This window comes from Maniola jurtina, chromosome 3 (assembly GCF_905333055.1).
Source record: "Maniola jurtina chromosome 3, ilManJurt1.1, whole genome shotgun sequence".
Classification (NCBI taxonomy): Eukaryota; Metazoa; Arthropoda; class Insecta; order Lepidoptera; family Nymphalidae; genus Maniola; species Maniola jurtina.
In genome coordinates, this window is record NC_060031.1 from 913,203 (window position 1) to 1,416,709 (window position 503,507).

Below are 503,507 nucleotides of genomic sequence, written 5' to 3' on the forward strand. Positions count from 1 at the left end.
GTAAAAGTCTAATTGAATAAAAATATTTTGTATTTTGAATTTCAAGATCAACTGGTCAAGTACTGAGCACGGGTCTCTTCTCCGAAGGAGAAAGGTGTACAGGTCAGTCTATCAAGCTGGAGCAATGCGGATTGACAGACTTCACACACCTTTGAGAACATTATGGAGAATTCGCGCAGCTGCGCGCTTTATACAAAGTCACCATTGGGCCGTTGCTGCTTTGACGGCTATGCGGGGCTATGATCTATTGTGATCACCACCGTTTTACAGTTCACATGCAACACTGATTTCCGCCAAAAACAGTAGCTGCTTTCCGGTACCACGAAGTCATATAAGTAATAATCATAATTTACTCGCTGAATAAGTCATGAAATGCCGCAATACACAAAAATAGTTTTCAAGCTTATCGTAAAATAACAAAATATGACATGCGAACGTATTGGTGCTTCAATTCTTTGAAAACCACGCTTCGTAACATAACTCAACCTACATTCCGCTTCATAAAAACCCCATCCGAAGCGCACCGACGAACAATTTCCCTCGTATTTTCTCTATATTTCGCGCCACTCCAATGTTGCAGATTGATGAGACGTGCTTCATTTTGCTCTTTACAAAGTAATCTTTACGAGTATCATCAAAATGCGTTTAGCGATTCTCGGCTTGTAGTTGTAAAACCGTCTTCGCATTATTGCCTTTCTAATGCAACTGGTTTGGGGTACATCGGTTTGATGGTATGTAACGGAAAGAGGTAGAAACATTTTTGTGTATTACACAATTTTAATTTCTTGAATTTAATAAGTTTTTATTGAAACGGAAATCACAGATGATTTAACAATAATAAATAAACCGTGTTTGCCTCAGTGAAATTTTTTTCTCTATTCAAACAGTATTTTAATTTCAATTCTTTGTTTTTACTCATATAATTTTAAAACTTCAATACTTTTTTATCAGAAATGAAATCACCAGATGATTTAACAATAGTAAGTGAAATGTTGTTGCATTTTAGTGAAATCATAACAGTTTTCTATATTCGAACAATATTTTAAGTTCAACATTTGTCATTGTTGGTCTTTGCAATTTATTCATTTTTTTTATTACATTGCTAGAACTCCAATACATTTTATCGGAAAAGGTATCACAGATGAATTATATTCTTGCCTTTTATGAATCCATAACCTATTTCTATTTCACTATTCAAACAATATTTTAAGTTCAAGTCATTGTGATCTTTGAACTGGAATTTTTAATCTCGCCCGGTCGTTTCGAATACATTAAAAATATAAATCCAAGTCCGTGGCGTGGACATTTGCCCGAATGAAAAGTAAACTACTTCAGAAAATATAAACCCCGTTATTTCTTACACAAAAGAATCTTTTGTTACAATAGGGAAAAACTTGTTTACATTACGGACTGCATCTGATGGGGTCCAGACAGCAATCAAGCAAGAATCGACCAAGAGACAGACGCGAGCGGAAGTCCACATCGATACTTTTATTTATATGTCGCAGCGAAATGGCATAAGCCGGGAGTTGCCCATATCTCTTAGGGATATAGCTAACTCCCGGGAGATGTTAAAACGACTTTTTCACTAATTAATTTCACTAAACAAATGTAGTGATATTATAGAATGCTGAGCATCACACTAATATTATAAAGCCGAAAGTTTGTATGTGTGTGTGTGTGTGTGTGTGTGTGTGTATGTTTGTTACTCCTTCACGCAAAAACTACCAGACGGATTTGGCTGAAATTTGGAATGGAGATAGATAATATCCTGGATTAGCACATAGGCTACTTTTTATCCCGGAAAATCAAAGCGTTTCCACGGGATTTTGAAATACCTAAATCCACGCGGGTGAAGCCGCGGACATCGGCTAGTAGTTTATGAAATGTGACGATAGACCGAACCGACTGTCTTTCTTCGTCACGATTTATGCCATTTCGCTGCGACATATTATACAAGAAACCAAAAGCTTCATTTCCGCTTCAGCGGAAACAGACAAATCTGTATGGTGCAACTTGTAGCATGTGATATGCAACACCCTCCCTCCCACAGCCAAGAAAAGCCAGCCATCAAGCAAGCAATACGCATCACTACTACGCAGCACCACACAAACTCCAAAACCATTTAACGCACGTTTCGCCCCGACACCGGAGCATCCTCAGGAGATCTAGACCTTACAATGCGCAATTACAATCTTGCATTGTGATTTTGAAAGGAGGTTTCATACCGTATTCAGATAGTAAATTGTGTACTTAAAAATACCTGATTTATATTAAGTGTTAAAGTTGTGACCATCTCCTTTTTAGAAGTCGGTTAAAAATACCTAATCTATACTTGCGAGTATATTGCTTATAATATTAGTGTTCATTTAGAGAACCTCGTCACCGTATGAAATTGCCCAGCTCTTTTCATTATTGTCCTGTTGGAAATTGCTGGCGTACGTACAGAAAAGAACCAATTGGTTTTTTTTTAAATAATGAAACATTTTCCGAGCAAGCGGTAGATGATATTATCATAAGGATTTCAAAAGCTTCGTATATTTTGATTATTCATTGTTTCTATAGTGTTTCTCTAAAAGGCAAAGAAACCGCACGCGCCCGTCACTCGCGCCAAACACAAAGTGAGTCGACAGTTGATTGCGTTCGTCCTGAATTTTAAGAACGCCGTGTTGTTCCGCGTTTTGCATTTACAACACAGAATTCATTAGTGGGCGCTTTGAGCACACGTCACGCTAACCAACTCCTTATCACTATATACTTAGAGGCGTAAATAGAGTGAACGTTACCCGATGATTTACATGAATCAGGCGTAGCTTTAGTTTTATGTGTTTCTGTGTCATTAAACTGTGTACAGAGGAATGTATAGATGTTCATGTAAGGCTGTTGTTTCATGAGGAATGTGTTCACACCACCCGAAGGATAACTAAATTTTTCGGGTTCCAAACAGGACCCTATTTTAAGCATCCACTGTGCGTCCATCTGTCCGTCCATCTCTGTCAACGGGCTGTACCTATCCCATAGGTAAAATAATCCCATCCCATAGGTTAAATAGTTAAAAGACATACACATATAATTGCACACAAAATATGAAAAAAAAAAAACCAAGACAAAACAAGAAACTATAAACTAAAAACAATTGTATGCAAAGACGGCCTTATTGCTTAAAGCAATCTCCACCAGTAATATTAGGCTTTGGTGATAAGTAATGATGCAGTGTAAGATGGTAGCGGGCTAACCTAGAAGCGGTGTGGCATTTTTTATCAAACCCAAACCCCTTGATTTTCACGGTGTCGTACCGAAACGTAAAATCACGGCATGGTTTTCGGTAGAATGGTAACTAGTCGCGGCCGAAGCCTCCAACTAGACCAAAAAGTTATTGTTTTACAGCTTAGCTTCGCTCCCTCGCATCGTTTAACTACCTCTCATCATCTCTTGTGGAACCGCAGCTTTATCGTGTTGTCATGTCATTGCGTGGCTTTGTATGGGGTTCACTCACATGTTTGATGTTGCAAACGATTTATTATTCTTTGTGTAGAAAACATAAATGTATATTGTGTTTTACACGATGTATCTATCCTTTGCTACCACAGATACATGGTTGTTGCTCTCAGTTTGAAAATATTGTTGGGGAAAAAAGTTCTGAAAATATCAGAACAACAAAAATTGAATTTTTGACCATTTATATTTTTTTTAGGTTGATTAATTCTTTAAATTCAAATTCAAAATATTTTTATTCAATTAAACTTTTACAAGTGCTTTTGAATCGTCAAAATAATCTACCACTGGTTCGGAATGCAGTTCCTACCGAGAAGAACTAGCAAGAAACTCGGCGGTTGCTCTTTTCAAGTTTTAGTCACTTGTCCCAATACCCACGAAGAAGCAACTAGCTATTAACTGTTTTCTAGACATAAAACTACTATTGAAAATACTAATTATTTTTTTGTGTTGTAACCACAAATTCACGGTTTTCGGGTTTTTTCCTTTACTTTTGCTAGACCTACCTATCTGCTAAATTTTATGATTCTAGGTCAACGGGAAGTATAGGTTTTCTTTCAGACACGACAGACGGACAGACAGACAGACAACAAAGTGATAGTGGTAAGGGTTCCTTTTTATGGAACCCTAAAAATTAATTTAACATTAAATCATTTGATATGCGCTGATAGTAATAATAATACCGATCTCAAATTATCACAACAGGAGCAATTATTAAGATAACATCGGACGGGTCGGAGCCCGGGGGTTTGGATATTTTAGAAAGTAGGCACAACTTGTATTGATTATCGGAATAGTTGCGAAGGGACCAACTAACGCGGTCCGGGAGGGCTCTTTCTAGAGATATGTTAATTCATTATTTTATAGTCCGTTCAGAGTTATTTTACCTCTGGCCACAAAGCTGGTAAAACTGAATATTTGTTACCATATTGATATGTTTTGGTTTTGAAACAATTGTACTGATGATTATATTATTTTCTGAATAGGGTGGAACTAAATTAAAATTGAAAGCTGAAATACTACTGCATTTCATCTTCCTTAATAATAGGTTTTTGAAGACCTCAACGGCGCAGTGGGAGGTCCCGAAAAAACATAAAAAGCTTCATCATGATCAACCCATCGCCGGCTCTCTACAGGCACGGGTCTCCTCTCCTAGTGTGAAGGGTTAAGACCTTAGTCTACCACGCTGGCCAAGTGCGGATTGGTATGAGTTCACTCACCTTTGACAACATTATGGCGAACTCTCAGGCATACAGGTTTCCTCATGTTTTCCTTAACCGTTAAAGCAAGTGCTATTTAATTACATAAAACGCACAAAACTCCGAAAAGTCATAGGTGCGTGCCCAGGATCAAATCCCCTACCTCCGATTAGCAAGCTTAAATTAACAACGAGCTTAAAAGAACAAAAAAGCTTAATTTAATCAAAATTCCGATAAAACACGTAATATTTTGTGATGATTAAGATTAATGCTCAAGCAGAAATGACGTAAATTTTCGACGGCCAGTAGTTAATTCCTAAAACTTTGTCCTGACCGTTTTTGCGCGACGGAAAGTTCGTACAAAGTTAGTTTTCGAATTCGCTCTTTTTATATTGTCAGGTAATCTGTCTGTGTCTTTCGGCTCTATGATGACAATTATTACTTAAACTAAGTTCCTGGTTGTTTTTATGGATTTATTACTTAGCCTCCGCTTTTCATCCGTCCGTCTGTCTGTCTGTCAGCGGGCTGTATCTCATGAACCACTATCATGTACTATTTTTGTGGTGTACAATAAAAGTATACTCATTCATTCATTCATTCATGAACCGTAATAGGTAGAGATTTGAAATATTTACAGAATGTGTATTTCTCTTGCCGCTATAAAAAGTTTATATCTAGTGTTATATCTTATACGCTGGTACGGAACCTTTTGTATGTGAGTCCGACTTGAACTTTACCGGTTTTTGATACCAATTTATTAGCATACCTTCTACATCATCCAAACCTATTTAATTCCAAACAAATTATAGACATAATTTTGAACAGAACAAGACCGTAATTCCAACAGAGAGCTGGGAGTGACGATCCAATTGCTCAGACAATCAATCAAACATACAATTAAATCAATGGCCTCACAGATCTGGGTGTTAACCCTTCACTGACGAGGGTGCCTTCAATCGAAGATAAGCTCGACCTTCGTGAAGGTGATTTTGCCTTGCTTCTAGAAATCTCCTTCCAAGTATCAGGGTGTTAACTATCTATCTTTGCTTTGATAGTAATTGCCTATTATTGATTATTTATTAATTTCGCCATTGGTAAGAAGTACCCATCTCTTATTATATGAGTGCAGACTACATTCGTCAAAAACTATTTAATTCCAAACAAATTATAGACATAATTTTGAACAGAACAAGACCGTAATTCCAATAGAGAGCTAGGAATGACGATCCAATTGCTCAGACAATCAATCAAGGCACGAAACAATTAAATCAATGGCCTCGCACACTGGGTGTTAATCCTTTACTGACGAGGGTGCCTTAGATCGAAGATAAGCTCGTCCTTGTTTAAGGTGACTTGCCTTGCTTATAGAAACTCCTTACCACTATCACGGTGTTAAATCTATCTCTAATTTTAAACGACTGCGGTGAAATCCAAAAGGAGGGTTATGTTTTTACCTGTACCTACCTACCTATGCATGAAACGTTTTTGCTAAACGTTTCTGATCTGAACCGCTTAGGTGTGTAAAAAAGAAATGCTCTGTGAGAGAAACAATTTTTATTTTGAATAAAAATAGCGAGCAAACGAAGACCGCCGCCTTAGAATATTTGCAGTATCAGAGGAACCGCCAACGCGTTGCTGGCCTTTCAGGAATTTGTTGATCCGCCCATTGAATAACCCCATATTGTTCCCCAATATCATTTTAGAACAAGAAATGAATATATTGTACTTATGTTTTGGTACAAATAAATAAAATAAAGTGAAAGATAAAAGATAGAACGAAATTAAACATCCTTATTTGTAATAGAGAACAAAATGAAAGTAGCCCGTAGTCGGGATTTGGGGCGACCCAAATATGGGACCCTTTTCAATAATAATAACGACTGTCACTACGTTGAAGACTTAACAAATTGGCATGTTTATATTATCTCTGTGTTGTGGGAATATGACATAATTTTCTGTATTTTATCGTCCAAGAAAACTTACAAAAATATAAGACAAATTCACCACTTCTTTAGAAACTTCATCTTTTTTGTGAGGATAGAGAGCTCACATGTATATATATAAACAAAGATGATAACTATTGACTTAAGTATACAAATAACTAAAAGTAACATAACATTTAAAAAGCAACTTTGAGGAAAAATTCAATATGGCGACTGTATGGCACCATTTTCAAATTCGGAAAATTTTCTTCTTCGGCTTCCACTTCTCAGACCGGAGTCCGTTTTGAAAGTAATAACTATCACCACTTAAATTAACAGTACAATTTTTAACTTTTAAACTTTAAAAGGAATCCATGAATTTTAAGTCTTCGACATGTAGTGAGCCTTTTTGTTTAATTATGTCCATAGAACCTTAATAAACATTAGATGAACATGATATGTTTAACGAGAAATTAAAAATCACTCGCTTTAACGGTGAAGGAAAACATCGTGAGGAAACCTGCACGCATGAGAGTTCTCCATAGTGTTCTCAAAGCTGTGTAAAGTCTGCCAATCCGCACTGGACCAGCATGATGGACTATATGGCCAAACCCTTCTCATACTCCGAGGAGACCCGTCCTCAGTAGCAAGCCGGCAATGGGTTGATCATGATGATATACAAAGTGCTTATATCGATAAACCAGGCTTTAAATCAACACACCCGCGTAAACAGCGCTTTGTCAGGTGCAGGCGGAATTATTGGAATATCCTGGAATCCACTAAAACGCTCTGTTTATCCAAACAGTTGCACAGGCAAAGCTTAACAGGGCTCTCTCCGTCACTTACTCCATACAATCGTAGTTCCAATTTCATTTGAATATTAAGCAACTACAGTCCATGAAATTTAGCAGACATATTCTAGAAACTAATATCTGTGCCTGTGGTGTTTTAGATTTTTCTAAAAATATGTAGTTTTAAAATTACAGGGGCTCAAAAATTTGTATGTGAATTTTTAAGACCGCGTAACTTTGAAACCGAATATTTTAGCAGAAATCTGGAAAACCACAGACATAGATATTAGTTCCCGGTTTCTACAAAATTCCATTGAGTATGATTAATTAGTATTCCAATGAGAGACGAACTACGTTTGTATGGAGCGAGTATCGGAGAGACCCCTCTTAGAGCTAGTTGTTTTGCCGCTGTGAGGCGTGTCAATCAACACTCCTGGGTCAAGCTATAGCATAACATTTGTTTGTTAAGCTGTTTTGATCCGTAGTGTGTATTTTTTTAAAGTTGTTTTCTTTTATTTATTGACGGCCTCCCTGGCAAGCGCTGTGGTCTTAATAGTGAGAGGTCCCGGGTTCGATTTTCAACAGGGGTTTGGAGTTATATACTTAATTCCTTAATTTCTGGTCTGGACTGGTGGTCTGGGCCGTGGCTAGTTACTAGCCTACTGGCATAGCCGTGCCGCCAAACGATTTAGCGTTCCGGTGCGATGCCGTGTAGAAACCAAAGGAGTATGGGTTTAGTGAAAACTGCCACACCCTTTCCAGGTTAGCCCACTTACATCTTAGACTGCATCATCACTTACCACCAGATGAAATCGCAGGGCTAACTTGTATCTGAATAAAAAAAACTTATTCTGTAATATTTTGCTATAGCTCATTTGACATAATATTGTCGACTCAGGAACAAATAGAAATTTCCCTGACTCTATTTTACTCTGGCAATAGCAATATTAATGTAACATGAATTAATTTTCAAAATCGTAACCAATACATTGCTTCATTGTATGACTATTGACACTTAACCCTACAATATCACTAGCGGGGTCTAATACACCCGCGCCAACGATGTTCATTCCAAAGTTCATCGCTTATCAACTATGTGAAACATAGTATCGACTGCTTCATGACAAAATATGTGTTCATTTAGTGAGTAACTGAGTGGAGTTAAGACGGGAGGTTTATTTGCCGGTGGAATAGTTGTTTAACTATTTGTAGTAAATTGTAATGTGCTTTCGGGATCACGAAATGGTTAATAGAGTTTGCGAATACGGTAGCTCGATTCTATAACAAGTGTAAAAATTTATAACACCCCCGACAAGTGAAGGTTAAAGTATCTCGAAAAGAGCTGATAACTTTCATACGGCTGAACCGATTTTCTTGGATTATAGCTAAGAACACTCTCGATCAAGTCACCTTTCAATCAAAAACAAAACTAAATTAAAATCGGTTCATTAGTTTAGAAGCTACGGTGCCACCGACAGATACACAGATACACACATCAAACTTATAACACCCCTCTTTTTTGGTCGAGGGTTAAAAACCTGCATCAATCATCATTACAGTCGCAATTGTTGTTATTGGCTAAAATTATGCTATTCTTGTTGCAACAATGTATTCTAGCCAATAGTGTGCAAGCGTCAACCAATCAGAGGTAATTGCAATCGTGACGTTGCAGCTGTCATCATACCGTTACCAAAAACTAGATAGCAACTTTCCTATTCTACAAAAAAATATTTTGTAAGGGTAAAAAAAATTCAAAAATGATATTCTCATCAATTCCAACAGTTAAACAAGTGTAAATTAAAAATTTATAACACCCCCGACGATCCAAAGTATTTGAGTTTTCCAAAACATCATTTTCAAATAAATAATTATGTATTTAGGCAACGTCCATCTTGACAGCTTGACATTTGTCAATTGACATAATATTAAGAACCTAACGGTTACCTAACCTTCTTTTCTACAAGAAAACTAGAAAAGAGCTGATAACTCTTAAATGGCTGAACCAATTTTTTTGGATTATAGCTAAGAACACTCTCGATCAAGCCACCTTTCAAACAAAAAAAACTAAATTAAAATCGGTTCATTCGTTTAGGCGCTACGATGCCACAGACAGATACACAGATACACAGATACACAGATACACGAATACACAGATACACAGATACACAGATACACAGACACACAGATACACAGATACACACGTCAAACTTATAACACCCCTCTTTTTGGGTCGGGGGTTAAAAAACCTTTTGACTAGATTCACAATACAATCAACAAATCTAACTTCGTAGTAGGTAGTATGCAGGTATACGGAACCTAGAGGATTGATGGTGGCCGTATTTATTCAGAGTTCCTTTTGTGGGGAGCACCTGAGACGGATAATTAATGCAGAAGCAGACGGTTATTGATTGCGGGTGCTTTGTGAAACTGTATATATCTACGAGTAGCATGGTGAACTTTGTTTGCCAACATGAGTTAAAAGTTTAGAATAACATTATATTATCAGAATTTTTTAGGGGTCCGTAAGGTCTGTTGTCTGACGGACGATCCATCCGCAGCATATGAGACTCTTATTACTAGAAAGCTGTACCTAATTTGGCAATGGGTAGGTATAATAAAAAGCAAGCCGACATATTTGTAGTAAAATAAAATCTCAAAAAATATTTTTTATCTCAAAATTATTGCGGTTGTAGGTAATATTTCTTGTTGTTTTCAAGCATTAGACAATATTATTTTATTGAAATAGTAGGCAAATAAGCTCTTCTAAAAGAGTTTTTTTAATTAAGATAAAACGTTGTCGGTTCAGCTACCTTGCAGCATATTTTATACTCTTTACTCTTTGTTATGAGTAAAGTTTGCTTTCTCTACAGTTTTCTTTAAGGAAGTTTAACTAGTGAAAGGTTTTGAATTAGTTTTTTTAATTGACCTTATGATTACCTTCAGTGTAAGTTTTGTAAAGAAAATAGACCAAAAGCCTTTTTCTTTTAACAGGAAAACAGGTATTTTTACGATAATTTAAAAAAAGGAATACCTAGAGATTTAAGTACATAAATACAGGGTAAGCTAACTTTAGATAACCAGTAAACTTGGCTTACGTCTCTTTTAATTTTTTTCAATAACTCGCGTGCCTGTAATTGATTGTTGAATGGTATTAAATATCAGACACATTCACGCAAGTGCCAATAACAACTATACAGAACTATACCTAAATCGATGGAACGATGCGAGACGCATGGTAACAAACAGATAAATATGAATTATATTATTATAATTTGAGAAAAATGTACTGGTAGGTGAATATTTGATAAGTTTCTCGCACAATTTCTCATTAATGTTAAATAATTATTATTAATGTTTTTCTTCCAAATATTTTAAATTAAGTAAGCTTTTTAAGTGCTAAGTGCTAACACAATATTGAAACGCAAAAAATACAAAAATTACCATTATACAATTAAAGGTAGTCAATTCAAACAAGGCAAAATAAAATGGCGGAACATCCTAATAGCAATTAGCGAGCCGGCACTTTCTCTTTGACGGGATTATTAAATTTTAATCCTTAATTATAACTCTGAATATGGAGCGTCACTTTAATGAGGATCGTTGGGACGGAAAAAATCGTTCGTAATTGGATTGTTTATTATAAGATCAGATTATTGACATCAATCATCATCATCATCATCATCAGCCACCACTGTTGGACATGGGCCTTCCCTAAAGAGCACCAGCACATCCGGTCCTCAACCTTCCTCACCCAGCCACTTCCCGCCAGTCGCTTTATTTCGTCAGTCCATCGTGCTGGAGGGTGTCTCACCTTGGGACCATTGGGGTCCCAAATGTGCCACAAGGCCCTGCGTTTTTTCAGATTTGACATATACCCTGTATATAGATAATACAGGTATCGATCAGCAATGGATCTAGAGAGTAGTAAGCAGCTCAAAGCCTACGCATTGTGAACGTCCTTAATCCTCATAAAACGTTGGATCACGCTAATTAGCGGCGGCATCCACAAAGCTGCATAATTCAAAGCGGCGCGTAGAGGGACCATTAGCGGATTGAGTTTCTGTCGCGAACTGGGCGGGAGTAGTTCTACTATAACTTTGCTACATTATGCTACTTGTGGTATAGCGAACGGTTAGAGCTCAGTGGTTAAAGCTCCCAGCCACCTTTTGGGGGGGGGGGGGGGGGGGGGGGGGGGGGATTTTGGGGTTTGGGGGGGCTAGCGTTTAAAGCAATTTTTGGTGGGAGGCTTCGGCCATGACTAGTTACACTAGCTACCACCCTACCAGCAAATGAGATCGCAGTCAAGGGTTAACTTGTATCTGAATAAAAAAAATATCATCTTGCTTTAACGGTTGAGGAAAATATCGAGAGGAAATCTGTATGCCTGAGTGTTCTCCATAATGTTCTCAGAAGTGTCTGTTTGTCAATCCGCAATTGGCCAGCGTAGTGTCCTATGGCCTAAACCCTAACTCACAATTGACAGTAGCTGGATTTATTTCGACTGTCGTACTGAGTAAGTCTGGATTTTGGTGTTCACTAAGCGAAAAAAAAAAGGAACCTATTTTATCAATATTGCATTTTCAACTCTTTTCATATAGATTAACTTTTCAGCGTTTTGGCAACTAAGGTTCATTTCATAGATTCTCTTAAATTGTTAAGTAGGTACAATTTTAGATTTTTTATCATTATGTAGTTTGATTTTAATTTAGTGTGTAACATGGATCTGGCATAACATCACAATAAAATATCAGATGAAAAAAAACTTTATATTGTAGAAAATCAAAGAGTTCCCAGGGGATTTTTAACAACCTAATTCCACGTGGATGAAGCCGCAGGCAATATCTAATTTGTTATACGACTGACTGATTGCATTGCTAGCATTTTAGCTAGCTATTATACCTTCCCTCGCAAATCCAATACTGTAGACTTCTCGGCACCAATCTAGCTGCAATATCTAGATATATACGACAGAGTACCGAGCCGTTAATGGTTCCTATGCAACTGGCTTTGAATAATGAAGCCTGGCCCGGATTGCTGACAAGCTGAGACCCCTCATTTGCATCAAGGCCGAACACTGGAACTTTGATTATGAGCTGGATCCTAATCCTTAAATATTATGTTTAAACTAACACCTCGTTTTCTTTATATTCTGGTATAAATAATATTATTGTAAACGTTTGGTTGGAACCAATTTTCAATTGTCACTTTTTTCAAAGGACCTCCTATCTTTTATGATAAAACTTATCGTTTAGTTGAAAAATGCAAAAATCCCATTTTTGTGAACTTTGATCTTGTATCCAATTTTTTTGCAAATATGGCATCGATGGGGATTTTTCACAATTCATTTATGTTGGTGTTCCCAACATTCAGACCAATTTTTATCTCTATGCGAATTATTGTAACCTTGAATATCTATTTGACCGGACTATAACATAATTTATATCCCATAGTGAAAAATTTGCTTTATGTGCGGTTTAAGTAATAATATTAAATATCACGGTGAAGGAAAACATCGCAAGGAAACCTGCATGCCTGAGAGTTCTGCCAATCCGCCCTTAGCCAGCGTGGTAGACTATGGCTAAATCTCTTCTCACTCCGAGAGGGGACCCGTGCTCAGTAGTGAGCCGGTAATGGGTTGATCATGATGAATTTCTAATTCCACTACGCCGTAGCTCGTTATCGCCAGGATTTGGTACTGTTATTGACTTTTGACCAGTGAACCATGTTATGGATACTAATAGGTAGTGACAGATACGTAGCGTCGATTGGTTTGATCAAACTAGTTCCCCGAAATGCACTGGACGGGACAGCTACTCAATTTGCTAATGGAGCTCTGCATATCGTTCCAAGTGGTTCAGTCTTGTGCAATTCACCGTTTCACGTGAGTTAAACTTGGTCGCCCAACCCTACGTTTCCACTAGCCTAACACTACATCATTGTATTGTAAATTCAGCGATTGACAATCAGAAAATGTACAATAGTTTCTACCCTATTTGAATAAATGATGACTTTGACTAACAATAAACAAAGACCATGTTATAAAACAAAGTCTGTTAACATGTTATATGACACATACATAGTCGGGCCCTGCGTATCTTATACAAATTCGTATAATTTAACGATGTTAAAAATAATACTTAACCGACTATATGATAAAACTGTTTATTAAACACTAGATGATGCCCGCGACTTTTTTCACGTGGATTTAGTTTTTTTTTATCCAGTTCAGTGGCGTTTACCATTTTGAGTCACCAACCAATCTCAAACGAAAAGCTACGTTTTCGAATTGAATTTCGAAAATGTTTTACTTCCGACAATATTATTAATTATTCCTTTGAATAGTCTCAACTTGAATATTGCATGAAATGAGAGCTGGTATCTCTCAAACTTTGGAACTCAGTAACCGGTTTATTTAAAGAGCGTTATATCTGAGAAACTTTTCCTTGTAGAACAAATCACGTGACGCGGGAACTTCCAAACAGTGTTTGCGTTAGTTTTAATGGAAGGGCACATTCTCGTGAAATTCCGTTAAGAGCCCGCTTCATCGAAGCGATAACTCCTTGACGGGTGGAACCTGAAATAGTGATGTTTCTACAGATGACGGAAACCACTTTATTTGTGCATGCCACCCTTTCCCTCTAACTGCACCTTACCACGAGAGTGGCCGGGTGAATGAATATTGCTTGAGATTCATGATTTTTTAAGGTTCCGTACCTCAAAAGGTAACACGGAATCCTTATAGGATCACTTTGTTGTCTATCTGTCTGTCTGTCTGTCTGCCGTGTCTGTCAAGAAACCTATAGGGTACTTCCCGTTGATCTAGAATCATGAAATTTGGCAGGTATAGGTAGGTCTTATAGCACAAGTAAGTACCGCTGTGGTCACATCATTTAAAAAAAAAAAGTTTCAATTTTCAAAGTGCGCGAGTTTGACTCGCACTTGGCCGGGTTTTTTAGTCAGAATTGGTACCTAAAGCGATAATTGCTAATCGACGTTTGGAATTACGCGTGTTGGTAACTTTTTTACACAAACTAAAAACATTTGAAATTACTATGAAGTAAAGTGTGACATGAAGTCGTTAATTTTTTGTTAAAAAGTTTGTTTACACCCGAAGTTGCCTCAGCTCTAAAATGGAGATTTTCCAAGGGCCATAACTTTTAAAATATATACAATTTTATTATACTACATAATTGTTTTAAGACATGGGGAGATCAATCGATATGTGGCTTAGAACTACCAAGAATAGAATAATTAATAGACTATCATATACTATGTAGACTATTATATTATATAGACTACTATATTAATAATATTGTAGAGTCTTTACAAAACGAGTTTAAAATCTTAATTTTAACGATAGCTATTATTATTAAGTTTATGTAGAATTTCAATTATTCTCTATAGGCGTACTCTTCGACTATTGTGATTCCAAATAGTCTATTAAATTGGCATATTGGAATATTGGAATTGTTCCAATACCAATTATTTTATTTTCACGACAACCATTGAGCCTAGCTCTCAGAATCGATTTGTTTCTTTTATTTTAGTTAAAACTACATTCTCCTCCTGGCTTTGTACATGACCTAGTTCCTACCTACTTTTCGTATAAACGAGACACTATGACTGAGATCTATAGTTTGAGATCAATAGATTAGGGTCTCCATCGAGAGAGAGTTATTCTGAGATCTATAGCTCTATAATTTGACTTTGCACAGACTTAAGTTTCAGTTAAAACGAGACAGATTTATGCTAGTGATATTACGCTGTCTCGTTTTATGAGTGCGCTCTATATATCACAGCCTAAGTGGCCATAGTTGGACGGTTAATATCTAATGCCTATTAAATTGTGGTTAAAATCGCCTAACGCCAAATGGCATTGTGAATGCCGTTATACGTTGATCGTGGCTACATATACGTTTAACGGGAAACGCCGTTGAACATCGCGTTATTGGCCATTTATGTGGCTGAGACATATTTAGTCGCACCGTACGACACCCGCGGGAAGAGAGAGGAGGAGGTGCAACTGTGATACACAGTGCTATTTAAATAATCAGGCTAGTTGAATTACAAAGTTTGCCGCGAAGCTTCCGGCACAATATATTAGACGCAAGATTTCACCAAGCTTATCTGGAGGACTTTATAATTTGTTCTGGCATATCATAAGCCTATAAGGGGTCGTTATTGCGAAATACATTCGCAATCAGCATAGTTTTAATAACAACTTGTAAAGTTACTATGCCATATCAGTTAGAAAGCTCAGCTTAAAAGCAGAGTTGTTGGGCATTGACGTTAAGATGGATGCGAGGGTCTGCCCGCGAAATTTAAATTTTATTTGGTTTTTCGCAATTCGTAAACTAACACGGCAAAGTAGGCTTATGGCACTTTAATTGCGCCAATGGCAGTATCTTCCTCACAGGTATATATAAAAATCTTTATTTGAAAGGGTCCAGTTTGTGATGGTACGCTGTGATCGTCTATACTAGTGGTTAAGATTAGGCATTATGAAGAGATAAAATAAGAAATAAACTCAGCTGAATTATAGAAACACCTAGGTATTTAAGTCATGAGTTATTTACAAGTAATTAATTGGTACAGTACGTTGGGTGAACACGTAGACTTCTCGACCAGCTAACAGGTTTACACGGATTGAATTATAAAAAATTAATGTAAAATTTCAACTCCTCAAAATAAATATAATGAGTGGAGAGATCTGTTAATTTAGAACGTCCTGTTAGTGTGGAAAATCAGTTGATACGTGTATTTGCCTTATTTAGGCCATCGGTTTGAGACCAACCGGCATTCCTTAAGCACGGGGGAAATACCTACGCTGAAACCTCAGCCTTGATCCATGTTATGCGGGGCACAGCAATTGGACCCTCCTATTTTCGCTGCGAAGCGTTTTCAATTGCCTAGGTACGGAAACCTAGGTTCTTTTCAATGAGCTCTGGGCTCGCCCCAAAACCATGGTATTTTTGTATATTTATATATTTGTTTGATTGATTGTCAATAAATTGGCCAATTTATTAGTTCGGAGAGTCCAGCTGTATAAAGACATGACGTGTTTGCTTTGTGCCGGAATCTCGCTGCTGGTACGTCACCAATCAACCATGTACCATATAATATCAAGCAAAGGAATTACAAAGTACAGCAAAACTAGTATTTTTATCTATTCAAAAACTCGGTGATTCACAAATTCAGCTGGCGTCGGTTTTAACAGATAATGTTACCTAAAATGCTGTTTGGGAAAGATCGGTACACAATAAAAAAAGGTACCTACCTGCCTCGCCATCTGCCCTCTGGAGGCAGCGTGTACTCCATTGTCTCGTTCAGGGTAAGTAGATGAAATTTAGCTATGACTCGAAAGTAAAAGGTCCCTTTGTCTTTAGCCTGAGATTCGAACCCAGCCAATATTATCTTTAGTAGTGGAGAGCATTCTTGGTAAATTAGGTACTAATCGTTTTGTGAAAATAAAAGTATAAGGAAAAACCATCGTGAGAATTTCACATCCCTAGAGTTCTCTCAAATGTTCTAGTTCAATCATAACCATATAAAAGATTGATCATGATGATGATAATGATGCTTCGTCCTAACTTTTGTGATCAACTTCCACTAAATGACGTTATTTTATTTACTCAATTTCAATACTAATTTCAATGTAAGATGGAAGAAATTTGTATTTCTTAGTTCCATAGTAAGTACTTTTATTTAGGTATGTATTAGAGAGAGAAAGTCAATATTGAAGGTTATCAAATTAAATATGCACACATGTGACTTAAGTTTGAGGTATATCAAAAAATCAAATGAACCATAACTAATAAATCTTTAACTTGAATCTCCTTCCAATATTCACTATTTCATATAGGTATAATTAAATATAGCAATAAAAGAGGAAAATAATATTCATATAATTTATTACTGGTGAATAGATTTTCTACTACTCACTCAGTTTAAAACCAAATAAAGAAGAGAAACTGAATTTATTATTTAGACTGGGAATTAAGTAACTTTATTACATTAATTAATTCCTGGCCGAATATTTGCTTCCTAAGCCATACTAATTATTGAAAGGGAAAAGCAAATATTCAAACAAAAAAACCCTTTCGGCTTTATATAATATTATGTACACCATTTTATCTAAAATACACACATGCCCACATAATCAATAGAGATATTATCTATAATTCTTACTTCTATAATAAAGTAAATTTTAAGGACACACATTATGCGTAAATTATAATATATTCATTATTTATTCTAGATATATTTGAATCCTAGTTCCACAAAGAGAAATGTCCCATTTCTATAATTTTGGATGCAAATCTAATAGTTATACACAATATTGTAACACCTCCTAATATCCAAATAATAATATCATCTCTAATTTAGTTTGTAAAATAATTCTTTACTCAAGATTTTTGGAACTGATTTTCAAATAATCTAGTTTAAAATTAAATGTAAATTAGTACATCACCATATATCAGCTTCTGCTGGCCCGGATACACACTATTTTATTCTATTTATAATTTTTCTATTATTAACTATACAATTGCAATATATTTCTACACTTTAATATTCACTGTTAGGCTCTACTGCACGTTGAGCCAGACCTCAATCGAATGTTCCTCTCGGTCCCCCAGTGTAGACTTAAACCCACCACACGGATGTGTTTGTTCACGCCCATGATCTGAAATGAAAAAAAAAACCAGCGAAATTTCGGTTTCTGATTGGTTCACTCTTGCGCACAGAATTACCCTGGCTGATGGCTAATTGGCTGAAAATAAAATGTATTTCAAACTTCCCTTAATGGGCCGTACCTTTTACTTTCTCACGCCCTTGCCTTGCCTAGACCACTCGCATAACACGTGATTACAATTTTGTACACTTGTAGAGATTTCTAAGTTAAAATTTACGACTTTTATCTAATTTATGACCGACCCTAACGCAATTTAGCTTTAGAGCAATTTATTTTGCCCTTTTGTTTTTTATACTTCCTTTCCTACAATTACTCAGAATCTTAACTAATTTATTTCTTTTCGTGCGAGATTTTTGTTTTTAAGAGCAAGGCTTCAAATTTCCGACAGTCATAAAACCGTATGACGGATGGCAAGGCCATCTCACGCTCCCCCAAAATAGATTTTTAATACACGTAGCTCCTTTTGTCCCTGCAGCTGTGCTAGTCGTTTCAAAATCTATTTTTCCCCTTATCTGTATTAGAACGCTAGTATCAGACCTCCTACGCCTATCTATTATACCCTCGGGCATGACCATAGCTATTTAACTCAGGTATCTCTTTGTTTAGTGTACCCCAAACTACCTGTTTTCTGTCCCTTTTAATACTCTAGTTTTACCTATCTTTCTATTTATCTACATAGTACCTAAACAAATGAATGGCATTGTAGTTACCCTTAACTTTACCAGTATGAACGTCTATTAATGTATATACATTATTATATGGAACTGCCCCTATTATGTACGGTCCTTCATATAAGCGCATGAATTTTTTTGTCAACTTTTTATCCGCATCTGACTTCGTAAAAGTCTTAAGTTTCACTAAATCTCCGATTTCGAATTGTATTAACTTATGATTTTTGTTATAATGTAATTGTCTACTTTCGGCCGCCTTATCTATGTTTTGTCGTGCCTGCTGTCGAATCTGTTCTAACGGTTCACCCTGTAAGTCTGTCCTCACCGATGAGTCAGTGTTGAAATCAGTCGATAGCAGAGTACGTTTTCCATATATAATCTCGTTTGGCGAATATCCCGTTGTAGTATGTATTACCTGATTATAACAATCTTCTATATCCGATAATAGATCTACCCATGAACGATGCGATTTGTCGCAATACGTCCTGAATAATCTACCTAACTCTTTATTAACCCTCTCTGTCGAATTTGGCCGCGGATTTCTAACAGATGTGTGCGTTAATTCGATACCTAGTTGGCGAATACCTAACTCGAAAACTTTTGAAGTAAAGTTCGCGCCTCTGTCTGAACATAATGTCTTAATTGTGACCTGCTTATGAAACTTTTTTACACAAGTTAAAGTAGCCTTCCCACTAGCCTGGCGTAGTGGGTATAGTCTGATTAACTTACTATAAGCATCTTGCATTACGAATATGTATTTAAACCCAAATCGTCCTGCTGGTAAAGGTCCAAAAATATCGCAAAAAACTCTCTCTCCTATTTCCTTCGCTATTACAGTTTTAATCGGCCCCGTGTGCGTTTCCAAAGCATGTTTTGACTTTTGACATGCCTCGCAAGCTCTTACAACACGACCTATTATACGAGACATATTTGGGAAATAATATTGACGTTTCATCAGAGCATAAACCTTGTATCGCCCGAAATGACCTACTTCTTCATGTATGCTAACTATCAAATCCCTTAGTATGTTCTCGGGAACATATAATCTTAAGATATCCCCTTTTATGTCTGTTCTATAAAGAATCCCTTCTTTAAGCACGTAGTACTTTGGTTCAGAAGTGTCTGCTGTTTGCACGCGTCTAATTATCTCACTAGCAGTCTTGTCGCGACTTTGATAACTACCTATCTCTCTCCATCGCTCCCGCACTAATCGTCCTAATGATGTTTTAAATAGATTCATTTCAGGCCCCGTGACCTTGTTAGTTAATACATCAGTGGTCCCCTTTAAGTGTCGAGACAATACGTCTGCTACAATGTTTAGTTTACCCTTCACATGTTCGACTGTGTAATTAAATCGCCCTATATAATGTACCCAACGTATCATCCTAGCGCTCAATAGTTTGCACGTCTGCAAGAAAATCAGACTTTTATGATCAGTCCTAATGACTAAATTCGCTCCTCTCAAATATGTTTCAAACTTTGACAAACTGAAAATGATGGCCCATAGTTCTTGTTCAGTAACTGTCCATTTGCGTTCTGTCTCTGTCAATGCTTTACTACAGAACCCTAATATTTGTTCTTCACCAGCTTCATTCAATTGATAGACATAACCCGAAACCCCCAAATTACTGCTATCGGTTTGTAAATAATAAGTTCCCTTAGGATCTGGGTGTACAAGAAGTATAGTGTCTATAAACAATTTCTTGACCCTTTCAAAACAATCGTTAATTTCCTCTGTCCATGACCATTTCGTATTTTGTTTTAATAGGTCACACAGTGGTTTAACCTCTTCGCTATATTTTGAAATAAATCTTCTGAAATAATTTATTAATCCCAGAAATCCTCGTAATTGTTTTATAGTCCGAGGTATAGGGAAGTCTAATATGGCTTTAACCCGTTCAGGATCCATACGTACCCCGTTAGTATTTACTATGTGTCCTAACAACTTTACCTCTACACATAAGAACCGACACTTCTCTAACCTTCCAGTTAAACCTGCGGTTTCTAATTTATCTAACACTCGATCTAAATGTTCTAAGTGTAACTTCATGTCCCCCGTAGTGAATATGACTATGTCGTCTAAATAGTTTACGCAAAACTCTCGTACTCCTACTAGGATATAATCCATTGCTCTCGAGAACCCTGCTACAGAAGTCTTTAAACCTTGAGGTAGAACATTATAAGTATACGTCTTCCCCATGAACGAGAACCCAGTATACTTCCTAGAATCTTTATGCAAAGGTATTTGAAAATAGGCATTATTCAAATCAATTAAACTGATATAATTTACACCATGAAAGGATTGTAAAATCTCAGATGTGAGGGGAGGCGCGCCTGCGTCACCTACCATTTTCTTATTCAACTCTCGTGCGTCCAATAAGAGTCTTATTGATCCATCTCGCTTCTTAGTGAAAGTGAGAGGACTACAGTAAGGAGTCGCTTCCTGTCTGATCACGCCTAGTTTTTCTAACTCTTCTAATTCGGTCTTTACCTGTTCCCTATACGCCAAAGGTACCGGATAACTGTGTTTTACAAAAGGTGTTTCGTCTAATAGCTCAATTACGTGTTCGTACTTGTTTGTCAAACCTAAACCTTCCGTAAATACCTTACAGTGTTTGTTTAACACAGGTAGTAATAATTCCTTTTGTTCATTACTTAAGTTCGCGTCATCTAATTTTAATCCCTTAAATTTCTCATTATCTAAATTCATGTCTAATACACTTTGTTCCACTGGCCTAGAGTTTTGATTTAATATTAAATTGATCGTGGCTGCGTTCGTCTCTCCCCCTAACCTTTCGATTTTGCAGTCCGAATTCAGCCTAACACAAGACCTAACGCCCATATGTTCAATAGTCAAAGTGTGTTCACCATTACAGTTCACTATTCCTTTTACCCGCTCTAACCAATCGTATCCTAGTATCAATGACCTAGGAAGACGTCGCATAACTAGTACAGGTGCTTCAACTAAAGTACTACCTAACTGAAACTCTATTAGCACTAACCGATTTGTGCTTTCACTTCGCGACCCAAACGCGCCTTGTATTTGAATTGCTGGAATAGCGATCTCTGGCAATGTCCCATGTTCTCTTAGAATAGAGTCGTACAATTCCCTAGTTATTCCACTAATCTGACTTCCCGTATCTATGAGTGCACTCATACTTCTTCCATACAGTCTAACACATACTTCAGGTAACCTAGGTAAAGAATAATCAACACTCACATCGGTTTGTTCATCTAATTCATGATACATTGTGTACACATTCAAACCTCTCCTCATACAAGTTTCACAAGTCACGCCTAACTCATTACACTCTGTTACATTTTCAAACTGGTTTTCCAATAAGATTCCTATACTCCTAAATTCAAATTGACTACTATACTCGTTATAATCAACGCCGCCTCTTAATAACCGCTTAAGTCCCTTATCTCCGGTCCCCAAACTCTGTCCTGGCTTCCATCCACTATTAATTAAGATTCTATAGACTACACCTGTCCCTTCGTGATCTGAGGTCTTTCTGACGCCCGTGCCACACAAGACTAACTGACTTGACCTCGTTTGTGTTGGGCATTCTAGTTTTTTGATGAACCCTCCCCCACATTCTTAGACACAGTAAGATTCTCGCCCTCTTTCACGAACGTGATAGCCGGCCTAATTTGTTTAGATTCGGATACCGTAGGCCTGTTAAAGTTAACCCTAGAACCTAATCGACCACGATAGCCGCGTCCCCTCGTCGAATTTCCCCTAGCTCTCCAACTTCTTGTTGACATTGTTGCTACAATAGGTCGTCTCGATGATGACTCATTGTATCGTCTACCTCTGTAATTATTACTAACAGTACCTCTCGTAATTTGCCTAGGTTTTTCAACAATATTTTGCTCTATGTTTCGAAGAAATTTCGCTCCGTTCATGATGTTAACTTCTTCTGTTCTAGTAAACCATAATCGCTGTATATCTATAGCATAATGTCGCATAATAGAATTGACCAAATCTCTCTCACTAAACGCAATAGTTAATGACTGCATTGATTCTGCTTGCTCAGCAAAATGTTCGGACATCGACATTCCCGAATCGCTTGAATATACCGCATTAATCAATTTATATCTTATAGATTCCTGAATTTGTTCGGTCCAATAATTTCGTCTAAAATCAATCTCGAAGTCAGCGAACGTAGTCCAGCCCTTCGAATACAAGTCCATAACCTTCCGAGCATGCCCCGAGATGCAACCTAACGCTATATCTATTTCGCGATCTAATCCATTTACCGCCCTTATATATTTCTTTAATCGTTTAAGAAAAACGATGGGGTTAGTGAATGGTTTTCCGTCGAAATTTGGTTTAGTTACTGACGGCTGTACAACATATAAATTCCGGGTCTCAGATAATGTACTTGTGCTCGCGGTTTCAAGATTCGACCCCTGCCTATCAGATTTTTCATTTTCATTAATCCCGTTCGACTCGTGTGAAGAAATGCTCGCGATTTCATTTGAACCGGTATTTGAATTTAACTGTTGTAATTTTGCTTCGAATTCGGTGATTTTTTTCAAAATCAACTCTAATGTAGCATTCCCTAAGGTCGTTGTTTGTTCGCTCGATTCTACGGTACTAACATCGCTTTGCCCCGCACCTACTTGCTTTGTTCTACGTCCCTTCCTACCTGAAGACATCTTTTTTTTTTTCAATTTGACCCTATTTCTTTTACCTACCCAAGTGCCAACTTAAATTTTATTTAAATAACTTTCATAAGTCGCGAAGCCGTATTTTTAATACTAATATATTACTGATACTAATTGCAATCACATGTTTGGGTCTGCTTCGATTATATGTATTCTCAGAGTTTGAAAAAAATTAAGTCTGAGAAATAAGCAAGGAATAATAGCTCGATCTCTGTAGTATCTTCTGAAAACCTGTAAATTTTACATTTATAAGACATACAGCTTATTTCTGCTCTCCTGCTCCCCCTATACATAAATAAATGTAAATGTACAACATATAAATATAAAACAACATGCAGTGTGTCCTTAAAACTTATAATTTATAAATAGCAATGTAAGTTTATAAATTTTTCTCTCTCAAATACCCAATCACAATTTCTACGTTGTGTTATTTTTATGTTAATGTAAATCTAGTCATATCGTTATTTCGAATACGTACATAGATCCCTGGTCACTCGGCATCAAATTTCTGTGATGGTACGCTGTGATCGTCTATACTAGTGGTTAAGATTAGGCATTATGAAGAGATAAAATAAGAAATAAACTCAGCTGAATTATAGAAACACCTAGGTATTTAAGTCATGAGTTATTTACAAGTAATTAATTGGTACAGTACGTTGGGTGAACACGTAGACTTCTCGACCAGCTAACAGGTTTACACGGATTGAATTATAAAAAATTAATGTAAAATTTCAACTCCTCAAAATAAATATAATGAGTGGAGAGATCTGTTAATTTAGAACGTCCTGTTAGTGTGGAAAATCAGTTGATACGTGTATTTGCCTTATTTAGGCCATCGGTTTGAGACCAACCGGCATTCCTTAAGCACGGGGGAAATACCTACGCTGAAACCTCAGCCTTGATCCATGTTATGCGGGGCACAGCAATTGGACCCTCCTATTTTCGCTGCGAAGCGTTTTCAATTGCCTAGGTACGGAAACCTAGGTTCTTTTCAATGAGCTCTGGGCTCGCCCCAAAACCATGGTATTTTTGTATATTTATATATTTGTTTGATTGATTGTCAATAAATTGGCCAATTTATTAGTTCGGAGAGTCCAGCTGTATAAAGACATGACGTGTTTGCTTTGTGCCGGAATCTCGCTGCTGGTACGTCACCAATCAACCATGTACCATATAATATCAAGCAAAGGAATTACAAAGTACAGCAAAACTAGTATTTTTATCTATTCAAAAACTCGGTGATTCACAAATTCAGCTGGCGTCGGTTTTAACAGATAATGTTACCTAAAATGCTGTTTGGGAAAGATCGGTACACAATAAAAAAAGGTACCTACCTGCCTCGCCATCTGCCCTCTGGAGGCAGCGTGTACTCCATTGTCTCGTTCAGGGTAAGTAGATGAAATTTAGCTATGACTCGAAAGTAAAAGGTCCCTTTGTCTTTAGCCTGAGATTCGAACCCAGCCAATATTATCTTTAGTAGTGGAGAGCATTCTTGGTAAATTAGGTACTAATCGTTTTGTGAAAATAAAAGTATAAGGAAAAACCATCGTGAGAATTTCACATCCCTAGAGTTCTCTCAAATGTTCTAGTTCAATCATAACCATATAAAAGATTGATCATGATGATGATAATGATGCTTCGTCCTAACTTTTGTGATCAACTTCCACTAAATGACGTTATTTTATTTACTCAATTTCAATACTAATTTCAATGTAAGATGGAAGAAATTTGTATTTCTTAGTTCCATAGTAAGTACTTTTATTTAGGTATGTATTAGAGAGAGAAAGTCAATATTGAAGGTTATCAAATTAAATATGCACACATGTGACTTAAGTTTGAGGTATATCAAAAAATCAAATGAACCATAACTAATAAATCTTTAACTTGAATCTCCTTCCAATATTCACTATTTCATATAGGTATAATTAAATATAGCAATAAAAGAGGAAAATAATATTCATATAATTTATTACTGGTGAATAGATTTTCTACTACTCACTCAGTTTAAAACCAAATAAAGAAGAGAAACTGAATTTATTATTTAGACTGGGAATTAAGTAACTTTATTACATTAATTAATTCCTGGCCGAATATTTGCTTCCTAAGCCATACTAATTATTGAAAGGGAAAAGCAAATATTCAAACAAAAAAACCCTTTCGGCTTTATATAATATTATGTACACCATTTTATCTAAAATACACACATGCCCACATAATCAATAGAGATATTATCTATAATTCTTACTTCTATAATAAAGTAAATTTTAAGGACACACATTATGCGTAAATTATAATATATTCATTATTTATTCTAGATATATTTGAATCCTAGTTCCACAAAGAGAAATGTCCCATTTCTATAATTTTGGATGCAAATCTAATAGTTATACACAATATTGTAACACCTCCTAATATCCAAATAATAATATCATCTCTAATTTAGTTTGTAAAATAATTCTTTACTCAAGATTTTTGGAACTGATTTTCAAATAATCTAGTTTAAAATTAAATGTAAATTAGTACATCACCATATATCAGCTTCTGCTGGCCCGGATACACACTATTTTATTCTATTTATAATTTTTCTATTATTAACTATACAATTGCAATATATTTCTACACTTTAATATTCACTGTTAGGCTCTACTGCACGTTGAGCCAGACCTCAATCGAATGTTCCTCTCGGTCCCCCAGTGTAGACTTAAACCCACCACACGGATGTGTTTGTTCACGCCCATGATCTGAAATGAAAAAAAAAACCAGCGAAATTTCGGTTTCTGATTGGTTCACTCTTGCGCACAGAATTACCCTGGCTGATGGCTAATTGGCTGAAAATAAAATGTATTTCAAACTTCCCTTAATGGGCCGTACCTTTTACTTTCTCACGCCCTTGCCTTGCCTAGACCACTCGCATAACACGTGATTACAATTTTGTACACTTGTAGAGATTTCTAAGTTAAAATTTACGACTTTTATCTAATTTATGACCGACCCTAACGCAATTTAGCTTTAGAGCAATTTATTTTGCCCTTTTGTTTTTTATACTTCCTTTCCTACAATTACTCAGAATCTTAACTAATTTATTTCTTTTCGTGCGAGATTTTTGTTTTTAAGAGCAAGGCTTCAAATTTCCGACAGTCATAAAACCGTATGACGGATGGCAAGGCCATCTCAAGTTTAAGAAATTAGCTCTAGTATCGACTATAACTGACAAATTTGTCGATACTAGAGCTAATTTCTTCCTTTGAGAACATCAAGGAAAATTTTTAGGTATGCAAGTTTTCCAACGGTGTACGATGTTTTTCTTGGTTAAAGCAAAGTTAAGACTGAGCTCCAGATAACTAAAATGTTTTAGGTTAGTATTTAGCTGTTTTTTGATGACTATTTAAGAGTTATATTATTATCAAAATAGCTACTCAGCTCTTATACAGTTTTAAAATATTACTTGGGCAGTGTAAATAGGCCTTTACGGTATCGCCATGTTTGTCTCGCATTATTGGAAAGCTCAGAAGCTCAGTACGAGAGTGTAAGTCCTTCATAAGCAGTTGACGGCTCACGGCTCAGCGGCTTTTGTATTGAATTATGTAAATCTGGTGACTTGAGCTACTGATAGTTGGCACCTTACTAGCTGTACTTACTATTTTTTTTTCTCATTTTCAGTACCAATAAGCTACTCCATTTTACTACGACCTGGCCTAATTTATAACTAACTAGCTGACGCCCGCGATTTTCTTCGCGTGGATTTAGGTTTTTCAAAATCCCATAGGAACTCTTTGATTTTCCGGAATAAAAAGGAGCTTATGTGTTTATCCAGTTTATGATTTCATGACTGGTAACGAAATCAGCTATTCACTCTGTCATTATACTAGGTTCAAGAGTCTAGGTGTAAATTAGTGGTTCCAACTAGGCAAAGGCACAGAGTAGGTAGTAACGGGGACATTAGCGGATTGAGTGTAGCTCGGATTCACTGAAATTGCCTGCTCTGTGACCGCGTCCACCGCAGGTAAAGTGGTACTTGCATTTAGATTGATCAAAGCAATCTGGTGGCTGCGATTGTGCGGAATTCAAATGCTTTTGAATTTTGCTCTTTATAAAAATACTAGCTGATGCCTACGACTTCGTTCGCGTGGATTAAGGTTTTTAAACCCTGCGGGAACTGTTTGATTTTCCGGGATAAAAAGAAGCCTATATCACTCTCCATGTCTTTAACTATAGCCATGCAAAAAACCACGGTAATAATCAGTTGCTTCGTTTGACGTGATTGAAGGACCGACCAACAAAGCACACAAACAATGGCATTTATAATATGGGTAGTCATTTCCTCGGGTTCTAGACAGTCAATTTAGTTTAGGTTTCCATATCTCCAGAAAAAAAAGGAACCCTGAGATTACTTCATTTTCTGTCGGTCTTGTCTGTCAAAACCCGACAAGGGAATCAAAACCTAAGTATAGGGTAACAATGTCTTATGGCACAAGTAAAAGGAAAAATTCGAATTTTTACATAATGTGCCTAAGTAATAAGTTTTTTCACCCATCTACCCTGAGGATACGTAAGATAGCCCTCAGGGCTTAACCATTGGAGCTATTCAATCACAAAGTTTGATCTAAACTTCTTAAGTGCTCCCATGTTAGAGTATGAGCCTTACTTCGAAGCCTTTCAGAGTTATAATTATATGCAAGTTTAGAACTAACTGTTTAAAGGATATTATTCATCATTATCAATCCATCCATCTCAGAATAAGAAGGGCTTGGCTATAGTCATCTACTTTGGCAATCTTTATACACCTTTTGATAACATTATGGAGAAATTTCGGCATGCAGGTTTCTTTTCTATCCTATTTTTTCAACTTTAGAGCAAGAAAGCACATTACTCCGAAAAGTTAGAGACGCAAAGTGGCTGGATGAGGAAGCTGGGAACCGGGTGTGGGTGGCGTCCTATAGGGAAGGCCTATGCCCAGCAGTGGACATCCACAGGATGATGATGATGATGATGATGTGTGTTACCAAACAAGCCAAACAGGCCAAATTCTTTCGCCGCCTGTATCCAGCGGCTCCCTGCACCTAGTTTGATGTCATCCATCTATCTAGTGGGAGGTCTTCCAACACAGCGTTTTCCAGTGCGAGGTCACTGCGAACCCAACATCTATCGGTGTTTTGAACAATCTTAAATTATTAATGTGGACTCACCTTTATATCGACTTCATCCCAAGTTTCGATTGGGATGTAACAAAAGATGAACTTTAGTAATAATCGTGATTATCCGGACTTTTTATCGTTTCTCAAGAGCTGGAGTGTTCGACTGTAATAAGCGAACTTTTGACTAATAACTGGATTTTATGACGATCCCTTTTCTTATACAAGTCCTTCTCATTTTAAGTATCTACCTATTAATGATCAGGGGTGCTTACGAACAACATAAAGTTAAAACCAAAATCCGGCTACTTATATTTGTGAATTTATGTCTATACGTGGAATGATCCCAATAGTACTGGATGCATTTCCACTCTGCACAGCCAGGCTGATCCTTTACGCAAAAAATGAGCCAGCCCTTCTGTCACCAGATGAGTCAACTGTATCGTCGTATCCTACGAATAAGGGCGTAAATACCGTTGTGGCTATTTAGTTTTTTTTTGCGGATTTGAAATCTACTTTCATTGTTTCATTGTACATCACTCTTTATAAATTTTGGAAAAAATTGCTCAAAATTACCGTTTTAAAATGACTATTGACATGCAAATATTGTTAAATAACAAATAAATATGTGAAATTGGAATTACAATTTGAAAGATTAGACTCTACGGTGGAACACACAGAATCTGATACAAACATAAATACATACATATACTGCTAAAATCATAACCCTTCCATTTGGCTTAGTTGGGTAAAAAATTACAAATTAAAGTAGTTTTATTTTTAATTTTCACAAAGTATACCTTTGGGCATATAATATGCAAGGATGTTGAAGAATACCTCACTTACTAAAATTACCACCCATCTAAAATTTAAAATCATCGCTCAGTGCAAGCTTATGTACCTCATCTATACATATAATAAAATTGTAGAAAAGTGGTGTCTGTACAATGGAAATATATAAAAAAAAGTAGCAGGGGTTGTTATTATATCGAGGCCGAACCCGAAATTGTAATTAATTTTTTTGTCTGTTTGTCTGTTTGTCTGTTTGTCTGTTTGTCTGTGTGTTTGTGCACGCTAATATCAGAAACGGCTTATTCGATTTAGATACGGTTTTCACTAATATATTGTAGTAAGCTTGTTTATTTCATGTCAATCGCTTCATAAATAAAAAAGTTATGTCAGTTTAAAGAATCACGCTGCCCGAAAAGTCACTATTCCACGCGAACGAAGTCGCGGGCACAGCTAGTATGTAATAAGTAAACTAAATACTTTCCTCATGTTAGTTACGTAAACTTAACTCTGTCGGGAGTTTGAGTAACTTGCAGTTTCTCTAATGTAATTGCAACGCAGCACTGTATAGGTATATACTTTAATTCACCGATGTTTCAGTAAGCAATATAAACTTTAATATGCCTTCAACAAGCAAGTAACAGAAATAAGTTAATAGTTACATATGCTTCGTTAGTTTCTTAGTTTTATGTATGTTTGCAGGGCACACTAACACGCATCTATGTGTGAGTATATTATCGATGACGCAATTCTAAACACATGAGCATATAGCTGGAACAAGATATGAGACATATCCGTCTCAGGGCCTGCGTACGGGACGATTTTTTTATCAATTTTTAACCCCCGACCCAAAAAGAGGGGTGTTATAAGTTTGACGTGTGTATCTGTGTATCTATGTATCTGTGTATCTGTCGGTGGCATTGTAGCTCCTAAACTAATGAACCGATTTTAATTTAGTTTTTTTGTTTTAAAGGTGGCTTGATCGATCGAGAGTGTTCTTAGTTAAATTCAAGAAAATCGGTTCAGCCGATTGAAAGTTATCAGCTCTTTTCTAGTTACTGTAACCTTCACTTTTCGGGGGTGTTATAAATTTTTAATTTACACTTGTGATGTAATACGACGAGAGGGTTTTAAATTTATCAATCGAATTTAATATTTATCTAATCGAAATTAGGTATATATTTCAATGATCAGTGCTCTAGAGAAAACTGGAATCTTTTCTAAGTTTATAGTTTAAAAATGTAAAATATCTGATCTGGCAGAATGTTCACCTAGGACTAGTTATTACCACTGGTTAGTAGTTACCGCCAAATAATCACCGATAAACACACCTTTTCACGTGAAGAATAATTACTTATACAGGCGGCCTTATAAAAATGTACTTTTAGACATAGAAGTCAAACTTACAATACTTATTAGCACATAGCATCGTTCCCTACGTCATTACTTTCCAGGTAAGATCGTACCCAGTCGTAAACCGGTCGAAGATAACAAAAGGAAAATCGAAAGAATCGAATAAGGTACATCTACCAACGGTTGAGACGGGATCACATATGAGCCAACTTTAGCCTCACAAAGCAGGATAGACCGTCGCTTTACGACCCATAGCTCCAATACGATTCGGCTTTACATTTACAACTTTTCTACGTTTGTCGTTTTCCAACGATTGGGAACTTACCTTTTTTTATTCGATTGCACTTTATCCCTTGACTGCGTTTTCACCTGGTGGTAAGTGATGATGTACTTTAAGATGTAAGCGTTATAACTAGGAAGGTTTAAGATAACGAAAGGAAAATTGAAAGAATCGAATAAGGTACATCTATATCTACCAACCTCCTGTGGGACGACCTCCAGCCAGCTGGACCGATGACCTGAAGAAGGTGGCGGGGAGCGGGTGGATGAGGAAGGCGGAGGACCGTGTTTGGTGGTGCGCTCTTGGAAAGGCCTATGTCCAGCAGTGGACGCATACAGGCTGATGGATGGATGGATGGATATCTACCAACGGTTGCGATGGGATCACGTATGAGCCAACTTTAGCCTCACAAAGCAGGATAGACCGTCGCTTTACGACCCATAGCTCCAATACGATTCGGCTTTACATTTACAACTTTTCTACGTTTGTCGTTTTCCGACGATTGGGAACTTACCTTTTTTTATTCGATTGCACTTTAGCCCTTGACTGCGTTCTCACCTGGTGGTAAGTGATGATGTACTTTAAGATGTAAGCGTTATAACAAAGAAGGTTTAAGATAACAAAAGGAAAATCGACAGAATCGAATAAGGTACATCTATATCTACCAACGGTTGCGATGGGATCACGTATGAGACAACTTTAGTCTCACAAAGTAGGATTCGATTCGGTTATTCATTTAGGTGTGAAGTCCAAGGTGACCATTGATGTTTCATGCACGAAATTTGCACGCCATTTCATGGCAAATGTGGTGATACCAATATGAATTTGTAAGACCTATTTAACCCGCATTTAAGCAAATAAAATAATTTGATTTGATTTGATTTGATTTGAAGGTGATTATCACTAATTTACCGAGATAATATCGAGGTACCAAGCTAGTACCGAGAATGTACGAATCTGGAAATATAGGGATAGCAACAATAATGTCATATAAGGTAAACGACGGGTGACCGTTGAGTAGACTCTTCTTCGAGCATTTTTCTTTTTTTTTTTTTTCTTTTCTTCTTTTTTTCTTTGTGCGCGTTGTTCGTTTATCACAACAACAGTATCAATGTACACTTCGCCGTGGAGGCTTCCTTCCGTCCCGCGGAGATGTCTGAGCGCGATTAGGAGCGCTTTTCAGCGTTCCACAGATAATATCGAGTGCTGTTTGTTTAGAGAGGAAATTCGGACGTCCATCTGATAAAATATATAATGGAAAATATTTTCGCTTATTCTCTCTTTAAACCGTTGTATAGCTGAATGTATCAGATTTTAGAATTGAAACTTTTGTGATCTTTACTCACTATATGTATGCTAGTATCTTTATAAAAGACTAGCCGATGCCCACGACTTCACCCGCGTGGATTTAGATTTTATCGAAATGGGATTTTACCGTGGGAACTCTTTGATTTTCCGGGATAAAAAGTAGCCTATGTGCTAATCCAGAATATTATCTATCTCCATTCCCAGCCAAATCCGTTTAAGTGAAGGAGTAAGAAACATACACACATACACACACACACACACACACACACACACACACACACACACACACACACACACACACACATACACACACACACATACACACACACACACAAACTTTCGCCTTTATAATATTGGTGTCATCTCTACCAGTGACCCTTGGCCGTTTTACTTGCTGAGGGTCTTGACTCTTTTGTATATGCCACGTAATGGTTGTGGTTTTCTTGAGGTTATAATGTGGTGGCTTTCAATTAACCCTTCCACATAAAATTCGATGGGATTTTGCTTCGTGACCCAAAAGAGGATTTCTTTCTTTTCGAAAATTTCTCTAAAATATACCTACATGGCATAGAGTATACTTTATGTAAGATTAGGGGTTTATAGGCTTAAGTAAAAGCTATTACAGTCTAAAACTATTTAAGTTTCGTAGGTATTTAAATCTAATTACAGCATTTAAGACAGGCCGAAGTGCTATTGTCCTTGAATGAATAGACGACCTCTTGTCGTGTTGGTGACACTTCTGTAGGTACCTACAGGCCGCCATATTGAAACGTTGAGAAATCGATGAGATGTTTAATGAACCGAGAACTTTCTTAATTTATGTATTTGTATTATAATCAAGGTTGGCTGTTTAGCAAAAGCAAACTGCTTAGCGACTGTATAATATCGAACGAAATTGCTAGACACAAGATAAAGTTGAAAACTAAAACCCGACTACGATCGTCTTCGTAAACGCTGAAATGTTCATTGGGCGGCGGCAATCACTTAACATCAGGTGACCCGCCTGCTCGTTTGCTCGCTATTTCTATGCAGTTTTTGACTTATCGTGCAAAACGTCGAAAAAATACGGGTGTCGTACGGAATCCTCGATGCGCGAGTATGACTTGCACTTGGACGGTTTTATTTTTCCTTCAGCGTCAAAGCTCCAAAAACTTAAAGATGTCGGAATCGAACCCCCGACTTTTCGGGTTCTGACGTCTACTATGTTATCACCGCTTTAAAAAAAACATGCCTCCCCTAACAAGAAAATACTCTAAGGTATTTTATTTCGAAATTTAAAACCCGGTTGTTCCCATTTAAATATTTATTTCCAGCGGTTAAAAATAAACTCCATTTTGTTATTCAGAAATTTGTTTTCAATGCAGTTTTATACTAGAAGCATTTTCGAGTAAATGCAGTCTGATTCATTCTTGCAGTAAAGAAAAACGCTCAACCCATTTTAAATGAAGCTAAGGTACAATAGACCGACTATATCTGCATTTTACAGCCGTGGTCGTTAGTTCTAATCCCACTTTATATTTACTTAATACTTTACGTAGGTCTACAATTTTTTTAATGAATATATTGTGATGATATGAGATCTAGTGGTATTCAACATCGATTTATATGGATAGGTCTACCTATTCAATAATCTATTCAATAAGTGTCCATGAAAATGTGCTTGAATATTGAAGTAATTTTGTAGGTAATGTAATTTTGTCTATTACAAGGAACTACAAAAATTCTAATATAAATCACAATTGTTTTTACTACCTGTCCGTTATTAGGCACATGTTAAAAAGTTATGAGATCTCTACTATTGCTTGTGGACATAAAATATGTTATGTCTCGTAATACTGGTAGTTTCACGAACATTTAAATGGCCAAGCCATACTTTTTTTTACTAACATGTAGGGTTTATAGAATCAGAACTTGTAAGTAGAGTTATTTGTTATACATTGTTATAATGTGATACAGCCAAGAGTAAAGAGACAAAGTATGGTAGAACGTTTAGCATGCGATGTGCATGACGTCATTTGTCAGCCAATGGAGTACGGTACGTCTTTTGATTGGTCAGCGGGAAAAGCCCTCGATACTAAAAGGTGGCTAGCGCCATCTGTCTAATCTTCGAAGACACCTTAACAGCGAGCGCTAACATTTAGTGAAATGTATGTTCTGTCTTGTCCCCAGGTGAAGGCGAGCCCGGGGGCGAGCGGGGGCGGTGCGCGGGCGCGGTGTCGCGCGGCATGCGGCGCCGCCCGCTGCTGCTGCTGCTGCTGGCGTTGCTGCGCACGCACGGCCTGCTAGCCGCGTCCGGAGGTGAGTGCCGCTACTGACTAATGGTCGACTAGTGTGAGCGGGGGCGGTGCGCGGGCGCGGTGTCGCGCGGCATGCGGCGCCGCCCGCTGCTGCTGCTGCTGCTGGCGTTGCTGCGCACGCACGGCCTGCTAGCCGCGTCCGGAGGTGAGTGCCGCTACTGACTAATGGTCGACTAGTGTGAGTGGGGGCGGTGCGCGGGCGCGGTGTCGCGCGGCATGCGGCGCCGCCCGCTGCTGCTGCTGCTGCTGGCGTTGCTGCGCACGCACGGCCTGCTAGCCGCGTCCGGAGGTGAGTGCCGCTACTGACTAATGGTCGACTAGTGTGAGTGGGGGCGGTGCGCGGGCGCGGTGTCGCGCGGCATGCGGCGCCGCCCGCTGCTGCTGCTGCTGCTGGCGTTGCTGCGCACGCACGGCCTGCTAGCCGCGTCCGGAGGTGAGTGCCGCTGTGTTGAAGTGACAAGGATGCACTACGATCGAAGTCCCCGAGCACACTCTCAAAAAATGCTTATGGGTACAATCTATCTAGGCATGCTTAATATTTACCATAGCAAAAAATCCACATTGACCGGCGACAAGCACATTTTTAAATAACATCCGCAAATTATATAATTAAACTTCCCAATATAATATGAATAATATCGAGTATGTAGAACTCATCAAGCGGACCGCCGTCTGATCTCGAACAAAAAATCCTCGCCGCTGACTGTGCAGTAATCCATTGTAGCGTCTCCGATGTGGCCGCGTCATTGTGGGGGAACAGCGCGAGGCGGGAACAAGCCAGTCATGTCGCTGATATAGCCACTCCTCCATCTTGTGGCTTGTATACGTCATAAATAGTCATACTGAAATTAGCTCCTTAGAACTGGAAGTTCTTCGTCATCATGATGAACCTATCGCCGGCTCACTACTGAGTACGAGTCTCTTTTCAGGAAGGGCAGGGTGTTGGTCATAGTATGTAGTACGCTGGCCCAATGTGGATTGACAATCAAACCTCTCAATATGATATCCATAATAGTAGTCATAATAGTAGCCTCAATAGCTCAACGATTATAGGAGCGGACTGAAAACCGAAAGGTTGCAGGTTCAAACCCCACCCGATGCACTATTGTCGTACCCACTCCTAGCACAAGCTTAACGCTTAGTTGGAGGGTAAAGGGGAATGTTAGTCATGATTAAAAAATGACTAATATTCTTTTTTTTTTTTTTAAAGAAAAAATAATAATAATATCGAGTGTATAGAACTCATTAAATGGACCTCGAACAAAAAAGCCTCACCGCTGACTGTGCAGTAATCCATTGTGGCATCTCCGATGTGTTCGCGTCATTGTGGGGGATTAGCGCGATGCGGGAACAAGCCAGTCATGTCACGCTACTCCTCCATCTTGTGGCTTGCATACGTCATGAATAGTTAGTTAGAATTAGTGAGTTAGAATGATTGGTCTTAGTATTTTCTAGTTTTAAGTTTAATTGATAATAATTTGTATGAACTGTATTTTTTTTTTTTTTTTTTGTGATTTTGTTGAGCTGAATAAACTTTTATCTATTTATTTATTTATTTAACTACCTTACATACTGAAGTTACCTTATGGTTGCGGATTTTATCCGTGTGGCTACACTTTCAAACCTTATTTTATCCCCTTAGGATTTGAATTTTCAAAAATCTTTTCTTAACGGATGTCTACGTCATAATACAATAGCTATCTGCATGCCGAATTTCAACCCGATTCGTCCAGTAGTTTTTGATGATTTCTGTACATCAAAAATGAACCCTGAAAACATTACACACCTTTTTTGGGCAGTCAAGTGAAAAAACCCACCGTACTCCAGTCTGTCTGTTTGCGCTGGCCCTTACCAGAATTTTTATCAGCACTATAATTGTAGTTATTATGCTGCTGACTATGCGTTTATTACATTTTATTATCTTCGGTAACGAAGTAGCCATTGTTATGGTACTAGAAATATCCAACTCATGTTTGTAATGTAACCAAGCAATCATGATAAATAATAACTAAATGAAAAGGGATTAATGTATATATTTTCTTGTATCTATTTAGATGAGATCCTCAAATTCCACAAGTCACGGGCATAAAATAATCTTGTTCGCTAATTAGATTGATTGTCTAATGATAGATGGATAGAATATTAGAAGGCATCTCTAAGTACGTGTCAGGTCATTTTAGTCTCAGCACTGCTTCAGCAGTCTCCGTATTCCGTAGGAACTCTAGCTAGTGGCTTACCTCATTCATTTGTTAGAGACAGCCCTGTCCACAGAGCATGTATACCGAGGCGCTGAGGCGCTGCACTTTAGCGCACTCTCCACACCGCCCATTTGTTTGATTGAAACAGGATATTCAATGGGTTTAGCTTTAAACTCGTAACTTGTGTATTACATTAAATATGCATTTTTTGCAAAGCGTTTACGCATAAAGCAGCTCGCTTACCTCTCAAGTTGGCTAAAGGAAGATGGATTGCACAACGCGTCGAACTGTTTTAACTTATGCACGGCTACTGCGTGGTTACTGTAGCCTACGTATTTCGTAGAGTCTAGCTCGTGGCTTACCCCATTCATTTGTCAGAGACAGCCCTGTCCACAGAGCATTTATACCGAGGCGCTGAGGCGCTACAATTTAGCGCACTCTCCACACCGCCCATTTGTTTGATTGAAACAGGATATTCAATGGGTTTAGCTTCAAACTCGTAGCTTTATCACAGTTTCATGGTTATTTTATGATAAAAACGTACTATATACCGTGTGTAGTACATTGAATGCACGTTTTTTGCAAAGCGTTCGCATAAAGCAGCTCACTTACCTCTCAAGTTGGCTAAAGGAAGATGGATTGCACAACGCGTCGAACTGTTTTAACTTATGCACGGCTACTGCGTGGTTACTGTAGCCTACGTATTTCGTAGAGTCTAGCTCGTGGCTTACCCCATTCATTTGTCAGAGACAGCCCTGTCCACAGAGCATGTATACCGAGGCGCTGAGGCGCTGCAATTCAGCGCACTCTCCACACCGCCCATTTGTTTGATTGAAACAGCTGAGTGTTCAGTAAGTTTAGCTTTAAAACTGAATGGTGGCTGTGTATTGATGGCTTTAGAACACTATCTATGTGAAGTAAAAAAGTACTTGTAACAATTCTTTACAATTTGTTGCATATTCAAGTCTCATAAGGATGCTCTGATAATAATATAAAACTTGCAAAAATTCTTGTACAATTTTGATTTAATTGTTGTTTTTACTTTAATTTAATTTAATTTATGAATGTTGTAAATTTTAGCTACAAACTTGCTTACCTGTGTGAATTTTAATGAATCCATATTTTTTGCCATACCTTTACAGAGTCTCATGTGAAATGCAAAATAAAGATTATGAATATGAATACATAATGTGTGGTTATTGAACTATTATGTACCCATTGTTGCATTTCGTAGTAGTATGGCCCACCTTTTGCTTATTTTTATTGTATGCGTAGTATGAAGAGTGACCAGCATACAATGCAGGTTGCAAGATGCACCGATGATTTTTGCATGCAGTTCTTATCTGCTGATTAATTAAATTAGTCATTTAAACAGCCCAGCTGTTCACAGAGCTCTTATACCACGCCAGCGTTGAAACGCTGCAATTAAGCGCGCTCTCCATATCACCCATCTGTTTGATTGAAACACCTGAATGTGCAATGGGCTTAACTTTAAAACACGTAGCTGTTGAATAGTTTATTGAATGGAAAACGGTCAATTAACTTGATGCTGACTGTTTTTCGGATATCAAATTCACGTAAATTCGGACTGAATTGTGGTACTAGAAAGAGTTGTTTTAACGTAACAATCGTTTAAATGCCAAGAGCGGTGATAAATTGGCATACTTCGCTCACGACTAATTTTTTACATTCATATAACTACCCTATACTTACTAGTAGTAGTTATATGTTAGTACTAACATATAACTACTAAATATATAAATGCAAAACTGTGTTTGTTTGTAGGTTTGTCCTTCAATTAGTCGCAACAGAGCAACGAATCTACGTGATGATTATTTTCATGGATATGTATAATGTATATTTTATACAAGAAAATCTAAGAGTTCCAATGCTGGATATAGGTCTCTTGCATGGAATTCCGCAAGCTACGGTCTTGCGCCGCCTGAATCCAGCGGCTCCCTGTAACTCGTTTGATTCGTCCCCGTAGTCCAACCTCCAAACTCCGCTTCGGCATCAAACGAGTCGCAAAGAGCCGCTGGTGCGTGGAAATCCCTACAAGAGACCTATGTCCGGCAGTGGATGTCCATCGGTTGATAGTCATGACGGTGATGACCTAAAAACCAACAAACAAATAAATCGAAGCGCACTTAATTCCGTATCGACCTACACAATTATTTACAATACAAACAGAACCAACGTAAACAATTATTTGATCTGTTCTAAATAAATATAGATATAAACACAATGTTAGTACCTACTATGCTGAAATTAAATAACATACGAATAATATATTAACAGGGCTCTCTTCGTCACTTACTCCATACCTACAATCGTAGTCCCAATTTCATTTGAATATTAAGCAACCAAAGTCCATGAAATTTTGCGGACATATTCTAGAAACTAATATCTGTGCCTGTGATGTTTTAGATTTTTCTAAAAATATGTAGTTTTAAAATTACAGGGGCTCAAAGATTTGTATGTGAGTTTTAAGACCGCGTAACTTTGAAACCGAATCTTTTAACGGAAATCTAGAAAACCACAGGCATAGATATTAGTTCCCGGAACGTTTCTATAAAATTCCATTGAGTATGGTTGGTTAGTATTCCAATGAGAGACGAACTACGTTTGTATGTAGTGAGTGACGGAGAGACCCCTCTTAATATGCTAAATGTCCTAAATAAACCAGCTCTATGTTGTTGAAAGTAAATTGAAATTACAATGGCAAGTTTAATGAGGGTGTAACCAAATCATTGTTCAGCAATCTCACAGTGAGGATACGTTTTTCTCTGATGCATACCAACGGCGTGGAGTGAAGGCGAGTCATTTTGTCTTTCTAAATTCAGCTTTATTTACCTTGCCATAATATTGAAATTGATATATGGTGAAAAAAATTACGTAGGATTCTATCATTCTTCTGCAAATATAAATAAAGCTTAGTTTGATTTGCTATCGATAAAGACGTCACGCCCCGTCTTCACTTCATTCTGCGCGTGTGCGTTGTTGCTTAGGCCTTTTACATTAAAAGTTATTGGCGTCTGCAACTTTTAATTCCCAACTGCATGATCGTTAATCTGTGAGCCAGCTGGCAGACAGATATACTTTATGACTTTTCAATCGTCAAATAACTTTTATCTGAGGAATAAATTTGACGTTTTGATAGATTTTCTGTACAAGAACTGTCAAACCTCTTTATTCCTCAGATAAATAACTTTAATCGTCAAATGACTTTGACGATTGAAAAATCGGTCCTTATTATTAAATCGCTGACTGAACATTGTCACTCATCGGTAGACGGTAATTGCTAACAGAGAGGATTAATTAAGGAGAAGCAAAGAGCTGAGATGGGACGAATGATAGAATTGCACCATTTTGTGAAAATCCCGTTAACCCCGTCGAACAATAGCGAGTAGAGACGCTGAATGTTAAATTGAATTTAACATGGTAATTTAATATGGAATAAATATACTTAAAGGTTGAGTTAAAAATGGAGTTAGTTCTGACACGATTTTTACATGTAATAAGTACATCAGTATCCATCACTACCCAAACTATAAATGCGAAAGTGTATTTGTTTATACTTTAATTACATAGCAACGGAGCAACGGATCGACATGATTTTTTGCATGGGAATAGGGGAATAGGTAAGACCTGGGGAGTGTCATAGGCTACTTTTTATCCAAGAAAATCGAAGAGTTCCCTCGGGATTTTTAAAAATTTTTTTTTAAATTATATAGACTAGCGCTTGGCTGCAATCAGACTCGCTAGCAAGCGATGATGCAGCCTAAGATGGAGCGCGCTTGCCTAGAAGTTGCCTATTCACTCTTGACTTGAACGTACCCATATTATAGGTGGAAGGGAAAACTGATGCCGGAAGGGCGTTTTACATCTTAAATCCACGCGGACGAAGTCGCGAGATCAGCTAGTGTAATAAATATATTATTTACAGATTTTTTAAACGGAACAACTAGGAAATGAAATTTGTGCAAAATTAATAGAAAATATGAATTAATTTAGCATAATGGAAATATCAACGTAAACAAAATCGCTGGAAACGGCTAACACCATTGAGAATAATGCATTTGTTTTTACACGTGTAGAAGTAGAATAATATTAATTATCATACCTATGGTAAGTTATGTTATTAGAGGATGGAGCGGTCAAAGTAAACTTTCAGGATTTTCTTCGATATTCCCTGTATTATGTATCCTTTGAAATAATATTCTGTTCCAGATTCCAAAATTTATAATTCTTGTAATAAACAAATTATTGCCTGACCTTTATGTCTATTTTATTTTTAACCCCCGACCCAAAAAGAGGGGTGTTATAAGTTTGACGTGTGTATCTGTGTATCGGTGTATCTGTGTATCTGTCTGTGGCATCGTAGCTCCTAAACTAATGAACCGATTTTAATTTAGTTTTTTTTTGTTTGAAAGGTGGCTTGATCGAGAGTGTTCTTAGCTATAATCCAAGAAAATCGGTTCAGCCGTTTGAAAGTTATCAGCTCTTTTCTAGTGACTGTAACCTTCACTTGTCGGGGGTGTTATAAATTTTCAATTTACACTTGTTATTCAAAAGTTTATCAGCGATTTTACGTAAGTAGGTACGTTCCAAGAGTAGGTATACGATGTGTGTTTAATTTTATAATCATATATCAATTATTATGCCGCATATAGATCGATGTAAGGTAACATGAAATGAAAGAATTTGCCGTCCACATTAGCGTAATGTATTATGCAATGTTACATACACACTTTGTAACAAATTCTCGTAGTGTGGATGCCTTGCGAGCGCGAACTGTGCACGTTTAAGCCGGGTCCAGACTAGTGTAACGTGTACCTAATGTATGGTTTACATTAAATTCTACGTTTGGACGGCACTAAGAACATTTCGTATAATTCTCGCGCCGGCGCTTGGGCTGGTCCATCGGCTGTCGGTTTTTTGCGCGATCACAAAGGCGCTCGCAGTGTTCGTTTGGACTTTAATAATAGATTCGTGTAAGTACACAATTTGCTTTGAGTTCGTGTGCCATCCACACTGTTGACGCTAAATTACAAGTAATCTTACATTGCACGTTACACCCGTCTGCACCCGGCTAAAGAAGCGCGCAGTGTGCTCAGAGCGTTCAGTGTAGACGGGTTGTGTTGAAACACACGCGAACACGAACTGAATTAAGTATGGACACAGTTACTTCAGCGGACTGATGCTACGTCCGTGCGTACGCCGGTAACAAATGCGCGTAGGTACATGTTCGGATCGTACACGCGCTACATCCACACTGATCAAATTCTTCATTCATGTTACATTGGATCTTACCTTACACCAGTCTAGGTATACGTGGGTTTAGATTACAAAAGGGTTACGTCTTTTACCAAAATGCTTAACAAAACTGGGCAAAAGTCAAGGATATTGGTCCTTTAACAGTACGAATTCCAAGAAAGTTACAGACAATGAGAGATAATGTTGAATTGCAGTAATTGTATGTAAATTGGGGACGCCGACGTTTTCTATGTAATTGCCCATCCGAAGTCGCTTTCCACTGTTCTTCAAAGGCTACCTACCTAATTTCATTAGGCTGTTTTGACGTCTCCCCTTCAAGAGCTGTTCCGTTTTATTAGAAGTCTTCGGACCTTTCACTTAAAGGCAGGTCTAGATGAGTGTAACGTGACGTGTAAAGTTGGGTTACCTTTAAATTATCTGTTGTAAGGTTTTCTTCGGCAGAACTTTGTAAAAGCACAGTTCAATAAATGAATTGAAATATGCTTTATTGTACACCATCATAACATTACACAATCAGTAAATAGTACAAAACACTTGTCCATCTATCTATCGTTGTTTAAGTTTTAACACCATGTTAGTAAAAATAAGTAACTTTACGAGAGAGCGAAAAAGCTTACTGTTTCCAGTGATTTGGGTTGTTCTAGGATTCCGTGAATTTTTATTCCTAGGTAAAAAAGTTCCTAGGTAGGTAGAGTAGGGGCGTCTACCTCTACACTATTCTCATAGGTTAGGTTAGCCTAGGTTTATATTGAACTTTTTTTTTTTTCTGACTGGCCGAAACGACGCGTCTCTTAATTATCTAGCTAATTACTTATTATATATTATTGTAAATTGAACAATTAAAAAGAGCAACCGCCGAGTTTCTTGCTGGTTCTTCTCGGTAGGAACGGCATTCCGAACCAGTGGTAAATTATTTGACGATTCAAAAGCACTTGTAAAAGTTTATTTGAATAAAAATCTATTCTATTCTATTCGAAATGTTAAAACCCTCACAAATACTACTTAATAACAGTATTATAAAGAAAAAGGATTTTTTTGTTTGTTGGCAACTTTGGAAAAACTAAATCGAATTAAATAATTATTTCTATATTATAACATTCAAAGTTACACATTACTGATTCGCGAACAAAATAATAGATGCGACTTTCCACGCATCTGGAGCAGGCCTTATGTCTGAAGTACTCCTTGAATTGTTTGAGACGTCCGGGCGAAGCAAATGTAGGTCGCAGGGAAACTGTAGACCTTTGGAAATGTACCTGAATGCGAACGAGGAGTTAGGAGTCTAAACGTGTTGATGAATAAAAGGTTCTCTTTTTCCATTTAAGAAAGACGGCTAGTTTAAATTGTAGTTTAATATGACGTTTATTAATGAGGATGTTCATTAATGGGACATTATTGAATTTGGTTCCAATTTATATGACTACATTTTTATTCATTATTGGCACATTACCTATTTGTCCCCTGTGACTTATGAAGAATAATGACTATCCCGTAGAAAGATGTTATTTTTCACCAGTCACAGTTTAATCCATATGTACTTGAAAATATTACTATAAAACTTAAAGGTTGCCTTATTATCTTATCAATCCTTGTTTTTAAATATTATTTTTCATTATTTTATTAACAAGGAACCAAAAGCTTAATTTGCTATAATCCGCCAAACCAACGTCCTTGTATATCATGGACTTCCGCAAAATAACGCCTGCTTCTATAATACATTTTATTAATTATTAACTTTTCCTTACTTATATTTTAATGTTATAAATACAAAACTTTCTATATGTCTGTCTAGCTTTTGAAGTCAATCGATTTCTAGTTCCGTTTTTATGCGGCTATCACCGAATAGATAATATAAAATATAAGATAAAATATTAAAATTCCACTAGGTATTTACGTTATATACACAACGAGGTGCCATTCCATTGCTCACCGCTATGAGTTAAAAACTTCTACATTCGTTAGCAATCGACGATAAAGGTGAGAAATTTTCTCCAAGCTTCAACTTGATCAGCAATCTGTAATTTGTTTCACTGAAAAATCTCTTAGAGTTTCGCAACAAAGTTGTGCCACCGAGCGAAAAAGTTTTTTCGCAAAGTTGTTCTTAGCTTTCACGGTTCTTAAATCATTAAAAAAACTGCAAAGCTCGTTAGCAGGAGAAAACTTACTTGATATGGCTGATATAGGTAAAAGCGCGGATCGGTTGAAAATGCGTATATTTTTAACCCCTGACCCAAAAAGAGGGGTGTTATAAGTTTGACGTGTGTATCTGTGTATCTGTCTGTGGCATCGTAGCTCCTAAACTAATGAACCGATTTTAATTTAGTTTTTTTTGTTTGAAAGGTGGCTTGATCGAGAGTGTTCTTAGCTATAATCTAAGAAAATCGGTTCAGCCGTTTAAAAGTTATCAGCTCTTTTCTAGTTACCGTAACCTTCACTTGTCGGGGGTGTTATAAATTTTTAATTTACACTTGTTCCTATTTGAGTTATATGCGACTTTGACCGTGTGGACCACACAAATTTCAAACCTTTATTTTACCCCCTTAGAGAAGAACATTCAGTAAAAAAAACGGTCTTAGCGGATGCCTATGTCATTATCTGCATCCCTAGCCTGATCCGTCTAATAGTTTTAGCTGTGCGATAATAGATCAGTCAATCAGTCATCTTTTACTTTTATATATTGTTTATCTAACAGATCTATAGATCTTTTGAGCAAACTTAGGAAAACTAAAGTAAATAGGTATAGTTAGTAATATAACTAAACAAGCTTGTTTATTTATTTATTCAGATACAAGTTAGCCCTTGACTCCAATCGCACCTGGTGGTAAGCAATGATGCAGTCTAAGATGGAAGCGGGCTAACTTGGACAGTGGACTCAAAACAGGACTTTGACTATTTGTTGATTATAATGCAACCTTGCTGTAACTCATAGACAAACTCATAGACCACCTAGATGTGGTCCACTTTCCTACACTTGCCGTTGACTTATCCCGGACTTGAACATCAGATTTACTGATTCTGTTGGCTATCAGGTCTGCGTTCACGACGTCCAGCGCTTTCTCCTGGCGCCTTAGTCATATTACTACCATTTTAGTTACTAAACAAACTCTAACAGGAATTTGACTATTTGTTGACCCAGTGTTCTAATTCGAGGTCGGCCGTAGTCACTTAAAGGAATAAACAATGCAACCTTGCTGTAATTCGTAGACAAAGTCCCAGACAAAGTTATCGAAAACTATTGCCTAAGTATTCCGTGTAACACTTAAGGCACCGAAGCATCCCTCCTTGGACGGCTGCCAGTCGACTATAAGCAACACGATGCATAAATTTAGCACCCTTATCGCTCTATAAATAAAGGTCATAATGTAATGGCGAAATCGTTGTTTTCCATTTAGGTTTCAGCTTATGCGTGTTTGTGTAAAAAATCAATGTTCCACTCATTTTTATCTTGTTCTTTGCATCGCAGATAATTTTTGGCTCAAAAGCTTAATCCATTTCCTATTTTAGTAATACTTACCACAGAATTTACTCTACATCTCTTTTTCTTTTCTTTGTAGTTTCTTAGGTTCTATAGTAGGAAGGATTTCTTACAATTTCGTTCAGCCCAGTTGTCTATCTATCTGTGTTTCACAGCAAGTTTATTATGCTATAAGAAATATAGCCAAAAGAAACTGTAAGAGCTGTAAATTTGAACTTTAGCACAGTTATAGAAACCTATTATCGTTACAAAGAGGCATATAAAATTTTGTAAAAAGAAAAAAACAGCTTCAGAGTAGGTAGGTAGTCACCTGTTGAATATGAAATCGAAAAAAAAATATAAATAAAATAAAATTAAAATTGGTATTGTAAAATCATTTTTATACCAGCTGCCCACGGTGCGTGATATTGCAAATAGGCGCGGACCAGCCACGCACCGTCGCACCATGGGAAGAGTATTGTTAGTGGCAGCGCAGACTCGTCGTCGTCGTCCAAACCTTGTGCCGCAGTGTGTGGCTGTCCGTGGTCGTCGGCCGTGCGTGATAATCCGCAGAATCATGCACCGTGGGAAGACAGTATTAGGTTTCTCAGAGAATAATTGTAGATCAAGAAGTTTCGAGCTTTTTTAATCTTATCAAAAATTTAAATTTTAACAAAGCTCAATATCGACTGTCTCTATAATAATAATTGTGTGGATTCACAAAAGTTCAGTTCAGTAAAGTTTCATTGAAATTTATCACATTGAGTTCATAAAATGGTTCCGTGGAGTTTGTAAGTGCTGGGGAATATCAACTGAACTTGCAGTTACATTAAAAGCCTCGCTTTGCATTCAAAAGGTCAAGAGGAACTCAAATGAAACTGCAAGAAATAAGTCTGCATCAGTAAAGATTCAAATCAAATTCAAAATTTGACTTGTTCTCTTCTTTTTATTTATATTTTTCGTACCTTTCCATCTTTTTACTCAACTAGAGCAATGCCCAAAAGGAGGGTTATGTGTTTGGCCTGTATAGATCTATCTATGTATGTATGTCCGTTTCTATGTCCGTTCGTTACTATACTCAACGGCCCAACCGATTTTGATAAATTATACGTCTTATTAGTACCGTAGTATCAACCGATTTTGATAAATTATACGTCGTATTAGTAGTGGAAAAGTCTTGTGTGATGGTGCATGTGAGTGGTGGTGGCAGTGCTTGCTTGGGAACTTGGCTTTTTTGCTTGGTTGGGGAGGTAAGCGGTGCTTAGCTTGTAACTGCATTTTGACCATACAGATTTTTTCTGTTGGCGGATTATAGCAAAATAATTTTTAACTGTTTCTTGCTAAATTATACGTCATTAGATTCGTTTTGATGGAGCGAAGAGGAAGTAGTTTTGAAGAAGATGGGTACACAAAATTCTTAAAATAAAAATGGCCGGCTAGTTTCGAACCCGTACACCAAGGAGACTGCGAGTCCCAAGGGCTGCGACATGCATGTAAAGCTGTAGGGTCTTTGTCCTCGAGGCCCTCGATAAAAAAAAATATTTTTGAAAATCCGAGATTTAACGTAATTTGTGAATTGTAAGCTGTCTGCGTAATTGGTGTCCGTTGTTCAAATTCAAATCACCATCGCAAATTCAGTCAATACATTTCACTCGTCGCGTGTCTATTGAATCCGCCGGTTTCACGCGAACGATGACCCAAATTCGACGATTTATTCCTCTCCTCGATAAATAGAGCGTGCATAATTTGTGCTACGTAATCGATTCGTATAACCGCGATAGCCTAGTGGTTAAAGACAGGTTAGGTTCAGGGTTACCGGGCGAGCATCTATGACAAATAATTTGTTTGAACGATGGAGGTACAACCCACAATGCCTACGCAGTATACTCGATCCGAAAAAAATCTATGACTTAAAATAAAAGGCTTTAGAGTCCACTTTGACTTTACTCAGAGTTAAGACACTATTAAAACGAGACAGCGTTATACCGCTGGCATAAATCTATCTCCTTTTAACCGAGACTTAAGTCTAAGCAAAATCAAAGTGTGCTCTATAAATTTCAACCTAAGAATTAAGGAACAGGCGGATTTAACTATCGATCTCTCACATACAAAGCTTTCGCGTTCTACAAGAGCGCTCATTAAAACAATTAAAACGTGACGACATAATCCCGCGAAGCCATAGATATCGGGACACGGTTATTACTGTATAATTAACGAGATTAAATTAAGTCTCTTGCGACAGAGACGGGTAGAGAGGATCATGAATAAGTTCAGCTTTATCTGCGTTAAGTGGGGGAAGAAAGATTTGCTAATCTCTTTCTTTGAGAATCGTATAGCAATTATACTTTCATCATTAAAGTATAATTACTTATCCATACTAATATTATAAATGCGAAAGTGTGTCTGTCTGTCTGCTACTTTTTCACGGCCCAACAGTTTAACTGATTCTGACGAAAGTTGGTACAGAGTTAGCTTATATTCCGGGGACGGACATAGGCTACTTTTTATCCCGGAAAATCGAGAATCGAGAAAAACAGTTCCCACGGGATTCGTAAAGACCCATCCGCTCAACCGATTTGTATGAAATTTGGTACCGAGGTAGCTTGCGTCCATGTAATTGACATAGACAATTTTTTATGCCGGAAAACCAAACAGTTCCCACGGGTTCTTCAAAAACCTACATCCACGCGGACGAAGTCGCGGGCATCCTCTAGTATTTAATATAACGGTTATGATCAGGTATTTAGTCGATGAAAATACGTAAGTATAGCCGTTACATTCTATACTTATAATGGAAATCACTCACGACAGTTTAAACATTGAAATATTTTTATAATTTTGACGATAGTGTTTCACCTAGTATTTTTAATTCAAGGATTTTGTAAAATTACACTAAAATTATTTTGAGTTAGTAATTTTAGTGTGATGCGCGATTTTTGGAACAGCAATACGTAAGGCCTCATTTACATGAGAGATTTTTAACGTCCGGTAAAATAGCACCCAAATGGAATGAATGTATTCCCAAGTATATTATATTCACATGTCAACGTTTTTTTACGTGTGCACAGATACTTGGGAATACATAAATTCTTCTACTTATAATCTCGTGTAAATGAGGCCTTAGTGGACATATTTTTTTAATAATATTAATCTGCCAGCACTCAGCAGCTAAATTACAAACCAAATAATCCAGATGATATCTTAATGTGCGTAGGCAACCTAATAGCGTTAATATACCCATAATGTCCATTTAGGAAGGGACGAGCAACCGGGAACGCTCTGCTACACGTTAAACGTGGAATAAACGAAAATAACTGAAAATTCGGGAAGGAAAAATTATGCAAATTGCCCCGGAACGAGGGGGGCGGCATAATGGCCGCGCGGGAAGATCAGGAAGTGTGGATACGGCTTAAAAATGAGGTTTACAGGTAATGTATGGCGCGACGAAAATCTTTTATTTCGAGTTACGACAGAATTTGTCCCAGCGTTCTTTTTGCATAATCGATTTTGTTACGTATTCTCCTTGTTAGAAATATACAGGAATATTATAGAACGATTACATGATCACTGTACATTCTATTATCTATTAGGTAATTATGACCAGCTATCTCTTACTAAACTATTGGAAAAATCTAGTGAATGGATTATTCTACATTCCCTAGTAGAATCACTACAAATCCGTACTAACAGGTATTATTAATGCAAAAATGCTTCTGTCTGTCTGTCTATCTGCTACTTTTTCACGGCTTTTTACGAAATTTTGTTAGAGTTAGCTTACATGCCTGGGATGGACATAGTCTATTTTTTACAAATTATTTGTTTGTTCCACATTATAATTTTTTTTGTGATGTAAGCACAAAACGGTTTTCGGATTTTTTCCTATAAGGGTTCCGTTTTTCCCTTTGAGGTACGGAACCCTAAAAAAGGGCTTTTAATCTATGGCAAAAACTACTTGGTACTCTAAACCCCTATAAAAGATGGCGGTCATTGTAAATAATAGGAACATTAGGCACTTCCGTTTTTAAAAATTTCAAAATTTACTCTCAAATCGCTACTTAGAAAATATTACTTGAAAAATCTAGAATAATGTGAATAGAACCTATTTTAATGTTCAAACTATCGTGAACATAACCGTTACATTATAGAACCTTTCTAACTTTAAGTACATATACACAATTAAAATTATGTTTTCATTTCATTTTCCCTCAATTTACTTAAAATATTAAATTTAATTAGGTATCTAATATTCACAACATCCGAGCTCCCTAATTAGCTATTAGAAAGTTCATTAAGCAAAATTAATTCATTAATAACTTTCCGGTTTAAGGGTCTAGTTCTGTGTTTCGCTTTTTGCTTTTAACGTTTTATAAAAGAGAAGAGAGCACCTAATTAATATTAATAATTTCTAATATCAAATTATTTTAATAGCTTTTAAAACATGTCTTTTGATTGATATACGACTAAAAGCAAATACCTAAATATTCATTTTTTTGCACTAATTAGTTGAAAAGGTATAACCTTTTGTACAATTCTAGCAAATTGCCCGCAAACTTTATTCGCGTGGTTAAGTTTTTAAAAATCCTCTGGGATAATTACACATGCAAGAAATCAAGCCGATCTGTTGCTCCGTTGCGGCGTATTGACGAACAAACCAACAAATTAACATACTTTCGCATTTATAATATTGATAGTGACTAGGTATTTCCCGCCGATTTCGACGGTAATTCTTCGTGCGTAGGTTCTTTTGCCAATCAATTGGTTGACTTCACACACCTTTGAAAACATTATGGAGAGGTCTCAGGCATGCAGGATTCCTCACAATGTTTCCTTTGCCATTAAAGCAAGTGATAATCGCTTAAAACGCACAAACCTAACTCCGAAAAGTTCGAACATCCGACCTCCCGAATAAGATGCGGACGGCTTAACCATTAGTCTATCTCGGCTCAAAAATTATGGAGCTATTGAAAAATTTCTGAGATAACGACTTTTTTTAAAATTAGGGTAATAATTACAATAAAACGCTACATCCGGAGGAAAAAGTCGCAACTCACGATTCCAATTCGGCCTTTTGGGCCAAAAACATTTTCCCATCCAAAAGCCGTTCTTGTTTTAATTAAGAGGGTACTCTAAGAATGGACTTGTCCGGGATTATTAGACAACAGAATGATCTCCCCTAGAGCCTTCAGTATCATGTTTACCATTGTTGCGGGCGGGGCACGGGTATATCAAACTATGTAGTATATAGGGTGTACCCAGAACGCTAGCAAAAACAAAGACAGGTGATATTACCTACTGATGATTACTGACAAGATACAATGAAAAAAACTAGTTTTTTTTTAAATCCTGTATTTTTAAAAGTTCACAATATATTGCAAATAATACAGCTGACTGACACCAATAAACGTTCCGTAAATAAGTTACTCGAAGTCATGCAAATATAAAAACCGGCCAAGTGTGAGTCGGACTCGCGCACCGAGGGTTCCGTACTCGTGTATTTTTTCCGACATTTTGCACGATAAATCAAAAACTATTATGCATAAAAATAAATAAAAATCTATTTTAGAATATACAGGTAAAGCCCTTTGATATGTTACCCCATTTGGTATAGTTATCTTACTATGGAAATTGAAACACATTTTTTTTTTTTAATGATGTACCTAACCACAAATTTACGGTTTTCGGATTTATTCCTTTAGTTGTGCTATAAGACCTACCTATCTGCCTATTTTCATGATTCTAGGTCAACGGCAAGTACCATATAGGTTTTCTTGACAGACACGACGGACGGACGGACAGACAGACAACTAAGTGATCCTATAAGGGTTCCGTTTTTCCTTTTGAAATACAGAACCCTAAAAATCATTCCTAAATATTATAATCCACAGTCTGTTATTAAAGTTGGTAATAAAAAGCAAAACACAATTCGAAACAGTTCAAATAAGGCCCCGACTCGTGTTTAAATAGAGCCCACAAAGCTTCGAAATTCACAACACTCAGTTTTTAATATCTATTAATCCATCGCCATTCAGCATCTTAAGCACAGGGTTGAAACAAAGAAAGTTATTAATGTTTGTGCCCATTGTCTTCGGCGTGACGCGTTGCCAACGTAACTTGACATCTCGGGCCTAAGCCATTGTTAGCTGAATGTAAAGCGACAGGGGTCCGGCTAGCTGGTTTATACATTTACTAAACTACACTGCCATTGTCCGTCTTGAGAGGATATTCTCCCCGTTTAGTTTGTTTTTCCCCGGAATCTAAGCACACCTCTTTGTTTGGTAGATCGCTTGATTGAAACCGTGCTAATTACTGTAGAATATGATACGAGTTATTTACGTTTTACAGTAAATCCTGCAAAAATCGCAAGTCTTCAAAAACGCTAATTGATGACCTTGAGTCTACAATCTACATATTGTAATACTAGAGGATGCCCGCGACTACGTCCGCGTGGATTTAGGATTTCAAAGATCCCGTGGGAACTGTTTGATTTTCCGGGATAAAAAGTAACCTAAGTCCGTCTCGGGGATATAAGTTAACTCTGTACCAAATTTCATCAGAATCAGTTAAACTGTTGGGCCTTTAAAAGGTAGCAAACAGACAGACACACATTTTTTTGGACTTGTTCTGATTCGCATCGCTAATGTATGGAATACTTCCGACTTTCATTTTCCCCTCCACTTATAACATAAGTTCCATCAAGTCAAGTCAAACCTCACCTGAGTTTGTATCGTGACTTACCTGTGTAGAGGCATGCAGCTTCTCTTCTTTTTCACTCCGTAGGGGGGTGATGCAGAGGCATGCAGCCTCTTTTAAGACCGGCAGCTGCGAAGAAAGCAACACACTTTGCAGCTGTCGGTCTTAAAAGAGGCTGCATGCCTCTACATCTGCAAGTGTGATGGATTTCACGAGGAACGTGTGGAGGCTACGAGTAGTACAAGTAAAGGTCTCGCTCTCATAACCATTTAACAGAACCTCTTGTTCTTTGTCGTTACGCTCTTCACAGAGATTCCATTTCTCCCTGATGGCTGCATTCAGTGCACTCAAATAAAAGAGACGTCCATTGCTGACCTTACTGATTCTGTCTATTTTATGGGTGATCTACCGTTCTCTGGTGTCCTATAATATAACTAAAGTCTGCATTTTGTTCTCGATCGAGATTATAGTCGAGAATTTTATTCTAATGACTTTCACAGGCTACGAGAGCAAAGATTTCACTCCCGTAATCTTTTAAGAGAACTAGGGTCTTCATTTTATTCTAATGAATTTCACAAGCTACGAGTGGTACAAGTAAAGATCTCATTCCCGTAACCTTTTAAGAGAAATAGGGTCTTCATTTCATTCACAGGCTACGAGTGTTAGGTACTAGGAAAGATCTGCTCTTCTAACCATTTAACAGAACTATGGTCTGCATTTTTAACCCCCGACCCAAAAAGAGGGGTGTTATAAGTTTGACGTGTGTATCTGTGTTTCTGTGTATCTGTGTATCTGTCTGTGGCATCGTAGCGCCTAAACGAATGAAACGATTTTAATTTACTTTTTTTTGTTTGAAAGGTGGCTTGATCGAGAGTGTTCTTAGCTATAATCCAAAAAAATTGGTTCAGCCGTTTAAAAGTTATCAGCTATTTTCTAGTTTTCTTGTAGAAAAGAAGGTTAGATAACCCTTAGGTTCTTAATATTCAAGTGTCAATTGACAAATGTCAAGCTGCCAAGATGGACGTTGCTTAGATATACATAATTATTTATTTAAAAATGATTTGTCGGGGGTGTTGAAAATTTTTAATTTACACTTGTATTCTAATGAATTTCACAGGCTACGAGTGGTACAAGTAAAGATCTCCCACTATCAATTACTATTCCCGGCCACGCCATTACATTTGCCTCGTTCACGTCGCTCGTTAGTCCGAATCGCGTATTATTCTTTATAGTCCGCGCTCAACATTAATGTTGTGGAAGTGAACGGCCACCAACTAGTGTAGTTATCGCCTGTTTTTCACTGCCCGCTTTAGTGTCAGCTGACGCTATCGTTACTCAAAATTGCACTGTTTTATTTTTATTAGTTACCTAAACTTTAGTTATTGGGTTCAGTGTTAGAGATCTCTAGGGTTCCGTACTCGAAGAGTGTGAGTATTAGCCTCCACTGTCTATCCATCTGTCCGTCTCTCTATCTGTCAGCGGGCTGAATTTCAAGAACCGTAACAGGTAGAGAGTTGCTGTAATAACGACAAATAATAAAATACCAAGATGGCGAATTTCAAAATTTATTTTCGACTCCTACAGTAATCTGTAATATGCTATTATCGTACTTCCTAAGATTCAAATTGAAGATTGAGGGCCGACCCAAACAAATTCCAACTTTCGGACCTCTAGCCCATTTCTGTCTTAGACCTGTCACGTACTATTACATACGGGAGATGGCAATCGAGGTGGGGACGCCTCAAACACCCACACAGCCCCCGCACTAAGCCGGTGCGGGATAGCGGAGATGACGTGCGGGGCGTCCCCCGCTTCATACCCCGATTGCCATCTCGACCTGTCGCGACTATACCTAGTCGTAGCCGCCTATTTAAACCACTGTATACGGTAATAAGCCAGCAGTTCTAAATATATTTTAAAAATACACGTGTTAAAATGGCGATAACTACACTAGTTCCTCGGGGCAGTTTATACCCACAACATTATTGTTGGCGTGGCCGTAAAGGATAATACACGGTTTGGGCTAACGAGCTACGAAAACGGGGATTGTGAAGTACGATGGCCATAATAAAGGCGAGGGAGGGACAGTAGGTCAATAGCAGTGCGTTGTAACATTGATTGTTAATTGCCTGGGATTTTCCAGATGGCCGTGTTGATCCTTTGGGATGGTATTGGAATTGTTAAGATTTTAACAGGTTTTTTTCTCTTGTTTCTACGACAGTTACCTACTTTATGGTAAGAAAATAAGTTCTTGGCTATATTGACAAGATTAGGTGATAAAATAAAACCTTCAAAAATCATTATTGAAAAATTTATTTGTGGTTATTTACAGCCAATGATGCTAGGAAGCAATAACTATACGGCTTGCTACTTAGCTACGAGGAAGAAAATTTGTGAAGTACGATAACCATAATAAAGGCGAGGAAGGGACAGTGGGTCAGTAGCACTGCATTGTAACATTGATTGTTAATTGCCTGGAATTTTTCCAGATGGCCGTGTAGATCCTTTGGAACGGTATTGGAATTGTGAAGTTTTTGATAGGTTGACGGGGAGAACAAGGTTATCGTTTTTTGTATGAAAATTTACAACTAGACGATCCTCTTAAGAGGGCTCTCTCCGTCACTCGTTTCATACAATCGTAGTTCCAATTTCATTTGAATATTAAGCAACCAAAGTCCATGAAATTTTGCAGACATATTCTAGAAACTAATATCTATGTCTGTGGTTTTCCAGATTCCTGTTAAAATATTCGGTTTCAAAGTTACGCGGTCTTAAACATTTTCATACAAATCTTTGAGCCCCTGTAATTTTTAAACTATGTATTTTTAGAAAAATCTAAAACACCACAGACACAGATATTAGTTTCTAGAATATGTCTGCAAAATTTCATGCACTTTGGTTGCTTAATATTCAAATGAAATTGGAACTACGATTGTATGAAACGAGTGACGGAGAGAGCCCTGTTAAATGTCTAAAAAAGATCATTAAAGTATCACCTGTGGGACTGAACGACGGCAAGGTTATATTTTGCCAATAATAATTATTATTTTCCTTACTTGTGTAGCTTATTTTATTGGCTCTACAATAATAATGTCTAGGGAGCTTAAAAATAAAAATATAAAAAGACAAAATGACGTAGACATAAAAGATAATGCTTCCTAAAAACATAAATACATGGCCACAACAAACTAGCTATTTTTGTTCCATTTTTCATTCCCCTATTTATGACGCACTAAAGTTTTCTTCTACCTTCCTCGTGGAAATTCGTTTTACAACATTACCCCGTAATTATATTGCCATTAGGTTGATATTCTTTTGATGGGGGGCCAATAAAATTTATATGGGAGATAACTAGCAAATAATACTGTAGTTCAAGGTAGTTATATAATGTTCTCAAGATGCGTGTTACGAGGGTACTTTCGGGAACAAAAGAAGTTTGAGTAATTCCATCAACTTGTATGGGGTCTTTTGTTTACTGCAAATGGAACTGTTGAGATGTCTTACTTAATTTTAACGTAGTAGGTGTCTATATATAGTCGATATATAGACAAGGATAATATAATATAATAGTTATAGAAAGTATTTAACAGGGCTCTCTCCGTCACTCGTTTCATACAATCGTAGTTCCAATTTCAATTGAATATTAAGCATCCAAAGTCCATGAAATTTGGCAGACATATTCTAGAAACTAATATCTGTGTCTGTGGTGTTTTAGATTTTTCTAAAAATATGTAGTTTTAAAATTACAGGGGCTCAAAGATTTGTATGTAAATGTTTAAGACCGCGTAACTTTGAAACCGAATATTTTAACAGAAATCTGGAAAACCACAAACATAAATATTAGTTTCTAGAATATGTCTGCAAAATTTCATGGACTTTGGTTGCTTAATATTCAAGTGAAATTGGAACTACGATTGTATGAAACGAGTGACGGAGAGAGCCCTCTTAAGTAATATACAAATTACACTAACAGTCTTATTCATAAAAATCCCTTAATATAGGTTTAAAACGTTCATTAGCTAAAATGCTCATTAGGCCTATTAAACGTTTCATAACTTTCTTTATTCATAAAGGTTCAATAAACCTCTCACAACTAAATTCTCGCTATAGGCTAGTTTCGCTTTGTTATGTTGTCGTTCTGATGAATTCATAGACAAAATTGCAAAAAAACTGGGCTCTACACAGAAAAGTGACGCAGGTGTGACATTTGTTTTCGAATTTCGGTCAATTGTCTGAGTTCTGGAGGATAGTTAGGTATTATCGTTCGGAGTTTTGTTCCGATTTATTTAATTATAAAAATGGAAACAGGAAGGAATTTAGAAATTAGCGTTAGATTTTACTATACTATTTAAAAAAAAAAGATGTATTAGGTAAAAGTATGTATTAGAATTTAGATACAGTACCTGGACATTCATGGAATAAAATCCTTTTTTTTTTTTAATTGAAAATATTACAATAAAACTTAAAGCTAGCCTTATCTAATTACTATACAAATCATGCCCGTGTGGAATGGTGCCAAGAATACTGGCTGCATTTCCACGCTTGACAGCCAGGCTGATCCGTTGCGCAAAAAATGAGCCAGCCCTTTTTTTACCCAAATCCTTCTCGGTTTATGTAGTTAGGTACTGAGCTGCATCACCGCCATATTTCTTACGTTAGAAGAAATCACATACCTATGTAAAAGAATGATTACATGAAAAGAAACTTCGAAATTAGGTAGAAACTTTTAGGTACCTACTTCACGACGTCCGTCCCTAGCATCTTATGGCAATTAAAACTTGCAACTCTAGTTAATTACCACAGCCTCTCGAATCCAGAATAAATAACGTATAAATAATAATGACAATGCAATGACACTAGAATCAACCAAAACAAAATAACCTCACTTCCAAACAAATTATCAGCTGTTAAGACAAGACGGCGGCCATCTTATTCTTTAATAAAGGTTTATAGTAGGGTTCAGCCTGTTATAAGTTATGGAGCCGTTATTGAACACTTTTAGCACTATTGAACGTTTATGAATCATGTTTTTGAGAACTTTGCTTATAACAAGCTAATAAAGCTTCTACAAATTTTTATGAATAAGACTGTTAGACTTTAAGCGCTAAAGCGCTAAAGTCATATCAAAATGAGTCAAATGTCATTTAAATGACTTCAATAATTTATAAAGGGTTTCAATCTTTTCTAAAAATTCTAATCTCAACAAGGATTTGACTGTTAGGGTTGTTGTAACCCTGTTGTATAGGGTTCCGTAACAACCAACCACCGTAAGGATGCTAACGGGACCCTATATCTAAGCCTCCGCTGTCCGTCCGTCTGTCCGTCTGATAGGCTATGACCAAACTTTTTTTTTTTAATTTATAGACTAGCGCTCGTCTGCAATCAGACCTGCTGGCAAGTGATGATGCAGCCTAAGATAGAATGCGCTTGTCTAGAAAATGCATATCTTACTCTTGACTTGAAGTTACCCATATTGGAGGGGGAAAATGATGCTTCTCTTTCTGAGAGGAGACGCGTGCTCAGTAGTGAGCCGGCAACAGTTGACGATGATGATGATGAATTTAGTTTAGTTTAGAGATTGCGTACAACAGAATTAGCCATATACCTAGTAGGTAAGTACTATTGTTTCGCCAAAACCTATTCATATAATCCGTCGCAGGCGACTTTGTCTCTAAAGTTCTCTCAAACTTCGGAAACATTATTAAAAACTTTATGGGAGTTCGGACAGCGATTGTATTAAAAGATAGAGAATTGTTTTAAGCTAATTACCCTTGTTAGGAGTTAACGAGTAACGTGAATTGAATGACGAATATAACTTATGTCACCGTCCGATATAGGTAGCTCGGATCCTTAGTGAATTTCAATTTAACTTTTTGGATTCGCTTCTTTTGTTACTGCAACATTCACTTCTAAATTAGAATTGAATGCTTTCATTATTTTTATTCTTTGTGCTGTTAAAATGTTATTAAAGTGTCCATGAAATGAAACAATTTATTCGTTTGAATATAAAAAACATCTCTCTATAGTCGTTATTCCTCATTACTGAGGGTCGTTACCCCCTTCCATTAATCCTGTAATGGTAGAAGTTCTCTTGGGATAATAATGCGGTGGATTCCCAGATCCTTCTGCATAGGTAGGTACAACTCTTTAACAGAACGAGATTTCGACTCTTAGGTTAATTCACAGTTATCATTAGAAACCCTATAAACCTGATTGCTTTGGATTTGGTAACAACACCCAGATGTATAAGTGTTCCAACTCCCGAATGACTCCAAGGTAATTTCCCAAGTTCCCAAAGTAGGGTACGTGCTCCGAAGTTTCCATGTCCATTTTACCGAAGACTGCGAGACCTTAATCTCCACGCCACAAACAAGTGTACCTTAATTGAATTTTAATATCAATATCACAAGGGACATTGAAACTTGTCCTTCTAAGAAGAAGGCTCAAAATTAATAAGCAATTGTTGTCGTTACAAAATGTAATGTGCAAAATATTATAATTTAATACCCCATTATTGACGAAGGGGCTCTCATTAAAATCAATTTAAACTTCACTTCGTTAACGCGACATGAAAATGATGAAGAAATTACGAGCATCGGCCACCTGAGTTATTGTTTTGTCAGGGAAATAATTGCTCATTCCTTTAATTGGATTTTGCAATCATATCTAAATATTTTTTTTCCACAAAAATGTTCCTTTTTGTTTTAATTTAAAAATTGTTGTTTTTTCGTAAATTAAAATTTTTTGTCCCGGAAATTCAACGCGTTCCTTTGGTTTTTTTAGAAAATCTAAATCCACACGGACGAAATCGACTTTATATAATAAATTTTGATTAAAATTGACTCATACAAAATTTTATAATTATTCAAATAACCTATTATACATCGCAAAAAATAATATTTAAGTACAAAAAATACATAATCTAATCTAATCTTAATTAGTTTGTACTGTCCCACGCCTGGGCAAAGGCGTCCTTCCGTTTTTCACCATTTTCCACCAAAGGCGTTTTTCACCATTCCCTATTCTTTGCCTCTTCAGTCCACCTAACTATAAATCAATAACTATTAACTAACTTTAAATTCAGTGTGATTTATGAAAAATTTTAAAAACTGTATGAATTTTAATGGACCCTTACATATACTTATCTCTCTGTTTCCCAAAAAGGTTTAAGCTTCGTCTTGTATCAGTCATTCGCAGTAAGACATCACTTATTTCATCAGCTCATTTGCCATTCTGAAAACTTTGGAGTTCGTCGTATTTCGGCGCCGGATTTGTCCTAAGACCGATTCTCTTGAAATTTTTATTCGGTACACGACGGCACACTTTCAGTGGGGATTTACGTTGAATGTCTTCGAAATACCGCGCTGATATTATAAGGCAGCTATGTATCATTTGTGGGATTTTTATAGCAAATTCGGTATTTTTAAGTGCACTACTTGGGAATTTAATATTATAAGTTTATAATAGAACAGCTATACTCACCTATTTAGTCGATGTAAGCCCGACTAGTTTCGAACCCATCCGGGGTCATTTTTAGGGTTCCATACCTCAAAAGGAAAAACGGAACCCTTATAGGATCACTTTGTAGTCTGTCTGTCTGTCTGTCCGTCCGTCCGTCCATCGTGTCTGTTAAGAAACCTATAGGGTACTTCCCGTTGACCTAGACCAAACATAGAATTTTATAAGTACAAACATACATAATATGCATACATACATAGACTGCTAAAATCATAACCCTTCCTTGTGGCTTTGCCGTGGTCGGGTAATAAAACCTCGTGTATAATTTTGATAGTAGTAGAATTTATGCAAATTGAAACGTTTGAATGAACACATCACCATGGTCGATTTGCTAAATTCTATATGCAGCGCGTCAAACACTACCAATTTAACCCCCCCTTATTATACTGCCCGTTTTCCCCCATTCCGACATTAATGCACAAATTAGCATCGATATGGGCTATTACAGCTGTAAAATGTCGCTGTAATAATTTAACGTTGCAAAATTTTGATTGCGAAACATATTTGATTGCTGAGATCATAATTTTCGATATTTGGTATAATCTATGTCTATTTCCCGAACGTGGTAAATACAGACATAATAATATTATATTTTTCCTTAAGAAGGTCAAGAATCTCCAAAAAAATATTCTGGTAGAGTAAGAGGAAATGTTTCAATTTTTTTTCAAACTGTGAGGAGGTGTGATGGTCTCCTTTTTGGAAACACATGAATTATTTTGGCTTAGTATTTATTCATAACTTCTATAATATTTATATTCTTAGTTTGTTATAATCAAGATTTAACTTACTAAATTATCCGTTTTATATTGCAAATACTGAAATCATATTTTATTGAAAATATAATTATTGTATTATATTATTAGAACTTGAAAATATTATACATATTTTATTCAACATATTAGGGTTCTAAACACACCGTGAATAATAAGAATCCCACAACAAACTCAGCCACAATAGGGATTTCAATATTAATTCTAGAGAAATCTATTCTTGAGAAAATCCAGATGTAAAATATCAATTCAATAAAGAAATCAGAGTCTGAAAGAAATTTTCTACAAAGGCAATGGGAGGCATTTACCTGCGAAATCAGAAGTGGCACTCTACGATGTCGTCGGCATCGGCAAACCCTTGTAAAGATAACCCTTTTTCATTAAGTATACTACATGGCTCGAGTGAGAGGTCTTATGTGCCCACGTGTACTCACTTTGTGTGTGTGTTTGTCGATATATTGACACGGTATAGTTGAGTTGTGCCTAATGGTCTGAATGTTGATGGATTGTACGGTTATTTGTACATTTTAATGTTTATGGAAGGTCTTTTTTCGATATAAAATACCTGGCTGAGTTTGTTGTGGGCTCTTCTCAGACTTGGACGCTTTTGGAACCCTCGTAGCTTTAGTTTTAAGTTTACGTAATTGATTATCACAAAAGATTTACAATAGTATCTAGTTTGAATAAATGATTCTAATTATGAATAAGTATAACAAAAAAAATGTGTCTTTTATTATTATTTTATTTTATTATTATATTAAAATTCTTTTTTATTTTTCTACAAATTGATGCCGGTGATTTCATTCATGTGAATTTAGGTTTTAAAAATCCTGTGAGAATTCATTGGTTTTTCGGGATAAAAGTAGCTTACGTCCCTCCCTGGGATGCAAGGTACCTCTGTACCAATTTTTTTCAAAATGGGTTCAACAGATGGGCCATGAAAATGCTAGCAGACAGACATGCTATTGTATTTATAATATTAGTATGGATGTGGATTAGGCGCTGTCCAAGCGTATTTATCTGGCTTCATGATCTGTGCTCCAAACTTTTCCTTTTTAGTGATGGTTCCTCAAAATGTACGTTTTTTTTTTGCTTTTCTTGTTAATAGACTTATGAAGCGTTCCTTCTTTTGGTTTGCTTTTAGTCGACTTTGAATAACTGGATTTGTTATTCTTTCATCTTTGACTGCTTGAAATACAATTTTCTCTTGCAAAATCTTAAAACTTAGTTTTTTATAAGTTATTTGTTTTTAACCCCCGGCCCAAGAAGAAAGGTGTTATAAATTTGACGTGTGTATCTGTCTGTGGCATCGTAGCTCCTAAACTAATGAACCGATTTTAATTCAGTTTTTTTTTTGTTTTAAAGGTGGCTTGATCCAGAGTTTTCTTAGCTATAATCCAAGGAAAATCGGTTCAGCCGTTTGAAAGTTATCAGCTCTTTTCTAGTTGCTACTGTAACCTTCACTTGTCGGGGGTGTTATAAATTTTTAATTTACTTATATTGCCGTCTCCGACTGCTGACTGCAATCTATTTTTTTTCTAGCGTGTCGTTAGTGTTATTTGACTCTTTTCATTGAAGTTCGGCTGAGTTTATCACCATTGTTGTATAGTAGTTACCTAGTTATATAGTTAGATAGTTATAGGTAACTTCTAGGCAAGCGCGCTCCATCTGAGGCTGCATCATCACTTGCTAGCAGGTCTGATTGCAGCCAAGCGCTAGTCTATATAATTAAAAAAAATAACCTATAGTATAGTAGATAACAGAATGTAGTTACCATAATAGTTTTATTCTGGCGTTATAAAAATACTTAATTTAGTTTTACATGGCACAACGAGTAGTTATGTAAAAGTTACAATGAGTCCCACTGGTGTAGAAAATCACAAGTCAAAAGTTGGAAATTTACGACCGCATATTTTTTAAACTTTATACAGTTTTATACTAAAAAAGTACAGTAAAAACTTTGGGTATAAAGTAGCATTTCTTTCAAGAGCCATTGCCAGACCAACGAGATGGGAGTGATTATAATCCCTAATCTGGATTCTGGGATAAAACTAAGTTCAGTATCAAATTGTGTACAAGTGTAAATTTAAAATTATAACACCCCCGACAAGTGAAGGTTACAGTAACTAGAAAAGAGCTGATAACTTTATAACGGCTGAACCGATTTTCTTGGATTATAGCTAAGAACACTCTCGATCAAGCCACCTTTCAAGAAAAAAATACTTATTCATTTCATTACAGTTCATTAGTTTAGGAGCTACGATGCCACAGACAGATACACAGATACATAGATACACGGATACACATGTCAAACTTATAACACCGCTCTTTTTCGGTCGGGGGTAAAAATACTTTCATCAGTTATCTTTTCAAGAAGTTGTCAAATGTAATTCACTATTAGGTAGCTCTAATTTTTGTGTTTGTTTCTTTGAATAATAATATGAGATAGGAGTGTAAGTATTCCTGGTTGCCTTGTGATCTTTGTATTGAAGATGTCATACAGTCATACTTAAATAAATAAAAATATTATTTATTTAATTCAACTTTTACAAGTACTTTTAAATCGTCGAATGCATGTACCATTGTACCCTTCTACACACGATATGAGACCTACAATGACGTAACTTACAATATAAAATTCTTATCACTCTCATCTCTATCCATCTCTGCCACACAAGATATATTCCCCTGCAGTCTGTATCGAGTAAATACACTCCGCCATTGGCAAAGCCTTTCAGACTGCACTCTCGATTGAATGCGGTTACGTTCACACTCTCGATCGGTTTATCTTCCCTTCGACACACGATATGGGAACTACAATGACGTATCTTAAAATATGAAATTCTTAACACTCTTATCTTTCCATCTCTGTCAAACAAAACTTAGTCCCCTATGGTCTATATCAAGTAAATACACTCCGCCATTGGCAAAGCCTTTCAGACTGCACTCCCGATTGAATGCGGTTACGTTCACACTCTCGATCGGTTTATCTTCCCTTCGATACACGATATGGGAACTACAATGATGTATCTTAAAATATGAAATTCTTAGCTCTCTTATCTTTCCATCTCTGTCACACAAGATATATTACCCTGCAGACTGTATCGAGTAAATACACTCCGCCATTGGCAAAGCCTTTCAGACTGCACTCTCGATTGAATGCGGTTACGTTCACACTCTCGATCGGTTTATCTTCCCTTCGACACACGATATGGGAACTACAATGACGTATCTTAAAATATGAAATTCTTAACACTCTTATCTTTCCATCTCTGTCAAACAAAACTTAGTCCCCTATGGTCTATATCAAGTAAATACACTCCGCCATTGGCAAAGCCTTTCAGACTGCACTCCCGATTGAATGCGGTTACGTTCACACTCTCGATCGGTTTATCTTCCCTTCGATACACGATATGGGAACTACAATGATGTATCTTAAAATATGAAATTCTTAGCTCTCTTATCTTTCCATCTCTGTCACACAAGATATATTCCCCTGCAGACTGTATCGAGTAAATACACTCCGCCATTGGCAAAGCCTTTTAGACTGCACTCTCGATTGAATGCGGTTACGTTCACACACGCGATCGGTTTATCTTCCCTTGTACACACGATATGAGAACTATAATGACGTAACTTGTTATATAAAGTTCTTATCACTCTTATCTTTTCATCTCTGTCACACAAGATATATTCCCCTACAGTCTGTATCGAGTAAATACACTTCGTCATTGGCAAAGCCTTTCAGACTGCACTCTCGATTGAATGCGGTTACGTTCACACACGCGATCGGTTTATCTTCCCTTCGACACACGATATGGGAACTACAATGACGTAACTTATAATATAAAATTCTTAGCACTTTTATCTTTTCATCTCTGTCACACAAGATATATTCCCCTGCAGTCTGTATCGAGTAAATACACTCCGCCATTGGCAAAGCCTTTCAGACTGCACTCCCGATTGAATGCGGTTACGTTCACACACGCGATCGGTTTATCTTCCCTTCTACACACAATATGAGAACTACAATGACGTAACTTACAATATAGAATTCTTATCGATATTTTGTGAGTAAAAATATTATGCTTAAATGTTGGCGGTTGCTGATAGGTTTGTTGGAAGCTATGGACACTGAAACGGGCGTACTAATATTATACAAGGAAAAGGTACGCCAAGTTACTTCGAAAAAAGATCGGCAATCGCAAGTCCAGCGTATTCCCATTAGTAGGTCAGTGTTGGCCTCTTAATATACTTACGTCACTGTACTAGCTGCTTAAGCGGAATAACTTACGTTATCCTCCATCTAAATCCACCCACTAATAACTCTGCTTCCACCACTTAATCAATGTCAAGAGCCGTGCTTTAATTATTCAGTTAAACTACTGCTAACTGAAATTGTTGTCAAATAGTACATAACTAGAGATTGCCTGTGACTTCCAATGTTACAATTTTCCAATGTTTATGTTCCAATGTTTGTGCGCGACAGGATGATACAAGTGTAAATTAAAAATTTATAACATCCCCGACAAGTGAAGGTTACAGTAACTAGAAAAGAGCTGATAACTTTCAAACGGCTGAACCGATTTTCTTGGATTATAGCTAAGAACACTCTCGATCAAGCCACCTTTCAAAAAAAAAACTAAATTAAAATCGGTTCATTAGTTTAGGAGCTACGATGCCACAGACACACGTCAAACTTATAAGACCCCTCGTTTTGGTCGGGGGTAAAAATAGGTATAATATTACTAGGAATAATTCCGAGTACTCTTTATTATTATGAGAAGTAGTTTCTTTTGTTTGGATTTTTACATTTTTTTTGTGAATTGCGGTAAGATTTCTTTTTCAGTCTAAAATAGAATACCGACTTCGAGAAAATTCCTAAACAATAACCGCACAAGCCTTTTGTGATGTATTGACGTCTCCAAACCAAAACGAGATAAAAACCGGCCAAGTGCGAGTCGAACTCGCATAAGAAGGATTCCGTACCCGTACCATTGTACAAGAACTTAACATTTTTAATTTTTTTAATTTTCGTGGTGGTTATTTTTAAATATTTTTAAGTAACTTTTTGTTATAGTAGCAATAGAAATACACATTCTGTGAAAATTTTAACTCTCTACTATTATGGTTCACGAGATACAACCCGCTGACAGAGAGACGGACGGACGGATAGCGGCGTTTAGTAGTACGATCCCGTTCGTACCCGAGTACGGAACCCTAAAAACTATATTAAAAGCCTTGAAGCCATTGTTTGGCAGTGAATCTCACTGGGCCTAAAGATTTTAATGGTTCTCGACGGGGAAAGAAACCTTTGGCGTAATTCTGTCTCTTTGAATACACGAATCTAAACCTAGTCCTCGTGTAAACTAGGTCGAATTTCACTTTGAAAAACTTTTGCCTTCCGTTTGTAGTGTTTTGGATTTGATGTGATTTTTAGGCATGCAAATTTTGTGCCGGATGCTTTCTTTCTTTTGCAAAAGGTTGACATGAACGCTGGTAGAGGTTTCAGAAAGAATTTTTGAAACGGGCAGGTATGAGATACCTATGTTTTTCTTTCTGAAAGAGATTTCGCATTCCTTCAATTTTCCCGATGCGTCTGAATTTCGCATCTCATTTATGCGTTTTTGGGGCATCTGTTGTCTGTACGATATTTTATTAGTTAAACTACCTAAAATGGGATTTAGGTAGTTAGAAAAACTAAACCAACGCGAATGAAGTCGTTCACGTGGATGTCGTTTCTAAAAATCCCGTGGGAACTCTTTAGTTTTCCGGGATAAAAATTAGTCTGTCACTCTCCAGGCCCTTAACTATAAACATGCGTAAAATCACATGATCTTGATGCTTCTTGCGACGTGATTGAAGGTTAAACAAATAAACTAGCACACTTTCGCATTTACGAGTATAGTATGTAGAGCTTGTCTATTTTGAAATGACGCGCCCCACTACATAATTTTGTTGACTTAGATATGTGTAAATTGTGGTGGTGGTGGTGGTGGGCGCGTCATTTCAAAATAGACAAGCTCTACATATTTTTTAAATTATATTATAAATCAATATACCTACTAATGAAGCACCTAATTATATTAATTAATAATGTTAATTAAAATTGATAATAATTGTAACTGATATGCAACATTTTGCACTTATAATGTTACATAGCCGTGTTAATTAATATTAGCGCAAAATGGCTCTCCTAAACTAATGATCCATATTTACCCACTATTTCAAAGTTTACGTAAGTAGGTACTTACTATAATTAATTAACTTATTTTGCCAAGAGAGATGTCGTGGGAAAATATTTATTTAGTAGAAATACACATTCTGTGAAAATTTCTGCTCTGTATCTATTACAGCTCACGAAATACTTACAGCCCGTTGACAGACAGACGGACGGACGGACGGACGGACGGATGGACGGACGGACGGACGGACGGCGGAAGCTTGAAATAGGTTCCTATTGGCACCTTTCGGGTACGGAACTCTAAAAATGTCCTCTCTTAATACAGACTAGTGAGGCATTGTACTTATCCATTCAGGAGTTTTGTTCTCTATCTCCAAAGATATTCATCATATCTTCACCAAACTAGAATGGGACTACCTCGCAAGTATGACCTACCAAACAAAATAAAATTAAGAACCTGCTCCTTTTTTGAAATCTGTTAAAACGAGTTGCAGCCACAAACATTTTTGGTTGGAATATACCATCTTGTAGGTACTACATACAGAGGTCGTTACTGAAGTAAATTCTAAATGACAATATTACAAAACTGTCAACGTACGAGACTACAGCATAATATTCTCAATAGACTGCGGACAAAAACGATGGAATGCGAGATGGTACGACGTAAATTTAATTGCACAGTGGTCTTAGAATCCTGCACGCCACTCCAATTTTCATGTTGAAGCTGGAATTTAAATTGAGAACGTTTATCTTCGTACCTAAGATGAGGGAACACACAGCAGTCTGATATATAGAGTCTGATATAGAGAAGTAGAGCTGAATACGTTGCGGTAGTTCTTTAGGTTAGAGAAATGAATTGCGCCAAAATGTATCACACTAATATTATAAAGGCGAAAGTTTGTGTGTATGTGTGTGTGTGTGTGTGTGTGTGTTTGTTACTCCTTCACGCAAAAACTACTGGACGGATTTGGCTGTTTGGAATGGAGATAAATAATATCCTGGATTAACACAGAGGCTACTTTTTATCCCGGAAAATCAAAGAGTTCCCACGGGATTTTGAAAAAACTAAATCCACCCGGGCATCGGCTAGTAAATACTATTCACTTATTTTGTACTAGATGATTCCAGCGACTTCGTCCGCGTGGATTTAGTTTTTAAAAATACCGTGGAAACTCTTTAATTTTCTGGGATGAAAAGGTGCCAAATAGACGATACTCGCGCCTTCGTTCTACGTGTACTCAGGTTTTTATATGAATCCTGTGGGAACTCTTTGATTTTTCGGGACAAAATGTATCCTAGATGTCCTTTAAATAAATAATTAAAAATATTTTTATTCAGTTAAACTTTTACAAGTACTTTTGAATCGTCAAATGCATTTACCACTGGTTCGGAATCCTTTTCCTACGGAAAAAAACCAGCAAGAACTTAAGTTCAAATCGGTTAAATAGATGGACCGCAAAAAGCTTGCAGACAGCGTTTTCGCTAGAGGCAGAGTGAATAGACTTAGTCATGCGTTGCAATAATAATTGTCAAAGACAAGAGGGATGGATCCATGGATCAATTGTATTAGGAGGGAGGCGTTAAGAAATATATTCGGATGCGCGTCATTGTTATTTAGAATTATATGCATTTTAATTATACAATTATAATTTAAACGGCTGAACCGATTTTCTTTGACTATTCCGCACCTACGGCCCAAAGTATCTGAGTTTTCTAAAACATCATTTTCAAATAAATAATTATGTATATCTAGGCAACGTCCATCTTGACAGCTTGATATTTGTAAATTGACACTTGAATATTATGAACCTAAGGGTTATCTAACCTTCTTTTCTACAAGAAAACTAAAAAAGAGCTGATAACTTTTAAACGGCTGAACCAATTTTTAGCTGAATTAATTATAGCTAAGAACACTCTCGATCAAGCCACTTTTCAAACAAAAAAAACTAAATTAAAATCGGTTCATTCGTTTAGGCGCTACGATGCCACAGACAGATACACAGATACACACATCAAACTTATAACACCCCTCTTTTTGGGTCAGGGGTTAAAAATGAGATCTACAAGCCTTTCAAATAGAAGGCCTACATCTTAATCACTATGTTATCATAGTAATTCCTACAATGAGCTGAAATGTTTTGTAAGGATAATGGTTAAGCGGAAACCGTTCAATTTGACTGTTACATAACAGTAAATTAGACCACACTTCCTTGCAGTATGCGGCTTCGACCGACTGGTATTAGCTTATGAAGCTGATACTTGGTGTGGTTTGGAGATCAAAGCGTACAAAACTTGCATCTAAGATGTATTAAGTTTCTAGTTTAAAAGGTGTTCTTCTAACTAAAGTGATCGCCAAGTGTTTTCAACGCAATATGGATTGTTACAAGTTACCTACGGGTTCTAATCTCAGTAGAACTTCTTACTTTTTACCCGACTGTGGCAAAGCCAAAAGGATGGGTTATGATTTTAGCAGTCTATGTATGTATGTATGTATGTATTTGTGTATGTGAGTATGTTTGTATCCAGAATCTGTGTGTTCCACCGTAGCGCCTAAACTACTGGGCCGATTTTGATGAATGAGGTGGCAATCGATTCGTCGTTAAGGTCCGGGTGACATAGGCTACATTTTATACGAAAAAATTGACCTAACGGATGCTACATGAAAAAAAGTGGGGGTCTCCAATTTTTTTTTTGCTATTGTATCGAGTGGGGTGTCAAATGAAAGAGAAGAAAATTTTGAGTTCATAAATATAAATGTACTACAGCATTAAAATATACCAAGCGACAGAAAAACAATTTTAATATAATATTTAGAGTTTATTAAGACTGTAGCGGTTGCCACATTCGCAAGAAGATGTCGCTTCTATACTCAATCAATCAACAACGCTCGATACACGACCTACGGCCTAGATGGCAGCACGGGTAGCTTAATCGAAAAACTCAAGGAGAAACACGCAACTTTCAATCGCATTGACAGAGCGTTTACCAAATTGGACTATATAATATAGAAGTTTCAACGCATAACCGTCGGCCCAGCTGGCGCTACCGAGCACAACACCGCTCGGTTGGGAAATTTCCCTATTGCTAATGTCGAGCACACAGACACAGCTCCCGTACAAGACGATCGCAGTCGGGTTTTAGATTTCAACTTTATCTTGTCTCAAATATAATATTGGCAATTGATCACTTCACTTTTGTAATTTAGTGATATTGCAACCACCAATTTTTGTGAGTAACCAATTTATTTCAGATCTATTTACGATGCCTATAAGTACCTGTGTGAAGAACCCCCTGCCAGACACCCTAAAAGTTTAAAAGTTTAAGGGTGTTATTACATGTTATCTTCCAAAACCACCATGATCCAAGATTCATAGTCGTTGATCATTCCTCCCTGTGTCGGGGAGAGTACGCAGAGAAACTTTCAGCTTTTATAAAATAACGAAGGTCTGGCACGCGCTGGCTCTCTGCTCCTCTCTTTAAAGGAGTTTTTCACTTCAAAAAATATCGAGAAAAAAATTATTCGCGTGGATTGTTGCGGATAAAAGCTGAATTTTTAGACGAGGGGTTAAAAACATAACAAGCTGAGTTACAAACTAAGCCCATCTCCCCTAATCTCGCTTCCACCTCCAAGGCGCCATAATTATAATATTTCGTTACTTTCCTCGTCGGAAAACAATTTTCCCGGTCGTAATCCCTGTCAATAATCCGGCGGTTGTGCGTCCACGTCGGAAATGATTAGATTTCATACAAATTAACGTCAAATTCGACGACTCGGCGAAACGGAACAAATGCGCCTCATGACAGACGACTGCGATACGATGTTAAAAGCATTTATACTTATATTTTTTTAATTTTATTTTTTTGGGACTTTAGTCATGGACACACCAGGTAATTTATTTTGGAATCGATGTTTATAAGCTCTTTTTTAGGTAAAAAGAGCTTTTTAGATAAAAATAGCCTCGGTTGACTGTGGAAGGAATGTATTTATCTAAGACGGTACTCGAACGATTGGCTTGTCTTCTTCACTGCTGTGTCCACCAGTACAGCTTATCCTACAGACTATACTAAACTCCAATTTTGCCCTCTAAGGGCTTGAATTTTCAAAAATCCTTTCTTAGCTGACGTCATAATAGCTATCTGCATATTATGTCAGATTTCAGCCCGATCCGTCCGGTAATTTATCTGTGCATTAATAGATCCGTCAGTCGACCTTTTCCTTATCTAACGTAGACATATGCCCGAAAGGATTTTTGAAAATGCAACTCCTAGGGGGTTTAATAGGTGGGTGAAATTGATGTAATCTACGCGGATGAAGTTGTGGGCATAAGCTAGTATATGTTTTAAAATTGATTCTGTAAATAAAATATCGGTGGCACTTATTAGGAAGTATGATGTTTATTTCAACGAATCGTTACATTACCGTAACGTTAGTTTGAACACTTACACTGTTACAACACGACATGTCTATTTTGAAATATCGTATCGTAGCCGTGGTGTCTAAATATTATTATTCGATAATCTTACGTCAAGAGGCTATCAATATCTAAGTATATGAAGGGGACGATTATCTTTCGTTAGGGAAAACGAAAATTATGAAAATTGTAAGATTGATTTATTTGTTCCTTATCTATTTCTTTTCTTGGAAATCTGTTATGTAATGCTTGTTTTCTATTCAGGTAAGAAGGCTCTACTCCTATGTACCACATAATAAGTGTATACCTACAATATTGTAGAATATAGTAATAGGCATAGAGTTTCAACTAAAGCAGTAGTCATAATATTATTTATTACTAGCCGATGCCCGCGACTTCGCCCGTGTGGATTTCCGTTTTTCGAAATCCCGTGGGAACTCTTTGATTTTCCAGGATAAAAAGTAGCCTATGTGCTAATCCAGGATATTATCTATCTCCATTCCAAATTTCAGCCAAATCCGTCTAGTAGTTTTTGCGTGAAGGAGTAACAAACATACACACACACACACACACACACACACACACACACACACACATACACACAAACTTTCGCCTTTGTAATATTAAGTGTGATGAATTATGACTATCTAGGTATAGCTATTGGTCTTGGTCTATTTCATCCACACAATATTAGGTAGTATGTATTTTTTTACTTAAAGGGTGCCAACGAGGCCCTATCACAAGTTACAGGCCTTCGTCACTGTCCGTCCGTCTGTCCGTCCGTCCGTGTACTGAAGGCGTAGAACATTTTGGGACCGAAACTCAGTATTAATAAAGAAAAGCGATAGTTTTGGGCGTGCAAATTGAAAGGGGCAGCGAATATTATCGGCAATTCCCACAAAAGACGTAGGTATGAGGCGGTAGCGGTCATAATTCCTTCAGAGGGATTATGATATAATGGATTTTCTTTCCCAAAGAAAATAGTCGAAGCGCCGATGAACGATTTATTGAGTGTTTGTCAACCGGCCTTTTTGTATGATTACAACACACTATTATTATTATTTATTATTATTTATTTATTTAATTATTTAATTAGAACGGACCTCTTAAGTCCAATTACACTAATTAAATTAAGTTACACAATAAAAAATAAATTTGTCAAAGTAATTAGAATTTGTAAGTTACACAATAAAGTCAATAATAATCAAATATGTCAACTACAAATTTTCACAAAAGTGCAGGATCTGACCTATGAGGTCAGCCCATTTGTCAGCAAATATGTCACAGCGAGGGGACTCCTTCAGCAGCGCGTTCAGCGCTGCCAAAGTGCGCGGTATGGGAGACCTGGCGCGCGCTACCGTGCGACTAAACGGACTCACGAAAAACTTGCGGCGGCGGCGGAGGTAGCTATAGTCAGTGGGTGCGTAAACGGAGCAGAGCTTGTTGTGCAGCTCAGAGCAGTCAGTCACACCCCTAAGAATTTTGCAAATTGTACCAATTTGATCGCACTCTCGTCGGGTTTTAAGCGAGTTGAAACCCAAGTGCCCTTGGAGAAATTTTGTGGGGTACATAAATGGGTAATACCCGTACAATCTCTTATATAAATACCTTAAAAAGGCTTTTTGGACCTTTTCAAGAAGCAAGATGTAAGTGCTTTCGTATGGATTCCAAATACAGGCGCTGGTTTCTAGCTTGGCACGAACCAAAGCATCAAATACTAGTTTTATCGTGTGACAATTTTGAAAATCTCGAGTATTTCGCAAAACAAATCCCAACCGTTTGAATGATTCGGAGGCGAGTGTAGAAATATGGTCATGGAATGTAAGTTTATGGTCAAATATTACTCCTAGGTCCTTTATATTAGTTTGTCTGGGCAACTGAACCCATCACCATCATTATCATTGTCAACCGATAGACGTCATCTGCTGGTTATAGGTCTCTTGTAGGAACTCTCACGGTCTTACCGCGCCTGATTCCAGCGACTCCCTGGGGCTCGATTGATGTCGTCCGTCCACCTTGTGGGGGGTCTTCCAACGCTGCGCTTTCTGGTGCGAGGTCGCTGTTCTAGCACCTTGAGACCCCAACGCCTACTAGTTTTTCGAACTATGTGCCCTGCCCGTTGCCACTTCAGCTTCACAACCCATTGAGCTATTATTCCTGTACTTGTGCTACAATACCTACCTACCTGCCAAATTTCATGATTCTAGGTCAACGGGAAGCACCCTATAGGTTTCTTGACAGACACGACTGACGGACGGACGGACAAACAAACAGACAGACAACAAAGAACTTATAAGGGTTACGTTTTTCCTTTTGAGGAACCCTTAAAATCTAAAAAAGTACCTATCTATCGATCGAAAAGGTACGCCCGAAATGATATTAAGTACATGTTTCTTTTCACTCACCAGCTCTTAGTGTAAAAGTTGGATAAGTTATAAATCATGTATTCTTCTTTTCAGGTATGTTGGAGTTTGTTTAAGAGTCGTTTGGGAGGCTCGTAAAATAGCTGTGTAGTTTTAGGTAAGTTTTAGATTTTCTTTTACTTTCACGGAAGATATACCTACTTAAAAACTTTGTCTCAAGTAAGTCTGTATAAGAACGTTTATGTTTAACGCTTTCATAAAATTCTATATGTAATCGATTTTCTAGAATCTAGATCATATTTGTATTCAATTTTTCAAACGTAAATTTCAGCCTTTAGACTTGCTTTACCAATCGAATAAAGCAAAAGAAAAATACAAGAATTATTAAAATAATTTATACCATCAGATCTAACCTTTCCAATAATAAAAACAAAGTACTTGCTTATTACACATTAACATCCTTAGCGCCGATTTTTCAATCGCCGAATAATATTGTCGAAGATTTTTTTGGTTTTGACAGTTTTTATATTGGAAGTTATTCAAAGCGTAAAAATTCGTCAGATTAATTATTTTTGCTCTTGAAAAGTCAAACTTCAAACAAGTTAAAAATATATTTTTGTAATCTACAACATCACAGGCATATAAGCCTTCATTTATATATGATTGTTTGGATTGGACTACAGTGTTTTTAATATTTCGGACCTCAATTTACACCGCAGAAAATTGAAGTGGATATTAAATTCAAATTCAAATCGTTTCGCAAAAGTGGGATTTGGGGCGAATAAATAGTGATTTGTAAATGCGTTTCACCCTCAAGACTGGGCGGCGTCTGGTACGGTGACCCAGCTTAAAGTATAAACTAGGACATTCTTATAATTTTTTTAACTTCTTTGGATTTGAAAGATTGTTGAAAGTCAGAATTTTTTGAATGGAAGAAACGAATGAACTTTACTTCCATCCGAATTTTTGGTGGCCATTTTGCTACTCACGCAAAGAAATTAGCTAAATACGCCCCATTCTCGGATAGTTACTTTTTTGTACCGTTGGAAAGTAGGGTCTTCTGGACTGAGAAAGCAAAAGGCTTTATACGTAAAACCAGCCGTCTAAGGGAAAGGTCAGTGATTCGCACTCTAGACCCTACCTGGTTCAAAGGCTGTCGATCGCCATTTAAGTTGGCAATACTGCTAGCTTGATGGGCACCCTTGGCTCAGGGGCAACCAAACGCAAAAATCGTAATAATGTATTTACAATTAATTAATTCATTTTATTAATAGCTGATGCCCGCGACTTCATCTACGTGGATTTAGGTTTAAAAAATACTGTCGGACCTCTTTAATTTTCCGGAATAAAAAGTAGACTACGTCACTTTCTAGTTTTTGATTTCCAGTTCCATTCAAAAAAACACGTCGATCCGTTGCTCCATTGTAAAGTGATTGAAGGACAAACCGGCAAATAAGCACACTTTCGAATTTATAATATGGGTTAACAATGTTGAAGATTTTTAATTAAATATTGACTATCTTAGTTTATACGTTGTACTGTTATTATATGTTTTGGTGTCGCCATCTTTTATTAAGGTGAAAAAAATTAATCTAAGAGCTACCTATAATTATGCAAGTTTTGAAAATATGAATATACTGGTCACCCTATGCTCTCGATTGATTTTGAATTTATTGGCAAAATGTTGCCAGTGGGAAATATAGAGGCTCTCGACTAAGATCGACGATTTATCTTGCATTGCTAGGATTTAAAAGGAATATAGAATTGGACATTTCTCTGCATTTAACTTTCAACTATATAAATCCATTCTATGATTTATTGGAATAGTATTATTATGCTTCAATACAACTTTTGAATTGATAAATGTAGGCAAATTCAATTGACATTTTTAATGCAACTTTGTAATAGAAAGCTGGGGAAAAATTTGCTGCAATTAAGATTATTTTTTAACCCCCGACCCAAAAAGAGGGGTGTTATAAGTTTGACGAGTGTATCTGTGTGTCTGTGTATCTGTGTATCTGTCTATAGCTCCTAAACTAATGAACCGATTTTAAATTAAGTTTTTTTTTGAAAGGTGGCTTAATCGAGAGTGTTCTTAGCTATAATCCAAGAAAATCGTTTGAAAGTTATCAGCTCGAGTTATTACTGTAACCTTCACTTGTCTGGGGTGTTATAAATTTTTAATTTACACTTGTTTCTCCTTGAAGTACAGTACCCTAAAACGCCCATTCCCCTAATTGGTTCCAACACGTCATTATACCGGAACACAAAATCGCTGCGCGGTATTATTAAACCAATATAATTATTCTCTCTCAAAACAAAGGTATATTTTTGTTGAGTGTACATTTCGCCCCGTTCCGCCCATTGTTTGACTTACAAAAAGGTATACCGCAGTGATTGATAGTTCCACGCCGTAATGGAAAGAAAACACTGGAAATATATTTTAATGTGTAATAGCTATTTTTCTTATCATATTCCATTCCATTCCATTCCATCAGCCTGTATGCGTCCACTGCTGGACATAGGCCTTTCCAAGAGCGCGCCACCAAACACGGTCCTCCGCCTTCCTCATCCACCCGCTCCCCGCCACCTTCTTCAGGTCATCGGTCCAGCGGGCAGGAGGTCGTCCCACACTGCGCTTACCGGTACGCGGTCTCCACTCCAGAACACGTCTGCCCCATCGGCCGTCGGTTCTGCGACAGACATGACCTGCCCATTGCCACTTCAGCTTGCTAATCCTTTGAGCTATGTCGGTCGCTTTTGTTCTTCTGCGAATTTCCTCGTTCCGGATTTTATCCCTGAGAGTGATACCCAACATAGCTCGCTCCATAGCGCGCTGAGCGACCTTTAGTTTGTGGATGAGGCCAACTGTCAGTGTCCACGTTTCTGCTCCATACGTCATCACAGGTAGGACGCACTGATTGAAGACCTATTTTGTTTTTACCCTTGTTTTCTTGTTTGTATTCTTATCATATACCTATTATGAATTAATAATTAATTAAAAGGCTATAAATACATGTAAGAAATAAAAGTACATTACTGGCTAAGCTGAGTAGTTCCGAAATGACTTTAAAAAGACGAGGCTGCCAATCGAGTCGCGTCCTCTAATTTGGGAAGAAAAATCTTTTAGATACGTTTTAAAAACAAAATATATCTTTGTATATCAGATTTCCGCTAAATCATGTAGTTTCAAAGTTAAACCGGTTCAAATATTTGTGTATGAATCTTAAATTTTGTATGAGGAATCATAGATATAGATATTTGATTATAGAACTTATCAACAAATCCATTGAGTTTTATATAGGCATTTTATAATAGGTCAATAATTAATGATATTTTGCATGCATGTGTATAGAAAACGCTGAGGAGCATGCTACTTCTCTTTATGATTCCATAGTAAAAAAGCTCGATTCGTTAAAATAAAATCACCTGACTCGCCACGTAACACGGCACACATTCAATAGAATAAATATACAATAGAAATGAATAGAATAGAATAAAATATTCACTTTTATGTTCACATGCAATCATACTGTCAGCAAACTGAATCTAGTGATCGTCATTTTAACAAAAAAAATTAAAAATCTAAAATAAAAATGCACCAACAGCGTACAAAACGAATTATTGTTTTTAATTGAATCCCGCACGAATAGGTAAGTGCTGCGTAGCGCTGCACGGCTCTTGGAAATAAAAGTGAAAATTTCTAAAAAATATACAGCTAACATAACTAAGCATTTTAGTTGCATGGGAAATTGAGCTCGCTCTAATATTTTCTACCTGTAATAACAACAAGTGTAAATTAAAAATTTATAACACCCCCGACAAGTGAAGGTTACAGTAACTAGAACAGAGCTGATAACTTTCAAACGGCTGAACCGATTTTCTTGGATGATAGCTAAGAACACTCTCGATCAAGCCACCTTTCAAACAAAAAACACAAAAATAAAATCGGTTCATTCGTTTAGGTGCTACGATGCCACAGACAGATACACAGATACACACGTCAAACTTATATCACCCCTCTTTTTGGGTCGGGGGTTAAAAACTGACATACCCTTTCCAAGTTAGCCCGCTTTCATCTTAGACTGCATCATCACTTACCACCAGGTGAGGATTGCAGTCAAGGGCTAACTTGTATAAGAATGAAAAAAAAACCTCTATAGACTCGATAGCCCTTTTTAACCGACTTCCAAAAAAGGAGGAGGTTCTCAATTCGTCGGAATCTTTTTTTTTTTTTTTTTTTTATTTTTTTTTATATTTTTTATGTATGTTCCCCGATTACTCAAAAACCCCTGGACCGATTTGGAAATTTTTTTTTTGTTTGAAAGGGTATACTGTGCAGGTGGTCCCATATAAATTTGGTGAAGATCTGATGAATATCTTCGGAGATGGAGAACAGAACTCCTCAATGGATAGGAGCAAATTGCTCGCGATCAGTGTAATAGGTTAGTAAACAGTAGGGTTTTAACTGGGCACAGCATATTATAGTACAGTGGGGCCACTAAAAATTGTGAAATAAAAAATTTTCAAAAGAAAAATAAAACCGACTTCAAAAACGACAAACACTAAAAAGTAAAAAATAACTTTTGTTTAGCTACACGTGTAATGTACCTAGGTATGAAGTCGGGCGAGCTTCACTCTTGGATTTCTAATTTTGTTTTAATATGCTCGCTCGACTTCATACCTAGGTACATTACACGTGTAGCTAAACAAAAGTTATTTTTTACTTTTTAGTGTTTGTCGTTTTTGAAGTCGGTTTTATTTTTCTTTTTCAAAATTGTAACCTTTTATAACTTTAATAGACAATGAACGAACCACTCTCTACTGGTGTTCCTAACTTGACCGTTATTATTTATATCATCATCATCATCACCCATCATTGGCTCCTTATAACTGAGCACGGGTCCCCTCGCACAATTTTTTTTTTATTTAGCGAATAAAGTGAATAGGCAAGCGCTTGACCACAATCACACCTGATGGAAAGTGATGATGTGGTCTAAGATGGAACGCGTTTACCTATGCCTATTCACTCTTGTTTTAAAGATACCTGGATTGTAAATTAGTTGGAAACACAGATCGCGGAAGAGTATTCCAAACCTTAAGAAGGGTTAGGTCATACTCTACCACGCTGGCCAAATTAGCAAACTTCACACACCATTGAGAACAGTATGCAGGTTTCCTCACGATGTTTTCCGTCATCGTAAACCCACTTAATTACTTAAAATGCACAACTCCCAAAGTTAGAGGTACGTGCCCCGGATCGAACCCCGAACTCCCGATTAGAAGGCCAACGTCTTAACCACAAGACTATCACGGCTTATCTTTATCTGGATGTATAAAATTGTATTCGTTTCCCAATTAACTTCTTCCCACCATTTACATTGTAGGCTCGAATTCACCTAAGCGAGAAAGTTTTGTAACTTTTCCAGGGGAAGCCATAACAGTTTTCATAAATTGTTTTCTATATTCTTTTCTATCTGTGGAACAATAGGTATCGAACGAATTCGGAGTAGGTAACTGGATTGGCTCAATTTTCCGTAGAACTATTGTTTGTTTTTACTATTTTTTAGTTTCTCTTTTGTTTTATATTGAAATTTGTTATGAATACTATCTGATGTAAATAAAATTATATTTTTCAAAAATACTAGCATTAAATGCGACGAAGAAATATGACACATTTAAACATTATCACTTGAAAAAATATAATAAAAATTAATCATTAAAATCGTGTACTCTTACAATAATTAGTGTTGTATACGGAAGAATCTGGAAGGTTTTCGCATTATCATCCTAAGAAAACCACTACCATTATATAATTATTGGAAGAGGATAAACTCAACAGATATTACTTAATTGGCGTGGAGAGAATTGCCTAGTTAGAGAAAAATAGGTCAGATGAAATCGTCGAGAAAAGCAGATAGTAAGAACTTAGAACTGAAAAATATAACCTGTATTATGCATATTTATTCCAAAAAAATCTCTACCAATATATACTTATGGAAGAGCTAAAAACCCTCAAAAATGAGGTATATGACGCAGAGAGGAGTGCCTAGTACGTATTGCCGTGAACAAAAATAGGTCAGCTGAAATCGTCGAGAAAAACAGATAGAAAGAACTTAGAACCGAAGAATACAACCCCCTTGTATTGTGCATTATTATAATTATCCTAAGAAAACCCCTGCCATTCCATAATTAATGGAAGAGGGTAGAACCCTCAGACATGAGGTATATGACGCAGAGAGGAGTGCCTAGTAGGTGTGTAGGTATTGCCGTGAACAAAAATAGGTCAGTTGAAATCGTCGAGAAAAACAGATAGAGAGAACTTGGAATCGACGAACAAAACCCCCTTGTATTGCAACCGGGTAATTGGATGGAGCAATAGACGCGCGGGTGGAGGGGAGAGGGGGGGGGTGCCCTTTTCGCGATCTCTCTTTTATCATTAGCGCGGGAACACTTTACACGATTGGCAGAAAGCATTTTGATTGACATGCTCGATGTTAGCACGAAAACAGAGTGAACTAGAGTGAGTGTGCCTTCGGCTTGATTCTGTCAAATATTAGTATTATAATACCAGATCATGCTCGCGACTTCGTTCGCGTGGATTTACTTTTTTTAACTCTTCGATCTCCCGGGATACCACTTCCACATGACTTCAATATACCTAGTAGGTAATTAAACCTACTACTTATAATATCGTTCCAATTTAAGAAATTATTTAAGTTTCATTTTCTGTTTTACAATATGGTTTATTTTACTCAACTCGCGTTAAACATTAATTAAATACTTGTCAATTACAAAAGCTAACCCAAACGAGGCTGCCAAGTAAGAAAATACACTTTTATACTTTTAAAAGTTTTCAGAACTGGAATTGGTTTGCGGTAAAACGATTCGAGTTAACTTTGCAGTTTTTTTCATTTGCCCAGTTCCCAACTGGGGTCGAGAAACTAAGAGCAAAGTTTTGAACCAAATATATCTTTAGAAAACAGCTGGCATATGCTACTGATTGCGTCAGAGTTGCGGATGTTGATTTTGTATTTTGACCTCCGTGGCGTAGAGGTTAACTGTGGTCTCCTTTTTATTGATTTATTCAGATACAAACCAGTAATGACTGCAATCTCACCTGGTGGTAAGTGATGTTGCAGTCTAAGATGGATGTGGGCTAACCTGGAAGGGGTATGGCAGTTTTCATTAAACCAATAGGTACTTACTCCTTTGGTTTCTACATGGTATCGTACCGAAACGCTTAATCACTTGGCGGCATTCTGTTCTGTTATCTTTCTAAAACAATCGACCTTTTAGGGTTCTCGATTTAGGTGAGAAACCTTTATCAAATTCTAAAAATAGCATCGTCCCTTTTCTTTCACAATTAAAGCATTAAATGAGAGCGTCAACAATCTCTACAATAATTAAGTACAGTAGTAACTTTTCCTTTTTTTGATTTTTATATAAAAAGAATGTTACCTTGTTATGTTGATCATGACTAATATTCTCCTTTGCCCTCCTACTAAGCGTAATGTTTGTACTAGGAGTAGACAATAGTCCATCGGGTGGGGTTTGAAGTTTGAACTGCCGACTTATCTGATTTCAGTCCGCTCTTTTAACCGTTGAGCTATTGAGACTTTAAAATCAACAACGAATAAAACATTTTTAAAACGACACTTTTCTCATGTCTAAAATACGAAAGTAGGTAGCTATTATGATCCAAAGCTTGATTGAGTTAATTCTTAAAGAAAAATTATAAGGTTAATCTAATTATTTCAAAACATCCACCTTTCTACAGCTGAGTTCCTCCGAAATTGCTTAAAGCTCCCTAAAACATTAATTTCTTAATTATAAAAGCCTTTCTTAGCCGAACAACGAAGCAAGAAAACACACTTACATTTTAAAAGTTAAAGAAAGGGGAAATTCGTACACGGTTAAGTAACTTGGCATTTTTTACTTGTGAATTTTTTCTCTAAAAAATCCACAGTATTACCAGTACTTCTTGGTCCATCCTTTCTCCAAGCTATGCGCTGGCCACGCAGATTACCTACATTAGTTCATTGAGTCTCATTTTTAGGGTTACGACCCAACATGACCCTATTGCTAATCCGTCCGTTTTTCAGCGGGCTGTATTTATAGCGGGCTATTGCGCTATAACAACTAAAAATTTCTCAATGGCTGCTATAAAAACTAAAAAAAATTAAAAGTAGTATAAATGTCTTGTTAGATACAGAACCCTTCGTGTGCAAGTCCGACTCGCATTTGAGCATATCCATTCCTTCATTTCAATTTTCATTCATTTCTTCATTTTCATTTTCATTTGATCATATCCATTGCTCACTGAGTGCCTTGGAGGAGTAGGTATTAAATTAATTTTATTGAGAGTTCAATATCTATTTTTATTATATTTTATATGCACTTTATGTTTCACCTTCAACAAAGTGTAAAGGTTGCGCTATGAATAATGTCACATGAGTAGATATGCACTGTTAGAATGTTAAGATTTCATATAATCTCATGGAGGACAGTTCGCCTTTCAAACCTTTGAGCTATGGAGGGCTTGAATAAACATTTTCATATCACTTGTAAATACCAATTTATCATTCGCCAAATAAAAATCGTATCAGATTTTCTCCACCATGGCTATTAAAATTTCATGTCGCCCCAAAAAATTCGTTATGAAGAGATTCCTATTAGTATAAAAGCTTGTCAAAATTCAATTACCTATCCAATAACGTTGTCAAATATCAACATGGCGGACGTGGGTCGTATGAACCGATATTTTAGAAAAGAAAAACGATTTTGCTGCCAAGTTTTTAGGCCTGAAACTTTCATGGTAGGTGCTGTCATAAAGCCGTGATAGGTGAAGACGTTTGCCTATAATAATTTCAATGTTTACTTAATCATACAATTGTTTTGGCATAATAGTATTTTTGACTGTTTATATAAAAGAACAAGTGTAAATTAAAAATTTATAACGCCCCCGACAAGTGAAGGTTACTGTAACTAGAACAGAGCTGATAACTTTCAAACCGCAGAACCGATTTTTTTTGGATTATAGCTAAGAACACTCTTGATAAAGCCACGTTTCAAACAAAAAAAAAAAAACTAAATTAAAATCGGTTCATTAGTTTAGGAGCTACGATACCACAGACAGATACACAGATGTGTATCTGTGTATTTCTCTCACACCCGTCTTTTTGGGTCGGGGGCTAAAAAGCTGATTAGCTGACTGGCTGACTGGCCTATTGTACAGCTCAAACTACAGGATGGATCGGGCTGAAAGGAATGGATATAGCTATTGTGACTTAGACTTAGACATCCGCTAATAAAGAATTTTTGAAAAATCAACCCCTAAGGGGTTTGAAATTCATGTGGTCCTCGAAGTGAATTAGAATTTTGAGATAGGTGTTACGCCCGCCCCGGCTTCGCATGGATTTTGGGATAATTTTTTCCGACTTAACTTACAATTTTTTACTATAATACCGGTAGCTTATTTTCGCGAAATATTCATAAATTCGAGTACTTTTCGATAATTCTTCTTTCTGCTGGTGAAAAGCTTAGTTTCTGATATTAGTCCGAGCAAACATGAATTCAAAGCACCGGGGAACTTTAATTTGAATTTGAAACATATTGTTGCTGTAAAAAATACACAAAAATAAATAAACACAAGTACAAAATATCAACTTCACAAGATTCCCCAAAAATAATATTGTGACATTTTATAAAAAGAACAGTATATTTTCCTATTACATAAAACATTTGTATGGACAATGTCTGTGAAAGACATAATACGGGACAACCCCAGAAAACAAGTTACAAAATGAACTGTACATTTTGTTTTCATGTTCGGAATTAATCATAATATTTTTATAACATCAGAGGCCCTTTACCACCACCTGGCTTCTTGGTACACTTTGACCACCTTTTGTTAGAGATATTTTTCCACGCACAGGCTAATTGTGGGGCCAATGCCCTTTGGCCAAGCTCCCACTAGATTTTATCATGGTGTTATTCAAGCAGATCAACAAATTCCTGAAAAGCATTGACGGTTCCTTTGGTGCTGTAAATATTCCTGGCTGGTGGTAATCACTTAACATCAGGTGACCTGCTTCATCGTTTACTTGCTATTTAGGATGGTATAAACTTCACGCTAGCTGTCTCCACCGTTGGGTGTGTATAATAAAAGTAATTAATAATTCATAATTCATTCATTTATACAAGGAACCAAAAGCTCGCTAATTCGCTAAGCCAGACAAATCTTTACTGTGCAACATGCAACACGCGATATGCACCGCCCGCCCTCCCACTGCTAAAACTGCAGAAAAGTCAGCATCCAAGCAAGCAATACTCACCACCACCACGCAGCACCACACAAATCCCAAAACCACTCGAGGTACGTTTTGCCCCGACACCGGAGCATCCTCAGGAGATGTAGACCTTACAATGCCCAATTCCAAAGAGACGATCGTGTTCCAATCATGGACTTCCGCACATACCTACTTCTATACATCATAGATTTATAATTAAAACACAGATATTCGTAATAAAACTGTACAGTTAGGTTCAGTGTAGTACAGTGGTGTAAACCGGACGCTAGCTGTCTCCACGTGCCCCGAGTTTCCTGCCATTTTATCAGTACCGCGCGTCCATTCCTGCCACAGGCTAAATAATATGCTTCGACCAGACTACATTTACCGCCCTTGTTTATTGTTTTTATTTGCCATTTATTTACTCTGTGCTGAAACAACTAAAATTACAAACAAAGTTCCAGTGCTTATTTAAAGACTGATTTTTTTCAATACTTCGACTATGAATGAATGATTTAAGATGCGTAAAGTCTGCTAAATTAGATGATGATGTTACTTACTATGAATTTTAAAATGTCATCACAACAAAAAAAAATTGAAGCTTGCTTCGCTCTGGTGGAATTTCTAAAGATCCTTTCTTAGTAGGGGTCAGTACGAACGTCATAGAGTAAACCTATAAAGCTTATTATGTTTAAACTCAAGTTACTAAACCCAGTTGTAATAAATGAGGTGTGCGTTGAACTGATATGTATCAACGCACACGGGCATAAAATATAGCACGTTTAATTTTAGAAAGAGATTTTGACTTCTCACGCGCCATTGGTCATTGGTCTCTATGGGTCAAAAGTACGGTAATTCACCTTTAAAATAAGAAATATAATCGTACTTTTGACATGATATTTGATACATTGGCGCGTAAGAACTCATTTTTTACGTACTACGCTCCTTTTGAATATCGTCAGCTTACGCATTTTTAAAAGCATTTACCTTACTTTTAATGTTTGTATTGCTTAGATGAAATATGGAAAGAAGACCTCTTATAGCGATGTTCTACCAAACTAAACAGAAATAATTTCTCACGAGAAAATAACAGCTCAGACCTCATTAGTAAACCCCAATTAAACCAAACCGCTGAAATCAGCAAACGGGTCCTCAGAGCCGGATAAGACAAAACTTCTACGCAACTACTAGTATACCAGTATAACACCTCCCGTTAACGACGGCAACAAATTTTCTCCAATTAAATCCATGTAGGGCCCTAGAGGGTTCCATTAATTAAATGCGACTCCTAAGAGTTCTCAAGCCTCAGGGCCCCCACTTGTGACTTGTGAACCACTCGAGATAATCGCCGGACAAAATTATTCACTTTGATTGTCTATGGAATCAAGGCTTTTGAATTATAATTGCGGGGCAAGAGCCTAAATTCGCCTTGAGCTGAGGGAGTGGAGTAGAGCCGAGTTTATAGATAATTTAAACTCAACTTTGTTTTCTTTGGCATACGGTTTAAATTTCTATACTGAATACTCCCAATGCAGGACGCGCCGCAACTGGATACGTGTGTATACTGGCGTATACAGCTTAGTTTGAGGTGTTAATAAGAAATAGGCTGCGCCTTGGCCCTGCGGGTATGCGTTGAGCCTTAAGTCTACATCGGACTACATTAGTATTTTAGCCGAGTAGCGAGTAATTTAGTAACTAAATGTGTCTAAACACCGAATATTTAGTCGCGTAGATTAGTAAATTATTTTTTCAAGTGCAAAATGTCGAAAAATACGACTGTAGTACGGAACTTTTGGTGCGCGAGTCTGACTTGCACTTGGCCGGTTTTTTAATTTTTAAGAAACAGGAAACTTTGTTAATCAATAAGTGTGTCTTGGATCTCGGATGAACAAAATAATATTCTAAGGGGTAGGTATCAGTGAAAAGCTAGGGAGACTTGTCGAGTGAGGGAATAAATTAATGTTCAAAAGAAGACCCCTTTGTGAAAGGCTGTATAATTGGGCAACAAACTTGGAGGCTCTCGATGGAGTCCCGGATATCCGGTGCCGGCGCGAGCTAAGCTAACACTCTTAACCGGTTTTTGTTTTCTAAAGTTCATAAATGTAGATTTAATTTTCTTATACTATATTGCCTGAGAGTTCTCCATAATATTCTCAAAGGTGTGTGAAGTCTGCCAATCCGCACTTGGCCAGAAATCCTCGATTAACTTTATACGTCTATAACTTAGTGATCCCAGAAATATAACGTCATATATCAATATTTTCGGTAAGCCTAAACCCGCGCTACTGTGAGCCCTGTCTAATGAATTTATTGCGTTTACCAAACCGATAGCGAGAGTTTGCAAATTGTAATAAATTCTAACCGTATTTCGTGGCCCTAAAATCAAAGGGGCCTAATAATTTAATGAATATTTTTGTGTTAGTTATTTTTGAGGGTAAACGAAAGAATATTCTAGTTTTGTAGTCTGATAACAAATAATCACCATCATCATCACCATCATTGTCTCCTGATTGACCGTCGCGAGTCGACCCTTTGTGGGACGTGACGAAATTTGGTACAGGGTTAGCTTATATCCCGGGAACGGACATAGGCTATTTTTCATCCCGGAAAATCAAACAGTTCCCACGGGATCTTTAAAAACCTAAATCCACGCGGAAGAAGTCGCGGGCATCCTCTAGTAATTCATAATAGTTTTCAGTAAATAAAGGTAAATAAATAATTCAGTGTATAATAGCCCCTAGGGTTTAAAACGTTGGTCTCCAATTTTGGCGATCTGGGATTCGAACCTAAGCACCTCTTTCGTATATACCTATGCGTTTGAAGCAATTAAAGTAACTGGTTTTGTTGGTAAAAGAAAACATTGTGAGGAAATCTGCATGACTGAAAGTTCCTCATAATGTTCTAAAAGGTATGTGAAGTGAAGCGCCGATCACCATCTCATTCTGAGAAGAGACTCGTTCTCTGTAGTGGGCCGATGACGGGCTGAAAATATTGATGATGTTAATAACGAACTAAGTATAATCAGAAACATTATATATTGAGGGCAAAAACATAAATGTCATTTCATATCTTTGACCATTAGATCCAGTAGCCAAAGCAAATTTAATTACGTACGGTATTTACCCTACCAAAATAATTTTCGAAAACGTTCCTTAGGCCACTTTCGTTAAGAAGGCGTAATTTCATTACTTTGGTACGCTTCCGTTTTCCAAAATCCGCTCCGTAAATTATTTAAAAGTAAGTGTTTTTCTTCGTCTCCCAACTTTGGCCAGTAAACAGGCGATATTTTAGATTTGAGCAAAAGTTTTTCGTGCAAATCACCGTGATTTTATAATTAAGCAAAAAACTGTAGATAGGTTTTTTCCCGCGGAGAAAAATAATTTCTCGTCTGGTAAAATGTTTTTGCGTGATAACAGAACTTCGTAATGTGCATGTTTTGCGGAAAATGTAATGGAAAAATGTAGCACTTTGTAATATCTAACTGGAAATGAAATGATAGAACTTTTTGTCTCATCTTTTGAAAAATTATATTTTTTTTATTAACGTATTAAAATCCTCTTTGGAGGAAAATTTAATATTATGATTTATGAACTGTTTAAAATAAGAATGAAAAGTAGAAAAACTCTCTTTCACCGAAAGAGGAGAGTTGTTTGGGCGTTTAGAAGTTATGGTGGAATAAAGACACTCACATACATACTTACATTAACCTTACTTGAATGAACTATGCTTAAGATGGTGAATATAGAGTTAAAATGTGGGGAGGGTGAAAAAATGCCCTGGTCTGAGTAAATCCAACTCAACCGAGTATTCTTTATAGAAAAGAAAAGTTAAGAAAAATTATCAGAAAGCCGATGTTCCCTCACCAAGGCTGAATGCAACAATTTCCATCTATACATATTAAATTGCTTTTGCATAGGTAGTTAAGAGGGTTAGCAAAAAATGGTCTTGGCCGAGAAAAGCCAACTTAGCCGAGTATTCTTTATTGAAAAGAAAAGCCAAGACAAATAATAAGAAAGCCGGTGTTCCCCCACGAAGGCTGAATGCAACCAATTTCCACCTGCCCATACTAAATTGCTTTTGTCCCGGCCCGATTCAATTTGCCTATTCAGCGAATAGTCCCCTTTGGCGCGTCAATAAAAATTTAGTTTTCTCCTAAACGACACGTGGTGACCTGGTGGAGAGAATTTTGAAACAATTTTTCATTTTAAAAGCGGTATTTGACTTTTAACTGGCAATTATACTATGGCCTCTCATTCTGGAAGGAGTTCTGTGCTCGATAGTTAGCTGGCAATAAGATTTTCCTTCACCGTTACCGAAAGTGATATTCATTAATTACTTGAAACGCACGTGTATAACTCTGGAAAGTTAGTCGCATAGAATAGAATATATTTTTAATCAAGTAAACTTGTACAAGTGCTTTTGCATCGTCAAAATAATTTACCACTGGTTGGAATGCCGTTCCTACCGAGAAGAACCAGCAAGAAACTCGGCAGTTGCTCTTTTCATATCCGAGATTACCCCCTGACCTCCCGACTACTAGGCGGACGTATTAACCATTAGGTTATCACATAACCTTAGCACAGTGAGATAGAGCGAGGAAACGATTCGATTCGATTTGATTCTGAATCGAAGATATGTCAAATATGCTATGGCTATGGTGACGTGAAATCATAGGAAAATAGCACAAATATATACCTACTGACATTTAACACGTGCCAGTGATGTCGAGGCCTCGACGTCTTGCTAGCTTCTCCTTTCAGCAAAGCTTGCCTGGTAGAGATTGCTCTAAGCAATAAGGCCGCCTTTGCACACAATTGTTTTTTCTGTTTTCACCCTTCTGTGTTGTTCGTTTACATGTTTTTGTGTGCAATAAAGACTTCTATCTATCTATGTATCTTATTAGAAATTCCCTAACTGTCGTGAACTGTGACCATAGCACTAAATAAATATACCTAATAAATATACATTTTAGTTTAGGGAAATATCTTTGCATTTTGTCAGGTCTCTATCCACCCAGAGGGAGGTCTACCAACCTTGTAAAGACTTGTAACGAAAATTTTCAGTGTAAGATGAAACATTTAAGAAAACAGGCGTCGCTTTGTTCCTACTCAGCGCCAATGTGTCTTGAGCATAATAACACTATTTCTCTGTAAGCCGCTACTAAATAAAGAATAGTGTTCATTAGTTTAAGAGTGCGGTTGTTTCATTTTCATGGTAACGAAGGGCCGTGTTTCTTCGTTAGACGCGGGTGTATTGAGTGCGAACGACCACCGCTTCGTTATTGGTGCTTAATTATTAACAAAGAGAGTGCCAATACGAGGAATAGAAATGAGAACACTCATTACAATTCCTGGTGTATTTATTTTATTTTAAGGCTATAATGGCGTTGATTCTGATCTCTTAACTAAAAGAGTATACCTTTTTTTTTTAATATTGCTAAAAAAGTTCGGGAAAAGGATTTTAAATCAACAAGTTAACATTTTAGTGCTACTCTATAAAACTATGCGCGTAAAGGCACTAGGTTTGTCAGTTTTTAATTTAAACTAGCTGATGCCCGCGACTTCGTTCGCGTGGATATAGGTTATTTAAATTCCCGTGGGAACTCTTTGATTTTCCAGGATAATAAGTAGCCTATGTGCTAATCCAGGGTATAATCTATCTCCATTCTAAATTTCAGCCCAATCCGTCCAGTAGTTTTTGTGTAACAAACACACACACACACACACACATACATACAAATTTTCTTCTTTATAATATTAGTGTGATAAGTTTGTCTGTCCTTTTCTTTATACATTGGTGAGAAAAACAGGCAAATACCTACTCTAAAACTTAGTTACCAACAGAATCAGTACCTTTGTCATTATTTATACCAAAATGTAGAAAATCCTGAAAACATAAGTATGGGGAAGTACTTTAAAATTCAAATTTCATAAAATAATGAAACTTGTTCGAATAGTAATTCTCAAACAAAAAAAAATCTAGTAGAAGCTCGGTGCTCATTTACATACACTTTTAGAATTTCCTTTGTTCAAAATCCTAACGAAAGAGCCCCTGACCCAAAACCCTACCCTTAACATTGAAAAAAAAAACAGCCCCACAAAGGTCCTTGGCCGTCAAAAACCCTGTAAATTGACGTAGGACTACATTGTACGGACAGACAAGAACATTGTGGGACATTAAAGTGTTCATTTAGTTGGCAAATTTTTCTTTCTATTTTACTTTTTACTTGTTAGCAAAGTTTTTTTTTATTTGGCGGGGTAAGCGAGTTACGCTGAATGTAAATGAGCTGAATGCAAAGGTGGAGAGGTTCGTTATTTTTTTAAGACCTGTTTTTGTTCATACATTTAGGGTTCAGTGCCTCATAATGGAAAAAAACGGAACCCTTAAAGGATCACTTTGTCTATCTGTTTGTATGTCAAGCCATATATTTGTATTCTAAGGGTCGATTTTTTAATCGTCCAATAACTTTTTTTTTTTCTTTAAATCTGGCTTTACTCTGATTAGCCAATGTCAAGTTTGTGATATTTTCAAGTTATTGAATTTATACAAGTATGGACTCCGTCTACGCCGGCGCCCGCCGACATACGCGCGGCGCCCCTTTAGAGCGCTTCCCAGTCAGTTCCACCACCAAAAAACACCAACTAACACAAAAACCAGCCACTCTTAACAAAAAAAAACACTCCAAACAAGCACAGCACGCGCGCCAGCAAACGCCATCGCAGACGAAGTCCTCCCAATAACTTTTATTTGAGGAATAAATTAAGGTTTGACAGTTTTTGTATAGGAATCTGTCAATACGTCAAGTTTATTTATTCTTCAGATAAAAGTTCAAAAAAAGAACGACGAAATGATCATCAAAACCCACGGGGTACTTCCCAGTGCCTTACAAACTTGAAGTTTTGTGCAAAAGTCAAAAGTAGATTCTACAACACAAGTAAAGGAATATATCCCAAAATCTATATTTTATACAAATGCTATGTTCATTTTCAATAGGTTACAATACCATGTACCTATGTAATCAATAATTCTATGTCATTTAATTATTGTACTCTATGTTTCCATAATATAAATAAAACATTTTTATTAGGTACTATAAATAAAATAAAAAACTAAATTTCAAAAAACCTCTACGCGGGCCAAATCGTGGGCATCATCTAGTTGCTGAAAAAACCGAAAATTTTGAAAGTGTTATATTAAAAAAATGTTTTATTAAAAAAAAACTTCCCACCGAGAATTATGGACCTAAATATTCAAAGATGATAAAGGTATTTTTACGATAATTCAGCGTGACCTCTGCTTCTGACGCTACAGCTGACACCGGTACGCGTCATCCTTGACACAAAAACTGCTCTACGCTGACACCAGAGTGACACGGATATACATTCTACTTCCATGACCCCACAAACAAAACACGACCCTCAAACCACCAACACAAAGTTCACTATCGAAAAACCGTCAAACAATATTATGCCGCTTGAAAATACATGGTAACATCAAACAGACACAGTCAATTTCAAACCTTACTTGTGAAGAGATAGAATCTTATACTGAAGAGCATAATATAATATGGCGCACTGTAATTTGAGCTACGTATGACGGTTGGAAAAGTGACTAAGATGCTGCGAAATATAAGCCGACAATGGAAAGGAAACTTAGTGATTCTTTTGAAATGACGCTTTCGCTAACGAACTGTGTATTTTAGCTTTTTTAAAAGATAACTAAATTGTTAAACAGTAGTAGGTTCGTGAATAATTCCATTGTGATTAAATGACGTTTTCTTCTTTGACTTTAAGAAATCTGGTACATCATTATTTTAAAAATGTCTATGACACACACATTGGCTAATCATAAGAACTTGTAAAACATTATATTTGAATAAAAATACAATTTATTCTATTCTATTATATTTTTTAGTAGCGGATACCCGGCGTGTGGCTACTACGCTAAAAAAAGAATGTGCTATTTTTTTCTTCTAAAACCATCTTCGCACTATTGCCTTTCTAATGAAACCAGTTTGGGGCGCATCGATTGAATGGTTTTAAAGTCTACTAGCTGATGCCCGCGACTTTGTTCGCGTGGATGTAGTTTTTTAAAAATCCCGTGGAAACTCTTTGATTTTCCGGGATAAAAAGTAGCCTATGTGCTAATCCAGAGTATAATCTATCTCCATTCTTAATTTCAGCCCAATCCGTCCAGTAGTTTCTGCGTGAAGGAGTAACAAACATACACACACACACACACACACACACATACACATACACATACAAACTTACGCCTTTATAATATTAGTGTGAAGTGTGATAACGGGCATAGGTAGAGACATTTTTTGTGCTTTATATGTATTTGGGATTACCTTAATTTTAGGCCTTTTACATTGGACAAACCAATATAGGATAACACCAATCATCTGATAACAATAATAGGTAGGTACCTATTCTGTGTGGGTAATTTATTTTGTCCCTTTTTGGTCGATTTGTAATTCATACCACCTACGACGTCTCACTTATTTACAAATCCAATCTAAGCCCCACGTTAGGATTTATTATTCTCGTATTTATAATCATCCAGAAATACTATTGTTTGTGCTTTGAATAAACGTTCTTTATCCGGTCGGAATTTTACTAGCTCTTTTGAAATTGCTTTTTATTTTAAAAGCATAAATGAAGCTAATTTCTGTCATGGAACAAAGCTTGCATACCTAGACGATTTTTATTTAATTTTGTCTTTAAGATAGTGTTTATAGTCTAAGTAAGAACGAATGAAAAACTGGTTTTTCAATTTTAATACAATCAGCAGGACATCAAAGGCAAATGGGAAAGTGTGTCTGTCCATCTGTCTGTAGGTCTGTTTGTCTGTCTGCCGGCAAGCTTTTCACGGCTCATCCGTTCAACTGATTTTGACGGTGCAAAGATAGCTTGTATCCCAGGGAAGGATACAGGCTACTTTTTATGCTGGAAAATCAAAGAGTTTGAAACCCCCAGCCAGATACCCTTAAACTTTTAAACTTTAAGGGCGTCTGGCAGGGGATGGCCATGGTATTAAAGTTTCTGGCAATGCATAACGTGATTTCTAATACTATTCCGAAGAAAATTATAAAAAAATAGACTTTATACTTTGACGTAAGATTTTTTTTACACCTTTATTACCTTCTTGCAAACACCTGTATTTACAGCAAATAAATGATTGATTGATTGAAAGCCCCATGATTCAAACTTCGTAGACGCTGATCGTTCCTCCTTGTGCTAGGAACAATATGAAGAAAAAAAATTCATCTTTTATAAAATAACGAAGGTCAAGCACGCGCTGGCTCTCTCTATAAGTAAAGACGTGTTACAAGTTTTGCGGGCAAAATTCTTTAGCTAAGTATAATCTGTTTTTTAGGATCATAACTTGGATTTAAACCGGATTAAAACTAATCCCCTTAGGTTTAAAGTAGGAGAGCAGCCGTACATCTCGTACCGTTTTAAAAGGGGTTTGTTCACAGTGTACTCCATACAAACGTAGTTTAGCTTTTATTTGAATACTAATCAATCAAATTCAATCTCGTACATACATTCTAGGAACTAATATGTATGTCTATTATAGTTTTTAGGATTTTCATTAAAATATTCAGTTTCAAAGTTAGGCACATCGTCTCATGGATTTACTTACCCTACCTACATGCAAATCTTTAAATCCGTGTAACTTTTAAACTAGACATTTTTACGGAAATCTCAAAAACCACAGATTCGGCAGCTTTTAGAACGTATCTACAAAGATTGAGTTTTGATTGAGGTTCGATTTGAGTTTTGAGTAACCAAAGGAGTGTGGGTTTAATGAAAACTGCCATACCCTTTCCAGGTTAGCCCACTTCAGTCTTGGACTGCATCATCATTTATCGCCAGGTGAGATCGCAGTCAAGGGCTTACTTGTATCTGAATAATAAAAAGAGGAGTTTGATTGTTTAATATTCAAATCAGAACCAAACTTCGTTTGTATAGAGCAAGCGACGGAGAGACGGCCGCTAAGCGTCCCTCCCATTATCTATGATGCCCGTCCTTCGTCTAGACAGTAATCATTCAAATAACAATAATCTGCGGATAACCGTATCTCTACGAGGACATCTTTATATCTTTATAGTACGAAACGTTTGAAGGGAGCACTTGTTATAATGAAGTCCCGCTGGCGTATTTATAAAACGTCGACTAAGCGGGCCGGGTCGTTTGAACCCGTATCACGTATATTGCGCTGAGGGCGCGTCTGACAAATCTAATGGATAATGCCACCACCGCAAGATTATTCCGTGAATATTTTTTCCTTTATAAACATGACTGTATTATGACCCTTGATGGTTGGCTATACGATGACGATCACGTGATAAATAACCAATAGAGAGCCAGAGTTTTCGGAACCCGTATCAAATGTGATTGCGGGATCACGCATCTTAAATACAAATCTACGCGCTTCTGAGAAATCGAATAGAATATAATGATAAATCAATTATTTTAAATCAATAGAAATCGATCCAACCTTAGAGTATTCTGTTTGTTTCTGAAACGCACCTCCAGATAGTCTTTTTTAAAATTTTGTAAGGTGTAATAAAAGTTTTAGATGAAATGAAATATTTCATGAAGAACAACGCATGACACTTTGATAATATTATGTAAGACTCTACCTTACTCTACCATCCGTTCAGAAAACAGATTCTACTGAGCAAATTCGAGCTGTATTTGAAAAGCGCGTTAGGAGCTTCAGGCAAAAGGAATTATACAAAAGACATGATCTTTGCCTTACAGACTCCATAACGATGTGGTTTTGTACAGCGTAGCATGTTGTATTATCATGAATAGTTCGAAATAGTGTATATTAAGGCTTTAACAGGGCTCTCTCCATCACTCGTTTCATACAATCGTAGTTCCAATTCCATTTGAATATTAAGCCACCAAAGTCCATGAAATTTTGCAGATATATTCTAGAAACTAATATCTGTGTCTGTGGTGTTTTAGATTTTTCTAAAAATATGTAGTTTTAAAATTACAGGGGTTCAAAAATTTGTATGTAAATTTTTAAGACCGCATAACTTTGAAATATTTTAACGGAAATCTGGAAAACCACAGACATAGATATTAGTTTCTAGAATATGTCTGCCAAATTTCATGGACTTTGGTTGCTTAATATTCAAATGAAATTGGAACTACGTTTGTATGAAACGAGTGACGGAGAGAGCCCTCTTAAACCTTGTCAACTGAACGTGTTACTAGCAACTACTCGTATCACAAAGATATTTCTCTAACAGTTGACATCAAATTATATGTTAACATCTCCTGTTAGATGTAAGAGACAGCAACGGAATTAGATGAGGATTTCTCCTTTCTTCTATGAGGACTACTATATTATAGTCAATTTTTAACTGACTTCAAAAAAAGGAGAAAGTTCTCAATTTGTCGGAATCTTTTTTTTTATCCCAGAGACCATAATGACTACTAGAAATGTCAAACTTAAAAATAATGATACCAGTTTAACAAAAATAGTGCTGTCCTCATATTTCTGATTTAGGTTAAAACCGTTAGTAAAATAACATTTCGTGCAAAATAAAAAATATAAAAAGGTGTAATTTTAGATGATTAAAAAGTAGCACTAATCACATATTATTTGAAATTATCATAATGACAAGTGTAAATTAAAAATTTATAACACCCTTGACAAGTTATTGCTTGTATACAGTATGGCATATTATTGTAAATTGTACATTTGAAAAGAGCAACCGCCGAGTTTCTTGCTGGTTCTTCTCGGTAGGAACAGCATTCCGAACCAGTGGTAGATTATTTTGACGATTCAAAAGCACTTGTAAAAGTTTAATTGAATAAAAATAATTTGAATTTGAATTTGAATTTGAGTTACAGTAATAACTAGAAAAGAGCTAATAACTATCAAACGGCTGAACCGATTTTCTTGGATTATAGCTAAGAACACTCTCGATCAAGCCACCTTTCAAACAAAAAAAAAACTAAATTAAAATCGGTTCATTAGTTTCTAGGAGCTACGATGCTACAGACAGAGACACAGATACACATTACACACGTCAAACTTATAACACCCCTCTTTTTGGGTCGGGGGTTAAAAATGGCCAGACATCACGTCAGAATGGCGGGCCACTTTCATTATAATATTTCTCCTTATTTATCGAGGTAGGTATGGTACTAATTGTTTGATGTCAGGTACCAATTACTTAGTACCAAATAGGTACTAAACAGTATGGGATGGCTTAAGCTTCCAAATTCCAGCCATCCTGACGTTCACGCTATTAAGGCTATATTTTGAATGCTATTTACTTATAGCTCGCTATTCTGGTCGGCATAAAAGGGAAAGTTTCGAATCATAGAAATGGATGAATGAAATTTGAGCACGACTGGCCTGATTTCGTACGAGTGCAGCAAGCGTACGGGACCACATTCAAATAACAGTTATGTAGGTCGAGAACGCGAGCTATCAGAATTTGCTTTAAACTGACTGACTGCGGGTTATTTAAATTTGAGGATCGAGTTTTCAATTCAATTTATTTCCACTATGCATACAATTTGAAAACTCCTTAAATGCAACTAGCATTTAAGAATATGATTTTTTAGTTCATGCAGTAACAAGTATAAATTAAAAATTTATAACACCCCCGACAAGTGAAGGTTACAGTAACTAGAAAATAACTGATAACTTTCAAACGGCTGAACCGATTTTCTTGGAAGAACACTCTCGATCAAGCCACATTTCAAACAAAAAAAAACTTAATTAAAATCGGTTCATTAGTTTAGGAGCTACGATGCCACAGACAGATAAACAGGTACACAGATACACACGTCAAACTTATAACACCCCTCTTTTTGGGGTCGGGTGTTAAAAAGGATTGCTTAAGACACTTGTCTAAGGGGTATCTTGTATTAGGTCGTGAATACACCTGTGAGTTTCACTTACGTAAGTAGCTTATATGATTAACTAACGACTTTACTAATCTTATAAGTACATTAACTAAGTAGGTATATATTTGTCATTTAATTACGTAAGTTACTTACGTGAGTAACTTACAGATGTAATCGCGTCCTTAGTGTCATCACAGATATTTACAGATTTACATCAATATTCTTCTAAATCCTTAGATGATAGATATCCTTAATAGCCTTCTAAATGTATAGATCCTAATATCATCATAACTTTAATTTATTTACTTGCTTGTATAACGTGTTTACATAAGTTCCTATTGAGTAAATAAATTAAAGTTATGATAAGTTTTGCTTTGCTGTTACGAAATGTGTTTAATAGAAACAGGCTTCCATACTTAAAAGGTTACATGATATCATAAATGTATTATGTTTGTCTTTTTGTTTGTCCTTCCTTCACGCCCTAACCAAGCAACCAATCAATTTGATTTAATACCAACTTAATCTAAGTGTATCAAGCCGGCGATGGTCCGAAAGTAAAAATATTCGTAAATATTTTATTTCTGAATAAAGGCCTAAAAAATATAGGTACCTACTTGGATCCAAATTATAATATTCGTCTTCTTGACAAATTCGTCAATCTCCAGTACAAAAGAAATTGGCAAGCCTTCGATAAGATATGGGCGGAAAAAAACGGCCAAGTGCGAGTCGGACATGAAGGGTTCCGTACCATCGCTCTTACAAGATATTATAACACTAGGTTATTTTTTTAATTTGCATGGTGGCCATTCGCTATCTTGGTTTTTTTTATTTGTGCCAGAAATCAATACACACTGTGAAAATTTTACCTCTCTAGCTATTATGGTTCATAAGATTCAGCCCACTGACGGGTAAACAAGCATATGGAGTGGAGCGGAGCGGAGCTTAGCAATAGGATCCCGTTGGCACACTTCGGGCACGGAATCCTGAGAATCGCCCGACTCATTACAGGCAGTCAAATTTGAGTATTTCATACACCAAGAGGCCGTTATTAACGGAGTATTATGCGAAGATTCGTCTTGAAATAAATTTTCGTGGCTGAACAACGGGCGGGATTACTTCGTCAGCTCTGGATGGATTTCTTTCTGTGTTTTATTACGTTCCAGCCTCGTGGCTCCGCGGATTTATATTTAAATTATTCCATCTCGGCCAGCGTCTCTCGAGATTTGTCGAATAGCGGATTTGTGATCGGACTGCGGGTGGGTAGTGCGCTTTTTGATGTTTGCGGGTTGCGGTTACGATTGTTTCGGGGGTTCTCACAAGTTTGTCCTTCTAACGTCGCGTAGAGTAAGAAATCGTGGAACTAAACTATTTTGTTGCATTGTGTACGGTCGTCCTCAGAAATCGAGTAGCAATTCCGCGGAACTATTGCATCAAAAACGACCCTTTCTTTAAACACGCCACACACACCTAACGCATGTGCATAATCGTGCTACGCGAATATGATCATTAAAGAGTTATCTGACTTACGGCCTTTGACTGTACCTGCCTACCTTCAGTCAACTTTTCCTTTTATATAATATATAGATTTTTCGCAAAATATATACTGGGCTCGGATAGCGTCAAAATAAAAATAAAAACGGGAAAATCCAAGTGGTTCCACAAAACTCAATTATCGATAAAAATATCATTTTAATTCCGAGTAATCAAATTATGGAAACAAGATGAAAATCCCGATATCAGATTACTGAGGAAAATATTGCATTAAATTCTTTGATAGGTACCTGTAGAGATGGACCGTTTCACATATAGCATATGAAAAATCACCTAACCTACTTGCTACTTATCTTATTCGAACGTTTAAAAATATTTTCCTTTTATGCGCTTTGTTATTTCGGGTGCATACGACAACTCGAGCTGAGCGCACGAGCTAAAACACTCGATCGTCTCGCTGCATGTTAGAAAGAGAAAACATGTACAATTGTACATAGTTCTTTTTTGTTGCGTTTTTCTTTCTCTTTTTCATCAAGCACGACAGCTATGAGAGCCAATTCACGATTTGTAAACGAAACACAAGTATAGAGTTAGTGCTAAACGCTGACAGACGTATCAATTTGTGGACCGTTGGAAGAAAAAAGGAAGGAAAACATTAAAAAAAAAGTGGACCACCTGGCCACGTGATGTCAACTCGTTGGCCACGCGACGCTCACACCGTGTTGCCTTCGCCTTTGTGGACTACGACTTTGACTCTATCGAAACTTGAGCTGTTTTGGAAGAACAGGAGAATTCGGCTATCGATAGCGAGTGGAACAGCGAGTGACGAGGTTGGGAGTAAGGTGGTTCTAATGAACTATGCCCATCCCTAGTAGGTACCTGGTATACAAACTTATTATTCTACTAATTGAGTTGTACGATATAACCCTGGCATTTGGCCAGCGAAGGGAGCTTTTCACTTCAACGGGATTACCATCCGATGCTGATCCTGCTATCCCACCGCCGTAACACGAAATGGGTTGTCTATTGATTTCGGATTAATGAAGGCTGTTGTGAAAAATTTTATCAGCGCTTTTTGTTGTTTTTGTAAATTGCTGTTGTTAATTTTTTAAATTTATTTTAGCACGGATAGGTTTCATAGCTTGTACGTTAGCTCACACTGTGGGTTTACTTAATAAATTATTATTATTAGACGACAGAAAGACGGACAGCGAAGTGATCCGATAAGGGTTCCTTTTCCTTTTTGAGGTACGGAACCCTAAAAACCAACAAACAAAGACATTTTCGTATTTATAATAATAGAGAATGGATAGTGATGAATTCTAGGAAAAGAAATTGTACATGGGAAACAGCTAATAATTTCCATAATAAATTGAGTTGTTGTTGTTGCAAGCTGTGATAGCCTAGTGGTTAGAACGTCCGCCTCCTAATCGGGGACCGGGGGTTCGATCCCGGGCACGCACCACTAACTTTTCAGTTATGTGCGTTTTAAGCAATTAAATATCACTTGCTTTAACGGTGAAGGAAAACATCGTGAGGAAACCTGCGTGCCTGAGAGTTCTCCATGTTCTCAAAGGTGTGTGGTCCAATCGGCATTGGGCCAGCGTGGCAGACTATGGCCTAAACCCTTCTCAGTCTGAGAGGAGACCCGTACTCAGTAGTGGGGCGGAAATGGGTTGATCATGATGATATTGTTGTAATATTATAAGATCTATAGCTCACTCCCCCGGTTTCGCTGGCCACAAATATTATGCGAGTAAATTGATATAATTTTTCCGAGGTGGCCCGCTGCTAATCCGTAACCAATAGTATTTTATTATTACCCGGCAGGGAATGTAATCCCGTTGAAGTGGAAAGCCCCCGTGTGAACGCCGATACAGTGGAACTCAATTAGTAAAATAATAAGCTCCGAATATGCTATCGATTTTGGTCGTGTAATTCATACTGAATGGATGCATGGAATGAAATGAACTTACTCATTTCATGTAGGGTTGCGCCACTTATAACACTCGTATGTCAAAGTTTCGAATAACAGATGTTATTGATAAGAGCCAGTTTTTTTAAAACAGTGTCACATTAATGTATAAAATAATATGTATAATACATAAGAAATGTAATGTATAGTTTGAATATAGTATAGCTTGAAGTTTTCAAATCATATCTCCGAGTGTATACGAAAGTGTGCTTGTTTGTTAGTTTCCCCGGGATGTAAAGTAACTCTGTACCAAACATCAAAATTGGTTAAGGTGTTGGGCCGTGAAAAGCTAACAGACAGACAGACAGACACATTTTCGCATATACATAGTATTGATATGGATTAGTTTGGATTATTAAAGTCAAAGTCAAAATCATTTATTCAAAGTAGCTACGTACAATATTGTACTCCTTTTGATGGTCGAAATTGTTAAACTTGTACGATATAGTGGTGATAATTAATTACGTTACTTAAAACTAAAGCTACGAGGGTTCCAAACGCGCCCAAGTCTGAGAAGAGCCCACAACAAACTCAGCCGGGTATTCTTTTTTTTATTATCACCATTACCACCATATTATAATATCAATACTTCACAAGAGTGTTCAAAGTTGTATAACAGCCCTCAAGCCTGTATAGCACGCTAGTGATGATAGTAAAAAATGTTTTATTGGTGATTTAAATCAACAAAAAGCTAGTTACGGCCAAACAAGCCGCAGCGCTGGTTGTTACACTCTCTAATTGGCGCGATTGGAGGCGCGCCAACGCTGCGTCACGGTCGCCCAAATAACAACTGCCTGATCTATTGGCAACTTCACTCACTAACGATTGTTTTATAACTTTTTTAGGGTTACGAGTATGTTGAGAAAAACTGGCCAAGTGCGAGTCGGACTAGCGCACCGAGGGTTCCGTACTCGGGTATTTTTTCGACATTTTGCACGATACTTAAATCAAAAACTATTATGCGTTTTTATTATATTATAAATAAAATATTATAAAGTATTATAAGTAAAAATCTATTTTAGAATATACAGGTAAACCACTTGGTATAGTTATCGTACTTTAAAAATTTAAAACACTAATTATTATTTATTATTTTTTTTGTTCATGAACTCATTTTGATTTTTTTTTTGTGACGTAACCACTTTACGGGTTTTCGGATTTTTGCCTTTACTTGTGCTATATCACCTACCTACCTGCCAAATTTCATGATTCTAAGTCAATGGGAAATAACCTATAGGTTTGTTGACAGACACGACAGACAAACAGACAACAAAGTGATCTTATAAGGGTTCCGTTTTTCTTTTGAGGTACGGAACCCTAAAAATCGTAATAGTCACTATTTATGAGGTCCGAAGTTTGATCCCGAGTTAGCACAAAATTTTCGGAGTTAATGCCTGAGAGTTTTCCAATAATAAGTTCTGAAATGTTAGTGAAGTTGCCACACTTGGCCAGCGTGGTAGACTATAATCAAACCCATGTTCAGTAGTGAGCCAGTGAGATGTCGATGATGATAATGAGATACACTTTCTATTTATCATAGCACTTTCTATTTATCTAGCATTACTAACTAACATAACTTTTTCAGTTTTTAAAGTTAGGAAAATGTACGTGGGTGGTCCCATGGTTACTTGCGGAGTGATTCTCTACCTCAGTGTATAACCTACTTAATTAATGAGCCATTTCATTACCTACTTCTTAGTCGCAATTAATTATAACGATAACATAAAACGAATATCAAATTAGTCTAAAAACGAGAATCCGTGTTTAATTTCAATTAGGAGGGTGAAAATGTTTTTCTAAAGGGGGGGGGGATATAATATTTTTGCGAAGGGAGGCAAATCTGCCGCATCTGGGGAGATTTATATGAGGCTCGTGTATATTTTGATGGAACTTATTGATCATAATTTTATAGTTCCTTTAATATTTCACTATTACAGCTAAAGGTTTACATTGATTTTCTAGATCTGCAGTTCAATCCGATCCAAGCCTGAATGCGTCTAATGCTGGACATAGGCACTGTCCTCCGCCTTCCTCATTCACTAAGGGTCCATTAACCTGGAGTCCACTGTTGCTGCATCATTCGCTAAATTCTTAAAATGCCGATCTGGTTCCTCTGGTGCTGCAAATGCTAGTGAGCGGCGGTATTCACACAACAAGTGACCCGCCTGCTCGTTTGATCACAATTTTTTTTTAAGAACCAACACATCGAGGCATGCTATCGGCCGAGAAAAGGCTATCGTTTGGAATCGCAACGCCCCTTCGTTAATTACTTTGAAATTGAAAAGCTATTATTCGCAAACCATTCTAACTTTTTGCTGTTATTTAATGAGCGAGTAAAATCCCAGATAATCTCCGGACGCAGTTAAAAGGAGCGTGATAGATTTTGTCGCTCCTATTTGCTATCTCAATTTGGTTATATAACCGAATTAGATGATGCCCGCAGCTTCACCCGCGTGGATTGTTCAGATCCCCTGCAGCATCAGGATTGAGGAGTTAGAATCCAAATTTTTTATGGATCAATGTCGCAAAGTTCCTTTATCGATTAAAAAAATACGCAAATCGGTTCAGAAATCTCGAAGATAATAATCAGTGTACATAGGTAGAAAAACACAACTCCTCCATTTTTCAAAGTCGGTTAAAAAAGTAGCCCATGTTACTCCTTGGTTAATCCTGTATTCGTCTGTGAAAGTCCCGTCGAAATAGGTTTAGGCATTCCGAAGATTAGCCCATTCAAACAGACAGACACCTAATTTTATTTATTAGTACATAGATATTATGTTTCGTAATTTCGAGTTCCCAATAATATAATACCGAACTAGAGTAACCGATATAACTCAGCGGGTCGCGAAGCTGAAGTGACAATGGGTAAGATACATATTCGGAAAAACGATAGACCTTGGAGTCCCAAGAAGATAGTATGGCGATCTTGCACCGGAAAGTACAGCGTCTTAGATCACTTACCATTAGGTGTACAAATGACATCAAGATTAGGTGTACACACGGGACCAAACGAGTCACAGGGAGCCACTGGATTCAGGTTATGCAAGACCGTAGCGTGTGGAAGTCCCTACAAGAGACCTAGTCCCAGCAGTTGATGTCTCACGTTTGATGATGAAGATGATGATTACTCTACATTCCTCTACTTTTCAACTCGTATTCCCCAGTACCACGATGCACATTATAGGATAATTACTCCATTGAGAACCATCAAGCAAAATGACCAATAAACTCGTTTCGGCGACACCAGAATGCCGTCGTAATTTTTACACCGCCAGTTGGAACAACATTGCCCGTAAAACTCGGGCAGAGTTATTACGCACACCTTTTTATGTTGATAATCATCCGTTTATTACCCTCTGTGACCAACTTCGGACCCTATGTGCCCGGCAAACAATTTTCACGTTATACACTTATCGAATTTTCACATAACATTATTAGTGGTGATACTCTGTGTCAGAAGTCAATTGACTTCTGGACCGATTCCTTGTAATGTAATGAAAATATTAAGAAATTCAATTCTTACAATATTCGGCTTTGAATTGGTTTTCTCTTTGGAGCGCTCTATTTTTGTTTTTGTTTACTTAATTTTTTTTTTGTGATTCAGGGTCTGTTTCACAAGCGCCAGATAAACTTTAACGGATTTTGACATTTTGACAGATATTCAGTATAAAAACTGTCATAACGTCCAATTTATTCGTTAGATGAAGTTTATTTGGAGATTGTGAAACATACCCTTAGTTACTTCTACCTCTGTAAATAAATACTCATCTTTTTTGTCATTTCCTCTTGATTACCTAATAATATATCTTTCTTGTAATACTTTTTCTTCTTAATATTACTTTTTTGTCTCTACAACCACAGGTCTTCACTATCTTAATTATTTTTAGTGTTGCATTAAATTCTTTTACCACTTCATTTCTTAGTCTCTTTTTGTATCGGTTTTGTGATTTCATTTATCATTATTTATCCACATCGAACTTCCTCTACTTTCATCACATATTCTGTCTGGCGCAAAATATTTCAATCTAAAAATAATCTACAACTATTTCGTTTTTAATATACATATTTTAGTTTTCTCATTACTCGACTCAGTATACGAAACACACATTGTGCAGTCACGAAACATCTGTCAAAATCTGTCCCCATTTATTAAGCAATAGATTTGTTCTGGAAACTCCGTAACTATAGTCCGGTTTTTAATTCGTTGGAATTCTGACAGTAATCATTTTATACATTGTGTGGGTTATTATCTGTATGAAAAAAAGAATTACCGCCGGCCGCCCCAAACTATCCTAAATGCCTGTCAACATTAAAAAGCCATAGGCTGTACCGTGGCTATACCTAATATTGGGGATTCCTTTAAAAGTGGAAATCCATAAGAGGCATCCATCATATTATCTTGATGTTTTGACATTTGAAATAGTCTTCTATTAACTTGTCTATTAATTAATAAATAGTAATTTGATACCTACAAACTTACGTCTATAATAAATTTAATCCCTAGAATCAATAATCTATTTTATATTTTATTGATATTTGTTATTCATTTGTAGAAATGGTTTTACCTATAATAACATTAAGAAATGTCAGAATTACACAGAATTAAAAATCAGACTATAAAACCTACGAGTAGATTTTCCGCGAGCACATTCATCGTGAACTATTTACTAACACAATAGGCTGAACATAATTTCAACTCCACCGGACGGGCTAACGCCGGAGGATGGCACGTGTTATGAAAAGCTCCCTCCAGAGGGAGGCCTGATAGGAGCCACTGAGCGGACAGGGGGCCTCGGGTGAAGAGAAAGGGGAAATGAAATCCTGAACTTTTCGATATTTGCACGCGAATCCGCGTTTAAAGCGAATAAGTATTCTCTTTTTGTACCTACACGGAATGTATTGTATGAGTCGTGTATTGTGAGAGAGCAGCGTTACAAAATTCGAGTACTTAATACAGCTTTGTCAAACGTATCAGTGTTTTTGTATTCGTTGTTTTTAACGTTTCATATTTTTTGACGCGAATTTTGATAGGTGCATACTCCGTTCAAAATGTGACTCTAACAGGACAACTATACATCATAATATTTGACAGATTGGTTTAGTGATGACCTGATACATCTATCAGGCCGAATATCGATATATTCAGCCATTTTAATAGGAATATTGGTAGTCATAGTCATACATGTATAGTGAAAAAAATATGGACAGACATAACCAGTCTGCAATTTGAGTTCCTTAAAATACTTAGGTATAAATTGACCAGCGTGGTAGACAATGGCTTTAGCCCTTCTCATTCTGTGCATACCCATTGCTCATTATGGGAGGCAATGAGCTTGATAATAATGATGAGTGCATAAATTCATAGTGATGTTCTATTCATACCCATAGGCTTTATCGATACTTATTAATTCGATAAGTAGTACTTACCTACCTAATTTCAAAGTTGAAAATTTGAGAAAAAATGCTACCGACAATGACTGAATTTGAATTTAATTCGAGAATTCCCAGATTATCATCAACCAATTATGAAAGTGTCGAAAGTAAACATCTATTTTAAACTCAAGGGTGAAAAGCCATTTCCTTATTTGACCCAAACAGAGTATTTCCATTAACAGAGGCCCACAGTGGTGACGGCTACAGCGGCTCCATGTAACAAAGGTACACATTAAGCCAGACTGTGGCTGAATGCCAGTTTAAAATTAATTCGAAACTCATTCCGTTGCGTAATTATTTCTGAGCAAGTTTTCTAAGTAAATAATTTGACCTTCTGTTAGGGGTGCCGATTTGAAAAATAATATAATATCAACTAACTAACATTTCGAAATCTATAGGTACTTATAGTAAAATTTTATCTGGACGATTTCTGCACATTAAATAGGTATAATATAGATATTTTTTCGAAGGAATCATTTTTTTTTAATGTCAGTGCACGCTTTTTAGCATACCAATTATAGTCAATACTTTGAGCCAACTTAAAGTATGATGCTCAGCCCACATTAAGGTTAACGTCAATTCCCAACAACGCCATAATTATCGCGATAATCAACGCGTTAAACTGAATGGCCACACCTGAACGGTTAACGTCTAATGCTAATTGAATTGACTTTAAAATCGTCTTACGCCAAACGGCATTGTGAATGCCGCTATACATTGATCGTGGCTACATCTACGTTTAAGGGGAAACGCCGTTGAACATCGCGTTGTCGGCCGTTAATCTGGCTGGGACATTATAGTTTTATCCTGAACCGGTAATTTTTTTTTGTACCTTTTCCCAGTGTAATTCATTACTAGTTGACCCTCCTAGTTAACTAGACAAGTCTGAATAGGCACCTTCTAGGTAGACGCGTCCTCTTAGACCCCGTCATCACTTTCCATCAGGTGTGATTATAGTCAAGCGCTTGCATATAGTGAATAAAAAAAAATACGGGTCAACTAGTGAGGCTTAGTATCGGATATAAATAAATAGTTAGTCGCTAGGCAAATGTGGCAGCCCTAAACTTGATGGACTTATTTAAATATTCAGGGGATATTTTGTTTCGTTCATAATTTGCTGTCAACTTAGAAATTAAGTGTGACAGCTAGAACAACTGTCAAGAATGACACGGGGTCTTACATTGATGTCGGAGCCCCCACTGTAAGGTCTTAGAAGGATCACCGCCCAGCCTCTCAGTTCTACGTAAAGTATAGTCCTATAATCTGATAATTTTTTATTCTTATTAACCCTCGACCCAAAAAGAAGGGTGTTATAAGTTTGACGTGTGCATCTGTGTATCTGTCTGTGGCATCGTAGCTCCTAAACTAATGAACCGATTTTAATTTAGTTTGTTTTTGTTTGAAAGGTGGCTTGATTGAGAGTGTTCTTAGCTATAATTCAAGAAAATCGGTTCAGCCGTTTGAAAGTTATCAGCTCTTTTCTAGTTACTGTAACCTTCACTTGTCGGGGGTAATATCAAATATCAAATCTTTGAAAAGAGCAACCGCCGAGTTTCTTGCTGGTTCTTCTCGGTAGGAAAGGCATTCCGAACCAGTGGTAGATGCTTTTGACGATTCAAAAGAACTTGTAAAAGTCTAATTGAATAAAAATATGTTGAATTTGAATTTGAAATTTTTAATTTACACTTGTATATTCTTATTCAGATACAAGTTAGCCCTTGACTGCCTCGGATGTATAGGATATTAATTATCATTTTCTATTTTCCGTTACTTCAACTAAATACCTCCATAATAGTCCATGTACCTATGCAACTTGTCTTGTACAACACTTACATAAGTATAAGTCGTGTAAAAGGCCATCTGAGTTTTTAACGAGATCTGGCCAGCTCAGTAAACAGTTTTTAATTATTTAAATTACCAATTCGTCCAACTTTTAATTAGTTAATTCCACTCTGTAATTTACTTGCTTGATTGCGGTCGCGGGCACCTATTTAATTTTTGCTCGAATTTTACTTTTGCGTTTTAGCTAAAGATTTAGGTCAGATTTATTCTGTGGCATTTAGGGATTTTCCTATCTCTAAAAGTATTGCTAATCGTCGTTTAAGTTCTAACACCACGTAAATCTTGGCAACTTTGCAGGAGAGCGAAAAAAAAAGGTTTGGGTTGTTATGAATACCGTGCAGTTGCTTTTATACAGGGTCCGTACTTCAAAAGTAGCGGGATCGAACCCCCGACCTCCGATTAGGAGGCGGACGTCCTAACCACTAGGCTATAACAGCTTATTGATCCATGATGTCAAAACGATCAAATAATAATGACTACAGTATTTAATTGTCTAGTAAAATATAATAAAATACGATTTTTTTAGAAATAAGTGCACGATTTTAATCAGAATATCTGTACCCAAGTAGTTCGTCATATCCCAGATAACTTTTCAAAGATTCTCGAGTCTTGGCTATTTTGTCCCGAAAGGGGGCAAGCCAACATGGGAGATTATTAGCCTAAGGCACTGTTCGCATTCCTTTGATGTGACCCGACGTAGACTTGGCATGGTATATATACGCGATCAAAAGGATGTAGGTTTTAAGAGGACGACTGGTGTCGACAGTCGATCTCTGTACTATATACCTATATGACAGGTCGAGATGGCAATCGGGGTATGAGGCGGGGAGACGCCATAAGAGAGAGAGAAATCATAAGTACTTAGGAGTTCCGTGTTGTTAAAATAGAAGTCCTTAATAGATTTTTTCTGATGTTTATAATGGGCCATATTATGCCAGTTCCCTCATAAAATTATATTATTATTCTATTATCTATTTAATCTAAAACTATAACAATTTTAGAGAATCATGCTCATGAAATAAGTACAGCCCGCTGACAGACAGACAGATATCCGGACAATGGACTAATATAGGGTCCCGTTGCCATTCTTCGGGTACGGAACCCCAAAAATTAAGTACCTAAAAGCTCATCTAAAATTATTTTATAGGGTAATTCTGAAACAAGACTATTACAGCATTACTACGCGTAAAATTCAGAGATAAAATATAAAATCCAGTGACCGTAGTAATACCAGATAATTACGGAGTGAAATTAATTAATTAAGAGTCGTACTTTATTAATTTATTATTAAAAATTGGTTGCACAGTCTGGGTTATTGCGTTATGCAGTCAAAATCTGAGCTTTTATTTATATGTATTTTACCTTTGTACCTCTATATTGTAATACTACACTAGATGGGGCATGCCGACTTGTTAGTCTCAATCTACGACAAGATAACTAAGGCTTCTCTTCGTGCCTACTTTACTCTATCCACGGAGAGAAATTAGTAAGTATAGGACTCTCTCTGTTACATAATCCCATACAAATGATAAAGACAAAGAACTCAGTGGACGTTAACCATTTTGAAGCACCAACCAATCACAAACGAAACTATGTTTTCGAATTGAATTTCGAATGTTTTTTGAAAACATGTTGGTGGTCAACCTTTCAAAATAGTTAAGTTAGTGCGTTTTTAGGGTTCCGTACTGTCTTTGTAATTTGTACGGGATTAAGTGACCGAGAGAGCCCTATACTATTTTTTTTTCGAGGATAGAGTAATAGTCGCGGTAGCTAAAACCACTTAACGTCAAATTAGTTTAGCATGTGATAAATGTCATTACTTAGCATTTGAACAACCTAACCTCTAACCTCCATTTAGGCTCCAGGCATTGAAAGAGGCGTACTAAGCCCCACTAAGTGGCAAGTTCTATCATTATGTAGTAGCGATGGGCATGATTGCTAATTTTAGACCATTTTCATTTGGTTTTTTTTTTTCTTGAGAGTGATTTCACAGGCGATTTTATACTGAAAGTGATCATCAATTACTGATCAATTTTCGCACTTACAATCGTTTTACTACACTAATTTAACTGGGAATTACGATCAAGATCAAAAACAGTGTCGTGCCGGAACGCTAAATCGTCTGGCGGCCGGTTTAGTGGTAGCTAGCCACAGTAAGTACCACTAGGGTGGTAATTCATAGGCTACTTTAAGTCAAGTAGCATATGAAAAGGCTTTTCACGTGATTTTTCACATGCTATCTGTGAAACGGTCCATCTCTAGTACGTATCTTCGAGGGTCCTGTATCAGACGTGCGGTTCGCGTAATGTATGTTGGCTGGACGCCAGTTCACTTGCTGCCGGAGTCTTCGCTTCGATTCGCTATACGATTCGACGGGTCCATTTGGTTGGATATTGGTTTTGGGGACGTGATTAAAGTAGCTATACTCTGACCTATTATAACTAAGTATTATCTGTTTCACGTTTGCACTATCTCCATTGCATTGCTCCAAAATTTCATGGTTTAAAATGATATTGATAAAATTCTTACTATTTTACCGATATTCAAAATTCCAGTGTTGACGTGTGAAAGATGTCTTAGCCATCAAACTATGATCACATTGTTAGAAATTCATATTATGTGTACCAAATTTTAATACAAGTGTAAATTAAAAATTTATAACACCCCCGACAAGTGAAGGTTATATTAACTAGAAAAGAGCTGATAACTTTCAAACGGCTGAACTGATTTTCTTGGATTATAGCTAAGAACACGCTCGATCAAGCCACCTTTCAAACAAAAAAAACTAAATTAAAATCGGTTCATTAGTTTAGGAGCTACGATGCCACAGACAGATACACAGATACACCGATACACAGATACACACGTCAAACTTATAACACCCCTCTTTTTGGGTCGGGGGTTAAAAATTGGTCCAGTAAATTCAGGGCTGTGACAGATTGACAGACAGACAGACACGAATGAGCCTATCGGGGTTCTATTTTACATTCGAACGTTCAAACTCTAAAAAACAGGTCAAGTGTGAACCGGACTCACAAACGAAAGGTTCCGTACAAGATTTAACATTTTTAATCTTTATTTGAAAGGCGATCATTTTGAAATTCGCCATCTTAGTTCTGTAAAGGTAGTAAAAACAAACACACTTTCGCATTATTAATATTTGTATGGATGCTTAAAAAATGTATCCCAATTTCTTATAACTTTAAATGCTAATAATTAGAGGCATTACACAGGTTTTAACTTTAAACTTTACTTATACGAAAAATGAAATTGGTAAAGAGGAATATGCATGAGTCAAGGTCTCCGGTACTAAAAGAAGGTTCATTTAGATAATTTCCCTAAGCGCACGTTTTACTGAGGACCCTGTTGCCTACAAGATGATAGTTACAACAATATTATGTTATGTATATTCTAAAGTAATAAATTGTGAAGGCAATTTTGGGATCTTGAATATTTATCAAAAATTTGAATATAAACGCCCTTGATGGTAGTTTTGATGCTTTGTTTACCTGTAGCTTGGAAACATTATGAAGTTCAGTATATAAGGTTGAAATGAAATATAATAAACATTTTTTTTAACCCCCGACCCAAAAAGAGGGGTGTTATAAGTTTGACGTGTGTATCTGTGTGTCTGAGGCATCGTAGCTCCTAAACTAATAAACCGATTTTAATTTAGTTTTTTTGGTTGAAATCGAATGATCGAAGAAAATCGGTTCAGCCGTTTGAAAGTTATTAGCTCCTTTCTAGTTTTCTTATAGAGGTTTTTGTGTCGGGGGTTTTTAAATTTTAATTTTATATGTATATTGTATAGGTTATAATATATTTATTTATGTATAATTTATTTACATCCATAATTGACGACTTCCCTGGCTCAGTGATAAGCGCTGTGATCTTATTAGTGGGTGGTCCCCAGTTCGATTCCTGGCAGAGGTTTGGAATTTTGAAATTTCTAAAAAAAATAAAAATACCTGTGTGTTTATGTGGAAAATCAAAAATATTTATTTAGCAAAATCGTAGTTACACAGTCGTGGTATTGGTATATCATTTGGTCGTTAGACGCGCTTTGTTCGAGTGAGCTATTTGCAGCGAAGTCGTTAGAAAGTCGTTCACACCAAATTGTATGCCAGTTCTGGATTTTATAACTCTTTGGAGCAGTAAGTGCGCACATAAATTTTTCCTTCCTCTAGCTTTATTCAAACCCCAATGACAGTGTAACAATCCTTTTGTTTATGCAGTGAATTTTTTTTTTTTTATTCCGATAGATATAGGTACGGTCGGCCTCAGCATTCGAGTAGCAATAACGCGAAACTATTGCATTAAATATAAACACGCAACACACCTAACGCATGTGCATAACCGTGCCACGGGTGCTAGATGTACAAGTACAAGTTAGCCCTTGACTGCAATCTCACTTGATGGTAAGTGATGATGTAGTCTAAGACAAGGAAGCGAACCACTAGGCCATCAGAGCTCTATCAACTTATTAATATCATTCATTATTATGACCATCTCATCGAAAGCTTTAGAAATATCGGCACGTCATCTCCAACCAGGATGAGGCTTAAATCATCCAAGAGAAAAAACAGTGGGCGACGAAAAAATTTCTTGTAAGTCCCTAAGCGTATAGTCATAAGGTTGAAGATGCAATGGCGATGGCGAAACCTGTAGCGCTGGTTGTATGACACGAGGCCTTACTGATTTCCCTAGAGTTTTTTGCCGATAGCCCGGATCACATCCAATTTTTATCATCCACTTACTTCGTTGTTTTAGCATTGTGTAAAATTAAATTCTCGTTTGTTTGGTGGGTATTTGGAATTACAACGGAAAATCTGAAACTAATCATCACTTACCAATTACCATATTATATTAATGAAATCCAGGCAGGTGAAGTCGCGGGCATCAGCAAGTTATTAAATAAATGAATATAGGTAAGTGTTGTCCGTGTTACGTTGTCATATTTTTAAAATTATGAAAATCAATCACCCATTTATCTCTACAGAAGAAAAGTATTTCTGAATTTTAGGGTTTCAATAAATAAATAAAAAATATTGTTTTTGAAATAGATTATAACTATTATCTTGTTCATTAAACGAGATGTACCAAATATGATTTAATTTGATAATAATATAGACAAAACATATGTGTCCTATGTAGATAGTTAGGAATAATTATTATTTATCACACTTCACACTAATATTATAAAGGCGAAAGTTTGTGTGTGTGTGTGTGTGTGTATGTTTGTTATTCCTTCGCGCTAAAACTACTGGACGGATTGGGCTGTTTAGAATGGAGATAGACTATACTCTGGATTAGTACATAGGCTACTTTTTATCCCGGAAAATAAAAAATTTCCCACGGGATTTTTGAAAAACTACATCCACGCGAACGAAGTCGCGGGCATCAGCTAGTTGATAAATAAGTAGGTTCCCTACTCCTGCATCAATGTTAAATTTTAAATTGAAATTCAAAGTCCATGGAAACCACTGAGTAGTCTAATACGAAGTTTTACTTTTATAAACAGTAGCTGTCTACAAGTTAACAACATAGTTTGGTCGCCATTGAATCTGGCGGTATTCCCAACGTTAACCAATACATTAGCAAACCGCTCGGTTAAATTTAACTTTACCCAACCAACACAATTAAGGCTCGTTCCGTACCGTTTTGTACTAATGTTCTTTGTAATAGTTTTACAAGTACTTCGTTAGCTACCTACGTGCTTAGTTTAAAACTACCGGGAAAGGGACGAATATACAAAGCTCCTTTGTAATAGAGTGGGACAGATAAAGTTCTAACTACGCGTGCTTCTGCGATGGAATTTAACAATTGGATGATAATTTTGGGTGGTTTTAATCTAGGTTTTGAGTTTAATCTAATCTTCTTTAAATAACGGATGCGTGAGGTGATATTATTTTGTTGACTGAAATTCTTGAATTAGTACATAGCGCGGAGGATTTCAGATCTCCATCTCCGAAGATTTTTATCAAATATTCACCTAATAAATGGTGGCACTCAAGAAGAGTTTTCTGCTTCTATTATTAGTCTGGATCTCGGCAGGGTTCGAAAATAGTCGGGCACAATCCGTCATACATTATTTTATATTATTGATGAATATCACTAACGGTTGTTAAAACGCTACAGTAGAGATATAGTGGGATCAAAATGTAATAAATTTTGAAATAATCACATCACACTAATATTATAAAGGCGAAAGTTTGTATGTGTGTGTGTGTGTGTGTGTGTGTGTGTGTGTGTGTGTGTGTGTGTGTGTATGTTTGTTACTCTTTCACGCAAAAACTACTGCACGGATTTGGCTGAATTCGGAATGGAGATAGATAATATCCTGGATTAGCACATAGGCTACTTTTTATCCCGGAAAACCAAAGAGTTCCCACGGGATTTCAAAAAACCTAAATTCACGCGTACGAAGTCACGGGCGTCAGCTAGTATGTATATAAAATTATTTAGAAAATATAATAATTTTCAAACTTTTGTGAGAATTTGCTTCGTGATTTTTCACAGCCTATTTTAACTAATATGAAATGTGATTTTTCACATGCTACCTGTGAAATGGTCCATCTCTAGATGTCACTAATTAGTCAGTTATTTGAGTCATGCAGGTATCATTGCTGTGTACACACCCCCACAGTAGTGAGTCTGACCTACTTAGCAATGCGAGCCGTTAGACAATAGATTGTTCATCGCTCTATTGTGTTCGGGTCAGCCGTAATTAGCGCGGGGTCTAAATCTAGTTTATCTAGATTTGTGTGCAACTCATTGTGTAACTATAGGCTCATGGTAGTTTAAACACCAAAAAGCGGGGTTAAAATGTTATAATTGGCCAACTTTCGTGCGATTTTGTTTCGTTTGCTTTATTAATATGAATAGGTTTATTGCGTGATTTTTCACAGGAAGGTTTTTACGTGATTTTTCACATGCTGCCTGTGAAATGGTTCATCTCTAGATGTCACTCATTAGTCAGTCGTTTGAGTCGTGCAGGTATCATTGCAGTGTGTACACACCCCCACAGTAGCGAGTCTGACCTACTTAGCAATGCGAGCCGTTAGACAATAGATTGTTCATCGCTCTATTGTGTTCGGGTCAGCCGTAATTAGCGCTGGGTCTAAATCTAGTTTATCTAGTTTTGTTTAGAAAATTATAAATGGGGTGATACAATTTAATTTTTATGTTTTTGTGCCTGCTTTTGAAATTGTACAATTTTTTTCTATATTTATATAATACCGAGCAAATGAGCGAGTCTTGTTGCACCGGGTTCCGTTCCTTGATATTACCATTACATATCGTAAGTGTAATTATTTTGTTGCTTAAATTATCTGTAACTGCAAATCTAGATGTGTAATCAAGTACAAAATGGTTTCCAAATTTTTCCCCTTATTGGTGCTTTTTTGCCAACTCTTAAAGTCAACAGGAATGTGCGGCATAGTTAATGTTGTGTCTTTTGAATGCATTGACTTCGAAGTTCGATTTTTTAGGGGTTGTAGCTTGAGTGTTTTGTATCATTTTCAACTTGATACCTCCGCGCGTTCCTGAGAAAAGGGTTTTGACAGACAGACAGACCGACAACGAAGTGATCCTAAAGGGTTCCTTTTTTTCTCTGTAATTACAGAACCCTATAAAACCAAAATTCACGTGGGTGAAATCGTTTTTATAATCTAGTCTAAATATATGAAAAGAAAAGCTGACTGACTGACTGATCTATCAACGCACAGTTCATTCTACTGGACGGATCGGGTTGGAGCTTGGCATGCAGATAGCTAGACATCCATTAAGCAAGGATTTTTGAAAATTCAACCCTTGAGAGGTTAAACAGGGGTTCAAAATTTGTGTAGTCCACGCGGACAAAGCGGGCATAAGCTACTTGTATAAACAAGTGTAAATTAAAAATTTTCAATACCCCCGACAAATCATTTTCAAATAAATAATTATGTATATCTAGGCAACGTCCATCTTGACAGCTTGACATTTGTCAATTGACACTTGAATATTATGAACCTAAGGGTTATCTAACCTTCTTTTCTACAAGAAAACTAGAAAAGAGCTGATAACTCTTAAACGGCTGAACCATTTTTTTTGGATTATAGCTAAGAACACTCTCGATCAAGTCACCTTTCAAACAAAAAAAACTAAATTAAAATCGGTTCATTCGTTTAGGCGCTACGATGCCACAGACAGATACACAGATACACAGATACACAGATACACAGATACACAGATACACAGATACACAGATACACAGATACACAGATACACAGACACACAGATACACAGATATACAGATACACACGTCAAACTTATAACACCCCTCTTTTTGGGTCGGGGGTTAAAAACATTCAACGAAATCAATTGAAACTCCAAACAGAACAAAAATCTGACACAGCTGAAATGTTGTCTAGTATACAATAACGTACTGACCTGCTGTTGGCAGGTTTATTTGCTGACTATACGATGTCTCCCGCTGCGAAGGAAATATATATTTCCTTCAACACGGATCTATTATTGTTATGGAAGAGATCACGTTGCTGTTGCAAAACAAAATATTTTTGGGACACACGAATATTGCGAAAATATTCGGTTTATAAAGGAACTAATATTAACAAAGGAATTTCCATGTCCTTTTCCAGGACATAAACGTAGGTAGTTTCATTCTCATTTGAATAACAAGCAACCAAAGTCAATGAAATGTATATATTTAAGAAGCTAATATCTGTGGTTTGCCAGATTTCCGTTAAAATGTCTAGTTGAAAATATAGCGATAGTTTATACCTACGGCTAGAATAAAGAATAATTAAATAAAAATCATGATTTTTATTTAGTTTTAGTTAATTATTATTAACGTCACGTACGGAAGGCGATCAATAACCGCACAAGACGATAAACGATTAAAATTTCCAATTTTTTAACATTAGAGTTATTTCTGCGGGAAAATACTTTGCCAACATTTTAGTTATGTAAACGATAGGCTGAGATACTTTTCACAAAACAGTCCAAGGCCCTAAAAAAACGCGAAAAACAATATAAATTAAAATAAATTGAGTATTCAACAGAAAAAATAAATTCTAAACTTTTTGTCCTACAATAAAAGGCGCAAACGGAAATCCAATAATTAATTTATCTGATCAAAACGTCATTAATGCCGAATCCGATATAAATATCCCCACCGTTACTAACACAGTATTAACGAGTATGCAAATGAGAAAATCGATATTCCGGCATCGTTATCCATATCAGCATTTCAAAGACTATGCAATTTTCACACCAAACTATGATAATACAGTGTGACTGGAACAACTCTATTACATTTAGCTATTGAATAATAAACGCCAAGGCAGCCGCCAAGACGTGATCTGCCCGACGCGGCACGTGAGATGCCTCCAAAACCAACAACTAGATAGAATAATGCACCGCTGTCACCTCAAACTAACTAAATTGCACTTTATCACCGCACCCTTAAATCCATTTTTGTTCGAAACCAATTTGAACTTCGGCCATTCTGAGCAAAGTTTTTTGAAGTTGAGGTCCTCCCAATTTTCTGGGCAATTCTCCCAGCCAGGATGCCCATTGTCAGTTTGAAATGTGCGCTGGATAGTCAAATAGGGAGACGTAATTTATGGCAATTTCAGGGAACTTAGCCGAGTTCGTTTAACCTTAAGAGAGATGAAATGGAATCTTTGATGTATTCGAAAACTTAAATTAGTAGTCATTGATTCTCGCCGATTTTGCTCAATTCCGCTTTTTTAATGGAGAAAAAAGTTCCGACTATTACAAGAATTATTATTAGAATCTATAAAGGAAATACACCCCAGACCCAGATGACCCAAATTGGGCATTTCATTTTTCCAGCTAGTGAAAAAAAAATCCTGAAATTATTATAAGGTGTGCCCTATTGCAATAGTCATTTATTAATTATCACTATAATAAGTATATTCAAAGTTATTCTCGAAGATGTTTTTTGTTGGTTTAACATTCTTTCAACTTCCTTTTAGCTTTGCCGTAGTCGGGTAAAAAGTATCCCGGAGTTATATAGAACCTGAACCAAACAAGACCTAATGGAAAATTAATTTGATCACTGAAATTATAGGGGGCTAGTAAAAGATACTTTGTATGAAGAACTGGGCTTTTATTAATTATAATTTCACCGATATCGGGAGCGTGATGAACTTTACACTGGGTATTCAGTTTTGGCGGGTTTACGATATCCCGAAAATATTCAATTTCAGCGAGGCGAAGGCCTTTGATATCAGAATTTAAATTGTGTCAAACAGAAAATCTCTTTTAAAATATACCAAATATTTTGGGTAATACTATTTATGTCGGAATATGATATTCATATACTTATTTTTATGATAACACTGGCGACCCCCTTTTACACATTAGGTACTAGCTGATCCCGCGACTTTGTTCGTGTGCATTTAGGTTTATAAAATCCTGTGGGAACTCTTTGATTTTCCGGGTTAAAAAGTAACCGATGTTACTCTCCTGGTCTTTAACTATATGCATGTAAAAAATCACGCCGATCGGTTGCTCCGTTGCGGCGTGATTGAAAGAAAAACCAACGAATTGATAAATAAACACACATTCGCATTTATAATTTGGGCAGTGGTTATTTCTCCGCGAGGATTTACGAGTAGGTCTTTTAAACTCCTGTATGAACTTTTTTATCTTCCGGGTAAAAAGTAGCTGCTTTTTCGGTTTGGCAAATTTGGTTAAGCCGATGCAACCAAACGCAATAGACTGACAGATACTTTCATGGTCATAATATACTTAAGTATGGATGAATCTTTTTTGTGGTAGCTAGTTTTATATGTACTTTCTTTTATGTCAGGCATTTTTATTGCCATACAGTGGAGTTCATTCAATCAATCAGCCTGTTTGCGTCCACTGCTGGACATAGGCCTTCCCAAGAGCCTCCGCCTTCCTCATTCACCCACTTCTCGCTATCTTCTTAAGGTCGTCAGTCCAGGGGGTTGGAGGTCGTCCCACCCTGCGCTTGCTGTTTCAGTGGAGTTATTGGTCTCGAATATGATTTGTATTTTTACAAGAGACGAGCAGGCAGGGCATAGTAAACAAAACTGTACATCTTGGACTGTCCCAGCAAATATTTGTACAAGTAATGGCAGTTTCCGATGCAAAAGAAAATAACAAAAACGTTTATTGTCTACGCTTTATCTAATGCGGACGAGACATCCGTTACTCCCTTCATTGTGTTTTATTTAGTTTCGACATTTTCTTTTGGAAATAAATAACGTAAATTCGGCGAAGTTTCCAATAATGTGCGCAGAGTGACCATAATATTTGTGATGATGGAAGACATTTTTTCAGTGCCTTCCTAACCACATCTTATAGTTATTCTACATTCATCTTATATTCCAATAGGTACTGTATTCTATTGCAAGTTCGTTTTGAAGTAAATGTTAGAGCCTGTATGCGTCCAGTGCTGGACAGATGCCTTTTCAAGAGCGTCCTTCCTCATTAACCCGCTTCTGGTCACCTTCTTCAGGTAATCAGCCCAGCGGGGTGGAGGTCGTCCCACACTGCGCTTACCGGTACGTCGTCGTCTTCACTCCAGAACACGTCTGCCCCATCGGCCGTCGGTTTTGCGACAGACATGACCTGCCCATTGCCATTTCAGCTTGCTAACTAATCCTTTGAGCTATGTCGGTTGCGTGTATTCTTGTGTGAATTTCCTCGTTCCGGATTTTATCCCTAAGAGTGATGCTCAACATAGCTCGCTCCATAGGACGCTTTTGTCCATAAGGACAGAAATCCCCGAAGTGTGGATAAAATGTTCGCTGATACCTTGCCACGGATTCAACGTACACAGTGTGTGATATAATATCTTGTTCGCTGGACCGGAAGTGAACAAAGTCTCGAGCGCTCAGCGCGGAGTAAAATTTAAGATATTTTATTTTTTCGAGGATTTCCTCGTAATTTTGTACAGTCCGAATCTGTCGATGTCCTCGAGTGTTTCGAAGATGTTGTGTACTGGGTACTTTAGTTCCTTGTGTGCGTTATTCGATGCAGTTGCAAGCGAAATATAAGTACCCTGAAGTCTGTCCCTCGTCTATGCAGGCCTTTATTTTTAGGAAGTCTGTAATATACAATGTCATATACTTACAGGAAAAGCAAGCAAGCTACATGCACCACCACCAAAAAGTTCCATACAGACTCGAAAAGACACACTTTTACAGTCAGATTACTGGCTTGAAAGTAAAGTTATTAGTTCAGTCGGCCGTCCGTCGGGTTCTAGTGGATCAATTTTGATCGATATTCGCGAAATGATTGATCCTTTTCAACTATGTATAGGTTTGCGCTTTACTGCAATCATACTGAATAGCAGACGATGATGCGGTCTTAAGGTAGAGCGCGCCTGCCTAGAAAATGCCTATGTTAACAGTAATACAAAGTGATACAAGGAGCCTTGTTTTAGGAGTAAGAGGCTATGTCAGATGTTTATGGGGGTGGGCGCACGTGTGTGGTGTGTGTGTGTGTGTGTTAAGTTACAAATAATAGTTAAGTTCCTACCTATAATATTAATTTAGCTACAAATAAAGTCAGAATCCTACACAACTAAACAGAAGCACCAAGTGAAAATAGAGTAGTTTCCTTTGTAGTAATTGTATGGCGTGTCTGTAGACACAGTCGTAGCTTTATTAAGACATTTACCGACTTCAGTTACAACAGAGGCTGAGAAGCTTGCAATCAAAGCCTTGCCAAATACACGGACGTGATGGCAGAGCCCGTTATAAAACTAAAGGGCTTAGGCACTTGAACTTACAGTCCTTAGTGATTTTATGCCTTTTGGCTTGCTTCCAATTTTATTTTCAGGTTTCTTTTAAAAACACAACGTGATTTACTAAAAACTTAAATGGGTAAAAGGTCTCAGGTATTCTAGATTGTCCTTTGTCTATGGAATTACTTAGATTCAGGAAATTACGGATATGGATGACAGGTAGTTGCAAACGTTTTTTTTTTAACTTAACTAGGGTTTTATATGCCCCATTTGAATTACTCAATTTTAGTATGGAGGTCCTAGAGAGCAAACCTGTCGTTTTGAGCTGTACGCTGATATTAAATCAGTCTTAGTTTCTCCCTTTATTAATCTAAATATATGAAAAAGAAAAACCCTGTCCAAATGACTAACTTGTCTGTAAATATGTAGAAATATATCCTGTATATAATATATTTTCCTTAAACTATTTGTGTGTGGAGCTAAAATTAACAATTTTAGCTACAACAAAATCTAACTTTCTATTAGTCATAGTCATTTATTTTTGATAATATACATTGTACGTCAATCCAATAATTCAAATTATTTTTTATAATAAAATGTCACAATAATTTTTCTTAAAAATATAGAATAAAATACAATAATAAATATTGATAATCAATTTTGTCTTCAATCTGTCTAAGTAGGAATTCATTAAAACTATAGAAAGACTCCTCGACAAGCCAGCTTTTCATTTTTCGTTTAAAAATGTCAATGTTTTCAAATTCAAATTCAAATTCAAAATGTTTTTATTCAATTAGACTTTTACAAGTTCTTTCGAATCGTCAAAAGCATCTACCACTGGTTCGGAATGCCTTTCCTACCGAGAAGAACCAGCAAGAAACTCGGCGGTTGCTCTTTTCAATGATTTGATATACAATATTATGCCATGTATACAAGCAATTGAAGTCCTGCGCATTGCTGGAGCGAATCGAAGTTCAAATCCACGCTTTTTTATCATTTACATAATCTTCGATAGTATAATATGCTTTTCTCAGGAGCATATTTTTAATAGATTTTTTGAACCTGTGTAAAGGCAAGTCCAAAATTGACTGAGGAATTTTGTTATAGAAGATTATACCCATTCCCACAAATGACTTTTGGACCTTCCTGAGACGGAGCGTAGGAGTCGCAAGCCTGTTACGGTGTCTAGTCAGCCTGTTGTGTAGATCGCCAACCTTCTTGTAACTAAGAATATTTTGTCTTACAAAAATTATGTTGTTGTAAATATATTGAGAGGCAATTTTATTACATAATGTGTTATTACAAAATAATGATTTATTTTATTTTTAAATTATCCCTTATGTGGCTCTTCCATTCCACGTAACATCAGTGAAGTGCGTTGTGCTGGTGTGGCACTAATAAAAGCATAGTGCAAAATAATAATAATAAGAAGTAGGTAACTATACAAGCCAACTTTTACATTTTTAAAGTAAGAGAAATTCTGAAAGGTTTCAAAATAGTATCGAATGAAAGTATCTAAGAGCCAAATCATATAGACATCAAATTGGGTCACAGAGAGTCCAAGTCGATATAAAATTACTTTAGCTCCGGCAGCTTGTCCGTCCGTTCAGCACGCCAGTCACGTCGCGCACCTGGCGGTTACCTACATATAATATGAGGACTGAATTCGATCTTATTATCTCATTTCATCTGGAACGTTACTTTCATTGCTTTTACCTTTTCTTGGTTAATGCGTTTTTGGTTGCCCGATCAGGCTTAATGTAAACAACCGCTTTTTAGTCTGTCTGTCCAACAAGTGTAAATTAAAAATTTATAGCACCTCCGACAAGTGAAGGTTACAGTAACTAGAAAAGAGCTGATAACCTTCAAACGCCAATTATAGCTAAGAACACTCTCGATCAAGCCACCTTTCAAACAAAAAAAAAAACTAAATTTAAATCGGTTTATTCGTTTAGGAGCTACGATGCCACAGACAGATACACAGATACACACATCAAACTTATAACACCCCTCTTTTTGGGTCGGTTAAAAATGCAAGTTAAAATCATATGAAAGCTGTCAAAAAGCTACTTTGCAGATAGAGCAACTTCAGTTAAAGAAACTATAAACTTTTTAAAAGTTTCCTTTAAAAGTTGCCAATTGCTACAACCTAATAGCCCGGTTTACAATTGCCGCAATTTTATGGCAATCTGTGAGAAACTTTGATAGTAGAGTATAGCGGCAATAGAAATACACATTCTGTGAAAATTTCAGATCTCTACCTATTATGGTTCACGAGATACTGCCCGCTGACAGACAGACGGACGGACAGATAGTGGAGTCTTAGTAATAGGGCCCTGTTGGCACTCTTCGGGTAGGGAACCCTAATTTAATTAACCCTCAATTTACTTAAAGGCACCTCCAAAAAAAGCAAGTCAAAAATCCATATGAAAGCTGCCCAATAACGTCGAATACACAGTCAATGTCCAGAGCAATATGAAATTACTTCAGATATAGTAGAACCTTCGCCATTTCCTGCCCTAAGCTTACATTATGTAGTCACGTAGCCTTGCGGTTACTTATACGTAGATTATTAAAGAGCAACCGCCGAGTTTCTTGCTGGTTCTTCTCGGTAGGACCGGCATTCCGAACCAGTGGTAGATTTTCTGACGATTCAAAAGCACCTTTTGAATTTAATTGAATAGACTCAATTTGAACTTATTATACTCATATGCTTGTAGGGTTTTTATATCTTGCAATAAAACGTCATATCAATAGTAATTAATTGTAAGGCATCACTCCGGAAAAACTGGTATTATTTTGAACCAAAATAATACCCTTGAAATATCCTCCCAAAACATGCGCAAGGAACACAGGTCACAATACGTAGAGGTTATCAAGAGATAATCTTAAAAATAACGAATGGCAAAATAATTTATTTAATTAGAGTGTAATTGATATCGCAACATCTAATTTCCCAGTCGAGTTAAAAAATCGTATGAAAGCAGTCTAATAGCGTTGGATACACAGTGAATGTCCGGAGCAATATGAAATTACTTCAGATATAGAACCTTGGCCGTTTCCTGCTGTAGGCTTATGTTATGGCAGTCACGTAGATCACCTTGTGGTTACAAGAAGACTCAATTCGAACTTATTATACTCATCTGCAAGGTTACTTTCGTTTGTAGGGTTTTCATGCTTATTATTACTCTTATGCCGGTGTGATTATCACACTAATATTATAAAGGCGAAAGTTTGTATGTGTGTGTGTGTGTGTGTGTGTGTATGTTTGTTACTCCTTCACCACTGGAGGGATTTGGCTGAAATTTAGAATGGAGATAGATAATATCCTGGATTAGCACATAGGCTACTTTTTATCCCGGAAAATCCAAGAGTTCCCACGGGATTTTGAACAACCTAAATCCACGCGGGCGAAGTCGCGGGCATCGGCTAGTGGTTCTATAGTTTGTTCTTATATCGGATTTTTTCTTTTCTTATAAAATAATCTGGGTAGCATTACGGTTAGGCCAATCTCTAAGATTTCTATAAAAACAAGTTTAAAACAGTATACGTTTCCTATAGTAAAAAGTGCAGTTTGAATGCTCAAGCTGCATTTTTCATTAAAGGAAACGACTTGCATATAACGGAAGAAATTCTCAGTTATATTATCTAACTAGCCGATGCCCGCGACTTCGCCCGCGTGGATTTAGGTTTTTTGAAATCCCGCGGGAACGCTTTGATTTTCCGGGATAAAAAGTAGCCTATGTGCTAATCCAGGATATTATTTATTTCCATTCTCAATTTCAGCCAAATCCGTCTTGTAGTTTTTGCGTGAAGGAGTAACAAACATACACACACACACACACACACACATACAAACTTTCGCCTTTATAATATTAGTGTGATTTGTCATCTCTGATTGTAACATTGCGCTGGGTTCAAGGACTCTTATTCTAACTTCTACGAGAAGGTGTTTTTCAAGTCGAAACTTTAAGGAAATACTAGGCTATGAAACTTAATTTAGGGAAAGAGGTGTGTATCGGCAGTGCAAAATCTTTAATACTGTATATATGTACCTATTGGTATACCTATTGTGCAGTAGGTATTTAGATTCACTGTCAGCTATCACAAAGCCAAAGCTGACTCGCATTAACAATTCAGGCGACGTAGCTCCAAACTGATTGTGCTGCAGAAGTTGCCAACTTACAGGTTGATTATTAGAAACTTTCCCCACGATTGAAGGTAGCGACGTGTTAAGGGAAATAAAATTCTGTTTTAAACTTGTAAATCCGACTTTGAGTTCTGAAGAAAGTATTGACGTTGAGTTTGGTGGAGTTCGCGAGATTTCATGCCGGAAAATGTTTATTTTGCAGCGCATTTTCGATACTGAAATGTGAAAGTTTGAATGTATTTTGCCCATGTTTTGCTGTTCGTGCAAAATGCAAGGTAGTAATTTGAAAAATGTTTTCATCCTGTTTTGACTGCTGGAGCTATTTCATTGAAATCGGTACCTATTACTTAAATTTAGCTGTTTTTATTCTTCTATCATTAATTAAGTAATTTTATCTTTTATGGGTGTGCATATAATTAAAAGGTTGTTTTGATTGCAAGACAGGCTTGCGCTGGACGACAATCATGCTAAATAAAAACTATTTTCTTTGTTATATAACCACAAATTCAAGGTTTCTAGATTTTTTCCTTTATTGTGCTGTAAGACATTGCTATCTGAGGGCTTTAGAGATTTTGGTGTACCTAGTAGTCAACCATTTTCTCTCTTTTTTTTCTCAAAATAGCGGCCATGCATGAAACCTATATTAATCAATAGCTGGTACAAGTATTGTAAGAGACAAAATCTTTCAAAGTGTCACGTTTCTAAGCTATCAAAATTGTACTAGTGGTGTCATCAGTACAACAATCAAGCCACCAGTAAAACTTTACTAAGATAGACAAAGTGTCTGTCTGTCCATTAAAGTGTATAGGGGTTTTGTTGTGGTTGGTTGGATCTAAGAAATTTCTTAGTTATAAAGTAGCTTTTAGTAATATATGCGATCAAAAGTGATTGCCCATGTTCTCCTTAACGATCTGTGTTAAGAGGAGTCTCTCCGTCACTCGCTCCATACAAACGTAGTTCGTCTCTCATTGGAATACTAACCAATCATACTCAATGGAATTTTGTAGAAACGTTCTGGGAACTAATATCTATGCCTGTGGTTTTCCAGATTTCCGTTAAAATATTCGGTTTCAAAGTTACGCGGTCTTAAAAATTCACATACAAATCTTTGAGCCCCTGTAATTTTAAAACTACATATTTTTAGAAAAATCTAAAACACCACAGGCACAGATATTAGTTTCTAGAATATGTCTGCAAAATTTCATGGACTTTGGTTGCTTAATATTCAAGTGAAATTGGGACTACGTTTGTATGGAGTAAGTGACGGAGAAGGCCCTGTTAAGGACAAGAACCCCTCTCAACAAAACAAAAATTTCAGGTAAGTATATTGATAACCTTGAAACTTCTACTAAGTCTACAAGGGCTGGACATATTGTAATCGGTTATTATCAAAGCAATTAATAACAGTCAAGCAGTTAATACCTTAAAGGCTTTCGTGAGGTAGGAACCTGTAATGAAGGAGGCTTACTAGACCCTCAGGAAAACAGATTATTTCGATGCCATGGGGATTATCTTCCCATGAATTTGTGATACAAATGGGTGTGCTTAGTGATATTCCCAGGAATTATTTATGTGCGTATTCTATTTAGATATAGTGGTCATGAAATTTGTAGTGTGCTTTCTGTTATAATTTATTATATTCATCATTAAGCAATGGGGTGTTGTAGCTCTTCCTACACGTCTCTCTCTTTTCCCTTCTCCCTTGTAATTAGTAGATAGGGAGTGAGAATGTGATGAAAACTAAACTTTTGTAATACTTTACAGCAAAAAAAAAATTGCAGTCAGAAAGTTTTTGGTACAAAACACATGGAAGCACCTATAAAGTATATATAAGTATTTGATTAAATTAATAGGCATTTAAATAATGCTAATATCTCAAAAGACAGATAATTTTTAGTATGCAAAAAATATAAAAATTACAAAAGAAAACGAATCATACAGTAGGTACTAAGCGGAATAATTCACATTACGAAATTACTTTCATGCATATTGAGATTAATGTCACGCAACTAATTTCAATACGCACGAGAACACTTGAAATTGCTCATGAAATAAATGTTATTATGAAACTAATTTCATGCCATTTCGTAATGTAAATTCGGCTATATATTAATAAATTTGGGTTTATTCCTAAGAACCTCTTGCGATTCCTTGCAGTCTTCAAATCAAAAGTCTTTCTGCCTCTTTCACAAACAAAATGAATGTGTATGCTTGAAAATAAATCATAGAATCGTAGTTTAAAACTTAAACGTTGCCCGACCAAGCATTGTTCAAGATCTTAAACTGCAGCGCGCGCTCCAATACAGAGCATTATAAGACAATTTAAAACGTGTCAGAGACATTGCACGACTTGAATTTTGAGCTTTGAGAATAAATTTGTTTTCGAACTAGCTTTAGCCTGCAACTTCTCTTGCATTCTACTTAAGAGCATCGTTTATACCCGTATCCACGGAAAGAATAAAATAAATAAATAAAATAAATAAATGGTATCGTTCAAAAAACCATATGAGCTTAAAAAAAAGAAAAAAAAAAAGAAGTTATTCTAGGGCTCTCTCTGTTACATTATCCCATACAAATGACGGGCTAAAATCTTAGTGGGTGTTAATCATGGTTACCGGTAAGCGCTCCACTCCAGAACACGTCTGCCCCATCGGTCGTCGGTTCTACGACAGACATGACCTGCCCATTGCCACTGCAGCTTGCTAATCCGGTCTATGTCGGACGCTTTTGTTCTTCTGCGAATTTCCTCCAAAGCCTTAAGACTGAGGTCTTCAATGAGTGTGTCCTACCTGTGATGACATAATATGGGGCAGAAACGTAGACACTGATAGTTGGCCTCGTCCACAAACTAAAAATCGCTCAGCGCGCTATGGAGCGAGATATTTGTGGGTATCACTCTCAGGGAAAAATCCGGAACGAGGAAATTCACAGCTAGAAACATGCACTTAAACGTAATATTTCTGGTCCTATAACGGTTGCACATAGGTAGCATAAAGGTCAAATTGGTCAAAGGGCAGACGGCCAAACACAGGTAACTTACCGATGCCCGATGTCCATATATCAGTTCAATAGTCAAAGAACGAACTGAACCGAAAACAGCATGTGAACGTTTCCCAAATTAGATGGTACATTACATTTCCTAATAAAAACCAGTCAAGTCACAAGTGCACTAGCAACTAGAATTGTATGATTCTGTGTGTCACTGGATCTGTTCATGAACTGAAGATTTCAGTTCTAGTACTCAGCTATTAGTAAGGTCTATGTATTTGGAGCGCTTGCGTTTGAGACCCTGGCCCCATGGTAATTGGATACCAAAGCTTTTATTAATATCATCTACCAAAAGATGATCCAAATAGTATGAGGTGACCCAAGAGCTAGGCTATAATTGGCAATAGCACCAGTGTATTGGACGCTTATTATGACCACTTGGACGGTGAATAATTTTAGCGGTAATATTATTATTTTTGTATGTATTGTTTAATTTGTGTATATGCTTTTATATACCTGCTTAGTTCTCGCGAAATCCCGAAATTCATTTCAAATAAATTAATAAAGTTAATTTTTACTTATTGAAATGATAAATAAACCAAACGTTCTCATATCTAATAATATAATCAGGCTTACACTTTGTTGATTGATATGTTTGTATGTAACTGTCGATTTTCTTTGATCTCATAGTGAAAGTAGTTTAGTATTATGACCTCCTTTTGCGTAAAGATCCCTTTTTGCCTAACCCTTCCCGTTAATTTGCCCCACTGATACCTACCCTAGTTTAAATAAGTCGTTAGCATAAAGTACGAATATAAACTGTATTGAAACAATACCTGTTTAATATCTGTATAGCAATAAACAGTAAAAAGGTGTACGCTTAAGAGTACCCTTACCCGATAGCATCGGGGTTAGAATAAAATCATAATTCCCAATTTCCCTTTTAATTGAGCTCGTGAACGTGTCGCTTTATATACGGAATTGTAATGTTATCTATTTTGAATTTTATTGGTCCCCTTGCATAAAAGAGGTCCAGTAAAATTCCTCTTTGTTCGCGAATTTATTTTAAGAACATTATGTAACAAACGTATCCAAGTTTATCGATAATTTTATTTTGTAGGTGATCCAGTACCGATCCATTTGATAGATAAATAATAAAATGTGCTCAAAATTGGTGTTGATATGTAGCTGTATTTATTTTAGTGTTTTTCTATTTTTAACCCCCGACCCAAAAAGAGGGGTGTTATAAGTTTGACGCGTGTAGGTATGTGTGTATCTGTCTGTGTCATCGTAGCTCCTAAACTAATGAAGCGATTTTAATTTAGTTTTTTTGTTTGAAAGGTGTCTTGATCGAGAGTGTTCTTAGCTATAATCCAAGAAAATCGGTTCAGCCGTTTGAAAGTTATCAGCTCTTTTCTAGTTACTGTAACCTTCTCTTGTCGGGGGTGTTATAAATTTTTAATTAGTTATAAGTTATTTTTGTTATTGAAATTAGTTAACAAGCACTAATTAAGAAAACGTACTTATTATTTAGTACGTATGTAGAGAAAACTCTACTTTCAAGATAACATTTAATGTTATTAAGTTTCTAGAATAATCGAAAACAGCGAACAATATTGCTTTCTTCAAAATGTGTATTACAGTATCATGTTATTGAACGTGCGAGCCATAATTGCTTCGCCTGCAATACGAAGAGCCTGAAGCCTGAAGACGGTTGATTGCTGTAGCGAGGGAGCGAAGACTATAAATATGATATTAGATTAAGTTTCTTATATTTTGAGTGAACCCAAATCTAATCTAATTTCCAATGTAACTTATCTATACTAATATTATAAAGAGGAAACCTTTGTATTTTTGTATGTTTGTATTGAATAGGCTCAAAAACTACTGGACCGATTTCAAAATTTCTTTTACCATTACTTAGAGGGATTCTTCCGAATCCGTATAGGCTATATTTTTATCCCGGAAAATAGAAAAATAAATGTCCACCCGTGCGAAGCCGGGGTGGGTCGCTAGTTTATTATAACTTTGTAACTATAATTTTGGTACATGAAAAATAAAATAAACTAAAAAAAAAGCTTGTTTTCTTTTTTATTCATTATAGGCAAGCGCTTGACCAATCACATCTGATGGAAAGTGATTATGTGGCCTAAGATGGGACACGTTTAACTAAAAGGTGCCTATTCACTCTTGTTTTAAAGATACCCGGATTGTAATTGGTAGGAAACACAGATCGCGGAAGAGTATTCCTAACCTTAGTCAAGCGAATGAGGAATGATGACGCAAAACGTTTCGTGCGTATAGATGGATTTTATCCCACGGGATCTTTAAAAACCTAAATCCACGCGGACGAAGTCGCGGGCATCCTTTAGTATCCTATAAAACACCGATAAGCCGGCGACCTTACGACGGTGATCGAGACTTTGGTAGTTAGTAGCAAAGTCGAAAACATCGAAGACAATAATTATTACGTCTTTAAATTGTTTATTGCCGTATTATGCTATTGAACGTGCGAGCCGTAATTGGGGTAATGTCTAGGTCAAAAACAAAGTATTTAGGAATTAATAAAATGAGAGTCTTCCGAAATTCGTAAAATCCATGTCTGCTCTTAGTTTTAAGTTGTCTAGCCATTAAATTATGTCTATGTTTAATGTTTATGGCGTCACATTCATGTATTCCATACAAGCGCGTTTTGACGTTTGATAAAAAGTTGTTCATTTAACTATAAAGAAAGAGCCAGTACGTGCCAGACCTTCGTCATTTTATAAAAAGCTGAAAGTTTCAATCCGTATTGTCTCCAACACAGGAAGATAGGATCAGCAAATATGTGTTTTGATTACGGTGGCTTTGGGAGATAATAGCTAATATAGGTATTAAAAAAAATCTTACGACAAAGCATAGGTAAAGTCTAATTTTTTTTATATTTTCTTCGGTATAGTATTAGAAATCTCGTAATGCATTGCCAGGCACATAGTGTTGTGGAAATTACTGTTAAAGTTTAATAAATTGTTAAAGTTTAAGGGTATCTCACATACTTGTTGACAGTATCCGCCTGTGTTGGGGACAATATGGATTGCAACTTTCAGCTTTTATGAAATAACGAAGGTCTGGCACGTGCTGGCTCCTAGCCTAGTAGGCACCATCCCTATTGCTTCACCTACATTACGAAGAGCCTGAAGCCTGAAGAGGGTTGGATTGCTGCAACGAGGGAATGAAGACACGGAGGCAGTGTTTTTGCTTTAGAATTCCTACGCTTTACCGTTGCCAAGTTTTTGGGCAAAGCGTTTGGATTCTAAAACGAAATAACTAGCGACTCTTCGATCGGCCAAGAAGACAACCGAAGAATAAAATTAGCACTTATTTCTATAGATTTTGTTTTATAATATGTAAATTTCGTCTGGTATTGATTTGTTGTTACACTGCCTATACAGTGGACCCCCGGTAATCCGACAAACATTTTGCAGGGCAGTGTTGGACTATCGAATTTGTCGGATTATAGAGTACTGCCTAAGACTCCCTATAGTCCGGAAATGTTTACAAAAGAGTACTTTGTAATCCGACAAATTACAGATCCAATGATAAGATTCTATATGTTAAATGAATATATTTACTCTGAAGTACAAATCATACTTCATTATGTATGTCAAATTTAGTAAATTAAACAATATTAACGTCATTAATGCTATTGAACTCACAAAAAATAATAACTTTACACTAGGAAATATTTATTTACAAACAAATGTACATTGTACATATTAAAATAAGAAGATTGTCAAAAATATTCAATAATAATACATGTCGCAATATAATAGACATGTCGGATTACAGGGGGTGCCGGATTAGACAAGGGCCGGATTACCGGAGGTCCACTGTATTTTGTTTTGCTTTGTATGTGTTTTTTCTGTATTAATTTTGTGGTGTACATTAAAAGTATATTCATTCATTCGTTCATTGATTTGTAATGTATAATATTTGAACTCGTATTGATAATCACTAACATCTTGTTCAAAACCTGACTCATTACCGTGCACGGGTCTCCTCTCAGAATGGACTACTCTGTACGCCGTAAGCAAGTGATACCATATAAGAAGTTTGTAAAGCCTATCATTTGGACTTATCTTTTCCACTTGAATCCTTGAATCTAAGACATTTGACTCTGAATATAGTATTTTCCTCCCATCGCTACATTTAAATGCATTAAGGCCACCTTTTCGATTATTTCAGCGTCATTTCAAAAGCCGTTTGCTCTGCTTTATCGCCGATTGTACGGGTTAGGGCGAATACACACTGGGGCTGTTAGGGCGGAAATTGAATGGAAAGTAAGTTTTGATTGAAACAATGACACGGGGTCTTGGATTTGCAATAAGGTCAAGAAAGGTTGAACCCTCCAGGAAATCAGCTAAGTACTACTTGAACTTAAATACTTGAACCTGTTAGATTACGTACCTCAATTTTCGCTTGATTGGTAACGATAAAGCTGCCTTTGCATGTCACCTATTTTTGTGTTATTTCTCATTAATATTTTATTGTTCTGTTTTCGCAAAATATTGTCATTCATGCTCGGTTGACTGGGTCACTTTGATTTTGAAAATTTTCTGCCGAAATTATGGCTATCGATTTTTTTTCCAAAAAGATCATCATCATCATTATCATTATAGTTCTTTGAATTATTGGACTAGAGTAATTAGGTTTTTGATCTTCATTTCAAGTGATGTGGTTTCATACTATAGAATCATACTGAGTTGTGGTGAGCTTAAGCCACACTAGTCACCTACTTTGTATTGGCCTTGAAATACAATATGTACATCGCCATTAATTTATAACAACCGCATATAATACGCTATTAATTAACTCGTTAATATTCTACGATCTTAAGTGCCTATAAAGCCATGGACAAACAAGACTGCGGCACGCAATGGAAACTTGTCTAACAAGTGTAAATTAAAATTTATAACACCCCCGACAAGTGAAAGTTACAGTAACTAGAAAGTAGCTGATAACTTTCAAACGGCTGAACCGATTTTCTTGGATTATAGCTAAGAACACTCTCGATCAAGCCACCTTTCAAACAAGAAAAACTAAATTAAAATCGGTTCACTCGTTTAGGCGCTACGATGCCACAGACAGATACACAGATACACACATCAAACTTATAACACCCCTCTTTTTGGGTCGGGGGTTAAAAAATAGCAAAGCATAAAAACTAAGGAAGGATACTAACTAAAATATTGCAATGCAAAAGACCAGATAAAAGTACTCTGAAGTAAAGCTGGTACAATTTCAAGCCGCTTAGCGCTTTTCCTTTACATTTTAAACTTCTTAACTCATTTACGGCGCCCGTTTAATGCTGAAGTGCTGACGAAACTTCCAACGTAAAGTGTATGGATAATGCATTCAAATCTTTTTTGACTGCAGACGTTGCTTATCTGGAAAGCTTAAGAAGCTAGATCCTGACTTCCTGTATGGCTTAATTTATTTTATCTTATACTAGCCGATGCCCGCGACTTCGCCCGCGTGGATTAAGGTTTTTCGAAATCCCGTGGGAACTCTTTGATTTTCCGGGATAAAAAGTAACCTATGTGCTAATCCAGGATATCATCTATCTTCATTCCAAATTTCAGCCAAATCCGGCCAGTAGTTTTTGCGTGAAGGAGTAACAAACATACACACACACACACACACATACAAACTTTCGCCTTTATAATATTAGTGTGATATTTATTCAGATACAAGTTATAACCCTTGACTGCAATCTTACCTAGCGGTAAGTGGTGATGATATTAGTGGCATTCCGAAGCAGTGGTAAATTATTTTGATGATTCAAAAGCACTTGTAAAGGTCTAATTGAATAAATATATTTTGAATTTGAATACGATTCAAAGGCACTTGTAACACTTGTTTACTTGAACAAAAATAATATATTCTATTCCAATTTCTTGTATTTATTTTGCCATTATGGCCATTTATCAGGGCGCGCTGTAAAACCGCCAATCCCTGACCTTGTACCTGCGCAATGGGTGATTTATCGATGTATGGCTAAAGCATACCCAATGACTCAGGAGAAATTATGACAGTGAAGGAATAGAGAGTGCTCATCCAGAGTGTATTACTATTTCATTACCTCAGGCGGTCTTATTCTATTTTTGAAATTTTGAAAATAAAAATTCATTAGCATTTCAAATCTAATTTATTTTCTTAGTGTGCATTTAAAGAACCTCGCTATCAATATGAAACTGTCCAGAAATTTCTATTTTTGTTGTATCACAAATTGCTGGCGTGCGTAACTTCTTATAGAAATTAAGAGTCTATGACTTTTTTTAAATAATGAAGCAATTTTGAAGCAAGATGGAGAAAAAGAATTTTGTATCCTTTTTTGCAGTAAATACTAACTTGTTCCCTTGTACGTCGTCGTACGTGGCTTTAAGAGCACGCTTTATGGCTCCATTATGGCCATTCTTAGGACGCGCCGTAAAACCACCGATGCGGGCGCTCCGTTTATGAAATAACTGTTCACTTTTGTTTTATAACAGCTGTATCGTTAAAAATGTTATTTCATACATCCTGAGTTTTGGTGGAGATTAGGGAAAGAAAGAAAAACGTTTGTTTTGTAAGCTGTACCATATTGAAGTGTTATACCTATGGGTTGGTAATCCTGGCGCTTCTAACACCTTGAGCATTAAAGCCAATATGCCTCAAGCAAAAGACAGAACAACTGTGTTTTAAGAAATTGAAATATTACTAGCTCTGGGCGAAGGAAACCATCGTGAGGAAAACTGCATGATTATTCTCATGCATATGTGAAATCCAACAATCTGCACTGGAATAGCGTGGCAAACTATGGCCTAAACCCTTTTGAGAAGAGACTCGTGCCCAGTAGTCAGTTGATGAGTTGATCATGATGATGATGACGATTATTTAGATTTCTAAAATTCTTACCTTGTCTACCACAGCAGATCTACAAAATGTTCTAAATTTTAGGATATCTACAATGTATAAAATGGATTGTAAAATATAAGATACTAGAATTTCCCACGGAGATTTTCGTCCGAAAATGCTATGAAATTATGGTGCATGCTAAAAATGTTGTTTAGGGAATGGCACTTTTCCCGAAACATGTTTCTTTGTATCCCTATATGACGTTCCGTTGCTTTAAGAGCAGCTAGCATCGCTTTATGGTGCTATTATGGGCATTCTTGGGCCGCGCTATAAACCGACTGACCCGTAATACCCCGTTTATGAAAACTATTCACTTTTGTTTTACAACTGCATCGTTAAAAATTTAGTGGAAAAATCTTAGTTTAAAAATACACTTTTCGGTAACCCTTACTTTAGTGTTTAGTGCATTGAAATATCAACTAATGGGCACCGGTTGTAAACGACGTATTTCTTTACTACCAAGAAAAAACTGGCCACTTTTCCGACATTTTGCACGATAAATCAAATACTTTTATGCATAAAATAAATAAAAATCTGTTTTAGAATGTACAGGTAAATCACTGTTATATGATACCCCTTTTGGTTATCTTACTTTATGAAAGTATGATAGTTATCTTACTTTGAAAATTGAAACACCTATTTTTTTATATGACGTAACCACAATTCGTAATTCACGCTTTTCGGATTTATTCCTTCACTTGTGTTATAAGACCTACCTACCTGCCAAATTTCATGATTCTAGGTCAACGGTAAGTACCCTATAGGTTTTCTTGACAGACACGACGGACGGACGGACGGACAGACAGACAGACAACAAAGTTATTTTATAAGGGTTCCGTATTTCCTTTTGGGGTACGGAACCCTAAAAATGCATGGGTAAGTCTTGCGTAAAAAATCATTTAGGTAGCTACTACTACCTACTGTTCAAAATCCTTAACCCTTAAATTGCTCATGAAGCAGGAAAGGCATTTTCCCGAAACATCTTTCTTTGCATCCCTGTATGACGTTCCAGCTAGCATCGCTTTATCGCGCTATTATGGGTATTCTTGGGACGCGTTATAAATTTCAAATCAATGCTATAAAATGGACCAACTGACTCGTAATTCTCCTTTTATGAAAACTATTCACTTATGTTTTACAACTGCATCATTAAAAATTGAGAGGTTAAGGCCTTAAAACTCTAAGTTATTATAGAGAACTTTCAGGCATGCTGGTTATCGCACGATTTTTTCCTTCTCCGTTAAAGCTCCAAAAAGTTAGATGTATGTGTTCGGGATCGAACCCTTAACCTCTCTAATAGGAAACCAAATATATTAACCACTACGCTATCACCGCTATATCCCTTAAAATCACACAAATATTATAAAGGCGAAAGTTTGTATGTGTGTGTGTGTGTGTGTGTGTGTGTGTGTGTGTGTGTGTGTGTGTGTGTGTGTGTGTGTGTGTGTGTGTGTGTGTGTGTGTGTGTATGTTTGTTACTCCTTCACGCAAAAACTACTAGACGGATTTGGCTGAAATTTGGAATGAAGATAGATAATATCCTGGATTAGCACATAGGCTACTTTTTATCCCGGAAAATCAAAGAGTTCCCACGGGATTTCGAAAAACCTAAATCCACGCGGGCGAAGTCGCGGGCATCGGCTAGTATTATATACGTACCTAGTCCAAACTGATATTTTGTGACTAAACAAGATATTCGAAAAGTTTGCAATAAAACTCCTCCTGTGGTTCGCATTGCATCTTTTCAGGCCGCACATAGGTCACAAAATCAGCCATTTTAATTTTTTTAGATTTTTATGTACCCTGTGGCACTTGCGCTATCAAGACAAATACCTATAATGTATCATTTATTAAAATCGTAGAGACGTTGAGTAGTTACAAGCGGACATAGGAACAGACATACATACATACACACAGGTCAAACATATAAGCCTCGCTTCGCCGCAGTCGGGTAAAAATTCTTCTTAACGAACAAAATATCCATCAAATTCCTCAATAAATTTCCCAACGGAGCACAAATGCCAGCGAGTGATTTTAAAATAGTCGTTTACACGGGAGCTCTAGCTCTAGCTTTATAGACTGCTCAGGAATCTAAATACCTAAGTGGCATAAAACTACACGAATGCTTGCTTCGCTATTTTATTGTCCAAACATATTGTTTTTGTACAACAAGTGTAAATTAAAAATTTATAACACCCCCGACAAGTGAAGGTTACAGTAACTAGAAAAGAGCTGATAACTTTCAAACTGCTGAATCAATTTTCTTGGATTATAGCTAAGAACACTCTCGATCAAGCCACCTCTCAAACAAAAAAAAACTAAATTAAAATCGTTTCCTTAGTTTAGGAGCTACGATGCCACAGACAGATACACAGATACATACACACGTCAAAATTATAACACCCCTCTTTCTGGGTCGGGGGTTAATAAAATGGGGGTACATACGTTAAACACATAACCCGTCTTTTGGTTTTCGCCGCTGATGTGCAAAAAATTATAAGGTAAGCGCAATCGCACAGGCACGGCCAGAGGCCATCAAGGCCTTCTGATGTTTACCGCAATAAACCCTCGCCGCAATACCGCGCCCCTAAGGACAATAAAACTAAATTTATATCTTCATAAATGAGCCTTCAACTTCATAAGCTGGAAAGACACGGGAGATATAAAACCGAGATGAGGTTACGCTGAGTTGCTATTTATTCAAAAAATAACTTTAATTTTCGAGAGTTATAATAAGGACTTTAATAATAATTTAAGCAGCCCAAAGTGGTTAATTCGAGATGATCTTGGCTTCTTTTGCATCAGTCTACAATGTGTAAACAGAACACTAACAAAAATTTTGGGTTATCATTATACTACCTAAACACTATCCAATGCGAATAACCATTTGCCTTATTTTTCAAACCCGCAATGTATATAGTGCAAAAATCGGGCCAATTCCTTACCTAAGACGCATTTCAGCATTGACTTCGAGTGACCTATTTACGGAATGTTCGTTGACCTCTAGCATCGGTCAGATGTTTTATTTGCAATATATTGTGAACTTTTGAATAACACAACTTGTTTTTGTAGCTTTAATATGGTATCTTATCAGTAATCATCAGTACTATGACCTGTCTTCATTTTTGCTCGCATTCTGGTTACACCTGTATATAAACAGTGAAATTAGTTGGTAGCTAATAACATTATGTAAAGGAAACTTTTAAAGTATTGCCCGCTTTTATCAATAAATTGTATACAACATCCGATCGTGCGCCAAACACTTTATAAAATTGTCGACCTAGATAAAAGCGATTCTTCTATCTAAAACCAATCTTGTCTATATGTGTACCGACGGAGTGCACTCTATGTTATGTCAAAGTGTAGCGAGCATACAGTTCAGAAACGAGAATACTATAACTGCACAACGAGGATCTACTGTAGTATGCAATGATCGAATTAGTCGTCGGATTTAAGCGAGTCAATTTTTTTTTTTAAAGAATATTAGCCATGCTAATCATGACTAATACTCCCCTTTCCCCTCCAATTAAGCGTAAAGCTTGTGCTAGGAGTGGGTACGACAATAGTGCAACGGGTGGGGTTTGAACCGCCGACCTCTCGGAATTCAGTCCGCTTCTCAACCGTTGAGCTATGGAGGCTCAAATTAAAAATGTTTTTTTAAAGCAGCCTAATTTACGATTTTTATTCATAATAATATATATCACCGCATATAAATACTGATGTCAAATATGACATAACTACTAATAAGTTAGCTATAGATATCTCGATTGAATTTGATTGCACAATGCAAATTTCGCTAAACTAGGGAGTCTTTTCGACATCAGTAAAAATTCTTTATAACACAGCAATAATACACATAGCATAAAAAATTATAATATAATATTTACAGATCAGGGTGTATAAGCGGCCTTATCAGTACGTAAGTATAAATGATTTGATCACGGTATCATAATTCATAGTACCTACATAAATCGCTTGTGAGTTTGTACTTTGTGGTCGAATTCGATAAAGAAAGAACTAAAAACCATTATATTATCATCAGTGAAAGGTATGAATTATTTGAGCGTTCACCAACTGTATGCTGGCTAAACTGTGGTAGTCCGGTAACATCAATACATTACCCACTGTTCTGGCCAACTGCCAAACCTTTATCATTGATATGTTAATGACGCTTATAAAGTATTGATCTACGGAACCCACTCGTTTGAAAACGTGCTCGAGATTATCTTATATCTGCAGGGTTAGTATGAGATTTATATCTCATAACGTTGATAGAATTCGAGCATCAAAAGACTTAACATCAAAGTAAAATGTACCTTAATGTCCTTCTTTTAAAGCTTAAGTTTATCCATAAATCTACAGCTTTGCGGAAATCTTGCCAAATAGAAAACGATACTAAATTATCATCATTATCAACCGATAGACATCTATGGTGGTTTTCCCATGCTGAGCTTTTTCAGTGCGAAGTCGCCATTCTAGTACAATGGAATCCCAATGTCTACGGGTTTTACAACCTATATGCCAGCCATTGCCATTTCAGCTTCACGACCCGCTGAGCTTAGTTGATACTTACTGAATGCCTGACTTTAAATAAACTATGTTTAATTAACTTATACTCTGACGTTATTATGTTTTGACGCTCGAATTCCATCAAGGTTTGCAAAATGTAAAATCTCATACTAACCTTTTCAATGACTTTGAAAACTAAAAGGCAAGTCTTAATATAAAAGATAAAAGATAATAGATAGGGTCTAAAACGACGACCAGCTAAAGAGGTTTATAGCGATTGAGTTTGAATAGCTCTTCAACTTGTCTTTTATTGGAACATTGTCATTCTTTATTGTTCTAACTTGGTTCCAACGACTTTTTTACAGTTTGTTTTTTGTCATTATATAGGTATTAAGTTACTAAGTATTATTTATTGAAGACATTAAAGAAGGTCCCCACTACGAAGACAGAAAAATGAGTCGTAGGAAGCCGCTGGATTCAGGCGGCGCGGCGCAAGAAAATGGCTTATGGAAGTTCCTACTAAAATCAATGTCCAGCAGTCTAGGACTATTGGTTGATAATGGTGGTGATGATTTATCGAAGAATATGGCAAAGGATAACCTTTGCCGTACTCTTCCATAGGTATTCTACTGCTATAGGTAAAGCTTTTACACCATACTGGAATATTAGATCAGCCCAAGGAGAGATCATTTTGTTGTTAAGCGTGGCTGCTCAATAACTATCTAACAAGTTCGTTCTTGGTTTGTCCTTCATTCAAACCGCAACCGAGCGATGGATCGAGTGATTTTTTTATACGGGCAATAGGTATAGTTGAAGACCTGGAGTGTGGCATTAGCTACTTTTTAGGTTCCCTTCCTCAAAAGGAAAAACGGAACCCTTAAAGGATCACTTTGTTGTCTGTCTGTCTGTCTGTCCGTCCGTCCGTCGGTCCGTCGAGTATTTCAAGAAAACCTACAGGGTACTTCCCGTTGATGTAGAATCATAAAATTTGGCAGGTAGGTAGGTCTTATAGCATAATTAGTAAAGATTTAAATCTGAAAACCGTGAATTAGTGGTTACATCATTTTAAAAAAAAGTGTTTAAAATTTCAAAGTAAGATAGCTATACCAAGTGGGGTATCATATGACAGGGCTTTACTTGTGCATTCTAAAACAGATTTTTATTTATTTTTATGCATAATAGTTTTTGATTTATCGTGCAAAATGTTGAAAAAATACCCGAGTACGGAACCCTCGGTGCGCGAGTCCAACACGCACTTGGTTGGTTTTTTATCCCGGATAATCAACGAACTCCCACAGGATTTTTGATAAACAAACATGCAAACGAAGTCACGGGCATTAGATAGTAAACAATAAATAGCGGCATCGATGATAAATGCACGATGTCACTTCAACAAAAATAACGTCTAGTTTTATTATGAAATCCGGTAGATACAGCACTCGAAAATATTTCGGTATATCAAAATAATATCCGTATCCAATACCCGGGTTTATCCGCTCTAACCCCGGTGATCTCTCAATCAGAGGAGATTATGCGTCGAGCATTCCTATACCGCCGACTACAATTGCGCTTTCCCAACAAAATGGCGATGTGTAAAGGTAAGCGCACATTATCACGGGCGCAGTGCAAAAATCCACATTAATCGTTCCTCGTTAAATATTACTATGAACAAGCTGATGCCCGCGACTTCGTTCGCGCGGATGTAGGTTTTTTAGAAATCCCGTGGGAACTCTTTGATTTTCCGGGATAAAAAGTAGCCTATGTGCTAATCCGGGGTATAATCTATCTCCATTCTAAATTTCAGCCCAATCCGTCCAGTAGTTTTTGCGTGAAGGAGTATCAAACACACACACACACACACACACACACACACACACACACACACACACACACACACACACACACGCACACACACACACACGCACACCCACACACACACACACATACACACGAGCCTTTATAATGTTAGTGTGCAAGTGTGAACTAGAAGTACCTAACCTCAAAATAATTGTTGTGTGATCTCTTGTTGATCATAATTTTTTTAGTAAACATGAATTTCCAAATTACCCTTGCTAGGAATCGAACTCAGGCCCTCCCACTTATAATACCACAGTGCTCACCACTGCGCCACGGAGTTCGTCAGCCTTGAAGGTAACCAAACCAGAGATATTTACTATAGGCACACTTTTTTCATACAAAATATTTCGTAACGGCTCGTTGTTTTTTATACTCTACCATGATTGAGGCGTATCCGATAAACCGTGGCGGACATAAAAGTGTTTTTCGCGTGCGCACACTACGATAACCGTACACGGTTGTCAAACTGTGCCCTCCATTCTTCCACGCTAAACTCGCCCGTAAAAACACCTATAAAATATACAACCGTGTTCGTGTTGCTTCATTTAAAGGAAACTGTCGCTTCGTGAATAAATACTGATGAATTCTCTATATCTAGGTGAAACTTGTTGTTTTTATTGGTTTTCGTTGAAATGTATCTATGTGCTATATTATGCGGAAGAGGATACTATTTAAATGCCCTACCTCACTAGGACACCATTTGGTAGCGCAACCAGGTCGCGCTACCAACAAAATGTATCTACATAACTCTATGTAGGATACGTAACCTCACTGCCTACCGATTCACTAACTCAGTGTCTAATACTGAATGATGACAGTGTTAGACACTGAGTGAGTGAATCAAAATTGCGCTACCAACAAAATGTAGGAATCCATACAGCTCTATGAAGGATACGTAAGCTGTCTTCGATTTGCTATTTCAGTGTCTAATACTGAATTATAGCCACCGAGCTCGTTCGACTATTATTTTTAATCCATTGAAGGTTTTATACGAAAACTTATTTTATTATCACTTAGTGAAGCAGAAATGCAGAACCAACCAATGTCAAATGAGCTCGGTAACTGTCATTCAGTGTCAGACATTGATTTAGCGAATCAAAATTGCGCTACCAACAAAATGTATCTACACAGATCTATACCTAACGTGGTGTCCGCGTGGTTGCGCAACCAAACGGAGACCAGGTGAGGTACCCTCTATAGCGCTGTATACATTTTGTTGGTAGCACGACCTTAGACATGAGTGCCAGCTTTGATTGATTAGTGTGTTTTAGTGCCCTAACATAGCCTTTACCAATCGAATGGTAGGTATAGGCCAAAGAAGGCCTACGTAGTTACAATAATAATAATCTGTACAGAGCCCATTAGTTTGAGATTTCGGCCACAGCGGACCCATTAAAGGACAATTTGCATAATAATCGCGGTCAGATATGAATTATTGCTGTTATTTAATACGTCCGACACCCGATAAGCCCTAATCATTTCTAGATTCCATTATGTCGGTCATTTACACGTCTTATCATTGTATTTAGCATATTGTTATAGCTACTACATAGTAATATACACACACCTAGTACCCTATGGTAACTGGTAGGTAATCGGTGATAGTCTAAACTCTAGACATTAAGACGTTCGCCTCGGGGGTTCGATTCCGGGCATGCACCTCTAAATTTTCAAAGTTATGTGCGTTTTAAGCAATTAAATATCACTTGCTTTAACGGTGAAGGAAAACTTCGTGAGAAAACCTGCATCCCTGAGTTCTCCATAATGTTCTCAAAGGTGTGTGAAGTCTGCCAATTCGCACTTGACTAGCGTCGTGGACTATGGCCAAATCTGAACTAACTTGTATAGAAAATCTACCTGTATTGGTACTTACCTAGCTTTTCTATGCAAGTTATTCATCATCATCATCATCATCATCATCTGCATGTGGATGTCCACTGTTGGACATAGGCCTTCCCTAAAATAAAGCGGCTGGCGGGAAGTGACTGGATGAGGAAGGCTGAGGACCGGGTGTGGTGGCGCTCTATAGGGAAGGCCTATGCAAGTTATTATGTTATGTTAATTGTTATGTTTTATAGAAAATGATAAGGTATATATTCGAGAATAGAACCCTCATCCGATCCACTATATATTTCAGAGCCTCCATTTTGAGTTTTGCTATGAATTTGGTTCGGATTAAGATTAGCTCTCAACAAAATCCGCGTTCCACAAACGTCGGTCAGCGCGTTAATGTTAATGAGAGTAATTAAAGTTGGGCACTGGCTTGAGGCCGCATTTTGTATTCATTATCTTCTGCCCCAGATGCGAAGTGAGAGGAAATAAGGGTGTTTATTAATTGCTACATTCATTTTCATAGTTCTTCAGGGTTCCGTACGTCCGAATGTAAAAACGTTAATCTATTCTATCGTTTGAAAAAACCGGTTACCTAATTACTACGGGTTGGTTACGAAGCGTTAGTAAATAACACCAGGTGAGATTGCAGTCAAGGACTAAGATCTTGTATCTGAATAAAAAAAGGTGTTTTAATTAATTATTTAGAAATTTTATTTGACTTTTGTAAAACTAGGTACCTATACCTAAGTAATATATTATGATGACAAATAGAAATATATAAATATTTTTTATTCAATTAAACTTTCACAAGTACTTTTGCAACGTCAAATGCATCTACCACTGGTTCAGAATGCCTTCCCTACCGAGAAGAACCAGCAAAAAACTCGGCGGTTGCTCATTTCAAAGAAATAATATATGATACATGTTATTGCACAGACATTCGGGAATATACCTATCAAATAAAAGTCCCCTAGAGAGAAGTGGTATGACCCGTAAAACCAGAAAAATGTACTAGAACCCAGTAATATATCGCGGTAAAGTGAAAATTCCGAAATGATAGGCGCTGGCACCGCGCCAGCCGACTATTCGCGTGGAGTGCGCTTTTGTAGACCGCCCCCGCGCTCGCCCCCGCCCTCGCCCTCGCCCTCGCCCTCGCCTCCGCCCGCTATGTGCTTAGGCCTCAAGATGAAAGCCTACCTAGTTTTTACGTTAGATATATTATATCCATACTAATATCATACAAACGGTGATAGACATCGGATACCTAATCAGGGCAAGCACCTGTAACTTTTCATAATTATTCATATTAACATGCGATTTAGGGCCGATTTTACAATCGTCAAATAACTTTCATCTGAGGAATAGATTTGACGTATTAAATTAACAGGTTTCCTATACAAAAAACCGGCCAAGTGCGAGTCAGACTCGCGCACTAAGGATTCCGTACTCGAGTATTTTTTCTGAGATTATTTTTGCACGATAAATCAAAAACTATTATGCTTAAAAATTAAAAAAATCTGGTTTAGAATATACAGGTAAAGCCCTTTCATATGGTACCCCACTTAGTATAGTTAAGAGTATCTTAGTTTGGAAATTGTAACACATTTTAATTTTTTTTAATGATGGATGTAACCACGAATTCACGGTTTTCAGATTTATTCCTTTACTTGTGCTATATGGCCTACCTACCTGACAAGTCTAATGATTCTAGGTCAAAGGGAAGTATCCTATAGGTTTTCTTGACAGACACGACAGACGGACGGATTTTTCAATCGTCAAATAATTTTTATCTAAGGAATAAATTTGAGGCCTTGACAGTTATTGTATAGGAAATCTGTCAACACGTCAAATTAATTCATGAGTTAAAGTTTACCTAGCGATCGAAAAATTAGCTGTAAGATCGATTTTATTACTTACTTGCTCAAGAACCATCTTGTAAAGTTTGGACTCCATATCTGTATATTATGAGATTGGTATAAAAACAAATTTCATTTAAGGATTTAAATTTATAGCCGGTAACAGTTAACAGCGGGCCTATTGTAATACAAATGACCTAATAAGCAGTTAAAAATGTAAAAATGGGCTCCGACTATAAAAAAAGAAAATTAAGCATTCACTTGTTGTTTTGCAACTTGTTTAAGATTCTCGCGCAGTTTGGAGTTCAAGGAAAGGTGTTAAAACGGCTATTTTAAAACTGCTCGGTAAGTATTTCAGTGCGTTCGGAATTTCGTTCAAGAATGTGACTAAGTCAAAGCCAAAGTCAAAGTCGAAACCATTTATTCAAAGTAGGTTCTATTATTGTACTCCTTTTAATGGTCAGAATTTTTATATTTGTACGGTATAGTGGTGATAATTAATTACGTAAACTTATAACTAAAGCTATGAGGGTTCCAAACACGATCGATAGTTTGGTTTGTCATGATTTTCCAAATAATAGTATGTTGTTATGATTTTAAAATTGAGGGTGTGTGATTTGGCTTAAATAATTTATTGTTTTGGTCAAATCACATACTTTTTTTACAATTACTTGTAGCTTGGAGAGAATCTTATTGGACGGATTTTTAAGACGATCTCATTGGTCAATTCATTGTTTCGGTATGATTTTAAAATTGAGGGTGTGATTTGACTGAATAATTTATTGTTTGAGTCAAATCAGATACTTTTTATGAAATTGCAGGAATCTCATTGGATAGAATATTAAGAGGATCTCATTGGTCAATTCAGTATTTCGTTAGGATTAGAAAAATGAGAGTGTGTGATTTGACGTAAATAATTTGTTGTTTCGGTCAAATCACATACTTGTTTTTACAACTGCATTGAATTTTGGAAAGAATCTCATTGGATGGAATTTTAAGAGGTTCCCATTGGTCAATTCAGTTTAAGTTCAGTCCAATCACAGACTCTTCTCAGTTCAGTAATTTAATGAATGGAAAATAGGATATTAAAGCCGGACGACTGATTACTTTTAAGTTAGTTCTTGTTAATCATTCAAAGAGATAAATTGTGAAGAAGTGTATTCCTTAAGTAACAAACAAGCTGTATATAAATCAAGTAATATAAAATATAATTAATATTGATTTAAGGGAGAAGTTTTATTATACTTCAGAAGTGACAAAGAATCCAGGAAAAAAAAAGGTACGTGATCGAAAAACAAAAATATACAAATGAATTAATTGCTTGTAATTAATTTTACTAAAAGAATTAAACGCGATTGCTAAGCGCCCACTTTTAAGCAACTTTATTTTTACGATTTCTTGGTTACATAAGTCATGACGCAACACATTAAGTCAGGGCAACTCTCTGAAATGTGTTGTTGTTTAGGATATGTGTAATAGCGTGTGTGGGTACGTGGCTAGGGCTACTCTCTAGTAGTACTCCAGCGCATGTTGTTACATATATTGGTGGGACATATCACGTGCTTGGTCGGGGCTACCCTCCGATAGCACGGGATATGTTTGAGCTAAATGTAACCAATAATTGTAATTTTTCTGTTGCTTCTACCCACTTTGAATAAAACAATGTACCCTGTTACGAGTTGTTGGTTACGTAACGTTACACATTACTTCAGGGCGACTCTCTGATAATGTGTTATTGTTTAAATTATGTGTAATAGTGTGTGTGTGTGTACGTGGCTAGGGCTACTCTCTAGCAGTACTGTAGCACGCATTGTTACACATACTGGCGGAACATATCGTGTGCTTGCAATAGAACAGGATATGTTTGAGCTAAAGGGAACCAATGGTTGTAATCTTCTGGTACCTACCTTCTTTTAAAGAAATAATATTTTCTATTTGTAATTTTTGCTTAATTATTATTGATATTACTGATAATTTTGATGTAAAATTACTTACAAGCAATGCAAGGTGAACATAAATTGTGAGGTTATTCTTACTAATAATTTTTATGACAAGTTGCCTGATTGATATGTGAACTATGATCGTTCACCGGATGATGGGGCGAACCATGTGACTTCACTGGTTTATTGAGTGGGTAGTGATGTTTGCTACTGGTTATTAAGTGAGTCACTGGTCGTCGGATTATGTTAGCTAAGAGGGCGTGCTAGTGGTTTCACTGGTTTATTGAGTGGGTATGCTTCCTACTGGTTGTTGAGTGAGCCGCTAGTCGTCGGATCATGTTAGGGGGCGAACCATGTGACTTCACTGTTTTATTGAGTGGGTATGCTTCCTACTGGTTGTTGAGTGAGTCACTGGTCGTCGGTTTATGATAGTTTAGGGGGCATGCTAGTGGCTTCACTGGTTTATTGAGTGGGTAGTGATGGTTGCTACTTGTTGTTGAGTGAGTCACTAGTCGTCGGATAAAACTGTTTTATGAACACCTTAGTAGCCCAAAGTCAACTAGTATTGTTATTAACAATTGTAACCAAGTCAAGTGATATGTTCTATGAAGTTACTGCAATTATACCACACTGATGAAATTTTATGGAAAGCATTTTAAGGGGTGTGAATTATATTATGTTTTAAATGGTACTAGTGGGAGATGCTTTTGACGATTCAAAAGAACTTGTAAAAGTCTAATTGAATAAAAATCTTTTGAATTTGAATTTCAATTTGAAATTATACGTATTTCAGTGAGGTGTGATGATGTCCGGTGAAGAACCCGGTACTCCAACTGATACGCCAGCGCGATCGTCGCGTAAACCTAACAAAAAGAAGGCTAGGTGGAGAAGTCCGTCCCCATCTAGTTCCAGCGAAGAGGTTGTACCTAGGAAGATACGTAAGCGTGTAAAAAATCTTTCTGCTAAAGATATCCTGAAGTTAGTTAAGCATGTTTCAAGAGATCCTTCCAAAAACTCCTGGAATAACAACAACCTTAACAATGTTATTCCGGAGTTTAATCCGTCAAGTAAAGTCCAAACTATCGAAAGCTGGCTCCGAAAAGTTAACGAATGTGCGGCTATATATGGATGGGACGAGAAACAAACTGTACACTTCTCTTTGCAAAAGTTAGCGGGCTTAGCTAAAAAATGGTTTGAAGCACTGCCAACAGTTGTCTTCACTTGGGATGAATGGCAAGTTAAACTCAGGAAGGCTTTCCCTAGTGAAGAAAATTATGGACGTCTTTTAGAAGAAATGTTAAACCGCACTTCACGTAGTGGGGAAAGTCTTCGTGAATATTTTTATGATAAACTAGGATTATTAAATAGATGTGAAATTAGTGGACGAAAGGCTGTTGACTGTATTATATACGGTATTAGCGACCGTTCGATTAGGAATGGGGCACAGGCGCAAAATAGTTTGGAGCCTGAAGATTTACTTTGCTTTCTTGCATCTCAAAAATCCCAACCACTGCATAATAGTAAGGTAAATGAACGTACACCTCAAAGGTCAAGCTCTGGTAACCCAAACACGAGTTCTAACAGTACTAAAGTCAGTTCATTTGCTTGTTACAATTGCCGAAATAAGGATCATCCTTTTTATAAGTGCCCTAAGCCCATTATTAAGTGCAAAAAATGCAATCGTATAGGACATGATTTTGAGGGGTGTAAATTAGAGCCCCGTGTTTCTTCGAATTCTGAGTCCAGTCAAGTGGAGAGTACAGTGGAGAAAAATATTCTAAAAATTGATTCTAACAATGATAGTAACGCCAAATTCTTTAAAACCGTTGTCATCAATGATAAGTCTTTCAAAGCATATATTGACTTCGGGAGCGAATGTACACTCTTGCGTAGTACCGATGCCGAACATCTTAATGTAGTTAAGAGTTTTGATAATGTTCCAATAGTTAAGGGTTTTGGACAATCGTCAGTGGTACCTTTATACAAGACAAATGTGTTTGTTAGGGTCGATGAAATTGAATCGGATATTGAGATTTTGGTCATAGATGATGTCCACATGCAGACATCGCTTATTATCGGACAGAATTTTACGGAATTGCCATTTATTACCGTGTTAAAAGACAGCTCTAATCTTACATTTTATAAAAGCCCAAATATAACCTCTTCTGAGGATTCAATAGGTATTTTGAAGCTATACAATACTAATACGGTGGAAGTCTCAAAAACCAGCACTGTCCCAGTGCATTCAAACTGTAACTTTACGGGAGACGTGTTCATCGAAGGTTATAATAGTATCGAAATAGGTAAAGAGTTTTGTCTTTTACAGGGTGCTTTTAGTATTACTAACGGCAAGGGAGCAGTTGTTATTACTAATTTGTCACCTTATACTATAACCTTAAAACCAAACGTTTTAATAGCTAGGGCCATTCCGTTCAGTGAGCAAAAAGTCTGTCATGTAAATAAAATTGTGAGAGACTTATCTACTGTAGAACCTCTTAATAAAAACGAAATTAAAACTGGACCAGGCTTGGATAGTGAACAATTGGATAGATTGTACTTGTTATTGCAAAACTATCGCGATTGTTTTGCTACAAACCTTACTGAAATAGGTTGCGCGGTTGATGTAGATATGAAGATTGATTTAGCTGATAATAAGCCAATTGTTTACCGTCCATATCGTTTGTCACATCATGAACGAGAACAAGTTCGAGAAACTATTGACGAATTACTTCAAAATGATATTATTCAGGAATCGAAGTCCGACTATGCCAGCCCGATTTTGATGGTAAAAAAGAAAACTGGGGAACAGCGACTGTGCGTAGACTTTCGGGCTTTGAATAATAAGACTATTAAGGATCGTTTTCCGTTGCCGCTTATAGAAGATCAAATTTCAAATCTCAGTGGCAATAGTTTCTTCACGACTCTTGATCTCGCTTCGGGGTATTATCAAATCCCCATGGCCAAAGAAAGTCAACATCTCACTGGTTTTGTTACGCCCGATGGGCATTACGAATTTAAAAGAATGCCTTTTGGTCTAGCAAATGCACCAGCCGTGTTTCAGAGAATGATAAACAAAATACTCGGAAACAGGCGGTTTGAATACGCGTTAGCTTATTTAGACGACGTTTTAATTCCCGCAAAAAGTATTGATGAAATGTTCCAACGACTAGAAGACGTGTTAGTACTTCTTAGACAATATGGCTTGACCTTAAAGCTGAGCAAATGTCGATTCTTTGATAACACTGTCAGCTATCTTGGTTATGAAATTTCTCCACGAGGCATTCAGCCGAGTGAATCAAAAATTAGGGCAGTTCGGGAATTCCCAGCACCACAAAATGCTCATGAGGTCCGCCAATTTCTAGGCTTGACTGGGTATTTTAGGAAATTTATTAAGGGTTATGGAGAGATTGCTCGTCCATTAACATCTTTGTTAAAGAAGGACTCCGTTTGGCGATGGTCCAACACAGAAGACCAGGCATTTTCAACTTTGAAGGATAGGTTGGCCAGTAGGCCTGTCTTGGCTCTTTACGATCCCACGCTCGAGACAGAACTCCACACTGACGCTAGTGCTTTAGGTGTAGGAGGTATACTTATGCAATGGCAAAAGGACGCTAGAGTTTTAAAACCAGTCGCTTATTTCAGCCGGCAGACTACTCCCGAAGAAAAACACTTGCATTCCTACGAACTAGAAACGCTAGCTGTCGTATGTTCTTTAAAGAAATTCCGCGTATATTTGCTAGGCATTCATTTCAAAATTTACACAGATTGTGCTGCCTTACGCACTACACTAACCAAGAGAGATCTCGTTCCGCGGATAGCGAGATGGTGGTTGCATATGAGTGAGTTCACGTTTGATATTGAATATCGACCTGGTGTTCAAATGTCACATGTGGATGCACTAAGCAGAAACACCCGATTGTCTGTGGAACCAGATAATGGTCCCTCTGTTGGCGTATATGCTATAAGCAAAGAAAATTGGATTTTATCATTACAATTAGCAGATCCCGAAATATCCCGCATATTCAAAATTCTCAGGCCCGAAAATGACCAAGAAAGCAAGGACATTCGTAACAGTTATGTTATACGAGACCATGCCGTGTATAGGAGGGTAGATGATAGGCTATGTCTAGTTGTTCCGAGAAGTGCTCGATGGCAAATATGTCGGGCCAACCACGATGAAATTGGCCATCTCGGGTATACAAAAACTCTAGAAAGAATACAACATTCATACTGGTTCCCTAGACTAAGAAAATTTGTTAAAAAGTATCTTGAAGCATGCTTAGAGTGTGCTTATAATAAAGATAACGCGTCAAGACAAAAGTCTGGTCATTTGTACCCGATAGAAAAAGTACAAATACCATTCCACACGATTCATATAGATCATCTTGGGCCTTTTGTTAGGAGTAAAAATGGTAATACCCACATCTTAACGGTAGTAGACGCTTTTACAAAATATGTTTTCGTAAGAGCGGTAAAAGATTTGAAAACCAAAAGCACAATTAAAGTTTTAGAAAACATATTTTATGACTTCAACGTTCCGGCTAGAATTGTTTCTGACCGAGGCACAAGTTTTACATCAACAGCTTTTCAGACCTTTTGTAAGACACTTGGTATTAAGCATATATTGAACGCAGTAGCTTGTCCCAGAGCTAATGGACAAGCAGAGAGGTTTAATCAAACCATCTTGAACTCATTGTCAACACAAAACTTTGCAAGCCATGAACGCGACTGGGACAAGTGTCTGAGTAAAATTCAATGGGGCATCAACAACACTGTAAATGCCTCAACACAGAAAACTGCGACAGAAGCTATGTTTGGAATTAAATTGCGCGATGTTTTATCAAATAAGCTTAATACCGAACACTGTTTGAATAATAATTTAGATTTACAACAAGTTAGAGAGCAAATTAGTAATAATATCAAGAAAGACCAAGTAAAACAAAAGGAAAAACATGATGTAGGTCGAATCCCCGCAACTAAATATGACGTCGGTGATTTAGTGAAAATTTCTCGAAATAATTTTGATAATGATAAGAAAAGTACAAAGCTTCTGTCGAAGTTTGTGGGTCCATACAAAGTTACTGAAGTTCTAGGCAATGACCGCTATAGAATAACAGATATTCCCGGTTTCATTAGGAAAGGCAAACTTTATAAAACTGTCATTGCGGCTGATAGAATCCGACCTTGGATTCATATAAAAGCTTTAGAATTACATAGCTCCGACGAGAGTAGTTCTGACGACGCTGGTAAAAGTGACGCTGAGTAGTGTTATTTATACAAGGATGATTGATTTATTTTTGTTTTTATTATTACTATTTTACCTTTATTTTATGTTAGTTTTGTTAGTAAGTATAATTTTGTTTTGTACGTGTGTGTGTTCATATGTTATGTTATGTACCTACAGTGTTGGTTAGTAAAATTGTTAGTTTACAAATGGTTAAAACTACTTAGTATATACCTACATTTATATCTATCGCTAAAATATACATACATATATTATTATTGTGAAATTATTTGTTCGAGTAGGTAATCACTATTCAATGTAGATAAGGATCCCATATTTGGGTATAAGGCCTTCCCCCCCGGTTTGTCTTTATTTTTTGTATTTTTCATTAATGCAAGCTCTTGAAAAATCCATAATATTTATGTAAATTAGGTAAATTCTTTCCATATATTTCTTCTTATTGTATTACTGTTACTTCTTACTGTGTTATTTATACAAAGATGATTAATTGATTTTTGTTATTAATAAATTGTAATTATCTTTATAATAATATAATAAGTAGGAAAATGTTATGTTCAATGGTTTTGTTGTTTTAATTACATAGAAATTTGATTTTGTGTGAGGGAAAAATACATAAAATGATTTTATTCTCTATGTTATTACGAAATTGTAATTATCTTTACAATAGTGTTCTAAGAAAAGCGTAATGTTAATAGATAAAAGCGTAATAGATGATTTTATTTCTAGCCTATTATTAAATTGAAATTATTTCTATATGTTGTGTCTGGAAAATGTAATAATAGTGTTTTGTAAAGAAAATAAAATGTCATGATTTAGGTAAAATTACAACTTATGATTGTGTGTGCCAGGGGGCGACACAGTGTCCGATGGCCGAATGTCATGATTTTCCAAATAATAGTATGTTGTTATGATTTTAAAATTGAGGGTGTGTGATTTGGCTTAAATAATTTATTGTTTTGGTCAAATCACATACTTTTTTTACAATTACTTGTAGCTTGGAGAGAATCTTATTGGACGGATTTTTAAGACGATCTCATTGGTCAATTCATTGTTTCGGTATGATTTTAAAATTGAGGGTGTGATTTGACTGAATAATTTATTGTTTGAGTCAAATCAGATACTTTTTATGAAATTGCAGGAATCTCATTGGATAGAATATTAAGAGGATCTCATTGGTCAATTCAGTATTTCGTTAGGATTAGAAAAATGAGAGTGTGTGATTTGACGTAAATAATTTGTTGTTTCGGTCAAATCACATACTTGTTTTTACAACTGCATTGAATTTTGGAAAGAATCTCATTGGATGGAATTTTAAGAGGTTCCCATTGGTCAATTCAGTTTAAGTTCAGTCCAATCACAGACTCTTCTCAGTTCAGTAATTTAATGAATGGAAAATAGGATATTAAAGCCGGACGACTGATTACTTTTAAGTTAGTTCTTGTTAATCATTCAAAGAGATAAATTGTGAAGAAGTGTATTCCTTAAGTAACAAACAAGCTGTATATAAATCAAGTAATATAAAATATAATTAATATTGATTTAAGGGAGAAGTTTTATTATAGGTTTTTATGCTACCCGCTGACAGACGGACGAACGGATGGGCAGCCGAGTCTAATGGGGTCTCAGTGGCAGCCTTCGGGTATGAAACCTTAAATAGGGTCTTTTAAAAAATCTAAATCGATGCGGATGAAAACGCGGGAGGAACTAGCAAAATAAATTGTACGAAACAAGATAAAGTTGAAAACTAAAAACCGACTGCAATCGTCGTTGTAAATCCTGAAATATTATTCTAGTAAAATTGTTTTCTGTCGCTTGGTATAAATGTTGTAGTACATTTATATTTATGAACTCAGAATTTTCTCCTCTTTCATTTGACACCACACTCGATACAATAGCAAAAAAAAAAAAATTTTTGTAGACCCCCACTTTTTTCATGTAATATCCGTTAGGTCAATTAATTCGTATAAAATGTAATCTATGTCACCCGGACCTTTACGACAAATCGATTGACACCTCATTCATCAAAATCGGCCCAGTAGTTTAGGTGCTACGATGGAACACACAGAATCTGGATGCAAACATAGATGCCCACATACATTCCCACATACATACATAGACTGCTAAATTCATAACACTTCCTATTGGCTTTGCCGCAATCAGGTAAAAAGAAAAAGGTTCCCAAACCAACATCTGACTCTACAATGTAAAAGAAAACAACATGTTTGGACAATAAAATAGCGAAGCAAGCATTGTGTAGTTTTACGCAACTTATTTAGGATTCCTGAGCAGTCTTAAAGCCCGGGTGTAAACGACTGTTTTAAAATCACTCGCTGGCATTTCTGCTCCGTTGGGAATTTTCAGGAATTGGATGGTTCGTTTAGAAGAATTCTTACCCGACTGCGGCGAAGCTGGGCCCATATGTTTGATCTGTATGTATTTATGTCCGTTCCTATGTGCGCTTGTAACTATTCAACGGCTTAGCCGATTTTGATAAATGATACGTCATTAGATTTGTCTTGTATCCGCTTTAATATGCGAGCTGAAAAAGATGAAGAGTAAAAAGCGGTCGGGGTTTTTGAAAACGGTTTAGGTAATAAAAATATTTTCAAACGTGTTTTTCATTTATTAGTAGACTAGAGGATGCCCGCGATTTCGTCCGCGTGGATTTAGGATTTTTTAAGATCCCGTGGGAACTGTTTGATTTTCCAGGATAAAAAGTTGCCTATGTCAATTACAGGGACGCAAGCTACCTCGGTACCAAATTTCATACAAATCGGTTAAGCGGATGGGTTTTTGGGAATCCTGTGGGAACTCTTTGATTTTCCGGAATAAGAGTAGCCTATGTCCGTCCCTGGGATATAAGCTAACCCTGTACCAAATTTCGTTAGAATGGTTAAACTGTTAGGCCGTGAAAAGGTAGCAGACAGACAGACAGACACACTTTCGCATTTATAATATTAAGTATGGATGAGGATCCACACTTAGTTCGTGTGTATTCAGAACGATAAAAAAAACAAACTATCATTTTATTTATAACTAGCTGATACCCGCGACTTCGTTCGCGTGGATGTAGGTTTTTAAAATTCCCGTGGGAACTCTTTGATTTTCCGGGATAAAAAGTAGCCTATGTGCTAATCCAGGGTATAATCTATCTCCATTCTAAATTTCAGCCCAATCCGTCCAGTAGTTTTTGCGTGAAGGAGTAACAAACATACACACACACACACACACATACAAACTTTCTCCTTTATAATATTAGTGTGATAATTTTAGAAGGATCCCTAAGCAGCCTTAAAGCTCGGGTGTAAACGACTATTTTAAAATCACTCGCTAGCATTTGCGCTCCGTTGGGAATTTTATACAGGAATTCAATGAAGATTTTATTCGTTTAGAAGAATTTTTGCTGCTAGTCTTTCAACCTGTTAGTATTTACACGACTAGCTAAAAAAAAGTAATGTTGGCAGAGTCTGCGAATGTGACTTTTGCATAGCAACGTAGCATAGCACATCTCTGGTGGAAAAGCAGCCTTACTATGATATCACACTAATCACACTAATATTATAAAGGAGAAAGTTTGTATGTGTGTGTGTGTGTGTGTGTGTGTGTGTGTGTGTGTGTGTGTGTGTGTGTGTGTGTGTTTGTTACTCCTTCACGCAAAAACTACTGGACAGATTGGGCTGAAATTTAGAATGGAGATAGATTATACCCTGGATTAGCACATAGGCTACTTTTTATCCCGGAAAATCAAAGAGTTCACACGGGAATTTTAAAAAACCTACATCCACGCGAATGAAGTCGCGGGTATCAGCTAGTGATAAATAACCTTTTTCCATTACCACTGATGCTTTTAATGCAACTCCTAACAAACGCTAGCATATACGTGCCCAACTCCCGACTTCAATCCCAACTTCTGCATACAACACTAAATGCAAATCTGGAAATGCGCCAGTTCGCGTGGACGTGATCTCGTATGCACGTGTACGTGACCTATTCAGTTGCTATCCGATAAAATGTCGCGTAACGAACTTCGGGAACATTTTGTGTGTGTGAGATATATTTTTTAACCCCCGACCCAAAAAGAGAGTGTTATAAGTTTGACGTGTGTATCTGTGTGTGTCTGTGGCATCGTAGCTCCTAAACTCATTAGTTTAGGAGCTACGATGCAGATAAAACTAAATTAAAATCGGTTCATTAATCGATTTTAATTTAGTTTTTTTTTGTTTGAAATATTATTTTTGCTTTTATCTATTAGGCCGTTTTACAAATTCTGTTGATACTCATATCGCTGGTTTTAATGAAATATGTATGAGTGTTTGTTTTGCTTTTTATAATATTTCATGCAAATCACATTGTGTGCCGTTTTTTAAACAGCGGCTAGTCCCAATGAATAGTTTGTGAGTTATCAGCAAAAACAAGGGTATTTCTAAAATGGCAAAGCAAAGTTATTAGCAAGGTGTTACCTTGGTAGTTACGTCTAGAATTTTTTTTTGAATCAGTTTTTTAAAATTCCCACGCTTCTTGGTCACAGCACATAGAATTACTTTCTGCAAATAACCGCTGTTTAAAAAAGGACCCGCTCAAAAACAGATAGAGACAAACTTTATTGATCAATGAAAAATCATTTTGCCGTCTAAGATTCTTATCCATATAAAAATGCAAGCTCCACAATGCGAAAGATGGACGTACGGACGGACGAAATTTATCGTTTACAATAAGAATGATTGGAAAAGATAATAATATTATATAGATATAGCACGGAGTCCCTGAAGCATCTGCGCTACCTTTTTTCGTACAAAATAATATTGTTCGACATTATGAATTCGCATGGAATGCGATCCGACGAAATAGGTTAGGAGTAAATGACCAGCTTGTATAAAGTGTTAATTTATTCCCACGACTTCTTCCGCATGTTTTAAAGACCCCCGCTGGAATCACTTAATTTTCTTCTTAGTTCTAGTCTGCGTTTCACAGAAAGTCTACAACTAAAATCTTGAGTTTTTAGAGTCTAGACCAAGCGATTAGAGCAATACATTCATAATAATTTAATTCATTTTAGTTTCGTCCGCCTGGATTACGGAATATCTTGAAACCATCTTGGAATCCGCGGGAGTATATTAAAAAAAATTATATAGATTATGGAAAACGACTGAAAAAGAATCCCACTCACCCATTGAGTGCCAAGCTCTTTGACTACATTGAACCATAACCTTCCCTGTTTATTTTCGTAACGCAATGAGATCTATTATGGTATTTCGAAACCATCTCGGAATCCACGGGGGTTTATTAAATAACATTTGTATAGATTACAACAAAATGACTGAAAATTCCGATTGTTATTTTCATTTCAAATTGTTACATAAAATAACAAGGAGACGATACAATGAAGACGGAAATATAAATTACCATACTAAATTATACCAGTACCTTTAAGACATATTCACACTGAGTTCTTGTACCAAATGTGATTTACAATGATTTTATCCAATTTCTAGACTACCTTATAAACTGTCTTGGAATTATTCTTATTTTTGAACTAGCCGACTCATCCCGGTTTTCCTTGCGAATAACTTTTGAAAATCCTTTCTTAAAATCTTCAAATCAAAGGGGTAGCACTGTAAATTTATTGAATGCTACTAGCTCTTTGACTACAATGAATCATTACCTTCCCTGTTTATTTTCGTAACGCAAAGAGATCTATTAGGGTATCCCAGAACCATCTCGGAATCCGTGGGGGGTTTATATAATAAATAACATTTGTATAGATTACAGGAAAACGACTGAAAAAGAATCCCACTTCAGATTGTTTTTTTTTCATTTTTGGGGTACCGTTCAAATTAATAAATTTTCAAAAAAATTGTTTCGTAACTTGTTTCAATTGAATACCGTTTTCGGAAATTTCTAACGACATTTAACGAAGTCTTGGAATAATTATCAAGAGCTTATTATTTGTTAAAAAAAAGCAACCATGCCTTTGCTAAGTGACTACAACAAATAAAAATAAGACATGCCATTTTTCAAGTTATATCCATGACTAGCTTAAGCCCGCAACTTCGTCCGACGATTCACAGATACACAGATACACACGTCGAACTTTTAACACCCCCCATTTTGGGTCGGGGGTTAAAAAACAGCAAGCAACACTTGATGTTAAGTGATTATCGCTGCCCATGAACAACGGCTATGCCCATTTTATAACCATTCTAATTCTGAGAGGAGATCTATTCTCAATAGTAGGCCAGTGAAGGGTTAATCATGATGGTGGTTGATAATAATTGATTTCGAAAATTTCACTTAAGAAAAATCAGGGCGGATCCACTATAGATACGAATAAAGGAAGTCGAAAGAATGTCTCAATACAAGCGAGGTATCCAAGTAATCAAACAAAGCAGTCGCTGCACAAGATTTCATTTAGCTCTCCTAACTCTCTTTTATTTATTTTCCTCCTGCAATCCGAGATTTGCTCGAAGCCGTACAAGCTATGGCGTTATTTCGTGATGGGTAAAGGCGTGGGCATGGCATCAGCAGACGCGGATATATATACTTTTCTATTTATTTAAAAACCTCCTTTTTTAACCCCCGACCCAAAAAGAGGGGTGTTATAAGTTTGACGTGTGTATCTGTGTATCTGTCTGTGGCATCGTAGCTCCTAGACTAATGAACCGATTTTAATTTAGTTTTTTTGTTTGAAAGGTGGCTTGATCGAGAGTGTTCTTAGCTATAATACAAGAAAATCGGTTCAGCCGTTTGAAAGTTATCAGCTTTTTTCTAGTTATTGTAACCTTCACTTGTCGGGGGTGTTATAAATTTTTAATTTACACTTGTTAATATTTTTATTATCTATCTTCATAAAAGCGTAATACATATCTTACTTTATTGATAAAAGGAAGATATCGAATGAAATAACCAACAGAATGCTACGACCGCTACGGTTCGTAGCAAAGTAACCGCGTAGCCTACGCGTAGCATCTTCGTAACTGAACCACCAAAACAGTTTTTCCCTGTCCCTGTTCCGTCTATGCTAAGTTTCAGTTTCATGATAAGTTATTAAAGTTACATCACGGTTTCTTTTAAGTTTTGAGCATCATTAAAAAGCAAAGCTGTTCATGCCTCAATGTTAAAGGTTGAATATTGGCACAAAAACAAATTTGTGCAACCCATTTTGCTTTTATTGATGGTCAATGATTTAACAATAACCGTGACTTAATTTTAACCACTGAGCCTCTTTTAGCTGAGTGTCGCTTACTTGTGTACTATGTCAGCGCCCGAAAAGTCTGGCTTTATTTTAGGGATGAGATTATCAGGCTTCTGTATATTGCTTTTCGAATTTGATCTTAATTACCTAATAGCTTACTCGGGGTTTACAGAGAATTTACGTAAGTAACATAAAATGGGGTGATATACTCTTATTTATTTCTTCACTAAACTTTTTTTTATCTTTTAATTCAAAGCAGTATTTATTTTAAGTAAAATTTATATTTTCAAGAACAATCCTCGAAGTCCAATTGTAAAGTAAAGTGTATTGCCAATTTGTATTTCATTAGCATGTATTTTCAACTTGTGGGACTACAATATGTTACAAAAATTCGTAAAATTAGGATCCAGAGAATCAATTCTCTTACATGTACTTTGCTTTCCTCCTACAGTCCAAGATATAGAAAAATAATAGTGACAGAATCCCAAAAATCTGTGCATTTTAATACAATTTATTCAATTTATAGTTCAAAACTTTACTGATTTATGGAAAAGTCTTGTACTCAACAAGAGAGCGAAAGAAATTCTCAATAAAAAGATGAGTATGGAACGAAGCAAAGCGAAAGGGGAATCCAATAAAAAAAGAAAAAATCTCACAACCTAAAAAATCTACTGATTTCAATATCACTCAAAATAAAATTCGGGTTTGTAAAAGGACTGAATAATTTATAAGGAAATATCTTTCACTTAACAACAAAAAAATGGTTCAATACAAAAGAAATGGTACGGTACGCAAAAAGAATAACAAACCGATGCTTAGAGTAGATTTATTTGCTAAAAGCGCAAACAAAACGGGAGGAAACAGGAATCTATTGTATAAAGTGTTTCGTATAAACAATTTAGAGACGCAGTGGTGGGGATGTCTCGAGATGTTTATTTTATTCCGCCGCTCTTTGTCACTGAAGCATCTGGAACTATTTCGTTTCTTCGACAGTCTGAAAGGGCCCATATATTTTTAACCCCCGACCCAAAAAGAGGGGTGTTATAAGTTGGACGTGTGTATCTGTGCATCTGTGTATCTTTCTGTGGCATCGTAGCTCCTAAACTAATGAACCGATTTTAATTTAGTTTGTTTTGTTTGAACGGTGGCTCGAGAGTGTTCTTAGCTATAATCCAAAAAAACAGTTTAGCCGTTTGAAAGTTATCAGCTCTTTTCTAGTTACTGTAACCTTGTCGGGGGTGTTATAAATTTTTAATTTACACTTGACTGTGTTAACATGACATAATTATTCTGGCACCTACATAAACTTATTTCTGATCTCTGTTTTATGAATTACCTCTTGATTGTGTACCCAATTAGTTTTTTAAGTCTAAAGTTTAAAGACAAATTCGGCATTACTTTTCTTATCAGTCAAAAGTAATGGTTTTGATTTTAACTGTCTGTGTAGCTGCATTTACATAATATGTTGCATCGTAGTGCATAAACTACTGAGTCGATTTTGATGAATGTCAATCGATATTATTATGGCGATGATATTACGGTCCGGGTGATAAAGGCTAAATATTATACTTACTGCAAATGTAATTGTGGTTTTAATTTTTTTGCTATCGTTCGAATCAGACATCAAATATGAAAGAAGAGATAAATATACGTAGTACAATTTTAAAATATAACAATCACATAAATAACACGTGAAACATATAAATGTAGCAAGAAATTTATCAAACAAAGTATATTTATTTAAATAAAAGAAAACCAAAATTGGCCGGTGAAAAACATCGGACCTTTTTTGATAAATCGTCATCAATTCCGTTGAAAAAAAACCCCGAAACAAAAGGTTAATTTCATAACTACCCTCGCACGTTACGTGACCCGAAACAAAAACGTAAAACATGGCGGAAAACACAGGTAATAAATAACATTCAAATGTAATACGCGAAAGCGTTTCCATGTAAAATTAAAACAGGTGAAAATATATCAAAACAACCGCGCGCCGTGTTGTGTGTAACAAAAACGCGCAAATAATAATAATCGAACGGGAAACACCAGAGATCACGTAAAACACGTTTTGTGTAGGGTTGTCACGTTGCTTTAACTATTTGAATCAATTATTTAAATGTACAGGATGTAACCAAAATGTTACCAAAAACTTAGCGTTATTATTATACTACCTTAACACAATCCAATGCCAATAACCATTTGCCTTATCTTGTAGTTTAACGATTTAGTATTTTTCAAACTCGCATTGTGTAGCGTGCAAAACTCGGGTCAATGCCCCACCTACGACGCGGCATTAACTTCAAGTAACCTATTCACGGAACCTTCGTTGACTTCGAGCGTCAGTCAGATGTTTTATTTGTAAACTTTTAAAAATATATGTTTTTTTTCATAGTTTTTTATGGTATCTTATCAGTAATCATCAGTATCTGTCTTCGTTTTTGCTAAAATTCTGGTTACACACTGTATGTAAAATATAATCATTTATCAATATTAAAAAAGGTGAAAATATACAAAAATAACCACGCATCGCGTTGTACGTAACAAAAACGTCCAAATAGTAAAATTGAACGGGAAACACCAGAGCTCACGTAAAACACGTTTTGCGTAGGGTTGTCACGTTGTTCGCTCTATTTCAATTAAATCAAATCATTTCAATAATTACTTATATAAAATATTTCGAACGTATCAGTGGTATGTCAATTGTCACTGTTATAGGCTGCACTCCGTGAAAAAGAATTTCATGTGTAAGAGATCGGCCATTTCGTTAAACCATCAGTCTTAGATTTGCTAGTAACATGCTTCGGTTGGTGATAAATTGTTGCTCATAATCTAAGACTAATAGTTCAACAAAACTTGTGACTTATAGTTGAGCCTCGATAGCTCAACGGTTAAGGAGCGGACTGAATTCCGAAAGGTCGGCGGTTCAAACCCCACCCGTTGCACTATTGTCGTACCCACTCCTGGCACAAGCCTTACGCTTAATCGGAGGGGAAAGAAGAGTATTAGTCATGATCAGCATGGCTAATATTCTTTAAAAAAAAATGACCTACTTTTTAAAGACGATATTCTTTCTTATGGAGGCAGCCCATGACAGTGGTAACGACATACAACTTTTGACATTGATACGCTGTCATATGCGAACTTTCTGCTCGCAGAATCGGTTAGATAATAATTGACGAAATGTTATACAAACTTTCATTTGTACCAAAATTCGTAAGTATCTGGACTTTCCATTGGATTGGATTGGAATCAATAATATAATAAAATGTTTGTTACTGTTGTTTTTAGTTGTTTCTATTATTTTATTGTTTGTTGTTTCTGTCATTTCTTTTTGTTATATCTGTTAATTTTTTGTAAACATAAAAAATGGTAACAGTGAGATAATAAATAAATGGGAGATAAGTTTTTTATTGTCAGGTATAAAGCCCCATATACACATGGAAAATTGCAGTAAAATAATAGTTGTATATTTGGCAACCCTACCACGTTCGCTCTGTATGTAGTTGGTCGTAAATGTAGGCTTTCGTGAAACCTTGAAAAGGCCAGTTAATAAGCGAATTGAAAGCTGTAACGTTTTAGTGGTCTCATTTTATCGCTTTCAAATCGTTTCGCCACTTTACGTTTCCGTTTAAATCTCGTGGTTAAATTAACATTGAGTGCTATTTTTAGGATAGATTTATCTTATGAAAAAGCATATCGCTACGTAATATCGTACGACAGTTTGTAGAAGAAAATCTTTCTATTTTTGGCATTTATATTTTTGAAACAGTAAGTACTAATATTGTAAAGACCTTCTGACCCGCCTTGGCTTCGCTCGGGTGGAATTATTGAAAATCGGTGAGGGGGTAGAATTTCCAAAAATCTTGAAACGCGTACTTCTTCATTGTTGCCCGATAACCTTAATACCAAATTTCATAGATATAAATGGAAAACGACAGACTCATACAAAGTTTCAGCCCCTATTTAACCCCCTTGGAGGTGGAATTTCTAGAAATCCTGAACTACGTGTTTCTTAGTTTTAATCAGAAACTCAAATACCAATTTTCATAGATATATAACTGCGAAAAATGTCGGACTTTCATACAAACTTTCATCCCTTATATAAACCTTTTGGAGTTGAATTTCCAAAAATCCCTTCTTAGTAGGCGCCTACGTTATATAACCTACTGTCAAAATTTCATGTCAGTCATGACTTTGAATTTTTTACATACAGATAAAAGTTAGTTTTTAAGTTTGTAGATAGGGAGTAATCTCCAGAACTAATGATCCAATTGCAAAATTGTTTCACTGATAGCTAAATTATCCCCGACTGCTATAAGTATGGCTATTAGTAATGGGGGGAAAATGCACAGTTCCCGTAGGTCACACAGATGAAATCGCGGGCAAAGGTTAGTTAAAAAACTAGTAAATCCAAGAAAATGAAGTAAAAATAAAAGTTCCAAAAGCAAGCAAATCGTGATAATAATCCCCGAAGTAACGGGGAGTCACGCGAGATAGCGTGCCGTCGGCTACGCGTGTAACGAGACATCCCACGCGAACTTTTCACACCTGATATATCGTGGGATTTATATTGTAACTTTGTTTTTTAGTTTTAATGCCTCTCTCGGATTACCGTGTGAAAAACATCCCGCTAAGTAACCACTTCGCCAAAACTAAATCGTTGTTTTTCGGTATTCTATTTTTGTTCTATATCAAAGTCAAAGTCTAAGTCAAATCATTTATTCAAAGTAGGTACTGTTGCACTCTTTTTGTCTGTCAGAATCGTGTAGCAAGACACTCCACGCTAACATTTCACACCTGATATTATATCGTGAGATTTATAATGTAACTTTGTGTTTTAGTTTTAATGCCCCTTTCGGATAACCGTGTGAAAAACATCCCGCTAAGTAACCACTTCGCCAAGACTAAATCGTTGTCTTTCGGCATTCTATTTTTGTTCTATGTCAAAGTCAAAGTCTAAGTCAAATCATTTATTCAAAGTAGGTACTGTTGCACTCTTTTTGGTGGTCAGAATGGTATAGCAAGACACCCCACGCTAACTTTTCACACCTAATATATCGTGGGATTTATGTTGTAACTTTGTTATTAGTTTTTATGCCTTTTCCAGATTATCGTGTGAAAAATAAATTACTAGATAGTTTGGTGAAAAATTCTTTGTTTTTAAAGCATTAACATTTTCGTTTTTGTCACTGTGTTTCTCTTTTACATACAGATATCGCAGGGATGTGTATTGTAACATTGTTTTTTTTTGTTTCAATGCATCTTTTAAATTTTTGCGTGAAACATTTAATAGTTCGTCAGAAAATTGTATTCACGTATTAATATAATGACGCTGTACTAATAATAATTACAGAAAAGCTCTGTATGACCTAGTGGTTAATTATAAACTCAGAATATTTCCTCTTTCATTTGATATCCCACTCTATACAATAGCAAAAAAAAAAAATTTGGAGACCTCCACTTTTTTGGATAGTGACATCATCAATCAGGTTGATTTTTTCGCATAAAATGTAGTCTATGTCACCTGGACTACACTAACGAATCGATTGACATCTCATACATTTAAATTGGCTTAGTAGTGTAGGCACTACGGTGGAACACACATAAATACATACATACGTATGCATACATAGACTGCTAAAATCGTAACCCTTACTTTTGGCTTTGCCGTAATCATGTAAAAAATGCTTTTGAGTAAGGGTCAATGGCACCAATATGCCAAGAAAATCCTCCAGAGAAGTAGATCTAGATCAGAGTTTCAGAAAACGAGGGAAGTGTCATTATTCTCCAAACAAACTAGTCACGCGATATGGCGTGCCGTCCGCAATTAGTCTCGGAGCTATGTAGATAAACAAACTGATATCATAATTCTGAAAGTCTACCTTTCTAATACAAACCAGTTAGGCTCTCCCATTTTGAAAGTCGGTTAAAAAAGTGGCCTATGTTGCTCCTTGGCTACTCCTCTGCTTTTCTGTGAAAGTCCCGTCAAGTTAGGTTCAGCCGTTCCAAAGATAAGCCCATTCAAACAAACAGACAGACACAAAAAATTTAAAAACGTGTGTTTCAGTTATGGTACAGTTCCAATAACCATAATATGAGGTAGCTATTTCGAAATTACAGACAGACACTTCAGTTTTATTTATTAGTGAGTATAGATGTACATTATATTATATAGTAATATATTTTATTTAAGTATTTACATAAGTACCACTTTCTATCATTGTTGTGCCTATTCTCTTTCTTTTGCAATTTCCTTTTCCGTCCTAAAAATAAAAAATAAGGTTGAAGTCACTTATATTACTTACTTTTTGGAGAGAGAGAGGCTACATTATTTTCTATATTAATTGCTATTCCTGGAAATTATTATCATGAAAAGGAACATCATGACTCATCATAATACATATTACATGATATCCTTAGAAAAACAGGTTAGAAATCATAATAATTGGTGCGGCCTACGTCATTAGCTTAATGTGGTTACCGGGAACGGTTTCGGGAGGAAAATATTACCTACCAAAGTGCCCAAATGATTACGAGCTCTAAATCGTTGTGATAAAGCTGAAATTTAATCGCTCATTGCATTCGGGCCAGTCGTTATCATACAGATAGTCCTGTATCAAACTAGGGGAGAGATTCATCGATCGTTAGCAATTTCTAAATTACATTGCCGCTACTAGTGGTGCTATTGATTTTGGCCAAATGAATGTAACGTTTTTGGCTTTAAATTTTGGTATTTTATTTATTTCTAGGGTTCTGTCTGTCTGTCTGTAAAACCAAACCAACCATACTGTTTATTAAAAACTGCCATACCCTTTCCAAGTTAGCCCGCTTCCATTTTAGACTGTATCATCACTTCTTTCTTTCTTTCTTTCTTTCTTCTCTCTGGGCTGGTTTCCGCACTTAAACGTTTCCGTCTGTTGTGCGTGTGTTGCCCCTCCCCGCCGAAGTCTTCACTCCAGCCATCCAAGCTCGCTCCAGAAGCCATGTAGACCGCCCAGGTTGCCGAGGGCTTCATGAAGTGAGGTTGGGGATCCCAGATGGCGTTCTCGATGTTCTGCCACGCTCGCACATTCCAGGAGCACGTGCGTCGGTGTTTCGTCGACCTCCATGCAGGCCCTGCACAAAGGACTGTCGGTTGTATCATCACTTACCACCAGGTGAGATTCACGGCAGTCAAGAACTAATTTGTATCAGAATAAAAAAAACTACGTAGGATGACGCTCACGCGCCGCACCGCCAACGCAACGCATCGTGTGGTTACACTCTTACTATACAGCCACAATACAGCTATCAGTGTTAGTTAGAGAAGTGTCGCTTCTGCCAGTAATTAGGCTAATTGAACACAGTAATTATGATTTCAGCTCTGCCGGATTGAAACGGGGCTGAAATGTTTTTGTTCATTAAGCTCCGTTGAGGACGAAAATTAAGTAGAGCTTTTCTTTTTTTTTCGTTCCTTTTTCCATAAGTCGTGAAAAAATATAATGCCATAAAAAGTATTTTATGAAATACTAGCTTATGTTCGCGACTTTGACCACATGGGCTACACAAATTTCAACCCCCTGTTTTACCCCTTTACAGATTGAATTTTCAAAAATCCTTTCTTAGCGGGTGTTTACGTCATTAGCCACATTTCAGCCCGTCCAATAGTTTGAGCTCTGTCTTGATAGATCAGTCAGCCAGTCAGCTTTCATATTTTTTATTTCTTTTCATATTTTCAATTATTATACAGATAACTAAATGACGCCTGCAATTTCTTCGATATGGATTAAGGTTTTTAACCCGTGGGAACTCTTTAATTTTTCGGGACAAAATGTAGCCTATGTCCCTGTCCTTCCCTGGGATACACGTTAAATTTTATCAAATCGATTAAATACATAACTAATCACAAACATACATTATATTACATAGACTGATAAAATCATAACCAGTCCTTTTGCCGTAGTCGAGTAAAAATGGAGTAGATACTCTACTAGATATCTTAATGCAAGCATTGTGGCGTAATCCCTTGTTAACATACCCTTATCACGGGATAATGACGTCACGCGTCACACGCAGACCTCCACGGCACAGGAAACCCAACCCAGCCCAAATGTATCGCAAGAAATATTATATTATAATGTTACCCTAGTGATTACTTCACTATACTTGTAAGTAAATGAAATCCTATATATTATAAATCCGTATTTATTATACCTACTACAACTATACATATAATCAATCAATACAATCTATTGTATACAATGATTACTTGAATTATAATGTGTTATATATTACTTCAATATTTTGATAAAGATTATTCAAATTCGAATTCAATTCAAAATATTTTTATTCAATTAAACTTTTACAAGTGCTTTTGAATCGTCAAAATAATCTACCACTGGTTCGGAATGCCGTTCCTACCGAGAAGAACCAGCAAAAAAACTAGGCGGTTGCTCTTTTCAAGTATTCAATTTACAATAATATGCCATACTGAATACAAGCAATTGCAGCGCCGTGTATTGCTGGAGCGAGTCAAATGTCATTTATGCTGACTAACATGAATGAATGAATGACTACGAATGGAGATAGATTATATCCTGGATTAACACATAGGCTACTTTTATCCTGGAAAATCAATGAGTTCCTACGGGATTTGAAAAAAATCTATATCTACGGGAACGAAGTCGCAAAAATCAGCTAGTTAATAATATTATGTCACGACATAAACAGTAAATATTTTCTGTACCTATCGTAAGTAGATTAAACAAGCAAACTTTGGATGCCATTGTATGGCAAATTGTGATATGTAACAACTTAATAATTTATGTAACATCTTTCTTATACTTACAATCATGAAATAAATGATAAAACTAATCTAATCTAAAAAAATCGTAAAAACTTTATGATTTTTTGGGATGTAAATAATCCTGTACCAAATAGACGATCTCCCTGATGCACGTGATCTTAGATTTCTTTTATCCCTGGAAACTATTCGATTTTCCTGGATGAAAAATGGCACAATTTCCAAATACGAATAATCAAAAGTAACATTCACTTGCCAAAAAATGCTGAATGAATTAGAAAGTTGCGATGAATAAATTTGCAACAGCAAACCAGCTGTTTTATAAAACGAAAAATCCCATGAAAGATAACGGAAAACAGAAATAAGCTGAAAAAAATTGGAATGATATAGCGTTGCCTCGAATTGTTTGCCTGTGCCCTGTTAATGGATCCGTAATAGTCTAAGAACCCAAGTAATACATGCTTAACTGGTAAATATGGTAGTAAGGTATTTACTGAAGATATTAACTGAAGATAGATGAAAAGTGGAGAGGTAGTTGGCCTTCCTGTGGTGTTCCTATTAGACTACAACATGGGGTTATTCAAGGGGCGGACCAACAAATTCCTGAAAGGTCGGCAAGTCCGGCAACACATTGGCAGTTCCTCTGGTACTGCAAATGGTGGTGTTCACTTAACATCAGGTGACCCACCTGTTCATTTATTCGTTATTTTTATTTAAAAAAAAATATCACTTGCTTTAACGGTGAAGGAAAACATCATGAGGAAACCTGCATGCCTGAGAGTTCTCCATAATGTTCTCAAAAGTGTGTGAAGTCTGCCAATCTATACTTGGCCAGTGTGGTCAAACCCTTCTCATTCTGAAAGGAGACCGATGAATCGAAAATGTTGAAAAAGGCATTCCGGGATAAGTGACCCCAAAATCATATCATTTCAAATTTACTCCATCGGCTCCTACTCTATGATCGACACAAAAAATACGAAACTTTAAAAATTCGTAATTAGGGCATTCCGTAAAAAAATCTCAGTTCCCGATATCCCGAGGGGTTCGATAAAAACAGAGCCATTAATGAATTGCCCGTTTTTTGTTTTCACAAAGGGATGGAGCAACAATAGCGTAATCCGAGCCGATGAGGCCGTCATATCAGCGGGGTTTGAAAAGTTTGACTAACGGCGTTTTTCCACTGACCATCGCAATAGTCAATATACTCGTACTACAATTATGCCTGAAAAAACCGGCCAAGTGCGAGTCAGACTCGCGCGCTGAGGGTTCCGTACTCTGGTATTTTGTCCAACATTTTGCACGATAAATCAAAAACTATTGTACATAAAAATAAATAAAAATCTGTTTATGAATGTACAGATGAAGCCCTTTCATATGAATATAATACCTCACTTGGTATATTTATCTTACTAGACAAGTTGTACGTAGACAAGTCGTATGTTACGTATCGTGACCGCATATCGTGTCGTGCATAGAAAAACGCTCTAATTGTAATGGACGCCTGCGGGACCACTCGTAATTAGGGTTCAGTAAGCATCTCCATTTCTGTAATTAACGTCTTAAGTTACCCTGTCGAGGACGGTTCGAGTCAATTTTAAGTAATTCCAATATTACGGCTGGAATTTGGTGTGAATTGCTGTTACTTTTAATATAAACTGACTGGCTGTATGGAAATAGAAATGTAGAGTTAAGGCCCGGGATCCACCAAAAGCTGATGGAGAGAATAGATGACGTGAAAAACGACGGGTTTCATAAATTGTATACTGTACCCAGATATGGGAGCTGATTTTCACGTAATACAAAATGTGGTGAAAAACTCGAAAACCGGCCACGCTGGATTTATTATTACAAAAATCCGACCGCCAATATTGACGGCGCTGGTTCAGCAGAAAAACTACCGGGGATTAGTATGAGAGTTTACATCTCGCCAGCGTTCATAAATTTCGAGTGTCGAAACACGATATTGACGAAGACATGCTTTCAATCGATATTTTTCGCAAAATTTTTGCTTGAACTTTGCTTACCTGGTAAGTGTGGCAGCTTGGTTACTAATGATGATATCGCCAGTTTATCGGTATTTTATTAGATAAACTTTGGAGAGTGTGCTCAGGACTTTCACAGCCTTTTCCTCCGTCACCGTTCTCCCACAGAATAGTGAGAAACATTGGATATTGGCACCCTTATGTGGTCGACAGCTAATCTACTCGTACGAAACGTTTTTGCTCAACGTTTCTGATACGCACCGCTAATGTGTGGAATGCCCGTCAGGCTTCCTTGTTTCCTGCGAAGTATAACTTCAATTCCTTCAAGGCAAGAGTGAATAGGCATCTTCTCTAAGCGCAATCCAACCTAGACTTTATCTTGCTCTGTTTCCTAGGCATCTCATAAAAAAAACAACACCTGAGACTTCACACTTATAAAAGCACTGGACCAGAAAACTCGTCATAATAAAAGAATTTGGTCCAAAGTGAGCCTTAATACAGGGCAAATAAGTTCATTTTACTCTGAAATTATTACGTTTCGACGATCGAAATGTATCAACGTTGGCGAGACGTAAATACTCATACTAACCCTATGGAGATTCCATACCGTGCCACCCGATATGTCTTTTGTCAATTCATATCCGGGTTGCCCAGGTAGGGCTGCCAACTTTTCCAATTAGAAAAAAAGACTCCTTTTTTTACTCTTTTTTAAAACTTTTTCTAATGTGTATTTTTTGACGCAGGGATATAACTTTGTTCCCTTTGTTTGTTTGTTCGTAGTCAGGGGGTCCCAATTTGGTTATGAAAATGTCTTCTTTTAAAATTGACTTTGGTCAAGTTTGACTCAAGCAAGTACATTTTGTCTGGTCTTTCAATATTATCTGGCTTGGCGATTGTTTGCTTAAATGTTACCGAGATATATAAAAGGAAAAGCTGACTGACTGACTGACTGGACATATTGTAGTGACTCAAAACGGTTAACGCCGACTGAGATTTTTGTTTCTGTCATTCGTATGGGATTACGTAACAGAGAGAACGTAATAATGTTCCCGTGAATACAGTATTTTTTTAATAAAGATTATACTAAAGCATCACAACCCTACAGTCACCAGTCCTTTCGAACGGGCTGGCGACATAATTACGGGTTTAAGTAGACCTCAGATGGAAATTATACCATTTTCGGGTCCAATCCTCCGGAGGATTATGTAGAATACGCAGTGAATTTTTTCTCCCTTTGAATGCCCTAATTTTCTGTATTTATTTCGTACGCAGTGAGTGAGTTATTTCTTACTAGCTTTTGCCCGCGTCTTGGTCTGCGTAATACCTATTATTTTTAGCATTTGAGGAAACTGTAGGTAATGTAATACATCATTGAAAGAATTTTCTAAATCGGATCATTAATTATCGTTCTGGATATTACCCCTTACATCCGAACTAAACTTCATCTCTATAATATTAGTGTAGATAGTCTAATGAAATAAAATTTATGGAATATATTATATGAATACCTCTTATTCGGGTGGTTGGGTGTTCGATCCCGAGTACTTATGCACCTCTAACTTTTCGTTAGCTTCTTTTTATTAGCTTGAAAGAGACAGAAATTTGAAAATTACGATTATTATTTGCCTCTTTAGTCTTTACAACAAGCAATACTTATGTAATACCATTTTACCACCAAACCGCAAGACGTCGGGCGAGTTTCCATCCTTATGTCGTCGACATTCCATCTACACGCACGAAACGTTTTGCGTCTTCATTCCTCATACGCATGTCTAAGGTTTGGAATACTCTTCCGCGCTCTGTGTTTCCTACCAATTACAATCCGGGTATCTTTAAAACAAGAGTGAATAGGCACCTTCTAGGTAAACGCGTCCCATCTAAGACCACATCATCACTTTCCATCAGGTGTGATTGTGGTCAAGCGCTTGCCTATAGTGAATAAAAAAAAATACCTAGTTCAATACACAGGACGATTCGACCCACCTTTATTTACGTAGAAATATTAGAAACAATCCATAAATCGACGTCAGTGGGCAGCCCCGGTCTAATCTTACCAATAACGTGATAGGCAATTTGTGCTGCCAAAAAGACCCATACATCCTTGATAGCCAGGGCAAGCCTGGTAACGAATCGCTTTCAATTTAACATAGAGCACAAGGTTCGAATTCTCATTTTTTTAAATATACTGAAAGTACATGAATGTGCCCATTATGGAGCAGGTACATTAACTAAAGAATGCAAAACTAGGCTGAAATATGTTTAAAAATCAGAAAAAAAATTGGGAAAAGAAAAATGTTTTTTTTTTGGTTTTTTAAGAGTTTTTATTTATCTTACATGAGCTATTCATATCAGTAAATGGCAATAACTTATTAATACTATCATTAGAGAGTGGTAAATTCCTTGATCAGGCCTATTATTTTTATGCCATTTATAACATGGTATGATTTATAACATGATGGTATGTATTTATATTTTCTTGTTTATTAGTTAGCAGTTTCTTTTAAAACCAGTTTCTACGATATCCCAGAGATTTTTTCACGTTTCCCGTACTTGATTCAAAACTTACTTTTTACAGTTAGCTGAACTAGGAATTACCTTCGTGCAATATTATAGGCAGTAGGCACCTTTAAAATTTTTTTTTTTGGGTATAAGTAGGTAGGTAAGTTTATTATTTATTATTTATTATTATTTACCTTAAAAATATACAGAGAGTTGTTGTTACAGTCAGCGCCACAAAAACCACAGTTGGTTTTACCGGGCACTGAGTTTACTATTTATAGCTATACAATAAAAATAAAATTATAGAAATATTTAAATAAAAAGTACTATTGCTTTAGTTGGAAATAAAATAGAAACATCGACCGAAAACCACAAAGCGCGGCAAGCTTTTAGCCTTAATCTGTAATCTGCTTTTGCATATTCCCGCCAAAAGTCCCAATAGCCGCCATTTTGTCGACCGATGTCAAGCTTGATTTGACAGCGCGCGCTTCGTTCGGAAATCGAGTTACGATGTCCAATATTGATACAATTGTACCAACAAAACAGACCAATATAAATACAGGATGGGTAGTAATTTGATTCTCAGTAGCTAATAGCAGTTCCTTAGCCGATATTGGAGAGGAATTTATTTGTACCAGTCAATTAATTTCGTGACAAAATATCATTCGGATGCACGCCTTTTTGCTATTAATATTTTTGATCGAAGAATTCCACATGCATATTTAACATTCTTCTAGTGCTATCACTCTCTTCCCTCTGAATTACATGCCCATACCATGCCAGCCTATTACCCCTCATCTTTTCTACCGCTGGTGCTACTTTTAAACGTCCCATTTTACAACATGTCAGCCAAGCGCTAGTCTGTAAATTAAAAAAAAGAAATATCATTGCACTAGGCATCAATTGTAGGCCAAGAACCTCTGTGTAAAAGTAACACTTTTGGTAGAGTAACAATATAAAAATTGTAAAACCGGTAGAGCCGGGTTTAAACCGTTGGCATGCAAGCTCCATCAGCCGCAATCCGATAACCGTTCAGCTTCCACGTTTTAAATCTGCGACATGTTACGTTCAGAAATCAAATTACGACCCACCGGCGGCGTCTCGCTCGGGCGTCGTTTAAAATTAATAATTAAATGATCTTTCGTGACTCAGCCGCCCGTTCAGGGTCTTGCCGCAAAATTGAAGCGCCCAGGTGAATTATTTTATGCAGAGCTTTCGGTTCAGTGTCTCGTGAACCTAAGTTAAAGCGAGGAAGGAATCCTAAGCATGTAATCCGCTGAAACAGATAAATATGTATGGTGCAGCATGCAGCATGCCATGTGCACAGCCCGCCCCTCCACTGCTAAACATGCGGAAAAAGCAAGCGCAAGCAAGCAATGCCCACCACCATCACGCAACACCACACAAATTCTCTAAAACTTACTCGCCGCACGTTTCACCCCCCGTCCAAACTATGCCCGTGTGGCATGGGAAGGAGCGAGGAACGGAGGCAGAGACGTAGTGTGGCCGCGTTATCGCGTGTTCCTCGTTCAAGCCCATCGCTCCCTTTTTTGTCGGTAAGTGTGCAATAGCGCGCACGCTGCCACAGTTTGGATGTCCATCACGTTGCATGGACAAAGGACCTAGCGGCGTCGCGATTAATTGCGCGAGTAGAGCTGTGTGTGGACGGGGGGTCACTCATCAGACATCGGAACGTGCATCCTCAGGAGACCTGCAAGTGTGCATTGTAAGGTCTAGACTCTAGAGCTCTTGAGGATGATGCTAGTAATAATATAATACTCAACCTGACAAATAAATGAATGTTACTTGATAACAAAATAGCTGGCATGGCATGCCGGGCGTTCAAGATATTACGTGGCAAGTTGCAAATGTGTTCCACAAAAGTTGCATCGAACCACTACTTCGCAGAACCCGATACCTCATTATCGTATATCATATTTGAACAAGTCAACACAAACCAAAGTCGCTAACAACAAATCATAGAAGCCAAACGAAAATACTCAGTAAACAACAATGGAAAACAACAACAACAGCGTGTAACAACACTAACAACAGTAAATCACAACTAAGCGTTACTGAACGTTACATAAATTGAAGAGCACAAGTTCATAACAACCAAGACTAGTGTAGCGTTTATTCCCTAACAATAATTAACATTAATGTAGAGCTGTGTGCTTAGTATGAGATTTTACATTTCACCAACGTTGATAGTATTCGAGTGTCGAAACAACGACAAAGTCAAAGTAAAATGGATCTAAAGGGTCTTTTTTTAATTTTTAGACTAGCGCTTGGATGCAATCAGACCTGCTAGCAAGTGATGATGCAGCCTAAAATGGAGCGCGATGGATAGATTACAAGTAAAAAAATCAGTACTATCGATTTTAATTTTACAATGTTTCCGCTTGATGAATGGTAACTGGAGCCTCAAAAGAAGTTGTAATTTAAAAATGATGATTATTATTGATATAAATTAATGATTTTAAATTGAGTTCTCATGTAAGTTACTGAAGTCTTGTATGAGAATAATTTAATGTCTTTAAACCTCAACCTAACCCCAAAATCATTACACTACTTTTTTTGTGCAGTCGTGTAACAAGCCGGTTTCAGTCCATTTTACATAAACGATGAAGTGTGTCGACTTTTGACGCTCGAATTCTATCTTAGATATAAAATCTCATGCTAAGCATACTGTTAGTTCTAATTAACGAGCTACGGAGGAAATGGGATAATTATGCTTAAATCAAGTATGATAATTTTCCGTTTATTACTTAAGTATGTATGTATGTATGTATATACTTTTTTGCACTGCAAAACACAAATGACAGGTTAATTTTTTTTTAAATGTAAGTACAAAACGGTGGTCTATAAATTATAATGTTCCATGACTTCGTTCGCGTAGATTTAGGTTTTTAAAACTCCCACTGTTTTAACCATGTAATATTTGGTGATGGTGATAGACGGGACAAGGTACTCCTTTGGATCCTTTAATAAACTTCACGCACGGATCGATCTGACTCAAGCAGACCATGAAGACAATAGACATCAGACTTTGATAACACTCCAGAAAGGCAAAGCTTGTACAATTGGATTAAAAAAAATGCAAACAATTTCACCCTAGTCACCTGTAATCTGTATGCCTGGTGCATTTGGACCACCCGTTGTGCCAGATCAGTTTTCCACGCGCATGCAAGCTGTGGAATCAACTCCCTTCTGCGGTGTTCCCGTTAGATTACAACATGGGGTTATTCATGGGGCGGACCAATAAATTCCTGAAAGGCCGGCAACGCATCGGCCGTACCTCTAGTGCTGGCTAAATGTTCATGGGCAGCGGTAATCACTTAACATCAGGTGACCCGCCCGCTCGTTTGCTCACTATTTGCATTAAAAAAAAAATCATATGCTTGTGTGTGTGTGTGTGACACATAGGTACACGTAGCAACACAGACTACATAATATTATGTAGATGTGCGTAGTTTACATAGTTTACGCACCTTTTGACACCCTTGAGCTTGCTTCAAAAAATGGCAGCTGTTTACCAGGGTTGAGTTAAAAATGAATAAATTAATAATTTAAAATTAAAAAAATCCCCGACACAAAAACCTCTATAAGAAAACTAGAAAAGAGCTGCTGATAACTTTCAAACGGCTGAACCGATTTTCTTCGATTATAGCTAAGAATACTCGATCAAGCCACCTTTCAAACAAAAAAAACTAAATTAAATCGGTACATTCGTTTAGGAGCTACGATGCCACAGACAGATACACAGTTACATAGATACACACGTCAAACTTATAACACCCCTCTTTTTGGGTCGGGGGTTAAAAAATTGGTGAGATTTTTACACCTTTCATTATAGTCCAGCGAGTAAAAACATCATCCAGACAACATAATATTAACTTTTTGACAGCAAAACAACAGTAAATCTGAGCTGAGAGCGTTAAATAAATTGAAGTGCACAAGTTCATAACAAGTGGGAATTATGTAGTGCTTGTTCCCCGCTATAATTAACTGAAGTGTACAGCAGTTAGTTTTAATTAACGGACGCGGGGAAATGGGACAATTACGCTGAAATCAAGAGTAACTGCAGATTTCATCGAAGTAATCGTTTAAGACGAAAACAAGAGTAACAAACTTTATTTGGAAAATATTTTTAGGGTTCCGTTCATCAAAACGAAAAAAGGAACTCTAACAGGATCACTTTGTTGTCTGTCTGTCTGTCTCTCAAGAGTCTTTTTTTTTGTAACACGTAGAGGTATCAAGTTGAAATTAATATTAAATACTCAGCTTCGAAAAGCCTCCTCATTTATAATTCGAACCGCTAGGATTTGGAATGCTCTTCTAGCATGAATTTTCCTCAGTCAACCGTCAAGTCAAGAGTGAATAGGCTTCTAGGTTGGCTCTCCATCTTAGGCTGCGTCATCGCTTGCAGGTCTGATTGCAATCAAGCGCTTGTCTATAAACTAAAAAAAAAACTACGTTTGTATGGGGCTCGCTTGCGATGCGCTAAGGAAAACTTTTCACAATGACCCACATCACATAAACGAATGAAAGATAAATTAAGCTTCCATTATCTTTCACAGCGCAAAGAAAATCCCAGTTATAAAAATAATAGTCTCATAAAAGTGACTTTATTTCCCGAAGGTGTTTTATAATTTTTGTGTCATTAACTCTGTGATTCTACAGGTGAGTCCCTGAGGGAAGCACAGGATATCGTGGCCCAGTTGTCACTGTATGAAATGTGTCTGTTATAATAACAGGGAACTATTATGTAGCTTTAATTGTGAAGGAAATATTGTCCGTGCCTCAAAAGGAAAAACGGAACCCTTATAGGATCACTTTGTTGTTTGTCTGTCTGTCTGTCCGTCTGTCCATCTATCGTGTCTGTCAAGAAAACCTATACGGTACGTCCCGTTGACGTAAAATCATGCTTGGCAGGTAGGTAGGTCTTATAGCACTAGTAAAGGAAAAATCCAGAAATCATGACTCTGTAGTTTACATCACAAAAAAATGTCTTCATGAACTAATAACAAGTATTTTCAATTTTCAAAGTAAGATAACTATATCAAGTGGGGCATCATGGGGTGGAAAGGGCTTCACCTGTACATTTTAAAACAGATTTTTATTTACTTTTATCTCTCATATTTTTTTTTTATATTAACAATAAAACTCTACAGAGTTAGTTTAACGGTTTGTTAACTAAAGTGATTCAATGCCGTTCTACTTCTTCTGTAGTACGGGACCCTCGGTGCGCAAGTCCGACTTGCACTTGGCTGGTTTTTTATTTCTTATTCATTATAGGCCACAATCGTACCTGATGGAAAGTGATAATGCATGGCCTAAGATGGGACGCGATCAAGGGCAAAGCAAAGTTGTTATAGGCAGAACATACCTAGCCAAAACGTGAACAATAAGTGACATTATATACCGGACGAGTCTACTTGGTCCGGTTAATTGGCGTCCGGTGTCCAGCGACGCTGAGCACCGGACTTCCGCACCGACCTTCTGCCCTGGAAATTGTGAAAATTAATTGAGCACCAGCACTTTGACCGTGCTACTTTCTGAATCGATAGATAGAGATTAGATATTGCTTTTATCGAGTTACAAATAGGGCGACAAAATTAATCAAGCAAGTATCTATTTCGCCCAATTTTGGACTCGAAAGCTTACGTGCAGATTTTTCCATAATATAGACCGCTACTAAGAACATCCGTACGAGCTAGTTTACTGCAAACACCAACTGTACTAAGCTTCAGGGCAAAGCAAAGTTATTACAGTCAGAACATACCTAGCCAAAACGTGAACAATAAGTGACGTTATATACCGGACGAGTCTACTTGGTCCGGTTAATTGGCGTCCGGTGTCCAGCAACGCTGAGCACCGGACTTCCGCACCGACCTTCTGCCCTGGAAATTGTGAAAATTAATTGAGCACCAACACTTGGACCGTGCTACTTTCTGAATCGATAGATAGAGATTAGATCTTGCTTTTATCGAGTTACAAATAGGGCGACAAAATTAATCAAGCAGGTATCTATTTCGCCCAATTTTGAACTTGGAAGCTTACGTGCAGATTTTTCCATAATATAGACCGCTACTAAGAACATCCGGACGAGTTAGTTTACTGTAAACACCAACTGTACTAAGCTTCAGGGCAAAGCAAAGTTATTACAGGCAGAACATACCTAGCCAAAACGTGAACAATAAGTGACATTATGTACCGGTATCTGTCCACCGGTCGAGTCTACTTGGTCCGATTAATTGGCGTCCGGTGTCCAGCAACGCTGAGCACCGGACTTCCGCACCGACCTTCTGCCCTGGAAATTGTGAAAATTAATTGAGCACCAGCACTTGAAAGATTTATGGACCGTGCTACTATCTGAATTGGTAGATAGAAATTAGATCTTTGCTTCCAACGCGTATTTATTACCTTTTAAACTTGTAAATTACTAACTCTGGATGTAGGTTTTTGAAACTCCTAGAATCTCCTTGGTTGCTTTGCTGTAAGGGTGATAACTATAGCCACCTTTAACCTTTTGAAATAGAAGAATAGAAGTACATAGAAAGGTTTTTATTATATCCGAGAAGAAACCAGCTAGAAATTCGGCGGCTGCTCTTTTTAATATTTAATTTACAGTTAGTATTTCACACTAATATTATAAAGGAGAAAGTTTGTATGTGTGTGTGTGTGTGTGTATGTTTGTTACTCCTTCACGCAAAAACTACTGGACGGATTGGGCTGAGATTGGAGATAGATTATATCCTGGATTAGCACATAGGCTACTTTTTATCCCGTAAAATCAAAGAGTTCTCACGGGATTTTGAAAAACCTAAATCCACGCGGACGAAGTCGCGGGCGTCAGCTAGTTTGTTAATAATTACAGCTTTTTAAGAAAATTTTGTCTGAAAAAAATTATATTGTTGTAAATACCATCATAATATCAACAAATAGACTACTCAACATAGGTCTCTTGCACATGCCACGGTCTTACGCCGCCTAAATCCAGCTGCTCCCTGTGAGTCGTTTGATGTCGTCTGTCCACCTAGTGTTGAGATCTTCTAAATTCAAATTCAAATTCAAATTATTTTTATTTAATTAGACTTTTACAAGTGCTTTTGAATCGTCAAAATAATCTACCACTGGTTCGGAATGCTGTTCCTACCGAGAAGAACCAGCAAGAAACTCGGCGGTTGCTCTTTTCAAATGTACAATTTACAATAATATGCCATACTATATACAAGCAATTGCAGCGCCGTGTATTGCTGGAGCGCATCAAATCCAAGCTTTTTTGTCATTTACATAATCTTCGATTGTATAATAAGCTTTTTTCAGGAGCATACTTTTAATAGATTTTTTAAACTTGTGTAAAGGCAAGTCTAAAATTGATTGTGGAATTTTATTATAATAACGCTGCACTTTCAGGCGCGAAGTCGCCATTTTAACATCTTGCGACTTCTACGTTTAAATATGATAGATAATGAAAGAAGAGCATTATTGTGTGTTATAACCACCACAGCAGCGTCACAATGATTTTCTGTTTTTGTACCAATATAGGAGTTTCCTCATAAAGGCAGACGACGGTACTACTAAATGGCTTTTTAATAAGATTGTGTGTGTAGAGTTGTCTTTATTTGTAATTTATGGCATTGGAATTACTTGTATGTATTGAACTGTATATTAAAAAGTCATTTAAACCCGTTGTCTCCTTGTTTCAGAAGCCGATTATACACTGGATGATTCATTTTGGAGTGAAGACGGGCCCTTTGGTGAGTACTTTGATCATCATCATCTTCATCATCTCAACCCATTGCTGATTCACTGTTGAATCCGTGAAAATACATTTTATTTCTATGGTAGCTTACGCACTAGCTTTGACTTCCGCCATCCGAGTTCTCTCTGTCAACTGAGAGAATATCTCGGATGTGCCTCGGATTCAAATCGACATTTGACGTAGGAGGTCCATTGAATAGCTTGGATTTGGAGCACAGATCGGAAAAGTGCGTAAACAATATCCGAGTTTGTCCGAGTTTTTTAATATTGTATTTTCATGTACTCGGATATATGAGTGCGTAACCGCTCTTAGTGGGATGGGCAAAATTTCATGTTTCTAATAGCTTGCATCCCAGAGACAGATAAAGGCTACTTTTCCTCCGGGAAAATAAAAGATTCAAACGGAATTTTTTAAAAACCCAAAATCAACATGGACGCAGTAATTTTACCCGTAATATAATTACGTGTAAACTTACACGAGTACACCTCTCATCGACACTCGACGTCACACAGCGTGAAACAAATAACAACACAGATAATATAATTTTGAAAAATGAAACTCCCAGGGCTGCGTGTCACGAGTGGGCAATTATAATATCTATTGACACAGTAAACAAAGCTGTGATTTAATATCAATCTGACTCATCACTTATGATACTTATTATTATCATCATGATGATGCTTGTATTTACATGGATTTATTTTATTTTCATTAATAAGGTTCACTAGCGATTTTTACAAAAAAATGATCTCAAATTATATAAAATTTAAAATACGATGTATGTAAAATCATTTGAAAGCAAACACTCCATGCACATAAATTTCACATAAAATGGTTGATTTTATAATGAATCATAAAAGTAAAATAATGAAAAAAAACAGTCAAAAACAATTTACCCAAATAAAGATAACACACGAAAAAATTAAATTCAAGGTGCAATGGTAATTGATTAAATCTATATCTATACTTAGTTGTACGAAGAAAGAATAATTTAACTCTATGAACTCTATTAAAAACTATTAAGTATGCTAAAAAATAAATGAAAACCTGTTTTAGAATGTAAATACAAGAAAGCTCTTTCACCTTATTGGTACCTTATTTGGTATAGTTATCTTACTTTGAAAATTGAAACACATTTTAATCTTTTTTTCTGTGATGATGTATTCACAAATTCACGGTGTTTATTCCTTTACTTGTGTTATAAGAGCTACCTACCTACCAAATTACATGATTCTAGGTCAACGGGAAGTACCCTATAGGCTTTCTTGACAGACACGACAATCGAACAGATGGACAGACGGACAGACCGACAGACGGACAGACAGGCAGGCAGACAAACATGAAAGTTTGAAGTGATCCGTTTTTCCTTTTGAGGTACGAAACCCTAAAAGTAAATGACACTTTCAAAACCAATACGAGTAGGTACATAAAACTCAAATAAAAAGTGAACCAACTCCATAAACAGCAAAATAAACACACAGTTTGGAAAAAGCCAGTTAAAGCTGTTATTAAAACTCGACGTCACTCCGCGCGTAAAAAGTTGAATGAAGTGGCGCAATGTTATATTAGTGCAGGGAATATTAGCTTGGCTTATAAATATGATGCACCAAAATACAAATAAACAGCTCCACAAAGTCCTGTAAAAACAAAATAAACGTACGATTTCATGAACTAGTTATTATAACATACTAGCCGATGCCCGCGACTTCGCCCGCGTGGATTTAGGTTTTTCGAAATCCCGTGGGAACTCTTTGATTTTCCGGGATAAAAAGTAGATAGTAGTGTGATTATATTGTGATGATGGTTGTGATTATAATGATGAGTAAGATGGATGAACAAAGCATCCTAACTTAAGTTCATGATTCATCCCCTTATCCAAAAAACTTATGATGAAGAAGTTGATGGTTGAATTAAAATGTCGATGAAAAATGTGAGAATGAATGGCATTTTTAGCTACATCAAGGCTACAAAGAGCGACATTAAAGCCAATAAAAGATGTTGATGATTATATTACAGCCATGAAAATAATGATGAAAAATGTCAGGATTAAATGGCTCTTTTAAGGCTGCATAAAGCTAAGGTGGAGTAACGTAAGAGTCAAATAAAAAGTGAAACAACTCCATTACTAGCAAAGTAAACAGATGGTTTGGAAAATCCCAGTTAAAGCAGTTATTAACACTCGACAACACTCGACGACACTCAACGTGACGCGGTGCGTAACGAGTTGTATCAAGTGGTGAAATGTTATATTTGTGCAGTGAATATTGACTTGGATTATAAAATATGTTACACAAAATTCAAAAAATTAAATGAAATCAACAACCTATAAAAACGTCCAATCTTATAAACTCTTTATAAAATGTTAATGATAATAATCATGATAATGATTTTGATTATAACGATAAGAAAGCTAATTAAAACAGCATACCAAGTAAAGTAGCCTCAAGTTAACTTCATGATTCATCATTTTGATATACATCATAATAACGAATAGTCATAATGACTCGTGATAATCATATTGAACAGTACAAGCATTAATATACACACAGAACAGTGACATAAAGTCGAATAAAGAGTGAAATAAATCCGTTACTCGCACAACAAACATACGGTTTGGAAAAAGCCAGTTAAAGCAGTTATAAACACTCGACGACACCAAACGACACTTGATGTGACGTGGCGCGTAACGATCTGTATCAAGTGGTGAAACGTTACATTATAATTGCAGTGAATATTTACTTGGATTATAATACGATGTTGTACCAAAATAAAAATTAAATTAAAAACAGCTCCGCATAGTAAAATAAAAATAAAATGAATGTACGATTTCATAAAACCTATACTTATAATGAAACTGTAACTGGGCAATTTCTGTACATTAAATATTTATTAACACTCGACAACACTCGACGACACTCGACGTAATACGGCGAGTAACGAGTTGTATCAAGTGGTGAAATGTTATATTGGTGCAGGAATATAAACTCAGCTTGTATGTTGCACAATTTAAAGGCTGCGATTGCTTAATGCCGCATCCGCTTCTTTATCTGTCCAAAAATAACAGTGTTAGTTTTCAGGATTCATGTAGGTATGTGAGCTTCTTTATTCCACCATAACTTTATGCCTGAATGATTTGAGTGTAAGTTACACTGGCTGTATGGTGGATGTATGGCGCCATTTTCCAGCATTTTCGCCAGTCGTTTTTTCTAATTACGACATTTCAATCTGTGTTATTTTTCTCTCTGTGGGAGAATGTATTCCTCATTGCTGCGGGTCGTGATCCTTGTCCACTAACTACGTGATGGTAGTTTTTTAGGATAATAATGCGATGGATCCTAGATCCTTCCGCATACAACTCGAATATGAGAACAAGATTTCGACTCTTTATTCATACCAGACACACTCATATATAGCTCTCTCCAAAGAGATTGGGTATTTTAAGAAGGTTTGCCCTATCCCCGTCTCATCAGCAAAAAAAGCCACACATTTGCGTGATTTTGTCTGCCAACATTCCGTACTGTCTATCCATAAAACCATATTTATTCCCTCAAACACTATCATATGCGGTGAATATTTCTAGTGTGCCCATGAAAATTCACCGAGTTGCATAAAAAGCTCCTCCAGGATATCCTGCGGGGCCCGTACGTCAGCCTGGCAATAACCATTTCCACTCCCGGTTGCGTTTACTTTATACTTTTACGGCTTTTCGAGATTTCATCAGAATTCACCGCTGTGTTTTAAAACTTTATTGCGCTTTAATATTTCTAGTGGTTTTATATTCTTGTGATTTCATAATAGTAATTAGCTGATGCCCGCAACTTCGTCCGCGTTAGGTTTTTAAACATCCCGTGGGAACTCTTTGATTTTCTGGCATAAAAAGTAGCCTACGTATGCCATTCTCCAGGTCTTTAATATAGATACCCATGCAAAATATCAAGCTGATTCGTTTCTCTATTATTTCTCTATTGAAGAACAAACCAACAAACAACACATTTTCTTCTAACCTAAACCTGATAGCCAACTATAGTTATAAGATGCAATGTGTGAATTAAAGAAATAATGTTTTTCTTTCTTTGCTAACTATAGCTAAGTTTAGAAACTTGAAATGACAGTACAATGAAGAACTAGCTAGATAGGTACGTGTTTCTGGATTTTTGAAAATTCTACCCTCTCACTTATTTTTAGAAATCCCACTTTAGCGAAGGGTGGATCAGCTAGTCAAAATATGAACTCTATTACAGCTTTCAAAACTCAAAACTCAAAATCATTTATTCAAAGTAGGTAGTTCTCCTTTTGATGGTCAGAATTGGCCCGCGTGGATTTAGGTTTTTCTAAATCCCGTGGGAACTCTTTGATTTTCCGGAATAAAAAGTAGCCTATGTGCATATCCAGGATATTACTATTTCCATTCCAAATTTCAGCCAAATCCGTCTAGTAGTTTTTGCATGAAGGAGTAACAAACATACACACACACACATACACACAAACTTTCGCCTTCATAATATTAGTGTGAAGTGTGATGTGATAGTGTGATAATTCTCTAAAAATAGTGCTACAAAATGGCGCGGAACTTATTCCGATATTTTCCATAATATGGTACAGTAGTACCAGCATGGCTATTCTGTATCTTTGAAAGTTTTCGTTAGACACTGAGTCCAGTTAGAAATCCATGAAATTTAGGTCACGTGTTTTTCTATTCCGTATCGAATGCGTGGCTAACTAATTACGAGTATCTAACACTTGGCAGTTGGCCAACATTAACATAGTAGCGTATTTTATCGACTTTATATGGCCAAATTAAATATCTCTGCCTGACAGGTAGCGTAGTAGAAATGTAAGACTTTTTAAATTGTACGACTTCGACTAGTTTTTAATTATTATCTATGGACATTTGACATTACATCAGTTTTAATGTAAAAGAATATTTTAATGTAAAAGAAGTACCTACATATCCTATAATGATTGTGATTATTACTAGGTATTATTACAGGAATATTTGTAATGAAAACAAAGTTCCTTTTATTGTTAAGTTAGAGTTTATTTGGTTTATTTAATTACTATTTTAATGTAAAAGAAGTACCTACCTACATATCTTATCAAGTTTGTTTATGTTGTTCTATAGATTTCCAACTTCTAAAAATATGGTGTTTACTCAGAAAAATACTTTGAAAAAATTTATAAAAGTTAAATGATTTGTGAATCTGTATGGTTTTTAAAATAGCTGGTTTCAACTTAGCCAATCTCCTTTCGGTATATTATGTACCATATAATGAATTTAAATAGTAGACATCATTTACAGTTAAGAATTATTAATTTCTACTGTCTTCTATGGCAGAATTTGTTTCATCTTCCATTTTTCTACTCTGCTTCTTCAACAGATCTCCTTGTTTCTGATTTGATCACGTAGAGACACTGAGAATTAAAGCATTACCACTTCAGCTTCACCACTTGTTGAACTTTGTTGGTTACTCTGCTCTTCATCCCTGAAATAATCGACGTCTCTATACCTGAAAAAACCTTCTAGCTATGTTAATATATAATGACAACTTTATAGTTACATAGTGTGCCATAATATAATGGATATTTTCAGCGTTTCAACTATCGTGAATGATTTCCAAATTATAAATATATCAAGTCGACTTCTTGAAACTTTATGTACTTAGTGAGTACTTCCCGAGCATTGAGTGCATCGGTTACCTCACGTAGACATCGGCTAAAACATGGTTGGGACATCGTATTGAAGATAGATGTCCCCATTGGGCGCTGATATGTACCCGTGGCATAAAAATGCAGAGCTGCTAGGATCTGCAATAAATATAAAATCCAATTTTTGTGTTAAATTAATCTCAATATTTTCTTCCTCAATATAAATATCAGAATTTTATTTTTATTTGTTATTTTATTTTGTACCAGAAAGTTGTAACAATTAAGAGACAAAGAAAGTAAAAGTGGACAGGGAAGCACTCTATAAGAGATCTCTACCAGTGACCCTTGGCAGTGCGAGAGGTTGTAAAGGGAGTAGAATAGGTACAAAGATAGAAAATAGGTACTTTAGTACCTACATGAGACTTATTTTTAGTTCAATGCGAACAGCTGTCCTTCGTCGAGCGGCTTGGAGGTGAGGCCCGAGTTCCTCTAACACCTGCTGGTAGCCAGCCTTGCTCAAACGAAAGTTTGCAATGAACTCTGTTTCTGGCAGCTCCATTGGGTTATACATATCGCGCAGCCTGCGCCTGTGGACCCGTAGCGCCTTTTGTTGGCGCTGCTCTTCAGCAAGCCCCATCAATACGGCACGAGCCATATTTTTTTTTAATTATTATCTACAACATTAACATAACCACAAAATATAGTACCTACTTGCTTACAAAATAACAATAATTTAACTCCGACCAACCAACCTTACTTTATATTACTTACCTTTTTACAACTAATAGGGTAAGTACCTAGGTACTAGGTATCAATTTTTTATTATAATATATTTTTCTGAAAAACCGAGCGGAATTCAGCCGATTTGTAATTAATAAAAATCCTTCGAAATTAAAACATCCCTACATTCGTTGAGATTGCTAAAAAATTATTACCTCTATAAAACGGACGGATTATAGTGGCGAGTCGCAAAACACTGGTCCCGACTAGTTGTTAAAACGATCGTAGCCACCTAATAAAGTTTCTAACTACAAACTGTCATTTTTGCTTAGTGAATAGAGTTTTAAAAACTATCGATACGAAAACATACGTGAAAAAGCATTTCCGGTTTCTATTCCATCCCATTAATGGCTATGATCGAGAGTCATTGTCTATGACGTCATCTTGGTTAAAAACTGACGTTAGCGAATAGAAAATTTGAGTTTGACATTTAATTATTAGAAATTTTCACGAAATTAGTGTGCCACTGAGATACAGCATAACCCTGCAGAAGGGATAACGCATCGTCTCGGCACGCTCTGTGTGTTATCTTGTTCAATAATTTGCATGCGAATGCATTCAACATGTAAATTTCCCGTCCGTGAGACCGCGCTTTGGGATCTCTCGTATAATCTAATCGATTATGAAACAATGAATTGAGCTTAGAATGTAAGACGGGTGTTCGTTTATTATCGATCTTTATGTAGAACATAATTGGATTTTTAACCCCCGACCCAAAAGAGGGGTATCTGTGTATCTGCCTGTGGCATCGTAGCTCCTAAACTAATGAACCGATTTTAATTTAGTTTTTTTTTTGTTTGAAAGGTGGCTTGATGAAGAGTGTTCTTAGCTGCTATAATCCAAGAAAATCGGTTCAGCCGTTTGAAAGTTATCAGCTCTTTTCCAGTTACTGTAACCTTCACTTGTCGGGGGTGTTATAAATTTTTAATTTACACTTGTTACCAAGTACTTTTTTGTATAGATTTTGACTGTGAATGCGAAAGTTAGAAATTCATCGTAGTATTTTATAGCTTATATCTATATAATATTTAGCTTAAAAAAATATGATATAGCTTATCTATATAATATTTAGCTTAAATAAAAGGATCGGACTTGTACAACCACAATGCAATATAGAGTAGGTTTTCTTTGAAAGATCCCACTAAGTTGATTATTTTCTTAGTATGGTACAGGTTTGTACATCTGCAATAAAACCCGATTTTTGGTATTCCTTCCAATCGAAGCCGGGGCGGGGGTTTTCTTATAGAGCTTATTTTTTATCAGCTATAATAAAATAGTTCCTCCGGTCGAATCTCTACATACAGTAGAGATAAGCTATCATCAAAGCAGATATTACTTTATAGTGTACAACTATTATGCACATACAAGTATGTGCACTTATTATTTAAGTAATTAGTTTTAGTTACAAAAAATCGGCGATTAACACGATAGGCTAGTTAAAAATCGTAATAGACTTGCAACTCCTACGCTCCGCCTCAGGAAAATCGGTTTATCTGTGGGAATGGGTGTAATCACACTATCACACTATCACACTTCACACTAATATTATAAAGGCGAAAATTCGTATGTGTGTGTGTGTGTGTGTGTGTGTGTGTGTGTGTGTGTGTGTGTGTGTGTGTGTGTGTGTGTGTGTTTGTTACTCCTTCACGCAAAAACTACTGGACGAATTTGGCTAAAATTCGGAACGGAGATAGATAATATCCTGGATTAGCACATAGGCCACTTTTAATCCCGAAAAACCAAAGAGTTCCCACGGGATTTCGAAAAACCTAAATCCACGCGGACGAAGTCGCGGGCGTCAGCTAGTATTTTATAATCGAATAAATACCACACTCAATTTAGGCTTGCCACAAAAGTTTAAAATATATATTGAAAGTTATACTTGATAACTTAAAATTTAAGAAACCTCTGACACAAAAACCTCTATAAGAAAACTAGAAAAGAGCTGATAACTTTCAATCGGCTGAACCGATTTTCTTCAATTATAGCTAAGAACACTCTCGATCAAGCCACCTTTCAAACAAAACAAAACAAAACTAAATTGAAATCGGTCCATTCGTTTAGGAGCTACGATACACAGATAAATAGATACACAGATACACACGTCAAACTTATAACACCCCTCTTTTTGGGTCGGGGGTTAAAAAAAGCATGTATGGAATGTACACTATTGAATAGTTTGCATGTAATACAAAGCAATGCGGTATCAAACGTATGCATCTGTCATCTTGCTTTGCATGCCATCTTGTTCAACAATTTGCATGGGAATGCATTCCACATGGAAATCCAAGCGTTCGAGCGATCACGTGGAACGTGCTGTATATGCAGTCGATTGATCTTAGCTGCTATACAAAGATACTTACGATAAATTTGATATAGTTATATTGGACCATTGTGATAATTTTTAATAGGTTTTACTTTAGGTTTCCGTTCCCAAAGGAGCCCTATTACCACAGTTTTAGGAGCCCTGTTAAGTACCACAGTTTTACGAATTACATACCATTGATCTTTTTTTTTTATACACAGGAAATGCCTAGCGCATACCCATCCTTCCGTCCCGGAAAACGGAGAGGTTATGTGGGGCTTGCACCCACTAAAACCTGTGTTTGTTCCTCAAAGGACTGGCGGTTGCGCGGGTATCACTAAGGTAGTATTCACCGCACTCCCGCCAGGTCTTGACCCGCCGCCAAGCGGACGGGTCCCATCGCTAGGCTGGCTGCTTCCACCGTCTCAGAAGCGCGCCCAGAACACGGCGCGCTACCTCCTGATCCCATTGATCTAGAATGGAATCAAGAAGCAACCAGCAAGGTTCCACGGCACAAGTAAAGAGGAAATCCGAAAATCGTTCATTTGTAGTTAATCAGTGATTACAAACTAACTTTTGCAATCGGAGATTAAGCAATACAATCACACTATCTTTCCAGAGCTCGCAACCCTCGTTGCGCGAGTTCGATTCACACTTGGCTGGGTTTTTTTCAATTTCATATGTCTGTCACAGTTCAAAGCTACCAGGCGAACATAAAATAAAGGCATTCACCCTCGACGCGTCGCGCTGAGTGGCGTACACGTCCTCGACATTCGCGCTCGCGAATGACGTCACGCGTGCTTGCGCCTCACGCCCGCTGCCCGCCGCGGTTCGCTGCGTCGCTAGCGAATCCTATTTACTACGAATTACGCCCACGCCGTGACGACTGATGGCAATATGTCTGACTTTTATGACTTTGTAGAGCTGGAATTAGGTAGATAGATAGATAGAAAGACTTTATTGCACACAAAAAACACATGTAAAGGAATACAACACAGAAAGAAGAAAAACAGAAAAAACTATTGTGTGCAAAGGCGGCCTTTTTGCTTAGAGCAATCTCTACCAGGCAAGTACTAGGTAGGTACATTTTTAGTGTAGTTTTTTAGGCTTCCGTACCCCAAAAGGAAGAAACAGAGTATTTCGTTGCATTGACCATCTATCTATTACAAGTGTAAATTAAAAAATAACACCCCCGACAAGTGAAGGTTACAGTAACTAGAAAAGAGCTGATAACTTTCAAACGGCTGAACCGATTTTCTTGGTTTATAGCTAAGAACACTGTCGATCAAGCCACCTTTCAAACAAAAAAAACTAAATTAAAATCGGTTCATTAGCTTAGAAGCTACGATGCCACAGACAGATACACAGATACACACGTCACCGCGTCGAGTTAGTTATCATCAGCGGTGATAAAGACTGATAATTTGATGAATGATTACATTGGCCGTCTATTCGGGAGGTTGAGAGTTTGATACCCCTAATTTTTCAGAGTTAAGTTCGTTTTAAGCACCGATGGTTTTAAGCAATTAATTAATGTATCGGTGAAGGGAAACATCGTGAGGCAACCTGCATGTCTGAGAGTTCTCTATAATACTGTCAAAGGTGTGTGAAGTCTGCTAATTTGCACTGAGCCAGCGTGGCGGATTCTGGCCTAAACCCTTCTTATTCTGAGAGAAGACCTGTGCTCAGTAGTGCACCAGCGATGGGTTGTATGATGATGATATCTATCACAGTTCAATGCTACCAGGCGAACATGAAATAAAGGCATTCACCCTCGACGCGTCGCGCTGAGTGGCGTACACGCCCTCGTAACAGTAGCGCTAGGGAATGACGTCACGCCCGCTGCCCCGCTGCGCTTCGCTGCGTCACGGGCTAGTGAATCCTATTTACTACGAATTACGTCATGACGGTGGCAATATCATATGTCTGACTTTTATGACTTTATAGAGCTGGAATTACTTTTTAGCGTAGTTTTTACCCCCGAACCAAAAAGAGGGGTGTTATAAGTTTGACGTGTGTATCTGTGTATCTATCTGTGGCACCGTAGCTCCTAAACTAATGAACCGATTTTAATTTAGTTGTTTTTTTTGAAAGGTGGCTTGATCGAGAGTGTTTTTAGCTATAATCCAAGAAAATCAGTTCAGCCGTATGAAAGTTATTAGCTCTTTTCTAGTTTCTGTAACCTTCACTCACTTGTAAAGCATTTATTTAGACTTGCGTACCTCAAAAGAGTGAAGGGAGGATTAGATATTTCGCTGTCCGTCTGTCTATCAACCCAGGTCTATCAAGACCCCTTTTCTCAGGAACGCGTGGAGCAAAAACGGTAATAGCCTAGTGGTTAGAACATCCGCCTCCAATTTAGAAGGGAAACATCTTGAGGAAACCTGCAAGCCTGAGAGTTCTCTAGAATATTGTCAAAGGTGTGAGAAGTCTGCCAATTTGCACTGAACCAGCGTAGCAGACTATGGCCTAAACTTTTCTCATTCTGAGAGGAGACCTGTCCTCAGTAGTGGGCCAGCGATGGGTTGATTATGATGCTGATATTTATATCAATTTAATGCTACCAGGCGTACATGAAATAAAAGCATTCTCCCTCGATGCGTCGCACTGAGTGGCGCAAGCGTTGGCTACCGAATCCTATTCACTACACTACGAATTACGCCCTGACGGTGGCAATATGTCTGGCTTTTATGACTTTGTAGGGCTCGAATTCCTTTATTTTACCATACAAGTATCTTAATTACTTTGCTGGCTCAGAAATTGCTTCCTCTTTGACACTGAAATTGGCTTTCATTCCTGTATGCCACTTTGCACCAATGTCAGAGTGAATCAGAACGAGGAACTTCTCGGTTTGATCCTGAATCAAAATCTCAAATATTAGGTACTAGAGGATGTCCGCGACTTCGTCCGCGTAGATTTATATTTTTATTAGATACAGGTGAAGCCTCGAGGTTTTGTTAGGAGTTTCATAACTGTCGTGAATTGTGCCAATTTCCTTGCAATTTCCAATCCAATCCAATCCATCAACCTGCATAAATATGTGAAATGCTGAACACAATATTAAGTATAACTTTCCGAAAGCAAGCCGCCAACTATAATCCTTCGTTTTGGATAAGAACAGAATTTCTTCCCGAGAGAAACACCGTGAACGGAATAGGGGATTTGCCTGTGTCAATAATAAATATTTCTGTAATAATTAAATAAAGGGTCTTCCAAAATATGTTAAATCCCCATCCTTTGTTAGTTTTAAGAGTAATAACTATTTTAAATTATCGATTAAACTAAAAAAGGACGTCAAATTATTGTGACGTCACATGCCAGTATTTCATAGAAGCTAGCCTACTGTGTTTTGACGTTTGATAAAAAGATACTGATTGGACAAGTTGTCAAACACCGGATTCTGTAGTGAATGGGAACAACGAAGTAATCCACCTACTATGAGTTCCAGATATTCAACTATATCCATTCCACTATACCTATTCCAGATATTCAGTATTCAAAAATATTAGTTTCATGAAAATCTCAAATAGCAGAAAAGTAGGGAAATGCCAAATATTAGTTACATAATATAAGTACAAATAATATTTGAGATTTCCCTACTTTCTGCTATATTTATTGCATAATTATTGAATATTTCTATAGCAACGTTTGAGTTAGAATTTATTATGAAGCATACTTATTAGTTGGCGGCCCATTATTATTAGTTCCAGAACATTCTTTATAACCCAGCTCGGCTTGTTATGCTCGCATTCGATTTACAACAACAAAGTTCAAAGCGTGCATGCTAACGACTACTCATTTGCGTAACAACGCCGCTTTGCAATTTACCGACGTCGCCTCCATTTATAAGAATGCATGCCTCTTATAAGAAAGCATTCGTCTTATAAGACACCAATGATAATATTATAACAGCTAAAAACGAAATAGATTTGTTACATAACTACGTATCTAAAGTGAAACTTGGTTCACATTTTGTAGAGCTCTATCTCTCCTACTCTCATAATATGTTTTTATTATCTTCTGTCTTACTGATTACCGATTGGACACGAATTATATACGCCATATAATATGACTAGAAGATTGCTACAGAAATATACCTGTAGCTTTTACTACGTAAAAAATAAGCAGAAAAAGAAATCTTCAATTTACTTATTGGTTTGTAACTTCAAAATGGCGATGGCCATTGCACCTGAAAGTTATAGAAGATAGATTGATTTATTTGGGGCCCCCTATTTTCGATGTGGTTTAACTTCATGGAAAAAATAGTATATATCTATAGAGATAGCTAGCTTGCAACCTTATGATTAATAGTTCCAGAACATTCTTTACAACCATGTTCAGCTTGTTATGCCCGTGTTCAATTTACAACAACAAAGTTCGAAGCGTGCATGCTAACGACGCACTCATTTTGCGTAACAACGCCATTTTGCAATCTACTGGCGTCGCCTCCATTTATAAGAATGCATGCCTCTTATAAGAAACCAGTGATGATATTATACATATAAAAGAAATATATTTTTTAAAGAAAAATAACAAGTTGTTGAACAGACGGTTCTCTTGATGTTAAGTGATTACCGTCTATGAAATGCTCGTGACTTTATTTGTATAGATTTAAGTTTTTGAAGATTCTTATTCTTTGGTTAAGAAAATTAATCTACAAAAAATCTATTTCTACGCTTAAAAGAAAAATTGGATAAGGATACTTTTATAACTTTGTAACAATTCCAAATACAATCATTTAGATACCTACTGCAAATAAAATAGAAAAAAAATATAGCAATGTGGTAACTGTTTTTTTAAAGAGTTTTAATATTAATACTTAATTTTTATTTTTACAGGTAACTTACCGGAAGACGCAAAATCTGATGGTGAGTAAAAAATGTGTACAATGTACATACTTATTAAAATATTATTAAAGAAATCAGGGGGCACGGCAGTGCCCCCGCCAAGACGAGCCAAACGGCGGCCGGGGCGCTACGTACCTTTTTCTCGAAGTGTTTCGCCGTATTTTCGACCCGTCATAACTTCGGTCTGGATGACGCTAGAAAGCTGAAATTTTCAGTATAAGGTGTCCTCAGCAAATTTACCAAATATACCAAGTATCAAATATCTAGCTTTTATGGTTACAGATTTATTGATACCTAAAATACGCCGATTTCGTCCCTCACTGATGATCATCAAAACCTCTACTCAAAACCTCGAAGGTACTTCCCGAAGTCCTAGAAGACTGAAATTTGGTATGTAGACTAGAAATTGACTACAAACTACAGGAAAATTAAGAAATTGGAAATGCCCCCCCTCTACGCCTCTTATGGGTGAAGCCAATCTGTAAATTCTGTCGCTAGAATGCTGATATTTTCAGGATAAGATGTCCTGGGCAGATTTATTAAACGCATTGAGTATCAATTGTCTAGCTTTTATAGTTTCAGATTTATTGACAGTCAAAACTTCTAGTCTGTAATTCTAGGGTACTTCCCGAAGTCCTAGAAGACTGAAATTTGGTGTGTACACTAGAAATTGCATACAAACTACAGGAAAATTAAGAAATTCAAAATTTTCCCCCTCTACTCCCACGTATGGGGGAAGCAAATTATTTGTAAAGTCTATCGCTAGAATGCTGATATTTTCAGGATAATATGTCCTTAACAGACTTATCAAACGTACCAAGTATCAATTGTCTACCTGTTATGGTTTCAGATTTATTGCCATTCAAAACCCCTCTAGTCAAAAGTTCTAAAGTACTTCCCTAAGTCCTAGAAGACTGAAATTTGGTATGTAGGCTAGGGATTTCATTCAAACAACAGGAAAATAAACTTTTCCTAGTCTGTACATTTAAAAAATGTGTTTCCTAAAGTCCTAAAAGACTGAAATTTGATATATCTGCTTTAAAATTGAGTTGCAAGATTCCACCCAAACAAACATAGTTACATACATTGGAAGTGGAATAAAAGCTTTTAAAAAAAGAGGTAACGATAGAGAGCGGGCCATGAAAATGATGTAGGTACCTACAAAAAATAGATCCAAAAAAAAATCTAGGGCACCTGCCAAAAAGATATGAAATCCCACCAAAACATTTCATGTAAAATGTGGCCAAGACTCACAAGTTCATAATGCTTTCACTGTTAAAAAGTTATGAGATCTCTAGTAGAGCCAAGCCCCTAGCTAGCTTAGAATTGCGCTGCCCATGGGACCTATCCCAAGTCCAAAGTATATAGCTCTTAAATGCTCTTGAGTATATCACATTTATAACAATAAAGAACAAATAACTCTACTTACAAGCTCTGATTTTACAAACCCTAAATCTTGGTTAAAAAAGTACGGCTTGGCCGTTTAATGTTCGTGAAACTATTACATGACATAACATATTATATTAAGGTCAAAGAAATAGTTTGTTCGACAATTACTAATTTTTATTATACTTCATGATTGTCGCACAAGCTATTCCGGGCTTAAATGTCATATCAGATAAAAGTACCACGAACATTAAACGGCCAAGCCGTCCTTTTTTAACCAAGATTTAGGGTTTGTAAAATCAGAGCTTGTAAGTAGAGTTATTTGTTCTTTATTGTTATAAATGTGATATACTCAAGAGCATTTAAGAGCTATATACTTTGGACTTGGGATAGGTCCCATGGGCAGCGCAATTCTAAGCTAGCTAGGGGCTTGGCTCTACTAGAGATCTCATAACTTTTTAACAGTGAAAGCATTATGAACTTGTGAGTCTTGGCCACATTTTACATGATTGTTTTGACTATTGTTCCTCTATTTTTAAAATCGCTTTTTAAACTTTTGTTTTAAAATTTTAAATAAGTAGATATACGTAGTAAAACAAAAACTATTTATTTAAAAAAAAACATATTGGTTATAAACTCAATGTAAAAACCGTTTAAATTTTACAGTAGGTACGTAAATAAATGACATATTATGCAGTCCCGCAAAAGTTTAACAACAAAACTATTATCTTCATTTACAAAATGACAGTTTAATTTGATTACAAATTGGATTTCGTGAACGCTTTTTGTCTGTTGTATGTTTTTCTTAACATAGTGGTTTTAATTATTATTATTTTTCATAAAAATACTTTTTTCGTATAGTACCTACCTAAATAAATATGAAATAAAGAATTTAGGAAATAATGTCTACAAGGAACCACAACATGTTTCTTGTATGTCATGATGTTTGAGTAATAACACTTGCATTTTATCATAGATTTAATAAGCATAGCTTAGTCACTAAAGTTGATAAAATAGACTGGTCTTTCGGAATACTCTGCAGGTTTGGTTTATGTAGGATGTTATGAGTTGCGCTTGAAATATAGGCTTGTTCTGCCTTGTGCTCCGGCTACACGCTCTCTTGCCTGCGCAGTTTTAATTGCGAAAACTGGTAAGTGATAATGCAGTCCAAGATGGATCGGGCTAACCTGGAAGGGGTATGGCAGTTTTCATTGAACCCATACTCATTTGGTTTCTACAGGTAGGTATAGTAGCGGAACGCTAAATCACTTGGCCGCACGGCTTTTGCCAGTAGGGTCGTAACTAGCTACGACAGAAGCCTCCCATCAGACCAGACCAGAAATTTAGAAATCATGAAATTCCAAAGTTCGATTCCTGGCAGGGGGCCAGGAATCGAACTCGGAACCTCCCACTAATAAGACCACAGCGCTTACCACTGCACCCAAAAATAGGGGTGTTATAAGTTTGACGCGTGTATCTTAGTATCTGTTTGTGGCATCGTAGCTCCTAAACTAATGAACCAATTTTAATTTAGTTTTTTTTTTGTTTGAAAGGTGGCTTGATCGAGAGTGTTCTTAGCCATAATCTAAGAAAATCGGTTTGGCCGTTTGAAAGTTATCAGCTCTTTTTCAGTTACTGTAACCTTCACTTGTCGGGGGTGTTATAAATTTTTAATTTACACTTGTTTTAGTTTTTTGGCAGGGCAGTCGTGTTACTTATTTTTTTTTTAGTTACGACATGTCAACTTTAGTGATGGTGACTATATCAATATTTACACGGGTCATTATGATAGGGACGAAGGCGCGGTCGCTACCAGTCGGAGACTCCGGGGCGAAGCTGTCAGTCTGCGACGCTGTCAAGTGCAACCTTGCTAACAAGTCCTGGACCGATAAAGGTACGACTTCTATGACCCGCGTAATTGTTGATATTTTTTTTTTTTTTTTTTTTGGAGACACAGTATTAACAATAAACAATAAACAAAACAAATACAAAACACACACACCACAACAGTCTCCAAAGAAAAGTTAACACAGAATTAAAACACACAATAGTCGGGAAAAGAAGGTACATAGAAAAAGAACAGAAAATAGGTAGATAACATAAATAATAAAGTAAAAACAAAAACGAAACAAAACTGACTAGTGAAGCTAGTCAGTTTTGGATATAATATTATTAGACTCAATTTTAAGCCCCGACCCAAAAAGACGGGTGTTATAAGTTTGACGTGTGTATCTGTGTATCTGTCTGTGGCATCGTAGCTCCTAAACGAATGGACCGATTTTAATTTAGTTTTTTTTTGTTTGAAAGGTGGCTTGATCGAGAGTGTTCTTAGCTATAAACCAAGAAAATCGGTTTAGCCGTTTGAAAGTTATCAGCTCTTTTCTAGTTACTGTAACCTTCATTTGTCGGGGGTGTTATAAATTTTTAATTTACACTTGTTCTATTTCTTTTCATACTTCCTAACTTGTACATTAAATCATCATACTGTTACTTAATTATATTACTCGCATCTTCTACGTATATAGGTTATTATTGATTTATATTATAGGTAGTGTTATGGAATAGAGGCCAGAGGGGTTATGTTAATAAAATATTCCGAGCGTATATTTAGCGAGGGCTGTGCCGAATCTTACGCCATTGATTCCGAGTTGCGAGCTTTATTCAAATGCTAATATCGGGAACTTCCACGTACAGGAGTAGAGAGGATCGGTGTAGCAAATTGAATTTCGGCAGAGGAACTCAAAGTTGGACTGTGAGTTTGGTCATAATGTGTGATTTGGCTGTACGCGTAGCTATGCAGAGACTTGATTTGAGTGTAATTGATTAAATTACTGGCTGACTTGTCCAAGTCCTACATGGAGAGTTTTGTATGTGTTTTTAGGGTTCCATACCTCAAAAAGGAATAACTCGAAATTTAAAAAACCCCCGACACAAAAACCTCTATAAGAAACCTAGAAAAGAGCTGATAACTTTCAAATGGCTTCGATTATAGCTAAGAACACTCTCGATCAAGCCACCTTTCAAACAAAAAAAAAAACTAAATTAAAATCGGTTCATTCGTTTAGGAGCTACGATGCCACAGACAGATACACAGATACTCAGATATACACGTTAAATTTATAACACCCCTCTTTTTGGGTCGGTGGTTAAAAAAGGAACCCTTATAGGATCACTTTGTTGTCTGTCCATATGTCCGTCTGTCCTACTACCTACCTGTCCATGATGACGGGCAGTCTGTCCGTCTGCCACCTACTGCCACTTACGCTGCAAAATACTATATTTTTAAGGATTTTCTAAAATTTACGCGAGTAAATCCCCGCTGTAAAGCTGGCAGGCCGGTTTATGTTTACTTTGTTTTATGAGGAAAACGTTTTAATGCTCTTTGTCTGGATGTACAAGAATTTACTGAGAGTTTCATGAAAAACGACGACTTGGCGAAACGCTACTGTTGCATTTTACAGCACTGCACAAAATCTATATTTTGTAAAAGCATCAAAATTGATCGAATGGATGGGCTGTGAAATCTAACACCACATCATCACTTTCCATCAGGTGTGATTGTGGTCAAGCGCTTACCTATAGTGAATAAAAAAAATAAAAATAACAGACAGACAGATACACTTTCGCACTTATTCTCAATACCGATTAGTATGAATTTTGAATTCAGATTTATAGTAGCAGTTAGTCAGGTAGTTGTTCAAAGTTAGGTTATAACATTACAAAAATACAACCACTCTACTTTCTTACTTTGCGGCTTTGGGAAATTCACTGGAATTATTTTTAAAATAGCTCGCTAAGTCTCAATTTAAAAGTAGCCTATAAATCCGTCCCCGGAACCTGTAATGTAATGTAAGATGAACCAAATTTCAGCATAATAGGTTGAATGGATAGGCCGTAAAAAGCTAGCAGACAGTCAGACAGACACAATTTCGCACTTATAATTATAATTATTCTTACTTACTATTACTTATTACTTATAATTATTAGTATGGGTTTTGTATTCAGATTTATAAGGTAGTTGTCCAAAGTTAGGTTATAACATTACAAAAACATACAACGACTCTACTTTCCAACTTTGCAGCTTTGGGAAATTCATTGAAATTAATTTTAAAGTAACTTGCTAAGTTTCAATTTAAAAAATTGGGCTATATATCCGTCTCTGGAACCTGTAATGTAAGCTTCATCAAAGTAGGTTGAATGGATGGGCCGTAAAAAGCTAGGAGACAGACAGACAGACAGACACATTTTCGCACAGTTTATAATACCTATTAGTATAGATTTTGTATTCAGATTTATAGTAGGTTGTCCAAAGTTAGGTTATAACATTACAGAAACATTAACGACTCTACTTTCCAACTTTGCGGCTTTGGGAAATTCATTGAAATTAATTTTAAAGTAACTCGCTAAGTTTCAATTTAAAAAGTAGGCTATATATCCGTCTCTGGAACCTGTAATGTAAGCTTCATCAAAGTAGGTTGAATGGATGGGCCGTAAAAAGCTAGGAGACAGACAGACAGACAGACACATTTTCGCACAGTTTATAATACCTATTAGTATAGATTTTGTATTTAGATTTATAGTAGGTTGTCCAAAGTTAGGTTATAACATTACAGAAACATTAACGACTCTACTTTCCAACTTTGCGGCTTTGGGAAATTCATTGAAATTAATTTTAAAGTAACTCGCTAAGTCTCAATTAGACCATAAAGAGCCCGGGATACTCTGCAATTTATAATGAAACTTTTCGTCCTAATTAGGGTTCGTTAGCGAAAATTCAAAATGAGAAAAACTTAAAGCTAGCCGAAGTAGTACATTTACTAGATATTTTTACTCTTTTCTATCTTTTTCCCATACCTTTTGTTTGTTATTAGATGATGGCCGCGTCTTCGTCCGCATGGATTTAGGTGTTTCGAAATCTCATGGGAACTCTTTGTTTTTCCGGGTTAAAAAGTAGCTTGTGTGCTAATCCAGGATATAATCTATCTCGGTTCCAAATTTTAACCAAATCTGTCTAATAGTTTTTCCGTGAAAGAGTAACAAACATACACACATATTATATACACACAAACTTTCGTATTTATAATAATATTAGTGTGATTCATTCGCGTGGAATTTTGAAAATCCAGTGCGAACTCTTTGATTTTCCAAAATTTTTTCAGTCTTTATTGTATTTTTGCAAAAAATCCCGTCGAGCCGATGCGCGTTGCTTCGTTGCAGTGTGATTGAAGCACAAACCAACAAACACACTTTCGCATGTATGGTAGACACGCCTCGAAGTGCTTTTGAATAGTCAAAACAATCTACTACTGGTTCGGAAACCCTTTCCTACCGAGCAAGAAACTCGACGGTTGCTCTTTTCAAATAGTAATGTTCAGAAATATTTAAATAAATAAACTCTATAATCTATAAACTGCAAACCCGCAATAATAAATCTATATAAGATCACTCTTTTGTCTGTCTGTCCGTCAATAATACCTAGAGGATACTTCCCGTTGACCTAGAATCATGGGCAGATAGGCAGGTCTTATAATAGAAGTAAACCATGGCATGAAAATCAGTGCAATACTGTAACACCTTATACAAAATAAAGGTCCAAAAGATAAAACCATGTCAAGATTCTTATTTACTATGTAAACCTAGCTTAAAAGTTTCTAAATATTTCCCAGGAACAAGGAAAACGACGTTTCATGATGCATAATGTGACTTTTATACTGAGCGGGTTAAATACATTGCATAACCAACCTTGTGCGCTAAGCAATAAGGTGCACGTGAATCTAAAAGTTTGAAGCTTTGTACGGAAATGGAAAAGCCTGAAAATTCTGTGCTATTTTGAACTCTATTTTAAAGTGAATAAAGGAGAAGCAAAAGAGAAATGTGTAAAGAAAAGTGTGACAAGCTTTGTACTGAAGACACAGTTGTGATTTAACTCATAAAACAAGTTTCGTTTTCTGGAAGTATACGCGTACAAAGTTAACCAGGACGTTACATCTACAATGTTTCATTTTTAGTATGGTTCAAGATCCCAGGACCTCCAGACATTACTTAATTTCTGAGAAGCAAAATGTGTGGGATAGAGTACAACGTTCCATTTTTAGTATGGTCCAAGATCCCAAGACGTAACTTATTTTCTGAGAAGCAAATATATGTGTGTTGTAATATTTAAAAGAAATTTCATTTACTTATAATGAAACTACATAATATTTTGACAAAACAATATTTCTTTATTTTTCTATAATGACATATAATCCTACTTTGACTAAAACCTCGTTCATATAACTCCTAACAGTTTGATAGAGTACAATGCTTCATTTTTAGCATGGTGCGAGACCACAGGACCTCCAGACGTTACTTACTTTCTGAGAAACAGAATGTGTGGGATAGAGCTGTAGTATTGTGTGTTTTTAACTTATCCGCTAAAACATAACTGATAACACATGTCATGTCTCGCACAAAGTTAGTGATGGGAAGGTAGAGGAGGCGAATTGTACTGCACACTCAGGAATATTCCTACACATCTTCTACACATTTTATAGCTCTTATGTGAGATTTGTAAGGTGGAATAACGACATCAAACAAGTACAGGGAGTTCTTGGATCGTTCGTTAACCGATACATAAAACAGAACAGGAGGTAGCGCGCCGTGTTCCGGGTGCGCTTCCGAGACGGATCTGGTAGCAGCCAGCCTAGCGATGGGACCCGTCCGCTTGGCGGCGGGTCAAGACCTGGCGGGAGTGCGGTGAATACTACCTTAGTGATACCCGCGCAACCGCCAGTCCGTTGAGGAACAAACACAGGTTTTAGTGGGTGCAAGCCCCACATAACCTCTCCGTTTCCCCTGACGGAAGGGTATGCGTTAGGCATTTCCTGTGTAAAAAAAAGGGAGTTCTTGGATTCGGGCGGTGCAAGACCGAGTGTGTGAAAGAACAAGAGATCTATGCCCAGCAGTGGGCATCTATCGGTTGATGATGATGATGTTGAATGATCACTTACTTATATACTAACTTACTATAGATATAATATGGCGCTTCTAGAGCCCCAGGATATAGTTTGTACTGAAGACGCAGTTTGTTGATAAGTAGAGTGACGGAGGGGAGGAGGTTTTAAGTCCGTAGGCCGCTTGGCAGAATCCCCTATGTAAACAGGCATGCCCGAAGCACCGAGGTATCCATGACAATTTTCCTCCTCCCCAAATGAAAAAGAGAGGATAAAGTTTGTCATGCGTGACATACAGTTTTAGTCACATACAGAAACGAAATAAAATTTTTAAAAGTCCATAGTGTGATGTTATGCGTAGCGAGCCGTTAGCTTAAGAGTTGTTACGCTTGTTTTAAGCTGTAGGATAAGTCGCAAGCTTTTACCGAGGAGGCGAATTGTACTGCACTCAGAAACGTTCTACATTTCTACACGTTCTCTACACATTTTGCAGCTCTTCTGGCATGTACCTACACGCGAATAACATGATAGCTTACTAGACTCTAGAGGCATACCTAATAGAAACGAAGACTTTTTTACATCGAATACATTTTGAAACAAATAGTTTTACAGTCTACCAACAACTGCAATTTTTCAAGAAAATCATACCTATGAATAACAATATTATGTAAGTTCCTACTTACTTATTTAGTTATTTTCTTAAAATCTTTGGCTAAATACTACTTATAACGTATTTCACGCAGACTACACAAATTTCAAACCCCTATTTTACCCTCTTAGGGGTTGAATTTTCAAAAATCCTGTCCTACCAGATGATGTCTACGTCGTAATAGCTATCTGCATGCCAAACAACCTGATCCGTCCAATAGTTTGAGCTGTGCGTTGATAGATCAGTCAGTCAGTCAGCTTTTTTATATATTTACCTATAGAAGAAGAAGAGTATCTTTCCAATAAGTGTCTTAGGAGTAGGTAAAAGCAATATAAGGTAATATTTCAATCTTGAAAGGAAACCGCAGCGTAATAATCACATAATATATTGCTTCTTAAAAACTTTGTTAATAAATAAAGCAATTTGTCAAAGCAACGCACCCCTTGTGCGACGCAACCCCACAGTATCAAATACAACGAGCTCCAGCTACTTATTCGATACAAATTACCTTTCACACAAAATGGCGGTATTTTAACCCTTCGAGTACGCGGTGGGGTATAACATACCCCAAGTACAAGTGAACAAGTAAATTCACAACTAGTTGCATACTTCATATTTTCATCTAGGTATACCAACTACGTCTATGTAATACTACCAGCTCTCATAAAATTAATCAGCTGGGATGATTGCTTATATCAATTTCCGGCATTCAAGCTACCTCTGTATCAAAGTTCATACAAAATCGGTTACAAGGATGTTTAAAAATCCCGTGGGAACTCTATGATTTTCTGGGATAAAAAATGGCCTATGCGGGATGTAAGCTAACTCTGTACCTTTCATCTAAATCGGTTAGACGGTTGTGAAAGGCTAGCAGACAGACACGCTTTCGCATTTATAATATCAGTATGGATTATTATTATTTTGTGACTTTTACTTTACAAAATACTAAAACAAAATGACTTTCAAATCGTTGGTGCATAACATACCCCTTATAATCCCAGTATTAAACGGTGTTGGATATTTAGTCATTTCGTATACGGGGGGTTAAACAGATGTCCTTATTTTATACTACCAAGTCTTGAAACATTTATTATACGTTAATTAGGTCATGTATTTACGTCTTTGCATTTCGTGTGCATAAAGTATAATTTATTTTGCACGTAATTAAAGAAATTCACTTCTTGTGTACTCGAAAGATAAAAAAAAAGATCCTGAACTAAGCAAAATTTAGTAATGCAGCGTATCAGGCTATGTTATGTATTTTATAATCTACTAATAAGTCTATTTAGGTTTCTAAACATGCAGTGGGAACTCTTAATGAAATCAAAGCGATAAGGCCGCTAATTGATTAGTGGGGGGGTTATAAAGCTAACTTTATAACCCCCGACTCAAAAAGAGGGGTGTTATAAGTTTGACGTATGTATCTGTGTATCTGTCTGTGGCATCGTAGCTCCTAAACTAATGAACCGATTTTAATTTAGTTTTTTTTTTTTCTTTGAAAGGTGGCTTGATCGAAAGCATCGATGATCGAATGTGTTCTAAGCTATAATCCAAGAAAATCGGTTCAGCCGTTTGAAAGTTATCGGCTCTTTTCTAGTTAATGTACCTAACCATCACTTGTCGGGGGTGTTATAAATTTTTGATTAACACTTGTACGTCCACCTTTTTTTTTACAATGGTGTTAACATTAGAGAATATTTCATTCATTTTGTGGATTACAACCCTCAATAACAAAAAATACGATGTAGAGAAATTCAGCCAATAACAATTACTAAAATCGCAAGTCTCGATCCAGGGGCGTGTCCAAAGACCTAACATGTTCCCCGTAGTACGAGAATATAGACCTTTTTGTTCGAACCTTCGAACGAGATTATAAAAGGACCTTCGTACGGGGACCGGATCCTACATACGCCTACTGAAAGCTCGGTTAAGACCCCTGATTTGATTTAATTAAAATTATTATAATGAGCCTTTAGAGGTTACGGATTTTCAACCGTAGGTAATATTAGCAAAGAGAAGCGCTGATAACCTAATGGTTAATATGTTGGCCTGCTAGTTGTTCCGGGGTTCGATTCCGGACACGCACTTCTAACTTTTCGGAATTGTTTGCGTTTTACGAAATTTAACAAAAAGGAAAACAAGGATGACGATGTTGTAAAGGACAACATCGTGAGGGAAGCTTAGCGTCTGAGCGTTCTCCATAATGATCTCAAAGGTATATGAAATTGCCAGTCGACAATAATAAGCCAGCGTGGTCGACTATGGCCAAAACCCTTCTCATTCTGAGAGGAGACCCGTGCCCTGTAGTGAAACGGCGATTGGTCGAATATGATTGTATAATTAAATATTATTTACTATTCGTAGTGGTATTTTTTCCAATGTACGGAGTGGTATTTGTTCCAATACGGAGTTCAAATTAGATCGTTTGAAAATATTAACGTCAAATTAAAAATAGATCTTAGTCACCTTATTTTAAAGCTTAAATTCGGCCATCTATCTACGTTCTAGTGTTTTAAGGGGAACCTAGCGAAAGAAATAATATAAAATTTGTGGTACTGGATGACTGACTTTAAATCAAGGAAATTTGGGTAGATTTTACTCTGATGTTATTGTATTAGCTCATACTAAACCGATATTCCCCAGTGATGAGTGACGTCATGACGTGTGAAAATAATTTTTTACTCGACAAAAGCCTCGCGCAACATTGTTGTGATACTTAAAGAATGTAATAATTCCAGCAACAATGACTCGAGCATAATACGCACAACTTATTTTAAGTAGGTATAGAATATTTTATGCCTGTATTATGACGTCATGTCCTACCGATATAAGAAATGGGATCGTTGCCAAAAATAATCATATCTTCTAAATAAAGAAATGCCTGAAAATTAACACTCATTCACATGGATTTAAAATAAACTTTCATGTGAATGATTTTCATTTTGTGAATTTGAATGGATGAAATTTGGTGCAATGTGAGGTTCATTAATTTTGAAAGAGCCACCTAGGGTTAGGTTACATTTTAGGGACGAACACAGGCTACTTTTGTAACGGATAAAGATCTAGATCAAGATACAAAACGGAAAATAAAAAGTTGCTCCTTATGTACCATGGACTTCCGAAAAGTATCTACCACCTGATTTTATTCAACACTAGAGGATGCCCGCGACTTCATCCGCGTGGATGTAGGTTTTTAAAGATCCCGTGGGAACTCTTTAATTTTCCGGGTCAATTACAGAGACTCAAGCTACCTCAGTACCAAATTTCATACAAATCGGTTAAACGGATGGGTCCTTAGGAATCCCGTGGGAACTCTTTGATTTTCCGGGGATAAAAAGTAGCCTATGTCTATCCCCAGGATATAAGCTAACTCTATACCAAATTTCGTCAGAATTGGTTAAACTGTTGGGCTGTGAAAAGGTAGCAGACAGACAGACAGACACACTTTCGCATTTATAATTAAGTATGGATTTAAAAGATGCCTATTCACTCCTCTCTTACTTAACTGGTAGCCGAACCAGGAACCTATCGTCACCCATTTTAAGTGAAGTGTGAAAATGTCATAATGTTCTCCCTAACAAAAGCTCAGCGCTACATTGTTGGAATACTTATGGAATGTTGTAATTCCAGCAACAATAAGCCGCGCGTCATTCCAGCAAGCCGTTCGTTCGTCGCCACAAATACGTACGGAAAGTTTTATATACTTGATGCTTTTGCTCCCATGCTCACCAATACACTTAATGGAACTTAGGTATATTAAAAACTTTAATAAATACGATTACGTAGTTTGTTAGGGTTCCGTACAAAATAGAAAAAATGGAACCTTAGACCTTTATCTATAAAAAGCAAGTTCACCGCGAATCGAGTCGCGTGAATTCATACGTGCGTTGGCGAAATACTGGGCGTAAATACATCGCGTCCACAAGTATCGCGCGGATTTAAAAAACGCGCGTAAATCGCATAGTATGTTAGACTCTCAACTCACGCGTATAACGTACAGTGTGCCCGGGATCAAACCGGGGTTTTTTTTTTGTTTAAAAGAATACTAGCCATGCTAATCACAACTGATTCCCTTTCCCCTCCAATTAAGCTTAAAGCTTGTGCCAGGAGTGGAGACGAATTTGTGTCATTTCAATTGTATAGTAACTCTATTGATTCCTCATCATGATCATCCCATCGCCGGCTCACTATTCTGCACAGGACTACTCTCAGAATGTGCGTATATGTATGTAATGTAGTACGTAGGTATAATATTTTAATACTAGCCGATGCCCGCAACTTCGCCCGCGTGGATTTAGGTTTTTTGAAATCCCGTGGGAACTCTTTGATTTTCCCGGATAAAAAGTAGCCTATGTGCTAATCCAGGATATTATCTATCTCCATTCCAAATTTCAGCCAAATCCGTCCAGTAGTTTTTGCGTGAAGGAGTAACAAACATACACACACACACACACGCACACACACACACACACACACACACACACACACACATACAAACTTTCGCCTTTATAATATTAGTGTGATTAAAGCTTAAAGCGCTCATAATTTCGAAAAGTTAGAGATGCGTGGGGATCGAACCTCCGACCTCCCGAATAGAAGGCGAACATCTTAACCACCAGGTTATCGCGGCTCAATAAACTTTAGTAACTTTAAAATATATAGAACGTTTTCAAACACAATTGTAGCGTACAACCGCAGCGTACTTTAATCCCGTCTGATAGCACTTTTATACACAGCGCGCTCGGGTCTCGGGTGATTCAATTAAGCCGTCATCCAATTCCATTAAAGTTTGAAAACGTATTCATAGAAAGTAAAGCTTTTGTGATGCCCTCCCTGTTCACGTGACTAATTGTGTGTCATTTCAATTGTAACGTAATTCCATAGATTAATATGTCAGAATGTTCTAGATAGAGCCAAAGCTTTTACCGGGTAATGGAAACGAAAATTTAATCTTATATTCTTGGTATATGACTATTCTTGGCCCATCCGGGGTCGTCGAAAGTTTGCGCCGCGTTGCGTCCTACGGATGGAACTAAAAGGAATTCAAAATAGTCGGACATACACCGACCAAATATCACCGACTGACTGAATTAGTACAGCCGATTTATAATCACACTAATATTATAAAGGCGAAAGTTTGTATGTGTGTGTGTGTGTGTGTGTGTGTGTGTGTGTGTGTGTGTGTGTGTGTGTGTGTATGTTTGTTACTCCTTCACGCAAAAACTACTGGACGGATTGGGCTGAAATTTAGAATGGAGATAGATTATACTCCGGATTAGCACATAGGCTACTTTTTATCCCGGAAAATCAAAGAGTTCCCACGGGATTTTTAAAAAACTACATCCACGCGAACGAAGTCGCGGGCATCAGCTAGTAGGTTACTAAGCGATAAAACCGCCTTTTTATTACGATTTTAATTTAGTTTTTTTTGTTTGAAAGCTTCAAACACCGGCTTGATCGAGAGTGTTCTTAGCTATAATCCAAGAAAATCGGTTCAGCCGTTTGAAAGTTATCTAGTTACTGTAACTTATAACTAGTTACTGCTCTTTTCTAGTTACTGTAACCTTCACTTGTCGGGGGTGTTATAAATTTTCAATTTACACTTGTAGCCTTTAAGATCGTATAGACCTTTGGCACTATAAAAATGTACATGTTTACCTACAACTCTTTATATTATCTGCTTATATCTCTTAATCCCGCGTTCAGTGTGGGCTATTTGAGTTCGTAAATGCAATGATTTCAAAGGGATTACGAACGGATTTCGATTATTAAAAAATAAATTGTCGAAAACGCGTTGACCATTGAGCAAGTGCATAAAAATTTTATTTTGCATACTGGACGAGTATTCGAATGGTATTTACCAAAAGGGAAATAAGCTTTTCAGTCAATATAGGCACAATATTACCTATATGTGTTATAAAATACTGGCGGATATCTGCAACACGCACGATGTCACACTACTGTTGTTTTTTAACTGGTGTATTTAAGTATACCTAAAGTCTACTAAAAGACCTGCAATAGAGATATTTCACGGTTCATAATCCTATTTTTTTTTAAGTTGGCTAGCATAAATCCATACTAATATTGTAAATGCGAAAGTGTGTCTGTCTGTCTGTTTGGTATCTGCTACCTTTTCACGGCCCAACAGTTTAACCGATTCTGACGAAATTCGGTATAGAAGAAAGAAAAAGAAAGAAAAACTGTTTATTTGGTACCAACAATAACTTAAAATAAATAAAATAAGAAATGGGACGCGTGGTGTGTGGTGCCAAAATGGACTCCACTCAGCATTTGCTGCGCCTGTGTCGGGAACGTAGGCACAGCGCTGGTCTTCCGTGAAGCCAGAAGTTTCGGACGGTAACTATAGGATGCAATATACAAAATACAAATACAATACAAAATGAATAATGTATAGAGTTAGCTTATATCCCGGGGATCGACATAGGCTACTTTTTATCCCGAAAAATCAAAGAGTTCCCACGGGATTCCTAAAGACCCATCCGTTTAACCGATTTGTATGGTACCGAGGTAGCTTGCGTCCCTATAATTGACATAGGTAACTTTTTATCCTAAAAAATCAACAGTTCCCATGGGATCTTTAAAAAACTAAATTCACGCGGACGAAGTCGCGGGCATTCTATAGTAGTCCATAGTAGATCTATAAAATTGGCTTAGTTTTTGATCTAGAACAACCAATAATAGAATAATCAGCGTTATACGTTTGCGTACAGTAGCGTCTATGAAGTGTAAACTTAAATACGTGTACTTTCAGGAAATACGGGCGTGAACAGGTAGACGCCATCTTGAATTTGACTGTCAAATGCATTTAGCCAAGCTTATTTCAATTCTGCACTGCGAAATGGAATCGGATACATGAATGAATATGGAACTGTAGAAGCTAGCTGTTTTATTTTAAAATAGGAAATAGTATCGGAAGCGTAAGGTACCGGATATTGCATGTATTGATAAAAATGCAAAAGTTTCTCTTTGGGAAGGTGAATTTTTAACCCCCGACCCAAAAAGAGAGGTGTATAAGTTTGACGTGTGTATCTGTCCGTGGCATCGTAGTTCCTAAATTGATGAACCAATTTTAATTTTGAATATCTTCCTTTTTTTATCAGAAAAATCAAAGATATTGCATCTGATTAAAAAAAAACTAAATCTATACACACGTCAACAAAGTCGCGAGCATCGTCTACTATTTTTAACCCCGATCCAAAAAGAGGGGTGTTATAAGTTTGACGTGTGTATCTGTGTATCTGTCTGTGGCATCGCAGCTCCTAAACTAATGAACCGATTTTAATTTAGTTTATTTTGTTTGAAAGGTGGCTTGATCGAGAGTGTTCTTAGCTAAATAATCCAAGAAAATCGGTTCAGCCGTTTGAAAGTTATCAGCTCTTTTCAAGTTATTGTAACCTTCACTTGTCGGGGGTGTTATAAATTTTCAATTTACACTTGTTAAATAAAGTCGCCGCACTTTGCGATTTATATTTATGTCACTAAATAATGAGGCCGTGGGTATTTCATCTGAACACACGGTTCAGTGAATATAGTTGTTTTTCGTTATATTCAGTTATATTTAAATATAAACTTTTGAATATGATTAAATGTTTATTTTATTTATTTATTTGATTTGTTGGCGATAAATTGGATCGACATTGATATATAGTTAAAATAGGCTAAAAATACGTAATACTTATAGTAAGGTACTATTTACATCTATCAATTATTATGGGCATACTTATATTAAATTTTTTTTAACAACAATGAGCGAATGTTAAATATCGTGATCTCCTGTTTTATTCGTGAGTTTGTGCACATATTCAGCATCTTTTATCATACCTTAATCGTGACATTGAACCAATTTGGAGTCAGTTTTGAAAACGATTCCTGTTTTTTGTGATTAGCACTGAAAATATAAAGGAAAGAGAAAATAGACAAGAGGGTACCTGTCATCATAGATCTCTTTGGATTCTATGCATATACTTCAATTATTTTATTGCCAACTGTGATCTAATTAATCACGTCATCAAAATCTCTCTCAAGAGCAATACGAAGCTTCTGATTATATTTCAGAGTATCGCATATATTATTATTATCACAGTACTGGCCTTATTAACCCCCGACTAAAAAAGAGGGGTGTTATAAGTTTGACGTGTGTATGTGTGTATCTGTGTATCTGTCTGTGGCAACGTAGCTCCTAAACTAATGAACCGATTTTAATTTAGTTTTTTTTTGTTTGAAAGGTGGCTTGATCGATAGTGTTCTTAGCCATAATTCAAGAAAATCGGTTCAGCCGTTTGAAAGTTATCAGCTCTTTTCTAGTTATTAATGTAACCTTCACTTGTCGGGGGTTGTTATAAATTTTTAATTTACACTTAATTTAACTACAAAAGACAGTATATTTTTAATCTAATAATAAAAACAAAAAGTGTGTCTAACTGTCATCTTTTTAGAGTCTATCCATTAAATTGATTTTGGCGAAAGTACAAAATTGATTTGCACCCCCGAGACGAAGGCTACTTTTTATCTCAGAAAATCAGAGTTCCCATGAGATTCTTAAAAACCTAAATCCATGCGAATGAAATCGCAGGCATCATCTACTCCAAAATAAATAATAATTATCTATTTATATCATGAGTGACGTGATAGCCTAGTATGGAGCCGTGGTTGCTTAGTGGTTAGCACGTCCGCCTACAAGCTTCAGAGACGTGGGTTTTCAGTATCATTCATCAACAGCAATTTAATATCATTTGCTATAACGTGAAGGAAAACATCGTGAGAAAACATGCATCCATACTAATATTATAAATGCAAAAGTGTGGCTGTCTGTCTGTGTTTCTGTCTGTCTGTCTGTCTGTCTGTCTGTCTGTCTCTCTGTCTGTCTGTCTGTTACGTTTTCACGGCCCAACCACCGAGCTGATTTTAATGAGTACAGACTCAGGATACATCCCGGGGAAGACATATGCTACATTTTATTCCGGAAAATTGAAGAGTCCTAACAGGATTTAAAAAAAAACAAAATCCACTCGGGTGAAGCCGCGGGCATCCTCTAGTGCTTAATAAGTCTCCATAGCGTTCTCAAAGGTCTGTGAAGTCTGCCAATCCGCACTTGACCAGCGTGGTAGACCCTACCCTATACCTTTCTCATTCTGAGAGGAGATCCGTGCTCAGTAATGGGCCAGCGATGGGTTGATCATGCTGATGATGATGATGCTCATAAGAGCGTAAACTATAATTATTATGCCGTATGAAATAGTTTATCAATTCAAAAAAATTGATTACTTACATAGTATAGAAGCAGGCGTTATTTTGCGGAAATCCATGACATACAAGGAACCAAAAGCTTAATTTGCTATAATCCGCCAAACCAAAGAAATGTGTATGGTGCAACATGCAGCATGCGACATGCACCGTCCGCCCTCCTACTGATAAACATGCAGGAAAAGCCAGCCACCAAGCAAGCCACACGCACCACCACCACGCAGCACCACACAAATCCCAACACCACTCGACGCACGTTTCGCCCCGACACCGGAGCATCCGGTTTGGCGGATTATAGCAAATTAAGCTTTTGGTTCCTTGTTTACTTACATACTTGATTTTTTTTAAAGCGCTTTAATAGCTAAAATATCTAGGTGCATTTAAATCATAAAAACTATCAAAGGACTTGTCCAAAGTTTGATAGGATTCTAACAATAGTTCTACGAGTGAACATTTATTCAAAGGACGAGTTCCAAAGCCCAGTTAGTTTCTAATCTGCGCGAACAAACCTCGGGATTAAACTAACTGAGAACTATCCCGAATAAAACCACCGCGTTCCAGATTCACTGATCGCTTAAACGGATAGGGGATTCACTTTCTACAACTTTTTGAATAATGTTTACCTTTCTGGTTACATGAACTTCGGATTTTATATGAATGAAATGAAATATGCTTTATTATACACCAACAGAGAATTGTACAAATATTCAAAATGAAATAAACTTATCAATAAAATAAAAATACCTGTACATTTGGCGCTGACATTTGACAAACTATTTTATTATTGTAGACTTCTAAAACTCTCTTCCTTTTACGATTTATTTTCTTATTTCACTAACTATTGGAATCATACACTCACTTATCTCTAAGCCGCTATAATTTCCCTAAGAACTTTCCCCAATCTTAAACCCCAGTAGAGTTTCGTACGCTTGAATATTTAATCCGAGGACAAATTCCAAAGCCAAGAACAAATGTCTGTATTATACTAACCGCGAACTATCCCGAATAAAACCACCGCATTCCAACAATAGCTCTAAAGTGATACACAACTCAATTGCTAAAACTTCATGAATAGTTTACCTTTGATCTGGTTTCGAAAAGCTTTGAAACTAAAATTTATTTATTTGCTGGAATATTACATTGTTTGTTGACGTTATACCACAAATAAAATATTTATTCACGAGTGTTAATTAAAAATTTATAACACCCCCGACAAGTGAAGGTTACAGTAACTAGAAAAGAGCTGATAACTTTCAAATGGCTAAACCGATTTTCTTGTGAACACTCTTGATCAAGCCACCTTTCAAACAAAAAAAACTAAATTAATTGTGTATTTCTATTGGCGCTTCAGCAACAAATAATAAAAATTTCAAAACGGCCACCATGAAAATTAAAAAAAAAGTGTTTTTTCTTTACGATGGCACGGAACCCTTCTTGTTCAAGCCCGACTCGTATTATCACTAGCCGACGCCCGCGACTTCGCTCGCGTGGATTAAGGAAATCGAAATCCCGTGGGAACTCTTTGATTTTCCGGGATAAAAAGTAGCTTACGTGCTAATCCAGGATATTATCTATCTCCATTCCAAATTTCAGCCAAATCCGTCTAGTAGTTTTTGCGTGAAGGAGTAACAAACATACACACACACACACACATACACACAAACTTTCGGCTTTATAATATTAGTGTGATATTCCAGAAGAAAAAAGCCTAAAAACTGTCTAGCCAGCTCACAAAAAGTGGGCTGAATGACATTCCTGTCAATAGCCGCCACTGGCACTTATTAATTTAGCATTCGCAGCCGCTGGTAATTAATTACTGATGATTGGCGGATGTAGGGCGGGCCCTTTCAACGCCTACGGTATGTCAAAATACAGGCCCACGAATTATTATACTCTACCACAGTATAAAAAGGGGTACAGTAGTCCATATAGTGTGTCTATAGAGTAGTGGGGTATAGCATTAAGCAAAAGTAGAAGAAGAATTCCTTATTTCAAATCTGCTCAAATTAATGGCAAATTAGTTCCGTATCGCAATGCAACGTAAAAACCGGCAAAGTGCGAGTGTTCGCTACTCGGGTATGTTTTCCGATATTTCATCACAGTTAAAAACTAATACATAAAAATAAATAAAAACCTGTTCGAGAATGTTCAGGTCAAAGCCCTTCCATAATGATAAACCACTTGGTATAGAACTCTACATTACCTGACTTTCATGATTCTAAGTCAATAGGAAGTATCCTAAGTGTTGTAGGTTTTCTTGACAGACACGATATACAGACAGACGGACAGACGGACAGACGGACTACAAAGTTATCCTATAAACATTCCTTTTTCCTTTTGAGGAATAGACCCCTAAAAATGATCAAATTACGTACAAAGTCTTGCGAAAATACAGCGACATGGAATTGGCTCGCGTAATATGCAATTTAAAGCTGTGCATGCGATGAGCATGCGATGCGGGTGCATTCGGAATGTCAAGCGTGATCATTTTATTCCGCTACAAATATTGGACGTGTCGAAATACACTCGCAATTATATTATTGTACATACGAGGAATTATTTCAGAGCATAATTTTATCATTTATTTGTACAGGATTCTCTATATTTCTAAAGATTCTTTCTGATCGAATACAGGCTCTAGTATAACTTTTTACTAATTCCGAAACAAGTTAGCCCTGGTAGTAAGTGATGGTTCAGTCTACGATGGAAGGATCTTGGTAAGAGTACGGCAATAGCACTCTGCCTCGAAAAGCGCGCTCAGGGCTGCCTAGTACACAAAATATATCTAAAAACCTCTTCAATTCTTAATAAACACATTCCCTCTAGTTTCGAAATACCGTGGGAGCTCTATGATCATCCGGAATAAGTGTAAATTAAAACTTTATAACACACCCGACAAGTGAAGGTTACAGTAACTAGAAAAGAGCTGATAACTTTCAAAAGGCTGAACCAATTTTCTTGGATTATAGCTAAGAACACTCTAGATCAAGCTACCTCTCAAACAAAAACAAAATAAATTAAAATCGGTTCATTAGTTTAGGAGCTACGATGCCACAGACAGATACACACGTCAAACTTATAACACCCCTCTTTTTGGGTCAGGGGTTAAAAAATCGCGTTGATCCGTTGCTCCATCTAGCAAACTTCTAGCAAATAAATATATTTTCACATTTATAATATTATGCATAGTGATAAAATATGGGTAATGATTGTACAATAACAATATGTTTACATTGAATTTCTAATATTAGCGAAATTCTAGTATTTTTTAAGAAATAAACTTTGAAACTAAATTAATATGATCACGTATTCATCCAATTCCCTGTTTAGACTTGGTCTGAGGAGAACCTGTTAAAATGCATCAAAAGCTTTCACCTGTAACCCGTCTAACACAATACAGCACATTACTGCAACTTCCATATAAATGTTAATCCTAACCCCTCCGCTCCGTGGAAGTGGTACTTATGATCTAAATGAGTTTCAATCCGGCCCACTATTGTTCCAACTGAGGACCTCGTAAAGGCTTTACTTCTCAACGATGTCTCGAAGACGCTCAGAGCCCTCATAACGGGGGTTTAGATGCAATTGCACTGTCTTTTGTCATTAAGCTTCGAAAATATTGTCCTAGCTCTAGTATTTGAGCGGTTTATTCGTAGTGCGCTCCCTACATTCGTAGTTTGGCTCTCACCAATCAAACTCAATGAATTTTTACTCGATTACGGCAAACTCAAAAGGGAGAATTATGATTCTAGCAGCCTGTATGTAGGTAGGTTTGTATTTATGTGTGTTCTGCCGTAGCGCCTAAACTACTGAGCCGATTTTGATGAATGAAGCATCAATCGATTCGTTATTATGGTCCGGGTGACATTGGCTACATTTTTAATTAGCTTATTAACTTGCAAATTATTATACTGGTTTGAGATTTCTTGTACGATAGTGCGGAATCCTTCGACTCGCACTAGACGGATTTTTAGGGTTCCGTATTATATTTTCGGCTTGTTTGAGTGGTATATTTGGCTCCTCTTATTATTCTAAATTAAGGCCAAATAACCTTAGAAATAGACCCTTACCTTCCACCAACACTGCGGCATAGATGAGAGCTCCTACCTGCATCGCATAGAGAAACCTTACCGCCTACAAATTGAATACATTAGCATAATTTGCGCCCGATCTAGCCAAGAATAATCTTGTATCGCTTGCACACGAGGGATTGTAAACGTGCTTATTAAAATTGAGAAAAAGCTCCTTAATATTATCTCTGTTACACGTGAAAACTATTCATATGGGATTGTTTTCAGGGTTCCAATTTTCGAACCTGAAGGGTGCCAACGGGGCCTTATTACTACTATATATCCAAGATATTTCCTCTGTCCATCCATCCGTCTGTCTGTCTTTCAGCGGACTGTATCTCGTAAACTCTCTACTCTCGCACTCTACCTGTTAAGGTAATTTTCACAGAATGTATATTTCTATTGCCGTTATATTCAGATTGAATCTAATGAACTACATAGCATTGAAAACAGTAATTAATTAATATACGAATACATCGGTTGAAATAATTAGATATATATTTTAAGTCAGCTGAATTATTAACACCTAAGTTTATAGGAACGCAGAATTTTTTCCTTTTGTTTTTCGTGATCGATTGATTTTTACTTATTAATCTTTTAATCTTCTTTTCAGAGGTGGAACGGCTACTGCGTGGATACCGACAAAACCAAGATTTGGTACGCAACATCGCCGGCCACTACTATCAGATCATATACCCCGTGCAGCTACGCCACCACGAGAAGATGGGCATTTCCACCAGGGAGGTCAGCACGCCAAAGGTGAGGGTTCTCTTTGACAGCTATTTTTCTAATTTATGAACAGCACTTGGCTGCAATCAGACCTCCTGGCAAGTGATGATGTAGCCTGAGATGGAGCGCGCTTGCCTAAAATGTTTATAGTTATAGTAGTTTTGTATAGATGCCGTAGGAACTGTTTGATTTTCCGGGATAAAAAGTAGCCTATATCTATCCTTGAGATAAGCTAACCCTGTACCAAATTTCGTCAGAATCGGTTACACTGTTGGGCTTTGAAAAGGTAGCAGACAGATAGACAGATAGTCAGACAGACAGACTTTCGCATTTATAATATTAGTATGGATTGGAGGGGAATACCTACTGATGCTGGAAGAATTTATTTTGGAAAATCCACGGGAAAAGAAAGTTCCCACGGGATGCTGACGAAGTCGGGGGCAACAACTAGTTGCTAATAAATTTTCCATTTAATAAAGTACCAAAGATTAAAATGTTAAGTGCCTCGTTGTAATTATGCCGTGTATGAATAATTCTAGTGAAAACGCCTCGCGTACGTTTTCTTGACGGCAGAAATGTCGTGATACAAGTGATTAATTATGCCCCAGTTTACCGAGGTGCTATTCCGTTAACGCACAAGTTACGTAAAGCACTTTTTGTTGTGTTTCACTTAGAAATAATTAAGAATAACAAAATGTAGTGTAGGCATTTTGCCAGTCAGTAAAAAGTTAGTAAAATAAATATAAGCTTCCATTGCTCAACGGTTATAGGAGCGGATTGAATGAAAGATCGGCGGTTCAAACCCCACCCGTTGCACTACTGTCGTACCTACACCTAGCACAAGCTTTACGCTTAGTTGGAGGGGAAATGGGAATGTCGGTCATGATTAACTTGCCAATATTCTATAAAAAAAAAAAAAACAATTAAGTGCCAATTTCACTAGGTCTCTTGGAAACACAATTCAATTCAATTCCCTTTATTGCAACAGGCTTTTTTACAGATTTTGATAAATGTTGTTAGCGTTGTGCCTATGTAGAATAGGCATGGCATGCGCATGCGATAAAGTATTACAATCCTGATGTCATTAAACTAATGTCATCTTCACAGAATAAGATATTGTGCCCCTTGTGTCCAAGTTACTCGCTAGAGATTGTCCGTCTATTCAATAGGAGGGTCTTCCGACGCTGTCGACGGGGTAACCATTCAAGTATCTTTAGACCCCAAGGTCTATCAGTTATTGGAGCTATGTGCCATTGCCACTTCAACTTTAAAAATATAAAAAAATAAAAATCCAAGAACTCAGAAAGTCATAGAAGTGAAGCTAAAGCCGTGTTCTAATTAAGCAGCGTATGAATAATTCGAGAGAACCGTCCGGAGAGTTTTTTTGAAGGCAGAAGTGTTGCCGCGATACCTACCAGTGATTAATGTCGCCCCAGTTTCCACGACTTTTTCTATTAACGCGAAACTTTCTTAGGGATCAGCGCGTATTACGATTATTTTTCTTGACAAGCCTAATTTTGACGTTTCATGACGAACTTTATATAACCAGAGTAGCAATTTTTAAGATTATTTAAGACAAGTGTAAATTAAAAATTTATAACACCCCCGACAAGTGAAGGTTACAAGAAAAGAGCTGACAACTTTCAAACGGCTGAACCGATTTTCTTGGATTATAGCTAAGAACACTCTCGATCAAGCCACCTGTCAAACAAAAAAACTAAATTAAAATCGGTTCATTAGTTTAGGCGCTACGATGCCACAGACAGATACACAGATACACACGTCAAACTTATAACACCCCTCTTTTTGGATCGGGGGTCAAAAAGTAGATAATTTTGATCGAATAGTCTATTTGAGCCTATTTCTTCCCATGATATTTACCATACTCGACGTTAAAGGATACTACTAGGAGTACTAGATCATTCACGTCCACTGTTTACATGCCTAAGAGGCAGACCTTCGTAATTTAATAAAAGCTGAAAATTTCTCTGCGTTTTGTTCCCAACACAGGAAAGAACTACCAGCGACTATGCAGTTTGGATCATGGTGGCTTGGGATACAAGAGGTGTAAAAAAAATGATGTGTGAAGTGTGATTTTTTATATTTTCTTCCAAATAGTTTTAGAAATCACGTCATGCATTCACTCTCCTTGTAGTGTTTTAAAAAGTTTAATTCGCGCTGAACTTTTTGTTTTGTATTACTCAATGTCAGTACTAAGAAGCTCGCGTAAGTGTAAGAGCGGTGATATATCTGGGCTTTAATAAAGCGTGCGATAAAATATCGCCGATTACTGTCGAGGGGTGCTTACGTGGTTCGGGGAAGAAACAGGGAAATAAATACATTTGTAGCGGTTGACACATTGATAGAGAGAAACTGTGGTGTAAATTGCTTTCGACACGTATATATTTTTGTGTTGGTTAAGCAACGTATATCCAAGTCCCTATCCTAGCTCAATAGGTGACCAAAATTTTGAAGCCCCACGTTTATCAGCATCTCACGATTTTTTTTATGTCATTTCTCAGTAACTATTGAAATGGGTCATAGTTGCGATATCAATTATTGATAGTGCTGGTTAAGGAACTTTGAATCAATTGGAAAACTGGATGATGAACTTCCCTTCCATACCTCGGAATTGTTAATCCTGGCTCCTCCCTCGTCTGGCTTTACACAGTAAAGTTTGTAGTCATTTACAAGTTAGGGAAACTATACAAGTATGGACTTGGTCTGTGTCGGCGCTCGCTGACAAACGCGCGGTACCCCCTTAGAACGCTTCCCAGTCAGTTAAACCACCAAAAACACCAGCAAAACACAAATCCCGGCCACTCTTGACAAAAAAAAAACATTCCAAAAAGTCAGAGCACGCGCACCAGCAAACACCAACACAGACGAAGTCCTGATCCTGGTTAACATAATAATCTAAAATAAATAATCACTAACTAGTAGTTCGCACTGGACCATCATGGTGGATTATGACCTAAACCTTTTTCATTACAAGTGGAAATCCGTGTTCAGTAACTAGCTAGCTGATAAAATGGGTTGGTCATGATGATTATGATATTTTCAAAATCGTTAAACATAGGAAGTGAATAAAAATAGTCTCAGTATATAATACTAGCTGACGCCCGCGACTCCGTCCGCGTGGATTTAGGTTTTTCGAAATCCCGTGGGAACTCTTTGATTTTCCGGGATAAAAAGTAGCCTATGTGCTAATCCAGGATATTATCTATCTCCATTCCAAATTTCAGCCAAATCTGACCAGTAGTTTTTGCGTGAAGGAGTAACAAACATACACACACACACATACACACAAACTTTCGCCTTTATAATATTAGTGTGATGGTATGCGAAAGATTTTGGGGCTCCACCGCAATATTAACCCAAGAGCCCCTACCATAATGTAATCAATGAAAGGGCCGGATCCTTTCTATTAATTTTCGGTGTTCCGTTTTATATTGGGCAAAGGCCTTTCCACTTATCCCAATCTAGTTGAGGGCCTGTACTTCCCAGTGTATCGAATTCGCCGAGCCGCCTCGTTCTACCCCGAAATAATTAATAATTCCTGTAAATGGATATTAATAATTAACTTTATTTACCTCTCTGATGTATTTCCACTAAGAACACGTAATTGGTGCTTTATTTATAGTTTTGATTATTCACTGGTTCTTGTTTTATAACTTTACTAGCCGATGCCCGCGACTTCGCCCGCGTGGATTTAGGTTTTTTGATATCCCATTGGAACTCTTTGATTTTCCGGGATTAAAAGTAGCCTATGTGCTAATCCAGGATATTATCTATCTCCATTCCACAACCAAATCCATCCAGTAGTTTTTGCGTGAAGGAGTAACAAACATACACAGACACACACATATACAAACTTTCGCCTTTATAATATTAGTGTGAAGTGTGATATTTTGTTCTTGGTGTAATACACTTTTATCGTTATATAAGCATAGCTTTTCTTAGCACGGGTCTTCTCTGAATGAAAGGAGTTTAGGCTATAGACCACCACGCTGGCCAAGTGCGAATTGACAGGCTTCACACATCTTTGAGAATATTGTGCAGAATAAGCATGCAGGTTTTCTAACGATGTTCTCCTTTAATGTTAAAGCAAGAGATAGAATAGAATAGATTTTTATTCAAATAAACTTTTACAAGTGCTTCTTACCACTGGTTCGGAATGCCGTTCCTACCGAGACCAACCAGCAAGAAACTCGGCGTTTGCTCTTTTCAATTCTTCAATTCTATAAGATAAGTTAAGAGGTGCGTGCCCGGAATCAAACCCCGGACGCGACGACCGTAATTCTTTGAAATTATTAGTACGTCTAATTTGAAATTTGTACAATGCACATATTTTCTCCTCACTTCTGATTTAATCACATAATATAATACTTCAAGCACAGCACAGCTCTTTCCATCACTCCAGTGATACTTAGCTTCTTACCCTATAGCTGTTAACAACATTGATAAATCAATTAGGTGTTTAAGTAACTAAATATAGGTCACTAACAAAAGGTTTTTTCGTAAGTAAATGTATAAATAAACGCATATAAAGTAATGAAGTATGCTAATACATAGTTACTATTAGACTATTATTCATCACTCATCAGTTAATAGAATTGGCATTTGTTACGCATAATATTTCGGAATAACCATTGAACCCAGGTATTCAACTGATATATAATATTATCATAATATTCGTCATTGTTGGTAAATTCAATAGATAACATAACTATTGAAATTTGGGAATTCTTGTTAGCAAGCAATAGAATATTTTACAGTGACTGTGCATAATTTCTAAATTCACAACTTTGATGTACAGCATATTTATTTAAACATAAACTAATTTGGTTATCATAATAACACTTATGGCGATGACTTCTTTAAAAAAGCTCAAAACGAAAAATAATATTGAATAAAAAGTGAAATAAATTAAATTAAACCTAATAAAACCTCATCCAGACCAGCGAAACGAGGCATTGTATCCAAGATGCTGGCTATAAGTACTTATTACCCCTTTGGATAACCAAAAACTTTCAATAGTAGGTAATCAATGATATTGGTATGTAAAAAAACGGGCAAATGCGAGTCAGACTCGCGCACCCAGGGTTCCGTAGGTACCTACCTACTTCGGTATTTTTTCCGACATTTTGCACGATAAATCAAAAATCATTATGAATAAAAATAAATAAAAATCTGTTTTAGAATGTACAGGTAAAGCCCTTTCATAAATTAGGATACCCCACTTTTACGGTTTTTGGATTTTTTCCTTGACTTGTGCGACAAGACATCGCTTTCTGCCAAATTTTATGATTCTTGGTCAACAGGAAATACTTACGCTATAGGTTTTGATTCCCTTTTTTTAACTGACAGACAGACAGACAACTAAGTGATCCTATAAGGGTTCCTTTTTATCTTTTGAGGCACGGAACGGTTACAACATGGGGTTATTCAAGGGCCGGGCCAACAAAATTTCTGAAAGACCGGCAACACATTAGCGGTTCCTCTGGTACAGCATTGATGAGTGCAAATGTTCATAGGTGGCGGTAATCACTTGACTTCAAGTGACCCGACTGCTCGTTTGCTCTTTATTTTTATTTAAAAAAACGGTACCCTAAAAATATCACTAGTCATTTCACTCCGAGGGAAATATATTGAAATTGGATCGGTAGACTCGAGTTGAGAAATACGAGTAATAAGACATAATGGAAAAATCGTGCTTTTTAATTTAATTTCGCTCGGAGAATTACTTGCACAATTCAGAGAAAAACTGACGTAATAAGGTAATTATGGTAATACTATAAGACTAGGGGACTGGTAAATGAGATGTCGTTTTGACTTAATACAGATTTGTGAAAGTTAATCTTTCTTTATAGTTGAAATGGTACCTTTGATACATTATTTTAAGAGTGAATAGGGATGACTACTACTCAATTCAGCGACTTTTATTCAAACGTCAAAACAAGAGCAGCTACTGATCTTTTTATGATTGACAAGTAGGTATACAGGTACTACATAGGTACCTAAGCACAAGTGCAACCTTCGTCACTCGAGATCGTTGCACGGAGCGCGCCGCGACCGGCCTCCGGATTCGCTGACGCATCGAATGGGACGATAATGATACAAGTGTAAATTAAAAAATTTTAACACCCCCTACAAATCATTTTCAAATAAATAATTATGTATATCTAGGCAACGTCCATCTTAACAGCTTGACATTTGTCAATTGACACTTGAATATTATGAACCTAAGGGTTATATCTAACTTTCTTTTCTACAAGAAAACTAGAAAATAGCTGATAACTTTAAACGGCTGAACCATTTTTTTTGGATTATAGCTAAGAACACTCTCGATCAAGCCACCTTTCAAACAAAAAAAAGTAAATTAAAATCGGTTCATTCGTTTAGGCGCTTCGATGCCACAGACAGATACACAGATACACAGATACACAGACACACAGACTTCATTTTGTCCGATTTCTTTTTAATACGTAGATGCAACGTTAAATATGAAGCAATATTAAAATAATTATGTCTAAACTATAACTTAATGCACGTATTTTGATAACTAAATCAATAAGTACGAGAAATATTCCTTATCATTTGCTCTACCACAAAAAAAGAATGGCTATTACTCACAGCTCCTACATGAGCAACCTACAAAGCCATTTAAATCCATCAAAAAAGGGAAAAATAAAAGATATTTGCTCGGAATAAATTTCCTATATCCACATCAAATATAAAGCACCCCTCGGATCTGACTTCGCTGCAGATCAAACGGCGAGATTTTCATATTATATTCCCGTGCGATGCCCTTTGTCTCAAACGGGTTCCAAACTCGTAAGAAACTCAAACTCATTTTTAGGGTTCCGTACCCAACGGAAGCTTATTAATGTCACTTTGCTGTCTCTCCGTCCGTCCGTCTGTCTGTCGGCCGGTCACAGGTCTCTAGGTAGACTAAATAAGTTACAGCCCTGAAATATTAGTATTTGGTGTAGAACGTTGACCAAATCGACACCTGCAATTTAAAACATTGTAACTCATTTTTCACTACTTTTCAGGAGAGCGATTTAAACATTCAAATTATTCTCACTTTGTTCCTAAAAGTCCTAGCGTCTTCCAATTTTGTAAATATAAGTAAAAAGGGATTATCTACATTTCTGTATGACTAAATTGTTGTTTACTTATGTATTTTATATGTTTTTATGACTTACAATGATTTTTCATTAAAAACTGGTTTCCAAATTACAGTTGTAACTCAGACATACAGTGCAATTTAGTAGGGCAATAACTAATTTACCGAGAAAAATAATTGTAAGTCTGAGTTACAATGGATAATATTTATTTTAATACATAGTTGGAGTTACCATAAAAATAAAAAATGAATTAATTTGCATTGTTTTTATTATTACAGTTCCAAAATATCAAAATAAACCTAAAGTTAATCAATCTTTACATTTAGGTTTACATAGGGTGTAAGTTTTACAAAGTAAAGCAACAATAATCATAGATTTTCAATTATTTTAATAAGCGTTTAAGGACGTACAACAATTGCCTTTAGGCTTTATTGTTTTTGCGTGGAAGTAGGGGAAAATTGTCTTTTGTGACAGAGTGATGGCTTGCTTTACCCTCCAATTTCACGCAGCTACATTTAAAGTTAGACAAAAACTGTAAACTGTGAATTTTAAATCTTCATTGAAAATTAACCATTAATGAATCAGCCTTTACAATTTAGAAAAATGTCTGTGTTACATTCCTGTCATACTTTATTTTAGTTGCGTAAACTGGTAGGAGAAGCAAGTCATGCAAGCAATCGCTATGACTCAGAGTTTTAAGACAAAGACAGAGCAATCATTTTCCCTATGTTTTCTCGCAAGTTTATAAATTATTTGCGTGAAAGCGGAGGGAAAATGATCGCTCTATCTTTGTCTTATAACTCTGAGTCAGAGCGATTGCTTGCTTCTCCTTCCAGTTCAAGCAACTACAATAAAGTTTGACAGGAATGTAACACAGACATTTTCGAATCTTCATAGGAACTAGGGATATCAACCAATCACTTTTTAATTTTTATTCAACTAATTAAAATCAGTCATAATCAACCATATAATGTAAAGATCCTGTTAAACATGTTTAAATATGTGGGTGCTGGTGGTAGGTGAAGGAAGTGGATAAGCTCTCTCATTGTTTCTTTTACAAAAGATAAGGTATTTTGTTAAAGAACAATGAGTAAGAGCTGTTGCTTTCTTCTCCGTTCACTAGCACTCACATTTAAATATGTTTGACGGGAACTAGGTACAGCAACAAAAAACTTATTCTTTATAATTTATGCATCAAAAAATAGACACAATTAGGTACCTATTAATCAGACTCACTTGCATTTGGTACGTTTGAGCTCAAATGAGGCAAATTTATAAAATAATCATGATAGATATCTGGAATAGCTTTGCTATTGCACAAATTTATTAAACCTTTATATTTTGCAGCAGATATAGGAAAGAGCGCGTTATAAGCCTTTGGAATGTTAATATTTTGATCATTGTTTTGAGGTTCCTTTACATTATGACGAGTACCTGATCGAACAGAAACTTGAGCTATATTAATTATAGACATCTCAGTGTCACTTAAAGAATCATATTGAAAAGTAATTATGTTTGGTAAGCTACTGATAAATTTAATGTGCATAATTTTACTCCAGGTTACTTTCACATTGTTAATATCGCAGTCCCAATTTTTGTACAATGATAACAGCTATTTTTAACATTAAAACAGTACAAATTAATTAACAATGCGTAAAACGCCAGCAATGCACGCGTTGTAACTCGATCAAAACAAGAAGTGCGGGGTCGCAGGGAGATGTGATTGACACTGCATGCATTCTAAGTTTAGTTATTAGAACAGAAACGTAAATATACGGCGGAATAAATAATGGTAACAATTTTTTTATTTGAAATGATAATTATATTTTAAGAATGAAAACATCGTAACTCAAGTTACGATGAAAGTTGACGAAATATTTTCATTTATGTAAGAAATTTTACCAAGAAAAAAATTGTATCTTATGTTACAATTATTGTTTTGTAAAATTATTATTACTTACCACGGGCAAGTGTGTGTAACTAAAGATACCTTTTTTTCATCGTTAGTGGACGACTAGTTACAATGTTTTTATGCTGGCTAAAATCGTAACGGGAGTGAATTTAGATACGACGGTAAGCGCAAAAGAAAGAGCATTTTTTTCTTATTAACCCTGTGTTTAAAGGTCATTTTCGCTAAAAAGTGAGTTACAATGTTTTAAATTGCAGGTGTCGAAATATTAGTTTAGAAATTCAATTAAATTATTTTCAGGGGGCACCCACACATGTTTAATATTAGCCAATGATATTGTGATATTATATTGCGAACTATGGGATCTTCGAGTATACAGACATTTTACGTTCATATAACATCCATACTTACTATACTTATACTTACTAATATTATAAATGCGAAAGTGTGTCTGTCTGTCTGTCTATCTGTCTGTCTGTCTGTCTGCTACCTTTTCACGGCCCAACAGTTTAAACGATTCCGACGAGGATTAGCTTATATCCCGGGGACGGACACAGGCTACTTTTTATCCCGGAAAATCAAAGAGTTCCCATGGGATTCCCAAAAACCCATCCGCTTAACCGATTTGTACGAAATTTGGTACCGAGGTAGCTTGCGTCCCTGTATTTGACATAGGGAACTTTTTATCCCGAAACAGTTCCCACGGGATCTTTGAAAACCTAAATCCACGCCGACGAAGTCGTGGGCATCCTCTAGTGGCCTATAAAATTCAAGCGTGGAGATGAGAAAGATACCAATCGCACCAGAGTAGAAGAGAAAGCGCTCTACAAAATAATGTAACCCAAGTGTCGTAGTTTTAAGTGTCCCTTTTAGATACCAATGTAAAATTTATCTACTGCTTTTTTTCATAAAATTTTACTGATATTAGCGACTTCAAATACTGGCAACTTCTTTGATCCAGTGGTGAGCGCTGTTGTCTTATATGTGGAAGATCTTGGGTTCGATTCTCAGCAGGTGCAATTTGATAATTTATATGATACACACTCTGTGAAAATTTCAACTCTCTACCTATTATGGTATATGAGATACAGCCCGCTGACAGATAGACGGACGGGCAGCGGATGCAGTGTTAGGGTCCCGTTGACACCGTTCGGTTACGTGACCCTAAAAAGAGTAGGTAAACTAGCAGAGCAGGCTGCTTGTTGGTGTTGCATATTGGAGATACGAATAAATTACTATAATGGCGGAATTAAATGAAATAAATTCTCAAAAATAATTGATAACAACCTGATATTGAATATTTTACGGTTAAATAATACAAATTGCCATGAAATTTGGATCGGTATAAAATTTAAATGAGCTTGATTTAACGTCGTTATTAATAATTATTTTATTGATTTACATTTTGGGCGGATATCACGATACTAAAATGTTAAACTATACACTCCATTCAACCATTCCAATTGCATTGGTTTTTAGGAACTTTGTGGGAATAAAAAGTATCCTATGTGTTAATCCAGGGTATAATCTATCTCCATTTCAAATTTCAGCCAAATCTGTCCAATAGTTTTTGCGTAAAAGAGTAACGAACATCCATTGCGTACACCCACACACAAACGCGTTTATTATATTACTAGCTGATGCCCGCAGCTTCGCCCGCGTGGATTTAGGGTCTGAAATCCCGTGGGAAAGTTGTCACAAAGTTCCTCTATCGATTAAAAAAAAATACGCAAATCGGTTCAGAAATCTCGGAGATTTCGGTGTACATAGGAAGAAAAACACAACTCCCTTTTTGAAAGTCGGTTAAAAAAGTAGCCTATGTTACTCCCTGATCAATCCTCTACTTGTTTGTGAAAACCCCGTCAAAATCGGTCCAGCCGTTCCGAAGATTAGCCTTTTCAAACAGACAGACAGACAGACAGACAGACAGACAGACAGACAGACAGACAAAAATTTTAAAAACGTGTGATTCAGTGTTGGTATCGTTCAAATAACCATATGAGCTTAATATGAGGTAGTTATTTCGAAATTACAGACAGACACTCCAATTTTATTTATTAGTATAGATAGTAGGATATTGTAGATTTAATCAATACAGGGAAATATATTCGTAAAGAAATGATCAAACAGCACGTTTCGTAACTATTTGTTCTGAATTAGCAAACAGTTGCGGTAAAAAACGAGATAAATGTAAATCCATGGAGATCGTACCGGGACACGCATTTATTCGTCCCCGGATATCGGTCCTACTTGATAAAACCAGAGTTATCACGCCGGATAAACATAATGTATGTAACTATGTTGAATTTAAGTGTATTTCTATTTATAACTAGCTGATGCCCGCAGCTTCGCCCGCGTGGATTGGTCATCCCCTGCAGCATCAGGATTGAGGAGTTGGACTCCAAATTTTTTATGAAACAATGTCGCAGTTCCTTTATCGATTAAAAAAGAAATGACGCAAATCGGTTCAGAAATCTCGGAGATTTCGGTGTACATAGGTAGAAAAACACACCTCCCTTTTTGAAAGTCGGTTAAAAAAGTAGCCTATGTTACTCCCTGGTCAATTCTCTACTTGTCTGTGAAAATCCCGTCAAAATCGGTTCAGCCGTTCCCAAGATTAGCCTTTTCAAACAGACAGACAGACAGACAAAAATTTTAAAAACGTGTGATTCAGTTATAGTATCGTTCAAATAACCATATGACCTTAATATGCGGTAGTTATTTCGAAATTACAGACAGACACTCCAATTTTATTTATTAGTATATAGATATAATTCTCTCGTAGGTATCACTTAGATACATGAGATGTAGAAAATACTTATTTATAATTATTGAAGTAAGTAGTTAAAGTAACTTTACATAATATTGTAAAAAAATAATTATCAGAGTATGGATTGGGATCATTTCACAGATAGCACGTAGGTACTAAAGGTACAATAAGTGTAAATAAAACTTTATAACACCCCCGAAAAGTGCAGGTTACAGTAACTAGAAAAGAGCTGATAACTTTCAAACTGCTCAACCGATTTTCTTGAATCATAGCTGCTAAGAACACTCTCGATCAAGCCACCTTTGAATCAAAAAAAAAAAAAATTAAAATCGGTTCATTAGTTTAGGAGCTACGATGCCACAGACAGATACACACATCAAACTTATAACACCCCTCTTTTTTCGGGGGTTAAAAATCTTACTAACCTACCTTAAATTACCATGGCTGATTTTCAGATATTATTATATTGTACAAAATATTGTGTTGTTTGGGGTGCGGTGGGGTTAGAGGGAAAGGGTGGCACGCACAGATAACGTTATTTCCTTCGTCTTTTGAAACAGCACTATTTTAGGCTCTACCCACTAACGAGTTGTCGCTTTCATGAACGGGGCTCTTAACAACTACCTAAATAGAGAACATCTACGTATTCCACATCAAAGATTTACAACAGGCGAATTTACATTTGAACTCCGATAGAGAAAGTGATAAGATTATTTGGCTCGACACTGGAACTCGTTGTTTTTGACAAAGTTCAAGTATTCTCGTCATATCTTGATAGTTTGAGGGTAGCTTGCATAAATTATCCAACGTCAGATAGTTTTCCTTACAGAGACAAAGTTACAAACCGCCGTTTCCCCTGTAAAAGTTAGTAAGTTGTTGCGAATTCAATAAGGGTAGTCGCTCGGATATACCTACTGTACTTTGGGGTGCATAAGATACATTGTACTTAGTTTTGAAATCACAATCGCTATTCAAATATTTTATTCAAATTCTTCAATTCAATAATTCATGTTCGATAAAAAAGGGATGAGCATAGAGATAAAACTTGATTAACAAGCCAAGGACAAAATATAATTTATTCGTTAAACGATTTCGTAACTATTAACATGATAGTTTGTTATAAATCGAATTGAAAAAAAAATTAACAAGAAGGTTTTTAAACAAAAAAACATTTACCTATGTTTTCGAATTGAATGTCGAATGTTTTTTGGAAACGTAGGTTCTTTAATACGGAAATAATAGGTTTGTTTGTTAGAGGTTGGTCACTCGAAATGGTTAATGCCCACAGAGTTGTTCGTCTCTGTCACTTCTATGGGATTATGTAACAGAGAGAGCACGATACTAATTTCACTACATGGTGATAGAGTAAAAGTGAACAATATTATGTAAACAAAGTTAACACAGCTGCTCTCTTTTAAATGCAGGTATATCGATGGGAAATTTTATTAAGTACTTTCAAAGAGGTTCATTAGGAAATATGTTTTTTCCATTTTTCAAGTTAATTTGGAAGGTATAACAAAGTTCATCCGCCGAAAGTTTTTCCTGTATCAAAAAGGGTTTACCGAGAAAAAAGGGAGTAATAAAGTATCCAATTTCTGCTCCAAGGTAGAAAGAAGGTAACAAAAGAATTATTGAGGGCCTACTCTTGAACTTGCTATACACGACGTGCCTACATGGTTTATTTCTATACAATTTAGCTAGTATAACTACCCTATATTTGATTTTTTTTTAATTCTTTCGTAACGCTGTCTAATGATAACCCGTAGGTTATCATTTCGTTACAACGTTTATCTCTTATTTTAATTTCCATTGGAGAAAAAAAGGTCTAAGTATTAGGTATATTATTAATATTAACATCTTAAAAAGTTATTTTTCAAGAACATGAGTTTATCATTTTCCCGTGTCATATCAGGGAGACAGTATCAAGACCGGGAGCCGCAGCAGAAATGGCTGAAAACGGCAAGCGGCGCAAGTATGCCTCTCTTATTGAGAGTTACATTTTTGTTCCGTTTGCCGTGGAGACCCTGGGGCCATGGAGTCTTAGTGCAAAGAAATTTTTACGAGACATTTCACCGCGTTTAATAGCCTCATCGGGTGACAGAAGGGCTGGCTCATTTTTTGCGCAACGGATCAGCCTGGCTGTCCAACTCGGAAATGCAGCCAGTATTCTTGGCACCATTCCACGCGGGCATGATTTGTACAGTAATTAGATAAGGCTAGCTTTAAGTTTTATTATAATATTTTCAATAAAATTAAAAAAAAAAAAAAGTTTAACTAATTACTTATTTTTTTAAACAAGTAGAAATAATAGATGATGCCCGTGTTTAATTTTCCGGAATATAATGTAGCCTATGTGTCAAGTCAGATTATAAGCAATCTGCTCTCCAAATTTTAACCAAATCCATCTATCAGTTTTTGCGTGGAAGAGTAACTAACATACACACATACATACAAACTTTCCTAATTAATTTTATTTTTGTTCCAGGGACGCGGATTTGGTTCAGACTACCAACAGGGGACAAGAATGCGCGCAAGAGTAAGTTTTTTTTTCAGTAGAATATAGTTCTATGATAAGCTATGACGTATAATATTAAAGACCTGAAGAATACAAAAAGATTAAAGGCCTATTTCTTAACAGCCAAATAAACTTTATCTCACGAAAAAGACATTTTGACTACGAAAATTATGTCTTCCAAACGTCTCATCGCTCAGAGCTTGTTCGATGGTTTTGCAACAGGCCGAACATTTCGCTATTTTGGTACAACAAATACAGTATGTTAAACTGTAAACAAGGTAACACGTGTTTCTAAAATTCAGCTAAACCAAATCCGGCTTACTTTGGCAACATAACGCGACCGCACGATGTCACGTGGAAGCCACAAATAGTCTTGCCAAGTGACGCAAAACGTAACGCATTGGCTGTGGCATGAAACAAATCGACTATTGCCTTAATTATTATGCGAGATTAAAGTCACTCGTACTAAAGTGGCAAAATTTGTGCCGTCACGCATGCAATAAACTTTATCTCACGAATTGGGATGATGCCTACGTCAAAAATAAATTATTTCTTAGAAATTATTAAATAGAGGATCTCCCAAATTCGTAAAATCCACGTCCACTACTTGGACGAATAAATGTCCACTATTAGTTTTAAGTTTGCTAACCATTTTAAATTATCGATTTAACTAAAAAAGTACGTCAGATTATGTCAAATGTGTATGACGTCATATGTGTGAATTTCATACTAAGCTCCGTTACTAAGCAAGCGTTACGTTTGATAAAAGTCACTGATTTGACTAGTAGTCATCATCCCTATTGAGACGTTTTGACAGAATCTCAATACAAAAACTGCCCAAACGTCTGTCTTCTCAAGGCCTGTTTGACGGTTGTGAAACTGTCGCAATATTAGGATATTTTGGTACGAGCGGTTTATTAAACTGTAAACAAGGTTACACGTGTTTCTAAAATTCTGCTAAACCAAATCCGGCTTACTTTGGCAACATAACGCGACCGCACGATGTCACGTGGAAGCCACAAATCGTCTTGCCAAGTGACGCAAAACGTAACAAATTGGCTGTGGCATGAAACGAGTCGACTCTAGCCTTAATAATTATGCGAGATTAAAGGCGCTCGTGCTAAAATGTGGCAGAATTGTTACGCCTTAATTGTATTCAAGTTTGATTTAAAATAAAGAGACTAAGGATCTGTTTCACAATTTCCTGATAAACTTTATCCAACAAATAAATATGACGATAAGACAGTTTTGTATTGGAAATCTGTCAAAATGTCAATTTAACCGATAGATTAAGTTTATTTGGCGATTGTGAAACAGGCTATACTTGAATTTTAGAACTATTACGTACGATCGATTATCGCCCGGCAACTCGGTCGCACGTATCAGCTGCAACTTCGTGCGCATACGCACGGCGACTTCCTTATAATTACAGATCCCAACAGTTGCCGTCGACTGAGTTGCCGAGCGACTAGTCCACCGTACGTAGTGCGTCATAGACTATTAGCTAGTATTCAAATAAAAATCAAAGTTCGTTTGTATGGATCGTGCTCAGAATACACTTCTCCGAAGGTTTAACCGTGCATAATCAAATTAGGTTCAGATGCTAGTTAATTAGTATTTATACGCTCAGATGATAATTAATCTTGTACACAAGATCATATTATATGTACCTACTTATATAATTACAAATACTTATATATAACACTTGAACCATTACTTGAACTACACGGGTGAATTCACTAATAACACAGCAATCAAGGTAAATTTCAACAACCTAATTAAATCAATCCAATTACATCCACTGACTGTTCCTTAGAGGTTAATGAGCAATTTGATCCCAGCAATTTGCATTTATATATGTAACTGAAGGGTTGTGATGTTGCAACGGCTATCCGTTAGGGTCCAGTTGACAGGTGGTTAAACTTAAGTTACAGTTAGTCTGCAAGTTAGTTTTCACACCTCCACCATTAAGAGGATTCATACTACATAATAATATGAATTCGAACGTCTGTCTGTCTGTCTGGTAGCTTTTGACGTCCCATGAGTTCTTTTTTGGCGTTGGCACTACGATGAATTAGCTTGAATCCCGGAGCCGGACATTGGCTTCTTCTTGTCCTGGGAAAACAAAGATTTCCCACGGGATTCCAAAAAAACCTTAGTTCCTGCGGATAAATTCATGGGAATCGTCTATTGGTACACAGACAGATTGAATCTTGAAGACGGATTTAAGCTACTTTTTATATCCCTGAAATCAAAGAGTGCCCACTGGATTTTTAAAAACCCAAATTTCTATTGGGCAAAAAAACTATTGGGCCGTGAAAAGGTAACCGACAGACAGACAGACTGACACACTTTCGCAATTATAATATTAGTATCGATTTAAAAATTTCCTTTAAGTGTAAACACTACCATTAAAATTATAAAAATATATTTTGTGCCTGTTGTTTGCCAGTCAGAAAATGTCTAGTTTTGAAGTAACACGGCTTCAAACATTTGTATGTAAATTTTAGAGCCCGTTTATTTTTGAAACTGAATGTTTTGATGGAAATCTGGAAACCACACCTAGAACGTATTTACAAAATGTCATTGAATTTGATTGGCTATTATTCAAATGAGAGCTTAACTACGTTTGTTTGGAGCGCGCTACGAATAACCCCCTTTTAATTCAACGCGCGCTATCGCAGTAAATTACACCTGACAGAACCCAGCACGTGTGGATAGCTTCATACTTCATTTGCCTTTTATACTTCGACACAATCTCAAACTAATAACGCCCTTAAATCAAATTACACAAAGACTGCAACCGCTTGAAAGCCCCAAAAACAAGCCTTTAATAATGAGAGATTGGTTACATGCTGAATTAATTCGTCCCCAAAGAAGCGACGCTTCATCGATGAAGGTAGCTTTTACAAAGTGAATATCATCTGCTAACGAATTGTAAACTCTATTACAAGCATATTAAGCTTAGTTTCAATTATATCTTCATGGAGTTTAGGTCGTTTTATTCATTGAAGTGAATGTATCGAATGCGGTATACAATATACCGGTTGTTAGTATTCGGCAGCGCGTCGCCGGTTAAGCCTCGTGTCTCGGTTTGTAGCCTTAGTATAAGATTTTACGTTTTACCAATGTTGAAAGAATTCGAGCATCGAAACACTTCATTTCAAAGTAAAATGTTCCTTAATATCCTTGGTTTAAAATTTAAGTTCATCCATACATCTCCAGCTAGCCAAGTTTGGCAATAATTTAAACAAAATAAATGTTTAAAATGAGTCAGTATTTTAAGCATAATTTTATGAACTCTATCAAAGTTGATAAGTAAAACCCATAGTGAGCACACTGGAACTGACGAAGCAATTTATAGATACGTGCCGCATAGCTAGGTTAGTTTCGGTGTTCATGCCTGAATGCACGTTGCGTGAAATCAAAACAGCTGTTGCTGCAGAGTATTGCTGCACAGAGTCTAGCAATTATTGGGATTTGGAGTCAGTAATTAGTGTACTAAAATTTAAGCATAACCTTGCGGAATTAGGAAGAAAGTAATACAATAAAATTGGTTGTCTGTAAAGTCGGTTTACTGACGATAATTGAACGTGACAACAAAGGCCGATTGTGCTTCTTTGTCGCTCGTTCCGCGCTCTCGCTTGCACTTCAAGCCTTACATGGAACGCCTCAGAGCGAGGTAACGCCGCATGAGTCATGTTTTTTCGTGCGTGCAGCCGGCTCTATCGAATTATAAGACGTTGTCACGTCAAAAATGTTTGGTTTGTAACTTGTACCACACATCAAATTAGAATCAGTGGTATTTAATTTTTTTTTTAATTAAAGCATTGAAGTCCATTGTACTTTAACGTTATTGTGTTTCGACGCTCGAATTCAATCAACGTTGGTGAGACGTAAAATCTCATACTAAGCGATTGAAATAGTACTAAGCCACTAAGCACACTGGAATTGACGAAGCAATTTATAGATACCTGCCGTATAGCTAGGCTAGTTTCAGTGTTCATGCCTGAATGCACATTGCGTGAAATCAAAACAGCTGTTGCTGCAGAATGCTGCTGCACGCAATCTGGCAAATATTGGGATTTGGAGTCAGTAAATTAATGCCACGGACATGACACATGAATGATAGAGTCGATTTAAATTGATGTTGAAACGTGTCTTTACTGTGGACAGACTTTATTATGACGGACAAAAGTGCCCCAATCCAAAAAACTTCGCGTTTAGCAATAATAAAACTTATAACGACAAATCAGAAAGTAACAGCTTGCATCCTGGAGGCGAATATAAGCTACTTTTTATCCTAAAAAACCAAAAAAAAAACACAGGATTTTTAGACTTTTTTTAGAATTTTAGAAAAGACTAAATCCACGCGGGAGAGGTCGCGAGCATTATCTAGTTTTTTTTTTATAGACTAACGCTTGGCTGAAATCAGACCTGCTGGCAAGTTAGGATGCAACCTAAGAATAAGGATAGTGACTACTAGTCAGATCAGCGACTTTTTATCAAACGTCAAACAGCTCGCTTAGTATGGGAGCTTGTATGAAATACACGGACGTGACGTCATACACATTTGACGTAATTTGACGTATTTTTTAGATAAATCGATAATTTAAATTGATTAGCAAACTTAAAACTAGCAACGAATGTAGATTTACAAACTTTGGAAAGCCCTCTATTTACTAATTTCGAAGAAATAATTTATTTTAGTATATAGTTTTATAAGCAGTGATAGCCTAGTGGTTAGAACGCCCGCCTCCTAATCGGAGGTCGGGGGTTCGATCCCGGGCACGCACCACTAACTTTTCAGTTATGTGCGTTTTAAGCAATTAAATTTCATTTGCTTTAATGGTGAAGGAAAACATCGTGAGGAAACCTGCATGGCTAAGAGTTCCCCATTTTCTCAAAGGTGTGTGAAGTCTGCCAATCCGCATTGGGCCAGCGTGGCAGCCTAAACCCTTCTCATTCTAAGAGGAGACCCGTACTCAGTAGTGGGGCGGAAATGGGTTGATCATGATCTTGATGAATTTATTTTAGACCTAGGCATCATCCCCATTTCTTCAAAATTCTTTCGATTGCGTGACAACAAAAAGCAAGTTAATAAGAACTCATCGCTCGATAAAACTACCACTGCGACAGGAACAATCGACAAGAGAGCCAAGCTCAAGAGGTCCTCTCCATCTTAATTACGTTGCCTACGTGATCGGCGAGCGCGACGTAATTATTTCTCCCTTTACGTCATTTTCCTCTTTTCCGGCGAAAAGGGAGCCAGGGATTCAATCATTGCTTCTATACATTTCTTAATTTGCCACACGTAATGTACGTGGTCTCATAAGGAGCCGAAGTCAGGTCACCAGGTTGTGTAGTAACTACTTTACACTTATCACACTAATATTATAAAGGCGAAAGTTTGTGTGTATGTGTGTGTGTATATTTGTTACTCCTTCACGCAAAAACTACTAGACAAATTTGGCTGAAATTTGGAATGGAGATAGATACTTTTTTATCCCGAAAAGTCAAAGAGTTCCCACGGGATTTCGAAAAACCTATATCCACGCGGGCGAAGTCGCGGGCATCGGCTAGTAACGAAATAAAATTCAATTAAGGAACACTTATTGAATGGTTTTTCACGAGTAAAGGTAGTAGCTCACTTACACGACACAGCTTCCGCATGAATATGAATTGTATAATTTTGCATTCTCTTATTGTATGAAAAAGCGATTACTTGACCAACTTCTGCTGCTCCGATGTTTTCCTTTCTACGTGTTCCTGAGAAAAAGGGTAAAAGACACACAGATAGACGAACAGCGAAATGATCATACAATGATGATAAGGATTCCTTTTTACCTTTTACGTATGGAACCCCAAAAAGAGGGAGATTCCATTATAGCCTGCATGACGTAGATAATTCCGAGCGAGGAGCTGTTACACCGGGTACCGTAATTAAGGCGATGAAAGGATTTCGTTAGCTATTTCTCCCAATTTCCGATACATCTAAAATATCGGCTCATATTTTGCTATCCAATACTATTGGGTAGGTTAATAGAATACCGTTGGTTAATTTATTGTAACATTCTATATCATTGCTATAATATTGAGTGAAAATGCATGTTATACGAACTGAAACAAATAACTTAGGCAATAACAAATGACTGACAAACCGACTCTTCAATAAGACACAAGTGTAAATTAAAAATTTATAACACCCCCGACAAGTGAAGGTTACAGTAACTAGAAAAGAGCTGATAACTTTCAAACGGCTGAACCGATTTTCTTGGATTGTAGCTAAGAAAACTCTCCATCAAGCCACCTTTAAAACAAAAAAAAAACTAAATTAAAATCGGTTCATTGATTAGTTTACTTACTTAGATACGATGCACAGACAGATACACAGATACACACGTCAAACTTATAACACCCCTCAGGATCGGGGGTTAAAAATAGACGAAGGAAATGTGACACCGTATTCGTTGTAAGGGTCCCGTCGGCACCCATCAGTTACGGAACCCTGAAAACGAACACGTGTCACATTTCGTAAAGTCCTCCTTTTTTATAGTCTGTAAAAGATTTCGGCCATCTTCTATTTGCACTTGGTACGTCCATGTTTGTTCAGGATCTATTCAACATGCGTTACCCGCCCTTCGGTATGGCCAATTTGATTCTGATAAAGTCTTATCGCTCGTGTTGAAAGTAGGGCAGAAATCAAATTACTTGTTAGAGTTCCGTACCCGAAGTGTACTAAGGGACCCTATTACTAAGCCTCCGCTTTCCATCTATCCGTCTGTCTGTCTGTCAGTGACCTGTATCTTGTGAACCATAATAGTATGATAATGTGTATTTCTATTGGCCGCTATAACAACAATTATAATAAAAAATTCAAAATGTCTGCAATAATAATTAAAGAAGTTATTCTTGTATGTCTGTACGAAAGCCTTTTATGTGCGAGTCCGACTCGCGCTTGACTGAATTTTTTTGAAATTCAATATCGTTGAAAGATTTTACCATAGACATACGAATTTTCGCTTCGGATTTTACCAACAATACTCAAGAAATATCAAATTTCACAAAGTAAAGCCTACTTTAGAATTATTTTTTTTTTGTAAATTTTCATGAAAATAGCTCGTTGAGTTTTTTAAACTGCTTGTTTAAATCAGCGAGACGATGAGAATAGCGACTTTTTTTCAAACAAAATAGTTACCATGCTTGAAAAAGCATTGTATTTTTTGAAGTTATATTATCTTCTTCTTTCTGAATTTTACTATATTATAGTTTTAAAACTTGAATCTCTTTTCGAACAAAGAGAATATAAACTCTTCCATTAAAATAAATGTAAAAGGAATATTTTGTTTTAGAACTATCGTCTAAAATTACCCGTACCTACATTGAATGCAGTTTTATGAAAGTTAATTAAAGTAATATTCCAACAAATGGTGCAATAAAATATTAATAATAATAATAATTATAATAATAATTATAATTTTTCTTTATTTAGGGTAAAAACCCAAAAAGGTATACAAAAATTAAATAATAATTTATAATAATATTAACATTATTTAAATTAAATTCAAAATAGCACACTGGAGGTGAGCAATTTTGAGCTATTTTCTGTTTGACTCTCGATGCATCAACCTCCAATGTGCTATTATTGAACTGCGTAAGTCCTGGCCTACCACCTGGAGGATGCTGTTATCAGAACCACGCAATCTTTCCCAAAAGGAAGATATCCGCGTCCTGATAACAGCAAAGAAATCGGGCATTCCCGCCTCGGCGAACATGCTCAATGCGCTGCAGTATCTTGGAAGCTTCATAAGGATGCGGTATGCATCATTATATTGCACCCTTATGGTGCTAAAGGACGCCCTCTTGTACCGGTACCATAACTGACAGGTATAAAAACACTGGCAGTAAGCCCTGAAGAGGGTGCCCTTTACTTCTGTACTGCATTTAGAAAATCTGCGCGCGAGCATGTTGCACCGAACCGACAATGCCCGCCTTTCTCGCTCCATGTCAAGATCGTCCTTACGATCGTCAGTGACGATGTGGCCAAGATATTTGAACTGCCTAACGACCCGAACCGCTGTCCCGTCCAAAAACACTTCGGGAATCCTCTCCGGACCCTTCCCTGCTTTAAAAATCAACATTTCAGTCTTCAAGACATTGTACTTCAGTCCGTGAGATCACACTAATATTATAAAGGCGAAAGTTTGTATGTGTGTGTGTGTGTGTGTGTGTGTGTGTGTGTGTGTATGTTTGTTACTCCTTCACGCAAAAACTACTGGATGGATTTGGCTGAAATTCGGAATGGAGATAGATAATATCCTGGATTAGCACATAGGCTACTTTTAATCCCGGAAAACCAAAGAGTTCCCACAGGATTTTGAAAAACCTAAATCCACGCGGACGAAGTCGCGGGTGTCAGCTAGTTTAGAAAATTCTCACAGACTGACAGTAACTTTCTGAGACCTTTGACCGACGGGCTAAGGAGCACCATGTCGTCCGCATAGCTCAGGTTGTTAAAGCAAACACCATCGATATGGCAGCCGACTCCAGTGCTCCTCAGGCCTCCGATCAAGTCATTGACGTACACATTAAAAAGATCCGGAGAGGTCAGTCCGCCCTGACGAACCCCGCACTCTGATCTGTAGGCATCAGAGGTCGTGTCGCCCCACCTTACGTGATTTGTTTGTCCCCCATACCAGTATCTCAACACCTCTACCACTGATTTAGGGACACCTGAGCCGCGCAATTTGCTCCAGAGGATTTCATAATTCACTAGATCAAAAGCGCGGCTCAGATCCAGAAAGCAAGCGTAAACTGACGTGTTACGGCTGACATAATAGTCAACCGTGTGCTTGAGGCTGACGATGGCCGAGTCTGTTGAGACACCGGGACGGAAGCCAAACTGTGCGTCATCTATACACACCTTCTGCAGCAGTTCGGGCTGCAACAGGCGCTCAAACACCTTGCCCACTATGGTGCCCAGAGAAATAGGCCTATAGTTGTTAGACGAGCCCAAGTCTCCTGTTTTGCACTTGACGATGGGCACGACTACTGTCTTCATGAGAGGATCAGGAAGGTATGCATGCTTCACACATAAATTGTAAAGCACACATAGCTTGGACCATAGGACTTCACCCGCATATAGAATGTGCTCTATACTAAGATCGTCATGGCCAGGAGACTTGCCTCGCTTCATTCCACGTACTGCCTTGGCTACATCGTCGACTGTCAACTGCACCACTGGTTGCGCAGCAACGACAGGGCGAGTTGCCGTCTGCGGACTTTGAGCTGACATCGAGTGTATTTTGAACTTCGAGGCGAATAATTCTGCTATTTCTCTGGGCTCCTGCAAGCCATCCACGGATACAGGCAGGCTTTGTTTGTGCTGCAATTTTTTTGTTGCAGTCCAAAATTTCGGAAAATTTTTCTCCCTTCTATACATAGCTAGTATGTCCATCTTAATCATTTCCTCATTACGAACACACCATTTCACTTTATTTTTAAATACTTTTCTACTGCCCACCATTCTGTCATATATATACCCCGTGGACGGCTTGCCAGTCACTAACCAGCATTTATAATCAAGACGAGCCGCTCGGTGACTCTGTCTGACTAATATGACTGTTTGAAAACTTCGGTAAACCAGAATATTCAACCAACAGAATTCTTAATATTTACTGCCAATTTTTCTATCGACAAGTATTAGGTGTCCAACTAAATAATGAATGAGTGAATAAAGCTGCTGGATTCAGGATAGGCAACCATGGCGTGAGGAAGTCCCTACAAGAAGCCTATGTCCAACACTGGGCGTGTACTGGTTGATATTGACGATGCAGATGAGGCAAGAATAAAAGCTCTTTGCCAGTATAATCTGTATTTTAAATCTGCCAAGATATCTTTATTCGGCAGATAAACTTTATTTAGAAATTGGAAAAAAATATCCTAACGCAAATACAATCGTCACAAATCTAATTCAAGTAAATAGTGCGTAATAACGTTACAAAATGATGATAAAGCTGTAATCTTGATCGAAAAAATCTGTAAAATGTGCTTAAATTTGACCAATCGGAGGAGTTTAACTGCTCTACAATTTTTAAATTGGACCAATCAGATCGCCAACCACAAATTGCAGCTACAGAACATGTATTAAGTAATTCAATGCGATGTAAGGACATGGTTCCCTGTTGAAGATCGACAGGATTGTTTTCCCCAACATTAGGCACGCAATCTTGAAAGAGTTTGACGACTCCAAAGTGCTTAAATTTAACCAATCAGAGGAGTTTAACTGCTCTACAATTCTTAAATTGGACCAATCAGATCGTCAACCACAAATTGCAGCTACAGAACATGTATTAAGTAATTGAATGCGATGTGAAGACATGGTTCCCTGTTGAAGATCGACAGGATCGTTTTCCCCAACATTACGCACGCAATGAGCAGGCTGGCACAATGCGACCGCGAGCCGCACCATTAATTCATACAATCAACCCACATTACCCGCTGAGGACTTCATCTTAACGTATAACTTCATCCAGCGAATATTTTCCTTGAAAAAGCTTTAGAGTTCCTTAGTAAAATCTTAAAGTTTCGTTCCATCCGTCTGTATTTGTGTATCACAGCCATCAATCACACTATCACACTTCACACTAATAATATTATAAAGGCGAAAGTTTGTGTGTATGTTTGTTACTCTTTCACGCAATAACTACTGAACGGATTTGGCTGTGGAATGGAGATAGATAATATCCTGGATTAGCACATAGGCTACTTGTTATCCCGGAAAATCAAAGAGTTCCTACGGGGTTTCGAAAAACCTAAATCCACGCGGACGAAGTCGCGGGCGTCAGCTAGTTTTGAATAAACTTAAGAGCTGTATATAAGCTGAAATTGAACCCCTAATTTTTCAAGGGAGCTTAGTATGAAAAGTGAGGGTTGAAAAAAAATTGTTGAACTTCATGTCCATTATCATACGGCATAAAAATACTATTTATATTCAGAATAGCCATAAATGTAGATAAAGGTAGATCGAGAGCTCCTAATACCTATCTCACTTCGACTCCCGAGCGAGAGCGAGAGGTCAGAAACGCTGGTGTCACCCCTTCTTCTCCTCTTCTTTATCTCTCACCTTCTACGTCCATATGCAAATATGTACTTATTCGGTAACTGATACGTCATAAAATATATAGTTTAATTTAAACTATGTGAATTCTACCATAGCTAACACTAAATTGGTTTCAATACAGTTTAAATAAGATTAAGAACACTCTACACCTCCTCTATTTACTCCAACGCAAAGTAGACTTTAAGATGAACAAGATATAACTTTAAATTGTTTGCACAGATTCAGGGTAAAGGTACCAATAGTCGAGTTGTCGGCGTGATTTAGTGGGCACAGTGAAAATGAAAAATTGTTGTATGGCGCTACAAATCATACGGACGCCTATTCGACAGCTGCAAGGAAAAATATCGTATCCCATTTTTCGCAACTTTACAGGGAAGCGCGTCAAAGATTGAAAAAATTCTATTAAGTTCTATTAACCCATAACACTATAGATATTTTTCTCAACAAGGGAAAATCTTCATTTTCATGTAATTTACATTTTTATGTTATTGTTATAAGTAAGTACTTAATTTACTATTTTTTGTGAGCTACAAATACTTTCCGAAATAGATATAAGCACACAATTAACAAAATGGCATTGTAATTTAGGCATACAATTCAACATGATTAGTTAATTACTTTATTAAGTAATTAAAAACAATTGTAAGTTGAGACACAATGCCTGAGGTTACAATTGAAGTTAATTTAATACGAAAAAAGTTAATTTAGTTACGTCGCTAATGTTGAAGGCCGCCATGGGCACAATATTTTTGATAAGTACTTTTATTATTTGTTGTTATAGCGGCTATAAAAATGCACGCTAGGAAAAATTGTACTCTTTACCTACTACATTCATGAGATACAGCCCTCTGATAGACAGACAGATGGTTGGATAGACGGACGGACAGTGATGGTTTATCATAGAGTCCCGTTGTATTTTTTCTTCGCTTAGAATAATATTGTAACTCAAAATCGCTATAAAGTGAGTTGCGATACTTTTCCATCCAGGTGCAGTATTGCTACGGTGATGGACGTTAGGTGAAAATTTAGTGCCGGAAGATATGAGACACTTCCCAGCTGAGATTTATCTCTTTTAATCTCTATTTTTAACCCCCGACCCAAAAAGAGGGGTGTTATCTCGTACTTTTTGCGAGATCTCAGAGAATCGAATATTGAATTTAGAATAGTGAAAAACATATTTTCGCATGAAATCTGAATATAGTAGTCACTAGTTGGTTCTACTGAGTTTAACCATGCTCTGCGTTTATATTTTTGGCCCTACATGGTTGTTTTTTCATTCATTAAAAAGTATTAAACGAATTCCCATGAGGTTAAAAAAAAAAACTAATTCCACGCGGATGAAGTCACGGGCATCATCATCTATTGGCTAAAATATAATTTGTGGCTTATGTTTGCCAGTAGGGTAGTAACTAGCCATGGCCCATACTTCCAGACCAGAGACAATTTAAGAATTGAAATTTTGCGAATTGCTCCTGCCGGGAATCGAACTCGAAACCTTTTATTTATAAAACTTAAATATTCACCACTGCACCAGAGAGGCTGTCAAAGCTGTCCTAGATAAAGAAATAAAAAGATTTTTATTTATAACTGAAAATTAAAAAAAACCCCCGACACAAAAACATCTATAAGAAAACTAGAAAAAAGCTGATAACTATCAAACATAACCGATTTTCTTCGATTATAGCTAAGAACATTCTCGATCAAGCCGTCTTTCAAACAAAAAAAAACTAAATTAAAATCGGTTCATTCGTTTAGGAGTTACGATTCCACAGACAGATACACAGATACACACGTCAAACTTATAACACCCCTCTTTTTGGGTCGGTTGCTTTAGAAATGTAGGTCAAATGTCATAATTCCATCTCGGAATAATGGATAGTGAAATAATTCCGCCGCCGCAAGGTTATGATGGGGCATAACAATGGGGTTATTAATCACATTACAGATTAGAACCGACCTCGACGTCAATCACGAGCGCTCATTTGAGATACGAAAAAATATTATGCTGTAAATCAATGATATTAAGAGGACTCTCTCCGTCACTTACGCCGTACAATCGTATCCCCAATTTCATTTGAATATTAAGCCACTAAAGATAGCCACAATATTGCAAACATATTCTAGAAACTAATATCTGTGCCTGTGGTGTTTTAGATTTTCTAAAAATGTGTAGTTTTAAAATAACAGGGGCTCAAAGATTTGTATGTGAATTTTTAAGACCGCGTTTTGAAACCGAATATTTTAACGGAAATCTGAGAAACCACAGGCATAGATATTAGTTGCCGGAACGTTTCTACAAAATTTCATTGAGCATGATTGGTTAGTATTCCAATGAGAGACGAACTACGTTTGTATGGAGCGAGTGACGGAGAGACCCCTCTTAAAGCAGGTAAGTATATCAATGATAAATAAATAGTTACTACATAACAGGCTGACTAGACACCGTAACAGGCTTGCCGACGGACCACTCTCCGCCTCAGGAAGGTCCAAAAGTCAGTTGTGGGAATGGGTTTAATCTTTTTATAACAAAATTCCGCAATCAATTTTCGACTTGCCATTACACAAGTTTAAAAAATCTATTAAAACTATGCTCCTGAGAAAAACATTATACAATCGAAGATTATGTAAATGATAAAAGAGCGTGGATTTGACCTGCAGCTCGCTCCAGCAATGCGCGGAACTTCAATAACTTTTATACATGGCATAATATTGTATATCAAATCTTTGAAAAGAGCAACCGCCGAGTTTCATGCTGGTTCTTCTCGGTAGGAAAGGCATTCCGAACCAGTGGTAAATACTCTTGACGATTTCTAAGTACTTGTAAAAGTCTCATTGAATAAAAATATTTTGAATTTGAATTACATTAGGTATACTAGCTGCCTTACCTTTTTTTAATCTTAGTAGAGCTGTGCATTGATAGATTATTCATTCTTTTCATATGTATACTTAGATATCTAAAAATAAGTAGATAGATACATTACATTTATGTTTCTAAAGTGATGGAGATGAAATTAAAGTCAAAACTTTTATCCAAAATTGGCAGCTATCTCTCTCTATATACAGTTCATAATCTTGAAGTGATATTTCAGGGGCCCAAGTCTACCAACCTTTCCTAATATCGACACAATAAAGTATAACTACAATTTATAAATTCGACGCCGTCACCCCATCTCATCCGTCATGCGGTCTCCCGACATGACAGGCTTAATTGCAGCTCGATCAGTCACTTTCACGATAAATAACAGTACATCTATTGCTGTTCTCGGCTTAAGTTTGAGTGGCCGAATTGATTTACAAAATGGAGTATTCATTTATCTTTGGAAACTTGCTTTTAATTGTTCAGTGATGGATTTATCTTCGTTCTGTTCTGTTTTGTTGGGATTAGTAGGTACCTATGTACTTTAGTTTCAGCGTCGTTGAAAATTAATCGGAGGAAAATTTTAATATCAATATTTTTTGTCTAAACAATTTGATATCCTTAAGTATCAGTGACCTATAAACAATAATAATATAATAATATAATAAAGCAGTAGTCTATACTTACCTTAGAACTAAATATAATCATTTCTAACATCGATGTTTCTAACATTAAAATAACACTCGCCTACGCTTTACCACAGAATACTAAATATTATTATTTCTAATCTCTATTCTACATCAGTATTTTTAATTATAAAATCTGTCTGTCTGTCTTACTTGTGCTATCCTTGAAACGTTGTAAGTACGTAATCTTCACTAAAAAAGGGTTTTCAGAAATTCCACCCAAGGAAAGCCGGGGCAGGTCACCCAGTTAATAAAGAATCCTTGTGTTTTAGAAGTTCTTTCATAGTTCCTTCATAAATAACTTATTTAGTGAGAATGTCTTGTATAATTTCTCAGATTTATATAATTACTAGAGGATGTCCGCGACTTCGTCCGCTTGAATTTAGGTTTTTAAAAATCCCGTGGGAACTGTTTGATTTTCCAGGATAAAAAGTTGCCTATGTCAATGACAGGGACGCAAGCTACCTCGATACTAAATTTTATACAAATCGATTAAGCGGGTCTTTAAGAGTCCCGTGGGAACTCTTTGATTTTCCGGGATAAAAAGTAGCCTATGTCCGTCCCCGGGACAAAGCTAACTCTGTACCAATTTTCATCAGAATCAGTTAAACAGTTGGGCCGTGAACAGGTAGCAGACAGACGGACGGACAGACAGACAGACACACTTTCGCATTTATAATATTAGTATGGAAGTATGGATGGATAAATGGAGAAACTAATGGACTGACATAATCAACAAACAACTTAAACCACTGGATTAAGCAACATAGGTTTTCTCTAAATTACTTACAAGAAAAGGTTCATAAATTCTATCCGAATGAATTTAGGGCGGGTCACCTAGTTAATAATAATTAGTCTTTGCTTCACAAGTTCCTTCATCGCCATAAATAACTTATTTAGTAAGAATGTCTTGTATAATTTCTCGGATTTCAGGCTCGATAAGGAGCTTAGCGCTAAAAGGTTTAATGACAAAGACTAGGCGGTAATTGGAAGCAAGCCTGAGCTATATTCATAATCTTTTCAGAGGCAGCCTTTGTTTAAAATGTAGCCAAATTGGAGCCGCTTCAGTCTTGCCTCGTGTTTTGTCTTGTAGCCTCCTTTACTTCTTCAATTAGTAATATTATCTCTGCATAGTATATAACAAACTAGCTGATACCCGCGACTTCGTTCGCGTGGATGTAGGTTTTTTAATATTTCCGTGGGAACTCTTTGATTTTCCGGGATAAAGAGTAGCCTATGTGCTAATCCAGGGTATAATCTATCTCCATTCTAAATTTCAGCCCAATCCGTCCAGTAGTTTTTGCGTGAAGGAGTAACAAACACACACACACACACACACACACACACACACACACACACACACACACACACACACACATACACATACAAACTTTCTCCTTTATACTATTAGTGTGATTCTTTAAAACAAGATATGCTTAGTTCACTTAAAATTCATGTACCTAATGTAATTCAAATTCAAAATATAATGTTTTTATTCAATTAGACTTTTACAAGTTCTTTTGAATCGTCAAAAGCATCTGCCACTGGTTTGGAATGCCTTTCCTACCGAGAAGAAGCAGCAAGAAACTCGGCGGTTGCTCTTTTCAAAGATTTGATATACAATATTATGCCATGTATAAAAGCGATCGAGTTCCCGCGCATTGCTGGAGCGAGCTGCAGGTCAAATCCACCTATTACCAAAATAATATTTTAAAAGCTCCGGAATGTCAGTAAATGCGGAACATGTTATTTTCAATACTAAAGCCTACCGGGATCAAATAGTGAGTAGGTATAGGTACGACCAATGTTTGTTCAGGATCCTCTTGGAATGTGTGACTCGCTCCCCTTCACTATGGTCAATTTGATTTTGATAGGGCCATTTGTAAAGGTGTTTACTTTAAACATGCAACTGTTTGTCTTTGGATAGAATTAATGCTCTGCCAAAAACTTAAGATTTTTAGTACGGAAAAGTATTTGTTACTGTTACCTATAGTAGGTAGGTACTGTGTGACTCGTAGAACCCATTTCTGGGAGTTACAGATATAAAATAAGAAATAGAAAGATTTAAGATTTTTATTCGAATAAACTTTTACAAGTGCTTTCAAAGTGAATGTGCTATAGGTACTTCTCTAATGTTCAATTAAGATTTCTTTTTTTTATTCAGATACAAGTTAGACTTTGACTCTTTGTTGACTGCATTCTTACCTGGTGGTAAGTGATGATGCAGTCTAAGAGGAGAGCAGGCTAACCTGAAAGGGGTATGGCAGTTTTTATTGAACCCTTTGGTTTCTACACGGCATCGTACCGGAACGCTAAATTACTTGGCGGCACAGCTTCGCCGGTAGGGTGGTAACTAGCCACGGCCGAAGCCTCCCGCTAGAAACTTCTATAATATTTAAAGTTTGCATCCTTTACTGAAACTGAAACATTACACTCCTTTTTTTGGACAGTCGTGTAAAAAGAGTTATTTTTAATAGGCAAGAGCATATAATATGACGCGAGTATTCTACGCCATATTATATCTAATATATATATAAATAGTGTATGTATGAAGAAAAATCGCTACGCAACCCCAACGGATCTTATCAAAGGCAAGAAATCGAATGTTCTCGCTGATAGTGGAATAACGCTCTATTTGGCCGACAAAATTACCATTACACCCCGTTACGCAATCTTTAACCTTACGTGTACGAAATAAGGACCTTTGACACGCATAGAAAATGTTGTGGGTGATGTGCGAAAATGTCTTATATCGAAGGTACAGGCGATGGTCCGTGTAAAGTTTGTTAGCCCAAAATTGATTACGTTACGGCGTACGATCAAGATCTAATTATGGGACCTCCAATCAAGAATGCCGTAATTACCAGAGATGGGTGTTATATTGCTACTTTTAAATGATTCTCATTTGGTAAAATTACTATTTTTTCACTAGTGAGTTTTCCCTAGGAGTGATTTTTTCAACTTTCGCACCAAGCTTTCGCACTAATGTAATCGATTGCTATATTAATTTAATTAGAAACCAAGATCAAATCCAATAGCGCTGATATTTTACAGGTGATTTTTTTAGGAAAGTGATCTCCCAATCGCACTTATTAATACTTTGCTGCACTAGGTAATTAAGATGTTTTCTCTTTTAAGCTCACACTCTTAACTCTTTCGCGAGTGTTTTTGCTCGCGCCCACTTTAAAGTCTTAGCTCGAATTTATGACGAAATAAAATAAAGCAAGATTAAAATTAATGTCATAATTTTTTAACTTTTTGTAATTTTTTCTGTGTGATTTTTGACAGACTCCGCAAGTACAAGTGCAACATTATTATGAAAACGCTTTTCTCGTGATTTTTCACAAGCTACTCGTGAAATGATCCATCTCTAGTAATTAGGTGGGAGGTACACATTCCATCATTAGAGGCCATTGAAAGATAGGGGAGTTAATGAAAGTAATAATATTTATTTGCTCATTTTCCGCCCACACAGTAAAGAGCTTTTGTAGAGGCGTGAGTAAAAATAGAGTCGTCTTAATGTTTTCAAAGGTGTGTGAAGTGTGCCACTCCACACTGGGCCAGCGTGGTAGACTATGACCGAAACCCTTCTCAGTTCGAGAGGAGATCCTTTCTCAGTAGTGAGCCGGCGATGGGTTGATCATGATGATGATAAAGTAATGTGCGGGGCGGAGCCCCAACTAGGTGGACGGTCGGCGGCGTCTTAACCACTAAGCTATTACCGCTTATAAGTACTTAGTACATAAAATGAAGTTGCTCTGTAGGTAGGTAGGTATCTTTTAAACTACGCAACGGATTTTAATGTGCTTTTATCAATAGACTAGCGACCCGCCCCGGCTTCGCACGGGTGGACATTTATTTTTTCTATTTTCCGGGATAAAATATAGCCTATACGGATTCGGAAGAATCCCTCTAAGTAATGGTAAAAGAAATTTTGAAATCGGTCCAGTAGTTTTTGAGCCTATTCAATACAAACATACAAAAATACAAAGGTTTCCTCTTTATAATATTAGTATAGATAGAGTGATTCAAGAGGAAGGTTTTAGATGTATGGTTTGATTTAATTTTAGTTAATTTGTTGAAATTCGACGATATTTGTTCAAGATGTCGGAAGAAATCAAGTCGACTGAGAACTCGGAAAGATATTATATCCGTGCGAAGCCGGGACGAGACACTTGTATTTATTAACCCTCGACCCAAAAAGAGGGGTGTTATAAGTTTGTCGTGTGTATCTATGTATCTGTCTGTAGCATCGTAGCTCCTAAACTAATGAACCGATTTTAATTCAGTTTTCTTTGTTTGAAAGGTGGCTTGATCGAGTGTTCATAGCTATAATCTAAAAAAAACGATTCAGCCGCTTGAAAGTTATCAGCTCTTTTCTAGTTGCTGTAACCTTCACTTGTCGGGGGTGTTATAAATAATAATTTACTCTTGTTTATATAAAAATCTTTTCTATTTCTATGGCTTTGGTACTTACCTGATACTTAAGACCGGCGCTCTTTGAGATAATATAAAAAGTCTGAGATAAAGTTCCAGCTACAAATAGCTAGAATAAAATAAAAACAAAAGCTGTTAAGGGCCCACGCGATGCATTACGTGGAACACGCAAATCTCAAGACAGGCGTAGGAAACGTTTTAGCTAAAATGCGTAAACGTTCACGTACACTTGTGGCCGAGAAAAGTGGCCACTTTTTACGAGTAGTTATATGTTTCGCTAGTTTAATGTAGTAGGTGAGAATTATGATTATTTGGGTGATAATGAATACTACCATACCCCTTGCAGGTTAGCCCGCTTCCATCTTAGTCTGCATCATCATTTACCACCAGGTGAGATTGCAGTCAGAGGCTACCTTGTATCTGAATAATAAAAAAACCGGATAAGTGCGAGTTGGACTCGCATATAAAAGGTTCCGTACCATTTTATATGCAACACTGCAAGTTAACACAACGGCACCATGTGATTTAGTAAATATTTTTTTTTGTGAACGCATTTTAATTTTTTTTGTGTGTGTTGTAACCACCAATTCACTGTTTTCGTATTTATTCCTTTACTTGTTCTATAAGACCTACTTACCTACCAAATTTCATAATTCTAGGTCAACGGCGAGTACCCTATAGGTTTTCTTGACATACACAAAATACGGAGAGTTTACCGTTATTAGAATAAGTTATAGTAGAAATCCCGTTTTTCATTTTGAGGTACATAACTCTAAAAATAATAAAAATAAAAGAAGAGTAATTTCTTTTAATAAAAATTCTTGCAACGCACCGGAGACGCATCGTGTAGCCTCAGTCTAAATTAACCTAATCAGGAGCCGAAGCATGGTCTGTTTTTGCGAACTATATAAAATACTGTATCAATTAATCAGATCAATCGAGCAATCAATTTATTCAAAAAAATTGATATTTTAGACTTTTTAAATCGTCAATTCCTTAAAAATAAAAATAAAAGAAATTGCGAAAAATAATGGCCTACTCAATTTGGCCAACGGTGTATCCCTGTGTTTCTAGAATGCTCAAGTATTATGGCCTAAGCACTTACCTCGAAACAAAGTGTTGTTTTCATACACTGAGACAAAATAAAAATCTCTTTCTTCGTTTGTACTTGTACCGTTCTCTTTATTCGGTTTGTCTTTGAGGTTCCTTTGAGGATTTCTTTTAATGTAATTGAAAAAGAAACAATGAAATTACGGTAATATAACATAAGGGAAAATATGAATATACCTACATTATACAGGGTGGAATTTTGTAATGCCACCTGAAGGGAAAGTACTCTTAATACTGTAGATAGAAAATTTCACTCAAAGAAAACATTCCTTTATTTTTGAATAGAAAGAAAACTGCATTCAAAGATTTTCGAAAATTCACTTGCCACGCCTGGGAATCGAACCGACTAAAATCTGTAAAAATTACAACCTGTACTTTTATGCAGTTTTCTTTCTATTCAAAAATAAAGGAATGTTTTCTTTGAGTGAAATTTTCTACTTAGTACTTTCCCTTCAGGTGGCATTACAAAATTCCACCCTGTATACGTTTTGTCAATATCTACTACTCTTTACTTCTGTTTACCAATCTATTAGTCTGTTCACTAAAGTTTTTTTCATTCATATTAATATTATAAATGCGAAAGTGTCTCTGTCTGTCTATTTGTCTGTCTGTCTGTCTGCTAGCTTTTCACAGAACACCCAGTTGAACCGATTTTGATGAAATTTGGTACAGAGTTAGCTTACATCTCGGGGAAGGACATAGGCTACTTTTTATCTCGGAAAATCAAAGAGTTCCCACGGGATGCTTAAATGCCCATCCGTTTAACCGATTAATATGAAATTTGATACAGAGGTAGCTTGCATCCCGGAAATTTACATAGGCAACTTTTTATCCGGGAAAATCAAAGAGTTCCCACGGGATTTTTAAATACCCAAACCCACGCGGACAAAGTCGCGGACATCATCTAGTATAAGAATATAAGCCATGTTAACCGTGACTAATATTTCCCTTTCCGCTCCATCTAACCGTAAAGTTTAAGTGCTAGGAGTAGGTACAACAATTAGATAGCGTAACGGGTAGGGTTTGAACCGCTGACCTTCTGGATTTTAGTCCGCTCCTTAACCGTTAAGGTATCGCTTGTAAGAAAAAGAAACTATAATTTCTTGCAAGCATAAAGTTTTCTCCTTATGCTACTTTTATTTTACTTTCAAAGAGCACAAAACATTTTCTATTCACCGCTCTACTCGTATCTACAGTAAGAACCTTTAAATAAGAATATCCTTTATATTTTCTTACCACTCCATAATTACCCACCTACGCCAAGCTAGAAATAGCACTATCTTTCAAAGCCCCGACTACAAATGAATGACCGAAAAACGGCATCGTAAATCGCCGAGCTATTTTTGCGGGTAGCCCGAAAAACAATGGAAAGACGGTATGTGTCGACGCATAACCTAACCCTCTTTGCCTAATTAAAAACCGACCTCCCTGCGACCTTGCGCCTAAATCACAGCACTCATGAATTGATTCATTACCTTGTACCCTTCCCGGTAATGTTTTCCCTGTCCCGGAAATTTTATCAAGCCCTACTGAAATAATGGTTGGCCATAGAGTAGCTAAATTCCGCAAGCCGTCCATCCAGGCGTGCTCGAAATTTGAGCCAAGCGCCTTTTTTAACCCCCGACCCAAAAAGAGGGATGTTATAAGTTTAACGTGTGTATCTGAGTATCTGTGTATCTGTCTGTGGCATCGTAGCTCCTAAACTAATGAACCGATTTTAATTTAGTTTTTTTTGTTTGAAAGGTGGCTTGATCGAGAGTGTCTATCAGTAGCTATAATCCAATAAAATCGGTTCGAAAGTTAGCAGCTCTTTTCTAGTTACTGTAACCTTCACTGGTCGGGGGTGTAATAAATTTTTAATTTACACTTGTTATTTACATTTCTCTGTCAAAACTGTCATTCCTCTTTCCAAATATGAAAAATCGATGCTCTCTACTGTCAAAGTCTGTTTCAAAGCTTACTGGCGCATGGCGATTGAATCTTGTGATTATGGATCTTCATGAAATAACTCGCGCTACGTCATCGTAGGTAAGAAAATATATAAAAATCCCAGGAAGAAGGTAATCCAATAGCCCCTATAAATCTTATTATAAAGTGGAATGCATGCGCTGAAATGCTGTATGCTCTAATAAACAAATTATTAAGGACGAATTTGATAGGCAGAAACAAGGTAGCGGCTAGGGAAAGCCATTTTTCAGATAAAATGCACAGATGTTACCGAAAGATAGCGAAGGAGGGGAGAAGGTTTTAAGTCCGCTGACCGTTAGGCAATATCCCCAATAAAGTTGGAGAACGAAAAAAAAACGAAAATATTGTATTAACCAACCATCCTATAATATTTTATAGGATGGTTGGTTTTCATACTAATTTATGAAAATGCGGCATCTAGACATTCTAAGTCTGTGGTTCTCTTGACCATTTTCGAAATAATTTATCAAGTGGCTGCTAAAAGTGGAAGTGTAAATAAAAGGGGCTTGGGTTTCCGCGTCTGAGGGGATTTAGGTTTCATGTCTTGAAGTAACATGGAGCGCAAATGTACATCCAGATTTTATACACCTGCGGCGATTATACTACTAGATAGTTGCTTTATGTCTGCTATTTTCTTATTTTTTTAGGTTCCGCCGAACTCGAATCGTGTAAACGGGACGCTACTAAGCCTCCACTGTCTGTCCCTCCGTCCATCTGTCCGACTATCTGTCTATCTGTCAGCGGACTGTGTCTCATGAACCGTAATAGATAGAGAGTTGAAATTTTCACAAAACACACAAATATATCTTCACACGGTAGGTACAGTTTACATATCCAAAATGTATAATAGGTGATAATATATCGTGTTTGGGTCATAGGAATTCATAACCTAATCAGTTTAATAGATTCGTAGCAAACTGGCTGTGATAGAGACAGATAAACACACGAGTGATTCTGTTTTATTCATGTGGACGTACGGAACCCATAAGGTTAGATACAAGCAGTACATTCAAAGAGTGTAAACAAAATGAAACTATAGAGAGGACTGTTAGGGAACTCATCGAAGCACAAGGGGAACTAACGAGATGCCGATATTCAGTGACTGTACTAAGTATAACAAATTGCTTCGGTAATTTTGACTTCGATATCAGAAAGTTTGAGGGCATAAAAGGTTGTTTTGACGTTCGTTAAACATTTCCAAGTTTTTCAACTTCGGAGATTCGATCGGGATTTAAAAAATGAAGTTTTTTTTATATCCAAGTCGTTGCTTACTTAAAAACTACAAAAAAAATCTATGAAAACCATCCATGAAAATCAAACGAGTTGCAGGAAGCCGTTGGATTCAGGCGGTGCAAAACCGTGGTGTGTGGCAATCCCTTCAAGAGATCTATGTCCACTGTCCAGTTGTGGACGTCTATTGGTTGATAATGATAATGATGATGATCACTCACGACAGCTTAAACGAGGTTTCACTGCATCCATCAGACAATATCCCTTAAATAACCCGATCTTTTGTGTCCATCTCCTCAACGGAATGACCTAGATAATATTACAAGTTTAGTTTGCAACTTCAAACTACAAAAAAGGTTCTATGAAAACCGTTGCCATTGTTCGTCTAGTATAACAAAGACGTAATCTCGCTAGACAAAAAGGCGAAGACGAAAGGGGAAAACATCGCGGCGAAAAGAACGGTGCGGAATCCATCATTTTCAACGTGGGTCTATTTTAATGTCTTATTACAAGTAATAAAGATGCCACGGGTAATCGGGAAGATTAAGTTGAAGAAGACCCTTTAATCTCTTCAGGTTCTTTAAATGGCTACTTGCTAAATTATTTTTGGCTTCTCTCACTTCTAATGTTGAAGGTTTAATTTCATTGTCTTACTTTATTTGCTTTTGATGATGCAAGATTTCATTGTAGATAATTTTGACTTACCAAATAGCATTTCAAAATGAATAGTAGGTAACATACTTGAATATTAGATATATTTTTTTGTACATTAACATAAGAGTTTTTTTAACCCCCGACCCAAAAAGAGGGGTGTTATAAGTTTGACGTGTGTATCTATGTATCTGTCTGTGGCATCGTAGCTCTTCATCTCTATCTTGTTTATAAAATAAACTGATATCAGAATAAAAACAAAAATTAATAATGAATAAGTATATATTTTTTTTTTAATTTCTATTTTGAACTTTACTAATCTAGTTTATTTTTCTCAATGTAAACTAATGTAAACTTAAACTTATTTATGCAAATAATGCTGAATACATCTAAATTAATTATTATTAATTTGTGGTATAAGTTTGTGGTAAAAAGTTTCCTTCTTCTCTCTAGCTAAGTATAGCTTGTGTTAGAATTAGAAGTAGGGGGTTTAAACCTATAATTTTTAAATCACATTTTGTACTTGTAAAACACTAGTTTCATTTATCAAGAAAAAAACCTGTACATTTACTTACGGCGCTGTTTAAACGCCACCCATTGCTCTACTCCTAGCACAAGCTACGCTTAGCTGGAGGGAAAGGGGAATATTAATCATGTAAACATGGCTAATATTCTTTTAAAAAAAATATCCAAGGCAGATATTTTGTTGGAAATCCGTATCAACTTGTCCCGAGGATTTCGGAATCAACACCGGCGATAAATTCCCAATGTAAAAAGATCGACCTTTGTTATGCCCTAAATGCACAGATTTTTCCCGCTTTGTGTGTATTTTGCCTTGAAACGACACCGTTTGAACCGCTTTGGGTCTATTTGTATGAAGCTAGGGGCAACCAGTTTGCGTAGGACGCCGTTAAAGGGGCATTTAAAGTGGGAATACGTAAATAATGGGAAAGATTCAGCGCACCCTCTATATTATTCTGTTCTCGACCGTTTTTAGGGTTTCGTATGTCCAGATAAAAAGGAACCCTTGTGGGATCATTTCGTTGTCTGTTTGTCTTTCTATCTGTCTGTCTGTCGTGGTTGTCAAGAGCAAGACCTGTCAAGGTAATCTAACAAAGGAAAAATCCAAAAACCGTGAATCGATGGTTACATTACAATTTCGATCTTACAGAGCCCTTCGTGTGCGAGGCTGACTCACACATGATCAGTTTTTTGTAAAAGTAACCCTAAGGGTAATTTCCGACGGAATACCTCTACACACGATTTAAGGCTGTTCTACGCCGGATCAACAACATGCGATAACGTGGCATTCTACAAATTGAAACATTCGGTAGTCTATTTTATGCCGAGAAAACTTCGTGCTGTAGACTTGAGTGTTAAGTGTAACGTGTGGATTTGTGGGTTTGTATGCCTATCTGTCTGTGGCATCGTAGCTCCCGAACGGATGAACCAATTTTGATTTAGTTTGAGTGCTCTTAGCTACGATCCAAGAAAAACTATTCAGCCATTTGAAGATCATCACTTCTTTTCTAGTAGATGAAGGGATGCGAGCGACTTCCACAGGTCTACGATTCGAAATTGGTATCCTGTTACTTCAATATTACAAGAATATGGTAACCATAACTTGAGGAATCTGCAAGATATCTAACTCCTCACTAGCTAGCGAAAGTATCGTGTTTCGCCTCAAGTCCCATAATAGGCATTGACGACATTCCTGGCGCAGTGATAAGCGCTATGGGCTTATTAGAGGGAGGTCCCGGGTTCGATTCCCGGTAGGGATTAGGAATTTTATATAGAATCTATATCTCTGGTCTGGTCTGGTCTGATGCGAGGCTTCGGCCGTGGCTAGTTACCACCCTACCGGCAAAGCCGTGCCGCCAAGCGATTTAGCCTTCCGATACGATACCGAAACCAAAGGGGTAAGTATGGGTTTCATAAAAACTGCCATACCCCTTCCAGGTTAGCCCGCTTCATCACTCACCACCAGATGAGATTGCATTCAAGGGTTAAGTTGTATCGGAGTTTAAAAACAATTGAGCTTACTATCCGGCTCCTATCCATTTTGTGACTAAACGGTTGACAGAAAAATGTGGCACTCGGGAGTTTTTACCGCATTTCGTCAGGTCGTACAGTACCCCGTGGAAATTCACCCGTATTAATAATAAAAGCCCCATGTCTCGGACAAGAGGTCCTAATAAGTTGGATGTTGTCTTTGATTTCCGAAAGTTGGAGCTTCAATGTAATTAATTTTGAAAGGGTAAATGAAGACAAAAGTTTTGGTAAACAATCGCTTAAGACAATACGAAAGACGTTTACATCGCTTGAAAATATAGAATTAGAATATATTAATTCACAAATTATCTGTGAACTGGGAAACATCTTATTTTTAACCCCCGACCCAAAAAGAGGGGTATTATAAGTTTGACGTGTGTATCTGTGTATCCGTGTATCTGTCTGTGGGATCGTAGCTCCTAAACTAATGAACCGATTTTATTTAGTTCTTTTTGTTTGAAAGGGGGCTTGATCGAGAGTGTTCTTAGCTATAATCCAAGAAAATCAGTTCAGTCGTTTGAAAGTTATCAGCTCTTTTCTAGTTACTGTAACCTTCACTTGCCGGGGGTGTTATAATTTAATTTACACTTGTACTAAATTATTGTAAGGCCTTCGTAAGTAACGATACGATATGTATTGTCAGTGTATTTACACATGCTTAAAGCCTACCAGTTTGTGTAGGACGCCGTTAAAGGGGCATTTAAAGTGGGCATACGTAAATAATGGCAAAGATTGAGCACACCCACTATATCACTCCGCTCAAGATCGCTTCAGTAAACAGGACCCTTATATTATGATGAATCTGCCTCATGCTTAGGTTGGTACTTACCTTATAGCTACATACAGTACAGTAAATATCACTGCCCATAATATTATAAGCTAGCTGATGTCCGCGACTTCGTCCGCTTGAATATAGGTTTAAAAAAACCTGTGGGTACGTACTCTTTGATTTTCCGGATTAAGAAGTAGACAATGTCACTATAGGTCTCGCACGGCTGTGCTCATATCTTTCGCTTCCTTTTTATCATGTAAGGTGTGGACCCCTAAAAATTAAAAAAACTTGCCCTGTCAAAAAATTAACAAAAAAAAGTAAAAAAGTCATTTTCGAAAATGGCACTTTACAGTCACCATATTGATTATTTATTTTTTTGAAAAAGTTATAGCCACACATGACGCACATCCATGTCTGTATGTATAATGGAATAAACACTCTGAAAACATTACACTCCTTTTTTCTCCTTTCTTCTCTTTTTTTCTCTCAGTCGCGTAAAATTCCTACGAACTCTCGGCCCATAAAGACATTTTCCTCAAGAATCATATACAGAATCAATGTTTACAGACCGAGAAAGTGTCAACGTCTCATAATGATGTTAATGGAATTTGTTACTCACACTATTGGAGACAGAACACTAATTCAGATGCTGCTTATTAAATTATGGGGCCTATACTAAGACTCTGCTCTCCGTCCATCTGTCTGTCAGCGGGCTCGTGAACCATAATAGGTAGATACCTGAAATTTTCAAAGAATATGTAGGGCTATTGTCGCTAACAATAAATACTACCTAAATACTTCAAAAAGAGTTATTTCATGTACCTACAATGATACGGAACCATTGCTGTGCGAGTCCAACTTGCGCTTTACCGTCTGACAGTCGTGTAAAAAATCCTCGGCCCATAAAGACATTTTCCTCAAGAATCATGTACAGAATCAATGTTTACAGACCGAGAAAGTGTCAACGTCTCATAATGATGTTAATGGAATTTGTTACTCACACTATTGGAGACAGAACACTAATTCGGGTGCTGCTTATTAAATTATGGACCCTCGTTACACTGGCCCACAAGATACGAATCGACGTCTCCACTCTGACGTAATAAAATTTGCTCACACACTTTACGATGTAACTTTTAACCGTATTAGACGTGACGTTATCCGATTAGGTGGGTTCGTTACACTGGTCTTGGTGTTAAAAATACGGAAAATTGTGTAACTTTTGAAATAAACTAACATTATGTGCGTTACGGAACGGACTGACGAATGCAATGATTTCTCATTCAGATTTAACTTTTTTTTTAATACTAAGTTAGCTCTTACTGCGATTTCATTAATAACATTCAGATGACATTAAAAATCTCTAACTTTAACAGGGCTCTCTCCGTCACTCGTTTCATACAATCATAGTTCCAATTTCATTTGAATATTAAGCAACCAAAGTCCATGAAATTTTGCAGACATATTCTAGACACTAATACCAGTTCTGTGTCTGTGGTGTTTTAGATATTTCTAAAAATATGTAGTTTTAAAATTACAGGGGCTCAAAGATTTGTATGAAAATTTTTAAGACCGCGTAACTTTGAAACCGAATATTTTAACAGAAATCTGGAAAACCACAGACATAGATATTAGTTTCTAGAATATGTCTGCAAAATTTCATGGACTTTGGTTGCTTAATATTCAAATGAAATTGGAACTACGATTGTATGAAACGAGTGACGGAGAGAGCCCTCTTAAGGATGAGTTTTATTCAAAGCTTACATTTTTAACCCCCGACCCAATAAGAGGGGTGTTATAAGTTTGACGTGTGTATCTGTGTATCTGTCTGTGACATCGTAGCTCCTAAACTAATGAACCAATTTTAATTTAGTTTTTTTTTTTTGTTTGAAAGGTGGCTTGATCGATAGTATTTTTAGCTATAATCCAAGAAAATCGGTTCAGCCGTTTGAAAGTTATCAGCACTTTTCTGGTTACTGTAACCTTCACTTGTCGGGGGTGTTATAAATTTTTAATTTACACTTGTTTCACTAGAATCAGGCATACAGTTACGTAAGTAACGCAATGTAAGATGGTTATAACAAGGTCATAGCTGTGATTTGACCTGTTAACGTAATAACCGCCGCCGGGAGGCTAAAGTTATTAAATTTCTGTGAGGCTGCGGTATCCCACCTTTCCTCTATAGCCAAGAGCACTTGATACCCGTTTCACGGAATCGAATTCCGAGCTTTAATCAACTTTGAATCTTGATCAATTCATCTTAGGGTACAATTTTCCTTGAAGGTCTTTGTACCCATTTACAATGTTACGATTGCTTAGAAAGATTGAATGTCTGAGGAATCGATGCTAGAGTATTGCAGTATTTGTCTTGGTCCAAAGTTTTGTTTGCCAAACAAGAATTGATATAGAATAGACGACTTCAGTGCTTTGCTTATTTTCCTACAACGTAAGGTCTGTAGGAAGTTCCATATTGGGTCTCTCTGGATCGTTTTGGGAACTTTTCTAATCAGCTAACCTACTTTATAAACACCGAGCTTACGTATCACCCGAAAAGGCTTGCGTTTTGAAACGACAGCTTATTTGGGGGTATAGGTCCTAAAATGCCAATTAACTTATTTATATAGGTAGAATAGTCTTGGTTTAAATAACAAAATGTTTTATTTTGTCAAATTTCGGGTTTTAAGATATTTTCCTTTACTTGTGCTATTATATAAAACCAACCTATCTGTCAAATTTCATGATTCTAGGTCAACGGGAAATACCCTATAGAGTTCTTGACAGACACGGCAGACAGACAGACAGACAATATAGAGGTCTTATAAGGGTTCCTTTTTCCTTTTGAAGTACGGAACTCTAAAAAAGTCCGCACTATAGAGAAAGCTCTAACTTAGAGCTCTAGATCTTTATTAATTTAAAATTACCATTGGATTTAATTTGAATCTCAGAGACAGTATCAAATGCCAGGCTGGCGATAGCAAATATAGGCCAGTGGGGTACCGCAGCCGCTAAGCAAATCTAATAATCTTTGTCTCCCAGTAGAGGTTTCTATAGATATTGAACTAACTACTAGCTATTAACTGTGACTTTGTTTGTGTGAAGTTTAGTGTTTTTACACACGAATACTTTTTCATGTGCAATTAAGACTATCGTCTAGTGACAAAACCAGACTTCTAGTCGAAAAAGTTTATGTACCTTGACTCTGACTTAATTTTTTTTACACCTTTATTGCCTGTTACCTCCCAAAGCCACCATAATCCAAACTTCATAGTCGCTGATCGTTCTTCCCTGTGCTGGGGACAATACGCAAAGAAACTTTCAGCTTTTATAAAATAACGAAGGTTTGGCACGCACTGGCTCTCTCTCTATACAGGTAGGTTTAATTTAGCTGTCATGCTCTTACCAAGTTAACTAGCTTCCATCTGACTGCATCGCCATTCACCTCAAGGTGAGATCATAGTCAAGGGCTAACTTGTCACTGAGTAAAGAAAAAACTAGGCCATGACCGTGCCATGACTAAATCACTCTGGGTTACGAAAGTCATTTTATGACAACTCTGATAGGTACCCCACATTTTGATATGTAGCCAAGAGCATTCTGCCGTTTCACTGAATTGAATTTCTGACAGCAAATCAAATTTGAATCGTGATTTATTCGCCATAGAGGTGAATTCAGCTAGTACGAATTCCTATAACCATTTACAATGTTGAGGTGCTAAGGAAATTGGGACATGAATAATATAATGTGTGAAATAATTTTGAATCTGATGACCTATTTAGTTAACAGTACGTGTAAAATACAATGATATTTCAACCCTACAATAGCCAACGCGAAAGATCTAAGAGCGAACTGCACTATTATTTCAAGGAAACTCCTACCATTATGTCACTGATTCACCCATTGGCGTCGTTCTATGAGATGGAGAAAAAGCAAGCAAGCAGTACGCACCACTACCACGCAGCACCACACAAACTCCAAAACCACTCTAGTCAACACACACACGTACAATATTTCGCCTTTATAATATTAAGTGTGATTATTAGTAGAATTTGGGTACATAAACTGTTTTTTTTTTCTCTTGTACGACAACTTAAAAGTCTGACTTTTTAGTCATCTTAGAACAGCAGTCGTCTTGCAAAAGAACTTCTCAATAAAACATTCTACGTCTCTGAACAGAAATACCTACTATAAATGTTTCAAGAAATGTCTTATAGCGCAAAGGAGCCTTTATACTTGTCTAGTCAAGGAGCACTTCTCATTTTAGAAATATTAAACTGCGCGTCTAACATTGTTTTCTTCGCATCTTCGTCCCTTTGACGTTTTATTGGCCCTAATTTAATTGGGAACACAATTTTGGACGTTATTCATCCTTTTTATGGCAACTGGGATCTTATTTGTTTTTCGGACTCTCAGCTTTTCCTCTGCTTGTCATTTATTACCATTTTCTATTGTTTTCCGTTTCGACGAGCTACTGCAGAAACTTTGCGAGAATTTGGCAGAATTTTCACGTGTTTCGTTGGAGCAATCTACCTTTCGCCTTATGAATTTTTCCTTACGACACGTTAGATACACATATTATACCGTAAACTTATATTGGCGTCACTCAGAAAAGCAGGTATTATTTAAATATTTTTATCGAATTATTGGAATGTCCTCTCCAAAACCAACACAAAAAAAACACAAGTTTAATGTGTAAGGTTATCCGAGAGTTTTAATCTAAACAAACTAATGCCAAAATAAATAAATTAATTAGAGCGTGATTGCTATCACAACATCTAATTATTCAGTTCACAATCCAAATACCGAAAATATGCGATATCGCTCCGAATCTCAGAAGGAGACTGAACTACAACTACAACCTTCGAAACACCCGTATTTATGCAAGTTCAATCTTGTTGGCCTCCTAGCAACAGATTGTATGACATCGAATGAGCCAAATATCGATTTTATCAAACTACCTGCATTAGGTAAATTAATAATTTTATATTATTTTTGACAACTCAAATCAATTTTTAAAAATAACCTTACAGTTCGGCCGTCCTGAATTTAACACGTCCTCGTGTTTCTAATCAATCTTGTCATGTCAGTCGCGGGCTTCCTTGCCCTAAGTCAAATCCAAATCATGGGCTATCCTGCCCTCCGTCAAATCATTAAAACCTACCCTTGAACTGCCGAACTCTCAGTTTTAATATCAAGTCAACAATAAATCCAAACGACTAACTTCTCATTCGATGTATACAAAATCTGAACCACTCATTGCAAATTACTTTCCAATTCACAAAAGACTAAATTATTAAAAAAAAACTAAAAATTTTAATCACCAAATTAAACTCAATAAAAATTTTAATCAAATGTGGGTTGTTTACAAAAAGATACCAAAGCGAAATTAAGACAACGTGAGACACGTCCCGCTTCTGAATTATTGGCGTCACTCAGAAAAGCAGGTATTATTTAAATATTTTTATCGAATTATTGGAATGTCCTCTCCAAAACCAACACAAAAAAAACACAAGTTTAATGTGTAAGGTTATCCGAGAGTTTTAATCTAAACAAACTAATGCCAAAATAAATAAATTAATTAGAGCGTGATTGCTATCACAACATCTAATTATTCAGTTCACAATCCAAATACCGAAAATATGCGATATCGCTCCGAATCTCAGAAGGAGACTGAACTACAACTACAACCTTCGAAACACCCGTATTTATGCAAGTTCAATCTTGTTGGCCTCCTAGCAACAGATTGTATGACATCGAATGAGCCAAATATCGATTTTATCAAACTACCTGCATTAGGTAAATTAATAATTTTATATTATTTTTGACAACTCAAATCAATTTTTAAAAATAACCTTACACTTATAACACCCCACTTTTTGCGTTGGGGGTTAATAAAATTAGTTTAGTGGGCATCTGATAATTTTTATTACCCTACATTTACATATTCGCCATGCCGAAGACAATTCAACATTTTGCACATACCTACATACTTAATATCGCTACCGCAGGATTGCGAGGGAGACCCGAAGACGAATGTATGAAACAGGTAGCTCCTGGCCACACAGCATGACTTTTCTTGCGAACATGTAGGTAAATTACTGTTAAACATATTATATTATCCACACAAAAATTGTATTTACACGTGCAAAGCTTATTTGTAAGGCCAAAGAGATAAAAATACTAGAGTGGATGTCTGGATAATTTTTTCTTTTATTTTAATTTCGTAATATGTAAATGAAAAACATTTTATTACATTAGTACTCAAAAATCCGACCAAATTAAATCCGCATGGCTCAAGTATCGCGTAGGATGGAGTAGGTACCTACTGTATAATTACTCTGCTGTGAAAGAGAATCGGTTATGACGTGTTTATCCGTCTCGCTCACTCACGCTTGACCTATATAGCGGACTTGTTTTCGCTTTTCAGGCCAAGAGGCAAGGACGGCGAACTTTCTATATATACAGCCTAAGATTTCGCTGATTGTTTCTTACAAGTAATTACTGTAGACTTAGCTATTTTTGAAAATATATAGTTTACAAGAATAGATTGTTACGGCTATGCTCACGTATTTAGTCGGCGTAAGCTCGTTTAGTTTCGAACCATCCGGGGGCATTTTTTATAGAGACTCACCTCGCTCGCTCAACGCAGCGAGCTGAGTTCCTTCGTGATATACTCACGACCGTAACAATCTACCTATACCTAACCCAATTTTTTGTTCACATTCTCGTAGAAAATCAAATTCCCGTTATTTAACCAAAGCTCCGAGCTTTCTGTATTATTCTAAACATTTTTAATACAGAGCAATTGTATATTTACTTATTTAATTCGCATGTAATAAAAAAATCTGATTGATACTCATGCATTGAAATTTTATTTCGTAACTAGCTGACGCCCGCGACTTCGTCCGCGTGGATTTAGGTTTTTCGAAATCCCGTGGGAACTCTTTGGTTTTCCGGGATAAAAAGTAGCCTATGTGCTAATCCAGGATATCATCCATCCAGGATATCATCCAGGATATCTCCATTCCGAATTTCAGCCAAATCCGTCCAGTAGTTTTAGCGTGAAGGAGTAACAAACATACATACACACACACACACACACACACACACACACACACACACACACACACACACACACACACACACACACACACACATACAAATTTTCGCCTTTATAATATTAGTGTGATAGTGTGATCTAATTGAGTCCACCTTTGCGCAGAATACCATGCATAGGTTCAAACGAAATCGACGCTTGAACGGGTTTTGAAAGACGGGCGTTTTTCACAATTGCATCGCATGTTATTGCGGTCTCCCGTTAAACAAATGTAGCCACGGGTTATACGGAGCCGGGGTAAAGGTATTTTTTTATTGAAAAAAAATAATAAAACAACAGAACTAGCTGCCATAAATGTAATTTCTTATATTTACATTTAAAAATTCTGCTTTTTTGTTCACGTTCTCATAGAAAAGCATATTCGCGTTATTTAACCAGAGCTAAAAGCTTTCTATAATATTCTAAAGTATCTAGATACTTATATTATTTTTTTACACAGGCAATTATTATTGTTTTTTGTTTCACAGTCCGTTACGTCCGTTCGGAATTCAAAGTTACACCTTTGACATTTGTCTTCGTATGTTGGCATTTGTTCCTTGAGTTACAAATTGTGTTTTTTTTTTAAATAAGAATAGCGAGCATACGAGCAGGCGGGTCATCTGATGTTAAGTGATTATACGCCCATAAACAATCGCAGCACCAGAGGAACCGCCAATGCCGGCTTTTCAGGAATTGCTGATGCGCCCCTTGAATAACCCCATGTTGAAATCTAGTGGGAACACCGCCAAAGGGAGTTCCACAGTTTGCATGTGTGTGGAAAAAAAAAATCTGGCACAACGAACAGTTCCGTCAAAGAAATTCTCACTGAAACGAAATCATACATTCAAATAAAGTCGGTTGGTTCTCCAAAGCTTTTGTCGAATGGATTTTTCGAAAGTGCATCCATTTTTTGCGGTTCACGCAAGTAACCTTTTTTATTCAGATACAAGTTAGCCTTTGACTGCGATCTCACCTGGTGGTAAGTGTTGATGAAGTCCAAGATTAAAGCGGGATAACCTGGAAGGGGTATGGCAGTTGTTATTAGACCCATACGCTTTTGGTATCTACATGGCATCGTACCGGAACGCTAAATCGTTTGGTGACATGGCTTTACCGGTTAAAATTTCCCCTGCTTGGCACCGAACTTAAGACCTTCCACTAATAAGACCACAGCGCTCACCACTGAACCAGGAAGGTCGTCAAAACTCGGCTAAGTACAGTTTATTTGAACTACACTTGGTTTTGTTGTCTGTGGTTTACGTGTTAAATCCATATCTGTATTTGCTGTCCATATTTGGTATATTTGCGTTAAATTAAACTAAATATTCATTGCCGAGATATTTAATGGTTCGTGGTCAGGTGTGATTCGTGATTTATATTATTGTTCCATCATTATTATAAATCGTGTGTTTAAATTAAAAACCATTCAAATGAACTCATCTTTTACGATAACAATGATTAAAATTAGATACGTAGATACGTCTTTTATCAATGATGAAAATCTAGTCTATACTATGCACAGTATTATAATGCGAAAGTATGTCTGTCTTTCTGTCTATCTGTTAGCTTTTTACAACCCATTCGTTTAACCAACTGTCGGCAGAGTAATGGTGGTCATAAGCTATAGGTACGCCTCACGAGCACTTGCCACTTCTCCCTGCTGGTCGATAACCTAGAGAGAGTGAATAGAGTAAGAGAACTCTCGTTTGATCCTAAATCGACCATATGTCAAATATTAGGCTAGGGTGACGTAAAATCAAAGAACAAGTGTAAATTACAAATTTTTAACACCCCCGTGGAGTTAAGGTTACAGTAACTAGAAAAGAGTTGATAACTTTCAAACGGCTGAACCGAATTTTCTCGGATTATAGCTAAGAACACTCTCGATCAAGCCACCTTTCAAACAAAAAAAAATTAAATTAAAATCGGTTCATTAGTTTAGGAGCTACGATGCCACAGGCAGATACACACGACAAACTTATAACACTCCTCTTTTTGGCTCGGGGGTTAAAATAGGACTACTTTAGGGCTGGCTACCTGTGTCAAATGTGTCCGTGACAGGTTGAGATGGCAATTGAGGAATGAGGTGGGGGGACGGTCCATACACCCGCACGTCAGCATCGCGGGGGCTGTGCGGGGCGTTCCCTCCCCGATTGCCATTTCAACCTGTCGCGTACTATACTAACTAACATTTAAGGCTGATTCACACCAAGCACATACACGTGACACGTGCATAATGACGCGCGTGAATCCGTAGTCAACTGCACGCATTACGATTACGCGAACCGTCTCATACAGTTCCATACATTACAACGCAATGGTACGCGCTACGTCTATGCTTACGCAACGCCTACGCAGCCTGTGTGAACGAGTTGTTAACGCCTGCCAGTGCCGTCGAAGCCTCGCCGTTTTGTTAGAAGTTCCCTAATCGTGAACTGTTGCCTAGTGGTAACCTCGTGCAAGCAACCACCCACAGGGGACTTTATTTGGACGGTCCATCGCATGGGCGACCTTAATTAACATTTATTTCTTTGTTTCAGACCGGCAAACACTTTCACCGCACGTCACTGCTCATCAAAGCCTTCAACCACAAGTTCCGTCTTGATCTCGAGCTTAACACGTAAGTAATAGCTTTATTAAGTTCTACTAATTAAATACTACAAAGTGGAATACGTACAATAGACAAATACTAGGAATAACAAGTAATTTAAAAAGTGTTCAAAAAATATTTTTCAGATAATTTCACTTGGAACAATAAATTAAATTATTGCCGACTGTCTTTTATTAAATTCTTCACAACACACGTCACTACGAGTTAAAATAATAATTTTAACTTGAAGAATTATAGCTTCCATTATATCGACTTTTAAGCAATTCCGTTCGTCCCTGAGTTGAGAGGAAATCAATGAAAATAATATGCACTCTTCAGTTGCGTTAGTCGAATTGTATAACATCAGTACATATTTCTCGGGATATTTTATAGTTTTATAGTACGAATGGCAACCCTATGATATGCCCCAGTAAAATAACGGGACGATCGACAACCCTATGATACACGTTTTAATGTAAGAGGAATCTACACGTGTGTGTGATTTCAGCATCTCAAGTGTACTTAATATGGAACAATTAATTAAAAACACGTGTATTATTTCTTGAAATTAAGACAATACTCTGTTGTGAAGATTTTGTTCGAGCTTTTATTAAAACAAAAGTAGCTTCACGTGCTAACGTCGAATAGGTACTTTTCCATTGTTATGTTTTTTTTAAAAGACTGAGTTATAAATAAACTCTTTCACGTTACTTATAACAAAACATTTATTGGACCCCACGCTAGCGTAGGAAACTGAAAATTAAATTCTTTAACCTTAAAATGTTAACGAACAGGCGCTTTGTGTTTAATAATATATAATAGTATGGCTACTATTTTATATATCACACTATCATATTATAAAGGCGAAAGTTTGTATGTGTATGTGTGTGTATGTTTGTTACTCCTTCACACAAAAACTACTAGACGGATTTGGCTGAAATTGAGAATGGAGATAGATAATATCCTGGATTAGCACATAGGCTACTTTTTATCCCGGAAAATCAAAGAGTTCCCGCGGGATTTCAAAAAACCTAAATCCACGCGGGCGAAGTCGCGGGCATCGGCTAGTTAAATAATAATATTGTTACTGCGTCGACTTCTTTTCTTAGAAACAAGGGAGTTCAAAATTTATTTCAATTTCTTTGAAACTCTTTGAAGGGAATTTCTTTGGAGGGAATTCAAAATTTATTCATTTTAAAAGCTCTTTATTAGTTTGACTTGCTCGTATGTTGTCAGTCCATTAAAATTAGTAGCTGATTATTGACTACTTCCGAGTATTTAGGCAGTAGCCCCTTAAGTTCGCACAAGAAATCGCTTTTTAACCCCCGACCCAAAAAGAGAGGTGTTATAGGTAAGTTTGACGTGTGTATCTGTGTATCTGTGTGTCTGTGTATCTGTGTATCTGTGTATCTGTTTGTGGCATCGTAGCGCCTAAACCAATGAACCGATTTTAATTTACTTTTTTTTGTTTGAAAGGTGGCTTGATCGAGAGTGTTCTTAGCTATAATCCAAAAAAATTGGTTCAGCCGTTTAAAAGTTATCAGCTCTTTTCTAGTTTTCTTGTAGAAAAGAAGGTTAGATAACCCTTAGGTTCATAATATTCAAGTGTCAAGCTGTCAAGATGGACGTTGCCTAGATATACATAATTATTTATTTGAAAATGATGTTTTGGAAAACTCAGATATTTTGGATCGTAGGCGCGGAATAGTCCAAGAAAATCGGATCAGCCGTTTGAAAGCATAGATTTGAAAGTTATCAGCTCTTTTCTAGTTACTGTACCCTTCACTGGTCGGGGGTGTTGAAATTTTTTAATTTACACTTGTGTTTTTTATATTTTCTAGCTCGTAGTTTTAAGTTGAGTTGTTATATTGTAGTTTTTACATCTTTTGTATTTTTTCTTTGTGTGTACTGTGGACTAAATAAACTTTTTTTTTAATTTACCTATTTTTTATTTACTTAGTTAAGTATAAAGTAAATAATGGTGCTTACAAAGACCAATATTTTACGATATATGCCTGTAAATAATATTTTCCAAGAATGAATTCCAAAATAATTATAAGAAGACCCCCAAAATTCAGGAACCAATAATTTCATGACGGGAAAATTACCCCAATTTAGGCCCGCTCGGCCTTCAAAGGGATAAAAAATGAGTAATAAATAGAATTACCCGCGAACGTCGTTCGGTTACAGCTGTAATTTTTTATCTACCTATCAAAGATATTATAAAACTGCAGACCCAATCGGGGTTCCTGCTGAAAACAAGCACTGTATAATTTTGTGTATTTTTTAAAATAAAAATAATGAGCAAACGAGCAGGCGGAACACGTGATGTTAAGTGATTACCGCCGTCCATGAACATTTGCAGCACCAGAGGAACCGCCAATGCGTTGCCGGCCTTTCAGAAACTTGGCCCGCTATTTGAATAACCCCGTGTTGTAATCTACTGGGAACACCGCCAAAGGGAGTTGATTCGATTGAAGACAAATCGTTGTGGACATCATCTATTTGATACAGAGATAGCTTGCATCCCATAGATGGATACAAGTTATTTTTTATCCCGGAAATTCTAAGTTCATACGGGATTCTTAAAAACCTAAATTTACCATCATCTTGTATACATGTAAATATAAATTCGCAGAATCTCATCTGATCTTTGCCGTCAGAAAATAATAAATCATACCATAAAGGCAGCACTTAACACTCAAACACACGCGTTCCACAAGCTTATCATAAAAATGAAAGAAATCCAAACAAATGAGCCCGCCATTGCCTCCTGAGTTTTGCAAGTTTCTCCTACCCCGCTCACACTTATGGACTTTTATATTTGCCTCCCTATCTTTTATCAGTTCCATAACTTCTCCATTCAATCGCGTGATATTTCATTTATAGTGTTCCTCGCAAAATTTTGTTTTTCAACTTTTGGAATTTTTTGTCTATTATACAGAGTAAAGTTTTGATCGTTATCGTAAAAAATTATGCAGTGATCTGAATTTTAACAGGCAATGTGTATGAAATTATTTTTTGATTGTCTTTAGAACTTCATGTCTATTTCATTTATGACTCTATGAGCTATGTTAGTTGCGATCACATTCACGATTATTTTGGTTTTGTAAATCTTGAAGGTTCAGGGTTTATGTATGTGAGTTTTTCTTACCACCATAACTTCTAACCTCCTTCTAAACCGGTTTGAATGTTCGAGGATCCTTCTAACCTTCTGAACCGATTTGGATGCATGGGGTATCGTTAGAATTATTACATTATTCCAAGTGATACTGACTACAATTTTAAATTACTTTATATATTATATATCTTTAATATTCAAGAGAATAATTATAATGTAGTAAAGTAGTACAGTAGTAAAATATAGTTTTCCAAGGACTGATCACAGATAGAAGAGATAGAGAGAGAAAAAAAATATGTAGCTAAGCATGTCTCAATATTCGGTCGGAAGAAAAAACAGGAACAAGCTCTAAAATGATATTTTCTTCCCCTCTATTGCTTGTGCCGAGTTAGCAAGCAACGCAAACACTGCACCCGCTGTTGTCAATGTAGGTACAAAACGAGTTTAGCAAGCCGTAGCACAAATTCCAGCTTACAACAACACAAAGAATATGACAAAAAGTAAATTTACACTCACGGCAAAAGTGTAAAGCTTGGAATACATCATACGAATACCCCGGTAGCATCTCGGTGACTTTTTTTCAGATACAAGTTAGCCTTTGACTGCAATCTCACCTGGTGGTAAGTGATGATACAGTCTAAGATGGAAGCGGGCTAACCTGGAAAGGGGTATGACAGTTTTCATGAAACCCATACTCCTTTGGTTTCTACACGGCATCTTAGCGGAACGGTAAATCTCTTGGCGGTACGGCTTTGCCGGTAGGGTGGTAACTAGCCACGGCCGAAGCCTTTCACCAAACCAGACCAGAAATTTAGAAATTATAAAATTCCTAACACGGGACCTCCAACTAATAAGACCACAGCGCTTGCCACTGCGCCAGGGATGCCGTCAAAACCTTCGCATTGTTTAAAATAGATAAAGATTAGCCAGCAAGATGATAACCTACAAATGTAAATTAAAAATTTATAACACCCCCGACAAGTGAAAGTTACAGTAACTAGAAAAGAGCTGATAACTTTCAAACGGCTGAACCGATTTTCTTCAATTATAGCTAAGAACACTCTCGATCAAGCCACCTTTCAAACAAAAAAAACTAAATTATTTCATCATAATCGGTTCATTAGTTTAGGAGCTACGATGCCACACAGATACACAGATTAATACGTCAAACTTATAACACCTCTCTTTTTGGGTCGGGGGTTAAAAACATAGAAAACCGGGCGTAACTTCACTCCGTGTAGTCTGAGCCTAAGCAAAACAAAACAGACCACAAGCGTTGTAGAGCGAAATTCAGTTTTTACGGCTTTGCAGTTTGATTGGCGCACAAAGAGCGCGCCGTATGTTTACCAGTTCTGACATACCTTTGTTTTTACGGTGCTCTAATGAAGTTGTCACGAGCGCGCTAGTGTCGGTGCAAGGTCTGGTGCTTGCTTTTTTCTTTCTATTGAACTATTTTTGAACGACTTCAAAAAAGGGGGTCACGTATTCGATCCATATCACACTAATATTATAAAGGCGAAAGTTTGTGTGTATGTTTGTTACTCATTCACGCAAAATCTGCTAGACGGATTTGGCTGTTTGGAATGGAGATAGATAATATCCTGGATTAGCACATAAAGCTACTTTTTATCCCGGAAAATCAAAGAGTTCCCACGGGATTTCGGAAAACCACGCTGGCGAAGTCACGGGCATCGGCTAGTGTAGGTATGTATGTTCGCAGTTATCTGATGAACTGGTTTTGATATTTTTTCACTGTCCAGAAAGCTTTTAGTATATAATACACCTAGATATCAACAAATAGATAATAGACCACCGGTTTGGAGCATAACTTTGATGACTTCACAATTGCGTTCGCCTTCAATTGCCGACATTTGGGCTGGTTTTTAAGCCCCGACCCAAAAAGAGGGGTGTTATAAGTTTGACGTGTGTATCTGTGTATTTGTCTGTGGCATCGTAGCTCCTAAACTAATGAACCGATTTTAATTTAGTTTTTTTTTGTATGAAAGGTGGCTTAATCGAGAGTGTTTTTAGCTACTTATAATCCAAGAAAATCGGTTCAGCCGTTAGAAAGTTATCAGCTCTTTTCTAGTTACTGTAACCTTCACTTTCGGGGGTGTTATAAATTTTTAATTTACACTTGTTGAAACCGTGTTCTATTTCGTGAGGAGTTTAGACTAAAAACATGAAAATCACAAAATGAAACATTTAAGTTACTGTATTTGTAGTTTATTAATAAAAAGTTCATTTTAATTACTATAATTATAATTAATTATTATAATAAATAGTTTTTAATATAAATAAATAATAATTATTCTTTTATATGGGACCACTGCACAAACACAGTAGGTACTTACACAGAATAAAACACAGAAACACAGTAAAAAAACAACACAAATACTTAGTCCTAAAATACGGCTTTCCATGTATTTCAAACGACTAATAAATATAGACCTTATCCCGTAAATCAGACCTCAGTCGGCGTCTTGGCGTACCGGCGGCGCGAAGGTTTACAATTTAATCTTCATTGGAAAATCATGTGAATACTTCGCTCATAGATGAGTAGGATTAGTTTCAAAGATGTCACTTAAGAGGGCTCTCTCCGTCCCTCTTTTCATACAATCGTAGTTCCAATTTCATTTGAATATTAAGCAACCAAAGTCCGTGAAATTTTGCAGACATATTCTAGAAACTAATATCTGTGTCTGTGGTTTTCCAGATTTCTGTTAAAATATTCGGTTTCAAAGTTACGCGGTCTTAAAAATTTTCATACAAATCTTTGAGCCCCTGTAATTTTAAAACTACATATTTTTAGAAAAATCTAAAACACCACAGACACAGATGTTAGTTTCTAGAATATGTCTGCAAAATTTCATGGACTTTGGTTGCTTAATATTCAAATGAAATTGGAACTACGATTGTATGAAATGAGTGACGGAGAGAGCCCTGTTAATGCGAGTGTCGAGAAAAGCGGGAGTGTTTGAGTGTAATACAGTTTCGAAATCTCCCCCTTTGTCATGTGAGACAATAGTAACTTGTTACATTACTCTTGTGAATTTGTATTCGATTCTAATTTCTAGTCTTAAAATAAATCAGAGATCTCAATGTTGTTATGCGGAAGGGTTTTGTGATTATTACTATGTGTTTTGAGGGAATATTATGTAATTTATGGAAAGGCGGGGGAGAGAGCTATGCTTAGAGTTTAACTGTTCATTCATCATAGTTAGACTTGAACTGCTAGACATAGGTTTCCTATAGGAACTTCCATATCCTATGGAAAACTATGGAAAAACTGTGCCAAGTGATAAAATACAACACCAAGTAGGCGTACATAAATCCAATACAGTCTATTTAAAAAGTGTAAATTAAAAATTTATAACACCCTCGGCAAGTGAAGGTTACAGTAACTAGAAAAGAGCTGATAACTTTCAAACGGCTGAACCGATTTTCTTGAATTATAGCTGAGAACACTCTCGATCAAGCCACCTTCAAACAAAAGAAACTAAATTAAAATCGGTTCATTAGTCTTGGAGCTACGATGCCACAGACAGATACACAGATACACAGGTACACAGATACACAGGTCAAACTTTTAACACCCCTCTTTTTGGGTCGGGTACCTAGTAAAACATTAAACAAGCACCGGCAAAAAAAAATAAAGGAAGAAAAATATAGGCGTTATTAAACGAAGCGCTGCATTCTCGAATTTAGCGGACTATAAAGAATATGCGTAGAGTTTTAAGAAAAGTAATAATAAAAAGTTATTTTTCTCATTCCCACTAAGAAAATAACTAACAAAAATAAAGCGGGGAGATAGTTTTTACCCAAATATTCCGACCGCAGCTCTTGAAATTAGGTCAAGAGAGTCTTAGCAACGTGAAACTTCGCCGGTTGCTTAACCGATCGTAAATTTACTTTTGCAAGAGTTATTTTTAGGGTACTGTACCTCAAAAGCGAAAACGGAACCCTCGTAGGATCACTTTGTGTCTGTCTGTCTATCTAACTATCCATCCGTCCGTCGTGTCTGTCAAGAAAACCTATATGGTTCTTCCCGTTGACCTAGAACCATAAAATGGCAGGTAGGTAGTTCTTATAGTACAAGTAAAGGAATAAATCCGAAAACTGTGAATTTGCGGTTACGTCACAAAAAAATGTTAAAATGTGTTTCAATTTTCAAAGTAAGATACCAAGGGTTATCTAACTATATAAACTATCTGTAATTCTAAAATAGATTTATTTTTATTTTTATGCATAATAGTTTTTGATTTATTGTGCAAAATGTCGCAAAAATTACCCGAGTACGGAACCCTCGGTACTCGCGTCTGACTCGCACTTGGCCGGTTTTTTAGAGTTCCGTACGTCCAAATGTAAAAACAGAATCCTTATAGTCTGTCCCTTATGTCTGTCTGTCACAGTCAATTTGGTCTGAATCGATTTGCTTCTCAATTTTTGATTCGAACCGCTAGGATAAGAAATGACTTTCTGGCATTCGTTTTCCCCTCCACTTTTATTATAGGTACCTTCTAGTCAAGAGTAAGAAGGTATCTACGAAGCAAGTGTGCTCCATGAATTCTGAATATGGGGGTCATTTTTGGGGGCAAATTAGAAAATTATTAAAAAAAGCTATGCCAACTGTACCAATATAAAATGAAAGGACTGTGGGGCTCTAAAATACATTTTTTTTTTAAATAATTTTAAAGTTATTTAAGAAAAATCCTGTCCTCTCTCTTTACCTCAGATAGATATTTCCGTATAGTTTTTAGTAAAACCTCTAAGAAGAAGTATCTATAGTCTTAAATATGGTAAATCTCTCAATATTTTACGTACAAATCGTACGGGACCCTCTTCACGTGAGGTCAACTCGCACTTGGCCGGCTTTTTTCTTTTCTTTTCACTCTTCGACCTAGCTGCAGTGGAGCGGGATTCCGAGGTTAGGTATACAGTTGTTAGGAAGTTTACGTTAGCTACATTGATATCTCAGTTGGCACTGGGGTTTAGTGAGATTTCTTGCGGTTTCTTTTAATTGAAATAGCTGTGATAGGTAAAACTAAGAGTTTAATTGAAAGCTGAATGGGGCATTTTAGTTATATTAAAAACTAGCGAACACTCAGCGTATGCTACTACGCAAAAAAATCCGGCCAAGTGAGAGTCGGGCTCGCGCACTGAGGGTTCCGTACTCGGGTATTTTTTTGTCATTTTACACTAAATCAAAAACTATCCATACTAAAATTATAAATGCGAAAGTGTGCCCGTCTGTCTGTCTGTTTGTCTGTCTGTCCGTCTGCTACCTTTCACGGCCCAACAGTTTAACCGATTCTGACTCTATTGTGAGTCAGAATACTATTTTGACTGACAAAATTTCAACTCTACCTATCGCGGTTGATGAGATACAGTCCGCTAACAGACAGATGGACGGACAGCAGAGGCTTAATTATAGGGTACCATTGACACCCTTTGGGTACGAAACCCTAAAAATGTCGAGGAAAAGTTCAAAACGACGAAAAAAAATTCAGCCTTTAGAATTTATAAAATTCTCTCCATTTACAATAGTCACTTTTGAGTCCATGCACTCAGGCCTGCCAACATGATGAAAAACAATGAAAAATGTAGAAAAATAGGCCTAGCAACAATCCGAATCACACAATCTACGTTCACGTTATACAATGCTCCAGGCCATGGCACTGGTAATTACAACTCGAGAGGCCAACTTTGCCCTGCGTGTAATAGCCGAAAAGCTGGTGGGGTTTTATAAGCTGGTGTTTTGTTATAGCTGAATGCTTCGAAATGAAGTCTAGGCGAAGACGCAGCTGGATTCAGGCGGCGCAAGACCGTAGCTTGTTGAATCCCTTCAAGAGACCTGTGTCCAAAAGAGTATGTCTATAGATTGTTAATGATGATTGACTCTATGTAAGGTAGTGGACAAAGAAGCTGTGATCGCCAATTGGTTGAAACATCCGCCTTCAAATCGGAGATCAGACGTTTGATTCCGGGCATGCACCTCTAACTTTTCCAAATTCTAAAATTTTAAGAAATTAATATGTAAAGTAATGAACAAAAAAGCTGTGTTCGCCTATTGTTTGGAACATCCGCCTTCAAATCGGAGATCGGAAGTTCGATTCGACCTCTAACTTTTCGAAGTTATGTGCCTTTTAAGAAATTGAATATCACTTGCTTTAACGGTGAAGGAAAACATCGTGACCAAACCTGTATACCCGAGAGTTCTCCTTGATGTTCTCAAAGGTCTGTGAAGTCTGCCAATCCGCACATCGCCAGCGTGGTGGAATATAGCCCTTCTCATTCTGGGAGGAGATCCGTGCTCTGTAGTGAGCTGGCAATAGATTGATCATGATGATGATCAGGAAGGTAGTGGTTTTACTATTACAAACTATCAGCTTGTATAAAATACCCCCTGAAAACATCCCACCAGTTCTCGGACACTAACAAGGATAGACATCCGTGTAACTAACGGGTGTGAAAGGGATAGGGAACAATATGAGATTTTCTGTTTGTAGGTCAATTGTAAACACAGCGCTGGAACTTTTAATAAGCTATTATGTGAGTGTGGAATCACTCTTGTGTATTGGGCATAGAAATAGACAAGTATTATCAGAATTTCAGTGGAATTGTACTAAGTTGAAGTTAATTATCATCCAAGTCTCCTCTCATGTTGGGAGGGTTAGGGCCATAGTCTACAAATCGAGCTAAGCGCAGCAGAACGGCAAATTTCACATACCTTTGACAACATTGTGTGGATATGAGGTATCATTTGTTTTGCTTCATGATGTAGCCTATCTCTGTGTCTTTCATCAAAATCATCGTGAAAAGTCACAGAAAGGTCACAGACTGACGTTTTCAGTACTACGAGGCGATAATGTACAAATCACGTTTGGTTTCGACCCAGCCCTCGAAGACATGGAGAAACAAAATAGGAACATATACCTAACTTTATTTCTGCAAAGTAAGAAACGAGATGTTTACCTCCTGTCAAAAAGTTTTCCATGTTTTCGGCCGTAAATTACCAGATACCCAAATACATCCGCCTCCCTTCCCTAGTACCTGTAACCTGTAACAGAGCTTAGACACGTCACATCGGATGCCGCATAATTCATGTTTCCCCGAGGCGTCAATTTCAGGTTACTTACTGTTTTCCCGGGAAAAAATTGCCTCTAAATGTCCCAAATATGTCTACTTTGATTGTCCTTTTGCGTAAAGAAATACTTGGTTATTTAGTTAGTCTAATCTGTTCCTTCTAGCCCTAGGATTTTCTTGAAGCTAACCAAAGTCCACCTTAGTTAGTCAAATCCTTTTCTTCTTGTCTTAGAATTGTGTGTTGGATTATATTAATAAAATAACCATATTATTATCCTTAACAATTAAACCAAGAAATTGTACAAACAAAAAAAAATTACTTCAGATTAGCGTGATAAATCATAAATAAGCAAAAAATCAACACAAACCTCTGTCGGCTTACGTTATTCAGTAATTAGTAAAACAGTAATAATATAATCCTAAACAATTAAACCGAAAAAAATTAACAATACTCGTAATATACTTCCTTTAACTTTAGTACCTACCTACAGATTATCGCGATAAATCATAAATAAGCGAGAACATAAAATTAAAACGTCTGTCGGATTGCATTACTAAGCAATTAATAAAACAATCATAACATTATTAACCTAAACAATTAAACAGAAAAAAAAATTAGTAAAGGGCGCACAATCGCGGCAATTATGCAAATATTAAGCGATAACAACGCGAAATCGCGTGTCCCGCGATCAAAACGTCCCGGTTTTATCACGAGAGTGGAAAATTAAATTAATGACCGCATTTATATTTAAGCGGTAGTTGCTGGTTTTGTGTCGTAAAGTTCATTTTATTCAATCGTAGTAGCTTTTAAACGGCGCATTTCGTTCTTTATCGCAGTTGTGCTCGCTAATTTGTAACGTTTATAGTGCAACCGGACGGGAAGTTGTTCTTAACGGTACACGATTTTTCACTCTCGTTAAGAGGTGGTTAAATTTATTAACATTTTTCTTTTAATTCCATAAACTTGTTATGGAAGCCATGCCTGCAAAATAAGCTTGTTTTTCTTCTGAAAAATTAGGCCTATATTAAGAACGATTTTCCATTTTATCGGTAAATGCGTCACATCATCACTTTCCATCAGGTATGATTGTGGCTAAGCGTGTGCCTGTATAATCCATACTAAATACTATAGTATTATAAATGCGAAAGTGTGTCTGTCTATCTGTCTGTATGCTAGCTTTTCACGGCCCAACAGATTGCCCGATTTTGATGAAATTTGGTACAGAGTTAGCTTACATCCCAGGGACAGACATAGGCTACTAATTCTTATCCCGGGAAATTAAAGAGTTCCCATGGGATTCCTAAAAATCCGATTTAACCGATTTATCCAGGTACAGAGGTAGCTTGCATCCCGGAAATTGACATAAGCAACTTTTTATCCCGAAAAATAAAAAATCTAAATCCACGTGGACGAAATCGCGGGTGTCATCTAGCCTAGTAATGAATAAAAAGAAGCTTCCCTTTAAATGCATCGGTTTATTAATCAATGTATCGAATGTGGTTTTATCTCGGATCCACGTAATGAGCAATTTGATTCCGAATCGTTACCTAACGGTTTGATGGGCGCATTATAACTTTATGCGAAATCGACAATATCGCTGCAATGCATTGATTTTGTTATTAATAAATACAATGTTCAGCGATTACAATGTTTGCTATAATGACGTCGTTCATTTTGTTTATGGTTTTGACGAGGGAGCGCAATTAATTTTTGATGGCGCTTGCACGAGATTACTATCTCGTCTGCAATTAGTATGACAATATTTTTTTTAATAACCTACTTTGCTCAGTGGTGAGCGTTGTGGTCTATTAAGTAGAAGACAACGGTACCAGCGTGGGCAATTTGGTATCGAGGTAGCTTGCGTCTCTGTAATTGACATAGGCAACTTTTTATCCCGGAAAATCAAACAGTTCCCACGGGATCTTTATAAACTTAAATCCACGCGGACGAAGTCGCGAGCATCCTCTTGTTATAAATAAATGTGAAAATGTGTTTTTGTTGGTTTGTTTTTCAATGGCGTCGCAATGAAGCAATGGACTGACGTGATTTTGCATGGGTAGGTATAGTTAAAGATCTGCACAGTTGCATAGACCACTTTACTACACGGAAAATCAATGAGTTTCCATGGAATTTTTAAAAACCTAAATCCACGCGAGCGATGTCGCTGGCTCATTTAGTAATAAATAAATAAATAGTCACAAAACTATTAGTAAACATGAAAAACCCGTAAAGTTGTATTGGCACACAATTTTTCACTGAGCTTCGATAATGATACAACGGATCGGAGCGTCATCGCAGTAATGTGTTTTTGATTGCATTTTATTGTAATCAATTGATTAATTGCTACACCAGATGCTGTGAATGAATAATGTACTTGTGATATATCAGCGGTGTGAAGTGGTGATAGCCAGCGGTTAACGCTTCGGTCTCCTATTTGGAGTGTCGAGGTCCCAATTCCGGGCACACACCTCTAACTTTTCGGAGTTATGTGCGACTAGAGGATGCCTCCTCCCACGACTTCATCCGCGTGGATTTAGGTTTTTAAAGATCCCGTGGGATCTATTTGATTTTCCGGGATAAAATACCTATGTTAATTACAGGAACGCAAGCTACCTCGGTACCAAATTTCATACAAATCGGTCAAGCGGATGGGTTTTTAGGAATCCCGTGGGAACTCTTTGATTTTCCGGGATAAAAAGTAGCCTATGACCGCCCCCGGGATATAAGCTAACCCTGCACCAAATTTCTTCAGAATCGGTTAAACCCTTGGGCCGTGAAAAGGTAGCAGACAGACAGACACACTTTCGTATTTATAATTTTAGTATGGATTTAAGCAATTAAATATCACTTTTAAAGCGATTTTTTTTTTATAAATACGGACAAAATAACGCTAACAAATTTATTGGATTGGTATACACTAGTGATGGACATTTCACTAGTAGCATGTGAAAAATCACGCGAGATGCCTTTTCATTGGTAAAATTCACTACCTACTTAAAGTAGCCTGCGTTGTATACATTATATTATATAATACTATATATAATGTATATATATATAAATCATTTAACGTGTGAAATTGGAAAAATCTGTGAAATCACTGTGAAGAAAAGATATGATTTCGCCAAATGAAAAAGATTCAACCGTAGCTATAATGCCCATCTCTAGTATGTCTACACCACATTTTTTCCAGGGGATAATCTAAGTAGTATCATATTTGGCGCGTTACGATAAATTTCACCGGAAGGACGTTAAGTAATCTGGAAATTGCCGCCGCGGGGAAATGGGAGTTATACGATTTCCGACGTGACGTTTTTAAGCTATTACGTCAGGTGTGTCGGGGCTCTTGAGTTCGGGTGGAGATTTATATTTGGGGATAAATGAGAAAGTTTGGGGATTGTACGGCTATTTATTTTTGATGAGAAAATTTGAGGAAATGATCTTGAGTAAATTGACTCAGCTGTATTCAAGTGGAATGTTTCGATTGCGGCTTGATGGGGATATATCACCATTATCATCATTATAGATGTTGCCATGTTGTAGACGTCATGTCTAGACTTCCACATGCCACGGTATTGCGCCGTCATCTGACCATCCACCGAGTGGAAGGTCTTCAAACGCTGCGCTTTCCAGTACAATGTCGCCAATCGAGCACCTTGGGACACCAACGTCTTTTTCAAACTATGTGCCCTATCCATTGCCAATTCAGCTTTGCAACCTGTTTAGCTATGTTGGTTTCTCTGGTTCTCCCAAAAAATTGAAACATGTTTCAATTTTCAAAGTAAGATAACTATACCAAGTGGGGTATCATATGAAAGGCCTTTACCTGTACATTCTAAAACAGACTTTGATTTATTTTTAACCCCCGACCCAAAAAGAGGGGTGTTATAAGTTTGACGTGTGTATCTGTGTATCTGTGTGTCTGTGTATCTGTGTATCTGTGTATCTGTCTGTGGCATCGTAGCGCCTAAACGAATGAACCGATTTTAATTTAGTTTTTTTTTGTTTGAAAGGTGGCTTGATCGAGAGTGTTCTTAGCTATAATCCAAAAAAATTGGTTCAGCCGTTTAAGAGTTATCAGCTCTTTTCTAGTTTTCTTGTAGAAAAGAAGGTTAGATAACCCTTAATAATAATAATAATAATAATAATAATAATAAAGCCTTTTATTACTGAAAATTTTACAAATAATTTACAAACATAAGTTATACATGCTTTTAGGTAAGATAGGTAATACATAATTAGAAATGTTAATCTTATAATTACAGTAACAACAAGTAGGTAAGTATATTTCAATTTTTCCATTCTTTTTTTATTTCTTTTTATGAACACAATTTATTACTACAACTATAATTTAAAAAATTGATTTTTAATCACTATTTATTCTGAATAAAACTGTTTTTAAATGGAAAAGCTCATATACACCTTTATCACATTGTAGGTATATGCCTATTGGAAGGTATATATTTGTTGTTATCGATATATAATAGTTAAATACAAATTTACAATTCATATTTTTACTAGATAACAATTTATTATCTTATGTTTTTATTTATAATATTTTAAAAAGCACAATATATGTTGCATAATATATGCAGGTAAGTACATAGATATTAGGTACACATTCTTTGCATTACAACAGCATATTGAAGAAGCAATGATTACACATATTATATCTATCTTTATCTATCATATCGCATGTAAAATATACGTATTTAATTCTTATAACTGATACTACAATTAATAACAAACATTTCCCTGTCTTATTTTCATAATGGTAATTATGTAGGTAATACAATTTATAATGCACCTAAGTTTCCACTAACGAGTAAAACTTTTATAGTCACTTTATGTTATGTAAATATAAGTTTTTTTTTTTTTTTTTTTAAAGTAAATATATGCATGTATTATATATTGTATACAGTGTACTTATAAGTAAGGATCTTTTACACCACAATTGATTCCTAGTTCGTACTTCATAATATTAAGTATTTAAATAATAATATAATTTATTAGTTATTTCAATTTTTAATAATCCTATTCAAATATTTTTAAGCTATGATATTATGTTCTGTTATTTTCAGTACGCCTGTTAGGCGAAGGCCTCCTCCTGTTGGTTAGGGGAGAGTGTGGATGAAAGAGCCAGTTTTAAATAGTGTAAAAAAAAACACACTTTTACTATATTATTTTAAAATGAAACTAGGTTTTCTTATAATCACTTTAATTGGCAATGTTATTAAATAAAAATAAAGAGGATAACAACGCTGATAATCTCTTATATAAATAGTTTAAAAAAAAAGGAAATCGGCTCTTTCATAGCAGCAGGTCAATGAAAGAGCCACCATGTGTTATGAAAGAGCCGATACCTACTTTTGAGGTACTAAACGGTTTTTTATCAATTAAAATTATGTTAAGTATTTAAAATCAGATTAATACTAAGCTTACTTTAGTATTTCTATGAAAATCACAATTTTTAAACAGTCTCAGTAATAATTAAACATTGTCTTAATCAACAATTAAAACTTTTGACTTTGTGTTAGTCAAAAATTAAATAATTAATAAAAATTTGTCTAAAAACATAAAATAGAGCCCTTTTTCGTATTCTTACTCTATAACTTAAAAAATAAAAACAATATAAAAACAATTTAAAATTAAAAACATTTTTGGCAGAAGAAATTAATCACCCCTTTGAGGCCACACGATAACGCTAACGCTGTTCTATTTATGGACTGATTTCCAGCAAGCACTTCTTTTACAGCCTCTTCTATTGCAGCAGTTGTGGGCCTTACCCGTTTTTTAGCTGTTGACGCTTGCGAAGACATATCTTTTTATTCTGAAACATATCATATAATAATGAAATAACTAAAATTAAAAATTTTGGACACCCCCGACCTCTATAAATATGACAGGTAGAGAATGCCATTAGGCATTAAGTCCGCCTTTTGTTTTTTTTTGTATTTTGTGCAATAAAGATTAAATAAATAAATAAATTATAGCTAAGAACAATCTCTATCACATCAGTTATCAAACAAAAAAAAGAACCATCAGAATTAGTCCATTGGTTTAGGATCTACGTGGCCATAGACACACACACACACACACAGAGACAGACACACAGACACACACGTCAAACTTATAACACCCCTCTTTTTTCGTCGGGGGTTAATTAAAACTAAACGATGTATTGAATGAGCCAGTTTTCGTGTCATGAAAGAGGCGGCTCTTTCAAAGCATAAATAACTGGCTCTTTCAAAACACGACGCTTTTAAAAATATAACTTCAAAAAAAAGGCACTATACCAGAACGCTGATCTGATATTATTTATGCAAAACAAGGGCAAATATATAGACGCCAATACTGTATATCAGTTTTGTCAACTTATGCAATACCCTTTTTGAAAAAAAAGATGAAAGAAACACAAAGAAACTTACTTTTTGGCTTCCGAATTTTCGTAACAGTCCTGTGAGGCTATTTGCTGTCGTAGAACTGTCAAATGTTTGTGGGTAACAGCTATCCAGTGTTGCCATTTAAGGAGTAAAATTAAACTTTGGTAGAATATCGATAAGTAATGGAAAATCACATCGGCTCTTTCAAAGCCTGGCTCTTTCATGCACACTCTCCCCTACGTTTTTCTGAATATTTTATTTTATTACTCTTGCCATTTTCACCATCAGAAGGGTAGCAGTCTAGCACTCCCACGGTGACCAGCCGGCTTGGGAGGCTGAGAGGGGCAATCTGGACTTAAAGTTATTTTTGCTTTTGATTTTTATGCTTTTTTCGTGATAACATTTTGTTATTTTTGTTATATTTTTGAATGTTCTGATTATTATTTGTCTCCAAAGGGGACACCATATTCATTTCATACACAGAATTTTTAGAAAGCAATCCTTTTTGGTTTTTTAAAAATACTATTTTGTCATATTTCAAAATTGCGTTTCTTCCTTGCTTTCTTTCTTCTTCAAGACTTTTTCTTAATTCTTTCCTTTTTTCCAGAACTTCTTTCGGAAAATCTTCCATTATGTAATAATTCGTTTCTTTAAGGCACTTTTTCTTTTTCAGCAATTCTATTTTTCTCCCCACTGAGGATAAAACTACTATTACTGGTCTCAACTTATTTTTATTTTTACCCAATCTTCCTATGTATTCAATGCAGTTTTTATCAAAATTTAAATTCATTTTGTTGTTTATTATATTTATTATGTTTTCCTCTAAATCTTGGTAGGTCTTCTCTTTTTCCTCAATGCCAAAGAAGATTAAGTTTTTTCGTCTAATATATTTTTCCAAATAATTTATATGTTGCTGCTGATTATTTATTTTTTCCTCCAGCTCATTATATTTCTCCAAGACGACTAAGAATTTTTCATCAATGTTTTTATTTATTGCGTTTATTTGTTCTCTCATATCTAGGAAATCCTTTTTTTGAGAGTTAAATTGTTCTTTAATCTCTTCTAGCATGCGCAGAACACCTTCCATTGTTAGTTTATTATTCGAGGAATAGTGCCTAATGTGCAGTGATATCTATCACTCCCGTAATTTTGGACCTAGGTAGATAGCCCAATTTTTATGAGCTCAAATTAATGTAAGTATGGTAAGTATGTAAAAATAGTAATTAATATCTGTTTTGGTTTAGTTATGCGGCAATAAGTATGTAGGTACGCAGTGCACAAACGAATGTTTTGTTCGCTCACCGTCTGTTTCCAAATATTTATTTTCTAATTAAGTAACTATTTCCATTTATTATTATCAGACTTGGCACAAAAGAAAAATAACTTCATAGGATCTTCTCTTCTACTATTTAATGTTTTGGTTTACAATGGGCACTAGTTTACCTTGAAATTGGTAAGTTTTATTGTTGCACATGGAACATTGGCGCCATATTGTCACAGTCGTCATGCGTAGATAGAACGAAGATAATATTGCACTTTTCACGTATTTATCGGTCACTTTTGATTACTATAACAATTCCACGTAATTATTGGATATAGATCTTCTGTTTATTACTAGAAATAGACTTAGTTTTGCACTTTAAATATTTGATATTCTCATAAAATTACGGAGCTAATAGACTACACTTCAACTGCAGCGCCCTAAGATAACCCTTAGGTTCATAATATTCAAGTGTCAATTGACAAATGTCAAGCTGTCAAGATGGACGTTGCCTAGATATACATAATTATTTATTTGAAAATGATTTGTCGGGGGTGTTGAAAATTTTTAATTTACACTTGTTATGCATAATAGTTTTTGATTTATCGTGCAAAATGTTAGAAAAACACCCGAGTACGGAACCCTCAGTGCGCGGGTCTGACTCACACTTGGCCGGTTTTTTTAAAGGTGTTGTACCTAGTAGTTTACTTAATTAATCAAGACATTATGATTTATATTTTTGTGCTCTCAACTTTGTAGTACGATTCTGGCCATCGATTTCATTGACTTTACAGCTAAGCTGTTTTGCTTCGGTGAATTTTCTCATCCATCACTTTCTGCAAATCATCATTCATCATTTAGATTTTAGGAGGTCCAATTCATTTGTTACGCATTGTTCATTCCAGAACTTTCCACCTTACCGATCGCTGGTTTTATTGAGTTTAAAATAATAACGTCTAACAACTTTGATCATTTTCTTCAATTCATAGATTAATCTTCTTAAAATACCTAGTGTAAAGCGAAATCGCAAAAAGGTACGCGTTTGTCTTTGTATTCGCTTGTATCCATCTTGTGTCTTCTAAATTTTTATGGATTTATAGTATTTTCACTACAATTATTCAGTTATTATAATATAGTTTAGTTATTATTATGTCAGCCTTCTATTTGAGAGGGCAGGGGTTCGATTCCGGGCACACGCCTCTAACTTCGGAGTTAATTTGCTTGAATGGTAGACTGTGGCCTAAACCTTTCTCATTCTGAGAGGAGTCCTGTATTCAGTGGTAGGCCGGCGATGGGTGATCGTGATTATGATACCTATTTCTTTTTACACTTTATAACGTGGGGTTATTCAAGGGGTGGACCAACAAATCCCTGAAAGGTCGGCAACGCCGGCGGTTATTCTGGTACTACAAATGTTCATGGGCGGCGGTAATCGTTTAAGAGGAAAACCATCTCGAATGACTTAGACGATTTCACCTTCAAACTAGCAATTTTGACATGTCATGACCCTCTATTGACAATTAATCAAGCAGACATTTCAATCTGCGAAATTTACGCGGACTTTTAGTATTTTGACGTAGGAGGGTAAAAGATCCAGTACATGAACGAATAAGGATTACCCTGACTTTCACCTAAAATTAAGATATATGAGAATTGTTCTATATATAATTTTTATTTTTTGTGTATCTGTACACAGTATATCAAAAAATCAAATAAAATGCGTGGTATTAATTATTATAAATTATTTTATTTAACAAAAGGATAAATTGCCAGTAAATGAACTGGAAATTTCAGTGAATGAACGAACTCTATCTAGTGCATAAACTCTCGATTCCTATTAATAAATTCTTAAGTATATTTTCGGCTTGGAATTTAAAAAAAATGTCAGATTTTCAGTTTTTGACTTATTGTATATTTTTTTCTACATTTTGCGCGATAAATCAAAAACTCTTTTACATAATAATAATAAATAAAACCTGTTTTAGAATGTATAATAGAGCCCTTTCATATGATATTATCCCCTTTGGTATAGTTATCTTAGTTTGAAAGTCACCTAAATTTTCTGGAAAACAGTCCAAATGACTACAGAGAAAATGAAACTTAACGCCCTTGTTGCATCCAAGTCGCTGGAAGTGCAACATCAGCTACTGAATGTGTTAAGAGTAGTGAGAATAATATACCGTAACACAAGTGTCTGATGTTATCAGATTTGTTCCTTTGAGCCGAGAAGCCACATGTTCTGATGCTTTTTAGACAATCTAAGATCTCTCATTAAGTGATCCAAATAATTTTGATTGAATGGTCTAAGTTGAAATGTAAAAAAGTCACTACATCGTCACTACCTTCTGAAAGTTCTTGAAATGGTAGATTAGAGGTACTGGGTTGGGGCTGAGGTACAGATTTATCACCAGAACTCAGAATCGTTCAAATTGCAGACTGCAAGTTACAATAGAGCCGCTTGGAACAATTTTTTTGCTGTTTCTTCTGGTAATATTCACAACGCAGAAATAATAATCATCATGGTGTTTAGATGGTTCGCGCCAAATAATAAAATTTTTTTTTAGTAAAAGTAGTTAACTATTCTTATTTGCTCATAAACGCAACGAGGAAATACAGCTTCCACTTATAAAAATTGGAGTCCAGGCCTTGCTGTTAGCTGCTAATGGGTTCTCAAAGTAGCCCGAGTATGCTTGTTTTACTGGGCACAAAAGGAAAGAATGAAAGGAGCTTACCCAGTACATCTTAAAAGATCCGTTATAGATACATGCATCCTGCCATGCCTTACCTATGCCAGCCAAACATGGGTCCAGACAAAGAATATAAAAAGAAATAGTAACTTGCTAAAGGGCGATGGCAAGTTGCATAAATTAAGCAAAAAATATTCAAAGTGAGAATTGAAGACATAAGAAAAAAGACAAAGCCTACAGACACCTTGAGACATGCCCTAAAACTGCAATGCAAATGGTCATATTGTATCGATTTTTACAGATGAAAGAAGGACAGGTAGGTAGACCGAAGACGCGTTGGTCTAATGCTATTGTGCAAATCGCGAGAGAAAATTAGCTTGATAGTACCAAAGACAGAGAGAAATGGGGATACCCAAGAGGGATCCATATCCAAGAAAGAAGAATACCAGAATAAATATAAAAAAAATTCAAAAGAAAAATAAAACCGATTTCAAAATCACAAACACTAAAAAGTAAAAAATAATTTAAGTTATTGTGGTTTTTGAAGTCGGTTTTATTTTTCTTTTGAAAATTATTTATTTCAAAATTTTTAGTGGCCCCACTGTACTATAATAATATGCCATGCCCAGCTAAAACCCTACTGTTTACTAAGCAATTACACTGATCGCGAGCAATTTGCTCTTATCCATTGAGGAGTTCTGTTCTCCATCTCAGAAGATATTCATCAGAACTTCATCAAATTTATATGGGACCACCTGCAAAGTATACCTAGCTTTTCAAAAAAAAATAATTTCCAAATCGGTCCAGGCGTCTTTGAGCAATCGGTGAACATACATTAAAAAAAAATTGAATTTGCTCTTATCCATTGAGGAGTTCTGTTCTCCATCTTCAAAGATATTCATCAGATCTTTACCAAATTTATATGGGACCACTTGCAAAGTATACCCTATCAAACAAAAAAAAATCCAAATCAGTCCAGGCGTCTTTGAGTAATCGGGGAACATACATAAAAAAAAAGATACCGACGAATTCAGAACCTCTTCCTTTTTTTAAAGTCGGTTAAAAATATACTAAGATTTACTAACATGGTGTTATACCACAGAGTAGCAAACAGAGGCAAAGCTTCTAAGAAGCGAGCAAATTTTATAACTATTTTGGTAGGGTTGGCACTGGAGGATACAATTTAATTAACAATAGTTATTTGTTCAACAAGATGGTAAAGTTTGTTTTTGTTGTGATTGCCTAGTTTAAATATCGATCAATAGATCTAAATATCGATTTTGAACGAAATCAGTCAATTTAGAAAGAATTATAAATGGTGCCAACTTTTTTAAATTTTGGTTACAGTTTCCTATTTTGTGATCCCAGGGAGCTCTAAATATCGATTTTGAACGAAATCGGTCAATTAACAAAGAATTTCAAAATGGCGTCGACTTTTTTAAATTTTGGTAACAGTTTCTTATTTTGTGATCCCAGGGAGCTCTAAATATCGATTTTGAACGAAATCGGTCAATTAACAAAGCATTTCAAAATGGCGTCGACTTTTTTAAATTTTGGTAACAGTTTCTTATTTCGTGATCCCAGGGAGCTCTAAATATCGATTTTGAACGAAATCGGTCAATTAACAAAGAATTTCAAAATGGCGTCGACTTTTTTAAATTTTGGTAACAGTTTCTTATTTTGTGATCCCAGGGAGCTCTAAATATCGATTTTGAACGAAATCGGTCAATTAACAAAGAATTTCAAAATGGCGTCGACTTTTTAAATTTTGGTAACAGTTTCTTATTTTGTGATCCCAGGGAGCTCTAAATATCGATTTTGAACGAAATCGGTCAATTAACAAAGAATTTCAAAATGGCGTCGACTTTTTTAAATTTTGGTAACAGTTTCTTATTTTGTGATTGCAGGGAGCTCTAAATATCGATTTTGAACGAAATCGGTCAATTAACAAAGAATTTCAAAATGGCGTCGACTTTTTTAAATTTTGGTAACAGTTTCTTATTTCGTGATCCCAGGGAGCTCTAAATATCGATTTTGAACGAAATCGGTCAATTAACAAAGAATTTCAAAATGGCGTCGACTTTTTTAAATTTTGGTAACAGTTTCTTATTTCGTGATCCCAGGGAGCTCTAAATATCGATTTTGAACGAAATCGGTCAATTAACGAAGAATTTCAAAATGGCGTCGACTTTTTTAAATTTTGGTAACAGTTTCTTATTTTGTGATCCCAGGGAGCTCTAAATATCGATTTTGAACGAAATCGGTCAATTAACAAAGAATTTCAAAATGGCGTCGACTTTTTTAAATTTTGGTAACAGTTTCTTATTTTGTGATCCCAGGGAGCTCTAAATATCGATTTTGAACGAAATCGGTCAATTAACAAAGAATTTCAAAATGGCGTCGACTTTTTAAATTTTGGTAACAGTTTCTTATTTTGTGATCCCCAGGGAGCTCTAAATATCGATTTTGAACGAAATCGGTCAATTAACAAAGAATTTCAAAATGGCGTCGACTTTTTAAATTTTGGTAACAGTTTCTTATTTCGTGATCCCAGGGAGCTCTAAATATCGATTTTGAACGAAATCGGTCAATTAACAAAGAATTTCAAAATGGCGTCGACTTTTTTAAATTTTGGTAACAGTTTCTTATTTTGTGATCCCAGGGAGCTCTAAATATCGATTTTGAACGAAATCGGTCAATTAACAAAGAATTTCAAAATGGCGTCGACTTTTTTAAATTTTGGTAACAGTTTCTTATTTCGTGATCCCAGGGAGCTCTAAATATCGATTTTGAACGAAATCGGTCAATTAACAAAGAATTTCAAAATGGCGTCGACTTTTTTAAATTTTGGTAACAGTTTCTTATTTTGTGATCCCAGGGAGCTCTAAATATCGATTTTGAACGAAATCGGTCAATTAACAAAGAATTTCAAAATGGCGTCGACTTTTTTAAATTTTGGTAACAGTTTCTTATTTTGTGATCCCAGGGAGCTCTAAATATCGATTTTGAACGAAATCGGTCAATTAACAAAGAATTTCAAAATGGCGTCGACTTTTTTAAATTTTGGTAACAGTTTCTTATTTTGTGATCCCAGGGAGCTCTAAATATCGATTTTGAACGAAATCGGTCAATTAACAAAGAATTTCAAAATGGCGTCGACTTTTTAAATTTTGGTAACAGTTTCTTATTTTGTGATCCCCAGGGAGCTCTAAATATCGATTTTGAACGAAATCGGTCAATTAACAAAGAATTTCAAAATGGCGTCGACTTTTTAAATTTTGGTAACAGTTTCTTATTTCGTGATCCCAGGGAGCTCTAAATATCGATTTTGAACGAAATCGGTCAATTAACAAAGAATTTCAAAATGGCGTCGACTTTTTTAAATTTTGGTAACAGTTTCTTATTTTGTGATCCCAGGGAGCTCTAAATATCGATTTTGAACGAAATCGGTCAATTAACAAAGAATTTCAAAATGGCGTCGACTTTTTTAAATTTTGGTAACAGTTTCTTATTTCGTGATCCCAGGGAGCTCTAAATATCGATTTTGAACGAAATCGGTCAATTAACGAAGAATTTCAAAATGGCGTCGACTTTTTTAAATTTTGGTAACAGTTTCTTATTTTGTGATCCCAGGGAGCTCTAAATATCGATTTTGAACGAAATCGGTCAATTAACAAAGAATTTCAAAATGGCGTCGACTTTTTTAAATTTTGGTAACAGCTTCTTATTTTGTGATCCCAGGGAGCTCTAAATATCGATTTTGAACGAAATCGGTCAATTAACAAAGAATTTCAAAATGGCGTCGACTTTTTTAAATTTTGGTAACAGTTTCTTATTTTGTGATCCCCAGGGAGCTCTAAATATCGATTTTGAACGAAATCGGTCAATTAACAAAGAATTTCAAAATGGCGTCGATTTTTTTAAATTTTGGTAACAATTTCCTGTTTTGTGATCCTAGGGATCCTCAGATATTGATTTTGAACAAAATCTATGACAGTTCAAGAAAAAAGATTTTAAACACTATTTAAATTATTATCATTAACATTAAATTAAATGAAAACACGACGCGCGACGTGTACTGCAGCCCCTGAGCTTGAGCACATGCCGAGCCGGTATAAACCGATTTCTCTCCGTACGCGACGTAGCGCCTGCGCTCACGCACACACGCGCCTCAAGCTTGTAGTAGTGTACCTATCGTAGCGCGCTTGTATGAAGCTTTGACTCTGTTCGCTACTCATGTGGTTATACAACGCAATACCACACTCACAAACACTCGTACAAACATACAACACACTCACACACACACACATGGACGCACGCACACGCACTTTTGAACGGTTTGAACGGAACACGGTTTTGAAATTGAAATTGAAAAAAATGTAAGAATTTGTAAGAAAATATTTAAAAAAGGTATATCAGCCGGTTTTTTATTCCAGCTCTTAATACATGTAAAAACGTCCAATCTGTTCATTTACTCGAGCCTTTACCCTAGTACCTAATTATATCGACCGCCCCATATCAAAACAAAGTAAATGTCATTTTTCCGAAAATCGTTTTATGTCATAAGCCTAACTTTCATAGTATGTCCCGTTGTATTGTAAGGACACCCACATTAAAGTAAAATTAAAAGCTAGTAAGTCGCTTTGACCATTTTAAAACATAGTAAGTCTTTGAACTGGCTAGGTTTTTATAGATTAATGCGCCTTACTAAGTTTTTAAAAGGAATTAGATTAAATAAAATAAATATCACCCATTATCTAAATACCATGTCAAAACAGTAAATACTTAATAATGCATTAAAACTTAAAAGTAAGATAGGAAAAGTCAATGACCTCTACATGTCAACTGTTAAAATATGGTTTGCAAGGGAAATACTTTGCATACTTACATAATGTTTTTAGGGTTCCATATCTCAAAAGGAAACACGGGACCCTTATAGGATCACTTTGTTGTCTGTCTTTCTGTCCGTCTGTCCGTCTGTCGTGTCTGTCAAGAAAACCGATAGGGTATTTCCCGTTAACCTAGAATTATGGGCAGGTAGATAGAATAAATCCGAGAACAAATTTCGTGATTCTAGATCAACGGGAAGTACTGTATAGGTTTTCTTGACGGACGGACGGACAAATGGACAGACAGCAAAGTGGTCCTTTAAGAGCTCCGTTTTTCATTTTGAGGTACAGAACCCTATAAAAGAAAATGATGCACATGTAATGAATAAATGTGTTGGCCAGTCTTCACACTAAAATATTTAAACCCCTTTAATTTAAAAACTGTCATAGCCTAGTGGTTAGAACGTCCGCCTCCTAATCGAAGGTCGGGGGTTCGATCCCGGAATCACGCACTACTAACTTTTCAGTTATGTGCGTTTTAAGCAATTTAATATCACTTGCTTTAACGGCGAAGGAAAACATCGTGAGGAAACCTGCATACCTGCAAGTTTTCCATGTTCTCAAAGGTGTGTGAAGTATGCCATTCCGCATTGGACCAGAAAGAACTACGGCCTAAACTTCTTTTGAATTTAAACCACTTACTAGGTTTTGATCTGAGAAAGAAATTTGACATTAATTGACAAAATTGAGAGACCTAAGCTTGTATAAGAACACAGAAGTGTCATAATTCGTGTTCACTTTGCCTAACGTCTCTCAGAGAGCAGAGAGAGATTTAAACTGTTTCTTATAATCACTGGCCATATTTCAAATGCGAAAGTGTGTTTGTTGGTTTAATATTCAATCACGCTGCAACGGAGCAACCAGTCGACGTGGTTTTTTGCATGGATACATTTAAAGACCTTGAGAGTGACATCTCTCTCCGCATCGTATTCTTTATTGCTGAGGGTTGTGACCTCTTTCCATTATTCCTACATCTAATGGTAGGTTTTCTTGGGATAATAATGCAGTGGGTTCAAAGAGCCTACGGAACTCGACTAGAAAAACGAGATTTTGACACTTAGGTTTAACGGTTATGAATTAGTTATTAATATCAGTGATAAAATTGATTAGGGCTGTCAGGTAAAATGACATTTATCTCGGAAAATCAAAGAGTGTCCACGAGATTTTTTTCCAAGTTTGCGCTACTAACTACATATATTATGAAGAGGAAAGGTTTGTTTGTTTGTTATCGATAAACTCTGAAACTACTGAACTACTTGCACTAAAGACATAATCATCAACATCAACCGACAGACGTCCACAGTGAACATAGGTCTTTAATAGGGTCTTCCACATGCTACGGGTTTGCGCCGCCTGAATCTTTGCGCTTGCGCTTGACGACAATCATGCTTTAAAGAAAGCAATGATGAGGTCCAAGTTGGAGCACGCTTACCTAGAAGATGCCTATTCACTCTTGGCTTGCAGGTATCTAAGGTATATATGGCAGGAAACACGGCCGCCGAAATGGCGTTCCAACCTTTAGGCTCTCCCCATTGCCCGCAGCATGAATCTGAGCTTTCTTATGAGACCCATGGTTATATTATGTACATATAATATCTCATAAGAAAGCTCTAACACACAATCCAGCTAAGTAAGTCCAATTTCGAAAAAAGCTAGCTAGCCGACAAATCTAACTCAGGCAGCCTTCGGGAACCTTCGAGATGTCTCTGTCCAAAATTCCTCAATGCTTGAAGAACAGTCTTTGAATAGTGCATATTGTCAGTGATGAAATATAGATCCGAAATATAGGTCTTTTTTTTGTACACAGGAAATGCCTGACGCATACCCCTCCGTCATGTGGGGCTTGCACCAAACTTGCACTACTACGAAATCCATTTCGGAACACGGCACCCGGAACGAGGCGCGCTATCTCCTAACATAGGTATAATACCTATTTAGAACACTTACTATCTGTCATCATAATCTATGACAACCTCCGAGTATTTACCTGGTAAAACCGTAACTTTAGAATAAAATTTAGTATATAAGCAGGCTTCATTTAGAAATGAAAAAATCCCTATTTTATTTTTCAACGATTATAAACACAACTTTCATTCAAAAATAATAAGCTTAAATTCATTTTAAATAATATTTTGCGACGAAATGACGCGCACAGTCCTTCCGCCATGACAGTCCAGTGGACACTGAATTCCATAGAGCGCCTGCAAGAAAATAAATAGCACAGGAAGTTTTTTGGTTAGTTTTAGATTATTTAAGAAACGAAAAACATTTAGTATAAAACTAACAGTTAAAATTGATTGCTAAACCTAAACATATCATTTTCTGGAGGTTGGCTTCAAAGTATCAAGATGTTAAAGAAAACTTTTACAGAACAAGTTGCGAACAGCAATGTTTTCAACTTGGTTTTTTTTTTTATTGGGATAATGTATACTAAATAAAAAGAGGCCCTTATAATCTTCACAAACTGAAGTTTTTAATTGCATGTATTTAATAGCTGTTAATGCTTTAGAAAAATAAACAATTTACTTCAAAGTACAGCATTTTTGCGATTTGTCAAATAGCAATTACCTTAACATCAGGTGACCCGTTTGCTTGGTATTTGTATATATAAACTTTCTTTGTTCTTTCTGTGTTTCTGTTATTTTTGTTATTTTATTGTTTGTTGTTTAAAAATAGGGTAAAATGTGAAAAATAAATAAATGAGAGAAATAAAAACTTTCCTTTACACAAAACCGAACATGGTCACCCAAAAAACCACCAAAATCGAAATCTACGAGCAAGGACTAGGACATCAAACGTTTAAAAGAGGCGTTCCCATCTCGGTTTGGCCAGGACAAACCGCGGGATCGATTCCAATCTAATTTAGCACGACGTAATTCGTTCCGTAACCGTTCATCCAATGGCGTGTAATCTAAAATTAGATACGTAAACAGATATACGATCTGTCTCTGGCCGCGAAACTTTCTAAATTACTCCGCCTCGATCGAGATTATTGATGTCTTCACTTAGATAGGGCTTCGATTACACTACATAAATATGTTTATTTTGTTAATATGACCGGACCGTGATCACATCAAACCGCAAATGTTGGAAACTAGAAGCAGGCGTTAATTTGCGATACGCTATGTTAGGAGTCTCTGGATAGAATTGTTAAGACCCGTAGAAAAAACAAGATAGCTTAACGAAGCTGAAGTACCTATGGACAGAGCACTTAAGGTCGTAGCTGACTTGCACGACACAGCTCCCGCTCGGTAAAGGAATAAACATTCAAATATGGGCTTTAAGTCGTACTCTGTACATACATTTTACAGTGACAACATACAATTGCAAACAACGGGCAGTAAGCTTGCCGTTATCTAGCAACTTGATGGTTGACGTCTCGCTTAACCCGCGCTTCACGCGAGCGGCCCACGCATCTACAGCGTTCGGGCCACTCAAGCAAATTGTAACAAGCACAGTAGGGAGACGCCGTACCACACGTACTGCTAGCTGTCATCGCGTGGACAACAACTAGCAGTCACTTCGATTTGAGGCGGAGTCGTGCGTGTGTTGTGTGGGAACGATGTCGTGTAAATGAGCTACGACCTTTAAGGTGCCCACGCACCACAACGCGACGCGCAGTTCCGCTGCAGTGCAGTTCAAGTGCGTGGGCACCTTTAGTTTGAAGAACCGATAGACATTGAGGCCCCTAGGTTATGATTTTAGGATTTTAGGCCTAAAATCTTCCTTAATTGTACTTTTTACATGATAGTTAACACATTGAGAGAATGGAGAGTGAGTTCACAAAATATATACCTACCTATTTCAATCCATAGGAAAATCTTGAAACATTTCATTAGTTTCCAATGCTGAAACGTAAGATTTGTATCAAAGGCGTTGAAATTAAGGCTTTATAGAGAACCACGGACCGGAAATGAATAATGGAGGACCAATCTTTTCCTCCATAATTCAAATTCACAGCAAGCGTATCGCAAAGGCGGGTGTATCGATTGGTTTTCTTGAAATATTTTTATTTTATTTGAAAACTAGCGGAAATATGCCACTTTAATTTAAAGGTTGCAGACATTTCCAACTAGATAAATAAAGCTTTTCTAGACTACGACCTGATTTTAGAGTTCCGTATCTCAAAAAGAAATAAAAAGGAACTCTTATAGATCACTTCGTTGTTTGCCTGTCTTTCTGCTAGGTTTTCGCGGCCTATCTGTTTACCCCATAGATATGTAGTTTACCCGTGTTTGATAAAATTTGGTTTCAAGATTGCTTGCATTGCAGGGAAGGAAATAGGCTACTTTTTGTTCCAGGGAAACTAAGAGTTACCACTGGATTCTTGAAGAGCCTAAATTCACGTGGATAACGTCGATTATTATCTATTTGGTACAGAGATAGGAGATCCTGAATCCATCATAGAGAGGATCTAGGCTACTTTTTATCCCAGAAAATCAAAGACTTCCCACAGGGTTTTGAAAAACTAAATCAGTGTGAATATCGTCTATAGGTACTCTGGCCGTGGAGATAATTTAGTGTAGGAATCTCTCTGTTACGTAATCCCATACAAATAACAGAGACAAAAAATTCAGTGGGCATTTTGAGTGGCCAATCGTAAAACGTTCGAAATTCAATTCGAAAATGTTTTCAAAAAAACATTTGAAATCCAATTGGAAAATATATACGTTTGTAGTTGGCTGAATAATTGACGCTGGCTGAGTTTTTTGTCTTTGGCATCTGCATGTACCTATGGGAAAACGAAAGAGAGAGAGCCATATACTAACTTCTCTCCGTGGATACAGTATAGTACTAAATAAAAATCCGCAAACAATAATACAAGTAAAATTAAGATAATGCAACAAATACGAGATAAAGTGGTTTCGAGCCCGGATCTTAATTTCGTGACATTTTTGCAACGTTGCGACAAAGGCCTTCGAGAAGTTTCCTCTCATGTATATGGAAAACAGAAATTTATTAACATCGACCCGGAAAATAGCTGACTCTAGGTATAAAAATAGATTGTTTCGTCCCTATTCAATATACCGAAAACCGTCTCAAGGAAAACGAAGATACCAAGAATCACGTGAACGAGCACTATTATTCATGTTTTATTCAAAAAGTGAAAGGAAACAAGATTATTAGAGCGATTCCATATTTTTTCGATCCGATATCTGACACAGGTTTGCCTTGAGTTCTATTTTCATCATCATCATCTCAGCCCATCACCGACTACTCAGCACCTAGGTCTCCTCCCTGAATGAAAACGATTAGGGCACTATGCTGGCCAAGTACAGACTTCACGTGTCAACGAGAATATTTTGAAGAATTCTGGTTTCCTTACCGTGTTTTCCTTCACTGACAAGGCATAAAATGTGCGTGCTGGGGACCAACTCTGGACCCATCAAATAGCCACCACTCACCACCCACCAACTTCTAAACCACTTCAGGCTAAAGTTAATTTTACCGGATCCAGCCCGATGGACTGACAACTAGCAAAAAGTGGCGGGAATCAAGAGGATGAAGGAGGCAGAAGTTTGGCAACGCGCTCTCGAAATAGCCTACCCCATTGGGCGCAGACAGGCTGATGAATAACCCAAGATTCAAACCAAGGACTAGAAATTCAGGCCGGTCAACTGGTTACCAAACTGAATGAGGATACGTCTACTGAATAAGGATAAGGATGTTGGTCCTGAAAGGGGTGCAGCAGTTTTACAAACCTTTTTTATATCCCCAAAGAAAATAACAATAAAAAAACAATTACTTCAAATATAATGTTGTTATTGTCTTACAATGGAGACCGGGAGAGGCAAAACTATAAATAATGTCCGCCTCGCTTGTTTATCCTCTATTTATTGAGCTATAAACATTCGTTTCATAGATTTTGTATCAATAATATACTGGAACAAGCCATTCATTTACCACTACATAGCTGCCATCTAAATGTAGTTTTAGATGAATTTTTGCAAAGCAAATATCTCAATAATCAGGATTGATCGAGGTTTATTTAAATTACTAATTGTTGCTTGTATTATACTCATCTGTCGCAGTTATTTTAAAAATGAATAGCTGTAAAGTTAAAATTAAGTTATCAATTATTTTTTTATAAATCAATACCTGAAAATGAAAAACCATAATTAATGGCGTAAATATAAATTGTCTCTTAAAATATCTCGTATACTTTAACTGACTAAATAGTTGGTATCCAAAATTCATATTCAATATGGATACCATCAATAGATTTTATATTTTACTAGCTGACGCCCGCGACTTCGTCCGCGTGGATTTAGGTTTTTCGAAATCCCGTGGGAACTCTTTGGTTTTCCGGGATAAAAAGTAGCTTATGTGCTAATCCAGGATATTATCTATCTCCATTCTGAATTTCAGCCAAATCCGTCCAGTAGTTTTTGCGTGAAGGAGTAACAAACATACACACACACACACACACACACACACACACACACACACACACACACACACACACATACACACATATAAAAACTTTCGCCTTTATAATATTAGTGTGACATGCTGTCAAATACCCTATTCTATCTAAAAATCCATTGAACACTTTTAGAGATTTGACGAGAACACGGCGAGTTGAATTCACTAAAAAGACACAGTAAGCCAAGTTCTTTTTAGAATGATTATAAATGTGTTTGTTTCCATTGTCGCACCTTACGCGTAACAAATTCTCCGGCCCGCGTGCCAAATAACATTACGCAAAGCTCGCGATCACCCGTGACGGCTTGATCCAATTTGCTTACTGAATTTGTCCTTCTGTGTAGTAACAGAAGAAAAAACATTTGTACAAGTTTTAGCCTCGTAAGGTCAAGGTGGAAATAATGCTCAAGGTAAATGAAGCCTCAATACATCAACGTGTCAATAGTTGGTGGTTCAGACCCCACCCATTGCACTATTGTCGTACCTACTCCTATTGTTTTTTCGTAAGGAAAATCCGTCATGGATACCACCAGCCACGGGGAAACACAGTGGTTATGTCGGACTCCTACCGACTAAAAACCTCGCGAAGTTCCATCCCGCCGCTGACGCACAAAGGACCGACAACACCTCGTTACTCCGCCAGCGGATGTCCACCACTGGGACACTACGTGCTCCCAAACACTGTTAGAGCCATGCCTGGACCACAGCATACCAACCGACCACACTATGAACGACGGACTGCCCCGTGTCCATCATTCACAGGTCCTCTCAAGGGCTAGGGTTAGCGGGAAGGGCAATTCCCTTTCCACGCTCAGCATCCTCAAGCACAGCACATCATCGCTCAATCTTGATTGTTCACCCTTACGCTTAGTTGGAGGGGAAAAGGGAATATTTTTCATATCTTGTGCAGATATTATGTAGGTACTTACCTACTCATATCGCTGGAGTTTGGACTAACTTTTAAACAAAAGTTATTTTTCAACGTTCACCGAAATATTTAAAGTATAATGAACGTTCAAGAAAAGATATTTTTGTTTTGAAACTATACCTCGCCTCGTTAAAAAGTTGTTTTTTTTTTAATTTTTCGAGATCACCTTACCAAAGTTCTATTCTTAGAAGATTATTATTATCGTTAGGATAAAAATAGTAGTAGGGGTAAGGAATGCAAAATCTTATCTGAACTTATTCATTATATTATATATTTATATAATTCTTAATATTAAGAATAAAAGACAACCTGATTGACTGACACCAGTGTGGCAAAGATATTCAGGAATTCGACATACAGACATACATATAAAATGGTGTAGAGCAACTTCAAAAAAATCTCTGATAGCTCAAACGAAATGCACAGAGTCGAAGCAAAGTGAATCGTTATTTTTTTTTAATATTTCAAACTATAAATATTTACTTAACTCTACCTGCACACAGAATGTCTAAAACTAATTTAAGTGAATCTATTTTTCCACATTCATGTTATTGGTAGACATTACTTAGTGGGTCAGTTTACTTTGAAATATTTCAGAAAAGATGTGTCTCATCGCTTTACATCTACATCAATATGCTTTTAGCCTTCCAGAAATTTGTTTCCATATTAGATCCCATTAAAAAAGCGCCCTATATTTACTCCGTGATCGAGGACATCTCGTTTCCCATCCTGGATATGCCGAAAATAATTTATTTCCCTTTAAACCAATCTCTTTAAAGGTACTCTTCCATGGGTCGCGGCTGAACCAATTGACACGCGTTACGGATAAGACGCGGCTGTCGCGACGTATTAAGAATTCTACTAAATATTATAAACGCGAAAGTTTGTATGTATGTATGGATGTATGATGATACTCTTTCACGCAAAAACTAATGGACGGATTTGGCTGAAATTTAGTATGAAGAGAGATTATATCCTGAATTAACATATAAGCTGCTTTTTAGCCCGAAAAATTAATGAGTTCCCACGGGATTTTCAAAAACCTAAATCCACGCGGGCGAAGTCGTGGGCATCAGCTAGTGTTTAATATTGCCAGCGGCGGTGCGTCTGTCGCGCGCGTCAATCGCACGTGCCAGTCGTTTCGACCGTGATCCTCGGAACTGTACCTTAAGCCAATCTCTTTAATACACCAGTCAGGATGTTACTACGTAATTTATTTACGACAGTAACGAGATGTTTAATTTGTTTTCTTTCCTTTCACAATTTTCCCGATAAAAATATTTACCTTCTTATTTACTTTAAAAACTGCGTAAATTGCTACTTACATCAAAAACATGGTTCTTATTTTTTCAGAATAATATTATGTTACTTAAAACTTTTATTTATTGATGCGCACAATAATTACACAAGGACCTATTTATGCATCATCATCACATCTGAGCACATGATTTTTGCAGAATGAGAAGAGTTTAGGACATAAAAGTCCACCACGCTGGACAAGTTATGGAAAATATATATAGGTATACAAGTTTCCTCGCGGTATTGACAGACAGACAGACAGCAAAATGTTCCTATAAGGGTTCGTTTTTTCTTCTGAGGGACGGAACCCTAAAAAGCTAAAGTTACGTGTCCAGGATCGAACTCCCGAATGAAATATTAAGCACGAGGCTAAATTATTATTATATGAAAATGATGCCCGGGATTTTATCCTCGTGGACTTAGGGTTCATAATATTTTGAGAAAAAGATATTTCGAACCAGTGGTAGATGCATTTGACGATTCGAAAACACTTGTTTAAGTTTAATTGAATGAAATTATTTTGAATTATTGAATTTTGAGGGCACTCTTTCATTTATCGGGATAAAAAGTAGCCTAATCTATGCAAGCTATTTCTGTACCTATCGAAATCGGTCAAATATACTATAGGCCTTGTGGAGATAACAGATAGACAGACAGACTCACTTTGTATTCATAATATTAGTATGTATAATAATATAAATATGTGTGAATATAACTGTACGCACGGCAATTTCCATCCAATTTTATAATGACTCAGACCGAATAACAAACAAAACAGACCGGAAAGCTAATTGGTCGGGACGAAAACAAACCGACTAATTAGGACATGTGTACCGAATAGCTATAACAACAAACAACGAATACGTTGGGGGCAATCGGTAACAGGCGTTATTATAAATGTTTAAAGTAATGATTGTTTTAAGGTAGAATGAGAGGGCCCGATGGCGATTTCTAGGGGGGTTCGGGCGTCCCCGCAGTCTCCAGTCGAGCCTTCCAGCAGTGCATCTTCTTCGTAGGTCGCGGAGTTTAAAAACGTTGCGCCTTGTACAACTGTCATTTCCCTTCCTATTCACTCCCTTAAGAGTGAATAGGCAACTTCTAGGCAAGCGCGCTCCATCTTAGGCCGCATCATCACTTGCTAGCAGGTCCGATTGCAGCCAAGCGCTAGTCTATATAATTTAAAAAAAAAAAAATGGGTATAATCTTTTATAACAAAATTCCTCAGTCAATTTTGGACTTGCCTTTACACAGGTTCAAAAAATCTATCAAAAATATGCTCCTGAGAAAAGCATATTGTACTATCGAAGATTATGTAAATGATAAAAAAGCGTGGATTTGACCTGCAATTCGCTCCAGCAATGCGCAGGACTTCAATTGCTTTTATACATGGCATAATATTGTATATCAAATCTTTGCAAAGAGCAACCGCCGAGTTTCTTGCTGGTTCTTCTCGGTAGGAAAGGCATTCCGAACCAGTGGTAGATAACTTTTGACGATTCAAAAGAACTTGTAAAAGTCTAATTGAATAAAAATATTTTGAATTTGAATTTGATAGAAGAGCGTGGATTTGACCTGCATTCGCTCCAGCAATGCGCGGGACTTCAATTGCTTTTATACATGGCATAATATTGTATATCAAATCTTTGAAAAGAGCAACCGCCGAGTTTCTTGCTGGTTCTTCTCGGTAGGAAAGGCATTCTAAACCAGTGGTAGATGCTTTTGACGATTCAAAAGAACTTGTAAAAGTCTAATTGAATAAAAATATTTTGAATTTTAAATATGGCAGCAACCTTGGGGCTTCTTAACGTGAAAAGTTATACAGACCTTTGGACCTAAAAGCGTTCTTCCCCACGCCATACCTCGGATATCTTAGGTACGTTTATTCAAAAAGATGAAAAAGAAGTTCTTAGGAAGAAATTTTCAAGCAATGGTGGATGCAGTTTCAGCCTTCTCCGTTTGGTTTAGAGTTAGACACACGAGAGAGCATTTTTAAATTCGCAGAATGAGGGAAAAAGAGTAAAAATAAAAATACGTATTCCCCTAGTAAGTACTCTAATACTAACCTAGTCAAATCTTTCGATGTATATCGTCGAAAAAAAAATTGTTTGGTCTGTATCTGAAAAATAGGCTGAATGCAGATTGAGTCCTTCAATTTTCGTCGCTTGAAAATTTCTTGCCAAGAATTTATTTTTTCATCTTTGAGAACAAATGTACCTACGAGCTCCGGGGTGTGGTGCTTTAAAGTCCAGAGATGTGTATAACTTTTCACTTTAATTATTTTCATTCTAATAAAACGAAGGATAGATTTTTAACCCCCGACCCGAAAAGAGGGTTGTTAAAAGTTTGACGTGTGTATCTGTGTATCTGTCTGTGGCATCGTAGCTCCTAATCTAATGAACCGATTTTAATTTAGTTTTTTTTTTTTTGTTTGAAAGTTGGCTTGATAGAGAGTGTTCTTAGCTATAATTCAAGAAAATCAGTTCAGCAGTTTGAGAGTTATCAGCTCTTTTCTAGTTACTGTAACCTTCACTTGTCGGGGGTGTTATAAATTTTTAATTTGCACTTGTATTCACTGTGGTGTTCCGAGAAAGAGATGACAATAAAGTAATTTTGGCCGCCCGAGGATCAAAAATCAAATCATAAGACTGAAAGTCTTCCCATATATTTCTTAGATAGCTCACATTTCACGAACGTTCATTTATCATCTGTTCATTGTACTTTAAACTCTATTCATAATGGACATAAGATCCAAAATAGCATAATGATAATTAAGTATCGCAGTAACTAATTGTGCAAGTCGCATGCTCCAGCCGGGGTAACAAGTTAATTTGCGAGAGAATAAGCAAACACAGCAGAGTGCCGTGTCGGCAAACCTTGTCGATTTATTACACATGCCACGTGATATAAATTGTTGAGTTGAGGACAGCCTCGAGTATGGAGGTTAGGTTTTTGAGTTCACAAAGTCATTGAGTTCACAAAAGCATTTGAAAAGTTTCCCTAATATTATACTGTATCACAAAAACAAGTTAGTGTAGACACCGCTCTGAAAAAAAATTCAGTGGGCGTTAACCATTTTGAGTGACCAACCAATCACAAACGAATGTTTTCGAATTGAATTTCGAATATTTTTTGAAAAAAGGTTCTCTAATAGAGTAGTACTTACATAAAAAAAAAAAAACACGACTGCCTAACCCCCGACCCAAAGAGGGGGGTGTTAAAGTTTGACGAGTTTATAAGTGTATCTGTGCATCTGTGTATCTGTCTGTGGCATGTAGCTCCTAAACTAATGAACTGATTTAAATTTAGTTTTTTTGTTTGAAAGGTGGCTTGATCGAGAGTGTTCTTAGCTATCATCCAAGAAAATTGGCTCAGCCGTTTGAAAGTTATCAGCTCTTTTCTAGTTATTACTGTAACCTTCACTTGTCGGGGGGTGTTATAAATTTTTAATTTACACTTGTCAAAAAAATATAGTATAGGTAACGTACCTGTATGTATTTTTTGACAAGTATCTCCAGTATTCCAGGTATTGATTGTTAATTTTGCCCGTATATAAAGCTTTGTCTATCACTATGAAGCGGGGTTAGGCAAAGGCGAAATGGAACTAGGAATACGAAAATAAACTCTAAACATTGTAACATACATGCTCTACTAAACTATTCAGTAACTAACAACGAACTGAACCGCAACCGGGCAAAGTTAAATTTGCAAAAATGACTGCCACGGTCACTTTGCAATGACACAATTTCCACAGAACTTGGAGTTCCAACTAGAAATGCCACTCACATGAAATCCGTGAATAATGCGCATTGATTCTATTGATATACGAAACCTAAGATACATATTTTGTGGAAAAAGTGATCAAATTTAAATAAAAATGTTTTTACAATAATTAACCCCCGACCCAAAAAGAGGGGTGTTATAAGTTTGACGTGTGTATCTGTGTGTCTATGTATCTGTGTATCTGTCTGTGGCATCGTAGCTCCTAAACTAATGAACCGATTTTAATTTAGTTTTTTTTTGTTTGAAAGTTTGCTTGATCGAGAGTGTTCTTAGCAATAATCCAAGAAAATCGGTTCAGCCGTTTGAAAGTTATCAACTCTTTTCTAGTTACTGTAACCTTCACTTGTCGGGGGTGTTATAATTTTTTAATTTACACTTGTAATATTATTATGATGTAGGCCAAATTGTAGTTCAAAATCAATACCCACTAGTCCACAAAGTTCTACTAAGAAGAGTCGGTAAGAAAGTGCTGAAACAATAATACTGAAATCGAATAACTCGTGAACCGCTCTACTCGCAAGTAGAGTAGAAATTTTCACTGAATGTGTATTTCTATTGCCGCTGTAACAACAAACAATAAAAATTTCAAAATGGCCACCCTAAAAATATTTTTTTTTGTCAATTCGAAATTGTTATTTATTGTACTAGTTTATTTTCTATTTAATTTAAAAAAAAAGAATATTAGCCAAGTTTATTATGCTGACTAATATTCCCCTTTCCCCTCCAATTAAGCGTAAAGCTTGTGCTAAGAGTAGGTACGACAATAGTGCAAGGGTGGGATTTGAACCGGCGACCTTTCGGTTTTCAGTCCGCTCCTTTAACCGTTGAGCTATCGAGTTTATTATGTACAGAACCATTAGTATGCGAGACCGATTCGCACTTGACCGATTAAAAAAACCGCCAGAGTCAGTAGCATAGCGTAGCGTTTTGCCTAAATCAACAGCTGTGTCTTTGGTTTAGTATATCAACTTACATAAAGATATCTAGTCCCTAGTGCATTGTACAGCATGTGAGTCGTACGACAAGCATGAATACCTACTGCCGGATGCTGGAAGGGTGGCAAGGTTTTTGAGAAAAAAACTGGGACAGTTTTTGATTCTAGCTCATAAACTAGATGACTCTCGATGTTCGCAATATTTTTTTAAGTTTATACTTCACTAGCCGATGCCCGCGACTTCGCCCGCGTGGATTTAGGTTTTTCGGAATCTCGTGAGAATTTTTTGATTTTCAGGGATAAAAAGTACCCTTTGTACTAATCCAGGATATTATCTATCTCCATTCCAAATTTCAGCCAAATCCGTGTAGTAATTTTTACGTAAAGGAGTAACAAACATACACACACACACATACACACAAACTTTCGCCTTTGTAATATTAGTTTGAAGTGTGATGTGATGTGATATTAATAATATGTGCTAACATAACATGTTTTTTTTTTCAGTAATATTGTTAGAAGAGAAGTGGAACCAGGGGATAAGCAATAACAACTGATTTTAGCACTGATTTTTTTTATTAATTTGTATCGATAAATTGCTTCAGAAAACTCATGAAAATAAATCTATGTACTACTGATTACCCTCGTAGCTTTAGTTTTAAGTTTACGTAATTAATTATCACTATTACATTATCTTTCTTACAAATCTAACAATTCTGACTTTCAAAAGGAGTACAATAATACCTACTTTGAATAATTGATTTGAGTTTGAGTTTGATCACAGCTCAACCTAATAAACGGATTGAGCTGAAAGGCATGAAGTTAGATAGTTATTATGTCGTAGACATCCGCTAAGAAACGATTTTTAAAAATTCAACCCCTAAGGGGGAAAATAGGGGTTAAAAACTTTTGTAGTCAACGCGGATAAAGTCACGGCTATAAGCTAGTAGTTTTAACATTACATGCTATAATTTTAGTCCATAATTAATTACGCACTCGTAATTAGGTACTATGGTATCTTGCTACCGTACCATCTCTCATTTCTAGTCTTCAAAGACAAAATCTTCATAATAGACTACTAAATAGCTAATATTAGAATTCTCGTGGTCACCCCACACCCGCCGCCGCCGCTAGTGAGTTTTGATGAATAATATATCACACGGTGGAACGCCAGCCACGCGAAGGCTGTATTATGACTCTAAAGGTCGTCGCACACCATATTGACTCAATAGGGAGGGATCATTATGACTCTAAAAGTCGTCGCACACCATATTGACTCAATAGGAAGGGATCATTATGACTCTAAAGGTCGTCGCACACCATATCGACTCAATAGGAAGGGATCATTATGACTCTAAAGGTCGTCGCACACCATATTGACTCAATAGGGAGGGATCATTATGACTCTAAAGGTCGTCGCACACCATATTGACTCAATAGGGAGGGATCATTATGACTCTAAAGGTCGTCGCACACCATATTGACTCAATAGGGAGGGATCATTATGACTCTAAAGGTCGTCGCACACCATATTGACTCAATAGGAAGGGATCATTATGACTCTAAAGGTCGTCGCACACCATATTGACTCAATAGGAAGGGATCATTATGACTCTAAAGGTCGTCGCACACCATATTGACTCAATAGGGAGGGATCATTATGACTCTAAAGGTCGTCGCACACCATATTCACTCAATAGGAAGGGATCATTATGACTCTAAAGGTCGTCGCACACCATATTGACTCAATAGGGAGGGATCATTATGACTCTAAAGGTCGTCGCACACCATATTGACTCAATAGGGAGAGATCATCATGACTCTAAAGGTCGTCGCACACCATATTGACTCAATAGGGAGAGATCATCATGACTCTAAAGGTCGTCGCATACCATATCGACTCAATAGGGATGATGACTACTATTCAAATCAGCGACTTTTTATCAAACATCAAAACGCTCGCTTAGTATGGGAGCTTGTATGAAATACACAGATGTGACGTCATACACATTTGATGTAATTTGACGTCATTTTTCAGTTGAACTGATTATTTAAAATGGTTAGCAAACTTAAAACTAGCAGCGAATGTGGACTTTACGATTTTGGGAAGACCCTCTATTCAAAAATTACTGAAAAATAATTTATTTTTACTCTAGGCATCATACACATTCCACTCCAAAACCACTTCAAATCCAAGTTTCGGTTTGACATCAATGAACCGACAACTCAGCGTCCACTAGGCGCATGGTTGAAAAGAAAACAGTTTTTTAAAGAACTTTTTAACTTTTTTAAACTAGTTTGAAACAAAAAAAATGTGGCAGTCAGTGGGGACTGTCGAAAACTTCCTACTACTGCCTACTAGCGAAAGCATAATCAACATACCAACTCCATTGAAAAAAGGTAAAAAAAAAAAAAAAAATTACATGCATGACATGCTAAATGGTCGGTGACGCGACCTTGAAGTTTTCACCCATCTCAAAATCGCTTAGCGCGCCTAAATTTTTAGAGTTTTATGGGACTTTGTTATTTTGGACTGAAGTTAAAGGTATTGCTTTTAATAATAAAGGTATGAATAAATAGAATATTTAACGGTAACCGTAATGTAACTTTAACCAACTGCGAAGCTATTGGATCTTAGAGTTACGTCAGTTACTTCTCTTATCGCTGGATCCGCTGTAGATCCACGGGATATCCAAGATAATAAAGAGCATAAGAATATTTCAGTGCAAGCAAAAAGTAATCCTCACTCGTTTGCCCTTCAAGCAATTAAGGTTGAAAATCCCGCGATAAGACGGCTAATAAGGAAAATGTTTCCCGACTTACATTTAGATGAAGGGCGTATCAGTATTTATTATAACTCATGAGCGCACTCATAAAAGGACTCAAACTTTTGTCAGACAAAAACGTGTTATGTCCAAACTTTATACCATTGCTGTCTTTATTCTGTGCTCCATACATCCATTTAGAGCCAGATTTTTACATAAGATTTCTTGAGGCTTTTATGTAGAGTTTGGCTTTAGTCAAATCACACTATGACACTAATCACACTATCCATACTAATCTAGTATTATAAAGGCGATAGTTTGTATGTATGTGTTAGTGTGTCTATGTGTGTGTGTGTGTTTGTGTGTGTGTGTGTGTGCATGTGTGTGTTTGTGTATATGTCTTTTACTCTTTCACGCAAAAACTACTGGATGGATTTGGCTGGAATTTAAAGTGAAGATAGATTATACCTTGGATTAACACAGGCTACTTTTTATCTCGGATAAAATGAAAGAGTTCCGACGGGATTCAAAAAAAAACATACCCACGCGAACGAAGTCACGGGCATCAGCTTCTTCTTCTTTGTTGTTACACTCTTGGCAGAGCGGTCGTGGTCATCATGAAGTGACGTTTTGGGGGGCAGATGTTACACGTCTCACGAGCATTCGCCACTTCTCCTGCTGGTCGACATTCTGGTACACTCGTGCACGGCACCGCCCACAGCGGACTTAATTTGGTCGGTCCATCGCGTAGGCGACCTTCCTCGCCCTCTGGTACCCTCCACCTTGCCCTGCACCACAAGACGCTCAATGGAGTCACTCTCACGCCGGGCATCAGCTAGTAATCATATAAAAGTAAGGAAAAAGTAGAACATAGTTCTGTTTAGGATATAGCACAGTTTCACCACAAAATATTATATAGGACTTGGTACAGCTTGCACTAAATAGGTGTTAAATGCAAAAGCAATTATGACGAAAGCTTTAAAATAACACAAGAATAAACAGTGTGCTTAGCATGAGATTGTGCAACTCTCCAACGTTGATAGTGTTCAAGCGTCGAAACACAAGCGCTATATTTAGATTTCTCGCATGATTGAATTCGTTTGCTGGTACGAAGCCGCTAATGTGACCACGAGTGTAATTGTGAATGTATTAGCCCGATAAATTTTTAGCGCGCAAAACATACGAACCTTCGGCATAAACTGTTTTATACGATAGCTACAAATGCGGCGGTCCATACATAAATATACAGCCAGCGCTCCAAGCTGAAACATTTTTTTTTTCATTCAATTGTAATCAACAGTGTTATACAACATAATTATTATAATAAATCTAAGTTAAACTTAAGGCCACATGAGATTACCTACTTAAAATTAATTGACAAGTATTTTAACAGAGTATACAATAATATAAAGAAAAATAATAAAAACAAAGAGATGTACGAAAATTTAAACTGTGTATTTGTGTGTGTGTATGTGTGTGCGTGTGTGTGGTGTATATGGTTTTTTTTTTGCGAAACATTGCGAAATTAAAATCAGTGGTATTGAAATCAAAGATCTCTAGGTTCATTTTACATTGACATTGATTGTGTTTCGACTCTCGAATTCTATCAACGTTGGTGAGTTGTACAAACTCATACTAAGAATGCAGGTGTGGAACTGAAAACCTGGCGAAAAATGTAATATTTCAGCACTTAAGCGTCCCATTTTCCGAGTTTTGTGCATTAAGGCTTTTTTTGTTTTTTCACCTCGTTTGCGTAGTTAATGCTCTTAAACGCGAAAAACACATTGTTGGGCATTCCGCGCGAAACTACTCGTAGCTGCGTTTTAAAAGAACGCCCTCCGTTTTGTGGCCGCGAGTGTGACATGGAAATGTTATGGTGTTTTAAAACCACAATTTGTTTAAAAACAAATATTTTTTGTTTCCTGCCACGTATAACCACTAGACTATAATTCTATCGTTTCATCATACCTATATATTACCTTTAGGTATTATTATTGTAATCACACTAATATTATAAAGGCGAAAGTTTGTGTGTATGTTTGTTACTCCTTCACGCAAAAACTACTGGACGGATTTGGCTGGGAATGAGATAGATAATATCCTGGATTAGCACATAGGCTACTTTTATCCCGGAAAATCAAAGAGTTCCCACGGGATTTCGATAAACCTAAATCCACGCGGACGAAGTCGCGGGCGTCAGCTAGTCACACTAATATTATAAAGGCGAAAGTTTGTATGTGTGTGTGTGTGTGTGTGTGTGTGTGTGTGTGTGTGTGTATGTTTGTTACTCCTTCACGCAAAAACTACTGGACGGATTTGGCTGAAATTTGGGATGGAGATAGATAATATCCTGGATTAGCACATAAGCTACTTTTTATCCCGGAAAATCAAAGAGTTCCCACGGGATTTCGAAAAACCTAAATCCACGCGGGCGAAGTCGCGGGCATCGGCTAGTAAATAATAAAGAAAGGATGAACCACCATCCATAGACAGACTGTTCACTTAATTTATGACTTCTTTCCTGACCTCAGAACAAATACATGCTCTTGACGTCATGTTAGCAACATTGCATACTTTCCACGTTAGTGGTTAAATTACCACTTTCCATGCAGATAGTGAGATGAAAAACAATTTATTAATTTCAGTTCAAAAAAACCTGTTCATGTCATTACAATTCGAAATATCTATTGTCTTTCACGACGTGCATTCTGAAATTCAACTTTCTATCCCATTTTTACCGCAGAAAAATGTCATAAACTCACAGTAAAATAGAATTTCACGAAAACGTAATAGTCGCATTCGTTACCTTGCTATCTTAAAAATTACTAATACTAATATTATAAAGGAGAAAGTTTGTATGTGTGTGTGTGTGTGTGTGTATGTTTGTTACTCCTTCACGCAAAAACTACTAGACGGATTGGGCTGAAATTTAGAATGGAGATAGATTATACCCTGGATTAGCACATAGGCTACTTTTTATCCCGGAAAATCAAAGAGTTCCCACGGGAATTTTAAAAACCTACATCCGCGCGAACGAATTCGCGGGTATCAGCTAGTTACTAATATAAATAAGCAGCCTTTTAAAAGCTGTAAAAATTTATGTAATTTGAACTTACTGCATAAAATATGAAAAGCATAATATTGAATTCTACAAATACCGACGGTGTTTCCAAGAAAAGTAATGTTCCTTTCTTTCAGGAACACCCTAGTCTTTAATACAAGAACATTCCACGGAAGCATACAACTTAACTGAGCTAACAACGCTCGCACGTCCCTAGTTTTATTAAATGTATGCAAATTCTAGGTATTTACCCTCAGGTCTGCCTGGGCTCACCTAAGAACAGTTTACTTACGCTCGGGAAGATCTAAAAGGGTTGCCATGGCAACGAGGACTTTGAGGACTTCAATAGGAAGCGGACTGCAAACGTGCACACTGATGGCCTGAAAACACTTGTGTGTGCCGTTTTGAGCTCAATGAATTAGGGGATAAAGATGGGAATCGTTTGTCATCAAAGAAACAGAGAATTGTCCACACGAGTTGGTTTCGTTTGATCACATTTTTGTAGGTTTAGAACTTTAGATACGGACGCGAGAGCTTCCTTTGTGAAATTAACGCGTGAACGTGATTGTTATTTCACTTGGTCTACTTTTTTACACGACTGCCCAAAGAAAGTAGAATCTACAAATAAAGCCCTTTCATTATTATGATCCCACTTGGTATATTAATCTTACTTTGAAAGTTGAAAGTACTAATTTATTATTTTTTCATGAACACATTTTAAGGTGATGATTTTTTTGTGATGAAATCTGTTTTAGAAAGTACAGGCAAAGCCATTTGAAAATTGAAACACAGTTTTTTTTAAATGATATAACCACAAATTCACGGTTTTCGGTTTTTTCTTTACTTGTGCTATAAGACCAACCTACCTGCCAAGTTTCATAATTCTAGGTCAACGGGAAGTACCCCATAGGTTTCTTGAAAGACACGACAGACAGACAGACAATACAGTGATCCTATAAGGCTTTCTTTTTTCCTTTTGCGGTACGGAACCCTAAAAATTATCGCTACAACCCCAAACAGAGCCTAACTTTTCCGATAAATCACATGCACAGCACGCCAAAATCAAACCTCTATTCATGCGGTTTCAGCAACTTGAAATTTCAGTAACTAGTGCGACCCGAATGCGGCCAGGAGCCGATATTTGGGGCAAATTTAATCATGTGACGTCAGACCTGTTATTCAATTGCCGGTGACGTCAGAGGCACGCCTGGGGCGGTTTTGCGGTGTAATTTATGAAAGATTTATTTATATCTCGATAATTTACTGTTCAGTCGTGATTTATTTTTCGGTGATAAACTAATATTAGAAATAAATATTGACTTATATAAAACGAATAAGTATTTTTTTTTAAATATCTGATCCAGCATCAAATAGTTCTTGTTTGAAAAGCATTCCTTTTTAAACAAAAACTGTGTACTGGATACTGATCCTGATAGATACTGGATCTGCGTTTTATCGTTGAAGGAAGCGCCTTGATAACCAACTCAGTTATGTGCTGGGGCACAATTTAAGAAAAATTTTTTCTATCATACAATGTCAAGTTTCTGGACCCAGTGGCACAGTTTGAGGTACAAAGTTTCAACTCAATCGGATGATGAGCGAACGCCCAGGTAACGAACAGACGGACAGACAAACACTGAATAAAGATCTAACAATACAGTATTTGTTTATCTCAAAAATAAATTAGTTCTCAGTGATTATAAAATAGATTCTTCCAAAATACGTAAAATTCACGTTTTTTGTTAATTTAAATGTAATAACCATTTTAAGTTATTGATTTAACTAAAATCAATTAAAATCATTGTGACGTCAGATGCCAGTATATCACAGAAGCTCGCATGCTAAGCGCGTGTTTTGACAAAAATATATTGATTTGACTAGTCGTAAAACACCGGATTACAAATAGAAAATTTAGCTATTTCCCATCTCTTTACCCTCTTTTCTTTAACTCTTTTCGACAAAATTCCCAAATTAGTTAAAATTTTACATTAATCGCTAACTTTACAAATGAAATACTTAAATTAACTTACTAGAGAGAATTTAAACTTTGTTAAAGGACTTTCCAAATGAGCCAGCTCAGCGTATTAAGAAATCTACCTCTTAGAACTAATTTAGTATCAAATTAAAAGATTTAGTACGTACTTTATTAAAAGAGGGTTTTTGTTAAGATTATACTTATTCAGTGAATAAGAAAATTATATGAACAGAAATAGAAAATTACTTAGAGAAGTAAGTACTAATATTAAACGCCTGTTTTATTGCCATTGTTATGATTTTGTGTACTTACCTACTATTAGAATACTAGAGGATGCCCGCGACTTCGTCCGCGTGGATTTAGGTTTTTAAAAATCCCGTGGGAACTGTTTGATTTTTCGGGATAAATACCTATGTCAATTACAGGGACGCAAACTACCTCGGTACCAAATTTCATACAAATCAGTTGAGCGGATGGGTTTTTAGGAATCCCGTGGGAACTCTTTGATTTCCGGGATAAAAAGTAGCCTATGTCCGTCCCCTGTACCAAATTTCGTCACAATCGGTTAAACTGTTGGGCCGTGAAAAGGTAGCAGACAGACAGGCAGACAGACAGACACGCTTTCGCATTTATAATATTAGTATGGATTTCAGTACACGAGTCGCACTCCCACTTCCCATCTTTTCGCTTTTGTTCGGTCTCGTGGAAGGGTCGAAAAAAATATTTGAGGGTTGTTGATATTATCGGTGTTTTGACGACGAATCGGGAATTTGTTTATATCGGGTATTAAAAAGGTCAGCTGTTTACGAGGTGGAATAATAAATGTATAGATCGCCATTGAAAAGGGTTGAAAAGGACGAATTTATTATCTTCAATCATTTCACGATTCAATAGCTCTGCTTAAAAGATTCGTATTATTTTCATAATAAAAAAATCAGCCAAGTGCGAGTCAGACTCGCGCACTGAGGGTTCCGGTTTCAAACCCCGCCCGTTGCACTATTGTCGTACCTACTCGTAGCACAAGCCTGACGCTTAGTTGGAGAGGAAAGAGGAATATTAGTAATTTAACTTGGCTAATATTCTTTAAAAAAAAAAGAAAAAGAAAAAGATTTGCCACTCGCAAATTTTTTTGTTCACAAGTGTAAATTAAAAATTTATAACACCCCCGACGATCCAAAGTATTTGAGTTTTCCAAAACATCATTTTCAAATAAATAATTATGTATTTAGGCAACGTCCATATTGACAGCTTGACATTTGTCTATTGACATAATATTATGAACCTAACTGTTATCAGCTAACCTTCTTTTCTACAAGAAAACTAGAAAAGAGCTGATAACTCTTAAACGGCTGAACCAATTTTTTTAGATTATAGCTAAGAACACTCTCGATCAAGCCACCTTTCAAACAAAAAAAAACTAAATTAAAATCGGTTCATTCGTTTAGGCGCTACGATGCCACAGACAGATACACAGATACAAAGATACACAGATACACAGATACACAGATACACATATACACAGACACACAGATACACACGTCAAACTTATAACACCCCTCTTTTTGGGTCGGGGGTTAAAAATGACCAGTCTAATGTGTAGCACTTAGAAGTGGTTGTTATTGAAGTATTTTGTCAAACTAATTCAGTGCCTTCCAGAATAATAACAGATGTTAATACCCTATTTTGAAGTACATTTGAATTATTAAAGGCTTCACACGTAATTAGCTTCGCCGGGTTTTGCATACTTAACCAATTTAATACTTAAAGGGGGCCCTTTATGCGAGTTCGTTAAGACAATCACATTGTCAAGATTCTGGATGTAACATTATCACGTATGACGTTACTTAAGCAAATTATAACTTTGTAATACCTATTCTGATTCCGCAGATCATTTATATGCAAACCAGCGATATACCGCGGCTTTTCTTGGTGAAAATTTAAAACATTTTTATTCCCTATCCCATGGGAATTTTGGAAAATCCGGCCTTATTCCTTTATTACCCGTAAGGCGAACCTCTGTGCAAAATTTCAGCTTTCTAGGTCCAAGGCTTGGGGCTGGGCGTTTATATTGAATCAGTGGGTGGTGCTATAGACTTCATTCATCTGGGGTTAGTCACTTAGGTAGGTGTAAAGTTTCATCATCATCAAACTCATCGCCGGCTCACTACTGTGCACGGGTCGCCATTCAGAATAAGATGGGATTTGGCCATAATCTACCACACTGACCAAGTGCGAATTGACAGACTTCACACATCTTTTCATATGTTTTCCTTAACGGTAAAGCAAGTGATATTTAACCTCGATAGCTCAACGGTTGAGGAGCGGACTGAATTCCAAAAGGTCGGCGGTTCAAACCCCAGCCGTTGCACGTTGGTGGTACCCACTCCTGGCACAAGCTTTACGCTTAATTGGAGGGGAAAGGGGAGTATTAATCATGATTAGTATGCCTAATATTCATTAAAAAAAATTGCTTAAAACACACATTACTTTGAAAAGACAGAGGTGCGTGCCCGGGTTAAACCCTGACCTCCCGAATGGAGGCAGACACTTAACCACTAGGGTTTCGGGGTTTCAAAGAATGTAAAGTGTAAACTCTACTATCTTATTCAAACGAACTATCAATAAAGCTATTTTACGGGTAACCGCAACACAACTAAGCAAAACATCCCACAAAATTCCTAAGGCCCAAACAAGACCCAAAATTTCTTCATAACAAAGGTTTACATGCCCGAGCAAAGTGTTTGAGCACAAACGTTATGTTCGATCTCACGAAGACATAGTGGGATCTCATAGAAATCGCCTCAAACGAGTTTTTCTATCTCTACAAAGTATGAAAATCCACCATGACCTCGCCCGGGGCTAAAGGGAGCATGGCAAATATGCGAAACGAATATTTATTGAGACAAGTCATAAGCGTTCGAGATACTTTCAGAGGGGTGTTATAGTCTGTATGTTTGTGTCATAATTCAACGGGTCACAAAGCTGAAGTGGCGATGGGCTGGGCACATATTTCAACAAGATAAAGTTGAAAACTAAAACCCGACTGCAATCCTCTTATTGAACGCTAAATATTACTCATAGTAAAATTGATTTTCTGTCGCTTGGTATATTAATGTTGTAGGACATTTATATTTATGAACTCGGAATTTTTTCTTCTTTCATTTGACACCCTACTCGATACAATAGCAAAAAAATTTGGAGACCCCCACTTTTTTTCATGTAACATCCGTTAGGTCAATTTTTTGGTATAAAATGTAGCCTATGTTACCCGGACCTTTACGACGAATCGATTGACACCTCATTCATCAAAATCGGCCCATTAGTTTAGACACTACGGTGGAACACACAGAATCTGGATACAAACATACATAGTACATACCTACATACATACATAGACTGCTAAAATCATAACCCTTCCTTTTGGCTTTGCCGTAGTCGGGTAAAAAACAGATAGACGTTGGGGTCCCAAGCTGCTAGAATGGCGACCTCTCACCGAAAAGGGCAGCGCTGGACAACCCCCCAATAGGTGTACAGACGACATCAAACGAATCGCAGCGGCCGCTGGATTCAAGTGGCGTAAGACCGTTTTCAAACTATGTGCCGTGTCTATGTAACTATTCAATTCAATTCAATTCAATTCAATTCATCACATAGAGAAACTCCAAGCATAGCTCTCTCTTTAAAAAATGATAAGGAATATATACTTATTTGAAAATGAAAATTTTGATGATGAAAATTATACCATTTTCCATTTAGACCACACCCTCTGAAATATTGCTCCAGGAAAAATATTTATAGGAAATTTGTTTACCCCAAAATTTCCGTTCGGAGCTACTTGCTTCGAGGAATGAATAGTGAATACCGGAAATCGTTATGTTCCAGATTTTAATAAATTCATCATTATAATCATGATCAACGCATCGGCCAAAGTATGGCAATGGCACATAGTTCTATAAACCCTTATACGTCACTAGTACACCCATATTAAAATGCGAAAGTGTGTTTGTTTGTAAGTTTGTTCGTTTATTGGTTTATTGGTTTGTCCTTCAATCACGCTGCAACGGAGCAACGGATGGGCGTGATTTTTGCATGAATACATGCAGGTAAAGACCTGGAGAGTGACATAGGCTACTTTTTATCCCGGAAAATCAACGAGTTCCCACGGGATTTTAAGCACCTAAATCCACGCGGACGAAGTCGCGGACATCAGCAATTACTTGGTAAAGATAAAGTTAGGCGTTCTAGTAAAATATTATGACCTATACACGTGGTTCACAGGATTTTAGAACAAAAAGATCCTGTATTGAAAGAAAAGAAAGTGCACCATTTATTGTCGATCGAAGTGGTTCATAACAATGGCTGCCAATAATCGCGCCCGTGACGTCACAACTTCTCCCGAGCTACTCTCATTAACAACGCCATCTGACGTGCAACCGAATAAATGAACACCCTTAGCACTGAGTCGGGTGACCATGTTGAAGTAGTTTTCAATACCTGAGACTCTCTACCGCTGTCTCTCGTAAGAAACGCCACAAAACAGTATTAAATTGTGACGTTAAATTGGAAGAATAATTAATATAAATGTAAGTGAAGTGAAGTATGATATCAGATCAGCAGCAATACAGCATTTACAAAAAAAAATTGACTTTTCCAATAGTTGACGACGAAAGTGATGACATATACATAGGCTCTTTCATCTAAACATACTAAACCATACTAAACATACCTAACCTAACCTAACCAACTAAACCAATGTAAGAAAATCATAAGATTATTCGCAAAATCAAAATTAAAAAAAAATTATATTATTTTATATCAAAGCTTGTATTCGCTACCATCAAAGCTAACGCGGCGGAGTCAAATTGAGACTTTTGTAAGTGATTTTCAAAAATTTTATGTCCAGCTTAAATTATTTTTATAGCGTACAAGTCTGACAGTGACGTAATTAAAAACCAGCAGTTTCGAAACAAACTCAATCAAAATCTATTTTTCCTTCTCACCGCGTACCTACTAGCAATAAAACCGTGATTGATACGGTTTTATTGCTAGTAGGTACAAGTTAAAAAAATTAAGTCTAAAGTATCGGTTAAAGAACGTGCTAAGTGTTTCTCTGAAAAGTTACTTTGTATTGTATCCCTACTTCGTATCCCTGAAAACCATAAAGTTATCGCGGGCTTTTTATAACCTTAAATTCACGTGGACGAAGTCGCGGGCATCAATTTTATTTTATTCCGATACAACTTGACTGCGATCTCACTTGGTGGTAAGTGAGGAAAGTTTTTTGCGATTTGCAACTAACGAAAATGTATTCTACAACTTTCTTTTCTCTTACAGCTCTTCAAAGCAAAATCTCAGCTTCACGATAAATACGGAATATTTTCAGGACTAACCCAGCAAACACATAAATCTGGCGACCATAGTGTACGAGTTGTGATTGATTTCGGACTCTATACCACAGTGACACGGCTCAATTTATCTTGCCACAGCGGCCATCAATAAGTTTTGAAGGATAAAACGGGTGGTTCAAATTAATATTGACGCTGCAAGATAAGCCTGCAACTTTTGTTGCTTGTTTTTCTTCTTTATGTTAAAGCTCCGTGAATATATTTTCGATGTATTAAGCTTGACTTTGTTTTACGAGTGAAACTACTTTTTGTTTTGTGATATTTGAAAGGGGTTTAAAGTTTTTTGTTTTATACTGGTTTTACTACGGAAATAGCATAATACTTTGAAGTTATTTTCATGTCTAGTATGTAGGTACACACTAGAGTGAAAAATTGGGAGCTTTCAGAAAATTAGAAGGACTAACTAAAATCAAAGAAAATGCTCCTAAAATGATGTGAATTTTTAACTCAAAAATGCATCTGAATATAAATGCCAGTGTGTCTGTCTGTCTGCTAAGTTTTCATACCGGTTTAATTGATTTTGACGTTTGGTATAGAGATAGCTTGCATCCCGGGGACGGACATAGTCTATTTTTGACGTGACAACGTCTTATACTTCGATAGAGCCGGCTGCACACACGAAAAAATATGACTCATGCGGCGTTACCTCGCTCTGAGGCGTTCCATGTAAGGCTTGAAGTGCAAGCGAGAGCGCGGAACGAGCGACAAAGAAGCACAATCGGCCTTTGTTGTCACGTTCAACTATCGTCAGTAATCCAGTAATAGTACAGACAACCAATTTTTATGTCAGAAAATCAAATGGTTTTCACGAAATTTTTAAAAATCTATATGGCTACGCGGATGAATCATGAATCCCGGACATCACTAACTTAATAAGAATTGAAAAATCGAAATCTCTTAAAATGTATGCAACAAATATGAGGTATATTGTGGGTTTAATATATTTTTGTTTAACAAAAGACTTTAACTTTGAAACCACGTTCAGAGAGCTCAGTAATAAGACAAGGCTTCGCAAATTACTTACGCAACCCATACTGATTACCTTTGACTGCAAACCGTGTAATTTATTGGCAAAGCAAAACTTGGCTTACTTCGTTTTCCGTAGACAGTGTGCTTAGTATGAGAGTTTACATCTCACCAAAGCTCATAGATTTCGAGCTCGAAACACTTTAGCGTTAAGAAAAGTAACCCTTTTTTTTTTATTCACTATAGGTAAGCGCTTAACCACAATCACACCTGATGGAAAGTGATGATGTGGTCTAAGATGGGACGCGTTTACCTAGAAGGTGCCTATTCACTCTTGTTTTATAGATACCCGGATTGTAATTGGTAGGAAACACAGATCGCGGAAGAGTATTCCAAACCTTAGCCATGCGTATGAGGAATGATGACGCAAAACGTTTCGTGCGTGTAGATGGAATGTCAACGACATAAGGATGGAAACTCGCCTGACGTCTTGCGGTTCGGTCGTAAAATGGTGAAGGGGGGACAAGATCGAAAAGTTCCTGTGCACACTCTAACCCTACGTAAACGTGGTTTAGTTTTTTCTTTTATAACTTTGAAACTACATATTTTTACATAAATCTGACACACTGTAGTCACAGATATTTGTTTCTAGAACGTTTGTACAAAATTTTACCAAAAAATGCATTTTACACAATCAAAGATTATGTGAATGATAAAAGAGCATGGATTTGATCTGCAGCTCGTACCAGCAATGCACGGGACTGCATTCACTTTCTTTTTTGTAACCTGTTATTTGTGTTTTGTGGTGCAATAAAGTATATGTACATACAATACATACTTTTATACATGGCATAATATTATACATCAAATCTTTGAAAAGAGCAACCGCAGAGTTTCTTGCTGGTTCTTCTCGGTAGTAAAGGTATTCCAAACCAGTGGTAGATGCATTTGACGATTCAAAAGTACATGTAAAAATTTGATTGAATAATTGTTATTTTTTTTCATTGAGTTTGAATGGATTATATTATTCTGACTATTTTACTCTGACGATATTGAGTTTCTACTTTTGATGCTCAAATTCTCAATAAAACGTTGTTGCGATGTAAAATCTCATACTAAGCTCACAGCATAATTTTGTATACGCTTTTGTTTCTTACTTATTCTGGATCTTCGAGCCAGTTGCACGTCAGACGGTTAAAATAAGGTAACGGCTAAAGTAGAAGACTGTCCAAGATCTATAGAAAATACGTTTGCAAACTTTTTGTAATATTTGAAATGCATACATTTAAAAAAACTATTAAAAATCCTCAAAATCCTATCTATTCACACTTTTACTTCAACGGCCGGTTTTTTTTTTACCAGAGACCTGCTAAAAAAACCGCCCGCTTTTGATTTCTCTTTTTTTTATAGATTAGTTTATCCGGCAAAGGCCAATTTTGCCAACCACCGAGAATTTGTCCGAAGTCAGATCTATCTTGTGGTTCCCATATGAAGTCTTATTTCAAGCCTTTTTCATTTTGTTTCAGGCAACTGCTGGCACCAAACCTCAAACAAACACAATACCTCGCTAACGGTGCTGAAAGTGAAGTTAGAACGGTGAGTAACAACGTTTATATACCCTATCTGTGGAATAAAATTAATATAACGCTCTCTCTACCTAATCCCACACAAGTGTAAATTAAAAATTTATAACACCCCCGATAAGTGAAGGTTACAATAACTAGAAAAGAGCTGATAACTTTCAAACGGCTGAACCGATTTTCTTGGATTATAGCTAACTAGGGGATGCCCGCGGCTTCGCCCGCGTGGATTTCGATTTTTTTAGATCCCATGGGAACTCTTTGATTTTCCGGGATAAAAAGTAGCCTATGTCCTTCCCCGGAATGTATTCCAAGTCTGTACCAAATTTCATTAAAATCGGTTTAGCGGTTGGGCCGTGAAAACGTAGCAGACAGACAGACAGACAGACACACTTTCGCATTTATAATATTAGTATGGATAACACTCTCGATCAAGCCACCTTTCAAACAAAAAAAACTAAATTCGAATCGGCTTTTTGTCCAACCGAATGCTGAATTATTAAAGTAGACTTTTGCTCATCGTTTACCAAAAATATGAATAATTAGAAACGGACGGACATAAGCACATGTCCTTTACTTTAATTGCGGTACAGAAGGCAATCCTCAAAGCCGCTTTTGCTCTGCGTTCTAATTACGTCTTTTCAAAGTCACACACAAGTCGCGAAATAATGCGGCGGAAATATGACACAGCGCAATTTTATTTAAATTATGCGCTTTAAAGCACACTAGAGATTCATTTTGAAAGTTTTAATCGCTGGCAAAGAGCGGGCGCTGAAGAGATGAAATGACTCCTCTCGCGGACTGTGCGGCTATTCTGCAAGCTCACAGCCTCGCTTGCATCGCTGACGCAGCGATGTAACACTACATAATTCAATAAATCGGTCATAGAGTTCAAATATTTTACGCTCTCTGTAGAGCATAGAACATTTAAGTTGTTAAAAATTTCTCCCACAAAATGCTATACTGCAAAAGGTAGCGTTGAATGATTCACTACTTCGGCAATGTAATGGCAATTCTGAGAATTATTTCGTAATTTATTATACTCAACTACATACATGTAGATAATAATATTGCACTGGTAATAGTATGTACGAGTAAATTGTATGTATCAATTATTATGTGTTTATATAAAGGTAGTAACATCGACAATAATGTTTTGTACAATAGACTAGACAACAGCCCAACTAACATTAGTGCGCCTGAAATTACCCTTCTCACGTTAATAATATATCAGTGCTATTCTGTAAACGCACAGCCTACAGAACTAAATTATTTAAAGCGACGGTGAACTCAACTATGTAACGCGTATATATTTGAAATGTAGGTAATATCACTCTAATTTAGTGTTTCTTATAATTATTAATCTTATTGAGCCGTGATGGTCTAGTGGTTAAAACGTCCGCCTCCTAATCAGGAGCTCGGGGGTTCATTTCAGGGCGCGCACCTCTAATATAACTTTTCAGAGTTATGTGTGTTTTAATTCAATAAGTATCACTTGCTTAGCAGTAAAGGAAAAGTTTGTGAGAAAACCTGCATGCCTGAGAGTTCTCCTTAATGTTCTCAAAGGTGTGTGAAGTCTGCCAATCCACACTTGGCCAGCGTGACGCACTAAGGCTCTCTTCTCTTCTGAGAGCAGACCTGTTCTCAGTAGTGGGCCAGCGATAGTTTGATAATGATAAACGATGATGATGATGACGAATCTTATTCTTTGTCAAAAACGACGAACACAGTGTATTACAGAATAAAACCAGCGGCGAGAACCGTCAGTAGAAAATAGATGCTGCAGTTTGTTTTGCTTTAAACACAAAGTTCGGAGTTCAGACAAATTGATGTCCAATTTGGTGTAGTGATTTCTGCAGTTCGAGAACTTTACTTTTTAGTTTCTTTTACTTCGTTTTTTCATACTAAACAAATATAGATAGATAGATAGAACACTTTATTGCACACAAAAACACATGTAAAGGAACACAACACAGAAAGAAGAAAACAAAAAAAAATCTGTGTGCAAAGGCGGCCTTATTGCTTGGAGCAACCTCTACCAGGCAACCTTTGCTGAAAGGAGAAGGTAGTGTTGGATAGTACCAATATTACGTGTTGTGAATCTTATCTGTGACTAGCTTATGACTACAGAAATTTTGAATCTCTATTTTACCCCTTAAGGGGTTGAATTTTCAAAAATCCTTTCTTAGCGGATACCTTTTACTTTCTAAGTACGTTATAATAGCTATCTGCATGTCGAATTTCAGCCCGATCCGTAAAGTATGTTTGAGCTGTGGGTTGATAGATCAGTCAGTCAGTCAGTTACGTAATCCAGAGTACATCCATGTAAATGCGAAAGTGTGTCTGTCTGTCTGTCTGTCTGCTACCTTTTCTCGGCCCAACAGTTTAACCGATTCTGCCGAAATTTGGTACAGAGTTAGCTTATATCCCGGGGACGGACATAGGCTACTTTTTATCCCGGAAAATCAAAGAGTTCCCACGGGATTCCTAAAAACCCATCCGCGTAACCGATTTGTATGAAATTTGGTACCAAGGTAGCTTGCGTCCCTGTAATTGACATAAGCATTTCATCCCGGAAAATCAAACAGTTCCTACGGGATCTTTAAAAACCTAAATCCTCTAGTTTCTAATATTTTACCGATAACTTAATTAAGATGCCTAAGAATATATAAATGCACTTTCTTACAGGCATTGTCTTGTCACCTATGCCAACATAACGACAAAACCACATACTTCTCATTTCAGACCCTTCATTTCCAAATTTCGTTCAGCACAATCCCGAAAGTGCTCGAGTAAAGCAAAAGAACCTTTGTGTACGTCGACACAAAGTTTGCGAAGCACTCCTGCTATTTAGTTTCGACAAATTTAAACAGACAGTCGGTGCTAGAAAATTCAATCCACTGTAAAGCAATTTACGAAATTTCTAGAAACTTAGCGCGCAAAACAGAGAAACTGTTTACATATCAAAACTGAAATTTGCCTTGTTGAATAGATTTAGTGTAATTTTGGCTTTGAATTTACAATACACATACTGTTATGTATCTTTAGGTAAGAGTCGTGATGGTCTAGTGGTTAAGATTTCCACCTTCTATGCGAGAGGTCGGGGGTTCGATTGGGGGTGCGCTCATCCTACTTTTGGGAGTTATGTGCGTATTTTGACGGCCTCCCTGGTACTGTGGTGAGCGCTGTAGTCTTATTAGTGGGAAGTGCCAGGTTCGATTCCTGGCAGGGGCTTGGAATTTTATAATTTCGAAATTTTTCGTCAGGTCTGATGGGAGGCTTCGGCCGTGATTACCACCTTACTGGCAAAGCTGTACCGCCAAGCGATTTAGCGTTCCGGTACGTTGCCATGTAGAAACCAAAGGAGTATGGGTTTAATGAAAACTGCCACAGGTATACCTCTTCCAGGTTAGCCCGCTTCCATCTTAGACGGCATCATCACTTACCACCAGGTGAGATTGCTGTCAAAGGTTAACTTATATCTGAGTAAAAAAAATTAAGCAATTAAATATCACTTGCTTTAACATTGAAGGAAAATGTCCTGAAGAAACCTGCATGCCAGAGCGTTCCATAATGTTCTCAGAGGTGTATGCAGTCTCCCAATCCGCGGGCTCCGTAGTGAACCGGCGATAGGTTGTTGATGATGATGATAATTTTTTTAATAAAAATAGCGACCAAACGAGCAGGCGGGTCACCTGATGTTAAGTGATTACCGCCGCCCACGAACATTTGCAGCACCAGAGGAACCGCCAATGCGTTGCCGTCCTTTCAAGAAATTGTTGATCCGCCATATGAATAACCCCATGTTGTAATCTAATGGGAACACCGCAGAAGGGAGCGTTCCACAGTTTGCATGTGCGGGGAAAGAAGGACCTGGCACAACGTACCACGCACCCAGATGGTGAGGGAAATTGCTTATAAGGGATTTTTATAATTGCTATTAATTGTAAGGGATCCAGACATCGTTTAAGCAAGCACCTGCCGAAGGACTATGGCCTAAATCCTTCTCATTCGGAGAGGAGACCCGTACTCAGTAGTGAGCCGATGTCGATAGGTTGATCACGATGAATCATATTTCCCTGTGTAATTAATAACCATACCTTTCAAAACCAATTCGAACGATAACAAAATTAAATGATTAATCACTTTCAAGATGAACATTATCCAAACTCCGAAGACTGTTTGAATTTTAAATCTAAGGAACTTAATTCAAGAGCCGATTAAATTTTCAAAGCTTGGAATCAGTACTGGTCTATTAAAACTTCGCCAACGTCACAGATGGCCGGCGACTCTTGGCCTGTCTTACCTGTCAGTTACCGAACTAAGTTTTGGAAGTTTACTTTATTTGTTGGTTTACTTTGAACCCTTGTTGATGTTGCAAAGAATATCACTTTTGTCAAGTTATTTATTAACTAGGTATACGCAAATTTGGGTTTAATTTTATTTCGCCTTTGTACTGCAGTAACTTATTTACAGCGAATTCATCCATGTGAATTTACGTTTACTCTTGGTTGCTACCGAATACCCTAGTCACTAGTCCAACGAAGTTATGTCGAGGTAATTGGTTGGTTTAGTGGTGTTGACTGAAGGTTGGTTGTAATTATTTTTTTCATTAAAATAACTTTATCTTCACAAATTCTGTTCGCACTGCAGAAATTCGAAGAAAGATTTCCAGATTTGTAGGTACTTATGTCAAAAGATGGCCAATGGGGGTGGCACTTTCAAAATCAATGGCCAAAGGTTGCAAAAGGCTATGAAATGTCAAACAAGCTCCTTAAATTACAACATGCAAAACGAACGATGACCTTTTATTACCAAATTTATCAATATTTCCACTTACAAAATCTCGGAAATTCAACAAATAGCTCGCATCGATGCAGCTTTGAGTCCGCCCGGGCTTAATTACAGCGCGGCGCAAAGTCGTCGCGAGCGAGTGATTACATACATCATGCCTGTTCTCGGTTCATTGGTCGAAAATAAAATCCTGCTGACTGCCGAGCCTCTCAAAGTGCTTACATGGCGTGACGAGTTTTCGGCTTTACTACTTCTGTTGTTGCTTTCAGGCCGCATTTCTACCAGGTACGCGATACGTTTCTAGGCTATGTATGTGTGACAAACCCACCAGTCATCCTCGTCATCATGATCAACAACTGATCCTCTCATGCCAGCCCACTACTGAGGATAAGTATCCTCTCAGAATGAGAAGGGTTTAGATGGTCCGCTATTCTAGCCCAGTGCAGATTGGCAGATTTCATACACCCTTGAGAACATTATAGAGAACTCACATGCAGGTTTCCTCACGACGTTTTCCTTCGTCAAGGTATAGTCACTAGACCACTGAATCATTTGGTCGGTCGGTTGATTGAATTGAAACGTAAATTCAACAAATAGCTCGCATCGATGCAGCTTTGAGTCCGCCCGGACTTAATTACAGCGCGGCGCAAAGTCGTCGCGAGCGAGTGATTACATACATCATGCCTGTTCTCGGTTCATTGGTCGAAAATAAAATCCTGCTGACTGCCGAGCCTCTCAAAGTGCTTACATGGCGTGACGAGTTTTCGGCTTTACTACTTCTGTTGTTGCTTTAAGGCTGCCTTTAAACCAAGTATACACATCGTTTCTAGGCTATGTATGTGTGACAAACCCACCAGTCATCCTCGTCATCATGATCTGACAACTGATCAACCCATGCCAGCCCACTACTGAGCACAAGTATCCTCTCAGAATGAGAAGGGCTATAATTCAAGAAAATCGGTTCAGCCGTTTGAAAGTTATCAGCTCTTTTCTAGTTACTGTAACCTTCAATTGTCGGGGGTGTTATAAACTTTTAATTTACACTTGTGAGTTATATTATGAAACTCAGAAAACATGCTCAGACTATAAATATCATGGAACAAAAAAAAATTGTCGATAAAAAAACCACAAAACAGCGAAGCTTGAAGGTCAAACCCTTTGCAACAATTGCTATTATCAGAATGATGATATTATGCTGAATTTCAGGACGAACACGAGGCGAAATCTATTCCGAGAATTTTCATATTTAACATTAATATTAAGTTCTTATACAAAAGCACTCTATTTGATTCGCAGAGGCAAAATAACCGTAGCAAGAGGATAATTCATCATGCCCGGGCTTCAATGATGGAAACTGCACAATGGCAGCTTGCGTTCCGATAATAATGGCCCGAATATTCTATTCTATTCTAGAATATGTTGCTAATATCATAATTATGATGTTTCATAATTCAATTAAAAATTAAACTATGAAATTCTATACACAATAGCTAGTTGAACTGCCCTGGCTTGGCACGATTGGATTTTATTTAATTTATTATTTTAGGTTTACTTACGTAGTACCTAAGTACGTAAGTAGTTTAAGAAGTAGGATTTATAAAAGAAAGAAAAAAAATTATTTTGTAAGCTATGCTACATATCACATGTTATGTTGACTTTGACTTTGACCTCTTTCATATAGTTAATCAACAGACCAACGTGGCAAAAAGTCGTGAAATATACTAGACACAGATAGATATACACAGTTGGTATCCACACTATTTCGGTGCAATGTGGTTAGGTTAGGTTTGTTTTTCACCCGACTATTGTACAGATTCTTTTTGGAAATAAAATTAAGTACTAATAAGTGGTCTTAGCACAGAAATACGCTGTTTTCTGTCAGTTATTTATATAATGGAAGGAATAACAGGAACTCCCCAAAACACAAATAAACATAAGGACTTACTCTACTCAGGTTACATTTTCAATGTGGCACGTTAGGGTTAGTATGAGATTTTACATTTCGCCAACTTAGATAGAATTCGAGCGTCGAAACACTTTAATTTCAACGGAAAATGTACTTTATCAGCCTTTCAGCCTTTTAATAAGCTCAACTTGGTTCTTGCGTCTGCAGCCAGTGTTCTAAGTGGAAATTTTACGAAATAAACATCGGTAGGTATACTTTAGAATTCTTATCCGACATAAAAGATAAATAAATCTTAGTAACATTCTCGGAGAAACAGGTAAGCGGTGCAATATGCCATACCCTTTAGACCTTTTGGAGTTACGTTTTTCACTCGTATCATGATTCTACTTTATGATATTGACCGTACTGATATATGATATAGGCGTACTATATGCGGCTCATAAGCCGCATATAGTACGCCTCTTATGCATTTCAGAGAAAAGCTACTTTTTCACCTTTTAAGTCATTTACGGAAAAATGGAAGTACCTCTTATAAGGAAGGCTTTAGCAACCAATAGGTACCCTTTCAACCTAGGTTAAATGGACCCCGCAGCACTGTTACGAATGTATGAACTTTAAATCAAAAGTGTTTACGTCCATTTTACTCGGACGTTATGGTACGCTCGAATTTTTTTATTTACTATAGGCAAACGCTTGACCACAATCACACCTGATGGAAAGTGATGATGTGGTCTAAAATGGGACGCGTTTACCTAGAAGGTGCCTATTCACTCTTGTTTTAAAGATACCCGGATACCAACGTTGGCGAGATGTAAAATCTCATACTAACCCTAGAGAACCAACAAAGTCCTTTGTCGTTTCGTTGGCAACGTCCAAATACAGAGAAATATAGAAATGGTAAACGTACAATGGAATATTCAAGTTATTATGTTGCCACGGCAAGCTTTTGTACATCTATCATTGAAGCTTGAAAATGATAAATTATTTCTACGCCCTGATATTACGAGTATGCTCTGATTTTTCTGTACACTGCTGGGGAATTTAGATACAAGGAGAAGTGCAGTGCATACAAACGAAGCGATCTCTGTTTCAAAATTCTATAAAACTAAGTCGCAATACGTTTTTTGGGTTCCGTAGCCAACAGGAATCCTTATGGTTTCGCCATGTCAGTCTGTATGTCCGTACGTCCGTGGCTTAGCTCAGAGACTCATAGTACTAAAAAACCGAATTTAACATGGATAGATATCTGTGGTATTCATGTTATTCACGTGGGCAAAGTGGTAATATAAAATCATGAAAAAAAAATTTTAGGGCATCTCTAGCTCACTTCATTAATTATCCCTCCCATACAAAGTAATACTGCAATTGACTACGAGTACCTGACAAAACAAAGTACTGTCTAAAGTACTAAGTTAAAGACATAATATTATATTCCTTGAGTCCTTGAGGAGCACTAAGACTTCCTAGAATTCCTTGAAATCCTTTCAAGGAATTCTATCAGAATCTTTAAAAAATCTAAATGCCACGGACGACGTAGCGGAAATAAGCTAGTAAAATATTAGACACTAGCTGATACCCGCGACTTCGTTCGCGTGGATGTAGGTTTTTTTAAAATTCCCGTGGGAACTCTTTAATTTTCCGGGATAAAAAGTAGCCCCTGTGCTAATCCAGGGTATAATCTATCTCCATTCTAAATATCAGCCCAATCCGTCCAGTAGTTTTTGCGTGAAGGAGTAACAAACATACACACACACACACACACACACACACACACACATACAAACTTTCTCCTTTATAATATTAGTGTGATAATGATTTAATTTTTTTTATAAAATCCAAGGGTATATAATAATTTTTGAAAAAGGAACGTCGTATTTAATCACAAATCACCTCAACCGAATAGCCCTAACGCTGCAAACGTAAAACGAAAAATTGTTCCATTAAATTTCCAATTATTTTCAACGAAGCGAACTATTACAGGCGAAAAAGCAAAAACCCAAATCGATGCAATGAACTTTTCGATTTTTCGAATTTTCAAATTTTCTCCCATACATGATCCTCGCCTCGTCCTTACTAAATTAAACAAGGTGGCAAGAAAATTCAATCCAATCTAAACTTCCTTCAATCCAATTTGAATCCCCCCCAACCCAAATCCCCCCTTCATCCGTGGGAGGAGCATCGAAGCAATTTATTTCGATCCCGTCTTCTATACGTCACTGAAAAGATGTTTAGCGTTTTATAAAACTAACTGCTTTGGACTAAACGTCGTGTCTGCCTGTTTTTGAATCGTGTCTAGGTTTTAGAGAAATTGAAATGGATTGAAATTCTTTTATACTCAGTTTATTTTCTCACGTACCATATGGAATTGAAACTGGAAATAAATAAAATAATGTTATCAAATTTTAAACTGGAACTCTGTTTATAAAGGATTTTGTATATTTGATGTATAACACTTACAGACACATGTATGTCGCTGTTAACGCCTCAAAAATCGTATATAATTTCAAATTCTAATCTAGAAGCGCTTAAAAAACTGAAATATGTCTAGTACGTTATTGCTAATTCATCTTGTTTATTAACCCCCGACCCAAAAAGAGGGGTGTTATAAGTTTGACGTGTGTATCTGTGTATCTATGTATCTGTGAATCTGTCTGTGGCATCGTAGCGCCTAAACGAATGAACCAATTTTAATTTAGTTTTTTTTTTTTTTGTTTGAAAGGTGGCTTGATCGAGAGTGTTCTTAGCTATAATCCAAGAAAATCGGTTCAGCCGTTTGAAAGTTATCAGCTATTTTCTAGTTACTGTAACCTTCACTTGTCGGGGGTATTATAAATTTTAATTTACACTTGTTCACTCTATGATATTTTGATTTACGTCATTACAGCTGATATTATCTAGAACCCAATTTTACCAATATTTACTGTCTGGTGAAAGATTTTTGCCGACAAAGACTTACCATCAAAAATATTCAAGATTTTTGAAACGAACCACACCATTAAAACTAAAAGGAAATTCTCAAGGTTAAAATCCATCGGAAAACCGGTCCGAAAGTTACAGTACACCCTAAATTCCGCCCAGAGATATGAGAACGTAGAGTTGGTAAGCGTTATAGATACTTGGTATCTTTACGACGACGTCTCTACAAAGTTATCGCGTGAGTTTGCAAAGCTTAGTATTTTATCGGGTTTTTCTAATTTATCACGCCCACATCTCTATGCATCTCTGTGGTAGATGTAAATAGGTATTCAAAAGTACTTGTGAAACTGTAATCGAAAAAAATAATTTTTTTATTTATTTATTTATTTATTTACTGTAGTTTTAGTTGATAATAATAATTCACACACTGGTTTACACATGGGGCAATTTTTTTTCATACAAATTTTATGTCGTAAAAGTACGCCAAGCCGTACGTTTCGGTTATTATTACTAACATCTGATAATAATTTAAAAAAAACTAAATTGAAATCTTGTTTTCTGTGTCGACTTGTGTGCTGAGAATAAACTGAAAACCCACCGCGTCATTATCCTAAAAAAACTCCTACCATCATGTGAATAATGTAAAGGTCACAACCTTCAGCAATGTAAAATACGCCGCAGAGAGAGAGAGAAACCATGGGTAAGCGGTGTGTATTTTTTTTTTTATTTGTAAAGGTCTTGAAAATCAACAAACCATACCTGGGTAAAAGTTACATCGTATCTTAAATTCCACTGAGATACGGGAACGTTGAAAGATTTCGTATCTTTACGACGTCCCTACAAAGTTATCGTGTGGGGCTGCTTAGTTTTAGCATTTCGCTCGTTCCTCACGCCCGGCCTCGGCTGTTAATCCCTTGTCGGGAAATTCGTACGGAAATTGAGCATAGCTACTGGTTAGTTTTCGGGCGGGCTGGTTAGTTTTGTTTCAACGTTGGCGTAAAGGATTTTTCGAGAAATTGTACCTTCTTTAGCGATTTTTTTTTAAAATATATATTACTATGATAAAAAATACTACTATGATAAAAATAATGTGATTGTATTGAGACACGATCGGACTATGGTAAATATTATATCTAATTTTCAATAAAGATAAAGGTATAAAAATATAAGTGACCAATCCATATTCTATATACTTTTACTAAAACTGTACAGTGAGATTTTTTTTGTAATTTAATAGTAGGAAGCTTTATTATCGATAAAATCCAATTATTTTTTTCAGTATTATGTTATCTTATTAATTTTTCCAATTTGTTACGACCACCTGTTTGTGAATCTAACGTAGTTGAAAATGCACTAAGTAACCAATAAATCGTGTCAGTTCAAACCAATGTAAAAGCTTTGCTAAATTCCACCGAGGTATGAGACCGTAGAAAGATTCTGGTATCTTTACGACGTCCCTACAAAGTTATCGCGTGGGGCTGCATAGTTTTAGCATTTCGCTCGTTCCTCACGCCCGGCCTCGGCTGTTAATCCCTTGTCGGGAAATTCGTACGGAAATTGAGCATGGCTGCTGGTTAGTTTTCAGGCGGGCTGGTTAGTTTGGTTTCAACGTTGGCGTAAAGGATTTTTCGAGAAATTGTACCTTCTTTAGCGATTTTTTTTATAACATACTACATAATAATAATACTTTTGTGTACATTTTGTTTACTATGATAAAAATAGTGTGATTGTATTGAGACACGATCGGACTATGGTAAATATTATATCTAATTTTCAATAAAGATAAAGGTATAAAAATATAAGTGACCAATCCATGTTCTATATACTTTTACTAAAACTGTACAGTGAGTTTTTTTTTTAATTTAATAGATAATAAAAATTCACTAAGAAACCAATAAATTGTATCAGTTCAAACCAATGTAAAAGCTTTCCTAAATTCCACCGAGGTATGAGACCGTAGAAAGATTCTGGTATCTTTACGACGTCCCTACAAAGTTATCGCGTGGGGCTGCATAGTTTTAGCATTTCGCTCGTTCCTCACGCCCGGCCTCGGCTGTTAATCCCTTGTCGGGAAATTCGTACGGAAATTGAGCATGGCTGCTGGTTAGTTTTCGGGGTTTGTTTTTCCGTTGACGTCAGAGATTTTTGGTACGTTTTCCGTGTGAGGAATAATGCCTACTACATTTGTAACATCTTCGTTTTTAACCCCCGACCCAAAAAGAGGGGTGTTATAAGTTTGGCGTGTGTATCTGTATATCTGTGTATCTGTCTTTGGCATCGTAGATGCTAAACTAATGAACCGATTTTAATTTAGTTTTTTTTTGTTTGAAAAGTGGCTTGATCGAGAGTAGTCATAATCCAAGAAAATCAGTTCAGCCGTTTGAAAGTTACCAGCTCTTCTAGTTACTGTAACCTTCACTTGTCGGGGGTGTTATAAATTTTTAATTTACACTTGTGTTACTGATAAGTACAAAGTAGTGTCAACTGTCAGCTGATAAAATAATAAGCCGCAATTCTCAAAATGGAATTAGAAGTCAGACCCACTACCCATGCAAATTACCAAATTATAATTTTAAAAAATCTGGTTTAGTTATAAAGTGCCTAGTGCCTACCTATTTTAAAACATTGTGTGGTCTTTATAACTTTTGTGTGCATAATGAATAAGTAATAATTAATTACTGTTATTAGTTCAGTAGTATTATTAGTAGTAGTAGACCTGTGCCCAGTAGTTGGTACGATGGTGACTTAAAATTAAAGAAAGATTTATAACGGTAAAAGATAAGGTGGGGATTGCTCTTCCGACGTCTGTGTTTCCTGTCAAACTCTCTCAAAGTATGCCTCTCAATTAACAAGTGTAAATTAAAAATTTATAACACCCCCGACAAGTGAAGGTTATAGTGACTAGAAAAGAGCTGATAACTTTCAAACGGCTGAACCAATTGTCTTGGATTACAGCTAAGAACACTCTCGATCAAGCCACCTTTCAAACAAAAAAAACTAAATCGAAATCGGTTTATTCGTTTAGGAGCTACGATGCCACAGACAGATACCCAGATACACACGTCAAACTTATAGCACCCCTCTTTTTGGATCGGGGGTTAAAAATTGGTTAAACGGGTCAGCCGTGAAAAACTAGCAGGCAGACAGATAGACAGGCACACTTCGCATTTATGATATTATTATAAGTATGGATAAGTATGGATATATAGATTCATCATCATCATAATTAACCCATCACCAGCCCATTATCAACTAAGCATGGGTCTTAGCTCAGAACAAGAAGGATTTAGGCCATAGAACACACTGGTTAAGTGGGGATTGGCCAATTTCACATAACTTTGAAAACATTATGGAGAACTCTTAGACTCTAAGGATATTAATTAATTTCTTAAAACATATCCAAAAAGTTAGAGATGCGTGCCCAGGAATGAAACCCAAGTGGGGTTTCGGAGGTGGACGTCCCAATTAGGGAGAGGTGAAGGATATTATAGATTATAGATAGTTTATTATTAACTAGCTGATGCCCGCGACTTCGTTCGCGTGGATGTAGGTTTTTTAAAATTCCCGTGGGAACTGTTTGATTTTCCGGGATAAAAAATAGCCTATGTGCTAATCCAGGATATTATCTATCTTCATTCCAAATTTCAGCCAAATCCGTCCAGTAGTTTTTGCGTGAAGGAGTAACAAACACACACACACACACACACACACACACACACACACACACACACACACACACACACACAAACTTTCGCCTTTAGAATATTAGTGTGATTTCATCTGTCTTCCACAGATTTACTTTCTTTCAAGCTTAGTTTTCACTTCTCCACTACACTGTGAAAATCGTTATAACAATTTATTTAACGTCTCCCAGCACGTCGCAATTACAGCGGTCGCTGTCAACAAGAAGATGAATTCAAACGGGTCACTGTTTCATTTCTCATGCCTGAGATAGTATGAAACAGTCGTGAAATTGTAGAAAATATGAATGAAAAATGATCTCTGATTTTCAAGACGCGGTTCTCTCTAAAAATCACTTTTAAAACTGTATTTTACATAAAAGCTTTATTTTTATTACAAAAATGAATCGTTGCATTGTTGTGCTATACCTGCTGTGTAGTTAAAATTTAGATAACTCTTAGGACTTTTAAGTCTCGAGTACGACTTTTAAGTTCTCAAGATGGTAAGTTCTCAAATATGTTAAATGGATGCCTTTAGGAAATTTATATCAAGCTCGGGTAAACAAAATCTATATGCATATAAATCATAATATAAATGTGAACATGTGTCTGTCTGTTTGTATGTCTGTTATCTTTTCACGGCTTATCCGTTGAAATGATTTTGACGAAATCTGGTACAGAGATAGCTTGTATCCCGGAGACAGGCATAGGTTATTTTTATCTCCAAAAAAAACAAAACCACGGGATTAAAAAAAACCAAATCCACGTCTACCATCGTCTAGTATCTTATAATTTTAATTATCTTAAGACTTACTATTTCTTGAAGACATTGAAGAAGAAATATCTATTGATGAAAAATAGTTTGTTTAATGTATGATGCTAGTTTAATAAAAATGTTTAATTACTAATCAATGCACTGTTACAATTTATAACGTTATATGATAAACGGAATTTAAGAGAAAATGATTTCAGTACAACAACTTTCTTATGTTTTCTTTAATAACATTTTTAACATAATGACAGTAATTTCCTCAAAACAAAGCCCTTCACAAAAATTAATTACGCAATTCAAATACAAAATTAAGATCGTCTACAAATAATTAATCTTAAAAAATCCTCATCAGCGAATAATAGCGTTTTAATCCACAAGTAAATTCATAAAGGTATCTTCACATTGATTAAATTCAACCGCGCGATTCTCTAGAGACTCAGTGGAGAGAGCAAAAGGTAAATACGAGTGTAGGTACATCACCCTTTTACAAAGCTTTCTCTCTGATTCGAGAAAATGACATAGTGCCTGGTTCAGTTTCCCCCAGAGAATAAAATCTTGTAGTGTCACCATGGCAGTCACACAAAGTAATTTTACTACTTTATATGCTTAGATTATGCTAACCAGAGTATTTTCCAGACAATTTTTTATGTGGATAAGTTCTGACCAATGTCTAAGTATAGCCTATTAATGAAATAAAAACCGGCCAAGTGCGAATCAGACTCGCGCGCTGAGGATTCCGTTTTTTAATGATGTAACCACAAATTCGCGGTTTTCAGATTCGTTCCTGTACTTTATACTATACTAGCTGATGCCCGCAGCTTCGCCCGCGTGGATTTAAGTTTCTAAAAATCCCGTGGGAACTTTTGATTTCCCAGGGTAAAAGTAGCCTATCCGTGATAGCCCGTCCGCGTCCCCGGGATGCAAGATATTTCTGTTGTAAAACATTTAAACGGATGATCCTTTAAGAATCCCTTCGGATCACCAGAATCTTGGAATGCGATTCCTTACGGCATCAGGATTGAGCAGTTGGGTCAACTACAAAGTCTTTAATTGGTATAAAGAAACCTTCAATATCAATTTATAACCGACAGTTTCTGAATCTCATCCGCTTTGGTGGTCAAGTCCCCTGCAGCATCAGGATTGAGGAGTTGGAATCCAGTTTTTTTGTAAGACAATGTCGCAAAGTTCCTCTATCTATATGTATTGTATTGATTTGAATTAGTGAAATTGGATAATATCCGTGTTAATTAAATAAATACACCAATAATAATTAATATGATATATTATATAAACATGTCTGAGTACACGCAAAATAATATACCTACACCAAAACGTGCGGTAAACCCGCTCGTGTGAATACTCTCAAAAGGTTTTTCATTAAGAGCGTTTTCATATTTATTCCCGCTGAGTTTGCGCAGCCTCAAATTAATTTCTTTAAGACAAAAACATCGGGTGAATGATCACAAAAACATTGAGGCGGAGAAAAGGCCTCGTCAAAACCTCGGCTCCGTTTTATAGAGCAGGATTTATCCTTGTCTGTGGCAATAATATTATTCCTTTTTTGAAAAAATACGCCATGTAAAAATGTCTTACAATATTGTTTTGCGACCACGGGACTACTTTTCTTAATAGTTCTTTTCTTTTACATAGCCTGTTCAGTTTAAAATAACTATTGTGTATTACAGAAAAATTTTTTTTGAAATATTTTTATAGATACCGACCCGAAAATCCCAAATTAAAATAATTCGAAGTCTTTTCTGGTAGGAACCCTATTGTTTCCTTATTAAAAAAGAATACAGAATTTATTGTTTCAAGATGACTCATAAATTAAATATCATTTTAAACTTCTAAATATTTAAACCCCAGAGCGTGGACTACACAAATTGAAAACATCTTATTTTACCCCCTCAAGGGTGAAATTTTCAAAAACATTTTCTTAGCATCGTTGTGCATAACTGTACGTAGATAAAATCAACCAGTCTGTCACCTTTTTAACCTCCGACCCAAAAAAGGGGTGTTATAAGTTGACGTGTGTATCTGTCACTGGCATCGTAGCTCCTAAACTAATGAACCGATTTTAATATATTTTTTTGTTTGAAAGCTGGCTTGATCGATAGTGTTCTTAGCTATAAACCAAGAAAATCGGTTCAGCCGTTTGAAAGTTATCAGCTCTTTTCTAGGTATTACTGTAACCTTCACTTGTCGGGGATGTTACAAATTTTTAATTTACACTTGTCCTTTTATATATTTAGACAAAGGTGAGAATTTCCTATATCAATCGCTCGAAAAAAACAAAATGCGCGTTCAGCCTTACACGTATTCTCCGGGCAGTGTCACGTTTTTCATTAGAAGCCGTTACCAATTGATTGTGCCACTGTAAATAAATATACTTGCGTGCCAAGTATAACCGTTCGATAGTACGAATTGGCTAGAATTTCGGTAATTACCTATCTAGTAGATATTATACTGAACCCAGCGGCTTCCTGCGACTCGTTTGATGTTGTCTGTTCGTCTAGTGGGGGTTTTTCCAGCACTGTGCTAGAGGTTGCCATTCCACCAACTTGGGACCCCAAAGTCTAAGTCTAAGTCTAGGTTTTTCGAACTATGTGCCCTGTCAATGCCACTTCAGTTTTGCAACCTATTGAGCTATGTCAGTAACTCTGGTTCTTCTACGGATCTCCTCATTCCTGATTTGATCACGATGAGAGAAAGAGAGAGAGAAACATAGCATGGCTCTCTCCATTGTTCGCTGAGTGTCTCTGAGCGACTAACCTGGAAGAGGGATAGCAGCTTTTATTAAAGCTATACATACCCCTTTGGTTTCTACACGGCATCGCACCATAACGCTAAATCTCTTCGCGGCCCGGCTTTGCCAATAAGGTAGTAACTAGCCACGGCCAAAGCCTCCCACCAGACCAGAGATTTAGAAATTATAAAATTCCATACCCCTGCCTGGAATCGAATCTGAGACACATAGACTATGTCTCGAATCAATTTGTCATCATTAGCTATACGCACTGTTCGAAGACTTTGGTCTTCAAGCACTGAGGAATTTTAGACGTGAATCTCGAAGTAAGTACTTTGAAAAACAGATTGGCACATTTCAAGCAAACCATTTTATCTTTCATCGTATACAAGGAGGCGTGTAGGCGACGATGTCACGTTTTTCATTAGCGTCCTGTTTGTTACCAATCAGCCGTCCGTGCTGAATTAATGGAATTAATGAGTGCAAGTGTTCTCAATACTACTACATTTCACAATATTAACAAGTGTAAATTAAAAATTTATAACACCCCCGACAAGTGAAGGTTACAGTAACTAGAAAAGAGCTGATAACTTTCAAACGGCTGAACCGATTTTCTTGGATTATAGCTAAGAACACTCTCGATCAAGCCACCTTTCAAACAAACAAAAAACTAAATTAAAATCGGTACATTAGTATAGGAGCTACGATGTCATAGACAGATACACAGATATACAGATACACATGTCAAACTTATAACACCCCTCTTTTTGAGTCGGGGGTTAAAAAACAGCCAAAGTGCAAGTCAGACTCGCCTACCAAGGATTTTGTAGCTTAAAAAGAATTAGTAGTTACTTAATAAAATCATGACCCTTCCTTATTGGCTTTGCCGCAGTCGGGTAAAAAAGCAGATGTGACCGACGTACAGACCTATAGCTGGCATCGTGTTCTTTTTTGCAATTTTGTTACGAAAAACTTTCACTTTTTTCTTTCGTGCACAATGTTCCAATAGGATTGCTCTTTATTCATTTCCTTTGCAAATATTTGAGAAATATTAATAAACTCACAACATTAATGACTTTTATTTTAAATGGGTTAGGTATCTCTGTTTTTCTTTTAGAGTTAGAAACCTAAAAATATAGGACGACGCGACGTTTGAAAGAAAATTTGGAAAAAATTCGAGAGGATAAATTAGCAATTTTTCTAGTCCAAGAATAAAATGAAAAAAAGGTATTCTTTAACATCTTCGGAGGCTGCGAAAAATCTTTAGATGCCTTGAAAGCAATCCGGCTTGGTTCCCATTCGTTTTATTCAACGTAAGAAAAAACCAGCGTCCAATTTCTGAACGAGTCCTGACCTCTCGGGCCATGAGATTAGCGATTTTCAATAAAACTACTTAATTATATAACTAGCAACATATTAGACATTGGCATGAGTCAAATACAAATAATCTTGCATGAACAGTTAGGTGTAAAAAAGTTGTTTTCCCGATGGATACCGCATTTGCTCTGTGAAGAGCAAAAAGCGGCTCGCGTTACTTGGTGCGTCAGAACTCTCGAAAGATTCCACGCAGGATCCTCAAATGCTGTGTACAACATCGTATTAAGTGACGAATCCTGGATATACGCGTACGAACCCGAAACAAAAAACCAGTCACGAGTTTGGGTGTTCGAAAATGAGTTAAAGCCAACAAAAATTGTTCGTTCACGAAGTGTTGCAAAAAAAATGGTGGCCACGTTTGTCTCCAAAACCGGCCATGTTGCGACTATTCCTCTTGAGGGACAAAGAACGGTTAATGCAGAATGGTATGCTAGCATTTGTTTGCCACAGGTCGTTTCTGAACTCCGTAAAGAGAACTGCAACCGCCGCATCATCCTCCATCACGACAATGCGAGTTCTCACACCGCGCACAGAACAAAAGAGTTTTTAGAGCAAGAAAACATAGAATTATTAGACCATCCGCCGTATAGCCCCAACCTAAGCCCTAATGATTTCTGTACTTTTCCTAAAATAAAGAATACATTGCGTGGTCAGAGATTTTCATCACCTGAAGAAGCTGTGGACGCCTACAAAACGGCCATTTTGGAAACCCCAACTTCCGAATGGAATGGTTGTTTCAATAATTGGTTCCATGGTATGGAAAAATGTGTCAAATTTCGCGGAGAATACTTCGAAAAGCAATAAATACATTTTTAAATAGTAATGTTGTGTCACTTCCTTGATTCCCGAAATTTTCAGTGCCGCCCTCGTAAACACTTTCACAGTATACTAATTTTGTCATTTCTTGCATAGGTTGAGGGGAACATATTTTTAATTAAGATATTTTCTCTTTAATTATGAATGGTCGGCATGGTAAAACAAATTAGCATATTAAGATATAAATATTTTAATTTTCCTATTTTTCTTTAAGGTGTTTTAAAAGAATATTATTTTGTAAGAAAAGTAATAATAAGTGTATTTGAAAAAATCGTGCGTTACTATATATAAATTGCAGAAAAGCAGTCATCACATTACACACACACGATAAAAAATATCGAATCTGAAAGGCTAGATTTTTCATACTACGTAATATTCCTAAATACTGAAAAATGGAACAGCACTACTTTTGCCTTCCCGGCATCCGAAAATGCAAGAATGCTGAAAAAAACAAATAATTATTAAGGTTAAGGCGTAGAGAGTAGGATATTTTTGTATAATTTAGGTTCTACAGGGGTGACATGCTCACTATAACGTGAACGTGGTAAAAGAAGTTGGTATTTGTATCATCATCATCGTAAACCCGCGCCGCTTCTGAGCACGAGTCTTCTCTTAGAATAAGAAGGGTTTAGGCCATAGTCTGCCACACTGGCTCAATTGGATTAGCAGACTTGGTCTTTGCATAAAAGATATTAAATCTCTCATTTCGTGGCTCCAACATCAGAATTGTCTCTATAAGGACGTATACTTTGAATGGAAAATTAGAAAGATATTATTTAGAGTAAAAAAGTGCTTGCTCAAAATTCTTTATACCAGCCTTTCTATTAACGCTTCGAGGAATATTAGCGGTTATTCGAACGATGGTTATTACGATTTCGATAGCGTTCGCTTTGAGAGGGTGAAATTTAATTACCTTTTTGTATCTGGGAGGAAAAAAGTGGTCGCAATTTTGTCGAGTGTATTACAAAATTCGCTCTTTTCGAAATGAATTAGGTTTTTAGGGTTCCTTACGGGACTTCGTCTGTGTTGATGTTAGCTGGCAGGCGTGCTCAGCCTTTTTGGAGTGTTTTTTTTTTGTTAAAACTAACTGGAAAGCGCCCTAAGGGGGTGCCGTGCGTATGTCGGCGAGCGCCGGCACAGACGGGGTCTATACTAGAATAGTTTCCCTAACTTGTTACAAATAACTACAAACTTGACATTGGCTAATCTTTGTAAAACCAGATGAGAGAGCAAAAAAAAGGGGTCCTTACATGAAGGGGGCCAACGGGATCATATTACTAAGCCTCCGCTGTTCATCAGTCTGTCTGTCTGTCAGTGTTTCATGAACCCTAAATAGGTAGAGAGTTGAAATTTTCACAGATTGTGTATTTCTATAGCCGCTATAGAAAAACTAATAAAAAAATCAAAATAGCCGCCATAAAAATTAAAACGTATTATTTCTTGTACGATGTTACGGAACCCTTCATGTGCGAGTTTGACTGGCACTTGACCAGTTTTCTTGTTTATGGCTCGCTACCTTTTAAGTTAAACATAAAATTTAATTTTGTCATTTTCATAATTGAAAGTTATCAGCATTAAAATGCCTTTGATAATTTTTTGGCTTGTTTCAATTTTTTCCCTTTTTAGCTTTTTGAATGATTAATATTGCTTTGAGTTGAATAAGTCTTTTCCAAAGAAATTGATTGCTTTGGGCATCAGCATATTTTTCTTTTTCGTAATTTATTGAAAAGGGGTTCGATTGCGGTAAAATGACAGCTACAATTTCACTATCGCAGTCACCTCTGATTGGTTGATGCTCGCTCACATATTGAGCAACAATGCAACAAGAATACCACAAATTCAGCCAATCACAACAATCGCGATTGTAAATAATGATTGAAGCAGTTTTTTCGCAATTGACCAGCAGGTCAAGTGTATCTCACAACACGATATGGTTCCGTAACCTATAAGAATTGCTGAAAATTTTGGCGACCATCAATAATTCTAAAGTACTTTTTTCCAAGATCTGTTTTTGAACGATAATGATTTAAAAAAAAACTCATTATATCACTCAAGAAACCAAATATTTTTTCGGCTCACACTCATGTTCAAGCGATTTCCTAAAAACCATTCTTCGAAAAAACCAACCAACTTTTCTTTGAAATTCTTTCCTATGCGAGGTCGCCATACTAGCACCTTGGGTTCTTGGACTTAGCGCTATCCCACCTAGTTGAAATGAAATGGAATAGAATAAAATGATATGAAATGAAATTTATTTGCTAAATATAGTTAGTTTACAAAGGTCTTATAATCTATATAGTCCCTGCATATTAGTTGGGGATCGCTTTCCTACATTTTGCTGCCCACTTTGCCCGGTCCTGAGCGTCCGATTACGCAGTCTTGTCAGTTGACTCTCATTGGGCAGATCATCTCCCAACAGTTCCTGCTGGTCTTCATTGCTGGCCCCGCCACCGTACCAAAGGAATTCTTTAATATTAACAAGGTTTTGTTTCTCCCCAGGAAATCGAGCACTGCTACTACCACGGCACGGTGAAGGACTACCCGGGCGCGTCCGCCGCCTTCCACACTTGCAACGGCGTGTCGGGCGTCATCCACATCGGCAACGAGACCTTCGTCATACACCCCTTCTATGGCGGCGATCTATCGGTCAGTCACACTGTCTTTTACGACCCCAAAGCTCCGAAGCTCCGGCTACGTCTTACCTGAGAGCTTACCTGCACAAATCAGTCACACTGTATTTTACGTTACCCTAAAGCTCCGTCTTACCTGAGAGCTTACCTGCACAAATCAGTCACACTGTCTTTTACGACCCCAAAGCTCCGAAGCTCCGGCTACGTCTTACCTGAGAGCTTACCTGCACAAATCAGTCACACTGTATTTTACGTTACCCTAAAGCTCCGTCTTACCTGAGAGCTTACCTGCACAAATCAGTCACACTGTCTTTTACGACACCCAAGCTCCGAAGCTCCGGCTCCGTCTTACCTGAGAGCTTACCTGCACAAATCAGTCACACTGTCTTTTACGACACCAAAGCTCCGAAGCTCCGGCTACGTCTTACCTGAGAGTTTACCTGCACAAATCAGTCACACTGTCTTTTACGACACCAAAGCTCCGAAGCTCCGGCTCCGTCTTACCTGAGAGCTTACCTGCACAAATCAGTCACACTGTCTTTTACGACACCAAAGCTCCGAAGCTCCGGCTACGTCTTACCTGAGAGTTTACCTGCACAAATCAGTCACACTGTCTTTTACGACACCCAAGCTCCGAAGCTCCGGCTCCGTCTTACCTGAGAGCTTACCTGCACAAATCAGTCACACTGTCTTTTATGACACCCAAGCTCCGAAGCTCCAGCTACGTCTTACCTGAGAACTTACCTGCACAAGTCAGTCACACTGTCTTTTACGTTACCCTAAAGCTCCGGTTACACGCTCCGTCTTATCTGAGAGCTTCCTTGCACAAGCCAGTTTGCGCAGTTAAGTGCGTGCGTGTGGACGGCAAGACGGTATTACGCGCAGTTCTAAAAGCTGCTAAGGACTGGACTACGCAGTTCTCGGTCCTGCCTGTGTAGTTTTAACTGCACAGGCAAGACGGAGCGTGTAGCCGGAGCCTAAAGGAGGACTTTCGGAGGAGCATCGCGTTGTTGGCCGGGACATGACAACCGCACTGAACCGAGACAGCAACGCGGCGGGGTAGCTACCTATTTCTCGTTTTTTTTTTAAAGATTTATTTTAAGGGTTAATATAAATGGTGGAAATGGATAGCCTCAGTCACTGCTCCAAAACCACTAAAATTTCACCGTGTGCAATCATAATTTTCTAGTAAAATTTCAGCTATTTATCGCCATGACATAAACAAGATGTCGAAGCTAGTAATGAACGTCAATACGTTACTAATTAATTGCTTAAAACAGAAATTGACATTAATTGAAATCTAAATTAATATGTCTAATTTAATTCAGCCCCACGCGCGCAAACCGCGGTATCCCGCGTAATTACACTACCGCTAATTAATTACTATTTCCAATAATATTATGAGAAATTCGCTTCATAACGTTTGAGCGTTTGCCCTTATTTCGAATAAGATATATCAAGCCTATTTTTTTTTGTCGCTTTTTTTTAACAGAATATTTTATTTTTTATAGCCTATTAGAACTTTCTTCTTTCTCCTTCTCTCTGGGCTGGTTTCCGCACTTAAACGTTTCCGTCTGTTGTGCGTGCGTTGCCCCGCCCCGGCGAAGTCTTCACTCCAATCATCCAAGCACGCTCCAGAAGCCGAGTAGACCGCGCAGGTTACCGAGGGCTTCATGAAGTAAGATTGGAGATGACTTTTAATTTTGGTCAACGTTGTTTTTTGCACAGTTCCAACATGGAAAATTGTTAATGGAGGAAAAAACGTATTGTACACAATATTATTATTATTATAAATATTTATACTCCATACGTTAATGCTCCATACTAATATTATAAATGCGAAAGTACGTCTGTCTGTCTGCTAGTTTTTCACGGCCTACCGTTGAATCGTTTTTGACGAGATATTGGAAAGGAAAATGCATAGACATACATACAATATAAACATTATGTCCGGAAAAATCAAAGAGTTCCGACGGGATTCTTAAAAACCTAAGACGAAGTCGCAGGAGTTATCTAATTGGTGCAGAAATAGCAGAATACATTAATAGGCAAAGACTACTTTTTATCCGGAAAATCAAAAGATCCCACGGGATTAAAAAAGCCACGCGTTCAAAGTCACGGGTAAATATTTATAATATTTATATACTACGTGGAATGTAATAATTACCATTAATAAACCTTATAATTATGGTATCCGATGTAATTAATCATCATCATTAAATTGCCGGATCTGTAATAAAATGCCTCTACGTCCAATAACCACTTTGTAATTATATTCCCCTCTATTGGTCGGAATATTTCGTATAATTGCTGCTTCAAAATATTACAATACTTCATTATGCTTACGACTTTGTGCGCGTGGGATGAATGTTTCCAATGTTCCATTACCAGAATCACGCAGACGAAGTTGCGGTCATTATCTAGTTAGTATATTTACTCTTTGTCTTAAGGTCTCGAAGATAATTAATCTTTCGAACTTTCTGAAGCACAGCCATTGCAAAAGTTGTGCTAAAAATGGGAATAGACAGTAAGATAGTAATGCTAATGTTGCCAGTGAAACAATGGGTCTGATTAACCCCAGCCCGCTGCCGGCTCTTTGTTGATAGCGCCATTGTATCCCGTGCGAAATTGATACTGTACCTAAGTATTGATTACTGTAAAATTACAAGTGTAAATTAAAAATTTATAACACCACCGCCAAGTGAAGGTTACAGTAACTAGAAAAGAGTTGATAACTTTCAAAAGGCTGAATCGATTTTCTTGGATTATAGCTACTCTTGATCAAGCCAGCTTTCATACAAAAAAAAATTGACTCTCTCAAAAATCAGATTTGGACTGAACACATCCACTCCACTAAGCATAAGCAGAGAGATATCCTTTAGGCCTGAATACTGAATTTCATATGCTTCATCACGGAAGGGATATTCGAAAATCGTGCAATAGAAGTTTTGCATATAAAGTATCCATAAACCACAGACGGACACAAAAGACACATGAGGTTTCAGCGCTCCCCGTGGACATCGGCAAATTGTCTGTCCGTCAAGATTATGGGGGTCTGCACACAATACGACAAGACAGTCTCATCCATAGACATACTAGTTTTCGCTACGTTGTTTATATACTATCTCTATGGTCTCATCAGTCAGCTGAGACCATGGACGAATAAAAAATGGGCGGATGGATTGTCACTGGATATCACCACGAAGCACACAAATAAGCCCGTTTCGTGTGTAGGTCGAGGTCACCCACACATTCACACTAATCGTATTCAGAAGCTCGTAAACGTTGATCGCTGCGATCACGACCACTGCGATTTATTGAAATTTTGACGTGACAACGTCTTATAATTCGATAGAGCCGGCTGCACGCACGAAAAAACATGACTTATGCGGCGTTACCTCGCTCTGAGGCGTTCCATGTAAGGCTTGAAGTGCAAGTGAGAGCGCAGAACGAGCGACAAAGAAGCACAATCGGCCTTTGTTGTCACGTTCAACTATCGTCAGTAAACCGACTTTACAGACAACCAATTTTTTTTTTTTATTACATTGTAGGCTTGCATTTGACCACAATAATGCTTAAAAAAACAATCACGAGGTCTAGATTCGGACTCTCTAGGTTTGGTGTTTGACTTCGTCTGTGATGGCGTTTGCTGGCGCGCGTGCTGTGCTTGTTTGGAGTGTTTTTTTTTTTTTAAGAGTGGCTGGTTTTTGTGTTAGTTGGTGTTTTTTGGTGGTGGAACTGACTGGGAAACGCTCTAAAGGGGCGCCGCGCGTATGTCGGCGGGCGCCGGCGCAGACGGAGTCCATACTTATATAAATTCAATAACTTGAAAATATCACAAACTTGACATTGGCTAATCAGTGTAAAGCCAGATTTAAAGAAAAAAAAAAAAAAGGTTTGATGTTCTTGGTTGGCATAAGAATCACGAGACAGTTCTGCTGCATACATGCGCTAGCTCCATCGCTGTAACTGTCATAGCGACCGACATTTGTCAAGGACGAGATAATCCTGGACCCTTATCGCGGCGCCCGCTGCATAAATTTACTGACGCCCACAGGTTTGAAGCGGAAATGAGGGGGGAACGTATTTTTAAGCCTTGTTTAAGTTATATTGCCAAACTTTATGGGGGAAATGGTTATAGTTTAGTGTTGACGCTGTTTTGTGATAGCTGTTTTATATTCTGTTCGGTTCATTTTTAGGCTTCTATACCTGAAGGATGCCAAAGAAACCTAGAGCAAAGAAGAAAAAAGGTCCCGCCTTTTTCTTCTTTGCTCTGGGTTTCTTTTCCGCACCTAGACGAAGCCGTCCGGTATCCATCCGACTGTCTGTCAGCGAGCTGTACCTCATAAACCGTAATAGGTAGAGTAGAATTTTTCACACAGTGTGTATATTTTCTATTGTCGCTTTATCGATAAAAATAAGAAACCAAGATGGTGAATGTCGAAATGGCCGCCATGCAAATTAAAAAAAAAAGTACATCATATTGTTATAGCTTACGTATGATGGTAGGCAACAATTCATGTGCGAGATTGACTCGCACTTGACCGATTTTTAAAAAATTCCGTAGGAATTCTTTTATTTTCGTTTATAAAAGTTAGCGTAATTGTCCGTCACCAAACGTCTGTATCTCTCGTCAAATCTGTTAAACTGATGAGTCGTGAAAAGCTAACATACAAACATACATACTTTCACATTAATAGTAGGATAATATTAGCAGAGATATAATAAAGGTAATAATAAAAACAATTAAGATTTTACAAGTAAACCATACAAAACCTATGTGTAGGTACAGTCAAAGGCCGTAAGTCGTTTAGCACCTTAATAATCATATTCGCGTGGCACGGTTATGCAAATGCGTTAGGTGTGTGTGGCGTGTTTATAGAAAAAGGTCATAAATGCGACAGGTTTCCCTTCGCGGAATTGCTACTCGAATTCTGAGGCCGACCGTGCCTACGAAGTATTGTATTTACATCTTAGCATTATTCCCTCGTTATTATAAACTTGACAAAACAATCCTCCAAACCCTTAAGTATAAAGTAGGGAGGCACCTAAGCAGGAGCGTTCGTTATTGTTATGCAAATTAATAACCACCATCTGGACAATGGGTCTGGACCCTTTGATCAAAAGGATGGGTGCTTTACATGTTAGCACACCTTTATACAGCTACTGGCTGTTTTAGAGACAAACACTTCATAGAGAGGTTGTGGGAGCCGTATTAATATTTCTTGCTCTCTTACTCTTACCCGTCTAAATCTTAAGAGGGGTCTCTCCGTCACTCGCTCCATACAAACGTAGTTCGCCTCTCATTGGAATACTAACCAACCATACTCAATCGAATTTTGTAGAAACGTTCCGGGAACTAATATCTTTGCCTGTGGTTTTCCAGATTCCGTTAAAATATTCGGTTTCAAAGTTACGCGGTCTTAAAAATTCACATACAAATCTTTGAGCCCCTGTAATTTTAAAACTACATATTTTTAGAAAAATCTAAAACACAACAGGCACAGATATTAGTTTTTAGAATATGTTTGCATTTCATGGACTTTGGTTGCTTAGTATTCAAATGAAATTGGGACTACGATTGTATAGACCCTGTTAATGACTTGGATAAATAATTCATTCAAGGTTAATGATGATGATGTACTGACGAATTTACGCCTTAGGTAAGACAGAGGTCAAATTACACAGCAAACAAAATACAAACATCCTGAGTTGTTTTCAGAACCTGAGATTTCGTTCAAGTATTACGTATCGCTGTAGAATTAGAGCGTTTTCTTCCAAAGTGGGAATAAAATATTTAATTAGGCGTCTTAAATTCTGTTTATACTTTAATTTCCTTGAAGCCCGGATTTATTTATTTAGCAGCATAATAAGACAAGACGAGACTACGAGGAAATCCTTTTAAACAAATTCTCATTTAGAAAAACTGAATAGGTACTTAATATTATAAATGCGAAAATGTGTTTGTTTGTCCTTCAATTACGCCGCAACGTAGTCACGGATTGGTATGATTTTTTGCATTGATATAGTTAAAAATCTGGAGAGTGACATAGGCTACTTTTATCCCTGAAAAATGTATAACACCCCCAACAATTGAAGGTTACAGTAACTAGAAAAGAGCTGATAGCTCTCAAACGGCTGAACCGATTTTCTTGGATTATAGCTAAGAACACTCTTGATTAAGCCACCTTTCAAACAAAAAAAACTAAATGGAAATCGGTTCATTAGTTTAGGAGCTACGGTGCCACAGACAGATACACAGATACAGAGATACTCAGATACACAGATACACACGACAAACTTATAACACTCCTCTTTTTGGGTCGGGGGTTAAAAATGTCATTTACATTTGACGCTAGGTATTCTATGAAACGACTAGGTAGGTAGGTAGGAACGGCTAGGTAGGCACGTCATGCCTAGCCTAATCTTTGACAGATGTCGATTCAAGAGTTTCAGTTCTCATTTCAGGAGGTTTGAGTTCACTCTGGTACAGTTCAAATCGAAGGGTGTAGAAACTGGAGATATTATGTAGATTGTATAGGTTTCGTCTATGTAGACCTCCACTAAGCAAGGATTTTCAGAAATTCCCAAACAAAGCCGAACGAATCAACTAGTCCACCATACACACTTTTAACGATATCACACTTCACACTGATATTCTATAAAGGCGAAAGTTTATGTGTATGCGTGTATATTCTTTCACGCAAAAACTACTGAACAGATTTGGCTGAAATTCGATATATAGATAGGCTATTTTTATCCGGAAAAATCAATGAGCTCCCATGGGATTATAAACCCTATATCCACGCGTGGGCTAGTAGTGGCCTAGCTAGTACATAATATTTATGAAAAATCTGAAAAGCGAAAAAATATAGGTAGGTACTTTTATGTTTGTGACAAATACAATTTCGCGCAAACTTTCAACGAAACAACAATATTGTTGGAATCAATTAAATTGCTTTCTGTATAAGTGATTCCGATTTCGTTGGAGTTTCGATGCTAAATTGGGTTTGTTAAAAATTTACATTAGATACACATGGCTTGATACAAACTCTAACGCTTCAATTATTCTGTTTTGTGTATTGAGATTTCAGATATAATTTATTTACAATACCTTTTGTGTTTTGGAGTCTACTGATAGTCTGTTATCATTGGTATGCGGGCTGATAGTCTGGTTTGGAACAGAACAACTCTGTCTCGTTGGTCTTGTGGTTAGCATGTTTGACTGCAGATAACGAGGTCCTTGGTTCGATTCCCTGGTTGGATTAAAAATAGTAATACTATTAGGTACTGATTGGATTTTTCTGGTAAGAAATTCTCAGTATTATACAGGACTAGCCGATGCCCGCGACTTCGCCCGCGTGGATTAAGGTTTTTCGAAATCCCGTGGGAACTCTTTGATTTTCTGGGATAAAAAGTAGCTTATGTGTTAATCCAGGATATTATCTATCTTCATTCTAAATTTCAGCCAAATCCGTCCAGTAGTTTTTGCGTGAAGGAGTAACAAACATACACACACACACACATACAAACTTTCGCCTTTATAATATTAGTGTGATGTACTAGGTCAGCGGGATGTACCCTATAGGTTTCTTGACAGACACAACAGACAGATAACGAAGTGACCCTATAAGGGTTCCTTTTTTCCTTTTGAGGTACGAGACTCTAAAAAGGGACAGGGAGACAAGGTTTTCGCGTTTAAAGTAGTATTACTGGGAGGGAGTCAAATTATTTAGCGCTCAGGAACTCATTAGGCGCGCTCGATTACAACTGATTACATGCAATTACGGGGCGAGTCGGATTGTAATGCTGTTTGCGCTCGCGCCTCCGTGCGTTCATTGGATTACGGTTGTTTTATTACAGCGCGAAATTGATTTTCGCCTTCGCTGTAACTCAAAATTTTTACCCGACTACGGCAAAGCCCAAAGGAAGGGTAATGATTTTAGCAGTCTATATATTGTATGTATGTTTGTATTCAGATTCTGTGTGTTCCTAAGTAGCGCCTAAGTTACTGGGCCGATTTTGATGAATGAGGTGTCAATTGATTCGTTGTAAAGGTCCGGGTGACGGCTATATTTTATACGAGAAAATTGACCTAACGGATGTTACATCAAAAAAACCGGCCAAGTGTGAGTAAGACTCGCGCACTGTGGTTTTCGTACTGGGGTATTTTTTTCGACATTTTTCGCGATAAATCAAAAATTACTATGCATAAAAATAAATAAAAATCTATTTTAAAATGTACAGGTTAAGCCCTTCCATAATATGACACCCTACTTGGAATAGTTATCTTACTTTGAAAATTGAAAATAATATTTATTTATTGAATGCATGCATGCATGCATTATTAGAATGCATGCATTAGATTCTGCTTTGATGTTCCAAGGAGAGGCCATATTACACCTGTTATCAATAGCCATAAAATCCTTAGTATGAAGTCACGTAGGAACTTACACATTGCAATGTTGATTCACAGAGTAATATTTAACAAGCGACCGCCGTACTTATATGACAGACTACACTGGCGAGTTGACAGAGGCACGACTCGATTTCAGCAAAAAAAGAAGCTGGCTATACCCACTCATAAAAAGGCAGGATTCAGGGGCTGTTTCCGTTTTGCTGCAGCTAAGGTTTGGAACGATCTCCCGCCTCCGCTTCGGGAATGGAATTATCCTACTAGCGAGATCACAATAAAAAAGAAATTAAGGAATTTTTATTTAAATGACCAGATCGAGGCTGCTAAATTTATTTACACCTAACTTACTTATTTACACGTCTTAATAATGAAATTAAGGCTAGATATGCTAAATATTCTATCCTAGTCTTATTTATATACATATATCTGACTAGTGCATAATGTAAATAATTTTAGTTATATAATACATAGATACTTGATTAATTGGAACCATACTATTATTATTGTTGTCTATAATACTACTATTTAAGTTATTAATAATATTATTCGTTAGGCCTAGCTGGGAAGGGACATCTTGTTTAGATCTTATCTTGTTTAGTTTTTATTTTCATTTTTTTTTGCTTGTTATGTGTATGTGTGTGCTTTTTTCTCCTTTTCATTTTTCTTTCTACTGTACGGTTTTTAAGGTTCTTTTTGGGTTGTACTGTATTCATTTTAATATTGATCAATAAGCAGGGAACGCAACGGGCGCGGTGCGTTTTTATTTTATTAATCAATATTTTTTGGAGCAAACTGAAAACCAGCGCTGAGCATTGTCATCAATGCTCGGCCATGCTGAGTTTGCGGCCTATTGCTATTGTTAGTTTTTTTTTTTTATAGATTTAATTTACTTATAACATATGTATGTTTGTCACTAGCAATAAGTAAGCAATAAAGCCTATTTATTATTATTATTATTATCATTATAGATATAACTTACTCTCACGCCCGGTTACAAAATAGATATATATAAAAGCCAAAGATAATATAATATACTTACATATATAAAAATAAATAAACCTACATACACATTTACATAAATACATATTTGTACCGGGCGGAGGATTACGCCCCGGCAGGGGAGACCAAACGGCCGGGGGTCAGGGCGACAGGTTGAGAAAGCGGCGGACATAAAAATTAAAATGTTGTTCATGAACAACATTTTAATTTTTTTTGTGATGTCACCACAAATTCACGATTTTCGTTTTCCTTTACTTGTACTATGAGACCATCGATGTATGAGACATACCTACCTGCCAAATTTCATGATTCTAGGTCACCGGGAAGTACATCACGGTACATGCGGGCATCATCTATACGGTACGGTACGGTACGGCACGGTACGGTACGGTCACATCATTTACGGTACGGTAAATAATAATTTCGCTCTCCCTGTTCCGAATCCTGCAGACTTCTATACAACAGTTTATTAACGGCCAGTGGATCCTCGCTAAGTAACTCGGAAGGGAACTTGCTACGAACTGCACAAATAGAAACTTGCTTTTCGAATGCAGGTAGAATAGAATAGAATAGAATAGAATAGAATAAAATTTATTCGTTGAAACCGACACATAAACATAGTATTACAAATAAAGACGCTTATACAAAACTAAAAATAAAAAAAAAAAAATAAAAAAAAAATATAAACCCTAAAATATAAAATTTAAAATATAAAACTTAAAAACTAACTTAACTTAAACAGTATATTATGTATGTATTATGTGTCGTGCCAACGAAAGGGCCCGAACTCAGCTTGATCTTGAGTGAGTTGTATGTAGAGTTTCGCGGACGAAGTCTGCGACACCGTACACAGTTTGGGAGATGAGAGAGATTTACATAATTTACATTTTATACTGGGCTACTTATATCCACTTATTTTACAAATTCTTTGCTTAGGTCGCGATTACACCTGTAAATTTTACTCACGTAAGTAGCTTACGTAATTAAAATGACACTTATAAGAGTGTTTACATCAGCAAAGTCGTAAGTTAATGATGTGGGCTATTTACGTGAGTAAAACTTACAAGTGTAATTGCACCTATAAAATCTATTCAGCTAAAGATCATCAAACCTTTACTAGTTGATTAAAGGATGAGAGGAACTTCCTACGTATGATCGATTCGAAAAGTGTCTTACTACTTCAATGACAGTGCAACAATAATAATGGTAATCAGCCTAAGCTCTACCTGTTTTTAACCCACGACCCAAAAAAATGGGTGTTATAAGTTTGACGTGTGTATCTGTGTATCTGTATATCTGTGTATCTGTCTGTGATCGAGATTGTTCTTAGCTATAATCGAAGAAAATCGGTTCAGCCGTTTGAAAGTTATCAGCTCTTTTCTAGTTACTGTAACCTTCACTTGTCGGGGGGTGTTATAAATTTTTAATTTACCCTTGTTGAAATAGACAGAGCTCAGACTATGTTTTTAGAACGTGAACAGCTGGTTGACGGATTGTTACTTCAGTGAGAACTCCACGATTTCGTCTCAGAACTAGTACGATAAAAGCAACTTTTTGGAACTTTGGCATTATATCTCGGATATTTCCCACTTAATCTCGCACTGAAAATTGGCAATAGCGAAGTACACGGGAAGTTTGCGAGCGAGCAGCCAGTCACGCCCGCTGACGTGATTAATGTACTCCCAGGAACACTTGCACACTTACTGTAATTGTCATTTATCATTGAGAAATAACGTCACTGTGACATACGGTATAGGTACCTGTAGGTTTTGACTACCTCCCTTTTTTCCTTGAGGAAAATCTATCATGCATACCACCGGCCACGGGGGAGCACAGTGATTATGTCGCGTTCGTTACGGTTATGTAGTGGTATTGTCAGTTTTTTATTCAGATACTATTATACAGTTAGCCATTGACTGCAATCTCACCTGGTGGTAAGTGATGATGATCTAAGATGGATGCGGGCTTACTTGGACCCGGTTAAGTGCGTGCCGTAGTCTTACATAATTCATCATGGCTGTTTGTATCAGGGAACCCACCTCATTAATATCTCCTGCCACTATCTGTCTATTGTTAGTTCATAACTGGTTGATCTAGCAGTTGAAACCAACTGCTGTAGCAATTATCAATGGCAGCTTCAAGCTGTTGATAATGAGTGCTCGAGTAGTCCGTGTATTTTGATCACTGGCTAACTGCTTAAGCTGACATTGTAAGGCCGGCCTTAGTATTTGTAGTTATATCTGTATCTAAGATACCATGCCCCGGTCAAAGTTCCCAGTTCTTCACCCGGAAGGACGGGACCATTGTACTGATAAGCCATTGTAACTGTTCATTGTTCGGAGTAGCAATGGCTTGACAAAATGGCAGCTTTGTAATCCGAAACGTATTATTATCTTGAGATATTAGAATATCAACAACTTTGACCTGTTTCCGGTATTGTATAACTAGCTGATGCCCGCGACTTCGTTGGTGTGGATATAGGTTTTTAAAAATCCCGTGGGAACTCTATAATTTTCCAGGATAAAGAGTAGCCTATGTCACTCTCCAGTTCCTTTGCTAACTATATCCATGCAAAAAATATGTCGATCTGTTGCTCCATTGCGACGTGATAGAAGGACAAACCAATAAACAAACACTATTCCACATCACACTTAATATTATAAAGGAGAAAGTTTGTATGTGTGTGTGTGTGTGTGTGTGTGTGTGTGTGTGTGTGTGTGTGTGTGTGTGTGTGTGTGTGTGTGTGTGTGTGTGTGTGTGTATGTTACTCATTCACGCAAAAACTACTGGACGGATTGGGCTGAAATTTAAAATGGAGATAGATTATACCCTGGATTATCACATAGGCTACTTTTTATCCCGGAAAATCAAAGAGTTCCCGCGGAAATTTTATTTTTTATTTTATTTTATTTTATTTATAGAAGGAAAATCTACAGCGAAGTAATACTAATAAGAGTCTTAATACTAATTACATCGATAAATATGGCTAATTACAGATTTTCTCGAAAATAATAATTATAATAATTTGTCTGAGTGAGTGATACATAGTTAGATACTAAAAAAAAAACCAGAATTAATTAAGTAAATACATCAAAAGTGGGTTAAGAAAATAAATAAATAATTTTATACGTATAAAAAAAACAGTATCTCAGGTAGCCTAAATAAAAAATAACATAACATAATAATAATATTGAATATAATTATGAAGCATTTAACGAATTAATGTTAATATTAATTAAATTAAAAAATTATTAAAAAATTATTAAAAAATTATTAAAAAATTAATATTAATATATTAATGTTAAAAACCTACATCCACGCGAACGAAGTCGCGGGCATCAGCTAGTTTATAATATGGGTAGTGATTGGTTTCTAAAAAAGTTTTATATAGCCTAGTGGTTAAAACGTTGACTTCCTATTCGGGGGTCCAGGGTTCGATCTCGGGCACGTACCTCTAACCGGAGGAGTGGAGCGTGCCAGTCTGCCAGACGGTAGCCATGAGGGTTTCCCTCCTCCACACATAAAAAATATAAAAAAGGGGTTTGAATTGATGATGACTGGGACCTAGTTCTGTTTACTTTTTAACAAAAACAACAAACAGCTTATAAATAATTCATTGGACTCGTTAAAATATAACGAAGCGATAGACCGATCCACCTGAAATTGAGAGACAAAAAGTTGATTGAAAACTCTGATTTCAATATATTGTTATTGATGATTAAGGTCCAATGGCATGACAGACAGTTAAAGTTAGGCCGCGGATACACTTGTAAGTTTTACTCATGTAAGTAACTTACATGATTAACTTACGATTTATTCATTTAAACACACGCTTAATCTCTTTTTGTGATCTAACCACAAATTCATGGTTTTCGAGGTTTTCTTTACTTATGCTATAAGACTTACCAACCTACCATATTTCATGATTCTATCAACAGGAAGTACCCTTTATAGGTTTTCTTGACAGACACGACCGACAAACGGACAGACGGGCAGACAGACCGACAACAAAGTGATCCTATAAAGGTTTCTTTTTCCTTTTGAGGTACGGAACACTATAAACATAAATAAAGGAAAAATTATGAGCCCAAAAGAAAGGTATCGCACTATTGCTTCGTTATATTTTAACGAGCCCGTTGAATTATTTACAAGCCTTTGTTTTTCGTTAAGGGGAACTACCAATATGAAAGGTAATTTCTTGGGTAATCATTTTGTTAACAGGCTCCTGGCGTTACGGTAAAGCTGCGTGTTACTTAAATTGTATCTAATCCTCACTAGTAGATCTTTTCATTGTACCCCTTGATATGAAAAGGTCTGATAGAGGTATATTAATAAAGTAGGTATTATTACACCTACATTATTAATAGTATAACAACCTTTATCAAACCTTTCTGTCAACTTTAACGTTATTACATGTTTATCTATACTGTTATAGCTCGTTCACACAGGCTGCGTAAGCGTAGACGTAGCGCGCACCATTGCGTTGTAACGTATGGAACTGTATGAAACATGGCACACCGCTTGCGTAAAGCGTGGACGTATGCGTAACACAGTGTATTAGGGGTCACTACGCACATGCTTATCCCGATTTTTATTCGTGGTCCATAGTATTAAACAATAAATAAATAACAAATATCAAAATGAAATATCAGACTTCAATAAAAAGCAATTCGTATCTCTCAATAAACTCTCCATAAATAGAAACAAAGAGGCAAGAGACTAGAAAATAAAGTCAAAATCCAAATCCAATAACCTGGAGGCAACTAATAAAGCCAATACCGAAATCTGATAAACGCAACGGGAAAGCTATCAAGTGACACGTCTAAATGAAGACATACTCGTTGCACGCTCAGATGGTCCGGTACTGTAACTCATTGAGAAAGTAAATAAGTGTAATAAGTGTAACTCATCAAGAAATTACGTACACTTCTGGCAGTATTTTTTTGCGTAATCAAGAAAAAATACAATTTCGAAGTGAACTGATGTATTGATGAACTAATTGCATTGGCAACCGTTACCCTTTTACTGGTTTTTTAAGCCATAACACCGTCGTTAAATTCCCTACAAATATTTCTGGATCTATAATTTATTTCTATAATTTTTATGATAGTGAATGAATGACCTCACTTCATGATGAACACTCCAAAGAATTTTCCATATAATCCATACTAATATTATAAATGCGAAAGTGTGTCTGTCAGTCTGTCTGCTACCTTTTCACGTCGAAGGAGCATTGCATGTTATCTCTTCGCTCTTTCGAGGGTAAGATCCTTATCGGTTTTGGAAAAAGCAGATCTATATTAATTTCCACTGATACCCCTACAGGCTTGCATAAACTTACAAAGAGTGTTCGCAACAGCGGCCCCACGGTCCCAGGCCAATTTTTGCAAATTTGCTCCGTTGACTTTCATTTCCGTATTTTCCGACGCAACGATGTTACCACGCACTCGTCATTTTCATTTTTAGCTCCCGTTACTCCAATTTTCAGGGTTCCGTGATTTAAAAGCGAAAACGATGCATAAAGTCCCACATAATAATGCTAAAATTTGTCATCGAATAGAAGTCATGTCGTCAATTACTCTCTACCAAAGAATACCGACGAATAAAATATAAATGACTATAGATGATGTCCGCGTGACTAGAATAGAATAGAATAGATTTTTATTCAAATAAACTTTAACAAGTGCTTTTGAATCGTCAAATAATTTACCACTGGTTCGGAATGCCGTTCCTACCGAGAAAAACCTACCTAAATTTTTAAAATCTCGTGGAGACTCATTGATTTTCCAGGATAAAAAAGTAGCCTTGTCACTCTCCAGGCCTTTAACTATAATTACCCAGGAAAAAAACACATCAATCCGTTGCGATGTGATTGAATAACAAACCAATAAACAAACATACTTTCACATTTATAATATTAGTAGTAATACAGAGGCGTAGATGATGACGCTTCAAAAGTACTTGTAAAAGTTTATTTTGATAAAAACCTTTTTAACCCCCGACCCAAAAAGAGGGGTGTTATAAGTTTGACGTGTGTATCTGCGTATCTGTGTATCTGTGTATCAGTGTGTCTGTGTATCTGTTTGTGGCATCGTAGCTCCTAAACTAATAACCCGATTTTAATTTAGTTTTTTTTTTTTGTTTGAAAGGTGGCTTGATCGAGAGTGTTCTTAGCCATAATCCAAGGAAATCGGTTCAGCCGTTTGAAAGTTATCAGCTCTTTGCTAGTTACTGTAACCTTCACTTGTCGGGGGTGTTATAAATTTTTAATTTACACTTGTTATATCTATTTATTTCTTTTACCTATACCCAGCAATGTACGTACTTATATTGATTGAAAAGACGATGACCGCGAACGAACTTATACGGAACCATTTGCGCCCGTTTCCAACTTTCACTTTGCGGGTTTTTATCATCACGTGCCTTGCCCGAGTTTTACGGTATGGGATGACAATTGACATCCGCAACACAGTAGGTATCCGGGTGAATTTAATTCCGATCGACACAGATAGGTTTATGCGTTTATTAATGTGATGACACAGTTCTTGAAGCTCGCGGCTTAATTTTTTTCATTGAAATCCATATAACATTATATTTTCCTCGAAGTCCTTGTATTTAATATTTTTAAAAATAGATAATGACCCTGCCGTAAAACCTAAGAGTCAAAACGCTCTCTTAAGGCCTTTGCACACCGCGTTTTTTAAACGCGCCGTTGACGCGCGTTTTAGAAAGGTGCGTCGACGCGCTTTTATCCTACAGAGTAGTTTGTTGTCGTTTGTATCCATACACACGCGCGTTAGCATCGCGTTTGTATCGATTCAAACGCGCGACACCGCCGCGTCTGTATCGCTACACACGCGCGTCTGTATCGATTCAAACGAGTGTTAGAATTTATACAGGTGTGCAAATGTCTACAGGCTGCATCTGACTCGCGTACGTATCGTGACTGTATCGCTACAAACGCGCGTCAACGGCGCGTTTAAAAAACGTGGTGTGCAAAGGCTCTTAGTGTTCTTTGCGGAAGCATCTGGGAACCCACCGCATTATTATCCCAAGATAACTCCTACCATTATGTGATTAACGGAAAGGGGGTACGACCCTCAGCAATGAAAAGAAGTGGTGTGTATAATAATATATGTTATTAAATGCCGGTAAAGCGATCAAGCTGTAATTTATGTGAGTGTCAAACTCGAGCGGAAGTTATAATTGCTTTCCTCTCGTCGGATAGCCGGCGACAGGTGAGCAGAGTTGCATGTCTCTATACCACACTTTGATATACCTTCCTATGCCTGCCTATACTCATAGTGTAGTCATCTCATGTGTTACTTTGATGAATAATGTGTATATCTTTATAATATCTATTTTTTAGGGTTCCGTACCTCAAAAGGAAAAACGGAAACCTTATAGGATCACTTTGTTGTCTGTCTGTTTGTCCGTCCGTCCATCCGTCCGTCCGTCCGTCCGTCCGTCGTGTTTGTCAAGAAACCTATAGGTTTTCATTCCCCTAAATTGACGACAGACAGATAACGAAGGTTCCTATCATCATCATCATCATCATCAGCCTGTGGATGTCCACTTTTGGACACAGGCCTACCCTCGTGTTCCTGTAACTATAAAATATTATAATAACACAAGTAACTAAAATCTCCACCCCCCACTTATATAGGTATAAGTCACAGTGCTTAGCGCTGCGCCAGGAAGGTTGTCAAACCTTAACAGGGCTCTCTCCGTCACTCGATTCATACAATCGTAGTTCCAATTTCATTTGAATATTAAGCGACCAAAGTTCATGAAATTTTGCAGACATATTCTAGAAACTAATATCTGTGTCTGTGGTGTTTTAGATTTTTCTAAAAATATGTAGTTTTAAAATTACAGGGGCTCAAAGATTTGTATGAAATTTTTTAAGACCGCGTAACTTTGAAACCGAATATTTTAACAGAAATCTGGAATACCACAGACAAAGATATTAGTTTCTAGAATATGTCTGCAAAATTTCATGGACTTTGGTTGCTTAATATTCAAATGAAATTGGAACTACGATTGTATGAAACGAGTGACGGAGAGAGCCCTCTTAAGGTAACTAAAAACCGTTAACAAAACCTTAAGTTAAGGTGGTGAGAGGGTTTTAAGGTGGTGAGAGCCGAACTCTCACCACCATCAAGTCCATCCCCAATATTGTAAAATTTGAACCATTTCGCGCAATCCACGTAACCGCGTCTTCATTACTCTGAGTGCAAGCTTACAGCCTCCAACATTTTGTTTCCAAAGCAATTTATTTAATGCCCGAAACGATCGGCAGCGCGGAGATTTTTCCATGTTTTCTTTTCGCGAAGATTCACCGCAACTTCGTTTGTGTAAAAAACTATAATACCTACTCGTTACTAGATTCAGGTAACAAATCACTTACTATCTTCTGTATATCATGTTTGTAAAATATACTAATGCAAACTGTGGAATCAACTCCCTGCAACGGCGTTCCCATTACATTATAAAAACCGGCCAAGTGCGAGTCAGACTCGCGCACTGAGGGTTCCGTACTCGGGTATTTTTTCCAACATTATGCACGATAAATCAAAAACTGTTATACATGAAAATAAATTAAAATCTGTTTTAGAATGTACAAGTAAAGCCCTTTCATATGATATCCCACTTGGTATACCTAGTCATCTTACTTTGAAAATTGAAACACATTTTAATTTTTTTTTTAATGATGTAATTACAAATTCGCGGTTTTACTTGCCTGCCAAATTTCATGATTCTAGGATAACGGGAAGTACCTACCTACCCTATAGGTTTCTTGACAGACAGACAGACAACAAAGTGATCTTATAAGGGTTCCGTTTTTCCTTCTGAGGTACGGAACCCTAATAACATAGGGTTATAAAATAAAATAAAAATATTTTTTATTCAATTAAACTTTTACAAGTACTTTCAATTGTCGAATGCATCTACCACTTTCGTACCGAGAAGAACCAGCGAGAAAGTAAATTAAACGGTTGGAGTTTCCAGCTGCTCGCAACGCCTACGCTAGTGTGAAGGGTCTCTACCAGCGAGACTATTAAGACTTACCGAAGCAAACTTAGCTGTAAACTCTGAAATTAATCTATGCGTAGCGTAGATATTATTAGAGAATTCTCTTCACCTGTCGCCAGTTATCAGCAGGGGAAGCAATTATAAGTTCGCCTCAAGTTTGACATGAACGTAAATTACGTACCTGATCATCGTTTTAGCTAAATATGTAAATTAATAAATTTATCTCGCATGGTTAGTATGGAATATTTTGTGAAGGAAAACACCTGATATGTGAAGATTATGTAATTGAAAAGGAACGAAGTGAGGGACAGATAAAAAGCTGGCCAAGTGTGAGTCAAACTCGCACACCGAAGGTTCTGTATGTACTATAGTGCGTTTCATCGTACAGTACCTATGGCGTTATGTTGGCTCCCCTGTCTGTCCAAGTCATTGGCAAGAAGGCGCAGATTTTGTTTATTTTCATTTGATTTTCCTAAATGAATGAAATGAAAATCAAATGAAAAAAACAAAATCTGCGTCTTCTCATGCCAATATGGTGCCAATGACCACCCAGCAGACAGGGGAGCCAACATAACGCCATAGGTACTATACGATGAAACGCACTATACAGTTGTAATTTTTTGACAAGTTGCATAATCAATCAAAAACTATTATGCATGTATCCGTCGTCTTGACCGCCGTCTTGGATATCACCGCATTTTTTACACTTTGATAAGACTTTAATTTGATTTTATCTCTTACCATAGTTTACTTCAGTGAATGATCATTTTTGCTTGACTTCACTACATTTCGTTACATTTTGCTTTCAAGACAACCGGATGCCAAAAGTTCAATCATCAGTATTCACAAACCCCTTTCTAAACGCAACTAATTGAAAAATCAATTTAACCCGCAAATTCAACCTAAAACTTTGTTTTAGTTCCGCTTCGAATATTTCGCACAGTCACTTACGTGCAAAACTTTCGGCGGGAGACAAAAACAATTTTACCCCGGACTCGAGGGGAAAAATTTAAACGGCTCGTTACCCTCTCACGTCCGGTCGCAACTTTTGGGTGTTTCGTCCCAAAAACGACTTCCGCTTTCTCCTAATTGCTAATCTGAAATTTTCATAATCGAGTAGTTTAACTAATTCGCTTACATAATACCTATCCTTTCATTTTTAACCCCCGACCCAAAAAAATCGAATCTTTCCTCTACAACATTAATATGATTTGCTGTCTTTAATATTTCCTTTACCACGCGGTCTTTCAACCCACTAGGTCGAATAAGTACGATATTTTCTCTACTTCCCGGACTCTGACCGAATAGCTTATAGAACAAGATTCTACTGCCGCCAGACCTTCCTTATTTTCTAAGAAACAAAATGATTGGGATAGAGTAGTGTAAGTCTTTATCTGCTAACTTGTGCCATGGGCCAATTTATAGGAATCAACTACTGAAAGTACCTATAAAAAAATTTACTCAAATTCTGACTGCTAATTTTCATGTATTCTACAGAATGTTGTTAATTTAATTAATATTCAATATACTGTCGATGGTAATTTCTCCCAGATGCTTAAAGCTTGCAAAAAATAACATGGTTTATCTTACTTATAGTTTGAGCTGTAATTTTTATATTATGATACTCAGGAAATATACATGAAAATCAGCACCCAGACAAGGAAAGTGTTTTAACGTGTCTTTAGCAACTGATTTCTTTTAAATTGACCCGAGGTACAAGCTAGCAAATATGCGTACATTTCACACTACTCTATCTTACATTATTTTTTTCAGAAAATAAGGAACGTCTGGCAGCAGTGGGATCTTGGGCCATTACGGGCAAAGCTAGTTAGCTAATTTGTGCTCTTTACGTAACCACAGAGTTTCTTGTAAGAGCAAAGTTCCGAGATGGAGATTCTTTACCAACAGATAGACCTTTGATGGTATAAAATGGCTTTGGAAAACTTAGAATACATAATATTATACATTAAGTTAAAGCCAAAGTTTAGTATTATATGAAACTGTATATAATATGACGTAATCATTCTTAGGGTTCCGTACCCGAAGAGTGCCTGCCAACAGGGTCCTATTGTTCCGCTTTCCGTCCGTACATCAGTCTGTCCGTTCGTCTGTCTGTTAGCGGGCTATATCTCGTGAACTATATATAGGCTGAAAAGGCTAAGATCTAAAAATTCACACAATGTGTAGCTCTATTGCCGCTATAACAAAAAAATTATAAAAATTTGAAAAGAAAATAAATGAATTTTTTTATAAAATAACAAAAATTAAAAAAAAAATATATTTTTAATTAAAATAATATCTCTTGCTTCAACGGTGAAGGAAAACATCGTAAAGAAACCTGCATGCCTGAGAGTTCTCCATAAGTTTCTCAAAGGTGTGAGAAATCTGGCGATCGGACTATAGCCTGAACCCTTCTCATTCTGTTTGTTGATCAAAGCTAAAATCGGTCAAGAGTTTAGACCCTTTATTTATAGCTTGACCTTCACAAGGAAAACTAGTATCTAAAACTGAATGAGGTATTTATCCCACTTGAAGTCATCGATCTCTACCCTACAGGCTACATATCATTTATGACAGTTTATTTATGGATAAAAACAAAAATGTGTTTGTTTGTTACCAACGAAAAATACAAAAAATAATGTACTGCATAACCGAAAAAACAGCCAGGTCCGAGTCGGACTCATGAATTGATAATTCCGTACCTTGGAAAGATATGTGTAGCTATTTTGTTGCTTAAAAATTATCTTCAATTGCAAATATACGTTTGAAAAATATTTTTATGTAAGTACGTGATAACAGTTTTCGGATTTTCCTTTACTTGTGCTGTGAGTTACTTCTTGCCTTTCTTGATTCTAGTAAACGGGAAATTCCCTATACATAAGTTTGACTCATTTGCAAGTGTCAAAATATGCGGCAGAAATGGCCGCTTATTCAGATTGCGTTAATTTAAAGCTTGAGGTGTGGAACCCTAAAAATTCGTATAATCAGATCCACCCTAAAAGCGAACGCTAAAACAATTTACTTTATCGCGACAACGCCGCTTCCCGCTATCTTTACTAATAAATCTTGCCAAAAAAAGGCTGAAGGGAGCTAGCGATACGCGCGCAATTACTCTTTGCCCCGCTTTACCCCAAATGGGTCGAAATGGCCCCCAATTGATGCTAAATGGCCCCAAATGGTTCAATGATTCATTGATGGATGCACGGCCTATTTCAGATATAGCCTGTCCGGATAACGCTAGTCATGCAGTCTTATAATATTTTACAAGTTTCTACGGTATATAATGGTAGCCATTTACTGGAGATGGCAATGGTTTTTATGCGTTGGGTCTGTAAATATGGCAATGTGATTTTACGAGTATGATATTTTTACGTTGTTCTTCATTGCCGATAACCGTTATTTGTCATTTTCTTAAAGCTGAGCTAGACTTGACCTTATCAAAAGCTTTTCGAGAAACCAAAAAACAAAACATTGTTTTTGCACTTGGCGCTGTCATTTATTGTTTTAAAAATACACTAACCAACTTCCAACCATGTCCACAGTTGGACATAGGTCTCTTGTAGGGAATCCCACAGGCCGCAGTCTTGCGCCGCGCCGCACCTGATTCCAGCAGCTCCCTACGAGTTATGTTACCTGTTCACGCAGTGGACAAGAACTTAGCGATATGAGGTCACTATTCCAGCACTTTGAGACTTTGACGTCCATCGGTTCTTCGAACTATGTGCCCCGTTCATTGCCACTTTAGCTTTGCAACTTGTACTTCTACAACTACAGATCTCTTCATTTCTAGTTTAATCACGGAGAGAAACTCTGAGCATAGCTCTCTCTATCGTATTTTTATTATCATTCATCTGTTATATTATGTAGCCTATAGATATACTATAGCCTATAGATATAATACGTCAGAGTTAACCAGGGAATACCTCTGTATCCAGTCCTTTTGTTTTTGCATGAAATTGACGTCAATAACACTTACCCGAATAGGAAACCACAAACTGAACAAAAAGCGACCATTACCACTTTAACTAACACTCACATCGTCGTTAAAACTCCCCCACTTTACCGAACCGCAGTTTTTACTCCTAACAGAATCTAAATCAAAATTAACCAGGTCAAAATTACCAAAATCCCACCTATTAAGGCACTTTTTATGAGCAAAACTTGGACAATAAACTTCACTTTAGTCCATCATCAGTGATTTGTGAAGTTCATAAACACAGGGTGCTCTATAAATAAAATTAAAACGCAATAAATTTTTGGCTGCGGCATGGGAAGTAATGACTAAATGTTTCTAAAAACACCTGCTTCTTATGGAGACAGCTTTTTTGTTTCCCTTTGGGAGAGTAGTAAATAATTGGGTACATTTTCCCTCTTTGGCAGCACATTATTTGATTTATTTCGTGCTTTATACAGTGTACCGTTAGTGATATTTAATTTGTGAAAGACACAGGTAATATTTTCATTTTTTTAGTTTAAACTCCATTTCACCGAGTTTTAGAGGTCTTTATTTGTAATTTTAGTATATATGGATAAAATTGTTTAATGTTTGGTAGTGACGTGCATTTTCAATTAATAAAGAAACAAGAGATACAAACGATATACAACATTCAAATTGAAATGTTTGACATCAATTGTTATATTTTAATTATTTTCACTCTTTTCATTCGCAAAATACAATACCTAGGTAGGAGTATTTTACTGGCCGTAAAAACGGGTGTAATATATTGGGTAACACTGAACATTAATGTCCTCTTCATAAAAAAATACACGATAATAATTTGTTTGGAGGGTAAGCGCGGGTCAGCGAGGATCATAAGTTACGAGAACGTTGTTTATTATGTTATTATTGGTCCGTTCTACCCTCTTTCGGTTAAGCTGCGTGCAATCAAATAAACGTATTATTTTAACTGGTTTACACCTGAATTGAAGCGTTAGCGTCGACGCATACAGATAGAGTGGAGTGAGGCCAAGTCTTTCGATAACAACTTAATCTCAGCTTAATGTACTTTATGATATGGTTTAAATTGGTGTGGGAACGTCTCTGGAGAATTCACAAGAGCACGCTTATTTTCATTATGCTTTCACCAAAGAGTAAATGTATATTTCACACTTCAACAGCATGTCAGAGTAAATAAGCAGCATATATGGCTAAAGGCATCACAGGCAACATCGCCTCTACGCCATTCCGCTCCGTCTGTGAGTGTTGCACCTAAGATTTACAATACTTTCATAGTTTAGGTAGATATTGGTACTGAATCTTAGCACAAGTAAATTTCACTAACTAATTAAAAAGTTTGACAGTTTTAAGTTTAATTTAGAGCTGTCAAATCTCGTAACTTTAGCTTAAAAAGAATAAGATGTAGATGCTCTTTTAGTTTAGACAAAGACAACAGAATCGGCCATTGTTTTTTACAATAAGTACTTATTAGGACCCCTTTGAATGACCTTGTAAGTATTTCATATAGCAGTTTGTTTTGATCTACTCATATAATGTAGTTGATGGCCATAATAAATAAAATAAACAAACAAAAAATCCGTACCAACGCGTTTCCTAAAAGGCTATTTTGTTGAAGCATGCCCCAATAAATTCGCGTTGTCGCGACTTGGGACGCACATTTTTCACGGCTACGGTACCACTTTGGACGTTTTAAGGCGTAAATATGCAAGAAAGTGTCAAATATAAATCATATTATAATAAACTACATATTATATGCCATAGTCCTTTTTACACCCCTTTTGCACACTTCTAAACCCATTGATCCATACTTAATATTATAAATGCGAAAGTGTGTCTGTCTGTCTGTCTGCTACCTTTACTCACGGCCCAGCAGTTTAACCGATCTTGATGAAATTTGGTACAGAGTTAGCTTACATCCCGGGAAAAGACATAGACAACATTTTATTCCAGAAAAGTTCCTATTGGATTTTTAAAAAACCTAAATCCACACGGACGAAGTCGTGGGCATTATAGTATAGAATAAACCTCCCTAAAACCACAAGAGCCGAAGTATTCTGAGATTAGATATGTGTCTTCAACAAATGGCCGAGTCTCGTTCGTTAGCTCTCTGGCAGTAATTAATTTACTTGCCAGACTGCGCCGGAATGCCAGACACAAGTTGTCGACAGGACACGGCGCGGTTAGTGGATATCTCATTACGAGTATATCCATGCTCACTAGGTATTTCATACGACTGACTTCACTAAATATTTTCGTCCACATCCTGAGTCCTGACATGTCCTGGTTATTACATACTAAATGATCCATTGTCCGTCCGTTGACTTAAGAAAACCTTTGTTTTTAACAATTCCGTGGAAAATCTTTGAGATGATGCCTGCGAGTCCATCCACGTTGACTTAAGAATTCCTTTGTTTTTAACCACTCCGTGGGAACTCTTTGATATCCCGGTATAAATTACCTATATCGCTCTTCAGTTCTTTATGTCCATGCAAAAAATCACGTCGGTCCGTTGCGACGTGATTAAAGAACAAACCAACACACTTGAGCGGTGTTTTCAAGACGATTGCTATTGCAAATACGTTGCGCAATTAACCTGCCAAGAAACAAGCAAACATTGGGGCAGCGTGCGCAAAATATATCGCTACAGATTCCAACTGAATTATGACCTGAGCAAAGCGCAAATATTTGCTTGCACTGTGTACCTTCCCATATATATCCGTAGCATGAATAATGATTTATTGAGCCAGATAGCCCACGTACGTATAAACGTATCTCAATAGATATTTCATTTTATTTTACACTCAAACCTAAAAGATTAAAATTAAAGTGCCTATTACTTACTATTATAATAAGCGCGTGTTGATCCCTCGTTGCTTAGTTTTACGTAAAATTATCATATCATCACATCTTGTACAGTAATTAGATAGGGTAGCTTTAAGTTTTATTTTAATATTTTCATTAAATAAATAAAAAAACATCAAATTTAACAATCGACAATCAAAACTGTACAAAAATAAAACCTATTTTGATTGAATTTTGACTTTGAAGTTGAGACGTTGGCCTCCCACTCGAAGGGTCGTGGGATCTAGTGGGAACGAGCGTTCGGTACAATCACAACTTTTCGGATGTGCTTTGCGTGCGTGCGAAAATCGAAAAATCAATGTCCGTAAAAAATCACATCGGTACTTGTGAAATCACTCTGAAGAAAAGTAATAATTTCGCCGAGGGAAAATGATTCAATCCATACCTCCATACTAATATTATAAATGCGAAAATGCGTCTGTCTGTCCGTCTGCTACGTTTTCACGGCCCAACCGCTGAACCGATTTTAATGAAATTTGGTATAGACGTGGGATACATCCCGGGGAAGAACATGGCCACTTTTTATCTCGGAAAATTAAACAGTTCCCACGGGATCTATAAAAATCTAAATCCAGGCGGACGAAGTCGCGGGCATCCTCTAGTAATCAATAATGCTCATCTCTGGATTGGGATATCGATACACTTATATGTCTCACTGATTCCTAACCCGTTTAATTGAAAGCAAACAAAACACTGAAATCAGTTCCCTGTAATGTCGATCCATGTTTTGGTTGGGCGGGAGCTGGCATCTGCGCCTAGAGAGAGCAACAGCTGAGATAATACACTGATGTCGAGATCTATTTACATTTAAAGTAGCTTCCAAATTAGTTGCTGTTACTTGTTTATCTGTCTTTCCAGAAAGCCAGACATATAAATAGTTTATTATTCCTTTTGACTGCTTTGGTAGTAGCTGCTTGGTTTTTTTTAATTAGATAACTGAGCTAACTACTGAGCCGATTTTGATGAATGAAGTGTCAATCGATTAGTTATTATGGTTCGGTTGATATAGACTACATTTTATAGGAAAAAATCGACCTGACAGATGTTACTTAAACCCAAAAAAGTGGGCGTCTCCAAAAAACTTTTGTTTTGCTATTCTATCACTAATGTTCACGGGTAGGTAAATAGTAACCGGGTTATGGTGCTATTTAATTTTATTAAATATTTGGTTAATAATATCTATATATTTGACGTTATATTATACTAAAGATTATAGAGGTTTGAAGTGCTCTAAGTAATAGCTGCTAAGTTATCACCATGAAAGAAACACGGCTTCAATATGAAACGGGAAACGTATAAAGACATCTTCAGGAGCACGTGCGTTATCTCCCGCGATAAATCACCATCCAAGCCCCGAATATGGGCGAAAACGTTTGCACTTTGCCCAGGTCATATTTCACACCGGGGCAACTGCGATATATCTTGCGAAGCTGCTCTGTATTTAGTATTGTTTGTTTTCTAACCTAATCTTCCTTGCCCTTTCTAGCCTTCCTTACCACTCGACGCACGTTTCTCCCCGACACTGGAGCATCCTCAGGAGATGTAGACCTAACAATGCACAATTATTACAAAAATTGCTTTTGGAATTTGTGTGGTGGTGCATGGTGGTGATGCTTGCTTGGTGGCTGGCTTTTCCTGCATGTTTAGCAGTGGGAGGGCGGGCGGAGCATATTGCATGCTGCATCTGGCACTATACCGATTTGTCTGGTTTAGCGGATTATAGCAAATTAAGCATTTGGTTCCTTGTATGCAATGAATAGGCCATCTTTGATTGGAGCCAAGTTCACTTAACGTTAAACTTTTAGCGTTCTTCAAAGCATTAAAAACAAGAATAGATTATTTTGTAGGCAAAAAATTTCTTTAAAGTTCTGTCTAGCTAATATTATTTTCGTCAAAATCTTTAACGGTGGAAAATCGACAACATTTCGCAAGACGCCAAACTTTCGATGACGCATTCGATAATTTCGCCAGCGATAAATCGATTTGTCTACACAGTTTAAAACTCGTGAGTTATTGCTTTATGATAGCGCTAACTTGGGACGTTACCCCCACTTCTTACCCCCAACCCCTACCAGGTTTTAGGGGTAGGGGGTGGGGGTACTACCATACCTACACTTAGATAACCCCTCCCAAAGTCCGTACCTACCGATTATTTCTGAATATTATCTATGATTTATAGATTCTACCCTCGAATTCGACGTTTGCATTATCTTAGTAGACTGTTGTAGTGATACATAAAGATGCTGGCGTCAGGTTAAAAGAACTCTGACATTAAACTTGTGCAGTGGGTGATTTATCTATTTATGGGGTGGCATGAAGTGAGACGCGACGGATGAAAGACATAGTGATAGAAAACGTTTATTTTATAAATTGTTCCACACCATTAGGTATCACTAATTGTATCTAAAAGTAGATTATTATCTTTTGACGTAATAGTGCCCGTAGCGCCCGTAGCAGCTTCGGCTACGACCTACGAGTACCACTACGACTACGGAAATCTATCTTAGAGTAGCTGGTAGGAAATATTGAACATCGACCTTTAGAAAGAGATTTCGGCTTCGTAGAGCGTTGTCTTTGTCACTCATACCTATATGACGTTTTCTCAGTCTCAACGATAGAGACAACGCTATACAAAACCGCTATCTCTTTCTAAATAAAATTCTAAGGAATAAAATAAAAAATAAAGGTTGATGTACAATATTTCCTACTAAGTACTATAAACATAACATAATTTTTAATAATACTTTTACTTTACAACCCTGGTAACGTTTCGCCATTTTTTGAAGCGCCTTCGTAGGTGAAAAAGGTGCGTAAACCCTGTGCCAATAAATTATGTTATGTAGTAGGTATGTATGTGAGACACTTATATTATGTATGAAATTAAAGACTTTCGAAAAGAAGGAGGTTATCAATTCGGAACGTTTTTTAAATACCTACAATATTTATGAATTTTACCTATATGGAGTTTTATAATAATCTTTGCCTTTGTCTTATCTAATAAGAATTTTAAACGGTGACACTTTCACAGAGCATTCATCATACGAAAAACACGGGGAAAGCTTCATTAAATTACCCCTAACCGTAGCGTCGCCGACAAAATCTGAAACGGAACCGCGGGCCTCGGCTAGTAATTTATAATTTCTCGTCTCGCGCTAATTTACGATGTCCTTATCAGCAGTTTCAGAGAGCGCCATATTTTTACTTATCTCTACATAGTGTAAAACATCGTCTCTTCCCACCGTCTACTGTTGCTCTGTACCACCTTAGTAAATGAGTGAATACCTACCTACCTACCTTCTAGGTAAACGCGTTCCATCTTAAACCACATTATCACTTTCCATCAGGTGTGAATGTGGTAGGAGGAAGCGCGCCGTGTTCTGGGCGCGCTTCTGAGACGGTGGAAGCAGCCAGCCTAGCGATGGGACCCGTCCGCTTGGCGGCGGGTCAAGACCTGGCGGGAGTGCGGTGAATACTACCTTAGTGATACCCGCGCAACCGTCAGTCCGTTGAGGAATAAACAGATTTTAGTGGGTGCAAGCCCCACATATAACCTCTCCGTTTCCCCTGACGGAGGGGTAAAAAAAAAGGTGTGATTGTGGTCTTTCAAGCGCTTGCCTATAGTGAATTAAAAAAACACAGTTCACGACAGTTAGGTAACTTGTAACAAAACGTCGAGGCTTTGACGTCACTGGCAGGTGTCAAATGTTAGTGCATTTGACGCAGGTAGCCCATAGAGAGCCCTATTTTCCTTTGATGTTACGTCACCATAGAAAATATTTGAAATATCGTCGGTTCATAATCAAACCGAGAGTCAATTCACTCTAGTTCACTGTATGTACCAGCTTTGTCTGTAAGCTTAAAGATTTAACTATTAGCAAGCTGAAGTGGCAGTGTGCAGGCCATGCCTGTCGTAGAGGCGATGGCCGTTGGAGCCCGACAGTCCTTGAGTGGAGACCGCGTATAAGCAAGCGTAGTGTGGGATGCCTTCCAGCACGATGGGCTGACGATATAAAGCGCCTGGCGGGAAGTGGCTGGATGAGGAAGGCTAAGGACCGGGTGTGGTGGCGCTCTTTAGGGAAGGCCTATGTCCAACAGTGGAAGCCCACAGGCTGATGATGATGATGATGAAAGATTTGTCACATCATGCGACAAATGTAATGAAACTTACTAAACCTCAGTTCTCATTAAAAAGCCACACCTACTCAAAGTCTAACAGCATTAAATCCGGGTAACCAAGAATTCAGATTCGCGTCATCCGGACCGCACAGTCCAAAACTAATTTGCGTCCGACGAACCCGGGTCATTGCAGTTGACCGGGATTTTACACGAATCTAAAACCACCGATAAGACACCGTTATCACCTTTATTCCCATCACAATAAAGCATATATTTCCTTATAAACATAGCACTGTGTTTGCTACTGTTGGAATAGGAAAGCGGGACTTACTCTTGCACTAGTCAATTCTTACTAAGCGAAACTGAACTCTATTACATGTACTTTAAATTCATTTCACGTCGTCAGTTGTAAAGCTTCTTAATCACACTATTAATTGGTATTTACTAACGCAAGGATAGTGAATTAACAGTGTTTACTTGAATGTACTCTGAGACCGGCTCAGTCGCGATCGAAGTAACTTCTTGTTACTGTTTAATTAACTTACTGTAACAAGTGTAAATTAAAAATTTATAACACCCCCGACGATCCAAAGTATTTGAGTTTTCCAAAACATCATTTTCAAATAAATAATTATGTATTTAGGCAACGTCCATCTTGACAGCTTGACATTTGTCAATTGACATAATAATATTATGTCAATTGACAATTGAATTGAACCTAACGGTTATCTAACCTTCTTTTCTACACGAAAACTAGAAAAGAGCTGATAACTCTTAAACGGCTGAACCAATTTTTTTAGATTATAGCTAAGAACACTCTCGATCAAGCCACCTATCAAACAAAAAAAACTAAATTAAAATCGGTTCATTCGTTTAGGCGCTACGATGCCACAGACAGATACACAGAAACACAGATACACAGATACACAGATACACAGACACACAGATACACAGATACACACGTCAAACTTATAACACCCCTCTTTTTGGGTCGGGGGTTAAAAACACTGGCTTATTTGTTTATTGTTCAGATATGATAAAGTAAGAACTAGTAAGAAACTAGGTCGTAGCTCTTTTCAAAAGTTCCTCCTCACGTGTTTATAAAGTTATTTATTCAAATACAAGTTAGCCCTTGAGTGCAATCTCCCCTGGTGGTAAGTGATGATATAGTCTAAGATGAAAGCGGGCTAACCTGGAAGGGGTATGGTAGTTTTCATTAAGTCCGTAGTAGTCCCACTACTACCCACACACAAAAATTATGTACGTACAGGTAGGTGTTCCGGTAGTAGTAATAGGTAATTAAATCAGTTCTCTTGCATAAAGTGTAAAAGATGTGCTTACACTGACCAAGTCGGCACAAAAGCACCTAGATCTGACAGAAATGCAAATTAATAACCAAGAATGTGCCACAGATAAAACACGATCATCTCTTATACGCCGGACATTTATTCGCCATAAACCATTCGAAAATTTTAATCTTCAAATAGCGTAGAATATTACCTCCATAAAACTATCGCTTGAGAATAAATCGAGGGAATACTTCATGCTATTGGAATCACTTTGCAGTGTCCTTGTAGTCGTATATTTGACCGATTATTATATTATTCATGGTATATTTTGAAAGCTGTAGAGCCTGTATTATAGCGGGAGCATAAGCGGTGCGAGTCTTGACCGCTATGCATAGCTTGGCGTATAGCCTGCAGGCACGCCAGGATCTCAAGATGGAAAAAAAATTTATTAAAAAACCACTACAAAGTAAAAAGTAATTTTTGTTTCTACAAGTGTATGTATGTATGTATGAAGTCGGGCGAGCTTGGATTTCTAGTTTTACTAACACAATTCTAAATAACTAATGCAATTTCTTATTATAATCTAAATAATTGAAACCACAATTTAAGTGGCAACTATTACCGATAATTCAGTGGATGACCACCAAAAATTAAACACGTGGACTACACATTCAAAAAACTCAGAAAGAAACAGACGACGCAATAGTTGCAAGGGTAGAGACGGGTAGATTGGTCACGCTTGAACTCTGGCCACACTTTAAATTGCCTTTAAACCTAGGTGACCCCATCCGTGCTGCCCGAGTAAATGAGTGCAATTCTTCATTGTGTCACTGATAAAGCGTATAAGGCAGGACGAGGTTATCGGGCTGGATTGCTACCTTACACTTTTGATTTTTACAAATAGATTTCATTCGTTATCATTTCAATTGATACATTGTCCATGACTGGACTAATAGACCCTTGTAAAGACCTCTGCCGATCACAAGATTGAAAGCGATCTAGCTGATGCAGGGACTCAAAGATATAAAAGAAGAAGATCTCTGCAGAACGGTTTTGTTCAACAGCGACTTGCTTGAGAAGGTCCGTTGAATTTTCAGTAAAACCAATTCTAAAGATCTTTAATTTTTCATCGGGATTGGACCAGGGCACGCATCTATAACATAAGTTTTTCAGATATAAGTTAGCTCTTGACTGCAATCGCACCTGGTGGTAAGTGATGATGCAGTCTGTGATATAAGCGGGCTAACCAGCAATGGGGTATGGTAGTTTTGCATTAAAGCCATACTCCATTAGTTTCTACACGGTATCGTACCGGACGCTAAATCGCTTGGCAGCATGACTCTGCCAATAGGGTGGTAAATAGTCACGGTCGAAGTCTCCCATCGTACCAGACCAGAGAAATTATAAAACTCCAAACCCCTGCCGGAAATCGAACCCGGCACCTCCCACTAACAATAGGACATCGCTTACCACAGCGCCAGAGAGGCCGACAAAAATAAGTTACTCGTAATCAACGTTACTTGCGAAGGAAGACATCGGGTGAAACTTGCATCCTACATGCCTGAAATTTCTCCATAATTTTTCCAAAAGGTGTGTGAAGTCTGTCAATCCGCATTTGACCAGCGTGGTGAACTTTTGGGCCAACGTGAGATGATAGCAAAATAAGCTTAAAGTTGCTTTCGTATTACGGAGTTCCGCAAAGTAACGCTTGCTTGGGCCTTGTATTCAAATAAACTTGCAAATATTAAATCACATGGAGACATTTTGTCCTAAACGAAATTTACATAAAAGACACCCGCGTTAGGCATCTACTGCCAACAGATGCCTTCATAAACCTACTCAAAATAGCGGTCTGCCTAAATTTAAGGCGTGGGATGCGGGTGGCTTGCAACTCTCGCATACAGGATTAGCATATTAGACAGCCTGTTCTGTGAGCTGGGACCTATTCGCTATGACATTCAATCCACAACACATTTACAACTGCAATTTTTGATGTGATATTATTCTTGTATGAAAATAAGTCAAAATGGGGTCTTGAAATGTTATTTATTTGTACCAAAAAGTTGTAACAATAAAGAGAAAAAGAAAGAACGAAAGAAGGGTACGTGTCGTCATTATATACTAATTACCAAACATTCTGTATAAGAGATCTCTACCAGTGACCCTTGGAGTGCAATGTTGATGTTTTTCACATCGTTTTCCCCCAATATAGTAGTCAAATTGGGTGATTTTCATAAAAAATACTGTAATAATGTTATTTTCATTTATTTATCTAATTATGTCAGTCCCACGTACCCCCTTTTGTGGCGAATGCGTAAGTGCATTTTCCCCAGCCAAAGGTAAAGGTTATCTGGAAGAGGTCGATGTTATGTACCTTTAATTTAAGTTTTCTTCTTTTTTGTATTGTGGTGCAATACGCAAATGACAAACATACATCGCATAGTTATTAATTGATTTATTACGCCTTTGAATAGACAACACCAAACGCTATTAGTAGGTAGATATAATATAGGTTCCTATTCCTACTCGGGAAGAGTGGTCTACTTAATTTAAGGCAGGGATGCGAGATGCGGGTAGTTTGAAACTTCCGCACACACGATTAGCATATCGGCCAGCCCGCGCTGAGCTGAAAATAGCCGGAAACTGACGAAGTAACTACTAACTAGTGAATTACTGAACTAGCATATGACGGCGCATAATCTAACTACGGGGAACCCATTTAAATAATTTTGTTTAACTTATATGAGAAAGGCCTTTGCCAAGCAATAGGTCGTTTTGATTAACTACAGCGGGCTAACGGATCCCTAACTTTTTTTAATATTCCATTGCAAGTTAGCCCTTGACTGTTATCTCACCTGGTGGTAAGTGATGATGAAGTCTAAGATGTAACTGTGCTAACTTGGAAGGGCAGTTTCATTAAACCCATACCCCTGATCGGTTTCAACTTCGGCTGCGGCTTCGCACTGCAACGCTAAATCACTTGGCTCGTGCCACCATTTGCAGGTAGGGCAGGGTAACTAGCCATGGCCGAAGCATCCCACCAAACTCAGCCAGAGACTAAAGAAATTATAAATTTTCAAATTGTTCCTGCTGGATATCATATATTCATATTCATATTCTTTATTTTGCATTTCACATGTAAACCATTGATCCTGTAAGGGTATGGCAAAAAATATAGATAACTATATTACCTACATTAAAAATTGTTACATTAAAATACACTTAGGAACCTCCCACTTATAAGACCACAGCGCTTAACTCCGTCACTCGTTTCCACTCGTTTCATACAATCGTAGTTCCAATTTCATTTGAATATTAAGCAACCAAAGTCCATTAAATTTTGCAGACATATTCTAGAAACTAATATCTGTGTCTGTGGTGATTTAGATTTTTCTAAAAATATGTAGTTTTAAAATTACAGCGGCTCCAAGATTTGTATGAAAATTTTTAAGACCGCGTAACTTTGAAACCGAATATTTTAACAGAAATCTGGAAAACCACAGACATAGATATTAGTTTCTAGAATGTGTCTGCAAAATTTCATGGACTTAGGTTGCTTAATATTCAAGTGAAATTGGAACTAGGATTGTATGAAACGAGTGGAAACGAGTGACGGAGAGAGCCCTCCCTGCGCCAGGGACAGACAGACGGACAGCCAAAGCTTAGTAGTGATAGGGTCCCGTTTGCACCTTTCAGGTACGGAACCCTAAAAACTTAAAACGCGGGAAACCGTTAAGACCCATGAGCCAGTAGAGCGAGGCGCGAAAATATCCAATTTAACCGCATTTACCGCCAAATTGCCGCCATGTTTCATCATGATGACCGCGTCCGCCATCTTGCACTGTGGCCTGCTCGAGCAGTTTTGTTGATGGAAACTCATACTTATTTACTTTTTTTTTTGAAAAAATGTACAAAAAAGTTGGAATTGAAATTTATTTATTTAATCACTTACACAGATTTTTTTACAAAAATTCTCCAAAATATATTGTTAGGTATAGAAAGAACTACGTACTCTTGTATAAATAATATTATATTCGGTGATACTTAAATTATTTTTTAATTTTTAGGTTTTGTGGTTACTGAAGTCGGTTTTTATATGTGCTAGGTTCCTTATCCCCAACGTGTTTTAAAAAGCTTCGCACCAAAAAATCATCTTTCTACCAAAACCAACATGGCCTCATGGATGTGCTACCCTCTTTGAACACATAAAACCTAATCACACGACATAAATCGCTCAAAACCTAGCCATAAAATCTATGGCGAGCCTTGAAACGCCTTTTATTCCACCCTGAACCCTTCTACACAGAACCGAACGTGTGTGGGCTTTTAATTCTATTCATGCATTATCTAAGCCTTGGGACACACGATTCTTCTCGAAAGAAATAGTTCTATCGAGAAGAACCAGCAAGAGACTAAGCAGTCGATGATGGTGGTCGCTACGATCGGGCTTAATCCATCCATACTAATATCATAAATGCGAAAGTGTGTCTGTATGTCTGTTAGCTTTTCACGGCCCATTAGTTTAACTGATTTTGATGAAATTTGGTACAGCATTAGCTTACATCCTGGGGAAGGCCATAGACTACTTCTCATCGCGGAAAATCAAAAAGTTACCATCGGGATTCTTAAATTTCCATTCGTTTTACCGATTTATATGAAACTTGGTATAGGGCAACTTTTTATCCCGAAAAATCAAAGAGTTCCCACGGGATTTTTAAAAGCTTAAATCTACGCGGGCGAAGCTGCGGGCACCATCTAGTGTCTGTATAAGCCTTTATACGGTTACGCCGGTGAATGGAAAATGAATGCGTGTTCTCGCTTTCATCACTCACGCGAATGCCTTATTCAATACGTGCGTAGGGAAGGCACTTACATTTTACGGCCCAAATCAAATTATGCTTTGGAATACGTATTTTCATAGATATACGAGTACACGTAACATTGAAGTAGAACTTGTTTGAAAATTAATGCGTTCCTTAGGCTCCAAACACATTGAAGCAAAGTCAAAGCTAATCTTGCTGGTCGCAGCGATTTTTTGCGAACCAATAAGCCTTGCAGCTTAGCTTTATCTAAAGAGCAACGCGCACCTGCAGGGTAGTGTATGATAAATCTCCATGGCGCAGTGATGAGCTCTCTGGTTCTCTGGAGTGGGAGGTCTCGTATTCGATTCCCGGCAACGGGAGTTTGGGTATTCATAATTTCTAAATTGTCTCTGGTCTGGTCTGATTTCTGCCGTGACTAGTTACCATTCTACCAGCAAAGCCAAGCGGCTTAACGGTCTGGGGTAACGATGCCGGGTAGAAACTGTATACCCATTAGTACCTACGGGTTTAGTACAACTGCCAATACCCTTTACAAGTAAACAGTCGCTTTGTGAGATCGGAGTCAAAGGTTAACTTGTAACGGAATTAAAAAACTCAATTTTTGAATGAAAATACTTTATTGAATGAAAAAATGAAAAAAATAATGAAAAAATACTTTATTTTCTTTCAAAAAAATAACATGGTGTGACCATGGTTTTAAGTATGTTTAAAAATCGCTATGAAATCTTGCGAGCAATAGCATCAGATTGTATTGGAAGTCACACTTTTCATGTTGAAAAGAATTTGATTTTCCAATATTTCCCCACGCTCCATGTACCTTTGTGCGTATTGAATAAAATATCCGTGTGAGCGATGAAAGCAACACGAGTACACTCTTCGCTCACCGCTGTCGGCAAAAGAAGTAATATAATAATATTATTATTGTAAATTGAAATAAAGCTTTGCATTTTTAACCTCCGACCCAAAAAGAGGGGTGTTATAAGTTTGAAGTGTGTATCTGTGTATCTGTCTGTGGCATCGTAGCTCCTAAACTAATGAACCGATTTTAATTTAGTTTTTTGTTTGAAAGGTGGCTTGATCGAGAGTGTTCTTAGCTATAATCCAAGAAAATCGGTTCAGCCGTTTGAAAGTTCTAGTTACTGTAACCTTCACTTGTCGGGGGTGTTATAAATTTTTAATTCACACTTGTTATAACTATTGGCGATTTTTTTGAAGACATTTAATATGAATGTTAATGAAAAATGGTTACAAAACAAACTTATTACACGACTACTCAAAACAGTGTGTATTTTAATGTTTTCAGAGCTCATGTATATATTATGTGAGTTTTTTTATTCTCCCATAACTTCTAAATTCTTGGTCAGATTTGGAGTTATGTGGTCTTGCTAGAATTCTTACATCATCCCGAGTGACACTGGCTATAAACTTTTTGAAAAAAAAAAACAACATGGGAGCTGCGTGGTTCCATTTCAACTTTTTACTTTATTTTTGGATGCGCAGTCGTGTTTTTATTTTATTCTTTAATTTAAGCTTGCACTTTTTAGTTAGTTTCATACAGTGATATGTGAATACTTGTAAAATTACAGTTTGCGACTTAAACATGGGCACCGTGGGCGCAAGTTGAAGCATAGTTTTTAACGTTTGCTCGTCAAACATGTATCTATTTGAGGCATAGTTATAGATTTTAAACTGCTCTTGGCCACCAACTAACATGACGATCGGTTTGTTTCAGCAGAAACACCCACATGTGATCTTTGAGGCGCGGACAAAGATGAACAGGGGGTGTGGTAACAAACTCGAGCAGAACAACCAGAAGTCAGGCCGGCGGACCAAGCACATCGAATACATACAGACTGTACTATCTGAGGCGACGGAATATACGTAAGTTTTGCTAATTAATGTAAGTAACTAACACACTAGCGACCTTTGAGGCAAGGACAAAGATGAACAGAGGGTGCGGCCATAAACTCGAGCAGAACACCCAGAAGTCGGGCCGACGGACCAAGCACATCGAATACATACAGACTGTACTATCTGAGGCGACGGAATATACGTAAGTTTTGCTAATTAATGTAGTAACCAACACACTAGCGACCTTTGAGGCAAGGACAAAGATGAACAGGGGGTGCGGCAACAAACTCGAGCAGAACAACCAGAAGTCGGGCCGGCGGACCAAGCACATCGAATACATACAGACTGTACTATCTGAGGCGACGGAATATACGTAAGTTTTGCTAATTAGTGTAGTAAGTAACACACTAGCTATCTTTGAGGCAAGGACAAAAATGAACAGAGGATGTGGCCACAAACTCGAGCAGAACAACCAGAAGTCAGGCCGGTGGACCAAGCACATCGAATACATACAGACTGTACTATCTGAGGCGACGGAATATACGTAAGTTTTGCTAATTAATGTAGTAACCAACACACAAGCGTATGACCTTTGAGGCACAAACAAAGATGAATACAAGGTGCGGCCCCAAACTCGAGCAGAACAACCAGAAGTCGCACCAAGCACATCGAATATATACAGACTGTACTGACAGACTGTACCAAATTAAACATGGTATGTACCCGTTATCTACGGTATAAAAAGATCGTGCAGTACCTGAGCATCTAAAGCATATTTAGTAAGTATTGAACCTGTCAGAATATCAGATATCATTATATACTGCTTTATTCCATCAGCCCCGAAAGTTAAAGGCCGTGACGTGAGTTTAATTCGTAATGTAAAAGTTGATCTACGCGTGTTCGTTTGATCCCACTGGATTAGTTTCCAGCTCTCCATTTCAATTTTAATTAAATCCACTTTATTTATATGCTCTGAAACGTGATTACGTTATATAATGTTCATGAGAGTTCCACTGCCAAAAACAGATATATAATGTTTCCAGGATTGTATGTACATGAGTTTCTTTATTCCATCATAACTTCTAAACGCCTCAACAGATTTTTATGTATGGGGGTCATTAGAATCCTTAGTTATCTCAAGTGACCCTAGATATAATTTTTTGGAAAAAAAAGCAACAGTTTCAGTATATTCTTATACCAAAAACCAAAGAGTTCTGACGAGATTTAAACAAAAACTACATTCACGTGGACGGTTGCAACCATAGACTTCTTCTAGTATTCATTGTAATGAGGGAAAATCGCCATTTTCTTGTAAATCAATAACACTCCTAAATCTCTTCTAAATATACAAGTGTAAATTAAAAATTTATAACGCCCCCGACAAGTGAAGGTTACAGTAACTAGAAAAGAGCTGATAACTTTCAATTGGCTGAACCAATTTTCTTGGATTATAGCTAAAAACACTCTCGATCAAGCCACCTTTCAAACAAAAAAAAACTAAATTAAAATCGGTTCATTAATTTAGGAGCTACGATACCACAGACAGATATACAGATACACACGTCAAACTTATAACACCTCAATTTTTGGGTTGGGGTTAATAAAAGGAAAATACTGACTAACTGATCTATCAAAACACAGTTCAAACTACTAGACGGATCGGGCTGAAATTTGGCATGCAGATAACTATTATGACGTAGGCATCCACTAAGAAAGAATTTTTGAAAATCGCACCCCTAAGGGGTAAAATAGGGGTTTTAAATTCGTGTAGTCCATGCGGACGAAAATAAGCTAGTTGGAGTATAATTCTCCTGAAGCATTCAGCAAAACAACTTGGTCTGAGGAGAACCTGATATGAATACAATAACTTTGGATAAGAATTAAAATGACATTGTAATTTTAGCATTAAAATACACACAATGTTTAATTTAATGACTTAAATAGGTACGAGCTTATTCTGTTTCGTTCCAGCTATTTCTTTATGAATATATAAGCTATTTATTAGTACCTACATTTTTGGTACATTTGGTACTAGTTGGTTTCTTAGCACACGTGATATTTTATTTATTTAAAAGTTTTTTCCCGACCGAATGTAGGCCACGGTGGCCATTCTCCATAGAGATTAGCCAACTGCGCGGGAGATATACTTAGTGTTCAAGTGTGGGCGCAAACACAGGTACACTCTATTCCCTCACTCTCATAGCCCGATGGGACTAGAATCCGAAACGACCGGAGAGACGACTTGGCGCAGTAGTAAGCGCTGTGATCTTATTAGTGAGAGGTTCTCCAGGTTCAATTCCCGGCTGTGGTTTAGAATTTTAATTGGGGGGAGGGAACAACTGAATTACACAACATATATGAAAAGAGCAACCGCCGAGTTTCTTGCTGATTCTTCTCGGTAGGAACGGCATTCCGAACCAGTGGTAGATTATTTTGACGATTCAAAAGCTCTTGTAAAAGTTTAAGTTTAAGCGGATAGCGCGGGTGCGCCTGCCTCATACCCCGATTGCCATGTCGACCTGTCGCGAACTATAGTAGATTTACCTATTATGTTACCCTCAACCTTTTCGATCATGTTCAAAGCATTTATCATTATTGAAAAATGTATTGCACCCAGCGCGCTCGGTGCAAATCGTAAATCATGAAAATACGTGTGACGTCACAAGCAATACTCGGCCTGTGCAAGACGAGACCTCTGCTCACGTCTTGTTACCGTACGTCTAATGCTGCTGAGTGCTGACGTCATTTCAAACAAAATTATAATCATTGAAGGTCTAACTTACAACATGTGCTGAAAATTCCGACTAGCATGAAAATCAGGTCTTATCAGGCTTAAATGACAGACAGAGGATGAAGTGAGGATTACTTCATTCTCTGTCTGTCAGTCATAAGGAATTTTTTTTCCTTTTGAAGTACGGAACCCTAAAAATAAGCGATTTCATTGTTAGGCAATAATAATAGTCCTTCTTTTCCATGAGAAGAATTCTTTAACTCATAATTCGCAATTGCACACAAAGCTCGCTCAACTATTCAACAGTAACGAACAATTTTTCTATAGGAGCTGAATTCATCAAAAGTTCTCAGTTTACTCACTCGAACGAGAAAAACTGAAAAAAGTTACCAACTTCCGCCCTATTGCATTATTCACTTTGCTGTAGTCCGTCCATACAGTTGCCTCTGTGATTTTTATTGGATGATATTTTTGTGATACGAACATTCCGAACTAGAGATGGATTCGAAGAAGCAATAACGGTGCTCTCTCTGTCACTCGCTCCACACAAACGTAGTGTGGTTCTCATTTGAATATCAACCAATGAAACTTCATGTAATTTTGCAGTCACTTCCTAGAAACAACAAGTAATATCCATATCTGTGGTTTGCCAGATTTCCAAACGCACTACGAATAATCATAAATAAGTATAACCTTTTTTTTTAATTGTAAGGATGTAAACGGTCTCAACTAAACTTGGTGAACTTTTGATAATAATGGTAACTGTGCCATGTTGTTAGGAAATTAATTACAGTATACTCATTAGAATACTTTATGTGCCCGCGACTTTGTCCGCGTGGACGACACAAATTCTGAACCCCCATTTTACTCCCTCAGGGATTGAAATTTTAACAAGTGTAAATTAAAAATTTATAACACCCTCGACAAATGAAGGTTAAAATAACTAGAAAAGAGCTGATAACTTTCAAACGGCTGAACCGATTTTCTTGGATTATAGCTAAGAACTCTCGAACAAGCCACCTTTCACACACAAAAAAAAACTAAATTAAAATGGGTTCATTAGTTTAGGAGCTACGATGCCACAGACAGATACATACGTCAAACTTATAACACCCCTCTTTTTGGGTCGGGGGTTAAAAATCATTTTTCAGCGGATGTCTGCCTCGTCGTAATAGCTATATCAGCTTGAAAATTTCAGCCCGATCCGTCCAGTAGTTTGAAATGTGCGTTGGTTGATCAGTCAATCAGTCATCTTTTCCTTCTTTGGAAACTTACAAATCAGCTACAATCAATCAACCCTAGAGTTTAAATCGGTTGCCATAGATATTATATATTATGAACTATTATATATAATGAACGATTTAATATTATGTATAATGAACTATTATGATGGAATTATTATTTAATGTATGATGGAATTTCATTTGCCAAAAATAAAATATGTTAATCAGAAAATTATTAAAAACGGATGATTTTGACATTTAATTAAATAAATTATCAACATCGATAGCTATTTAAAATGTGATGGCACAATTTATATTAAACACTGAAATTTTGTAGAATATCCAATATTAATTGGTAATTATGTAACGCAAAATTCCAGTGACGCCAATTTCACTGATAAAGTCAAATAAAGTCAAAAACAGCCACAAACTTGTTGAATAAGGAACCAAAAGTTTAATTAACCACCGACCCAAAACGAGCGGTGTTATAAGTTTGACGTGTGTATCTGTCTGTGGCATCGTACCTCCTAAACGAATGAACCGATTTTAATTTGGTTTCTTTGTTTGAAAGGTGGCTTGATCGAGAGTGTTCTTAGCTATAATCCAAGAAAATCGGTTCAGCCGTTTGAAAGTTATCAGCTCTTTTCTAGTTTTCTTATAGAGGTTTTTGTGTAGGGGGTTTTTAAATTTTGAGTTATATTTATTTCCTATAAGCTTTTGGTTCCTTGTTCCTACTCTTTGTAATTTTGGTAACAATAAAGATGTTTAAATAAATAAAACAAAAAATACCATGCTAAATAAGTCTTCACTAACCCGTTAGATATACCTCGGAACTTCATCGACAAAAGGGTTTTGTGCCAACAAATTGTGCTGCTGGAACGATGTATGCGGTAAGCCGCTTGAATCGGACCACAATGGCCGGCGCTGCAGGGCGATGTATCGAAGTATATTTCAATTCGCTTCCAACGTTTTACTAAGTCAGCAAATCGCTATATTTCAAATGCCATCATATTCTTGTTCTCTTAATCTATACCTATATAGAGATAAACTGACGGACTGACATACCTACAGCTTAAGAGGGCTCTCTCCGTCACTCGTTTCCACTCGTTTCATACAATCGTAGTTCCAATTTCATTTGAATACTAAGCAACCTAAGTCCATGAAATTTTGCAGACATATTCTAGAAACTAATATCTATGTCTGTGGTTTTCCAGATTTCTGTTAAAATATTCGGTTTCAAAGTTACGCGGTCTTAAAACATTTCATACAAATCTTGGAGCCCCTGTAATTTTAAAACTACATATTTTTAGAAAAATCTAAGACACAGATATTAGTTTCTAGAATATGTGTGCAAAATTTCATGAACTTTGGTTGCTTAATATTCAAATGAAATTGGAACTACGATTGTATGAAACGAGTGGAAACGAGTGACGGAGAGAGCCCTGTTAAATTTTGCATGTAGGCTAAAGGTCTTAGCTCATTTACGCGACACGATTAGTGCCCATATAGTGCGCGACAGGTTGAGATGGCAATCGAAGTGGGGATACACCCGCACAGCCCTCGCGCTAATCCGTGCGGGATTGCGCGGCTGACGTGCGGGTGTGCGGCGCGTCACCTCGCCTCATATCCCGATTGCCATCTCGACCTGTCCCGTACTATACTACTACTATACTACACTACTACTACACTATACTTTGCTATACTATACTATAGTTACTATACTGAACTATAGTTTGCGTGCAAAGAGGACGTTTGTATCAATTTAATAAATCCGCCGCGACAACCAGCAAATTTTCATTGTCATTCTACTTATTTCCTAATACATTTGTTAGCTGTCTTTTGCTTTAGTATAGACATCCATGAACCAGACAGACGTAGGCAGAGAGTTGTCATACTACTAGAGATTGCTATGTTCCGCAACTGATGTTTACCTAAGTTCACCAGCCATTTTGTTTTCTTTCTTTCTTCCTTCTGGGCTGGTTTCCGCACTTAAAAATTCAGTCAGTCAGTAATTTTGTTATAGGTAGGTGAATTGGCACTAGACCAACTTTTCAATTTCAGTCTCACATTGAATTTGGAGCCTCGATAGCTCAACGGTTGAGGTACGGACTGAATCCCGAAAGGTCAGCGGTTCAAACCCCACCCGTTGCACTATTGTCGTACCCACTCCTAGCACAAGCATTACGCTTAATTAGAGGGGAAAGGGGAGTATTAGTCATGATTAGCATGGCTAGTATTCTTATTAAAAAAATAGTATAAAGAATATTCTTTAGTAGCTGGTGGTTGAGGATACTCTCCAATTTGGATGGTCTAGGAGTTCGATCCGAGGTAGAAACCGCTTCTAATTTTTCGTTTTAAGTTTATTTATTGGTATCGTTTCATAATAAGAGCAATTTTTTACCCCGTAAGAAGTCTGCTGCTCTATCACCGGTCTCAATAAACGTAGGAATTTGCGTGCAACGGGACATTCGCCTCAGTCTGGCCGTATATCTCTCAATATATCACCCAGAATAGCTTCGGAACAAAACTCCCGGGTATATTTTAATGGGGTGAATTAATTCCCAGGGCTATGTTCCGGAGCGGGTGCGTGACCTGTGTGATTTGTCATGGGGTCCCTCGTTTCCTTGTGAAAATGTTTTTGAATGCTCCGTTTACGCCATTGTTTGTTTTCACATAAAAAACCCGTCAAGTGCATGTCGGGCGACGAGCAGAGTAGGGTTCCGTAATTGCCTGTCACAATATACTAGCTGTTTTACACAACTAACAACTTCATCCGAGTAATTTTTTCATAAGTTGGTTGATTTGCAAAGTTATGTGTCAGTATTGCAAGGTTGCAAAATAAATATGATTATGAACTTACTTATTACTTTATTATTACTCACTAACTTGTAAAGCCTACTTAGCTGGCTAGCATAGGCGATACTTGACTCTAAAAAATTAGCACTTTTTTTAAAGAATATTAGCCATGCTAATAATGACTGATACTCCCCGTTCCCCTCCAATTAAGCATAAAGCCAGGAGTGGGTACGACATGCGACAATAATGCAACGGGTGGGGTTTGAACCGTCGACCTTTCGGAATTCAGACCGCTTTTCAACCGTTGAACTATCGAGGCTCACCTTAAGACATAAGTATAATATTTAGCAAACGGATCCCTGAATCGAAAAATGGTTTTCACACAACCACAATATTTTTGAAAGGCCCAATCTTTGAACGATAGACGAGAAAAAAAAAAAACAAGTTTTTGTTTTACCATTTATTTTGTCCGCGCAATTAATACGTATTATATGCATGCCAAATTAGTACTAATAGTATCTGAGCTAAGCCACGAATGGACGGATGGACATGGCGTAACTAGGTTTCCTTGATTACTACGGAACCCTAAAAGGGCTTCAGGGGAAAGCAATTTTGTTCAGTGATTACAAATCTCTTAAAATTTGTTTGCGAACAACCCGGAGCTCATTTTCAGTGTATTCAGCTGGAACTCTGTCCTCGAAATACAATATTTGCTCGTAATGAGAGAAAAAGGCTTCCACGTTTCATCAAAAATTGTGAAAATGCTGAAATGGCGGGTCTGGTAAATATTCCCATATACCTACCTATTTACGTCTAGTGAATGAAATGAATGAAATATGCTTTATTGTAACACCATAGACAAGAAAGATAATTAAAAGTAAAATGATAAAAAACATATTGACCACCCTGGCGCAGTGGCAAGTGCTGTGGTTTTATTAGTGGGAGGTCCCGGGTTCGATTCCCAGCAGGGATTGAAATTTTATAATTTCTAAACCTCTGTTCTGGTCTGGTGGGAGACTTCGGCCGTGGCTAGTTACCACCCAACCGGCAAAGCCGTGCCGCCGAACTATTTAGATTTCCAGTACGATGCCGTGTAGAATAGAAACAAAAGGGGTATGGGTTAAATAAAAAAATGCCATCCCCTTCCAGGTTAGCCCGCTTCCATCTTAGACTGCATCATCACTTACCACCAGGTGAGATTGCAGTCAAGGGCTAAATTGTATCTGAATTAAAAAAAATCAAACGTATGATTGTCCGGAAAAAAGTAGCCTATGTCCGTCCCTGGGATGCAAGCTATCTTTGTAGCAAACGCCGAAATCAGTTAAACGGATGGGCCGTGAACACACTTATAAGCGACATGAACTGACAGATTCATTCCTTTATCTCCAAAAAAATCCAATAGCCCGCACAAAAGGAAATTTAATTAAATCTTTTGATATTCCGAACATCATTCCAAATCCAATAAGCTTTAAAGACTTTTAAGCAGACCCAAACGTAGTCGTTATATTTCAAGTCGAATCGCGATAAAGCGTCGAAAATGTCAAAGGTATCATTAAAATGTCCTCGAGCCAAAGTAGCGGTAAAAGCGTTTTATCTACGAATTCATCAAGAGGTATACTGGAATACTACCTACGGATCTTTTCGAGGATCGTCTAGTTGTAAATTTTCATACAAAAAGCGATAACGTTTCATAATTTTTAGAAATGTTGTAGGTATAATGAACTATGCTCGTACGTTTTAATTGTAAACAAATAGTGCTTATGTTAAAAGTTACTAGCGTCTAAATATCCATATTTATTTCCTAAAATCTTTCTCTAAAAGCTAAAAAATAAAATGTACGAGCCTAATGAGAACAAAATTACCTAATTTTGTAAACGTTTGGGGGAGTAAAAACGTTATCATCCGAAACAATATTTCATCAAGAATAAAATGCCTACTGGACTATAATTTTTTTTTTAAATTTACGATTAGACTATCCTCTTAAGAGAAAATGTTTTTCAAGCTACGAGTATGTTCTAAACGTTTTGCCTTTGATATCAGCGTGAATGCTTAAAAAGCTGTGAAAATGGTTAAGGCCTAGGCCTCCTAAAATGGGGATCCTAGGTCCGATCCCGGGTAAAGACCTTAACTTTTGAGAGTTAAGTATATGCGATTCAAACAATTAAATATAACTTGCTTTAACGGCGAAAGAAAACATAAAGAGGAAACTTGCAAACACGGCAGCCAATTTCAACGAAGGCTAGCGAACTATGTAGGAGATATTATAGTATGCGCAAACAGAGGCGCACTATTCCTTCACTCTTATATTCCAATAGGATGGCAATCCGACATGACCGGCGAAATATCAGGAGCAGGACTGCTGGCCAAAGTGCTATCCGGACATGGGAGCATAACACCACCAACATTTCAACTACTATTAGGATTACGTACTACTAACAATTTTGTGATTAAAACAAAAAACCCAAATTCATTTTTTGACCTTACAAGGAACTAGACCCAAAAATACCTTATAACCTAGTAACTAGACCAATGGGGCAATTTACCAATAAGAATATTACAATTTACAAGGGACTGAAACAGAACAAAAGGTAACCCCCAATCCACCAATACATCATCCGGATACCTTTAATGCTAATGTGTTATAAGGTAAACACCCGGTACAAATACTTGGAATATAATATTTTAACCAAAAAAGGCTCGATGCTGAGAAATCCCTTGAAAATTTGCATGAAATGAAACGTCATACTTTAAACACTGACATCTTGAAAGAGTTACATGACATGCAACAACCAAGCAGTTGATTTTGGAATCATGCAGTAAATTATAACAAGTGTAAATTAAAAATTTATAACACCCCCGACGATCCAAAGTATTTGAGTTTTCCAAAACATCATTTTCAAATAAATAATTATGTATTTAGGCAACGTCCATCTTGACAGCTTGACATTTGTCTATTGACATAATATTATGAACCTAACGGTTATCTAACCTTCTTTTCTACAAGAAAACTAGAAAAGAGCTGATAACTCTTAAACGTCTGAACCATTTTTTTTAGATTATAGCTAAGAACACTCTCGATCAAGCCACCTTTCAAACAAAAAAAACTAAATTAAAATCGGTTCATTCGTTTAGGCGCTACGATGCCACAGACAGATACACAGATACACAGACACACAGATACACACGTCAAACTTATAACACCCCTCTTTTTGTGTCGGGGGTTAAAAATATATCCAGAATAATATCATATAAATGTGAAATATCTAGGTATCTGGCTATTCTCTTCACGATTCATCTGCTTAACCAAATTGGACGAAAATCTTGCATTCCGGAAACGGATATAGGCTACTTCCGGTTACGGAGGGGTTCCCTCGGGATTTTTAAAAACCTACCGAAGTCGTCGCATCATTTATTTGCTAAGGAGATTACTTGCATCCCGGAAACAAATAGATAAGTATAGGAAAATCAAAGAGTTCCCACTGGATCTTAAAACACCAAAAACTTACGCGGACGAAGTCGCGGGCCCCATCTAGTATTGTGTATAAAATATTCTACTCTGGATATTGAGTTAGTTCGGGATCATAATTTCAAGTGGTAGGTACTACATGTCCACTTCCTTACTTAGTTCGGTTTAGTTGAAGTGTGGTACACAACATAATTGGTCTCGTTATATTATAACTAAGTCATAAACTCGAAGTCCTCATAATAACCAAAGAATAAGGCAAATAGAAAGTTCTCGAAGGCCCCTTGAAATGAGCTCGAATTTCCTTGTTCCTTAATGAGGTACTTGGTCGACCGAAGATAAAGTCGATTAAGGTTCAGAATTAAGAAGGGTAACCTTAGGCATTTTTTCTTTATATTTGGGATGCTTGATTATTTTTTTAATACAGTTATGAGTTTTAACGCCTCGTAGACAAAATTAATAATAAAATTAATATCTTTAACTTTATCACTTAAATTACTAAGCCACTATGGTATTAAAAGCATTGCACTTGATTGCATTGCCTTTCAAAGAGTAAGTACTTATGCATAAAATAACCTAAAGTCGCAAGGCTCATCTGCCTTAATAGGTGTCCCACAGGGTTCGGTCTTGGGTCCTTTTCTATTTTTAACCCCCGACCCAAAAAAAGGGGTGTTATAAGTGTGACGTGTGTATCTGTGTATCTGTCTGTGGCATCGTATCTCCTAAACTAATGAACTGATTTTAATTTAGTTTGTTTTTTGTTTGAAAGGTGGCTCGATCGAGAGTGTTCTTAGCTATAATCCAAGAAAATCGCTTCAGCCGTTTGAAAGTTATCAGCTCTTTTCTAGTTACTGTGACCTTCACTTGTCGGGAGTGTTACAAATGTTTAATTTACACTTGTGGATGTAAGTAAGTATATAAATGATTTACCGTAACATGCCAACAATATTTGTGACATATTGTTTTATCCCTTCAGCTACGGGTGCGGATCCGTAAAAATCAAAATAAAGATAATTCCAATTATCAGAAAATTTCTGTTATTTACTAACAGAGCCAATCAAATCAACGTAAATCGAAATAAGAAATCATACCTCAAATAACCGAAAGTGAATAAGTCCAATGGAAAGTTCCCGACGCTCGTCGTTCGTGCTCGAATTTCCTCGTTCCATTAATGAGGTCCTTGACATACCAAAGATAAAGTCGATTAAGGGTCAGAACTAAGAAGGGACCTTTGGGAGCTTTGAAGACCGCCGGCGTCAATCTGTTTGGTGCAGCCATTTGCGATACTCTATAAACAAAGAGACGTGTAGCATAGGACTCTCTTTTTTACGTAGTCCCATACAAATGACAAAGACAAAAACTCAATGGGCGTTAACCATTTTGAATGACCAAGCAACCACAAAAGAACCTGTATGTTTTCCGAAATTCAATTCGAAAATATTTCGTTTGTGATTGGTTTATTTCTAACACGAGATTTTTCATCGCTCGCTTCTTATAAACGTAGTATCAATGGTCCTCATTTGAATATTAATTAATCAAACTCGATGTAGTTTTTAACCCCCGACCCAAAAAGAGGGATGTTATAAGTTTGACGTGTGTATCTGTGTATCTGTCTGTAGCATCGTGGCTCCTAAACTAATGAACCGATTTTAATTTAGTTTTTTTTTTTTTTTTTGAAAAGTGGCTTGATCGAGAGTGTTCTTAGCTATAATCCAAGAAAATCGGTTCAGCCGTTTGAAAGTTATCAGCTCTTTTCTAGTTTTCTTATAGAGGTTTTTGTATTGGGGGTTTTTTAAATTTTAAGCTATGCTACCTAGTGATCTCTTCCAGGCAAATAACTTTCCATTTCATTTCTATCGAATAAAAAACGCCTCTACAAACTCTATAATAATATTTTTTCAGTCCAGATAACTCTAATCCTGACTGCATCATTGCCCGATGATATCGCAGTCCAAATATAGAAAACGAAACAATATAGAGGGTGTAATTTATTCCACAGAACGAAAATTCAATTATTATAATAAAACAAATTTTGATCAAAGTAAACAAATTATGAGCCTCCCATTACATTTAAATGGTGTGTAAATGGATTCCATCTTAAGTATTAGCTAACAAAAAGATGAATTTGAGGATTCTTGTAATATCTTCTATTTGGGGATATTTCGGATATTTTATTCAATTACAATTTAAAGCTTTAACATTTCTAAATCAAGTCTACACCCGCTTATATAATAATAAGGAAAATGATTCTTTATGAAGCCGAAGGTAAAGTTCATAATGTAGGTACAAAATTTCTTTGAATTTTTGTGCCCACTTGCTTTATGCTTTATTAAACCCTAAGGCCTAAATTCTTTCTATGGTGATAATGATCGTGCGTATGAAAACACATTGCGGCACTAAATAGACGTAGTTCTAAGGCCAAAATCTCACTAGGATATCATGGCGGGGCTACCAAACGAGAAACACCAGACCAGACACCAAGGTGAGTACAATTACTTCATATCAACAGTGTACCCGTGCGAATGACATCGTCACGCATAAGCAATGTGCGGGAGAGGCATCCCTGGTAGCGCAACTGGTGGTCGAGTGGCAGAGACGCCAAAAAGCATATTAGTGACTGCGCCACTAGCAAGTGATCCCAGCTGCCGCCACCAAACTGGTTGCCCAATCAAACGGACAGCAGGTGAGTTACCCACTTTAGAATTGTATTCATTTTGTTGGTAGCGTGACTATTTGTGCCACCCTTGATGTTCTAGTAAGTTAGTACCCACTCTTGTTGTGTGAGTGAGTTAGTACCTTTATTAAAAATACCTATAAGTACGTCTATATTTTACTTACGCGAACAAAATCAGCATAGTGCATTCCTCGAGCTGGAGAATTTGAACAAACAGTTCTAGCACGTTCAAGAATAGGGAAATTCCACCTACTCTTTCTTCTTGATATCCTTCGGACACAGACCACCGGGTTTTCTATGCCTTCGGAATACTGAAGGAATACTAACCACGCCTCCTTTTCCAGTGGCAAAGCAGTGGACTGGTGGCAACAGGGTTTAAGCACATACGCCATACGGAGGTTCAAACGGGACGTGAGAGAAACCACGAAATACATCGAGACAGCGCTGGTCATCGACAGGGCAATGTTCGAGAGGAGGAACGGCAGCACGAGGTCGGAGGTCGTCCATGATGCCATTCAAGTCGCCAACATCGCTGATCTGGTAAGTTGACGTGTAAAATACAATGAAGTATGTAGGTACTGGGTACATTTTTTTAATAATTGTAATGATCCAATTTTTTTTCCATCGCGGAATTAATGCCCACATATCCAATTATATTCTCATTTCATGAAGAATTTAGGTTTCAAAAAACCAAAAAGCACATAATAATGAAATATTAAAGAAATCAAATCAGTAGAAAGCGAAATTTTGCTAACAAAAACTTTTTTATCTAAAAAAACTACTACTAAATCTGACTGACTGACTAAATCGTTTTCTCACTTCTTATTAAATTATATTTATGCTTCTCTCTAATTTTTAACATAGTCTTTAGGTTGACATTATGATATAATACTCTTTAAAGAACGTAATATAAAGACAGCAAAAATATACAAATTCTTACGCAAAGTATTAAGTTTTTTCGCTATATTATTTCGTCTACCGCGCTAGTCCACGCGTCTATTCAACAAATACGCATAGAGCCCATAATTCCATACATTCCCCACAAAGCGTCTCCATAAAACCTATCGCAGACAACCGATAAAATTTGTTCCAATAAAGTCGGTGAAAATAAAACGGAACATATTTTAATGCAAACGTCCCACAAAAAACAGTTCTAACAAGTGTAAATTAAAAATTTATAACACCCCCAACAAGTGAAGGTTACAGTAACTAGAAAAGAGCTGATAACTTTCAAACGGCTAAACCGATTTTCTTCGATTATAGCTAAGAACACTCTCGATCAAGCCACCTTTCAAATAAAAGAAAACTAAATCAAAATCGGTTCATAAGTTTAGGAGCTACGATGCCACAGACAGACACACTGATATACAGATACACACGTCAAACTATGACACCCCTCTTTTTGGGTTGGGGGTTAAAAAGTACAAAAATTAGACTATACTTAGTCTGCACACCCTTTAAATATCAAAGTACAGAACGCTGAGTTTAAGTTTTCACCGAAAAAAACTCGACTTCTTCCGCTGTGCGCGTCATTGCCCCAATGAATGAGGTGTGCGTTGAAAATTGGAAATCATTTCTCGTCGTATATTAGACGACCGGTGTTTAGTAAAAATCGGTCTCAGAAACTTAAAAACGATCGTCTGCGTTGTACCTTAGGCTCAACTCACACCGCCGCGGAATGGAAGCGAATTTCTAAAATATTACATAGCATATTGACTTCTATCTCCACACAATAAAGCATCAATTTCTACTGAGAAAGAAAATTCCCGCGAAGTCGCGGGAATTCCCGCGCATTCCGGCGAATTTTACATTTGGGCGAGGTGTTTTACGTGGTGGAGATAGAAGCCAATATTGCTTTATAATATTTTAGAAATTCGCTTCCATTCCGCGGCGGTGTGAGTTGAGCCTTACGCTACGAGGCGCCCTCCGACACGCATTAACACAAGTGCCTTTATGGCCAACCCTCAGCAGCCAACATTACCTACTGCAAGTTTATTCTCATGTACCTACCTACATGTGTATTATAGCTACCCATTTTTTCAGTCTCAGATTTTCTGTTGCTAACGAAATATTAAACTTGTTGGTTGTATTAAATGATGGACGACGGTGGTGTAGTAGACGTCTTTATTTGGTGCAGGCTGATCGACCCCATATGGACTCAACAGTAATTATATAGAAAACTTACATGCTATTATTTAATTGATATACATAATTTTGCATCACCTTTTGTTCAAATTCAACGCGTAAGCAACCTACATAATTACACTAACGAAAAAATATTTTTGTCATTTTTAGTAATTGTTCATTTATTTAACAGTTCTAAAATTAATGTTATAGTTTTCCACAAGGAAATTACCGCGAAAGGTCGAGATGGCAATCGGGGTATGAAGTGGGGGAAGGGGTGTTATAAGTTTGACGTGTGTATCTGTGTATGTCTGTGGCATCGTAGCTTCTAAACTAATGAACCGATTTTAATTTAGTTTTTTTTTTTGTTTTAAGGTGGCTTGATCGAGAGTGTTCTTAGCAATAATCCAAGAAAATCAGTTCAACCGTTTGAAAGTTATCAGCTCTTTTCTAGTTACTGTAACCTTCACTTGTCCGGGGTGTTATAAATTTTTAATTTACACTTGTTATTAGAACTTTTAAGGAACTCTGTGTGTGACATCAGCTGCCATCTAAAGAAAAGCCTACCTGGTCAAAAGATTGTTTCCACTTGTTCCCCATTCAGCGTGGCAATGGTGACCTATAAACTAGATTTCTTTTATAAAGATCTGGAAAACCACAAACACAGATATTTATTTCTAACGCGTTTTTAAACTGTCAATGAGTTTGGCTGGTTAGAATTCAAACGAGAACCAAACCACATTTGTATGGAAAATTGTAGGGAGCACGCTAGGTTAAATCTCTGAGAAAAAAAAATATAATAGTGAAAAAGACAACATGAATATTCAAAATTGCAATACCATTTCAATTTATTACTGGCTATAGAGTTGGCAAGAGGCTAGATAAAAATTAATATAAGAAAAAGGAATACCTACTTAAATATCTCTTGAACGTTATCCAAGGAGAAAATTCCGACGTTAACAAACGAGACGAATTCAAATTTGCCATTCCAATTTCCAGCGGAGAAAAATCCCACATCTAAAATTTGATGCGGGTTCCGCAAACTTGTTATTTAGCGCCGGCGAATGTAGAGGCCGAATACAAGCCAAAAATGTGAAATGGATAGATTTATTCACTGCAGTGTAAAGAAAAAGAGATGGTGATAAAGCAATGTTGGCCATCAAAGGTTTGATCAACCCATTGCCGCTCCACTACTGAGCACGGGTCTCTCCTCAGAGTGAGAAGGGTTTAGGCCATAGTCTGCCACGCTGGCCCAATGCGGATTGGCAGACTTCACACACCTTTGAGAACATGGAGAACTCACAGGCATGTAGGTTGTCCCACGATGGTTTCCTTCACCGTTAAAGCAAGTGATATTTAATTGCATAAAACGCACAAATCTGAAATGTTTGAGTCGCGTTCCTGGGATCGAACCCCCGACGTCCGATTAGGAGCCGGACATTCTAATTTCTAACCACTAGGCTATCACAGTTTTTTTTTTATCAAAGGTTTTAAAAATCAAAATGTAGAGTTATGAGACAAGACTAAAAATGATGGATTTACGAACAGTGTGAAAAAAGATTTTTTACTTTAGGTAAGATTAGGTAGGTTTTTTTGTAAATTCCGTGGAACTCTTTGATTTTCCGGTATAAGAAGTCCTATCTCCAACCCTAGAATGTAACGGATGTACCATGAAAAGCTAACGGACACACAGACAGACAGACACTTACGCACTGGTAATATTAGTAATGTATTCAAATAAATAATGTCATGAATTTACGGAGAAAATTCCTGAAATTCCTTATTTGAAATTCAAATTTTGGACTCTAGCTAATAGAGAAAAATTAGACGACATCTAAAAGCTTGATGCGGGCTTTGCAAGTTAGTTATTTAGCTCCCGAGTATGGAAATACGTGCATTAGTACCGAGCACATTATCTGCTTAAAACTCCAAATACTCTTACCAACTTGATGGCAGAACTTTGAAACTTTGATGGAGCTTATATTACGTATATGCTATATATAAGTACTATTAGCTAACATAATTTAAGTTTAAACGTACCTAGTGATCTTGAGATAAGTATTTTCCCCGGTTTGAAGTAAGGAAGTTTATACTGCTAGGTCCAAGTGATAAATTCAAGCTATCTCTACCCTAACTTTTTTAGAGGAACCACGGGCCATCGGCAAATTATTAATATGGGCCGGTCAAAGTATAAATTTATCAATTTGACTAACACTCTTGGTAATTCATAATGATCGGTTCATATTAATACTGACCGGATAATTAAGTTGCACGTATTGGAAATCTGCGTGAAATCTGCGGAATTGGAGCGCATTCTGAACCAGGCAGTGGTAAATTTTTTTGACGGTACAAAAGCACTTGTAAAAGCTTATTTACATAAAACCTACTTTAAATCTATTCTACTTTATTGTAGTTTACCTATAATATACTTAACACATACATCAACCCCGGCGAAATCGGGGCGGTTCAACTAGATTCTTATAAAGTCATGAGTAGGTACCTACACCAATTTTTAACCTAATGATTTCTTAATTCAAGTCTTTGAATAATTGATTACTTCGTATAATCTCAATTATTCATGAGAAAATTCCAGCGGATTAAAGTCGAATTTGCGATTCTAATGGAGAAAAATTTGATGTCTAAAAACTTGACGCTGGTTACGCAAACTTGGGCTTTAGAAAAGACGCCCTTACAGTTAAGTTTAAGAGTGTCTGGCAGAAGGTTGCCATGATATAAGTATCTGGCAATGCATGACGTGATTTATAATAGTATTCCGAAGAAAATATTAAAAAAATCGACTTTACACTTTGACGTAAGATTTAATATTACACCTTTGTTACCTGTTATCTCCCAAAGCGACCATGATCCAAACTTCATAGTCGCTGATAGTTCGTCCCTGTGTTCTGGACAATACGCAGATAAACTTTCAGCTTTTATAAAATAACGAAGGTCTGGCACGCTCTGGCTCTTTCTATTTTATTTTAAGCTTAAAATACCGTATTATTTTGATGGATTTCCAAAACCTGCTCTTAGATAATGCACGAACGAACTCATAAGCAAAAGCTTCTTGCAAAAAGATGATACCAATTCTTCTTTTCATTTTTCCAGTACTTTCGCACGCTCAACACGCGGGTGTCCATCGTTTACATCGAGTCCTGGCAGAGCGCTGACCAGGCGGACATAGACAGGAAGCATGACATCACGCGAGCCATCCAGAAGTTCAGCGACTACACTGCCAGAAAACTCTTCAAGATAGAGAAGGACACCACGCAATTACTATCGTAAGTCCTACCTTTTATTCTTGGCGCGAGAGAAATCTTCTTAAGATACCCCGCGTCCTGGGAAAGACATCGGGTTATCAAGATTTTTACCTAGGAAAACCTCCTCGGTGGCCACCCTCAGCGCCATTGGAAGGAATCCGAGATCTCTTAAGATATATTGGTCATCATATCCATCGGTGCCCTCCTATCGTAAATACTACCTTTTTTTATTAAAAATAGCGATCAAACGAGCAAGTGGGTCACCTGGTGTTAAGTGATTACCGCCACCCATGAACATTTGCAGCACCAGAGGTACCGCCGATGCGCTGGCCTTTCAGGAATTTGTTGGTCCGTCCCCTTTTACCCCTATACTTTAGGTAAAATTGTGCACCCTAAAATAACATTATTAATATTATGCAATTACAAACTCAACATACTTTAAAACATACAAAAGAGCACCGCGAAATTGCAATTTACAGTAAATATTGCACATTATTAACGTACGGCAGGTGAGTTTAATCAAAAATAAATGAAACGTTACCACTCGTGTGCTTGTGCAGAGCTATTTAGTGCAAAGGCAACGTTTCTGCAGTTATAATGAGAAATATAATACGTAATGAGGTGGACTACCACACTTTTCAGTTTTCCAGAGACTGTACTAAAAGATAATAATTTATTTGCACATTCACGAACTCGAACTAGCCATATCACTAGAAGAATGTTAACGCATGTGGAAGGAAAAAAGAGGAGAGGACGACCAAAAAAAGGTGGATGGATTGCGTGTAAGAGGATATACGTATAAAAGGGATGGATGATACGTTGACAGATGATACGTTGATGTTGTGCTGACCCCATGTAGAATAGTATATTAAGATCTGGAAGAAGAATTCACGAACTCGAACTATGAGAACAGTACGCTTAGTATAAGGTTTTACATCTTACCAACTGATAGAATTCGGGCGTCAAAATACAATAACATCAGAGTATAATGTATATAAAGATCCTTGATTTAAAGTCAAAAATTCAGAACCGCCCATTTTAATTTCGCAAGATTCACACATGTTTTAACGATGTTAATTTCCTCCACCATTAAAGGAAGTGATATTTAATTACTTGAAATGCATGTAACTTAGAGTGCCCGGGATCACTCCATACAATCCAATACTCCATACAATCGTACTTCCAATTTCATTTGAATATTAACCAACCAAAGTCCATGAAATTTTGCAGACATATTCTAGAAGCTAATATCTGCCTGTGGTGTTTTAGATTTTTCTAAAAATATGTAGTTTTAAAATTACAGGGGCTCAAAGATTTGTATGTAAATTTTTAAGACCGCGTAACTTTGAAACCGAATATTTTAACAGAAATCTGGAAAACCACAGGCATAGATATTAGTTTCTAGAATATGTCTGCAAAATTTCACGGACTTTGGTTGCTTAATATTCAAATGAAATCGGAACTACGTTTGTATGGAGCGAGTGACAGAGAGACCCCACCACTAGGCAATAACCGCTCTCGTGAGGGCTTATTCTGCAGTAGCAGTCACATGTCTTTTCCTGTCCTTTAAAACTCTGTCCCAATTAAAGTCAAAATTATGGTCGCTTTACCAATAAGCGCACTCCGTGACGCAAAGCAAAGCGACGGTAAACAGAAACGCTCAGCGAAAAGCTTAGGATCCGCTTATTTTAATTAGGTCTTCTGTCTCGTTTGCATCTCTATCCAAGCTCAACTTATCTCCGCTTAGCTATAAATCTCTCAAAATCTGCTCAGCATCTCGGCCGGATCGCTTTAGCTTGAGACACTGTTATAGCTGAATTAATTTCGTCAATGTACGTACGTATTATGTTAACAAATATGCGTAACTATAATTTTTTCGATATCCATACTTCCATCCATACTAATATTATAAATGCGAAAGTGTGTCTGTCTGTCCGCTAGCTTTCCACAGCCCAACAGTCTAACCGATTTTGGTTTTGATACAAAGTTAGCTTACATCCCGGGGAAGGCATAGGCTAATTTTTATCCTAGAAAATCTAAGAGTTCCCACGGGATACTTAAGGGCCCATTCATTTAACCGATTTATATGAAATGTGGTACAGAGGTAGCTTGCATCCCGATAACTGACAACTTTTTATCCCGGAAAATCATAGGGTTCCTACGGGATTTTCAAAAACCCAAAATCCACGCGGACGAAGTCGCGGGCATCATCTAGTAGGTATTATAAAGCCGAATTTACATTATCCATTTAGTGGCGCGACATTACTTTCGTAACCACTTGCACGTGTACCTAAACGTCTACTTTCGTAATGCATGCATTACATTCAAGAAACTAAACTTCTTTCGTGCTCAACTCGATTTTTAGACGAAACTAGTGTCGTGAAACTAATTGCTTAGTATAACCGTGACGTAAGAGTTGTTATACAGTCATTAGGTACCTAATACATCGAATTATACAGTAAACTAACGATATAAACGTGAACGGCTAAATTAAATGAGTTTCGCGGAATCCCCGATAGATGCGAGCAGCCGATAACCGCCGCCGGGAGCCTGCGGATATCCTGTCATAATTTGCCTGTCAACATTTTAGATCAAAGCGATTAAGTTCATACGTGGCGCTGCACCGCGAGCAAATTATAATATACATATATTTACTAGATGATGATGATGATGCCTGTGACTTCGTTCGCGTGGTTATAGTTTTTTTTTTTAAATCTCGTAGGGATTCTTTAATTTTCCGGGATAAAAGTAGCCTATGTGTTAATCCAGGGTATAATCTATCTCCATTTCAAATTTCAGCCTTTGTAGCCAGTAGCCATCAAAGCCAGTAGTTTTTACGTGAAACAGTAACAAACATACACACCTACTCACATACACATACACATACACAAACACACACACACACTTTCGGCTTTATAATATTAGTGTGATGTGATGTGATAGTGTGATAATGAGATACCTCCAACTCGCTGAACTGACAATCTTAAGAACATAGCTTGAAGTGGATGAGGAAGGCTGTGTGTGTGGTGGCGCACTCTTGGGAAGGCCTATGTCCAGCGGTGGACGTAAACAGGTTGATTGATTAATTTTTTGATACTAATATTATTCATACCAAAGTGCATGTGAGTGGCTAAATACCAAATAGATGAAGCCCGTGGGAACTCTTTGATTTTCTGGGATTAAAAGTCTCCAGGATGCCTAGCTATCTCTGTGCCAATTTCGTCAAAATGAGTCAAACGAATGGACCGTGAAAAGTTAGCACTTACGCATTTATAAGTAACTAGCTGACGCCCGCGACTTCGTACTAATCCAGGATATTATCTATCTTCATTCTGAATTTCAGCCAAATCCGTCCAGTGGTTTTTGCGTGAAGGAGTAACAAACATACACACACACACACACACACACATACAAACTTTCGCCTTTATAATATTATAAGTGTGACTAGCTGACGCCCGCGACTTCGTTCGCGTGGACATAGGATTTATAAAATCCCGTGGGAGCTCTTTGATTTTCCGGGAAAAAAGTAGCCTCTGTGTAAGTCCTGTATAATCTATTTCCATTCTTAATATTAGCCAAATCTGTCCATAGTGAAGAGTACGTGAAAGAGTAACAAACATACACACACACATAATACTTACATACACACAAACTTTCGCCTTTAATATTAGTGTGATATTAGTATGGATTAGGGACTTACCAGTGCCTTAACTCGTTAAGTATTTAGAATAAACTCGTCAACTCCAGTTGTTAAGCGTTAATTTTGTCGCCAACTCAACATTTGTACTAATTCAACAAGGTTAGCTGCTAACTACAGTTAACATAACTGCAGTATCACTTGAAAGTTCAACTGGCAGAGTTACGCGATGCAGTTTCGTTCGATGCGCAAATTAATTTACACCTTAATCCCAGACACAATTCAGCCCGGAAGTGGAGTTCAATGTGGAATTGATTTCCATGATCATCCTGCGATTTTGGAGACTGATATTCTTCCGGCCAATTCTATAAGTTACTTGTGTTTCGTATGCATTATATGTATATGATGCAAAAGAGTGCGGGATTTACTATATTACTAGCTGACGCCCGCGACTTCGTCCGCGTGGATGTAGGTTTTTCGAAATCCCGTGGGAACTCTTTGATTTTCCGGGATAAAAAAATAGCTTATGTGCTAATCCAGGATATCTATCTCCATTTCGAATTTCAGCCAAATCCGTCCAGTGGCTTTTGCGTGAAGAAGTAACAAACATGCACACACACACACACACACACACACACACACACACACACACACACACACACACACACACACACACACACACACACACACACACACACACACACACACACACACACACACACACACACACACACACACACACACACACACACACACAAACATTCGCTTTTTTAATATTAGTGTGATACCTACCTATATTCGAACCAGTGGTAAATTATTTTGACGATTCGAAAGCACTATTGTAAAAGTTTATTGGGATAAAAATATTCTATTCTATGCTGTTCTACTCTGTTCTGTTCTGTTCTATTCCATTCCATTCTATTCTATTCAATTACGTTCTTCACAAGGCACGTTAGTCGCAGCATTATACATTCAACGAACGCCTACGCTGGACAGACGCTAGTGTAAAAGGGCTCTAATAATAATAGTCAACATTCGTATAACATAAAACATTTTCTACACAAAAAATGTAATCCGTGGCAATTTGTAGAAAAGTATCACATTTATATTATGACAAAAAGAGATAGGTATTATATTATGAAACATGATGAAAATATTTTTCTGGACAGAGATATATTTTACTTAATATGACGATATAAAATATTATTGTACAAAAAATTGAGGTAAATATTCGTACATTAGTTATTATTTAGGTCTGCCTCGTAGGTTTAAACTGTCTAACTGGTCTAGAGGTTAGCATGTTCGACTGAGATGAAGGTCCTGGGTTCCATACCCGGGTCGGAAATGGGACCCAGGACCGGATTTCATTCCCGAACGGTAATTCACAAAAAGCCTACTTTTTGTTCTCATTGTATCAGAAACATAAATATATCAGTTTTTTAGACAGAGTGCGTGGCTAGGTTAGGAATTTAGGATACTTTATCGAACGGATAAAATAAAATAACATCGTTGATGGTGCACGTATTGGTAGTACTTTTGGCGCACGTGTCTTCCATGAAAAGGCATAGTAAAACCACAGTAGAAAGAGACACACAATAGGCCGACACCTTTGATCTCATGATAAATGAGTATTTTTTTTTTAATTTATAGGCAAGCGCTTCACACCTGATAGAAAGTGATGATGTGGCCTAAGATGGGACGCGTTTACCTAGAAGATGCGTATTCACTCTTGTTTTAAAGATACCTGGATTGTTATTGGTAGGAAACAGATTGCGGAAGAGTACTTATTCCAAACCTAAGCCATGCGTATGAGGAATGATGACGCAAAACGTTTCGTGCATGTTGATGGAATGTCAACGACATAAGGATGGACACTCGCCCGACGATCGGCCTTGCTGCAGTGTCGTGAGTAGGCATCCTTACGTCACACCACGTGCATTTTTATTCTCAACAATAGCAATTTTTTGTTCTCAGAGGTACAAATTTTCCTGGGGGCGAATCCGGTATATCCGTGCCTGACACGATGTGCACGCCGAAGTCCGTAGGCATCTCAGTGGACACCAACACGTACGAGCCTCATCTCCTGGCCGGCACCATGGCGCATATGATCGGACACAATATTGGTAAGATCCTCAATCCTCAATTCTTTAATTATCCGACTACGTCAAAGCCATGAAGGGTCATGATTTTAGCAGTCTATGTATCTATGTCTGTATGTGTAGGTTTGTATTTATGTGCGTTCGACCGTAGCGCTTAAACTACTGAGCCGATTTTAATGGATGAGGTGTCAATCAATTCGATCGAAAAGAAACGAACAGAAAATTATGCTTTAAGATTGAGGACTTGTAACTAAAAACTGTACTCTGTGCAATATATTCACGACTAGCTGATGCCCGCAGCTTCGCCCGCGTGGATTGGTCAGATCCCCTGCAGCATCAGGATTGAGGAGTTGGACTCCAAATTTTTTATGAAACAATGTCGTAAAGTTCCTCTATCGATTAAAAAAGAAATGACGCAAATCGGTTCAGAAATCTCGGAGATTTCGGTGTACATAGGTAGAAAAACACAACTCCCTTTTTGAAAGTCGGTTAAAAAAGTAGCCTATTTTACGCCCTGGTCAATCCTCTACTTGCCTGTGAAAGTCCCGTCAAAATCGGTTCAGCCGTTCCAAAGATTAGCCTTTTCAAACAGACAGACAGACAGACAGACAGACAGACAGACAGACAAAAATTTTAAAAACGTGTGATTCAGTTATGGTATCGTTCAAATAACCATATGAGCTTAATATGAGGTAGTTATTTCGAAATTACAGACAGACACTCCAATTTTATTTATTAGTATAGATATAATAATACGGTGAATACCCAGACTCTTTCATAATCTCCACGTTAAATTCATCAAAATACGAGGTCTAATATTTTTGACCATTAAAACAAATGTATACCTATATTCGTACCCATACTAGAGCGCTTGTAACTTAATAATTTTTTTTATCAGAATATTAGCCATACTAATCATGACTAATTACTCCCCTCCAATTAAGCGTAAAGCTTGTGCCAGGAGTGGGTTAGACAATAGTGCAAATCGGTGGGGTTTGAACCGCTGACCTCTCGGAATTCAGTCCGCTCCTCAACCGTTGAGCTATCGAGGCTCCAAATAAATATAGCAATGTGGTTGGTTCCCAGACCCTTTCCATAACCTTCACATTATTAAATACATCAAAATACCAGGTCAAATCATTTTGACCATTAAAACAAATGCCTATCTATCCTATACAAGCTATACCCCGTACTGAAGCGTTTGTTTTTATTACGGGGCAGCCTCCGGGCTCCAGTTATTAATATTAAATATGTGCCGACGATAAAGTTCATCCGTTTACTTTAGCCTCTAACACGGGATGAATAAGAAAATAAAGGATCTTGTTTATCGAAAACATTCTTCCTTTTGATAAAAGCTAAGCTACTAGTAGAAGCAAGCTTTTCTAGGCCTTTTTCTATCCTTCTAACTGATCGAGCGAAGTGAGGTCTCTGAGGCTGAGATCTATAGACGCACTTTGACTTGCTCAGACTTAAAATTGAGTTAAAACGAGACAGATTTATGTGAGAGATATATCTCTGTCTCGTTTTGACTCTGTCTTAAGTCTAAGCAAAGTCAGAGTGCGCTCTATAGATCTAACCCTGAGTCTAGTTGAGTAAAATTGCACTTTTCCGTCCGTCCGTCTATCAGTGCCTTACAACTTCTGAATTACTGAACGCAATCACTTCAAATTTAAACATAATATGTAATGATGATGGTCTTCAGCCAAATGTTGCATAAAAAGATATAAAAATCTTTATTTCAGGGGGGCTCTCATATGAAATAGGGGACTTTAAAGTGGAGTCGACGGAATTTGTCAGATTTTGCTTCGTTATTTTGCACGGTCTACTTAAGTACGGTAGCAAGTGTTATTATGAAAAGGCTTTTCACGAGATTTTTCAAATTTTCTGTGTAATGATCCATCTATCATCATCATCTGGTCCATCCGGCAGGCATGGGCCACGACGGCGGCAGAGAGAACTGCATCTGCCCATCTCTAGTTTTTTTTTAACGAATATTAGCCATGCTAATCATGACTAATACTCCCCTTTCCCCTCCAATTAAGCGTAAAGCTTGTGCCAGGAGTGGGTACGACAATAGTGCAACGGGTGGGATTTGAACTGCCAACCTTCCGGTAATCAGTACGCTCCTCAACCGTTGAGCTATCGAGGCTTAACAATCAAGACACGCGACGCGTGCCCGCCAAGTTCGAAATTATATTTACTAAACATGTTGATATTTCGGCAGGCATGGGCCACGACGATGGCAGAGAGAACTGCTTCTGCCGCGACTGGCACGGCTGCATCATGGCACAGTCCATCGTGGGGCTGGAGAACGTCCAGCCGTACAAGTTCTCCGAGTGCTCCAAGAACGACTACATCAATGAGCTCCGAATCGGACAGGGACTGTGTTTGCTCAACAAGCCTAATGAGGTAAGGTCCAATCCAATCCATCAGCCTGTATGCGTCCACTGCTGGACATAAAGCCTTTTCAAGAGCATTCCACCACACAGGATCCTCCGCTTTCCTCATCTACCCGGTTCCCGCTACCATGAGGTCATTCAGCAGGCTAGAGGTCGTCCTACACTGCATTTACTGCTACATGATCTCTACTCCAGAACTCATCTGCACCATCGGCAATCGGTTCTGCGACAGACATGACCTGCCCATTGCCAATTCAGCTTGCGAATCCTTTGAGCTATATCTGTCACTTTTGTTCTTCTGCGAATTTCCTCGTTCCGGATTCTATCCGTCCCGTTTTTGCTTTTCCGTTAGGATTTTTATTTTTTTGGTAAGGTGTTTTACCCTGGTAAATTGTATTTTTTGCATTTCATATACCTATTATGCAAACAAGAAGCCTGATTACCTGAATTAGCAACTTGATTATCCTTCATAGCTTTTTTAGGGTTCTGTACCTTATCAAAAATAGAAAACCTTGGTAAGTTTGCTTGGTTCGTTCGTTGATCGCTAATATATCAGTGTCTCAGGGAAACTGGTGTGCCCGTAGTTGTAATAGGTAAATCCTTTCGCTTGTATGGAGTGTCAGGGTCTCTTTCACTCACTCATTGATCATATAAACCAATAAATAATTAATAGATATGCCTGTATCTTTTAATCTAGATTACTGTTATGAGGAAGGAAATAAAACTGTTTTTTTTTTGTTAATTTCAAACAACATGTTTAAGCACAATAGTTATGTAAAGTAAAATAAAATGTTACGGACCCCTCTCAGAATGACAGATCGATTCGCACTTGACCATCTTGTTTTTCATATTCATAATATTACTTCATACAAAGCTCTTCCAGGCCGATATAACTCCAAGGTCTCAAAAAACTCTCAGAGCGGCCTGCTCACGAGATTTAAGTTAATTATGAAGCAGAAGTGGGGATAACGAGGAATGGACGTTAAATTACGGCATTTTATCCTCGGATTCGCTTTAATATCTTTAATATTCTGTGGCCCATTTATTATCTCAAACATCTCAAATATTAGAAGACTTTCTTTATCGTTACGACAATGTAACTGAAATTGGTATTTTTAATATACAGATAATAATAATTATGAAGTTATATTAATTCTTTATTCACAATAAAATTGTTACTATGAAATGAAGTCATACATGCATGAGAAGCTCAGAGTCATTCAGTGGGCGATGACAAGTATACTGGGTGGAAAGGATGGAGTTTCTGTACTTAATCAAATCATAAATGAAGATATCCGTAGGAAAACCAGAGTAACCAACATAGCTCAACGGGTTGCGTTGCAGAAGTGGCAAGTGGCAGGGTACATAGTTTAAAAAACCTATGACTTATATGGGTAACTTCAAGTCAAGAGTGAATAGGCAACTTCTAGGCAAGCGCGCTTCATCTTAGGCTGCATCATCACGTGCTAGCGAGTCTGATTGAAGCCAAGCGCTAGTCTATATAGTTAAAAAAAAATTGGTTGTCTGTAAAGTCGGTTTACTGACGATAGTTGAACGTGACAACAAAGGCCGATTGTGCTTCTTTGTCGCTCGTTCCGCGCTCTCGCTTGCACTTCAAGCCTTACATGGAACGCCTCAGAGCGAGGTAACGCCGCATGAGTCATGTTTTTTCGTGCGTGCAGCCGGCTCTATCGAATTATAAGACGTTGTCACGTCAAAAAACTTTGTAGACTTTGGAGTCGCAAGAATAGCGAAGTTGCATCGGAAAGTTCAGCGTTGGGAATCCCCTACCAGGTAGGCAGACAACATCAAACGAATAGCAGGGAACTGTCATTTTGTCCGATTACGTCATGATCCATAAAACAAGTGGAAGCTACCCTTTTTTCTTTTTACACAGCCGTTTTTGTTATGGTTCAACTCAACAACGCATTTATAATTGGAAAACTTTTCAATTCAGCGTCATTCGCACTCCACTCATTCCAATGCAAAACAGATTTCTACGTCGAAAATTAATCAGTATGGCCGTATTGTTTGACATCTCTTCTTGTGGAGCCCACTCCTTTAATAAAAGTTATGGTAATACCCTGCCCTGGCTCGGAATTATCTGTTCGTTTTCGAATATATTATAACACCGGCACGGGCCGGGTAGAGTTTATATTGGAATAAATTTACATAGTGAGGGATACGCTACCACTCCCGCATCGATTTGGCACGCTTACATATTTATCGGGATGATTGTGGTTGCCCGTGGGGCTCTTTTTATCTTCGCCTTCCCTTACTGTTGTTGCATTACAATTAGTGTTTTGTATAAAGAGGTCTAAAAGAGGTCGAATATATTTATTCGCTTTGCGTAATAGAGCCATGATATCTTAGTGGTTAAGACGTACGTCTCCTATTGGGAAGATCGGGGATTCGATCCCGCGGGACACTCTGACATTTCGGTTTTTAACCCCCGACCCAAAAAGAGGGGTGTTATAAGGTTCACGTGTGTATCTGTGTATCTGTCTGTGGCATCGTAGCTCCTAAACAAATGAACCGATTTCAATTTAGTTTTTTTTTTTGTTTGAAAGGTGGGCTTGATCGAGAGTGTTCTTAGCTATAGTTGAAGAAAATCGGTTCAGCCGTTTAAAAGTTATCATATCTTTTCTAGTTTTCTTATGTGTCGGGGTTTTTTTTTTTTAATTTTTAGTTATAAGCAATCAAATATCACTTGCTTTAACGGTGAAGAAAATCATCGCAAGGTTATACCTACATGCCTGAGAGTTCTCCGTAATGTTATCAAAGGTAGGTATGTGAAGTCTGCCAATACACACTTGGCCAGTATGGCGGACTATGACCTAACCAAACGAAACTAAGTTTTGAAATTGAATTTCGAATATTGTTTGAAAACATGTTTGTGATTGGTTGGTGACTCAACATGGTTAACCCGCTGAGATTTTTGTCTCTATCATTCGTATCGGATTACGTAACAGAGAGAACGCTATACTAACTTCTTTCCACGGATAGAGTCTAGTCTTAGATCTTGTCATCCAATAGAATCATTAAAACGCTCATGTCCAAAGTTTAGTACCTCTGTAGTACCTAAGCTCTCTTCCGAACAACCAAATCATCCCCGAAATACCCAACCTCTTGCATCCAAAGCATGTATTGGACAATTTAACGAAAATTGTTCTCAAAAAGCTTCCACACTTTATTGAAACACCAATCGAGTAGTAGAGCTTAGATGAGGGAAAATTTACTTAACATTTTCATGAGCTCAGTAATAAACCTAAACTTCATTTAAACTGGTAAGCCGTTGGCAAGCATACTTTACTTCGTTAGGAGGAATTTCAGCCGGTGCCAAGCATGTATAACGGCATAATTTCTATTCGCCTTTCGAGCGTAAATGCAGCTCCCTGACATTGCACGTACCGTTTATTCAGTGCTCATAATATAAAGGCGTAAATAGATTTCATTGGGTACAAAAGACAGGGAAATAGACGAAAAAAGGTCGTAATTGAAGGCGTTCGTTTAGAAAACCTTTGAACAACGTGAAATAAAATCATATTCATTTGGAAATTAGAACACGATTGCGTGCTGTGGAAAGGAATTGGAATATGGAGAATACTTTGTATTCTGAAAGAGATTTAAATTGTATTTCAAAGCCTAATTATATTTTTCGCTAATTTGCTGTTTCTTTGAAATCTTTCAAACAACTCAAATAGAGAAAAAATAAAATAGAAGAAACCTGTAAAAATATTTTGTAACGCCTGCGATTTTATATCGTAAGACAAAGTTTGATTTTCTACATTTTTCTTAATTTTATCCAAGCACGGATCTCCTCATAACTGACTGACTAGCCCACTACCTTCTTTTTCCTGTTTTTAGACTTAGTTTTAGACTTTCGTACATTTTACCCACTTTGCACGGTCTTGAGCGTCCGATTTACTGAGTCTATGGCCGCGATTATACCTGTAACGTCTTCCCAGCTAGGTGCGAACTGCTTTTAAACGGTTTTAGGCACCAGTCCGAAAGAGCGTGGGCTTATATCCCATTGCTGTCACCGTGTTATGGTAATGAAACGCGTAGGTATGCTGATGACAACTGACTTTATTCTTAGTTCTTAGATACCCACAATAACTACTTTATCTTGTTTTTAACAGGGCTCTCTCCGTCACTCGTTTCCACTCGTTTCATACAATCGTAGTTCCAATTTCATTTGAATATTAAGCAACCAAAGTCTATGAAACTTTGCAGACATATTCTAGAAACTAATATCTGTGTCTGTGGTGTTTTAGATTTTTCTAAAAATATGTAGTTTTAAAATTACAGGGGCTCCAAGATTTGTATGAAAATTTTTAAGACCGCGTAACTTTGAAACCGAATATTTTAACAGAAATCTGGAAAACCACAGACATAGATATTAGTTTCTAGAATATGTCTGCAAAATTTCATGGACTTAGGTTGCTTAATATTCAAATGAAATTGGAACTACGATTGTATGAAACGAGTGGAAACGAGTGACGGAGACAGCCCTCTTAACAGTATCTGTTTCACAGTTGGTAGTCCACCGTCAATGCGGCAACGGGCGACTGGACGAAGGAGAAGAATGTGACTGTGGGACCATATCCGAGTGCCAGCACCTCAACCCCTGCTGCGACCCCTTCACCTGCCGCCTCACCAAGGAAGCTCAGTGTGCGGAGGGAGAATGTTGCGAGAGATGTCAGGTAAGCTAATCATCGCCATTATCATCAGCCTGGTGGACATAGGCCTTCTCTAAAGGAAATTTCCACAGAATTTAGTAATTGTAATCCATAATGTGATTGAAACCTAAGTAGTTAGTCTAATCTAAAGTTTGTGCTTTCCGCAAATCATGAACTAAGGATTAAAAACATGAAACAAATACCCGACTGAGATTTGTAGTTTATATGCAGTTATACGCTCTACGTACACTTACTTCAGGCTTAGTTTTATAAAATTCATTTCATTTTCATTGCATACGCCGCGTATCGAGATTATGGCTATTTGTTTTCGGCGTACTATACTAATATTATAAATGCAAAAGTGTGTCTGTCTGTTTCTTTCCCGGCCCTTCTCAAGGAATTTTTAAAAACCTAAACCCACGCGGATAAAGTCGCGAGCATCAATTAGATTCTAGATGAGTATTTATGGGTTTTTTTACAGCTAAAACCACGCGGCGTGACATGTCGAGAATCAACGAACGAGTGTGACCTAGAAGAATCCTGCACCGGACTGTCCGGGTCCTGTCCAACGGATGCCTACAGGAAGAACGGGGAAGCTTGTGAGTCCGGCAAGGGGTACTGCTTCGCCGGACAATGTCCCACACTAGCGACCCAGTGCGAAAAGATTTGGGGTACAGGGTCCACGGGTGCTGACAAGGAGTGCTTTGAACAGTTCAACTCCAAGGGGTCTGTCACAGGACATTGTGGGAAGGACAATAGTGGCAACTTTATGAAGTGCGAATCAGAGTAAGTTGCCTTTTTTTATCAAAGACAGTTAGGCTTCAGGGTTCCGTACCCGAACTGCAAACGGGACCTTATTACTAAACCTCCGCTGTCCGTCCATCAGTCCGTCCCTCTGTCTGTCTGTCATCGGGCTTGTATCGCGTGAACCGTTAGGTGGAAAGTTAAAATTTTCACAGAATATGTATTTCTATTGCAGCTAAGTAGGTATAACAAGAAAATAGTAAAAATTTCAAAATGGCTGCCATGAAAATTTGAAAAATAAAAAGTAAACTGTCTTGATCTAAACGATGCAACCGAAAATGGAACAGCGATAACCAGAAGTGGTATGGCAGTTTTTTCTAAGCCCAATTTTGTTTGCGATTTAAAAAACTATTAATCGTATTGGCATTCCGTCAAACTATGGGAGAGAGAGTATAGAGAAAACACCTGTTTGTACACTAAAAAATGTTTGTAGCTGTAATGGTTATTTTTAGGAATGTAAGATGCGGATCACTGCAGTGCCAGTCTGGTAACAGATATCCAGTAGTTCCAGGCATGGATGAATACTACACCAGAACCGTCATCACCATCAAAGGCCAGGAGTACGACTGCAAGTGAGTGTACAACAACTATTTGTTCATAGCAAGTTGGAACTAATTATGTACTACGGTTTATCTGGAGCAAGTTTGCTAATCTGAATAGTTTGATTATTGTGTAGAAGCTGTTTGCACTTGCCTCAATAGCTAAACGGTTGAGGAGCGGACTGAATTCCGAAAGGTTTGAGCCTTTAATAATTTTACAATTTGTTTAACTACTTTTATAGTATAAATCTTCATCAGCCTTGCCTCCTACATATAATTGAATTGAAATTGAAATATGCTTTACTGTACACCATCATAAAAAGGAACTTAAAAATAAAACATTAAACAGCAAAAATAGCAAGTAGTACAATTTGGCGGCCTTGTCGCTTTGAAGCGATCCCTGCCATACAACCACGTTAGAGAGGATAAAATGACTTTTGAAAAAGGGTTACATTAATGATCTTATTCTTAATTATATTCTTAGCTATTCCTGACTTCAACACTATGACACAAAACGCCATAAACACTTTCAGGGCTACCACTGGTCCGCCAGAGTACTCGGAGATTGGGCGGCTCGGACTCGTGCGCGACGGCAGCCCCTGCGGAGACAACCTCATCTGCGTGAACCAGACCTGCACCTCCATCTTCCCCTACATCGACCACACCAAGTGCCCCACCGACCATAACAACAACGAGTGCTCAGCTAAGGGGGTGAGTATGATTTATCTTCTTCGATTTAGAGTTTTCTCATCTTTTTTAGGGTTCCGTAACTCAAAAGGAAAAGCGGAACCCTTATAGGATCACTTTGTTGTCTGTCTGTCCGTCCGTCCGTCGACCGCTTCTCTGATCTGGTCAGACCAACGTCTCAGGCTGCGCCCACGGAGTCTTCTTCCTCTAATCTTTCCAGTGACCTGGTGCCCCTGGACCTGTGGAGTGTGTGTGTGGTGAGTGGAGGTGATGGACCTGGACAGTGGCGCTCCCATAATAAATCTTCCGCTGAAAAAATGTCACGACAAATAATGAATTTCCAAGTATGATGTATAAAAAGCTTTCTACATAATATAAACTTTTATGAAAGTATCGACAAAGTTAAAAGTTGTTACGAACGATGCCCGAACTAGCCGGGAGGGTCGATTAAATGATATTAAATTAAAACTCTCTCGGGCCCGCTGTACAGGTAGTCCAAACTGCAGTTTTAATGGACGATTTGCATGGATGCTAAGTAAATTAGGCTACGTTTAAAGTTTATATTTTAAAAGCTTCCATACAGTAGTAGTGGACGGTAAATATCGTGTAGAAACACATTTTGATCGAGTGCCCAAATATGGATTTAATTTCTTTAAAGGAGTTTTAAATAAACAAAAGCAATTTTATTGGAAAATACACTAAACTATTGCACTGATCGCAAGGATTTACTATTAAGGAGTTCCGTCTATTTGATAATAACTTTGATTAAATAACATCAGTTAGGTGCACTATGGACGCTGAACAGTTTTCTTTTTATATCAAGATATACAAGGTGCTAGAAAATGCCTGTAACATCCTGTCAAGCTGAGGTGAGATGTGTAGATGTACAAAAAAATTATGAACTTCGTAGCGTGATACGTGTTGGACATATGAGGACTGCAAGAATTTGTTTAAATTCCAACCCTGCAAACATCTGATCGCAGAAATGAGGTCGTAAAACAGTTTTATGAACTCCAAAGATCATTTGAACATTTGTCAAGCAGAGACAACGAAATAACCTAGGGCACTTACTATTTGGTACTACATAAGTACCTCATTGGTCATGTATAATTTATCAAACACGCTGTATTTGAACAGGTACAGGTTTCTACAATCGTCATAGAAAAATGAAACAATCGATCAATAACTCAAAAACGGGCGGTTTTTGCCCATAAATGTTTAGAGGTCATTTGTAGCATTTGACCTCCTCTACAACTTCTCAAAGAGAAGGTAGCGTTTTTCTGGACTTCGTGTATAAATATCGCACATATGGATAAAAAAATACTAAAAATCATTTCCCCAAATGAAACAATCTGTTTAGTAAATAGTTCTTGTAAGTATTAATTTACGGCGTTCTAAATATGCTTTGACCGTAGTTTGATAATTAGCAAGTTGTTATGAATGAAACAAACTTTAGTTGAGCTGTGTTGATGTTTCGGGCGATGCATTGTTCTTGCAGTCGTTTGTTGAATTGAAACTTGTTTCAAAACTGTTTTGTTTAGCGAGCTTAAATTCTACATTAATGAATTCTATTTTTGTTATGAACTAGACACTTTTAATAAGCACTCTATAAATAGGTCCTATAATCTAATATAATATAAAATATAATATAATAGGTCCTATAGGAACTCTATAAATAGCTAATGCCCGCGACTTCACCCGCGTGGACACAAATTTCAAACCCGTATTTTATCCCCTTAGGGGTTGAATATTCAAAAATCATTTCTCAGCGGATGTCTTTGTTTTTAATTATATAGACTAGCGCTTGGCTGCAATCAGACCTGGTAGCAAGTGATGATGCAGCCTAAGATGGAGCGCGCTTGCCTAGAAGTTGCCTATTCACTCTTGACTTGAAGGTACCCATATTATAGGTGGAAGGGAAAACTATACATACAACTAAAATGTCTACATCATAATAGTTATCTGCATCCGAATTTCAGCCCGATCCGTCCAGTATTTTGGATTATGAGTTGATAGATCAGTCAGTACCTAACCTTTTCTTTTTATTAGATAACTTATAACGAAATAATATGTGACAGGTGCATATAAATATCAGTTTAATAGAATAAGGTAAAGAAAGACAGACAGACAGACAGACGGCCGGACGGACGGACGGACGGTCATTAAAGTGACTTCATCCACATTGCAAGTGTTAAAACATGCAGTTTGAATTAAATACTCTAAGATTAAAACAAAAACACGGTGCAAAATCGAAACAAAGTATCTAAGCCCGATAGCTCGATGATTTGCCGGGATAAGTTATAATAATAGTTAGTTGGAAACTTCTAACTACCACAAATTGGAGGGAACCAGAACCGTAGCAATCGGGAGTTAGTTGCCAATTAATGAACTGCGCTTTCAAATAATATTATTAACATTAACTGTGTCTTTTGGGAAATACAACAAAACGTGTTTGGTGTTTGGATGCGGAAAATTGAGACTGCTTTGTGAGCAAAGATGTGCAATATACTTAAGAGGGGTCTCTCCGTTACTCTCTCCATGCAAACGTAGTTCGTCTCTCATTGAAATACTAACCAATCATATATGGATGGAATGGAATTTTGTAGAAATGTTCCGGGAACTAATAGTGATTTTCCCCGTTGTAATATTCGGTTTCAAAGTTACGAGGTCTTAAAAATTCACATACTAATCTTTGAGCCCCTGTAATTTTAAAAATACATATTTTTAGAAAAATCTAAAACCCACAGGCACAGATATTAGTTTCTTATTAGAGAGAGCCCTGTTAAACTCTGTGGACTTTAATGCTCTATTGATTTATATCAAAATAATATAGGTATTCTTCTTTTTTTAAGACAACAACTTAGCTGCAAAGGACGAGCTAGAAATTCACTAGTTTCCCTTTCCAGAAACCATCAAATATATGTACTTTCTTAAAATAATGGACAAATTGAACACTTTTATTGCAGAGATTATAGTACCTGTGCCAGTAAGATTTGGCAGAATTATCGCTGCATACCGATCTCTTCCAAACTACCAAAAGCGATAATTACAAGCTCATAAATAGATGTACTAACATCTTCATACTTTAAGTAAATGTTCTAACATGTACACTGTTGCTTACGTATCTCAACGATACTTTATCCAGTGAAGTAGGTATTAAGTTGGATGTAATTGTCTTTCTACCATCTGCAGGAGCCCTGTCGGCGGATTCACACAATAGCGGGGATGATTTAGCGCCCGACGACTGAGTTGGTCGAGATTATCTAACTACAGCTCTGTCCGGATTAGGTGAATGTGTATTAGTGTGTGTGTTTAGTTGGTTACTTCAGGTCTATTTTAGGTTTCAATTATATTAGTATCTAGTTTTTTTTTCTGCTAAATCTACATAAGGCCTCGTTCAGGAAAATGTGGTTGCGTGGTGCGTTGTGCCGTGTGCATAGTGAGGCAAAATGAAATGTATGCTGGCATACTGAAAGCGTTCGTGCAGAATCGTATTTACGCGCGTATTCCCCTAGCATTCTCCCCAGCGCCCTTCATACCAACGTAGTTTGGTTAGTTTGGTTCTTATATTTTGTAGACATATTCCAGAAACTAATATAGCTGTGTATAGTTTTCGCTGCACAGCGATTTCTTTCTAACAACCAAAAGCGATACGTAACTGTTCTAAAATTCTATATGCTTTCAAGTAGATACTCTGCATCTACACTGTTTGCTTACGTGTCTCAACGGCACTTTATAGCTCATTCACAGAAGCTGTGTAAGCGTTGCGAAACGTAGACGTAGCGCGTACCATTGCGTTGTAATGTATGAAACATAGCATACCGCTTGCGTAAAGCGTGGATGTATGCGTTAACCCGGCGTGTTAGGGGTTTACGCGCGTTACTACGCACGTGTCACGTGTACTTGCTTGGTGTGAATTGGCCTTTTTATCCAGTGAAGTAGGTATTAAGTTGGATGTAATTGTTCTTCTACAGCTGCAGGAACTCTGTCGGCGGATTCACACAATAGCGCCTGCCGACGAATTAGTCCAGATTATCGAACTATAGCTATGTGCTTATTAAATGAACTAGGTTCTGGATTAGTTAAAAGGAGCGTGTGAAAATAACCGCGTTATCACACTTGTGATCTAAATTCTTCTTTTCCATTACTGATTTTACTTATGGTTTTTGGCTTACTAAATATCCAAGCAAAATTGTCTAAAACGGTGCTAAAATTGGGTACGTAGTTTATGGTTTTGATTATTACAATAAAGTTTTTTACAGTTCTTTGCTCCTCCTGTAAAATTACAAACGTTTCACGCATTTACAGTTTTTTACTAGCTCTTCAGTTCATCACACCGGACGGATGGCATACTAGAACTTTTGCATCTATTATATTCAACGGTCAGTATGAATCATGAACATGTATTCAACGACCAGACATTGAATCATCCGGTCATTTTCTCGCTCGGATTTTGATTGTACATAGTTTAAAGTTGCAGCTGAAGGCGAAAAGCATTAAGTCTGTGCCATTCAAAATTGAACTCTCGAAGTTTGAGCCGAGTCAACAGACGTAGTTCCGAATTGCTGCAAATTGTAGTAGTTATAGAATCTAAATTTCATCTGAATTGTACGGGTACAGTTCTCTTTCCTATTAGTGCCAAAAGTTGTTACTATGATTTTGAGTAATGAAATCCAAAGTAATAAGGTAAGTTTTTAGTAAATTGTAATCTAATTCGTCCGCACTTGGTTTTTTAAAAATCCCGTGGTGAGCTTTGATTTTCTGGGAGCTACTTTTTAGCTTATGTACCTATATTTCCGTTGGCGGTTTGGCGATGCACTAGGATATGCAGGAGTATCTGTTTACAGGGTTGTTTGACATTGGAGTTTTAGACAGAATCGTCATAAATTATCTCCCATCTCTCGTTACGAGGCTCATTATTTTTTGGTACATCTACTCATTGGTCCTAACCTCAGCTTACCGGAATGTCACGGACATTATCTAACACCTTATATAGTAATATGGATTATCAATAATTAATAATCCATACTAGGTATATATGTACATAATGTACATGTACATGTACATTATATAGTACATTATATCTAAAAAATAATACTATGTAAATACAAGATAAGGAAAATTATTAATTATAAACTAGTGGTGATATAGAATATTAAGTCTGATATATAAATAAATATAAATGTGAACAAATATTTCTAATAGGATAAGTCTGTTTAATTATATGTTTATTATATAAAATGTTTTATTATATAAAATGTTAAGTAAATAATTGTATTAAATTGTAATAATTGAATGGATTGAATTGTAATAATTTAATAGGATAAGTCTGTTTAATTATAATATTAAATATATAAGATGTAAAGTTTAAGTAAATAATTGTATGGAATTTCAGTAAATAAAGGCTATATTATTATATTATTATTATTATTACTAGGTATATAATTTTATAAATGTGAAAGTGTGTCTATCTGTCTGTCTGAGAGCTTTTCACGGCCCGGCAGTTTAACCAATTTTGATGAAAGGTACAGATTTAGCTTACATTCCGGGGACGAACATAACAGCTTGTATATAAGCATATATACAGCTTTTGTAACCTGTTACAAAAGCTGTTTTCCTCTGACCCCTTCAATTACTGAATCGGGAACAATTCAAACATTCACTTGGCCTACGCGAAAGCAGCCAATAATTGTACGTTGGCATGTCAGACATTTCCACGCATCGAATAATGTTGTTCGTGTAATGAAAATGTTGGTGATTCCTGCTCGAGGGAGTTTTTTATACAATCGTCTAATGGAAGTGTAGCTGAAAATCAATTCGACCTACATGTAAAATATTATGTATAAAATTATATTACCTATCCATACTTTCATATTCATATTATAAATACGAAAGAGTCTGTCTGTCCATCTGCTAGCTTTTTACAGTCGAACCGATTTTAGTGAAATTTGGTATAGAGTTAGCTTACATGCCAGCATTTTTTGAAAAACCTAAATCCACGCGGACGAAGTCGCAGGCATCATCTAGTATGTTACATTTTTTTATATTTCAGTACTATTCTCTTTTTGATAAAACTAACGTTTTAAAATTGCTATTCACAAATCAGTTATTTTTGAAACTGCAAACAAAATCACAAATACCCTCACCAATTAAGGTCTCAACTCTCAGCAATGAGAAATACGGTGTAAATAAAGATCACGTATGTGACAGGCATTTGCAAAGCTTTTCTATCTAAAACTGCCTGTTTTAACTTTGAATAACTAAACCCTCTCAACTTCTTTATTATCATCATCCAACAATTTCCATATTTAGCGACCTGGACCTGAAATTCTCCCTTCCAACACTAATCTTGGGAATGAGGATTGGGCAGTGGGCGCCTCTCTGTAAATGTCAAAAGAAGTGTCCTTTGGAAGTTGTGTACGGAACTTGCAAATAATAAAAAAAATCGAAATTAAAAACACTATTTTAAAAAGCGAAAACCAGAAAATGAGAAATGGGTGAAAGAGGAAGTGGCAATATAACAGAAAATATACAAAAGAATTTTAATCAATCTTCGAGGTTTACAAAATAAATAAGCGAATCGGAAGCCGCTTTGAGTCCCTAAACGAGATTATTGGTTTTAATTCTTCAAATCATCAGACGTCAAACTCAGTATATTTCATTTGGTCGAAGAAATTGAGATATTGAATATTTCCTTTCATACTATAAACAACTTTTCGGTTAAAATCCATGGGTGTTTGCTCGGATCCCTTATTTTATGATAATCAATTTAATAGCAGGTTACCAAAAATGAATATAGCTGTACCTACTAAGCTTCTATGTTTTGTGGATCTTCATTTAAAACTTAAGTTTTATAGAAGTAGTAGATGGCTTCATCCTCCAATGCTGGGGATCAGAGGTGTACCTACTCCAGGGCACGCACCTCTAACTTTTTGAAGTCGTATTTTCGTGAAGGAGAACATTGTGAGCTAACTTGCATACCTGAGAGTTCTCCATAATTTTCTCAACTCTGCCAATCCGCAGTTGGTCAACGTGAGAGGATATAACTGAAACTCTTCCTGAGAGGAGACGTCCAGTCCAGAAAACCGGCGCGGGCGATAGGTTGAGATGATGATAATGATAATAAGTTTCATCTGAATTTAAAAGAAATAGATCTGGTAGAATCTGCCAATAATCTGTAATGTCTGCAAGCGATAATCACACTAATATTATAAAGGCGAAAGTTTGTATGTGTGTGTGTGTGTGTGTGTGTGTATGTTTGTTACTCCTTCACGCAAAAACTACAGAACGGATTTGGCTGAAATTTGGAATGGAGATAGATAATATCCTGGATTAGCACATAGGCTACTTTTTATCCCGGAAAAACAAAGAGTTCCCACGGGATTTCAAAAACCTAAATCCACGTGGGCGAAGTCGCGGGCATCGGCTAGTATCCAAATAAAATACAAAAATTGAAACTACGTGACTAGAATGGATATTATCAACAAAGATCTTTAAAAAATCTTCTCAATCTGCACAAAATTGTAACAATGTTGTTACAATATTGCACGCAACATTTCCCTCCATGGATGACTGGCGTCTTAGAACAAGTTGTTGTAAAGTTAAGGATCTCTAATAAATTAGATTATGTGTACACGATCCGTTCATCTTCTAAAAGAACTTCCTTCGCCCAGCCTTTACCCTTTACTTTCTTGCAAGCTCCTTCACTTTGCAACAAAAACAAGAATATGTGAACTTAGCGAGATTTAAATAAGTTTTTAACAAGTTAAATTGTTTGGTCTACGCCCCGAGTCGGGGTAAAACGGATTACCCTCAGGTACAGGTGTCAACAAGTTTGCTAGAGTTTTAATAGCATTTGTGTTAGCGTCTTACCTACAAAATCCCCACCGAAACTTTTTACTTTAATTACGGCTGCCTGTCTTTCTCACTTTTCTCTAAGCTTCAATTTGGTAAGCACATTATTAATAGGCCTTTCGATTATTATCAGAATCTGATTAATTTATTATTTATGTACAAAAAAGTCAAATTTCTCACTTCCACTTAACAGGGCACTCTTCGTCACTCACTCCATAGAATCGTAGATCCATTCTCATTTGAATCAGAACCAAAGTATATGAAAGCAGACATATTCTAGAAACTAATATCTGTACCTTTAAGATTTCTCTAAAAATATGTAGTTTTAAAATTACAGGGGCTCAAAGATTTGTATTTTTCTTTTTAAAAAAGGCCCAACTTTATGCTCGTTTTTCTAGACAACGAAGCAATTTAATAACTTAATAAGAAAACTCCTAACACAAGCCTAGAAAATGAATATTATGTATAATTTGTTCCATTTAATATCAGATCGTTAACTAATTGATAAAGTGTAAGGTAAATCTCTCTGCCTTCTAATCTCGCTCCCTGTCACTCATTGTCATCATCGTCAACCAATAGGCGTCCACTGTTGGACGTAGCCCGTAGGTCACTTGTAGGGACTTCCATACACCGCGCCGCCTGGATTCAGCAGCTCCCTGCGATTTGCTAGATGTCGTCTGTCCACCCAATAGCCTGAGTTATCTTTATCTAGTGCAAGGTTGCCAATCCAATAACTTGAGTCCTCAACTTCGGTACTTCGAACCATGTGTCCTGCCCATTGCCACTTCAGCTTCGCAACTCGTTGAGCTATAAGGTTTCTCTGGTTCTCCTACAGATCTCATTTTTTATTCAATCACGTAGAGAAACTTTAATAATAGGTTCTGCGTCGCCCGCTAAGTGACTCTAACCTTTCTTATGAGGCTCATAGTTAACGATCATTGTCATAAAGTCATGTTATGTCATCACCGACAACATGCACTGTTCGAAGACTTTGGTCTTCAAGCACTGAGGAATTTTGAATGAAAAGACATCTCGAAGCTTCCCAAACGCTGCTCAGCCGAGTCGTATTCGGCGTGGCGCCTCACCTCTTTCTCGAAACTGGATCCATTGAACATGTTCGTTTTATATTCCAGATTTGCTCAAACCTGAACAAATGCGTATGTAACCGAGGTTGGACGGGCCCGGACTGCTCCCAGCCGGACGCCCTCCCCCCCTCGCCGACACCCTACGTGCCTGACAACGCGACCAAAGCGGCCTACAACATGACCAAGAAGGAAACCGCGTATGGTGAGTCGAAACCAGTATTACATTGATGTTTGATGTCTCCTATATACTATGATCTTTCTTTATTATTTGGATAGGTAAACTTGGTCTGATAGATTTTTCCACTCTCTCAAATAAAGAGCCATTCTTATTTCATGTAATGCAGCTAGTGTCACTTATGCTACGTCTGGGTATTTGCCACTGGTTCAGAAAACCTATTCTACTGAGCAGAGCCAATAATAAACTCTGCGGTTACACTTTCCAAATGATAAAAAGTTACAATATCTAGCAATATCAAGGCAATATCATGAATGTAACGATTTACTATCTTAGAGGCAACTGAAAGTTCAGACGGTTACTTTCATGCAACTTTATCATTAACAAATTCATTTTGTATACTAACTGTACAGGTATATTTGTACAGGTATTTATTGTACATATATTTAATGTACGACTGATGTTGCTGGATATATAGTAGCGCCGTGTTCTCTACCAGGGTAGTAATAAAAACAAAACAAATGAACACTAAAAAAATATATATTATAATTCACTATTTAAAGTTACAATTTCTTTGGAAAGTACAACACGCTACAAGAGGCTAGGGGCAACTAACGAATTACGCTACGTCGTGGCACGCGTAGCCTCTAAAATGATTACTCGCTAGTGCCTCTACATCACACCACCCCAAATTTTTATCTTAATAAAAATTAAACAAATACAAATTTCCGCAACCTTAATTTTATTTCACAATATTCGTTCTTCATTTTTCGACAACCCTAGCAATGTTTCCGATCCGCTTACCCAACAAATCATAATTTAAACACGTCACCCAGTTACAGTGTTCCTTTGATTCGATGCATGGTACATCTCTTAACACATTATACTTGAGATAAGTCACTACAACTTGAGCGGGTGGCGACGGGGTCGCTGTGGCAAGTCCACTTACAATTGTTGCTATGCCCGCGCCATCCAGCCTACGTAGCACTCAACACTTCGAATGTTGGTTACATTACATTTTACATTTACACACTATCCAATAAACTATAACAATCGTCAACCACTCTAACACTCTCAATAATAAGGTTTAGTTATGACTTCTAATAAAAAATAATACATGAATAAAATAAAAAATAATATATGCGGATCGGGGCCATTTTACAATACTTATTTCGTAATACTTATTGCTTAATTGCTAGTTGATACTCAAATTATTCTACTGATACCTAACGGGCGTTTTGCTGACTCTCCCACTCCGAGTAGTACGGATTGTATGAGTCGGCAAAACATCATCGTCACTAAATCTACATTTTTTCTTACATGTCGTTTCATCCGGCGTCTGTCGTGGATTTTTGATATCCAGGACAAAAGCCGGTTTCAACCTGTCAATAGAAATAAGGGCCTGTCTATTGGGTAACTGTACTAAGTATGCTTTTTCCAACCGCTTTATGACGTCATAGGGACCGTCATACGGTGGTTGTAGACACTTACGCATTACATCGTTTCTAACAAAAACTTTTTTACAGTCTTTTAAAGCAGGGTGCACAAAAATAGTTCGAGAGTCTCTCTGTGTCTCGGGTTTCGGTCTTAAATTACTAATTACCTGTTTCAACTGCTTTAGGTACTCCTCACCGTCCGTTATCTTACTATCCGATGGTTCGAAAAATTCTCCAGGGAGCCTCAGAGTTCGCCCAAAGGTTAATTCCGCGGCACTTACCCCTGTGTCACTGCGTGGTGCTGCACGCAGTCCCATCATAATGGTGTGCATTTCTTCAACCCACGATCTATTGTCCTTTAATCTCGCCATTAAGGCGGCCTTAAAACTACGATGCCATCGTTCGATCATGCCATTACTTTGTGGATGGTACGGTGTCGTCCTAAACTTATGAACCCCTAAATATTTCATTAACTGTCTAAAGAGACTGCTTTCAAATTGCTTTCCTTGATCTGAACTCAAATTAATAAAACACCCATGTCTAGTAATCCATCCTTCATACACGAGTTTGGCTACTGTCTTCGCACAAATATCTTTAATTGGAAATGCTTCCGGCCAACCCGTTTCTCTATCTATCATTGTAAGACAATACCTGTAGCCTTCCTCTGAAATAGTGAATGGACCTGTAATGTCAATGTGTAAATGACACATTCTATCTACTTTTGCAAATTGCCCTAAAGGTGACATAGTGTGTCTGTGAACCTTTGCTTTTTGACACTCTATGCACGACCTAGCCCAAATACCTATATCTTTATTCATCCCAGGCCAAAAATAATTATTAGTTACCATTTTCCTTGTTGTTCTAATGCCTGGATGGCTTAGGTTATGTATTGTTTCGTATGCGATACGCCTAAACTGTTTTGGTAAGTAAGGCCTAGCCTTATCGCCTCGCAAGTTACAAACAATGGGCTTATTTACACTCGGCAAGTCAATTTTTATTAGTCTCGTGTTACCGTTTTTTGTTCCTAGCAATTCTGTGAGCTCTTTGTCGTTCGCTTGCGCAATAGCCACTTCTGTGAAGTCAAGTACTGACGGGCACGAAATTGTTTCAACGCGCGATAACGCGTCCGCGGGCGCGTTCTCTTCGCCTTTTGTATAGCGTATATCCGTCGTGAACTCACTAATAAATAATAACTGACGGGTCCTTCGCGGCGTTTCTTTACTACTACTTAGCTTTTTAAACGCAAACGTTAACGGCTTATGATCTGTATACAAAACGAGATCTCTACCTTCGAACATGTTCCTAAAATATTGCACTGACAAATAAAGCGAAAGTAACTCCCTGTCGTAGGTACTGTACTTTTGTTGCGTGTCAGTCAATTTTTTCGAAAAATAACCTAACGGAACCCATTCGTTATTTACTCTTTGTTGCAATGTGCCTCCAACACAACTATTTGACGCGTCTGCCATTATAGCAAGCACTTGACCTGTTATCGGATACGCTAACAAAGCAGCGTTCTGTAAATTCAACTTGCATTGTTCGAAAGCTTGAATAGCACTTTCTGTCCACACTATACTACTTTTGTCACGTTTCTTTGCTCCGTGAAGATACTTATTTAATTCAGCTTGATATTCGGCTGCCTGACGCAAATGACTTCTATAGAAATTTACCATGCCTAGAAATCTACGAAGTTCCTCTACCGTTTTCGGTCTGGGAAAGTCTACAATGGCTTGGACCTTGCTTGGCAACGGCCTTAAGCCACTGGCTGACACCTCATGACCCAAAAACTCAACTTTATCTTGTGAAAACGCACACTTTGCTAAATTAATAGTTAACCCAACTTGTTGTAGTCTTTCAAAAACGGCCTCTAAATGTTTTTCGTGGAGCGAACTATTTTCACTAGCTATTATTAAATCATCTAAATATGAAAAAACAAATTCTGCTTTATAATTTGCGCAATCCGGGTTATTTTGTTGAAAATTTGCCTCTAAATCCTGTAAAACATAATTATTCATGAAACGTTGAAATGTTTGTGCTGCGTTTCTTAAACCGAAAGACATACATGGCCATTCAAATAAACCAAAAGGTGTAATGATTGCTGTTTTCTCCACGTCATCCTCTGCTATCGGAATAAAGTGATACGCTCGGTTAATATCAATCCTGCTAAATACTTTCTTATCGGCTAAAATAAACGTAAAATCCTTTATGTGAGGAATTGGGTATCTATCAGGCTTCGTAATTGCATTCAGCGCTCTATAGTCTCCACACGGCCTTATATTACCATCTTTTTTAGGTACAACGTGTAGAGGACTCGCCCACGCACTCTTTGACGGGCGGCAAATACCCATTTCCTGCATAAGGCGAAATTCTTCTCTTACCTTTTTAAATCGGTCCGGCGGCAGCGGCCTTGGGCGCGCATGCACCGGAGGTCCTGAAGTCTCGATGTGGTGTCTTACGCTGTGACGTGGTGGTTCTTTGAACGTCGCTGGCATTGTCAATTCTGGAAACCTACTTAGAAGAGAATAACATGGATGCGACTCGGCTATAGTAAAAATAGATGAATGCTCCGAGTTTACTATAGTGGAAATTACATACATGTTAGTCTCTTGATCTAACAATCGTCTATTTCTTAAGTCTACTAACAAATTATACTTAGCTAAAAAATCCGCTCCTAAAATGGGTTGTTTAACGTCGGCTATTACAAAAGTCCACTTAAACGCACGACGCAATCTTAAATTTAACACTAGAGTCTTTGTTCCGAAAGTCTGTATTTCACTACCATTCGCGGCATAAAGTTTGTATTTATTATTCATTGCACTATCACACACTGATTTATAACTTTTAGGCAACACTGAAATGTTCGCACCTGTGTCTATTAAATAACGTATGCCATTGTCCTTATCCGTAATACATAAACGGTGGTTCCCTAATTCGACGCAGGTACCCACCGGTTCCACCTGCATCTTCACTAGTTTTCCTGCTTCGTATTCCAGGTGCACGGCTGTTCGCAGCGATTAGCTCTCTGCCTGTATCTAAAATGATGCACGCAGAGCCAGTCCGGGCTATCCGGGGTACGTCTGGACCTGCTGTCCTCTCGTCCTCGGGAACGCGAACGACCACGGAACCTTCCGCGACCTCGCCTGCCTCGCCAACTGTCTCTGGACCTGTCCAGCTGGTCCAACCTTGCATGTATCCTGGCTATTTCAGCTGCCATCGACGAATTTCCGGGTACCGCCTCCTTTGCTGCCACTTCTGCTACTGGTTGGGACTTCATAGTTTCCATTACTTTGTCAGCAATCACGGCTAGTCTATCTAGATCTTTAGCTTCTGTCGCAGCCAGAACGCCTCGTGCTGCTGCTGGTAGCAGATTCTGCCATAAAATGCTTAGGGTCTCACTATTAATTTTACCCCTGGCCAGATCCTGCATTTTCCGGAGGAGGTGGCTGGGTTTCTGATCACCCAGTTCCATCTCCCCGATGAGCTTCTGTATCTGGCGGTTCTCCGACTCTTCATATATGTTCAGCAACCTTTCTTTAAGTACCTCGTACTTACGCTCTTCCGGAGGATTGATGAGGATGTCCGTCACTTGTTGTATGACATCCTTACCCAGCTTGGATACCACTATATTATACCTGGATGCGTCTCCTTGTTTTTGTGGTGCCAGTATTGCTTCCAGCTGGATAAACCAGACCCTAGGTTGGTCGGTCCAAAACTCCGGGATTTTCGACGTGATAGATATCGACGCTAAATACGTGTCTTCATCCTTCACTACTGTCGTAGGTTGCGCCATTTTTAAAGTTTTTTAGTTTTTCACTTCCTTACACGTGTTAATTTGAGTTGCCCTAGCTTACGTTACTTTACTTTATTTTAATTAAGAAAATTAACACGCGCTACCCTGGTAGTTCAAAGTCCGAGTCACCAATGTACAGGTATATTTGTACAGGTATTTATTGTACATATATTTAATGTACGACTGATGTTGCTGGATATATAGTAGCGCCGTGTTCTCTACCAGGGTAGTAATAAAAACAAAACAAATGAACACTAAAAAAATATATATTATAATTCACTATTTAAAGTTACAATTTCTTTGGAAAGTACAACACGCTACAAGAGGCTAGGGGCAACTAACGAATTACGCTACGTCGTGGCACGCGTAGCCTCTAAAATGATTACTCGCTAGTGCCTCTACACTAACCACTACTGAATAACTGTGTTTTCATACATTGTTTACATTAATGTAACGGCAAATCTAAAAACTCATTGTACACATTGTCTCAAGGCATTCGTCGTGTAAAAAAAAATCGGTGGGTTCGAAATTACACTTAGATTAGAAAAAGTCCTCAGATTTTCCATTGCATAAATTTATTTACACAAGTTGCAAAACAACATTAATAAAGTCAAGATTATGACGAATTCCGTTGCATGAAAGCAATAATTGCCTTTATATTCATCAGCCCACAAAGTATTGTAAACACTTGTTACATATATGTAGTGATGTACATCAGTTTGCGTTTTGCAAAGTGTAACTGCTGAGTTTCTTGCCGGTTCTACAAAGTTTTTAAAATATGCTCCTGAGAAAAGCATATTATACAATCGAAGATTACGTAAATGATAAAAAAACGTGGATTTGACCAGCAATTCGCTCCAGCAATGCGCGGGACTTCAATTGCTTTTATACATGGCATAATATTGTTTATCAAACCTTGAAAAGAGCAACCGCCAAGTTTCTTGCTGGTTCTTCTCGGTAGGAAAGGCATTGCGAACCAGTGGTACTAATATTGTGGTAATAATATAATAGTGGTAATAATAATCGAGTTGAAAACTGCATCCATTGAGAGAAATAACGGAATAAGTGCCCAACAAACAATACGCACAGAATTGTCCGTGAGTCTTCAAAGTTGGAAATCCGTCTCTTCTATGCAAACGAACGTATCTTTTGTCCAGTCGTGGGCATAGACAAACCAATTTTTTTCTATTTATGGGCATAAAATCATAAACATAGATGATGATAATTAATTGTAATTTTTTTTTATATTATTCATGTAAATCTCAGTTTTAATCGAATTAATCTCGCCATTCCTGCTTGAATTCATGTATGGAAAACTCTATCTGACCAAGGCACAAATTGATCATCCAGTAAAATAATGCTACAAGTAATTCTATGAAACATATTTTAAACATAATAAAAAGGTACTGAAATACCAGTTCTTACAGAATATTTATATCAGTTGAAGTTATATTCCTTCATAATAATGCAATTTAACGATGTAGATATGTAAATGAATTCTTATTCGTAATACTTACCTATTGATGAAATGATAAATATCTAATAAATTCAGTAGGTAACATCTGCAATGTTAAGATAAAACCAAATATGAATAATTATGATTCTGTAGTACTTGTTCCCGCCAATATTAAATTTTGGAAATTGATTGTGTAGCTAAGAAAATATAGCACAACGAAAGAGTATCTTATATCCTGAGATGAAATAAGCCAGGTCGTAGGTATATTTCATACAAATGATATTATGAAGAACGATTCCTTGGTAAATGTAGTATTTGAAGGCTGATACGAAAAATCAAACACAGTAAAAGATAGCAAGTTTATTGACACAGAATTTACATATATCTCAATACATTTAGTGACAAAAGTTTTTAAAGACAAATGAGTATTTTATTCACTATCTCTGATACTAAAGACATTACAACAATGATTCCTAATCTTGATGACATTAAACTTGCTGTGTTGTATTTGTATACTTTCTGTCTTTCTTTATTGCTGTCTGTGAATCGATGTATTTGGTTTCCTGATTTATGATTATCTTGCTTTCTTTTTACAGTTCCTTTAACTGGTGTATACTAATATGTGTTGCTGATATGATTTCAGGTGCCTTCCTATCTGTAACATTCTCCCTACTATTTTCCGTTGCTATTACTGTATACTATACCATTGGCCAAACAATCCGAGCACTGCTCTTCAAAACTGTTTCAAACCGCGTTTTGTACTTGCCTTTCACTGTGAGAGTCAGTTTTCGCCCCCGGGGCTGAGGGGCACTGCTCGGAGGGCACGAGGGCGCGGGCGGCGCCGGCGCACTAACGCGCGGGACCCCTCTCTTGCAGGTGAGCACGAGGGGAATAAGATGAGCACCATGACCATGGTGATATTATTACTCGCGGTCGTGCTGTCCGTGTTCGTGGGTTTCGCCTGGATAGCGTACTGCTTCAGGTAACCTGGTACTCAGTGTTGTGCACTGTGCCTTCGCTCGTGCCTGCGTGTCGTGTCTGTGTGCGGGTCCCGCCGGCGCCGCTCGCGCGCGCCGTCGTCCGCGCCGATGCCCGGACGGCGACGAGCGTGTCGGCCCGCGTGTGACTTACTCCTTCTCTTTGGGTGCAGAGAACTACCACGGCTCGAACACGGTATTCCTCGTGGCGGTGCTCATGTCTGTGGTAGGGGGGGTATTCATAGTATTTGCGCTGAGCGCTCTCTGCTACAGGTCAGTCGTAGTACACAAAAACTTCTCCCTGTGCCTAAGGTTAGTGAGCAGAAAACAGACCAAAGGTAGTCTTTAAGAAGAAATTTAAATCGTCACCTTCGTATACTTATATGTTTATTTTAGACGTTAGCGTTGGTGTTTCCGTTTTTAAAGTCGACGATTGGTTTTCGTTTTTTGATTATTTGGAGATTTTTTATGTCGTTTACGTTGTCGTCGTAGAGCTAGCTGGCGGGTGGCGCTACTGCATTTGATCTGTGGTTCTGTGGCTCCGCTCGCGCCGCGGCCGCTCGGCGAGCCGCTCGGCGAGCCGCGCGCCGCGCCGCCGACCGGCCGCTCGCTGCATGCCGACGAGGCTTTCCACGTTGTACTCGAGCGACACCTCGATTCAAACCCTTAAGATTCTGGGCTCTTGGATGTATGCATTGGCTTATGTGAACTGTGACTCGTTTTCGTTTCCTTTCTTGGTCGGAGACCGAGTCGCCGGGCGCCGCCGACAGCCGCCCGACGGCGCGGTCGCGGCTATATCTTCATCCACCAGGTCACGCTGCATCTCTACTGTCTACGATACCTTCATACTAGATCATCATATTTTTTGCTAATATTTATTACTTCTTTTTGAAATAATTACGTAGTGGTTTTTTTTTGATAATCGAGATATGACCGATATTAAACATCATACGAAGATATAGCACGCTCGACTCTGATATCACCGTCATCACCACACACTGAATCAATTTATGACTTTTGCACGAAAAGCGAATGTGCGATGCACGGATTCTTCTTTCAAGCAGCTGTCTATCTAGTTAGAAACGCCTAATGTTATATATATTTAAGTATAATTTATATCTTTCCAATAAAAATCCACTCACGTTATTTTATTTTCCAAAAAAAAAATTAATGAAAATTTTTTGAGTTTAGTATCAATATTTTGCTTTGCCGTTGCCTTTTATTAGAGGAACATTATTTTTTTACTGGAAAGATTCTTATCACTTAAGCTAATATCAACTTTTGATTATGTTTCCATAAACATCAATTCCCATGAGGAATGAAACGAAAAATTGAAGTTTTGTCCAAAAATTAAATGCCTTTGAAAAGTATTTAACTGATTTATGATATCCAAAAGCGCCAGTCTTTAACTTCTAATTGGATTGACTTTGAAATATTTTAAAGTAAATTATGATGATGAAGTAATTTGTTGTCATTCCCAAACAAATTGTCACTCTACCATTGGTAAAGTATTTAGTTTAAAAAGGTTAAGGCTGGAAACTGACAGAGTACAATAGTTACTTTGGTATTGTAAATTAAGTATGAAGTTAGCTAATTATTCACACACCTTCGATTGCCATGCGTTATATACCGATAGAGCTTCCGATAATTTAGATTCATAATCGATTTCTTGGTGAAAAATATTATTTTATATCAGATCTAAGTATATTGAGACCACTGTTATGTTTAAACAAATCTGAATTATTAATTTATAGCATTGTACTTTAGGCTTAATAAAATAGCATTGGGTTTTTGTCAATAAGTTTATCAAGTTACAACTAAGTGATATACCCACTTAATTACTGTGGTTTTTTCTAATAAACTCAAGGTAAAGACATACTAGACATTAGACAGGAAGTTTTTTTTTAATGAAGTAAGATAAATAAATATTGAAATATTATGATGAAATTAAATATTGAAATTATATTATGAGCTTTGTAAGGTAGGCGGCTAAATCGAAACAAACGTCAACTTTATAAGTTGTGTAGTGAAGACTACATTAAAGCACAACACAACACAGTTCTTGCAGTCTCACATTTGCTTAGAATTCTGGACGTAGATTATCATTGATGGTAATGATACTCCAGTCCATAAGACATGTTATTCTAACTTCGGTGGGAAGAGGCAATGCACGCACAACAGACGGAAACGTTTAAGTGCAGAGACCAGCCCAGAGAGAAGAAAGAAGATTATGCTAATTAGGTCCTGAAGATGAAATGTTATTAAGAGTGCTCTCCATGGTTACGGCAAGTCGAGCGTGAACATACTCAAGAGTGAAGTGATATTTCAAGGATCATAACTTTTAACATAAATATATAAATAGTTGTCACGCATAAGTAATGAAAAACTAAATCGATAATTGCCTTAGTTTCAGATCGAGAACAATAAATAATGATAGAATAGTACGCGTAATATATTTTTATGAAGAAGTAAACCTTGTATCAAACAAAAGTATACTCTACAATCCTCATTGTCAGTTTCCATCCACACCACTCAATCCAATCCGGAAACGAAAACACGATACCAAAATTACTAAAATAACCACAGAATTCAAAATATGTAATAGAAGTGTAGCATGAAGCAAGCGTGTATGTCCAATAGAACATCAGTGCTCATAATTGTATTAGCATAGCTTTAAATTTTAATGACTTTTGAAAGCACTTTAATGTGCCTGAAACGGAAAATAAATATATAACCACAAAGATGCTTCGGATGCTAGAGATTTGTATGAGTTGCTCAAGATTATAGACACGCCGCGCCGTCGAGCTATTTCCAGGTTCCATTGTACCTACCATTGGTATTATGTATAGGTACCATTTCTATTGCCTTATTTTGAATTCTGTGGAAAAACCCTGAGGTGTTCTCGATTCCGTTACAATTTTGATATTTCCGACTTTTTAAACGTAATCGATTGATCTGAGTGTGCGTTTCCACGCCACGCCGACACCAGGAAGAAGAGCACGCTGCCGAAATACGACCCGCCTTACGTGAAGAAGCCAATCGCGAAGAGCTTCGCAGCCGGCTCCACCACCTCCAACAACTCTCAAGAGGACATCTCAATCGACGGAGGAAAGCTGCACTCCTTCAATAATACCTTTAGGTATGTCATATCAAAGTATGAAAATAGAACATCCCTTCCTCAAGATATAATAATCGGCACGGATGTAAAGGCCTGATCTTAATGCGCAGAGCTCTTGGGCACAGAATATAAACATAACAGTACTTATACGTCTTAAGTCGCAACTCGCAATGGCAGGGCGTGACGGACGCCGTCCGTGATTGGTTGGCTATCATATCACGTCATACTCTGGCTCCAGCATTGGTTACGCGTCTCCATACAGTCTGCCGCGCACACACCAATCCTTTCGGCAAATAGCATTTTCGCTCATGCCTCAAGATCCGTGCCAGCCTTTTAAATTTCAAATTCTTTGATTAAGTAATATTTCCTTAGATCAAATTCTATGCAACAATTTCCTTGAATAATTAAGAACTTTAACCTCGTCCAGTGCTCTGTTTGGGTTACCTGTAATAATTTAACCTACCCTACAACCCCAAATCAATAGTTAAACCCGGTATCCACTTAAAGGAGATGTATTCAGTCAACCAATCAGATTTTTAAGAAATGACGTGATAATTGTTTCACGTCATCTAGTAAGAATCTGATTGGTCTGCTAAACCCGATGCCCAATTCTGCATTGGTCAATAACCGACCTTAAAGTATGCTTTTACATTTCTTCTTAGAATTCGTATCCAATTTATTGATTATTATTAATTGATATATTGTAACAAAATCAACCTAACTTTTTCACTACACAATTCACACAATTAAACAAATCTATGTACTTACACCAAATTTTCACTTATTTTTTTCTCTGTATAATTCTCCGGTATAATGTGTTGTCATATTATTATCTTTTGTATACTTACTTAATTCTAAGTCCCATTAAGTTAATATTAAGTTGAACGTGCTCTAGATAATAATTACGTTAATTATACCTAATAAAACCAACGCCGAGCAACGCTATTAAGTCTAAATTACCTCATAATAAGGTTAATGAAAAGTAACTTTATCCTTTAATTGTTTAATTAACGTCATTTTCTTTAATTATGTTAAAACGCGTATGTGATAATAACTGTAAATTATCACGATAAGTTCGTTGATTTTGAAATCCCTAATCATTGATGTAAAACACAATGATAATAATTACTTTCAAACAAGTGCTGCCACAGTCAAATATTTTCCCGAAAAAAAAGGTAAAATCTAGAGCACGTAGTTACCCCTGTTTATTTTCCCTAAAATTAAAATACTTTTTCCTCTTCTATCGGAACTGGTGTAAACAGAAATCTACTCAGGTATGTCTAAGCTTGACGCCTCACCGCTCATAAAGTTTTTCGCTCACACGATTTCCGCTTTCATCACTTTGAGCTTTGGTACAAGTACTTACGCTTCGAAGCAGATTTTGACAGCTGCGTGGTACAGTGTGACAGGGCACAATCACACAGTATGCGTTCAAGGACACGCTTTTTTACACCTGTAAATCATTTAGTCACAATTGGACAAATGAGGTTTGGACATGCACAAATAGACAAACTAACTAAGCACAACTAGCTAATGTAATTATAGATTTTTTAGTAGCCAGCTGTAGAATATTGATGATTCGCAACTATACAGAATCAAAAATAAAATTGCTTGTAAAATAAAACCAAGCAAAATTTTTAAGTAGATATATTTTATTATCATAAACAAAGAGTTTATGAGATTTTGTTTATGTTCATAAAAAGGCTTTAAAAAATATTTCCATGGGCAGGGTAATTCCCCGATTGGGTAAAGAAGAGCAAAATTTAAAACATTCCAAATTTCCCAGCCGCGGGGACTCCCAGCGAGTGATCTTCAGACACGGGAATCACATGTCGGGAGCTGGCAACACTAGCAGATATCCGTGAGTTGCCAATCACAAAAATACAAATTATTAACTTCAGGGGCTCTTATTATCTGGCGTAGTTATTATTTTAACCTCAAACCTCCAAAGCATATTTATTTAGTTATAATTTTGTTATAATCTGGTACCATTTTAAATTAACTAAGAATGTAGGTGTACCTACTTATTTTGAAGTGTGATTGAGTTTGAATCATAGAAGTAGCTTATGAAAGTATTTTAATTTAGTATATTATGATTTTATTCAAAAAAAACTGTCCTATTTTAATTCTTGTTCTACTTGTTTGTTTTTTATCTGTATATACGCAGTTTTTGTAGACCAACTGTGCACGACACGTACTGGCAACACCAGTGCAATAAGGGTGGGTCGATAAAAAACTACAAAATTATCTGTACTGACCTTCTAGAAGTACAATTTAGTAGTAGTTGTCTTGTAGTAGCACCCACACAAAACCGAGTGTATTTGAATAGCGTAGAAAGATTGATTGAGCCTATACAAATAAAATGCTGGCCCCAAAAGATACCGTAAATGAACACAAATTAATTTGTACAACATTTTTAACTTACCTAGTCAAACTCAAAGCAGTTTAAAACTTTTATTTACGAGATCCAAAAATATTTAAATTGGCAAAGCATCAGATTAAGTAGTTAATTAAGATCTTTTCATTAAGAATAAAAAAGAAACTCATAAAATATCATCAGCATGCGGCCTCCATTCTTGCTGAATTGCTTTTGATTAAACTTTGGCCGATTAAATATGAACTGTGTTATCTTTCGCAGAGACCACAAGCAAATGAAACGTGTGCATTCTGGTAGCGAAGATGAACCGACACATTCAGGTAAATATAATAAATATTTCAGTCATACAAAACCGCGATTCGTCCGCGTGGATTTTGGTTTTTTCAAAATCCCGGGCGAACTCTTTGATTTCCGGGATAAAAGGTCCTTCCCCGGGATATAAGCTAACTCCGTACCTTTCATCAAAATCGGTTAAACTGTTGGGCCGTGAAAAGCGCGTGACCATAGCCTAAAATTTGATAAACACCTCTCTTTCTACCGCGCAATCTCTTCAATTCTTTCACCATAGACTATCTACTAAGATATTGCTCCTTGCTTGTCTTCTGTATCTTGAATTCTTTTCCAATCAAATAAAAATTAAATAATAATACTTTCAGGTGAAGAAGATATAGCCTTCATAGATGTACAGCCCAACTCAATGGCGAAGCTCCCTGAAAAGGGCATACTCAAGAAACATGGTTATGGTGCGGTGGACGGCAAAGACAAGTGGGGAGATGACTCCCAGTCGGAACAGCTGGAAGCTGGCTCACAGTCTGACGGACAAGAACCTTCGGGGGCAGTTGCTGATATGGAGTATAAGTTTAAGGTAAGAAGCAAAAGAGTATTATCATCGCTATATCATCATCACTACCAACCGATAGACGTTCCTGCTGGATATAGGTCTCTTGTAGGGACATACCTATTACTGTCTGGCGCAACTTGAACCATCAGCCCTCATTTTTTTTTTAAATTCAGATACAAGTTAGCCCTTGGCTGCAATCTCACCTGGTGATAAGTGATGATGCAGTCTATAATAGAAGCGGACTAAACAGGAAGGTGATGGCAGTTTTCATTAAACCCATACTCCTTTGGTTTCTACACGGCATCTTACCGGAAGGCTAAATCGCCTAAAAAGGGTGGTAACCAGCCACGGCCGAAGCCTCCCACCAGACGACTCCCCTGTGACTCATTTGATGTCGTCAGCTGACCACCTTTCAGCGCTGCGCTTCCAGTGCGCGGTCGCTATAACAGGCATCACCTAGTCTTCGATAAATCATTAACAAGAACATCTGATTGATTCCAGGATCTAAATGGCTACCACGAGAATATAATCGTGGCGCTGAAGACGGCCGCAGCGCAGCGGGCGAGCGCTGGAGCAGCCGTCGGTTCGGGAGACCTGCGAGCTTTGCAGGAGTACGAGTACAAGAGAGAACGGGCCCCCAGCGCAGAGAAGATTCACGAAGCTGAACTAAGAAGACAAAGGTAGATATTAAGATTCTACTTCTTCATCGTACTCTTAGCAGATGTTGTGCACTTCAAGACCATTCGCCACTTCCCCTTGCTGGCCATAGCAGATTTAATTTGGTCGGAATAAAAAATAAAGAAATAAAAAATCCTGTTTCATTTAATTCCAGGGGTGAAGTAGATGAAGAGGATGAGGCTCCACCGTGTGGACCCATCCGAATCAGGAACCTGGAGGATCTAATACGGCAGCTGGAACACCATTCCAGCAGGCACATGAGCCCGTCGGGCTCCGAGGACATCCGGATGTCGGAGACGGAGGCCGACCGACACTATAGGATCGAGGGGGAGGTGCCACCGTAAGTTATTTGATATGAGGTCTTCAGACCCCCAGTATAAGATTTTACTTCTCACCAACTTTGAAAGTATTCGAGAGTCGAAACAAAATAACGTCTCCCGTAAAATAGACCTAAATGTTCTTGATATAAAGTGAAAAATTAAGTTCTAGGAGTTCTAGTTCTTGGAGCGCTGGCACTTAATATATGTACAAACTTGAGCATTAAAATAAGGCAGTTAAGGTTCATTTTAAGACTAAAGTATTGCGACTATAAAATACGTTGGTGTGAAGCAAAATCTTGTACTGAGGGTATAGCATACTTGCGTTCACTGCTGAACCTTGCTAACAGCGCGCCACCCCTTTGCCCTTCCTTATCCAGCCACTTATCTTCCATCGACTGGGCAAAGGCTTTTTCAACATCACGCTATAAAACGCGGTCCTCTGCCTTCCACTTCCACCCACTTTCCACTTCTTCGTAGGATCGTCTTTTTACTAACAATAAGGATTCTTAGAAAATTTATTATCATAAATCTAATCCTATCAAAGTTACCATGAAATTATATTACCACAGCCTAACTTTAATCAGTATGACAAGTTCATTGAATTATGTCGCTAACACGTATTTTTATCTAATTAAAAAAGGGTTTAACAATTCAATCTATAGCCGTTTTCTTTTATCTAATTAAATAAAAGAATAAACGTACTGCTCAAACTATTGGTTGTAGAGGCTTATATGATTTTTTGTGTATTACCTTAAAATCATACCTGAGAAAAGTTTTTGAGAAATTCTATCTGAGCGAAGCTGAGATGGGTCAGCAGGTGATATTAGAAACTTCAATTTTATAGCTTTTACAATAAGTAAATACGTTGGAAATCTTTATCTACAGTCGTTGCCGAGGCCGTATCGGTCCCAGCGAGGAAGAATCCCGCTTCGGCTATCCTCGCTTCCGCGGCAGCACGCGTCACCACCCCGCCATGTTCGCGGCGCCAGCTGCTACATCCCCCGCTTTATTACCCCACGTGGCACACAGTACCCACGGGGCTATTGGGGCGCATGGGGCGCACGCGGCACTGGCCCACGGGGCGCTTCGTGCCCCGCCGGACGATGACGCGCTTTACGAAACCGCTGATGCGGAAAGACTGCGTGACGTCCCAGACAGCGAGAGGTGAGAATTTAACGGTAGAGTTGAATTTAGTGGAGTAGTATTAGTTTGCCCTAACAGGCACATAGCACGCACGGGAAAAATGGGGCACACGAAGCACTGGCACACCAGTTGAAGATGACCAAGACGATGGCATGAGGTACAATACTAAGTGATACTCAGTGAAAGGTGGGACTCTCATGGAGCACACAATATCCACAAAGTGATCGGGGTGCATGGGGTGCTTTGTGTCCCACCCGACGGTATCACGATTACCGATATCGCGGAAAGTCTGCGATATGTCCTAGACAAGGAGAGGTGAGAATTTGATATTTGACTTGAATTTAGTAGTTAGTTTTAGTTTGCCCTAACAACATACCAGTTGAAGATGACTCAGGCGGTAAAAATATTGTGTGATGCCCCAGGTAACGAAAGGTGATAGTTTAACGTATAGTTGAATTTAGTGATTAGTTTACCCTAACAGGCACATAGTACGCAAAGGGCACTTGTTGGAGATGACCTAAATGATGACATACTGTTCAATGAATACTGCGTAATGTCGCAGACAGCAAGAGGTGAGAATCTAATGGTATAGTTGAAGTTAGTTTAGTTTGTCACAATAGGCAGATCGCATGAAAGGGGCACGATGCACTATATAGCGCACTAATTGAAGATGTTCCGCAATATGATGACAAACTGTATAATAATAAATTCTGCGTGATGCTCGAATATCTTTAGGTGATGATGTTAACGCTTTGTTAGTTTTAATTTGATCAAGTTTTGTTAAAACACTGACAAATGGACACTAATTTTTACATACAGAAAATACAAGAGTTGGCTTTCATGATAAAATAGTATAATTTTGATAAGTCATACTTTCAGTCCTAAGACGTAACTTTCCAAAAAGGCTGAAATTGTTTTCAGTCTATTGCTTTATTATTTTATTTTAATGAGCTTTTGAGGAAGACAATGAAATTAATGGGTATGAAGCTAGTGAAGCTAACCCAGTACTTGAAAACGACTTTTATCCAAAATGTCATGTGGATTTCTATGATCAAATCACACCTTAGTTTTTACTAAGAAATGTTCTGTCTAACAGTTTATTTACAGTGACATCACACTATCAACATTCATTTAACTCACTGGCGGGCTCCAAGAGTCACATCCAAAACCACTATTATTTTATCAGCCGTAGAATTATTTAATTGGCTTTCATTTTCTCTTATTTATTTAAAAAACAGCATACTTAATATAATTATGTTTAGAACATAATAATCAAAGTTGCTTTCGAACAAGGTTACCGTGCATTCAGTGGCGTGTACAATTTTAAAACTTAGGTATGTACCTAAAATGGCAATATCTTTTTATTGACATGATGAGCATTAAGCTATCAACCTGGGAAAGCACTGGTTACTATAATTACTAAGCAGTGCTTCTATTCCACTATGACCTGTACGCCACTGTTTGATTTGTCTGACTTTTAGTGAACTGTTTATAGTAATTAGTATCAATGCTAGTTCAGCCAACTTGACTGACACTTATGGTATCAGTTCAGTCATATAGAAAGCTCAGCAAAAAATCGTCGGAGTGACATAACCTTATCCGAAAGTAGCTTTTCTTCCCAAATACTCATTTATTTATACTGCACACTTACAAATGTGCATTAGCATAGATCTATCTATGATCTTTTATCTATGATCATAAGCGATTTACAGAGAACGATTTCCATACATTTGTAAGCGTGTAGTCTGGATATGAATTTGAGATTGCTCTACAAATTGCACAAAATTTTCCTCTAATTTGTACCCATTTGATGGAACGGATGCAAAACTCTATTCATGAACATTGACTGGTCATAAGTCATAACCATGTCATCAGATTCTAAATTCTCATCAAGAATCGGCTGTACACAGCCAGTCAGTTTCCATTAATCTCCACATCACTAATGGAGTCAGCCTCGCCTGAGGCTCTCCATTAAATGAAGTTTCCATTGATCGGCCCAGTACTATGTTCCCAGTCATAAGTCAGTCGGTAGTCAGACTCGGGAGCCCGCCGCAGCGACGCGCCTAGACTCTCCGTTCCTCTTCTCTATCATTTTCTAGTGATGAATTTATTCAAGCTCAACAACAGTTAGCCCGGTGGGCGAGTGAAGAGGCGCTGCCGGCGGGGCGCGACTACCTCCCCTCGCCGCCCTCCCCGCGCTCCCCGCGCTCCCCGCGCTCGCCCGGCGACAGCTCCGTCGCCGGCGACCGCGCGGCCGCCTTCCCCGAGTACACGCACTGACGCCGCGCGCCCGCCATCGCCGCGCACCATGTAGCGACATGTGAACACGTATCCGTTAGCGAATGTAAATAATCGAACTGCACTTATATTTAACGATATGACTGAAAAAATAATCTGTATATTGATAGCGTTAATTCGAGAGTACGCCGCGCCGCCGCCGGCCCCTATTTGTGTTGAAATGTTTACGTTCGTTTTGAATCAATACGCTTTATAACTCTTATCTTTGTTCGGCGGCCGGCGGCGGAGCGGCCCGTATGACTGTATGTTAGTGTTGACGTAACGTTGTCATCGTTATAATATGTATGTATAGCTGTAAGTGTGTGCGGTGCCGAGGTCCTTCGCGTCGAGCTCCCGGACTTCGCGCGAGTAGCTAACGATTTAGATAGGCGTTTAACAAATTGAAAATAATAACAATATAATTCGTCGAAGCTTTAATGTCCCGCTCGGAGCGAGCTCGGCGACGTCACCGGATCCGAAGCTCAGTGTCCCCTCAGTGTTGCCAACTGCTCCCCAGGATATGCACTGAACCGACCTCGAAAATGCCCTAATAAATAGCTTTAAGTCACTAATCAAATAAAATTATTTGGCGTTGCAAATCACTAGTCAAATAAAATTATTTGGCATTGCAAAAATGTACTTAAATGCACTTAAAATTTAAAATAATAGCCAAAGAAGTTCTTTTCCAAATAGAAAAATAAAATACCTCTGCTAATATCCACTGAAATCGGTGCCATGTTAACATGACAATGATAGGCCAAGGATGAGTTATAGTACTACCAGTCATAAATAATAAGGGCGTACGATAGTGACCTAAGTATATAATATTAACAAGTTTCGTAGTTTTTCTTTACTTGTACCTACTATGAGACCTTGCTTCTTGTTTTTCATGATTTTAGCTATTTGTAGCTTTAACGAGAAAGACTATTTATTTGTTCTACCCTATCAATGTTGCCTTTCTTGAGCAGAAGGCATTCTTAAGAACTCACTAAATTGCGCATTATGTAATAAAACCGAAATCTAAGTGCTAAAATATCAAAGAATACACTAAACCTAGTATTGAAAGCACTAAGTTGGCAACACTGGTCCCCGTTCCGTCGCCGCGTACCTGGGGCAAGTGGAGCGAAGGCGGGCTGAACCGTCCTCGGAGAGACACTTCATCGCACTGTATCACCTCTCCGAACATACGCCCGACTTCACGCTACACGCGACTTCGAGAGAGAACAGTATGGTTACTATGAGATGTTACAGCTCACCAAACGTTGATAAAATCGATCGTGGAAACAGTCAGATCGTGGTGACAGAGTAAAATGGACCTAAATATCCTTGATTGAGGGTCTAAGATTCAGAACCACTGATTGTAATTTTGCAAGGTTCCGCTTGGAGCGCTGGCTGCAGCTGTATGAACGAACTTTTGCTTTAAAATAAAGTAGTCGAGGTATTTTAAAGCCAATGTGTCTCGACGCTCGAATTATTCTATCAACGTTAGTGAGATGCAAAATCTTGTACTAACCCTACAGTAATGATAACACCAAACGATCTACTTACTCAATGTTTTAGTGAAAATGTTTTAGGAAATTGATTTTTCGTCGATCGACTGTCACGCTGAGATCTCGAACCGTACTCGAATAATGTTTTTGTATCTAGAATCATAAAGTAAACATATTCTAAAATAGTAATCTTAATGTGAATATTATAAGTTATTTCGAATTTTATCAGATATATATATGTATATTGATATTATTATATTGAAACGAATTTACGCTGACGTGAAAGATGTACGAGTATGTTGAAATAGAGCCGCTCAGTGCAATGCGGTGGACGCGATAACTTAGAGACGAGATAGCTTAGATGTCTAGGTATACTTACTATTGATGTAAAAACGTATAAATGTTATCGATTGATATGTCCAATCGACGAAATGTACCCACATAGTAAATAAAATTGAAAATAAGATATCACTCGATATTATAATAAATTAAGCACCGCATTGCATTGCGAAGCGGCCTCTAGTATGTTACAGTTTCCGTTTATTTTATTGACAATTTAGGATGTTATCGTTTCATTCGAGTTACGCTAGGCTAGGTGGCGACGCCACGCATTACTAGTAGGAAACTAAAGTTATGGTAATATCTAATAGTAAACAATTAATTCGTTTAGCCCAAGTAGATCGACGTGGGTGCAGCGAAATTGTTAATAATTATCATTAAAAAAAATGTTATACTGGTGAAAATTTTAACCATTTATTACACTGTGACCTGTGAGAGCTATTTTTCCTTTTGTACGGCAATGCCGCTTCGCCGATGTCGATCGCTATCGCACGGAAATGTTCGGCCCGATGGCCGCGTTTAATATAATTAATCTCTTAGTTAAACGTTATAATATACTAACAATAAGATAGGTATCTAATAACGCGTACAGGGTAGCCACGAATATTTACTCTGTAACTGGGCGAGACACTCGCCGTCGGAGCGCGGAGGCGCAGGCCACAGGCTAGCATGTACCATATAAACCAGTATTACAAGTAGACTTGTAAAATTTATGTAACAATTTGTAGATTTAACAATGTTCGAGGTTAGTCTAGTGTATAGTGTGTAAGGACGTTTAATGATTTTATCGCACACAAAAACAGTATTGCTTTAAAGAAAATTATGTAGGTCGACAATGGATGTACATAGTGACTACATCAACGCACATTAAATAATAATAATATAGTTCACACACGCACGTTTTTATGATATGTGATAATATGTCGCACACCCAGAACAACACTGCACTAAGTCTAAATAGCTTATTTTTCAGAATCGACGAAAAACCGTTATCTCATGTTATGTGACAGTTATTGCGAATGTTCTGCACATTGCATGTAAAGAATCCAATGCGTATCAGCATTATCAAGTTCAGTTGATTGTAAACGCATTAATAATGCAAAATAATGCATTTTTTGACTTAATTCACTGTTGTGGAATGACTGAACGAAATAAAACATAATTATTTTGAGTTACGTCCTTTTTACTGATTGATTCTGAAATAATGCACTATTATTCTACTGTTTATTTATTGAAATTCAATAAACAATAATGACCCATTTGTTTTGTTTTTAGGAATATACCAATTAATAAAGAAATAAAAGACAACATTTTACTAAAATCAGTAGGTACTTATATTTTGAACTTAAACTAGTACTCGTTTTGGACCCTTATAACATGTAAATCACAAAAAAAAACAAAAAAAAAATCTTCAATAATCTTCTGTTAATCAAAAAATAAGAAATTTTAATGGCAAAGTTTGTTGGATACAAAACAATTATAAGTAACACAAACTGTTATAAATTAAAAACAAATAAACAACAGTTACATAAAACAAAAACTGTTTAAAATTTTATGAACAAAACAAAATTTATGAAATCAGTCACACTATTTTTTATTTCAGAGTCTATTTTGCGGTGATTACTATGCTTCCCACGTGCATCAGATTCCATAAAATCACCATCTGTTTTCTTTGAAAGGGCCGGCTTAATATACCTGTCACAAATGCTCAACGTAGCCTTAAAAACTCTTTACATAACCTAATCCTGTGTTATCTTTTTCAAAATAGTAAGACGAATTCAAAGCCCTCAATTTTTGAGAAGTGATGTACCTATATTTCGGTTTGATTTCTTGTGTATGCCTTACTATGAATTCTCTTTGCCTCTCCAAATCACCCAACTGCCAAAACTGTTTGAAAATATCTCGTTTTACCATCTCGTCTATTTTAGTTTTGCAATTCAACCTGCATTTGTCGCCACAAGGTGGACGGATTTGACGCCCAGCGATCAGTTTTGCAGGATTTGTTAAAGAAACATACTCTTTTCCTGTATTCCGTAATGCCTTAGCAATCTTGGACTTCCAGCCAGCAGGGTTTCGTATTCTCTTTCTACTTATCTTGGGTTAGCTCACTGATGGAGCAGTGTCACTGGCAGAAAAAGTTGAGGGTGCGTTTGTCGGAGTAGTATTGGAATTCCCTTGAATATTTGCTGTAGATGTACCCGGTCTATTGGATTCATTATCAAATGAACTACTTGAGCTGCTGGAGCTTGACGATGATGAGCTTGAGTCTGACGAGGAGCTCGAGGAAGAAGAAGAGGGATCTTCTAGGGATTACAAGAGGCCGAGATATTTCTTTAACAGGTACTACAAAAGTAGGATCCGTGTCCGAATCATCTATAAAATCTTCTTCGTCGCTATGATCAGATAAAATACAAACGGGTACCTCCCTATCTGATGCTTTATCGGCTGATGCTGCCTTCGCTGACGTCTCATCGGTTGATGCGGCAACGGTTGTATTTTCGACATCCTTTTCCACGCTGCTTTGTTGAACAGGTCCGGTTTCTTCTGTAGTTGCTTCCATTGCCATTTTAAGTAACAGGAGACCACGACCTCTCATCATCTGCCAAATAACAATAACAAATTTAATTAATTCAACAATAGTGCATTATCTCAAACAAAATTATTAATCTTTTTGTATATAAAGAACAACACAAATTGTAAATATATTTCTTTTAATTTACAATGTAAGTAACAATTATAAGTATAAAAAAATATTTATAATGATTATTTAACAAAATTAGGGCATAATTTATATCTACCATCAATAGTGCATTATTTAACTGATTTTCACCTTTTACGAACAATATAGAACCATTTTGAAATAATACAAAAAATCTAACATACCTTCGTCAACAATAGAGTACTATTTCGAAATAGTATCAAATACGTTGTATAAGCACAGTCACCAACACTGAATTAAAACTAAATGATTCGGAGTATTTTTTATGACACATTCAACAACACCGTATTATCACAAAATAATTCACTGTTGCGTAAAGGATCTGCGTGCTGTTCCCTAAGCGGATAAGTTGCAACTCGAAATAGTTTTGTGTTCGCGGTAAGGCTCTGGCTGCGCGTCTTCACCAATAGAGAGTTAGCGCGCACTCTGTTGGACATTTTTGTAAATATAAATACGCCTGTCTTCGTGGTATACGCGGCAAATTTTTGGCTATTCAATTATATTTACAAGTCAATTTTGCGATTTTTCGACATAATACAGTGTTGTTCTGGGTGTGCGATGTGTAAAAAGGGAACGTTTATACTGCCATCTGTCTATTAAAGAATGAGAGTATTGAAAGCGTAGATTTTAAGTGTGTTTCCTTTGCATTTTGCTTGAAAATGCAATTTGTGTGACGAAAAAGGATTAATGAAATAAACAATGTATGTGAACTTTACTCGGACTGTATGCCAAATGACTGCACTGTCGTAAGCCTTTGTCCTTCGCACCGTGCTACAGCCTGTATCAATCAGTATGCCTACTTCGTAGACGGAGTAACTTGTAGACAATTACGGTTAATGCGAAAAACTATACTATAAAACGCAAACGAAGTGATAGCTCTATGGCCATACTGAATCCACTACACTGTGGACACACTACACCCAAAACAAAAAAATAAAAGCAAAGTAAAAATAGGAAAGCCAACGATTACTTAACGCCTAAAATCTATTGAAAGCCCCTTAAAAATATAATAAGTATTGAATCAAAGTATAGGTACTTCCAGCTAAGGAGTCACAGTATGGTGGATTCTTAGTTAATGCGCGGTGAGCAATAAGTACCTACCTAACAAGCAATAAAAGGTAAACTCGTTACCTACTTAATAGTGCCAATTAACATATTTATTGCTTGTGGTTGTTGTACGTTATATTTTTACGATCAATAAATATATATTTATTTAAAGACTGTTTTACACTTGAGCAGCACAGTTCGCAATGTCGCACAAAATTACTCTCGTTTTGCCTTCAAAGTAAATCTGTGTGTGCAGCTTATTAAGTTTTCTAATTAGAATACATTTTGTCTTATTAGAACTTGGTGGGCACACTGGCGTGTGTCTTAATCAGGTCTACATGTTAAACTTGATCTCGTTTGGATCCAAAGTGAATTTCTCTATGCGAGTAAAATAGTTATTAGAATATATTTTTTTTTATTAGAACTTGGCGGACACACTGGCGTGTGTCTTGGTTAGGTCTACAAGTCTCCGTCTATGGCGTAGTCTGTGTATTGCAACTGTGTACAGAGCGAGTGTCAACCCCAGGAGGCGTCGCGTGCGCGCGCGTTGTATATCTAAACACTGGTGTGTGGTGAACAAAGACATAATAATATTTTATTAAGTATCAAATATTATGAAAAATTAAAATGATTTATTGTTGTTAAAAATAGATCATTTCATAATTATTGTGTGAACCCTGATGTAAACCCTTCGTGACAAATAAAAATACAAAAATAAAATAAAAAATAACATGAATGTGTGTAGTGTGTGTGTGCATGTGTGTGTGTTCATACACTCAAACAAGATACAGTTCAAAAATTAAAAACCGACTACATCTCTTGAAAATACCACTACCTAACTACCTATGGACGAACGCATCATAATATTTATTTACTTATTATATAAATGTACGTAGCAGAAATCTTCCATTTGATACCAAGTTCGATGGATTTTTCTGAACTTGTTTGTATGTCATATTCGCCATATTGAATTTTTCATGACATAATATAGTTTATGTTATGATATATTTATTACGACAATAATATCATGTACATTCGGAACGCTAAGCAAAATGGACCTCATATTTTATTAAAATTATAATTTATGACAATTACATAGAGAAACGATGAACCATTATGTAGCGGCTACATTAAGATTAATGTCAATGCCCAACAGCACCATAATTATCGCGATAATCAACGCGTTAAACTGAGTGTCCGCAAACGAACAGTTAACGTCTAATGCCAATTGAATTGGGATTAAAATCGTCTAACGCCAAACGGCATTGTGAATGCCGTTGTACATTGATCGTGGATACATCTACGTTGAACGGGAAATGCCGTTGAGCATCGCGTTGTTGGCCGTAAATGTGTCCGGGACGTAACACACACCCATACGCTACACGTACGCACACTCATACTCACATACACCCACTCATGCACACGCACAAATGCACACTATACACACACGTACACACATACACACTTTGTTTGAAGACATTTTCTATCATCTACCATCTGCCAATGTGTTTGATGTACCAATGCGAGAACTTGTTCGCCGCACACCCGTGTGACGCGCAGGCCTAATTCGTCAATTGACGGCGCCGTACTCGGCCATTGCTCACGGTGGTGCTCTGGTCACTTGCGAATTATCCTAATTTTTATATCATCCTAACAATAAATCAATGTTACACTTATTACATTTCATGGAAACCATACATATTGTATGGTGTCCAAACTCCACATACCAATGTCACATTAATCTACAGTTTTTATTTTTACTCGCAACTTCATCTACGTTAAATAAGATTTATAAAATTCTAAGTATAGAATGTACCAGCTATACTCACGTATTTAGTCGGTGTAAGTCCGACTTGTTTCGCGCCCTGAATGGGATCCTTTTTCATGGGAACTCGGCTCGCTGCGCGTCCCGCCGGCTCGCGCGTCTGTCGTTTATAAAATTCCGTTAAACCTATTTGACTTTCCCGAATAGAAAGCTATCCCTGTACCAAATTGCGTCAAAATCGGTTAAGTGGATAAGCCGTGAAAGTATGACAGACAGACATTTATTTTGCTTTACATAGGTTTCCACTAAATATGCATCCATGTAACAATAAGGAAAGATGAGGTTCTAGTTTGAAGCGCGATTTCCTAGAAGGTGCTTGTTCATGCTCTAAGTTATACGTGGTAGAGAACATGAACCAAAAGTAACTTACCACGCACCTTCCTAAGCTAACTTTTCCAGACCTAAATGAGAGCTTGTCTGAATGTCTTTAGAGAGTGTTAATTCCCAAAAAACAAAAGACCACGGCGCATCTGTGAGGTCCACAAAAATTGCTACATTGAAACAAGAACGTACGTTAACTTACATAGCTATAAACTAAAAATATGTAGATTCTACCTATCACTCAATCAATGAACTAGAATTTATGCTGGCAGAGCAAAAAGTATAAAGGAAAATTTAAGCATTGCAAAGGTTTTAAAGCAAGCTATACAAAATGAGCTTAATAACCCTTTAGTACTTTTACTTTCGCTCCATTCTCTGTATTAAATACTCACTCTAGCTACGAACTATTAGTCTATTCGAGAATAATTCACTTGCAAAAGGGGCATTCACTTTTCTCTTCCTTTCTTCTATGTCTGGAGTTCATGCTCCCAAGGTCTACGCCCTCCACGATTAAATTGTTTAGGCCTCACCCCAGCAAAATGATTTGAAAAATATACATTTACCTTTTCTTTTTATTTAAAATTAGAAACAAACAATTGAAGTTGTATTTAAATAGGTAAAATTACGATAATTTGCAACCACCATCACCATCGACCTACTGATTTAGAGAAAAGTTAGTGTTAAGTGATATAATATTATACGAATTTGAACGAAAAAGAACAAAAAAGGAAACGTTATATACGTTGAACATTTTCAGTTTAATTTTGTCCTTGTAAATATATTTGCTATATTATTTACTAAATGAATGTAACATATTATTAATGAAAGAAAATAGATGAACACAAATTTTTCTGAACGTTTCATTTGAAATAACCCCCTTTTCAGCTTTTGGACTATCTATATGAACCACATGGCTTAAAACGCGACCCGATGGAAGGGCAATATTTATCACAAAATGTTGTCTCGCCAGGGAGGTAATCACGATCCTCAGTCATGACTCATGAGGGAGCCACTGGATTAAGAGCGAGAGGGAGATAATATGAACCAGATTGTTATAGATTTTTTGATGATACAGTCAAAGATGGAACGCCTTACTTGAACAAGCCGTAAGGATGCAAGATAGACGAATCACAGTTTAGACAAGTGGAATAAAAATAGAAATAATTCATAAAAATAATATAATTTTACTATGAGAGATCAAGGAACCACACAAAAATTCTACTCTATTTGATTTTGATTGTCCAAGGAGAACAAACTTCAACCGAGAGTGGTGTTGTGTATCACTCTTCAATTCAGGTAGGAAGGTACAAAGTATTTCAATGAAACACGAATCAACTTAATATTTATTTTATTTTACGTAAATGGGTCAGTGCTCTCACTCTTCCTTCTAATAAGAAACTTGGCAAAGTCATCCTTTTCGGGATCAAAAGAGCCAATCTTCTCGCACTGCGCTGTCGTCGCCGCTTGCTGGATCTGATTACCATATGCCTTCACGTCATCTCTTTTTAACTCTACCACATATTTCCGTGACTCCATTATTACTACAGCATCGTCTCTAGCCATCGACCATACACTGGGTTTCACTCGAGGAAGCACATTATGTCCGACGAATACTCCGTGAAACAGCCCCTGAAACTGAGGCTTATGCGGATAATGGTCCAAAGCAGAAAGTGATAAGAAATGGACTTTTCCAAAGTCGACGTCTATGTACGTATCCCGGTCTTCACGCAAAAGTACCGGAGCTTCCGGCCCACTTTCAGAAATCTTTGCATCGAGCTCGCATAAAACTGTCATACCCAAATTCTGTTGGGTATCCAAATTCATCACGTTAGGCTCAAACGGCTTACGCGTTTCGATTTCATAGAGCATCCTCATTACATTACGCTCTGATATATCAGTCGATCTTTTGTAATTGACCCCATGAGTGGACTTTAGCATATCCTCGTCTTCGCAATCGAGGCCATATGCGATGTATGGAGAAGTGACTAAATCCCCAAGATATCCACGGTGAAGGTATCTATTCCCACACTTGTAAACTCCAGCAGCCAACGAAACGTTCGGTCGGCAAACCTCCGTTTCCAACCAAGTAAAAGCTATTCCATGTTCTCTAAAATGCTTGTACTCTTGAAAGCATATCTGGCTGGCTGCTTCCTTCAAGCGCATATGATAATCCCAGTCGAACACTCCAACTCTATTATCATATCTGACACCGAGGTTTAATCTGACTCTATGGTCCCACAACTCGCATGCGTTGAACTGGTTTGTGTTCCCAGTCGTCCAGAAGCTAAAAAGGTTCTCCATGTAATCTCTCTCCCGGTACTTCATTTGGTCTACTGACACACAGGGTAGGAGACAGCTCATGTATTCAGGGTTTGTTATCATTCCAACTAACTGACGTGCTTTTGCAACAAGATACCTTGAAGTTGGAGGTCGCAGAAGCATATTTCCGTAGATTTCGAGGAACCGTCTGGTTTTCTCTAGAAGACCACTTCGATTCGTTTTCTCCAAGGCCATAGACAGGAGGAGGATTTGTCGAGCTATGATTTCTGGGCAGCCATCTATTACGAATATGTTCATATACCGTCTTGTATGTCGGTACGCTTGGGCCAAAGTTTTGAGGATATGTCTCGCATCACAACCGCCTATGATCAGAAAATTTAATTCGTACGCACCTTTATCACCATGTTTTAGATATTCCTTTTGAAGATCAAGGGCTGGACTTATTCCCCAGAACATTTTTTATTACTTTTTGCTACTTTTTACTGCTTTTTGCTTGGAAAATTGTCTTTCAACGAGCCGATGGCTCTGGCTGGATTTTCAGATTGAAAATGCCTTGACAACGTAAACATCGAGGTGATGAAGCGTGAAGTCTCAGTGGGGCGTTGCTATGGCGACGGGCTATTAATTGCCGGTATCTGCTAATAAAGCCTCTTTTATACTCATGTTAATTAAATATAGCTAAAGTTCTAATTATCTACTCGAGTGGTAAGTAAATGTTAAGCGAAAAATGTAGATTATATTATTGTATATTGATGAATTGCGTAGATGATGCGACTTCAGCGTGGATGTAGGTTTAAATAGCCACATGTGAGCTCATTGAATTCCATTAAAAAGTAGTATTTGTCCGTCTCAAGGATTGTACCAGTCAAAATAAGTGAAGCGGAGGGGCCTTGAAAAATTGGAAAGATAGACTTTCACATTTACAATATTAAGTAGGTAGTATGGATTGTTCAAATAATATAGTATCTAAAAAGAGATCTAAATTCAGACAAAAATAAAGACTAAATCCGTAAGGCCAAAGGTTCGAATCTCACCAGATGGAGTAATCAAACACACAGCGGACATACATCAAGATTAGATGGAAGTTAAAGAGGAATATTAGTGATCTTTTTAAACCCTTTCCAAAAAAATTATTGCTTAATAGTGAAAAATTTAATGATTGTCTTCTATAGACTGGCAATATGAACAAAAATAAATTAATTATTAGTCGGTTCCTCACAAACACAAACGTACGAATTTGTCTTCACTTTTTAAAATACGAATATGTACATACCTATTATGAGCTTTTCTTCTCTGGAATTTTATAATATTATCTTTGTGATTGGGTACCTAGGAATATAATTATTATAAGAATCATTATTAGTTATTAAGATATTAGTAACTTTTTTCGACAATTTGAAATTAATTTGAGCTTGTTTTGTGACATAGATTCAAATAATATGATTTGCTAGATTAGATGATGAAGGGTAGTAGGCAAATAAAACTAAAGTGTAATAAATAAGTTTTAATTTATATTCACATTTATAATTTATAATAAATGCCACAACGTTTATTACTTAATGTAGGTAATAACTAAATAATATTTGTTCTGTACATGAAAATTACTTCATCGCTAAACTATTTACATAAATAAATTAACATCTCCTATCTCTATCGTAGTAACTATTTTAGATATTAATACTTATTCGATGTCTTAGATTTTCTTTCTAATAATAATTTTATGACTTATTAGCCTAACAGTTTAAAATAGCTGCCAAAAGCATTTTAAATAGTATAGATACAAAGCTGAAATATTTATCTTAAGCAAATAAAAATGTATTAAAAGGGTCCCTTTTTGCCATTTTCGGGAAACTAGAACGTTATTCGAGTTTAAAACGGAGTTTATAGCCCAACTGGTAGTAGTGGCCCAGACTTAGCTAAAGCAAAATTTTACTACAAAATGTAAGTCCACCTTATATAATATGCATCTCATAGTTGGTAGCCTGGTGGGAGGTTTGCCAACGCTAAGCTGGTACGCGGTCGCCATCCAGCACCTTGGAGTTCCAACATCTATCGGTTTTTTGGACTATGTACCCCATCAGACAGATAGCGCAAGATGGTGTACAAGAGGCCTATGTCCAACAGTGGACGTCTATCGGTTGACAACGACGACAACATTTGATAACTTTACTTACATACCAATTATTATTAAAATAAAACATATTTCAATTATAACTACCATTTTTAAAATTCGTGGGCCGATGAACCCACTAGAAATGAATTTTAAAAGCGAAAGTAATTTTTTTTTTCTCACGACTATACATCAAGACATAATTAACTAACGCTTACAATTAATAGGTCCTATTCTAAAGGTTTTAATCACTTTCATAGCCTCGTTTTAATACTAACAATATGCGAGCCAATCAAAGCTGGACAACTTTGAAAAGAAAAATCATTCATTAATACTCATAACAATATTTTTAGAAAATAACTCCTTCATTTAAATCCTATCAAATAGATTATAAATAACAAAAAATAAATAAAACTATTTAACATAACAATTTAGGGTATAGAATAATGAACACAGAATTTAGCGCCTCGCTAGAAAGAGTAGCAATATGGCCAAACTATAATATTAGGTACAATTTCATAATTAACAAAAATTAAGGTTAATGCACATCTTATATCTCAAACTGTATGCATTTCTATTTCATAAGAATCTATGAAGAAAGTGTGATTCTGTCGAGTAAAAGTCGAGAATTTTTTTCGAGAAATACCTACCCGTTGAAATATTAACCTATAATTGGCTGCTTGGGTTTAGGCCTTCGTCAAGAAAACCTAGAGTCATCTTGGTTCAAAGATTTAGGCTTCGATGCCTTAGCTTCCACAGACAACGGCGATGCAGCCCCTCTCCAACCTGTACGGCTATTGGAATATGTAGATGACGTCACAGGCACTTTGCGTGTCTGCTTGATCTTTAGTTTGTTCAACCACAAATCCCTAGTCTTCTTGTTCCCAAGGACAAAGAAAAGGAACAACATAAACCCTTGATAAGTCGCCGTAAACGTGAAGAAGTACGCAGCGACAACGTTGAAAGCGAACAAACCAAAAATCCAAGGCAGCCCAAAAAGGAAAACCAATAAACAACTAACGGAAGCGCAACGGAGAGCTTCGTTCGAATCCCCATGTCTCTGAATCCCCCTAGATGCAAACACGGAACGGACTATTAAAGCAAATAGTGTCCAGTTTACAAGTAATATAAATGCTATGGGGGCATATACAGCCAGCCACATAGCAAGTCCAGAAGGATAGCAAAAAGAACCACTCGGCATTTTCTCTTCGAAACGCCCCGCGTAAGAAGACGGAGCGGCTGAAAGAAGAATGCCAATAATAGCCAAAGGAACCCCCCAAGCAAATGCAGATGCTCTCAACAGTTTATGTGAGGCATCTCTTGTGAAGACTAATACTAATCTTCTATACGATAACACTGCTGCTACTAACATCCAGCAGAATGACGATAGAACTGAGTAATGTAAGACTACACCTATTAACATACAAGCAATACTGTATTGGTCAAATTTAGCAAAAATAATTACTAAAAAGCTAAGGACGAGTAAGAATATTGATATACATAATTGAAGCCAGATTTTGTTGCTATAATCTCGTCGCCAGGATCTGAACATGGCTGCCGTAACTCCAACCATTATCAGCCCAAAAATAGATAAGCAGCATCCAATAACAGTTAGCAGTTCCAAAACATCTTCATCCTTTTGGGAAAATACTGACTTCGGGAACAATACTTCAGCGAAATGCGTGAGATGGGTGCATCTGCAAGTGTCTAGCATGCCTGGTTCAGTTGCACGGATGAGGGTGCAACCATCGGAGGACCAGGATCCAGTTCCATCTTCATTGAATTTCCAGTAAGCGCATGTTCTTGTTGCGTTGCGGTCTGTTTCTGTTGTTGTTGGGCTTAAATGGATGTCTATTACCTGCGGGAAAATTGTCCAAAATTATTGTATGAATTATGGGAGTATGTACGTAATTGTAGAATGAAGACAATAGTTGCATAATGCCAGAAAAAGATGGTTAATGTACATATTTAATCCGGTAAATAGCGTAACATTCTAGAGTTCCAAAAACTCAACTCCGAAAACCTTCCGAAGTTTTAACGGTCGGAAATATCTAGACAAGTTTTGCTATTTTGGTGATTTTGGCTAGAAGTTCTCTACCCTAAAAACTCTTCTACCTATATCAACTGACTATATTTTTGACTAAACACCCCGATGGTAAAATTTAGTTTCAGTTGTCTAAATGCTAGATTTCAGATGCATTAGTATCAAACGATTGGAACATTTGTATGATTAGATAATGTTAAAGCTTCAGTTACCTCTCCATTCTCAAAGTTGGTGACATCCTCCACTTTGATACTCAGTACGCGACTGTTAACCGAGTAAGATTTTTGGCTCGCTTGGAAGGCTCTATCGTTCCTGAACACCACGAAACTAATGCGACGAGATGCGTCTGACACGGACTGTGGCAAGTGAACCACTACCTCGTTCCTTTCGGAGTCGAGGACTGTTCTGTTTACTTCACCTGAAACGAAGAAGAGACAAACATTAAGGACAAATATATTTTAAAGAAAAGAAACAATGGTTTCTATTCTGAGATTTCAAAAGCATCGTCACTAAAGGCACCTAAAGATATTTTTATTTTTCATGGCGTTATTATATTTACGCTACAAATACGCTTATGATAGCTTAGTTTTTGACCATTTGACTTCAGATATACCTAAAATGCAGTATGTCTGAAAAACAGAAATTTTAGCAACTTTACTTTCGAAAGAACTACATATTATCAGTAAACGTATCAGTGTCTCTCGTGGCTATATACCTTTCACATAATAGCTTGACTTCTGACTAACTAATCTAAGAGAGATGGCCTGAGCAAAAACAGTTTTACCGACTTTAGCTGAGATAATTCCGAAAGCAGCGTCAGTAAATGCATCATTATCTATTGTGGCCACTTAATGCCTTTTACATAATGTTACATTATCTGTCGTAAAGTTGTTGGCTGAAATGTTAATATTAGTCTATAGTAAAATTAAAAATATAAGAAAGTCGTTCTCTATAGCAGCTTAATGGACGACGACGTTTTATTAGCTTGGCTTATGGCCAACTAAGAGAGCAACAGTTTTTCCAACTTTACCTGAGATAATTTCGAAAGCACCGTCAGTAAATACATCGTTGTCTCTTGCTGCTATCTTCATGCCTCTCACGGGATGGCTTGGCTCAGCATCGGCTAGCAACATAGCAATGTTGTTCCGCACTGTAGTAACGCTTCTTGATCCGTTCAGCTCTATGGCAGCACCCAAATTATCTAGGAGGTGTAAAAGACGACCAGGGATTTCTAGGCTGTCGTGATGTTCAAATAATTCATCTACCTAAAAAAAAAAAAAAAACGCTTTAAGGATTTTCTTGCTTAACCATGATGTAAATAAATTTTTGGATTTGTATATTTTAAACAAATGGGTTGTTTTAATTTCTATTCGAGGTACAATTGCAACATAAATGCTTTAAATTAGTTTGCTTGGAATAGTATTAAAACAATAAAATTAAACAAGAAGTTAAGTAGAGTAACAGTTAGGCATTAAAATACAATGAATACCTGATTAAATACATCGCCAATATCATCCACTGTGATAGGGGCGGAACTGTTGATCAGGTTGTCCAAGTCACTTAGCACTTGGTCCAATTGTTCTCCTGGCTGTGAACACACAATTTCCAGAATTAGAATAAACTTATGGCCATCTCATGGCAAACACTTGCCAATGGTAATAAGCACCTGAATGAAAAATCTCATGAACGCCTTCTTATTCAAATACGTAAGTATTTTCTGTTCAAGTTCTTTTATTTTCTAATTTGTGGAATCGCTTATTCATCTTCTGAGATATAAAGAACTCTGATTATAACAAAGTAACTTTAAAAAACTTTAGCATTATATATTTCTTTACATCTTAAACAATATTCACATTATTAGGCATGGTAATCCATACTGTAAGCTTGGCCCATATTAATTATCTATAAACGTGTAGAAGTTACTGATTAGATAGTTGGCGCCACTCAAATCATAACAAATCATAACATCATATTAGAAGGCGTCATTGATTGGCTGAAGTTGTTCAACATCTGATCGATAAACGTACTGTATATAAAATTCTTATAGTTTTTAGTTGATGAATTGTAGTATAATAAAGGATAATATTTGTAATCAATATATAAGATGAAAACATCTTTATTACTTAGATGATTTGTTAAACGAGCTTGATGATTTGTATATTAGTCACTAAGTTTATTCATTGTACAATTTGGATTGGCGGATAACGATAAGATAAAAAGGGGAGTGGCTAATAAACGTGGAGAGGTTACCTGTAAGAGTGGTTTAAAAACGACGACATTCGAAAATATACTAACGTAAGAGGAACAACATTTATTTGACACAAATGTAAAAGTTAATAAATTTAAATCTGAAATAAAAGTATAATAATTTATCATAAAGATTGTGTTTGTGATTTCGTCAGACCTTACCCAAAAGGTCAGAAGAGGGACATCAAGAAAATATAATATTTTCTTGTCACGCTCACGACTCAGAGAAACAAGTGGAAATATACAGAGGAACGAGAAAGAAGTGGAGGTCTAGTAGACCACAGACATTTTGGAGCACAAGGCCAATATTTGGGCCTCAATATATCAAAGTACCTAGTCATGGCATCAAAGGATTTCTGGATAAACGGGTAGGATCTTTCCATGATTTTATTTTTATTGATAGCTATTAATGGTAATTTTTTTTTTATTTTTTTTATTTGTGTGGGTTTTCGTTTTGTTTGTTCTACATTTAGTTATCATTTTGTTAAAAAGCTTTGCTCCGAGTTGGAATGGAAATTATATAACGTTATGATACCTAGAATTACCCACATGTTTATAATTCATCTTGTATATTGGTTATACAAATGCGATCGACCTTCAAATTGTGGTTTAAATAACATTGAGGTATTTAGAAGGCTTATTTTACAATGAAAAATGAAAAATGTTTATTTATAAAATACAGTCTTGTACAATTTTCCTGTTTCTGGTGGTACCCGCACTAGGTTATCCTGTATCGTGGGTACAATGGAATAGATAGTGAACATAGTGTTAAACAATATAAAAAGTGTGGTTTACTTAATGATGGGCGTTATTGTTACTTTTAAATAGTTTTCAGGATGTATCTACTATGTCCTGCCGGGGTTTTATTTCTCATTAAATGATTTCACAGGTGCATAACTCACAGAACGTGGTATTTCAATCTTCACACTTGTAATCGTGTGCCGAATTAGTTTGGTTAAGAGTTACGATAGGGATTTATTTTCACATAGTGGTTTTGTTTTACGGAAGGTGAATTTCTGGATTTAGGTTCAATCGTTTGCTGCATTCATTGTATAGATAGATGTTTTCCTTTTTCTAGCACACAGTGACGCGATATTATCACACAGCATTCATTGGGCATCTTGAATGTTGTTTTGTGAAATTATTATTTTTTGTAAACCGCTTTGGGATAAGGTAGAAAAAGTTACATGAAATAGCTTTTCGTTTTACGCCTGCCAGTGAAATAATCCGCCTCTACTTGTAATGGTTACTGAGTGATTGGGGATATAAAATGTTAATTGATAAAAATGAAGGTGATCCGTTGTAATAAAGTAATAGTGACCAGGGTTAATAAATTGAGCATTTTGAGAAATATAAATCCTAAAATGGGTGTAAAAGTAGGTTTATCTTATCTGGTTATTCTTTAACTAAATTTAAAATTATGGTAGGTAGGTAGTCAGATAGTTTTAAATACGGGGTGCATAAATAAGTGTTTTTTTTTTACAAAAGTGAGGAGAAATGTTTTCATTTATCTATTTTTACCACTTGAAACGCGTAATGTTTGAGTTTCAAACATAACTTTGCTGATAACAGCTCACCATGAACAACCCATGGCCGGCCCACTACTGAGCAACAAGTGTCTCCTCACAGAATGAGAAGGGTTTAGGCCGTAGTCTACCATGCTAGATAACAGCTAATTTACTTTTAATACTGGCACAATAATTTGAGTACTACGAGTAGTAGGTAGGTATAGTATATGGGCAGCGGGGTTTTTTTTTTACCTGTATTCACGCAATTAACTGTGTACTGCCGCATTTAAATGCAATATGATTTTGTTTTTATTGGATTAACATCGCTTGGCGGGTTAAATTCCTGGCAAATGTTCTATTAAAATTAGAGTAAGTTTTTTTAATGGTAATATACCTACAGTACTGCCCTTAGGGCAGGGCGCGATAATAAGTACCTACTACCAAAATACTATTTTCTTTGTTGTACGAAAGAAATTTTAGGCAAATATCTTTGCACTACGCTCGCGTTTGTGGCATGACATTATCCCAGAAATATATTTTAAAAAAAATTCACGCTCGCTTGACTCGCTTCGCGATAGTTCAGTTTCGATATGCATTTAGTTAACAAAACTCTCAGGAAACCACGTTTGTTGTGCTCTCGAAATTGATCAGTCTATTTGATAAAATCGAAATGCGGTGCCTTATAAATTTCGCTTAGGAGCGCCGGTAGTATCTCATGATAATAATATGAATATTGATCATAATTTTTTTTTTTAGGCTGATTAAGCATTGAAGGGTTTTCGGCTGGTCTGGCATTTCGCCTGATTTTATGTTTTTGCTTATTTAGCGCGTTCAGGAAAGCTTTGACAACGTTTTATAACATGAGTATATATTTTTTTTTGTTTTAGTTACCCAAACAGAAAAAAAAAAGCATTAAAGATGTGGGACCGAGGGATAAATCTAGTTTGATTTTTGGTTGGATTATGAAGTTGTAGTTAGGGTATTTAAAATAGAAAGATTTCAATTGTAGGAAATGATGTAAAACATGTTGAGGATAAGTTGTGTAATAAAGTCGATAATTCACTTGTTGGATGTCACGCGATCTATTGCGAGGAGGAATCTTTTTCTTGTCTCTGTTTTTATAAATACGGTGTTCTGACGGGTTTTTATTTACGTCTCGGATTATTGAATACTTTCGGTGTTTGATTGGACGGTTAGAGGTTGCAAAAGCAATCGCCCTCTAATTAAATCATTTATTTAGGCATTAGTTCAATTTGGATTAAATCTCGCGAAAAGCCACGGTGGCTGTCTCTCGCGCGTCTTGGAAAGACATTCCTAATGCCTGTTTTTCTGAGGGAGGGATGCATTATCAAGTGAGATGAGCTGCAATGTTTGCGGCTGATTATTTTGGAAAATTTGCAATCGTGGCAAGTGGAGTAAAGTTTGACTAAGCTATTTAATGAACTAAGTATATAATGGATTTGGTGAATGGTTATATTATATAACATTTTGATAAATGGATGAATTTGAAGAGTGTATGTATGTGGTTGATGCACATTTGTTTCATATTTTTACTTAAGTTATAAAGTATTACATTTGGTGAGTAGTTATTTATATTTGGTAGGGTAGGTTTGATAAACAGGTAGTTATCTTGATTAATAAGTGAGTTATCATTTTATAAATGCGTACTTTAACCCATTATAGCCTGAATTATTTTAAGGTCTCAGAATTGAGTTTTTCATTAATATGTTGTTATTATGGACCCTATTAGTCAGATCTAATCATTAGAATTTTGGCGCAAGTCTTACTTCTGGAAATAACCATGGATGCTGCATGGCACCGCTAGGCTCCTACCGTGTCTTTTCAAATGTCTCATAAATTTCTTATAACTGAATGTTACCAAAATATTCTACCACAATTTGATGAGAATTATTAAGGTATTAACTCTTGTATAGTTCAAGGTTCAAAATTGATTAAAAGATCCAATATATTATATGAACATTTACATATATTTCCATAAAATTATATATTATTTGTAGGAACCTTGTAGGTTGCAGGGTGCACAGAGCCTCACGATGCATTTATTGCACTAGTCTGACTGTGACAATACTGTAACCCACACTTGCGACATGACTCGCTGGGTACCAATAAATGATTTCTGCTGTCATAACATATGCTGTCAGACCCGATTGCCAGTATTTTTTAGATGTTTTTGCTTGGTGTTTGAAGCTGATAGACGGCGTATTTCTGAACTGAAATAGGTATGAACAGATGTAGAGCATAGCACCACTTCACATTTAGCATTGAGTTGCCGACCAGTGGGATTATTTATGAAACCACCCTCATCTTTGTCAGATAGGATTATAGGGTCTGGAGCTTCAATTTATAGCAATTGAGGCTTGAGTTCATCGTCTTCTTCTAGTATAGCAAGTGCCTCATGTAATGTACAATCTCCATTGAAACAAAAAAGCCATTACATAAGGAATAACCAAAGAAAAGACATAAATTAGATTTTTGGTATACTTAATAAAAAGACAACATAATGACCTAGCGGTGCCGTACGGCATCCATATCTTTTAACATGCCATAATCCAAACAATAAAACAAAATACGACAGTTTTATGATATGAACAAGTCAATGCAAGGTTTGGCATCAAGTGTAAATGCATAAAAGTATTACATTACTCAAAATAAAAAAAATATGATCCCTATACTGGAATGTTGCATCCATTATTGGCAGCAATTTCACATCACTGATTTACAGGTGCTCGTGCAGGTCACAAAAAGCTTATGGGACAAAACAAAGTAAATGGAGTAATGGCTATGTCCCTCTAGCATGTCATTGACAACAAACCACTTGACTTCACCTCTTATTACAAGGACAGGGCCCGCCAATTTAAACATACGAAATTGGGTGCCATATGGCACCGCTAGGCTATAATGGGTTAATGTTTGATGGACTGGTATACTTGATAAATGTGCATATTTTCATACTTCAAAGACAAGTTGTACCTATTAGTTTCTTCAAGCTTTTAGTTGCTGATAATTATATTAACATTCTTTAGAGCGCATGTCCTATGGACGAAATGGTTTATACATACTTTCACTGTTTGAAATGTTACAATCATAAAGATATAGTTATGACTAGAGGAGGTCATAGCTTGTTGCCGCTCTTGTACATCCATGTGTCGACTAGGTATTGTTATCTCAGTATATTTCAGGGAACCTCCGTTCGGGTGAAAGCGATAGCTGTTGGATAAATGCTTGTTGGGTTATCAGAAGACCGTGTAGTCTTCGATGAGGTTACTTGTAAATATTATAGCGAAATAGTAAGTTTAAAAATAGAATGAGGCTAAACTAAAAAAAATGAGACAAAGATAAAAATAATAACTTAAAGCATTGAAACAGCATAAAGTGAAATAGTAACTTACAAACTATACATACATATTTACGAATTATGTAGATAGATATAGTATTACTGGATTACGTATATCAAATAAGAATACTGTCAGCTCATGTTTTGTTTTCGGCGTGGTAATTTTACGCTTAAAACTCATAAGAGATATCATGAGGTTCGCTTTCTGTAAAAGTTATTAGCTTTAACAGTTAATTGATTTATTACATTATTTATTTATTATACACTCAACAAGTAAAAGTATTTTGTTTTGACAAAATCCAAAGAAGTACCTATTGGATTAATAAGGCAAGGTACGAAGCATTGGCTGGATTTTACAACATTTAAAGTTTCCTGTTCATTTTTATCATTGAGTTAATTTGAGGCGGAAGGATCCTCTTGAAAATTTTTAAGATTAAGTTATTAGTAAGAAAGTATATTTTGCTTAGGTTAGTTTAAAATGTACAGCCGGTAATTTAAAAAAAAAATTATATATTTAATTTTACATAATAGGTGAAGCTGGTTGATGCACCAAAAATCGAATTATCATAGGAATTTAATTAAGCTAACATTTTTATTTATTATCAACTTCAAATATACAGTAGCAAACTGATTAGTTGGAATACATGCAGTGATTGGAATATTTAAGTTCCGATAGAAGAATCTATATCGTGGCTTGTTCCTTTATGGACAAGAATATTTTTTTTTTGACTCGTGGGACCACTTACACACAATATCAACGTTCGGTTTGGAGGTCTTCCATGGCTATTCCTACAGTTCCATGACGTATTGAAGAGGTTAACACTTTGTCGCTCATCACATCAACCAGCACGGCATTTGGGTATGATGGATGGATGTAGATAGGTACACATTTGATGGGGGGGGGGGGGTTTAGTGGTTTGTATCAATAGGAACCAGGGGTTGAATGAGGAAGGCTGAGGACAGTACGTGTGGTGCTTACTAGGGAAGGTTTATGTTCAACAGTGACCTTATGATGATGACGATGTAGATGACGATGATGATGATGATGGACGTACGAGGATGAATCTTTTACGAAACGAATAAAGGGAAATCGAACAGATGCGGGTCATTACGGTTAACATATAAAATAATGTATAAGGTACCTACTTTCTTCTAATCTTTATGATCGATCAGCTTGTGATAGAGATCTTGATGTCGTAGAGAATAGAGATGTATCGAACGGAATATTTATTTCATTTTTTTCCTGCTATTATGTTGATATCGCTTTTCTCTATGAAAAGGAATTAATGATAAACTAATAGGTATCATTCGGCGGCGAGTCGCGACTGTGTCGTTCCCAGGGTCGAATTTGGTAGTTCTGCTTATGTTACTCGAAACGACAAAGTACGCCATATGGTGCATATTATGGCTAAAATAAAATATATAAGTATCATGTGAAATTATAAATCAAAGATTCTTTTTGCATGTAGATATTATATGGTTAAGAGGCACAAGTGACGCAACTACTGTACCCTGGCGTTTGTTTAACATTGTCCATTAGTACTTCAGAATGTGGATTTTGCTAGAAAAAAAAAACAATAGGTAATTGTAAGAAATATGGGAAGCGTAATCTGCATTAAAAGAAAAAGTTTGAATTGGAAGCAACCAGGCATAGGATTTTCATACATCCGTAATCACGTTCCTTTCAACTCTCTATCTATCACGGTTCACGATACGCCGTTCGCGGTTCGGGCCGTGACGCACGTGCAGACGGACAGACGGACGGAGAGCAGAGGTTTAGAAAATAGGGTCTCGTAGGCACCCTTCGAGGGGTACGGAACTGGAGAAAACTAAATTATAATAATGATAATAGGTTTTCTAGGTTACCAAGTAAAATTACTTCTCTTAGGTCGGATTGTATTATGATGGATGCTTATGAAACAAAATTAAATGAACGGTCTACTCAAAGTGTTTTATGTTTGCAGGATCCAAGGATGTTGGAAATGAACAAATGAGGGAAAGGAAGACCCAAAACTAGGTATGGGTCAGGGACACAAAGTCCCAAGGAAGGAAAGGATGGAAAAGCCCCGAGGTTACGGGCTATGGACAAAAAGTCCTATAGGAGGAAGGAGGTGGACCCTAGGATAAGGGTCATTAAAAATTTGGATCTGGAGGGAAAGGACCCTAGGATAAGGGTCATTAAAAATTTGGATCTGGAGGGAAATAAGGACAATCATATATGTATCCCGGTAGAAGAGAGACGCGCCAAGGCTCGGAATCCGCGATTTTCCAATAAGAAGGGAAGAAGAAAATATGTGCGTAAAACTATTGCGTTGAAAGTGTATGAAAATGTTTTGTGATTTAAATCGAGAACTGGCGGCGATTAACTTTAAGTTTAGAGAGTTTATTTTATCAAAAGGACAAGAAGTTCACTTACACATATTCATATTAAGAATCGCTCCCGATTCTAAATATAAATATAGAAGAAAACATAATCTTTAAAGGTATGGTGACTATACAATAATATAAAAAGTCAAAACACGTTATATTCGTTAACAAACTATACCTACATCTAGCTAAGATATCTATGGTGTTTGACACTGTTTGATTAAACTTTAAACTTTGTAAAAGATTTTTCCTCCAGTATGAGTTTCGGCAAGTACATTATGGAGTAGAGCTAGGTAGTTTACATACCATAATTAGTCCTAGCTTTATGTAATTGTAGCATAATAGGTATGTTCGTTTTGTGTACCATACTTATGAGATTTAGCTTTAAAGTGATGCGTGTATGTACGGACTTTAATAGTATTTTCCTAACAAATAGACATATTTTGAATTTGTATAATTGACTTATATAATATAGTTCATCAGTTTTCTTATATAATTCTTTAGTGGGAAGGAGAGTCTAGTTGGAACAGAACTTTTAACAATTTATTTTGAGATACTTGAAACCCTTTAAAGTAGTTTTTAGTAATTAGTTTTACATGCTCATCCCCAAATCTCTATTGAGTGTTCCTGTAAAATATTGGCTTGTGAGTTATAATTGATACTTCGGACTTTATGCATGTACCTACGTTCTTTGATTAAATGGAGGCCTCCTTTAGTTGCTACTGGTCTCGCAATTTTTGATATCTTTATGATTTTTGAAAAATTATTTATAAATTTAGAGTGTCTGCATCTTTTTATTTTAATATTAGCGGAAGAAAACAGAAAAATTAATTTTAGATTAAAGGCTAAATTTGAGTGCTACTGTAGACTGGCAGGTAAAGTTGCGAGGGTAAATAGTTTGGAATTGAATTGAGTTTATCTGCTATTTTCTAGTTATATCGGATGGAAAGGGTTGCTGCGAGTGCTCTAAAATTAAGTTGCAATCATAATCAATACCAATGTATCAATAAAACTGTATATTCCTTCTAGTTAAGGTTAGCAAGAATATTAATTTAATTAATTACTATCTTAATTTTTTTTGTTTTGTTGAACTAAGTCTTTGTCATTTTGGTTGTGAAGTTTACATGTTACTTAAGTTTTAATTTTTTTTTTTAAAAGCGATGAGACTCGCTTAAAACAGGATGGCCGAGCTGTAAGCTTGGCCCATATTAATTATCTATAAACGTGTAGAAGTTACTGATTAGATAGTTGGCGCCACTCAAATCATAACAAATCATAACATCATATTAGAAGGCGTCATTGATTGGCTGAAGTTGTTCAACATCTGATCGATAAACGTACTGTATATAAAATTCTTATAGTTTTTAGTTGATGAATTGTAGTATAATAAAGGATAATATTTGTAATCAATATATAAGATGAAAACATCTTTATTACTTAGATGATTTGTTAAACGAGCTTGATGATTTGTATATTAGTCACTAAGTTTATTCATTGTACAATTTGGATTGGCGGATAACGATAAGATAAAAAGGGGAGTGGCTAATAAACGTGGAGAGGTTACCTGTAAGAGTGGTTTAAAAACGACGACATTCGAAAATATACTAACGTAAGAGGAACAACATTTATTTGACACAAATGTAAAAGTTAATAAATTTAAATCTGAAATAAAAGTATAATAATTTATCATAAAGATTGTGTTTGTGATTTCGTCAGACCTTACCCAAAAATACTAATACTATAAATGCGATGCTCTAGATACTTTTATTAGTAATTATTGTAAGGTTATTTTTAAAAAATTGATTTGAGTTGTCAAAAATAATATAAAATTATTAATTTATCTAATGCAGGTAGTTTGATAAAATCGATATTTGGCTCATTCGATGTCATACAATCTGTTGCTAGGCGGCCAACAAGATTGAACTTGCATAAATACGGGTGTTTCGAAAGTTGTAGTTCAGTCTCCTTCCGAGATTCGGAGCGATATCGCATATTTTCGGTATTTGGATTGTGAACTGAATAATTAGATGTTGTGATAGCAATCACGCTCTAATTAAATTATTTATTTTGGCATTAGTTTGTTTAGATTAAAACTCTCGGATAACCTTACACATTAAACTTGTGTTTTTTTTGTGTTGGTTTTGGAGAGGACATTCCAATAATTCGATAAAAATATTTAAATAATACCTGCTTTTCTGAGTGACGCCAATAATTCAGAAGCGGGACGTGTCTCGCGTTGCCTTAATTTCGCTTTGGTATCTTTTTCAAAACAACCCACATTTGATAAATTTTTTTTAATGAGTTCGGTGGTTTTGGTGATTAAAATTTTAAGTTTTTTTTTAAAGAATTTAGTCTTTTGTGAAGTGGAAAGTAATTTGCAATAAGTGGTTCAGATTTTGTATACATCGAATGAGAAGTTAGTCGTTTGGATTTATTGTTGACTGGATATTAAAACTGAGAGTTCGGCAGTTCAAGGGTAGGTTTTAATGATTTGACGGAGGGCAGGATAGCCCATGATTTGGATTTGACTTAGGGCAAGGAAGCCCGCGACTGACATGACAAGATTGATTAGAAACACGAGGACGTGTTAAATTCAGGACGGCCGAACTGTAAGGTTATTTTTAAAAAATTGATTTGAGTTGTCAAAAATAATATAAAATTATTAATTTATCTAATGCAGGTAGTTTGATAAAATCGATATTTGGCTCATTCGATGTCATACAATCTGTTGCTAGGCGGCCAACAAGATTGAACTTGCATAAATACGGGTGTTTCGAAAGTTGTAGTTCAGTCTCCTTCCGAGATTCGGAGCGATATCGCATATTTTCGGTATTTGGATTGTGAACTGAATAATTAGATGTTGTGATAGCAATCACGCTCTAATTAAATTATTTATTTTGGCATTAGTTTGTTTAGATTAAAACTCTCGGATAACCTTACACATTAAACTTGTGTTTTTTTTGTGTTGGTTTTGGAGAGGACATTCCAATAATTCGATAAAAATATTTAAATAATACCTGCTTTTCTGAGTGACGCCAATATTATATAACTGTATGTTTTCATACAGAATAACAGAATTTCTTAGAAAGAAAAAACAACCTACGCAATGGTTTCGGTTATAATTTTTAATAGACACTTATCGAATTGCTTTGGGATCAACTATCAACATAATATAAACATGAAAATGAACGTAAAAATATGTGTAAATACACGCACAAAATGAGCTACTTAAGCAATTTAACATGCAAATTACCCACCGGTCTAGTCGTTGGCGTAGACGCTGTGGTCGTAGAAATCGTAGTCGTGTTAAACTCTGTTGTACTGTTATTCTCTATAGAAACCGTAGTGGATTCAAATATCTCCGGACTATCAATAGTGGACAATTCTTCCGAAGGCGCGGTAACCGTGGATACTTCAGACGGCATTTCGGTTGTGGTTATTTCAGGTAGGATAACAATAGGTCTGCTAGTAGTCGATGTTTTTTTCTTTTCGGAAGATGTCGCTGCGGTTTCTAGTAAAGGTTCTTCTTCGGAGCTGTCATAGTCGGGTGTCTATAATATTGTTAGTCATTAGTTATTAATTCATGCAATGATTTCTATGTTAATTAATTAAGGAAAAGTTATAATGAGTTATTATTAAACAGTTATCGCATTACAGGATAATTTCAAGAATAAACTAATAGGTTTCGATTGTTTTCAAAATTTTCTATAAAATGTTAGCATATGAAAATCGTGGTCTGCTTTTTAGAAACATGCAATACTATATGACACGTGCATTAGAATATTTCTTGGCTGATTTAAATATAGTATAAAGTAATACAGAATCGTTCAGTGTTCAGGTTCATAACATAATAGATCGGAAAAGAAGAAATTGAGGAACTGGCAGGAACTTGAATTAAGTTTTAGGACTCATGGAGCTGTACGTTAATATGTACAGCTTCATGAGTCCTAAAATTTAATCAATCTTGGACTTAATTTCGTTTAAATGTAGAGGGATTTTGAATTAAGCTAAATTGATGTTTACGAGTAGGTGTGGTATTTCTCCCTCGTTTTATAAATCTGATGATCTGATCATAGATGACTTCATTTACACACGGTAAGTAAAATCGGCGCAAAAAGTACACCTTGCCCTGTCCCTGCCAAGGTCTGTGTGAAATCTGAGTTTAAACCTTTACCATTATCTGATCGTTAGTAAATAGAAATATCAAAAATCTACTAACCGTTTCAGGATTCGAGATCTGTGTAGGTAAGAATTGAAGGGATCTGTCGAGGGTAACGGGCGAACGGGTGGAGCAGTCTGCGGTAGCCGTGGTCACCCATTGCACACCCTCGTTGAAATCACCCACGCATGTATGGGTGCGGCACCCAACGGATTTTGTTGACTGCCCTGTGATAAAAATCTCATAAATTCTTGTTTTTCGACGCTAGAAAATTCATTAAGTAACTACGGTATACGGTGTCAAAAGCGTTTGTAAAATCGATACGTATAACTATTTGCTAGTAGGTGATATTCTGGTATTTAAGACTTCGGTTTCTAATTAGGAGGTTCCGGGCTTCAATCCTGGGCACATACTTTTAATTTTTCGAAGTAATGTGCGTTTTAAGCGATTAAATATCTCTTGTGTTGACGGTGAAGCAAACCTTCGTGAAGAAAGCATGCTTAAGAGTTCTCATTTTAATGTTTTCAAAAGTATGTGAAAATTAAAATCCGTACCGTTAGGTACGCTGGTTACAGCGTGGTGGACTTATGGCCTACACCCTTGTGAACCTGAGAGGAGACTCGTGCTAAGTAGTGCACAGCGATGGGTCGAGATGATGATGATACATGCCTGAATACAGTCCACCAAATTGATCGTCTATATTCAGACAGTATGTAGTTACCTACCCGTTACCGACTAATATTAATTACGAACGTATTTAGTTTAACGAATGTGCTAGACGTATTGGAACAGCGTCTAATGTTAACGAATATAATCGGCTAATTAATTACCGATTAGTGACGAACATTTTGGTTTAAGAATTCGGTCATCAAACTCATCAAGTAAATGCGTCACGAGAAATTATCTACCTGTTAATATTACAAAGAGTAAGTTGATTATGGAAATCTACTGATATTCATATGAAGTATATGAACATGCCATTATTTCATGGTGCTATAAAATAGCTTAGCTTACCTGTGCATTCTTTACTCTGACTTTTTGCCATAAATTCACATGCAAAATCTACTGTACGTCATACACAATGAAATAACAATTCAATTACGCCGATAATTTGAGCATTTGACCCGCTGTGATCTTTATCAAATGAGATAATTAGAGGATTAGTCAACGCTGAGTCACTCTCTGAAAGTATATTTTCTTCCAATTGCTCGGAAATTGTTTAATTACTAAGAAAAATAAAACGTTAATCGGCTTTCCGCGCGCCAACAATTTCCAAAAGGACTGGCTTTGCTGGCCAGTTTATTTAACGAGGTATTTTTAACGAGGTTCTTTAAATGCATGCTAACATAAATTTAGGGTTTTTAAGTACATGTGATACTTATTATTAAAAAGCAAAGAGGGCTATACTCGCACGAACAAGACTGCTCGCAGTTCAATCGGCGCGAGCGAAAATTAATACAGATTTTTTCAAATTAGTTTAAAACAATTTTTAAGTTGTTTGGTAAAAAAGAAGAATTAAGTATTGAGTACATTTTACTTGGCAGAATTTTTCAATTATTTTTGCAATGTAAACTTTTTGTTTCCTCGCAAATGGGAGAAAATAATATACAAGTCTCGGCCGACACGGCAAATTTCTTTAGGAAGTCCTCGCCTTCCAATATTATTACTTTGGTGGCAATTGCTTTATTTCCGGCCTAGACAATAATGTACTATAACGAATTAGATTAAGAAAGTATAATTTATCTTACCTAAAGACATCTGAGGTATGGAATCAAAACCTTTGCAGTAAAACACTGGCTTCATGGACAAAATCACAATATCTTCCCAAATACCAGGCGTGACAGGTCTCATATCAGGATGTAGTTCCACATGAATTAGAATTGTTCCTCTATCTAAATACAATCTTTTTATCTTCATCTTTACAATAACCGAATTCTCTTTCCAATCCAAACCGTAGTTGGTACTTTGAAAACTTTTTAACACTTCCTCTGTTATATTTGTATTTAAATCCCCGTAAACGCTTTCGTATTTTGTGCGTAAATAAATGTATTCCTTTAATCTCATTCCCAAAATACTATAAAGTTTTTCCAAATCTTCTATTATACTATACATCTTCAAATATCTTAATTTGATGGTATACAAATTGACTAGGGAGACTTTTTCTCGTATGAACAAAACTTTTTTTGATTCCGTGACTTTGAATCTTTTCGTGTTAACATGAGTACACCAATAGTAACCGTCCTGTTTCGGTTTAAGAACATATACATTACTATCATCGACTCTTTCTTTTTTGACTTTCACTGGGTAGTAGTATACAGAGTCAGTGAAACAATAAATATCATCTTTATCTAGAGAATCGTTGACTGCAAGCGTGAGTTTGTTTTCTCTAAAAATAACACATCAAAGATTAGATTAAGGGACGTGTGGCTTAGTTGCGGCATTAGGTTGCGGCATATCAGACGATTGCGCTCCCAACCTGGATGACTGGCTGACTTTGAACTCTTTGAAGGTCCGAATTTAGTGTTTTTCCGTGCCTTGCGGTTATTATCACTATTGAACATCTGATAGTAATCGAAAGCCGTCTAGTTAGGAATGAGCCGTGAAGACCTCCTTTCGGAAGGTCGAGGGGAGATCCCGGACATCTAACTTTTCAGAGTTATGTGTGTCTTAAACAATTAAATATCACTTGCTTTAACGGTGGAGGAAAACATCGTGAGTAAACCTGCCTGAGAGTTCTCCATAATGTTCTCAACGGTAAGTGAAGTCTGCCAATCCGCACTTGGCCAGCGTGGTGGACTATGCCCAAACCCTTCTCATTCTGAAAGGAGACCTATGCTCATTAGTTGGTGTATGGTCATGATGATGAATTAATTCGTTAAAGCAAGGAGTGAAAATCTCTTACTTATGTGATGAGGTACCTATGTATTATATGGGAGCCCGCTTCATAATGCCAAGGAAACTCTTACCACTATGAGAACTAACTACCTATAGAAAGAGGTCACTACCCTCAGAAATGAGGGATAAGAAGCACGAGAGTAAGATAAAGTTACAGCTGTATCATGTCGATACAATGACACAGATGATAATTTCGTAAAGAACAATACATTACAAAATTATTATCAGGTTTGCAATGTTAACACAATGGAACAATTGCAGTTGAAAACAAAGAAATCGTTGAATGAACTTGATATTTTCTTGTACAAAAAATAATTAAGCAGTAGAACGTTGCTTATTTAACCGTGATTAAAAATATAATTTAAATATAATTTATACGATAAATGGGAAAGATTATTTACGTATTCACATAAGGGCTACCTTTTATCTTTGTTACCTATTTTTCTTCCTTTACAACTTCTCTTACAATCAAGGGATAAATAGTCAAGGGTAGAGATATCTTATAGAGTGCATCTCTGTCCACTTCCTATGTTTTTTTTACTTTTGATAATGTATTATTATTATTAGGTAACTTTTACTTACACGTCTATCGTTACATCCAAACTGACATCTTTTATTTGAACAGATCGCTCGCATATGACGTCATAGAATATGTAAGATCCATTCACGAGATACCAAAAATTATAGCGCAAAGCACCGAGAAATGTATCCGTCGTGTTTATTGTATCACCGAAATTCCACTCTGATATTGGTATCTAAAAATTAAAAAAAAAAACATTTATCCTAGCCGGAGAGGTGGCTTTACTCGCTGCGGACAAATTCCACCAGATTCAGCTTAAGGTTAAGTAAATGCAAAATCAAAAGAAATTACCTCTGAATGATCAGTCATCGCGTCATATCTCAGCCAAGAATAATTAGTGCTCATAACAATTCCCAGTGGGTACGTATGATTTAAATTATTGGCATAACTAAATTCTTTATAATTCGAATATCTCCACCCATGACTCAGCAGATAACCCCCCTTTTTACCACAAAGATCCCTCGCTTGGTTCCAAGTCGCTCGAACAGCACCCCCTCCAACCCCTGTTAAAACTGTTAAGCAAGTTGAAACCGGGCTCCAGAACCTAAAAGAATCCTTCAACCCTTCACAACCTTTTTTCGTCATACCCTCTTTTACGTAAGGTTTAACCACGCAAAATCTGTAGTGATTCGTATGGCATTTAACAGCAGTGAAATTACTAACAGGATCCATTATCAAACACAAATCTCCATCTACATCTAGCATAGGATCAAGTACTACATCATCTGATTTGAACTGATCCCCCGTAGTCCTTGTGTGGGACCAGTCGATGAAGACTCCGCCTGAATACAACGTTTTGTATTCAGTCCATACAGCATAATCGGGCTTCGATATATTCAGCTCTTGATACAATTTCGTGGTGTACAGATTTCCAACGCAATCTTTGTACAATTCAGTGAAAGTCTCTGGGCCTTTTCGTCTTACACAGAATGGGGTGTATTTATCCTTTTTGTAAATTAGTGTAAATCCTATTGGACAAGATGGTAATGGGTTTGTGATTTCCTTTCCTTGGGCGGTCAGGGTAGGTATCCATAGAACGAATAGTATTGCTGCTCTGACGACATATTGCATTTTTCGAAACATCTGAAAATAGGAAAACATACAATTTTTTATTGTGAGATGGGTTTGCGCTGGATGACAATCATGCTGAATTAAAAGCAATGATGAGGTTGGAAATTGGAATGCTTGCCTAGAAGATGTCTTTTCAGGCTTGCCTGAAAATATTTAAGTAGGTACCTACCTACGTGGTAGGAAATACGGATGGCAAACCTACTGAGTTTATATTTAGTCTTTTTTTTTAAATATTAATTGACTATTAATTTTTGGGAGAGATTTTGGATGACAAAACCATGGCCCGTGGGTTGGTTGTTATATTATCTAATCAGAAAGATATTAAGGCAAATAGAGCACTCCACACCATCGCCGATAATATTAATAACATTATACCCTCTGATACCCACTCATTGCCTGATAACCGTCTAATAAGCAATCAGATACTTATAATTTGTAGAATTTGTGATAAAAAATACTAGTTTACGCTACGAACAACAAAACGGTATGGCAATGTCGGCATGTGTACGCTAAAAATATTTCAATCGTAATCAATCTATCCGTAATCTATTGATAAGTTACTCGATGGAAGACATGTTAAAAAGTCTACAAGATTTTTTTTACAAAGTAATTAAATGTACCAGGTTGTACAATAAAGTTCCCTTTTTAACCGACTTCCAAAAAAGGAGGAAGTTCTCAATTCGTCAGAATCTATTTTTTTTCATTTTTCTAAGAGATTTGTTGTATTTCATACTCAACAAACTTGTAAATTCATTTAAGAGCAAGAAATATCATTTTTTTCACATTATTTTTTTAAGTAAAGCTTCGAAACTCCAGATCTCCGGACTTGTAACGCTCAGCATCAAAACCCGACTCTGGAGCTGAAAAATAGATCGATTTTCAAGCCCTAGTTGAGACGAGATGAGGGTGGATGGTTTCGGAATTTTTCCTTGAATCCTGCCTGGTAACTGAGTCAGTAACTGCGAGGCAGACTCGGGCACTGAGGGTATTTTTCCAACATTTTGCACGATAAATCAAAAACTATTTACTATACATAAAAATAAATAAAAATCTGTTTTAGAATGTACAGGTAAAGCCCTTTCATATGATACCCCACTTGGTATAGTTATCTTACTTTGAAAATTGAAACACGTTTTAATTTTTTTTTAATGATTTAACCACAAATTCGCGGTTTTCAGATTTATTCCTATATTTGTGCTATAAGACCTACCTACCTACCAAATTTCATGATTCTAGGGAAAGTACCCTATAGGTTTTCTTGACAGACACGATGGACGGACGGACAGACTGACAGACAGACAGACAGGCAACAAAGTGATCCTATAAGGGTTCCGTTTTTTCTTTTGAGGTACAGAACCCTAAAAATGTCTCTCGTTGCCATGTATCATCGACGTCGACGTCAACCCTGGACAGGAGATCCGTAGCTTGGACGGATTGAGATGGGTAGGGTACGTAACCTACCCATCGTACGAATCGATTCGGAATTTTCCCTTGAATCAACGAGTTTGGTAAACAACCGTAATTGGCCATCCGAAACGGCCGGAGCGTAATGAAAAACACAAAAACTCTCACCTTGCCGTGTTTCAAGTGTAAACGTCACGCTCGGGCAGGCGGTCGTCAAGCATTGTTCAGGTACGTGAGATTCTCATTTCGGCTCCGTCATCTCACTTTCCCATCGATTCACATCGGTACTGCTTCCGCGGTTTTTGCACCTGGGAAAGAATTCCAATAAAATCATTATTTAATTGATCATTATTGATCAACCCATCGCCGGACACTTGACCCGGGGTGATTCAGTAACTCAGTGTCTAACAAAGCCACCGAGCTCGTTTTTTAATCCATAAGGTTTTGTACGAAAAAAATATTTTAATATTACCCAGTGAAGCAGCAATGTAGAACCAACCAACCTTGGTGGCTACCATTCAGTTAGACACTGAGTTAGGGAATCACCTAGCAGGATTACACTTGATGGTGGAACGCGTTTGCCTTGAAGGTGCCTATTTACTTTTGTTTTAAAGATACCCGGATTATAATTTGTAGCAAATACTGATCTCGGAAGGTCTCTAATCTGATGTCTAAGCACTGTGACTCTAAGATAGATCTAATATGGCATACCCCTAAACAGTTTCGGTGAGGCATCGTATCGGAACGCTATTTAAACGCACTCTTGCCGATAAACTGTAAAGTGAAATTACTTAATAGGATTTATACAAAGATACAAAGAGGTCAATTTGGTGCCTACGCCGCGTCTGGTGCTATAAATTACAAAGGTAGGTACTACGCAGGTAAGTGTTATGTGGTTTTACAACCTCTTATGTGAATTAGTACGGATAAGATCCTTTATACTTTGACGGCTAAACCTACTATTTCTGAAACTAAGTTATGATTACAACTGATTTGAGCCAGTAAAATAAGATCTGAGAGAAAAAGTCATCTTATTGTTCGTAGCAAAGCCAGTTTTGGCATATAATTATATCCTCCTACACCAGCTAATATCATAATGCGAAAGTGTGTCTGTTTGTTACCTTTTCACGGCCAACCCACCTAACCGTTTTTGAAAAAAATTGAAAGATTTGGCTACTTTTTATCCCGGAAAATCAAAGAGTTCAAGTGATTTTCAAAAACCTAAACCCACTGGGACGTGAGACTACGTCGCATTTTAATCCAGCGCAGAGTTATACAAGTTACATTAAGTAATGGTAGGTACGAAACATTTTCAACAATTCTAAATAGGATTTTGTCAATATTTCGTCGAAACAGCTGCTTAAAATAAGTTCTTCTAAACTAAAATGACTTCATCTCATCCGAAAATGGTGGGTGTTATAACAACTTGTGTGTACAACATAGTAACAACCAAGTGCTACTCAGCATTATAATGCCAAATGTACCTATTCTATTGTTTTGCAATATTTACTCATTGCTTGTGCTAAGCCTGTAGATTCGTAGACCTGTGACACACAGTGCTATAATATATGCTATAGTGTATACATTTATAATATGTTTTTATTCAGAAACACGTTAGCCCTTGACTGCAATCTTACCTGGTGGTAAGTGATGATGCAGTCTAAGATGGAAGTGGGCTAACCTGAAAGGGGTATGGCAGTTTTTACTAAACCCCCTTTGGTTTCTACACGGCATCGTACCGGAACGTTAAATCGCTTGGCGGCACGGTTTAGCCGGTAGGGTGGTAACTAGCCACGGCCGAAGGCTTCCACCAGACCAGATCAGAGATTTAGAAATTATAAAATTCGCAACCCCTGCCGGGAAGCGAACCCGATACCTCCCACGAATAAGACCACAACCCTTACCATTGTGCCAGGGTTGCAATAAAATCAATGATTGAATATAGGTATATATCATCAATGAGATGAAATGAATTTATTTTCATATTTCATGTAACATCTGTCACCGCTTCTTCACTGTACTCGTAACTTTTTCCCTTTTTTAATAATTTCATCTGTTATAGCGAGATCTTTCACACAGACAATTATCTTATCAGTGGTTTTTCTCTAGATAATATTATATTTGCCGTGTGAATCATGTTGATATCAGAATCTAGCACAAATAAGAGGAGCGATAAACGTACATATTATTATCTCAAATATTTTAACTAACAACAATTTTATAACTAAATTTTCTCGTTTTGCCAAGCGGGGAAACAAAATTCTCTACAATCTACATCTTCATCATCGTCAACCGATAGACTGCTCTCTCCATAGTATACAAGCGTCGGTCAGAAAAAGCAAGTATTATAGTATAAATATTTGCAACGAATTATTAGAATATCCTCCAAAGCCTACGCGAAGAACACAGATTCAACGCGTAGAGGTCATCCGAGAGTTTTAATCTAAGCAACACTAATGACAAAATAAATAATTTAACTACAGCGTGATTGCTATCATAGCTTTAATTATCCAGTTCCCGATCTAAACACCGAAAGTATGCAATAATCGTTCCGAATCTCAGAGGGAGACCTGCAAAGCAAAACCTTTAAAACACCCGTATTTATGCAAGTTTATCAATCCGTTACTCCGTTTCAGCGTGATTGAAGAACAAACAAACGGATAAAGCAACAAACGCACAAACAAACACACTATCGTATTTATAATATGAGTAGGGTCTAGGGATTCTGAGTTCACAATCTACCCGTGAGTACCTACATTTGATCAGTTTGAGGAAAAAACACGCAATTTCTCCTGAGTACTCGTACATAAAACTAGGGGAGCGGCATTTTATTCCTGTAATGAGGAAAGGTCATTGCTGGCCAAATGGATAATTTTATGGTGTTCCCTCAATTGGATGTAATTCGTTACATTCGGTCGGGTACGAAAACGCCTGTTTGTTTTGGGATTTTCCTTTAGTATCTACTTACCTACGTTCTATTTTTCCAGCATCTATTTATCTTCAAAGATCTCAAAGAGAGAGAGCCAACGCGTGCCAGACCTTCATTATTTTATAAAAGCTAACTTTTCTCTGGGTATTCTCCCCAACACATGGAGAAACGATCAGCGACTATGAAGTTTGGATCATGGTGGCTTTGGGAGATTACAGGTAATAAAGGTGTAAAAAATCTTACGTCAAAGTACAAAGTGTAATTTTTTTATATTTTCTTGGGAATGAATAGTATTAGAAATTACGTCATGCATTGCCATACACTTAGTGTCCTGACACGGGGGTTTAATTCTACTACTACTCTTGTACCACACGCCACGGTCTTGCCCGCGCCGCTTGAATCCAGCGGCTCCCTGAGACTTATTTGATGTCATAATACATAATATGATGTCCACCTAATCTCCCTATGTCCCTAGTAGGTACCTGACAATAAAAGTCTATGAATGAGTATGACTCACTAACACTCTCAAAAAATTTGCAATGTCAGTTTGCAGTCTCTACAAAGTTCAGAGCAAGGCGAACAATAAATACTATCGTTATGGGCCCTTAAGGTTAGCGGCAGATATAATGATCCCATTTATTCCTATAAGTAATTAATGCAAACCACGCGATCCACTTTTTTATACAACAAGAATAGGTAAACCTATTCAAGGTTACGGTTTTTCAGGGAATCGATTAACTTAGCGGATTTATTGTGTCTGATTCGGCAAGAAAACTCATTAGTCTTAATGATTTTCAGCGCCGATCTTTTGACCTTTTACTGTAAATTTTTGTGAGGATTCTATTGACATACTATTTAATCCATCCAAAGCGGTGATAGATTAGTGGCTAAGACATCGGCTCCTAATCCGGGGATGGTACGACGAACGGACGGACAGACAGACAGACAACGAAGTGATCCTATAAGGGTTCGTTTTTTTCCTTTCGAGCTATGGAACCCTAAAAAATATAGTTGGCCAGTCAAAAACGTGATTCTATAGAACTTTACTTTTTTGAAATCTACTCACAGCAGCAGCACTATCGAAAGTAGGTACATTTTCGTGGACCTCCGATTAAGAATTGTGAACTCCCATTTTTTGTCACGCCAGCGTAGCCCCAGTCGAGTCTCCCGTGGACCCCTGGGGATCCACTTGGACCACTTTGGGAACCTCTGGTTTAAGCAATCAAATATTAATTCACTTGCTTTAACGGTGAAAAAAAAAACTTTCGCGAAGGAAACCTGCATGCTCCATAATGTTCTCAAAGGTGTGTGAAGTCTGCCAATCCGCATTCAGCCAGCGTGGTGGTAGACTATGGTCTATGGGCAAATCCTTCACACGCTGAGAGGAGACCCGTACCAGTCCAGTAGTTCAGTAAGCAGACCATGGGTTTTTTTTTTTTTTTATTTAACGGAAGGGACCTCCGATGTGGCGGTCGGAGACTTTGTGGGACTGGCAAGGGTTCTGTCTGAATTTAGTTTAAGGCTAAAATGGTCAATGCATAGGTTGACCATTTTACTGGCGTAAAGTAGCTTATTATTATAATAGGCATTATACATCCAATCTTTATGGCCAACCTATGCTTTGTTCCTTTTTATTACTGCCTGTGCTATTTTGTCACAAAACTGAAGGAAGAGTCCCTGATCCAGCTTGCTGGTGATTAGCGTCGTCAGCAGACCATGGGTTGATAATTTACATAAATCCTAGTCTATAAAAATACGTGTCTAATTATATCACCTTCAGGAAATTCCTGCTGCGAAAATGGATGTTGTTTTAAAGAATTAATAAAAGCCGACATCTACGGTTGGCAAATATTTTTATTTGCATACTTTTGAACTCTACTTTTGCTTCCGTTTGAAATCGAGGTCATCTCACAGAGTTGAAGAAAGATAGAGGTTATCAACATCTACTTATATTATTAGAACTGTCCTAGCCCATTTGATAAAGAAGCAAACATACCATACATAGAAAGTAAAAAGACCTCGGCCAAGTGCGAGTCAGACTCGCGCACTGAGGGTTGCGTACTCGGGTATTTTTTTAACATTTTGCACGATAAATCAAAAACTATTATACATAAAAATAAATAAAAATCTGTTTTAGGATGTACATGTAAAGCCCTTTCATATGATACCCCACTTGGTATAGGTATCTTATTTTGAAAATTGAAACACATTTTAATTTTTTTTTAATGATGTAGTAACCACTAACTCGTGGTTTTCAGATTTATTCCTGTACTTGTGCTATAAGACCTACCTACCTACCAAATTTCATGATTCTGGGTCAACGGGAAGTACCCTATAGGTTTCTTGACAGACAGACAGACAACAAAGTGATCCTATAAGGGTTCCGTTTTTCCTTTTGAAGCACGGAACCCTAAAAACATATAAAAGGATAAACTGACTAACCTATTGATGTTCAGTCCAGTTCAGTTAGGTACCTAGGTACCCCAGGCTCGAGGGAATTGCAACTTTTGGGTGTTTCATCACAAAAACGACTTCCTTTTTTTCCATAATCGAGTTTAACTCATAAATGCTTATACTTATATCTATCTTTATAATAAAAGACGAAAATTGGCCGCTCAAAATATCAACATTATTAAAAAAACGTTCAGTCGAACCTCCAAACCTACTGGTTTTTTTCTTCGGTCGCAGAAGATTGCTATGAAAGGAATTTCTGAAATTCTGGAGATTTCAACTCGATATAAATTTTATCAATTGACAATCAATTACAATGGTTTGAGTTAGATTTTTTGGGTTACTAAAAATACCCGTGGGATTTAAAAAAAACCTAACTATAGGTAATCTTCGCGTCAACCGTTCGGGTTAGCACGAAAGTGCGGAACGATACGATTGCTACCGGCCACACAGTTCGCGATGTCATGAATCATTTTCTGATATTGCCAAATTCCGATAGTGGAGCCGAATCATAAAGCAAAGTGCGTCACTTACGCATTTCTCCGAGAAGTTATCTGGAATTTCTTTTGCGTCAGCTAAAGAAAAATAGGTTGTATAGTTACTTAAATAAGACGTACAGTCGCCTCTATCTAACTACAACCTATTTTTCGTATTACAATTTTCCAACTTCAGTCGTTATCGTCTCGCGTTGTGTTTGTCGAAACCTTAATCCAGGTCAGGGCAGCATGTCATTAAGTATTCCTTTCTATTTTAAGCCATGCTAACTACATTTCTGCTCTACTTCCTAACACCTTTAAACTGTTAATTATTGCGCTTCGCTACTATTTGTAACGCGAAGATTATACACAAACTGAATTATAAATGCTAAGCAAAAACAATGGGTACTGGGTATAATGTATAATCATGGTAGGTCGGTACAATCAAATAAACAAATGGACTCACACGGAAACCTCTGCGAATCACTTCCGTGGGAAAATGTAACGTGAATATAAGGTTTGTATAAACAAGCTAGATTTCCGGCAATTTCTAGATGAAACAGCCCAGAATTGATGCCTAGTTCCTTAGACTGCATCATCACTCCACCAGGTAAGATCGCAGCCAAGGGCTAATTTGTATCGGAATAAAAAAAATGTAAGACTGAATTATTATTTGTTATCTCAAAACGCGCGCGCGGGTCATAAAATATAAATTTGGATAGCAAGATGCAATCTTTATAGCCCGTTTATGAGCTCCTTGTCTTTGCCTTCGTTAAATGGTACTTAAGGTTATTTTGATTTTTTTTTAAATATTATTTCATCTTTATCGCTTCCAAAATGCTGTCATCATCATTATTAACCCACACCGGCTCACTACTGAGCACGAGTCTCTTCGCAAAATGAGAACGAAAGGTTTGGGCATAGCACAGAATATGTCATAGTGCATCCCGCTGGCTAATAATGTGGATTAGCAAACTTCATCAGAACACTATGAAGAACTCTCAGGCATATACAGGCTTAGAGGTGCATGCCCGGGATTGAACGCCCGACCCCGAGGAGGCGAATGTCTTAAAACCACTAGGCTATCGCTTTTAAAGTAGTACTTTTATAGTTGTTGTAGTTCATTTAAATTTTTTTTTGTTTATCTCACGAACATCTCACGAATAATAAATAAAAAGTAAAGAGAAACGTTTTCTAGTTGAGTAGGTATTTGGTATTTGTTTTTCTAGGTAAGTATAGCACGCGACAGGTCGAGATGGCAATCGGGGTGGGGCTGTCTCGCACGCTCGCACAGCCCCCGCACTAACCCGGTGCGGGATAGCGCGAGTGACGTGCGGGTGTGCGGGGCGTCCCCTCGCCTCATACCCCGATTGCAATCTCGACCTGTCGCGTACAATTATTAGGTACACATAGGAGGCGTTCAGACTTCGTCTGTGGTGGCGTTTGCTGGCGCGCGTGTTGTGCCTTTTTGGAGTGTTTTTTTGTTAGAAGTGGCCGGTTTTTGTGTTCTGCTGGTGTTTATTGGTGGTGGAACTGGGAAGCGCTCTAGAGGGGCGCCGCGTGTATGTCGGCGGGCGCCGGCACAGACGAAGTCCATACTTATACACATAGTTTCACTAATTTATAATTAACTACAAACTTGACATTGGCTAATCAGTGTAAAGCCAGACGAAAGAGAAAAAAAAAAAGGTGGCGTTCATTATCATTCATGTAATTAGTAGAATTGTAAATTGCTACCTGTTGCAAACTATTGTACCACCTACTTTACAACCTGTATCTGCAATTAACTCAAACTCAAACTCAAAATCATTTAATTATTCAAAGTAGTTACTATTGGTAGACCGTACTACTCATAGATATAAGTACTACTTTTTGTTAGGTTTGTAAGTTGATATAGTGGTGATAATAATTAATGATTACGTTGATTTAAAACTAAAGCTACGAGAGTTCCAAACGCGCCGGTCTGAGAATAAATAAATAATGATTACGCACCTAATTAGGCTAGTTATGATTTTACCCACGAAGGTAAGACTATTACCGTGTCAAGCGGGGTCAACGCAAGACATCGTATCTCTATTCCAATGCCACCGAGTTTAATTAGGACTGTTTAGACATAGCATCTTTTCCGCGTAGAACTACTCGTAGATACGATGCGTAATACGGTATTTACCTATGTTAAAAAAAAAAAAAATCTCATCATCATCATCATTATCAGCCTGTGGACATCCATTATTGGGCATAGGTCTGCTCTAGAGAGTGCCACCACACGCGGTCCTCAACCTTCCTCATCCAGCCACTTCCCGCCAGCCGCTTCATATCGTCGGTCCATTGTGCTGGAGGGCGTCCCACACTACGCTTGCCTATACACGGTCTCCACTCAAAGACTTTCCGGCTCCAACGGCCATCGCCTCTACGACAGGCATGGCCTGCCCACTGTCACTTCAGCCTGCTAATAGTTTGGGCTATGTCAGTGACCTTGGTTCTCCTGCGGATCTCCTTCTAGCTCTCTCCATAGCTCGCTGAGCAACTTTGAATTTGTGGACAAGGCTGTTTATCAGTTCAGCACCATTCCTACTTAGAAAGATTGAAAACAAAATTGATCATTAATATTTATTATTGTGTTTTATTCTATATTTTTAAGAAAAATTTGTGACATTTTATGATAAAAAATAATTTGAATTATTGGATTGACGTATAATGTATATTATCAAGAATAAATGACTATGACTATGACTATGACTAGGTGAGGACGGGAAGGACAGAAATTACAGAATTATTATATAATTCTGTAATTTCTTATATATTATATTATAAGTAATAGTTACATCACATTAACATCATTCTTCAAAAATTAGACAATTCACCCACTCTACTAATCAGTAATAGGGTGTGTGATCCCACTTCTGATCTTTCCACCGTTCATTAATCGAACTTTATTATCTTCCCAACACTAAACAGAGTCGTAATTGAAGATGAATCGTTTCCGATGGAACTTCTAATGAACTTTTACTAGCAACAGATTTAGAATTAAGCCAACACACAAGCCTAAGTCCTAAGTAACATTAGAAAACGTCTTCCGCGAGAATTAAGATTTGAATAACATTTTCCAATAAAATAAATATTTTATTTCCAAGCGTCCATTAGCAGGAATTGATATTAATATTGTGTTTTTTTTTAATCGGAATATTTGAAAGATAAATTAACGATATACTATCGAAGATAGTATATCGTTAATTTGGTTGCCGGTCTCTTAAGATGGTATAAGAGCCGATAATGGATTCCTAACAACAACTAAATTAACCACTTCGCTGGGGAAAAACTTGAAATTTTGACAGTAAAGTAGGTTCTTCAGTCATTTTTCAAATAATATGTAGGGGTGGATCATTGGATCTTCTAAAATCAATGACAGTATGGATGGAAATTGATATCTTTCGGTCCAAAAAAAAGTACGTATGTCAGTATTTTTCAAAATTCTTTTTTTTCAGAGATGCTCGAAGGCGGCTACCATAGAACTCTAAATAATATAATAGAAATGGTATATATTAGAATAAAATAATTAAACACTAAGGTTATTATTTGTCATTAGATCATAATTAGGTTTTTGCTAAACAATCTCGCGAGGCAATCACGCGGTGCGAATATTAACAAGTGACGTTCTTTATCTGCTTTCATAATGGCGGCGATGCTTCTATTGACTTTCTCAGACGTAAATTGAATCACTATTAGCATAAACTAATTATTGGGTGTATTCTAGGTAAGATTAGATAAGGATCTTTAAAATAACTACAGTTAATAGTTAAGTATTTTAAATTAGAATTTTAGTTTGTTTTATAAAATTTCTATTATTTAAAATTTAAACACTTATTTATTAAAACACTAAATACTTAATAATTGTACCTACTCATCAAAAACTAAATTTTTCCTTTACTCCATGCATTTTCTGTGTAGGTCTACTCTACATGTGTATCTAAATTATTTTTTTTTATATTTCTAGGCTATCTGCAATCAGTCATTCATGTGGACTATAATGAGTGCGTTAAGGGCATCTAGGGTATCTAAATTAAAATAGGTAACTAGTAAGTATTAAACTTATTAACTAATGATTTTAAAATTATTTCATAGTTCTGTGTATATAATTAATGTAAGTAATTAAATGTTCTGAATAATAAAGAAAAAAAGTATTTATTAAGTACTTAGTAGGTTAATGTAAGTAATTAAAAGTTCTGAACAATAAAGGAAAAAGTATTTATCACTTAGTAGGTACATATTATATTAGTGTTAAACTTTGACTATCAAAAAAAAGCAAAGTGGGTTTGCGCAAGTTACTATTCATAGAGTTAGGTACCTCTATCATACCGTATACCTATAAAGTAATACGCGTAAAATTTTGATCCACAATTAACAAGTTCCATTTTGCTTTTGTTAACAGTCAAAGTTTAACTGTAACCGTAACATAACTTTAATCGCCTATCATGCAATTGGAGCTTTAACAAAAACAACTGTACAAGGTACAAATCATACCTACTAATAATAGTGGATGTCCGTGCTGAACAGCCAGGCTGATTCTTTGCACGTAAGAAAACAGAATAGCATTACGTAAAAAAACGGGCTGAATTGAGAACCACATCCTTTTTGAAAGTCTGTTAAAAATAGAATGATTTACCACCCTATGAGATAACACAAGGACTAATTTTGTAGTGGAAAAAAATAGAAATTTGTAATGGAAAAAAAGTCATACAGGAAGTTACGCAACATTGAATTAAGCCGCCTTCAGACGCACAAAAAGTTTCTCTTCACATAAAGGTGAACATCTTATTGTTAATGAGACGATTTGAATATTCCCATGGCCGGGCGGTGAACTTATCTACCTATGTGGTTTTGAGTTGAACCTTTCACTTGTAAATGAACCAGTTCAACTTTAAATGTCATTCGAAATTAAGTTAAATAGTTAATGTGGCTAGTTCTTTTGCGCATAACCTCTAAATAGGTTCTCTACGTGAGTGATAGCTTGTCTATTTTGAAATGACTACATAATTTTGTTGACTTAGATGTGTAAATTGCGGTGGTGGGGCGCGTCATTTCAAAATAGACAAGCTCTACCCGCTTTTGGTTATAATATTATGAGGACTTCTGGACTTGTGGTCAAAACCATGTAGTTACACCATTTTATATTAATTAACATCATTGTAAATTTCCTTAAGTCTACATAATACAAAATCTATATTATATTGCAATGCATAATGTTAATTAAGTAATGTTGTGTACACATATTAGGGGTTTTTACTTCGACCCAAAGCCCTAATTCGCACGAACGTTGAAAAAGCGTTGCGTTAAAACCCGGCATTGCGCTGACAATACAAAGTACGCGTTAAAAAAGCGTTGACGTGTGAACAGATACTTGGGAATGCATTTGTTCTACTTTGAACGCTTTTTTAACGGACGTTAAAAAAGCTCTCGTGCGAACGAGGCCTAATTCTTTGTTTTTTATTTTGTATTTTTTGTTACAACCTGTTTTGTTTGCCTTATTCAATAAAATACAAGTGTAAATTAAAAATTTATAACACCCCCGACAAGTCAAGGTTACAGTACTAGTCCAAAGTATCTGAATTATGTATCTAAGCAACGTCGATCTTGACAGCTTGACATTTGTCAATTGACATAATATTATGAACCTAACGGTTATCCAACCTTCTTTTCTACAAGAAAACTAGAAAAGACCTGATAACTCTTAAAGGGCTGAACCAATTTTTTTGGATTATAGCTAAGAACACTCTCGATCAAGCCACCTTTCAAACAAAAAAAAGTAAATTAAAATCGGTTCATTCGTTTAGGCGCTACGATGCCACAGACAGATACACAGATACACAGATACACAGACACACAGATACACAGATACACAGATACACACTTCAAACTTATAACACCCCTCTTTTTGGGTCGGGGGTTAAAAAACAAAATTTGGGACTTTAGGGAGGCAGGTAGAATACCCATGGTAAATCTGGGGGGGTTAAAATGGCACAAAGGGGGCGTGAGCAGGTAATAAGAATAGAGCAGAATAGTTGACAGCCCTAGATACATAAAGTCATACAGGAAGTTACGCAACATTGAATTAAGCCGCCTTCAGACGCACAAAAAGTGCATAATAAGGGTTATTTTATTTCACCGGTTTAATTTGGAAAATTATATCAATTCTCATACAGTCAGCGCTCAGCCGCTCATTTTGCAAATACACCCTTAAATATTGCGGCCAATTCTGTTGTGCATAGCCTCTAAACTAAAACGCACGCATCAGCAGATTCAGTTAGTCGATTCATATGTCTCTCTAAATCCTCACTGCCAATCCGCACTAGGCCAGCGTGGCAGACTGTGGCCTAAACCCCCCTCCAATTAGTGTGCCCCTCTCCAATTTGGAATGCCCCGTTTTTCTAAAACAACATAATAATTATGAAGATATCTTGACTAGACCATGATCTTAAAATAGCTGCAAATTGCAAAGTTGCTTCATTTCCAATGGCTGCATGCGATTGGAATGTCGCAAACGTGCAATTTAGACAAACAAAGTTATCAAGTGAGCAAAGCAGTTAATATTTTTGTGGAGGTAAACACAGGCGCACATTCGAAGAAAAAAAATACAAGTAGAAAAAAATCATTCAATTTTTTATTAATTAATTTGTTCAAAATTACGAAAAAATTGGTTGGTGACAAAAAAGTTTGCGCCCACTGAGATTTTTGATTGTATCATTTGTAAGGGATCACGAAAGGGAGAGCGTTGTACTAACTTTATTCCGCGGATAGGGTAAAAGGGGAAAAAATAGTTTGCGTTTGACCTTAATTCCTACAAAATAAAAGATGAAGACCGAGACGCGCACTACGTGCAAAATAAACGCGTCTTTGTCCTACGAAATCTATTGAAATTAAATTTAGTCTTGCAAATCCATTAAGTAAAATCACACTATCACATCACACTTCATACTATACTATACTATATACTATACTATCACACTAATCACACTAATATTATAAAGGCGAAAGTTTGTATGTGTGTGTGTGTGTGTATGTTTGTTACTCCTTCACGCAAAAACTACTGGACGGATTTGGCTGAAATTCGGAATGGAGATAGATAATATCCTGAATTAGCACATAGGCTACTTTTTATCCCGGAAAACCAAAGAGTTTCCACGGGATTTCGAAAAACCTAAATCCACGCGGACGAAGTCGCGGGCGTCAGCTAGTATATATTAAAATTATAATGCATCACAATATATTTCATAACTTGATTTCTCTTTTTTAGTTTGGACACCTTATACCTATTTATAGTTGTTATCAAGAAAGACGACGCGCCTCAACTCTAGCGGTGTGTCTTGCGCCTTAGAGGGAATTCAATTTCAAGTATAATAGATTGTCTTAACAGCTATAATATATATAAGTACAATACATCGCTGATTAAAGTGGTTATATAATATCGCCGAGAGGAATAAAATAAAACATTTCAGTGTAAATCATTGTTTTAAATGCAATTACTATGGAAATAGATTCTATTGTATAAATAATTTATAGCTTATTTATTTAAATACAGCTATTTATAGCTTATTTATATAAATACATTTAGTTCCTCACATTCGCACTAGTTGGAATGGTTGGCATAATTAATGTAGGTTTGTAAAAATCCCCAGGGAATTCTTTGCTTTTCCGGGACTTGCCAAACTTATCGTTATCTAAAAATTCGCCGAACTCAAAATATTCGTCGTACACGAATAGTGTGGCCAGTTGATTTGCCGAATTGCGAACTATCGTCGACCGATCTCGAATCATTTGCCGAATACCGATAGTGGATCTGTGTCATTAGAAGAGGATCAGTTATTGGGGTTGGTCACATACCAACTGTTACGTGACTGTTAAAAACGGACAGATTTCGAACTAAACTATCTATCACCTATAATCTTAAAAAGAGCAGCTGCTGAGTTTCTTGCCGAGTTGAGCGCCAGTTCTTCTCAGTAGAATCTGCATTCGAACCAATAGTAGAGTCACAGGCATATAACGTTCTCACTAGCTGTTGTCCTATTACTATGAAATAAATAAAGTTTGGTTTTGATTTTTTTATCTTACAACCTTCGCTTCCCATTTTCTTCTTCATTTTTAAAAACTGTGACTCATTTTATTATTAACCCGGAAGCGGATATGATGCAGGAAAAAACAGTTTGCCTTTGATAGACGGCGTAATTGTTATTAGTTATTAGAATACCTAGGTTGACTTTGGTCCTAGACTATAGAATAATACTAATTACGCGAAATTACCCTGTTGTAAGTAAAACGGTTGTAAGGATTTAACGTAAAGGACGGCTTAGGACTGACGCATATCAACGGAGGAGAGTGACATAGCCGTCTTTTTAACCGACTTCAAAAAAGGAGGAGGTTCTCAATTCGACTGTATGTTTTTCGTATGTTTGTTACGTGATTTCGCCGCCAAAATATGAACCTTTTTTGATAATTCTTTTATTGTTTGGTAGTGAATTGCTCGCAATCAGTGTTAATATGTAAAATATAAGCTTAATAAACTTATAAGTGAATATAGTGGGGCAACTAAAAATTGTGAAATAAAAATTTAAAAAAAAACCAACTTCAATAACCACAGAGACTAAAAAGTAAAAAATAATTAATACCGAATATACTAATTAATACCAAGGTAAAATTATACAAAGGTTAATGTAGTTCTAGAATAATATTTTTTTGAGTCGGTACCTGTATGTCACCTGGTGCTAAGTGATGGTGCCATCTAAGATGGATGCGGGTTATCTGACCTTATCCCTTTAGCCCCTTTTCGATTTTTACACGGCATCGTACCGTAACACCAAATCGCTTCACATCATAACTTTGTCAGGTGGAAACTAGCCACAGTAGAGCCTCCCACCACCAGACAAACGTATATTGTGGTTTCGTGTTGCATAATTTTGCGAGAGGCTATCGAGTTATATTTTGAAACCTCCATCTTATAAGAATACATTAATCATCCGAGCAAGATACCTACTACAATAAAGGTGCAAGAAAATAAACCAATAAAACGTAAACGTACTACAATAATGAACTTTGTAAACCGCGATAAAATTTATGGGTACGGTGAAATACACCGATACGCCACGTAGGTCGTAGACTGTAGAGTACGTCTAGATATTGTCCGATGATTGTGTTTGTGTCCTTATCATACCTACGCTGATTGGAGAATGATACACAAAGATTACTAAACATACACAAATATTATCTTACTTCTGGAATTTCCATGCAAGATCTGGAATTACCCATTAATAGATTTCTTTTATTAAAGAGATGACAATTAGTCAGCACTTTATTGTGGTATCGCCATGTAATGAAAGCACCTGGGACCATGGCCGTAGCCAGGAATTGGTTTCGATGGGGTTTTATCCAGGTCTTTTCATGAGAAAAGAAACTTTTACTAGACTTCAGGGGAGGAAATCAACGTCCTTGGAAAGACATCGGGTTATGTATAGGATGTTAACCTACTAAAACCTCCTCGGTGGCCACCGTACACAATAACAATAAGTACTGAGTATTATTAAAGTTGGTAACCAGATATTCAAAACCATATTATTATGAGTCAAAACACGCCAGTTCGGTAGGTAGCCAGTACTGACTGAAAGGCTATGCTGAAAGGCGAAGATCGCGTGATACATTCCTCTTCCCACAATTATTGGCACTTTCGATAAACATTGCTCGGTGCACGCGTGCCGATCACAACCATTTCACACTTGCTTTGATCCTATCAGGCTAACTCTAGTACGCTGCTGGACATAACATATGCAAAATTTCTTTATAGGTTAGAACTGTATATACCTATGTTGATATAAGCACCTAATTAATATCATTCCAGTCGGTCTCCTATCATATTATACCTATACTAGATAAACTAAATATCTAATAACCTATAAGTAAAGTGACTAGTCCTGTAGTTGTTGTTAGTCACAATGCCCAGCCCAAATAGCTGAGCTAAACAAATTGAGTCAGCATTCACGTTTTACGACATAGTAGGTAAGTATGTATGTCGTAAATCTATCTTAGCATTTAGAATAAATTTACTTATATCTTCTGCGAAAGTTACTGTCTTTTATTGAAAACTTAGTGAAAATCTGTGCTCTCGTTCTCTTATTCAAGTTGTATGCAGAAGGATCTGGGAGCCCACCGCATCATTATCCCAGGAAAACTCCTACCATTATGTGATTAAGGTAAAGAGACAACGACCCTCAGCAATGGGGAATAAAACGCAGAGAGAGATCTAAGACGGAATATTCTGAAAATAGGGATGACTCTAAAGCTCTGTGCAGTCTTATGTACAGTATTTATACGAAATCGAAGAATAAAGGGTTTAACTATCTCTGTACTATAAGTAAGTAGGTATGTCTATGTATAAACAGCTGTGATAGACTAGTCACCTAGTGGTTAAAAGCCGAGGGATTTTAAATCCCGAGCACGCATTTTTTAACTGCAGAGTTCTCAAATGTGAAGTCTGCCACTCCGTAAACGGTCAGCGTGGTAGACTACGGCCTAACCCTTCTCAATCTGAGAGGAGAACCGTGCTGAGAAGTGAGCCGGCAATGGGTATAACGGCAGTAATGATGATGAATGATGAAGTAGGTACCTAATTAAAATTGCAGGAGGTAGGTACGAATTTTAACAATCAATTACAATTAATTTCCTTCCTTAATGACTGAATAAAATGAGAGAATAATAATTAAACTCTACAATTCACTAAACGTTTTTTGGAATATTTACTTTTTTATCTAGAACTTCGAAAACCTGACGGCCGTGACTTCAGATAAAAAAACTTGTTATATTAATTGACGCGATCTATGGTGTAGCGGTGTTATGCCTGTCCTACTAGCAAGTTCGATTCTGGACCATCTAAAAATTACCTATCTCTTTATTAAATAAACTTAAATTGGTAAGTCACTATGCAGTCGAAATTAGAAGCAGGCTAACCTGGAAGCGGTGTGGTCATTTTTTCAACTATCTCTATGGCTATCCATGCCCCTACCTGAATCGTACTGAATGGCTAATTCCCTTGGCGGCACGTCTATGCCCGTAAAGTAATAGCTAGGTACCACTGAAGCCTCCTACCAAACTATTTAAATATCATTAATTCTCCAATTGCACCTGGAAAATGAATCGGGGATCACTGCGCCATCCAGGAAGATTGTCATTCAGGTATTTTCTTAGTTCTAATTTCTCTTGTAAGCGTAAGTTAAGCGACTACTTAGGGCGCAAAAATGTTGAAAATAAAACTACTTAACTACTTAATATTTTTAATTAAAATAACTACTTACTTGCCAATTTAATTGATTTTCCAGTTATTAATCCCTTTTCTTGGGATAAAAAATATCGAAGATGATAAATCTTCGTCGTCAGTCGCAAAAATGATCCTTGATGATTATTTTTTTATAAGTTAAAACCTGTTTTTTTTTTTTAATTTAAACAAAACGGCACTTTATCACAAGAAAAATATAAAAACCCACTATTTACTTCGTTAACAAGTAAAAATTTCAACGCGTCGTGAATGAATTCACTTAATTATAACCAAACACGATATTAGGTATATTTTCAGTCGTAATATTTTCACTAAACTTTTACTTTCAACGAGCGCGCGTCGACACTGCTATGCGACCACAGACTAAACTAAAGGCGCATTTTCTTTATTTTCGCGCGCATAGCAGTAAGTATCAAGATTGAGAGCTCGTCACGAAAATCGATGCGAAAAATTTACAAAAAACCGATATTTTTAATAAATCGTCACTTAAATAAATCATCACCACATAAGTAATCATTTTTCATTTTCAATCAATAAAATATAAAAGAAAAGTCATGGTTCATGGCCCGGCCCAAACCCTTGCGCAAATTTTAATTACGCAAACTGTAATTTAAAAAAAAAAAAACTGAAATTCCACCGCAGCGTAGCCAGGGCAGGTCAGCCAGTTATTGTATATTGTAGAATACTCAAAACAAAACTCCAAAAAATGTTTGGTTTTTCCATTGAGCTTTCTTTTAATATTTTGTAAAATATTGTGCAAATGTTTTTAATTCGTGGTCGGTACTTATAAAGGGCCCTACGTTGTAAATCCTAGTATGAGATATAAGTAGGTACCTATTTATAATAGGTAAGTACTTATTCTATTTAGTTACGAGAGTCGAGAATAAAAGAATAGAATTTTTTCATTAACATCGTACCTACTAAGGAATAGTAAAAACTACGCTAATTTACATACCAGTGCTTATAATTGGATAATTACTACCTATCTCTATTAACTAGTTTATGATTCTGTTGTTGAAAATACATAATTGAAAACCAATGATACATAGGTACCTGTTTAATCTATTCATAGCTATTATCATCATCATCATGATCAACCCATCGCCGTCTCACTACAGAGCACGGGTCTCCTCTCAGAATGAGAAGGGCTTTAAATTCATAGGTCTATGAAGCCAATATACAAAAAAATTGTAGGTAGGTATCATTGTTTGTTTGTTACTCCTGCGTTCCTATATAGTATATACCATCAACATACAAGAGGTGTCGTGACAGTTGCGTTGCAAGTAGCAACGCAGTATTTTTTAATAATAAAAATCTCTTCGTCCAAGGTTTCTAAAGATAAATATTATAATATAATTAAAAAAAAATTAAAGAGCCGCAGCGGTTATTGCCGGTTTCTTTTAAACTTCAATTGTTATTTATGGAGTCATCTGGCTCTGTCGCTAAAACCCTAAATTCAAATTCAAATTCAAATTCAAATCATTTTTATTCAATTAAACTTTTACAAGTGCTTTTGAATCGTCAAAATAATCTACCACTGATTCGGAATGCTAACTACCAAAAACCTAACAATTTTGTATGTATTTTACAAGAATATAAATATACTTATTCTTAATTTCAATTTTTTTAACGTTCGCGTCATTCTGAATGTAAGTAATTGTAACTATAAGTAGGTAGATAAGTACCTTCCGATTTGAAGGGATGGTATTGCAATTTTAGGTAATTTTTTAACGGTCAATAATTTAGCTACTGCAATCCATCTGCAATCACCTGATGGCGAAAACCACCATGAAAGCAGAGTATAATGAGCATCTAATGAGTTTATTATTTAAACAAACTCACTTGTTATGGTTTATGAGGTAAGTACCCAATAAATTGTATCGGTTGTTTGTATAATGTTAGACGTTACAAATCACAATACAGCGGAGATCGATCTTCTCAGAAATCGCGTGCGTCAAATCACATTCCGAAGCAAATTAACCAAGACATTGCAGGATTTGCAGGCAACGTCTGCTCTATTAGTAACTACCTACCCTGCCTGCATAGTACCTATAGGTATAATAATATATTATGGTGGAGAAATTAAATTATGCAGGCTTAACTCATGGAATTCATGTTTATCAACCCGGCAGTAACCAAATATTATCGCATTTATTCGAACTGCAGAGTGTAGGCTTGAAACTACTTTATAAAAACCTCAGAATTAAAGGGGTGGCGCTTCTAAAATTAATGTTTTAGACAGAGCTTGCTAAACAGCTGATGAACTCCTTCCATAGACTCCTTCCGAGTTCTACTCTATTTTGAAGTTTTATTATTATTTTATTATTTAGGATGATAAAGATATGGAGAGGGAGCGCAGGGCTCTCTCGGTGCGGGCTAACATGATAGCGCGCAGATTCGCGCGTTGCTCCGATGACGTGAAGGTGACGTTATTTAAAGCTTTTGTCAATGTTTTTACACATGTCAACTGTGGACAAAGTTTACGAAGCGCAGCTATAATGCGCTTAGGATACAATATAACAACGCCTTCCGCATCCTAATGAAGCATCCGCGTTTCTGCAGTGCTAAAGCCATGTTTGCTGCGGCGAGGGTCCCTGACTTCTTCGCCATACTCAGAGCGAGGACGGCTTCCTTCTGGGAAAGACTAAGACACAGTACTAACTCCATCTTGTGTGCTATTAACGAAGATCTGAGTAATCCTTTTTCTAAAAATTGGTCAAACCTGCATCGGTGCGACAACAACAGCTTTATTTAGATAAGTTTATATACTATGTATATCTACATTAACCCATTATAGCCTAGCGGTGCCATATGGCACCCAATTTCGTATGTTTAAATTGTCGGGCCCTGTCCTTGTAATAAGAGGTGAAGTCAAGTGGTTTGTTGTCAATGCCATGCTAGAGGGACATAGCCATTACTCCATTTACTTTGTTTTGTCCCATAAGCTTTTTGTGACCTGCACGAGCACCTGTAAATCAGTGATGTGAAATTGCTGCCAATAATGGATGCAACATCCCAGTAAGGGGATCATAATTTTTTTATTTTGAGCAATGTAATACTTTTATGCATTTACACTTGATGCCAAACCTTGCATTGACTTGTTCATATCATAAAACTGTCGTATTTTGTTTGATTGTTTGGATTATAGCATGTTAAAAGATATGGATGCCGTACGGCACCGCTAGGTCATTATGTTGTCTTTTTATTATGTATACTAAAAATCTAATTTATATCTTTTCTTTAGTTATTGCTTATGTAATGGCTTTTTTGTTTCATTGGAGATTGTACATTACATGAGGCACTTGCTATACTAGAAGAAAACCATGAACTCAAGCCTCAATTGCTATAAATTGAAGCTCCAGACCCTATAATTCCATCTGACAAAGATGAGGGTGGTTTCGTAAATAATCCCACTGGTCGGCAACTCAATGCTAGATGTGAAGTGGTGCTAGGCTCTACATCTGTTCATACCTATTTCAGTCAAAAAATACGCCACGACGTGGTGGCTGTCAATCAGCTTCAAACACCAAGCAAAAACATCTAAAAAATACTGGCAATCGGGTCTGACAGCATATGTTATGACAGCAAAAACCATTTATTGGTACCCAGCGAGTCATGTCGCAAGTGTGGGTAACAGTATTGTCAGTCAGACTAGATTACAGTGCAATAAATGCATCGTGGGGCTCTGTGCACCCTGCAAGCTTCCTACAAATAATATGTAATTTTATGGAAATATATGTAAATGTTCATGTAATATATTGGATCTTTTAATCAATTTTGAACGTTGAACTATACAAGAGTTAATACCTTAATAATTCTTATCAAATTGTGGTAGAACATTTTGGTAACAATAAGTTATAAGAAATTTATGAGACATTTGAAAAGACACGGTAGGAGCCTAGCGGTGCCATGCAGCATCCATGGTTATTTCCAGAAGTAAGACTTGCACCAAAATTCTGATGATTAGATCTGACTAATAGGGTCCATAATAACAACATATCAATGAAAAACTCAATTCTGAGACCTTAAAATAATTCAGGCTATAATGGGTTAAGCTGTATATTATTTTGTGTTTTTTCTTTTTGTTTGTTATGGGTTGTCTTGTGACTTATATTGCCTGAAATAAAAATTATTATTATTATTATTATTTATGACGTCATTATAGTCAGCGAGCAGCTAATAATTCAAAAACCGCCAACAAAATAAACCAATGTGTTTAAAATGTGAATTTATCATGAGATTGATAGTGCAGTTTTAACCTTACGATCTATAAAGTCTATGGTTGTGACATGTCATGACATCACATGGCTGCCATTGCCAAGTGCCATCTGTCTGTCAGCTGTCATTTGATGTTTCAATGAATAATTTCGATTGGTCAAGTCAAGTCAAGTTGTCCAAGTTGTCATTGATGGGAAGACACGAAATAACATCTTTTTGTCGTGAACTAGAATATTCATAATTAAAAGTCTATATTGATTTCCCATCACAATCTAAATTTTAGTCCTAATAACAAGTTCAAGCCATTCCGTGGCACAGATTCTCCCTTGATCATTGAATACTGATACCGAAACTGCACCGATAAAAAAGAATACATTGGCCCCTGGAGTTGTGATGGAATCTTATTTCGACGATACAGGAAGACGAAAAATGTCCACAGTGGAGGGCTACAAATGATACACGCGTCGGTTCGTGGATTTTGTAAAGTGTAAGTGAACATTCTGTTGGTCGCCACTCGCCGATCGAGTGATTCTATGTGCGCGTGACGGTGACATGAGCACAAACAACAAGAGGCGTGGAGCTAGCAGTTCCAGTTGTGCTGTCCCCGGGGTGCACGCGCTCGTCAGTGTGCCCACCGCGATGTCTGCCGACCTAGCCTCGCTGTTCGAATGCCCGGTGTGCTTCGACTATGTGCTGCCGCCTATTCTGCAGTGCCAGAGCGGGCACCTGGTGTGCTCCAGCTGTAGGCCCAAGCTGTCATGCTGCCCCACGTGCCGCGGCCCGCTCGGCAACATCCGCAACCTCGCCATGGAGAAGGTGGCCAGTAACGTGATGTTCCCTTGCAAGCATTCCAACACAGGCTGCACTGTTACACTCGTTCACACAGAGAAAGCAGAGCATGAAGAAGCGTGCGAATTTCGGCCGTATTCCTGCCCTTGCCCGGGTGCATCTTGCAAGTGGCAGGGTGGCCTCGACCAGGTCATGCCGCACCTCATGATGTCTCACAAGAGTATCACAACCCTTCAAGGCGAAGACATAGTGTTCCTGGCCACGGACATCAATTTACCTGGTGCCGTGGACTGGGTCATGATGCAGTCCTGCTTCAACCACCATTTTATGTTAGTGCTTGAAAAACAAGAGAAGTTCGATGGCCATCAGCAGTTCTTTGCCATTGTACAACTTATAGGCTCGCGTAAGGAAGCAGAGAACTTTGCGTACCGGCTGGAACTGAACGGACACAGGCGAAGGCTCACTTGGGAGGCGATGCCGCGGTCTATCCACGAAGGAGTATCATCCGCCATCATGAACTCGGATTGTCTCGTGTTCGATACATCCCTCGCGCAGCTGTTTGCGGACAATGGGAATCTCGGGATTAATGTTACTATATCTATTGCCTAATAACCGACATTGCCATGTGACAATAGTAAGTACAGACTCAAACTTATTCATTCAGTTTTAACTTTTTAAGTATAATTTTAATGATATTGTTATGCCAATGAAAGGAATACCAGAATAGAAAGAGTATAGATAGACTATATTATAATTATTAAAATTCGTCAAATAATAAAAGTAATAAAATTAAATATTTTGTGGGACATGCAATTTGTAACTGACATTTCTCATAGAAATATCTAATCAACATAATCCACATAAAAATAAGCCAAAAATAATTATTTTCGATTTTATTATTATTGTGTGTTCAACATTAGAAATAAGTAGTGGAAGGGAATATCTTTTCTATGGGCCTCCAGGCTTTAGGTTCTTGACAGACTGACAGCATTTGGACTGCAATCCAAAATTGCAGTTTTCTTGCAGTTGACATAACTGCTTCACACTACTACTACACTACTAGTATGGGAAAACCATGTGAACTGCACACCAACTGCACAGTCATTTGTGTCAACTGCCCCATAACCTCACTAAAACTGCAAGACTTAGAGTCCAAATGTGGACTGTCTCAACAACTTAACATTATAAATTCCTCATCAATGAACAAATTATATGAACGAATTATTATTTGTATATTCGTGGAAATGAAGACATTTTGATAATGCAATGCTAATTCAATTGCACCCAAATCTACCACCAAAGCACTGAACTTTGATTATGTCATAATTCATTTCCTCCAGAACATGTGAGAAGCTGTGATAGCCTAGTGGTTATGATCTCCGCCTCCCATTTGGAAGATGGTAGGTTTGATCCCAGACTCGCATCTCTAACTTATAATAAGTATCACTTGTTTACTGGTAAAGGAACACATTGTGAAGAAACCTGCATGCCTTAAGAGTTCTCCATAATGCTTTCAAATAATCTCTGAAGTCTGCCAATCTGCACTTGGCCAGTGTGGTAGACTATGGCCAAGCCTTTTTCATTCTGAGAGAAGATCTGTGCTCAGTAGTGAGCCGTTGGGTTGATGATGATGAAATGACAGGGTGGCAACAGACTGAATAAGCTCGTGTTTTAACAAATTGAGTGCTGGTAGGTCACAAGTGGGCAAACACTCATAAAAGTAAAGGACATGTAAATTATTATTATATTATTAATACTTAACATCACACTTGCCTCAACTATAATATAATTCATATTATAATACAATCTAAGCAAAGGACCATGGGTAAAAATGTATGAAAACTGTGTCCAATCCCCAATATAGAGTGATAGCCACCAAGCTCATTTGGCTTTTATATAATTTTAATCTATTGAAGGTTTTCTTCCAAAAATTATTTTAACATCACTCAGTGAACCAGCAATGTAGAACCAACCAATGTCAAATGAGCTCGGTGCCTATCATTCAGTGTTAGACACTGAGTTAACAAAGCACCCCACAAGGCTCTTAGCAGTATTTTTTTAGCATCACCAAAGTAATGTAATAATGGCTGAATTCATTGCTGCATCTATGCAGAGAGAAATAACTATAGCACTTTGCATACAAACATAGTTTGTTTCGTAAGCTACACATTTTTACAGAAATCTGACTGCATATCCTGGAATGTGTCTACAAAATTTAATTGAAAAATGAAAAAAAATGAGTTTGTTAATATTATAATGAGAATCAAATTACGTTTGTATGGGAAGCACTAGGTTTACTTCTCTATACAATAGTAAGAGAGTGCCGCCGTCTTCTATTGTCTATTGTATTCTGTTGTCTTCTCTAAACTTTTAGAGTATCTGCATCTTTTTCTTTTTTTAATATTGCTAAAAAAGGATGGAACATGAATTTTACATTTAAAGACTAAATTTTAGTGCAAGCTACACTGTTGTAATTTGTTGTGTGGCTTTTTTTTTACCAACACAGCATGCTACAAAAAAACAATAGGCTCACGACTGGCAGCTAAAGTCACAAGGTTTGACTGCTCTAAATTAAATTTAGAATTATCAAACTGTGTCTGTCCTTTTCATATTACATTGGTAAGAAGAGGACGTGAATACTTTAAAATTTAGTAGTGCTTGAGCTTCTTTATATACTACGACTTTTTAGTCGTTACAAAACAAGCCAGTTAAAAGTACTCTCCATGATTGTTACATATCGAGTGTGAGTGCATACTGCTCCATTCAACTGCCGTGTATGCCTCGAAATTAATAAATAATTACAATTTGAATTATTTAATACTAACACTGCTACAAACATAATGACTCAAAATGGACAGCCCTTAAATATATATTTTTTTACATGATGTAAAAAAATAAAAATTCTGTTTAATGAATGTAATGAACTCCAGCAATTCACTTAGTGCTTACAAACATAATGAAAATTATTTAATACTAAGGACCCGCCCCGGCTTGAAAATAAAATATAGCCTATATCACTCAGGAAGAATGTAGCTTTGTATTGGTGAAAGAATTTTCTAAATCGGTTCAGTAGTTCCAGAGATTACTTTCTACAATCAAACTGACAAACTTCACCTCTTTATAATATTAGTGTATACTACTAACATAATCAGACCATAAAACCCACACATTATTTAAATTATTTAGGAAAATACCATAAAACTATGTATGTATTGTATTTAACATTATTTATAGTAATGGTTTAAATGTGTAACAAAGGTGTAGGCAATGAAAAAACTAGACACAAGTGTGTGAAAGAAACGAATGGTTGGCCATGAAAGAATATGCGCAATATTTAACTGTACCAGTTTTAGTTGAACCTTTTTAAGACAAATCACCACATCTTATATTTTGCATACCGTCGAGTCCCTTGACTTCGCCTGCTAAACCATACTTCGCCTAATTTTAAAAACATCGAAAAATCTGCTAAAGTTGGGAACCGAACAGCTCAAAACCTACCAAATACAATACTAGTGTTATCTACGGCAATACTATTCCTGACCATTTGTAACTAACTTTACAACAATAGCGACCACAGCCATTTATCTGCTGCGGGAAGTGAGATGTTTTTTTCTACCGGTCAAAAACTTTACGTGCCGCCAAGAATCTACGACAAGTATGGCTAAATTTTATTGTAAAATAAACTCACTACTTTATCGTCTTTTATGTTGTACAATTGTTTTTAATATATCTTATGTAGATAATGAGTTACATCAAGATTTATCAACAAGGTAACTGCGACCACCATGATGGTACCGTACTTCGCCTAACCCTAGGGTTGTCACTTAATCTTTGATAAATTCATTTGTACCTATCAGCTTTGGTGGTCAGGTCCCCTGCAGCATCAGGATTGAGGAGTTGGAATGCAAATTTTTTAGAAACATTGTCGCAAAGTTCCTCTATTGATTAAAAAAAAATACACAAATCGGTTCAGAAATCTTGGGATTTCAGTGTACATAGGTAGAAAAACAAAACTCCCTTTTTGAAAGTCTGTTAAAAAAGTTCCCTATGTTATTTCCTAGTCAACCCTCTACTTGTCTATGAAAATTCCGTCAAAATCGGTTCAGCCGTTCCGAAGATCAGCCCGTTAAAACCGACAGACAGACAAAAATTTTCAAAAAGTGTAATTCAGTTATGGTATCGTTCAAATAACCAAATGAGCTTAATATGAGGTAGTTATTTCGAAATTACAGACAGACACTTCAATTTTATTTATTAGTAGGTATAGATAGATTAGTATAGATAATAATAGGCACCTATCCAACTGAATACAACAACACAACTGAACAAACAAATCTTAATTTTAAAAAAACTGTAAAAAAACTGTCTCGTGGGTTCGTACTTTGTACTGTTCAAGAAGAAAAAATATTGATTTATTTCTGTTTGTATATAAAATATAGGCAATCAAAATTTTTACTACTTACTTTTATTGTGTTATATACACTTAGTTTGTTCAAAAATTATTGTTTCTATTTGTTATTGCAACATTTTTTGTTTTGTGCGCTTTCCTACCTTCTAAAAAAGCCTGATTTTTTATGGTACTTCTATTGATTTAGTTTTTAGATTTAATTTTGGTTTTAGTTTTCTCATTAAAAATTTCATAAAAACTTTTAAGGATTTGTATTTTTTTTAATGAAAACCATGTTCAGTATTAATATGTATTTTTACGATTCCTTTCTTTTGACAACCCTTAGCAAAAAAGAACAAATGTATGGAAACAACGGCAGTTGGGTTCCTAACTTCGCCTACCGATAATATTTTTCTAAAATGAACTTTGTTTTCTGCCAAATACGTTTCAAAATGATTTTGCGGCATAATCTATAGGTCTTTCGCTTTTTCAGAGACAGTTAATATAGACAATAAACATAGAAACGCTGCTAGGCGAAGTTAGGAATTGTGCCCTTATTTCGCCTAGCTCAGTCAAAACAGTTTTTAAAGCATTCTAAAAACTGCATTACTTTTCGTAACAGTCTTAATTTATAGTCATGTCTAAAGGCCACCATATATTAAAAGCAGGACTTGAAATAAAAAGCACTCTCTAGGCGGGAAGACAAAAACTGTCAAAAACCAGGCGAAGTAACGGGACACGACGGTAACTATAAACTATCAATTTGTTTCTAGCTGTGCAAAAATAAGTTTTGGTAATTCTTTAGACCTATTTTAGTTAGTGTAATTATTTGCATATTGCTATTGTTTTATTCATACAAAATCCCTGTTACTTAAGAGCGCCTTCAAGTTTTCCGCAAAGTGGCCGCGCGGAGACAGCGCTGCTTTGTAAATCCATATCATTTCGATCGATTAACTGACGCGCGGCTGCAGCGCGGGTGTAGCGTTGCAGTCGCGCGTTTTTAGGGTTCCGTACCTCAAAAAGAAAGACGGAACCCTTATATTATTTATACGAATTTACAAGCGCTGCCTCTGCGTGGCACTTTGCGGCGAAGGCACCCTAATAGTAGAGTTAACACATTTTATAGTACTAACACTTTTATAAGTTACGCTGATGTATCTGAGTAGATTTTTTTTACATGGCGCGAAAATATCTCAGCCAATCATAGCGCGCGTCCGTCCGCTATTGGTTGTTGCACCATGTCCGCAGTCTGCAATTCTGAGCGAGATAGCATGAATCTCCATTGTTCTTGGGTTTAAAATCTTAATAACAAGCAATAAGATCTATATTTGATTGGTTTATTTGGGTAATCCGCGTTTGGTTACGTTTTTCTGTGCAAACGAATTTTGCCAATTATACAACTTATAAAAGTGAATAGCTGAATACCAGTACTAAATAGTGTAAGAGCCCACAAAATAAATTAGGGAAGGTATTAATTAGGCAAGATACATAGCGTCCCTATCTACTGCTGTAACTAGTACTTGTTGGCCAGCCTCATAGTGTCAGAAATTGTCTGTCAGAAAAATTGTGTGACTAATTCTGTTATACATAATCTCTAAATTAAAGGAAACGTCAGATGGGCATTAAAATTTTCGTCAGCTTCAAATCAATACACTCAGTAACATATTATAATATTATTTAATTTTATTTTATATTTTTAAGAAAATTTATAAGTATTGTAAAATGTTATTATTAAAAAAATTAATTGTGATTGATGTATAATGTACATTTATGAATAAATGAATAGTACAATACAAAAGTTATGAGCATGTAGCCTTCCATTGCA

General features: G+C 37.0%; 4 protein-coding genes and 4 long non-coding RNA genes across 24 annotated transcripts; 3 read left to right on the top strand and 5 right to left on the bottom strand.

Annotated features, from left to right (window-relative positions):
• Positions 1 to 6,930: 6,930 nt before the first annotated feature.
• LOC123881082 lies at positions 6,931 to 13,401 on the bottom strand. The gene is made up of 3 exons (XR_006799407.1): positions 13,337 to 13,401; positions 9,352 to 9,356; positions 6,931 to 6,942 (listed from the first exon to the last, which is right to left on the bottom strand). It is a non-coding gene; the product is annotated as an uncharacterized LOC123881082 (long non-coding RNA).
• A 21,533-nt stretch (positions 13,402 to 34,934) lies between these two features.
• On the top strand, positions 34,935 to 441,981 carry LOC123881043 (disintegrin and metalloproteinase domain-containing protein 22). 16 transcript variants are annotated; one of them, XM_045929573.1, is made up of 29 exons: positions 34,935 to 35,037; positions 179,623 to 179,673; positions 193,248 to 193,277; positions 196,435 to 196,536; positions 216,171 to 216,316; positions 230,584 to 230,634; positions 267,132 to 267,211; positions 321,672 to 321,741; positions 343,232 to 343,378; positions 380,594 to 380,742; positions 393,944 to 394,139; positions 398,832 to 399,004; positions 404,595 to 404,743; positions 406,944 to 407,128; positions 411,657 to 411,824; positions 412,282 to 412,586; positions 413,057 to 413,176; positions 413,677 to 413,854; positions 422,818 to 422,971; positions 430,777 to 430,915; positions 433,593 to 433,742; positions 434,984 to 434,995; positions 435,451 to 435,582; positions 436,360 to 436,418; positions 436,755 to 436,963; positions 437,441 to 437,619; positions 437,772 to 437,957; positions 438,823 to 439,101; positions 441,180 to 441,981. In XM_045929573.1, the coding sequence occupies exons 1-29, from the start codon at positions 34,965 to 34,967 to the stop codon at positions 441,358 to 441,360; spliced, it is 4,053 nt and encodes a 1,350-aa protein (XP_045785529.1). In that variant the 5' UTR covers positions 34,935 to 34,964; the 3' UTR covers positions 441,361 to 441,981. The 16 variants fall into 16 exon arrangements, with proteins under 16 accessions (XP_045785529.1, XP_045785533.1, XP_045785531.1 ...); XM_045929577.1 differs by having other exon boundaries at positions 435,508 to 435,582; XM_045929575.1 differs by having other exon boundaries at positions 430,777 to 430,876.
• Positions 104,311 to 122,546, top strand: LOC123881078. The gene is made up of 4 exons (XR_006799403.1): positions 104,311 to 104,321; positions 106,801 to 106,804; positions 118,827 to 118,869; positions 122,536 to 122,546. It is a non-coding gene; the product is annotated as an uncharacterized LOC123881078 (long non-coding RNA).
• Positions 230,473 to 246,673, bottom strand: LOC123881077. Its single transcript, XR_006799402.1, has 3 exons — positions 246,660 to 246,673; positions 233,171 to 233,175; positions 230,473 to 230,553 (listed from the first exon to the last, which is right to left on the bottom strand). It is a non-coding gene; the product is annotated as an uncharacterized LOC123881077 (long non-coding RNA).
• LOC123881080 lies at positions 434,216 to 445,108 on the bottom strand. Its single transcript, XR_006799405.1, has 4 exons — positions 445,098 to 445,108; positions 444,125 to 444,128; positions 443,988 to 443,994; positions 434,216 to 434,310 (listed from the first exon to the last, which is right to left on the bottom strand). It is a non-coding gene; the product is annotated as an uncharacterized LOC123881080 (long non-coding RNA).
• A 5,323-nt stretch (positions 445,109 to 450,431) lies between these two features.
• LOC123878657 (dynein axonemal assembly factor 3 homolog) lies at positions 450,432 to 451,904 on the bottom strand. The gene has a single exon (XM_045925971.1). The coding sequence runs from the start codon at positions 451,832 to 451,834 to the stop codon at positions 450,452 to 450,454; it is 1,383 nt and encodes a 460-aa protein (XP_045781927.1). The 5' UTR covers positions 451,835 to 451,904; the 3' UTR covers positions 450,432 to 450,451.
• Positions 451,905 to 453,842: 1,938 nt separating this feature from the next.
• On the bottom strand, positions 453,843 to 492,639 carry LOC123879743 (adhesion G-protein coupled receptor G2-like). Of its 2 annotated transcripts, XM_045927657.1 has the most exons (11): positions 492,308 to 492,639; positions 475,287 to 475,426; positions 472,935 to 473,726; positions 472,646 to 472,818; positions 470,917 to 471,554; positions 469,229 to 469,395; positions 468,267 to 468,560; positions 457,022 to 457,120; positions 456,563 to 456,797; positions 455,745 to 455,950; positions 453,843 to 455,346 (listed from the first exon to the last, which is right to left on the bottom strand). In XM_045927657.1, exons 3-11 carry the CDS (start codon positions 473,724 to 473,726, stop codon positions 454,186 to 454,188), a joined length of 3,765 nt encoding a protein of 1,254 aa, XP_045783613.1. In that variant the 5' UTR covers positions 475,287 to 475,426; positions 492,308 to 492,639; the 3' UTR covers positions 453,843 to 454,185. The 2 variants fall into 2 exon arrangements, with proteins under 2 accessions (XP_045783613.1, XP_045783619.1); XM_045927663.1 differs by lacking the exon at positions 468,267 to 468,560.
• A 4,020-nt stretch (positions 492,640 to 496,659) lies between these two features.
• LOC123881190 (E3 ubiquitin-protein ligase SIAH1A-like) lies at positions 496,660 to 501,173 on the top strand. The gene has a single exon (XM_045929840.1). It carries the CDS (start codon positions 497,059 to 497,061, stop codon positions 497,902 to 497,904), a length of 846 nt encoding a protein of 281 aa, XP_045785796.1. The 5' UTR covers positions 496,660 to 497,058; the 3' UTR covers positions 497,905 to 501,173.
• The last annotated feature ends 2,334 nt before the right edge of the window (positions 501,174 to 503,507 follow it).

Excerpts from the sequence above, each read along its gene's own strand:
- LOC123881043 (XM_045929573.1), top strand. The coding sequence starts at position 34,965 with ATGCGGCGCCGCCCGCTGCTGCTGCTGCTGCTGGCGTTGCTGCGCACG. Across the intron at positions 430,916-433,592 it reads AACTTCTCCCTGTGCCTAAG|GAAGAAGAGCACGCTGCCGA; the intron begins GTTAGTGAGCAG and ends CGCCGACACCAG. Across the intron at positions 435,583-436,359 it reads GGCAACACTAGCAGATATCC|AGACCACAAGCAAATGAAAC; the intron begins GTGAGTTGCCAA and ends TATCTTTCGCAG.
- LOC123878657 (XM_045925971.1), bottom strand. The coding sequence starts at position 451,834 with ATGTTCTGGGGAATAAGTCCAGCCCTTGATCTTCAAAAGGAATATCTA.
- LOC123879743 (XM_045927657.1), bottom strand. The coding sequence starts at position 473,726 with ATGTTTCGAAAAATGCAATATGTCGTCAGAGCAGCAATACTATTCGTT. Across the intron at positions 455,951-456,562 it reads TGCTTTCGAAATTATCTCAG|GTGAAGTAAACAGAACAGTC; the intron begins GTAAAGTTGGAA and ends TCTTCGTTTCAG. Across the intron at positions 455,347-455,744 it reads CCAACTTTGAGAATGGAGAG|GTAATAGACATCCATTTAAG; the intron begins GTAACTGAAGCT and ends ATTTTCCCGCAG.
- LOC123881190 (XM_045929840.1), top strand. The coding sequence starts at position 497,059 with ATGAGCACAAACAACAAGAGGCGTGGAGCTAGCAGTTCCAGTTGTGCT.